At 38.1% G+C, this 459,181-nt stretch overlaps 10 protein-coding genes across 24 annotated transcripts; 6 read left to right on the top strand and 4 right to left on the bottom strand.

The window, feature by feature from the left end:
• The first annotated feature begins 42,085 nt into the window (after positions 1 to 42,085).
• Positions 42,086 to 43,768, top strand: LOC137246337 (zinc finger protein 391). Its single transcript, XM_067777447.1, has 2 exons — positions 42,086 to 42,611; positions 42,687 to 43,768. Exons 1-2 carry the CDS (start codon positions 42,221 to 42,223, stop codon positions 43,607 to 43,609), a joined length of 1,314 nt encoding a protein of 437 aa, XP_067633548.1. The 5' UTR covers positions 42,086 to 42,220; the 3' UTR covers positions 43,610 to 43,768.
• A 2,427-nt stretch (positions 43,769 to 46,195) lies between these two features.
• On the bottom strand, positions 46,196 to 76,828 carry LOC137243609 (serine protease grass-like). 2 transcript variants are annotated; one of them, XM_067771478.1, is made up of 7 exons: positions 76,810 to 76,828; positions 52,348 to 52,444; positions 52,154 to 52,287; positions 51,683 to 52,089; positions 49,644 to 49,825; positions 49,456 to 49,527; positions 46,196 to 46,604 (listed from the first exon to the last, which is right to left on the bottom strand). In XM_067771478.1, exons 2-7 carry the CDS (start codon positions 52,418 to 52,420, stop codon positions 46,270 to 46,272), a joined length of 1,203 nt encoding a protein of 400 aa, XP_067627579.1. In that variant the 5' UTR covers positions 52,421 to 52,444; positions 76,810 to 76,828; the 3' UTR covers positions 46,196 to 46,269. The 2 variants fall into 2 exon arrangements, with proteins under 2 accessions (XP_067627579.1, XP_067627580.1); XM_067771479.1 differs by lacking the exons at positions 49,456 to 49,527; positions 76,810 to 76,828.
• On the top strand, positions 58,361 to 60,025 carry PheRS-m (Phenylalanyl-tRNA synthetase, mitochondrial). Its single transcript, XM_067777446.1, has 2 exons — positions 58,361 to 59,641; positions 59,707 to 60,025. The coding sequence occupies exons 1-2, from the start codon at positions 58,400 to 58,402 to the stop codon at positions 59,872 to 59,874; spliced, it is 1,410 nt and encodes a 469-aa protein (XP_067633547.1). The 5' UTR covers positions 58,361 to 58,399; the 3' UTR covers positions 59,875 to 60,025.
• Positions 67,857 to 77,043, top strand: PIG-V (phosphatidylinositol glycan anchor biosynthesis class V). The gene is made up of 3 exons (XM_067771476.1): positions 67,857 to 68,054; positions 68,219 to 69,867; positions 76,211 to 77,043. Exon 2 carries the CDS (start codon positions 68,369 to 68,371, stop codon positions 69,776 to 69,778), a length of 1,410 nt encoding a protein of 469 aa, XP_067627577.1. The 5' UTR covers positions 67,857 to 68,054; positions 68,219 to 68,368; the 3' UTR covers positions 69,779 to 69,867; positions 76,211 to 77,043.
• Positions 77,044 to 91,614: 14,571 nt separating this feature from the next.
• Positions 91,615 to 174,299, bottom strand: CtsL1 (cathepsin L). Its single transcript, XM_067771475.1, has 5 exons — positions 173,998 to 174,299; positions 149,414 to 149,519; positions 92,922 to 93,136; positions 92,720 to 92,829; positions 91,615 to 92,649 (listed from the first exon to the last, which is right to left on the bottom strand). The coding sequence occupies exons 2-5, from the start codon at positions 149,504 to 149,506 to the stop codon at positions 92,051 to 92,053; spliced, it is 1,017 nt and encodes a 338-aa protein (XP_067627576.1). The 5' UTR covers positions 149,507 to 149,519; positions 173,998 to 174,299; the 3' UTR covers positions 91,615 to 92,050.
• A 21,003-nt stretch (positions 174,300 to 195,302) lies between these two features.
• Positions 195,303 to 302,111, top strand: LOC137243604 (UPAR/Ly6 domain-containing protein crok). Of its 7 annotated transcripts, XM_067771474.1 has the most exons (7): positions 195,303 to 195,463; positions 261,698 to 262,340; positions 285,017 to 285,187; positions 287,998 to 288,720; positions 288,839 to 288,922; positions 288,981 to 289,164; positions 300,798 to 302,111. In XM_067771474.1, exons 2-4 carry the CDS (start codon positions 262,283 to 262,285, stop codon positions 288,276 to 288,278), a joined length of 510 nt encoding a protein of 169 aa, XP_067627575.1. In that variant the 5' UTR covers positions 195,303 to 195,463; positions 261,698 to 262,282; the 3' UTR covers positions 288,279 to 288,720; positions 288,839 to 288,922; positions 288,981 to 289,164; positions 300,798 to 302,111. The 7 variants fall into 7 exon arrangements, with proteins under 7 accessions (XP_067627575.1, XP_067627571.1, XP_067627569.1 ...); XM_067771470.1 differs by lacking the exon at positions 288,981 to 289,164 and having other exon boundaries at positions 261,698 to 261,863; positions 262,018 to 262,340; positions 287,998 to 288,922; XM_067771468.1 differs by lacking the exon at positions 288,981 to 289,164 and having other exon boundaries at positions 261,698 to 261,936; positions 262,018 to 262,340; positions 287,998 to 288,922.
• Positions 302,112 to 316,187: 14,076 nt separating this feature from the next.
• LOC137246335 (cathepsin L) lies at positions 316,188 to 322,554 on the bottom strand. Its single transcript, XM_067777445.1, has 2 exons — positions 322,322 to 322,554; positions 316,188 to 317,219 (listed from the first exon to the last, which is right to left on the bottom strand). The coding sequence occupies exons 1-2, from the start codon at positions 322,433 to 322,435 to the stop codon at positions 316,308 to 316,310; spliced, it is 1,026 nt and encodes a 341-aa protein (XP_067633546.1). The 5' UTR covers positions 322,436 to 322,554; the 3' UTR covers positions 316,188 to 316,307.
• A 21,652-nt stretch (positions 322,555 to 344,206) lies between these two features.
• CtsL2 (Cathepsin L2) lies at positions 344,207 to 374,853 on the top strand. The gene is made up of 3 exons (XM_067777444.1): positions 344,207 to 344,420; positions 366,888 to 367,280; positions 373,928 to 374,853. The coding sequence occupies exons 2-3, from the start codon at positions 366,913 to 366,915 to the stop codon at positions 374,637 to 374,639; spliced, it is 1,080 nt and encodes a 359-aa protein (XP_067633545.1). The 5' UTR covers positions 344,207 to 344,420; positions 366,888 to 366,912; the 3' UTR covers positions 374,640 to 374,853.
• A 4,156-nt stretch (positions 374,854 to 379,009) lies between these two features.
• LOC137246333 (protein CTLA-2-alpha) lies at positions 379,010 to 379,665 on the top strand. Its single transcript, XM_067777443.1, has 2 exons — positions 379,010 to 379,238; positions 379,300 to 379,665. Exons 1-2 carry the CDS (start codon positions 379,113 to 379,115, stop codon positions 379,516 to 379,518), a joined length of 345 nt encoding a protein of 114 aa, XP_067633544.1. The 5' UTR covers positions 379,010 to 379,112; the 3' UTR covers positions 379,519 to 379,665.
• Positions 379,666 to 397,067: 17,402 nt separating this feature from the next.
• Syngr (synaptogyrin) lies at positions 397,068 to 446,930 on the bottom strand. 8 transcript variants are annotated; one of them, XM_067771467.1, is made up of 6 exons: positions 446,855 to 446,930; positions 441,028 to 441,269; positions 410,290 to 410,524; positions 410,004 to 410,143; positions 402,883 to 403,063; positions 397,068 to 402,818 (listed from the first exon to the last, which is right to left on the bottom strand). In XM_067771467.1, exons 2-6 carry the CDS (start codon positions 441,154 to 441,156, stop codon positions 402,766 to 402,768), a joined length of 738 nt encoding a protein of 245 aa, XP_067627568.1. In that variant the 5' UTR covers positions 441,157 to 441,269; positions 446,855 to 446,930; the 3' UTR covers positions 397,068 to 402,765. The 8 variants fall into 8 exon arrangements, with proteins under 8 accessions (XP_067627568.1, XP_067627562.1, XP_067627560.1 ...); XM_067771461.1 differs by having other exon boundaries at positions 441,028 to 441,475; positions 446,812 to 446,928; XM_067771459.1 differs by having other exon boundaries at positions 441,028 to 441,475; positions 446,661 to 446,922.
• Between the last annotated feature and the right edge of the window lie 12,251 nt (positions 446,931 to 459,181).

The following is a 459,181-nucleotide window of genomic DNA, read 5'->3' as shown; positions in this document are numbered from 1 at the left end:
CGTGGCGTGTGGGGTTGATATTAGAGCATACGATTTCTCGAACATGTTCGAGAAGAGATTTCTCGCGAGTCTCGCCTTCTCGTGAGATTCTCGAATCTCGAATTACTCGGAAGGCTCGCGAGATTCTCGAATCTCGAATTACTAGTAAGGATCGCGAGCTTCTCGAGATTCAACTTAATCGCTTCATTGGCTGTTTTATATACATGAGCTTACGATTTCTTCTGGAGCACAAGCCATAATGTCCGCAAAACCACAAGTATAGAATATTGCCAATGCAGCTACTGAATTGAAAGTCGAGAAGATCGCGAGTATTACGAGTAATTCGAGATTCGAGAATCTCGTGCGAAGCCGTGGTCTTGATGTCTCGTTGAAAAATAAAATATTGCGAACAAAATTATATGTATAATAAATATGTTTTGAGTTAAATGTCATTGTAGCAATATAATCAACAAAAAAGTCACAAGTAAAAAAAACCAAGTGTATAAATACTGTCCATACAGCGATTAAGTAAGAATGTCGAGAAGCTCGAGAGATTTACGAGTACTTCGAGACACGAGAAACTCGCGAGAAGTCGAGTTCTCGATTTCTCGGGTCTCGAAAATCTCGCTTGTGTTCGAGAAGAAATCGTAAGCTCTAGTTGATATGCTACATGTGAGCTGAAGTGTAGTCAAAGTTATCGATTTGCGATAGCAAAATTATCGATATGATGGTGAATTACCAACTTTGAATTTGGGTGTGGTCGAACTTTTATCGAAAATTTTTTGTCGGCTGCGTATAATCGATTTGTAATCGAAAAGCTTTCGGTTTGTTTTCAGAGCACTGTCGATTTGTTATCGAAAATTTATCGATTTTCTATTGTATTGTATTTTCTATTGTATATATATGTTATCGAAAGGTTATCGCTTTGTATTATGTGTATTACCAATGTTTTATAGAAAATTTTCGATTTTTTGGCGAAATGTTACAAATTTGTTATCGATTTGTTAACAACGACTCAACGGGTCGTAATGCAACAGAAACCGACACAATTTCAATAAAAGATCGATAAAACTTCTGTAAACATTCGATAACAACGCGATAAACAACCGATAAAAACCCGATGACATGGCCATAAAAAGCTGATAACAAACCGGAAGCTCTATGATAATAATTCGCTGTCGATAACACGCCTTTGATATGAGAAAAACTTGTAGGTATCGATTACTACCCAAACTATTTGTTTCGGGTAAAGCTGCCTTCAAACTTTCAACTTGGGCGAGCTCAGTCAATTCAAAAATATTAGTTTTCTAGCTGAATGTTTACATAGAGAAATTCACGACCATTTGATACTCATGACTTTTTTGGGAAATAAAGCAAACAAATTGTTTCCTTACCTAGATTTTATAAGCTTGGGTTGTATGTATGTATGTAATGGAATATTCGAGTATATTTTTAATAACTTCCAAGAATTTGATTAATTTAAAGCTGTTTGTACACGTATCAAGTACCGATGACAATACAAGAATTTAATAGTGGGATGACATTAGTTCAAGGAACATAAAGTCAATTGACCTTACGACCACTTCAAATGGCCATAAGTTTATCAAGTGCAGATGAAAATGCAATAATTTAATGGTGAGATGACATAAGGTCAACGAACATAAGATTATTATTAAAAACTTTTGTTAAAAAAAATTAAATATCACGAACAACTGGACATACTGCTTATAACTTTTCATACGGGCCTGCGATACGAACACAATCCTGCGATCATCGAGCCAATGACAAATAGACTCGATCAAAGCCGCGCCATATCTACTTTTGGGAAATCTGCTAAAATGTGAAAGGCTTAAAAACAATTTGAAAGGCGCTTATTTTGTTGCAACCGGTTAATTTTTTCAAAACGATTACTAGCTTTTCTGTTTTGGTTATTTGTTTAGAAAGGAATGCATACTTGTCGCTTTCTTAGAGTCGGTTATATTTTAGAACTTATTTTTTAATCCGTTATTATATTTTGAACTTGTTACTTGATATCAGTCACTTTTTTGGAACTGTTTATTTTTTGGGACCTGGTTACAATTTGACACGGATAACTTTTTTTGAACCGGTTACTTTGTTGAAGCTTAATACTTATTTATTTGGAACCGGTTTTTTTTAACCCGTTCCTTTTTTGAAACCGGTTACATTATTTTTTAAAAGAAACTTATTTGAAACACACATTATTCAACTTGCAAACCCTAATTTTCAGGCGATGGAGAGAACAAAACGACCACTGTGCAGCGCAGTCAATGCTCTCATCATGTTTGTGAATGTGCGCTGTCGGCAAACAGCGCTACCAGCTTAAGTCTCCGTTAGCGTCACAGCCAGCGAAACTGGCAAATTTGCCCATTGAGTTAATTTAATTTTGCGAAAAAAAAAATTGCTGCGCTACGTCGACATTTGAGTTGAGCTTTTTCTGGTTGTTTCTTTTGCAGCGAATTGTTTGAGTGCGACTACTTAATTGAATTTGAGTGGTTGGAAGAATTACTTATTTATAATAGGATTTGTTTTTATTTTAGGTATGCTAACTTAAGAGATTCTTCTCATTCTGCGGTCAATTGATAATGTTTTGTTAGTTAATTTAAATTTTACAAAAGCGCGGCATATATTTATGCAAATTTATATTAAATAGCGACTAAATTTAGTGTGAGAAATTTTGATAAGTTAAAAAATATAAAAGATTAAGGTCACAAATATCAACATGATTTTAATGATTGCGAATTAAAAATGCATCAAAAGAAAATTTTCAGATTTTTCTAATATACATAATTTAAATATTAAAATCTAAAAATAAACTGAATATATACAAAAACTTAGACCGATCTTCAACTAAAATTTAGTAAGGGCGGATCCTATTTTCCAGTAGTCTCTCTGTCAAGAATTAAAGAAGGATCACTTTGCCTATCAGTGTGGAAAATCCACGGAGACGGCTATACATAGCGTCACTGAAAAAGTTGGAAAGGCTGCGGAGTTTCAAAATATAGTCTCTGTGCTTTTATGGCATTTTAGGAGCTTTCGGTTACACGACACATCAAGCTTTCGAATAAGCTATGATTGACAAGTTTATAAGCCCACTGATTATTCGCTGGGAGAAGAACAAACAGTTTGGAGCTGGAAGGCACAACTGAGTCAATTGTTGACACTAGGGGATGCCCCTGCAGGGGGTGTACTTTCTCCTCTCTTGTGCACCCTAGTAATATATGACTGAAATCCAAGGGATTTTACACACAAGGGTACGTAGATGATTTTGTAATCTGCATCTCAGCGATGCACGACAAAACAATATACAATCGCATGGAGCAAGTCCTGCGCATCACGGAAAGGTGTTGTGATTACAAAGAACTGCCTATCAATAATAATAAAACGTTCCATGTTAGAACCTTCCCTATTGCTATCTCCAAAATGGTATATTGAAATCAATAGTGGCTATGCTTCCTTAGGTGGGTGGCCGGAAACCACTCAAAACACAGCAGTAGCAAAGTTAAGGAAACTGCATCAACTTGTTTGTAATGACATAACGGCTGCAAAGAGGAACGTTCCCTGCTGATGCAGTTGGTGGTACAATAATGTTTCAGTTTTAAGCTGGAGACATTGGTGCTTTATAGGTAACCGTATCGGTAACCTTATAACAGCTGATTCGACCAACCTTATGAGAATCAATGCAATCGATTATTGGTGCCGCTAAGGTCGTAACCGTATCGTAGCCAACCAATTGGGTGTTGGTTTACCGTCGTAACGATAAACAGCTGATTACGTTAGGGTTACGGATACAACGATACGACATACGGCACCAATGACTCCGGCTTTAGTCTCAAACTTTTAACCGTGTATAAAATAAAACTCCAATCAACTTAAGCTATTTTGGAAATGAGTGCATTCATATTTTGTTTGAGCTCTTGAGTGCTTTAAAACACTCACCTGTTGCTACATAACTATTTGCTTACCTTTCTCTGTGTGCGTGTCTACATACGCTCGCCTTATCACAAGAACGCTCCAATACTCTCTGGCAGCATCTCTTTTGATTGTACGAGTAATTGCTGTAATTTTCTAATGAAATCAGTGGAAAATTGGAAAACCTATTTCACGTTTTTTTAAATTTTTTTTCTTGTTGTATATCTTTGTTAATGCAGGTTTTTCTTTTACTTATAATATACTTGTATATTATGTATGTATAATAAGCGGCTTTCGTATTTTTTATAATTTTCTTTGAATTTTCTTGTTCTTTTATTTTTCGTTGCTTAGCAAATCTTGCGTATTCACCATTTCAGGGTCACAGCAACAACGCATAGCAGAATGGTGCAGGTGGTAGTTGTAGAAGATCAGCTGATTGCTATTATATTGTGACGAATATTATGACGAATTTCGCGAAATTCCGCTTATTCCAAATCTTCTGCTAATGGTTGAATCGCTAAACTGTTGAATAAATAACTCCAATATTCAATAATGCAAAAATGATCTTTATTAAACTACTTTGAAAGTACTTCACAATAACACTTAACTTCACAACCAATAGCGTGCTTAAATCAAACTGATTTCTGACTACTAGGCTTTCGCTGCTTTTATACTCTCTGTTGCCTCGTTCACCCATTTCTCCTAAGGTCTAGTAATTTAGTGAACTTTATCTTTGTTTACCAGCTATATACATGTATATTTGTAGTTTGTATCCATGCGTGTGTATATGTGAGCACTACTTCGACTGATGATGGCATGCGTTTGTGAGTATCTCTCTGCTACCTTGTATGTATGTGTGTACATGATGATTGATTTGCTTACGTACATAATGCTTAGTATCGGCTTAGTGATTGTAGTATTGCTTAGTGATCATAATATTCGTCACAATTTGCTTTGGGTGAGTACCTGCCATCGTAAGGTTCAACCTCACGGTTTCAAATACATAACGAATCTACCCCAGACAGGGCTCCATGTTCCCTGCCAAACACTTCGATGCACGATCGTTGGTATCAAAATCACAAGGTCTTACGTTGGCAAGATACAAGATCTATCTAAATCCTTTCCCATTTTACCACCGTTCAGCATAGCCTAATGCAGTTTCAAACATTTCAAAAAGAAGAGTGCGCATATACTCCGTTCATACAATTATCAATTGTTATCCACAAATGATAGGCATCTGCTTTATCACCCTTTCCCTTTCTTTAACCTCCGGCAGAAGAGTCTATTGAAAAATGTATGCTTAGCTTATAATAGGTAAAGAGGCCATTCAGAACTTGGCAATGGAGCCTCCCAGAACGAACTATTTGAGGTGAAACCATAGCCACAGCGACACGCACACTAGGGGCCCAACACAAGAACAGGAGATGAGACCTATATACAAGTATCAATGATACAATATATACAGCTTACTACTGCTTTTCCTGCCCCCCGCTAGTACAGTTATTAACTACCTTAATACTCGTAGAGTAGCCCAAGTGAAACGCCGCTTCCTTTGGAGTAATACACCACTCATGGTTTGGGTAAGCCATGGTGTTATAAGCGTATCTTACCTATCGCGAGAATATTCTACGATTGTGACATTCAATTCAGATAATTACATAAATAAAATGCATGTAAGTAGGTCGAACTACCGTCTAAATTCGCAAACCAAAACCCAAAAAGTTTAAGAAATCTGAAAATATAATCTTATAGACACTTTTCGTTTTGAAACAAAATCAAACAATTTAAACCGTTACCTTCTACATTAAAAGAAATCATACAAGCGCGACTACAAAGCTGGACGCCTATTAGCGGATACAATTTTGACTGCCTTCACTTATTGGCACAGGAAGTTCGATTTCCATGCGGGTTAAGAACAATGGCGTTGACAAAGATAATACGTTTAAACGGGTAACACTGAAAGGAGAGCCATTGGTCGGGCAATAAAACTCGAGTCACTCTAATACACAGAATTGGAAATACTGAACAGTCTCTTTTGAAGTCACAAGAACCTGTTGACTGATTGATGCGGACGTACCTCCCACAAATACAAGAAAATATAATATAAAAGTTCGGCCTTTTGAACTAATAGAGCATAAACAAGTCCTCAGTCTCATCTGCAAACGGCCGTTCTTTTCCGCAGGAAGCCCAATGTTACTGTGCCACATCCTCGATCTGGATATTGTACTAGGTTAAGCCCTAACTTATCCAAAACCAACCCCGACTTAACCAACAAATGTCTTGCTAGTAAAGTGCCCCCTCATTAGCTATGTTTCCAATTACATTGTGGAAGCAACGTCTCTAACACACATGCCTATTTATCCTAACCCTATTGAAAGTGCAAGTTTTCTTGCACCTCCGGTACAGGATATTGATGGCAATTCGTGAAAAGGCAGAGTAAAGCGTACTACAGACGTACAACTAACATAAGAGAATAGTCAGTGGAGAGTGCAGTCGGATACGAAAGTTAATTATGTGGCTATATATAAAAACACTTGAGTCGCGTCCAACTGGCGCGCTTAACATAACCCTGGGCAAGTTACCGCAAATCGTTCACATTGGTGTACCTGCAGCAGGAACAGAACCTAACAACAGACTGCCTCTCTCTCAGTGCCATTTTTCGTTCTGTTATGATGATGGCGCAAGCCGAAACCGGTTTGTATACAAACCAAATATGACAAGGGATGACGGAAAATCGTTCCAATATACATGAATTATCCACCCTGTTGGAAAATGAACAAAACAAAATGAATCAGATAAGAATAGTCTCACTCTACTCAGACGGTTTGAAAATCATACCCAGCTTACAATTCCTAGCGGAGGAAGTTGGTAGCAACAACCCTGTGGTATCTCGCTAGAAAACTAAGTAAGTCAAGCTGTGGTTATGGGTTTTAATTTCAAAATCACAACCTCAAAGACCAACAGTGTCTGTAAAAGAACGCTATACAACGCTTCTTTGGGCTTCTAATGAGATGAATGCAAACGTGATAGGGGATGACCCAGCAAAGTTAAGGGCATCATTAGATAAAATTGAAATAATCAAAATACTCCACTCAGACCCATAAAATAATAAATATGTACATGAAAAGTGTAAGACGATTGCCATACTGATTTGTTACCCTTAGGGGAGATTATCCAACAAGCATGGTTCGACGACATTTATAAGATGAGAACTAACAACCTACCAAGCAGATATAGGAAATAAATATCTAATGCAGCTGCCACAATAATAGAGCACTGCCTGGAGACGCGTGGAAAGAATGAGATCTACTTCAATGAGAGGTGCAGGACTTGCGCCCTCAAACAGCCACTTTACCTGCGAGTGTCCACGTTATATACGTTACAGGACTTTGTTGCTGCATAAACGAAACAAGTAGCTGTATTGGCGAAACCAAATTGTTTGTAAAAAGCTACAATCAATGAACCACAATGAGGTTTGTTGGTGTAAAAGAAATTGCAACAATGTGGTGCCGGCTGCATTACGTGGACCTGGTGCTTCTGACTGGACGGAACAGTAACTAATCACTTAACTCTGTCGTCTGCGTGGATTTTGTTTATATAATATGGTTTTCACAGTCGCCAAGGGGTTTTGAAAATATCCATATCGATGGCTAATTAGAATATCAAAATCGGTAAAATTAAAGTTGAAGGCTTTATAGATTGCGGATGTTACGTAATTTCCACCACCGATCACTCGAATCGAGGGTATAAGATGGGTGATTTTTTCAGGATATGCTAAGTAGCGATCGTTATTTACAAAATTCTATACGGATTTGCAGCGATTTTAAGGTCACATCAGAGCTTTTCAAAAGAACGAGGTGGCCTGACACCAAGTTGATAGCTTCTGAAGAGACGTGCGCAGTAGAGCTAAGGGCTTATGGTGAAAAGTTTAAATTAGGTGCGTTAAAGTATTTTTACAAAATGTTCAATTCAAAACACTAAAATCCTATTTGTGTACACACACACTATCACACGTAACTCAATTGTTTTATTAGCTTTTATTAAGTATCAACATTATTTTCACTTTTATGTGTGCATCAAACAAGTGATAAACTCATGTAATTTTATTTTATTATGCGTATACATTTTTCACTCGAACTTAGAATCTTTGCGTTAAAAGAACAAAAACATATCAATTTACAAGCAAACAAAAAACAAACGCACAGAAATAAAACCCCACAATGTTTATAGTACATATGACAGAAAAAGGATAGACTAATGCATTTAATACAGTGAGGGGCAAATTAAAACAACTTAATTGTAATCTTAACGCTTATAACTAAGATGTAAACGAGAATCTGACGTTGCGAATATGAGTGCTAATATCGCTTTATTTTATCACTCATACCCCCACATATCATAGTTCTTGATAAAGTAATGCATATTGCCCACCACTGTTAAACTTGTATCGTTTGCGTACTCAGATATCATTCAATGACTGGATGCATGTATTACACTCACAACCTGCAGTCAAATCCACAAAATGTTTATGCTTGAACGACATCGTATGTGGAATTGTTGCTACAATACCAACTGATCAAGCAACCCCCACATACCCAAACAAATTTGCGCGCCATCATTCAACACACAACCATATGCTCGCACACATACACATGTGTACACCTAAATATCGCCTTAATGTTCAATTAGGGTAGAAAACTCTTCTGGTTTCGGGGCAATTGAATAATGACCGTCATCAACAGCATCATCATACATATTGGCCACTTTGCTCAAAAGTGAGCTAACTCAAAAATGTCTATTTTTGAATTTATGCATGCTATTAGGTTCCTCGGTCAGTAGTAATCGTTGTAGTTCCTAGCATAGCTCTACTTCGAAGCGAGAGAAGACTAAAAATGTATTGTGGCGAATGTTGACATCACTATGCTGTTACTGAAAAAACGCAACAATAAAACACAGCAAGCAGCGACACTTATGTAGAAGGCAACGAAGATATATCGCACACACACACATGCAGTCATCAGCCGAATTAGTCAATCACACATACACACGCATATGGCTAGTAGAAAAGCATGAACTACAAATATACATGTATATAGCTGGTAACCAAGCATGAGATACAACTGTTCGCGAAATTACTAGACCTTAGGAGAAATGGGTGTAAGAGAAAACTGAGATTATAAAGGCAGCGCAAGCTGAGGAATCAGTAAAAAGTTTGATTTAAACGCGCTATTAGTTGCGAAGTGAAGTATAATTGTACTACTTCCAAAGTAGTCTAATAAAGCCCATTTTGCAATACAGAATATTGGCAATTTGCAAACGAGCTTCGCGAGCTTGTATAAGTTTTTTGCGTTAAAAAATCTTCTGGCATTTAATTAAGGAGACCTCAATTGTCCATGCATAGGTTGAACTGTCTGGTCCATGAGGACCTCACTTAGACTGAGTGAGTCCGTAGTGTTACCAGAAATTTATTTAACCACCAAACTGAAAAACGCTATCAAAACCAGGACCTATGTTATAAAATAACTCCGGGCTCTTAGCTATTACTAGAAGCTTCCTAGGACGCACGTCACTTGCTGCTTCTAGATCTGACAGCCGTATAACTCCTAATAATTGGAGTCTTAGCCTGGCAAGCGCAAGCACGAGCACCAAACGTGCTCGATGGTTTCCTGCTCCAACTCACACTTTCTACATCTGCTATCACTGACCAAGCCTAATTTAAAGGCATGTGACGCCAGAAGGCAGTGTCCAGTCAGAATACCCGTCATGAGTCTCTAGTCCTCCCTTTTTAATGAAGCAACTTTGTTAGTCTAAGGTTGTACGACCTACACATGATCTTCGACACTTTGCAACACGGCGCTTGAGTCCACGCTTTTCCCGCTTGGTCGATCATGTACACCTCTTGCCTTCTCTTAGTCGGCAACTATCTTAAGGCAAGTGTGCATAGTTTCAGAAATTTAAATTTTTAAGTTAGCTTGCTTTAGATCTAGGCGTACGATTCAAGCACGTAACTATGTAAGAAAAACAACAATCTTAATAATCAGAAAGCGAAAGCTCTAATAAAAAATGACAATTTAAGCAATCCCAAAGTACGAGTATAAGTGCATGTGAAGGGTTTTTTTTAATACTTGAAATTTTCCAATTAAAGATACAACGCCCTTTAGTTGGTATAATCTGGCAACACGCGGGCGTTTCGAAGAGCTGTAGGGTTTATTGACGAGAGGAATGTAGATTTAAAAATTGGGGTTTAAGCTTGAACTAAAATTAATCACCATTTAGCCGTTTGAGAGCCACAAGAAGAAGCACGGAAAGTTAGGTTAGGTTAAAGTGGACTGTCCAAAGAACACGTTAATAACTACTTTGTAATAAAGGAAAATGGAAAAGGAGCGATCTGGCGGAGTACGCTTTTGATGTCCTCATGAATAAGCATTTGTTTGACTGCAACCTCAATCGGTGAAAGAATCACAATGAGCTCAGAGCCTCCGTTGGAGCTATTGGCAATGCTGATAAAATGGAAAATGATTAAAAATGCAAAAAAACAGCTTTTCTACTGACGAATTCATTCTGTTAATGCGCCAGAAACTAAGTAATGCAATGATCTGGTATGAGCTGGTATGTATCAGAGTATCTATTTGACCTTGATAGCACAAAGCTAGAGTACAATTAAAGTAATATTCCTTCACAAGGTAGATAGGCAAACGCACAAAAACACCAAGGAGCACGTCACTCTGGTGATGCTTCAGAAAGAAGCTGATCCAAATACCGTGTGACTGGGATGGCTCGACGAAGCGAGTGTCGCTCTGACTAGGATCCCAAGTAAAGTGATATGCTAGCCGAAAGCACAAAAACGGCAAGCATTATGGATTCATTAGCCTTACATCCTTCAAGCGAAGCCCTGGACATCTACATAAGGTTAAAGTTCATATGCGCTCAAAAATCCAAGCGGCTCTGCTCTATGCTCTGTTCATGCTCAGATCCGGAGCTGTAGCAGAGCATATTTTTCGCTACTGCTGCTACAGTCGAGATAGGGTGGGTGATCTCGCTCTGAATATAATATCCATATATTTTGCTTTTTTGTTATTTTAATTACAAACTATTTCGGATACTTACATAATAGAAACTCTTTTATGGTTACAACCTTAACTGTCCTTGGGTGTATTGCTTTCAGCAGGTCAGCGTTTACTTTTTACGGTATTTTGTTGAGTGAATGTATGTATGTGTATATTTTTTTTACTTGAATTTTCTCTCTCACAAAACTATCACTGATCACTTATCAACAATTTCACAAAACCGTAAAATGTAAAAATTCTGTGCCAATCAACCAATTTCGTGCCATCAGCACGGCAACTCTACGCAACGGAAATTCCAATAAAACTAAGTACTTCGCACACTTCAAATCATGGAAATCATTGCATACAAACGTATATATGTATGTGTGTGTGTTTATTACACTCTCCTTCCGCCGGAACACGTGTAATTCAAAGCGAGACACAAAACCAAAATAAAAATGAGATTTCAAACGTGCTACTAAAACCGGGCGCGCACCACCCCAAAGCATTCAACGTTTCGCAAAGAACTGACGGATCCAATGCCAAAAACCAAACGGAACCGCTACACACCAAAACCTGCAAAAACATACAACATAGGTAATCGCACTCACACGAAATACTAAATAACTGCCTAACAAAACTAAAATAATGAATTGGATTTAAAACAACTAATATATGAGTATAAGCTAGGCGCTTTTGGTCAATCTCAGCATTAGTATGAATGAGTGATGAGACATTGGACGATATCGGACTGACACTCAAATAGCTCAATAAAAGGTTTGACGACAGTGACGCTCACGAAACTACCTACAAGATCATGTCGGTGCTCCAATGCATTTTGTTGTAGAGAGGGTGGCTAGATAGCCAAGTGAGTTTTAAGTAGAGACATTATTATGTTAGTTTCAAGAAAGAAGAACTCGTCCGGATCATTCTTACTGAAACTATTTATAGTCCACGCGGTCTTATTTCTTTATCATTGTGCTTACAGGATATGGAGATCATTACCAAAGCTTTCACTGGAACATCTAGCGAAACTTTTTCTCAATGCTGCATTGTCATGGGACTGTGATTTAAGTTGTTCATTTCAGGAATCTAGGTTTACGGAAAGTTACTCAAATACGGTCGCAAGATTCCACATGTTGTAAATGGAGTTTTAAGTATCTCTAAATATCTCGGCCCCTGCCCAGTATAGAAAACTCTTTTATCCTAAATATTACAACGTAGTAAATCCCAAATCCACAATCGAAGTTTCAGGTCACTGAGTTATCGGGAAGTTCCTTGAAATTCGAAAGCGAAATTTTCAAGCCCGGAAGATTTTTTGAAATTTAACGATCCCTGGACCACCTAGCAAAAAAATATTGCGTTCATGTTGCATTGGCATAGGGCTCTAAAGCAAGTTTTTATTTTCAAAAATCTGGATTTATTGGAAGCTACTCAAATAGCGGTCGAAATATTCTACATTTTGTAAGTGGACTTTCTAAATATCTCTACCCCTGTCCCATCTATAAAACTATTTTATCCCAAGCATTACATTTTCGAATCTAAGCGAGCTCTGAACCACCTAGCAAGGTTATTTTTCTCACGCTAAACTGTCACCGGGTTACGACGTGTGTTCCACGTTTTAGGACTCTAGTTCTCCGCGAAGTGACTCATAAATGGATTACAAGAATCTCGAATTTTGTATGGAAATTGGCGGAATAACATCAAAAGAAACTTATGCAAAGGAAGTAAAATAGCCTTCAGTATCATGGTATCATGAATGGACACTTGAGCGCCTCTTAGCAAAGTACGTCAGCCATTAGTACTTGTTGTTGTTGTTGCTGCGATAAAAGCACTCCTCGAAATTTGGAGTGATAAGAGATGTGGGGTGTTATCGGTGTAGCTAGCCCTTTCCCGGATATAGATCCGGTATGTTCTGGTAAGGCTATCCCGGCCCCCGTCCCCTAGTTCTGCGAGGAACTTAAGGTCGCCAGAGCCCCGGCTGCTATTGAAACAGCATACGCACGTGTTGAAGTGAGAATGACAATTAGGTTGGGGAAGCTGAAAGTTGCGATGGCATGCCCTTGAAAGGGTTTGGCTCGAATTCATGGCGTATATTAGTAGGCTCTTACGACAGGCATACCTGCCGCGGGTATTTTCTAAGCACTCTAAGTCAATTGAGAGCGCCGATTGAGATCGAGTCCTCCGCCACATATGAAATTCATATCTGTCAATAGTCACTTGGGTGCCGAAGCGCGAATGTTCCGTCTACGTCTTGTCTACGTTCCACGCAAGATACACTTTTTTTGCCTCTTTATATATTTCAAAGAAGACAGAACTGGCCTCGTTAAGTTAATGATATCGGTATCAACAGGAAATTGTACGGTCTTATAATCAATTATACCACCGATGTTTTAAGTCACATTATCAGGGTTAGGCAGATCGCCTTCCACAAGTGTCTCAACATTGTTAAGGCACACCTATAGCGAAGTGGTCAGAGATCACCTCCAGGTTTGCCTTGTCTAGACTAGTCCAAAAATATCGAACTAGTCCCATCCTTACGACCGGATTGGTTTGAAAGTAATGAGTTTGAGATTATTGCATTTTGTTATCAATCACGACATCATCAGATTGGTTTCATGTTTTTCGTTCAGTAGACATCAAAGTAGTTTGATTAACCTTTTTATGCTAGAACCTGATGGGAGATGTATTATCGTAGAGGCTGAAAATTTCAACTGTAGGACCAAATACCCCTTAAATGCACACGCTGGTATTAAAGCCGCCAAACATGATTTCGATGTCATGGTGGGACAGTTATCGTATGTCTTTTTTAGTTGCTCATAAATGGCGTCCTTAACCACATCGACCGCATCGCCTTCGGTACCTAGACTCGAAAAAATTTTATTTATTTTGAAAAACTGCGCCTTGATCCGGATCGTGGCGAGATGCTAATTTACAGCCGTTAATTATTATGGCCCTTGTACTAAACGTCGCAAGGTCCTATTGTCATTCTGCTTAGACACATCCATCGTGTCTTTTGTATGATGATGCCAGCAGTTGCCTTCACGAGAACCCCAAAGTAACAGACATCTGTACCTGCTCCTGCAAGAGTGGAGACATTTTAGGTGCATGCCCTCAAATCGTAGTCCGTGAAACCTTTGTCGTGGTCGTCATCAGAAAAGACAAAAATCATCTGAGTGTTAGTATTTTGGTTTATAGTGTATTTTATGTGGCGGATTCCAAAACCAGCGCCATTCGGTTTGGATTACGCTTCATCGTGCGAATATTCTCAATTTCCTCTTCCCCCTGACGCACATTTTACTAAAACTACCAAACAAATTTAAGGAGTCTAGACTCCAGATTCTCCTTTACTTGCGCCTTATTAAAATAATAAAATAAATGTAAGGCGCGATAACCTCCGAAGAGATTTTAGGCCTAGCTTCTCTTCCAATTTGCGTCGTGCTCCTCTTTATTTTCCCTACACATTGGCCGGACGGGACCAACATGTTTTATGCCGACTCCGAACGGCATCTGCAAGGCAGGTGAGTTTTCACTGAGACCTTTTCATGGCAGAAATACACTCGGAGTGCTTGCCAAACACTGTCGAGGGGCGACCCCACTTAGAAAAATGTTCTTCTAATTGAAAACCTTATTTCTAAAATTTTGATGTTGCTTTGCCCGGGGTTTGAACCCAGGGCATACGGTGTGGTAGGCGGAGCACGTTACCATCACACCACGGTGGCCGCTTGCGACTTATTGGTGCATTAAAAACAGTTCACCTGAACATGTTGTCTTAACGAAGCACGTACAAGATGAGTTAGTTTTACTCTAACTTATCAATCTACCCTCGTACGTATAAATGCTACCTTACCTTAATAGCAGTGCCTAATTAGAGCTGTTGCATTTCAATGCCATTCACTGATTTAAAATGAGCATAAGAGAGAACCTGCGTGATATCTCACATTTTAAAAAAATACTCAAAAATCTAGTCAAAAATGCACTGAGCATATCACATTCGATTGCACGCTCAGTTAGGCAGCGTTTTTAATATCAGCAAAAGCGAACAGAAAACATTTGTGAGTAAGCTTTCAAACGATCATTAACATTTTCTGTCAAGTGAGTTTTCAATTTTTGTAAATGTGATATATGATGGTAAGGTATCAAAGCTCCTCGGGTGAATTGGAGAAAGTATCTAACTAATTTTACGTATGTAAGTAAGCGGCCGTAAGTAAGCGGCCGCCGTGGTGTGATGGTATCGTGCTCCGCCATCCACACCGAAGATCCTGGTTTCACGCCCCGGGAAAAGCAACATCAAAATTTTAGAAACAAGTTTTTCAATTAGAAGAAAATTTTTCTAAGCGGGGTCGCCTCTTGGCAGTGTTTGGCAAGGACTCTTAGTGTATTTCTGCAATGAAAAGCTCTCAGTGAAAACTCATCTGTCTTGCAGATGCCGTTCGGAGTCAGCATAAAACAAATAGGTCCTGCCGCCCCCCCCCCCCCACCCCCCCCCCCCCCTTTCCTCCTCATCCTGACAGCTTCTGCACAGAAACTTGTTGTGAAGAGGGAGCTTGTTGGTATGCGTCACCGTCGGTGTATTGGTGCTACAGCGCAAAGACCTGTGATCATACCCGTAAGTAGTCTCCCTACAGATGCTTGAGAAGAAAGCTAGTTTATTTCATCATGGTTTGTCCACAGTAAGTCTGTTGCCATTTTCCTCAATTTTCTTCAGGAGATAACTTAGCGGTGGTCGTACGGATCTGTCCGTCTCGCCTATGTACATTTCGAAACCTCTTCTGCCCATCGCAGCTGCAAAGTTATTCCCTTCAATATCGCTGTTCCACGGAACCCAGCAAAGGGAGGCTCGGCACCTCCACACCATAGCCGACTTTATCGGGTTGGATTCTAATGCCTTTAGGGCAGCTTGACTGTTGACAAAGATCATTACATTGATGACTGGGACCATATTATCCTGGAGCTGTCTGGCTGGCATAGACCTCAGCCTTGAAAGCAGTGCATGAGTTAGGAAGTCGGTACGATTGATTTACCTGCCCCATTTTTTAAACTAGGTCGTATCATTCTTATATTCGCGGCAGATCTTACAAGGGAAAATAACTTGGCTTATATTCCATACCTATGTGGGTATAGTTAGCATTTGTCGCGGAAAGTAGTTCGGATAATCCAGTTTTAACCTTCCATAAGTATGGCTTCTTAAAATATGAATACTTTACCCAAATAAAGCCGCCTGTACAACTTCTCTAGCACTGTTTTCGATTCAATTTGAGATTTCGCCAAAGGTCTCAACTTATTTTATACACTTATATACAACCTCATAAAAGCAGTTTTCATTAGCATAGCAATTGGTGTATGTACATTAGAGTGGTTTTAAAAATTTGTTTTCCGCAAAAAGATTGTACCACCCCCGCAATTTATTCCTTTGTATGTAATTAATAAATATCACAACTCCTGGGTAGATTACACCAGCTTAAGGCGTGACATATGCCCATTGAAAATGCCTAAACCCATTTTTTTAAATTTTCGAGAATAATCCCAAACAAATCTTATAAAAAGTTGTAAATATGCTGGTTTACTTGTAATTTTTGGAAATAGGCGTGGCGCTTCCCATTTTTCAATCAAGCATTAACCCTTTTTTTTGACACCAATTGACGTCAAAATCAGGTACACATATATCTCTCACATTGGTTAAGGACCACCGAAAGGCCGCCCTCTACCTCCTAGCAGGGTTCCGATAAAAATATTTTATGTCATTCGCATAACATGACCTAGCCAGCATAGCCGCTGAGTTTCAATTCGCTGAACTATGTTGATGTCTGCGTAAAGCTCGCGCAGAGGTCCGTAAATCTTTTCAAAACTTTTTTGTCGAAAACTCCCAGAAGCGATTCATCTGATTCACGCTTCTGCACCATATAGCACGACGGGTACGATAAGTGAATTTTAGAGCATGATTTTGCGTTTGCGGACAGAGGAATTTACTTTTCAATTGCCTATCTAGTACAAATTAGCATTTAATGCAAGAGTGATTCTTCGCTGGATTTCAGAGCTGATGTTGTTGCTTGCGTTAATGCTGCTTCCCAAATAAACGAAGTCTTTTACTATTTCGAAATTATGGCTGCCAAAAGTAGCGTAGTTTGCAAGGCGCAAATGCGCTGACTCTTTGCTCGATGACAGCAGGTACTTCGTTTTGTCTTCATTCACCATCAAACCCATCAATTTGTTAATTTATTGTCTTTAGTTTAGGAACGCTGCCTTTAATAAACCTACCTTTTCAAAAATAGATGTTGCTGCTTGGTCTCTAGCCGTATGTTTAAATGAAACACAACGGCGACATCTGCCACAAAAATATCACGACCTCTGTTTCTCCAGTACCCCAATAATCCAGAGAATTCCCGTGAGAACTGATCGGGATACGGAGCTAGAAACTCACTGGATGATGGCTAATTTGTGTGAGGTGAGGAGGTTGGATCAAAGAGAGAAATAAATGCTGTTAAGAATCGACCTGAAGCAAATAAGTGTTTTTTTTTTTAATTAATGGGGAACCATAAAACAGTTTTAATAAACATGGAAGAAGAACAAGAAAGGTTGTCTAAGTTCGGATGTAAACGAACATCATATACGCAGCTAGTGATCTATAGCACAGTTCTTTTAGTTCAGTTTAGTGGCCCTAAGTATTATCGAGAGAGGGGTCTTTATTTAATGATTTTGAGTCTTTTATAAGAAATATTCCGCTTTGTACAGGAAATAAGTGCAAAGGGTTTCTGCCCCCATTTAAAAGTATTTAAGTTACCTCAATCGGTCTACGAGTTATGGCTCCAGAAACCGTCGCCAATGCATGATCAAATAAGAGGCGGTGCCATGCCCGTTTCAAAAAATTGTTGTCATTCATTTAATTGTTATAAATACACTTTAGAAGAGAAATAGCATATTAACAACTTCTTATGAGGTTTCATCGGACATGGCTCTCGAAAATAACAAAAAACCCGATTCTAGACATTTTAAATGGAAATGTGCCACGCCTTAACCTTAAGTTATCTGCCCAATAGTATGGAAATTAATTACCAATATACAAAGGAATAATTTTAGCGGGCGGTACCGCTTTTTTAAAAACTTACAAAATATGTCCAGTCTAATGTACATATATTTTTTCAAGTGCCTTAGCTTTGTCATCGTGGAATGTGCTTTCTTTTCAATTCAAAGTGACAGTCTCAGTGAATGGTAAGACACAAATCATTATCCCACGTAAAAACTGTCAGGTGTCACATTGAAGTACAAGTCATACTTAAAACTCAGCTCGCCAACTTTTTGAATTGTTCCATACTCATCTAGAACGCATTTTCCGTTTCAGTGGACAAAGAACCAATGCGGTAAACAGTTCTAAGCATGGAGTACGAGTACTTGAAGGGACAAAAGCGAAATTTTTTTACCACAAAGAACTTTACTCATAATTATGCCAACTATCCATTCGTAGTATTGGTTTTGCAATTTATTTACATACAATAATATTATTTACTTGTAAATATGTAAACAGCAATTGTCATAAATGCTTTCATCGATAGCCATCGATTTCTTTTACCTTTTGCTGATTGCTCCGATGGTTAATCATCAGCTTCTACGTCGCACAGATTTTAACGGTCGCGTTGGAGGGCTATGATTTTCATGTGGGGGCACGTTTAACTGTTGTTGTAGGGTTTATTTATAAATACTCATCGAGAATGCTAATAACGTATGTACATACATACATATTAATTAATAATAAAACTACTGAGGCACACAAAGAAATTCGAGAAAACGATTTTATTCAAGGAAGTCACATTGATTATTTCTAGCGAGGAGCTTGGGGTTTCATTAATGCATTTTACAGCTTCTGCAACCCAATTGTCAACCTCACTTAAGCGAGAGGAATAATGTTACAAATATGAATGTATCATACACATACATACTTAGCAAGCAAGGCTCTGACGACCCAAAGTTCTTCATGGAATCAGCAGGTGGACTAGTACCTTAATTGTGCTTTTGATGGAACAAACCGGATATATATCCGGAAAAGAAGCATCAACATCGATAATACTCTCCAAAACCTTCGGACAGTGTCCTTATCGCTACAAGAACATTATTTCTAGCGATTCGAAAATTTTATAGAGTCAAAGCTGGTAGATGAGAGATGAGATCAACACGATCTTCTCGTGAGAAAAAAAAATTTAAAATAATCTAGAAAAAAATCCTCACGAAATTTTAAATAGCTAAAACTTGACTATAAGCAGGACCGAAACCGTAACCGCACTGAAAGCAGAGCCGAAAATGGAAAATGGATAGGAACTAGGACCCAAACCAGAATCGACAGGGTATAGAAACCCAAACTTTAGGTGAAAGTAGACTGAACCCAAGACCCAAACCGTGACCGGACTGCAACCAGAACCGAAATTGGGTGGAAACCGGGACTAAAAGTGAAACCGGAAATAATAACGGATAGACACCAGAGCCGAAAGCGGATAGGAAATAGTTTCCAAACAGTAGCCGGACTGAAACCAGAACCGAAAAGGGGTAAAAACCGGGACGCAAACTGAAGCCGCACTGAAATCAGAACCGAAAACGGACAGATCCGTGATCCAAACTAAAAAGGGAAACGAAAAACGACAGAAACCGAGACCTGAGCCGGAATCGTACTGAAACCTCCTGAGGCGAGAATGGACAGGGTCCCAAATCGGAGCCGCAACCGGAGCCAAAACTGTAGCCGAAACCGTAACCGCATATATATCGTGCTAAGCAAAGTTTGAAGCGAGGCTAAAAGATGAGATATTTTTAGCTTATGGCGAATTTACTTGATACTCACATTCGGAATTTTATTTTATTTGCCCGAAATGGAGGTTAATGAAGGAAAATAGCAAAAAAAGAACACACAAAAGAACAAACGAAAAAATCCGAAAATTTTTCTACCGAATTTTCCGGGCGAATTGGGATAGCCATTTCAAAAACAGTCAAAGTTGGTGCGACCAATACTCTTCTACCCTGTCAGCGTATGGTGGACGGCTCTCGATATTGAATCTAATATGAGCAAAGAAACAAAGATTCAGCGGATGGTGGCTATGCTTACTTGCGGTGCCCTCTCCTCCACTACTAAACCTCTTGCGCCCATACTATTTCTTTTCCCTACTGACCTTTATGAGAAATATTCTGCCACCTGTAACGCGGCTAGGCTCGAAGCAATCGAACCTTGGAAGGACTGCAGGTTTGAGCATGCCCAGATCCTGAAGCAAGTCCCCGATACATTCTTGAAGCTAGACCAATACTCTTCTATTGGTGCGACCAATACTCTTCTACCCAGTCAGCGTATGGTGGACGGCTCACGATATTGAATCTAATATGAGCAAAGCAACAAAGGTGCAGCGGATGGCGGCTATGCTTACTTGCGGTGCCCTCTCCTCCACTACCAAACCTCTTGAGCCCATACTTTTCCCTACTGACCTTTATGAGAAATATTCTGCCCCCTGTAACGCGGCTAGTATCAACGCAATCGAACTTTGGAGGGAATGCAGGTTTGAGCATTCCCAGATCTTGAAGCAAGTCCCCGACACATTCTTGAAGCTAGAACACAACATACCGTCCCCTTGCTGGGATAACAAACTTTCCACAATCATCACGGAGAGGAGCAAGTGGGCAAATTGCATTTAGCTGGGAAGCCAAGAAATCCTCGTCTTCACGGACGGCTCTAAACTGAACAACAGAGGTGGCAGCGGCATATTCTCAAGGAAGCACAATTTAAATAAGATCCTAGCTTACCAGACCACTGCAGTGTTTTTCAAGCTGAGTTTATAGCTATCTGGCAAGCTACTCTCTATCTAATTAATCTGCTGGTGACTAACTCTATTTCTATTTTTTCCGACAGCCAAACTACCATAAACTCCCTGCAATGTAGTTATACATCATCGCTAGTAGTGTTAAAGTGCAAGGAAGCGCTAAACAAGCTAGCTGATAAGTGCAACCTGAGCAAAACATGGGTGCACAGTTACATCCCGAAAAGCTGCGCTCTTGATGAGATAGCAAGGGAAGGCACCAGCTTGCAAACAATCATCTCTGCTGGCTGCGTGAATCCACCTCTAAATACTTTGAAGCATTGGCTGCGATCACAATTCACGGAACAAGCTGGATATCCAGACAAATCTGGCCCAAGCTAAACGAAAAGAAGTCATACTTCTCAATCGGCTCTCTATTAGCCCAATATTGAGTATTCTAACAGGCCACTAATTTATGGGCGCCCATAGTGCTCATATGGGCCTGCAACCAAATGACTTTTGCCGCAGCTGCATTATATATGCCATTGTCCCGCCCTGTCAAAAATCAGGTACCGATGTACACACAGACACTTCTTTGGTTGATTTGTGGAGCTAGGATCCAGGGCTCCTTGGTAGTTTCACATCGGGCCACAATGGCTTACGTGTGTCTCCGCAACCTAACGTAACCTTGATTTTGTTAGCCAGTGTAATAATTTAGGCGAGGTTGCCTTTCATATTTCGTCGCAGCTATTTCGGTTTAGTCTACCGCTTCGTGATCGGTTGAGCCTAGCTATTATAAATCATATAAGCTTACCGATCTTTGTACATGTGCTTAGTATTATAAGCTTCAACTTAGTCAGTTAGCTTATAATCAAGATGACATTACTATAAGAAGTCGGAGAATTAGTTTGTCCGTGCCTGTACCAGCTCACAGAGGATGATGAATCCAAAACTTGTACACATTTTGCTTTCACTACTAACCGCGGAGAGTATGTTTCAGTCGGGATTCGATCCGGTCAGATGGAAATGAGTTTGGTACCATCCGCGCTGGAAAAAAAAGTTCACAAATTTCTAATTGAGGATATTAACCGAGCACGTAAATATGCTGTGGACATGCGCTCGTGCATATTCTGTAACATTTTATACCTTTTATGAAAATGAAATGGTATATTAAGTTTGTCACCAATCTCAAAATTGTTCGTCCTTAAGGTACACCGAAATGATCAGGATGACAAGCTGAGTTGATTTAGCCATATCCGTTTGTCTATCTTTACGTCTGTTTATTTGAACGCAAACTATTCCTTCAATTTTTGAGATATCTTGATAAAATTTTGTGAGCTGGCATACTTGAGTGTCCGATTGATCATTTTTCGGACCCGACCGGATCGGACCACTACAGCAGATAACTCCCATACAACCGATTTTTCAAAAAAGAGTGTTTTTGTCATTTACTGCCCTTTTTAGCAGCTAGAAGATCGAAATTTCACAGGATGATTACAAAAAGGCGAACATTGTTGTCTGAAAAAATTGTCAAGATCGGTCATATATCCCATACAACCGGTTGTTCATATAAGAGATTTGACGTAATTTCTTTTTAACCGCTATAAGCTTAAAATTTTTCCAGATGCTTACAAAAAAAAAAAGCAATTAAAGGCGTGACAGCCTCTGAAGAAATTTTCTGTTTCGATTTGCGTTGCCCTCCTTTTTTTTTTAAATTGACCGCCGACTCCGAACGACATCTGCAAGCCTGCAAGATGAGTTTTCACTGAGAAGCTTTTCATGGCAGCAATACACTCAGTGTGCGTGTCAATTACTACCGCCCCCGCTAGAAAAGACATTTTTCTAATTGCTAAATTTGATATTGCTTTGTCCGGGGCGTGAACCCAGGATCTTCGGTGCGGTAAGCGGTAACGCAACTATTACACCACAGTGCCCGCAGTTGCTTACAAATACGACATATATTATTGTCTGAAAAAATCGTTAAGATCGGTCGTATATACATATAATGTACATATATCCCAAACAACTGATTGTTCAGATTTTATGAATTTTCGAAATTTCAACATCATTCATTTCAGCTCCATTCATTAAAGGTATGAAGTCTTCGGCACAGCCGAAGGCAGTACCGCCGTTATTTGTTTACATTATAAAACACATTACTTGAGAAGGCGTACTCGACCAAATAAGAAGAAGATAAACAATCGGCCCAAGCAACAATTGTACCGTAAAAATTCTGTTATTATCAAATTTACTGGCGTCCAAAATGATAAAAATAAACCAAATACGAATTAAATTGAATGAGCCTGAAATTGTCAATCTAGTGAATGAACGCATACGTATGTATGTATGCATATATTTATCATTGTATATGTACACTACCCTGCAGAAAATCGTGCGATTTATCCCGAAGCAGAGCGGTCTGCGACTGAACTCTTTTGCCCACATTGGGCTATAATAGATCCCCTCTAGCCCGTTTTGGGTATATTTGGCGTCAGTCAGTTTGAGATTTATGTAGCCAATTGAAAAAAAAAAAACCAACAGAAACGAAATAAGTAAAATAAAAAGATTAAATTTGAATGAATAGAATTATTTAAGAACAAGTAAGGATGGGACTGTCTTCGGCTGTGCCGAAGACTTCATACCTTTCATGAATGGGGCTGAACAATAATTTTATCCCGTTCTTAATCTCCAAATAATGCGCTGTATAAGATAAGAATTATATAGTGAACAGATGTAGATAACTAACAGATTTTTAAGATAAATATAAAATAAACAAGTAAGGACGGACTGTCCTCGGCTCTGCAGAAGACTTCATACCTTTCATTAATGGGGCTGAACAATAATCTTATCCCATTCGTAATCTCCAAATAATGCGCTGTATAAGATACGAAATATATAGTGAACAGATGTACATACCTAAACTAATTTAAGATAAATATAAACAAGTAAGGAAGGCTAAGTTCGGGTGTAACCGAACATTACATACTCAGTTGAGAGCTATGGAGACAAAATAAGGAAAATCACCATGTAGGAAAATGAACCTAGGGTAACCCTGGAATGTGGTTGTATGAAATGTGTATCAAACGGAAGGTATTAAAGAGTATTTTAAGAGAGAGTAGGCCATAGTTCTATGGATGGACGCCATTTAGGGATATCGCCATAAAGGTGGACCAGGGCTGACTCTAGAATTTGTTTGTACGATATGGGTATCAAATGAAAGGTGTTACTGAGCATTTTAAGGGGGAGTGGGCCTTAGGTCTATCGGTGGACGCCTTTTCGAGATATCGCCATTAAGGTGGACCAGGGGTGACTCTAGAATGTGTTTGTACGATATGGGTATCAAATGAAAGGTGGTAATGAGTATTTTAAAAGGTAATGGGCTTTAGTTCCATAGGTGGACGCCGTTTCGAGATATCGCTATAAAGGTGGACCAGGGGTGTCTCTAGAATGTGTTTGTACGATATGGGAATCAAATGACAGGTGTTACTGAGCATTTTAAGAGGGAGTGGGCATTAGGTCTATAGGTGGACGCCTTTTCGAAATGTCACCATTAGGGTAGGCCAGGGGTGACTCTAGAATGTGTTTGTATGATATGGGTATCAAATGAAAGATGGTAATGAGTATTTTAAAGGGGAGTAATCCTTAGTTCTATAGGTGGACGCCTTTTCGAGATATCGCCATAAAGGTGGACCAAGGGTGACTCTAGAATGTTTGTACGATATGGGTATCAAACGAAAGGTGTTACTGAGCATTTTAAGAGGGAGTGGGCATGAGGTCTATAGGTGGACGCCTTTTCGAGATATCGTCATTAGGGTGGGCCAGGGGTGACTCTAGAATGTGTTTGTACGATATGGGTATCAAACGAAAGGTGTTACTGAGCATTTTAAGAGGGAGTGGGCATTAGGTCTATAGGTGGACGCCTTTTCGAGATATCGCCATTAGGGTGGGCCAGGGGTGACTCAGAATGTGTTTGTACGATATGGGTATCAAACGAAAGGTGTTACTGAGCATTTTAAGAGGGAGTGGGCATTAGGTCTATAGGTGGACGCCTTTTCGAGATATCGCCATTAGGGTGGGCCAGGGGTGACTCTAGAATGTTTGTACGATATGGGTATCAAACGAAAGGTGTTACTGAGCATTTTAAGAGGGAGTGGACATTAGGTCTATGGGTGGACGCCTTTTCGAGATATCGCCATTAGGGTGGGCCAGGGGTGACTCTAGAATGTTTGTACGATATGGGTATCAAACGAAAGGTGTTACTGAGCATTTTAAGAGGGAGTGGGCATGAGGTCTATAGGTGGACGCCTTTTCGAGATATCGTCATTAGGGTGGGCCAGGGGTGACTCTAGAATGTGTTTGTACGATATGGGTATCAAACGAAAGGTGTTACTGAGCATTTTAAGAGGGAGTGGGCATTAGGTCTATAGGTGGACGCCTTTTCGAGATATCGCCATTAGGGTGGGCCAGGGGTGACTCAGAATGTGTTTGTACGATATGGGTATCAAACGAAAGGTGTTACTGAGCATTTTAAGAGGGAGTGGGCATTAGGTCTATAGGTGGACGCCTTTTCGAGATATCGCCATTAGGGTGGGCCTGGGGTGACTCTAGAATGTTTGTACGATATGGGTATCAAACGAAAGGTGTTACTGAGCATTTTAAGAGGGAGTGGGCATTAGGTCTATAGGTGGACGCCTTTTCGAGATATCGCCATTAGGGTGGGCCAGGGGCGACTCTAGAATGTGTTTGTACGATATGGATATCAAATTAAAGGTATTAATGAAGGTTTTAAAAGCGAGTGGCCCTTAGATGTATATGTGAAGGCGTTCTCGCGATATCGGCCAAAATGTGGACCAGGTGATCCAGAAAATCATCTGTCGTGTACTGCTAATTTATTTATATATGCAATACCACTAACAGTATTCCTGCCAAGATTCCAAGGGCTGTTGATTTCGCCTTGTAGAACTTTTTCATTTTCTTCTACTTAATATGGTAGGTGTCACACCCATTTTACAAAGTTTTTTCCAAATTTATATTTTACGTCAATAAACCAATCCAGTTACAATGTTTCATCCCTTTTTTCGTATTTGGTATATAATTATGGCATTTTTTTTCATTTTTCGTAATTTTCGATATCGATAAAGTGGGCGTGGTTATGGTCGGATTTCAGCAATTTTTTATGCCAAGGTAAAGTGAGTTCAGAAAAGTACGTGACCTAAGTTTAGTAAAGATATATCGGTTTTTGCTCAAGTTATTGTGTTAACGGCCGAGCGGAAGGACAGACGGTGGACTGTGTATAAAAACTGGGCGTGCCTTCCACGGATTTCGTCCATTTTCACAGAGAACAGTTACCGTCATAGAATCTATGCCCCTACCAAATTTGAGAAGGATTGGTAAATTTTTGTTCGACTTATGGCATTAAAAGTATTATAGACAAACTAAATGAAAATGGGCGGAGCCACGCCCATTTTGAAATTTTCTTTTATTTTTGTATTATGTTGCATCATATCATTACTGGAGTTGAATTTTGACTTAATTTACTTATATACAGTGAAGATATTAAATTTTTTGTTAAAATTTGAGTTTTAAAAAAAAAAATTTTTAAAAAGTAGGCGTGTTCTTCATCCAATTTTGCTAATTTTTATTTATAACATATATAGTAATAGTAGTAACGTTCCTGCCAAATTTCATCATGATATCTTCAACGACTGCCAAATTACAGCTTGCAAAACTTTTAAATTACCTTCTTGTAAAAGTGGGCGGTGCCACGCCCATTGTCCAAAATCTTACTAATTTTCTATTCTGCGTTATAACGTCAACCCATCTACCAAGTTTCATCGCTTTAACCGCCTTTGGCAATGAATTATCGCATTTTTTCGGTTTTTCGAAATTTTCGATCGGTTGTATGTGATATATATTATATATAGCTCCGATCGACATGATTTTTTCATGAAATCTTCTTTGATATATTAGAATAAATATCACCAAGTTTAACGTTTTTATATCGGAAATTAAGGGAGAAATTGCCAAAAATCTTTCTATCTGAACGATCGGTTGTATGGGATATATACTAGATATAGCTCCGATCAAAGTGATTTTTTCAAAACCAATACGAAAAAAAGTTATAAATATTGTATTAAATTTAAAATCTGTAATATTTCCCGTACGAGTATAAAGAGGACTTGTCCGACAGTGCCCATAGGCGCAAAGAGAATCCGTCCGACAGTACCCGCAGGGGTACAAAGGAGACGCGTCGAACAGTACCCGTAGGGGTATAATGGAGAGTAGAGGATCTGTCCGACAATACCCATAGGGGTACAAAGAGGGCGTGTCGAACAGTACTCAAAGGGGTATAAAGAAGAAGTGTCGAACAGTACAAAAAGGATCTGTCGGACAGTACCCGCAGGGGTATAAAGAGAACCAGTTCGACACTACCCGTTCTGGCATAAACAGGTACATGTGGTCTCTCTATAGGACATGCTCAAACAAAAGGGATCACTCCAACCCAGATCAGAACTGGCTATAGTCGCATATTCCTTTGCGACTCATCCCGGATACATACTAGACTAATCGCATTTTTTGCAGGGTATTTATTTATATGTACGCATATTTGTATATATCCACTAGTTATATTTAAAAATTGAATTATACGATAATTTTGTGATACATACACTTACTTACATAGATTAATCAGGCTATAGTCTGTAGGCAATATATCCAGCTCTGGACAGGTGCGTTTCGACTACTTTCAGAACCCCAACAAGTTGGAAATTTGTGCATATCTTTTTTACTCAAATAACTGTGGAAATTGAGCCGAGAGTGTTAGTTTGGCCGGCATTTATTGAATCCAGTTGGATAGATAGCATCACGGGGTATTAAAACAGTTAATCCATAAGTATGTAAACATTCATAGCACATAGTTAATTATGCATATTGTTATGATGTTTTATTTAACTCATATATGTAGATGCTGAGCACATAGCTGCCGGATTTTACTGTATCTCATTTAATTGTCTAATTCACTGAGAGTCCAATGCACTTTGACACAGAGGAATATATCAACATTTTTTTCTTATCTTCATTATGAAGTGAGTGTAAAGCAATAAAAAAAGCTTTCGTAAAAAAAGTGTAAACACAGTGTAAATGACCGGATAAGCTAGTTAATCAGAAAAAGCTGTTTGCTGTTTAGTTATAACGCAAGAGTTCCATTTTACAAAAACTCAAGATATGACCAAAACATTTATATATTTCATTACTTCCATGGCGCCATCTAACCCAAAGAAGAAGCGTCTGGCGCGCCTTGTTGAACGTGAAGTAAGTAAGGATTGACACGAACCCTTCTTCGTAAAATATAGAAAGAAGGCTATAAAACTCTTATAATTGAAAATATGTATGGAAATGTCGTTTCAAAAAAGTGTATGACCTTTGTATTGTTTAAAAATAAAATAATTAAAAAAAATTTTTTTTAAGTTAAACGGTTTTATTGAAAACAATACTTACATGAAATAATAATAATACTAAAAGCTATAAAATAATTAGGTAGGTCCTAGGTACTAGTCATCACACTCCTCATCAATCTAGGGCGTTGATCAGACAATTAAATAAAAACGTTGGGCGCGTGAAATTTCTAAAAAATGTGAGGCTTAGCATAACCTGATTAAGGTTCAGTTGGTCTTATATATATGACTATCAATAGAAATTTGACGCGTCCAACGCTTTTATCTAATTGTCTGATCAACGCTCTAGATTGATGAGGAGTGTGATGACTAGTACCTAGGACCTACCTAATTATTTTATAGCTTTTAGTATTATTATTACTTCATGTAAGTATTGTTTTCAATAAAACCGTTTAACTTAACAATTTTTTTTAAATTATTTTATTCTCAAGTGTTTAGTCTTTATTTAATTGCCTATTATTTCTTATTCTATTAAGCTCATTTAGCAAGTCATTATTACAAGGCCTCTTTCCTGACAATTTGTTACAATCTAAGTCCTGAATACATAATCCTTCCAAAGATTTTACTCGACTCTGTGCCACGTATGCTTGTCCCTCCTCCAACTCCAAAATATTTTGATGTCACTTCTACCGGACTGTATGTATTATTTGTTCCAAATATGAGCCAAATCGGACCACAAATACGATTTTTGTGAATATCTCGATCCTTGCGCCACCCAGCGGCGATTTTTTTTCTTATTATTGCATTGTCATCGGGTTCTGAACTATATTCCAAGTTTCAAGCTTGTAGCTTATCGGGAAGTTACTTAAATTTCAATTACAAAATTCATGCCAGCCAGCCAACCAGCCATCCGACCAACCAGCCTGTCAAGTCAAGCTAAATAAAACTGTTTAATAAAAATGATTATAATCTAAAAGTTTTTTAAACAACGCTCGCAAGGCGGCTCTCTTCTGCCCAAATAACATTTGGGTGTCCCTTGTTTTATTGAGGAAAAATTGACGAAAGGATTTAACCGCAGAAGAAGAAGAAAAAAAATAGTGCAATCACTTTTTTCAACGTTTTCTGCAGACCTGTATACTAAGCTTTAATATGATAAATTTGATAATAGAGATTTACTAACATACTTAAGTGGCTAAAGTACTTTAAATATGCAATTAAGCAGAATGACATGGTGTTGAACTTCACTAAAATTGTTGTATACACAAAATTTGTATAAGATTTTTTTATACTCAGTTGAGCAGAGCTCACAGAGTATATTAACTTTGATTGTATAACGGTTGGTTGTACAGGTATAAAGCAATCGAGATAGATATAGACTTCCATATATCAAAATCATCAGTATCGAAAAAAAATTTGATTGATCCATGTCCGTCCGTCCGTCCGTCCCTTAACACGATAACTTAAGTAAATTTTGAGGTATCTTGATGAAATTTGGTACGTAGGTTCCTGGGCACTCATCTCAGATCGCTATTTAAAATGTACGATATCGGACTATAACCACGCCAACTTTTTCGATATCGAAAATTTCGAAAAACCGAAAAAGTGCGATAATTCATTACCAAAGACGGATAAAGTAATGAAACTTGGTAGGTGAGTTAAACTTATGACGCAGAATAGAAAATTAGTAAAATTTTGGATAATGGGCGTAGCAGCGCCCACTTTTAAAGGAAGGTAATTTAAAAGTTTTGCAAGCTGTAATTTAGCAGTCGTTGAAGATATCATGATGTAATTTGGCAGGAACGTTACCCTCATTACTATATGTATGCTTAATAAAAATTGCCAAAATCGGGGAACGGCCACGCCCACTTAAAAATAATTTTTTTTTAAGTCAAATTTTAACAAAAAATTTGATATCTTTACAGTATATAAGTAAATTATGTCAACATTCAACTCCAGCAATGATATGGTGCAACAAAATACAAAAATAAAAGAAAATTTCAAAATAGGCGTGGCTCCGCCCTTTTTCATTTAATTTGTCTAGGATACTTTTAATGCCATAAGTCGAACAAAAATTTACCAATCCTTGTGAAATTTGGTAGGGGCTTAGATTCTAGGACGCTAACTCTTTTCTTTGAAAAAGGGCGAAATCGGTTGAAGCCACGCCCAGTTTTTATGCACAGGCGACCGTATGTCCTTCCGCTCGGCCGTTAACACGATAAATTGAGCAAAAATCGATATATCTTTACTAAACTCAGTTCACGTACTTATCTGAACTCACTTTGTATTGGTATAAAAAATGGCCGAAATCCGACTATGACCAGGCCCACTTTTTCGATATCGAAAATTACGAAAAATGAAAAAAAAATGCCATAATTCTATACCAAATACGAAAAAAGGGATGAAACATGGTAATTGGATTGGTTTATTGACGCAAAATATAACTTTAGAAAAAAACTTTGTAAAATGGGTGTGGCACCTTCCATATTAAGTAAAACAAAATGAAAAAGTTCTGCAGGGCGCGATCAAAAGCCCTTGGAATCTTGGCCGGAATACTATTCGTGGTATTACATATATAAATAAATTAGCGGTACCAGACAGATGATGTTCTGGGCCACCCTGGTCCCCATTTTGTTCGATATCTCGAAAACGCCACATATACAACTACCACCACTCCCTTTTAAAACCCTCATTAACACCTTTCATTTGATACCCATATCGTACAAACAAATTCTGGAGTCACCCCTGGCCCACGTTTATGGCGATATCCCTAAATGGCGTCCACCTATAGAACTATGGCCCACTCCCTCTTAAAATACTCTTTAATACCTTCCATTTGATACACATTGCATACAAACACATTCCAGGGATACCCCAGGTTCATTTCCCTACATGGTGATTTTCCCTTATTTGGTCTCTCAGCTGAGTATGTAATGTTCGGTTACACCCGAACTTAGCCTTCCTTACTTCTTTTGCTTTACTTTCAAATATACATATGTACATTAGGGTGGTCCCTATAAATCAATTACATAAACGATTTTTTCCAGTCTTATCCCTTAAGCCGGTAATACCTATGTTCAAAATATCACACATAAATGTTTGCGCTATATGGTTACTCAAAAAATTAATATACATTCGATAATGCCAAATTTGACGATATCACATATAAATTTCGGTCCCGATTGGAAACGATCAAGGCACGTTGTATAAGTATACAAACTCATGTTACACTAGAAAGAGTCAATATATTGAAATCTTAACTCTAACCATTGTTTAACCACTGTTCGACATCAGTGTGGTAGATCTACCACATACACGGTTAGAAATTTTAGCCTAGATTTTCAACCATTCATCGGTTTAGGCTGCTCTTTGAAACCTTTTGGTACTAAATTGGAAACCTCACAATTTTCTAATGTGTTCTTTAGTTTTATTCAGTTTCAATTTAAAACTTATTTGAACAATATGAAAAGTCCTATAATTGTTTTAAAGTAAAACCAAAAAAGTTTCAAAAATCTAAAAATAGAAACTTATATACACATCTGGTCTAAAAACAAATCACAATAATTTAAACTTAGTACTGAAAATTTAAAAATAAAAAGTTTCATTTGTGCAAAGTGCTGTAAGTCCTAGATTATTTTTCGAAATACTTTGTTGTACATATGTATGAGGTGTTATGATATGTTTTCTTACAAAGATGTGCTAGTTCAGTAGGTAGAGAAAGCTACTTGAATCCGTAGTACGCAGCTTCGAAGCTAGGCCACCGCCCATTACATTTTTCCTTTTTCTATAACTGCAAGTGTAGACCTCTTCAGTTTCAAATTTAAACCCAGTTTGTGCATTCCTTTCAGGAAGACCGGTTCAATCTATATCTAAAACCAAATTTGGGTTGGTCGTATATGTAATGCCTACAAACAAATTTTCAAATTTAGGCCCGAACTATTAACCGCGTACTTCAAGAACTTCCCTTTCTACCTCATATAAAAGGTTAAAAAGAAATAAATACTTGACACTATTTTCCTCCTACATGTTTTTTGCCGACTCTGAACTGGAGTTGCACGGCAGAGAAGCTCCTCATGGCAGAAATATATTCGGAGTGTCTATCAAACCCAAGCCTAGAGGCAACCCCGCTTAGAAAATCTGTTTTCTAAGTGATCAACTTTTATTTTATTTATTTTTTATGTTGCTTTTCTCGGAACTTGAACCCAGGACCTTCGGCGCGGTAGGCGGAGCACGCTACCACCACACCACGGCGGTGAAAAGACTCCACATGATAGGGAGAAAATATTATTTAAAAAGTTCTTTAATGCTTTTTTAGAGATCTACCACGGTATTTTGTTAAAATTGACCACCAAATTTGTTTTGAAAGTGGCAACACTGTTCGACACTACTCAACCAGCTCCAAACGGACCAAGTTTTGTATGTGATATTTTTGACGCAGGAATTACTATCTGAAGGCGTGTACCTGAAAAAACAAATTGCTTGTTTCATTTATAATGACCACCCTAACATATACGCGGACCTTACGTTAGGGAGGTACACATACATACATTTAATTTTTTTCTAGTGTTTTGGAAATGTTGTCCAAGACACCGACAGAAATGGGCTTTCAAAGACACAAATTTTGATTTCATTACTAAAGGGTGTCTTATTTTTGATGTTTCATACATAGAGTAATACGATAGAAATGGTCCTCCTTCAAGCTATGTCAAATATATACTAATGACATCTGTCTATATTGACTTTGACAACTTAGCGCATCGCAAGTTGAAAGTTTATACACTGTCGGATGGTGCGCCCAAAGTCCACTAATTTGTTTCATTACCAAACGGAAAAAGCTAATAAATTACCAGGACCTCTCTTATGAAACAGCTCTGCTTTCTTGGCAAATACTAGAAGTTTTCTAGAGCCCAAAGTAATTTTTTAGATTTTTGAATCTTTTTGGCTTCGTTTAAAGTTTCTTTTTTTTTAACATTTTGGATTTTATTTTAAATCAATTCTGAGAGTTAAGCCTTATTGGTCAATACAGTTTTATTATAACTCGAATAAAATTAAAAAAGGAAGTAGAAATTGAGAAAATTCCGACTGGGATCGAAAAAGTTCGAAAAATTGCCTAAACTGATGAATGGTTTAAGATTTTGGATCAAACATTCAATCGTGTATGTTTTGGAAGCTAATTCCGAAAACGGGGAAATTACTTTTTGCTTATGGCTCAATCCATCTATTTGAAATGGCTACAAACCTGCTTGGCAAATAAAAAAATGCAATCATAGAGATATACAGAAGACAGAAAAATATTCATATATCAAATTTCAAAGCGAGTCCGACGTCAAAATTAAATACTTTTTTTCTGCCATCAGATTATTTTCTGACTTTTGACTTCTATCGGTTTCACACAGAAACTTAAAGGAATCACAATTTCGTTTAATGAAATAATTATTTTTCCTTTTCACACAGGGCCTTTTGCTTCATTAACGAGCATCTGTCAGCAGCCCAAAAAATATTGTGACGTATATTAGGGGCACTAAGTGATACTCACATCACTAGTCTGATGCTAAGTAAATGAAGGCACAACAACAATAAAGCAGGCAGTCACTTGTGTCTACATAAACGAATCAATCATTATGTCTACACATATGTACGTACACGCAGCGGAGAGAGACGCACAAACACATGCATATATCTTATCTGAGATACTCCCAAAAGTAGGCAATCGTCTGTGGAAGTATCACTCACATATATACGCGCATGGGCTATGCGAGAAGCTATAAAAATCGCGCATCTGTAGTTATAGCTGAGAAATTTATAGCTGGTAAACAAAAAGCAAATTTTAGAAATAGAAACGCCTAGAAATATGTCAACGAGGAAACCAAAGAGTATAAAAGCAGCAGCTCAGGCAGACGAATCAGTTTGATTTAAGCACGCTATCTGTCGAGCAGTGGAAGTGTTATTGTGAAGTAATTTAATAAAGGCCATTTTGCATTATTGAATAGTGGAGGTATTTATTCAACAGTTTAGTTATTCGAACGTTAGTAGATTGCAAATAAGCGGAATTGCACTAAATTCGTTACAATATTATGCTTTTTGCAATAAATTGTTAAAATGGATTAAATAAAACACATTAATTTTTGTTACAAATGCTGCAGAAATAAAAATTTCATTATTCTGATATTTATTTTTCTTAATTTATTGAAAATAATTTATTTTTGATTGTCAATTGCATTATCCTGTTTTTTAGTTTTCTTAAATTATTGAAAATAATTTATTTTTGATTATAATTTGTTGCATTAAAAATAGAATCCGGAACACCAAGCACTACAGTCTACATCTTTCACTCCATTAGGCATTCAATAAAGCAATAATGAGATAATTAAGTATTTGAATGTTGTATGGAAGATTGAGTACATTAAGAGCTTTAATGTAGAAAACATGACTAATTATTTCATTAAGCCTCTGTCTGGAATTGGCATTATGAATTTTAATTGATAAATTTTGCCTTGTTGAAAAAAATACTATCTGCCTAATGTTGAACAATAAAACAGAGGCATTTTTGGTTTTTTCCATATTCTTTAGAGAACATTTTCTCCTGCTCGTAATTTCGGTGTCCTCGGTAATATTTGTTTTGCACCAGAGTTACTATTTTTTTCAGCCCACCCTATGATGTGAAATTAATCTATGCTCTCTAAGTGCTAATGACATTTGTAAGCCCAAATGCTCTATCTAAATCTTAAATTTATTCATTTACTTGGTGTTATCTAGCTGCCACTACAATTGTCCAATTCAACGCTCATTAAATGAATAGACTTTATTAGATTAACAAGTGAATCTCATAACTTGTATCCCAACCACTTGGTTCAATCCCCAAATTACTAACCGCTTACACCCGGATATTATTTGGAGTATTTAGAATATTAGACTCTAATTAAAAAAGATTGTCTGCCTTTAACCCCTCATCATCCATATTCTACTATTACTTCACATTTCCTAGGGGTATAAGTCCATTTATTTCAATCAGTTGTCAGATTCTATTCCCCTCAAATAGTACCTCTATGAAAATAAATTTTTGACTAGCTTTTGAAAGCCCAGCGATAAAAAGGGTAATTGTTTTAAGAGCGAATATAAGCGAAACTTATGAACATATTCGTAAAAGTACGGTAAAAAATAAAACGGCAGTAAAGGCTGGACTTATAATTTTTATTTAAAATATGGACACATCGACTTATACAATAAAACATGGAGTTATGGTTTTTCCTTAAGAAGCAGACATACCGGATTCGGAACAATTTCAGGATCACTTCGGTATTATTTTAGGAATAATTTCAAGAAAACTTCAAAACCATTTCGTGGCTGTTTCGATACAATTTTGGGGCATTTAAAGCTTCCTTTCGGTACCCTTGTGGATTTTTTAGGTAAACAACTTCAGTATAATTTCAAGACTATTTCGAAAGCGTTTCGAGATAGTTAGAGGATAACTTCAGAAACCTTTGGAGGCTATTTTGGAACCCATAATGGATAATTTTGGGATTATTTTGTGATCTTAATATTGTTCCGAATTGATCTGGAAATTATTTGGAAATGATTCCAAAAGTAGTGTCGAAATGTATCCGAAAGGATTCTTCAACTGTCCCAAAATATTCCCGAAACAGTTTCGAAATGATTTTGAAGTTTTCCTGAAATTATACCTAAAATAACAATGAAATTGTTCCGAATCCGGTATGTCTGTTTCTTATAGAAAAAAAACGATAAGACCAAATTTCACGGACGTTTTATTTTTTACCGTACTCTTACGAATATATTTATAAGTTTCGCTTCTACTCACTCCTAAAAAATGCACTTTTTATCATCGACCTTTCATATTACCTTAACTTGTACATATGTTTGTATGAATGTAACAGAAAAAAACTGTTACGGATACGCACCAGTGCCCGTCTTTAATACCCTTTGATGGTAAGGATATGTTTGCGTGTAATTGGTTGTTTTAACCGTTCGGAAAACTATGTAGTACCTATGCCATTTGCCATTAAGCTGGCGATTTTCTACTGCTTTGTTATTTATAAAAAAAAGCACAACATTTTAGAATATATTTATAACTATTTTGTACAAACGCGTGCCTTATGGAATATTTATAAAAAAACGGTTATCAATGAAAGGAAATATTTTCAAATTAATTATAAAACATCATTAATCTATTACACATCAATTAATTATCTCTTATCGCATAAAATTTATGTATATGTAAGAAATTTGTATAATATTTTAATTTAATTAATTTTTTCAGAATGGTTTGACCGATTTCGCTAATTCTTTCTTAGAGTTGTAACTCTGAACACAAATAGCGAATTGTGTTCGGGAAGGCAACCCGTAGATGGTTTATGTGAAGTTTCTTTCCTAGAAGTAGATCAGGTACCGATCTATTCTAACAAATTTTAGCCACGGTTTGATTTACCTGATATTTGGTATATAGGTAGCCCTTTGCCTAGATTAGTACCTACTTACGAATTTTTTTTCCGGGAAGTGAACTAGGAACCGATCTATTAGAACAAATAATATTCATGCTATGATTTTACTGAAATTTGGTATATAGGTAGCCCTTTTCCTAGACTAGTATTCACGATACTTTTTTTCCGAAAAGTAGACCATGGACCGATCTATTCGAAGAAATTCTACTCATGGTACGACTTCCCCGAAATTTTGTTCAGATTAGTATTAACGATACTTTTTTTTCCGAAATGTGGACCAGGGATCGACTGGGATTGGGACTAAGACTTGGACTAGGACAACGACTGAGACTGGAACTTGGACTTGGGCTGAGACAGGCTGAGACTTTATAGGAACTGTGACTGGAATAAGAAATGGAGAAGAGAAATGCAGGAAGGAAAAAGAGATAGGGTTAGACGAAGGCAGAGAGATATGGATAGATGAAGCTGAAAAGAAGTGAAAGAAAAGTTGAAGAGGGAGAAAGAGACACAGAGAAAGAGAAAAACAGATGGAGGAGTGAATAAAACGATAAGGAAATAGGAGGGGAGAGTATGAGGCAAGAACTTCTTAGCGTTATGCAGATAGACCAAAGTTAGGGCAGACCAACGCATGCCTATACTAATGTAATTTCCCAACCTTTGGTTTTACTTGTTTTGCCTCTTCGCTTTTGTTAAAATATTTTATAGCATTCATGTTATTTTAAGCATATTTTGCATTAAAAAAATGTTATATTTATAGCAGTAGGTTTTAAATACCCTGCAGAGAAAATGGGAGGCAGTCGCGCAAAACGGCAGTTTCGAACTACAACCTTGATGCCTACCTCCAAAAAGGGTTAACCCGATAAACAGCGGGACAGCAGTAGCCACACTCGTACCGATAGCGATTAAGTCCTAGTTATATGTAGAACCACCTACTGAGGACGGAAATTGCCATTTTGTAGGACAACACAATATCAAGTGTGTTAATTGAAAGCATTGCGGGGGGTGGGGGTGGAACTAGAACTCGTGCCTTCTCTCAATGCGAAAGTTCTGCGTTAGCGCGAAACTAGTGCGATTCGCTGCAGTGTAATAAACCTTAAGGCCTGAAATACACAAACTCTATTGCCACGTTGTCGCTATGACGCTCCAACTGCGTCATATATAAGAAGAAGTGCCTATGGAACAGCGCCTGCCCTAATTTGCCTCGCCGCCTTTTCAAGTGAGCAGCTATTATTATTATTTTTTTTTTTTATTGGAAGCAAGCATTGTAAACAAGTGCATAATCAACTTGGAATTCTACTAATTATTTATTATAAAATAAAAATAAATTGAATCATCGTAAGGAGTTGAAATATTTTGTGTGCTGAAAGTAAATATATTTTTATTTATTTTTTATTTAATTTATGAGTTAGAAAAAAAAAACAATTTAAATCTTAAATACTGTTAAACAAATTTTTAGAATTTAGATTTTTGTGTTTATTTAAATTTTATTTTATTACTAGAAGACCCGGCAGACGTTGTCCTGCCCTAAATTTGGCCTATATGCATACATTTTAATAAGTTTTTTCCGTCTGACTCTGCCCTTCCCCCCTTCACTTTTTCCTAATCCCTTTATTCACTCCTCCCTCCGTCTTTTTCGCTTCATCTATCTCCATCTTCGTCTCATTCTATCTCTTTTCCAATCTCCTTCTCTCTTTTCTCTTCTCTCAATTCCTTCTCATTCTTCTGCATCCCTTATTGCCTGTCCCAGAGGGTGGTATGTTTTTTTTTCCAGTCCCAGTCACACTCCGAGTCTCAGTCCCAGTCCTAGTCCTAATCCCAGGCCCAGTCCGTCTCTGGATAATATATTATTCTGTACTAAAGCACTCATCAACAGCTTTCATTTGATATCCATATTGTTTAAACACTGGGCATTCACTGGCCCACGTTTTGGCCTATATCTCGAGACTCTGTACGTCGATCGCAACCAAACCACCGCGTGAGGTTTACGCAACTTGTGTGAAAGTTTGAACAAAATCGACCGACGCATCTATTCAAAAACCGGCGACCAACTTACACATATTTTAGCCTTTCTTTTTATATATATAGATTTTTATTTTTCACACTTCACTATAATATTAAAACGAAATGCAGATTTTCGTTGCTTTTGAAATTCGGCTTAAAAATTGCATATGGAACAACTAAAGAACTCCTGAATTAAAAAAAATGTCTTAGTACCTGAAATCGCGGGCCCCTTCAGAATCCCCGGGCCCCCCTCTCGCCTGCTCTGGCGATGTGCTATACTGGATATCATTCGCTATAATATTTTTTATTGATAAGCAGGTTGTTTAATTAAACACCAAGCAATTACACGGAAGTATATCCGCACCAACTGAAAATATGAGTGCCACTGCGCATACGTAACATTTTATTATTACGTATAAACAAATAAAAAAAATTACAATAAAATAATATTGCGGCTATAAACTGAGATATAACCTATTCTATCTCTCAAGTTAGATCAAACTACACACGCGGTCCAAAACAAATTCAAAATCGGTTCAGTAGTTTAGGAGTCCATCGCGCCCGAAAATGTTGTGACACGTGTTTTTTATATATTAAGATTTGGCTTTTAGGATTTTTTTTGTGATACCGTGTCCACTGATGCCGAAATATATTTTTCCCACAAAAAAAGAAAAAAAACATGAAAAGGAAAGTATATTTGTGCATTTGACCGATTTAAAAAAAGTATAAAAACTAAAAAAGCTGCTAAATTGTTAAGCGAAAAATAAACAGTGGTACATTCATTGTTTCGCTTTCGCTATTATTGTCATGTTGGAACTCTATCGGAGCTCTCCTGGAGTCATGTCGGGATGATTTTGGGGACTCCCTCGGGGTCCTATCGGGGTAGTTTGAGGGTTATTCCGGGGCCTGTCTCGGGATCTACCCGGGGTTATTTGAGGAACCTTTCGAAATGATTTGATGGACTCTCTCATGGGGTCCACCCGGGTTCATCATTTGGGGGTCGTTTCGGGATGATTTTTAGGATGCTCTCGGGGTCCTCCCGGGGTTATTTGAGGATAATTTCCTGAGCTTTCTTTGGGTCCTCGCGGGATCATTCGTTGGTAGTTTCGGGATGATTTTCGGGACTCTCTTGTGGTCTACCCAGGTCTTCTCGGGATGATTTTGTTGACTCTTTTAGGGTCCTCAAGGGGTCATTTGGGCGTAATTTCTGGATGATTTTATCATTATGCCATATTTAGTTCGTATCGAAATCTATTATTTTATACATATTACTTTTACAAAATAATGTCGTTGACTCACATCTGCGAGGCGTGCGGTGACGGCTCACATGTTGTTTCGAGGTAACCATTTTTTTTTTTCTGAAACGGTCTAGTGTATGCTACATTTCATATATCAATTATCACATTTATTCAAAAGTGGTTCTCTTATCAACTGATCTCTGAATTACGTATAAACAAATAAAAAAAATTACAATAAAATAATATTGCGGCTATAAACTGAGATATAACCTATTCTATCTCTCAAGTTAGATCAAACTACACACGCGGTCCAAAACAAATTCAAAATCGGTTCAGTAGTTTAGGAGTCCATCGCGCCCGAAAATGTTGTGACACGTGTTTTTTATATATTAAGATTTGGCTTTTAGGATTTTTTTTGTGATACCGTGTCCACTGATGCCGAAATATATTTTTCCCACAAAAAAAGAAAAAAAACATGAAAAGGAAAGTATATTTGTGCATTTGACCGATTTAAAAAAAGTATAAAAACTAAAAAAGCTGCTAAATTGTTAAGCGAAAAATAAACAGTTAAGAACTTGCGCATAAATTCTACACCACTTATCGGTTAAACCAACTTTTCAAACTTTTTTGGCCTAGATTTAAAACTTCTCAATTCTTCGTTGCGATTTAAAATTTTATTTAGTTTAAAGCTTAAACTTAACTAGACTAGGAGATTTAAATCTCAAAAATTTTTAAAAACTAAACTAAAAAGAATAAAAAATCTAAGTTGAGACTTGCTGCTGAAAGTCCGGGGTACACCATTTGGTACACTTATAGGAGAGTACTTTCCAAAAAATAAAAAAAAAGTAGCTTATAGTATATTTGAGCTTATTCTCGCCCTCGTTAACTACGTTTGTGTTTTGACACATACTAGACAACTATGTAGTAATCTATAGCCAACATCCAGGGAGTTTTCTAGTTCCATATGACGCTTAGTTCTCACGGGAATGAGAAGCAGAGTTCGAGATATTTTCATAAGTTTGGACGGTTGAAGAGGACATGTCTCCAATCGGCTGCTGTGATCGTGCTTTTTTTAGTATTTTTTTTTTTTGGGGTACTCGTATTGCACAACTTTTGTTTTTTGCCTTTTTTCGGTTTGAAAGGATTTTTTTCCAATCCGCGATTGTTTTTGGTCCTGTTTGCGTATTCGTTAGTACTGCAGCGTATCCTTTCTAGGTTCCCTAACCGCCTCATAATGTCTGCGATGACATTGAACGCTTCCTTTCATTTTGTAGCTATAGCACCTTGGGCATTCATAGAAGATATGGTACTCAGCATAAGCGACTACCACGGTGACGAAACAATATCTGGGCTAGCAAAAATGGTACATTCATTGTTTCGCTTTCGCTATTATTGTCATGTTGGAACTCTATCGGAGCTCTCCTGGAGTCATGTCGGGATGATTTTGGGGACTCCCTCGGGGTCCTATCGGGGTAGTTTGAGGGTTATTCCGGGGCCTGTCTCGGGATCTACCCGGGGTTATTTGAGGAACCTTTCGAAATGATTTGATGGACTCTCTCATGGGGTCCACCCGGGTTCATCATTTGGGGGTCGTTTCGGGATGATTTTTAGGATGCTCTCGGGGTCCTCCCGGGGTTATTTGAGGATAATTTCCTGAACTTTCTTTGGGTCCTCGCGGGATCATTCGTGGGTAGTTTCGGGATGATTTTCGGGACTCTCTTGTGGTATACCCAGGTCTTCTCGGGATGATTTTGTTGACTCTTTTAGGGTCCTCAAGGGGTCATTTGGGCGTAATTTCTGGATGATTTTATCATTATGCCATATTTAGTTCGTATCGAAATCTATTATTTTATACATATTACTTTTACAAAATAATGTCGTTGACTCACATCTGCGAGGCGTGCGGTGACGGCTCACATGTTGTTTCGAGGTAACCATTTTTTTTTTTTTTTCTGAAACGGTCTAGTGTATGCTACATTTCATATATCAATTATCACATTTACTCAAAAGTGGTTCTCTTATCAACTGATCTCTGAATTATGTTCACATCAACACCAAAATACCAAGAAGAGTTCAAGGGCTATCGCCTGCAAACATATGTTGAACAGTATAAAAACTATTAAATATGTAACATTATCTTCTTCTTTTGATGAGTTATCAATGCCCTTTGAGACCTATTAACTACTTATGTTGATTATGTGTACGAGTGTGAATCTGTTGATGCTCTCCACGCTCAGTGACTACCGGTCAATGGCTATTCACTTTCAACTGGCATTGCATTCGTGGACGCGATAGCGAAAGTAACACATCTAGAATATTTCAGATAGCTAAGTTAATTTGGAAAAATAATTTAAAAGAGATACGTGAGTTCTAAGCTCGTCTAACTATTGCGCTAATATTACAGCTTATAAGTGAATGAAAACAATGCTGACTTTTCAAGTGTGCCGGTGTTGCTTGCGTGAGGATTCAACCTGCACGTATGGTATCTTTGATGGATCACCTATTGGAGGTGGTAGTGATGAGGATTTACGCACTGCCCTACTTAGTTGCGCGCCTAACTTACAACTTAAACGCAACGATGGTTTGACTGATGTGATTTGTGAAAGTTGTTTGTTATGTGTAAGGGACAGTTTATCCTTTCGGCGCCGTTGTGAAGAAAGTGAACGTGAGCTACAGCGACGTTATGCAGATACAGAACGTGCCATCGAAGAAGCATTACATCTCGTCAATTTGATTGACGCGAGAGGAGAGCAAGCGACGAGGGATACAGAGCACGTAAATGGTTTACAGCAAGTAAGCGAATTAGGTAAGCGAAAGATGAAAGTGCTTAAGTTGAAAATACATCAGCCTGATAAAAAGTAAATTTCCAATACCGTTATAGGTCCCACCGAGCTCGCTTTGTTGGACGATCTACTACAATTGGAAGAAGTCAATCTTGAACACTTGCAACAAAGTGAAGTGGCTGCAACACATGAAGACGGCAGCAAGAATCACACAAATAAAAGACTAACGCGTAAAGCTGTTAAAGATTTGCGCCCATTGCACAGTAAGACGGCATCAAATGACTTGCAGACGCCTGCTCACACTAACATACAGCAGCAACAAAACGACAGCCCGCAATCACCTCGACTAAACTATGATAGTTCAGACTCGAATAGTGAGAGCGTGTCAACGACACGCACGAAGCGCAGAAAAAAAGCACATTCCGGTACACCAAAATCGCTGCATCCCTGCCCAGAATGTGAAAAGAAGTTCACACGTAACTTTCAACTAAAATTACACATGATCTCCGTGCACAAACTGGGCGACGGCTTGTACGAATGTAATGAGTGTCATAAGACTTTCGCATCTCGACACAGTCTCACCTATCATCAGCGTTCGGTGCATTCGGATGAGCGTCCCTTTGCCTGTTCTCATTGTGATCGTCGTTTTGTGTTGCGCACACAACTTTCGTCGCACATGCGCATACATACTGGTGAAGCGAAACCGCGCATTTTCGAGTGTCTGGAATGTGGTAAGCGTTGGCCAACTAAATCGGATTTGCGCACTCATATGCGTTCGCATGTTACAGCGCAGGAACGTCCTTTCAAGTGTGATCAATGTGATAAGGCGTTTTTTACGCGTGGTCATTTGACCTCTCATTTGCTCGTGCATAGTGGCGAGAAACCATTCTCTTGTTCTACCTGCGGCAAGTCATATCAATGTGTGGGTAATTTAAATAATCATATGGCACGGCAACATGAATATGAACGTGGCTCAGGGCGTTTGGGACGTAATACGAGTGCTGAGACGTCTGAGATTTAGTAATAACCTATCGCAAGTTGAGTTCGATTACCCGTGCTGTTCTATTATCTAATCGGTTTTTGTACTTACCATGTGATTAGTATAATGTAATAGTAATTTGCTGTAAAGTATTAAATGAAATGATTTTAAATATAAAGTACATTTTAGAGCTCCGAAAAGATTGAGACCCACACATGCCACAAAAATGAGTTTATACTTGGATGGGCTTCAGTACCCGGCACCCAATCCTGGTGAATTTTTTAACTTTGTTGTGATTGCACCCCGACGAAATGTCACTGTCTTAGAACTGTTTAACACGTCGATGGTTAAGGTCTTCCGACAGTTTTTTTTTTTTGCAGAAATCAGTTATCTGCAAATTAATCTGCTGACCTCAGTAAATTTGAAATGGAAAAAACGTTCCTTTGAGATTTTGAAAGTTTCTCGTTAAGAGTGTTTCCTGCCAGAATGAAGCCACGACTGGCAGAAAACCTCTCGTGTTCTTCTACTTCTTATAGCGATAAGGTTTTATCAATGTTGATGAACCTTTGCCGAATATTCATCCGCATTGTTCCGGAAAATAGCACCATTAAGGCACTAGCGCGATCATCTCGGGAACCATTTGATATGCCCACATGAACCTTTTAAGCCACCTTCCCCGAAGAACTTTAGACTCGCTGGTGCCTTGTATGCTAAAAAACTGGATTCGCCACCGGTAAGTGAAGTTGATAATTGGGTTTGAGAAGCTATAAATTGGGAGGCCTACAATTAGTGTCTGCTAAAAAACTGGATTCGCCACCGGCATGTGAAGTTGATAATTGGGTTGGAGAAGCTATAAATTGACTTCCGTCGACACCTCAGTTTGGAAGCAGAGGAATGAGAGACCTACACTGAGACGGGAGAGGACAGCGGTGGAAGAATTGACCTTCCTCCGTGCTTCTAATTGGCGTCAGCTATCCCGAAACAAGAATGGCTGGTCTGACTTGTTACGAAACGGCACAAATCATCAAGACGGTTAAGCGCCAATTAAAGAATGAATCAATGAATCTATAGCTAGCAACACCCATAAAGAGCTTTGCTATAAAACACTTTGAATCCCTGAAGAACAGTCTTGTCAGGGGTATACGTATCTCTGTTTTCTGATAAAACTAAGTAGTCTTAGGAATAACATTGATTCCTTATTTTTAATGCTTTTGGAAAGTGTTAAGTTCTGTTCTAACTGTTTTGAAAAATAACAGAACCTAATATTTTACAAAAGCCTATAAAATAAGGAAACAATTAGTTTTATCAGAAAAAAGGTAAAATATCAGTCTAGGCGAGAATCGGACTGCTCACTTCGACACTTTTCAATTGCCTATTTGGCGAATTTTTGGCTACAACGATAAAGTTACAAATAAGCCGGTCATCGATCTTAGATATTTCCTCCGGAAAGTCGTATACGTCCTAACCTTGACATTCATGTCTCGCCCTGGTAAAGGTTGCACAGTTGAGCACAAAGTAACTTTATGATTTCATTTTGTCTTTCTGAATTCAGATAATACATCTTAGACTATCGAGGACTGCAAATCCTCCAATTATTATAGATAGATAGACTTTAGGACACCCTATCAGCTCCGTCGAGAGCTTGGAGTTAATATCTCAGAATTCTCAGAATGATTTCGACAGCTGGTAGCCTCGTTAAGTTTGTACCTCCTTAAGTTTCTAGGGATATCCTTATGCCCAGGTACCCAGAATATTTGAATAAAAAATAAGTTCGATACCACTGTGAGTGAAGTCAAATAATCCCTGCAAGTCCTTGGCCAGACGGTCTCAGAGCTTAGCGCTTTTATACCTGCCGCACTGTTTTTGCTGACAGATGCTGCATTCATCGGATTGACTAAATATTCGGCTGGCACCGGGATCTTGGTAGAATGAGCTTAGGGATGAATTCTTATACTGAAGTAGCCGTTCCGCAATATGCAGCCATTTTGCTTACGCTGTCAATCAGTATAGATTCAGCATTGCGTGTAGTGCCAGTGTAGGTGCCAACCTATGCGCCGCTTCCATCCCTTTGACCGTGAGGGAAGTGTCTAATGCTGAATACTGGGTAATAGCTCCATAAAAGAGAATCGGCTTGACCATCACTCATAACAATGGTGAGAGCACCCAACGTTTTCCAATTGCTCCTCGACAGCAGCACAAGGCAACCTAGGACTTCCTAGCCACGTCATCGACATTGAGTTTCCATGACAATTTGCAATCGAGAATAATCGCAAGGTCCTTAACCCCTTCAGTTAGCACCAGCGGTACTGTCTCAGTTAAAATTTCTGGGGGTTTCCAGCTAATCAGCATGACTCAAATCACCTGGTATCGACTTCAAGGTACCCCATGTATAACAACCCCCAGTGTATTTAGATATTTCACCCTTTACAAGGATTGATAGGTCATTATCATAAGCCACCACTTGACTAAGAGCTACCCTCCAGTACTTGGGGAGAAAGAACACCGTCCTGTGGGGTATCCCTTCTCAACTTTCTCTGAGCCTACCTATCTGTGATGCCGAAATCGCTCTGGTAACATTGTATTAGTTACACTGTAAATTTTTCAGATATTTTTGATATGTGCACTATATTATCAGTGAATTCTTTTGTACTTTATTTTTATAAATTAATTTTTTTTTTCAAAATAAAATCGAATCCTCTTCTTTAGTTCAAAATAGCATTGGTTAGCCATATCATTGAATTTGTAACATTTTCGAACATAAATGGTACTTTCGTCAAACCACCACACTTGTACATATAACCAGTGGATACCACACCTATTTGGGCATAACGTTCTCTATAGTAACCTCGAGCTGTGCGGAAACGAGTCTTCCAAAATAATGGGCCACCGGAGTCGCCACGACAAGATACGGTATCATTTGCGCCAGCACGTGTGCAAATTTTCGAATCATCAACTAAGTAACGGGAATATGTGCTTTTACAAACATCCAATTGCTCGAGGGCAAGTAAACCTTTTTGCAGAACATCAGCTGATTGGCCTATATATAAGAGTTCCAAGAAAAGTTTGGTATTAAGTTAAGAAGAACGCATTCATAGTAAAAATTAAGTAAGTAATTAAAGCTAAATGAAACTTTTTGATATCATTTTCAATAGGCTATCTGAAGGCTGAAACTAAATTTATTAATTTAATTACTTCATACTAATAAATAAGAATGAACAAGTAAAGGTGTCTAAGTTCGGTTGTAACCGAACATTATATACTCAGCGTGAGGGTCAATTCTACATTTCATTTCAGATAAATTACTTTTTTACATAAAACGCAGCACCGCCCGTTTAAAAAAAATGTCTTCCCCATTTCCTCTTACAATAAAACTTGATAAGTGAAATATCATTGATTCAAAACTATTTTTTGCTAAGTTATAGCTTATTATTTTCGTCTACGACTCTTTTAAAAACCTTTTATATAAAAGTGGGCGTATTCTTTAACCGATCTCGTCCATTTTTTCTAGAAATATTTCCTGCTATAGGGAAAATTTGTGTACCCAATTTTCGAGTTATGGCTCCCGAAACATAGAAAATTGTTTAGTCCTAAAAGGGGCGGTGCCACGACCATTTTTTAAAATTTGAAGTTTTTCCTATTTATTGTTATAAATCTACTTGGGAATTGAAATACCGTTGATATAAAGCTATTTTTTGCAAAGATATAGCTTATTTTATTCGTCCACGATCCTTTTAAAAATCTTTTATATAAAAGTGGGCGTGGTACTTAACCGATTTCGTTAATTTTTCTTCAAATCATCTATATATATAAAAAGAAGTGTACATTTTGATTGTCACTCCATAACTCGAGAACGTTTTGACAGATTGCCATGAAATTTTTAGGAAAGATACAGGAAGGAGAGATGATGGTTAGTTGATTTTGAAATCCCAAATCGGTTTAGCCATATATATATAAAAATCAAATTATGTGTGTGTGTGTGTTCGCTATGGAAACGTATTTCCCACACATCAATCATCACTAAATTTTGGTTATTGGTTCCTTCGATCAACGGGAAGGTTTTAGGCAAAAAATAATTTCGATATATAAAAGGGGCGTGGCACCTCCCATACAAATGGAATCTTTGGTACTGCATAACTTTGAAGGTATACATGCCAGAACATTGAAATTCAGTAAGGAGTTATTTGAGGTCAATCCTTAACACCATTAAGAAAATATGGAATTGGGAAAAAGGGGGCGTGGCACCTCCCATACAAATGGAATATATTATACTGCATATATCTGTATGTCGTAATGATAGGATAATTAAAATTGGTAAGGAGCTATGTGACGTTAAGTCCTAAAACCTCCAGTAAAATGTGGAATGGGGAAAAACTATGGCTGCCGTACAAACTTAAGTCATTTTAACACCTAAAGTTTGATTGCATTGTTGAGTTTAGCTGTTATGCCTTTGGACGTTTAGTAATCTGCCGCTGTTAAAAAAAATGTTTAGCTTCAGTCTATCTACATCTTCTATAAAAATCAAATTCTGTGTGTGTGTTCCCTATGAAAACGTGTTTGCTATACTTCGATCATCACCAAATTTTAGTTCGAGGTTCCTTCGATCAAGGCGAAAGTTTTTCATATTTCAGAATTAAGAATTTTAAATTTAAATGTTTTTGTTTTTTGGCGAAAGAACTATCTTAGCTCCCAAAAATGATCATGTTAACAAAATCAATGATCGCTTTCAAAATAAATTTCCTGGTGAAGTGACGAAATATAAATCGATCGACACAGTTACAGATGAAGATAAAATTGTGAATTATCCAAATGAATTTCTATACTCCTTAGAACCAAAAGGAATGCCTGCGCATATATCAACTTTGAAAATTGGCTCACCAGTCATGCTTCTTCGGAATGTAATCAAAGCAACAATCATCAGCGGTAAGATACAATAAGATACCCCAGCGGGTTAGGGGATCAGAATATACCCGCGGTAGGTATGCCTGTCGTAAGAGGCGCCTAAAATACCAGATTCAAAGGGCTGTGTAGCGCAACCTTTTAGGTTGCCAGCGCAATATATAGCTTCTCCAAACCCAATTGTCAACCTCACCTACCCGCGGCGAATCCTGTTTCACTAACAGACGAGGCTCCTCATGGAACTTGGGGGTAGGGAGGGAGGGAATGGCCTGAAGGTTTAATGTGGCCACATAAATCGTTCCCGAGATGGTCGGGCTAGCACCTTAATGGTGCTATGGTACCGGAGCTTACCGGATTTGTATCCGGCAAAGGACCATCACATCGATAACACTCCCCAAAGCCTTCGAGGAGCAACCTTACAACAACAACAACAACATACAAGAATAAAATGCGTACAAAATTCAATTCAATTTACAGAACAATAAATTAAATTATCAACAAACAAAACAGAAAAAATCTAGTTCCTTGTAATAAAGGCAACATCTCTGCCAAATTTTGTTACGATAGGTGTAACGATTTTTGATTTATGATTAATTATATATGTAAAATTGACTTTATCACAAGTGGGCGGTGCCACGTCCATTAAAAAATTTTTTTTTTAATTTTTATCAAGAGTCTCAATATCAGTCCACATGTCAGATTTCAACATTCTAGGTGTATTATTTACTAAATAATCAGGTTTTTGTGTTTTCCAAAATGTTATACATATAAAAAGTGGGCGTGGTTATCACTCGATTTCGCTCATTTTCAATACCAATCTATTCTGAGTCCAGATAAGCTCGTGTACCAAATTTGGTGAAGATATCTCAATATTTACTCAAGTTATCGTGTTAACGGACAGACAGACGGACGGGCATGGCTCAATCAAATTTTTTTTCGATACTGATGATTTTGATATATGGAAGTCAATAACTATCTCGATTCCTTTATACCTGTACAACCAACCGCTACCTCATATTCCTCGGGATCGGTTACTAAACAAATGGGTTTGATGTTGATAGAAGCTGTGAATGGAAATGCATAAGTTTGAGATATGGGTATTATATGGTATATAATCTCTAGGGGCAAGAAATATTTTCTCAATCTACGGCACGGCCAATTATTTCATTAATTAACTTACTTTGAAATTCTATAGCCTCATTGAGTTTAATCAAGGCGATATCTTTGTAATAAACTGTAGCATCATATTGTGGATGTTTTATGGATTTTTCGATGCCAAAGTCTTTGTATGTAACGCATACTTCAGCGGTTGCGCAGTCTCTTTCGGTGGAGACGGTGTGCTCGCCTAAGCGGACACGATTTCTAAAAGTTTAAAGCATATTATAAACATTTGTAAAATATAATCCAGTTACTTAATTACAACAATATTTATTACTTATTTTATAGAACGAAAAACCATCAGGTCCAACAATTGCAATACACATAAATTTTGATTATGCGGTTGTTGTTGTTGTTGTAGTCGAAGTTGAGCTAGAGTGATGGGTATATCAGAGTCCAATCAGTCTAAATAAGAGCTCAGTCTTACGTGCCCGTAGTGAAATTTGCTCGGTATATATGAGCAGATTGAGTTCTTCTTTTACAAACTTATTATTTAGCGAATATTTCTGCTCTTAAATTTCAAGAATTTGCTTCCAGCTATGACGACGGTGTTCGGATTTTATGGGTCGGCATTCCGTTTCAGTTTGGAGAATGGTGTTTTGAAGTATTGAATCATTCAAACTTTGTTCACCTAAATTTGAAACCTGATAATTTGCTGTGCGGTATTCTAATTTTATTATGGATATGTAACTTACAAGAAGATTATCGAAGCTCTCGAATGGAGTCCCTTTAATTATAGGAAATCGGCCTCGAAGTTGATAGATGTTTTAGTCTAACCTCCTCCGTTCATGTCTTGAATAAGGTGGCGGAGGATTTGGTTGTTGCAAAATCAAGTTTGACGAAATTAAAGGAAGGAATTGGAGCAAAGTTCATTAACAACATTAAAAAAAAAAATTTAGTTCATGGTGCGATCTCCCTCGGGGAAGATTTAAGCCGAGATTATCTTCCAATTTGCGTGGGAGGGAAGGGATGACAGCGCTTGGTCGGAAAAATCCCGAGTCGCTCCGGTACATAAAACCAGCTGCTTTGGGAAGCGTCCAATTTGCGTCGAACTCCATTTTAATTATTTCAAAAAATTGGCGGGACGGGACTTTGATGTTGCCTACCGACTCCGAAAATCAGCTGCATGGCAGATGAATTTTCACGTAGAAGCTTTTCATTGTAGAAAAACAGTCGGAGTGTTTGACAAACCACTGATAAAAGGTGACCACGCTAAGGAAAACTTTTTTCCATATTTTGATGTTACTTTGCCCAGGATCAATGACATTTGCTTTCACCAAAATCGAGCTCTCGCCTTATACATAAATATTGAGCAAATGCTCAGTCTTCATGTTCCGACTAAAAGATGGATGTTTTGTTGTTTCTGTAGGAAAAGCAACTATGCCATATTTTACTTAAAATATCGAGTAAGTGCAATGTGTTCAATATTTCTGCGGAGAAAAAAAATTAAGATAGCACAGCACACTGCACTTCTCTGGCTCTTCCATGCAGTCACTTAGTCAATTGACCTTTAGGACTGTCTCGCTAAGTAAGGGATACGCCCTAGTGTGACCCTCAGCGGGTTAGAGCGCTTAGAGTATACTCGCGGCAGGTATGCCTGCCGTAAGAGGCGACTGAAATACCAGATTCAAGGGGCTGTGTAGCGCAACCCTTTCAAAGTGATGCCTGCGCAATTTATAGCTTCTCTAACTTAATTGTCAACCTCACCCACTCGTGGTGAATCCTGTTTCCTTAGCAGCCGAGGCTGTGGCGACCCCAATTTTCTTATGGATATGGTGGGGCTTATACCTTAGCGAGGCTTGTAACGGGAACGTACCGAATATATATTCGGCAAAGGACCATCAACAACAACAACGTTCGCCAAAATCTTCAGGGAGTGTTTTTATAGCTACAACAACAACAATGACGTTGTCTAATTCCTCTTAACTTTGTAACTGGCTCCGTAGCTCAATCCTTCACTAAAAAAAAAACTGGACTTTGGCATTCTTTACTGGAATGTAACCTCTTCTGGACTTAACTCTTAGAAGTTATTAAAGCTAGTTTGAACATTTATATACTTACAAATCATTTCGGATACAATGTGCCGCTGTCAACACCCAACGATCAGCAATCACTGAACCATCACAAAGGGATTTTAATGGCGCGCCATAAAGTAACATCGCAACCCATGGCAATTCATCTAACCCTGCATCAACGCCATTCGCCACACGATCAGAAAGGATTCTGCCACATTTATATTTATTCAATATTGCCAAACCATTGGGGTTTAAATTTTGTGACTCCGAAATGATGGAATTTTCTCTTGTATCCATACATGAGGGATGGGCAACAGCCTTGGACGTTGGTTGTGTTGTTGTCGATGTTGTAGTCGTAGTTGCTGGTGTCGTGGTTGTTGTGGACCTTGACAATGGCTTAAGTATTCTTGAGTGCTCATTTGTACTACTCGGACAGCAAACGACTGCACCAATCTGCGCAAAAATTTGTTGAGTACAAAAGTTCTTAGCAGAAATGTATGAATAAAATCCCTCTTACAAGTCCAGAGTTTTCGCAATATCTGTTGTTGAACATTTCCGAAAAGAGCATGGCATTGTGAAGCGCTGGACAATTTTCATAGAGGGCACAATAACCAAATTTTCTCGCCTGAGTTCTGCAAGCAGTTTTATGCGCTAGATAATATTTTATTTTTAAGAACCACTTTCGAATTCTTTTAGTCTCTATCCACATACCTGCGAATACGCTCAAAGCGTATAATGAAATCAAGTAAAGACAAATTGTTAGAATAGTTTTAGGGTGTCCCATTGCACTACCGTTTAGTTTAATTACCTGAAGAAGACTGCTATTAGTTCGCAAATCTAACGGTATCTCGACTTAATTACAGATGTTTTGCAGTAAATACGTTGTAACGGAGATAACGAAATTATTGCGAAATTTGTATGTACATAAGTATGTTTTCATTCATTTTATATGTGTTTACATATTTATTTCATTAAGTAAATGTAAGGCGCGATAACCTCCGAAGAGATCTAAGGCCGAGCTTCTCTTCTAATTTGCGTCGTGCTCATATTTTTTTATTCCTACAAATTGGCGGGATGGGACATACTTGTTTAATGCCGACTCCGAACGGCATCTGCAAGGCAGATGAGTTTTCACTGAGAGCTTTTCATGGCAGAAATACACTCGGAGTGCTTGCCAAACACTGCCGAGAGGCGACCCCGCTTAGAAAAATTTTCTTCTAATTGAAAAAAACTTGTTTCTAAAGTTTTTGATTTTGCTTTTTCCGGGGCGTGAATCCAGGATCTTCGGTGTGGTAGGAGGAGCACGCTACCATTACACCACGGCGGCCGCCAAGTAGAATACGATTTAAGTGAGCATTAAAGTAATGCTTAACTTCCGTACTATTATCTATTCTGGGTTTTCTTTTGGCACTTTGATCCTTTGTGAATTGGAATAAGAGTATCAATATTGGTATAAGTCTAAGTGGCTATAGGAATGGGGTACATTGTTACTTCCAGAATAGGTTGCATTTGTATAGTACACTAGTCGCGAGACGTTTGCAAAGTTTCTAACTGTTTTCCAAAAGCTTTAAACTTATACACTATGTCTGTCTGTCCAATGAACAGGAATCTAAAGAAAATCGCACCGATACAATCGACATGTAACCACCACCCCGGCGGACTAGGGGCTTAGAATATACCCGCGGTAGGTATGCCTGTCGTAAGAGGCGACTAAAATACCAAATTGATGTAAAGGCTTGTATAGCGTAACCCGCGCAAGGGGTTGCCAGCGCAATATATATGTAGCTTCTCCAACCCAATTGTCAACCTCACCTACCCGTGTCGAATCTTGTTTTATTAACAGCCGAGGCTCTGGCGACTCCGAACTCCTGATGGTTCTAGAGGGTAGTAGGCTGTCGCAGATCACTTAACGTGATGGCTGAACAGTTTAGTCTGCATCTGGTCTAGGTTCCGGGGCATAGGGGCATACCAGGTAATGAGATGGCGGATGAGCGTGCAGGAAAGGGTACCTCCCTTCCACTTTCGCCATCCTGGAAGAGGTTGGGCATGCCGCTCTCCACCTGCAAGCTCAAGATAAAGAAGGCTCTATTGATGGAAGCGGGAGATAGGTGGAAGCATCATGATGGATGCAAAACTCACATGACTGGAATGGAATTAGAAGAGATCGCGTGAGCTTCTCGCCCTCCGTAAGAGGGATCTTTCCTTAGTTGTGGATCTTCTCACTGGTCACATCTGTATTGGACCGCATGCGAAAAGGATTGGCGCTCCATTTAATGATTATTGTAGAAGCTGCGGCAACGAATAACAGCCTGAAACTGTTAAGCATCTACTTTGCGAATGTCCAGCGCTCGGTAGAGAAAGGAAACGTTTTGATGGGCAAGTTGTTTCTTGTAGATCTGACTAATATAGCTGAGGTCAATACACGACGCTTAGTTAGCTTCACAAATTCGACGAAGTGGTTTGATTAGGAGAGTAGGAACAAATCCGTGTGGTTTCACAATGGGCCTATAAAGGCCTAAGTGTCCCGCTCCGATGCGGACGGCAGCCACTTGAACCTAACCTAACCTAACGTAGAGGGTGGGACGGCGGTATGGCCTAGAAGATTTCATGTGGTCATAGAAAACCGTTCCCTGATGTTCGGGCTAGTACCTTTATAGTGCTTGTTACCGGAACGTCCCTGATTTGCATCCGGCAAAATACCATCAACATCGAGAACACTCCCCAAGGCCTTCAGGCAGTGCGCTTATCGCTACAACAACAACAACACGTAACCGCCAGGTCTGATCTCCAAATGTGCGATAGCTACAAAGTTTACAGAAAAGGTCTCTGACTCCGACATCGAGCGCCCGGACAATATGGAAGAAAACCAAATCAACGGTTATCCGAGTGGTTATCGTCCCAATATCAGCGCATTACTAGAGATTGAAAATCGTATAGTTCTTGTAGAATTAGGGCACACCATGACCTCGTGCATTCCAATTTGACAATAGGACCTTTCGGTCATTTAACATGGTTCATGGAGACGCTCCCATCAAAGTCGTTGAATGCTGTCGTAGTTTGCCATATATCTTAATGAGAGGGGACTCATAAACAATGTTCTCTGACGACCAATACTAACACTTGCATTTGATTGCCTACCCATACTGCTCACACTCTAGATCGGCCCGCCGATTGTATTACCTTCGAAAATCGAACTATAATTAAATTTAAAAAAACATAATGGGACTGAGAACATACGGGTAACGCGAGTTTCGTTAGATCTTCGAGTTCCGCACAAATTTCTAGCTTAATTGAGGGAACGAGATCTTGTACGACAGCTAAAGCCGCAAGAACCGCAAGGGTGCTTAACTCGCATATCAGATGGTCTGTAGACCAACTTAACAGAGCTCACATTACACCAAAAAATTTTCAATTTTATTGTGGATACAGCGCATCGAACACCAAAGTCCCGATGGTGCAACCAAAGTAGAGAAATGGAAAAAGTGGCTCAGGAACTAGAACTTCTCTGTTGGTGTAGGTCAATCCAATCAAAAGTGAAGTTTTTGTTAAACCTTTTTACGATAAAGTATTTTCGGACCCGAAAAAATGCTATAGCGCTATCTCTCAGCATTTTGTAATGCATTCTGCGGTTGAAAAGGTCAGACGGCGATCCATTAGATGTACGCACAAACAAAAGTACGCTACGCCTATTACCATTAGAGGTCCACGAAGCTATACCAAAGTTCAAGTCATCCAAATTAGTGGGGCCAGACAGCATAGTAAACACGAGGTCAAACCTTTAACAGTAATTCTAATCAAACAGGGAGAAAAATTGGTACTACAACAACAACATGGTCTACTTTATACCTTAACCGAAGACAATGTAACCTTCGTTCCATCACCAAAAAGTTCGTGCACCAACTGTTGGGCAGCATCTAGTGGGATGACTACATGACTATTGAACGGAATTTAGTGTGCCATAAGGAATGTGTTTGCGGATATGATGGTAATTACCACGGTATTTGTCTCCTTAACTTTACATACAATGTTTCGCCTCGCGTTTTGTGTGCAAGACTGAAACCCGCTGTCAAAGAGCTGGTATGGCTTTGTCTTTACAAACCTTGAATAAGTGCTTCGCCGCATTTAATAGGTGCGACCACTCACAAATTGTTGTCAATATCTTCTAACGAGAGTGTCCAGTTTCAACAGTGATGGACCAGAGTTCCCAAATTCATTGCTTTTCCATCATCGTTGCTAACGCTCATATTCATCAAATCGTTCGCACGTCAGTTTGGCTCCCACCTAAACGTGCCAGCACCCAAGCGTGTTGGTTCATGTTCGACAAAGAACTGTCACTCATGCTGCATTCAAAACATTCTGCATCAGCTGCATAGAAGGACCGGATGCCGAGATTGGTTGACGTTATAAAATGTTGTAATCAAGGCGGCTTTAGTACCATGTGGTGGGTAAAAGTCTAGAACAGGGGCCGACTGCTAATACGCGTCCAAAAACATCAAGAGAGGTGCCAAAAGAAGCACATTGACCTCGACTTGAACTTGACAATTTTCATTTGGTTGTGGTAATGTTGTTGTGCACTGAAAAAAAAATTGTGTGTACAAAGATATTTTGCACGCATTTAATTTTGATTCCACCCCATGGGTGTACCGGCCAGGGTAATTTTTTATAAGCGCGGCCGAAGGTCGCCAACGCAGAAAGGTGTTCTGCGCGAAAATACTACGGATCCCACACCCGGTTTCGGAGGAACCCGGATTTTCGTTAATATCTTTGGAACGAGTTAAATTTTTTATTTTCCGCCTTCGGATTATTGTTGTCGAGATTAATACGCGTCGTTTGACATCTCTCTTGATATCTTTGGACGCGTATTAGCAATCGACCCCTGTTCTAGACTATTACCGCCATCATCTTTTCTTGATTGGTCTTGGTTGTAGCCCAAAATCCAAAATTCAACAAGTAAAGCTGTCTAAGTACGGGTGTAACCGAACATTATATACTCATCGTGAGCTTCAATTGTCCATTTCATTTCAGATAAATTATTATTATTATAAATTTTCTACATAAAACGTAGCACCGCCCGTTTAAAAGAAAAATGTCTCCCCATTTCCTCTTACAATAAAACTTGATAAGTGAAATATCATTGACAGCAACTATTTTTTTGCTTAGTTATATCCTATTATTCTAGTCTACGACCCTTTTAAACTTGTTCTATATCTAAGTTGCCGTGGTCCCTAACCGATCCCGTCCATTTTTACTAGAAATATTTTCTGCTATAAGGAAAATATGTGTACACAATTTCATTACGATATGTTAATTTTTCTTCGATTTATGGCTTCCGAAACATAGAAAATTGCTTTGTCTTGAAAGGGGCGGTGCCACGCCCATTTTTTTTAATTTGAAGTTTTTCCTATTATTGTTATAAATCCACTTGGGAAATGAAATACCATTGATATAAAGGCTCTTTTTTGCAAAGATATAGCTTATTTTATTCGTCCACGACCCTTTTAAAAATCTTTTATATAAAAGTGGGCGTGGTCCTTAACCGATTTCGTTAATTTTTCTTCAAATCATTGCTTATAATAAAGGCAAACTCTGCCGAATTTTGTTACGACAGGTTTACGATTTTTGATTTATGATTAATAATAGTTGTAAAATTGATTTTATCACAAGTGGGCGGTGCCACGCCCATTTAAAAAAATTTTTTCAAATTTTTATCAAGAGTCCCAATATCAGTCCACATGTCAAATTTTAACATTCTAGGTGTATTATTTACTAAATTGTCAGGTTTTTTGTGTTTTCCAAAATTTTATATATATAAAAAGTGGGTTTGGTTATCATCCGATTTCGCTCATTTTCAATACCAATCTATGCTGGGTCCAGATAAGCTCGTGTACCAAATTTGGTGAAGATATCTCAATATTTAATCAAGTTATCGTGCTAACGGACGAACGGACGGACATGGCTCAATCAAATTTTTTTTTCGATACTGATGATTTTGATATATGGGGGTCTAGGTAATAGTCTAGTTGAGGGGTCGACTACTAATACGCTACCAAAAATAGCGAGAGAGGTGTCAAAAGACGCGTATTAATCTCGAGAACAATAATCCGATGGCGGAAAAGAAAAATTTTATCTCTGTCCGGAGATATTTGCAGTTGAAGTTGGCGATTTCCATGTGGTTGTTGTTGGTTGTACCCCCAAAAAAAATTGTGCATCACCGTGGCGGTAGCCACGGTTATACCACACACCCGGACTTGGCATGGCGTAGCCCAGGGTTATTTTTTATAAGCGCGGCCGAAGGCCGCCAACGCAAAAAGGTGTTCTGCGCAAAAATACTATGGATCCGACCCCCGGTTTCAGAGGTACCCGCGGGTCTTTTTTCGGTTTTTCGTTAATATCTTTTGAACGCGTTAAAATTTTTATTTTCCGCCTTCGGATTATTAATACTGATGTCAAGACGCGTCGTTTGACACCTCTCTCGATATTTTTGGTAGCGTATTAGCAGTCGACCCCTCAACTAGACAATTACCGGGGTCTATATCTATCTCGATTCCTTTATACCTGTACAACCAACCGTTATCCAATCAAAGTTAATATACTCTGTGTGCAAAGCAAGCTGAGTATAAAAATGAGGAAACTTCTATCTCTCACTAATTCCTCAATTATTCGAGTGGTACATTGACTCTGCATACTATACGGCAGCACACCATGTTAAACAGCTGATGACATAACTTAGAAAACAAAAACATATTATTTTAATAATTGTAAAATGTTGATATTAAGGACATGTCATCAGCTAAATGCTCTTGCGTCGATATCTTCCAATAATCGGTTAGTCGCGCCAGCCAAAAATGCTTACAAATCCATCATAAACACACGACCTATGGCTACTACTGTCGGTGCAAAAGATGTAAAAGGAGCTATAGAAATCAACGGCCTTACATATCCCACAGACGATTGGACCAATGTTACACCAAAAATACTATCCTATCTGGGTGCCAACAAACATTTGCAACGTAATCATCCACTTTCTATTATACGGCAAAGAATCGTTAGTTATTTCTATAGCGCTTATAGGAACTCAAGAGGGAATCCCTTATTCTCGGTTTATGATCAGTTAAGTCCTATTGTAACGGTGGAACAAAATTTTGATAATCTACTATTTCCCGGTGATCATGTTAGTCGTGCCAAAGCAGATTGTTATTACATTAATCGCAACCATTTGTTGCGCGCACACACCACAGCTCACCAATCAGATTTGATTTCATGTGGTTTAGATAACTTTATGGTAGCCGGCGAAGTGTATAGGCGCGATGAAATTGATAGTACACACTATCCAGTATTTCATCAATTAGACGCAGTACGTTTGGTAACAAAAGACACGCTTTTCGGACGTAATCTAGATTTGGAAATCTTCGAAAAAGATTGGCAATTTCATGTGCAAAATCATTCACCGCCGCAAACGTCATCGAAGTGCTTGGATGAGACCAAGCAGGCATGCCATACACTAGAAGCAGTCAAATTGATGGAACATGAAATGAAAAATATATTGGTTGGTCTGGCACGTGATTTATTCGGCACGCAATTGGAGTATCGTTGGGTGGACACATACTTTCCTTTCACACAACCCTCGTGGGAGCTAGAAATACTTTATAAAGGCAAATGGCTTGAAGTACTCGGTTGTGGTATTATGCGTCACGAGATACTACAGCGTTCAGGTGCACATAATCAAATTGGTTATGCTTTTGGTTTGGGATTGGAACGTTTGGCAATGGTGCTGTTCGATATACCTGACATACGATTGTTCTGGTCTAATGATAGTGGTTTTTTAAATCAATTCAGCGAAGAAAATCTGCACAAGCTTCCCAAGTACAAACCTGTTTCCGGTTATCCGCAGTGTACGAATGATCTTTCATTTTGGTTACCAACGGGTGTAGAAGTCGATGCCGGTTTTGCTTGTAATGATTTCTATGATCTTGTACGTTCAGTGGCTGGTGATGTGGTGGAACAGGTGAGAACAATTTTAATCTTGGCTCTCTATCCGCCCGTAGTCATAATGATATTTTATTTATGTAGATTAGTCTAGTGGACCGCTTCAAGCATCCAAAAACCGGTAAATCAAGTGTCTGCTTCCGCATTGTATACAGGCATATGGAACGCACCTTAACTCAAGCTGAGGCTAATCAGGTACACAAGCGTATCGCGGATGCGTGCGCCGAGACCTTTCAGGTCCAAATCCGATAAATAATACATTAAATAGTTATGATTAGATTTAATACATCTTAGTTTTAGTTTTGAGCAGACGTCGAAGAATCATTTCAGAATAATTCAAACTGAACCAGTCGGAAGCATCAACATTAAACAAAAAAAATAAATAAATAAATGCCAAACCTTATTTGCATCCATGTATAAAAAATTAAAGATGCGGATTCCGCTAAATTACCGAAGTTAGATCAAAGTAAGAAGAATCTCTAGTGCATTGTTTCAACAACTATCAAGCGTAAACACTGGAACTACTGGGCACCATATTAGGTGTCAGTATTTTGCACGAATATCCACTCAAAAACTATCACCGCTGCGGCACTCCTCCAAATTTTGTGTAATCTCGTTACAACTACAACACTAGCATTGGTAATCTTATTTCTTTCGGCTCGTTTCTATACAAACAACAATGTCAGCCCAGAAATCCAGGTGAGAATTACTGTAGCCAACAAATGCTATGTTGGACTGAGTAAGCAGGTAAAGTCCTCTCTTGCCAAAACATATAAAGCTCCGTAAATATTTTACTATACCAGTCCTGTTATTTATAGCAAGGACGCTGACAACATCAGATACGACGACAACAACAACAACAACGACAATGGGAGTATTCGAGAGGAAATCTAGCCAAAAGATATACTGATATTCACGCGTTGGCGACAACGATTATCAGTTTAATTTGTTCCTTCCACACAGTTAACAAAATACTGTATTCAGAACTGCCGCAGGTCCTGTTGTCGTTGTAGCAGTGCTTTGCCCCATCCAATAGGTCTCAAATCACAAATTGTCATCAATGTCCTCTAACGGCAGTCCAAGGAACCTTGCATTTTCAACAGGGGTGGACCATAATGAGAGTGGTGTTAGAGGCGTTGGTTCCACATTACAATTAAAGAAATGTTTGGTGTCATGTGGGGACACATTGCAAGCGGGGCATATATTTTGTATATCGGGGTTGATTCTGGATAGGTAAGAGTTTAACCTGTTACAGTATCCAGATCGAAGTTGGGCTAGAGTGACTCGCGTTTCCCTGGGGAGTGTGCGTTCCTCTTCCGCAAGTTTATGTTGCTGTTGTTGTAGCGATAAGGTTGCTCCCCGAAGGCTTTAGGGAGTGTTATCGATGTGATGGTCCTTTGCCGGATACAGATCCGGTACGCTCCGGTAACACAGCACCATTAAGGTGCTAGCCCGACCCTCTCGGGAACGATTTATGTATATGGCCACATTAAACCTTCAGGCCATCCCTCCCTCCCCACCCCCAAGTTCCATGAGGAGCTTGGGGTCGCCAGAGCCTCGTCTGTTAGTGAAACACTTGGAGCTTGGAGAAGCCTCTTACGACAGGCATACCTACAGCGGGTATATTCTGAACCCCTAACCCGCTGGGGGAACCGCAAGTTTATGATAATCTTTGAGTACGAATTCAGTATTTAAAGAAAAATACCCAGAACTAGCAGAAGAGGAACGCACTCTCTTTAGGAAAACGCGCGTCACTGCGGCAGTGGTGGGAGACCATGTTGTGCGAAAGAATAAAGTCCAGCAGGTATATTTATTGGAACTCGCATATAGAAGCCGAGCAAAAGGGAGAATCCCACTTTCTAAGGACCGGTTTTTCAGTGCGAGCTTAAACTATAGTTAAAGTTGACTGCACATCCCAGCTTAAGCGGACGAGTCAACTTTATCCGTACCTTAACTTAACGTAGTGACTGTGTGGATAACGATCGAACATCCTCCGACACCAATTTTCAGTTGTAAACTTGATCTAAGGACCTTTCTTACCATGTACGATTGTCGCTAACTGGCCCCACCGGGTTAGGGGGTCAGAATATACCCGCGGTAGGTATGCCTGTCATAAGAGGCGACTAAAATACCAGATACAAGGGGCTGTGTAGGCAACCCTTTCAGCTTGCCAGCGCAATATATAGCTTCTCCCAACCCAATTGTCAACCTCACCTATCCGTGGCGAATCCTGTTTCACTAACAGACGAGGCTGTGGCGAACCCAAGCTCCTCATGGAACTTGGGGGTGGGGAGGGAGGGATAGCCTGAAGGTTTAATGTGGCCAAATAAATCGTTCCCGAGATGTTCGGGCTAGCACCTTAATGGTGCTTTGTTACCGGAGCGTACCGGATCTGTATCCGGCAAAGGACCATCACATCGATAACACTCCCCAAAGCCTTCGGGGAGTAACCTTATCGCTACAACAACAACAACAACCGCTAACTGGCATTTGCTTCGAAAGATCACCGAACGATTTCTGGCAAACGTAGTGTCAGTTGGTGTTAACCAGAGATTGTAAAAACGGCCTTAGGACAAAAAACGGTATTATCTCCAGTTTCCGTTGTTGTTGTTGTTGTTGTAGTAGCAATGCTCGCCCCACCTAATAGCCGCGTCCGATCACAAATTGTCATCAATATCCTCTAACGGGAGTCCAAGGAAACTTGCCGTTTCAACAGGGGTGGAACATAAGGAAAGGGGTGTTAGAGGCGTTGGTTCCACATTACAATTGAAGAGATGGTTGGTGTCATGTGGGGACACATTGCAAGCGGGGCATACATTTTGTATGTCGGGATTGATTCTGGATAGGTAAGAGTTTAACCTGTTACAGTATCCAGAACGAAGTTGAGCAAGAGTGACACGCGTTTCCCTGGGGAGTATGCGTTCCTCTTCTGCGAGTTTTCGATAATTTTCGTTAAGTACTGGATTCACCGGGCAATTCCCGGCATAAAGGTCCGACGCCTGTTTATGGAGTTCACCAAGGACCTGTTTGTGTTTTTTCGCTTCATACGGCTGGGTTCTCAGGTGCCGTATTTCCTCAAAATGCTTACGGAGATGACTCCTTAAGCCCCTAGGCGGTGCTGGTTCATCAATCAGATGTCTGTTGGGATGCCCAGGTTTCTGGGTATTCAACAGGAACTGTTTTGTCAGCATCTCATTTCTCTCCCTGATGGGGAGTATTCTCGCTTCATTATGCAGATGGTGTTCTGGGGACATAAGGAGACAGCCCGTGGCGATTCTGAGAGCAGTATTTTGGCAGGCCTGTAGTTTCTTCCAGTGGGTGATTTTTAGGCTTGGCGACCATATGGGTGACGCGTAGCACGTAATCGGCTGGCTAATTGCTTTGTATGTAGTCATGAGCGTTTCTTTATCTTTTCCCCAAGTACTGCCAGCGAGGGATTTGAGGATTTTGTTACGGCTCTGAATTCTCGGAACAATTGCGGCTGCGTGCTCACCAAAATGTAGATCCGGATCAAACGTCACACCCAAGATTTTGGGGTGTAGGACAGTCGGTAGCGTAGTGCCATCGACGTGGATGTTCAAAATGGTCGACATTTGGGACGTCCATGTGGTAAATAAGGTCGCGGAAGATTTAGTCGGTGATAATGCCAGGTTTCGCGAGGCGAAAAAACTGGAGAGATCAGGGAGGTAGCCGTTTATTTTATTGCATAGCGCATCGATCTTTGGGCCTGGGCCTGTGGCCATTATTGTGCAGTCATCGGCGTAGGAAACGATTGTGACTCCTTCCGGTGGTGAAGGTAGCTTAGATATGTAGAAATTAAACAAAAGTGGGGATAGGACACCACCCTGTGGCACCCCTTGTTTAATTCTCCTTGGTTTTGATGTTTCGTTTCTAAATTGCACCGATGCCTGCCGACCACCCAGATAATTTGCGGTCCACCTTTTAAGACATGGGGGAAGGGTAGACCCTTCCAGGTCTTGCAGTAACGATCCATGATTGACCGTATCAAAAGCTTTTGATAGGTCTAGCGCTACGAGTACTGTTCTATGGTGGAGGTATTGATTTAAACCGCAATTTATCTGGGTGCTAATGGCATTTAGCGCGGTGGTAGTGCTGTGGAGTTTTCTGAAGCCATGCTGATGAGGGGCCAGCTGCAAATTTGCTTGGAAATAAGGGAGCAAAATGGCTTCAAGCGTCTTTGCCACTGGCGATAGGAGAGATATCGGACGATACGACTCACCTATGTTAGCTGGTTTCCCAGGCTTTAGTAGCGGGACCACCTTGGCCATTTTCCATTTCTCAGGTATGACAAAGGTGGAAAGAGACAGGTTGAAGACATGCGCTAAATATTTGAAACCCTCTTTCCCTAGGCTTTTAAGCATCGGCATGGCTATGCCGTCTGGGCCCACTGCTTTGGATGGTTTAGCACGACCAATGGCGTCCTCAACCTCTTTAGCGGTGATGGTGATTGGTGACGCGCTGAATTTGTGTTTATGTGCGTGTCTATTGGCTCTCCGTCTATCTTTGTCGACCGTAGGATGCATTATATATTGTCGGCAGAAAGCGCTCGCGCATTTTTTCGCGTCCGACAGCACTTTGTCGCCAAAGGCGATGGAAACTTTGTCTTTGTGCTTAGTCGGATTCGATAGGGACTTTACGGTGGACCAAAGTTTACCCACACCGGTAGCGAGGTTACAACCTCTTAGGTGCTCCTCCCATTTCGCCCACTTGTGTTTATCCACAAGCAATCTGATGCGTTGGTTTATATCCCTTATTTGGGGGTCGCCTCGATCAAGCTGTCTTATAAGGTCACGTTCTGTCGCTAAGTTTGCGGTCTCCGCCGGGAAGTGGGCCGGATTTCGCGAATTCTCCCGGCGGGAATGAAATGTGCCGAGACGGATTCAATGACCTTACGGAAGGTACGCTCCCCTTGGCGGGCATCAGTCGGGATAGGGAGGGCAGCAAAGCGGTTGTATGTAAAGGATTTATATTCTTCCCACCTTTCTTTTTTGAAGTTTATGAAAGTGCGTTTTTCAGCGACGATGAATTCGGCGGTACGCTCAAGCGAAATAAGTATGGGCAGGTGGTCGGATGCCAATGTTACCATCGGCTGCCAGTTGACGCAGTTTACGAGTTCTGCGCTCACGATAAAGATATCTGGCGAGCTGTGACAGCTTCCTACCATACGTGTGGGGGCGTCTCCGTTTATTGTGCAGAACGTCGTTTCTTCTATTTGATCCGCCAACATCTCACCCCTACTGTACGCCCGCAAGTTTGAATGCCATAGATCATGATGGGCATTGAAATCGCCTAAGATAATGCGATTGTTGCCAGTGAGTAAGGTCCTGATATTAGGGCGGTATCCACTGGGGCAACAGGTTGCAGGAGGGATGTAGATGTTGATGATTTCTAGGTTTGCATCGCCTGACCGGACCGATAGGCCTTGACGTTCTAAGACATTGTCCCTGCGGTCGATGCCAGGATCAAATATATAATATTGCACAGAGTGGTGTATGATAAACGCGAGACCGCCTCCATTTCCGCTCTCGGGGTCTTTCCTGTGGACATTATACCCAGAGCAGGGCTGCAATGCAGATCTTGCTGTGAGTTTAGTCTCTTGAAACGCAGCAATGCGGATGTTGTGCCGCTTCATGAAATCGACTATCTCCGTAATCTTCCCAGTTATTCCATTACAATTTAACTGCAGAATTCTGAAATTCATAAGGGGATATGCCGTCGCTCTGGGGGTAAGTGACGGGTGACTACGCCTGGGTTGTGGAAGGCCAGGACGGAATTGCTGTTGTGGCCCTGGGACTGGGCGTCCTTGGGCAAGCATTGGGGTACCCGGATGATTTGGGTTTGCGACCTGGCAACATGGCGCGATGAAACCCGTCGGGGGGTTGCCGTCGCGGAGACCAGAACATCTAGGAAAGTGGCACCACCCTAGGCAGGAGCTGCATTGCGCGGATGTCGCGAACCTATATATTCTGTGCTGGCAGACGGTGCAAACGGAGGTAGGGACTAAGAGTATGTTCCCTGACCTGCACGATTGCTGCCCGAAAAGAGGGGGGGGGGGGGGGATCCCAGCGGGTCAGGGGGTTAGAATATACTCGCGGTAGGTATGCCTGTCGTAAGAGGCGACTAAAATACCGGATTGGCCTGAAGGTTTAATGTGGCCATATAAATCGTTCCCGAGATGGTCGGGCCAGCACCTTAACGATGCTGTGTTACCGGAGCGTACCGGATCTGTAAACGGCAAAGGACCATCACATCGATCACTCCCTAAACCTTCGGGGAGCAACCGTATCGCTACAACAACAACAACAACAACAGGGGGGGGGGGGAGAAGACGGGGGCAGGGGCTGATGCTCAGCATTGCTACCAACTCTACTACGAAGGTAGTAGTTATGAGTGGTATCAGTTGTTTGAGTTGTTGGCGCCGTGGGGCGCGAGCAGCAGCGGGTACTTGTTGTGGCTTGCTGAGCAGCGGGACTGCTGGAAGGTAGTGTGGGGGCGCTTAGGCATAGACTACGGACGCCCTTGGGCGTGAACAGCAAGGAGCCACAAAAGATTTATACAGAGTATGACCGTCCTAAAAAGATTCTTTTCCGGCAGATGCAGCAAAACCATTTCTCAGGACCGGGGTCAGGAGACGGACCCGGGTTGGATTCGATGCCTTCCGGAGTAAGAGAATATGGAGCAGTCCTGCTGCAAGGAGCTGCTGGGAGGATGACAATTTGTGGGAGGGACGAAACAAATTAGATGGGGTCACACTGAAATGACAGTCCTTGGTCGGGAAAAATACCGAGTCGCTCCGGTACATAGAACCGACTGCCTTGGGAAGCGCCAGTTTCCGTATTTAACTCCAGTTCGATAATTAAATAGCTGGATTTTCCATATAAACAAATTCTATACACCTAGAGATGGTTTTCAGGTTTCATCCTTAGATGCAGGTGGGTGCGAAATAAAAGACACATCAAAAAACAGCGTAAATAAGATGAACGATCAGGGGGCTAAGTGGCTTAGTATATTCCCACGGTAGGCATGTTTGTACCAAGAGGCGACTTCCATCTCTCCCGTGAGGTAACTTAAAGGTGCCCATTTCCGGAACGTACCGGAGGAATATCACGCAAAAGACCATTATCACTGATAATACTCCCCAAAACCTACGGATTGTCTTTATCGCTGCAAGAAGAGGAACAAGAACATATATTTCACAGGTTTTCGACCACCGTGGTGTGATGGTAGCGTGCTCCGCCTATCACACCGTATGCCCTGGGTTCAACTCCCGGGCAAAGCAACATCAAAATTTTAGAAATAAGATTTTTCAATTAAAAGAAAATTTTTCTAAGCGGGTCGCCCCTCTGCAGTGTCTGGCAAGCGCTCCGATTGTATTTCTGCCATGAAAAGCTCTCAGTGAAAACTCATCTGCCTTGCAGATGCCGTTCGGAGTCGGTATAAAACATGTAGGTCCCGTCCGGCCAATTTGTAGGGAAAAATCAAGAGGAGCACGACGCAAATTGGAAGAGAAGCTCGGACTTAGATCTCTTCGGAGGTTATCGCGCCTTACATTTATTTATTTATAATCTACTTTCTGGGGATGGGTATATGTGAACGTACAGATTTTAGTTTGAAGATTTATTATGGGTAATTCTATAAGACAGCATGACACTGCTAATACGCTTCCAAAAATATCGAGAGAGGTATCAAACGACGCGTCTTGACATCAGTATTAATAATCCGAATGCGAAAAATAAAAATTTTTAACTAATTCAAAAAATATTAACGAAAAACCGAAAAAAGACCCCCGGGTACCTCCGTATCCGGGGGTGGTTGGTATCCATAGTATTTTTGCGCAGAACACCTTTCTGCGTTGGCGGCCTTCGGCCGCGCTTAGAAAAAATTACCCAGGGTGGGTCTAACACCGGTTTGGAGACCAAAACTATGTATATCCGCACAAAACACTTATGTTCACAATTTTTTTTTTTTGAGTACAACAACATTACAACAACCGGGTGAATATCGCCAACTTCAACTGCAAATATCTCCGGACAGAGATAAAATTTTTTCCGCCTTCGGATTATTATTTTCGAGATTAATACGCGGTTTTAGCAGTGTCATGCTGTCGTATAGAATTACCTTATTATGGATTAGTGGATTAGATCATGTGGTCTAAGTAACTTTCCGCTCTAAACACGGCATTATGAAATCACTTGAACCGAGTGCATATAATAATTATTTACTCATTATATTACTTAAGTAACCGGTTTTCTGAAAATCTGGTTTGACATTTTTGGCGTAAACGTCATCTATTAAAAACCGACAGACAAATTTGTTGTGGCATGATTTTGCGAAGGTTTTTAAAAATATATTGCATTAATTTGTAAGAAAGTTATCTATAAAGCACGCCTTTGCTGCACATGTCCAATGAGGTATGTAGAAGTGTAAACTACAGTTAGCATTTGTCGGAAGGCAGGTAGCAGCACATTCACACATGTTCATAATTTAAAATGCAATTGTTCAGCTGACCGGCATTACACTGACCAGTCCTTTAACCCTTCTTTTAAGTGCTTTCATTAAAAATTTACATTTTCAGTTACTGGAACAACAGTTTAAATGAACCGCAACAACCTGCTGACACCAAGTATTAGTCACACGATATCTATGAATATCGTCTTGCCCTAATTAATCGCTTTATCACTGCAATAAATAGTTATTTCAATCTATTACGCAAAGAAAGACAAACATGACTGAGAAAGTAACAAAATTAGCATTTGCTAGCCGTGTGATTATATTAATTCTACAGCTTTTGGCCAACCACCTGCTGCCCGATCATAAGCCAGATGTATTTCGTGCACCGATTGCACTACAAGAAAAACAACATCATTTACAAAATCATCAACAACATACAAATGAATTCATTGACGTCGTCACCAACATTACCGATACATCATCTTGGCTTGATCGCACAGTACAATTCTGTTTAGGTGGCTTACGACACTGGGATGGTGAATATTTTTTACATATTGCTGAATATTCGTATACTTATGAAAATACGCTTGCCTTTTATCCACTTTTTCCTTTGGTGGTACGTGCTGGTGCCAATGCACTCTATGCTCTAAATATGGGTGTATCTTTACGTAGTTGGTGTTTAGTTATAGCAGTGCTAGTCAATGTATTTTGCTTTTGTAAGGCAGCCAATACGCTTTACGAACTTACACAACGTATATTTAAAGATCCCAATAAGAGTTGGAATGCTGTGCTATTGTTTTGTTTTAATCCAGCATCGATATTTTTTACGGCCGCTTATTCAGAAGCGCTATTCTGTTGGCTCTCATTACACTTGATGTTGGAATGTGTATCGGAATTTCGTTTTGTGCGCACAACAATAACGTTGGCACTTTCAATTGTAAGCCGTTCGAATGGTTTACTCAATGCTGGCTATCCTATATATTTTATGCTACGTCACAGCATAGTTAATCATGTCAAGAAGACATATCGTTGTTTTACCACACTGAAACTGGTGACTTGTATCCTAGCGGCTTTAATGCCTTTAACATTCTTCTATTTCTATGCATTCGAACAATTTTGTATGCCCGATCGTACAATGGTACATACATCAGCGGTATTGGATTATGGACGTAAAAGAAATTATATTTTAGCTGGTCAGAGAAACCCTGAAAATTCGCCATGGTGTGATAAGACATTTCCATTCCCATATTCATATATACAGTCGCATTATTGGAATGTTGGTTTCTTACGTTACTATGAAGTAAAACAATTACCAAATTTTATGTTAGCATTACCGGTGCTTGCGTTCCTTCTCTATCACTGCGTCAAATACTTTAGACATTTCCTAAGCACATTATTGCCAAATTATCCTTTTGTGCAACTTTTAAAAGAATATAAATCGCTGCCATTTGTGCTGCATGCGCTACTGCTTACAGTGTTTTGCACATTCTTCGTACATGTGCAGATATCGACGCGTTTATTGTGCTCAGCTACACCATGCCTTTATTGGTTTGCGGCGGATCAGTTGCCTAAGACATTTGATCAAATAAAATTGCGTTCGAAGGCTGGTTCTATATTAGTATGGTTTACGAGTTATTACTTGATTGGTACAGCACTATTTTGCAATAATCTGCCGTGGACGTAAGGTAGAAAATGAAACTTACAACAAAACTATAGACAAAATGCAAAATACAGCGTGTTATTTGAAATATGTGAATTGGCGGTGGAAATGCTGTAAGTATGAAACCATTGCAAAGGTGCAGAGTACTTGAATTAAACTATTTCTTAATATATTTAAAATCGGTTTGTTATGCAAACCAATTTGCTGACTGCATCAGATATGAAATTGAAAGTTACAGTTGTGAATAATCGCTATCAAAACAAAGGGTGCCACAGGGAGGTGTCCTATCCCCACTTTTGTTTAACTTCAAAGCTACCTTCGCCACCAGATGGAGTTACTATCGTTTCTTACGCCGTTGATTGCACAATAATGGTCACAGGCCCAGGCCCACAGATCGATGAACTATGTAACAAAATAAACGGCTACCTTCTTGATCTCCTCAGTTTCTTCACATCGCGAAACCTGACATTATCACCGACTAAATCATCGGCGACCTTATTCACAACATGGACGGCCCAAATGTCGACCATTTTGAACGTCCACGTCAATGGCCCTATGCTTCCCACTGTCCTACACCCCAAAATCTTGGGTGTGCCGTTCGATCAGGATCTACATTTTGGTGAGCATGCAGCCGCAATTGTACCGACAATCCAGAGCCGTAAAAAAATCCTCAAATCTCTCGCTAGCAGTGCTTGGGGATAAGATAAAGAAACGCTCATTACCACTTACAAAGCAATTGGCCATCTGATTGCAAACTACGCGTCCCCGATATGGTCGCCAAGCCTAAAGATTACCCGCTGGAAGCAGCTACAGGCCTAACAAAATACTGCCCTTAAACCCGCCAGGGGTTGTCTTCTTATGCCCCCAGAACACCATCTACATAATGAGGCGAGAATACTCCCGATAAGGGAAAGAAATGAAATGATAACCAAACAGTTTCTGTTGAATATCCAGAAACCTGGGCATCCCAACAGACATCTGATTGATGAGCCAGCACAGCCCAGGGGCTTAAGGAGTCACCTCCGTAAGCAATATGAGGAAATACGGCACCTGAGAACGCAGCCGTATGAAGCCAAAAAACATAAGCTGGTGCTTGGTGAACTCCATAAACATGCGGCGGACCTCTGTCAGGAATTGCCCGGTGAATCCAGTACTCAAAGAGCAATACCCTAAACTTGCGGAAGAGGAACGCACACTCCCTAGGAAAACGCGAGTCACTCTAGCCCAATTTCGATCTGGATACTGTAACAGGTTAAATTCTTACCTATCCAGAATCAACCCCGACATACAAAATGTATGCCCTGCTTGCAACGTGTCCCCACATGACACCAACCATCTCTTCAGTTGTAATGTGGAACCAACGCCTCTAACACCTCTCTCATTATGGTCCACCCCTGTTGAAACAGCAAGTTTCCTCGGACTCCCGTTAGAGGACATTGATGACAATATGTGATCGGTCAGACATATTGTATGGGACGAAGCACTGCTACAACAACAATAACGTCTTGCTCTATTGCATTTGACATGCTTTAGTTACTCATGCATTTCAAGAAATCCATCAAAAACTTAATAAGCTAAATATTCTGATTGATTGACAAAACCAGTTTCCGGTCGAATTTGCGTTTCTAATGGACGCACAAACGTATGGTGTAATCGAGTGTCACTCTATCGTTTTTTTATATTTATAACTGAACTGTATTTTGGGAAACATGCTAGTGGTCTTGTCATGATAGCCTATGAATACTATATAATATTCAGGTCTGCTCGTATACCTGATAGAGACCACTCTATCATCGCTTCCCAAGGCAGTCGGTTCTATGTACCGGAGCGACTAGGGATTTTTCCCGACCAAGGACTGTCATTTCAGTGTGACCCCATTTAATTTGTTTCGTCCCTCCCACAAATTGTCATCCTCCCAGCAGCTCCTTGCAGCAGGACTGCTACATATTCTCTTACTCCGGGAAGGTATCGAACCCAATCCGGGTCCGTCTCCTCACCCCGGTCCTGAGAAATGGTTTTGCTGCATTTGCCAGAAAAGAATCTTTTTAGGACGGTCATACTCTGTTCAGTGTGTCTCGTGCAAGGGATGGTTGCATCGGACAGGTTGTTCTGGGCTTGATCCCAAAACCCGACGTCCACGTAACTTTTATAAATCTTTTGTGGCTCCTTGCTGCTCACGCCCAAGGGCGTCCCGTAGTCTACGCCTAAGCGTATCCCTACTACCTTCCAGCAGCTTCGCTGCTCAGCAAGCCACAACAAGTACCCGCTGCTGCTCGCGCCCCACGGCGCCAACAACTCAAACAGCTGATACCACTCATAACTACTACCTTCGTAGTAGAGCTGGTAGCAATGCTGAGCATCAGCCCCTGCCCCCGTCTTCTTCTCCTCCCCTCTTTTCTGGCAGCAATCGTGCAGGTCAGGGAAACAGACTCTTAGTCCCTGCCTCCGTTTGCACCGTCTGCCAGCACAGAATATATAGGTTTGCGACATCCGCTCAATGCAGCTCCTGCCTTGGGTGGTGCCACTTTCCTAGATGTTCTGGTCTCCGCGACGGCAACCCCTCGACGGGTTTCATCGCGCCATGTTGCCAGGTCGCAAACCCAAATCATCCGGGTACCCCAATGCTTGCCCAAGGGCGCCCAGTCCCAAGGCCACAACAGCAATTGCGTCCTGGCCTTCCACAACCTAGGCGTAGTCACCCCTCACTTACCCCTAGAGTGGTGGCGTCACCCCTCATGCACTTCAGAATTCTGCAGTTCAACTGTAATGGACTAACTGGGAAGATTACGGAGATAGTCGATTTCATGAAGCGGCACAACATCCGCATTGCTGCGATTCAAGAGACTAAACTCACAGCAAGATCTGCATTGCAGACCTGCTCTGGTTATAATGTCCACAGGAAAGACCGCGAGAGCGGAAATGGAGGCGGCCTCGCGTTTATTATACACCACTCTGTGCAATATCATATATTTGATCCTGGCATCGACCGCAGTGACAATGTCTTAGAACGTCAAGGCCTATCTGTCCGGTCAGGCGATGCAAATCTAGAAATCATCAACATCTACATCCCTCCTGCCACCTGTTGCCCCAGTGGATACCGCCCTAATATCAGGACCTTACTCACTGGCAACAATCGCATTATCTTAGGCGATTTCAATGCCCATCATGATCTATGGCATTCAAACTTGCGGGCGGACAGTAGGGGTGAGATGTTGGCGGATCAAATAGAAGAAACGACGTTCTGCACAATAAACGGAGACGCCCCCACACGTATGGTAGGAAGCTGTCATAGCTCGCCAGATATCTCAATCGTGAGCGCAGAACTCGTAAACTGCGTCAACTGGCAGCCGATGGTAACATTGGCATCCGACCACCTGCCCATACTTATTTCGTTCGAGCGTACCGCCGACTTCATCGTCACCGAAAAACGCACTTTCATAAACTTCAAAAAAGGAAAGTGGGAAGAATATAAATCTGCAACAGACAGCAGCTTTGCTGCCCTCCCTATCCCGACTGATGCCCGCCAAGGGGAGCGTGCCTTCCGTAAGGTCATTGAATCCGCCTCGGCACATTTCATTCCCGCCGGGAGAATTCCCGAAATCCGGCCCCACTTCCCGGCGGAGGCCGCGAGCTTAGCGAGGGAACGCGACCTTATAAGACAGCTTGATCCAGGCGACCTCCAAATAAGGGATATAAACCAACGCATCAGATTGCTTGTGGACGAACACAAGCGGACGAAATGGGAAGAGCACCTAAGAGGTTGTAACCTCTCTACCGGTGTAGGTAAACTTTGGTCCACCGTAAAGTCCCTATCGAATCCGACTAAGCACAAAGACAAAGTTTCCATCGCCTTTGGCGATAAGGTGCTGTCGGGTGCGAAAAAATGCACGAGCGCTTTCTGCCGACAATATATAATGCATCCTACGGTCGACAAAGATAGACGGAGAGCCAATAGACGTGCACATAAACACAAACTCAGCGCGTCACCAATTACCATCACCGCTAGAGAGGTTGAGGACGTCATTGGTCGCGCTAAACCATCCAAAGCAGTGGGCCCAGACGGCATAGCCATGCCGATGCTTAAAAACCTAGGGAAAGAGGGTTTCAAATATTTAGCGCATGTCTTCAACCTGTCTCTTTCCACCTTTGTCATACCCGAGAAATGGAAAATGGCCAAGGTGGTCCCGCTACTAAAGCCTGGGAAACCAGCTAACGTAGGTGAGTCATATCGTCCGATATCTCTCCTATCGCCAGTGGCAAAGACGCTTGAAGCCATTTTGCTCCCTCATTTCCAAGCACATTTGCAGCTAGCCCCTCATCAGCATGGCTTCAAAAAGCTCCATAGCACTACCTCCGCGCTAAATGTCATTAGCACCCAGATAAATTGCGGTTTGAATCAATATCCCCACCATAGAACAGTACTCGTAGCGGTAGACCTATCAAAAGCTTTTGATACGGTCAACCATGGCTCGTTACTGGAAGACCTGGAAGGGTCTACCCTTCCCCCATGTCTTAAAAGGTGGACCGCAAATTATCTGGGTGGTCGGCAGGCATCGGTGCAATTCAGAAACGAAACATCAAAACAAAGGAGAATTAAACAAGGGGTGCCACAGGGTGGTGTCCTATCCCCGCTTTTGTTTAATTTCTACATATCTAAGCTACCTTCACCACCGGAAGGAGTCACAATCGTTTCCTACGCCGATGACTGCACAATAATGGCCACAGGCCCAGGCCCAAAGATCGATGAGCTATGCAATAAAATAAACGGCTATCTCCCTGATCTCTCCAGTTTTTTCGCCTCGCGAAACCTGTCATTGTCACCGACTAAATCTTCCGCGACCTTATTTACAACATGGACGCCCCAAATGTCGACCATATTGAACATCCACGTCGATGGCACTACGCTACCGACTGTCCTACACCCCAAAATCTTGGGTGTGACGTTTGATCAGGATCTACATTTTGGTGCGCACGCAACCGCAATTGTTCCAAGAATTCAGAGCCGTAATAAAATCCTCAAATCCCTTGCTGGCAGTACCTGGGGAAAAGATAAAGAAACGCTCTTGACCACATACAAAGCAATTAGCCAGCCGATTACGTGCTACGCGTCACCCATATGGTCGCCAAGCCTAAAAACCACCCACTGGAAGAAACTACAGGCCTGCCAAAATACTGCTCTCAGAATCGCCACGGGCTGTCTTCTTATGTCCCCAGAACACCATCTGCATAATGAAGCGAGAATACTCCCCATCAGGGAGAGAAATGAGATGCTGACCAAACAGTTTCTGTTGAATACCCAGAAACCTGGGCATCCCAACAGACATCTGATTGACGAACCAGCACCGCCTAGGGGCCTAAGGAGTCATCTCCGTAAGCATTTTGAGGAAATACGGCACCTGAGAACCCAGCCGTATGAAGCGGAAAAACACAAGCAGGTCCTTGGTGAACTCCATAGACAGGCGTCGGACCTTTATGTCGGGAATTGCCCGGTGAATCCAGTACTTGAAGAAAAATATCCAGAACTCGCAGAAGAGGAACGCATACTCCCCAGGGAAACGCGTGTCACTCTTGCTCAACTTCGTTCTGGATACTGTAACAGGTTAAACTCTTACCTATCCAGAATCAACCCCGACATACAAAATGTATGCCCTGCTTGCAATGTGTCCCCACATGACACCAACCATCTCTTTAATTGTAATGTGGAACCAACGCCTCTAACACCCCTTTCCTTATGGTCCACCCCTGTTGAAACGGCAAGTTTCCTTGGACTCCCGTTAGAGGATATTGATGACAATTTGTGATCTGTCGCGGCTATTAGGTGGGGCGAGCATTGCTACAACAACAACAACAACAACCACTCTATCATGTTCAAATATGTGTGGAAGGGAATCTACCGGAAGAAAGTATATTTTCCTCAAAAGGCCCTGGATCCCAACTCGGCACAACAAACGCTTTTAAAAGCATGGTATATTTACAAGTTCACAAGACTGTCGCATGCGATGTAAAGTTTCCAATATAAAATGTGCTTAAAACATTACATATGCGACGAGTAGAATAACTTGTGAATTGCCAAGCATATTCTGTATAGTGAATTAAATTAAGAATTGGTTTCAAATTCGAGTCCGGCATATCTGTGGCAATTTGAAAAAAGAACCTATGCCGAGTTAGGATAAAAGTGATATTCTGGCTTCAGAGCAGAAATCCGTTACAGATCTCCCTGCGTTACTTACTCATAGCCCTAGCGCCAAATGGCTGCTACAAAATATAGGAAGTTACAATGGTAAATTGCGGCTAGCTTTTCAGATATAGGACTATGTATCGCCATTATCGTAACTCGACATGGGTTGTTTTTTCAAATTGTCAGAGATATAACTAAACTCATAGCAATCTCGATTACATACTGCTATTCCAGAAATTTATCTTTAAACCGTTATTCATATTCCAAATAACTTTCAGATTTCATACCATCACTGGCTTACTAGAACACAATGACTTAAAAGCTTTTAGCATGCGAAATTTTTCATTTCATTGTCAGCACAAGTCCCATCAAATCATCAAGAAGAAGAAAAGCAGATACCAAAAAAATCAACTAATAAACTAAAATTAATTATTTACCAGGCAAACAGACTAATTAAATTAAATTTGATGTCTTTAAATTTATTAATTTATTATAACGTATATTTGAATGACTTTGTATGCATGCGACCTTACGATAATGTGAATATGTAAGAATGTAAAAACTACAAATTTCTAACGAAATTTATTATGTAAGACTACATGAAAAAACGCCAAAAAGTTCGTTTTGCATTGTAGCTGTTCAACAGCTTTTAATAAATAATTTTAAAACAATTGCAATTGCTGAGGAAAATCACACATCTCCTTTAAAAGCGCTTTTTTTTATTTGCCCGAAAAAAATACCATTCTTTATGGTATTTTTATAAATATATCGTCCCATTCCTATTGTTTTAAATTGTTAGCATCGAAGTAGAGTTATTTATAAGGATAAATTAGTAGCTTAGCTTTTAAAAAAATTTATTTAAATATGTATGCTTAACTTTTTTTAAAGAAAAATAAAAAACTTTGTAAAAAATATGCACTGAATCTTAAGATTTTGTTTTGCATTTGCGTGTTTTAGATCACGTTTACACCTGCACTAATCTACAATAAATCCGCAAAATATAATCTACGCGTTACATATGCCCCATCCCTATGAGACGACAGCCTAGAGGTGGTACTTTGTCCATAGAGAAAAGAATCGGCATCTCTAAAATGTATTTATAATTATCGAGTGAAAAATTTATATGGGAAATGTAGTTATTTAATTAACGATTAGTAGTTTAGTACGAAAATGAGGTTTAATCTCGTTATATGTAAACTAGGTTTTTTTTTTAAAAAGGAAAAATCTTGCAAGCTATACCTAATTTTTCTGCTATTCAATTTAGGACCTAGTTCACATATAACCAGGTCATCTTCATTTTCGTAATTACTCCTTACACCTAGTTTACATACAATGGTATTATCTTATTCACCCCTATTCTGCATTACAAGTCCGTTACAGTTCTCCGCTCCGCTTGAACTGAAATTAGGTATTCTGAGCTCCGCTTGAATCGAAAGAAGAGGAAGAATGAACGAATTTTCGAAATCAGCTGTTTGTGAGAAATTGATGAAATTAGAACACAACAAAATAAAGAAATATTTGTGAAAATTTTAAAAATTAGTGAATATTTCGTTATTTAACATTTATTTGACATAAATAAATTATGAAAACATTAGCCGTTGCAGTTTTAACTGAAGAAGACAATGCGTCCCACAATGTAGACGTTAGAGTGGAAATACGGAGATTGAGGGACATCAGTGATCCATTCAGGATGAGCGATGAATTGTGAGTTGGTGCTGAAAGTGTTAAACCTTCATACAGGAGGAAGAAGAACAAAGCAGTGATAATAATTATACTGCTGTAGCCAATCGCATTCGCAACAACAAACTCACTTCGTTGTAAAAACATGTAATATTCCAATAAATAAGAAGTTGAATTATTTTATATTTGTAAAAGATTGTAAATTTTAACAAAAAATAATTCATTTAATTCAATATAATCAATGGACTTCTTCTTAAGGCCTTTTTGAGAACCCTCTTTTTGTTGACAGCAGTTCCAACAACTCTTCGTATTGCTCTAATGTTGTACTTCTTGCCCTGCAAAACCACAAAAAATAAAAAGTTTATTTTAAAATATTTTTTTTAAACATATATGTATATTTTACTTACATATTTTTTTATAAATTATCAAACTGTGAAAATTTCAATTCAGTTCGAAGTGCAGAATAGGGCTGAATTTTCGTACTTAACTCCTAATCGTTTATTAAATAACTAAATTTCCCATATGAAGTTTTACCTTCGATAATCGGTAATTATGGACCAATTCTAGAGATACCGATTCCTTTTTCGTAGAAAAACTATCACTTCTCGACTATAAGCACGAAATAAGAGAACGATTAGATTATCTATTGAAGATTTATTGTAGATTAGTGCATGTGTAAACGTGGTGTAAGTCTAGAATCTGCGAAAGTATCGGTACACAAATGACCCAGCACCTTAATTGCCCAATATCTCTTGAACCAAAAAAGATTTTCAAAACTCTTGTCTTACATTTTATAGCCACCTACTTGTAGATTAATTTACAATTTTATTTAAGGCTTTCTCATTAATGTTTCAATTTCTACGTGCGATTTATCGGTTGATCCATCAGGGCTGAATACTAACTGATTTTTGTGTATATCTTTTGAACAAAACAAAACTTCAATAATTTTTTTGCTGCATCATAAAGTTACCTAGTGTACATTGATCTACAATTTGATTCAAAGTTCCATCATTAACGGTTAAGGCCCTACGTGGAATAATCGGTTTTTCGATAACTATTGTCATTTTGTGTATATCTCTAGAAACATGCCAAACAGCAAAGCTTTTGTCTTTGCAATATATAGGTACCTACTACTTGTAGATCAATTCATAATTTTATTCAAGATTCTACCATTAACAGTTTTGGCGCTACGTGGCATAAATGGTTTATCGATAACTACTATCAATTTGTGTTATATTTCTTGAACCAAGCCAAGTACAAGTAGGCACCTATATATTGCTAAAACAAAAACTTTGCCATTTGGTTTGGTTCAAGAGATATACACAAAAGGACACAAGTTATCGAAAACCCGATTAACCCACGTAGCGCCTTAACCGTTAATGATAGAGGCTTGAATAAAATTACGGATCAATCTACATTAGCGGCCCGATTCTGAGCGTTACCGGTAAAATAGTAACCAGAACATTATGTAACCGAAAATCGTTACCAGTTCTTTTATTCGCGATTCTGGCCAAAGTGGTAACGCTGTCATCACCGAAAAACTCACCAATGTCTGTGGTGAAATTTAAAAGTTGGTTTTCTTCGCTTTACCCATGGCGGAACGATACAAAGTGGCAGCATGCGACAGCTGAATATAAACTTTTTTTAATTTCATTTGATACATCAACTTCCGGCGCAGTACGATTTTGATATTTGTCCATCGAATTTACAAAAACAAAGTACATGGAATTTTTATATATGTTTGTAGGTATGTCACCATGCTGCCACCTTGTATGGTTCCGCCATGGCTTTACCGAAAATGTGTCACTCGTAGATACGAGGTTAACGAATAAACGAGACGATGTGTATATATGTACATACATGCATAAGTTTTTACATAGTTATATTGTAATTTATTCTGTGAAAGTACTTAATGTAAACAAATATATAATGTATAGTAAGAGGCAACACTTTTTTACTATTATCTTTACTTATTTGCGCTTACAAATCTTTATTTTTCAGTTTTGCCTTTTTCTAAACAACAGCTGTTGTGTGGTTATTTCGATGTAACCACCTACTTTTGTGGGTAAAAAATTATTCGGCTACTTTCGAGGGTAGAATACCAAAAGGGTGTAAAAGTTTCCACATGATTTCGTTACCGTGGCGCAGAATGTTGTTACCACACTATAATTGGGGCATAGGTAGCTATGTAAGTGTAAAAAAAAGTTTGCAGTTTGCTTAAATCAAGAGATATACACACAAAGTAGTTAAAGAGTCAGCGCTCATTGATCAACCGATAAATCGCACGTAGATGCTGAACCGTTAATGATAGAAACTTGAATCAAATTGTAGATTAATCTACAAGTAGGTGGCTATATAATGTAAGACAAGAGTTTTGTAGAGTTTATGTAGCTATCAATGGCCAGTTTTTCGTTGAAGGTTTAATGATGGAATTTTATATCGAATTGTAGATTAGTCTACAAGTTGCTATATAATGCAAAACAAGAATTTCGCAAATCTTGCTCGGTCCAAGATATAGATGGCAATTTAAGTGCTGGGTAATTTGTGTACCGATACATTCCCATTTTCGACTTGAAGTGTTAATGATGGCACTTTATATCAAAAGGGCCGTTCCATTGGTTTATCGAGCTCTGGCTCTGGTTCAAATCTCATTGGAACGATCTTGATCAACTTTATGAGAACTGGCAGCACTAATATAAAACATCTGTTTTGTTGAAAATAAGAAGAAACGTACACAAAATTTTAAGATACTGATAGAATTATTAACATTTAAATAGTTTCGCACGTAAGCAAACTTTATTTTCTTTACATCATCTTCAAGTTGTTTACTCTTTCAGTGTTTTTGCTTTTAAATATGGCGAATTCTTTTATGTATACACAAATGTACACATATTTAGTTCAGTGCTACAATGGCTCAACTATATGGTTGACTCATCTCACCAGCTGATTTTATTTTTTTCATTTCACTGTAGTAGGGATTGTCAGAAGGAGATGGCAAACTTAAAATGAAACCAACGAATTTACAACATTTTCTTACTACATACAAATGCTGCTAAGTTTTATGTTTTTATTCCATTCCATTCGTCTAACAGCAACACTCTGATTTTGGCAATGTGAACAAATGTATGTTGTTGCTGTAGAGATGAACCAACCATATAGTTGAGCCATGAGTGCTACCAACTCAAAAGTGGTTAGCTGTCAAAAAATCTACTACAGAAAACGAAACGAACAGAACTGCTATACGGATCAGAAATTGAACCAGATAAATATCAGGATCACAACGTTGTTGTTTCATTTGCATGTTAAATTTCTATCCGTATCTCGCTCAAGTCTCAATGGAACGTAACTAAAGTGTTGATTAATCTACAAGTTGGTGTCTATATATTGCAAATACAAAAACCTTGGCATTTGGCTTAGTTCAAGAGATATACACAAATTAACAGTAGTTATCGATAAATCGATTAAACCACGTAGCGCCATAACCGTTATGTACGATATGTTCATGGCGTTATAAATTAAAACCATATGTACTGAAAGGTTTGTGGAGTTTTATCGTCGATATGTCGATAGTCCTTTAGCGGATGTTGATCTGGTAAGTTTCGGAAAATAGCACCAGTTACGTAATGCGCCGATCATATCGGGAACGATTTGAAATTACCACATTGAACCTTCTAAGTTATACAAACCCCTCTTTTCGTGGGAGCTTGGGTTAGCCAGAGCCCGCCTGCTAAATAAAGAGGATTCGCTATGGGTAGGTGAGGTTGACATTGGGGTTGGAGAAGCTATGAATTGCGCTGGCCAGCCATTGGGAGGGTTGCGCTACACAATCGCTTTTGTTGTTGTAGCGATAAGGACACTCCCCGATGGTCTTGGGGAGCGTTATCGATGTTGATGGTCCTTCGCCGGATGCAGATCCGGTAAGTTCCGGTACCAAGCCCGACCATCTCTGGAACGCTTTGTTATGACCATATGCGACCTTCTAGGTCATACCGCCCTCCCACCCCCTAGATCCCTGAGGAGTTCGGGTTCGCCAGAGCCTCGTTTGTTAATGTAACACGATTCGCACGGATAGGTGAGGTTGACAATTGGGTTTGGAGAAGCTATATATTGCGCTGGCAACCTGAAAATGTTGCGCTACACAACCCCTTGAATCTATTTGGTACTTTAGTCGCCTCTTACAACAGGCGGGTATATTCTAACCCCCTAGCCCGCTGGGGGTCCACACAATCCCTGGAATTCCGCTATTGGGATTCGTAAAAGTTAGTTACAACAAGTAAAGGTGTCTAAGTTCGGTTGTAACCGAACATTATATACTCAGCATGAGGGTCAATTGTACATTTCATTTCAGATAAATTACTTTTCTATATAAAACGTAGCACCGCCCGTTAAAAAAAAATGTCTCCCCCATTTCCTCTTACAATAAAACTTGATAAGTGAAATATCATTGATTCAAAACAATTTTTTGCTAAATAAAGCTTATTATTCTAGTCTACGACCCTTTTAAACTTGTTTTATATAAAAGTGGGCGTGGTCTTTAACCGATCTCGTCCATTTTTTTCTAGAAATATTTCCTGCTACAGGGAAAATTTGTGTACCCAATTTTATTAGGATCCGTTAATTTTTCTTCGAGTTATGGCTCCCGAAACAGAAAATTTCTTAGTCATAAAGTGAGCGGTGCCACGCCCATTTCCAAAAATTTTAGTGTTTTTCAATTTAATGTTATAATTCAATTTAGAAAGTAAAATTCTATTGATACAAAGCTCTTTTTCGCTAAGATATAGCTTATTATTCTAGTCTACGACCCTTTTAAAAATCTTTTATATAAAAGTGGGCGTGATCTTTAACCGATCTCGTCCATTTTTTCTAGAAATATTTCCTGCTACGGGGAAAATTTTTGTACCCAATTTTATTACGATCCGTTAATTTTTCTTCGAGTTATGGCTCCCGAAACATAGAAAATTGCTTAGTCATAAAAGAGGCGGTCACGCCCATTTTTTAAAATTTGAAGTTTTTTCTATTTATTGTTATAAGTACACTTGGGAAATGAAATACCATCGATACAAAGCTCTTTTTTGCAAAGATATAGCTTATTTTATTCGTCCACGACCCTTTTAAAAACCTTTTATATAAAAGTGGACGTGGTCTTTAACCGATTTCGTTAACCTTTCTCTTCAAAGCATTCCCTATAGTAAACGCAACCTCTCTGCCGAATTTTGTTACGACAGGTTTTACGATTTTTGATTTATGATTAATCACCCCTATTCTGCATTTCGATTACGTTCCCGTTCTACGCTCCGCTTTAATCAAAGTTTGGTATTCTGCATTACGACGGAATCGTAAAGAGAAGAGGAAATGATTTTTCGAAATCAGCTGTTGGTACGGAATGTGTGACCATTGGAACAAAATAAAATAAAGAAAATTTGTAAAAAAACACTGAAAAACCTTTATATTTTATTATCCACGCCATTTTGTACAAAAAAAAGCAAAAGAATATATTGCCGCAGTGTTATATTTTTTTGAGTGAAGTGCTTTCATAATTGTAAGTGTGTTTTTGTCGTTCTTTTGGCCAATTCCCTGCCGTGGCCACCAAGTTTTGTTAAAACGGATTCCTGCACGAATATAGTTGACATTTTCTGAATTTTAAGGATGCTAATTTCATTGCACTGGCCTAAAATACTGTAACGAATTTGCTGCAAATCCTCTTATTTGCAATCCTCTGCTAAGTTCGAATCACTAAACTGTTGAATAAATAACTCCAATTTGTAATAATGCAAAATGGCCTTTATTAAAGTACTTCACAATAACACTCAAACTATGCAACGAATAGCTTGCTTAATAACCAAACTTATTGATAGCTCAAATGAAACTCTACTATTCAAAATAACACTGCTATTGCTCGCTAGATATCGTCTTAATCAAACTGCTTGACAACTCAAATCAAAACTGATTTCCTTCTTACTCGCTTGCCCCGCTTTTATAGTTTACGCTGCATACTTCTAGGCTCTTCGATTTCCAGAACTTACTAGTTGTTTCGGCTACAAAATCGCCAGCCACAACTACGTGCACAAATTATTGCTCTCTCTTGTGACAACTCAGATAAGATATATGCATGTGTTTGTGCATTGCCGCTCCGCTGCTCGTATACGTACATATGTGTAGACGCAATTATTTATTCGTTTATGTAGATACATAAAGATTGAATTATTGATGTGAATGTTTGTAGTTTACAGTCTCTCGCGCGCACATAGGCATATAAGTAAATGCATCTGTGTGTGACATCTCTCTGGGCTGCCTTATATATGTGTATACTTGATTTGATTATTAACGTAAATACTGCTTGGCATGGCCTTAGCATCGCCTTAGTGATGGGATAATTTAGTGATGCTAATATCCGTGACACTGCCCTCCACCTAAATCTGATCGTCCCGATCAGACAAATCTCTCGATCTAAACGTTGCTAGCCTTCCCAAATGGACCACCTTCATTTTGGTTCGTGGTTTACCGATGGTTTGTATGCGGTACACTACATCGTTGATCCGTTTTACAACTTTGTATGGGCCTTCCCAATTACACTGCATTTCGGGGACAAACCTTTTTTACGTTGTGGGTTGTATAACAGCACCAAATCTCCTTCCTGAAAACCTTCTGAATTAATTGCTTTATCATATCTGGCTTTCATCTTGTCACTCATAATCTTTGTTCGTTGCCTTATCAGATCATGTATTTCTCTTAGCTCTTCTTCCAAATCACTAGTGGATTTCCTGACATTTCTCTCCGCATTGGCATCTATCCCAAACTTCAAATCAGCTGGCAGCATAAGGTCATTGCCAAAAATTACTTTCGCAGGGGTTTGGCCCGTTGTCTCATGCACTGCTGATCGGTAAGCCATCAAGAATAATGGTATGCGGGTATCCCATTCTTTATGGTACTTGTCCACTACTTTCCTTAAGTGCTCCTCCAATGTTCTATTGAATCGTTCTACCATACTATCGGATTGAGGATGCAATGCAGTTGTCCGTGTTTTTCGAATGCCCAATGACTTACACATTTCCTGGAACACAGCTGATTCGAAATTCCTGCCTTGGTCAGAATGTAACTCCATTGGTACACCATACCTTGCAACCCAATTGTTTATAAACACTTCTGCTACCGTTTCCGCTTCTTGATTTGGGATTGGGTATACCTCTGGCCATTTGCTGAAATAATCCATAACTACCAGTACATATTTGTTTCCGCCGTTGCTAGTAGGAAATGGACCGGCGACATCCATAGCGATCCTTTCAAATGGCGCACCTGAGTTATATTGCTTCATCTGGCCATGACTTCGTGTTCTGGGCCCTTTCGCTCTGCTGCAAACCTCGCAGTTCGCAATCCACTCAGTGATCGGCTGACGGCAACCAACCCAATAGAATCTCTGTTTAATCTTCTCGAGCGTCTTCGTGATTCCAAGATGACCTCCGCTTGGACCATTATGCAGCTCTCTGAGCACATCAGGAATCCTCTTTCTGGGAACAACTATCAGTTTATTCTTGTATTTACCATCCTCACTCTCCCATACTCGATGAAGGCAACCGGATATCAATTCTAAACTGTTCCACTGTGCCCAATATGACTTCGCAATGGGACTCTCTGCTGACATCTCTTCTCTGTTTGGTCTTTCATTTCGTTCGAGCCCTTGCATAACACGTGATAGATCTGCATCTTCTAGCTGGCACTTTCTTAGCTGTTCCTTGTCCCATTCATCTGTACATGTTATAGTCATTAGCCGGACATCTATAATGTCTTCTTTGGCTTCGGCTTTTGAACAGTGCTTGCATTCCAAACTACATGGTCTTCGTGACATTGCATCGGCATTTCCATGGGTACTACCTTTTCGATGCTCAATGGAAAAGTCATAGCTTTGTAGTCGCTCGATCCACCGTGCCAATTGTCCTTCCGGATTACGGAACTGCAGTAGCCATTTTAAAGCTGCGTGATCTGTCCTGACACGGAATCGCTGGCCGTAGAGGTATTTGTGAAAATGTTTAACCCACTCTACCAATGCCAACAGCTCTCTCCGCGTAACGCAGTAGTTCCTCTCTGGTTTTCCAATCGAACGGCTGTAATATGCAACTACCTTCTCCTGTCCATCGACCAGTTGTGATAAAACGCCTCCTATAGCATATCCACTCGCATTTGTATCTAGAATAAATGTTGCTCCTGGCATCGGATATGCTAACATTGGGGCAGTGCACAAACGCTCCTTCAATGTTTGGAAAGCCACTTCTTGCTCCTTCTTCCATTCAAAAGCTTTATTTTTTCTTGTAAGCTCATGGAGGCTATGGGCTACGCTGGAAAAATTTTGTACAAATCGGCGGTAATATGTGCACAGCCCAAGGAAACTTCTTAATTCATGTAGGTTCTGTGGTCTTGGCCAATCCTTTACAGCCTCTATCTTTTCGTTCGCAGTGCAGATGCCCTCTGTCGTTACCTTGTGACCCAAATAATTTACTTCCTTTTTAAACAGCGCACACTTTTTGGGACTTAACTTCAGACCAGCGCCAGCTATTCTTTGGAAAACTTCCTCCAAGTTCTTAAGATGTTCATCGAAATTCTTGCCCAATACGATGATGTCGTCCAGGTACACCAAGCATGTTTTCCAATGTAGTCCTTTCAATACCTGATCCATGAGTCTCTCGAAAGTAGCTGGTGCATTACATAGTCCAAAGGGCATTACTGTAAATTGCCAAAGACCATCTCCGACGCTGAAGGCTGTTTTCTCTTTGTCTTCCTCCTTTACCTCCACTTGCCAGTAGCCGCTTTTCAAGTCCAGTGTGGAAAACCATTTCGTACCAGAGAGCGAGTCCAGAGTGTCGTCAATTCTTGGCAATGGGTAGCTATCCTTTTTCGTAACGTCATTCAACTTCCGGTAGTCCACGCAAAACCTCATTTTTCCATCCTTCTTCTTTACAAGCACTACCGGTGAGCTCCAGGGACTAGCTGATGGTTCGATGACGCCGCTGTCGCTCATTTCTTGTATAATTTGACTCACAACTTCCCGCTTCGCCAGTGGAACACTACGGGGGGCTTGACGGATCGGCCTCGCATCTCCAGTGTCAATTTGATGTTTCACAACTTTGGTGCGGCCTGGTTTAGAACCATCCTGGTCAAATATGTTCGCGTACTTTAGGAGCAGTTGTTTTGCCTTACTCTGATATGCTTCCTCTAGCCCCTGCGTCCATGCCGTGATGTCATTTGAAAGATTAGTATTACTAGCTGAAACGTGTTCCTGGAGCTGTTCACAGTTAATAACTACTTCAGCCTCTTGGCATCTTCCCAAAATAGCTCCTTTAGTCAGTTTGAATGGTGAATTGAACTCATTGAGTACTCTTACCGGAATACGTCCATCTTGTTTTGTCATAGCCAGGGTTTTTCCTACAAGTATGTTCAGTGCTGATTTGTTTGCTGCTTCGACAACCCACAATTTGTTTGTCCCACAATCTCCATCAACCTTTGCCCAGATGATTGCTTCGGATTTTGGTGGTATTCGCTGACTCTCTTCCACCAGCACTCGTTTACTGCTGTAGCCCCTCTCGTAGCCGAAATTAAGTGGTACATCCATGTTCTTATATCGCATCGTCTTGCTTTGCATGTCGATCTTGATGCCCTGGTCGATTAAGAAGTCCACTCCAATTATGATTTCATCAACAATCTCTGCCACTATAAAATTGTGTACTACCGTGACGTTACCAATTGCGACTTCACATGATACTTCTCCTAGAACCGTGCTGTCTTCTCCAGTGGCTGTACGCAATCTTGCTCCATGCAATGGTGTTATCTTCTTGTTGACTAAATCCGCTCGAATGATGGAATGAGATGCACCCGTATCTACAGTCAGTAAACGTTCCTTTCCATCCACATGTCCTCCGACAGTAAGATTGTTTGACCTTCTTCCAATTTGTGAGATAGAGATTATGGGGCATTCAGTTGAGGGAGCCAGCTGTCGCCCCTTGCGGCTGACTCGCTTTAGTTTAACGATTGAGTGGACTTGGAGATTTGCTCATCTCCTTCAGCTCTGCGTTTACGGCCACCCACATTGTTGGAGCTATTGGGACCGGTGCTGCAATGTCGTGCAATATGACCTGGATTGCCGCACTTGAAACATTTAATAACTCCGGCATTTTTCTGTTGTGATCCCTTCAGTGCTTCCAAAATTGTGTCTACCCATTCTGGCCTTTCTACTTCTACACGATGAGCCTTATATGCTGGTTTACTCAATAGGGAGGCAGTTTCCTGAGTCAATGCATGTGATACCGTTTCAGCAAATGTCAGTTTTGGGTTCGCGTATGTAGCTCGCTTCGTTTCCACGTCTCGTATGCCATTTATAAAACTCTGGATTTTTACCCTCTCGGTGTATTCGACGGGTGCGTCCGCATTTGCGAGATGAGCCAACCTTTCAACATCTGAAGCAAACTCCTGCAATGTCTCATTTGCTTTTTGGTAGCGGTTTTGCAACTCAATTTGGAATATCTGTTTCCTATGCTCGCTTCCATAACGTCGTTCTACAGCAGCCATAAATGTTTCATAACTGTTCCGTTCGTACTCTGGAATCGTCTGTAAGATTTCCGCTGCAGGCCCTTTCAATGCCACGAACAGTGCAGCAACTTTATCTTCCGCATTCCAGTTGTTCACTGCTGCGGTCTTCTCAAACTGTAGCTTGAAGACCTGGAAAGGAACAGAACCGTCAAATGATGGTGTTTTTACCTTTGGATTGCTTGCTGAAACAGCTGGGCGGTTTAGCTGCAGCTCCTGTATACGACCTTTTAAAGCATCTACCTCAGCCTCGATTTTGTTCTCAAACTGCATTATTTTTTCGTCCATACGGGCTTCTAGTTGTACAGAGATCTGCGATGATACCTGTGCTGAAATTTGTCCCGACATTTCGGATATACGTGCCTCCTGTGCTTCAATCCTTGATGCTATTTGTGACGACATTTCGGATATACGTGCCTCCTGTGTTTCAATCCTGGATGTTATTTGTGACGACATTTCGGATATACGTGTCTCCTGTGATTCAATCTTTGCTGTTATACGGTTCTCCTGCGATTCTAGTTGGGATGCCATATTTGTGGATATTTGTGATGACATTTCTGTTATACGTGCCTCTTGCGCTTCCGGCTGGGATGCCAATTGCGACGACATTGATGCTACTGTCGATGTTTGTGCAGATATTGCAGCCAATATCATGTTCAAGTCTGTGCTGGTAACTGTCTGAGATGTTTCGTTTTTCTCTTCAATTTTTGTTGTCTCCTCGCCATCAAGATGAAAGACACTCTTCCACATCAATTCCTTCTGCTTCCATTGCCTCTCGTAGCCGTGCCGGAAGTTCAAGTTTAACGCCTCTTGTATTCAATCCACGGTTCTCCAACTCCTTCAGTTGCTGGATCTTCAATTCACTGAACTTTGCCATGTCCTTGTTGTCCTCTGGAATTTATTCAACAATTCCTCTTCTGACACCAATTGTAACGAATTTGCTGCAAATCCTCTTATTTGCAATCCTCTACTAAGTTCGAATCACTAAACTGTTGAATAAATAACTCCAATTTGTAATAATGCAAAATGGCCTTTATTAAAGTACTTCACAATAACAAACTGTGCAACGAATAGCTTGCTTAATAACCACACTGATTGATAGCTCAATGAAACTCTACTATTCAAAATAACACTGCTATTGCTCGCTATATATCGTCTTAATCAAACTGCTTGACAACTCAAATCAAAACTGAATTCCTTCTTACTCGCTTGCCCCGCTTTTATAGTTTACGCTGCATACTTCTAGGCTCTTCGATTTCCAGAACTTACTAGTTGTTTCGGCTACAAAATCGCCAGCCACAACTACGTGCACAAATTATTGCTCTCTCTTGTGACAACTCAGATAAGATATATGCATGTGTTTGTGCATTGCCGCTCCGCTGCTCGTATACGTACATATGTGTAGACGCAATTATTTATTCGTTTATGTAGATACATAAAGATTGAATTATTGATGTGAATGTTTGTAGTTTACAGTCTCTCGCGCGCACATAGGCATATAAGTAAATGCATCTGTGTGTGACATCTCTCTGGGCTGCCTTATATATGTGTATACTTGATTTGATTATTAACGTAAATACTGCTTGGCATGGCCTTAGCATCGCCTTAGTGATGGGATAATTTAGTGATGCTAATATCCGTGACAATACTTTATAAAGGTTTATTTATTCTTTCCGCAAGGATTGTTTACGTTTTCGCTTCACCTTCCTCTACGCCGGCAGCTTGCTTTGGCATATAACTGGACCCAACGAACAGACACAAATTATAGCTGTCTATTATAATGGAATCAATAGCCGCGGCATTATTTGTGGAGTTGGAAAGCAATGCATACGAAAATGGCCAGGCGAGAATGGAAAGGCAAATATTGCGACATTTGTGTAATCCATTTGAGATGAGTGACGAATTGTAAGAAATTGGAACTTAAGAGTGGTAAAGTTTAATGACTTATTTTCTTATTTAGGTTCAAAAAAACTTTCTACTTAATAAGGATGCTTTCAAGTAGGTGTTAGATAGTTAGATACTTTTGCGGGGCAAATACGTCCAAGGACTTCGACATCGACATGTTGTTTTTGACCTGGAAACATATAAAAAACAATCATCATCAGGCCTTCTACGTTTCTTAACAAGTTTTACTTACATTTTTGTTAAAATTCTGTTATAAATTAATAAAAAACTAAAAAGAAAATATTTTTCCGCCAACTAATTTGCAACTTAGAAAAACGGAACTACGATCGAAATGCAGAATACGCAAAATCGAACGATTCGAAGTTGGATCGAAAGAGATTGGAACACAGAATACCAAAATTGCCAAATCGAAAAAATTCCAATCCAAGTCGAAATGCAGAATAGGGCTGAATAATTGTAAAATTTATTTTATCACAAGTGGGCGGGCCGCGCCGATTTAATTTTTTTTTTTTTCAATTCAAGAGTCTCAGTGTCAGTCCACACGTCAAATTGCAACATTCTGGGTGTATTATTTACTAAATAATAAGGTTTTTTGGGATTTCCAAAATGTTTTATATATAAAAAATGGGCGTGGTTATCATCCGATTTCGCTCATTTTCAATACCAATCTATTCTGGGTCCAGATAAGCTTGTGTACCAAATTTGGTGAAGATATCTCAATATTTACTCAAGTTGTCGGTGTTAACTGACAGACGGACGGACGGATATAGCTCAATCAAATTTTTTTTCGATACTGATGAATTTTGATATATGGAAGTCTATATCTATCTCGGTTCCTTTATACCTGTACAACCAACCGTTATCCAATCAAAGCTAATATACTCTGTGTGCAAAGCACGCTGAGTATAAAAATGGATAAATCGATTGTTTACCTAATCTACTTATATACATATTGTAACGAATTTAGGGAACTCCGCTTATTTTACACCTTCTACTAAAGGTCGTATCGCTACACTGTTGAATAAAACACTCGAATATTCTGTGTGACAAAATGGTCTTTATTAGACTGCCTTGAAAGTACTTCACAATTAAACTGCACTTCGCAACTGATAGCGTGTTCAAACCAAACTGATTGCTGCTTACTCAGCTTTCGCTCCTTTTATACTCTCTGCCGTCTCGTTCGCATACTTCTAGGCGTTTCTTCTTCTAGAATTTACTACTTAGTTACCAGCTATAAACTACAGATGCACGTTTATAGCTTCTCGCATAGCCATATGCGCGTGTATATGTGAGTGATACTTCTAACGATGATTGCATACTTTTGTGAGTATCTCAGATATATACATGTGTTTGTGCATTTCTCTCCGCTGCTTGCACGTACATATGTGTAGACATAATGATTGATTTTTTTAATTTCATACCAGTGGCTGCTTAGTATTGGCTTAGTATTATTAGTGTTGCTAATATTCGTCACAATATGTTAAGTTCCTCGAAAATTTTCAGCAATTCTAATCAATAAAAAATGTTTACTTTTTTTTAACTCTTTATTTATATAATTTTACGGAACTAATTATCATATTTTACAGTTACATATATGTATTTTGATGGCATTGTACGTGGTGAGTGGTCTCTTTATTACACATATAACAATTAAATAACACTCTCACTTTTTTGGCGTAACTAATAGTTACGTTCTTAATGCGCTCGCAAGTCATAAGTAAATAATAATAAATTCATTACGAAATCAAAACTAAATCAAGCAAAAATTAAGTAATATTAAAAATGCATCGGTAGTAAAAAAAATTATAAACAAAAATAAAATAATTTTGCGCTCAAATGTCGACAAATTCACGTTTGTTAATATATGCTACATAGAATATAAAAAAGGGTTGCTTATACTTTCTACTTGTTTTTTTTTCATTCTTCAAACGTCACAACTATCTTAGCTTACAACCTACTACCTAAACTAATGGATAACTGGAGGCAGTAGCAATGCCGCATTGATTTTCCTTATTACGTGCCATCTTGATATAACCCTTATCACCCCAAGTGGTACCCCAAGAATTCTTAACCAACCAATAATCTTGACCATCGGGATCAGTGCCATAACCAACAACCAAAACACCATGATCTAATTGTTCAGCATCACACAATGGCTCTATATAAACACCTTCTGAATAGAATTGGAATGATTCATGTGATGCATCAATGGCTACGGCAATAGGACCAATTGTGGCAACAGCTTGCATCATTTTCTCTTCATCACCAGCGGGTATATCAACGAAACCACGATCGGTGGCGCCGACTGCAGATGGATTATAGTGACAGGAATCATCAATGCCCTCATAGGGATAGGCACGTTCGGTATCAATGCCACCATTATCTTTGATGTAACGGAAAGCATTGTCCATTAAACCACCATTACAACCATTATTGCCATATTTACTAGAACAATCGACCAAATTTTGTTCGGAGAGCGAAATTAGTGCATTGGATTTGCGAAAATGTTGACCTTCGAGCGCGCCGGTGCTGGAGAATGCCCAGCAAGAACCGCAGTGGCCTAGTAAAAGCATATAATTATGAATATTGTAATAAAAGCAGAAAACGCGTATATCTAATTTGCAAATCACCTTGATCTTTGACTTCAGTAACTGCGCCATTAGAACGCCAATCAACAGATTTGGGTACAGTAACATGTGCAGGTGGAATGAAAGTGACGCCACTATATTTTAAGCTGTCGCTGTGGAAAGTAAGAGTTAATTAAAGCAGAAATTATAAGAGGAATTTAATAACGATGACCGTCACATATTTTATGCGTTGCTTCAAACTCACCGCATTTGTTTTCTTAGTGTATTATTGAAGCCATTCATGGTCTCACGGAATTCAGTATGCAACATGTCGGAATATTTGTTCACACCCATTTTGAAAGTCGATTTGCCAGCTGAATATAGTTGATTGTGTTTGGCAATTTTTAGTTTGTTCTCATTGAAAATTTTTAAACGGAAACGTTCTTCAACTTCGTTAGAGTAACGTTTACCATGTTCCATCTGAAATTATTGAACAAAAACAGTTGGATTAAATTTAGAGAAATTTTTAAAATAAACAAGTAAGGAAGGCTAAGTTCGGGTGTAACCGAACATTACACACTCAGCTGAGAGCTTTGGAGACAAAATAAGAGAAAATCGCCATGTAGGAAAATGAACCTAGGGTAACCCTGGAATTTGTTTGTATGACATGGGTATCAAATAGAAGGTATTAAGAGTATTTTAAAAGGGAGTGGGCCATAGATCTACAGGTGGACGCCATTTCGGGATATCGCCATAAAGTGGACCAGGGGTGATTCTAGAATGTGCTTGTACGATATGGGAATCAAATGAAAGGTGTTAATGAGTATTTTGTTCTATAGGTCGACGCCATTTCGGGATATCGCCATACAAGTTGACCAGGGTTCACTCTATATTGTGTTTGTACGATATGGGTATCAAATTAAAGGTATTAATGAGTGTTTTAAAAGGGAGTGACCCTTAGTTGTATATGTGAAGGTGTTTGGGGGATATCGACCAAAATGTGGGCCGGGGTGACCCAGAACATCATCTGTCGGGTACCGCTAATTTATTTATATATTTAATACCACGAACAGTATTCTTGCCAAGATTCCAAGGGCTTTTGATTTCGCCCTGCAAAACTTTTTCATTTTCTTCTAATTAATATGGTAGGTGTCACAACCATTTTACAAAGTTTTTTCTAAAGTTATAATCAAAAAACCAATCCAATCACCATGTTTCATCCCTTTTTTCGTATTTGGTATACAGCCCGATTCTAAACGAAAATTCCGTGCGAGTTTTTTCCCTTCTCCCATTTCTCGTATTCTAAATAAAAATTCCTTGTGAGTTTTTTCACTTCTCCCTTTCCTCCTATTCTGAACAATGTTCGAAAAAGAGGAAACCGGTTATGGGAGAAAAGTAGGTATTATGAATGTGAGGGAGAGGGAGATTTCTTTGCCATTTCATAGGAGTTTTTTCACTAGTTAAATTAAAGGGAATGCATCAAAATAGTTAAAGGAAATTGGTTATTTTAAGAAAGAATACTTATTTGTACAAATTTGTGCTAAAATATGTATGTAAATTCTACCACAATATTCTCACTGTTAATACAACAACAACAACCACAATATTCTTTATTTTAAGTCGAAAAGTATATCTATAAGCAACGGAAAAGCTCTTCGCATATTTGATGCAGCCATCCAGAAATTGCGGAAGGATTTTTTAAGAAGGCATAAATAGATTTTGGCATATGGCGAAAGGCGAACTCAACTCGACTTAGCCGCCAGAAAATTGCTTTGCAGAATGAATGCATGCAACTCCGGCGGATTTGTGTTATCCCGCCGTCTTCTTCTTCTTATGCTCCTCTGTTGATGTTGCTGTGGCACCAATTCATTACTTATTCCAGTGAATACGACATGAAATGCAATAATGTGCATTGTTTATACCTTATTTCTTAATTTCAAACAAATTCGCAACAATAATTAAACTTCAATTTTTTAAACAAAATAAGAAATGCGCAACGAAATTTCAAGTGACAAAACAGCTGACTTCGAAAATTTGAAATTCCTATTCCCCAATTATTCTTCTCCCTAGGAGAAAAGAATTGGAGGAATTTTTCCGCGGGAATAAAAAAATCCGCGAGAACAAAATTCCGCGAGAATATTTAGAATTGGTCTGATAGAGTTATGGCATTTTTTAAAATTTTCGAAAACTTCGATATCGAAAAAGTGGCCGTGGTCATAGTCGGATTTCGCCCATTTTCAATACCAAGATAAATTGAGTTCATATAAGTACGTGAACTAAGTTTAGTAAAGATATATAGGTTTTTGCTCAAGTTATCATGTTAACGGCCGAGCGGAAGGACAGAAGGTTGACTGTGCATAAAAACTGGGCTTCAAACCGATTTCGGCCATTTTCACAGAAAACTGTTATCGTCATAGAAGCTATGCCCTTACCGAATTTCACTAGGATTGGTAAACTTTTGTTCGACTTATGGCATTAAAAGTATTCTAGACAAATTAAATGAAAAAGGGCGCAGCCACGCCCATTCTGAAATTTTCTTTTATTTTTGTAGTTTTTTCACCATATCATTACTGGAGTTAAATGTTGATATAATTTACTTATATACTGTAAAGATATTAAATTTTTTGTTAAAATTTGACTTGAAAACATTCTTTTTAAAGGTGGGCGTGTTCGTTATCCGATTTTGCTAATTTTTATTTAGCGCACATATAGGAATAGGAGTAACGTTTCTGCCAAATTTCATTACGATATCTTCAACGACTGCCAAATTACAGCTTGCAAAATTTTTAAATTACCTTCTTTTAAAAGTGGGCGGTGCCACGCCCATTGTCAAAAATTATACAACTTTTCTATTCTGCATCATAATTTTAATTTTCAATTTTTAATTTTATCAATAGCGATCTGAGATGAGTGCCCAGGAACGTACACACCAAATTTCATCAAGATACCAAAAAATTTACTCAAGTTAACGTGTTAACGGACTGACGGACGGAAGGACATGGCTAAATGAATTTTTTTTCGCCCAGATCATTTTGATATATAGAAGTCTGTATCTATCTCGATTAGTTTATGCCGTTACAGGGTACCGTTATGCGAACAAAATTAATATACTCTGTGAGCTCTGCTCAGCTGAGTATACAAGTTTTGAAAAGACAATTTTTTTAGAATAAAATTTATTCATTAAACTTATTTAGGCAATTCTAAGTTATGATATTCGCCGTATGTGCTATTTTTTAATCGAATTTTATATTGGAAACCATGGAAACAACTCAAATCTTAAAATTTTACATCAAGCAAAATGAAATCATCGGAAATGTATCATGAAGCTAAGATGTTGTTGTTTTAACGATAAAGACACTCCCCGAAGATTTCGAAGGTGTAGTTATAATTCCGAAGGAAAAAAATCATGCTCTTTTGTGAGACACCCTAGTATTAAGTTTGCATAAATAAAGGCACATAATGCAGCTAATTCTAATCTAGGCAATACTGCTTATCAAATAATTCTATGGCATACACAAATTTTTCGGTGAAGTTTATCTCACTTTCTAATTTCTGAAGTACTCATTCAGTATTGATATATTATGGTACGGTTTCATGAAAAAAAGATTTGACGCGTAGAGGCAAGAGGGACCGTAACGGTTAGGTTAGGTTGAAGTGGCTGCGGCAGAGGCCGCCGTCAGGAGGCACATTGTGCTAGCACACAAAAATACACCATTACCACTCCTCTTCGATCCATATCGAGTCCTTGATGTACTCCACGACCTGGCGTTGAGTATCCAATCTTATTTTTCTTTTAGCGATAAGAATACTACCACCAATAGGTTTTGGAAAAATTTATCGATAATGATGGCCCTTTGAGGCACATTTGTCGGGTACATTCCAGAAAATAGGCACCATTAAGATAATAGCACTACCATCTGAAGAGCGTTATGACCACTTTGCTTGTTGTTGTATTAACGATAAAGACACACCCCGAAGGCTATGGGGAGCGTTATCGATGTTGATGGTCCTTTGCCGGATATAGATCCGTTACGTTCCGGCAACAAAGCACCATTATGGTATTAGCTCGACCATCTCGGGAACGATTTATATGACCATAATAAACCTTCTAGGCCATCCCGCCTCCACACCCCCTAGTTCCATGAGGAACTTGCTGTCCCCAGAGCCTCGGCTGTTAATGAAACAGGATTCGCCGCGGGTAGGTGCGGTTGACAATTGGGTTGGAGAAGCTATATATTGCACTACACAATCCCTTGAATCAATTTGGTATTTTATTCGCCTCTTACGACCAACTTTGCTTCTTCTAGCTCATCAAACCCCCTCCTTCCGGCTCGCCAAAGCCTTGCTTGCTAAATAAACAGGAATTGTCACGGGTAGATGAGATTGGCTATTTGGTTGGAGAGGCTTTGAATTGAGCTAGAAACAGATTGAAACCCTGAAAGGAAGTTCCCAGGCGGCGCTGGTCTGGTGCCCACTTAACGCCGGACAGTTGCACATGAGTTGATCTACTTTTCTTTCTCCTCTTCATATTCTTTACAATCCCTATAGAATCGGCGATTTGGCACTCCTAGCATATACCATTTCATTCAGGTATTTTATACCGTGTAGTGTAGGCTCTTGAGTACGAAGGACGATTAGTTTACAATGTTCGGTATGTTGAGAAAAAGTATACCCCAAAGTCTGCAGTGTGCGTGACGACGTCCTTGTTGTAACCCCAGCGGGTTAGGGGGTCAGAATATACCCGCGGTAGGTATGCATGTCGTAAGAGGCGACTAAAACACCAGATTCAAGGGGCTGTGTAGCGCAACCCTTCAGGTTGCCAGCGCAATATATAGCTTCTCCAAACCCAATTGTCAACCTCACCTATCCGCGGCGAATCCTGTTTCACTATCAGACGAGGCTCTGGCGACCCCAAGCTCCTAATGGAACTTGGGGGTGGGGAGGAGGGATGGCCTGAAGGTTTAATGTGGCCACATAAATCGTTCCCGAGATGGTCGGGCTTACCGGAGCATACCGGATCTCCATCCGGCAAAGGACAATCACATCGATAACACTCTCCAAAGCCTTCGGGGAGTAACCTTATCGCCACAACAACAACAACAACAACGTCCTTGTAAGGGCAGTGTGTGACGTTTATCCAAGTCTTTAGTTTGCTGTTTGGTGTGGCGCTACGCCATCTCATGCCATACCTGCAGAACTCACAGCTTGATTACTTTTTGTTGTAACTGTAATCACTATTTCCAGTCCCTGGTGCAAATTGTTTTAGTTATTCTGTATAACATTGCGCGCCTTCGCACAGAGACATGCATTGCAATTAAGACCTGAAGATGATTTTAGCGAAGCAATGGCAAAAACAAAAGAAAAAACCGACAGTAGTGATAATTATGATAATACACTTTTCAATTTGTATGATCAAACAAAAGTGAGATCGCAAGAAAATAAATTGTCATGATCACATCCCCCAGAGTTTTACACCAAAGAGAGACTATCAACTTGTCATGTTTAATTCAATTAAAAACAATTAGATTATTTAAATGCCTGGAGAGTTTTATTTATGACTGAATGGGCTTATACGAGACTGGCAAGTAATTGATGTCCATCCATATTCTAATTCATAGTGACTGACAATTGTTATAGTAAAATTTTAACTGTGCCCGTATTTTTGAATGTTTCAATGACAATTGTTGGCAGTCGCTACCCAGATTTAGGTGTAGAGAGAATATTTCGACTGCTGAGTAGAATACATATATCTTGGCCGCCGTTCCAAAAATGCCCTATCCGAGCTTGAGTTCAATACATTTTGACATTAGCTATGGCACCTGAGATAGGGCGTGTTCTTAAATAGAATCTTGAATCTTTTTGAAAAATATTTTCAGATCGGGTGTTTTCGAACTGGTAGGCAAGATAGGGTGATAGTACCCCAGCGGGTAAGGGGGCTTAGAATATACCCGCGGCAGGTATGCATGTCGTAAGAGGTGTCTAAAATACCAAAATGATTCAAGGGGTTGTGTAGCGCAACCCTTTCAAGTGATTGCCAGCGCAATATATAGCTTCTCCAGCCCAATTGTCAACTGCACCTATTCGTGGCGAATTCTGTTTCTTTAACAGCCCCGGCTCTGAAGACCCCAAGTTCCTCATCTAGGATCTAGGGATTGGGAGGGCGGGATGGCCTAGAAGGTTTCATGTGTAAATACCAAATCGTTATCGAGATGGTCGGGCTAGTACCTTAATCGTGCTTGTTATCGGAACGTACCACATCTGCATCCGACAGAGGACCATCAACATCGATAATACTCCCCAGGGCCTTCGGGGAATGTCCTTATCGCTACAACAACAACAACATAGGCTGATATTCCACTCAGCCGTCGCACGGTGGGGTATTTAATCAATCTAGCTGGCCAAAACTAAAACAGCAGTTATTTCTGTTAAAAAAGTGGTTGTCTCATTTCATTGTTATGAATGGAAATTTTTGACAGTAAATTCACGGTATTCCGCACAGAATTACTTGGAACGAGCCTCCGATTTTGGAGGGACTCGGGGTCATTTTTCGGCATTACATGAGATATGTATGTCAACATGGGTATAAAACGAAAGGTATTTTACTCCGCATTTCTACTGACACTTTTGAGTAGGGTTGCCACTTAGAGTTGCCACCTCACCTCCTTCTTTATATTTCTTTGTATATCCACTACCATCCCGGAAACGGCTCGACCGATTTGAATCAAGTTTGGTACATCGATATAGTATTACATTTTAAGACTTTTCACCTAGGTGTTGCCACTGAGGATTTTTTCACAAGGTTGCCACCAATAGGGGTATCAGTCTCTTGCAAAATTGATCACCACTCAAAAAATCGCGGGTATGCGCATCCGTTTTTGTTATTAAACTTTGAAATAAACACAAGCTTATGTATTGCCAAAAAATTGCTGACATGATATGCCATGAAAGAAAGATATGTATATCTTATTTGTTTGCAAGGTTTTTAAAAAATTTAATATTGAAAAGTAGTAGCATTACAAGTAGAATAACTCAGTTAAAACATGCGGTATAAAAAATCTAAGATATCACATTTATCTGTCCGAAACAAAAATGTAACTAGATTTTATTAAGGCTAAACAAGTGAACAAGTATTTAGGTTAGAACTGTATATTGCATTTTAATCCAAAAATACATCGAACTGCAGACAATTTTTATTCAACTTTAGGTGTGCGCGGTTAGCTCCGTTGACGTTGCAGATGGGTTTTGGGGTATGTTCAGTGGACATCTAGGAACGCCAGGGAGAAAATTAAAAAAATTGGAATATTTTGAAAAATCGACTTTTGGCCAGCTAAATTGATCAAATACCCCACCGTGCGTCGATTTATTGTTTTTTTGTTTGTGGGTGAAATTTGTATATAACTACGGAGAACAAAGTCTGTGTGTTATAGAAATAAATAGGAGGTCAGCATGCTGCAATAAATCGTTTTAAATAATTTCAACGTTACACACAATCGAACGAGGAGACTCAGCGCGTTAACGCTCAATCTTATCGGTAGACCATAACTATCAATAAATAAGTGTAATAATTCTGCATACTCAACAGAGTTAAAGTTCTACACTCAATCGTACTACATATTTATATTTAATTTACATTCACCACGCGATAGTAAATTCCGACAGTGATCTTAATGAACACAGAATTCGTTTATCTTGAATGGGGTGTTTAATAGCGTAAAGCTTAGTTGATTCAGGAAACTTTTGACCTTATGACCCAACTTTTAACTTCCATCCGAATTATGCAATCTGTTGTATGTATGTTAATATATTAAAATGTTCTGAATATTTTGAAATTCACGTGAGCTCGACAATGGATGGATCTATCCAGAAGAGATTTAGACAGTACAACCTTAACAATTGTACCTTATGAATTCCGTTTCTCAAAATCTTGGGCTTATTATAAATATATTAATGAAATTAAAAAAAGACGTTAGTAAAAACTTTATGCGATGTTTATAAAATGGCAAATTTATTTAATTTGACTGCTTTGAAATCGTTTGTCCTGTCGCATTGCCGTTTGGAGTTTTGGGCCAAATTTGTTTCAGTGAGACACTTGTTTCACAAAGCCCTAATATTAAACTTCGGAGGCATACCAGAAGGCACCTGAATAAGTCTCAGAGATTGTGTTGTAGGAGACAGCGTTGTCAGACATGAAACTTGCTTGCTCGTCTTATAAGTTGCTTAAGTCTTTGACACTCTGTACCACTCACTCACACTCTTACCAAATGCTACCAGCGCTTAATTGTAGAAGATGTTATTTTGAACTTTAACACACTTTTTCAGGCGATAAAGATTGCCTTAAGATTGGATTTTAAAATTTGAGTTGCTTTAGAATTAATGGATCGAATTCGATAACACTGACCAGCCGTTTAATGGTTAGAGGAAGACATCAAAGTTTAATGCTACAGTATCTAAATAAAAAAAAAAACCAACTTGAGGTAAAATGAAGATGTCTTCGATCCCGACATGTCTTATGTTTTAAAAGCTTTCGGGCGCTACTAGCGGTACTCCCCTACAGTCCGAGTGTTGACTGCGCTGGTGGTTCTTTAATAGGGCGAGAATTTCAGTATATATTTTTATTATTTTTTTTTAAAGCTTTGTCGGTTCCAGATAACTTGTAACATATTTGTCCTGACCATATAAACAACTTACAAAATTTATTATATGCCCTATTTTCCGGCAAGTTTAAGTTTTAGGCTCTCACAAAAATTTAGGCCATTCACAAGGTTTTCTATTCGCCGTATGTTGTATGCTTTAATCAAATTTTATATTGGAAACCATGGAAACAACTCAAATCTTAAAATTTTACATGAATACGACACTCTTGTTAATTGTGCAATTGTGATAATTTTCCAAAAAAATTTTGAGATTGGTTTGTATCAGTGTTTGTATTTGCCGTGGAGTAGTTAGCAGTAGCAACGACAATTATGCTCCGCTACAGCTCCGGCTCTGAACATGAACAGAGCAAAGAGCAGAACCATAGCATAAAAATGTGATAGCATTTCTTAGGCCTGCTTTGAGCTACGTCGTGTTTTGGAGCGAAGCAAATATATGATCAAAGCTATAAACGAAATGCTATAGTTATAGTGTTTGTGGTTTTAACTATCGTTCTTTAAGTTGTTGTAGCTTTTTGTTTTTGTTGTTATTGCATAGGATCACTCACATGTGTTCGCATGTTGTTGCCACGGCTCTGCTCTATGCTCTGTTCGTGTTCAAGGCCGGAGCAACAGCAAAATAAACCTCAAGAGTAATATAGCATTTTCAATCAATGTTTTGTATAGTTTCAGTTTCAAAATTCATACGAGGGTTTTTATTAAAGTATTTAAAATAAAAATAAAATAAACAAATTTTAAGCACCTTTTTTTATATAAATGGACAAAAATCAGCGACAAATGTCTTCGTATATATACATATTCTTGCTTAACTTTGATTTTTAAATTTTGACATAGAAATTGCAAAAATATTTATGAGAAGTAAAAATATAAAAGTGGAGCGCACATTACTTGGATTGGAAAGTTGGTAGGAAAGGAGATATTATTAGTCAATCAATTGCGCTCCACCTTTACATTTTTACTTCTCATAAATATTTTTGCAATTTCTATGTCAAAATTTAAAAATCGAAGTTAAGCAAGAATATGTATATATACGAAGACATTTGTCGCTGATTTTTGTCCATTTATATAAAGGAAATGCTTAAAATGTTTTTATTTTATTTTTATTTTCTACTTTTCTTACATTTTCTCGGTTTTTTAACCTATCTGTTAAGTTCTACGTTTGCAGCTCAATGAGAACTTACATAAAAATCAATCCCAAAACTCCCTCTTTCCCGTTTGATTTTTCTAAATATCATAGTCCGTGCGCCCCCTAGCGAAACTTTTTGTAATGTGTCATCGGCTGTCATCGACCTCTGAATTAAGCTCTAAACTTTTAGCCTCTAGCTCATCGAGAAGTTACCCCGGTTTCAAATTTCCAAATTATTATCTAATTTTTTCGATCCGTGCGCCACCTAACGGATTTTTTTCCTTTTGTTCCTTTGTCAAGGTTTCTTAACCTGCCTCTGAGGTTTCATGTTTGTAGCTAAAAGAGAAGTTACTTTAAAATCGATCTCAAAACACCAAATTTCCAAATTCTTATCTAAATATTTCGATCCCTGCGCCACCTAACGGAATTTTTTTCTCCTTTTCTTAAATTTTCTCGGCGTCTTATCCTCTCTGTGAAGTTTTAAAGTTGTAGCTCAATAAGAACTTACATAAAAATCAATCCCAAAATTCCCTCCGTTTCGTACGATTTTTTTAAATATCTCATCCCGTGCGCAATCTTTTTGTATCGTGTCATCGACCTCTGAATTAAGTTTGAAATTTCACGTTTGTAGCTCAATGAGAAGTTACTTAAAAATCGATTGCAAGATTTGTATGAAAAGCGGACAAACATTCAACCGACCTAATGTAAAGGAAGCAAAAATAAATAAGAATTTAATTAACGAAATTTGGTAAAACAATTCCCTCTGCTACTTTCGTGTTCGCTGCCGAGCGGATTGTGGTCCATTTACTTTTCAGATTTGTGGGGTATTGCTTCCTAATTTTTTTTTCTACAATGGATCTACAGTTTGTATGCCCGCCGAATCAATTGGCTGCATATATATGTTTATTTTATTATATTTTTTTACTTCCTTCGAACGATTTACAAACAGATAGCCCTCTTTGTTATCGATACAAACAGGTTCATAAGTAAGTTTGATAATAATTTGAAAATAATTCTTTTTTAGCTAAATGAGGTGTATCGGACATGAAAATATTTAATAAAGTACTATTAAGCTAAATGGTAAAAAATATAATACTAAAATGTTTTTATTAATTTTAAAATAGTTTTTTATGATTACCCCAATACGCCATTCCAAAAAAAAAAAAATCCTCCGAATTTTGTCGCACAATGTAAAATGAGCATAACCAACGTTCAATGTAAACAGTTCTAGGCAGCTAGGCTTTGGAGAAGACATTTAGAGGCAACAATTTGTGTCCTAAATTTTGTTAAGTCACAGCGGTCCAAGTCAGATCTGTTAACTCGGCCTTCCAGTCAGATAATTTTGGTGAAACAATGAGCCTAGCCTACTCTATCAATAACGGTTTTGAGAAATTATAAGCCACAATTTTTAACATATTCAACTAAGCCAAGAAAATAATAATTAAGAACATTTTTTTTTTTACCGAGATGCTGTCAGCGTAGCCTCCATTCCCATTTGCTATTTGATATGACAAACAAACGAAGTTATTTATGAAAAAATCTTTATAAATCACACCCTTTGTGCAAAATTCTAATAAATAATTAATAGGAGGTACATTAGGGTGGGTCAAATGTATTGTTCAAAAGGCACATCCTGTTTCTGAATCTATGGGTCATACTGAGTAATATTGTCCATGGGACCATAGGTCTGAAATAAATTTCAAGCCTCTTTAATTTTGTTAGAAAATTTTATATCCCAATCCAAATAGCGGCTCTCACAAATAAAATACATGAAAATAAATGTCAAATTCGGATTCGGATATAAAATTTTCTAACAAATATTTTTGAAGTCTTTAATGAGCTTATGGCCTATTGAAAAAATAAAACACAATGTTTTTTCTATTGTATTTTACATATATTCGTCGATATTTCGACTGTGTCGATCAAACATAGTCATATGTTCCTGATGATGGTTTTAGAATAAAACCGAAATATCGACGAATATATGTAAAATACAATAGAAAAACATTGTTTTATTTTGTCAATAGGCCTTGAGCTCATTAAAGACTTCAAAAATACTTACGTATAAGACTAATAAAATTCATCAAAAATTTTCTAACAAACTTGGGGAGGCTCGAAATTCATTTCAGACCTAAGATCACATGTACAATATTACTCAGTATGACCCATAGATTCAGAAACTGGATGTGCACCTTAAGTTTTTTCCCCATTTTTTCCCATACCATTTGATCCGCCCTAATGTAAATAGTGAAAATTATTTTTAAAAAAATCACGCATGTTTTAATCAAGCACATACCTACATATTTAGTTGAAGTAGTAAATAAAAATACATTGTATGCAATAAAAATAGATATTAACGATCAATTAAGTTCAAAAGTTTATAGCGCGAGAAAAAAAAAATTTATAAATATTCGTAACAGTCCCTCTAATAGCGATTGCATCATAGGTGCCAAGTTTTCGAAATTTGTTTTTGAGGTAAAAAGGGGCCAGTAATAATACACAAAAAAATTTTGGTATCAAGACCTTTGTGGTGTTGTTCTACATAAAAACCAATACTTTGAATCTCATCCCCAAGAAGTGCTGAAAAAAAAAATATTATAAAAATATAATTTAAACTATGATAAAAAAAAAAAAAAAAAATTGAATGTTGCTTCGATCGGGACTTGAACCCAGAACGTTCTGTGAAAGGCCACACCAAAACAAATTTCGACATCTTGGCACATATGATGCAATCGTTATCAGAAGGCCTGTTACGAATATTAATAATTTTTATTTCATTAATTTTTTCTCGCGCTATATACTTTTGAATTTGATCGATTGATCGTTAATTTCTACTTTTATTGCATACAATATATTTTTATTTACTACTTCAATTAAATATGTAGGTATGTGCTTGATTAAAACATGCGTGATTATTTTTTATTGCTCAGAAAAGTATTAACAATAGAGTTCAGGATTTTGTGCAAATAGTCTAGCATCATTGTATTTGCCAACTGGTGAAGTATTTTTTCACAAAACGCCAAAAAAACTATCGGCTATGCATTTGTCATGGCAAATTCGCAACATCAAAAACCGTAGTTTATTCTTTCAATTTTGAATAGCAAATTAACAACTTTCAAAACCAGGGACGGAAAATAATAATTTTTTTTTTTGGAGTCGAAAAAGTTCTGGTCAAAAAATTGTCCTAGGTGAAAATGTTTGAGTTCCAGGTATCCCTATAGCAATATCATGTCGAATCATGCATCCTTTTTATTTTTCGAACTTTTTCTATAAAAGTCTACATATAAAAGTAAAATCTGTATTTTTATTTTTTTTAAGTCCGATAGAACTAGTTAAACTCGGACTTTTAAAAATAAAAGTCCGGATAAGCCGTTTCTTTGTTATCAAGCGGGACTTTTATTTTGGCCTTAAAAAATAAAAGTCCGGATTTAACTTTTTATTTCCGGACTTTTATTTTTAAAAGTCCGAGTTTAACTAGTTCTATCGGACTCAAAAAATAAAAATCCGAAAATAACTTTTATTTTGATCCAAATATATTTAAAATCCAAAATTAATAGTTTTGCAAGGAATTATACTATAAAAATAAAATAAAAAATTTAAAAGGAAAAAAAGTTGTTCACGATTCGTAGCTTTCATTTGCTATAACAACGTTACCAAATACACAAAATTCTGAACTCCCTTAATATTATTAATATTTTATTATTTTTTTTGTTTGTGTGTAGTTACAACGCCCAAAACATTTCATCTCATTAATTGGTTTGTTTATAGGGAGGATTCATTGAGTAAGTGAACCTTTTCGCGGAAATAATTTTTTTATCTATCGATTGCTGAGTGAAATATCCTTACTTCTGCGTCGTTTCGAAAACATACAACCTGATGGCCGAGACACAATGTCAAATTCTTCTTCTTATGCTTTGCTTGCAACAAAAGTTGGAAGTTGGGTACATTCTCATGTCAGATGGCGCCGTTCTCCATAAAAATAGTCTACTCGTAATGCGTAAGATTGAGTTAAACGTATATATATGAAAAACTGCTTATGTGACGGGACTTTCTTAAATTCAATACATTTTGGCCTTAGATAGGACGTTTATGAAAAAAAAAAAGAATGTGAGGTTGGGTGTATGGAACAATATTATATATAGCTCCGATCGAAATGATTTTTACAGGAAATCTTCTATGATATATTAAAATATATATAACCAAGTTTTACGTTTTTATATTGGAATTAAGGGAGAAATGGCTAAAAATCTTTCTATCTGAACGATCGGTTGTATGAGATATATACTATATATAGCTCCGATCAAAGTGATTTTTTTCAGAACATCTTCTATGATATAATAAAATATATATCACCGAGTTTCACGTTTATATGAATGACCAAAACCGTCTTATCTGAACGATCGGTTGTAATGGAGATATATGTTATAGTGGTCCGATCCTACCGTATCCGACAAATGTCTAATATAATACAAAAATACATCCTTGTGCCAAATTTCATTGAGATATCTCAAAATTTGAGGGACTAGTTTGCGTTCAAACAGACAGAAGGACATGGCTATATGAACTCAGTTCGTCGCCGTGATCAATTCGGTATACTTAATGGTGAGTCTATCTTCTATATTTCTCAACTTTACAAACATCGGACCAAAGTTAATATACCATTTCATGTTCATGAAAGGTTAAAAAACCAATTTAATCGACGAAGTTTGATAAAAAAAATCCAACGGCTATTTTTCTGTTCCATGCTGTAAATTTGCTGCGACGTTTTGAGATATGGAACAAAATACACATAAGTAAATGCGTCCTGTTAAAAGTACAGAACCTATACTTTTCACAATTTCTATAGTCCTTGGGCAGCTGTTAAAGCCAGAGAGATGAAGAGGGTGCTGGAGGATATAGAGAGCATTTTTTAGAAGACATAAAATAGAAATATTCTAAAAAAGATTGTTGAAATTTATTAGTTTGCGAGCCTGACCCGTGCGCGTCTTGCGCAAGCAATATAAAAGCCTCTTACCAAATTTAAACAGAAATCAGCTGTTCTATTAAATTACAGCTTGCGCTGTCAGCTTGCGTATAATAGCAACTGCCGGTAATGCAGTGCAAATATTCACAATAGTGCCATAGTACAAATAGATTTCTTTGTGTGCTCACAATCGTTTATTTTTAACAAATTATTTTAATGAAAAACACTACGACCAAAATTGCCCAAAGCTCGCTAATAGCCCGAATCTCCATCTTTATAACCAAAACTTTATTTATAGATTTGGATTCCAAATAAGAGCGAATAAGGGACCCGTACATAAAAACAGCAATTAGAAATAATATATATGATTATTTATAAAATAGTTTAAAATCGCTAGAAACGTCCGCTAACTGTAAAAGACTATTTTACTAACGTTTTGCCACATTTTATTAAAGAAAAATGAAATGTTTTATATAAAAAAATTTAAAAACTTCGAGAAACTATATGAAATTTTTAAAAACATTGCTCAATCCCGCTTTTGGGGTTTTACTAAAGGAAAGTAGCTATGTGATCGAAAGAATTTTTGTGTAGTCCAGAATGAAATATAATGAATAAAACAGCCAAAAATATGAAAGAAATAAAAAAGCACCAACAAAAATTTTCCGGTTCAATATAGACAGCCTTCCAAAAATGGTTTCCTTATTCGAGAGCACATAAACTTAATAATGCTTTTTGATTTATGTCCTAAAGTACAATTTAGCACCAAATTTATGTAGCAGAGATTTAGTTTAGAGAAATATATCTGCAAAATATCCCACTGCACGGCGATAAGTAAACTAAAATAGCTACGAAGCATTTAGAAAATGTCAACAACATAAATATAAATAAAGCAAAGTGCTAAATAAACTAAACTTAATATAATCTAACAAGATAAACTAAGTGCTGACGAAAATTTAAAAGAAAACTGAAGGAGTGAGGAAAAAATATTATAAACTCACTTAGCATGGGAGTAGTTTGTTGATCATTTAGGCATACTTATGTTATGTCTCATATTTTTATACTCAGTTGAGCAGAGCTCACAGAGTATATTAACTTTGATTGGATAACGGTTGGTTGTACAGGTATAAAGGAATCGAGATAGATATAGACTTCCATATATCAAAATCATCTGTATCGAAAAAAAATTTGATTGAGCCATGTCCGTCCGTCCGTCCATCCGTCTGTCCGTTAACACGATAACTTGAGTAAATTTTGAGGTATCTTATTAAATTTAGTATGTAGGTTCCTGGGCACTCATCTCAGATCGCTATTTAAAATGAACGATCGGACTATAACCACGCCCACTTTTTCGATATCGAAAATTTCGAAAAACCGAAAAAGTGCGATAATTCATTACCAAAGACGGATAAAGCGGTGAAACTTGGTAGGAGGGTTGACCTTATGACGCAGAATAGAAAATTGGTAAAATTTTGGACAATGGGCGTGGCACCGCCCACTTTTAAAAGAAGGTAATTAAAAAGTTTTCCAAGCTGTAATGTGGCAGTTGTTGAAGATATCATGATGAAATTTGGCAGGAACTTTACTCCTATTACTATATGTACGCTTAATAAAAATTAGCAAAATCGGAGAAGGACCACGCCCACTTTAAAAAAAAAATGTTTTTTAAAGTAAAATTTTAACAAAAAATTTAATATCTTTACAGTATATAAGTAAATTATGTCAACATTCAACTCCAGTAATGATGTGGTGCAACGAAATACAAAAATAAAAGAAAATTTGAAAATGGGCGTGGCTCCACCCTTTTTCATTTAATTTGTCTAGGATACTTTTAACGCCATAAGTCGAACAAAAATTAACCAATCCTTTTGAAATTTGGTAGGGGTATAGATTTTATGACGTTAACTGTTTTCTGTGAAAATGGGCGGAATCGGTTGATACCACGTCCAGTTTTTATACACAGGCGACCGTATGTCCTTCCGCTCGGCCGTTAACACGATAACTTGAGCAAAAATCGATATATCTTTACTAAACTCAGTTCACGTACTTATCGGAACTCACTTTGTATTGGTATAAAAAATGGCCGAAATCCGACTATGACCACGCCCACTTTTTCGATATCGAAAATTACGAAAAATGAAAAAAATGCCATAATTCTATACCAAATACGAAAAAAGGGATGAAACATGGTAATTGGATTGGTTTATTGACGCAAAATATAACTTTAGAAAAAAACTTTGTAAAATTGGTGTGACACCTACCATATTAAGTAGAAAAAAATGAATAAGTTCTGCAGGGCGAAATCAAAAGCCCTTTGAATCTTTAATTTGATACCCATATCGTACAAACAAATTCTAGAGTCAGCCCTGGTCCACCTTTATGGCGATATCCCTAAATGACGTCTACCTATAGAACTATGGCCCAATCCCTCTTAAAATACTCTCTAATACCTTCCATTCGATACACATGTCATAAAAACACATTCCAGGGTTACCCTAGGTTCATTTTCCTACATGGTGATTTTCCTTTATTTTGTCTCCATAGCTCTCAGCTGAGTATGTAATGTTCGGTTACACCCGAACTTAGCCTTCCTTACTTGTTTCTCATTCATACCAACATCGGACTGAATTTCATACTACGGTTTATGTTAATAACAACTTCTTCGGTACAGTAAAGTAAAAATTCTATCGCTTAGCATGGGGTACATATTTACACAAGTGCTCCTGCAGAAGAGACTGACTCCACGTGTCAGTTGACATTTCTATTTATAAAAAAAAACAACAATGCCCCACTGATGCCCATGATGCTTCTTCTGCTTAGCGGCACACATATTTCAAACTGTGCAAATAAATAGTAAAGGTATTTCTATTTACAAACGCATTAGACTGGTGATGATTTTTTTGTAATTTTTTTTGAAACATGCTAGCAAAAGCGTATTTTTCGAAACAATAAATAACAAGTAAGGGTGTCTAAGTTCGGGTGTAACCGAAAATTATATACTCAGCGTGTACATTTCATTTCAGATGGTCTTTAACCGATCCCGTCCATTTTTACTAGAAATATTATCTGCTATAAGGAAAAAATGTGTACCCAATTTCATTACGATATGTAAATTTTTCTTCGAGTTATGGCTCCCGAAACATAGAAAATTACTTAGACATAAAAGGGGCGGTGCCACACCCATTTCCAAAAATTTTAATGTTTTCCAATTTAATGTTATAATTCAATTTAGAAAGAAAAATTCTATTGATACAAAGCTCTTTTTCGCTAAGATATAGCTTATTATTTTCGTCTACGATCCTTTTAAAAATCTTTTATATAAAAGAGTGCGTGGTCTTTAACCGATTTCGTCCATAAACAGGGTTAGAACTTCACTACTATCGTAGTAGATTTATTTAATTTTTCGAAAAATTCGCAATTTCACTACCAACTACAATTTTTCAGGTAGCAAAGTTAATCCAACTGAGGCGTTCTGCAAGGAAATACCAAAATATTATAGCAAAGCCATGACTTCTCAATTTTTATACTCAGGATGCTTTGCACACAGAATATATTAACTTTGATTGGATAACGGTTGGTTGTACAGGTATACAGGAATCGAGATATATATAGACTTCCATATATCAAAATCATCAGTATCGAAAAAAATTTTGATTGAGCCATGTCCGTCCGTTAACATGATAACTTGAGTAAGTATTGACATATCTTCACCAAATTTGGCACAAGAGTTTATCTGGATCTAGAATAGATTGGTATTGAAAATGAGCGAAATCGGATGATAACCACGCCCACTTTTATATATATAATATTTTTGCAAACACAAAAAACCTGATTATTTAGTAAATAATACACCTAGAATGTTGAAATTTGACGTGTGGACTGATATTGAGACTCTTGATAAAAATTTGAAAATTTTTTTTAAATGGGCGTGAGACCGCCCACTTGTGATAAAATCAAGAGCTTTATATCAATGGTATTTCATTTCCCAGGTGGATTTATAACAATCAGCCCTATTCTGCATTTCGACTTGGATTGGAATTTTTTCGATTTGGAAATTTTGGTATTCTGTGTTCAAATCTCTTTCGATCCAACTTCGAATCGTTCGATTTTGTGTATTCTGCATTTCGATCGTAGTTCCGTTTTTCTAAGTTGCAAATTACTTGGCGGAAAAATATTTTCTTTTTATTTTTTTATTAATTTATAACAGAATTTTAACAAAAATGTAAGTAAAACTTGTTTAGAAACGTAGAAGGCTTGATGATGATTGTTTTTTATATGTTCCCAGGTCAAAAACAACATGTCGATGTCGAAGTCCTTAGACGTATTTGCCCCGCAAAAGTTTCTAACACATACTTGAAAGCATCCTTATTAAGTCGAGTTTTTTTTTTGAACCTAAATAAGAAAATAAGTCATTAAACTTTACCACTTTTAAGTTCCAATTTCTTACAATTCGTCACTCATCTCAAATGGATTACACAAATGTCGCAATATTTGCCTTTCCATTCTCGCCTGGCCATTTTCGTATGCATTGCCTTCCAACTCCACAAATAATTCCGCGGCTATTGATTCCAATATAATAGACAGCTACAATTTGTGTCTGTTCGTTGGGTCCAATTATATGCCAAAGCAAGCTGCCGGAGTAAAGGAAGGTGAAGCGAAAACGTAAACAATCCTTGCGGAAAGAATAAATAAATCTTTATAAAGTATTTTAGGCCAGTGCATGAAATTAGCATCCATAAAATTCAGAAAATGTCAACTATATTCGTGCAGGAATCCGTTTTAACAAAACTTGGTGGCCACGGCAGGGAAATGGCCAAAAGAACTACAAAAACAAACTTACAACTTACAACTTACAACCAGCACTTACAAACAGCACTTCACTCAAAAAAATATAACACTGTGGCAATATATTCTATTGCTTTTTTTGGTACAAAATGGCGTGGATAATAAAATATAAACGTTTTTCAGTGTTTTTTACAAATTTTCTTTAATTTATTTTGTTCCAATTTTCACACATTCCGTAAAAACAACTGATTTCGAAAAATCATTTGTTCTTCCTCTTCTCGTTACGATTCCGTCGTAATGCAGAATACCCAACTTCGATTAAAGCGGAGCGTAGAACGGGAACGTAATCGAAATGCAGAATAGGGGTGAATAAATAACAAAGACTTCAAATTTAAAAAAATGGGCGTGGCACCGCCCTTTTATGACTGAGCAATTTTCTATGTTTCGGGAGTCATTACTTGAAAAATTTACATATCGTAACAAAATTTGGTACACATATTTTCCTTATAGCAGGAAATATTACTAGAAAAAATGGACGATATCGGTTACAGACCACGCCTACTTTTATATAAAAAATTTTTAAAAGGGTCGTGGATGAAAATAATAAGCTATGTCTTAGCGAAAAAGAGCTTTATATCACTAGAATTTTACTTTCTAAATTGAGTTATATCATTAAATTGGAAAACCCTAAAAATTTTGAAAATGGGTGTGACACCGCCCCTTTTATAACTAAGCAATTTTCTGTTTCGGGAGCCATAATTCGAAGAAAAATTAACATATCGTAATAAAATTATGTACACATATTTTCCTTATAGCAGAAAATATTTCTAGTAAAAATGAACGGGATCGGTTAAAGACCACGGCAACTTAGATATAAAACAAGCTTAAAAGGTTGAAAAGGGCCGTAGACTAGAATAATAAGCTATAACTTAGCAAAAAATAGTTTTGAATCAATGATATTTCACTTATCAAGTTTTATTGTAAGAGAAAATGGGGAGACATTTTTTTAAATGGGCTGTGCCACGTTTTATGTAGAAAAGTAATTTATCTGAAATGAAATGTACAATTGAAGCTCACGCTGAGTATATAATGTTCGGTTACACACGAACTTAGACACCTTTACTTGTTGTTGTTGATTTCGCTCTTGAAATATTCAATTTATAATCAACAATTTGTGCGAAGTTGCTATATCAGCTATTTTCGATGGATATAAATTGACAGAATTAACGGTGGAATTGATCCGTAATGCGGTTGATTTTACCAGCTTTTTTTTCTTTTAGACTAATCCATATGTAATATAGCACATATGTGCGCAAAATCGAGCAAATCAGTTGATCGTAATGTCCAACATTCAATCATCTCTAACTAAGCGAATATATCGTAATTTTTTCACTCAAACGCACGTTTTAAATCTGTTTGGAAAGTCAAAGTAAAAAGTTGGAACAGTCTAATATATACATATAAAAATCGTCACCAACCATGTGCTCTACTGACAGCCGGTAGCAACCCTTAAAATGAATTGGTTTTACAACCAAATGATGAATCAAAACATATGTAGAACATGCGTTATTGATTTTCCGCATATTTTCAAGCAAAGTATGTAAAAACTCCTTTTAAGTTCACAACAAAAAAATTACAAAATTGCTATATACATACATATTTTTTATTGAAATATTTCATTTTTAAATGTAGTTTTTTTATTTAACTTAATTTAACTTAACGCTTAAAAGTATAACAAATATTTAGTGTTTGTATAAAATTCGTTAATAAAATTCGGTAAAAAAAAATGTTTTTAATAAAAGGTTAAACCCACGCACACAACATACGTCTTTAGTAAGAAAACAACGGGAGTAAATGCAGTTTTCATGACGCCCATCTGAGTAGCAGCCTTAATTGTTTATTAATTATTGTTTTCGAAATTAATTTTACTACAGTTCTTTTGTAGTATTTTATTCCAGTATTTATTGTACGAGTATGAGCGCATACAGTCTGCTTTGTGTATGATTTTATTTAACTAGTTGATTGACTCATGCATTGGCAGGTGTTTTCCCCGAGTTGCTTAATCTCAACATTTAAAGTAATCCATATCTGAGCGAGCGCCCTTATTTGGCTGCCGAAGCACATGCTCTGTGCAGATTTTTTTTAAATCAAATTTACATTTCTACTTTATTTTGTAATTTTTCAAGTTTTAGCTCATTTTTTTCGCATTGCTCTTCATTTTATTGACTAATTTCCTCCATTTCAAGTGTCACAACAGCCGCAACTTCTTGCGTTCCGTTTGCGCCTGCTGCTGCCGCCCTTGCCGTTGACACTGTCGCCGTTGTTGTATTAGTTTCGAGGCACGCTTGGTACATACTAGGTTCTTCCAAATCGAGATTTTTTCGTTTATTTCTCAGATAAGCATAGATTATAACATTTCCAATAAACATAATAATCAACAATACACAGGGAATAATTATATCACGCAGATAATTATTATCGCTTGCTTCATTGTCTGACATCCTGCGTGCGTGCGTCAACTGTGTTTTATAGTGTAATCCGTTTTATATTTATACAACTTTTTTGATTTGTACTTTGTGCGCTACACAATATTGGTGTGCAGTAATTTGGTTTACTGTGGAATTCTTTTCGTTTTTATTGTTATTGTTATTTATCACTCTTTTTGTTGGTTTATGTAAAATACTAATTGAATCATTTTCTTTTATTTTTGGCTATACAATTTTCGTAATTTTCATTGCTATTGTCGTCCTTTACACTTTCACAATTCGCTTGCAACTATACTCTTTGACGTTCGTCGTCGAACTACCCGCCAGTGTGATTTTAACGAATCACTTGGGTCATAGTCGCTGTTAACAACGACGCACAGTGGGGTATTTGATCAATCTAGCTGGCCAAAACTAAATCAGCAGTTATTTCTGTCAAAAAAGTAGTTGTCTTATTGTTATAATATTTAACAGTAAATTCACGGTGTTCCGCGCAGAAATACTATGGATCGAGCCCCCGTTTTCGGGGAACCGGGGTAATTTTTTGGCGTTACATGAGATATGTATGTATGTCAATATGGGTATCAAACGAAAGGTATTTTACTCTGCATTATTGATACTTTTAAGTAGGGTTGCCAGCTAACCTTTTATATATTTCTTTGTATATCCACTACCATCTCGGAAACGGCTTAACCGATTTTAATCAAATTTGGTACATCGATATCGGGCGGATCCAGCACGATTTGGGAGGGGGGCGATTTAAGTCAACTTTTTAAGTAAGATAAAGTGACCTTAACATTTTTCATACAAACACACATACATATTTACACTCATCTACAAAAGTCATCATCACTCAGATTTTTCCAGTTTTTACTAAGTTTTGCTTCGACCTTCATTATTTTCGATATTTTTATAAAAATATGTATTATTATATAACACCAACAATCCAAAGGAATTTTTGTCCAGAAAAAATATGTGGTGTGGCAACCGTGATCATGAAATTGTGACCAAGGCTTTCTTCAAATACCAGAATGGTACATTTTTTCTGCTGATTTTACCCACAGCGAAACAAATGGAAATTGAAAATGAATATATAGCTAAACTATTCATTTTATAAAATATTTCAACCGAAGTATTATAAATTGCAGATCTTGGAAGGGGGAGGGGGGGGGGGGTTGGCCGTTTGGAATGATCTTATAGATTATACATATGTACATAAAAGCTAAAAATTTTAAATGTAATTAAAACGAACTTTTATAATTTTCATAAACTCCAGATCAGAGCAGGGAGGGGGGGGGGGGGGGGGGTAAGAGATCACCCCCTGGATGCGCCATTGATCGATATAGTATTACATTTTAGGACATTTCGCTCATTTGCTGCAACGTCGTCATAACTCAAAAAAACATGACTTTTGAGTTAATAACATATAAACGTACCCAATACCCAATGATCTATGTTGTATAAAAAAATCTTTGTGATCAGTTAAAAATTTAGCACGTGTTATAAAAATGAAAATATGCCTTTATATGCGCAACATATGGCGGTTAAAATCTTTGAATGGCTCTCCTGGAAAATTGTGTTTTTTGAGTTATGACGACGTTGTAGCAAATGAGCGATTTCACCTAGGTGTTGCCACTGAGGATGTTTTCACAAGGTAACCACCTTTTGCCAATAGGGGTATCAGTCTCTTACAAAATTGATCACCACTCAAAAAATCGCGGGTATGCGCAGCCGTTTTTATACTCAGTTGAGCGGAGCTCACAGAGTATATTAAGTTTGATTGGATAACGGTTGGTTGTACATATATAAAGGAATCGAGATAGATATAGACTTCCATATATCAAAATAATCAGGATCGAAAAAAAATTTGATTGAGCCATGTCCGTCCGTCCGTCCGTCCGTTAACACGATAACTTGAGTAAATTTTGAGGTATCTTGATGAAATTCGGTATGTAGGTTCCTGAGCACTCATCTCAGATCGCTATTTAAAATGAACGATATCGGACTATAACCACGCCCACTTTTTCGATATCGAAAATTTCGAAAAACCGAAAAATTGCGATAATTCATTACAAAAGACAGATAAAGCGACGAAACTTGGTAGATGAGTTGAACTTATGACGCAAAATAGAAAATTAGTAAAATTTTGGACAATGGGCGTGGCACCGCCCACTTTTAAAAGAAGGTAATTTAAAACTTTTGCAAGCTGTAATTTGGCAGTCGTTGAAGATATCATGATGAAATTTGGCAGGAACGTTACTCCTATTACTATATGTACGCTTAATAAAAATTAGCAAAATCGGAGGAGGACCACGCCAACTTTAAAAAAAAAAATTTTTTTAAAGTAAAATTTTAACAAAAAATTTAATATCTTTACAGTATATAAGTAAATTATGTCAACATCCAACTCCAGTAATGATATAGTGCAACAAAATACAAAAATAAAAGAAAATTTCAAAATGGGCGTGGCTCCGCCCTTTTTCATTTAATTTGTTTAGGATACTTTTAACGCCATAAGTCGAACAAAAATTAACCAATCCTTTTGAAATTTGGTAGGGGCATAGATTTTATGACGTTAACTCTTTTCTGTGAAAATGGGCGAAATCGGTTGATGCCACGCCCAGTTTTTATACACAGTCGTCCGTCTGTCCTTCCGCATGGCCGTTAACTCGATAACTTGAGCAAAAATCGACATATCTTTAATGAACTTAGTTCACGTGCTTACTTGAACTCACTTTATCTTGGTATGAAAAATGAACGAAATCCGCCTATGACCACGCCCACTTTTTCGATATCGAAAATTACGAAAAATGAAAAAATTCCATAATTCTATACCAAATACGAAAAAGGGATGAAATATGGTAAGGTAATTGGACTGTTTTATTGAAGCGAAATATAACTTTAGAAAAAACTTTATAAAATCGTTGTGACACCTACCATATTAAGTAGAAGAAAATGAAAAATTTCTGCAGGGCGAAATAAAAAACCCTTAAAATTCTTGGCAGGTATTACATATATAAATAAATTAGCGGTATCCAACAGATGATGTTCTGGGTCACCCTGGTCCACATTTTGGTCGATATCTGGAAAACGCCTTCACATATACAACTACCACCACTCCCTTTTAAAATACTCATTAACTCCTTTCGTTTGATACCCATATTGCACAAACGAATTCTATAGTCACCCCTGGCCCACCTTTTTGGCGATATCACGAAACGGCGTCCACCTATGGAACTAAGGATTACTCCCTTTTAAAATACTTATTAACACCTTTCTTTTGATACCCATATTGTACAAACAAATTCTAGAGTCACCCCTCGTCCACCTTTATGGCGATATTTCGAAAATGCGACCACCTATACAACAACCACCACTCCCTTTTAAAACCCTCATTAATACCTTTAATTTGATACCCATATCGTACAAACACATTCTAGAGTCACCCCTGGCCCACCTTTATGACGATATTTCGAAACGGCGTCCGCCTATAGAACTAAGGCCCGCTCCCTTTTAAAATACTCATTAACACCTTTCATTTGATACCCATATCGTACAAACATATTCTAAAGTCACCCCTGGTCCACCTTTATTGCGATATCTCGAAAACGAAGGCCCACTCCCTTTTAAAAATACTCATTAACACCTTTCGTTTGATGCCCATATCGTACTAACAAAGTCTAGAGTCACCCCTGGCCCACCTTTATGACGGTATCTCGAAACGGCGTCCACCTATGGGACTAAGGATTACTCCCTTTTAAAATACTCATTAACACCTTTCTTTTGATACCCATATTGTACAAACAAATTCTAGAGTCACCCCTGGTCCACCTTTATGACGATATTTCGAAAATGCGACCACCTATACAACAACCACCACTCCCTTTTAAAACCCTCATTAATACCTTTAATTTGATACCCATATCGTACAAACACATTCTAGAGTCACCCCTGGTCCACCTTTATGGCGATATTTCGAAACGGCGTCCACCAATAGAATTAAGGCCCACTCCCTTTTAAAATACTCATTAACACCTTTCGTTTGATGCCCATATTGTACAAACAAATTCTAGGGTCACCCATGGTCCACCTTTATGGCGATATCTCGAAACGGCGTCCACCTATGGGACTAAGGATTACTCCCTTTTAAAATACTCATTAACACCTTTCATTTGATACCCATATCGTACAAACGCATTCTAGAGTCACCCCTGGTCCACCTTTATGGCGATATCTCGAAACGGCGTCCACCTATGGGACTAAGGATTACTCCCATTTAAAATACTCATTAACACTTTTCATTTGATACCCATATCGTACAAACGCATTCTAGAGTCAACCCTGATCCACCTTTATGGCTATATCCCTAAATGGCATCCACCTATAGAACTATGGCCCACTCCCTCATAAAATACTCTTTAATGCCTTTCATTTGATACACATGTCATACAAACACATTCCAGGGTTTCCCTCGGTTCATTTTCCTACATGGTTATTTTCCCTTATGTTGTCACCATAATTCTCAACTGAGTATGTAATGTTCGGTTACACCCGAACTTAACCTTCCTTACTTGTTGTTATTAAACTTTGAATAAAACACAAGCTTATGTATTGCCAAAAAATTGCTGACATGATATGCCATGAAAGAAAGATATGTATATCTTATTTGTTTGCAAGGCTTTTAAAAAATTTAATATTGAAAAGTAGTAGCATTACAAGTAGAATAACTCAGTTAAAACATGCGGTATAAAAAATCTAAGATATGAATTAAAAACACATTTACCTGTCCGAAAAGAAAATGTAACTAGATTTGATTAAGGCTAAAGAAGTGAACAAGTATTTAGTTAGAAGGGTATATTGCTTTTTAATCCAAAAATACATCGAACTGCACACAATTTTTATTCAACTTTAGGTGTGCGCGGTTATCTCCGTTGACGTTGCAGATGGGTTTTGGGTTATGTATACTATTTAGTGGTTATCTAGGAATGCCAGAGAGTATATTTAAAAAAAAATTGGAATATTTTGAAAAAACGACTTTTGGCCAGCTAGATTGATCAAATACCCCACCGTGCGACGTGGCAGTGCTGTGTGCTGTCTGTTGCTGTTATTCTGCAGCTGCTGTGACGTTGTTGTTGACTATTGACACATTCCTCCTTCCACCCCTTGCCACTTTATACATGATAATCAAATATAGTTGAAATTATTTAGTTCGACATGAAGCTGATAAACTCTGCTCGTTGCCAGCATTAATATATGCCAGGGTTCGGATTTTGTAAAGCTCAATTTCGTAGTAGATGACGTGAAAAGTTGGTGCGAAAATCAAGTTTTCGTAGTCGATTGTTAAGGAGTTTTACCATGACGAGTCACGAAATTCGAACGTAATAAATTTTCGAATTTTTTTGAAAGGATTTTCTGAAGAATGAAACACATCATTATCATCATTAATTGGCGCTTACGCCAGTTATATTTCAGGATAACTGACGCCAATTTGGGAGGGCAAGTCCCCGTCCACCTGCCTCTTCCAACTCAGTAGAGGTCTCCGCCTTCCTTTGCTACCAAGCTGTACTATCGATGGAAAAACTTTCTTGGCCGGAGCGTCTTCGCACATTCGCTTAACATGACCTAATGCCCGCTAACGGGCAGGGGAATGCCTATTGGAAGAGGTCTGCTTATATTTTATGCAATCCACGTGTCAACAGCTCTTTCACGAGGCAAACCCTGTGACAAATATGAATATATGCATTATTGTTCTAGTTTTATTTTCCCCAGCCTATTATATTTAGCAGGCGTGACTCTGGTGATCTGAGAGCTGGTGTTATCAAATCTTGTATACGAAAGTCTAGCGTGCTGAGTGCTTGCCTACAAAACTGGGAGTCTTGGGTTCAATTGCAGAAGCAGGTAACATAATATAAAAGCCTATCTTCCCGTCCACAGTGGTAAGAAAACATTCGAAATGTACATCTGCAATGAGATGTATCTCAGCAAAAAGGAATCTTCGTTAGAAAATGCCGGTCGCAGTCGGCATAACGCCTAGGCTAAGGAAATCATACGCATAGTGGTAATGAAAAATCTGAGAAATAGGAACTAACCGGAAAGCCTTATCAAGCACAGTAGATACGTCAAGCCAAACTTAGCAAGTTCACTTAAACCGGCTTTTCTGTTTGCCGTCCTTTAATACAGTGACCCGTTAGTACCGGAATAACGGCAGCTATCTGCTTACATTACCAAACCACTTTTTGGGCGCCGTGCGGTTGAGTAAGTGTCTTCAGTGTCTTCCCGGGATTTGAACCCAGGAGCATCGGTGTGGTAGAACCGATGCTCCTGGGTTCAAATCCCGGAAAAGCAGCACCAGGAAAAATTTTCAGCAAAAATTCATATGGCTTGGGAAAAGGTCCTTAGAGAACACTCCACTACACGCTCTTCCAATTACCCTGGTTCCAGGTTTATACAGATGTTCATGCTCCCAGCTGGACCTTTATCCTATAACATAGGGCGTGTTAGAGCTGCAGTTGTTGCAGCAGTGTGAATTTTTACGACTGAGCATCACGTTCTTCGGCAAAGTTTGAGCAGGTGTGACAACGTAGGGCGTTCGTTGAATTAAATGTTGATCATCACCAGCAAATCAAACCCCCTATAAAAATGTTCACTGCGCTATTGCAGCACACCATCAGTTTGAGTATCAACATTCCATGAAATAAGTAGCTCTTAAGTGATACTGCTGTCATTATTTAGCGGCTCACACACTCATACTTGACCACTCTTTTCCGCTGTAAATCAATGTAGTAAAGTTACATTCGATCAAGATTGTTGGACGACAACTGTTAGTAGAACTCAAAAGGAGGCAAACCTTTAAAGTAAGTGATTGCTGCATCGGACTCGCTAACAGATGGAGCTACAGAGCTGCGACCTGGTAGCCAGACAAATCTAAACAGTTTCAGAAACGTTTAGCGCCTTACTTGGGGTTGTTACAAGAGCTCCAAAGATTCATATCATACTGAATTTTCCAAAATGTTAAGGTTTTACGACATTAATAAGGTTTTGCATTATTTTAAACAAAACGGAGCAAATCTACTCAAATCGAAGTAAAGTTCGAACACTGATATAGTAAGTATGTGATTATATGGTCAATGTATGCTGATATTTACGTTGAATGGCCTCTGCAGTATTTACACACTAGTATGACTACTTCATTTATTCCTCCTCGTTCTGCCAATAGTTCAAATACAAAATAGTACAAATTAAGAGAAAATGAACAGCATTCCGATAAGAGAATATTTGGTACACGACTTTCAACATTTTAGTTAGCTATAGAAATCTGTTCTTTGTTACAGTTTTTGTACCACTGCAGTGGGGGTCCCATGATTTCCAGCTATTTGCAACAAGATTCCTAAATTTTCTATCGAAACAGATTCTTGGAAAATTAATGAATTTGATGTAAATTTACTGAGATACCACGTTATAAAACGTTTTGGCGAGATACAATCTTTTATTTAATAATTTGGGAAAAATTTAAACAACGTGACATCAGGACGGACAAGGCGACAGCTGTTTCGATTATACCTTGTAAATCTCTTCAAAGCCTTTTCTCCCGGGAATCGAAACAGCTGTCGCCTTGTCCGTCCTGATGTCACGTTGTTTAAATTTTTCCCAAATTATTAAATAAATTATAAAATTAAAAAAAAATTGCTTCAAATAAATGTTTTCATACATTTAAAAAAGCAATACGGGCAATCCCCGATTAAATCATACAAAGAGATACAATCTTATTAACATTATTATACTTAAGATAACTCTTAGTTTCATTAGCATAAGTAAATATCAAATTTGGAACATGGTTTATTATAGAGCTCAAGGGCTCTTAGAGTTAAACTGACATGAGGGTTTGCATCCATACAAAGCCAGTTCTGCAAGTGGGCTTAAGAATTTCAAGAACAATAGTTGGCATATACGGTATACCCCATGTTTATAGATATAGGCATAATCCAAAGAGATATACATCTGCGAGCAAAATAGTAGTAGCACAAATGATTTGTAAATTGCAACAGTTATTATACCCAGCGTGTATTTTAACACAAGGGTATTATAACTTTGGTTGGATAACGTTAGTACCTAATGGCTTATAGGAATCGAGATAGATATAGACTTCCTTATATCAAAATTATCAGCTCCGATTATTAAAAGATGCGAATGAAAGATGACGCTCCGTCTAAGAAAGTGTTTCCATCGGAACCCGCATATGGAGGCAGAGGTAGAGGGCGGCCCCCACTCCGCTGGAAGGACCAGGCGGAAAACAAATTAAACTCTCTTGGTGTGGCCAATTGGCGCCGGTTGACAAGAGAAGGAGCGACTGGCGTGCCTAGTTGGACGGCCATAACCGTTTAAAGGGTTAAGCGCCAATTAACTAAGTAAGTAAGTTGATTGAGAGATATCTGACCGCCCGTTAACAGGAGAACTTCAGTAAGAATTGATATATCTTTACAAAAATCGGTATGCTATCTTATCTAGAGGCGACTAAGATACCAAATTGATTCAAGGAGTTAAGTAGCGCAACCCTTTCAAGAGGTAGGCAGTGCAATTTATAGCTTCTCCAACCCAATTGGAACCTCACCTCCTCGTACCGAATCCTGTTTCTTTAACAGCCGAGGCTCTGGCGACCTCAAGTTCCTCATGGATCTAGGGGGTGGGAGGTCGGGATGGCCTAGAAGGCATCATGTGAGAAGAGATATTAGGAGGAGCTTCTCTTCCAATTTACGTCGTGCTCGTTTTAATTTTTCCTACAAATTGGCGGGAAGGAACTCACATGTTTTATGCAGACTCCGAACGGCATGTGCATGGCAGATGAATTTTCACTGAGAAGCTTTTCATGGCAGAAATACACTAGGAGTGTTTGCCAAATCACTGCCGCGGGGTGTCAAAAATCAATGCAAATTTTGAGACTGTCGGACTAAAAAGGTTTTAAAAATGTGTAAGACTACAAAACTGCATAAATAAATATTCGGAAATTTTCTGGATGGTTTTTCAAAACATTTTCGAAATTGCTTTACATAGTTTTCGTTTTAGAATTCATTAAAGATTTTTTTTAAATTAGCGAAAATAAAAATAAAAAGAAAATAATTTACAATTTGCTAATCATTTTGGCTGCTATTATTTTACTCGCATGTGTTTGTCCATTTGTACAAACATGTAGTACATACAAATATTTGCTTTATTTTCAATTACCAGCTCCTTGATTAAATAAATGATATTTATCATTCCTTCTACCTTGACACTTGAATTTAACGTTATCTGACTAAAAACGCATTTATGCATACTATCTTTTGCTGCTTTTGTTCTGTCGATAAATATGTACAAAAGCCACAATATTTTGTTAACGAGTTGTAAAAAGCACTACGTAAAATTTGAAATGCATATAAGACCAACTCAGCTCAACAAACCATGTTAAAAAATTTATCAAAGGACGTTGTGCTGTCGCACCGATGTACAGTGGGAACAAATTGAACATTTTCTTTCATTTATCTTTGCAGCTTGTATGTTTAACTGATTTTAATTTTTTTGTTTCTTTATATACATTTTTTGTGTGCAAAATTTAAAAAGAGATAGGAAATTCGTCAAGGAAATAGTCAAAATCATTGTGGGAATATGCCAAAACTAAAATGTGGTTAAGAAAATTGTGAATTCGAAAAAAAGAAAATTTCAAAAACAAAAAAAAAAAATTTTTCCTAAAAATTTAGAAAAATTGTCTATGGTATTACAGCCCATAAAAGTACAATATATATGAGGCAAGTTTCAAGTGTCTAATGGCGTTTTCTTTTCAGGAAAAAATGTTACCCTCATAGGTCCACTTGTAGAAATGTAAGTTAACTTTTTTAACTCAGAGTAAACCCGACATGAGGGGTTAAACTCTGCAAGTGGACCTTAAATTCTTAAATTGAATTAGGTTACTTGGCGCTGTGCAAAATGGCTCTTTTTGTAGGTATTTAGTGGGAAATATTTTGTGAAAGGAAGATACAAACTCACGGGAGAGTTGAGAGAAACCAACAGGACGGCACTATTTTCAGAAAAGAGAACGCCATAAGATTTCTCGCTGATTTTTAATGAGAGCTCTCCCATACTTGAAACTTTCACTTTATTATAATACTAAAATTGTATTCGGTCTTAAAACTTTTGTAAAAGTTAAATTAAAAAATGTTTTTTTCGGATTTTTTTTTTTTTTTTTGGGGAATTTAAAATGTTCTTACCCACACTCATGATGCAATAAAACAGACGAGTGAATTTAGTCACAAAAAAATTAAACAAGAAAGAAGTTTAAGGTTGAGCTCGGGCGTAAAACCCCCTTGCCTCAGGATCATTTGATTTTTTAGGTCGTTACAATTCAAATATTTGATGTTTTTATGTCTATGTTAATAAATTTCTTTATAATTCTGCTACGTACTTACTTTGTTGGTGATATTATATTTTTAATATGCAACCATATGTATGAACGAAGTGAACACTTATATTTTAATCATATTCTGTTTCATAATAATTCTGCAATTTATTAAATATACAAATGTAGATGTTAACTTTTACTATAATTTCATAAAGCAGTTTCCTTGTAAATTTGCCTAACGACCATCTATATACATATCAGAGAACAGCAAAAATCGAACACAACAACGTTCGATTACATTCGGCAACATGATCCTGTTCAATGATCCAACTTGCTTAAACGAGCATAATTGACATTGATTTAAAATCAACCAACTTATTACATGCGTGAATATAATCAATTCAGGCGTTTGCTCGTTTGCCTCAACCACGATTACATTCATCGGAATGAAAAGGCAAATATGAAAACTCCATGTCTGAATATTTGCATGATTCTTCTGTCCTTACGTCACGGCGACAAGCTACATATAAACATACATATAAACATTGCTTACGGTTCTGTTTGTTTGTCGAACTAAACGATGCTAACTCTCGTGCTTTGGTTTTATTCTCCACATTTAAATAATGTTAAATTTACAGCATTTTTCGAAGTACACATTTCCTATTTTGAAATATAATGCAAATTTGACATTATTTTCCATGTGGAAAAAAACACATTATTATAATGTAATATCTACATTTTTTTTTTCATATCAAAAACACATTTCAAAAATGTAAAATTATTTGAGAAATGAAAAAATAATGTGTTTTTCACATTTTCAAATGTAAAAAATACTTTAGTGTTTTTACCTACACGGACTTTTTTAAATTAAATTTTTTTATTGCAGAAAATTCAAGAACCAACTTTTTAATTTATGAGCGCAAGTATTGTCAAATGCTACTTCATTATGTACTATTAACTTCACCTCTCCGTTTTATCGTATTTAGTTTTGGCATATCCCCACAATGGTTTTGCCTGGTTTTTGTTATGAAGAAGGAGCAAAAGAATCAATTTTCCAAAAATTTTCATATTTTTTGAATTTCGCATACAAAAAAAATTTATAATCAAAGAAAAATTTAAAATTGGGCTCGGCAGTTCTCTTTTAAAGCTCAAAATCTTTCTATAAAAGCAATAAATTCCAACATCGGTTAAAATATTACGACCTACAAAGATTAATGAAAGCAAATGTTCAATTTCTGCCCATCGTGCGATGCTTTGACGATGGCGTATAGTACCAACAAGTTCCCGCTGTAGAAGTTAGCGAAACAAGGTGAATATGAGTCGGTTCATCACTTTTTTTGCCGTAGTGTGAGAATATTGACAAAATTACACCCAACAAACACTGAAAACAAAAATCTCAAATGTTTGAGAAAACATTAATTCTCAGTTTGATATTCAGCATTATTAATCATTTGAAGCTAAATATTCTCTCAAATTTTTTTCAAACGTTGTTCTTCAACTTGAGAATGGTTTGAGATATACTTGCATTTCGTTCAATTCTGGTTGAAAAACATCGATGTCATGGAATATTTTCGTTAATAATAATGTGAATACTTTTTGCGCCAATGTGTCTAACGTTTAAAGTGCATAATAAGTGTTCATGAAACCCAAAAATAAAATAAAACATTGTACAACATGCTTATTTTACATCAATGCTATCGATAGTGCCGTTGATAATTCGTCGATCTCTGATTTGCATACTTTAGCTGGAAATGTAAACAAGCGATTTTATTGAGTGAAGTTGGACATAAAGTGAAGAAATAAGGAAGTATTTATACATTTTAATAATATTAAATGATATTGTACTACATTATGCACAAATCTAAACGAGTTAAAAGTGAAGTGAGGCAAATAATAAATTTGCTTACCGAAAGTGGCACAACAGTGGATTTCATTTCGCTCCGCTTTATTCTCGTTTGAGAAAAAGTTGAGAATCCAAAAATTCTCAATTTGAAAATAAAGAAAAATTCCATATTAAAAATGTTCCTTTTAGCTTGAGAATGCTATCAATGGTTATTTGAAATGCATTAGAAAACTAACGTCTGAAATGAGAAATGGACTGATTCTCAAATGTATATCAAACTGAGAATTGACAAAAATGTTTATTGGGCAGATTTTTGAGCACGCGTTTTTTGGTAGTCTTGCTAAGGTTAGGCGATTGGATCATTGCCCCTACTTATTTTACAACTAATTAGACAATGTCCGGTTGAATAAATATACCCCGGTTCTAACTTCATACATATATTTACAATGGAAGTAACTTGCCCCGAATGGAAATGTGGGAAATTTTAGAGAAATGTCTCAAGAGATCTCAGAGTGTATTTTGTATGGCAGATTGTTCGTTGTAAGGCAATTTTATAGAATGCCATTGTTTTTTTCGCAACTTGATCGCAAAAGAATACGGCTATACCCGTATTCTAAAACTGGCAGACGCTTGTTTATTCTTTTATATCACATTATAATCTTTTTTAATTTGTTTTCCTTTTTTGTTGTGGATTTTTGCTGTGTTTGCATTTCACGTAAAATCGAGCCTTTGCACACAAATTTAAGTGCAGAATTTCTCTTATTTCGCACACGAACTATGCCTTACAGTAGCCGTAAACAAGTCAAACAACTTTGTATGCAACCAACGGTCGTTTAACAATTTTCGGTTGTTTGGCAGGTTGAAAACTTATGCATCTTGCTTTATTGGAAGGAATGCCCACACACACACATTTACATGGAGAATTGTACCTATAATTTTTCATTAACGCCCCGATTCTAGTGTGGTAACAACATTCTTTACCACGGTAACGAAATCATGCGGAAACTTTTACACCCTTTTGGTATTCTATCCGCGAAAGTAGCCAGATAATTTTTTACCCACAAAAGTAGGTGGTTACATCGAAATAACCAAACAACAGCTGTTGTTTAGAAAAAGGCAAAACTGAAAAATAAAGAATTGTAAGCGCAAATAAGTAAAGATAATAGTAAAAAAGTGTTGCCTCTTGCTATATATTATATATTTGTTTACATTATGTTCTTTCACAGAATAAATTACAATATAACTATGTAAAATCTTATGCATGTATGTACATATATACACATCGTCTCGTTTATATGTTAACCTCGTATATACGAGTGACACATTTTCGGTAAAGCCATGGCGGAACCATACAAGGTGGCTGCATGGTGACATACCTACAAACATAAATAAAAATTCCATGTACTTTGTTTTTGTAAATTCGATGGACGAATGTCAAAATCGAACAGCGCCGGAAGTTGATGTATCAAATCAAATAAAAAAGTTTATATTCAGCTGTTGCATGCTGCCACTTTGTATCGTTCCGCCATGGATAAAGCGAAGAAAACCAACTTTTAAATTTCACCACAGACATTTGAGAGGTTTTCGATGATGACAGCGTTACCACTTTGGCCAGAATCGCGCATAAAAGAACTGGTAACGATTTTCGGTTACATAATGTTCTGGGGACTATTTTACCGGTAACGCTCAGAATCGGCCTGTAAGTGGATAACGAATTAAGTAAATTGGAGTCGGGTGCTTCAAAGATCGTGTTAAGTGGAATTCTTTTTAGATTCGATATTTGTATATAGACGGGATATATATTAGACTGGGTTGGTCCCCATACACAAAAAAAAAAAGTTGCTTATGTCCGCCCCTAAATTTAAAGATTACCTTGAGAGGGTTTCGGAAATTTTTAAAAATTTTTTTTGATCCTTCCAAATACAGCCGAAAAGGTTTTTTCATTGTAACTTGGTTATTACGTCCGATTTTTAAAATGGATATGTTATTATTTTGGCCTTGAGAAGCTTCAAATTTCCCGTTTAATGTACTTTTAAGCTATGAAGTCGTTTTCACATGATTAGGTCAGCTAACAAAGTTGTGAAGTTAGCCACCAAAATATAGATATCTGCTTACGAAGTTCGAAAATCTACATTTCGAAAGTTTATTTTTTTTTGTTAACGCGTTCAGCAAATTTAAAAAGTAAAAATGTGGTCGTGGTCCGCTCTTTTCCCTTATTTCAAGGGCTGAATTCTTTTTTTTTTTTGAGAAATTTGGTATAACAGCTGTTATACGAGGTGAAAAGTCAGACTCTGACTTCTCACTTCATGCGAAAACGACTTCATAGCTTAAAAGTAGAGCTGCAAAAGTATCGATATAAATATCGATAGGTCGATACCAGGTTCGTGTGCGATTATCGATGTTTTTTTCTAAATATTGAGTATGAAGACAATATTACATATATATATACATGTATATATTATATTTACATAAATGTCTGATATATACCTGATATTGCTTTTAAATTAAGAAAGCGCTTTTCACTATAACAAAAAATTCGATATATATCGCGGTATATCGATACCCTCCCTCTTAAATATCGAAAATATCGAGTATGCTGAATATCGATACTTTTGCAGCTCTACTTAATAATATCATATCAATTTTAAAAATCGGACATCAAATAACCAAGTTACAATGAAAAAACCTTTTCGGCTGTATTTCTAAGGATCAACAAAATATTTAAAAAAAAAATTCCGAAATCCTCTCAACATAATCTTTAAATTTAGGGGCGGACATTTGCAACTTTTTTTTCGACCCAGTCTAATACAAAAGTACATTAATACAAAGTTATGTGAGACTACAAAACTTTTGTTATGTTATGTGGTGGAACATTTTGGACAGCGGTCACTACAATAAAGGAATGAATATCCATATTCATGAAAAAATTATGGCATAATCCAAAAAGTTTAAAAAAGTTAGGTGCTTTCGAGAATCAATTGGTTTTAGGTCGAGCAACAGTCATGCATAGATCATCATCTACTGACAAATCTGATTCGTACTTTTTATACTCAGTTGAGCAGAGCTCACAGAGTATATTAACTTTGATTGGATAACGGTTGGTTGTACAGGTATAAAGGAATCGAGATAGATATAGACTTCCATATATCAAAATTATCAGTATCAAAAAAAAATTTGATTAAGCCATGTCCGTCCGTCCGTCCGTCCGTCTGTCCGTTAACACGATAACTTGAGTAAATTTTGAGGTATCTTGATGAAATTTGTTATGTAGATTCCTGGGCACTCATCTCAGATCGCTATTTAAAATGAACGATATCGGACTATAACCACGCCCACTTTTTCGATATCGAAAATTTCGAAAAACCGAAAAAATGCGATAATTCATTACCAAAGGCGGTTAAAGCGATGAAACTTGGTAGATGGGTTGACGTTATGACGCAGAATAGAAAATTAGTAAGATTTTGGACAATGGGCGTGGCACCGCCCACTTTTACAAGAAGGTAATTTAAAAGTTTTGCAAGCTGTAATTTGTCAGTCGTTGAAGATATCATGTTGAAATTTGGCAGGAACGTTACTACTATTACTATATATGTGCTAAATAAAAATTAGCGAAATTGGTTAAAGAACACGCCCACTTTTTAAAAAAAAAAATTTTTTAATTCAAATTTTAACAAAAAATTTAATATCTTTTAAGTAAATTAAGTCAAAATTCAACTCCAGTAATGATATGATGCAACAAAATACAAAAATAAAAGAAAATTTCAAAATGGGCATGGCTTCGCCCATTTTCATTTAGTTTGTCTAGAATACTTTTAATGCCATAAGTCGAACAAAAATTTACCAATCCTTCTCAAATTTGGTAGGGGCATAGATTCTATGACGGTAACTGTTCTCTGTGAAAATGGGCGAAATCGGTGGAAGCCACGCCCAGTTTTTATACACAGTCCACCGTCTGTCCTTCCGCTCGGCCGTTAACACAATAACTTGAGCAAAAACCGATATATCTTTACTAAACTTAGCCCACATACTTATCTGAACTCACTTTATCTTGGTATAAAAAATGGCCGAAATCCGACCATAACCACGCCCACTTTATCGATATCGAAAATTACGAAAAATGAAAAAAAAATGCCATAATTCTATACCAAATACAAAAAAAGGGATGAAACATGGTAACTGGATTGGTTTATTGACGCAAAATATATCTTTGGAAAAAACTTTGTAAAATGGGTGTGACACCTACCATATTAAGTAGAAGAAAATGAAAAAGTTCAACAAGGCGAAATCAACAGCCCTTGGAATCTTGGCAGGAATACTGTTAGTGGTATTGCATATATAAATAAATTAGCAGTACCCGACAGATGATTTTCTGGATCACCTGGTCCACATTTTGGTCGATATCGCGAGAACGCCTTCACATATACATCTAAGGGCCACTCCCTTTTAAAACCCTCATTAATACCTTTAATTTGATATCCATATCGTACAAACACATTCTAGAGTCACCCTTGGCCCACCCTAATGGCGATATCTCGAAAAGGCGTCCACCTATAGACCTAATGCTCACTCCCTCTTAAAATGCTCAGTAACACCTTTCGTTTGATACCCATATCGTACAAACATTCTAGAGTCACCCCTGGCCCACCCTAATGGCGATATCTCGAAAAGGCGTCCACCTAGAGACCTAATGTCCACTCCCTCTTAAAATGCTCAGTAACACCTTTCGTTTGATACCCATATCGTACAAACATTCTAGAGTCACCCCTGGCCCACCCTAATGGCGATATCTCGAAAAGTCGTCCACCTATAGACCTAATGCCCACTCCCTCTTAAAATGCTCAGTAACACCTTTCGTTTGATACCCATATCGTACAAACATTCTAGAGTCACCCCTGACCCACCCTAATGGCCATATCTCGAAAAGGCGCCCACCTATAGACCTAATGCCCACTCCCTCTTAAAATGCTCAGTAACACCTTTCGTTTGATACCCATATCGTACAAACATTCTAGAGTCACCCTTGGTCCACCTTTATGGCGATATCTCGAAAAGGCGTCCACCTATAGAACTAAGGATTACTCCTTTTTAAAATACTCATTACCACCTTTCATTTGATACCCATATCGTACAAACACATTCTAGAGTCACCCTGGCCCACCCTAATGGCGATATCTCGAAAAGGCGTCCACCTATAGACCTAATGCCCACTCCCTCTTAAAATGCTCAGTAACACCTTTCGTTTGATACCCATATCGTACAAACATTCTAGAGTCACCCTTGGTCCACCTTTATGGCAATATCTCGAAAAGGCGTCCACCTATAGAACTAAGGATTACTCCCTTTTAAATACTCATTACCACCTTTCATTTGATACCCATATCGTACAAACACATTCTAGAGTCACCCCTGGCCCACCCTAATGGCGATATCTCGAAAAGGCGTCCACCTATAGACCTAATGCCCACTCCCTCTTAAAATGCTCAGTAACACCTTTCGTTTGATACCCATATCGTACAAACATTCTAGAGTCACCCCTGGCCCACCCTAATGGCGATATCTCGAAAAGGCGTCCACCTATAGACCTAATGCCCGCTCCCTCTTAAAATGCTCAGTAACACTTTTCGTTTGATACCCATATCGTACAAACATTCTAGAGTCACCCCTGGCCCACCCTAATGGCGATATCTCGAAAAGGCGTCCACCTATAGACCTAATGCCCACTCCCTCTTAAAATGCTCAGTGACACCTTTCCTTTGATACCCATATCGTACAAACACATTCTAGAGTCACCCCTGGCCCACCCTAATGACGATATCTCGAAAAGGCGTCCACCTATAGAACTAAGGATTACTCCCTTTTAAAATACTCATTACCATCTTTCATTTGATACCCATATCATACAAACACATTCTAGAGTCACCCCTGGCCCACCCTAATGGCGACATTTCGAAAAGGCGTCCACCTATAGACCTAATGCCCACTCCCTCTTAAAATGATCAGTAACACTTTTCGTTTGATACCCATATAGTACAAACATTCTAGAGTCACCCCTGGCCCACCCTAATGGCGATATCTCGAAAAGGCGTCCACCTATAGACCTAATGCCCACTCCCTCTTAAAATGCTCAGTAACACCTTTCATTTGATTCCCATATCGTACAAACACATTCTAGAGACACCCCTGGTCAACCTTTATGGCGATATCTCGAAACGGCGTCCACCTATGGAACTAAGGATCACTCCTTTTCAAAATACTCATTAACAGCTTTCATTTGATACCCACATCGTACAAACATATTCTAGAGTCACCCCTGGTCCACCTTTATGGCGATTGCTGATGGCCGCAACGTTTAGCACAGCCTTCTTTAAGCCTACGAAGTAGGGCGTTTGCTCCTCGGCAGTGGTTTGGCAAGCCCTTCGAGTTTATTTCTGACATGAAAAAACTTAAATAGCAGCATACCACACAATAGTAGCTCGACCCTTATTTCCCCGTGGGTATACCGCGACTTTGTATTATCCAATATCTGGCGTAGAGATGCTATATATGACTGAGTGGGGTGGTAGAGGGGGAGGGAGTGGGAATGGAGTAAAACTGGACCAAAGAATGCAATTAAGGGAGGTATTTCTGAGCTGGGTGGTAGAGAGGGGAATATAATTTGGAGTGAAACTGGATCAAATAGTGCGAGAAATTGGTATTGGGAATAGCATTGGAGAGTCGAAGTAGGAGAGGAATGGGGAACACTAGTGGAGGTGGATACGGGATTAAGAATGGTAGTGAAATAGTATGATAAAGAGGGTATAGGGGAAGGGCAGGAATAGGACGGAGAAGCGCAATATTTAAACGAAGATTAAACAAGTAACGAAGGCTAAGTTCGGGTGTAACTGAACATTACATACTCAGCTGACAGCTTTGGAGACAAAATAAGGGAAAATCGCCATGTAGGAAAATGAACCTAGGGTAACCGTGGAATGTGTTTCTATGACATGGGTATCAAATGGAAGGTATTAAAGAGTATTTTAAAAGGGAGTGGGCCATAGTTCTATAGATGGACGCCTTTTCTAGATATCGCCATAAAGGTGGACCAGGGGTGACTCTATAATGTGTTTGTACGATATGGGTATAAAATTAAAGGTATTAATGAGGGTTTTAAAAAGAAGTGGCCCTTAGTTGTATATGTGAAGGCGTTTTCGAGATATCCACCCAAATGTGGACCAGGGTGACCCAGAACATAATCTGTCGGGTAGCGCTAATTTATTTATATACCTATGTAATACCACGAACAGTACTCCTGCCAAGATTCCAAAGGCTTTTGATTTCTCCCTGCAGAACTTTTTCATTTTCTTCACTTAATATTGGAGGTGTCACACCCATTTTACAAAGTTTTTTCTAAAGTTATATTTTGCGTCAATAAACCAATCCAGTTACCATGTTTCCTCCCTTTTTTCGTATTTGGTATAGAATTATGGCATTTTTTCATTTTTCGTAATTTTCGATATCGAAAAAGTGGACGTGGTCATAGTCGGATTTCGGCCATTTTTTATACCAAGATAAAGTGAGTTCAGATAAGTACGTGAACTAAGTTTAGTAAAGATATATTGATTTTTACTCAAGTTATCGTGTTAACGGCCGAGCGGAAGGACAGACGGTAGACTGTGTATAAAAACTGGACGTAGCTTCAATTGATTTCGCCCATTTTCACAGAAAACAGTTATCGGCATAGAATCTATGACCCTCACAAGGATTGGTAAATTTTCGTTCGACTTATGGCATTAAAAGTATTCTGGATACATTGAATGAAAAAGGGCGGAGCCACGCCCATTTTGAAATTTTCTTTTATTTTTGTATTTTGTTGTACCATATCATTACTGGAGTTAAATGTTGACATAATTTACTTATATACTGTAAATATATTAAATTTTTTGTTAAAATTTGACTTAAAAAAATTTTTTTTAAAAGTGGGCGGATTTTTCATACGATTTAGCTAATTTTTATTTTTATTTAGCACATATGTATATAGTAATAGTAGTAACGTTCCTGCCAAATTTCATCATGATATCTTCAAGACTGCCAAATTACAGCTTGCAAAACTTTTAAATTACCTTCTTTTAAAAGTGGGCCGTGCCACGCCTATTGTCCAAAATTTTACTAATCTTCTATTCTGCGTCATAACGCCAACCCACCTTCCAAGTTTCATCGCTTTATCCGTCTTTGGTAATGAATTATCGCATTTTTTCGGTTTTTCGAAATTTTCGATATCGAAAAAGTTGGCGTGGTTATAGTCCTATATCGTTCATTTTAAATAGCGATCTGAGATGAGTGCTCAGGAACCTACATACCAAATTTCATCAAGATACCTCAAAATTTACTCAAGTTATTGTGTTAATGGACAGACGGACGGACGGACGGACGTACGGACATGGCTGAATCAAATTTTTTTTCGATACTGATGATTTTGATATAAGGAAGTCTATATCTATCTCGATTCCTTTATACCTGTACAACCAACCGTTATCCAATCAGAGTTAATATACTCTGTGTGCAAAGGACGCTGCGTATAAAAATACACAACACAGTAAGCAAATTTGTACTTGAGCCACTAGCCAAGCAAAAAATGTAGGCTAAACGTGCAGGTAGGTCGCGTTTTCAGCAAAACTGTGGAATTCTAGTTTCATAAAAGCAAAGAGGATAGAAATAATAAGAGACGTCAGTTTGTACTCTTTGCAAAATTCATTTGTACCACTTACAAGATAATTTAAAATTGCTTCTACACATTTTTGTTTATTGCAGGGGATTAAGGGGTATTAATTAAACAATTCATCCTCTTTCCAACAATTACAATATGTTTTAATAAAAACTTCTTAAAAATGCGTAGAAGGTAAATTTCTAATACCCGAATACCCGCAAAGTAGGTATATTACAAATAAATATCGCAAAAAGTATTATTTCCATCATCTTTGATATAAGTAAAATTGTTCCAAATGCGCCTAAAAGTATGCTTGAAAGTTGTGCGCTGCAAACAAGTTTATTCTTTTTAGGCATGACTGTAATCAAATGGTGGATCGTGTGGTGAATTCGCTTCGCAGAAAAATTGCACTGCAAATAGTGAATTATTTAGAGAGAAAAATATTAAGAGAAAAAAGCAAGAAAGGAGCTAAATGCAAATTGTTAAATAAAATTGGCTTTAATGCAATGTTTCACATTTAAAATTTTGACAGTTCCTTAGCATATACAGCAGTTATTTTACGCAGATATGGCCCTGGAAAACAGTACCTAATGGCATTAGTATTGTTACGAATATAAGCAACAATAAGGGGTACTGTCATCTCTAAGCCGATGCTAAAGTGACTTGTATGCACATCCATAAATAAATCATTATGTATCTACATACATGAATCAATCATTATGTCTACACATATGTACGTACACGCAGCGGAGAAGCAACGCACAAACACATGCAGATATCTTATCTGAGATGCTCCCAAAAGTATGCAATTGTAATTGTGGAAGTGTCGCTCACAAATACACGCGCATTTGAGAAGCTATACACGTGCATCTGTAGTTATAATTATATGGCAGTAACTAAGAACAGTCTGGAAGCGCCTAGAAGATGCCACGAGGAAATCACAGAGTATAAAAGCACCAACAGTAGAGGCGCGAGAATCAGTTTAGATTAAGCACGCCATCTGTCGAGCAATTGAAGTGTTATTTTGAAAGTAGTCTAATAAAGACCATTTTTGCATTACTGAATAGTGGTGTTATTTATTCAACAGTTTAGTGATTCGAACCTTAGTAGAAGATTTGAAATAAGCGGGATTGCAGTAAATTCGTTACAGTATTCTTATTGTGACCCGCCTATGCAAGCAGCAGTAGATGGCGGCCCCATTGGGAGAATCAAGCGGATAAAGATCTTACACCCCTTGGAGTCTCCACTTGGCAATAGAAGTGATTGGCGCGATTTGTTTGACGGGCGTAAGCGTTTAGAGGGTTGACCTCCAAACAAGTTAGTAATTGACACAGATTGCCTACATCGTTTCAAAAACGCTTATCTTCTGCTAACCTCAATAATATCCATCATAATATACTCGCACCTAGTGAGGCATTTTACAGAATAATAACGTATTCGACAAAAACACTTTACCCCCACCGGTTTAAAGGGCTTAGAATATTCCCGCGGCAGTTGTCCTATCGTAACAGGCGACTAAAATACCATAATTATTAATGGGGTTGTGTAGCGCAGTTCATAGATTCTCCAACCCAACTGTCAAGCTCACCTCTTAGCGAATCCTGTTTCTTTAGCAGGCGAGGCGTTCCCGACCCCAAGTTCCTCATGCAAGTAGAAGGTGAGGGCGTGATGGCCTAGAAGGTTCAATGTGGTTAAATCGTTCCCGAAATGGTCGGACTTGTACCTTAAAAGTGCTTGTTACCGGAACGTATCAGATCCATATCCCGCAAAGAACCATCAACATCGAGCAAACTGTGCAAAACATTCGGGAGTGTATTTATGGCTACAGAAACAACAACAAAAACCCTTTGGAGAAAAAGAGAGGCAACTGCCAGCATTGGAAGTAAATTAAATGGGGTTAAGGAGTCATCTCCGTAAGCATTATGAGGAAATACGGCACCTGACAACTCAGCCGTATGAAGCCAAAAAACACAAGCAGGTCCTCAGGGAACTCCACAAACAGGCGTCGGACCTTTATGCCAGGAATTGCCCGGTGAAAAGTACCCAAAACTAGCGGAAGAGGAACGCATACTCCCCAGAGAAACGCGAGTCACTCTAACTCAACTTCGATCTGGATACTGTAACAGGTTATACTCTTACCCAGGGCCGTAGAGAGAAAACCCGGGCACGGGACTAAACAATTTACGGGCCCCCTATAAAAGAATTCACTAATACATTTGATTAATTTGAATCAGGGATGCACCTTAACGTTAAGCTAATCGACTTATCTTGTTTGGTTGATTTTCCGACAGGTTGGATAAATGATGTATATTGGAACGATTTTTCGTCATCCCTTGCCAAATTTGGTTTTGAGACAAACCGGTTTCGGCGCTGTGCCATCATCAGTGTCGATTTTCGTTCTGATCTGTTGTGCTGTTGTGCAACCAATATAGTATATTCAAACATGGCACATAGATTGGTCCAAATGAACCCTTCGGCTCCTCCACTGGTTGCGCTACCAAAAATCCACAAGCCGGACACGCCAATGAGGCCCATCATTAATTTTAAATCGGCACCATGTTACAAACTGTCCAAATATTTAAAAACGATATTGATAGATACTCTGGAGCTAAGGAACGAATATGCAATAGCTAACACATCAGAACTAATAGAGAGACTCGAGACCGTAGAGCTAACAAGATTAAAAATTGCACATGGAACAACTAAAAACTCCTGAATTAAAAAAAAATGTCTTAGTACCTCTAAATCGCGGGCCCCTTCAGAAACCCCGGGCCCGGGGGAATCCTCCCATTCCCCCTCTCCTCTCGTCGGGCCTGCTCTTACCTATCCAGAATCAACCCCGACATACAAAATGTATGCCCCGCTTGCAATGTGTCCCCAAATGACACCAACCATCTCTTTAATTGTAATGTGAACCAACGCCTCTAACACCCCTCTCATTATGGTCCCCCCCCTGTTGAAACCGCAAGTTTCCTTGGACTCCCGTTAGGGGATATTGATGACAATTTGTGATCGGACGCACCTGCTACAACAACAACAACTAAAATACCAAAATGATTAATGCGGTTGTGTAGCGCAATTTATAGCTTCTGCAACCCAACTGTCAAGCTCACCTCTTAGCGAAGCCTGTTTCTTTGGCAAGCGAGGCGCTCGCGACCCCAAGTTCCTCATGAAACTAGAGCGTGGGCGTGATGGCCTAGAAGGTTCAATGTGGTTAAATCGTTCCCGAAATGGTCGGACTTGTACCTTAAAGGTGTTTGTTACCGAAACGTAACGGATACACATCCGGCAAAGGACCATCGACATCGAGCAAACTGTACACACATTCGGGAGTGTATTTATAGCTACATAAACAACAACAAACCCACTTTGGAGAAAAAGAGAGGCAACTGCCAGCATTGGAAGTAAATTATACAAAAAGAGCTAGGCGTATTATCTAAAACGAGCAAATGGCACTTCTGTAAAACCAAATATATTCTATGTTCCAGTTAGTCCCTTACCGGATACGACGTAGACATATGAAATCGTTTCCGAGATGGTTAGAAACTTGATAGAGTTAGTTTCCGACGGGTGCCGGATCAATATCCGAAAAGGCATTTGAATATGATAACACTGTTCAAAACCTTCGGGAGTGTCTTCATTGCTTATCCACCAAAAGATGGAGTGGGAAAACTTTTTGAATTCGGCAGCCACTCTAAATATATGGCATAAGTGGACAGTTAGGAAAGAGTGGGAAAAACTCTGTGTAACATATTGTGACGAATATTAGCATCACTAATTGATACATCCCTAAGGTTATTTAATGTTACTAAATAAAGGTACAACATTAAATCAAGCTACATAAACACATTAATCATCATTTACACATGTACATACAAGGGAGCAGAGAGATACTCACCATCAGCCGAAGTAGTACTCACATATGCACACGCATATGGCTATGCGAGAGACTATAAACTACAAATATACATGTACATATGTATATGGATGGTACCCAAGCATGAATTTCGCGAAGTTACTAGACCTTAGGAGAAATGGGTGAACGACGCAACAGAGAGTATAAAAGCTGCAAAAGCTGAGTAGTCAGTAATCAGTTTAATTTAAACACGCAATTAGTTGTGAAGTATAAGTGTTATTGTGAAGTACTCTCAAAGTAGTCTAATAACGACCATTTTGCATTGCTGAATATTGGAGTTATTTATTCAACAATTTGCAGAAGGGTTCAAATGAGCGGAATTTCCCTAAATTCGTTACAATATTTATGACATAGTTGGGATCCGCTTTTCCTCTTTCTTATGGACGAGCTAATTGGTTGAACATTTGCGTGGCATAAACATATGTAAGACTTTCCGAATGATTGTGATCTTCATTCTATAAATATGATAACAGATCAACTGAATTCAAAGTAATACTGATCACTTTTAATATGTTTTTTTTTTTTTGGATATAAATAACATACACTACATACTACGTAACACTGTGATAAAATTATCTGAGTGCCTGTTCAACACTGACCAACTTATCTAAAAACAAGTAAGGAAGGCTAAGTTCGGGTGTAACCGAACATTACATACTCAGTTGAGAGCTATGGAGGCAAAATAAGGGAAAATAACCATGTAGGAAAATGAACCTCGGGTAACCCTGGAATGTGTTTGTATGACATGCGTATCAAATGGCAGGTATTAAAGAGTATTTTAAGAGGGAGTGGGCCATAGTTCTATAGGTTCGAGATATCGGCCAAAATGTGGACCAGGGTGACCCAGAACATCATATGTCGGGTACCGCTAATTTATTTATATATGTAATACCACGAACAGTATTCCTGCCATGATTCCAAGGGCTTTTGATTTCGCCCTGCAGAACTCTTTCATTTTCTTTTACTTAATATGGTAGGTGTCACACCTATTTTACAAAGTTTTTTTTCTAAAGTTATATTTTGTGTCAACAAACCAATCCAATTACCATGTTTCAACCCTTTTTTCGTATTTGGTATAGAATTATGGCACTTTTTTCATTTTTCGTAATTTTCGATATCGAAAAAGTGGGCGTGGTCATAGTCAGATTTCGGCCATTTTTTATACCAATAGAAAGTGAGTTCAGATAATTATGTGAACTGAGTTTAGTAAAGATATATCGATTTTTGCTCAAGTTATCGTGTTAATGGCCGAGCGGAAGGACAGACGGTCGACTGTGTATAAAACCTGGGCGTGGCTTCAACCGATTTCGCCCTTTTTCACAGAAAACAGTTATCGTCCTAGAATCTAAGCCGCAAATTTCACAAGGATTGGTCAATTTTTTGTTTTTGTTTTTTTTGACAAATCAAATGAAAAAGGGCGGAGCCACGCCCATTTTGAAATTTTCTTTTATTTTTGTATTTTGTTGTACCATATCATTACTGGAGTTGAATGTTGACATAATTTACTTATATACTTACTGTAAAGATATTAAATTTTTTGTAAAAATTTCACTTAAAAAAAAAATTTTTTTTAAATTGGGCGTGGTCGTTCTCCGACTTTGCTAATTTTTATTAAGCATATATATAGTAGTAGGAGTAACATTCCTGCCAAATTTCACCATGATATCTTCAACGACTGCCAAATTACAGCTTGCAAAACTTCTAAATTACCTTCTTTTAAAAGTGGGCGGTGCCACGCCCATTGTCCAAAATTTTACTTATTTTCTATTCTGCGTCATAAGTTCAACGCACCTACCAAGTTTCATCGCTTTATCCCTCTTTGGTAATGAATTATCGCAATTTTTCGATTTTTCGAAATTTTCGATATCGAAAAGTGGGCGTGGTTATAGTCCGATATCGTTCATTTTAAATAGCGATCTGAGATGAGCGCCCAGGAATCTACATACCAAATTTCGTCAAGATATCTCAAAATTTACTCAAGTTATCGTGTTTACGGACAGACGGACGGACGGACGGACATGGCTTAATCAAATTTTTTTTTCGATACTGATGATTTTGATATATGGAAGTCTATATCTTTCTCGATTCCTTTATACCTGTACAACCAACCGTTATCCAATCAAAGTTAATATACTCTGTGAGCTCTGCTCAACTGAGTATAAACAGAACAAAGCACGCAATCTAATTTGCCAAAAAAGTGTCCCTTCGAACTGTTGTAGACGTATGATAAGCAAATGTTGCTTACACTCTAGAGTTTAATGGCATTAAATAATTTGTAACCCAGTCAACCAAAAGCGGAGCGCTTAAAAGTTGGAAAAATTCGGAATATGAAAGGAAACATTTTTAATCGAATGTTTTGCATGCCCAGCAAACACAGTTTCTAACGTTAGAGAAATATTGTAATTGTACATTAGAATTCTAATGTAGTTCTCTAATGCATTTCGAATCGAATAACACTAGAAATGGGATGTTGTGATTATTGTCACAGTTATCGAATATTTGCACGACATGATCAATCATCCTTAGTGTTATACAATCAAAATAAAAATACTGAAAAGTTGTGTGGAAATATTTTAAGCTGCGAAAGAAGCTTATTTTATTTATAATAATAAATACTACTTAGTAAATGAAAATGGATCAAAAAAATTTAAAAAGGGAAAGCGAGCAGATGACTGAAGTGCTATAGGCATGAAGAAAACGCTTCCTCATCCGTACCTCTAACCAATGGCGAGCTCAATCCTGAGGAAATAAGGGAAGCGAAATTTTTAACACAATAACTTACTGAAAACTGTGAAACATATTTTATTATAATTTATAAGCTTATAACCAAATAAAAGTATTTAATTGCGTATTACTTCAAAATTCTCATTAGAAACCCATTAGCAATTGATGTTAGAATTCGATTAGAATTCTAACCCTTTTCTCGATATCGAGAACGAAGTCCCGTTTTTGTCGAGAAAGCTATAATTCGCGACAGTTTCGGAAATCGTCCTCTTCTACCTTAGAGAAATACATTAAACTCAATTCGTCTTCCAATCGTTTTCTAACCTAAATGTTTGTTGGGTGGTGACAAATTCAGTAGAAGGTGACAGCATATAAAATAATAAACAAATTTTTTTTAGTTAAACGAAACAAGTAAGGAAGGCTAAGTTCGGGTGTAACCGAACATTACATACTCCGCTGAGAGCTTTGGAGACAAAATAAGGGAAAATCACCATTTAGCAAAATGAACCTAGGGTAACCCAGGAATGTGTTTGTATGACATGAGTATCAAATGAAAGGTGTAAATGATTATTTAAAACGTAGTGGGCCTTAGTTCTATAGGTGGACGCCTTTTCGAGATATCGCAATAAGGGTGGACCAGGGGTGACTCTAGAATGTGTTTGTGCGATATGGGTATCAAATTAAAAGTATTAATGAGGGTTTTAAAAGGGAGTATCCCTTAGTTGTATATGTGAAGGCGTTTTCGAGATATCGACCAAAATGTGAACCAGGGTGACCCAGAACCATTTTCTGTCGGGTACCGCTAATTTATTTATATATGTCATACCACGAACAGTATTCCTGCCAAGATTCCAAGGGCTTTTGATTTCGCCCTGCAGAACTTTTTCATTTTCTTCTACTTAATATGGTAGGTGTCACACCCATTTTACAAAGTTTTTTTCTAAAGTTATATTTTGCGTCAATAAACCAATCCAATTACCATGTTTCATCTCTTTTTTCATATTTGGTACAGAATTATGGCATTATTTTAATTTTTCGTAATTTTCGATATTGGAAAAGTGGGCGTGGTCATAGTCGGATTTCGGCATTATTTATACCAAGATAAAGTGACTTCAGATAAGTACGTGAACTAAGTTTAGTTAATATATATCGTTTTTTGCGCAAGTTATCGTGTTAACGGCCGAGCGGATGGACAGACGGTCGACTGTGTATAAAAACTGGGCGTGGCTTCAACCAATTCCGCCCATTTTCACAGAAAACAGTTATCGTCATAAACTCTATGTGCCTAACAAATTTCACAAGGATTGGTAAATTTTTGTTCGAGTTATGGCATTAAAAGTATTCTAGACGAATTAAATGAAAAAGGGCGGTTTTTCGAAATTTTCGATATCGAAAAAGTGGGCGTGGTTGTAGTCCGATTTCGTTCATTTTAAATAGCGACCTGAGATGAGCGCCCAGGAACCTACATACTAAATTTCATCAAGATACCTCAAAATTTACTCAAGTTATCGTGTTTACAAATGGACGGACATGGCTAAATGAATTTCTTTTTTCACCCAGATCATTTTGATATATAGAAGTCTATATCTATCTCGATTAGTTTATCCGGTCACGGATTACCGTTATGCGAACAAAGTTCATATACTCTGTGAGCTCTGCTCAGCTGAGTATAACAATACTTACATGAAGTAATAATAATACTAAAAGCTAGAAAATAATTAGGTAGGTCCTAGGTACTAGTCATCACACTCTTCATCAATCTAGGGCGTTGATCAGACAATTAAATAAAAGCGTGGGGTGCGTGAAATTTCTAAAAATGTGAGGCGTAGCATATCCTGATTAAGGTTCAGTCAATCTTATATATAACTATCAATATTTCACGCGTCCAACGCTTTTATTTAATTGTCCGAACAAAATGCCCTAGATTGATGAAGAATGTGATGACTAGTACCTAGGACCTACCTAATTATTTTCTAGCTTTTAGTATTATTATTACTTCATGTAAGTATTGTTTTCAATAAAACTGTTTAACTTAAAATTTTTTTTTTCAATTATTTTATTTTCAAGTTTTTAGTCTTTATTTAATTGCCTATTATTTCTTATTCTATTTAGTTCATTTAGCGACTCATTATTACAAGGACTCTTTCCTGACAATTTGTTACAATCTAAGTCCTGAATACATAATCCTTCCAAAGACTTTACTCGACTCTGCGCCACGTATGCTTGCCCCTCCTCCAACTCCAAAATATTTTGAAGTCACTTCTACCGGACTGTAAGTAATATTTGTTCCAAATATGAGCCAGATCGGACCACAAATACGATTTTTTGAAATATTTCGATCCCTGCGCCACCTAGCGGCGATTTTTTTCATAGGTCGATTTCTATTCATGTATGTATTATGTGTTCCAAATATGAAAAAAATCGCACCACAAATACGATTTTTTGAAATATTTCGATCCATGCGCCACCTATCGGAGTTTTTGTTTTCTAATTATTGCATTGTCATCGGGTTCTGAACCATATTCCAAGTTTCAAGCTTGTAGCTTATCGGGAAGTTACTTAAATTGCAATTACAAAATTCTGCCAACCAGCCAGCCTGTCAAGTCAAGCTAAAAAAACCGTTTGAAAAATTACTGATTATGGATGCTCGCTAGAAGATTTTTTTGGAAATGGAAATCACTCTCAAGTCCATCTAAAGCATCGGACGGCTTAGCTGGTAAAACATTTTTATATTCTATTTCCAAAACAAACGCATTAAATTGCCTTTATGTGGATGGCCCAAATCAATAATTAAAACTAAAGTGCAATTTCGGAAAGAGTTGACTAGTGTAAGACAATTAAGCGCACGAAATTGATAACATAGCGACGCAATAGATTTTTTAGTAAATCAAGGCTTATTTCAACTAATACGAACGATTGGAAGAAATACTAAATACTTTAAACATTTTGTGATAAGCCCGCAGCTATATATACCATTGTATGGCTGAATGGATTGATGCTTTCGCTGAAGTTGTCTTACATGGTATCAGTCTGAGCTGTATGCGACTATCTCTTACGCGCGTGATGATGCATTAAAATTACGCAGTAATAAGAGAATTGGCGATACTGCTTGGCGCGTGATTAAATACAAGTAAAAAAAAAAAAAGAATTTAATAAAAACAATAATAAGCCAAAGAAAAACCATAACATAGATCAAAGTGTAGTGGTTCCAAACCTCACAATCACTGCTATGTGGCAAAAAAGCTTAATATGCCTCTGTTTATTTGCTAATTAAATATGTTGTTGTTGTTGTAGTAGTGCTTCGACCCATCCAATAGGTGCGACCGATCACAAATTGTCATCAATATCCTCAACAGGAGTCCAAGGAAACTTGCAGTGGACCATAATGAGAGGGGTGTTAGAGGCGTTGGTTCCACATTACAATTAAAGAGATGGTTGGTGTTATTTGGGGACACATTTCAAGCGGGGCTTACATTTTGTATGTCGTGGTTGATTCTGGCTAATTAAATATGCATTGCTAGAATGGTAGACAATTTCTTAAAAAAAAAAAGTGTTTCACTGATTGACTGCATTGAAGAAATAAATGATGCAATAACACTTTGAGTGTATACTCATACAAAATCTATTGCATAACGCGTTATCGTGACAATAAGGCAATAAAATGAAAAAAAGGCTTTAATCAAAAAGAAATCAATTCTTACAAATTTCTTTCTTTCAAATTAATAACAAAACCCCTTTTGAAACTTGTCAATGGGAAACTGTTATGAATGCATAATTCTCGAATTGCTTTACACACTTTTTTGCAATCAATTGAAAGGTAATAAAATTAAATAATAAATTTTATAATTTTTGGCATGTTAACATTCTGAAACGTTTGTAATCAAAAGCACCCGCACACACAGGTGTAATCCATCAACCAGTACCCAGCGGGTTAGGGTGTCAGAATACACCCGCGGTAGGTATGCCTGTCGTAAGAGGCGACTAAAATACCCTTTCATGTTGCCAGCGCAATATATGTGACCCGGTCGATGAAAAGGTGGCTTATGACTAAAAAAAAATGTTTCCTCTTTTTTTCTTGTTTCGATAGTTTTTGCGGCGCTCTTTCATGTGGTGAAAACTAGAAAGTCCTAACTTGCTTAGAAGTGTAGAGAAAGAAGAGCACAAATGAAAGACCATGAAGCCTTTGGTTCCTTCGATGCCACTTTGGTGGCTGGTGAAGCAACCTCAGATTTTTTTGATAGCATTTTTTTCGATGGCAATGGAGCAAAAATATCGGTCTGGTTTGTGTTTTGCCTTTTGGGCATGACTGTTCATAATGCAAAAGAAAAACTACTAAGAAACTGAAGAAATGTATTGTGACTAATATTAGCAACACTAAGGGATACTATCATCTCTAAGCCGATGCTAAGCAGTGACTTGTATGCACATTAATAAATCAATCATTATGTACGTACACGCAGCGGAGAAGAGACGCACAAACACATGCAGATATCTTATCTGAGATGCTCCCAAAAGTAGGCAATTATATGAGAAGCTATACACGTGCATCTGTAGTTATAATTTTATAGCAGTAACTAAGTAAATTCTGGAAGCGCCTAGAAGTATGCGAACGAGAAATCACAGAGTATAAAAGGCAGCGACAGTAGAGGGGCGACAATCAGTTTGATTTAAGACGCTATCTGGCGAGCAATAGTAGTGTTATTGTGAATAACTTTAATAAAGGCCATTTTGCATTATTGAATAGTGGAGTTATTTATTCAACAGTTTAGTGATTCGAACGTCAGCAGAAGGTTGCAAATAAGAGGAATTGCACTAAATTCGTTACAATTGGTGTCAGAAGAGGAATTGTTGAATAAATTCCGAAGACTTCGAATACAACTTGGACATGGCAAAGTTAACAGATATACCAAATGGAGTTACTGAACTGCTTCCAGAAGCCTGGTGAGACATTGCAAGAGTTTGCGTCGGATGTTGAAAGGCTGGCACATTTAATGAATGCCGACGCACCCGTGGAATACACTGAAAGGGTAAAGATTCAGAGCTTTATAAATGACATATGGGACGTCGAAACAAAGCGAGCTACATACGCAAACCCAAAGCCAACATTCGCAGCAACGGTATCACATGCTCTGATTCAGGAAACAGCGTCGCTTCTGTGTAAGCCAGTTTTCAAAGCACGCCGTGTGAAAGTAGAAAGGCCAGTGTGGGTAGACGCAATATTGGAGGAGCTGGAAGGATCGCAAAAGCGGAGTGAAAGAGTTATCAAATGCTTCAAATGCGGGAAGCCCGGTCACATTGTACGCCATTGCGATCTTGATCCTAGTGGTTTCAACAGCATGGGTGGTCTTAATAACAAAGATGGAAGGGACGAGCAAGAGCGAGTAAGTAGAGATCGAGAGCTAGCTCCAGCTATTGAATGCCCTGTGATATCTGTATCGCAAATTGTAAGAAAATCCAGCAGTCTTACCGTCAGAGGGAATGTGGATGACAAAGAACGTGTACTGACTGTAGATACGGGCGCATCTCATTCATTAATTCGATCTGACTTGGTCAACAGGAGAGTAAAACCGTTACCTGGAGCAAGGTTGCGTACGGTCACTGGCGAGTATAACCAAGTCCAGGAAGAAGTGACATGTGAAGTCTTAATTGGAAAGGTCACAGTTCTACACAAATTCGTTGTGGCGAAGATCGTTGATGAAGTCATATTGGGAGTGGACTTCTTGGTTGACCATGACATCAGGATCGACATGCAGAGAAGGATTATGCGTTATAAGAACCAGGATGTGCCACTTAACTTCAGTTTGGAGAAAGGGTTCAGCAGTAATCAAGTACTGGTGGAGAAGAGTGGGCCAAACAAAGCAAAATCAAAGATACCTGCGAGAGAAACACTGACATTGACAAACCCTAATGGACGCACTAAAACGACTGAAAGAATTTTCCAGATAGGATGCAAGGGTGGTTTCGAGCCAGCGCGCACTACTGTTGTGAAACGTCAAGACGATACTGATAATGCAAAGTCAATCCGTCAAGATCAAGCTCTGCGAAGTAGTTCTTCATTGGTCAAACAACATAGTGCCAGGGAACGATCCAGGATAATGATTAGTAAGATGAAACGCAGGTACGATGAGAACAATAATTCAGAAGGTTTCTTGGAGGGAGATTTGGTACTGCTATACAACCCTCACCGGCGGAAAGGTGTTCCATCCAAATTTCGGTGGAGTTGGGAAGGCCCGTACAAAGTTGGCAAGAAGATCAGTGATACCATCTTCCGCATACAAACCATTGGGAAACCACGAAGTAGAAGAGTGGTACATTTGGAGATGCTAGCGGCGTTTAGATCGAGAGATTTGTCTGATCGGGACTTAGGTGGAGGGCAGTGTGACGAATATTAACAACACTAAGGGATACTATCATCTCTAAGCCGATGCTAAGTAGTGACTTGTATGCACATCAATAAATCAATCGTTATGTACGTACACGCGACGGAGAAGAAACGCACAAACACATGCAGATATCTTATCTGAGAAGCTATACACGTGCATCTGTAGTTATAATTTTATAGCAGTAACTAAGTAAATTCTGGAAGAGCCTAGAAGTATGCGAACGAGAAATCACAGAGTATAAAAGGCAGCAACAGTAGAGGCGCGACAATCAATTTGATTTAAGACGCTATCTGGCGAGCAATAGTAGTGTTATTGTCAATAACTTTAATAAAGGCCATTTTGCATTATTGAATAGTGGAGTTATTTATTCAACAGTTTAGTGATTCGAACGTTACCAGAAGGTTGCAAATAAGAGGAATTGCACTAAATTCGCTACAGTATTGTTTATCATTAACAGCTGTTTCTCGCAATTTCTTTTTTGAGTCATAATCCACCTTTTCATAGGCCGGGTCACATATAGCTTCTCTAAACCGGCGGCGAATCCTGTTTCACTAACAGACGAGGCTCTGGCGACCCCAAGCTCCTCATAGAACTTGGTGGCGGGGAGGGAGAGATGGCCTGAAGGTATAATGTGTCCATATAAATCGTTCCCGAGATGGTCGGGCTAGCACCTTAATGGTGCTGTGTTACCGGAGCGTACCGGATCTGTATCCGGCAAAGGACCATCACATCGATAACACTCCCCAAAGCCTTCGGCGAGAAACCTTATCGCTACAACAGCAACAACAACATCTCGATTAGTTATCGTTTCTAATAATACTTGCAAGAACTTACCTTAAAAGCAAACCATTCCTCCTTCACGAGATCGCTGAATGAGACCGCGTTGGCATAGGCGAACAACGCCACAAAAATGAATACTGCACGCATTTTGGCGTTAAATCTGAAAAAAAAAAGAAAATAAATACAGATTATTTTTTTAAAACAAAGTGTTTGCTGCACAGCTCCAAAAGTCAAATACTGGCATATAATACTGACATCAACGGCTGCATCTCAGAATTTGCCTCTGTAATTTATTTGAAATACACCCTATTTTAAAGTCAGTTTCACAAACATATGTTTCAGCTGGAATACTTTTGTAGTGCCAGTAATAAAAAACCACCTAACTTGATAACCAGATAAATGGAAATATAGAGTAAGTGCGGTTAATGTGGTATACCCATTTTATTTTCCTTTGTAAAATCAGTAATTTGCATGCAATTTCAATGAAAATGAGTTAATAAGATACTACAAGGATTACAAACAAAAGAAGCAAGAAGCAATAGTCTTACAATTGAACAGTTAAGAGATATTTAAAAATATATCTTAAGTCATAAATCAGCTCTCCAAAAAATTGGCGGGTAATATGGTATATGGTGGCGGCCACCGTGGTGATGGTAGCGTGCTCCGCCTACCACAGCAAAGCAACATCAAAATTTTAGAAATAAGGTTTTTCAATTAGAAGAAAATTTTTCTAAGCAGGGTCGCCCCTCGGCAGTGTTTGGCAAGCACTCCGAGTGTACTTCTGCCATGAAAAGCTCTCAGTGAAAACTCATCTGCCTCGCAGATGTCGTTCGGAGTCGGCATAAAACAAGTAGGTCCCGTCCGCCAATTTTGTAGGAAAGATTAAAAAGGAGCACGACGCAAATTGGAAGAGAAGCTTGGCCTAAAATCTCTTCGGAGGTTATCGCGCCTTATATTTTTTTTATTTGTGATCGGAAGGGTTATTTTTTTTTTTTTTATCTCGGACGTTGTTGCAGCGCACTGCCCTCAAGTGGCCCGATGAAACCAGGCTAATCCTGTTTTTTTTTTTTTTTTTTAATTCATACATACTATGTTTTTTTTTTTTTTTTGTATCCTAATTCTTATTTATGTGTTACTTATAACTTTTTTGTTACCGAGTCTTTGAGAGGCAGTGGCTTCTTAAGCACCGAGATCCAAAACCGTCAGCTACAGAGAAACTCATCAGCTGAGAAATATAGATTCACAAAATACAATAGACTAAAAGTATAAATATAATTTTTTAATTATTAAGAGAAGATAGAACAGTATTTTTTCAATTATTCTCGAGTGAGAGTTATAATCTTCACACAAACATAGAAAAGGTTCGTGTAGTTGGAAATTGCTTCTGCATTGTTTAAGAATTATAGGTTTATAATGCCTTGAAACTCGGCATGGAACATTCAAGTTTACTTCATTCAAAAGAAATGGGCTTGAAATCGATCCATTTAAAAGTCTAGCCATAAATAGTACACCTAGCATTTCTCTACGACTTGCAAGTGTAGGAAGATTTATCAGTTTTAATCGATTAGTGTACGGAGGAAGATTATACGGAGAGTCCCATTGAAGATTTCTCAAGGCGAAAAGTAAAAACTGTTTTTGAATTGATTCTAGTCTATCCGTATGAACTTGATAACGCGGATTCCAAATTATCGATCCATATTCTAATATCGGCCTCACCAATGATGTAGAAAGGGTTTTTGTAACGTAAGGATCACTAAACTCTTTTGCCCATCTTTTCACAAATGCTAAAACTCCTCTCGCTTTATTGACTGTGGCATTAATATGAGGGTTGAAACTAAGTTTGCAATTCATTGTAACTCCCAAGTCGACAAAAACATCAACGCTTTCCAGAGTTTGGCCATTAATTGTGTAGGAAGCTGGCTGCATGTTCCCACGTGAAAAACACATGGATTTACATTTTTCTATGTTGAGAGGCATAAAATTCGTATTACACCAAGTAACTAAACGATTTAAATCCGCCTGGAGTACAGAACGTTCTTCAACCGACGCGTATGACTTAAAAAGTTTTACATCGTCGTCATACATTAAAATTTTAGGATATTTTATAGTTGTGGAAACATCGTTTATAAAGATCAAAAACAGAATAGGACCGAGATGGCTGCCCTGAGGCACACCGGAGGGAACATCGATGAAATTCGAACAAATGTTTTTGAAAATGACTCTTTGAGTTCTACCGCAAATATAGGAGGAGCTCCAGCGAGTTAGGCCAGGTTGAAAACCAAGCAATTCGAGTTTATAAACAAGAAATGAGTGGCGTACTTTGTCGAATGCTTTGCTGAAATCAGTGTATATAACGTCGGTATGATGATGGTTTTTAAACCCATTAAAGACGTGAGTTGTAAATTCAAGCAAATTTGTTGTGGTTGATTTGGCTCTACAAAAGCCATGCTGAGAACTATCTATCAATGTAGAAATCGAAAATGTAAGGTCATTAGTAACGATTGCTTCGACAAGCTTAGGGATAGCGGAGAGCTTTGCTATTCCACGATAGTTTTCAATAGACGACTTGCTTCCTTTTTTATGGAGTGGGATAAGAAAAGATTCCTTCGAAGCCGTCGGGAAAATGCCATTTTTTAAAGAGAGGTTAAACAGATCAGTAAGGGTCTGGTAAATGTATTCCGCACATTTTTTAAGAAAACATGTTGGGAACAAATCGGGACCGTATTTGAAGGATTCTTTTAGGGTCTTTAGATGTAGTAGAACATCTTCAGGCAGCAAATGTGGGGCATATATTGAGTTAATAGAATGGAGCTCATACGGATAATTTGTAGGTGATGAATCAACCACAGCAGAGTAATTAGAGTGAAAGAATTGAGCGAAGCAGTTTGCAATCTCTTGATCGTCGCTGGAAATGCTATTTCTAAACTTCATGGCAGAAGGAAACCCGTTAGTTCTGCGTTTAGAATTTACGAAATCATAAAAAGACTTCGGGTGGCAAATAATGTTTCTTTTAATTTTACATATGTAAGCTTTATAACACTTTTTATTAAGTTCAAAATACTTATGACGGAAAATATCGTACCGTGCATAATGAGAATGTAAACCGGTTCTCTTATATAATTTGAATAAACGTGATTTCTTATTTTTTAAAGCTTTTAAATCTTTAGTATACCAGGCTTGCACTGGTTCAATGTACGAGCATGTGCGTTTGGGCACATGTTTTTCAAATAAAGTATAAATGGTTTTATTAAAATGTAAAACGTTTTCCTCTACATCCTCTTTATATCGAGGCCACGTTATCTCAGAAAGCTCTTTATTTAAATTGTTGAAATTAGTTTTGGAAAAATCAAAGCATCTGGTAAAGACACGTGTTGGGTTAGTGCAGCCGACTTTGTTGCTTATGATTTCGTAAGTTATCTCAAGAGAAGGATGGTAAACGTCTTCTGGCAAAACGAGAGGTTCACACCGATTTATAGAGAATTTAGATATGTCGTCAACAAATGCTAAGTCTAAGAATTTTCCATACTTATTCGGAAAGAAGTTGATCTGATTAAGGCAAAGATCAGTAATTCCATCCAAAAAGTCATTGTTATGCATCTTGGATGATACGGGGACAATATTGTGATCAACGGTATTCCAAAATATATGTGGCAGGTTAAAGTCGCCTAAAACAATCATTGAGTCCGTGGGCTTTATCATCGAATTGACTGATTGTAACAGTGAAATATGGTAGTGTATATTCAGAAGACGGTGGAATATAGCAAACGGCTAAGTAAATATGACCCCGGCCTAGTAAGATTCGGATGCATTTAAACTCGATGGAATCAACTTCGGCTAAATTAACATCTTCAGATGGAATTGAAGAATGTACAGCTAGCAAGACGCCACCTCCGGTCCTATTTAAGCGATCATTTCTATAAGTCTGATACTCACCGCAAAAAATTTCGGAATTTAAAACATTGGGTTTCAGCCATGTTTCGGTAAAAGCAATAATGTTATAGTTACAGTGAATGGTTTTCAAATATAAGTCAGTTAATTTAGTATTTAAGCCTCTAACATTTTGATAGAAAATGCTTAAGCAAGATGTTAAATTAAGTTTTTTGGATTGGAACTTTGAGGGGGAATTTTTGCTACATTTTGAGTAATCTCAATAGTCTTATGCATAAATTCGCGAACAAAAGCCCCTGGCGGCCAAAATGCGCTGCCAAAAGTTTATCAAAATCTTTTGAGTAGACATCAATTCTAAATGAAGAAATGTTTCTTTCGTAATTAAATTTAAATTTTCTTAAAGTCATGCCGTCAGCCTTAATTTTCGAAGTGACATAAGACTTGATATCCTCAACGGAAGTGTCTTTGTCAAAGCGAGATACAAAAATCGATTTTTTGAGCGGGACTACAACCAGCTTCTTAGCCGGTGCTTCTGAATAAGAAAACACAGATTGAGAAGTTACAGTTTCAGAAGTTACAGTTTGAGACTCTAAGGTTTTTTCCGCGGCCTTAGAAGTGGATGGACCCACAGCTTGCGGATTAGGGGAAGCCAAGTCTATAAGCTCCACTTGCGGAAGATTAATGTTCTGAGCAGGAATAAGATTCAAAGCGTTAGGTGAGTCTTCAGAGTGTTTTTGTTTATTATCGCGGTTGTCTTTATTTCTATTTAAACAATGCGGTAACTCATCCAAACACTTGAAGGATTGGAACAAGCTATCGTATTGATTGAACTTTTCCGTGATTATGGAAAACTCTTTAGCAATTTCAGAAAACGCATTTCGTGTTTGTCTAAACAGTTTAAATAGGTCAACCTCAGTTGATCTGCATTTAATGCATGACCAACGTACTCCCTTCTCCCCATCATTGACAGTGTCAACAACTCTAGCCGTCAGTCCCGCGCACTTTCCATGGGCGAGCCCATCGCAAAGCCAGCAAGAGACAAAACGTTCGGATTCGCTTTTTACCTGACAGTTTTTGAAAATGCAAGTCATTTTTTATAGAAGTTAATGAAAATAGACTAGTACAAGAATATAGAAATGGTAAAGATATGTTTGTAAATTACAAAGAAAAAACAATTGAAATAGCACTGAGAATGAGAAAGGTTATATATAAAGCAACTCTGAAAGTTTGGGAGCTTAGCGGTAGCTAGCAGTTTTAGAGTCACTGTCACTTGACACTTAAAAAGCGACGCAAACAGCTTCGAAGACAGTAAATTGCGAGAAAAACAAAAAGTGTGCGCACAAAAACAATTGCAAGGTGAAAAGGTGCCAATCAAAATTGCAACAAAAACACAAATGCACAGTGACTCGGCAAACACAAAATGAATAATAAGAAATTGATTTAAAACTTTAAATATTCACAAAATCTTTACTTTTCAAAGCAAACCAATTGTATTAAAATGAACTCTAGGTTTTCGCGCTTATTTTTGTCACAAACTACAATTAGATATTATAATTTAAAACTCGCAAAATAAACACAGCAAAATAAAATGCAACTTCACAGCTATAATGACGTTTGCGTTGGTATACTATACCACTTTACCCGCCTTGACCTATACCACAATAGCGGACATCGAGTTGTATCATATCATTTTTATACTCAGCTGAGCAGAGCTCACAGAGTATATTAATTTTGTTCCCATAACAATAATCCGTAACAGCATAAACTAATGGAGATAGATATAAACTTCTATATATCAAAATGATCTGGGCGAAAAAAGAAATTCATTTAGCCATGTCCGTCCGTCCGTCTGTCCGTTAACACGATAACTTGAGTAAATTTTTACGTATCTCGATGAAATTGTTGGAATGTAGGTTCCTGGGCACTCATCTCAGATCGCTATTTAAAATGAACGAAATCGGACTATAACCAAGCCCACTTTTTTGATATCGAAAATTTCGAAAAACCGAAAAAGTGCGACGTCTAAAGCGGTGAAACTTGGTAGGTGGGTTTACCTTATGAAGCAAAATAGAAAATTAGTAAAATTTTGGACAATGGGCGTGGCGCTGCCCACTTTTAAAAGAAGGTAATTTAAAGTTTTTGCAAGCTGTAATTTGGCAGTCGTTGAAGATATCATGATGAAATTTGGCAGGAACGTTACTACTATTACTATATGTGTGCTAAATAAAAATTAGCAAAATCGGATAACGAACACGCCTACTTTAAAAAACTAATTTTTTTAAGTCAAATTTTAACAAAAATTTTTTTTTTTTTTATAGTAATGATATGGTGCAACAAAATAAAAAAATAAAAGAAAGTTTCAAAATGGGCGTGGCTCCGCCTTTTCCATTTAATTTGTCTAGAATACTTTTAATGCCATAAGTCGAACAAAAATTTACCAAACCTTGTGAAATTTGGTAGGGGCATAGATTCTATGACGATAACTGTTTTCTGTGAAAATAGATGAAATCGGTTGAAGCCACGCCCAGTTTTTATACACAGCCGACCGTCTATCCTTCCGCTCGGCCGTTAACTTGAGCAAAAATCGATATATCTTTACTAAGTTCACGTACTTATCTGAACTCATTTTATCTTGGTATAAAAAAATGGCCGAAATCCGGCCATGACCACGCCCACTTTTTCGATATCGAAAATTACGAAAAATGAAAAAAATGCCATAATTCTATACCAAATATGAAAAAGGGATGAAACATGGTAATTGGATTGGTTTATTGACGCAAAATATTACTTTAGAAAAAACTTTGTAAATTGGGTGTGACACCTACCATATTATGTAGAAGAAAATGAAAAAGTTCTGCAGGGCGAAATCAAAAGCCCTTGGAATCTTGGCAGGAATACTGTTCGTGGTATTATATTGTAACGAATGTTAGCAGCACTGAGCGATGCTATCGTCTCTAAGCGATGCTAACCAGTGACGTGAATGCACATCAATAATTCATCATTATGTATCTACATAAACGAATAAATAATTGCGTCTACACATATGTACACATTCCGACGAGCAACATTTACATACAAGGCAGCGAGAGATGAGATGTCACACACCGATGAATTTACTTATACGCTTATGTGTGTGCGGGAGACTGTAAACTACAAACACATGCATATATCTTATCTGAGTTGTCACAAGAGAGAGCAAAAATTTGTGCATGTAGTTGTGGCTGGCGATTTTGTAACCGAAACTAACTAGTAACTTCTGGAAATAGAAGAGCCTAGATGTATGCAGCGTAAACTATAAAAGTGGCGCAGGCGAGTAAGAAGTAATTCAGTTTGATTTGAATTGTCAAGCAGTTACGAGTAAGACGATATCTAGCGAGCAATAGCACTATTATTTTGAAAGTCAGTTTCCTTCAAGATATGAGTTTGGTTATTAAGCTATTTGTTGCACAGTTTGAGTGTTATTGTGAAGTATTTTAATAAAGGCCATTTTTCCGTTATTCAATATTGGAGTTATTTATTCAACAGTTTAGTGATTCGAACTTAGCAGAGGATTGCAAATAAGAGGATTTGCAAGTAAATTCGTTACAATTGGTGTCAGAAGAGGAATTGTTGAATAAATTCTAGAGGACAACAAGGACATGGCAAAGTTAAGTGAATTGAAGATCCCGCAACTGAAGAAGGAGTTGGAGAGCCGTGGATTGAATACAAGCGGCGTTAAACTCGAACTTCAGGCACGGCTACGAGAAGCAATGGAAGCAGAAGGAATTGATGTGGAAGAGCATGTCTTTCATCTTGATGGCGAGGAGACAACAAAAATTGAAGAGAAGAACGAAACATCGCAGACGGTTACCAGTACAGACTTGAACATGATTTTAGCTGCAATATCTGCTCAAACATCGACAGTGTCATCTCAACTGGCAGAACAGAAGACATATATGGCATCACAACTAGAATCGCAGGAGACACGCATAACATCCAAGATTGAAGCACAAGAAACGCGTATGTCAGAAATGTCGACACAGATTACATCCAAGATGGAAACTCAACTGGAAGAGCAAAAGACATATATGACATCTCAGTTCGCTGAGCAGTTGAAAGCACAGGAGGCCCGCATATCCTCGCAGCTGGAGGCACAGGAGATAAGGGTAACATCAAAGCTGGAAGCACAGGATACAAAAATTGTGCAGCTCGAGGACAAAATTGATGCCGAGATAGAAGCTTTGAGAGGTCGTATACAGGAGTTGCAAATGAATCGCCCAGCAGTTTCAGCGAGTAATCCAAAGGTAAAAACACCATCCTTTGACGGTTCTGTTCCTTTCCAGGTCTTCAAGCTACAGTTTGAGAAGACCGCAGCAGTGAACAACTGGAATGCGGAAGATAAAGTTGCTGCACTATTCGTGGCATTGAAGGGGCCAGCAGCGGAAATTCTACAGACGATTCCCGAAGGAGAGCGGAACAATTATGAAGCATTGATGGCTGCTGTAGAACGACGTTATGGAAGCGAGCATAGGAAACAGATATTCCAAATTGAGTTGCAAAACCGCTACCAAAAAGCAAATGAGACATTGCAGGAGTTTGCTTCAGATATTGAAAGATTGGCTCATCTTGCAAATGCGGACGCACCCGTGGAATACACTGAAAGGGTAAAAATCCAGAGTTTCATAAATGGCATACGGGACGTGGAAACGAAGCGAGCTACATACGCAAACCCAAAGCCAACATTCGCAGAAACGGTGTCACAAGCTCTGATTCAGGAAACAGCGTCGCTTCTGTGTAAGCCAGTTTTCAAAGCACGCCGTGTGGAAGTAGAAAGGCCAGAGTGGGTAGACCCAATTTTGGAAGCACTGAAGGGATCTCAACAGAAGAATGCCGGAGTTATTAAATGTTTCAAGTGCGGCAACCCAGGTCACATTGCACGTCATTGCGATCTTGGTCCTAATAGTTCCAACAATGTGGGTGGCCATAAACGCAAAGCTGGAGGAGATGAGCAAGAGCGAGGAAGAGGTAGAGAGCTTTATCCAGCTGTTGAATGTCCTGTGATATCTGTGTCGCAAATCGGAAGGAAATCAAGCAGTCTTACCGTCAGAGGGAATGTGGATGGTAAAGAGCGTGTACTGACTGTAGATACGGGGGCATCTCATTCCTTGATTCGATCTGAATTAGTCAACAGGAGAGTTAAACCGTTACCTGGAGCAAGGTTGCGTACGGTCACAGGCGAGTATAACCAAGTCCAGGGAGAAGTGATATGTGAAGTACTGATTGGGAAGGTCATGGTTTTACACAAATTCGTTGTGGCGAAGATCGTTGATGAAGTCATATTGGGAGTGGACTTCTTGGTTGACCATGACATCAAGATCGATATGCAGAAAAGGGTGATGCTTTATAAGAACCAGGATGTGCCAATTAACTTCAGTTTGGAAAAAGGTTTCAGCAGTAATCGAGTACTGGTGGAGAAAAGTCGACAAAGGCCACGAAAGTCAAAGGTAAAGGTTGATGAAACGAATGGGCCAAACAAAGCGAAATCAAAAGTACCTGCGACAAAAACACCGGCATTGACAAACCCTAATGGACGCACTAAAACGACTGCAAGAATTTTGCAGGAAGCATGCAAGGGTGGTTTCAAGCCATCGCGCACTTCTGTTGGGAAACGGCGGAACGATACTGTCAAGCCAATCCGTCAAGCGCAAGCTCTGCGAAGTAGTTCATTGGTCAAACAACACAGTGTGAGGAAACGACTAAGGATAATGAGTAGTAAGATCAAACGCAGGTACAATGAGAACAATAATTCGGAAGGGTTCTTGGAGGGAGATTTGGTACTGTTAAACAACCCTCTCCGGCGGAAAGGTGTTCCAGCCAAAATTCGGTGCATTTGGGAAGGCCCGTACAAGGTTGTGAAGAAGATCAGTAATTCCATCTACCGCATACAAACCATTGGGAAACCACGAAATAGAAAGGTGGTTCATTTGGAGATGCTAGCGGCGTTTAGATCGAGAGATTTGTCTGATCGGGACGATCAGACTTAGGTGGAGGGCAGTGTAACGAATGTTAGCAGCACTGAGCGATGCTATCGTCTCTAAGCGATGCTAACCAGTGACGTGAATGCACATCAATAATTCATCATTATGTATCTACATAAACGAATAAATAATTGCGTCTACACATATGTACACATTCCGACGAGCAACATTTACATACAAGGCAGCGAGAGATGAGATGTCACACACCGATGAATTTACTTATACGCTTATGTGTGTGCGGGAGACTGTAAACTACAAACACATGCATATATCTTATCTGAGTTGTCACAAGAGAGAGCAAAAATTTGTGCATGTAGTTGTGGCTGGCGATTTTGTAACCGAAACTAACTAGTAACTTCTGGAAATAGAAGAGCCTAGATGTATGCAGCGTAAACTATAAAAGTGGCGCAGGCGAGTAAGAAGTAATTCAGTTTGATTTGAATTGTCAAGCAGTTACGAGTAAGACGATATCTAGCGAGCAATAGCACTATTATTTTGAAAGTCAGTTTCCTTTAAGATATGAGTTTGGTTATTAAGCTATTTGTTGCACAGTTTGAGTGTTATTGTGAAGTATTTTAATAAAGGCCATTTTTCCGTTATTCAATATTGGAGTTATTTATTCAACAGTTTAGTGATTCGAACTTAGCAGAGGATTGCAAATAAGAGGATTTGCAAGTAAATTCGTTACAATATATATATAAATAAATTAGCGGTACCCGGCAGATGATGTTCTGGGTCACCCTGGTCCACATTTTGGTCGATATCTCGAAAACGCCTTCACATATACAACTAAGGTCCACTCCCTTTTAAAACCCTCATTAATACCTTTAATTTTATACCGATATCGTACAAACGCATTCTAGAGTCACGACTGGTCCACCTTTTTGGAGATATCTCGAAAAGGCGTCCACCTATAGAACCAAGGCCCACTCCCTTTTAAAATACTCAGTAATACCTTTCATTTGATACCCATATCGTACAAACACATTCTAGAGTCACTCCTGGTCCATTTTCCTACATGGTGATTTTCCCTTATTTTGTCTCCACAGCTCTCAGCTGAGTATGTAATGTTCGGTTACACCCGCACATAGCCTTCCTTACTTGTTAAATAATTAATTAAACACAAATATATGGAAAATATTGCATTAACAGTTCACTAATTCAATACTCACACATTACTTACCGATTAACGAATGTAATTTAAAATTTTCAAAGTTTTTGTAAAAAATCGTTTTATCTGATCTAAAAAAAAAATCAACCGCCCAACCACGCAAATTCATTGCCACTGACTCACAACAATGCCTACAAAGCACGAGTACAATCATGCGCTGCTTTTATTCTGAGAACGCCGACCTATTTGGATAGGTCCCGTTACGTTCACATTTATAGTTTCCGAGAAAAGCTGGTGTACCAAAATACCCGCAGTTGCTCTAGCATTATACAAATTAGTATCCAAATTTATTTTTGGAACAAAACTTTAAACGGAATTGTACAGAAATTTTATTATTCAAATATACAGCAAATAAAAGGCTGAATGGAGAGTTTGTAATACAAATTTTGTATGCATTTGAAGTTTATAAAACTTATTGCAAATTTTTGTACGATAAGAGAAAATATCGCACTAACTACCAGAACCCACAGAATATGTTATGAAAGCATTGCATGTGGAAAATTTCTTATAATTAATTTCAACAGAAAAAATTATATATTAAAAATAAAAAACTAATATCAGAAGCTCATGTCGGCAGATATAGTGGGATGAAGAAGACTATGTTACAAGTAAAGCTACTAGTACTAAACCCCCAACACAAAAAACATTGAAGCGAGCCACACTGTGTACATAAACACATTAATCAGCATGTATGTATACACATTAACCTGGGTCGATTTGTATGGACGAAAGTTAACCTATTCGCGCCATCGATTTTTCGATAGGATTTGGGCTCAGGAAAAAAAAGTTCCACTACGCATACCCAAAAAAATAATTTTTGAGCCTGCAAAAAAAATCGATTTTTCGACCAATTTCTTCTAAATCACCATAAAAGAATTTTTTTTTTCAAAAAACTGCATTTACCAATTTTGTATTTACCAATTGACACGAAAAAAATACATAAAAAATGATTTGGAGTCTTGAAAATGAAAAAATGCATAAAAAATCGCAAAAATCGTTGATATTTTGCAGGCTCAAAAATTATTTTTTTGGGTATGCGTAGTGGAACTTTCTTCCTGAGCCCAAATCCTATCGAAAAATCGATGGCCCGATATAGGTTAATAAATCGACCCAGTCTAATACACATACATACAAGCAGCAGAGAGATACTCACAAACACATGTCATCATCAGCCGAAGTTGTTGTTGTTGTTGTAGCGATAAGGTTGCTAACCGAAGGCTTTGGGGAGTGTTATCGATGTGATGGTCCGATGCCGGATACAAATCCGGTACGCTCCGGTACCATAGCACCATTAAGGTGCTAGCCCGGGAACGATTTATGTGGCCACATTAAACCTTCAGGCCATTCCCTCCCTCCCTACCCCAAGCTCCTCATGGAACTTGGGGTCGCCAGAGCCTCGTCTGTTAGTGAAACAGGATTCGCCGCGGATAGGTGAGGTTGACAATTGGGTTTGGAGAAGCTATATATTGCGCTGGCAACCTGAAGGGTTGCGCTACACAGCCCCTTGAATCTGGTATTTTACTCGCCTCTTACGACAGGCATACCTACCGCGGGTATATTCTGATCCCCTAACCCGCTGGGGTATCAGCCGAAGTAGTACTCACATATACACACGCATATGGTTACACACTACAAATACACGCGCGTATGGCTGGTGACCAGGTAGAGGATTCTAGAAGAGGAAACGTCTAGACATTTGGGCAGAGAGTCAGTAATCAGTTTGATTTAAGCACGCTAAGGGTTGCGAAGTATAAGTGTTATTATGAAGCACTTTCAAAGTAGTCTAATAAAGACCTTCTTGCATTATTGAATATTGGAGTTATTTATTCAACAATTTAGCGATACGCACTTTAGTAGAAGGTGTAAAATAAGTGGAGTTTCCCTAAATTCGTTACAATACTAATAATGCTACAAAATATTTGAACACCAAAAATAGATTTGCTAGTATTTGGTTCTTACTTGTTAATATAATTTTTCTACAAAAACTTTATTTCAATATGTGGCTGCATAAAATTAACTGTTGTTGTTGTTGTAGCGATAAGGTTGCTCCCCGAAGGCTTTGGGGAGTGTTATCGATGTGATGGTCCTTTGTCGGATACAGATCCGGCACGCTCACGTAACACAGCACTATTAAGGTGCTAGCCCGACCATCTCGGGAACGATTTATGTGGCCACATTACATCTTTTGTATTTGTATTTGTATTTTAGGCCATAAAACTAACTCTTTCATGCCTGTCATAGGCTTATTAAAATGCATACAAGCTCAATGTCAAAGATTGCATTGGTAATTTTCGAACGTTTCTGATATATAGCTCATTATACTCAGAGTGCTTTGCACACAAAGTATATTAACTTTGATTGGGTAACGGTTGGTTGTACAGGAATCAAGATAGATATAGACTTCCATATATCAAAATCATCATCGAAAAAAAATTTGATTGAGCTAGTCCGTCCTTCCGTACGTCTGTCCGTTAATACGATATTGAGATATCTTCACCAAATTTGGTACACGAGCTTATCTGGACCCAGAATAGATTGGTATTGAAAATGAGTGAAGTCGGATGATAACCACGCCCACTTTTTAAATATATAACATTTTGGAAAAGACTAAAAACCTGATTATTTAGTAAATAATACACCTAGAATGTTGAAATTCGACGTGTGGACTGATATTGAGACTTGATAAAAATTTGAAAAAAAAATTAAAAATTAAAAATGGGCGTCGCACCGCCCACTTGTATTAAAATCAATTTTACAAATATTATTAATCAGAAATCAAAAATCGTTAAACCTATCGTAACAAAATTCGGCAGAGAGGTTGCCTTTACTATAAAGAATGCTTTGAAGAAAAATTAACGAAATCGGTTAAGGACCACGCCCACTTTTATATAAAAGATTTTTAAAAGGTCGTGAACGAATAAAATAAGCTATATCTTAGCGAAAGAGCTTTATATCAATGGTATTTCATTTCCCAAGTGCGTTTATAACAAGAAATAGGAAAAACATCACAATTTAAAAAATGGGAGTGGCACCGACCCTTTTATGACTAAGCAATTTTCCATGTTTTGGGAGCCATAACTCGAAGAAAAATTAACATATCGTAATCAAATTGTGTATACATATTTTTCTTATAGCAGAAAACATTTCTAGTAAAAATGGACGGGATCGGTTAAAGACCACGGCAACTTTGATATAAAACAGGTTTAAAAGGGTCGTAGACTAGAATAATAAGCTATAACTTAGCAAAAAATAGTTTTGAATCATGATATTTCACTTATCAAGTTTTATTGTAAGAGGAAATGGGGAGAAATTTTTTTTATTAGACGGGCGGTGCCACGAGTTATGTAGAAAAATAATTTATTTGAAATGAAATGTACAATTGAAGCTCACGCTTGTAGGGTTCTTATTATTTTTATTTAACTTTGTATTTTAGTTACTTTGAAATTTGTAATTTTAAAATGTTTTATCAATATTTTGATTTTCAATATTGATTTTTCAATTTTCATTGTGGTGAAAAATTTAAAAAGATATTAACGCATACATTCAGGAGTACAGTTGGGTCGTTTCGTTCTGAACTTGTTCAAATGACCGGGTCTCTCAACTGAACAAGTGAACTAGATCTTCGATTTCGGTTCTATTTGTTCTTTTAGCTCATTTGTTCTTTTAGTTCATTTGTTCTTTTAGTTCGTTTTATCCAATGTTATTCTTTCTCTCATCTCGTTCGCGAATATACATACGTAAATTCATACATATGTACATACGCAGAAATTCACAGTGAGCACGAATGTCGGTGATGCCACTTACACTAAAGATATGTGTGGTCATCTTTGTGTGTGGCACTGCTACAATATATGTATGGACTATTTAAGAAAAACATGTTTTGTAAGAAACTAATTATTACATTTATTAAACTTGAAAAGTTCATATTTACAATTTGTGTCTGTACTCTTTCAATTTCCTGGATCTTCCGAAATTTGTAACTTGTTTTTTTTTTTTAAGTTAATTATACATATATATATATTATATATTATATATATATATATAATATATATATATTAACTTATTTATTCATAACACTTTTAAATATACCTACACAAAGCATTGCTGCATACACACCACAATCTATACTTGTTGGTTTTTTCCGCGGGACGAGCAGCAGTGAACAAATTTGCTCGAAAAAAAAAAGAACAAATGAACAAAAAGAACAACTTGTTCGTTCATCAGAAAAAGAACGAAAGATTCGAATCTCTGAAATGAACGAAAAAGCACAACTCTATTTAGGCGTATTCTTTATTGAATAAAAGTTTCTTTATATATAAAATTAAAAGTGGTTTCAATCACCACACACAAATAACCCACTCAGCATTTAGGTGAATAAATTTTGAATTTCCCTACATATCAATACAATTTGATTACCCTTTCTGACTAAATAATGAGTTATCATACAGTTGAACAAAATTAATAATCAAATATAAATGCCTTTGATAATCAACAATTTTTAATCATTTTTCATTCAGCTTTCTGAATCTTTCTGAATATCATTGTTGACTGTTAATGAATTTTATACTTGTTAAAATTTTACTTTTCATTGAAGATCTTATTTTTTGACATACACACATTTTTTCAATCATGAAGTTCAGAAAAAATATATTAAAATTGTATTATTTATACAAAGACAAGAAATAATGTAAATACTGCTCGTAACCGAAGATGTCCCCAACCATTTCTCACCTACGGCTTCCCAGAAAATGCAAATCCAACCATTAGACAATACTATTTGAACCCCAGGTAAGTGAAACTCTCTTGACATATCGCTCATTTACTTCAATAGTGTCATAACTCAAAAAACATGACTTTTGAGTTAATAACATATAAACGTACCCAATAACATGATCTACATACATATGTTGTATAAAAAAATTGTTGTGATCAGTTACAAATTTACCACGTGCTATAAAAACGAAAATATACCTTTATATGGGCAACATATGGCAGTTAAAATCATTGAATCGCTCTCCTGGAAAATTATGTTTTTTGAGTTATGACACTATTGAAGTAAATAAGCGATATGTACCTGAATATGGCTTCAACATCCCGTACCATATCGTATTTTAAGATGTTGACGATCATATCTGATGTTGGATGTTGTAGTCGCAGGTGTATATCGGTGAAGTTTGTTTGCGCATTACCTTTGATTCAAATAGCTCACTTCCGCATGCTTTCTTCCCCTGATAAAATGTGATTGTCATGTAGTATCTTATTTTGTATGAGATATGAAGAAGCTTTTCAAACATACCCGAAACGCATTCTCCGAAATCGGTAAGGAACTTTCCACATTAGGGGATAAATTCAAGTATTATGAAAACTTGTTTAAAACTTTCAAATGTATTACCGATTCAGCTGCTAATGCTAACAGCGACAGTCGTGACAGCAAACGAAAACGAACTGATGTCTCGGCTGGCGTATTGACCCTAGACCCCGTTCAAAACATCCAGAACCCAATCGTTCCTACACCTAGCACGATAGAATTAATAAACTTAGCATCTCCAAGTCCTCTTACAGTAGAGCCTTCAACATCAAAGGCACCTCCAACAAAACTAGCAGCTAGAAAAAATATTGAACCTGCAAACCGTTCTCAGGCGACTGAGCCTGGAACTAGGAAGTTGGTTGTAGTCCCTCCTAAAAAATCGATATTCGTGTCAAGATTCGACAGGGATACTACTGAGGAGGATCTGAAATCGTATATCTTCTCAAAAAGGAAAACCCATGACGTAACAATTCGGAAATTTAATTTTAGTTATGAAAGAAACGTATCTTCCTTTAGATTAGATGTACCTATTGACCATTTTGACACTATCTTGAGTAACGATTTTTGGCCCTCTGGGGCACTTGTGCGGGAATTTGAATATAGGCGGAATAAGAGTGTTCCAAACTTGGCAAAGATCCCTGTTAATAACACTGAGTCAAAAAACTGAACGAAAAATCTGCTTTAGATATACTTTACCAAAATGTTAGAGGCTTAAACACCAAGTTAACAGAACTGTTTTTAAAATCATTTAACTCAAGCTACGATATAATTGCTTTAACCGAAACCTGGCTGAAACCTCATGTTTTTAACTCAGAGATCCTCTGTAATGACTACCAGATATATCGAAATGACCGCCTGAACAGGGTTGGAGGTGGGGTTCTGCTTGCTGTACACTCTTCAATACCATCTGAAGAGATTTGCGTAACCGCCACCGATACAACTGAGTTCTTGTGCATACGCACACAACTAGCAAATATCCACATTTATTTGGCCATCTGTTATATCCCGCCATCTTCTGAACTGTCCGTTTATATGAATCACATTTCCTTGCTAAGAACTGTTAATTCGATGCTAAAGCCTTCCGATTCCATTATTGTCTTGGGTGACTTCAATATGCCACACATATCATGGTGCATCTCTGACTTTAATATCGTACCAGTTTCGTCAAAGTCTTCCAACAATGAATTTCTAGACGGAATGTCTGAGCTGTGCCTTCAACAAATCAACATCCAATCGAATAAATTCGGAAGAGTGTTGGATTTAGCCTTTGTGGATGATGAATCTAAATATTCCATTAGTCGATGCGAACCCATTATTGAACCTGAAGATGCTTACCACCCTTCCCTCAAAATAGTTTACGAAGTTGTAAATTATGCTTGTAACAGCGGAAATAAACGATACGACTCCAGTTATCGCTTCGACTTTGCGAAGGCCAATTTTAAAAAATTAAATCGTGATCTATCTCGAATAGTGTGGCCAACATTTAATGCTGATGTGGAGCAAAGCGTTTCTCACTTTTACAATACCATTTACTGTCTTTTTGAAAAATACGTACCTAAGCGGATTTGTGTACATTCCGATACAAGCCAAGTATGGTTCACTAAAGAGCTGAAAATTTTAAAGAATAAAAAGTCTCGATCTTTCAAGTTGTTCAAAAAGACGGGTTTACATAACCATTACTTACAGTACTCGATTCTACGCTGCAAGTATTTTCAATTGAACAAAAAGTGTTACAAAGCTTATCTTTGTAAAATGAAAAGAAATATAACTTGCAACCCGAAGGCATTTTACGGATTCGTAAATTCTAAACGCAGGGTGAAAGGGTTTCCATCATCCATGAAATTCCAAGATAATATTTCCAGCGATGATCAAGAGATCGCCGACTTCTTTGCGGAATTTTTCAAATCAAATTACTCTATTGAGACCAACGTTCCACCTAATGAATACCCATACCATATTGATTCATGTTATTCAATCAGAGCTCCATTTATATCTTCAGAAGATGTATTATCTTATTTAAAAACTTTAAAAGTATCATATTCATACGGCCCCGACAGGATCCCGACACACTTTCTTAAAAAATGTGCCGCAAACATCTATCAGCCGCTAACAGATTTATTTAATTTATCTTTAATTTATGGCATTTTCCCAACAATATGGAAGGAATCTTTTCTTATTCCGCTTCATAAAAATGGAAGCAGGTCTTCAATAGAAAACTACCGGGGCATAGCAAAGTTATCCGCTATCCCAAAGTTATTTGAGGCTATTGTTACCCACCACCTAACATTCCCTATTTCCCCCATAATTGCAAGCTCGCAGCATGGGTTCTGTAAGGGCAAATCACCTATCACCAATTTACTAGAATTTACCACCCACGTTTCTAATGGATTTAGAAAAGGCCTTCACACTGATGTAATTTACACCGATTTCAGTAAAGCTTTCGACAAAGTATCACACCCATTACTTATTCATAAGCTCAGTCAACTCGGTTTTCAACCCCGTCTTATATGTTGGATTTCTTCGTATCTTGGTTATCGTACGCAAAAAGTAATCTTTAAAAATACACTTTCTGGGGTCATCAATGTTTCTTCTGGTGTTCCTCAGGGCAGCCATCTTGGTCCGATTCTGTTCTTGTTGTTCATAAACGATATATCTGGTACAATTAAATACTCAAAAATCTTGATGTACGCAGACGATGTAAAACTTTTCAAATCATGTGCCTCGGTTGAGGAACATTCCTTGCTTCAAATGGATTTAAATCACTTGGTTACCTGGTGCAATGTAAATTATATGCCGCTCAATCTCAAAAAATGTAAATTCATGTGTTTTTCTCGGAGAGTTTCGCCACCAGCTTCATATACAATTAACAACTATAGTCTAGAAACTGTAAATAATTTTATTGACTTGGGAGTCATGATGGATTCCAAACTTAGTTTCAATCTTCATATTAATGCTACAGTGAATAAAGGCAAAGGTGTTTTTGCATTTGTTAAACGGTAACTAAAGCACTTTTTACAACATTAGTTAGGCCAATATTAGAATACGGCTCGATAATTTGGAATCCGCGTTATCAAGTCCATGCAGACAGTCTCGAATCAATACAAAAACAATTTTTACTATTTGCCTTAAGAAATTTCCAATGGGACTCTTTAACTAATCTTCCACCTTATACTAATCGATTAAAGCTTATCAATCTTCCAACTCTTGCTAGTCGAAGGGAAATGCTTGGTGTGATATTTATGACAAAACTTTTAAATGGATCAATTTCGAGCCCATTCCTTCTGAATGAAGTGAACTTTTGCGTTCCCTCTCGGACATCGAGACACTTCAAACCTCTTCTGCTGAAACAATGTAGAACGAATTTCGAACAAAATGAACCTTTTCGGCGTTTATGCCAAGATTATAACTCTCACTCAAACACATTTGATAGCTCGGACTCCCTTTTTTCTATAAAAAAGATTGTTCTCACCTCTCTAAATTAATGTATAATACGTTTGCTTCTGTTCTCTTTAAGTATTACGCTTGGCTGATGAAATTTCTTCTGTAGCTGAGCAGTCTCAGATCGTGACGCTTGACAAACCGCTGCCCATCAAAGACTCGGCAAAATAAAAAAAAAAAAAAAAAAAAGTTATTATATATATATATATAAATCGATCGCGTGAACAGGATTAGCCTGGTTTCATTGGGCCACTTGAGGGCAGCGCGCTGCCACAACGTCCATTAAAAAAAAAAAAAAAAAAAAAAAAAAAAAAAAAAAAAAAAATGCATGATAATCGTATTCGAAAATCATTCAAAAATCTCAACCAAAACGAGATGTTCACGAATATTATCAGAAAATGACTGTGAAAAGCAGTCAAATATTACTCTAAAACAATTAAAGTTCAATTTTACAATGATATCAATTATGAATAAAAAAGAAAAAAGCGTTTCGAAATATGAATCATAAATGATTATTAAAGAATAATCACGTTTAAGGTACATTTTTCTCCCGACGATACACTAATTTTCGAATAGAAAATACTTTTAAATTTGAGCGTTTTTAAATCTTGGGGTATGATATTTAAATATTTTTTGATCAAAATTTTCAAAAAATGCTGGCTGGGAATAAGAACCCTACCACGCTGAGTATATAATCTTCGGTTACACCCGAACTTAGGCACCTTTACTTGTTTTTAATTAAGTTTGTAATATCAAACGGTGGTAAAGTAGTTAAGATGTGAGAGCATTAAGGTAAAGAGAAAAAACTATGTTTAAACGGCATGCTAAGTACATATGCACGCTTTCAAATAGTTTATCTCGGAGGTAATTTTATTGTCTGATCGAGCCCTACAGTTTAGTAAACAAAGCAACTGAGTTTATGCATTATAATGAACATGTGTATTTATTAAAAAATGTATATGCTCTTGTACAAAGAACTCCAGACAGACAACACAATGGATATAGATAAACAGACAATCATGTCATAGAAAGTACTTTTAGGTGATTGGTACATTAGTCATTGTATATGGATCAACAGCAGTTGGTTTTTTTTTTTTAGCTTTGTTACGTTCTTCGATGATTTGTTTTAACAGTAACTATATATTGAATTACGTATGCAGATAGTAACTTGATTGCTGGAAATTAGGTCGCAATGGCTGAATTTTTGAATTTATGACTTATATAATATGAGCTGAAAATTATCAAAAGAACATCTTTAAGTCGTGAGCTCAAATATGCAATAAAATATATACATACATATATTTAGAAATTCTAGCCTACGACTTCAATTTTGAAATGAACAAGAAACATTTCTTTAGTATTTTCAAGATATCATTAGCTTAGGATTAAAACCTGTTAATTGATTCAGAATTTTTTATTAATAACTCAATTTTAAGTTTGCTTGCTATGTATGGTCTTTCAAACCTGCCTTTGGTGATGAAAAGGAACAAGTTTTGCGGCAGTACAATATTATTGGGTAGATTTAATTTGATTGTTGATTTTTTCCATCGTTTTATTGTGCTTTGTGTCCTTATTTTATTTTGAGCCTTGCATCGAGTGCGCGGCATGGTGCAATTAATTACCAAGAAGTTTTCTACTTGTTTGGCAGCCAATTGGTTTGTGTTTAGAGAAGAAAAGGAGCAGCATGGTACAACTATTACCACTGACGTCATAGATATCAACTTTTAGATACATGGGATTCAGATCGAGCCATGGTATCTTGGAGCATGCTGCGTGCTTTACCTGATATAGCATATAAGTACTTTAATTCCAATTGTCAGCCTTATCCTCTAACGGGATTTCAAGGAAACCTGCAGTTTTAACATGGGTGGGCCATAGTGAGAGGGATGTTAGAGGTGTTGGTTATATATTGTAATTGGAGAGGTGGTTGGTGTCATGAGGGGACACATTGCATGCAGGACATACGTAATGTATTTTGGGGTTAAGATAGGATAGGTAAGAGTTTAACCTGTTACAGTACCCTGATCGAAGTTGGGCCAGTAGAGAAGCGCGTCTCCCTGGGGAAAGTGCGTTCCTCTTCTGCGAGAGGTTTGGCGCCTGTTTGTGGATATCACTGAGGATCTGTTTTTTTTTTTTTACTTCATACAGCTGTGTTGTCAGGTGCCGTATTTCCTCACAATGCTTACGCAGATGACCTCTTAAGCCCCTGAGAGTTGTGGCCTCTTCCATCGGATGTCTGTTGTGATTCCCAGGTTTCTGGGTATTCAAAAGTAAATGCTTGCTCAGCATTTCATTTCACTCCCCCATGGGGAGAACACTCGCCTCATTGTGTAGGTGGTGTTCTGGAGACATAAGAGGACAGCTCGTAGCCATTCTGAAACCGGTGTTTTGCCAGGCCTGTATTTTCTTCCAGTAGGTAACCTATAGGCTTTGCGCCCAGATAGGGGACGCGTAGCCTGCAATCTGTCAGCCAATTGCTTTGTAAGTGGAATTGAGCGTTTCCTTCTCTTTACCTCAAGTGCTTACGGCAAGAGATTTGAGGATTTTATTACGGCTCTGGATTTTAGGTACAATTGCGGTTGCATGCTCACCAAAATGTAGATCCTGATCTTGTTGTTGTTGTTGTAGCGATAAGGACACTTCGCGAAGGTCCTCCGGAGTGTTATCGATGTTGATGGTCCTTCGCCGGATGCAGATCCGGTACGTTCCGGTACCAAGCCCAAACGTCGGGAAAGATTTGTTATGACCACATGCGACCTTCCAGGCCATATCGCCCTCCCACCCCCTAGATCCATGAGGAGTTCGAGGTCGCCAGAGGATCGGTTGTTAATGATCACCGCCTCGGTTAGGTGAGGTTGACAAATGGGTTTGGAGAAGCTATGTATTGCAACCTGAAAGGGTTGCGCTACACAACCCCTTGAATCTATTTGGTATTTTAGTCGCCTCTTACGACAGGCATACCTACCGCGAGTATATTCGAACACCCTAACCAACCTGATCTTGTTGTTGTCTATAGTTGACGTTTATATATTGTTCGACTTCATCGGTCTGCCTGGTAATGTTTACTAATGTGCGTGGACCACTTCGTTAAAAAAATAGGTTCTTAAGTCAGCGTTCCTAGTCTTTGGCTCGAAGAAGCATATCTCGTTTTTCTGAGAATAGTGTTTTTGGAGGTTTTCAACTTCGTACCTTCGCTTTTACTTGCATCCGGAATCCCTAAAGGCAATATTAAGTTCAACATCAGCCTAACGAATATCTCTTTTGTTCCTAAAGAAGTATCTTTTCCTTAGGTACTGAAGACTCAGCCTAGTTAAGTTAAAGTAAAACTATCAATAGTAAACTCGGAAGTTTTCCCAACACCTAACTGGAAACAGCGGCTATATGCCACTTCATGCCTTGCTAGCTCCCATAAGTGCAGACCTTAAATGTTTCAAGGCGGGGAAGTCCCTTTATCGAAATCCGGCATCCTCTTTTTTTTACAAATATGTGTGGGAAACCATTTTATATACAGATTTAGCATTGTTTAGCCTTTGTTTATTTGTAAAACAAAGCTCACAAAATGCGGTGTTTGATTTCCAAACCGTCAGCATTCAAAAGATCAGATTCAACGACACAAATGCTTTTCTGGAGCAAAATAAAGCATACAAGGTATATGCCTTCGGGTTTCAGTTGTTCTCATTTAATTATAAACACAAATGTGGAGTCTTTACAACATAAACAATACCACATAATGCAACGCCAGCAATTTCAAACCAACTCCTATATACATTTTACGAGCAGAGAAAATAAACATCATCGGAACCAACAATTTAACAAATACCAACAAACCTTGGTTTTTATACTTCACCAACGCCAGTTTGCATCTACAGATTAATTACACAAACAAGAAGAAACAAATAACGTTAAATGTTGTTATAGCGATAAAGTTGCTCCCCGAAGGCTTTGGGGAGTGTTATCGATGTGATGGTCCTTTTCCGGATACAGATCCGTTACGCTCCGGTAACAAAGCGCCATTAATGTGCTAGCCCGACCATCTCGGGAACGATTTATATGGCCACATTAAACCTTCAGGCTATCCCTCCCTCCCCACCCCCAAGTTCCATGAGGAGCTTGGAGTCGCCAGAGCCTCTCCTTTTGGTGAAACAGAATTCGCCGCGGATAGGTGAGGTTGACAATTAGGTTTGGAGAAGCTGACCTGAAGGGTTTCACTACACAGCCCGTTGAATCTGGTATTTTAGTCGCCTCTTACGACTGGCATACCTAAATAAATAAAAATAAATGTAAGGCGCGATAACCTCCAAAGAGATCTAACGCCGAGCTTCTCCAATTTACGTCGTGCTCCTCTTGATTTTCCCTACAAATTTGCGACACGGCACCTACATGTTTTATGCCGACTCCGAACGGCATCTGCAAGGCAGATGAGTTTTCACTGAGATCTTTTCATGGCAGAAATACACTCGGAGCGCTTTCCAAACACTGCCGAGGGGCGACCCCGCTTAGAAAAATTTTCTTCTAATTGAAAAACCTTATTTCTAAAATTTTGATGTTGCTTTGCCCGTTGTGTGAACCCAGGGCATACGGTGTGGTAGACGGAGCACGCTACCATCACACCACGGTGGCCGCCAGGCATACCTACAGCGGGTATATTCTGACCCCCTAGCCCGCTTGGGGAAATAACGTTAAATCATATGACGAAATTCTAACCACGGCTCCTATAACGCACTTTTTTTCATTTTCATTATTCATTTTCAAAATCTGCTTTTTTTATTTAATGAATTGCGCATAAATATTTGTAATTTAAATAATATATATTTACCAACTATTTGGTTCTTCCTCTAATCTCGCCAACTGCTTCCAAGCTCACGTATTAGCAGAATTTGTGACTCTTATTTGTTGCCCTTGAATTTCCTCGCCAATGCGTCTCTGCTACTGCACACCAGAGCTATTATTTATTAGTCTTTCAGTACTTCACTTTACAGATTTATAATACACTTTTTTTAAATTATAAAGACAAAAAAACGCTAAGTATTTACTTCTTTAACACAACCACTTTGTTTCATGTGCAATTTGCAAATAATTTATTGAGATTCGTACGCTGTTGATTTTATTCGTAGGCTGTTCCATAGTGTACCTATACCAAGTGTGTTCACTAAGCGATAAACGTCAAAACTACAAACAGCCTCGCTCACCTGATGGAAATCTCAGGTCTAGAGTCGCATTTTTGGTCTCAACGACAACATTTTTGACTACCAATCGTATGGACTTTTTCAATTTTTCAATCATTCGGAGCATTCGGTAATGGTATCCATTTTGAATTCGCTGTCATTCCGAATCCAGCGAGTGCCTGTCAGAATGCTTGACAGATAAGTCAACACACTTGTACTTGTACACTATGGGCTGTTCGTTTATTTCTTGTCTACATCCATTTTGTTTACAGTTTCGCTGGGTTCGTTGCTGTTTTTTGTGATTTGCTAATTTCTTTTGTTTGCCGTATCATCTGTTCCTCTATAGTGTTGCCAAATTACTTGTATATTCTTAATCTTCAAATACCGATTAAAGCTGGAGTCATTGGTGCCGTATGTCGTATCGCTGTATCCGTATCCCTAACGTAATCAGCTGTTTATCGTTACGACGGTAAACCAAAACCCAATTGGTTGGCTACGATACGGTTACGACTTTAGCGGCACCAATAATCGATTGCATTGATTCTCATAAGGTTGGTCGAATCAGCTGTTAAAAGGTTACTGATACGGTTACCGATAAAGCACCAATGTCTCCAGCTTAACCCTCTGCGACTGACGTGAATTAACACCCCTAATATGAATTTTCATACGATAGACGATGAACGCTTGCGTATCGCAAAAAATCAGCTTTCGTATTGCGAATTCCACACGCCCGATAGATGTACTATTGTGAATGACAGCAGAGTTTTGTTTACAAATTGAATCTATACGAACCAGATAACAAAAGAAAACGTAAATACTAACAACTGAATTGGTTTGTACGTAAAAGTGGCAAAAGTTTTTAAAAGATGTAATAATAAAACGTTTTCTGCAACCCCCGTTGCTTTTAAATAAACTCAAATGAATAAATTGATGAAACTCGCATACAGGCCATAGAAAGGAGAAAATTGAGAGATGCGTCCAATCTTCTTGAAATGAACTCTACAATGTAAGTACTTGACATACTAAAAGTAAAAAAAAAAGATTAATAAAAAATATATAATAATTGTTTTTATCGGCCTATTGATAAATGATTCAAGGTTCGATTCGAGCTCAAGGCCAGAATAATAATTTTTTTCTAATGATAATTATTGTTATTTTTAAATTTTTCTAAATTTGGAAAATTGTATTTTGTTTTTGGAATAGTAAGTAGAAAATTTTTCAGACAACCTGCTATAGCTGCGCAGATAGATCCATTTCGAAGGGTGCTAAGCCTTCATCATCAGTACGCTTTAGGCATGCTGCGCTAACCATTTAGCTATACAGCGGTGGTTTGTTTGACTGGCAAATTTGCTACTTCTATTCCTTTTTACCAACTATATTTATTCAGTGTTGCGCCATCTGGTGCAAATCACTGATAATGCTGGATTTTTGTTTATTGTCAGTTACTTTGTTTGACATTCCCAAGTGCTCATGGTTCATTAACAATTGTTTTTGTTTTTATCGGCCTATTGATAAATGATTCAAGGTTCGATTCGAGCTCAAGGCCAGAACAATAATTTTTTTCTAATGATAATTATTGTTATTTTTTAATTTTTCTAAATTTGAAAAATTGTATTTTGTTTTTGGAATAGTAAGTAGAAAATTTTTCAGAGATTTCAGAGTATTTCTTAAAAGAAGTAGAAGTATGCGGGCCCGTAAAAATAGGTCATTCATCCCGAATATTTTGAAGGATTGTGTCACTTTAAAGTTTCTTGCCCAGGGTGTTGCAACAGAGTGTTGGGAATGAGGCTTTAGTTGGATTCTTTTGGATTTTGTAATAATTTTATATTTACTTTTATTTAAATAGCTCCCAACGTATCGTGCAAAAATTTATCAACTATAGCTAGCGTAGAAAATTGAACAGCTGATGCGACAGTTAGCGTATGGCAATACCACGATAAACGCTAACGATCGGGTTTCACACGCTAGAATTTATTTCATAATACGGTATAACATATTGCAAGCGTTTATCGTGTATCGTATAAGTCCATAATAGGGGCGTAAGTTTCCCTATTCCACTGACGTGGTAGTCTACCAGACACCATTGCGATAGCTTATATTTTCTCGTCTAATTTTGAAAACGTATTGAAAGCATTCCTGTTTTAAGTTGCAAGGTGACCATTTTTATTTATTGTATTTTTTTTACAATTCAAAAAGTCAATTCATTTTAAACGGTATTTAGTTACATGGCTCAAATTGACCCTGAAAAATTTATCAGCCCAATCACGCAATCCATCGTAGACTGCTATTTCGGGCAAGTTACGAAATTGCTATCATGTGTTTCCGAACGTCTCCGAAAGTAATAAGTAAATTCGAAATTCGTACAGTGGCTGCACTGAATTCACTCGGAACGTAAACCATTGTTTACTATATAGTTTGGCAGCTTAATTCGAGGTTATGTTGCGAATAGAATGGAAGGCACTCGTAGGCCGTGAAAATAGGCACTCGAATGGAGTGGTATGAAGAACAGTAGGAAGACCAGAGTTGCATTGGATCAATCATTGCATCAATATTAAAGATAAATTTAGCAAAAATAATTAAATACTTGAGTACAAGCAAACATTTTCTTTCAATTACTGCAATTAAGGTGTCCTAGATGCTATATATTCCAAAATTATAACATTTTATGTCTGTTTAAAAATTTAACTTCAATTTCCCTAAGATTTCCGTAATATGGCCATTAGTGATGTTTGTATGTGTGTGCAAATTTTGAGCGATCAGCTGTTAGTTGCGCTACTTGGTAAAGGTTACAATGGTTCGGACAAATTATTTCGCAGAGTGTATATTTCGAAAATTAAATAAAAATATTAAAAGTGGTTTCAACTGACAATAAAAATTATTCTAGTGTTTCTGGTGGTATTCGGAATACAAAAATTATATAAAATTAAAGCAATAGGTTTTTCGCAGCTTTGGTACATCTTTGAAGATAACCCGTCTAGAGGCTGTCTTGGGATAACTCGGAACAAATAAAATCTTTCGGCAAGTTTGAAAAACCCTAAAGTTTTAATGAAACAGAAATGGATCATAGACAAAAGTGTAAGTTATCGGCACGTGGAAGATTTCGAAGACCTCTTAGAGGAAGATGATTTTGAAGAAGAGTCAACGTTGGAAATGACGAGGTGATCAACAGAGCAGTAAATTTGTCAGATTCTGTGCTGGAGTCAGAAATGTGTCTCGATTCGAGTGGAAGTCCTGCGTCGTTCGCACAGGTATTATCCCCCTCTGCTTCGGCTCCCTCAAATATTTATCGATCACAGTATCGTAAACGCAAAGCATCTGGCGAGCAGCTTGTCATCCAACCTGAAGAAAACATCGTAAACTATGCAGAAAGCTTTAACGGGTTAGTTTTTGATATTGATCCAAAATCACAGTCTTAGGAAAATTTTATGGCGCAAGAAGAACTTAGTGCTGGATAAAACTTCAAACCGAAATCCGAATTGTAAACTTCCGACCGATAATGATCTCAAGAAATAATCCCGTGGATATTCCACTGAATTCTGCGGATCTGCTTTAGGAGTTGACTTTTCTGTCACGTTTCGTTCGATCAGAAAACAAATTTGTTGATGCCGATTGCCCGAATGTAATCCACGAATACAATACTCACATGGGTGGTGTCGACCTCATGGATTGTGTCGACCTCATGGATGGGCTTATTGGTCGCTATAAGATTCCAGTAAAGAGAAGCAATTATACAAACCGACTTTTTGTACAGTTGCTTGATTTGACCATGATAAACGCCTATATTTTGTTCAGAAGAGTCAACAATATTGACATTCATGCTAGGCAGTACCAACTGCCAAACTTCCGAGCAGAGATCGCATACCAAGGGCTCCTGGGCATCCACGTCAAACTGTTCAAAAGAAGTGTACAGGAAAAAAAAATTACTTACCTCCTGCAGACTTTCGCTACGATGGAGTCGAACGTTTTCCATCGTTTTTATCACGCACGGGTAAAAAAGCTTGTAAATGTCCTAGCTGCAGCTTCGAAACTCAAATTGAATTCCGAAAGTGTAATCTGAATATATCTTTTTACAAGTTTTTTCAATTTCCATCATAAATAATTTGAAGTAACTACCTATTTATGCTCAAAAACATGACTTTATTCAGTAAAGTTTTCTTTATAAGTGTAAATAATAATAATAATAATAATAATAATAATAATAGTAATAATAATAATAATAAGAAATATTGTTTGTTTTGTATTGAATTCTGTTGAAACCTTTTGGTTTTGTTTAATAAACGTACTTTGTACACTGAATTTGAAGAATTTTGATCCAGCATTTTTTTTGGTATTCTTTCCCAAAGCCGCCTAAAGGTAGGGTAAGGTTTTAGGTCTTTATAATCTGAAAACGCAAACAATTTCACTTTCTTGATAAAGAACCTATAATTTTAGGGTAATGCCTACCCATTACTTCACTAAAAATAAAATTTGGGAACTAGAGGGTTAAGAATTTTTTTTTATTATTTATTGAGACCCTCTGCCAATGGGATAAATATCTCAATTTTGACAGATGAAAGGTAAAGTTTGAAAACTTAAGGGCCCATTACTGATACTTAGCATATACTTGACGTAAGCTTGGCAACTTAGCCACGATTATACTCCACTTAGCGCATACAATCTGGCGTCATAATCAGTAAATGTCAATTTGTATAACAAAATGTCAAAATGAAAAGGAAACAAACAAATGGCATCTCAAAATGTAAACGTCAATTAGGACTTACATAGGCAATCAAAATTCAACAGACTTCTAAGTCAAGTTAAGTGTTGCTAAGTTTTGAGTAATCAGTAACATGCAATGTTCATTTAACAGAACTGTAAGTGACAGTTCTCAAGTCAAGTGTAGTCTATGCTAAGTATCAGTAATGGGCCCTTTACGTCGGTTAAGTTAGTTTTTTTGGAAGTTTTTTGCATTATAAAAAAATAATAAGGTACAACCGTTATTCTGGTCGACCATGGGTAAATCCTTGAAGTGTTTGCGGAATTTAATATTTTAAAATCAAATGTAATAAAAAGGAATGAAAAAAACAATAACAAAATAAAATGTGAAACTTCAAATTTTTTTTTTAGCGGGAAAAACGTTAATAGTAGCTGTGTTTTTTCTTTTTACATCTATAGAAATTTACGCTTAAACTTTATATGGACTGCTAAGCGTCAAACTTTATCTACTCTTCTGAAATTGCCGCGCATAAAATTAGTACTACTAAATTTCAATACACATTTTTTTTTCTCGGACGTTGTGGCAGCGCACTGCTCTCAAGTGGCCCGATGAAATCAGGCTAATCCTGTTATTATACCTTTCATGAAAATGAAATGGTATATTAATTTCGTCACGAAACCCAAAATTGTAAGTCCTTAAAGGAAAATAGATAGACCCACCATTCAGTATACCGAAATAATCAGGTTGAAGAGCTGAGTTGATTTAGCCATGTCCGTCTGTCTGTTTGGATGCAAACTAGTCCCTCAATTTTTGAGATATCTTGATAAAATTTGGTGAGCGGGTGTATTTGGGTGTCCGATTAGACATTTTTCAGAACCGGTCGGATCGGACCCCTATAGCATATATCCACCATACAACCGATTTTTCAGAAAAAGGATTTTTGTAATATCTTACTCAATTTAACAGATTGAAGCTTCAAACTTCACCATATACTTTCGTATATTGCACATATTGATGCCTGAAAAAATTGATGAGATCGGTAATTACTGCCCTATTTTAAGAGCTAGAGGCTTCAAATTTCAACGAATGCTTACGTATATAGCATATTTTGTTGTCTGCAAAAATCATAAAGATCGGTGGCATATATAGTATATATATATAGTGTATATATAGTATATATATATATTTTCGCAATTTTAGCCCCATTTTAACAGCTAGAAGCTTCAAATTTCACCGAATGCTTACGTATTAGCATATATTGTTGTCTAAAAAAAAATCATAGAGATCGGTTGTATATATAGTATATATCTCATTCAACCGATTGTTCAGATAAGAAACTTTTCGCAATTTCTACCCCATTTTAACAGCTAGAAGCTTCAAGTTTCACCAAATGCTTACGTATATAGCATATATTGTTGTCTGAAAAAATCATAGCGATCGGTGGTATATATATTATATACCCCATATAAACTGTCACTTTTACCCCTTTTTTACGGCTAGAAGCTTCAAAATTCACCAAATTTCATCAAATAGTTACGTTTACGTCATATATTTTTGAAATACGTGATTCGTAGTCATAGTTTTTACATGCAGACCACAAAAAACGTGACGCTTTGCATCCTAACACAAAGTACCTACCTATTTTTATACCTTTGATGAAAATGAAATGGTATACTAATTTCGTCACGAAACCGAAAATTGTAAGTCCTTAAAGGAAAATAGATAGACCCACCATTAAGTATACCGAAATAATCAGGATTGATTTGATTTAGTCATGTCCGACTGTCCGTCTGTCTGTTTGTATGCAAATTGGTCCCTCAATTTTTGAGATATCTTAACAATATTTGGTGAGCGGGTGTATTTGGGTGTCCGTTTAGACATTTGTCGGAACCGGCCGGATCGGACCACTATAGCATATATCCTCCATACAACCGATTTTTCAGAAAAAGAGGATTTTTGTCATATCTTCCTCAGTTTAACAAATTGAAGCTTCAAACTTCACCATATACTTTCGTATATTGCACATATTGTTGTCTGAAAAAATTGATGAGATCGGTCGTATATATAGAATATATCCTCCACAACCGATTGTTCAGATAAGAAACTTTTCGTAATTACTGCCCTATTTTAAGAGCTAGAGGCTTCAAATTTCAACGAATGCTTACGTATATAGCATAAATTGTTGTCTATAAAAATCATAGAGATCGGTTGTATATATAGTATATATCTCATACAACCGATTATTCAGATAATAAACTTTTCGCAATTTCTACCCCATTTTAACACCTATAAGCTTAAGATTTCACCGATTGCTTACGTATATAGTATATATTGTTGTGTAAAAAATCATAGAGATCGGTGATATATATAATATATATATGATGGTATATATAGTATATATATATAGTATATATATATAGTATATATATATTTTTTTTTTGCAATTTCATCCCATTTTAACAGCTAGAAGCTTCAAATTTCCCCGAATGCTTACGTATATAGCATATATTGTTGTCTGAAAAAATCATAGAGATCGGTGGTATATATATTATATACCCCATATAAACTGTATTTGTTTGCCCCTTTTTTACGGCTAGAAGTTTCAAAATTCATCAAATAGTTACGTTTACGTCATATATTGTTGAAATACGTGATTCGAAGTCATAGTTTTTACAAGCAGACCACAAAAAACCTGAAACTTTGCATCCTCACACAACGTACCTACCTATTTTTTATTTTATATTTATCTTAAAAATCGTTTAGGTATGTAGATCTGTTCATTATATATTTCTTATCTTATACATCCGATTATTCGGAGATTACGAACAGCATAAGATTATTGTTCAGCCCCATTCATGAAAGGTATAAAGTCTTCGGCGCAGCCGAAGACAGTCCCGTCCTTACTTGTTTTTTTTTTTTTTTTTGTTTTTATGTTTTTTAATTCATACATAGTTTTTTTTTGTAACCTAATTCTTATTTATGTTTTATTTATAATTTATAATTTTTATTGTTACCGAGTCTTTGAGAGGCAGTGACTTCTTAAGTGTCGAGATCTAAAACCGCTCAGCTACAGAGAAACTCATCAGCTGAGAAATATAGATTCACAAAATAAAATAGATTAAAAGTATAAATATAATTTTTTAATTATTAAGAGAGGTTAGGTTAGGTTGAACTGTTACCAGAAGTTTGTTTTAACGACCAAACTGAAAAACCCTATCAAAAAGCAGGACCCATGTCTCACTCCTAATAGCTGGAATCTTAGCCCGGCAAGTGCAGGGCACGAGCACAGAACGTGCTTGATCGTTTCCTCCTCCAACCCGCACTTCCTACATCTGCTATCACTGACCAAGCCTAATTTAAAGGCATGTGACGCCAGAAGGCAGTGTCCAGTCAGAATACCCGTCATGAGTCTACAGTCCTCTCTTTTTGATGATAGAAGCAACTTTGTTAGTCTAAGGTTGTAAGACCTACACATAATCTTCGACACTTTACAGCCCCGCGCTTGAACCCACGCATTTCGCGCTTGGTCGATCATGTGCACCTCTCGCCTTCGCTAAGCTCGTGCAGTCTAATTGCGACGTCTACGGAGCAAGCTTCGAGGGATGCGCCCTTTTTAGCTAGTTCGTCCGCTTTTTTATTCCTATCTATTCCCATATGCCTTGGGATCCAATATAGATGTATGCTTCTCCCTGTCCCGATTCTCCAGAGACTGCTTACACCCTAACACGCATTTAGATGCTGTGCTATGCGAGATTATTGCCTTAATTGCTGCTTGACTGTCAATATAAAAGTTAACACGGTTGCAGCTTAAGCTATTCTTTTCTAGGGTTTCTACTACTTTGGTTACGGCTAATATTTCCGCTTGGAATATGCTACAGTAATCCGGAAGCCTGTAGGATCTGCTTATTTCCGGATCAGCACAGTATACCGCAGACCCTACTCCTTCCTCTACTTTGGAACCATCTGTGTACACATGTATCGCCCCGTCCGCCAGTTGCGCACCCTTGCGCCAACCGTCCACCTCTATTGTGGCCTTAAGATCACCCTCGAAGCGCAGGTAGGGAATCAGGTAGTCTGTTAGTCTTGTGATTGGTGACGCTATACTACTATGGCCATATGGTCGGCGCTCAAGCTGCCACGAGGCACCGAGTCTGGTTGCAGTTGTTAATTCTATGTTCTTTGCTGCCAGGTCTACAGGAGGAATGGCCAGAATGGCATACAGTGCAGCCGTTGGGGTTGTTTTCAGAGCTCCCGTAATGCTAAGCATCGATAATCTGCATACCCCCTCTAATTTTTTGAGATATGTTGTTTTTTGTGTGGCTTTCCCCCAAACAAGAACTCCATAGTGTAGAATAGGGCTTACAATCGCTGTAAAAACCCAACGAGAAAGAGAGGGCGATAAGCCCCACGTACACCCCAGCATTCTTTTGCATGCATAGAGTGCCGTTGAGGCCTTCTTCACCCTCTCCTGCACGTTGAGCTTCCATGACAGCTTACTGTCTAGGATGATTCCTAGATATTTTGTGCAAGGTTTCTCCTGTAAGGTCACCCCTCCTAACTTAGGCCTGGTCCAATTTGGGACCTTGTACCTCTTTGTAAACAAGACCATATCCGTATTCTCCGCATTGACTTTCAACCCGACATTAAATGCCCAGGTATGAATATCCCGAAGCGACCGATCCATCAAAGAACTAATCGTTGGAAGGCAATTTCCACTTATGACAATTGCAACGTCATCTGCGTAAGCCGTACGTTTTACGGGTCCCTCATCGAATCGTCTGAGCAGTTGGTTGATGAGCAGCGGCCACAGCAGAGGTGATAGCACCCCTCCCTGCAGCGTACCCCTGTCCACTGATTTCGTGGCCTCGTACAATCCCCATTGTGATGTAATCTTTCTGCAATTTAACATGCAGCCGATCCATCTGATTAAGGCGGGATGTACTTTAATGTAATTAAGACCATCCATAATCGCCCATTTAGAAACATTATTGAAAGCCCCGGCAATGTCCAAGAAGACTCCTAGAGCATACTCCTTATATTCCAGGGATTTCTCTATGCTTATTACCACCCTATGCAATGCGGTGTCTACCGAATTGCCTTTGGTGTACGCATGCTGTGTTGTGGAGAGCAGCTTTTCATCCACGTTGGACTTTATGTACACATCTATCAGCCTCTCAAAGATTTTGAGCAGAAATGATGTTAAGCTAATGGGTCTATAGACTTTGGGATACACGTGACCGATCTTCCCCGCCTTTGGTAGGAAAGCTAAACGAGCAGTTCTCCAAGAGTCGGGTACATGATTCAGCCTTATGCACCCATCGAATATTATTTTAAGCCATTCCACGATCGCCATCCTTGAAACTTTTAGCAGCCGGGAATATACCGTCTGGTCCCGGCGACTTATACTTAGAAAACGTCACTGCCCATTCGATCTTGGTATCGGTCACCAAGCCCAGCACTACACGCTCGAAGTGTGAGTGATGTCTGCTGGCTCTTCTAAATCGTCTCCCGATGGCAAATGTGTGTCGAAACGCACCTCAAGGGGTTCCTCACTATTACGTGACCATTCCCCGTTCTCTTTCTTTATTAGTCCCTGGACTATCTTTCCCCTTGCTAGGACTTTTTTTCAATCGTGCTGTTTTGCTGGAGCACTCTATGTCCGCACAGAAACTTTTCCATGAGATTCTCTTCGCCCTGGAAATTTCACGCTTGTAGATCCTCAGTAGATCCCTGTACTCTTCCCGGCACGCTTCGCTTTCCGCCGTCTTTGCGAGCTTAAACTTTTCTTTTACCTGTCTTCTTAGAAGACTCATCTCATTGCTCCACCATGGCGGATTTGCTTTTCCTCTGAATCTTATTAGAGTGTAAGCTTTGTTATACGCACTCATAAGCGTCCTCGTTAGGAATTCATTCGACTCCTCCAGTTCCTCCACATTGGCAACCTTTTAGGTTGTCCCAGCTTTGTTTCTACCTATTTCTGGAATTTAGTCCAGTTCGTTGACCTAGGGTTTCTAAAGGTTTCTCCCTTCTCTACCCTCTTTAGGGGGATGCTGAAACTGATATACGCATGGTCGGAGAAGGATGGTCTATCAAGAACCATCCAATCATACCTTGATATATCACGCTCGGAGCTCAATGTAATATCCAGAACATTGCTGGATGTTGGACCAATGTATGTAGGGACATTTCCCCTGTTGGCTATCTGCAAATTGGTTTGCAGGATGTAACTAAATAGAGATTCGCCTCTCTCGTTCGTATCTGCTCCTCCCAACGCATTGTGGTGCGCATTTGTATCTGCGCCTATGACCAACCGCCCTTTGCGCCATTCCTCCTATACTAGCCTTTTGCACTCCATCGGTGGAACCTCCGCAGCATGGACCATTTTATTAAGAGAAGATAGAACCGTTTTTAGGGCAAAGAGCAAGTCCGAAACCTCAATTATTCTCGAGTGAGAGTTATAATCTTCACACAAACATAGAAAAGATTCGTTTAGTTGGAAATTGCTTCTACATTGTTTAAGAATTATAGGTTTATAATGCCTTCAAACTCGGCATGGAAAATTCAGGTTTACTTCGTTCAAAAGAAGTGGGCTTGAAATCGATCCATTTAAAAGGATAGCCATAAATAGTACTCCTAGCAATTTTCTACGACTTGCAAGGGTAAGAAGATTTATTAGTTTCAACCGATTAGTGTAAGGAGGAAGATTATACGGAGAGTCCCATTGAAGATTTCTCAAAGCGAAAAGTAAAAACTGTTTTTGAATTGATTCTAGTCTATCCACATGAACTTGATAACGCGGATTCCAAATTATCGATCCATATTCTAATATCGGCCTCACCAATGATGTAAAAAGGGTTTTTGGTTTGGGTCTTTTGCCCATCTTTGCACAAATGCTAAAACTCCTTTTGCTTTATTGACTGTGGCATTAATATGAGGGTTGAAACTATGTTTGCAATACATTGTAACTCCCAAGTCGACAAAAACATCAACGCTTTCCAGAGTTTGGCCATTAATTGTGTAAGAAGCTGGCTGTACGTTCCCACACGAAAAACACATGAATTTACATTTTTCTATGTTGAGCTGCATAAAATTCGCATTACACCAAGCAACTAAACAATTTAAACCCGCCTGGAGTACAGGACGTTCTTCAACCGACGCGTATGACTTCAAAAGTTTTACGTCGTCGGCATACATTAAAATTTTAGAATATTGTATAGTTGGGAAAATATCGTTTATAAAGAGCAAAAACACTCAGATTCAACTGAAATATGTGTCTATGTCTCACCTCTTAAAATGGTGCGTGCCCACAATTCATCGCAACTGATTCAGCTATATGTAATACATTATGGATATCAGATGGTTGTAGCTTCGCTTTTGTTGTTGTTGTGGTAGCAGTGCTTCGCCCCACCTAACAGCTGCGACCGATCACAAATTGTCATCAATATCTTCTAACGGGAGTCCAAGGAAACTTGCTGTTTCAACAGGGGTGGACCATAATGAAAGGGGTGTTAGAGGCGTTGGTTCCACATTACAATTAAAGATATGGTTGGTGTCATGTAGGGACACATTGCAAGCTGGGCATACATTTTGTGTTGCGTTCCTCTTCCACAAGTTTTGGGTACTTTCCTTTGAGTACTGGATTCACCGTCCAATTCCTGACATAAAGGTCCGACGCCTGTTTGTGAAGTTCACCAAGGACCTGCTTGTGTTTTTTTGCTTCATACGGCTGGGTTCTCAGGTGCCGTATTTCCTCAAAATGTTTACGGAGATGACTCCTTAAGCCCCTAGGCGGTGTTGGCTCATCAATCAGATGTCTGTTGGGATGCCCAGGTTTCTGGGTATTCAACAGGAACTGTTTGGTTAGAATCTCATTTCTCTCCCTGATGGGGAGTATTCTCGCCTCATTATGTAGATGGTGTTCTGGCGACATAAGAAGACAGCCCGTGGCGATCCATATGGGTGACGCGTAGCACGTAATCGGCTGGGCAATTGCTTTGTATGTAGTAATGAACGTTTCTTTATCTTTTCCCCAAGTACTGCCAGCAAGGGATTTGAGGATATTATTACGGCTCTGGATTTTGCTCACAAAAATGTAGATCCTGATCAAACGTCACACCCAAGATTTTCTGCTGTAGGACAGTCGGTAGCGTAGTGCCATCGACGTGGATGTTCAAAATGGTCCATATTTGGGACGTCCATGTTGTAAATAAGGTCGCGGAAGATTTAGTCGGTGATAATGCCAAGTTTTGCGAGGCGAAAAAACTGGAGAGATCAGAGAGGTAGCTTTTTTTTCTGTTGCAGAGCTCATCGATCTGTGGGCCTGGGCCTGTGGCCATTATTGTGCAGCCATCGGCGTAGGAAACGATAGTGACTCCTTCTGGTGGTGAAGGTAGCTTAGATATGTAGAAATTGAACAAAAGTGGGGATAGGATACCACCCTGTGGCACCCGTTGTTTAATTCTTCTTGGTTTTGATGTTTCGTTTCTAAATTGCACCGATGCCTGCCGGCCACCCAGATAATTTGCGGTCCACCTTTTAAAACATGGGGGAAGGGTACCCTTCCAGGTCTTGCAGTAACGAGCCATGGTTGACCGTATCAAAAGCTTTTGATAGGCCTAGCGCTACGAGTACTGTTCAATGGTGGGGGGTTTGATTTAAACCGCAATTTATCTGGGTGCTGATGGCATTTAGCGCGGTGGTGGTGCTATGGAGTTTTCTGAAGCCATGCTGATGACAGGCTAGCTGCAAATTTGCTTGGAAGTAGGGGAGCAAAATGGCTTCGGACGATACGACTCTCCTATGTTAGCTGGTTTCCCAGGCTTTAGTAGCGGGATCACCTTGGCCATTTTCCATTTTTCGGGTATGGCAAAGCTGGAACGAGACAGGTTGAAGACATGTGCTAAATATTTGAAACCCTCTTTCCCTAGGCTTTTAAGCATCGGCATGGCTATGCCGTCTGGGCCCACTGCTTTGGATGGTTTAGCGTGACCAATGGCATCCTCAACCTCTATGGCGGTGATGGTAATTGGTGACGCGCTGAACTTATGTTTATGTGCGTGTCTGTTGGCCCTCCGTCTATCTTTGTCGACCGTAGAATGCATTATATATGGTCGGCAGAAAGCGCTCGCGCATTTTTTCGCATCCGACAGCACTTTATCGCCAAAGGTGATGGAAACTTTGTCATTGTGCTTAGACGGATTCGATAGCGACTTTACGGCGGACCAAAGTTTACCCACACCGGCAGAGAGATTATAACCTCTTAGGTGCTCCTCCCATTTCGCCCGCTTGTGTTCATCCACAAGCAATCTGATGCGTTGGTTTATATCCCTTATTTGGGGGTCACCTGGATCGAGCTGTCTTATAAGGTCACGTTCTCTCGCTAAATTTGCGGCCTCCGCCGGGAAGTGGGGCCGAGTTTCGGGAATTCTCCCGGTGGGAATGAAACGTGCCGAGGCGGATTCAATGACCTTGCAGAAGGCACGCTCCCCTTGGCGGGCATCAGTCGGGATAGGGAGGGCAGCAAAGAGGTTGTCTGTAAAAGATTTGTATTCGTCCCACTTTCCTTTTTTAAAGTTTATGAAAGTGCGTTTTTCTGTGACGATGAAGTCGGCGGTACGCTCGAGCGAAATAAGTATAGGCAGGTGGTCGGATGCCAATGTTACCATCGGCTGCCAGCTGACGCAGTTAACGAGTTCTGCGCTCACGATTGAGATATCCGGTGAACTGTGACAGCTTCCCACCATACGTGTGGGGGCGTCTCCGTTTATTGTGCAGAACGTCGTTTCTTCTATTTGATCCGCCAACCTCTCATCCCTACTGTCCGCCCGCAAGTTTGAATGCCATAGATCGTGATGGGCATTGAACTCGCCTAAGATAATGCGATTGTTGCCAGTGAGTAAGGCGCTGATATTAGGGCGGTATCCACTGGGGCAACAGGTGGCAGGAGGGATGTAGATGTTGATGATTTCTAGGTTTGCATCGCCTGGCCGGAGAGATAGGCCTTGACGTTCTAAGACATTGTCCCTGCGGTCGATGCCAAGATCAAATATATTGTCACGGAGATTAGCATCACTAAGTTATCCCATCACTAAGGCGATGCTAAGGCCATGCCAAGCAGTATTTACGTTAATAATCAAATCAAGTATACACATATATAAGGCAGCCCAGAGAGATCTCACACACAGATGCATTTACTTATACGCCTATGTGCGCGCGAGAGACTGTAAACTACAAACATTCACATCAATAATTCAATCTATATGTATCTACATAAACGAATAAATAATTGCGTCTACACATATGTACCATGTACGAATACGAGCAGCGGAGAGTCAATGCGCAAACACATGCATATATCTGAGAAGTTTGAGAGCTACTGGACTAGTAGATTCTGGAAGCGCCTAAAAGATGTATAAAATTGTGCAATTTTAGTTATAGCTGAGAAGTTTGAGAGCTCATGGACAATGCTAGTACATTCTGGAAAAATGCGAACGAGGAAACCAAAGGGTATAAAAGGCAACAGATGAAGAGGCGCTGTAATTCAGTTTGAGTTGAGCAATCAATCATTTTTACATTATTCAATATTGGAGTTATTCATTCAACAGTTTAGTGATTCGAACTTAGCAGAGGATTGCAAATAAGAGGATTTGCAAGTAAAATTCGTTACAATATGATATTGCACAGAGTGGTGTGTGGTAAACGCGAGGCCGCCTCCATTTCCGCTCATGCGATCTTTTCTGTGGACATTATACCCAGAACAGGTTTGCAGTGCAGATCTTGCTGTGAGTTTAGTCTCTTGAATCGCAGTAGTGCGGATGTTGTGCCGCTGCATGAAATCGACTATCTTCGTGATCTTCCCAGTTAGTCCATTACAGTTTAACTGCAGAATTCTGAAGTGCATAGGGGGAGACGTCGCCACTCTGGGAGTAAGTGACGGGTGACTACCCCTGGGTTGAGGAAGGCTTTCTTTTCTTCGCTTTTCGGTACACCCTGTGCTGTAGCTAGTTGTTTAACCACTGCCGCTAGATGGGTCCCCTAAGCATTATCTAAGCGAGGATAAGCATTTTTTTTACGCGTAGACGAAAACGTATACGCGTGTAAAAAAACACGGCTAGTGTCATAAACGGTGGGACCATACAATATTTTTATCATGGTTGTTTGAATCAACTTTCCAGCTTTCCATTGGCTTCCGTAGTACAATTTTTTTATATTCAAAACTTCAAATTGTCAATCGACTTTGTATGTAGCGAACCTGAGAGCCATTGTGTGGGCTTGGTAGCTTGTAGCCAATATAAACAGACGTCGTTGGTATGATATATGGCGCTGTCGGAATTTTCGATGTTCCTTTGTCCGGGACTTGAACCCAGGATCTTTTGCGTCCGCTATAAGATTAAGAAGAACAATTTTATTCATAAGTAAAAATATAAAATGTCATAAAACTGGCAAACAGCCGAATAAACAAAAGAAGTTGAACGAATGTTGCTGAAAAACTGTCTTCTCAGTAATTTGCATAGAACTCGAATGTGCTCGCTAAAAGCGCCCATTGATACATTGGAGGTGAGGTTGATTACACTTCAATCATCGAAAGGTATATTGTATAGCAATACAAAAATGCAGTGTATTGAAATCTTAAATCGCAGTGCTTACGTGGTGATTTCTGTAAAATGAGGAGAGCTTTCGCTGCAGCATTACCCATTAAAGAGCAATGGTGAGTTTTATATTCTTCCGTCCAATTAAATACTTGCTCTTTAGTTGTTCTCACTTTGGCCTCTTTTCGATTTGCTGTGAATCACCGGCAAAAAAGGGCCAATACAAGGGTTGCCGTGTTGGGAAATTAATAGAATTTTCAGAAAGGAATGTATTGGATTGCAATAAAGATATTTCATTTACATCCAGATAGGGCCCTGCCTTTCCCAATACCTTACTTAGAAAATGAGAGAAAAGGAAAAAGAGAGAAGGCTAGGGAAGAGTGACAGGAAAAGGCAGGTGAGAGGATGTGGTGTTGGAAGTGTGTCATAGAGATGACGAGAGAGCTGTACAGAGAAGGGAAGACATTTTCTCTATTGTTGGTAAGTTCACTTTAGGGCGGGATAACGTCTGTTGGGTATGCCATTATCATCATTATTCATTGACACTTAGCCGTGTAAGCGGATTCGGGCGATACGTAACAAGTCACGCCAGCTACCCCTGTTTTGCGATAGCTGACGCCATTTGGGAATGCTGTGGAAAAGAGAGAAGGTGGCACCCATTTATTATAGCCAGGCATCGCTGCGGTTGGCTATGCGGAGTGGAGTTTTTGATCTTACTCGCAAGAGATTTTCGGCAGACGTTACCAGCCATTGAAGACGCAATTAGTGAATGCCGCAATAACATTGTGGTTATAGCTAATAGCAATGGACGCGATCTTTGCCAAGGAACTTGCTCAGACCTACGAAGGTATAACGGTAACAAATTCAGTGGTTCATATTACATTCGACATAAAACGTACTTAACAGTTTCTTCCGTCATTTGGCACTTCCTACATCTGCTGTTGTTGGCGAGGCCTAACTTTTTGGCATGTGACGCCAGAAGGCAGCGTCCAGTTTGTATGCCCATCGTGATTCTTAAGTCTTCTCTATTTAGAGATATGAGCAACTTTGTGAGTCTAGCATGATATTCGACATTTTGCGCTTCTGTCCCCGCCTTTCCTGCTTGTTGGATCATTAACAACTCTTGTCTCCTTTTAATTTCCCCGAAACGGGTTGGGACGTCTACCGTTGGTTCATCGAGTGCTGCACCCTCGTTTGTCAATTTATCGGTATTTTTTTTTTACTATCCATCCCTTTATGACCAGGAATTCTTTCCAATGCTTTTTTGCATTCTGGGACACTTTTTGATGTCGTACTGTGTGTTATTATTTCCTTGATCGCCGCCTGACTATCAATGTATATATTGAAGCGACTGCAGCTTAAGCACGCTTCCTCCGAAATTTCTGCTGTTTTCTTCACGGCAACAGTTTCCGCATGAAATGCACTGCAGTGATCTGATAGCCTGTTTCTGTATCGACAAAGTAAACAGCAGACTCTACCCTTTCCGTTAATTTAGGACCATCGTTACACACGCATACAGTATGTTCTGCCATTTCCGCACTCTTGCTCGAACTTTCCGGCTCTACTCTGGTGCCAAGATCTCCTTCGAAGCTCAGGCATGTGACGATAATGGCGTTATTCTGCTGTGGCCATGCGGCCTGCACGCAAGCTGCCCGAGGCTTTAAAGCTTGATGAAGTTGCTTGCGCTATATTATTCGCCATTAGTTATGCTCATCATTGATAATCTACACGCTCCCTCAAGTTCTTTGGCATACGTAATTTTTTGTGTGACTGCATCCACCAAACTAGAACCCCTTAGTAAAGTATGAGGTTGACAATTGTAGTAAATACCCAGTGAGAGAGTTTGGACGATAAGCCCCACGTGCACCCTAGCATTCACATGCATGCACACAGTGCCACGGAGGCTTTCTTTGCTCTCTATTCAAAATGAAGTTTCTACGACATCTTACTATCTAGTGTAATTCCTAGATAATTTCAAATAGAAAATAGAAAAAGAAAATGGAAAAGACTTTTAGCTTGCTTTACAAGGAAAAAATAATAAAATTTCCTAAGCGTTATCTTCTGATCTGGATAACGCGTTTTGGGTCGAAATTTTTAACCATGTATGTTAAGCTACCCTGCAAAATTTGTTGGATTACGTGTGCCATTTTTTTCATCTTGGTGTGCTCCTTTGCAATGCGTTTGCCATGGCGCAACGATACAAGGTGGCAGCATGGGACAGCTGATTTTAAGCTTTTTTATTTGATTTGATACATCAAATTACGGCGCAGTACGATTTTGACATTTGCCCATCGAATTTACAAAAACAAAGTACATGAAATTTTTATTTATGTTTGTAGGTATGTCACCATGCTGCCACCTTGTATCGTTCCGCTATGGCGTTTGCGGACCACCATCAGCCGATCATTGCTCGTGTTTTAACGACCGTGATCACGACACGATGACGATCGAACAGAGTTGCCAAAAGTAAACTATTGCATACAAATAACTGATAATAAAATTTTAATAATGCAACTCTGATAAAATGTTTATGGATTCATACTATAGAAAGAGAAATATTCAAAGAGGAATTACCGGAGTGAATTTAATTTAAAAGACAAACAATTTTGTTGGTGAAAAATAAAATAAATAAAATAATTATAACCAAATATATAAAGGTAAAATATGGAATACAGCGCATGTCACAAAAGACGTATTCAGAAAATGGAGAGGGAAAAGTTTGCGAGTAGATTGAAAAATGGAGAAAATCCGATGCTCCAAATTGAAACTCCAAATTATACCGTAGGAGCAGAGGTTATGGAATTGGTCAGCTCTCCTAGCATAGCACCAGAAGGCAATTTTTTTTCGCCATCTTCGGAATTTAGTTTGCATGCAAAAAGACGAAAATTAATGATCTTATGTTATTTAGCATTTGCGTAAATAAAGAAACTAATATGATTTTTTTTATAAATTTAATGTTTTATTTTGGCTGGCTTCTTCTCTAGCGATGGTTTTAAAAGTACTCTTCCATAGCTACTCCAAGGAGTAATGTTTTGAGAGCAGTTTCGCAAGTAGTCTCTTGTCGGTACTCCATGGAGTAATATTTCAGGAGCAGTTTAGAGAGTATTATTCCGCAGATAGTCCATAGAGCAGTTTTTCTGGAGTACTTTGGCATATGATCCTCTGTGGGTGCTCCATGGAGTACTACACTGAAAGTACTTTGGAAAGTACTCTCACGTACGTACTACATGGAATACTCACAAACAAAGCGAGGGTGGGATCACCTACTCCTCTCCTAGGACATCGCAATGTTAATTGGAACACATTTTTTGTATCAATATAGATTAGTTTTGGAGCACTCCTATATTCCTAAGGGAGTATTCCTTACACTATTTATGGAGTACTCGCGTTTTTTGAAGGGTATAAATATAGTGCGCACTAGACTGTGTCGAAAGAAAAAGTTGCTAATGTCCGCCCCTAAATTTAAAAATTATGTTGAGAGGGTTTCGGAATTTTTTTTTATATTTTTTTTTGATACTTCGAAATACAGCCGAAAAGGTTTTTTCGTTGTAACTTGGTTATTTGACGTCCGATTTTTAAAATAGATATGTCATTATTTTGGCGTTGAGAAGCTTCACATTTCCGTTTAATGTCCTTTTAAGATATGAAGTCGTTTTCACATGATTAGGTCAGCTAGCAAAGTTGTACCCCCCTAAAGTATCCTTTTTTCCTTAGCAAACGAAAGTACTTAAGAATTCAAGAAAATGTTGCTTTTAAACCATATTACTAAAATAATAAACAAAGAAGTTATAGCACTTTGAATATTTATTGCAACTGTTATTTTACCTGATTCTTATTATACTTAGACCTGAAACTCATGATATTTTTGGAGGAAAAATTATTATTAGGGTTTGCATTGAAAAGTTAATAAAGATATGCCAAATATCATGAATAGGGGAAATCAAAGTAAATAAGTGAGTCAAACCTGTTGTTTCGTATTAATAATAATAACACTGTGCGACAAAATCAACTTTTTTTCTTGGTATTTGACAAAACCCACTTTTTTGTAGAGATTGAGGCTTAAGTAAACAAAGTACTATCTCCGTTTTTCGAAGTTAGCCTCGAAAAAATAGATATCGGCTTTCGAAGTTCGAAATTTAACATTTCGAAAATTTTTTTTTCGTTAACGCGTTCAACAAGTTAGAAAAATAAAAATGTGGTCGTGGTCCGCTCTTTTCCCTTTGTTTGCTGACCTAATCATGTGAGAACGACTTCATAGCTTGAAAGGACATTAAACGGAAATGTGAAGCATCTCAAGGCCAAAATAATGACATATCAATTTTGAAAATCGGACGTCAAATAACCTAGTTACAACGAAAAACCGTTTCGGCTGTATTTCGAAGGGTAAAAAAAAAAAAATAAAAAAAAAAATTTTCTGAAACCCTCTCAACATAATCTTTAAATTTAGGGGCGGACATTAGCAACTTTTTTTTCGACCCAGTCTAGTGTGCACTCAGGCCTAGCAATCGACATAACGTATACGCCACCCACGTCGACCGGAAGAACAAAAATATTCAAAATTAGTTGAATGATGCCATACATGCCACTGTCATTGCAACCCTGTGCACAAATATCGATTGAAATAACCGACCGCGCTGCTGCTTGGCCTATATGAGCTCTGAGTTTGCAGCGAGTTCGGTTGTACGCTTTCTATCTGCAGGACAGTGTTTTCATATCCAATCACGTAACGTCCTTGCTGGATGATTTTAGCCGTGTGTTTCTGCTGTTGTCATAGCCAATAAACGTTTTTACTTCATTGTTCGGGTGCAAGCTAAATAGTTGACTGTCTCTTACGTAAATATCTATTTCTAAAAAAAAAATATTAATTTAATATAATAATTAAACCAAAAGGGAGTGTTGGCAAAAAACGTTAACGAAAAAGCGAATTGAAAAAAGCAATGCACATACAAGTTGTAGGCGAGCAAGAAAATCGATTAAAAATTTTGCACAATTTTTTATTTCGTTTTTTTCTAAATCTAAATCGGCAAATCGACTAAGTGCAGCGAGAGGATTGGCGTTGAAGCGGTGGAGAGTGACAGGCAATTTTCACACAAATGCAATTATGAATATTTGAATATTATTTTGGGCAAAAGTAGGAACACCGAGCTTACATAGTATGTGTGTGTGTTATGTATGAATGTCAATGAGAGCATGGAAAATATTGTGCAATCTGTGCGGAAAAAATAAATGCCTATATGCAAGTTATGAAAAAATATGTGCTTACACTATATGCATGTGTGTGTGCATAAGTGTGTAAAGTAAAATAAAAGGAGAAGTGACTTGGAATTGGAGCAATAGTTAAACCAGCTGAACATTCGAAGACCAAAGTGTTTAAGTAACGCCTTCATGTCTTAACGTCTTTGGTGAATATGATATAAGCGTGGTGAATTTTTTTTATATGCCGATTTAATTGAATAATTTTGGACAATTTAACAATTTTCTTCTTTTCTACTTTCGTCGTCATAATTCACTGTTTCAATCGATATTTCTATGGTTGGAGGACCTCCTCATATTATTCTCATACACCTGGACACACACACACGTACGCATACTTTTCACACACATACATATATACACGCGCACATCGCAAGACCGATACAAAATACTAATTGATTGCTGTTACATAAGAGGCCTGCTTTGGACTCGGGAGCCTCACGGAAGTTGGAAATATTCGGCAGCTTTGGGTAGAAAATTTCAATGCTTAAACTAATTTTCAAAAATAAAAATAAAAAAGTTGTTTGCATGTGAAAATTTTGAAAAATTAGCATTTTTCAACTCCAAAAAAAAATTTGGGGGTTGTTCGTTTGCTCACTCGTTTTATGCACAGCTGAGTATTGTGACAGCTCGGATTGCCTACTTGCACGAGAGTTTTAGGTGGTAGAGCATTTGAGGCTTTCGTTTGTCAGTTTATCGGTTGACGGCACAGCGCAAGCCATTTATTTGGGAGGGGGGCTGAACTAGGTCAGTTATTGAATTTTCAAAAGAAAAAAAAAAACAACTGATTGCAATGCGCAAACAAGAAAACCAACAATAAAAGAGAGTGAAACCAAATAGAGAACATAAAAAAGTGGAACATAAAACATTATAAGGTAGCAATAAAGAAGCAACAAAAGCAATTAAACTGACAATAACGGTTTTGTAAAGTGTTACAAAAAGAAGAAGAAGAAAAAAAAAGAGGAAGAGAGCAGTAAAGATTATGAAAACATGAATGCAGACAAAGGAGAAAAAAATATTATACAACGAAAAGAACAAAATTAAAAAAAAAAGAGAACGAAAGCAGAAGCAAAACTTAAACTTAATATCTTGCAGAAAAGTTACTGAAAATTCCAACAATAGTTATGCACAAAAGTAATAACTAAAACACAATTTAATATATACATTTCGAACTCAAATCGAGCTCATTTGGTATTTGGAATGGATTGCTTAGAGCTTGACTTAACTATTACAACAACAATAGTTATATAGGAGTAACATGGGACTGTTTGGATATATTGCTATCTTCTGAGATGGTGAGATTTAGTGACGCTGCATTACCTCATCCATAGTACCGAACTAGAGAAAATCTACCTACATATCTACCATCGAACTTTTGAAATAGTAATTTTTATTACTAGTTGAGAACTTCCCTACATGGTATGTACATTAGAGCGGTTTCGTTTTCCACAAAAAGACTGTACCGCACCCAATACATAATCAAATAAAAGGTGCTGCCACGCCCGTTTCCAAAAAGTGTTGTCATTCATTTAATTATTATAAATACACTTTAGAAGGGAAATAGCGTATTGACAACTTTTTATAAAGGTTTGTCGTTCATGGCTCTCGAAAATAACAAAAAACCCGATTCTGAGCATTTTCAATGGAAATGTGTCACGCCTTAATCTTAAGTTATCTGCCCAAGAGTTTGGAAATTCATTAGCTACAAAAAAGGAATAATTTGAGGGGCGGTACTGCTTTTTCATAAACTTTTATTTTTTTCATACACAATATGTCCAGTCTAATGTACATATTTGATATAATTTATCAAAGGCTGTGACTATTTCAGAAACATCCACGACTTAAAAAGGTCTTCAAAAGGGGACTATTGCCATTTCATTGGATATCACATAGGTAAAGTGAGAATTGAAAGCACTACAAGGGGACAGAATTAGAGCAAGGGCCGTACTTTACTGCGATAGTTCTGCAATAGTTCGTGGCCATTGCGATTCGCTGCACTACTTCCTCGCTTCTTTCATCACTCTTATTTCCGACTTCTAATTATTGAATTATATTACAGAATTCTTGAATTCAATTCTGCTGGCATTTCCTTTTGTGTCTTCTATTCCCCTTTACATTTGCCAATTCCTCATAAAAGAAAGCGTGAATTAAAACGTGGAGTACAAGAAGAATTAGCAACGTAAATTTTAAGAACTGCTTGGTACGGGTGCTGCTGAACTACTTCCCCCTTTATCACCCTCTTAGTCTATGTCATGATCGACTTGAGTCGACAATGGCTCAACATTCTAGGTCACATCTTTCCTATGGAAAACTATACTAAACTCCTTTTATTTATGCTGACTTTGCAAAGACAAACCTAAATTTGATTTAACCTGATTATCATTGAATGTCCTGCATACTTATTAGCATCGAGGTTAGAGATATCCCTATTCGGTTTCGGGTCTATTAAATTAAACGGCTATAACGGTTAGGGCCACCTAACATTTAAGGTTTGCATTATTTTGGCCGTCACATCTGTCTTAATGCAAACAACTTTTCTTTACAACATTCTTACAAACATGAACAACATGAATACGAGTGTATGAGTGAATAGCCTTGTTCCTTCCTTTACTTTAAGGAGCCCAAATCCGTTTTAAATACTTATTCGTTTATGTTGAGAGATTTAAATAATTTTTTAAGAACGAAATTAAGTCAAGTTTTCTTCAAATAAGTATGCTCATGTTCAATTAATAGATTGTGCACTCAATTTTAAATTGACGGCTGATAAAAAACAGCGAATTTTTACAAAACGTTTGCTAATAAATTTTAAATAGAATTGAATGATAATTATCCGCCACCGGATTATGATTCCTGGGATCAAAACGCGTCTTCAGGTACTCCTTTGACAATTTTTGTGGTATTGTAAGAGGTTTTGTCAAGTAGAAAATTACCATTTTTATACGTGGAGTCAAGTAACCACGGTTGTAAGGAACAAGGTGAACTTTTAAAACTTCTAAAAAATTTCTTCATAGTTCCAAACAATACCTTTTTTCATGCGGATACCCTGTTCATGTATATTTTAGCTGAAAACTGTGTTTAATATGTCTATGGCAGACCAAAATTTTAAAACCCATTTTTAGTTTAGGCAAGATTTTAACTAAAGAGTATTTTAGTCAGCGACTATGACTACGGGCCATTATCTTTGCGAAAAATATCTTAATATCAATCTTATTTTTTTTATTTAAGAAACGAAAATATTTGAAATAGGTGTTTCACCCCTCCTTTTTCGACCATTCATTATTCTGCATTTCGATAGCCATTACTGGAAGAACAATTGAACTATTGTGAAGGAAGTCTATATCCTTAGTTTTTATAAATATGAAAATTTCTAATAAAATCGGCCAAAATACATTAAATAAACACACCCCTTTTAACAACACTTAGGGCCGATTTCACCAACTCGACTTAGGCTAAAACTTAGTTGCAACTTAAGTTAGCCCAGATTTGGTGCTAAGTTTTTTTCGGTTTCACCAACTTAGCTACTAAACCCATTTCACATACAAAAACTCTATTAGATGTTTTATACATATTAGTATTTTTGGATACCTTTTAATAACACGACACCCAGTGAATTTACACAATAGCGAGGTTGCTGTATTTGCATAATGAAATAAGTATCAATACTGCCATTTAGTTCGACTCATAATTTGTACTACAGCAAGGCTGTTGGAAGTCGAGAATAAGCCAGCTGACAGGTAGGCTAATTTGTGACTCAGCTAAGCACTGGTGGTGAAACAGAAAACTAAAAAAATATGACTTAACTAAGTTAAGTCGAGTTGGTGAAATCGGCCCTTAGTGTCAAAAAACTGACCTAAATGAACTTTACGACAGCCCTATACTTAATTGGCGCCTAACCGTTTAAACGGTTATGTCCGTCCAACAAGGTCCGCCAATCGCTTCTTTGCTCCGCCAACTGTCGCCAATTGGTCACACCAAGGGAGTTTACATCGTTTCCCACCTGGTCTTTCCAGTGGAGTGGGGCCCCCTCTTCCTATGCTTTCATAGGCGGGTTTCGATAAAAATTTTACATGGTCTAGCGAGCGTAGTCGCTGCGTTTTAATTCGCTGGACTGTCTTGATGTCTACGTCAAGATCGTACAGCTCGTAATTAAATCTTCTTCGGTACTCGTCATCGCCAACGCATAGAGGTCCACAAATTTTTCGAAGAACTTTTCTCTCGAACACTCCCAGAGCCGCTTCATCTGATGTTGTCTTGGTTCATGCTGCGGCACCATATAGCAGGACGGGTACGATAAGTGACTTGTAGAGTATTATTTTCGTTTGCGGAGAGACGACTTTACTTTTCAATTGCCTACCAAGTCCAAAGTAATATTTATTGGTAAGAGTGATTCTTCGCTTTATTTCAGAGCTGATGTTGTTGCTTGTATGCTGGTTCCCAAATAAACGAAGTCTTTAATTATGACGAAATTAGGGCCCCCAACAGTAGCGTGGTTTCCAAAGCGCAAATGAGCTGCCTCTTTGCTCGATGACAGCAGGTACTTCTATTTGTCCTCATTCACCATCAAACCCATTAGCTTGTTAATTTCTTGTCTTTAATAAACCTACATTTTCCAAAATAGACGTCGCTGCTTTGCCTTTAGCAAATGATACACAACGGTGACATCTGCCTATCACAACTCATTTGTACAAAAATATCTCGACCTATTTGTCTCCAGTCTCCCAATGAGCCAGGGCATTCTCGTGAGAAATTAGCGGGACGCGGAGCTAGGAATCTTAGTGAAGTGAGAAAGTTGGATCAAAAAGAGAAATAAATGCTGTTTTTTTAACTTAATGGATAACCATAATACAGTTTTAACAAACGTGTAAGAAGAACAATAAAAGTTGTATAGGTTCGGATGTAAACGAACATCATATACTCAGCTAGAGATCTATCGTGCATTTATTTTAGTTCAGTTTTTTTGCCCTTAGTATTATCGAAAAAGGGGCATTTATTTAATGCTTTTGAGTCTTTTATAAAAAGTATTCCTCTTTGTACAGAGTTTTTTAACAGTGGGTCAATTCTTCTTCATTGGTCAAAAGAGGTTGCCACACTCATTTAAAAATGTTTATGTCAGTCGGTAATCGGCTCCAGAAACGGCACCCCATACATAATCAAATAAAAGGTGCTGCCACGCCCGTTTCCAAAAAGTGTTGCCATTCATTTAATTATTATAAATACACTTTAGAAGGGAAATAGCGTATTGATAACTTTTTATAAAGGTTTGTCGTTCATGGCTCTCGAAAATAACAAAAAACCCGATTCTGAGCATTTTCAATTGAAATGTGTCACTCCTTAACCTTAAGTTATCTGCCCAAGAGTTTGGAAATTCATTAGCTACAAAAAAGGAATAATTTGAGGGGCGGTACTGCTTTTTCATAAACTTTTATTTTTTTCATACACAATATGTCCAGTCTAATGTACATATTTGATATAATTTATCAAAGGCTGTGACTATTTCAGAAACATCAACGACTTAAAAAGGTCTACAAAAGGGGACTATTGCCATTTCATTGGATATCACATAGGTAAAGTGAGAATTGAAAGCACTACAAGGGGACAGAATTAGAGCAAGGGCCGTACCTTACTGCGATAGTTCTGCAATAGTTCGTGGCCATTGCGATTCGCTGCACTACTTCCTCGCTTCTTTCATGAATATTACGTTCGTTTTATTTCAAAATAAACGTACTACGACTTCCTCTTTCTGTGGTGAGTTTTCTCAACAATTTGATAAGTCCCACTTGGTATATTGAAGCGACCGAGTGAAACAGAGGCTCTATATGCTTTTTCTTCGGCGCTTGCTAAAAGTCGCCTAGAATGACGTGAATCCAAAGACTCGAATGAACAGAGTACTAACGCACTATTTGCTTATTTGTATTAGGAAACTCGCCACACGCCGTGCTTTCCTAAAACGGATTGTCTGTATTTGAAAAAGTAGTTTCCCTCCCAGCTTCATCTCTTGCTCCCCACCTACTTTTCAATATTGGCATTCCTTATTCCCTTTTACTGTTCTTCCTACTTCCGCTGTTTATTATCCACTCCTTATCCGTCTCCTCTTGTTTCCCCCCTCTTCTTTTCAGCAATCGAATCCCTCCAACATTCTGCCTCCTCCCTTTCCCTGCTCTTCCCCTCTTCCTTTCCTGTATTTGTTTACCTGTTTCTACTCGCCTTCCTCTCCCCCTCCCTCTTCCAGTTCAAGTTGTATGCCACTCTTCATTTACTTTCATTTTAAATTAAATTCACTCCGATAATTGTTTCCGACACAATTCCTCCTTAGTACTTTGGCATATGATCCTCTGTGGGTGCTCCATGGAGTACTACAGTGAAAGTACTTTGGAAAGTACTCTCACGTATGTACTCTATGGAATACTCACAAACAAAGCGAGAGTGGGATCACCTACTCCTCTCCTAGGACATCGCAATGTTAATTGGAGCACATTTTTTGTATGAACACAGATTAGTTTTGGAATACTCCTATACTCCCAAAGGAGTATTCCTTACATTATTTATGGAGTACTCGCGTTTTTTGAAGGGAAGACAACAATCAACCGCTTTGACGCGACAAAGCATTCAATGTGTACACGTTAAACAATTTTGGCTTAAATTTTAAACTGACGTTTAAGTAAGTTTTAAAACTTATTTAGTTAATTTGAAAACTCTCAACTAACTACTGTTTTTTGTTTTCAATTAAATTCGGTTTAAACTTTAAACTTATTTGAAAGAAATAAGTTAAAAATCTTAAAATTCATGCAAACAAACCCCAACGAGTTTAAAAAATATAAAGATAGAAATTTGTAGATACTGCTGGTTTAAAAATAAAGCCCAAAAAGCGTTAAAAGCTAAAAAATACTAACACTTTAAAAACTTCTTACGAAAACTAACACTAACACAACGAAAACTAGCAATTTTACATAGTAGCTGACGAAAAATACAAATTTCGTTTTCAGAATGACGAAATCTAGCAATTTATTTTTGTTTTCCTGCTTACTTACAGGGTCTAGACTTTTTTTTCTTTTTTAAGGCCTCATTATCTATCACAAGAATTGAGCGCTTAGCCGCCCATGAGATTTTGACCTTATGTCAAGTTTTCTTTTTCGCGATAACTCACACCAACTAGGAGAGCAAAAGGGATGTAGGTCTCACTCTATCTGTCGCTAAGCTCAGCATTAAACATCCTTATACTATGTACAAATACACACCAAGTTGACAATTTATACCATTTGAGCAATTTATTATGCCATTTATCATATAACAAATTGTAATAAGAAATTGCCAATTTAAAAAAAATAAGCACGGGACTGCCTTCGGCTGTGCCGAAGACTTCATACCCTTCATTAATGGGGCTGAACAATAATCTTATCCCGTTCGTAATCTCCAAATAATCGGATGTATAAGATAAGAAATATATAGTGAACAGATCTACATACCTAAACGATTTTTAAGATAAATATAAAATAAAAAATGGCAAAAAACCCCCTTATCTGAACGATCGGTTGTATGGGATATATATTATATATAGCTCCGATCTAAATGATTTTTACAGGAAATCTTCTATGATATATTAGAATATATATCACCAAGTTTCACGTTTTAATATTGGAAATTAAGGGAGAAATGGCTAAAAATCTTTCTATCTGAACGATCGGTTGTATGGGATATATATTATATATAGCTCCGATCGAAATGATTTTTTCATGAAATCTTCTATGATATATTAGAATAAATATCACCAAGTTTAACGTTTTTATATTGGAAATTAAGGGAGAAATTGCCAAAAATCTTTCTATCTGGACGATCGGTTGTATGGGGTATATACTATATATAGGTCCGATCAAAGTGATTTTTTCAGGATATCTTCTATGATATATTAGAATATATATCACCGAGTTTCACGTTTATACTCTCTAAATTGCGGCAGGAATGACAAAAATCGTCTTATCTGAACGATCGGTTGTAGGGGAGATATATGTTATAGTGGTCCGGTCCTACCGGATGCGACAAATGTTTAATATAATACAAAAATACATGCTTGTGCCAAATTTCATTGAGATATCTCAAAATTTGAGGGACAAGTTTGCGTTCAAACAGACAGACGGACGGACGGACAGACGGACATGGCTATATCAACTCAGTTCGTCGCCCTGATCAATTCGGTATACTTAATGGTGAGTCTATCTTTTATATTTCTCAACGTTTCAAACATCGGACCAAAGTTAATATACCATTTTATGTTCATGAAAGGTATAAACATATTTTTTTGCTGCAGATTTTAATTTAAAGGGCAAATCTTCCATAGCTCGATGAGATTCAATGAGTAATTTTCACCCAAGTGATACCAAATTCGTATCGTATAAGGGTTTTCACTCACTTCAGATTTAGACAGGTTTACTGTCATTGGCCTTTGTTATTTTTTTTGGTGTTATATGGATTAATACATGATACAGTCGACTAAGTCCATCATAAGAAGATGCTGGGAAACTCATGTAATTTGTTTCCGAGCTGTCCGTTTAATATTGCCAAGTAAGTTATCCCTACCCGTCTATGCTATATGATGTAGAAGCATGGACCTCAGATGGACCTCAGATGAGGCGGCTTTGGGAATGTTCGAGAAAAGTTCTCCGAAAGATTTACGGACCTCTACGTGCTGGCGGCGGTGAGTACCGAAGAAGATTTAATGAAAAGCCGTACGCGGCTAGGCCATGTTATGCAACTGAAAGGTGATGGTCCGGCTAAGAAAGTAATTTTATCGGAGCCCGCCTATGGAAGCAAAGAAAGAAAGCTGCCCTTACTCCGTTGAAAAGACCAGGTGGAAAACGATTCAAATTTTCTTGGTGTTACCAATTGGCGCCAGATAGCACTGCAAAAAAGCGCCTGGAGTGCCTTGTTGGACTGCCATAACCGTTTAAACGGTTAAGCGCCAATTAAGTACAAGCAACAGCCTTTTTCATGGAAAGCTCCATAATAAAAGGAACTCAAGTAAAAAAAGAGGTGGGAGAAGGAAAGATTCAGTAGGAAATGGAGATAGAAATGAAGAAAGTACGAGGGGAAGATAGGAAGGAGATGAAGCAAAATAGAGGGAGGTTGACGGAGAGGAAAGAGCGAGTAGGTGAGGGAAAAATCGTGAATGTGAAAGGGGGAAGATAAGGAGAAAAGGTAAGTATCAAACATGGTGAGGAGGATACAATGTGAAAAATATCTCTGCGAGATAAGTAATATCGCAGGGAGGGATATTATCGGGCTGGAGAACGGGTGAATTATCTTTATATATCAAACATGTAAAAGTGAACGCGACGTTAAAACTTGCATTACTTTCATAAAGTTTCGTAGTGGTTTATACAAACAGAGGTATTGACATCGGTCGGTAGGGTCAAATATGTAGTCGATAGTTCATATAGAGATTGCGTATATAAAGGAATGGGGGTGAGAGAGGGAGGAAATAGGAGTAGAAAGGGTATTTGGAGTGCGAAGGGAAATGGAAGTAAGAGAGGAATTGGCAACGGAAGTGGGAATAGGAAAAGGAGTCGGAGTGGGAATGGGAGTGTGAGTAGGAGTGAGAGTGGGAATGAGGTTGGAACTGGGAATAGGTTTGGCAGTCAGAGGGAGACAAAAAATAGGGGATGGAAGATAAAGTACAAGGATATATGGTGAAGAAGGGATCCGAGGCTCAATTTCGAAATATAGGCAAACTAATTTTCTGGCAGAACAAAGACTGCTGGTTACTCTAGTTGCTGCACAATTTGATTTTGGAGCACCGTTTTCCGCATTAGTAAAATTTATGATAGTTATGCGGTTTCCTAACATGATTTTTGTATAGTTTTTTATTTCAATTTTCCCTTAGAATCATACAAACCTACAGTTAGTTCAGATTATCAACATATCTGTATTACTTTTTATATTCAGTTGAACAGAGCTCACAGAGTATATTAACTTTGATTGGATAACGGTTGGTTGTACAGTTATAAAAACGGAGAACGACCACACCCACTTTAAAAAACAATTTTTATACTCAGTTGAGCAGAGCTCACAGAGTATATTAACTTTGATTGGATAACGGTTGGTTGTACAGGTATAAAGGAATCGAGATAGATATAGACTTCCATATATCAAAATCATCAGTATCGAAAAAAAATTTGATTGAGCCATGTCCGTCCGTCCTTCTGTCCGTTAACACGATAACTTGAGTAAATTTTGAGGTATCTTGATGAAATTTGGTATGTAGATTCCTGGGCACTCATCTCAGATCGCTATTTAAAATGAACGATATCGGACTATAACCACGCCCACTTTTTCGATATCGAAAATTTCGAAAAACCGAAAAATGCGATAATTCATTGCCAAAGGCGGTTAAAGCGATGAAACTTGGTAGATGGGTTGGAGTTATGACGCAGAATAGAAAATTAGTAAGATTTTGGACAATGCGCGTGGCACCGCCCACTTTTACAAGAAGGTAATTTAAAAGTTTTGCAAGCTGTAATTTGACAGTCGTTAAAGATATCATGATGAAATTCGGCAGGAACGTTACTACTATTACTATATATGTGCTAAATAAAAATTAGCAAAATTGGATGAAGAACACGCCCACTTTTAAAAAATTTTTTTTTTAAAATTAAAATTTTAACAAAAAATTTAATATCTTTACTGTATATAAGTAAATTAAGTCAAAATTCAACTCCAGTAATGATATGATGCAACAAAATACAAAAATAAAAGAAAATTTCAAAATGGACTTTTAATGCCATAAGTCGAACAAAAATTTACCAATCCTTCTCAAATTTGGTAGGGGCATAGATTCTATGACGGTAACTGTTCTCTGTGAAAATGGGCGAAATCGGTGGAAGCCACGCCCAGTTTTTATACACAGTCCACCGTCTGTCCTTCCGCTCGGCCGTTAACACAATAACTTGAGCAAAAACCGATATATCTTTACTAAACTTAGCCCACGTACTTATCTGAACTCACTTTATCTTGGTACAAAAAATGGCCGAAATCCGACCATAACCACGCCCACTTTATCGATATCGAAAATTACGACAAATGAAAAAATGCCATAATTCTATACCAAATACGAAAAAAGGGATGAAACATGGTAACTGGATTGGTTTATTGACACAAAATATAACCTTGGAAAAAACTTTGTAAAATGGGTGTGACACCTACCATATTAAGTAGAAGAAAATGAAAAAGTTCTACAAGGCGAAATCAACAGCCCTTGGAATCTTGGCAGGAATACTGTTAGTGGTATTGCATATATAAATAAATTAGCAGTACCCGACAGATGATTTTCTGGATCACCTGGTCCACATTTTGGTCGATATCGCGAGAACGCCCTCACATATACATCTAAGGGCCACTCGCTTTTAAAACCCTCATTAATACCTTTAATTTGATATCCATATCGTACAAACACATTCTAGAGTCACCCCTGGCCCACCCTAATGGCGATATCTCGAAAAGGCGTCCACCTATAGACCTAATGCCCACTCCCTCTTAAAATGCTCAGTAACACCTTTCGTTTGATACCCATATCGTACAAACATTTTAGAGTCACCCTTGGTCCACCTTTATGGCGATATCTTGAATAGGCGTCCACCTATAGAACTAAGGATTACTCCCTATTAAAATACTCATTACCACCTTTCATTTGATACCCATATCGTACAAACACATTCCAGAGTCACCCCTGGCCCATCCCTAATGGCGAATCTCGAAAAGGCGTCCACCTATAGACCTAATGCTCACTCCCTCTTAAAATGCTCAGTAACACCTTTCGTTTGATACCCATATCGTACAAACATTTTAAAGTCACCCTTGGTCCACCTTTATGGCGATATCTCGAAAAGGCGTCCACCTATAGAACTAAGGATTACTCCCTATTAAAATACTCATTACCACCTTTCATTTGATACCCATATCGTACAAACACATTCTAGAGTCACCCCTGGCCCACCCTAATGGCGAATCTCGAAAAGGCGTCCACCTATAGACCTAATGCCCACTCCCTCTTAAAATGCTCAGTAACACCTTTCGTTTGATACCCATATCGTACAAACATTCTAGAGTCACCCCTGGCCCACCCTAATGGCGATATCTCGAAAAGGCGTCCACCTATAGACCTAATGCCCACTCCCTCTTAAAATGCTCAGTAACACCTTTCGTTTGATATCCATATCGTACAAACACATTCTAGAGTTACCCCTGGCCCACCCTAATGACGATATCTCGAAAAGGCGTCCACCTATAGACCTCATGCCCACTCCCTCTTAAAATGCTCAGTAACACCTTTCGTTTGATACCCATATCGTACAAACATTCTAGAGTCACCCTTGGTCCACCTTTATGGCGATATCTCGAAAAGGCGTCCACCTATAGAACTAAGGAGTACTCCCTTTTAAAATACTCATTACCATCTTTCATTTGATACCCATATCATACAAACACATTCTAGAGTCACCCCTGGCCCACCCTAATGGCGACATTTCGAAAAGGCGTCCACCTATAGACCTAATGCCCACTCCCTCTTAAAATGCTCAGTAACACTTTTCGTTTGATACCCATATCGTACAAACATTCTAGAGTCACCCCTGGCCCACCCTAATGGCGATATCTCGAAAAGGCGTCCACCTATAGACCTAATGCCCACTCCCTCTTAAAATGCTCAGTAACACCTTTTATTTGCTTCCCATATCGTACAAACACATTCTAGAGACACCCCTGGTCCACCTTTATGGCGATATCTCGAAACGGCGTCCATCTATGGAACTAAGGATCACTCCTTTTCAAAATACTCATTAACAGCTTTCATTTGATACCCATATCGTACAAACATATTCTAGAGTCACCCCTGATCCACCTTTATGGCGATTTCTCGAAAAGGCGTTCACCTATAGAACTAAGGCCCACTCCCTCTTATAATGCTCAGTAACACCTTTCGTTTGATACCCATATCGTACAAACAAATTCTAGAGTCAGCCCTGGTCCACCTTTATGGCGATATCCCTAAATGGCGTCCATCCATAGAACTATGGCCTACTCTCTCTTAAAATACTCTTTAATACCTTCCATTTGATGCACATGTCATACAACCACATTCCAGGGTTACCCTAGGCTCATTTTCCTACATGGTGATTTTCCTTATTTTGTCTCCATAGCTCTCAACTGAGTATGTAATGTTCGGTTACACCCGAACTTAGCCTTCCTTACTTGTTATACTCAGTTGAGCAGAGCTCACAGAGTATATTAACTTTGATTGGATAATGGTTGGTTGTACAGGTATAAAGGAATCGAGATAGATATAGACTTCCATATATCAAAATCATCAGTATCGAAAAAAAATTTGATTGAGCCATGTCCGTCCGTCCGTCTGTCCGTTAACACGATAACTTGAGTAAATTTTGAGGTATCTTGATGAAATTTTGTATGTAGATTCCTGGGCACTCATCTCAGATCGCTATTTAAAATGAACGATATCGGACTATAACCACGCCCACTTTTTCGATATCGAAAATTTCGAAAAACCGAAAAAATGCGATAATTCATTGCCAAAGGCCGTTAAAGCGATGAAACTTGGTAGATGGGTTGACGTTATGACGCAGAATAGAAAATTAGTAAGACTTTGGACAATGGGTGTGGCACCGCCCACTTTTACAAGAAGGTAATTTAAAAGTTTTGCAAGCTGTAGTTTGGCAGTCGTTGAAGATACTATTCCTATATATATGCTGAATAAAAATTAGCAAAATTGGATGAAGAACACGCCCACTTTTTAAAAAAAAATTGTTTAAAATTCAAATTTTAACAAAAAAATTAATATCTTTACTGTATATAAGTAAATTAAGTCAAAATTCAACTCCAGTAATGATATGATGCAACAAAATACAAAAATAAAAGAAAATTTCAAAATGGGCGTGGCTCCGCCCATTTTCATTTAGTTTGTCTAGAATACTTTTAATGCCATAAGTCGAACAAAAATATACCAATCCTTCTCAAATTTGGTAGGGGCATAGATTCTATGACGGTAACTGTTCTCTGTGAAAATGGGCGAAATCGGTGGAATCCACGCCCAGTTTTTATACACAGTCCACCGTGTCCTTCCGCTCGGCCGTTAACACAATAACTTGAGCAAAAACCGATATATCTTTACTAAACTTAGCAAGGGTACTTATCTGAACTCACTTTATCTTGGTATAAAAAATGGCCGAAATCCGACCATAACCACGCCCACTTTATCGATATCGAAAATTACGAAAAATTAAAAAAATGCCATAATTCTATACCAAATACGAAAAAAGGGATGAAATATGGTAACTGGATTGGTTTATTGACACAAAATATAACCTTGGAAAAAACTTTGTAAAATGGGTGTGACACCTACCATATTGAGTAGAAGAAAATGAAAAAGTTCTACAAGGCGATCTCAACAGCCCTTGGAATCTTGGCAGGAATACTGTTAGTGGTATTGCATATATAAATAAATTAGCAGTACCGGACAGATGATTTTCTGGATCACCTGGTCCACATTTTGGTCGATATCGCGAGAACGCCTTCACATATACATCTAAGGGCCACTCGCTTTAAAACCCTCATTAATACCTTTAATTTGATATCCATATCGTACAAACACATTCTAGAATCACCCCTGGCCCACCCTAATGGCGATATCTCGAAAAGGCGTCCACCTATAGACCTAATGCCCACTCCCTCTTAAAATGCTCAGTAACACCTTTCGTTTGATACCCATATCGTACAAACATTCTAGAGTCACCCCTGGCCCACCCTAATGGCGATATCTCGAAAAGGCGTCCACCTATAGACCTAATGTCCACTCCCTCTTAAAATGCTCAGTAACACCTTTCGTTTGATACCCATATCGTACAAACATTCTAGAGTCACCCCTGGCCCACCCTAATGGCGATATCTCGAAAAGGCGTCCACATATAGACCTAATGCCCACTCCCTCTTAAAATGCTCAGTAACACCTTTCGTTTGATACCCATATCGTACAAACATTCTAGAGTCACCCCTGGCCCACCCTAACGGCGATATCTCGAAAAGGCGTCCACCTATAGACCTAATGCCCACTCGATCTTAAAATGCTCAGTAACACCTTTCGTTTGATACCCATATCGTACAAACATTCTATAGTCACCCTTGGTCCACCTTTATGGCGATATCTCGAAAAGGCGTCCACCTATAGAACTAAGGATTACTCCCTTTTAAAATACTCATTACCACCTTTCATTTGATACCCATATCGTACAAACACATTCTAGAGTCACCCTGGCCCACCCTAATGGCGATATCTCGAAAAGGCGTCCACCTATAGACCTAATGCCCACTCCCTCTTAAAATGCTCAGTAACACCTTTCGTTTGATACCCATATTGTACAAACATTCTAGAGTCACCCCTGGCCCACCCTAATGGCGATATCTCGAAAAGGCGTCCACCTATAGACCTCATGCCCACTCCCTCTTAAAATGCTCAGTAACACCTTTCGTTTGATACCCATATCGTACAAACATTCTAGAGTCACCCTTGGTCCACCTTTATGGCGATATCTCGAAAAGGCGTCCACCTATAGACCTAATGCCCACTCCCTCTTAAAATGTTCAGTGACACCTTTTGGTTGATACCCATATCGTACAAACACATTCTAGAGTCACCCCTGGCCCACCCTAATGACGATATCTCGAAAAGGCGTCCACCTATAGACCTCATGCCCACTCCCTCTTAAAATGCTCAGTAACACCTTTCGTTTGATACCCATATCGTACAAACATTCTAGAGTCACCCTTGGTCCACCTTTATGGCGATATCTCGAAAAGGCGTCCACCTATAGAACTAAGGATTACTCCCTTTTAAAATACTCATTACCATCTTTCATTTGATACCCATATCATACAAACACATTCTAGAGTCACCTCTTGCCCACCCTAATGGCGACATTTCGAAAAGGCGTCCACCTATAGACCTAATGCCCACTCCCTCTTAAAATCCTCAGTAACACTTTTCGTTTGATACCCATATCGTACAAACATTCCAGAGTCACCCCTGGCCCACCCTAATGGCGATATCTCGAAAAGGCGTCCACCTATAGACCTAATGTCCACTCCCTCTTAAAATGCTCAGTAACACCTTTCATTTGATTCCCATATCGTACAAACACATTCTAGAGACACCCCTGGTCCACCTTTATGGCGATATCTCGAAACGGCGTCCACCTATGGAACTAAGGATCACTCCTTTTCAAAATACTCATTAACAGCTTTCATTTGATACCCATATCGTACAAACAAATTCTAGAGTCAGCCCTGGTCCACCTTTATGGCGATATCCCTAAATGGCGTCCATCCATAGAACTATGGCCTACTCTCTCTTAAAATGCTCAGTAATACCTTCCATTTGATACACATGTCATACAACCACATTCCAGGGTTACCCTAGGTTCATTTTCCTACATGGTGATTTTCCTTATTTTGTCTCCATAGCTCTCAACTGAGTATGTAATGTTCGGTTACACCCGAACTTAGCCTTCCTTACTTGTTTTATACTCAGTTGAGCAGAGCTCACAGAGTATATTAACTTTGATTGGATAACGGTTGGTTGTACAGGTATAAAGGAATCGAGATAGATATAGACTTCCATATATCAAAATCATCAGTATCGAAAAAAAATTTGATTGAGCCATGTCCGTCCGTCCGTCCGTCCGTCTGTCCGTTAACACGATAACTTGAGTAAATTTTGATGTATCTTGATGAAATTTGGTACGTAGGTTCCTGGGTACTCATCTCGGATCGCTATTTAAAAAGAACGATATCGGACTATAACCACGCCCACTTTTTCGATATCGAAAATTTCGAAAAACCGAAAAAATGCGATAATTCATTGCCAAAGGCGGTTAAAGCGATGAAACTTGGTAGATGGGTTGACGTTGTGACGCAGAATACAAAATTAGTAAGATTTTGGACAATGGGCGTGGCACCGCCCACTTTTACAAGAAGGTAATTTAAAAGTTTTGCAAGCTGTAATTTGGCAGTCGTTGAAGATATCATGATGAAATTTGGCAGGAACGTTACTACTATTACTATATATGTGCTAAATAAAAATTAGCAAAATTGGATGAAGAACACGCCCACTTTTTAAAAAAAAAATTTTTTAAATTCAAATTTTAACAAAAAATTTCATATCTTTACTGTATATAAGTAAATTAAGTAAAAATTCAACTCCAGTAATGATATATGCAACAAAATACAAAAATAAAAGAAAATTTCAAAATGGGCGTGGCTCCGCCCATTTTCATTTAGTTTGTCTAGAATACTTTTAATGCCATAAGTCGAACAAAAATATACCAATCCTTCTCAAATTTGGTAGGGGCATAGATTCTATGATGGTAACTGTTCTCTGTGAAAATGGGCGAAATCGGTGGAAGCCACGCCCAGTTTTTATACACAGTCCACCGTCTGTCCTTCCGCTCGGCCGTTAACACAATAACTTGAGCAAAAACCGATATATCTTTACTAAACTTAGCAAGCCTACTTATCTGAACTCACTTTATCTTGGTATAAAAAATGGCCGAAATCCGACCATAACCACGCCCACTTTATCGGTATCGAAAATTACGAAAAATGAAAAAAATGCCATAATTCTATACCAAATACGAAAAAAGGGATGAAACATGGTAACTGGATTGGTTTATTGACGCAAAATATAACTTTGGAAAAAACTTTGTAAAATAGGTTTGACACCTACCATATTAAGTAGAAGAAAATGAAAAAGTTCTACAAGCCGAAATCAACAGCCCTTGGAATCTTGGCAGGAATACTGTTAGTGATATTGCATATATAAATAAATTAGCAGTACCCAACAGATGATTTTCTGGATCACCTGGTCCACATTTTGGTCGATATCGCGAGAACGCCTTCACATATACATCTAAGGGCCACTCGCTTTTAAAACCCTCATTAATACCTTTAATTTGATATCCATATCGTACAAACACATTCTAGAGTCACCCCTGGCCCACCCTAATGGCGATATCTCGAAAAGGCGTCCACCTATAGACCTAATGCCCACTCCCTCTTAAAATGCTCAGTAACACCTTTCGTTTGATACCCATATCGTACAAACATTCTAGAGTCACCCCTGGCCCACCCTAATGGCGATATCTCGAAAAGGCGTCCACCCATAGACCTAATGTCCACTCCCTCTTAAAATGCTCAGTAACACCTTTCGTTTGATACCCATATCGTACAAACATTCTAGAGTCACCCCTGGCCCACCCTAATGGCGATATCTCGAAAAGGCGTCCACCTATAGACCTAATTCCCACTCCCTCTTAAAATGCTCAGTAACACCTTTCGTTTGATACCCATGTCGTACAAACATTCTAGAGTTACCCCTGGCCCACCCTAATGGGGATATCTCAAACAGGCGTCCACCTATAGACCTAATGCCCACTCCCTCTTAAAATGCTCAGTAACACCTTTTGTTTGATACCCATATCGTACAAACATTCTAGAGTCACCCTTGGTCCACCTTTATGGCGATATCTCGAAAAGGCGTCCACCTATAGAACTAAGGATTATTCCCTTTTAAAATACTCATTACCACCTTTCATTTGATACCCATATCGTACAAACACATTCTAGAGTCACCCCTGGTCCACCTTTATGGCGATATCTCGAAAAGGCGTCCACCTATAGACCTAATGCCTACTCCCTCTTAAAATGCTCAGTAACACCTTTCGTTTGATACCCATATCGTACAAACATTCTAGAGTCACCCTTGGTCCACCTTTATGGCGATATCTCGAAAAGGCGTCCACCTATAGAACTAAGGATTTCTCCATTTTAAAATACTCATTAACATCTTTCATTTGATACCCATATCGGACAAACAAATTCTAGTGTCACCCCTGGTCCACCTTTATGGCGATATCTCGAAAAAGCGTCCACCCATAGAACTAAGGCCCACTCCCTTTTAAAATAATCATTACACCTTTCATTTGATACCCATATTGTACAACCAAATTCTAGGGTAGCCCCTGGTCCACCTTTATGGCGATATCTCGAAAAGGTGTCCACCCATAGAACTAAGGCCCACTCCCTTTTAAAATACTCATTAACATCTTTCATTTGATACCCATATCGTACAAACAAACTCTAGAGTCACCCCTGGTCCACCTTTATGGCGATATCTCGAAAAGGCGTCCACCTATAGAACTAAGGCCCACTCCCTTTTAAAATACTCATTAACATCTTTCATTTGATACCCATATCGGACAAACAAATTCTAGAGTCACCCCTGGTCCACATTTATGGCGATATCCCGAAAAGGCGTCCACCCATAGAACTAAGGCCCACCCCTTTTTAAAATACTCATTAACATCTTTCATTTGATACCCATATCGTACAAACAAATTCTAGAGTCACCCCTGGTCCACATTTATGGCGATATCTCGAAAAGGCGTCCACCTATAGAACTAAGGCCCACTCCCTTTTAAAATACTCATTAACATCTTTCATATGATACCCATATCGTACAAACAAATTCTAGAGTCACCCCTGGTCCACCTTTATGGCGATATCTCGAAAAGGCGTCCACCCATAGAACTAAGGCCCGCTCCCTTTTGAAATACTCATTAACATCTTTCATTTTATACCCATATCGTACAAACAAATTCTAGAGTCACCCCTGGTCCACCTTTATGGCGATATCTCCAAAAACTGTCCACCTATAGAACTAAGGCCCACGCCCTTTTAAAATACTCATTAAGATCTTTCATTTGATACCCATATCGCACAAACAAATTCTAGAGTCACCCCTGGTCTACCTTTATGGCGATATCTCGAAAAGGCGTCCACCTATAGTACTAAGGCCCACTCCCTTTTAAAATACTCATTAACATCTTTCATTTGATACCCATATCGGACAAACAAATTCTAGAGTCACCGCTGGTCCACATTTATGGCGATATCCCGAAAAGGCGTCCACCCATAGAACTAAGGCCCACTCCCTTTTAAAATACTCATTAACATCTTTCATTTGATACCCATATCGTACAAACAAATTCTAGAGTCACCCCTGGTCCACATTTATGGCGATATCTCGAAAAGGCGTCCACCTATAGAACTAAGGCCCACTCCCTTTTAAAATACTCATTAACATCTTTCATTTGATACCCATATCGTACAAACAAATTCTAGAGTCACCTCTGGTCCACCTTTATGGCGATATCTCGAAAAGGCGTCCACCCATAGAACTAGGGCCCGCGCCCTTTTAAAATACTCTTTAACATCTTTCATTTGATACCCATATCGTACAAACAAATTCTAGAGTCACCCCTGGTCCACCTTTATGGCGATATCTCGAAAAGGCGTCCACCCATAGAACTAAGGCCCGCTCCCTTTTGAAATACTCATTAACATCTTTCATTTGATACCCATATCGTACAAACAAATTCTAGAGTCACCCCTGGTCCACCTTTATGGCGATATCTCGAAAAGGCGTCCACCTATAGAACTAAGGCCCGCGCCCTATTAAAATACTCATTAACACCTTTCATTTGACACCCATTTCGTACAAACAAATTCTAGAGTCGCCCCTGGTCCACCTTTATGACGATATCTCGAAAAGGCGTCCACCCATAGAACTAAGGCTCACTCCCTTTTAAAATACTCATTAACATCTTTCATCTGATACCCATATCGTACAAACAAATTCTAGAGTCACGCCTGGTCCACCTTTATGGCGATATCTCGAAAAGGCGTCCACCTATAGAACTAAGGCCCACTCCCTTTTAAAATACTCATTAACACCTTTCATTTGACACCCATATCGTACAAACAAATGCTAGAGTCGCCCCTGGTCCACCTTTATGACGATATCTCGAAAAGGCGTCCACCCATAGAACTAAGGCCCGCTATCTTTTGAAATACTCATTAACATCTTTCATTTGATACCCATATCGTACAAACAAATTCTAGAGTCACCCCTGGTCCACCTTTATGGCGATATCTCGAAAAGGCGTCCACCCATAGAACTAAGGCCCGCTATCTTTTGAAATACTCATTAACATCTTTCATTTGATACCCATATCGTACAAACAAATTCTAGAGTCACCCCTGGTCCACCTTTATGGCGATATCTCGAAAAGGCGTCCACCCATAGAACTAAGGCCCGATCCCTTTTGAAATACTCATTAACATCTTTCATTTGATACCCATATCGTACAAACAAATTCTAGAGTCACCCCTGGTCCACCTTTATGGCGATATCTCGAAAAGGCGTCCACCCATAGAACTAAGGCCCGATTCCTTTTGAAATACTCATTAGCATCTTTCATTTGATACCCATATCGTACAAACATATTCTAGAGCCACCCCTGGTCCACCTTTATGGCGATATCTCGAAAAGGCGTCCACCTATAGAACTAAGGCCCACTCCCTTTTAAAATACTCATTAACATCTTTCATTTGATACCCATATCGTACAAACAAATTCTAGAGTCACCCCTGGTCCACCTTTATGGCGATATCTCGAAAAGGCGTCCACCCATAGAACTAAGGCCCGCTCCCTCTTGAAATACTCATTAACATCTTTCATCTGATACCCATATCGTACAAACAAATTCTAGAGTCACCCCTGGTCCACCTTTATGGCGATATCTCGAAAAGGCGTCCACCTATAGAACTAAGGCAAACTCCCTTTTAAAATACTCATTAACACCTTTCATTTGACACCCATATCGTACAAACAAATTCTAGAGCCACCCCTGGTCCACCTTTATGGCGATATCTCGAAAAGGCGTCCACCTATAGAACTAAGGCCCACTCCCTTTTAAAATACTCATTAACATCTTTCATTTGATACCCATATCGTACAAACAAATTCTAGAGTCACCCCTGGTCCACCTTTATGGCGATATCTCGAAAAGGCGTCCACCCATAGAACTAAGGCCCGCTCCCTCTTGAAATACTCATTAACATCTTTCATCTGATACCCATATCGTACAAACAAATTCTAGAGTCGCCCCTGGTCCACCTTTTTGACGATATCTCGAAAAGGCATCCACCCATAGAACTAAGGGCCGCTCCCTTTTAAAATACCCATTAACATATTTTGTTTGATACCCATATCGTACAAACAAATTGTAGAGTCACGCCTGGTCCACCTTTATGGCGATATCTCGAAAAGGCGTCCACCTATAGAACTAAGACCCGCTCCCTTTTGAAATACTCATTAACATCTTTCATTTGATACCCATATCGTACAAACAAATTCTAGAGTCACCCCTGGTCCACCTTTATGGCGATATCTCGAAAAGGCGTCCACCCATAGAACTAAGGCCCGCTCCCTTTTGGAATACTCATTAACATCTTTCATTTGATACCCATATCGTACAAACAAATGCTAGAGTCGCCCCTGGTCCACCTTTATGACGATATCTCGAAAAGGCGTCCACCCATAGAACTAAGACCCGCTCCCTTTTGAAATACTCATTAACATCTTTCATTTGATACCCATATCGTACAAACAAATTCTAGAGTCACCCCTGGTCCACCTTTATGGCGATATCTCGAAAAGGCGTCCACCCATAGAACTAAGGCCCGCTCCCTTTTGGAATACTCATTAACATCTTTCATTTGATACCCATATCGTACAAACAAATTCTAGAGTCACCCCTGGTCCACCTTTATGGCGATATCTCGAAAAGGCGTCCACCTAAAGAACTAATGCCCAGTCCCTTTTAAAATACTCATTAACATCTTTCATTTGATACCCATATCGAACAAACAAATTCTAGAGTCACCCCTGGTCCACCTTTATGACGATATCTCGAAAGGCGTCCACCCATAGAACTAGGGCCCGCGCCCTTTTAAAATACTCATTAACATCTTTCATTTGATACCCATATCGTACAAACAAATTCTAGAGTCACCCCTGCTCCACCTTTATGGCGATATCTCCAAAAGGCGTCCACCCATAGAACTAAGGCCCGCTCCGTTTTAAAATACTCATTAAGATCTTTCATTTGATACCCATATCGCACAAACAAATTCTAGAGTCACCCCTGGTCTACCTTTATGGCGATATCTCGAAAAGGCGTCCACCTATAGTACTAAGGCCCACTCCCTTTTAAAATACTCATTAACATCTTTCATTTGATACCCATATCGCACAAACAAATTCTAGAGTCACCCCTGGTCTACCTTTATGGCGATATCTCGAAAAGGCGTCCACCTATAGTACTAAGGCCCACTCCCTTTTAAAATACTCATTAACATCTTTCATTTGATACCCATATCGGACAAACAAATTCTAGAGTCACCGCTGGTCCACATTTATGGCGATATCCCGAAAAGGCGTCCACCCATAGAACTAAGGCCCACTCCCTTTTAAAATACTCATTAACATCTTTCATTTGATACCCATATCGTACAAACAAATTCTAGAGTCACCCCTGGTCCACATTTATGGCGATATCTCGAAAAGGCGTCCACCTATAGTACTAAGGCCCACTCCCTTTTAAAATACTCATTAACATCTTTCATTTGATACCCATATCGGACAAACAAATTCTAGAGTCGCCCCTGGTCCACCTTTATGACGATATCTCGAAAAGGCGTCCACCTATAGAACTAAGGCCCACTCCCTTTTAAAATACTCATTTACACCTTTCATTTGGTACCTATATCGTACAAACAAATTCTAGAGTCGCCCGTGGTCCACCTTTATGACGATATCTCGAAAAGGCGTCCACCTATAGGACTAGGGCCCACTCCCCTTTAAAATACTCATTAACACCTTTCATTTGGTACCCATATCGTACAAACAAATTCTAGAGTCGCCCGTGGTCCACCTTTATGGCGATATCTCGAAAAGGCGTCCACCTATTAGAACTAAGGCCCACTCCCTTTTAAAATACTCATTAACATCTTTCATTTGATACCCATATCGTACAAACAAATTCTAGAGTCGCCCCTGGTCCACCTTAATGACGATATCTCGAAAAGGCGTCCACCCATAGAACTAAGGCCCGCTCCCTTTTAAAATACTCATTAACATCTTTCATTTGATACCCATATCGTACAAACAAATTCTAGAGTCACCCCTGGTCCACCTTTATGGCGATATCTCCAAAAGGCGTCCACCTATAGAACTAAGGCCCAATCCCTTTTAAAATATTCATTAACACCTTTCATTTGATACCCATATCGTACAATCAACTTCTAGAGTCGCCCCTGGTCCACCTTTATGACGATATCTCGAAAAGGCGTCCACCCATAGAACTAAGGCCCACTCCCTTTTAAAATACTCATTAACATCTTTCATTTGATACCCATATCGTACAAACAAATTCTAGAGTCGCCCCTGGTCCACCTTTATGGCGATATCTCGAAAAGGCATTCACCTATAGAACTAAGGCCCATTCCCTTTTAAAATACTCATTAACACCTTTCATTTGGTACCCATATCGTACAAACAAATTCTAGAGTCGCCCGTGGTCCACCTTTATGGCGATATCTCGAAAAGGCGTTCACCTATAGAACTAAGGCCCATTCCCTTTTAAAATACTCATTAACACCTTTCATTTGGTACCCATATCGTACAAACAAATTCTAGAGTCGCCCGTGGTCCACCTTTATGACGATATCTCGAAAAGGCGTCCACCCATAGAACTAGGGCCCACTCCCCATTCAAAATACTCATTAACACCTTTCATTTGATACCCATATCGTACAAACAAATTCTAGAGTCGCCCCTGGTCCACCCTTATGACGATATCTCGAAAAGGCGTTCACCTATAGAACTAAGGCCCATTCCCATTTAAAATACTCATTAACACCTTTCATTTGGTACCCATATCGTACAAACAAATTCTAGAGTCGCCCGTGGTCCACCTTTATGACGATATCTCGAAAAGGCGTCCACCCATAGAACTAGGGCCCACTCCCCATTCAAAATACTCATTAACACCTTTCATTTGATACCCATATCGTACAAACAAATTCTAGAGTCGCCCCTGGTCCACCTTTATGACGATATCTCGAAAAGGCGTCCACCTATAGAACTAAGGCCCGCTCCCTTTTAAAATACTCATTAACATCTTTCATTTGGTACCCATATTGTACAAACAAATTCTAGAGTCACCCCTGGTCCACCTTTATGGCGATATCTCGAAAAGGCGTCCACCCATAGAACTAAGGCCCGCTCCGTTTTGAAATACTCATTAACATCTTTCATTTGGTACCCATATCGTACAAACAAATTCTAGAGTGACCCCTGGTCCACCTTTATGGCGATATCTCGAAAAGGCGTCCACCTATAGAACTAAGGCCCACTCCCTTTTAAAATACTCATTAACATCTTTCATTTGATACCCATTTCGTACAAACAAATTCTAGAGTCACCCCTGGTCCACCTTTATGGCGATCAGGCATGCTTAACCAACGAAACGATATCATTTCGTTACGATAATCAACGTTAATAAACGAAACGAAGTCATTTCGTTTCGTTTATTAACGTTAAGATCGTCAAATTAACGAAATGATTTCGTTTCGTTTTCTGCCATATCAAAACGAAATCAAATCGTTTATGTTGATTATTAATTTCAAACTATGCTGGCAAAGCTGATTGATGGCGGAGTCATTAAAGGTGAAAGCATTATCCAAGCTGATTGCAACTTTTCTCATGAATTTTGACAGTACGAACATTTCTCAGAGTATTTTTGACACTACCACCAACGAATTACACAAACAAATTACATAGAGTTTGTGTGTGTATGTGCGCTCGTTGTTGCCACCTTACGGCTTCACCATGGCTATAGCATTGCCAGCACAATTCAAACATAAAGTATCACGTTTTCGTTAACGTTTTTAACGTTAACGAAAGCTTTTCGTTTCGGTTAAAAACGAGATACAATTTATCTTGATAATTTCTTTATCGATAATATTTCGAAGTGTTTCAACGGAAACGGTGGAAATTTTTTGATAAACGATTAGCTTAACGTTAAGGTGCATCCCTGATGGCGATATCTCGAAAAGGCGTCCACCTATAGAACTAAGGCCCACTCCCTTTTAAAATACTCATTAACATCTTTCATTTGATACCCATATCGTACAAACAAATTCTAGAGTCGCTCCTGGTCCACCTTTATGGCGATATCTCGAAAAGGCGTTCACCTATAGAACTAAGGCCCACTCCCTTTTAAAATACTCATTAACACCTTTCATTTGGCACCCATATCGCACAAACAAATTCTAGAGTCGCCCCTGGTCCACCTTTATAACGATATCTAGAAAAGGCGTCCACCCATAGAACTAAGGCCCACTCCCTTTTAAAATACTCATTAACATTTTCATCTGATACCCATATCGTACAAACAAATTCTAGAGTCGCCCCTGGTCCACCTTTATGACGATATCTCGAAAAGGCGTCCACCTATAGAACTAAGGCCCACTCCCTTTTAAAATACTCATTAACATCTTTCATTTGATACCCATTTCGTACAAACAAATTCTAGAGTCACCCCTGGTCCACCTTTATGGCGATATCTCGAAAAGGCGTCCACCTATAGAACAAAGGCCCACTCCCTTTTAAAATACTCATTAACACCTTTCATTTGGCACCCATACCGCACAAACAAATTCTAGAGTCGCCCCTGGTCCACCTTTATGACGATATCTAGAAAAGGCGTCCACCCATAGAACTAAGGCCCACTCCCTTTTAAAATACTCATTAACATCTTTCATCTGATACCCATATCGTACAAACAAATTCTAGAGTCGCCCCTGGTCCACCTTTATGACGATATCTCGAAAAGGCGTCCACCTATAGAACTAACGCCCACTCCCTTTTAAAATACTCATTAACATCTTTCATTTGATACCCATATCGTACAAACAAATTCTAGAGTCACCCCTGGTCCACCTTTATGGCGATATCTCGAAAAGGCGTCCACCTATAGAACTAAGGCCCACTCCCTTTTAAAATACTCATTAACACCTTTCATTTGGCACCCATACCGCACAAACAAATTCTAGAGTCGCCCCTGGTCCACCTTTATGACGATATCTAGAAAAGGCGTCCACCCATAGAACTAAGGTCCACTCCCTTTTAAAATACTCATTAACATCTTTCATCTGATACCCATATCGTACAAACAAATTCTAGAGTCGCCCCTGGTCCACCTTTATGACGATATCTCGAAAAGGCGTCCACCTATAGAACTAAGGCACACTCCCTTTTAAAATACTCATTAACACCTTTCATTTGGCACCCATATCGCACAAACAAATTCTAGAGTCGCCCCTGGTCCACCTTTATGACGATATCTCGAAAAGGCGTCCACCCATAGAACTAACGCCCACTCCCTTTTAAAATACTCATTAACATCTTTCATTTGATACCCATATCGTACAAACAAATTCTAGAGTCACCCCTGGTCCACCTTTATGGCGATATCTCGAAAAGGCGTCCACCTATAGAACTAAGGCACACTCCCTTTTAAAATACTCATTAACACGTTTCATTTGGTACCCATATCGTACAAACAAATTCTAGAGTCGCCCGTGGTCCACCTTTATGACGATATCTCGAAAAGGCGTCCACCTATAGAACTAGGGCCCACCCCCCTTTAAAATACTCATTAACACCTTTCATTTGATACCCATATCGTACAAACAAATTCTAGAGTCGCCCGTGGTCCACCTTTATGACGATATCTCGAAAAGGCGTCCACCTATAGAACTAGGGCCCAATCCCCTTTAAAATACTCATTAACACCTTTCATTTGATACCCATATCGTACAAACAAATTCTAGAGTCGCCCCTGGTCCACCTTTATGACGATATCTCGAAAAGGCGTCCACCTATAGAACTAGGGCCCACTCCCCTTTAAAATGCTCATTAGCACTTTTCATTTGATACCCATATCGTACAAACAAATTCTAGAGTCGCCCCTGGTCCACCTTTATGACGATATCTCGAAAAGGCGTCCACCTATAGAACTAAGGCCCACTCCCTTTTAAAATACTCATTAACACCTTTCATTTGGTACCCATATCGTACAAACAAATTCTAGAGTCGCCCGTGGTCCACCTTTATGACGATATCTCGAAAAGGCGTCCATCTATAGGACTAGGGCCCACTCCCCTTTAAAATACTCATTAACACCTTTCATTTGGTACCCATATCGTACAAACAAATTCTAGAGTCGCCCCTGGTCCACCTTTATGACGATATCTCGAAAAGGCGTCCACCTATAGAACTAAGGCCCACTCCCTTTTAAAATACTCATTAACACCTTTCATTTGGTACCCATATCGTACAAACAAATTCTAGAGTCGCCCGTGGTCCACCTTTATGACGATATCTCGAAAAGGCGTCCACCTATAGGACTAGGGCCCACTCCCCTTTAAAATACTCATTAACACCTTTCATTTGGTACCCATATCGTACAAACAAATTCTAGAGTCGCCCGTGGTCCACCTTTATGGCGATATCTCGAAAAGGCGTCCACCTATTAGAACTAAGGCCCACTCCCTTTTAAAATACTCATTAACATCTTTCATTTGATACCCATATCGTACAAACAAATTCTAGAGTCGCCCCTGGTCCACCTTAATGACGATATCTCGAAAAGGCGTCCACCCATAGAACTAAGGCCCGCTCCCTTTTAAAATACTCATTAACATCTTTCATTTGATACCCATATCGTACAAACAAATTCTAGAGTCACCCCTGGTCCACCTTTATGGCGATATCTCCAAAAGGCGTCCACCTATAGAACTAAGGCCCAATCCCTTTTAAAATATTCATTAACACCTTTCATTTGATACCCATATCGTACAATCAACTTCTAGATTCGCCCCTGGTCCACCTTTATGACGATATCTCGAAAAGGCGTCCACCCATAGAACTAAGGCCCACTCCCTTTTAAAATACTCATTAACATCTTTCATTTGATACCCATATCGTACAAACAAATTCTAGAGTCGCCCCTGGTCCACCTTTATGGCGATATCTCGAAAAGGCATTCACCTATAGAACTAAGGCCCATTCCCTTTTAAAATACTCATTAACACCTTTCATTTGGTACCCATATCGTACAAACAAATTCTAGAGTCGCCCGTGGTCCACCTTTATGGCGATATCTCGAAAAGGCGTTCACCTATAGAACTAAGGCCCATTCCCTTTTAAAATACTCATTAACACCTTTCATTTGGTACCCATATCGTACAAACAAATTCTAGAGTCGCCCGTGGTCCACCTTTATGACGATATCTCGAAAAGGCGTCCACCCATAGAACTAGGGCCCACTCCCCATTCAAAATACTCATTAACACCTTTCATTTGATACCCATATCGTACAAACAAATTCTAGAGTCGCCCCTGGTCCACCTTTATGACGATATCTCGAAAAGGCGTTCACCTATAGAACTAAGGCCCATTCCCATTTAAAATACTCATTAACACCTTTCATTTGGTACCCATATCGTACAAACAAATTCTAGAGTCGCCGGTGGTCCACCTTTATGACGATATCTCGAAAAGGCGTCCACCCATAGAACTAGGGCCCACTCCCCATTCAAAATACTCATTAACACCTTTCATTTGATACCCATATCGTCAAACAAATTCTAGAGTCGCCCCTGGTCCACCTTTATGACGATATCTCGAAAAGGCGTCCACCTATAGAACTAAGGCCCGCTCCCTTTTAAAATACTCATTAACATCTTTCATTTGGTACCCATATTGTACAAACAAATTCTTTATGGCGATATCTCGAAAAGGCGTCCACCCATAGAACTAAGGCCCGCTCCGTTTTGAAATACTCATTAACATCTTTCATTTGGTACCCATATCGTACAAACAAATTCTAGAGTCACCCCTGGTCCACCTTTATGGCGATATCTCGAAAAGGCGTCCACCTATAGAACTAAGGCCCACTCCCTTTTAAAATACTCATTAACATCTTTCATTTGATACCCATATCGTACAAACAAATTCTAGAGTGACCCCTGGTCCACCTTTATGGCGATATCTCGAAAAGGCGTCCACCTATAGAACTAAGGCCCACTCCCTTTTAAAATACTCATTAACATCTTTCATTTGATACCCATTTCGTACAAACAAATTCTAGAGTCACCCCTGGTCCACCTTTATGGCGATATCTCGAAAAGGCGTCCACCTATAGAACTAAGGCCCACTCCCTTTTAAAATACTCATTAACATCTTTCATTTGATACCCATATCGTACAAACAAATTCTAGAGTCGCTCCTGGTCCACCTTTATGGCGATATCTCGAAAAGGCGTTCACCTATAGAACTAAGGCCCACTCCCTTTTAAAATACTCATTAACACCTTTCATTTGGCACCCATATCGCACAAACAAATTCTAGAGTCACCCCTGGTCCACCTTTATAACGATATCTAGAAAAGGCGTCCACCCATAGAACTAAGGCCCACTCCCTTTTAAAATACTCATTAACATTTTCATCTGATACCCATATCGTACAAACAAATTCTAGAGTCGCCCCTGGTCCACCTTTATGACGATATCTCGAAAAGGCGTCCACCTATAGAACTAAGGCCCACTCCCTTTTAAAATACTCATTAACATCTTTCATTTGATACCCATTTCGTACAAACAAATTCTAGAGTCACCCCTGGTCCACCTTTATGGCGATATCTCGAAAAGGCGTCCACCTATAGAACAAAGGCCCACTCCCTTTTAAAATACTCATTAACACCTTTCATTTGGCACCCATACCGCACAAACAAATTCTAGAGTCGCCCCTGGTCCACCTTTATGACGATATCTAGAAAAGGCGTCCACCCATAGAACTAAGGCCCACTCCCTTTTAAAATACTCATTAACATCTTTCATCTGATACCCATATCGTACAAACAAATTCTAGAGTCGCCCCTGGTCCACCTTTATGACGATATCTCGAAAAGGCGTCCACCTATAGAACTAACGCCCACTCCCTTTTAAAATACTCATTAACATCTTTCATTTGATACCCATATCGTACAAACAAATTCTAGAGTCACCCCTGGTCCACCTTTATGGCGATATCTCGAAAAGGCGTCCACCTATAGAACTAAGGCCCACTCCCTTTTAAAATACTCATTAACACCTTTCATTTGGCACCCATACCGCACAAACAAATTCTAGAGTCGCCCCTGGTCCACCTTTATGACGATATCTAGAAAAGGCGTCCACCCATAGAACTAAGGCCCACTCCCTTTTAAAATACTCATTAACATCTTTCATCTGATACCCATATCGTACAAACAAATTCTAGAGTCGCCCCTGGTCCACCTTTATGACGATATCTCGAAAAGGCGTCCACCTATAGAACTAAGGCACACTCCCTTTTAAAATACTCATTAACACCTTTCATTTGGCACCCATATCGCACAAACAAATTCTAGAGTCGCCCCTGGTCCACCTTTATGACGATATCTCGAAAAGGCGTCCACCCATAGAACTAACGCCCACTCCCTTTTAAAATACTCATTAACATCTTTCATTTGATACCCATATCGTACAAACAAATTCTAGAGTCACCCCTGGTCCACCTTTATGGCGATATCTCGAAAAGGCGTCCACCTATAGAACTAAGGCACACTCCCTTTTAAAATACTCATTAACACGTTTCATTTGGTACCCATATAGTACAAACAAATTCTAGAGTCGCCCGTGGTCCACCTTTATGACGATATCTCGAAAAGGCGTCCACCTATAGAACTAGGGCCCACCCCCCTTTAAAATACTCATTAACATCTTTCATTTGATACCCATATCGTACAAACAAATTCTAGAGTCGCCCGTGGTCCACCTTTATGACGATATCTCGAAAAGGCGTCCACCTATAGAACTAGGGCCCAATCCCCTTTAAAATACTCATTAACACCTTTCATTTGATACCCATATCGTACAAACAAATTCTAGAGTCGCCCCTGGTCCACCTTTATGACGATATCTCGAAAAGGCGTCCACCTATAGAACTAGGGCCCACTCCCCTTTAAAATGCTCATTAGCACTTTTCATTTGATACCCATATCGTACAAACAAATTCTAGAGTCGCCCCTGGTCCACCTTTATGACGATATCTCGAAAAGGCGTCCACCTATAGAACTAAGGCCCACTCCCTTTTAAAATACTCATTAACACCTTTCATTTGGTACCCATATCGTACAAACAAATTCTAGAGTCGCCCGTGGTCCACCTTTATGACGATATCTCGAAAAGGCGTCCATCTATAGGACTAGGGCCCACTCCCCTTTAAAATACTCATTAACACCTTTCATTTGGTACCCATATCGTACAAACAAATTCTAGAGTCGCCCCTGGTCCACCTTTATGACGATATCTCGAAAAGGCGTCCACCTATAGAACTAAGGCCCACTCCCTTTTAAAATACTCATTAACACCTTTCATTTGGTACCCATATCGTACAAACAAATTCTAGAGTCGCCCGTGGTCCACCTTTATGACGATATCTCGAAAAGGCGTCCATCTATAGGACTAGGGCCCACTCCCCTTTAAAATACTCATTAACACCTTTCATTTGGTACCCATATCGTACAAACAAATTCTAGAGTCGCCCGTGGTCCACCTTTATGACGATATCTCGAAAAGGCGTCCACCTATAGGACTAGGGCCCACTCCCCTTTAAAATACTCATTAAGACCTTTCATTTGATACCCATATCGTACAAACAAATTCTAGAGTCGCCCCTGGTCCACCTTTATGACGATATCTCGAAAAGGCGTCCACCTATAGAACTAGGGCCCACTCCCCTTTAAAATACTCATTAACACTTTTCATTTGATACCCATATCGTACAAACAAATTCTAGAGTCGCCCCTGGTCCACCTTTATGACGATATCTCGAAAAGGCGTCCACCTATAAAACTAACGCCCACTCCCTTTTAAAATACTCATTAACATCTTTCATTTGATACCCATATCGTACAAACAAATTCTAGAGTCACCCCTGGTCCACCTTTATGGCGATATCTCGAAAAGGCGTCCACCTATAGAACTAAGGCACACTCCCTTTTAAAATACTCATTAACACGTTTCATTTGGTACCCATATCGTACAAACAAATTCTAGAGTCGCCCGTTGTCCACCTTTATGACGATATCTCGAAAAGGCGTCCACCTATAGAACTAGGGCCCACCCCCCTTTAAAATACTCATTAACACCTTTCATTTGATACCCATATCGTACCATCAAATTCTAGAGTCGCCCGTGGTCCACCTTTATGACGATATCTCGAAAAGGCGTCCACCTATAGAACTAGGGCCCAATCCCCTTTAAAATACTCATTAACACCTTTCATTTGATACCCATATCGTACAAACAAATTCTAGAGTCGCCCCTGGTCCACCTTTATGACGATATCTCGAAAAGGCGTCCACCTATAGAACTAGGGCCCACTCCCCTTTAAAATACTCATTAACACTTTTCATTTGATACCCATATCGTACAAACAAATTCTAGAGTCGCCCCTGGTCCACCTTTATGACGATATCTCGAAAAGGCGTCCACCTATAGAACTAAGGCCCACTCCCTTTTAAAATACTCATTAACACCTTTCATTTGGTACCCATATCGTACAAACAAATTCTAGAGTCGCCCCTGGTCCACCTTTATGACGATATCTCGAAAAGGCGTCCACCTATAGAACTAAGGCCCACTCCCTTTTAAAATACTCATTAACACCTTTCATTTGGTACCCATATCGTACAAACAAATTCGAGAGTCGCCCCTGGTCCACCTTTATGACGATATCTCGAAAAGGCGTCCACCTATAGAACTAAGGCCCACTCCCTTTTAAAATACTCATTAACACCTTTCATTTGGTACCCATATCGTACAAACAAATTCTAGAGTCGCCCGTGGTCCACCTTTATGACGATATCTCGAAAAGGCGTCCACCTATAGAACTAAGGCCCACTCCCTTTTAAAATACTCATTAACACCTTTCATTTGATACCCATATCGTACAAACAAATTCTAGAGTCGCCCCTGGTCCACCTTTATGACGATATCTCGAAAAGGCGTCCACCTATAGAACTAAGGCACACTCCCTTTTAAAATACTCATTAACACCTTTCATTTGGCACCCATATCGCACAAACAAATTCTAGAGTCGCCCCTGGTCCACCTTTATGACGATATCTCGAAAAGGCGTCCACCCATAGAACTAACGCCCACTCCCTTTTAAAATACTCATTAACATCTTTCATTTGATACCCATATCGTACAAACAAATTCTAGAGTCGCCCCTGGTCCACCTTTATGACGATATCTCGAAAAGGCGTCCACCTATAGAACTAAGGCCCACTCCCTTTTAAAATACTCATTAACACCTTTCATTTGGTACCCATATCGTACAAACAAATTCGAGAGTCGCCCCTGGTCCACCTTTATGACGATATCTCGAAAAGGCGTCCACCTATAGAACTAAGGCCCACTCCCTTTTAAAATACTCATTAACACCTTTCATTTGGTACCCATATCGTACAAACAAATTCTAGAGTCGCCCCTGGTCCACCTTTATGACGATATCTCGAAAAGGCGTCCACCTATAGAACTAAGGCCCACTCCCTTTTAAAATACTCATTAACACTTTTCATTTGATACCCATATCGTACCATCAAATTCTAGAGTCGCCCGTGGTCCACCTTTATGACGATATCTCGAAAAGGCGTCCACCTATAGAACTAGGGCCCAATCCCCTTTAAAATACTCATTAACACCTTTCATTTGATACCCATATCGTACAGACAAATTCTAGAGTCGCCCCTGGTCCACCTTTATGACGATATCTCGAAAAGGCGTCCACCTATAGAACTAAGGCCCACTCCCTTTTAAAATACTCATTAACACCTTTCATTTGGTACCCATATCGTACAAACAAATTCTAGAGTCGCCCGTGGTCCACCTTTATGACGATATCTCGAAAAGGCGTCCACCTATAGGACTAGGGCCCACTCCCCTTTAAAATACTCATTAACACCTTTCATTTGGTACCCATATCGTACAAACAAATTCTAGAGTCGCCCCTGGTCCACCTTTATGACGATATCTCGAAAAGGCGTCCACCTATAGAACTAAGGCCCACTCCCTTTTAAAATACTCATTAACACCTTTCATTTGGTACCCATATCGTACAAACAAATTCTAGAGTCGCCCGTGGTCCACCTTTATGACGATATCTCGAAAAGGCGTCCACCTATAGGACTAGGGCCCACTCCCCTTTAAAATACTCATTAACACCTTTCATTTGATACCCATATCGTACAAACAAATTCTAGAGTCGCCCCTGGTCCACCTTTATGACGATATCTCGAAAAGGCGTCCACCTATAGAACTAGGGCCCACTCCCCTTTAAAATACTCATTAACACTTTTCATTTGATACCCATATCGTACAAACAAATTCTAGAGTCGCCCCTGGTCCACCTTTATGACGATATCTCGAAAAGGCGTCCACCTATAGAACTAAGGCCCACTCCCTTTTAAAATACTCATTAACACCTTTCATTTGGTACCCATATCGTACAAACAAATTCTAGAGTCGCCCGTGGTCCACCTTTATGACGATATCTCGAAAAGGCGTCCACCTATAGAACTAGGGCCCAATCCCTTTTAAAATACTCATTAACACCTTTCATTTGATACCCATATCGTACAAACAAATTCTAGAGTCGCCCCTGGTCCACCTTTATGACGATATCTCGAAAAGGCGTCCACCTATAGAACTAGGGCCCACTCCCCTTTAAAATACTCATTAACACTTTTCATTTGATACCCATATCGTACAAACAAATTCTAGAGTCGCCCCTGGTCCACCTTTATGACGATATCTCGAAAAGGCGTCCACCTATAAAACTAACGCCCACTCCCTTTTAAAATACTCATTAACATCTTTCATTTGATACCCATATCGTACAAACAAATTCTAGAGTCACCCCTGGTCCACCTTTATGGCGATATCTCGAAAAGGCGTCCACCTATAGAACTAAGGCACACTCCCTTTTAAAATACTCATTAACACGTTTCATTTGGTACCCATATCGTACAAACAAATTCTAGAGTCGCCCGTTGTCCACCTTTATGACGATATCTCGAAAAGGCGTCCACCTATAGAACTAGGGCCCACCCCCCTTTAAAATACTCATTAACACCTTTCATTTGATACCCATATCGTACCATCAAATTCTAGAGTCGCCCGTGGTCCACCTTTATGACGATATCTCGAAAAGGCGTCCACCTATAGAACTAGGGCCCAATCCCCTTTAAAATACTCATTAACACCTTTCATTTGATACCCATATCGTACAAACAAATTCTAGAGTCGCCCCTGGTCCACCTTTATGACGATATCTCGAAAAGGCGTCCACCTATAGAACTAGGGCCCACTCCCCTTTAAAATACTCATTAACACTTTTCATTTGATACCCATATCGTACAAACAAATTCTAGAGTCGCCCCTGGTCCACCTTTATGACGATATCTCGAAAAGGCGTCCACCTATAGAACTAAGGCCCACTCCCTTTTAAAATACTCATTAACACCTTTCATTTGGTACCCATATCGTACAAACAAATTCTAGAGTCGCCCCTGGTCCACCTTTATGACGATATCTCGAAAAGGCGTCCACCTATAGAACTAAGGCCCACTCCCTTTTAAAATACTCATTAACACCTTTCATTTGGTACCCATATCGTACAAACAAATTCGAGAGTCGCCCCTGGTCCACCTTTATGACGATATCTCGAAAAGGCGTCCACCTATAGAACTAAGGCCCACTCCCTTTTAAAATACTCATTAACACCTTTCATTTGGTACCCATATCGTACAAACAAATTCTAGAGTCGCCCGTGGTCCACCTTTATGACGATATCTCGAAAAGGCGTCCACCTATAGGACTAGGGCCCACTCCCCTTTAAAATACTCATTAACACCTTTCATTTGATACCCATATCGTACAAACAAATTCTAGAGTCGCCCCTGGTCCACCTTTATGACGATATCTCGAAAAGGCGTCCACCTATAGAACTAGGGCCCACTCCCCTTTAAAATACTCATTAACACTTTTCATTTGATACCCATATCGTACAAACAAATTCTAGAGTCGCCCCTGGTCCACCTTTATGGCGATATCTCGAAAAGGCGTCCACCTATAGAACTAAGGCCCACTCCCTTTTAAAATACTCATTAACACCTTTCATTTGGTACCCATATCGTACAAACAAATTCTAGAGTCGCCCCTGGTCCACCTTTATGACGATATCTCGAAAAGGCGTCCACCTATAGAACTAAGGCCCACTCCCTTTTAAAATACTCATTAACACCTTTCATTTGGTACCCATATCGTACAAACAAATTCGAGAGTCGCCCCTGGTCCACCTTTATGACGATATCTCGAAAAGGCGTCCACCTATAGAACTAAGGCCCACTCCCTTTTAAAATACTCATTAACACCTTTCATTTGGTACCCATATCGTACAAACAAATTCTAGAGTCGCCCCTGGTCCACCTTTATGACGATATCTCGAAAAGGCGTCCACCTATAGAACTAAGGCCCACTCCCTTTTAAAATACTCATTAACACTTTTCATTTGATACCCATATCGTACCATCAAATTCTAGAGTCGCCCGTGGTCCACCTTTATGACGATATCTCGAAAAGGCGTCCACCTATAGAACTAGGGCCCAATCCCCTTTAAAATACTCATTAACACCTTTCATTTGATACCCATATCGTACAGACAAATTCTAGAGTCGCCCCTGGTCCACCTTTATGACGATATCTCGAAAAGGCGTCCACCTATAGAACTAAGGCCCACTCCCTTTTAAAATACTCATTAATACCTTTCATTTGGTACCCATATCGTACAAACAAATTCTAGAGTCGCCCGTGGTCCACCTTTATGACGATATCTCGAAAAGGCGTCCACCTATAGGACTAGGGCCCACTCCCCTTTAAAATACTCATTAACACCTTTCATTTGGTACCCATATCGTACAAACAAATTCTAGAGTCGCCCCTGGTCCACCTTTATGACGATATCTCGAAAAGGCGTCCACCTATAGAACTAAGGCCCACTCCCTTTTAAAATACTCATTAACACCTTTCATTTGGTACCCATATCGTACAAACAAATTCTAGAGTCGCCCGTGGTCCACCTTTATGACGATATCTCGAAAAGGCGTCCACCTATAGGACTAGGGCCCACTCCCCTTTAAAATACTCATTAACACCTTTCATTTGATACCCATATCGTACAAACAAATTCTAGAGTCGCCCCTGGTCCACCTTTATGACGATATCTCGAAAAGGCGTCCACCTATAGAACTAGGGCCCACTCCCCTTTAAAATACTCATTAACACTTTTCATTTGATACCCATATCGTACAAACAAATTCTAGAGTCGCCCCTGGTCCACCTTTATGACGATATCTCGAAAAGGCGTCCACCTATAGAACTAAGGCCCACTCCCTTTTAAAATACTCATTAACACCTTTCATTTGGTACCCATATCGTACAAACAAATTCTAGAGTCGCCCGTGGTCCACCTTTATGACGATATCTCGAAAAGGCGTCCACCTATAGAACTAGGGCCCAATCCCTTTTAAAATACTCATTAACACTTTTCATTTGATACCCATATCGTACCATCAAATTCTAGAGTCGCCCGTGGTCCACCTTTATGACGATATCTCGAAAAGGCGTCCACCTATAGAACTAGGGCCCAATCCCCTTTAAAATACTCATTAACACCTTTCATTTGATACCCATATCGTACAAACAAATTCTAGAGTCGCCCCTGGTCCACCTTTATGACGATATCTCGAAAAGGCGTCCACCTATAGAACTAAGGCCCACTCCCTTTTAAAATACTCATTAACACCTTTCATTTGGTACCCATATCGTACAAACAAATTCTAGAGTCGCCCCTGGTCCACCTTTATGACGATATCTCGAAAAGGCGTCCACCTATAGAACTAGGGCCCACTCCCCTTTAAAATGCTCATTAGCACTTTTCATTTGATACCCATATCGTACAAACAAATTCTAGAGTCACCCCTGGTCCACCTTTATGGCGATATCTCGAAAAGGCGTCCACCTATAGAACAAAGGCCCACTCCCTTTTAAAATACTCATTAACACCTTTCATTTGGCACCCATACCGCACAAACAAATTCTAGAGTCGCCCCTGGTCCACCTTTATGACGATATCTAGAAAAGGCGTCCACCCATAGAACTAAGGCCCACTCCCTTTTAAAATACTCATTAACATCTTTCATTTGATACCCATATCGTACAAACAAATTCTAGAGTCACCCCTGCTCCACCTTTATGGCGATATCTCCAAAAGGCGTCCACCCATAGAACTAAGGCCCGCTCCGTTTTAAAATACCCATTAACATCTTTTGTTTGATACCCATATCGTACAAATAAATTCTAGAGTCATGCCTGGTCTGCCTTTATGACGATATCTCGAAAAGGCGTCCACCTATAGAACTAGGGCCCAATCCCCTTTAAAATACTCATTAACATCTTTCATTTGATACCCATATCGTACAAACAAATTCTAGAGTCGCCCCTGGTCCACCTTTATGACGATATCTCGAAAAGGCGTCCACCTATAGAACTAAGGCCCACTCCCTTTTAAAATACTCATTTACACCTTTCATTTGGTACCTATATCGTACAAACAAATTCTAGAGTCGCCCGTGGTCCACCTTTATGACGATATCTCGAAAAGGCGTCCACCTATAGGACTAGGGCCCACTCCCCTTTAAAATACTCATTAACACCTTTCATTTGGTACCCATATCGTACAAACAAATTCTAGAGTCGCCCGTGGTCCACCTTTATGACGATATCTCGAAAAGGCGTCCACCTATAGGACTAGGGCCCACTCCCCTTTAAAATACTCATTAACACCTTTCATTTGGTACCCATATCGTACAAACAAATTCTAGAGTCGCCCGTGGTCCACCTTTATGACGATATCTCGAAAAGGCGTCCACCTATAGAACTAGGGCCCGCGCCCTTTTAAAATACTCATTAACATCTTTCATTTGATACCCATATCGTACAAACAAATTCTAGAGTCGCCCCTGGTCCACCTTTATGACGATATCTCGAAAAGGCGTCCACCTATAGAACGAAGGCCCACTCCCTTTTAAAATACTCATTTACACCTTTCATTTGGTACCTATATCGTACAAACAAATTCTAGAGTCGCCCGTGGTCCACCTTTATGACGATATCTCGAAAAGGCGTCCACCTATAGGACTAGGGCCCACTCCCCTTTAAAATACTCATTAACACCTTTCATTTGGTACCCATATCGTACAAACAAATTCTAGAGTCGCCCGTGGTCCACCTTTATGGCGATATCTCGAAAAGGCGTCCACCTATTAGAACTAAGGCCCACTCCCTTTTAAAATACTCATTAACATCTTTCATTTGATACCCATATCGTACAAACAAATTCTAGAGTCGCCCCTGGTCCACCTTAATGACGATATCTCGAAAAGGCGTCCACCCATAGAACTAAGGCCCGCTCCCTTTTAAAATACTCATTAACATCTTTCATTTGATACCCATATCGTACAAACAAATTCTAGAGTCACCCCTGGTCCACCTTTATGGCGATATCTCCAAAAGGCGTCCACCTATAGAACTAAGGCCCAATCCCTTTTAAAATATTCATTAACACCTTTCATTTGATACCCATATCGTACAATCAACTTCTAGAGTCGCCCCTGGTCCACCTTTATGACGATATCTCGAAAAGGCGTCCACCCATAGAACTAAGGCCCACTCCCTTTTAAAATACTCATTAACATCTTTCATTTGATACCCATATCGTACAAACAAATTCTAGAGTCGCCCCTGGTCCACCTTTATGGCGATATCTCGAAAAGGCATTCACCTATAGAACTAAGGCCCATTCCCTTTTAAAATACTCATTAACACCTTTCATTTGGTACCCATATCGTACAAACAAATTCTAGAGTCGCCCGTGGTACACCTTTATGGCGATATCTCGAAAAGGCGTTCACCTATAGAACTAAGGCCCATTCCCTTTTAAAATACTCATTAACACCTTTCATTTGGTACCCATATCGTACAAACAAATTCTAGAGTCGCCCGTGGTCCACCTTTATGACGATATCTCGAAAAGGCGTCCACCCATAGAACTAGGGCCCACTCCCCATTCAAAATACTCATTAACACCTTTCATTTGATACCCATATCGTACAAACAAATTCTAGAGTCGCCCCTGGTCCACCTTTATGGCGATATCTCGAAAAGGCATTCACCTATAGAACTAAGGCCCATTCCCTTTTAAAATACTCATTAACACCTTTCATTTGGTACCCATATCGTACAAACAAATTCTAGAGTCGCCCCTGGTCCACCTTTATGGCGATATCTCGAAAAGGCATTCACCTATAGAACTAAGGCCCATTCCCTTTTAAAATACTCATTAACACCTTTCATTTGGTACCCATATCGTACAAACAAATTCTAGAGTCGCCCCTGGTCCACCTTTATGGCGATATCTCTAAAAGGCATTCACCTATAGAACTAAGGCCCATTCCCTTTTAAAATACTCATTAACACCTTTCATTTGATACCCATATCGTACAAACAAATTCTAGAGTCGCCCCTGGTCCACCTTTATGGCGATATCTCGAAAAGGCATTCACCTATAGAACTAAGGCCCATTCCCTTTTAAAATACTCATTAACACCTTTCATTTGGTACCCATATCGTACAAACAAATTCTAGAGTCGCCCGTGGTCCACCTTTATGACGATATCTCGAAAAGGCGTCCACCCATAGAACTAAGGCCCACTCCCTTTTAAAATACTCATTAACATCTTTCATTTGATACCCATATCGTACAAACAAATTCTAGAGTCGCCCCTGGTCCACCTTTATGGCGATATCTCGAAAAGGCATTCACCTATAGAACTAAGGCCCATTCCCTTTTAAAATACTCATTAACACCTTTCATTTGGTACCCATATCGTACAAACAAATTCTAGAGTCGCCCGTGGTCCACCTTTATGGCGATATCTCGAAAAGGCGTTCACCTATAGAACTAAGGCCCATTCCCTTTTAAAATACTCATTAACACCTTTCATTTGGTACCCATATCGTACAAACAAATTCTAGAGTCGCCCCTGGTCCACCTTTATGACGATATCTCGAAAAGGCGTTCACCTATAGAACTAAGGCCCATTCCCATTTAAAATACTCATTAACACCTTTCATTTGGTACCCATATCGTACAAACAAATTTTAGAGTCGCCCGTGGTCCACCTTTATGACGATATCTCGAAAAGGCGTCCACCCATAGAACTAGGGCCCACTCCCCATTCAAAATACTCATTAACACCTTTCATTTGATACCCATATCGTACAAACAAATTCTAGAGTCGCCCCTGGTCCACCTTTATGACGATATCTCGAAAAGGCGTCCACCTATAGAACTAAGGCCCGCTCCCTTTTAAAATACTCATTAACATCTTTCATTTGGTACCCATATTGTACAAACAAATTCTAGAGTCACCCCTGGTCCACCTTTATGGCGATATCTCGAAAAGGCGTCCACCCATAGAACTAAGGCCCGCTCCCTTTTGAAATACTCATTAACATCTTTCATTTGGTACCCATATCGTACAAACAAATTCTAGAGTCACCCCTGGTCCACCTTTATGGCGATATCTCGAAAAGGCGTCCACCTATAGAACTAAGGCCCACTCCCTTTTAAAATACTCATTAACATCTTTCATTTGATACCCATATCGTACAAACAAATTCTAGAGTGACCCCTGGTCCACCTTTATGGCGATATCTCGAAAAGGCGTCCACCTATAGAACTAAGGCCCACTCCCTTTTAAAATACTCATTAACATCTTTCATTTGATACCCATTTCGTACAAACAAATTCTAGAGTCACCCCTGGTCCACCTTTATGGCGATATCTCGAAAAGGCGTCCACCTATAGAACTAAGGCCCACTCCCTTTTAAAATACTCATTAACATCTTTCATTTGATACCCATATCGTACAAACAAATTCTAGAGTCGCTCCTGGTCCACCTTTATGGCGATATCTCGAAAAGGCGTTCACCTATAGAACTAAGGCCCACTCCCTTTTAAAATACTCATTAACACCTTTCATTTGGCACCCATATCGCACAAACAAATTCTAGAGTCGCCCCTGGTCCACCTTTATAACGATATCTAGAAAAGGCGTCCACCCATAGAACTAAGGCCCACTCCCTTTTAAAATACTCATTAACATTTTCATCTGATACCCATATCGTACAAACAAATTCTAGAGTCGCCCCTGGTCCACCTTTATGACGATATCTCGAAAAGGCGTCCACCTATAGAACTAAGGCCCACTCCCTTTTAAAATACTCATTAACATCTTTCATTTGATACCCATTTCGTACAAACAAATTCTAGAGTCACCCCTGGTCCACCTTTATGGCGATATCTCGAAAAGGCGTCCACCTATAGAACAAAGGCCCACTCCCTTTTAAAATACTCATTAACACCTTTCATTTGGCACCCATACCGCACAAACAAATTCTAGAGTCGCCCCTGGTCCACCTTTATGACGATATCTAGAAAAGGCGTCCACCCATAGAACTAAGGCCCACTCCCTTTTAAAATACTCATTAACATCTTTCATCTGATACCCATATCGTACAAACAAATTCTAGAGTCGCCCCTGGTCCACCTTTATGACGATATCTCGAAAAGGCGTCCACCTATAGAACTAACGCCCACTCCCTTTTAAAATACTCATTAACATCTTTCATTTGATACCCATATCGTACAAACAAATTCTAGAGTCACCCCTGGTCCACCTTTATGGCGATATCTCGAAAAGGCGTCCACCTATAGAACTAATGCCCACTCCCTTTTAAAATACTCATTAACACCTTTCATTTGGCACCCATACCGCACAAACAAATTCTAGAGTCGCCCCTGGTCCACCTTTATGACGATATCTAGAAAAGGCGTCCACCCATAGAACTAAGGCCCACTCCCTTTTAAAATACTCATTAACATCTTTCATCTGATACCCATATCGTACAAACAAATTCTAGAGTCGCCCCTGGTCCACCTTTATGACGATATCTCGAAAAGGCGTCCACCTATAGAACTAAGGCACACTCCATTTTAAAATACTCATTAACACCTTTCATTTGGCACCCATATCGCACAAACAAATTCTAGAGTCGCCCCTGGTCCACCTTTATGACGATATCTCGAAAAGGCGTCCACCCATAGAACTAACGCCCACTCCCTTTTAAAATACTCATTAACATCTTTCATTTGATACCCATATCGTACAAACAAATTCTAGAGTCACCCCTGGTCCACCTTTATGGCGATATCTCGAAAAGGCGTCCACCTATAGAACTAAGGCATACTCCCTTTTAAAATACTCATTAACACGTTTCATTTGGTACCCATATCGTACAAACAAATTCTAGAGTCGCCCGTGGTCCACCTTTATGACGATATCTCGAAAAGGCGTCCACCTATAGAACTAGGGCCCACCCCCCTTTAAAATACTCATTAACACCTTTCATTTGATACCCATATCGTACAAACAAATTCTAGAGTCGCCCGTGGTCCACCTTTATGACGATATCTCGAAAAGGCGTCCACCTATAGAACTAGGCCCCAATCCCCTTTAAAATACTCATTAACACCTTTCATTTGATATCCATATCGTACAAACAAATTGTAGAGTCGCCCCTGGTCCACCTTTATGACGATATCTCGAAAAGGCGTCCACCTATAGAACTAGGGCCCACTCCCCTTTAAAATGCTCATTAGCACTTTTCATTTGATACCCATATCGTACAAACAAATTCTAGAGTCGCCCCTGGTCCACCTTTATGACGATATCTCGAAAAGGCGTCCACCTATAGAACTAAGGCCCACTCCCTTTTAAAATACTCATTAACACCTTTCATTTGGTACCCATATCGTACAAACAAATTCTAGAGTCGCCCGTGGTCCACCTTTATGACGATATCTCGAAAAGGCGTCCATCTATAGGACTAGGGCCCACTCCCCTTTAAAATACTCATTAACACCTTTCATTTGGTACCCATATCGTACAAACAAATTCTAGAGTCGCCCCTGGTCCACCTTTATGACGATATCTCGAAAAGGCGTCCACCTATAGAACTAAGGCCCACTCCCTTTTAAAATACTCATTAACACCTTTCATTTGGTACCCATATCGTACAAACAAATTCTAGAGTCGCCCGTGGTCCACCTTTATGACGATATCTCGAAAAGGCGTCCACCTATAGGACTAGGGCCCACTCCCCTTTAAAATACTCATTAACACCTTTCATTTGATACCCATATCGTACAAACAAATTCTAGAGTCGCCCCTGGTCCACCTTTATGACGATATCTCGAAAAGGCGTACACCTATAGAACTAGGGCCCACTCCCCTTTAAAATACTCATTAACACTTTTCATTTGATACCCATATCGTACAAACAAATTCTAGAGTCGCCCCTGGTCCACCTTTATGACGATATCTCGAAAAGGCGTCCACCTATAGAACTAACGCCCACTCCCTTTTAAAATACTCATTAACATCTTTCATTCTATACCCATATCGTACAAACAAATTCTAGAGTCACCCCTGGTCCACCTTTATGGCGATATCTCGAAAAGGCGTCCACCTATAGAACTAAGGCACACTCCCTTTTAAAATACTCATTAACACGTTTCATTTGGTACCCATATCGTACAAACAAATTCTAGAGTCGCCCGTTGTCCACCTTTATGACGATATCTCGAAAAGGCGTCCACCTATAGAACTAGGGCCCACCCCCCTTTAAAATACTCATTAACACCTTTCATTTGATACCCATATCGTACCATCAAATTCTAGAGTCGCCCGTGGTCCACCTTTATGACGATATCTCGAAAAGGCGTCCACCTATAGAACTAGGGCCCAATCCCCTTTAAAATACTCATTAACACCTTTCATTTGATACCCATATCGTACAAACAAATTCTAGAGTCGCCCCTGGTCCACCTTTATGACGATATCTCGAAAAGGCGTCCACCTATAGAACTAGGGCCCACTCCCCTTTAAAATACTCATTAACACTTTTCATTTGATACCCATATCGTACAAACAAATTCTAGAGTCGCCCCTGGTCCACCTTTATGACGATATCTCGAAAAGGCGTCCACCTATAGAACTAAGGCCCACTCCCTTTTAAAATACTCATTAACACCTTTCATTTGGTACCCATATCGTACAAACAAATTCTAGAGTCGCCCCTGGTCCACCTTTATGACGATATCTCGAAAAGGCGTCCACCTATAGAACTAAGGCCCACTCCCTTTTAAAATACTCATTAACACCTTTCATTTGGTACCCATATCGTACAAACAAATTCTAGAGTCGCCCCTGGTCCACCTTTATGACGATATCTCGAAAAGGCGTCCACCTATAGAACTAAGGCCCACTCCCTTTTAAAATACTCATTAACACCTTTCATTTGGTACCCATATCGTACAAACAAATTCTAGAGTCGCCCGTGGTCCACCTTTATGACGATATCTAGAAAAGGCGTCCACCTATAGGACTAGGGCCCACTCCCCTTTAAAATACTCATTAACACCTTTCATTTGATACCCATATCGTACAAACAAATTCTAGAGTCGCCCCTGGTCCACCTTTATGACGATATCTCGAAAAGGCGTCCACCTATAGAACTAAGGCCCACTCCCTTTTAAAATACTCATTAACACTTTTCATTTGATACCCATATCGTACCATCAAATTCTAGAGTCGCCCGTGGTCCACCTTTATGACGATATCTCGAAAAGGCGTCCACCTATAGAACTAGGGCCCAATCCCCTTTAAAATACTCATTAACACCTTTCATTTGATACCCATATCGTACAAACAAATTCTAGAGTCGCCCCTGGTCCACCTTTATGACGATATCTCGAAAAGGCGTCCACCTATAGAACTAAGGCCCACTCCCTTTTAAAATACTCATTAACACCTTTCATTTGGTACCCATATCGTACAAACAAATTCTAGAGTCGCCCGTGGTCCACCTTTATGACGATATCTCGAAAAGGCGTCCACCTATAGGACTAGGGCCCACTCCCCTTTAAAATACTCATTAACACCTTTCATTTGGTACCCATATCGTACAAACAAATTCTAGAGTCGCCCCTGGTCCACCTTTATGACGATATCTCGAAAAGGCGTCCACCTATAGAACTAAGGCCCACTCCCTTTTAAAATACTCATTAACACCTTTCATTTGGTACCCATATCGTACAAACAAATTCTAGAGTCGCCCGTGGTCCACCTTTATGACGATATCTCGAAAAGGCGTCCACCTATAGGACTAGGGCCCACTCCCCTTTAAAATACTCATTAACACCTTTCATTTGATACCCATATCGTACAAACAAATTCTAGAGTCGCCCCTGGTCCACCTTTATGACGATATCTCGAAAAGGCGTCCACCTATAGAACTAGGGCCCACTCCCCTTTAAAATACTCATTAACACTTTTCATTTGATACCCATATCGTACAAACAAATTCTAGAGTCGCCCCTGGTCCACCTTTATGACGATATCTCGAAAAGGCGTCCACCTATAGAACTAAGGCCCACTCCCTTTTAAAATACTCATTAACACCTTTCATTTGGTACCCATATCGTACAAACAAATTCTAGAGTCGCCCGTGGTCCACCTTTATGACGATATCTCGAAAAGGCGTCCACCTATAGAACTAGGGCCCAATCCCCTTTAAAATACTCATTAACACCTTTCATTTGATACCCATATCGTACAAACAAATTCTAGAGTCGCCCCTGGTCCACCTTTATGACGATATCTCGAAAAGGCGTCCACCTATAGAACTAGGGCCCACTCCCCTTTAAAATACTCATTAACACTTTTCATTTGATACCCATATCGTACAAACAAATTCTAGAGTCGCCCGTGGTCCCCCTTTTTGGCGATATCTCGAAAAGGCCCACTCCCTTTTAAAATACTCATTAACATCTTTCATTTGATACCCATATCGTACAAACAAATTCTAGAGTCACCCCTGGTCCACCTTTATGGCGATATCTCGAAAAGGCGTCCACCTATAGAACTAAGGCCCACTCCCTTTTAAAATACTCATTAACACCTTTCATTTGGCACCCATATCGCACAAACAAATTCTAGAGTCGCCCCTGGTCCACCTTTATGACGATATCTAGAAAAGGCGTCCACCCATAGAACTAAGGCCCGCTCCCTTTTAAAATACTCATTAACATCTTTCATTTGATACCCATATCGTACAAACAAATTCTAGAGTCGCCCCTGGTCCACCTTTATGGCGATATCTCGAAAAGGCGTTCACCTATAGAAGTAAGGCCCATTCCCTTTTAAAATACTCATTAACACCTTTCATTTGGTACCCATATCGTACAAACAAATTCTAGAGTCGCCCGTGGTTCACCTTTATGGCGATATCTCGAAAAGGCGTTCACCTATAGAACTAAGTCCCATTCCCTTTTAAAATACTCATTAAAACCTTTCATTTGGTACCCATATCGTACAAACAAATTCTAGAGTCGCCCGTGGTCCACCTTTATGGCGATATCTCGAAAAGGCGTTCACCTATAGAACTAAGTCCCATTCCCTTTTAAAATACTCATTAAAACCTTTCATTTGGTACCCATATCGTACAAACAAATTCTAGAGTCGCCCGTGGTCCACCTTTATGGCGATATCTCGAAAAGGCGTTCACCTATAGAACTAAGTCCCATTCCCTTTTAAAATACTCATTAACATCTTTCATTTGATACCCATATCGTACAAACAAATTCTAGAGTCGCCCGTGGTCCACCTTTATGGCGATATCTCGAAAAGGCGTTCACCTATAGAACTAAGTCCCATTCCCTTTTAAAATACTCATTAAAACCTTTCATTTGGTACCCATATCGTACAAACAAATTCTAGAGTCGCCCGTGGTCCACCTTTATGGCGATATCTCGAAAAGGCGTTCACCTATAGAACTAAGTCCCATTCCCTTTTAAAATACTCATTAAAACCTTTCATTTGGTACCCATATCGCACAAACAAATTCTAGAGTCGCCCCTGGTCCACCTTTATGGCGCTATCTCGAAAAGGCGTCCACCCATAGAACTAAGGCCCGCTCCCATTTAAAATACTCATTAACATCTTTCATTTGATACCCATATCGTACAAACAAATTCTAGAGTCGCCCGTGGTCCACCTTTATGGCGATATCTCGAAAAGGCGTTCACCTATAGAACTAAGTCCCATCCCCTTTTAAAATACTCATTAAAACCTTTCATTTGGTACCCATATCGTACAAACAAATTCTAGAGTCGCCTGTGGTCCACCTTTATGGCGATATCTCGAAAAGGCGTCCACCTATAGAACTAAGTCCCATTCCCTTTTAAAATACTCATTAAAACCTTTCATTTGGTACCCATATCGCACAAACAAATTCTAGAGTCGCCCCTGGTCCACCTTTATGGCGCTATCTCGAAAAGGCGTCCACCCATAGAACTAAGGCCCGCTCCCATTTAAAATACTCATTAACATCTTTCATTTGATACCCATATCGTACAAACAAATTCTAGAGTCGCCCGTGGTCCACCTTTATGGCGATATCTCGAAAAGGCGTTCACCTATAGAACTAAGTCCCATTCCCTTTTAAAATACTCATTAAAACCTTTCATTTGGTACCCATATCGCACAAACAAATTCTAGAGTCGCCCGAGGTCCACCTTTATGGCGATATCTCGAAAAGGCGTCCACCCATAGAACTAAGGCCCGCTCCCTTTTAAAATACTCATTAACATCTTTCATTTGATACCCATATCGTACAAACAAATTCTAGAGTCACCCCTGGTCCACCTTTATGACGATATCTCGAAAAGGCGTCCACCTATAGAACTAAGGCCCGCTCCCTTTTAAAATACTCATTAACATCTTTCATTTGGCACCCATATCGCACAAACAAATTCTAGAGTCGCCCCTGGTCCACCTTTATGACGATATCTAGAAAAGGCGTCCACCCATAGAACTAAGGCCCGCTCCCTTTTAAAATACTCATTAACATCTTTCATTTGATACCCATATTGTACAAACAAATTCTAGAGTCGCCCGTGGTCCACCTTTATGACGATATCTCGAAAAGGCGTCCACCCATAGAACTAGGGCCCACTCCCCATTCAAAATACTCATTAACACCTTTCATTTGATACCCATATCGTACAAACAAATTCTAGAGTCGCCCCTGGTCCACCTTTATGACGATATCTCGAAAAGGCGTCCACCTATAGAACTAAGGCCCACTCCCTTTTAAAATACTCATTAACACCTTTCATTTGGCACCCATATCGCACAAACAAATTCTAGAGTCGCCCGTGGTCCACCTTTATGGCGATATCTCGAAAAGGCGTCCACCCATAGAACTAAGGCCCGCTCCCTTTTAAAATACTCATTAACATCTTTCATTTGATACCCATATCGTACAAACAAATTCTAGAGTCACCCCTGGTCCACCTTTATGACGATATCTCGAAAAGGCGTCCACCTATAGAACTAAGGCCCACTCCCTTTTAAAATACTCATTAACATCTTTCATTTGGCACCCATATCGCACAAACAAATTCTAGAGTCGCCCCTGGTCCACCTTTATGACGATATCTAGAAAAGGCGTCCACCCATAGAACTAAGGCCCGCTCCCTTTTAAAATACTCATTAACATCTTTCATTTGATACCCATATTGTACAAACAAATTCTAGAGTCGCCCGTGGTCCACCTTTATGACGGTATCTCGAAAAGGGGTCCACCTATAGAACTAAGGCCCACTCCCTTTTAAAATACTCATTAACACCTTTCATTTGGTACCCATATCGTACAAACAAATTCTAGAGTCGCCCGTGGTCCACCTTTATGACGATATCTCGAAAAGGCGTCCACCTATAGAACTAAGGCCCACTCCCTTTTAAAATACTCATTAACACCTTTCATTTGGTACCCATATCGTACAAACAAATTCTAGAGTCGCCCGTGGTCCACCTTTATGACGATATCTCGAAAAGGCGTCCACCCATAGAACTAGGGCCCACTCCCCATTCAAAATACTCATTAACACCTTTCATTTGATACCCATATCGTACAAACAAATTCTAGAGTCGCCCCTGGTCCACCTTTATGACGATATCTCGAAAAGGCGTCCACCTATAGAACTAAGGCCCGCTCCCTTTTAAAATACTCATTAACATCTTTCATTTGATACCCATATCGTACAAACAAATTCTAGAGTCGCCCCTGGTCCACCTTTATGACGATATCTCGAAAAGGCGTCCACCTATAGAACTAAGGCCCACTCCCTTTTAAAATACTCATTAACACCTTTCATTTGGCACCCATACCGCACAAACAAATTCTAGAGTCGCCCCTGGTCCACCTTTATGACGATATCTCGAAAAGGCGTCCACCTATAGGACTAGGGCCCACTCCCCTTTAAAATACTCATTAACACCTTTCATTTGGTACCCATATCGTACAAACAAATTCTAGAGTCACCCCTGGTCCACCTTTATGGCGATATCTCGAAAAGGCGTCCACCTATAGAACTAATGCCCACTCCCTTTTAAAATACTCATTAACACCTTTCATTTGGCACCCATACCGCACAAACAAATTCTAGAGTCGCCCCTGGTCCACCTTTATGACGATATCTAGAAAAGGCGTCCACCCATAGAACTAAGGCCCACTCCCTTTTAAAATACTCATTAACATCTTTCATCTGATACCCATATCGTACAAACAAATTCTAGAGTCGCCCCTGGTCCACCTTTATGACGATATCTCGAAAAGGCGTCCACCTATAGAACTAAGGCACACTCCATTTTAAAATACTCATTAACACCTTTCATTTGGCACCCATATCGCACAAACAAATTCTAGAGTCGCCCCTGGTCCACCTTTATGACGATATCTCGAAAAGGCGTCCACCCATAGAACTAACGCCCACTCCCTTTTAAAATACTCATTAACATCTTTCATTTGATACCCATATCGTACAAACAAATTCTAGAGTCACCCCTGGTCCACCTTTATGGCGATATCTCGAAAAGGCGTCCACCTATAGAACTAAGGCATACTCCCTTTTAAAATACTCATTAACACGTTTCATTTGGTACCCATATCGTACAAACAAATTCTAGAGTCGCCCGTGGTCCACCTTTATGACGATATCTCGAAAAGGCGTCCACCTATAGAACTAGGGCCCACCCCCCTTTAAAATACTCATTAACACCTTTCATTTGATACCCATATCGTACAAACAAATTCTAGAGTCGCCCGTGGTCCACCTTTATGACGATATCTCGAAAAGGCGTCCACCTATAGAACTAGGCCCCAATCCCCTTTAAAATACTCATTAACACCTTTCATTTGATATCCATATCGTACAAACAAATTCTAGAGTCGCCCCTGGTCCACCTTTATGACGATATCTCGAAAAGGCGTCCACCTATAGAACTAGGGCCCACTCCCCTTTAAAATGCTCATTAGCACTTTTCATTTGATACCCATATCGTACAAACAAATTCTAGAGTCGCCCCTGGTCCACCTTTATGACGATATCTCGAAAAGGCGTCCACCTATAGAACTAAGGCCCACTCCCTTTTAAAATACTCATTAACACCTTTCATTTGGTACCCATATCGTACAAACAAATTCTAGAGTCGCCCGTGGTCCACCTTTATGACGATATCTCGAAAAGGCGTCCATCTATAGGACTAGGGCCCACTCCCCTTTAAAATACTCATTAACACCTTTCATTTGGTACCCATATCGTACAAACAAATTCTAGAGTCGCCCCTGGTCCACCTTTATGACGATATCTCGAAAAGGCGTCCACCTATAGAACTAAGGCCCACTCCCTTTTAAAATACTCATTAACACCTTTCATTTGGTACCCATATCGTACAAACAAATTCTAGAGTCGCCCGTGGTCCACCTTTATGACGATATCTCGAAAAGGCGTCCACCTATAGGACTAGGGCCCACTCCCCTTTAAAATACTCATTAACACCTTTCATTTGATACCCATATCGTACAAACAAATTCTAGAGTCGCCCCTGGTCCACCTTTATGACGATATCTCGAAAAGGCGTACACCTATAGAACTAGGGCCCACTCCCCTTTAAAATACTCATTAACACTTTTCATTTGATACCCATATCGTACAAACAAATTCTAGAGTCGCCCCTGGTCCACCTTTATGACGATATCTCGAAAAGGCGTCCACCTATAGAACTAACGCCCACTCCCTTTTAAAATACTCATTAACATCTTTCATTCTATACCCATATCGTACAAACAAATTCTAGAGTCACCCCTGGTCCACCTTTATGGCGATATCTCGAAAAGGCGTCCACCTATAGAACTAAGGCACACTCCCTTTTAAAATACTCATTAACACGTTTCATTTGGTACCCATATCGTACAAACAAATTCTAGAGTCGCCCGTTGTCCACCTTTATGACGATATCTCGAAAAGGCGTCCACCTATAGAACTAGGGCCCACCCCCCTTTAAAATACTCATTAACACCTTTCATTTGATACCCATATCGTACCATCAAATTCTAGAGTCGCCCGTGGTCCACCTTTATGACGATATCTCGAAAAGGCGTCCACCTATAGAACTAGGGCCCAATCCCCTTTAAAATACTCATTAACACCTTTCATTTGATACCCATATCGTACAAACAAATTCTAGAGTCGCCCCTGGTCCACCTTTATGACGATATCTCGAAAAGGCGTCCACCTATAGAACTAGGGCCCACTCCCCTTTAAAATACTCATTAACACTTTTCATTTGATACCCATATCGTACAAACAAATTCTAGAGTCGCCCCTGGTCCACCTTTATGACGATATCTCGAAAAGGCGTCCACCTATAGAACTAAGGCCCACTCCCTTTTAAAATACTCATTAACACCTTTCATTTGGTACCCATATCGTACAAACAAATTCTAGAGTCGCCCCTGGTCCACCTTTATGACGATATCTCGAAAAGGCGTCCACCTATAGAACTAAGGCCCACTCCCTTTTAAAATACTCATTAACACCTTTCATTTGGTACCCATATCGTACAAACAAATTCTAGAGTCGCCCCTGGTCCACCTTTATGACGATATCTCGAAAAGGCGTCCACCTATAGAACTAAGGCCCACTCCCTTTTAAAATACTCATTAACACCTTTCATTTGGTACCCATATCGTACAAACAAATTCTAGAGTCGCCCGTGGTCCACCTTTATGACGATATCTAGAAAAGGCGTCCACCTATAGGACTAGGGCCCACTCCCCTTTAAAATACTCATTAACACCTTTCATTTGATACCCATATCGTACAAACAAATTCTAGAGTCGCCCCTGGTCCACCTTTATGACGATATCTCGAAAAGGCGTCCACCTATAGAACTAAGGCCCACTCCCTTTTAAAATACTCATTAACACTTTTCATTTGATACCCATATCGTACCATCAAATTCTAGAGTCGCCCGTGGTCCACCTTTATGACGATATCTCGAAAAGGCGTCCACCTATAGAACTAGGGCCCAATCCCCTTTAAAATACTCATTAACACCTTTCATTTGATACCCATATCGTACAAACAAATTCTAGAGTCGCCCCTGGTCCACCTTTATGACGATATCTCGAAAAGGCGTCCACCTATAGAACTAAGGCCCACTCCCTTTTAAAATACTCATTAACACCTTTCATTTGGTACCCATATCGTACAAACAAATTCTAGAGTCGCCCGTGGTCCACCTTTATGACGATATCTCGAAAAGGCGTCCACCTATAGGACTAGGGCCCACTCCCCTTTAAAATACTCATTAACACCTTTCATTTGGTACCCATATCGTACAAACAAATTCTAGAGTCGCCCCTGGTCCACCTTTATGACGATATCTCGAAAAGGCGTCCACCTATAGAACTAAGGCCCACTCCCTTTTAAAATACTCATTAACACCTTTCATTTGGTACCCATATCGTACAAACAAATTCTAGAGTCGCCCGTGGTCCACCTTTATGACGATATCTCGAAAAGGCGTCCACCTATAGGACTAGGGCCCACTCCCCTTTAAAATACTCATTAACACCTTTCATTTGATACCCATATCGTACAAACAAATTCTAGAGTCGCCCCTGGTCCACCTTTATGACGATATCTCGAAAAGGCGTCCACCTATAGAACTAGGGCCCACTCCCCTTTAAAATACTCATTAACACTTTTCATTTGATACCCATATCGTACAAACAAATTCTAGAGTCGCCCCTGGTCCACCTTTATGACGATATCTCGAAAAGGCGTCCACCTATAGAACTAAGGCCCACTCCCTTTTAAAATACTCATTAACACCTTTCATTTGGTACCCATATCGTACAAACAAATTCTAGAGTCGCCCGTGGTCCACCTTTATGACGATATCTCGAAAAGGCGTCCACCTATAGAACTAGGGCCCAATCCCCTTTAAAATACTCATTAACACCTTTCATTTGATACCCATATCGTACAAACAAATTCTAGAGTCGCCCCTGGTCCACCTTTATGACGATATCTCGAAAAGGCGTCCACCTATAGAACTAGGGCCCACTCCCCTTTAAAATACTCATTAACACTTTTCATTTGATACCCATATCGTACAAACAAATTCTAGAGTCGCCCGTGGTCCCCCTTTTTGGCGATATCTCGAAAAGGCCCACTCCCTTTTAAAATACTCATTAACATCTTTCATTTGATACCCATATCGTACAAACAAATTCTAGAGTCACCCCTGGTCCACCTTTATGGCGATATCTCGAAAAGGCGTCCACCTATAGAACTAAGGCCCACTCCCTTTTAAAATACTCATTAACACCTTTCATTTGGCACCCATATCGTACAAACAAATTCTAGAGTCGCCCGTGGTTCACCTTTATGGCGATATCTCGAAAAGGCGTTCACCTATAGAACTAAGTCCCATTCCCTTTTAAAATACTCATTAAAACCTTTCATTTGGTACCCATATCGTACAAACAAATTCTAGAGTCGCCCGTGGTCCACCTTTATGGCGATATCTCGAAAAGGCGTTCACCTATAGAACTAAGTCCCATTCCCTTTTAAAATACTCATTAAAACCTTTCATTTGGTACCCATATCGTACAAACAAATTCTAGAGTCGCCCGTGGTCCACCTTTATGGCGATATCTCGAAAAGGCGTTCACCTATAGAACTAAGTCCCATTCCCTTTTAAAATACTCATTAAAACCTTTCATTTGGTACCCATATCGCACAAACAAATTCTAGAGTCGCCCCTGGTCCACCTTTATGGCGCTATCTCGAAAAGGCGTCCACCCATAGAACTAAGGCCCGCTCCCATTTAAAATACTCATTAACATCTTTCATTTGATACCCATATCGTACAAACAAATTCTAGAGTCGCCCGTGGTCCACCTTTATGGCGATATCTCGAAAAGGCGTTCACCTATAGAACTAAGTCCCATCCCCTTTTAAAATACTCATTAAAACCTTTCATTTGGTACCCATATCGTACAAACAAATTCTAGAGTCGCCTGTGGTCCACCTTTATGGCGATATCTCGAAAAGGCGTCCACCTATAGAACTAAGTCCCATTCCCTTTTAAAATACTCATTAAAACCTTTCATTTGGTACCCATATCGCACAAACAAATTCTAGAGTCGCCCCTGGTCCACCTTTATGGCGCTATCTCGAAAAGGCGTCCACCCATAGAACTAAGGCCCGCTCCCATTTAAAATACTCATTAACATCTTTCATTTGATACCCATATCGTACAAACAAATTCTAGAGTCGCCCGTGGTCCACCTTTATGGCGATATCTCGAAAAGGCGTTCACCTATAGAACTAAGTCCCATTCCCTTTTAAAATACTCATTAAAACCTTTCATTTGGTACCCATATCGCACAAACAAATTCTAGAGTCGCCCGAGGTCCACCTTTATGGCGATATCTCGAAAAGGCGTCCACCCATAGAACTAAGGCCCGCTCCCTTTTAAAATACTCATTAACATCTTTCATTTGATACCCATATCGTACAAACAAATTCTAGAGTCACCCCTGGTCCACCTTTATGACGATATCTCGAAAAGGCGTCCACCTATAGAACTAAGGCCCGCTCCCTTTTAAAATACTCATTAACATCTTTCATTTGGCACCCATATCGCACAAACAAATTCTAGAGTCGCCCCTGGTCCACCTTTATGACGATATCTAGAAAAGGCGTCCACCCATAGAACTAAGGCCCGCTCCCTTTTAAAATACTCATTAACATCTTTCATTTGATACCCATATTGTACAAACAAATTCTAGAGTCGCCCGTGGTCCACCTTTATGGCGATATCTCGAAAAGGCGTCCACCCATAGAACTAAGGCCCGCTCCCTTTTAAAATACTCATTAACATCTTTCATTTGATACCCATATCGTACAAACAAATTCTAGAGTCACCCCTGGTCCACCTTTATGACGATATCTCGAAAAGGCGTCCACCTATAGAACTAAGGCCCACTCCCTTTTAAAATACTCATTAACATCTTTCATTTGGCACCCATATCGCACAAACAAATTCTAGAGTCGCCCCTGGTCCACCTTTATGACGATATCTAGAAAAGGCGTCCACCCATAGAACTAAGGCCCGCTCCCTTTTAAAATACTCATTAACATCTTTCATTTGATACCCATATTGTACAAACAAATTCTAGAGTCGCCCGTGGTCCACCTTTATGACGGTATCTCGAAAAGGGGTCCACCTATAGAACTAAGGCCCACTCCCTTTTAAAATACTCATTAACACCTTTCATTTGGTACCCATATCGTACAAACAAATTCTAGAGTCGCCCGTGGTCCACCTTTATGACGATATCTCGAAAAGGCGTCCACCTATAGAACTAAGGCCCACTCCCTTTTAAAATACTCATTAACACCTTTCATTTGGTACCCATATCGTACAAACAAATTCTAGAGTCGCCCGTGGTCCACCTTTATGACGATATCTCGAAAAGGCGTCCACCCATAGAACTAGGGCCCACTCCCCATTCAAAATACTCATTAACACCTTTCATTTGATACCCATATCGTACAAACAAATTCTAGAGTCGCCCCTGGTCCACCTTTATGACGATATCTCGAAAAGGCGTCCACCTATAGAACTAAGGCCCGCTCCCTTTTAAAATACTCATTAACACCTTTCATTTGGCACCCATATCGCACAAACAAATTCTAGAGTCGCCCCTGGTCCACCTTTATGACGATATCTCGAAAAGGCGTCCACCTATAGAACTAAGGCCCACTCCCTTTTAAAATACTCATTAACACCTTTCATTTGGTACCCATATCGTACAAACAAATTCTAGAGTCGCCCGTGGTCCACCTTTATGACGATATCTCGAAAAGGCGTCCACCCATAGAACTAGGGCCCACTCCCCATTCAAAATACTCATTAACACCTTTCATTTGATACCCATATCGTACAAACAAATTCTAGAGTCGCCCCTGGTCCACCTTTATGACGATATCTCGAAAAGGCGTCCACCTATAGAACTAAGGCCCGCTCCCTTTTAAAATACTCATTAACACCTTTCATTTGGCACCCATATCGCACAAACAAATTCTAGAGTCGCCCCTGGTCCACCTTTATGACGATATCTCGAAAAGGCGTCCACCTATAGAACTAAGGCCCACTCCCTTTTAAAATACTCATTAACACCTTTCATTTGGTACCCATATTGTACAAACAAATTCTAGAGTCGCCCGTGGTCCACCTTTATGACGGTATCTCGAAAAGGGGTCCACCTATAGAACTAAGGCCCACTCCCTTTTAAAATACTCATTAACACCTTTCATTTGGTACCCATATCGTACAAACAAATTCTAGAGTCGCCCGTGGTCCACCTTTATGACGATATCTCGAAAAGGCGTCCACCTATAGAACTAAGGCCCACTCCCTTTTAAAATACTCATTAACACCTTTCATTTGGTACCCATATCGTACAAACAAATTCTAGAGTCGCCCGTGGTCCACCTTTATGACGATATCTCGAAAAGGCGTCCACCCATAGAACTAGGGCCCACTCCCCATTCAAAATACTCATTAACACCTTTCATTTGGTACCCATATCGTACAAACAAATTCTAGAGTCGCCCGTGGTCCACCTTTATGACGATATCTCGAAAAGGCGTCCACCTATAGAACTAAGGCCCACTCCCTTTTAAAATACTCATTAACACCTTTCATTTGGTACCCATATCGTACAAACAAATTCTAGAGTCGCCCGTGGTCCACCTTTATGACGATATCTCGAAAAGGCGTCCACCCATAGAACTAGGGCCCACTCCCCATTCAAAATACTCATTAACACCTTTCATTTGATACCCATATCGTACAAACAAATTCTAGAGTCACCCCTGGTCCACCTTTATGGCGATATCTCGAAAAGGCGTCCACCTATAGAACTAAGGCCCACTCCCTTTTAAAATACTCATTAACACCTTTCATTTGGCACCCATATCGCACAAACAAATTCTAGAGTCGCCCCTGGTCCACCTTTATGACGATATCTAGAAAAGGCGTCCACCCATAGAACTAAGGCCCGCTCACTTTTAAAATACTCATTAACATCTTTCATTTGATACCCATATCGTACAAACAAATTCTAGAGTCACCCCTGGTCCACCTTTATGGCGATACTCCAAAAGGCGTCCACCTATAGAACTAAGGCCCACTCCCTTTTAAAATACTCATTAACACCTTTCATTTGGTACCCATATCGTACAAACAAATTCTAGAGTCGCCCGTGGTCCACCTTTATGACGATATCTCGAAAAGGCGTCCAGCCATAGAACTAGGGCCCACTCCCCATTCAAAATACTCATTAACACCTTTCATTTGATACCCATATCGTACAATAAACTTCTAGAGTCGCCCCTGGTCCACCTTTATGACGATATCTCGAAAAGGCGTCTACCCATAGAACTAAGGCCCACTCCCTTTTAAAATACTCATTAACATCTTTCATTTGATACCCATATCGTACAAACAAATTCTAGAGTCGCCCCTGGTCCACCTTTATGGCGATATCTCGAAAAGGCGTTCACCTATAGAACTAAGGCCCATTCCCTTTTAAAATACTCATTAACACCTTTCATTTGGTACCCATATCGTACAAACAAATTCTAGAGTCGCCCGTGGTCCACCTTTATGGCGATATCTCGAAAAGGCGTTCACCTATAGAACTAAGTCCCATTCCCTTTTAAAATACTCATTAAAACCTTTCATTTGGTACCCATATCGTACAAACAAATTCTAGAGTCGCCCGTGGTCCACCTTTATGACGATATCTCGAAAAGGCGTCCAGCCATAGAACTAGGGCCCACTCCCCATTCAAAATACTCATTAACACCTTTCATTTGATACCCATATCGTACAAACAAATTCTTGAGTCGCCCCTGGTCCACCTTTATGACGATATCTCGAAAAGGCGTCCACCTATAGAATTAAGGCCCGCTCCCTTTTAAAATACTCATTAACATCTTTCATTTGGTACCCATATTGTACAAACAAATTCTAGAGTCGCCCGTGGTCCACCTTTATGGCGATCTCTGGAAAAGGCGTCCACCTATAGAACTAAGGCCCACTCCCTTTTAAAATACTCATTAACACCTTTCATTTGGTACCCATATCGTACAAACAAATTCTAGAGTCACCCCCGGTCCACCTTTATGGCGATATCTCGAAAAGGCGTCCACCCATAGAACTAAGGCCCTCTCCCTTTTAAAATACTCATTAACATCTTTCATTTGATACCCATATCGTAGAAACAAATTCTAAAGTCGCCCCTGGTCCACCTTTATGGCGATATCTCGAAAAGGCGTTCACCTATTGAACTAAGGCCCTCTCCCTTTTAAAATACTCATTAACATCTTTCATTTGATACCCATATCGTAGAAACAAATTCTAGAGTCGCCCCTGGTCCACCTTTATGGCGATATCCCTAAATGGCGTCCACCCATAGAACTATGGCCTACTCCCTCTTAAAATACTCTTTAATACCTTCCATTTGATACACATGTCATAGAAACACATTCCAGGGTTACCCTAGCTTCATTTTCCAACATGGTGATTTTCCCTTATTTTGTCTCCACCATAGCTCCCAGCTGAGTATGTAATGTTCAGTTACACCCGAACTTAGCCTTCCTTACTTGTTTTCTTTCTTTTTTGTACTGCTTCGAGCCGTAATAAATGGGTCGTTTATAGCGTCATCATTGCATATGTATGTATAAATTTATACTTATACACTTCTACACATGATATGTGTACTTAAAATGTAACTATGTACATATATGCTAATTTTAGTAAAGTGAGTGCGCCAATGGCCCACCTCAACAAATTCATCATCCTTTCCCAAATACACTTCCTATTCTTTTACCCTTACCGTTGAGCACGCGACCATCCCCTCTTCTAAAAACGAACACATATACATAAATTGCAAAATATATTGCGAGTTTTATACATGAAATTGTTGCCTTTGCATTGTTGTTGTCGTCGATTATGCAAAAAATTCAAACAGATAGCACCAAAACGTTCCTGCAAAATGTGAGCGCCATCAACAGCACATCAGCACATTATCACTTCATTACACCATTATACATATACACGTATAGAATCATTATGATTGCATTCGTTTTCATTTGACTTCGTTTTGATTCTTGTGCACCGGCTCAATCATAAAACAAATGCGCATAAAAAGTTGATGTTCAAGTGATGTAAGTAAAAGTGGTCCTTTCAAGAGAGTACTTGTATATATATATATATATATATATATATACATATATAGAGAGAGAGAGTGAGGATGTAGCGAGAGAAAGAGCAGTAGCCAGACGAGTGATGCCAGGTTTTATGTTTTTTGTATAGAAGTTGGTAGGCTATGAGTTCCATTGGACAGCTCATTGCGTTAGATCCGGCCTGCAACGATTGTTGACAAGCTTGCTCATTTTCTGCCACTTAAAAACTGTGAGTCACTTATCTGGTCAAAGTCGCAGTGTTTTTTTTTAAAAGGAGGGATAATTAAAGTTATGGAGGGGGACAGAAAATCAACAGACATAACTTCAATTGACCTTATGACCACTTCAAATGGCCACAAGATCAACTGAAGTTATGACCATATGAAATGGTCACGTCAGATTTCAAATGGCTGGAATATCAACGAAATTAACATAATGGCCATTCTGCTTTCCGAAATGGTAATCAATTTTCCACTTATTCGGTACAGAAATTTGCGGACGAAATAGCTTGAAATGCTATAAAATCACATCGCACGCTTAGATTTGAAGGGAGCTTAGTTAGATATTTGATATATCTTAGTTATGCATACCACCGAGCTTCTTAATTCAATAACTACCGAGCCATAGACTCCCACTAATCAAGCATATGGGGAGGCAGCCAGCTTTTGCTTTTCTTCGACTATTGTGATTTGCTGATTTCATAGCTGTTTAGATATAGGTGCGCGTACGGTATTCTTTACTAGATATGTAGCGGAAGTGAGTTTTCAGTAACCGGAAATTGGGAAAATGGCGAACGATTTGTTGTTAAACATGTTAAATGGTAAATAATTCTTTTAACTAAAAAATTTTAAAAGAAGCACTCAATTAACAAGGACTAGGTGTTATTAATTTTTTTCCCAATCGGTCCAAAATGTATGTATGGCAAAATCTGTTGGAAAACGCCGAAACTATAATTTTGTACTGATGGAGTTCTGTTATATACATAACTGTATCAAAACAGTGCATAATCGGAATCGAAAGTTTAAACCAATTGGAATATCCGACGTATCGGAAATGTAGTCGAAGCCCTGCCACATCCCTACTATATACTAGACTGGGTCGAAAAAAAAAGTTGCCAATGTCCGCCCCTAAATTTGAAGATTATATTGAGAGGGTTTCGGAAAATTTTTTTTATATTTTGATCTTCGAAATACAGCCGAAAAAGTGTTTCCATTATAACTTGGTTATTTGACGTCCGATTTTTAAAATTGATATGTTATTATTTTGGCCTTGAGAAGCTTCACATTTCCGTTTAATGTCTTTTTAAGCTATGAAGTCGGTTTCACATGATTAGGTCAGTTAACAAAATTTGACCGCCCCTAATGTATGTTTTTTTCCTTACCAAACGAAAGTACTTAAAAATTTAAGAAAATGTTGCTTTGAAACCATATTACTAAAATACTAAACAAACAAGTTATAGCACTTTCAATATTTATTGCAACTGTTATTTTACTTTATTCTTATTATACTTAGACCTGAAACTTATGATATTTTTGGAGGAAAAATTGCAGGGTTTGCATTAAAAGATAATAAAGATATGCCAAATATCATGAATAGGGGAAGTAAAAGTAAATAAATGAGTAAAACCTGTTGTTTCGTATTTATAATAATAACAGTATGCCACAAAATCAACTTTTTTACTGGGTATTGGACAAAACCTAATTTTTCGTAGAGATTGAGGCTTAAGTAAACAAAGTACTATCTCCGTTTTTCGAACTTACCATCAAAAAAATAGATATCGGCTTACGAAGTTCGAAGTTCGAAATTCTACATTTCGAAATTTTATTTTATTTTTTTGTTAACGCGTTCAGCAAATTGAAAAAGTAAAAATGTGGGCGTGGTCCGCTCGTTTCCCTTATTAAAAGGGCTGGATTATTTTTTTTTAAGAAATTTAGTATAACAGCTGTTGTACGAGGAGAAAAGTCAGACTATGAATTCTGAATACAGTCAGACTCTGACTGATCGGATCAAAAAAAATTAAAAAAAATTTTTCCGAAACCCTCTCAACATAATCTTCAAATTTAGGGGCGGACATTAGCAACTTTTTCCTTTTTATGGGGGCCAACCCAGTCTACTATACACCCATAAGGTGACCTTATTCAAATGAGGTTCGAAAGGTCCTTCAAAATAAAAGGTGCTAGATTTTCAAGTTTGTATGGTTAATTCTTTGATTTAGAAAAAAAGGAGTTAAGTCTCGCACTTAAGTGTTCGAGCTGTTATGAAGTGCTTTTTATGTGATGTGTTGTTCATTTGCGTTGCAGCTTTAGTTTCGGTCTGGCAGTGTCATGAAAAATTTACTTGTATCTTACCCGTTATCGCGCCAGTTTGAGCTGTCAAAAAGAGTATGCTGTCAAATTTTGCAATTAATGTTTTGGCTCGTTGATAGTGGAGATGATAGCTGAATCAACATCAATTGATAGTTTCCGTTCAACCTGCTGTGTCTATGTTGTAAAGAGTTGGACCTAAAATTTTCAGAGGGAGACAAAATTTATTTAGGCGATTTTGCGGGCTTTTTGTGGCGAAATTATTTTCTGTGTGGCAACACTGATCGCTGTTTTGAGAGTACTACTAGAGATGTTGGCGGCCACCGTGGTGTCATGGTAGCGTGCTTCGCCTACTACACCGTATGCCCTGGGTTCACACCCCGGGCAAAGCAGCATCAAAATTTTAGAAATAAGGTTTTTCAATTAGAAGAAAATTTTTCTTTTCTTTTTCTTTTTTTTTTGGCAAGCGCTCCGAGTGTATTTCTGCCATGAAAAGCTCGCAGTGAAAACTTGCAGATGCCATTCGGAGTCGGCATAAAACATGTAGGTCCCGTTCGGCCAATTTGTAGGGAAAATCAAGACGAGCACGACGCAAATTGGAAGAGAAGCTCGGCCTAAAACCTCTTCGGAGGTTATCACGCCTTACATTTATATTTTTAATTATTTTTTTACTAGAGATGTCAAGACTGTTATACTTTACACATTCGCGAATACTAATTTAAATTCGAACACAACTATTCGAAGCATCACTACTACATACAACATACATACATACATAAACATAAGTAGAAAAGTGCAGTTAACTACAAATAACAACAGCACAGCTGGTTCGATATAAATCATGTAAAAATTATTAAAAAAAGAGAAAAGCGAAAAAGCAATTGCAAACAAGAAAAATTAGCAAATGAGGAAGAAACATGCATGCTTGCAATTTCTTGGTACTCAATCCAATGGCCACAACCAACCGCAAACGCGGCATACAGCACGCACACTAAAGTGGATTAGGCCAATTACTTTGAGCTACAAAACATTCGGGCGCAGCAGTCGGTAGGCATCAGTGGTAAATTTGCTGTGCAACAATAGCAACAACTCATACACCAATAGCACCACAATCGCCATTGCTGTATATAAAAGCAAACGAGAACGAATGAACTAGTGAGCGCAACGACGAGTACTTAAAAGCTGGATGTCATAATGACCCACACATACAAGCACGCATACTGTGTTATGAGCTGAGCTGCATGTACAACTTGCCTACACCACTACACCAACGCCATAAACGCCATTGCCGTTGCCGTATCCGCTTCCGCCTGCTGTGTTGCACTGCATGGTCACTGAGTGTCTTCTTAACGCCTTTCCATTAACGTTGTTTGTCAATATTATTTTGAAATCTTATTTTTAGTTTTTTTTCTGTCCTCTAACTGACTTAACCGATTATATCTTATTCACAAGCTCGTTTCTACGTTATCTTTGCAGCTCAATGCGAAATGTTGGCATAACAGAAAGTCAAACAAACAATCAATCAGTTCGTTGTTAGCAAAGCAAGACAGTGGTGAATAGAACGCGTGACAAGTGTGCATTGTTGTTGGTGCGTTAAAGTCAGGTTAAGTCAAGCAGCAATAGCAGAACAAGAAGCACACAAGTTAGCAAAATCAGGAGCAAATTTTCAATACATTAGCCTGTGAGGCAAATATTTAGTCCAATTGTGTACCTGTGTGAGTGTGTGTATGTGTGACTTACATACCAATAATTATTGTTAAAAATATTTAATTTCCTTGTAAATGATTATATTAAAGAGCAAATAGGAGAAGTGGCAAGGAGCATTAAAGGAAAAAAAACAAGTGTGAAGAGCAAAGTGAACTTAAAATAGAACGAAAAAAAAAATAGAAAAGTCCTATAGAGAAACATAAGAACAAACGAGAAAAAAAAAACAAACTAATAAAATAATAAATAAACGCAAAATCTTAATATTTCACTTTCATACCACATAAAAAAATTGTGTTGTAACACTTGCAACTTGTTGTTATTGTGATTAAATCGATATTTGTGTCGTATAAAAAGATGTCACCACTGCTGGAGCGAACATTTTTGTTGTTAGCCGTTTTTTGCTGCTTACAAGGTGAGTGCTTTGGTATTTTGTTGTTTATGTATCGTATGAAAATTGTTTCTCAACAAATTTGAACGCGAGTAAAGTAACTGTAAAGGACTGAACAAATATAATGTTCTGCCGTCTTCTGAGAAATTTGAGAGTATACAAATTAAATGTTGGCAGTCAAGTTTGAATGATTCGCAGAACAGCATTTGTTTACTTTTTTGTATCAAAACCGTTACGATGTCAATCTTGCGTCTAAATCATAGGTCTTCAAAAATTTAAAGTGATTGCCGTTTCGCATATGCAAGGAAAGCACAGTTGTGCTATGGAGTGAAGACCCCTGGTCGAAATGTTTTTTCCATATTGCAACATCTCTATTTTCGAATAGTGAACAACTCTATCATACAAATTTCTGAACTAAAATGAAAACCAAATTGGTTGTGATTTCGCTGACTTCTTTCCAAACAAAAATATGAATACAAAGAAACCTCTCCTAATAACAGCTCTATTAGACGGACACCTTCCTCGGGCGGAAAATTTTTTTTTAAAGTACAATTTTTACAATAAATTGCTCTCCGTTAGGCGGACAATGTCTTGGCTTGAAACATTCAATAAAATGGGCGAAAAACTTCTACCGAGTGGAGACGAACCTCTTGTTGGCGTATATTGAGACCTGTTTTCATAACAAATTAATCAAAAACCTTTCTTTAACGGTCGCGAATTCCTCGACAAGGTGTGAGGATATACATAGTAAATCAGTTTACGGATAAAACCTATGTCGTATTAGATAAAGTACCTGGGCGACCGAGCTTTGCTCGGCGATCTTCGAGTATGCCGCATAATATACTTTATTCTACATGTCATCATTAATCAAACTCTACCTTTTTTATATGTACATATATTATATACTTTAACTTACCAATATTTAATTTCCTTAAATATAGATTTCAAAAACATATCAAACACTATCCGCAAAATGAACTGGAATGCAAAATTTTAAATGGGTAATTCCAGCCTATAGTATAAGGGATTGTTATGACAATTAGTGAATTCGAGAACTAAGTTATTTAGGTCGAGTATCTTCATGCGCCGAATTATTAATGTGATATATTAAGATATATTAAAATGAAAGAGGACAAACTTCGTTTTCGTATAAATTGAAACCCGGAAGAGAGCGCTTTTTTTGTTTCTTTATTTGACATTTGTTATAGTATTGCCACATCGGCATATACAAGAAATCAACCTAATGGCATGTTTACATAGTTCAACTTAACGCTACGACTTATGTATTAGCTTATCTCTCACAATACCACCTTATTAATTGGTAACATATACATGATTTTAATACAGACTTTCGCGCTTAGGATACATAAATTTGTTTGACAAGAAATTGTTATTTTCTCGGTCTTAAATTATAATGAGTAGTGGGTTCCCGTGACTTCGTTTTCTCATTACAAATAATATCGTTGGGTACGTTATTACTTGTATGTGTAGTTGTTGTTGTATTTTTGTCTGTACTTGTATCATCGGGACCACAATTATTAGTTAATATGTTTTGATTTTCATTACTTAAATTTCTTAAAGGTTGTAGTGGATCATCTAGTGATGAATGCGATGATTCTTTTTGCGATAAGATAATTTGATTTGCGTGTCTTTTCCAAGATTTATTATGGTAAGTTTTTACAATATACATTTGCTTTCAATTCTTTTGGAAATCACAGCTTTTGTCCATTTTACTTTCCCAGGAACCGAATAATATTTAACTATCACCGCGTCATACACGTTAAAGTTGTTGTTTTGCTTTCCTTTAAAATATCTCTTTTGTTCATTTTTCTTTTTTTCAACAAATGCTGTGATTTCAGTATTGGTTAGATTAACAACATTTCGCTTTCCATTGAGTAAGTCTAATCGACATCTTAATTTCCTTTTATTAAACATAATGTAGGCTGGAGATACGCCCATACTAGCATGTACAGTATTTCGATAATCTAACAAAAAATTACTCAGAACTTTGTTGAAGTCAGACAACGGTGTATTAAGTAAATTCCGTTTTAAGGCGGTCTTAACTGTTTTAACCGCATTTTCCGCCTGACCATTAGTGGGTGGGTGACCTACAGGAGATGTTACATGTGTAATTCCATTCTGTTTCAAAAAATTGGTAAACTCATTCGATGTGAACGACGTACCATTGTCCGAAACCACGCATTTTGGTAACCCAAAACGTGCAAACATTTCTCTCAACACTGCTATAAGAGCTCGGCTAGTTATATTCGTTCCCATGTCTTTGCATTCCACCCATTTACTTGTGCTGTCTACAACGATTAAGCACCAGCGGTTTTTAAAAGGTCCAAAGACATCTAAATGGATTCTCGACTATACTTCCTGGGGTCTCTTCCATGGGAGAAGCTCTTGCTTTGGTGGGTTCGGACGATTAAGTAAACAGGGCTCGCAACTTTTTACTACCTTCTCCAAATCTTTTCCCTGGTTCGGCCACCAACAACACTCACGAGCCATGCATTTCATTTTCACAATTCCCATGTGTGTCGCATGTAAAAATTCGACAACTTTATTTTGCAATGCTTTTGGAACCACAACCCGAAACCCCCAAAATAAGCAACCTGATTCTTCGCCCAATTCCAGTCTTTTATTAAAATATGGTAACAACTCTGGATCCCAACATTTCTCTGGCCATCCCTCATGGTGAAATTTCTTTACTCGTTGTAGCGTACTATCCTGTGCAGTTTCTGTTTTAATGCTTTCTAGGTTAATCATTTCGCTTCGTCCACCAAGCTCTTGAAAATAATTTACATAAACATCATCAGGCAAAACGCATTGATCCTCGGCACTTCTGTCGGGGTTTCGCGAGAAATAATCTGCTATATTGTTTTTAGACTTGACGTATTCAATGTCGAAACGATAACCTGATAGCGTTAGAGCAATACGCTGCAATCTATTTGACGCCATTTCTGGAATTCCTTTTTTCGGACTAAAAATGTGTTGTAACGGCTTGTTGTCAGTAACCAAGGTGAAATGCCTACCGAAAATATACTGATGAAACTTTTTTACACCAAACAGTATAGCCAATGATTCTCGGTCAAGTTGAAAATACCTTTTTTCAGTATCCGACAATGTTCTTGAAGCAAACTCTATTGGTTTCTCTATTTCACCAGTCTCTACTTGCGTTAGAACCGCACCTACTCCCGTGGGACTAGCATCCACCGTTAATTTAATTCTTTTTTCGGGACAAAAATGGGCTAGGCATTTCTCTGATGCCAATAAGTCTTTAAGTTTTGTAAATGTTTCCGAACATTCTTTTGACCATTCGAATTTTGTATTCGCCTGCAACAACTGATGAAGTGGGTGAAGCAAAGTAGATAAATTAGGTAAAAATCTTCTATAGAAATTTATCACCCCTAACAAAGATTGAAGCTCTTTTACGTTTGATGGCTCTTTAGCGCCTCTAATATCTTTTACTTTATCAGGATCCATATACAAGCCCTCTTTGTTTATAATATGCCCTAAATATTTAGTTTCGTCAACAAAAAACTCACACTTCGATTTAGACAACTTTAACCCTGCCTCACTTAACAGGGCTAACACTTTTTCAAGTCTTCGAGTAAGAAGTCTGACGTTGGTTGCTGTTATTAGTATATCGTCGAGAAATACTACCACGCCCTCAATGCCTACTAATAGTGTGTCCATAATTTTTCGAAAAATGGCGGGTGCGGATGCAAACCCGTATATCAGTCTTGTATACTGAAAAAGGCCTTTTGACGTCGAAATTGTTGTGAATTTGCGAGATTGTTCATCCAATTCGATTTGCTGGTACGCTGTACCTAAATCCAGTTTTACAAACTTCACCCCGCCGTGCATCTTGGCAAAAATCTCTTCAATACGTGGTAAGGGATACTTTTCCACATGCAGATGTTGGTTTAATGTCACTTTAAAATCACCGCATATGCGAATTCCCCCATCTTTTTTTTGCACTGGAACAATCGGTGTCCCCCACTCGCAATAATCCACTGGTTCCAAAACTTTCAGTTCTACTAACTTGTCTATCTCCTTTTCAACTTTTTCTTTAATCGCTAAAGGTAATGGTCGAGGCCTAAAAAATTTCGGTTCGGTGCCTTCCTTTACATGTAAATGGGCTTTACTCTTCTTAAATAATCCCAAAGACCCTTCAAATAGTTTGGAAAATTTATGTAAGACATTGACGTCGCATCTGATTTGTTTAGAAAAATGTAAGCTAGATAATTCAATACCAAAACTGTTTAAGAATTTTCGACCTAACAACGGCGGACCGCCGGCCTTAATAACCAAAAATGAAATGCATTTGCGTTGCTCTTTAAAGTGTACATCCACCTCAAACTCACCAAGCGGCACAATACTGCCACCGTTGTATGTCTTCAACAAAATTGATATCTCATTTAGTTTATTTTTTCTAAAATGGCTTTTGTATGTCTCTTCCGACATCACATTGTTTTCTGACCCTGTGTCGAGCTGCATATCAATAGCCTTGCCTTCAACAAAAATGGTTACAACAATCGGTTTATCTTTCGCACTATTAAGTGAGAATAAACTTAACTCGTCTGCATTATTCAAAAAAATTAAACTTTTCTCTTTGCACATTTTTTTTAGGTGCCCCCTTTTTTTACAATTATTACATTTATAATTCTTAAACTTACATTCACTTTTGCTATGGTTAGTGTAGCCGCACACTTCGCATGGTTGCTGTTTCGGCTGGCCTTGATTTGACTTGTTTTTCCAATTTTGCTGTTTCTTTTGCTCTGCTTGCGACTTCTGATTTTTCTTCAAAAAATTTAGCTCTTCCTGTTTTACTTGTATAATATCCTCTTGTTGTTGCTTAATGTACTCTGCTGTATTTGCTATCGCTACCACTTTCTCGAAAGTTGCGCCTACATTTTCCAAAAAAATTTTGTCCCTGGCTGGACCCTTTTCCAGACCCATTACAAATTTGACCCTTAGCGCCATATTTAAACTTTGGCCAAACTCACACTTTACAGCTAACGCTCTCACTCTAGCTGCCCAATCATTTATTGATTCTGACGCTGTTTTTGTAGCATTGTAAAATTTGTAACGCTCCACAAACGCAGATGTTGTTGGCCTATAATGGCTTCGCAGACAATCGAGACACTTTTCCAAAGTTACGCTGTTATCTTCCAACGCCTCCGGACGTACTAAGTTGTCCAAAAGAGTATACGCACTTTCGGATAACGAAGTTAACAATATTGCCTTCTTTTTTACCTCCTCAATGTTAGCAGCAATGAAGAATTGCAACAACTGCTTCTCAAAGACAAACCATGAGTTTTTTTCGTGGTCAAAAAATGGAGTATTAAAATTGTTGGTTGCCATTTTGCCAAAATATTATTAGCCGCTGATCACCAAGCACTTGCTACGCGTTTATAAATCAGTTTGAATTGTTTTCTGCTCGTCGCCACTGTGATATATTAAGATATATTAAAATGAAAGAGGACAAACTTCGTTTTCGTATAAATTGCAACCCGGAAGAGAGCGCTTTTTTTGTTTCTTTATTTGACATTTGTTATAGCATTGCCACATCGGCATATACAAGAAATCAACCTAATGGCATGTTTACATAGTTCAACTTAACGCTACGATTTATGTATTAGCTTATCTCTCACAATTAATTGAAACATTTTTTTAGTTATACACTATGAAAGTCTCAGTTATGAGAACTATCAGTTAGTTTAATTAAATGTCAACTTACTTCCCTAAGCGCCATCTGTTGGTAAGTAGTTAAATGGTTATATGTATGTCGTTTTCAAATTGAACATATGCCTCTAGTGTTCAACGGTAGCAAATTACCATGGTGAGATATCTGTTTGCTATAGTAAGAAATCTTTCTAATAGTAATTGTGAGAAATTGCAAAGTTTCATTTCATATTTGCCAAAAATATGCATTTAAATATATTTTGTAAGAATTTTCCACGGTGCCTTGATAATGCATTTCAATTTTATTAGCGTATGTGAAATGAAGAAAATTAAGTCGAATTATGTCTAAGATTTTTTTACGAGGATTTTTAACTGTAATATTCTCCTTTAAAGCTTTAATAGAATATGAGTAAGTAGAGTACTATTTTGTCTAACTACCCCAACTCTAAATGGCAACCTTACTCAAAAATGTTCCTATTGTACTGCGGAATGAAATACCATTCGTTTGATACCCATATCGGCATATCTCATGCAATTTTTTTTTAATTTTGAATAGGTGGCAACCTTAAATTCCACCCTACTCAAAAATGTCCTTATTGTAATACGGAGTGAAATACCTTTGATACCCATATCGGCATATCTCATGCAATTTTTTGTTTAATTTCGAATAGGTGGCAACCTTGTGAAACATTCTGAGTGGCAACACAGAAAGTCTTAGAAGGTGATACGTTTGGCGTCATCCAGTATGTTTTACAGCTCCGGCTTACGCTCAATTCTCATGGGAATGCTCTGGATCATTGAGAGATTTGAGAAGCAGATGTTGGGGTATTTTCGCACACTTGAAATGTGATAGGCAGATGTCGCCGCTGTTTTTTATTTAACTCATACGGCGAAAGGCTAAGCAGCGACATCTATCTTTGAAAAAGTAGGTTTACTAAAGGCAGCGTTGCCAAACTAAAGACAAGTAATTAACAATTATCTGGCTAACAAATTGAACCAGACTTCTATCTGGATTTATCTGGCTCAAATCGTTGTTGTTGCATTTATATGCAAAATTATTTATCTGGCTCAGGCTCTTTGCCACCGGATGATGGCTAAAGTTTGTTATATACATTTTAAGATATAACAAGTAAGGAAAGCTAAGTTCTGGTGTAACCGAACATAGTACACTCAGCTGCCAAATTACAGCTTGCAAAACTTTTAAATTACCTGCTTTTAAAAGTGGGCGGTGCCACGCCCATTGTTCAACATTTTGCTAATTTTCTCTTCTGCGTCATAAGGTCAACCCACCTACCAACTTTCATCGCTTTATCCGTCTTTGGTAATGAATTATCGCACTTTTTCGGATTTTTCGAAATTTTCGATATCGAAAAAGTGGGCGTGGAACTTAAGTACCAAATTTCATTAAGATACCACAAAATTTACTCAAGTTATCGTGTTTACGGACAGACGGACGGATATGGCTAAATGAATTTCTTTGTTCGACAAGATTATTTTGATATAGATAAGTCTATATCTATCTCGATTAGTTTATGCCGTTACAGGGTACCGTTATGCGAACAAAATAAATATACTCTATGGGCTCTGCTCAACTGAGTATAAAAATGTCAATACTGAGTATCACTGTTATTCAAACGAAAATGGAGGGTTGCCTGAAGTTAGGTTAGGTTAAACTGACCAGTCCATGAGGACCTCCATAAACTGAATGTGTTCATAGTGTTTCAAGAAGTTTATTCGACGACCAAACTGGAAACCCCATTGGGCCTTTGTATGTTTTAAAATAACTGTCTTCTCTGCAAATACTAGACATTTTCTAGGATTTAAGCGCCTAGCATATCACTGTTAACGGATATAAATTCAAGACTGAAGCATTTCATCTAACTGAGAACATTAAAAGCAAATACAATGTCAGGTTGGAAATCAAACGGAGAATAACTTGCCAACAAGTGGTACTTTGGACTGAGTAGGCAATTGAAAAGTAAAGTCCTCTCTCGACGAACAAAAATCATGCTATAGAAATCGCTCATCATACCTGTGCTGATGCATGGCTCGGTAATCGTGGACAGTGTCGAGAGAAGACGAGATGACTCTCGAGAGACAAGTTTTCCGGAAGGAGATTTATGGTGTTGTCCGCGATGCCGGCGGCTAGTATCGAAGGAGGTATAATGATAAGCTGTATGAGCTTTACGAAGATATGACGATTGTGCTGCGAATAAAAACCCAAAGGCTTCGCTGGCTAGGTCATATTTTGCGAATAGACAAAGACGCTCCCACCAAGATAGTATGTATTTCAGTCGACACCGCAGTTTTTGGGCAGAGGATGGGAAGACTTCCACTGAGTTGGGAAACGCAATTGGTGCTCCCAATTGGCGTCAGAAGCAAAGGATATATGGCGTGACTTGTTACGCAACGGCCAAAATCGCTTAGGTGGTTAAGCGCCAATTAATCATGAGCCACCTAGCTGCGTCATCTATGTCCATATGACCGGGACTCTATAATGATTGTAAGCTTCTCCCTATTTCAATTCTTCCTGAATCTTACATAGCCTCATACACATTTCTTGATGCTTTGCTAAGCGAGATTGTGGCCTCAATAACTGACTGTTTCCAGTATCTCAGCTGCTTTAACTTATGGCTGCCACTTGCTTGCTTGTATGATCTGCTAATTACCATATCGGCATAGAATATCAGCGACGCTCTCGGTCCCATCAGTATACACATGTATCATATCTTCCTGAATTTCCACGCCCTTGCCCCCACCCTTCCACCTCTACTGGAACTCTAAGATATCCACGGTAGCAGAAGCAAACAAAACATTTTAGAGCAATGTAATACAACATCTTTCGTATTTTAGAAGAGTATTTTACAATTGCTATTGAAATATAATCAAGAGGATTTATTATGTATGGAAATTCCCTATTACGAATCCTTTGTACTGAAATATTTTAATTGGCACATCTCGCTCAAAGAAAATCATCTACAAAACTTATTTCCTTTGGCGTATATGCATAACAACATGAGTATGCTTTTCATTTGCGGAAATGTTAAAGTATACGACATAAATAAATAGGACATAGCACGTAACCGTCATTGCACTTAAGTGCCGAAGGAAAAGCAAAGGCGTGTAGTCATTTTGAATGAAAATGACAAATGAAAATCGAGCACATCATGTATGGACTTCAATCAAGATTAAATTCAATAGCTTTCAATAATGCAAAGAAGGTCTCATAACCACAAACGTGCACACATATATTCATACATACATAAGTACATGGGTAAAACATATGTATAAAACGACAAGTATTTGTTTGCTATTTTTAGTTTGGAAATCGCGGCTTGATGACAAAGCAGAAAAACTAACTGGTACTTACTGAGAAATAAAAAGAAACAAGTTTTGCTATCAAATTAAATTAGATCTCGATATGACATTAAAGACGGTTGTGTACTTACGTTTACATTTACCTTACAGACAAAAGTTATCAATTGACTTTCGAAAAGTATTTCGAAAAAAAAAACAAGTAAGGAAGGCTAAGTTCGGGTGTAACCGGACATTACATACTCAGCTGATAGCCATGGAGACAAAATAAAGGAAATTCACCATGTAGGAAAATGAGCCTAGGGTAACTCTGGAATGTGTTTGTATGAAACGTGTTTCAAATGGAAGGTATTAAAGAGTATTTTAAGAGGGAGGGCCTTAGTGCTATGGGTGAACGCCTTCTCAAGATATCGCCATACCCCAGGTGGATCAGGGGTGACTCTGGAATGCGTTTGTACAATATGGGGATCAAACGAAAGGTGTTAATGAGTATTTTAAAAGGGAGTGGGCCTTAGTTCTATGGTGGACGCCTTTTGAAGATATCGCCATAAAGGTAGACCAGGGGTGACTCTTGAATGCGTTTGTACAATATGGGGATCAAACGAATTGTGTTAATGAGTTCTATGGTGGACGCCTTTTCGAGATATCGCCATAAAGGTGGACCAGGGGTGACTCTATAATGTGTTTATACGATATGGGTATAAAATTAAAGGTATTAATGAGGGTTTTAAAAGGGAGTGGTGGTAGTTGTATATGTGAAGGCGTTTTCGAGATATCGACCAAAGTCAGATTTCGACCAATTTTTATACCAATACAAAGTGATTTCAGATAAGTATGTGAACTTAGTTTAGTAAAGATATATTGATTTTTGCTCAAGTTATCGTGTTAAAGGCCGAGCGGAAGGACAGACAGTCGACTGTGTATAAAAACTGCGCGTAGCTTCAACCGATTTCGCCCTTTTTCACAGACAACAGTTATCGTCCTAGAATCTAAGCCCCTAACAAATTTCACAAGGATTGGTAAATTTCTGACTTATGGCATTAAAAGTATTCTAGACAAGTTAAATGAATAAGGGCGGAGCCACGCCCATTTTTAAATATTTTTTTGTTTTTGTGTTTTGTTGCACCATATTATTGCAGTTGAATGTTTTTTGTTAAAAATTTGACTTAAAAAATTTTTTTTTTTAAGTGGGCATGGTCGTTCCTCGATTTCGCTAATTTTTATAAAGCTTACATATATTAATAGGAGTAACGTTCCTGCCAAATTTCATCATGATATCTTCAGCGACTGCCAAATTAAAGCTTGCAAAACTTTTAAATTACCTTCTTTTAAAAGTGGGCGGTGCCACGCCCATTGTCCAAAATCTTACTAATTTTCTATTCTTCGTCATAAGTTCAACTCACTTACCAAGTTTTATTGCTTTATCCATCTTTGGTAATGAATTATCGCACTTTTTCTGTTTTTCGAAATTTTCGATTTCGAAAAAGTGGGCGTGGTTATAGTCCGATATCGTTCATTTTAAGCAGCGATCTGAGATGAGTGGCCAGGAACCTACATACCAAACTTCATCAAGATACCTAAAAATTTACTCAAGTTATCGTGTTAACTGACGGACGGACGGACATAGCTCAATCAAATTTTTTTTCGATACTGCTGATTTTGATATATGGAAGTCTATATCTATCTCGATTCCTTTATACCTGTACAACCAACCGTTATCTAATCAAAGTTAATATGCTCTGTGAGCTCTGCTCAACTGAGTATAAAAAAAAACTCACTTTAAACTAACTACACAAAGTCACACAGACATGACATATGAATTATAGGGCGGTTGCATATAACAGACACTCCTCCTTCTTCTTGTGCTCCTTCTCTATCTTTTGATAAAATGAAATAACATTCCGTTAATTCGTTAAGAGTGTTAAGTGAAGGAAAATCGAAGAAACTTACAACAACTTACATTTTGCATACAGAACATGTAGATACGTGGTAAATGAAGGAGCGAGCTTAAAAGCGTTAGTGCATATATTTTGATAAACTCACTATCGCATCATCTTTATCCTTATGTATATGAGGAGCACAATTTTTGATGGGTATGTTCTAATGCTTACAATCCCGAAAATACATGGAAACGTCGGAAAGCGCAATTTTTGACCAGCTGTTTAGTGATGACCTGAAACGCTGATTATTTCCGCTCCAGCCAACTGGTCCGATTACTGATTGAAAGAGATGACGCCGTGAAAGTTTCGCTTCTATAAAGTGATTGATTGACAATGAACGCATCAAAGGAAACAAACCCACAAAGAAGGTCAAACGCCTAGAATTACTGACTTTTGCCTGCCTCAGCCACACAAATCGATCAGTAAAAACCATCCTCGGTTCTGAATGAACACACAGCACATACACATAAATATACACAAGCATCAATTTTGACAATACCTGCTCATGTACCTATGAACTATAAATACAAGACAAACGACAACAACATATCAGAATGAAAATCGACACTGATGATGGCACAACACCGACACCGGCTTGTGTCGAAACCAAATTTGACAACGGATGACGGAAAATTGCTCCAATATACATGACTGAATATTATTATACAGAGTTTGAAAGACTGTCAGCAAAAGCACCCAATATGCTGTAATTGTGTTATGAAATTAAAGGACTTTTGATTCTGAGTCTCTCAAATGCTTCGCAAAAACCACCAGCTTAAGCGCAGTATTGCCACCTTTTTATTATATACAGAATAAACCATGTAAAATAAATATGAGCGATGAATCGCAATTAACAATTCCCGAAACCGATATTCTCCACTTTAACAGTCATTTAATAACCACACTTTAAATCGATAGCTTTTCCACAATTCAATATTTTTTCGATAACAAATCGATAATAAACCGATAATACGTGTGTCCATAGTGCTCTCAGAAGCTTGCACAACGACCAAAATAAAGAACCCTGTCAGAAACCAGGACATATGCTATAAAAAACTACGTCCTATTGGCAAATACAAAAAGCTTGCTAGGTACTGCGCCACTTGCTGCCTCTAGATCTTATAGCTGTATCACTCCTAATAGCTGAAGTCTTAGCCTGTCAAGAGCAGGGCACGAGCACAAAACGTGCTTGATCGTTTCGTCATCCAACCCGTACTCTCTTCATCTGCTATCTAACACTGACTTAGCCTAATTTATAGACATATGATGTCATAAGGCAGTGCCCAGTAATACTCGTCATAGGTCTACAGTCCTCTCTTTTTAATGATAGGAGTAACTTTGCTAGTCTAAGGTTGTAAGACCTACACATGATCTTCGATACTTTACAGCCGCGCGCTTAGGTCTACGCCTTTTCCGCTTGGTCGATCACGTGCACATCTCGCCTTCTCTTAATCTCGCTCAATCTAATTGGCACGTCTACAGAGCAATAGTCATAAAAATAATCCCGAAAAGAACCCTAAAATATTCCCAAATTGATCTCGAAATAGTACCTATAACAATCCTGAAAAAATCGGAAATGGTCTCAAAATAGTACTGGAAGGATCACAAAGCTACTACATGAAAGTATCTAAATCAACCTAAAATAACAGTTTAAAAAAACCTTAATCAACGAATTACGCTAAAAGATCTCACTGATAGTGAGAAAACATTTGAGAATAAAATTTAATCACTGCGAAAGACCAAAAAATTCAAAAATAAACATATCCCGCTTAGAAAACCATTTTTTGCTATAGAATATCCGTTGTTACTCGTGATAAGACGAGTTGCTTCTTCTATTTAACTGCTAAACACAATCTCTGCCTTAGGCGGATCCCCTGAGAAGAATAGAACAATACGGATCAGTCCCAATGATTCTGAAGCCTTAATGGCAGGTTGAGATAGGATGGGCACGGTAATAGGACGCTAATGGAAGTCAACTGAGACTCGCCAGAACCCACGAACCAATTGTAGTTACGGGTGTTAGGAAGTAAGTCAGTCGAACTCAAGATTCAACGGGGCATATCAAACAAAAGTTATTTCAACACATTGATATGATCAATATTGTGGCGAACATTAGCAGTTTCGATACATCGCTATGCTGCTGCTTAGCCATATACACACATATGTTTAGAAGATAACAGTGAGAGCGCATAAGAGCTCAGACGTTATTACACATACATATAAACAGCAGCTTAAAACGCAGAAGTTCTCACTTACACATATACACGCATATATATAGAGGACAGGAACGCGAAATAAATAAGCAGCTATGAGATACGGACACGAGCTACAAAAAAGCAAGTGTTCGAGACAGCTGTGCGCAAAAGGTTTGGACCCTGGGAGAAATAGGTGAACGAGAAGAACTGAGAGTATAGAAGCAGCACAGTCCAAGTGAAAAGAAAGCAGTTGATTGAAAAACGTTGTAAGTGAAGTACTCGAGTAATTTAATTGTGACGTACGACTACCAAAGCAGTGTTGTAAATAAAGAACATTTTGCTAGACTGAATATTTGAATTATTTATTCGAAAGCTCAGAGATTCGTTCGATGATAGAAACGGAAAAATTAAGAATAAATATGCAATCGCAAAGACGGATTAAAGTTCAACTGCCCTGTGTACAGGAATGGGTGGTTATAAAAATTCGTGTATAAAATATTTAAAAGCAAGTGCAGTAGTAATATCGGAATGTCGTATATTCCAGATTTCCGGACTCGGCATCTTAGGATTGAATGTCCTAGTTTAGTCATTCAGTCAATCATGTAGAGGGAGAGTACTTCTTTGTATTTACTTTGAGTGTTACCTCAATGGCTTTCGTTAGGTGCGCCTTTTATTACAAGACTACAACTATGTAGCTCCTATTTAGGCACTCCCAAAAGTATTGATGAATAATAACAAATAAATTACAAGCACGAAATTAAATATGCAATTTTATTGCAACTAGCATTTTAGTGTAATTTGTTCCCTTGTTTTGTATGGGTATAGTGAAAATATTATTCAGAACAACCCCAACAAAGGTGCTATATAAAGATGACATCTCTTTGTATTACTGTTAATAGGATGGATCATCGTGATTTTTGATTTGAATGAATTACTTCAATAGTCCTCTAAGCTCCGTTTTCTCTATCTTCAGTAAGTCACTTATCTGTAAGTTATCGAAATTCTCGTTTCCACGCTAACTAAAGCACCTAGAAGGGCTGATTACATTCAACACGGCGTCTACAGACTACAACCACAATAAAGCAAAGCCTGACGACAATCGTAGCCAAGCACTGGCTTCTTGATTACTTTGAAAGCGACAGCCACCAATATAAATTACTGCAAACAGTAGCGAAAAATTTAGAAAAAATATTAATCCTGTTTAAAAAACGCGCAAAAGAATGATTTTAGCTTTTATTATCTGTTATTTATTTTTATTTTAGTTTTCATTGACAAAATAAAAAGGACGCCACTCACCGTCGCTTCCTAAAAATAGAATTAGGTTTAATCTGGCTACAACGGCTTTCGCGATTGATTGTCGTGCTGCTCTGTCGCGCCGAAAATAACGACACTCATAAGAACATGTGTAAAAATAATATGACAGATGTGGCGGCTACACCGCCGTCGTGAATGTAATCAGCCCTAGATTCTGCTAAGTGCAAGATTGTAAACAAAAAAAAGGACGTGTGGCACTCGGGGACTGCCGCGGTAAAGCTATTGCATATTATCAACTTATGCCATTATAATATTTATGCAACATTTTGTTTTCTTTGATATTAATTCAAGTTAACCTTTTTAAGCGTGGTGACCGATAAGAAAAGACATTTTTTACTTTTATTGAATAAATGAGAAGTTAATATTTAACTTTCACTTTAACTTTAACTTTATTTTTATACTCAGTTGAGCAGAGCTCACAGAGTATATTAAGTTTGATTGGATAACGGTTGGTTGTACATATATAAAGGAATCGAGATAGATATAGACTTCCATATATCAAAATAATCAGGATCGAAAAAAAATTTGATTGAGCCATGTCCGTCCGTCCGTCCGTCCGTCCGTCCGTCCGTTCGTCCGTCCGTCCGTCCGTCCGTCCGTTAACACGATAACTTGAGTAAATTTTGAGGTATCTTGATGAAATTTGGTATGTAGGTTCCTGAGCACTCATCTCAGATCGCTATTTAAAATGAACGATATCGGACTATAACCACGCCCACTTTTTCGATATCGAAAATTTCGAAAAACCGAAAAAGTGCGATAATTCATTACAAAAGACCGATAAAGCGACGAAACTTGGTAGATGAGTTGAATTTATGACGCAGAATAGAAAATTAGTAAAATTTTGGACAATGGGCGTGGCACCGCCCACTTTTAAAAGAAGGTAATTTAAAACTTTTGCAAGGTGTAATTTGGCAGTCGTTGAAGATATCATGATGAAATTTGTCAGGAACGTTACTACTATTACTATATGTACGCTTAATAAAAATTAGCAAAATCGGGGAAGGACCACGCCCACTTTTAAAAAAAATTTTTTTTAAAGTAAAATTTTTACAAAAAATTTAATATCTTTACAGTATATAAGTAAATTCTGTCAACATTCAACTCCAGTAATGATATGGTGCAACAAAATACAAAAATAAAAGAAAATTTCAAAATGGGCGTGGCTCCGCCCTTTTTCATTTAATTTGTCTAGGATACTTTTAACGCCATAAGTCGAACAAAAATTAACCAATCCTTTTGAAATTTGGTAGGGGAGTAGATTTTACGACGTTAACTGTTTTCTGTGAAAATGGGCGAAATCGGTTGATGCCACGCCCAGTTTTTATACACAGTCGTCCGTTCGTCCGTCCGTCTGTCCGTTAACACGATAACTTGAGTAAATTTTGAGGTATCTTCATGAAATTTGGTATATATGTTCCTGGGCACTCATCTCAGATCGCTATTTAAAATGACCGATATCGGACAATAACCACGCCCAATTTTTCGATATCGAAAATTTCGAAAAATCAAAAAAGTGCGATAATTCATTACAAAAGACAGATAAAGCGACGAAACTTGGCAGATGAGTTGAACTTATGACGCAAAATATAAAATTAGTATAATTTTGGACAATGGGCGTGGCACCGCCCACTTTTTAAAGAAGGTAATTTAAAACTTTTGCAAGCTGTAATTTGGCAGTCGTTGAAGATATCATGATGTAATTTGGCAGGAACGTTACCCTTATTACTGTATGTACGCTTAATAAAAATTAGCAAAATCGGAGAAGGACCACGCCCACTTTTAAAAAAAAAATTTTTTTAAAGTAAAATTTTAACAAAAAATTTAATATCTTTACAGTATATAAGTAAATTATGTCAAGATTCAACTCCAGTAATGATATGGTGCAACAAAATACAAAAATAAAAGAAAATTTAAAAATGGGCGTGGCTCTGCCCTTTTTCATTTAATTTGTCTAGGATACTTTTAATGCCATAAATCGAACAAAAATTAACCAATCCTTTTGAAATTTGGTAGGGGCATAGATTTTATGGCTTTAACTGTTTTCTGTGAAAATGGGCGAAATCGGTTGATGCCACGCCCAGTTTTTATACACAGTCGTCCGTCTGTCCTTCCGCATGGCCGTTAACACGATAACTTGAGCAAAAATCGATATATCTTTACTAAACTCAGTTAACGTACTTATCTGAACCCACTTTACCTTGGTATGAAAAACGAACGATATCGGACTATGACCACGCCCACTTTTTCGATATCGAAAATTGCGAAAAATGAAAAAAATGCCATAATTCTATACCAAATACGAAAAAAGGGATGAAACATGGTAAGGTAATTGGATTGTTTTATTGACGCGAAATATAACTTTAGAAAAAACTTTATAAAATGGTTGTGACACCTACCATATTAAGTAGAAGAAAATGAAAAAGTTCTGCAGGGCGAAATAAAACACCCTTAAAATCTTGCCAGGTATTACATATATAAATAAATTAGCGGTATCCAACCGATAATGTTCTGGGTCACCCTAGTCCACATTTTGGTCGATATCTGGAAAACGCCTTCACATATACAACTACCACCACTCCCTTTTAAAACTCTCATTAATACCTTTATTTGATACCCATATCGTACAAACTCATTCTAGAGTCACCCCTGGTCCACCTTTATGGCGATATCTCGAAAAGGCGTCCACCTATAGAACTATGCCCTACACCCTTTTAAAATACTCATTAACACCTTTCTTTTGATACCCATATTGTACAAACAAATTCTAGGGTCACCCCTGCTCCACCTTTATGGCGATATCTCGAAACGGCGTCCACCTATGGAACTAAGGAATACTCCCTTTTAAAATACTCATTATCACCTTTCTTTTGATGCCCATATTGTACAAACAAATTCTAGGGTCACCCCTGGTCCACCTTTATGGCGATATCTCGAAAATGCGACCACCTATACAACAACCACCACTCCCTTTAAAAACCCTCATTAATACCTTTAATTTGATACCCATATCGTACAAACACATTCTAGAGTCACCCCTGGTCCACCTTTGTGGCGATATTCCGAAAAGGTGTTCACCTATAGAACTAAGCCCCACACCCTTTTAAAATACTCATTAACACCTTTCTTTTGATACCCATATTGTACAAACAAATTCTAGGGTCACCCCTGGTCCACCTTTATGGCGATATCTCGAAACGGCGTCCACCTATGGAACTAAGGATTACTCCCTTTTAAAATACTCATTAACACCTTTCTTTTGATACCCATATTGTACAAACAAATTCTAGGGTCACCCCTGGTCCACCTTTATGGCGATATCTCGAAACGGCGTCCACCTATGGAACTAAGGATTACTCCCTTTTAAAATACTCATTAACACCTTTCATTTGATACCCATATCATACAAACGCATTCTAGAGTCACCCCTGGTCCACCTTTATGACGATATCTCGAAACGGCGTCCACCTATAGAACTACGGCCCACTCCCTTTTAAAATACTCATTAACACCTTTCGTTTGATGCCCATATTGTGCAAACGCATTCTAGAGTCACCCCTGGTCCATCTTTACGGCGATATCTCGAAAAGGCGTCCATCTATAGAACTTAGGTCCACGCCATTTTAAAATACTCATTAATACCTTTCATTTGATACCCATATCATACAAACGCATTCTAGAGTCAACCCTGATCCACCTTTATGGCTATATCCCTAAATGGTGTCCACCTATAGAACTATGGCGCACTCCCTCATAAAATACTCTTTAATGACTTTCATTTGATACACATGTCATACAAACACATTCCAGGGTTTCCCTCGGTTCATTTTCCTACATGGTTATTTTCCTTTATGTTGTCACCATAGCTCTCAACTGAGTATGTAATGTTCGGTTACACCCGAACTTAACCTTCCTTACTTGTTAACTTTAACTTTCACTTTAACTTTAACATTCACTTTAACTTTAACTTTATTTTTAACTTTAACTTTAACTTTAATTTTAACATTCACTTTAACTTTAACTGTAACTTTAACTTTAAATTTAACTTTAACTTTACCTTTAACCTTTACTTTAACTTTAACTGTAACTTTAACTTTAACCTTAACTTTGACTTTAATTTTAACTTTCATTTTAACTTTAACTTTATTTTAACTTTCGCTTTAACTTTAACATTTACTTTAACTTTAACTTTAACTTTTACTTTAACTTTAACTTTACCTTTAACTTTAACTTTAACCTTAACTTTATTTTTAACTTTAACTTTGACTTTAACTTTAACCTTAACTTTAACTTTAACTTTAACTTTGACTTTAACTTTAACTTTAACTTAAACTTTAACTTTAACCTTAACTTTAACTTTATCTTTAACTTTAACTTTAACTTTCACTTTAACTTTAACTTTTTTTTAACTTTAACTTTAATTTTCGCTTTAACTTTAACATTCACTTTAACTTTAACTTTCAGTTTAACTTTAACTTTAACAAATTTTTTTGTTGGTTTTTTGGCCTTTAGTTTGTAAAAAGGTTTGTAAATTGTCGAGCTCGAGGCCATACAATATTAAATAACAAACAAAAAAACTGTTTATTTGTATATGTTATATATTGTCGTTTTTTATTTATCGATATTTCGACTTCAATTAGAAGTCATCTTCAGGGCTAGAAATACAAAAATACAAGTATTATAATAAAAAACATAAAAGTACATGTATACATTTGACTTACATCGTTGGATGTACCAGATCGACTAATTTAAAATTTGATATGACAAAAACGAAAATAAACATAAAAAGTAAACAAATAAAGAACCGTAATTATAAACAAAATTCTTAACTAACAACAATATAGCATAAAAAGTTAAACTGTGAGCGACACCCATAGCATAAGTATGTATTAAATTCCCACCAGTAGCGGAATTCACTAACTTATAACGATGCTATTTGTCGAGATTTTAATTTACGATTTTATCGTTTGCCTTATCGATTGTGCTATTCACTAACTTAGTTTTAACGAATCGAAATAAATTACATTTAAATTTCGTTTTAATAGTATAAAGTATTAAAGTATTTCGTTTTAACGAAACCTAAAAAATGCGAAAAGCACAAAAGGAGTGCCAAAAATAAATAAAATCCGCATACTAACTGCTTTTAAAAGTGTTTACATATTTTAACCAAAGGTAAGTAAATGCGGTATTATTTTTTTTTCTCTGTTAACATCGCAGTTATTCTTGTACCCCTTAATTGATCATCAAGTTGAGAAATAATATCATGAACCAAGTCTAGGGTTAGTAGGTACAAGTTTAGAAACTCCGTTGAATTCAAGTGGAATGGGTCATCTACTTCTCTATGAACCACTGGCGATGGACTTAGTAATTCTTCATTTTGTGATAAAACGTACGCCAAGAACTCAAATGCCATTTGATTTATAAATAAAGCAGCTTTTCGTGTTTGATAGTATTTAATTAAAGTTTCGATTTTCTTTTTTAGCTAAAATTGCCAGAAATATTAGTATCGTGATTTTTAACGCAGCCAATTTACTTGCCGTTTATTTAACGACACAGCTGATCGTCGACAAACGAATATCGATACACAATAGTTACTGAATAACGAAATCGTTATAGTTATCGATTCGCAAATAAAGCGATGGCAAATGTCGTTAAAAAAGTTAGTGAATTCCACTACAGGTAAATGTTGTGTATAACACTCTCAACATTAATTTTTGCAATTTTGCTTTACCAATTGTCTGTATGCGTGAGCGCATTGGTCTGTGTCTGACTTAAAATTCATTCTTTTATCGTTGGGTGTGCTGATTATGTGAACCATCTCCAAAATATAGCGTTTCGTATAATGTTTTTCTTGTTGTAGAATTTCTACCTCATCGCTAAAAATAGGGACCACACTAATGATAACAAAACGGCCCTCACTCAGCATTGCGAAACAACTGGACACTCTCCGGATTTCGATGAGGTAGAAATTCTACAACAAGAAAAACATTATACGAAACGCTATATTTTGGAGATGCTTCACATAATCAGCACACCAACGATAAAATAATGAATTTTAAGTCAGACACAGACCAATGCGCTCACGCATACAGACAATTGGTAAAGCAAAATTGCAAAAATTAATGCTGAGAGTGTTATACAACAACATTTACCTGGTGGGAATTTAATACATACTTATGCTATGGGTGTCGCTCACAGTTTAACTTTTTATGCTATATTGTTGTTAGTTAAGAATTTTGTTTATAATTACGGTTCTTTATTTGTTTACTTTTTATGTTTATTTTCGTTTTTGTCATATCAAATTTTAAATTAGTCGATCTGGTACATCCAACGTATACATGTACTTTTATGTTTTTTATTATAATACTTGTATATTTGTATTTCTAGTCCTGAAGATGACTTCTAATTGAAGTCGAAATATCGATAAATAAAAAAACGACAATATATAACATATACAAATAAACAGTTTTCTTTGTTTGTTATTTAATATTGTATGGCCTCGAGCTCGACAATTTACAAACATCTTTAACTTTAACTTTAACCTTAACCTTAACCTTAACTTTAACTTTAACTTTCGCTTTAACTTTAACATTCACTTTAACTTTATTTTTAATTTTAACTTTCGCTTTAACTTTAACATTCACTTTAACTTTATGATCCGGGGTGGGCGTGAGTTTAGCACCTGCTAACAAGCCAACCTAATATAAACGCACGCAAGTCATTTTCTGTCAAAAATGTCTCATGCACATACAACTTGTATGAGAGAAACTCAAATTGAATTTGCTGCGTGAAAACCTAACTCGATTTCCAATTTTTGTTCTGCGTGACATTTAGATTTGACGTTTGCACACATGCCTTACATTCTCGCAACGCATGCTTATTTGGGTTAGGGCAAAAAACGCCGGTTGTTTGTGTGCGCTAAAAAAACGCAGTGCGGTTTTATTAGGTTGGCTTGTAAGCGACCATATATGTATACGATAAGCGATAGCACAATGGCTACTTCGTGAAAATCAACGACAGTTCTTTTAGTTTGATTTCGGAGTGTCGCACGCGCGCTTAAAACAGAGTACCAAAGAGTGCGTGTGATACGTGTTCACCGTTCAAGCATTGAAATCAAACTAAATAAATATTTGATTTTGCTTTCGTGCTCGCTACGCGTTCGTGTTTACTAACGCATTCTCAATTTGGTAACCGTGTAAATGTAGTGGCGCCCACCGCTGTTTATGATAGAGATCCAATTTTATGTATTTGGCCTGTTGCTAACATCGAACCTTTACGAACCTTTTCGAACCTTTTCAAACCTTTTCGGATCTTTTTTGACAAATATCCATTACGGTTTTTTTTTTGATTTAGTCGCCAAGCCCGCGATAAAATCTATGCAATAGCTTAACAGCTGTTTGCTTCTGTTGCGGTTTGTTTTACAAAATATTCACGTTTATCGATTTAGCTCGGATTGGTCACCCTGTGTTGATGAAAACGAAAATGTCAAACAAGGCGAATTCAATACCAGGTGTTGTTATCCCAACAGCTGATTGCTTCTTTTGATAATTTTTCATACAACCCCTCGTACTCCAATATGTCAGTTAATCGAAATCAATGAAAATTTTGTTTTGACTTGACATTCTTCTGCACGGCAAATTGGTTGAATTCGCTTTTCCACCACCTGGTATGGATTCGCCTTGATGTCAAATGAAGTAATTTGAAGGACTGCTATATTCCAATAAAAATGATGAAAACGGGTCTGAGGTTTACAGTTTCTGTAAGAAGTTTTTCTTACTAACCGACTGTATTTAACATATCCCTCTACTGGGAATAGTACACATTCCTGTCAAGGAGAAAAAGTTCCATATTCTGCCACACCTAGTGTTGTTTCGATACTACGTGGTACTCGATACTTGTACTCAGTTAAAATGATCGAGTAGAGTAGTCGATATCTAAAAACTATCGAAGAAAAATACTCGATACCTTCTCGTATCGTACTTATTAAAAAGTTCAGTCAAACAAACTTATGAAAATTAATCGTTTAATTAAATGTTATAAACACATTGGATTATGGACGTATTTAAAGCCACGCTTCTTTACGTAATCTTAAGCCATTTCATAAAATCAGGAACCCTCAATGTTTTCTTGCGTTCGGAAAAGGATATTTATTTAATTTCTCTCTCTACAAGAAGCAAAGAAATAAAAACGCAATTTTGATAATACATTGATGACAAACCATTTTTTATTTTTTTTTTTATTTCAGCAACTACTGCGCTGATGTGTTATGATTGCAATAGCGCCTACGATCCAAGTTGTGGTGATCCATTTGACCCATACTCACTTGGCAAGGTAAATTGTACCCAACAAGAACCGCTAGAACATCTCAAGGATAAATACCCCAAACCAGTGTTGTGCCGCAAGACTACACAAAAAGGTGAGTGTTATGAAGCTGTTATAAAGTTGAGGCAAGAAAAATCATAGCCTGATAACTGTAAAAACACAAACAGCAATGAGGAGATAAAGAAAGGCGTACTTCACGAGTACTTGCTAAAGTTCGTTTTGTAAACATACAGGTGTACGTTTCGAAAAATATTTTTGTCAGTTGACTTAAGCAGAGTCAACTTTACTGAAAACAAATAAATTCGGACTTTTTGAGAAGATGTTCGTCGACTTCTTATAGGTAACCGATACCGATACCGACAAGTTATAATTTTATTAATCGGCTTATTATCGAAGCAAATATTGTCGAGTTAACGGATTGTTATCGGTTTGTTATCGCCGAGTCTTTGACTTTTTATTGATATCCTATCGGCTTGTTAATGACTGGTTACATATGTGTCTATGTTTCATCGATTTGATATTCAATGTTAATTGGTATCTGTTGTTAGGAAATCGATAAAACGCCTATAACAATTGGGAAACACTACGATAAGAAGTCGATTATTCGATAACAGCTCTATAACTTTACGAGAACAAATTTGTAACATGTGGATAATTTTTGGTAAGACATCGATAACTTTTCGATAAAAAATCGTTTTTGATATAAAATCAGTAAGTCATGGATAGCCCTGTTTATCGATAGTTAATTAATAACACTTCGAAAACACATTGATAACACAACGCCTGGATTCCTTTCCGGGTTCGGCTCCGGTTTCGATTCCGAGTCTGGATCCTGGAGCTCTGTTTCCGGATTAGCTCCGTTACGGTTCCGTGTTCGTTACCGGGCTAAAATCTGGATTCGGTCCCGGCGTTAGCCTCGTTTGGGTACGTGTTCGATTCCTTTCTTTTACTTTCTTTGCCTTGTCCTGATTGACTATGTGATTTCGCTCATATAAACTTTACCACGTGCATGGTTCCCACATTGCGCTATATTGCAGTGACTACACTTACGCTTACATTCTGTTTTGCTTCATACAGCATACCAATACCCCCCCGCTACACTACGCTTTCATTTACATTTGACATATGTATTTATTAGGGCTGGGACTATCCGCAAATTCGAATATCCGGATATCCATACGGATATCCGTTGACACGGATAAAATCCAGACGGCATGGATATCCGGTTAATATTCGTTTGTGACACTATCCGGATATCCGGTTAATAACAGTATTTTTGGATATCGAGTGAAAGCAACAAATTGATGTACCGTATATGTTTATTTAACATTAATAACAATAAATTCGTGTGGCATTTAAATCAATTAACAGTGAATACAAAAAGGCTCGTATTGAGAAATATGTAATATGATTAGCTAGAAAACAAGTGCCGATATCATTTCCTGACTCAAAAAATTTCGTGTGGGACGAACTACATTTCCAGCACTTGAAAATACCCTTTCAGAAGCTGTTGAAGTGGCAGGTACTGCAAGATATCTTTTGGCGATTTTCGTCAGTTTGAGATATATTTTTTCATGGTCTTGCCACCAATTGCCGCAACTGAGATTGTGGTTTATTTGTTCTTCGAATAAGTAGCACTGAAACTCGTCTCCTCCCTTGTGTCACTGTCATTATCATTTAGGAGTATATCCATGGCCGTGAGATCACTGTTTTTCGGAGCCTCTTCTTGAGCATTCATATCAGCAGTACCCATTTTATTGCCATTTTTTCCACATGATTTTTTATTTTTTTACGAAAAGCATCGGTCTCAACGTGTTTCAACTGTTTGAACCTCGGATCAATATAACTCGCCATATGTGCAATACTGATATTTTCCAGAAATGGATGTTCAATGTCTTCAAAAGAAAAACGTCTTCTCAAATCTGCAGCTAATTTTTCTTTGAATGTTTTTGCAATCCTCGTATCAGTGTTCTTAAATTTTAGATACTTATTAATAATTTTATGAATGTTGGGACTCTTTCCAACATAAAAAGAACTGAATTCCATCAAGTTGGACAACTTTGGATTAGGTTTTTACCTGTCTTTTAAGTTTGTATTAAATGTTTCTCGAGAGCATATGTACGTTTACTCGAATTATTGAAACTCATCACCAGTTTTAAAACTTTTTGGATGACTCCACAACACTCCGGTAGTTCGTTCCTAAATTAACACTCAATTGAATTGTATGTGCACTGCATGGATGACTGGTTATGTCAGGGCTCAAACACCGAATAGCATTTGCGTCCATACCATTCTCTTGAAGCTGGAAAAACCGATACTGGCTCCATGGACTTGATGTTGAACCTTTGTTTTGTAGCGTTTTTTTAACAATATAAGCAAATGGCACTTGTTTGTAAAATTGTAGCTTTTTAATTTTTGACGTTAACTTAATAATCTACAAAAATATTTTGCGAATAATTTTTCGATGTTTGCTTCGTTAAATTCTGATATGCAGATATTCAATTTTTATATTCTAGTATTCGGACATACGGATATCCGGATACGTAAACGGAAAACGGATACAGCGAATATCCGGATTTTTCATTTATGAACCGGGATATCCGGATTTTTTGCTTAGCTATCCGGTTATTCGAATATTCGGCTTATCCGCATAGTTGAAAAATCCGCATGCAGTTAACAGCCCTAGTATGTATGCAAATTTGTCCCCCATATAGCACTTACAAAGACCACGCCTACGCTTACATTTACACCTTATGCTTATAATCAATACTCCCCCTTACCGTGAGCAAAGATGTCAAAAGAGTCTCAGCAACTTAATGGGACACACCCTCCTTAACTTAATATTTGCATATTGACATTATAAAATTTTTATAATTTTTTCTTCCTTATTCTCTATATTTCCAGTCTACGGCAAAACGCGTGTTGTACGCGGCTGCGGTTATATACCCGATGAGCGTAGCGATGATGGCCTTTGCGTGAAGCGTTCCGGCACGCATGACGTACAAGCCCTGTATTGTGCGTGCACAGCCGATCTTTGCAATCATGCAGCATCAACATTATATGAGAGCAACAATAATCTCATATTACGAGCATTGCCCTACACATTAGCCGCGTTCTTTGTTTGGATAACTACATTTTCGAGTCATTTTAATATCAATAATTTTGGTGCTGTGCAAAATTCATAAATATGATATATGTAGCTATGTATAACATGAAGAAAAAAAATATGAGAACAAAAAACTAAAATTAAAAGAAAAAAATCTACACGCATACATACAGACATATAATCGTAAAAACATAAAATAAAAACATACATACACACATATAAACACATTTGTATAACGGAAATTGAGTCGAGATACGTTAATGAATTTTTTCAATTGAGTTTTTGAATAGGATTTTTTAAATTAAAAAAAAAAACACACATAAAATGGTATACAAACTAATATCTACGCAAATAAGAGAAATAGTAAAACTAAAAAAAATAAATAAGGAATAAATTAGAGCAATTGTAAATTGTTGACAGCTGCGAGCTTCAAAAAAACTGTTACCTAATAGCAGCTCAAGGATCGATAGCCTTGGTGGTGGTGTAAATTCGAGAAGCAAAAATCATGAAATGCCTAAACTGTGAGAATTTCATTGATCTAAAATGATGAATCCTTTTTAAACAAATATAATTTTAATTAATAATACTAAGCGAATCCAAAGTAAATGTATAGCAGCCTCATTTATTTAAATTGTTTAGCAAGAAGCAGTCATTGTTTACCATCCTCTCACTGTCGGCGCCTAAAATTATGTTAATGGATCATGGAAGTTTGTCAGCAAGCAGGTATGTTATTTATTCATCACTCCGATAATAATTTAAATTTATATAAACAATTCATAAGGTCTTCTATTCGCCGTATGTGCTATGCTTCAATCAAATTTTATATTGGAAACTATGGAAGCAAGTCAAATCTTAAAATTTTACATGAATGCGACACTCTTGTGAATTGCCCGAAATATTCAAATTATAATTTCAACAAGTAAAGGTGTCTAGGGTCGGTTGTAACCGAGCATTATATACTCAGCGTAAGCTTCAATTGTACATTTCATTTCAGATAAATTACTTTTCTACATAACACGTGACACCGCCCGTTTAAAAGACAAATGTCTCCACATTTCCTCTTACAATAAAACTTGATAAGTGAAATATTATTGATTCAAAACTATTTTTTACAAAGTTATAGCTTATTATTCTAGTCTACAACCCTTTTAAATTTGTTTTATAACTAAGTTGCCGTGGTCTTTAACCGATCCCGTCCATTTTTACTAGAAATATTTTCTACTATGGGGAAAATTTGTGTACCCAATTTTATTACGATCCCTTCATTTTTCTTCGAGTTATGGCTCCCGAAACAGAAAATTGCTTAGTCATAAAAGAGGCGGTGTCACCCATTTTCAAAAATTTTAGTATTTTCCAATTTAATGTTATAATTCAATTAAGAAAGTAAAATTCTATTGATACAAAGCTCTTTTTTGATAGTTTAGGTTAGGTTGAACTTGGCCGGTCCATGAGGACCTCACATAGACTGATTGAGTCCGTAGTGTTACCAGAAGTTTGTTTTAAAGACCAAACTGAAAAACCCTATAAAAAACCAGGGCCTATGTTATAAAATAACTCCGTCCTCTTGGCAAATACTAGAAGCTTCCTAGGACTTAAGCCACTTGCTGCTTCTAGATCTGACAGCTGTATCACTCCTAATAGCTGGAATCTTAGCCTGGCAAGTGCAGGGCAGGAGCACAGAACGTGCTCAATCGTTTCCTCCTCCAAACCGCACTTCCTACATCTGCTATCACTGACCAAGCCTAATTTAAAGGCATGTGACGCCCGAAGGCAGTGGCCAGTCAGAATACCCGTCATGAGTGTACAGTCCTCTCTTTTTAATGATAGAAGCAACTTTGTTAGTCTAAGGTTGTAAGACCTACACATAATCTTCGACACTTTACAGCCCCGCGCTTGAACCCACGCCTTTCCCGCTTGGTCGATCATGTGCACCTCTCGCCTTCGCTTAATTTTGCCCAGTCTAATTGGGACGTCTACGGAGCAAGCTTCAAGGGAAGCGGCTTTTTAGCTAGTTCGCCCGCTTTTTCATTCCCATCTATTCTCATATGCCCTGGGACCCAATATAGATGTATGCTTCTCCCTGTCCCGATTCTCTCCAGAGACTGCTTACACTCTAACACGCATTTAGATGCTGTGCTATGCTAGATTATTGCCTTAATTGCTGCTTGACTGTCAATATAAAAATTAACACGGTTGCAGCTAAAGCTATTCTCTTCCAGGGTTTCTACTGCTTTTGTTACGGCTAATATTTCCGCTTGGAAAACGCTACAGTAATCCGGCAGCCTGTAGGATCTGCTTATTTCCGGATCAGCAAAGTATACCGCAGACCCTACTTCTTCCACTACTTTGGAACCATCTGTGTACACATGTATCGCCTCGTCCGCCATTTGCGCACCCTTGCGCCAACCGTCCACCTTGTGGTCTTAAGATCTGCCTCGAAGCGCAGATAGGGAATCAGGTAGTCTGTTCGTCTTGTGATTGATGACGCTATACTACTATGGCCATTTGGTCGGTGCTCAAGCTGCCCCGAGGCACCGAGCCTGGTTGCGGTTGTTAATGCTATGTTCTTTGCTACCAGGTCTACAGGTGGAATGTGCAGAATAGCATACAGTGCAGCCGTTGGGGTTGTTTTCAGGGCTCCCGTAATGCTAAGCATCGATATTCTGCATACCCCCTGTAATTTTTTGAGGTATGTTGTTTTTTGTGTGGCTTTCCACCAAACAAGAACTCCATAGTATAGAATAGGGCTTACAATCGCTGTAAAGACCCAATGAGAAAGAGAGGGCGATAAGCCCCACGTACAACCCAGCATTCTTTTACATGCATAGAGTGCCGTTGAGGCCTTCTTGACCCTCTCCTCCACGTTGAGCTTCCATGACAGCTTACTGTCTAGGATTATTCCTAGATATTTTGTGCAAGGTTTCTCCTGTAAGGTAACCCCTCCTAACTTAGGCCTGGTCCAATTTGGGACCTTGTAGCTCTTTGTAAACAAGACCATATCCGTCTTCTCCGCATTGACTTTCAACCCGACATTAGATGCCCAGGTATGAATATCCCGAAGCGCCCGATCCATCAAAGAATCTTTTTTGCTAAGATATAGCTTATTATTTTCGTCTTTTATATAAAAAAATGGCCGTGGTCTTTGACTGATCTCGTCCATTATTTCTAGAAATATTTCCGGCTATAGAGAAAATTTGTGTACCCAATTTTATTACGATCCGTTAATTTTTCTTCGATTTATGGCTCCCGAAACATAGAAAATTGCTTAGTCATAAAAGGGGCGGTGCCACGCCCATTTTTTAAATTGTGCTGTTTTTCCTATTTCTTGTTATGAATCCACTTGAGAAATGAAATACCATTCATATAAAGCTCTTTTTTGCAAAGATATAGCTTTTTTATGCGCCCACGATCCTTTTAAAAATCTTTTATATAAAAGTGGGTGTGGTCCTTAACCGATTGCGTTAATTTTTCTTCAAAGCATTCCTTATAGTAAAGGAACTCTGTGTTGAATTTTGTTGCGATAGGTTTAACAATTTTTGATTTATGATTAATAATATTTGTAAAATTGATTTTATCACAAGTGGGCGGTGCCACGCCCATTTAAAAAAATTTTTTCAAATTTTTATCAAGTCTCAATATCAGTTCACACGTCAAATTTTAACATTCTAGGTGTATTATTTAATAAATAATCGGGGTTTTTGTGTTATATATATATAAAAAGTGGGCGTGGCTATCATCAGATTTCGCTCATTTTCAATACCAATCTATTCTGGGTCCAGATAAGCTCGTATACCAAATTTGGTGAAGATATCTCAATATTTACTCAAGTTATCTTGTTAACGAACAGAAGGGCGGACGGACATGGCTCAATCAAATTTTTTTTCGATCCTGATGATTTTGATATATGGAAGTCTATATCTATCTCGATTCCTTTATACCTGTACAACCAACCGTTATCCAATCAAAGTTATAATACCCTGTGTATAAGTACAGCTGGGTATAATTATATAATCAATTCACAAGGTCTCTTATTCGCCGTATGTGCTATGCTTTAATCAAATTTTATATTTGAAACCATGGAAACAATTCAAATCTTAAAATTTTACATGAATGCGACACTCTTATGAATTGCCCGAAAGATTCAAATTATAATTTCAACAAGTAAGGAAGGTTAAGTTCGGGTGTAACCGAACATTACATACTCAGTTGAGAGCTATGGTGACAACATAAGGGAAATAACCATGTAGGAAAATGAACCGAGGGTAACCCTGGAATGTGTTTGTATGACATGTGTATCAAATGAAAGGTATTAAAGGGTATTTTATGAGGGAGTGGGCCATGGGTGGACGCCATTTAGGGATATAGCCATAAAGGTGGATCAGGGTTGACTCTAGAATTTGTTTGTACGATATGGGTATCAAATGAAAGGTGTTATTGAGCATTTTAAGAGGGAGTGGACCTTAGGTCTATCGGTGGACGCCTTTTCGAAATATCGCCATTAAGGTGGACCAGGGGTGACTCTAGAGTGCGTTTGTACAATATGGGTATCAAATGAAAGGTGTTAATGAGTATTTTAAAAGGGAGTAATCCTTAGTTCCATAGGTGGGCGCCGTTTCGAGATATCGCCATAAAGGTGGATCAGGGGTGACCCTAGAATTTGTTTTTACAATATGGGTATCAAAAGAAAGGTGTTAATGAGTATTTTAAAAGGGAGTGATGCTTAGTTCCACAGGTGGACGCCGTTTCGAGATATCGCCATAAAGTTGGACCAGGGCTGACTCTATAATTTGTTTGTACGATATGGGTATCAAATGAAAGGGGTTAATGAGTATTTTAAAATGACGTGGGCTTAGTTCTATAGCCTTTACCAGATATCGTCATAAAGGTGGACCAAGGGTGACCCTGGAATTTGTTTGTACGATATGGGTATCAAATGAAAGGTGTTAATGAGTATTTTAAAATGGAGTGGGCCTTAGTTCTATAGGTGGACGCCTTTTCGAGATATCGCCATAAAGGTGGACCAGGGGTGACTCTAGAATGCGTTTGTACAATATGGGTATCAAACAAAAGTTGCTAATGAGGGTTTTAAAAGGGAGTGGTGGTAGTTGTATGGGTGGTCGCCTTTTCGAGATATCGCCATAAAGGTGGACCAGGGGTGACTCTAAAATGCGTTTGCACAATATGGGTATCAAATGAAAGGGGTTAATGAGTATTTTAAAAGGGAGTGGGCCTTAGTTCTATAGGTGGACGCCTTTTCGAGATATCGCCATAAAGGTGGACCAGGGGTGACTCTAGAATGTGTTTGTATGATATGGGTATCAAATTAAAGGTATTAATGAGGGTTTTAAAAGGGAGTGGTGGTAGTTGTATATGTGAAGGAGTTTTCCAGATATCGACCAAAATGTGGACCAGGGTGACGCAGAACATCATCTGTCAGATATCGCTGATATATTAAATATGTAATACCACGAACAGTATTCCTGCCAAGATTTCAAGGGGTTTTTATTTCGCCCTGCAGAACTTTTTCATTTTCTTCTACTTAATATGGTAGGTGTCCACCCATTTTACAAAGTTTTTTTCTAAAGTTATATTTTGCGTCAATAAACCAATCCAATTACCATGTTTTATCCCTTTTTTCGTATTTGGTATAGAATTATGGCATTTTTTTCATTTTTCGTAATTTTCGATATCGAAAAAGTGGGCGTGTTCATAGTCGGATTTCGGTCATTTTGTATACCAATACAAAGTGAGTTCAGATAAGTACGTTAACTGAGTATAGTGAAGATATATCGATTTCAACCGATTTCGCCCTTTTTCACAGAAATAAGCTATCGTCCTAGAATCTAAGCCGCTACCAAATTTCACAAGGATTGGTAAATTTTTGTTCGACTTATGGTATTAAAAGTATCCTAGACAAATTAAATGAAAAAGGCGGAGCCAAGCCCATTTTGAAATTTTCTTTTATTTTTGTATTTTGTTGCACCAAATCGTTACTGGAGTTGAATATTGGCATAATTTACTTATATGGCCAGAATCGCGAAAAGTGAAACCGGATTTTTTTTTTTTATTTTACAAATACTGTATGAAATGTTACTTGATACGAAAGATTATTTCGTAAAATATCTAGTAACACTATATTTCAAGAAATTAAAATTGTCTGTATTTGACATTTCTTACTCTTTGTCTTTTAAAATTAATCTCCGAATTGAAAAAATGGAAAAAATTTCAGCATCGAAAAAAAAGGTAAATAAAATTATTTTGACCTATTTTTTCCAGAATTTTCAAGTTTTAAGGGAAGAAAATAGTATATTTGGATACTTATCACACTAGATAAGTATCCATATACCTCCGGTATGCATTTTTGGCTTAAAATATTTAGGTCACAAATTATAGTAACGTCGCTGTTTTTAAAATTCACTGATATGTGTTCTTAGTATAATCCGCCATCTTTCGGTCTCATTAGAAATCATATTAATAAAATTAGGTAGCATCGAATAAAATGTGCCAATCATGTGTAACGTGGCAGTGATTTTTTTTAATAATTTAACTATGTATATTCTAACATACTAATTATAAAACCGCAGGTTCGTGTAAGTAAAGCTCAGCAAAATAAAAATTACATAGCTAAGCTTAAAAGCACCGGAAAATTTGAGGAGTATAAAAAGAAAAGAGCTGCAAGTACGAAACTTTACCGGCGAAAAAAGAAAAATGAAGAAAATGAAATGCCGCAAACAACAATAAGTAGTGTGCTCGAAAAACGACGTGAGAACATTCGGCAAAGGGTACAGAAGTTTCGTGAAAAAATGCGTACTGGGGAAAAACGGAGCAGATCAGTTTTGAGTGACACTCGGTAAGGCGGTGAGGAAAGCAGAACGCGCATTACCCCAATCACCAACTAAGCGGAAAGCTGTCCTAACCAAAATTTTTAGTAACGTGCGTGAAGCCAACAAAATGGACATGGAGACTAGTATTCTACCACCACCGCCCCAAAAAAAGATCCAGCAAAATATCTTAATGCTCAAAAAAGCTATTATAGCTTTCTATGAGCGTGATGATATTTCGCGAGTCTCACCCAGAATTCGAGATGTGAAGGAATATCTGTCCGAAAGTGGCGAGAAAATCTTGTTGCCCACTAGCATATGGTACTAAGCTGCAGAGAAGCATGTGCACTATTTAATGAAGAGCAAGGCAACTCGGGGAAAGGTAAGTACTGTGATTTTTATTTACTGTTTAAGACCACTCCACTTTGTTAAGGAAAAACTAGGTTTAAAATTTCTTTCCCCTTCCATATACATACGTGTGGAATTACTTTTTTCCTAAGGAATCGACCGGATCATGTCAAGCTTATAAAAGAATTGCCACACAACATGTGCTTATGCTCATACCATGCTAATTTCATAGATGCCGTCTCTACTTTACATAAATTTGTTGCCCACGTATCAGATTATGAAAATGGTTTTGTATTGCAGTTCTTGTGTGATATACCTTCAATGGGCTGCTGGTATGGCGAGTGCGTTAAATGTACTGGTATAACAGTACCGAAATTGACTGCCCTGGTGGGTGAAGCTGATCTCGATATGCAAGTATCATGGATGAAATGGACGAAATACGATGGTGTAAATCGGACTGAAAGACGACAGAAAAGTGGAAAGCTAACTGATCTTGTTGCATATATATCTGGCTTGTCGGCGCAATTTTTAATACATAGTTTTAACAAATGCGAGCAGTCCGAAGTATTTAATGTTCATGATCGCCCAAGAGCTCTTAGTGTGAATTATGCCGTAGAAGGTCTCTTGCAAGTGGATTTTGCGGAGAATTTCGTTTGCGAAAATCAAGATGAAGTCCAAAGTGCACACTGGAATCAAAGGCAGCTTTCAATTTTTACCAGTGGCTTATATTATAACGAAACCTTCACTGCCAAGGTACTGGTATCAAACAATTTGTCACATACAAAATACACTATTGTTCCATACTTGTATATATTGTTTAAAAATTTGCCAAGTACAGTTAGAATTTTAAAAATGTGGAGTGACGGACCATCCTCACAATTCAAAAACAAATATATTGCAGCTTTAATTCCTCACTTTGAAGAAATATTTGGAATGAAAATTGTTTGGAATTACTTTGCAACATCACATGGCAAAGGTTGTGTAGACGGGATTGGTGCAACCATTAAAACAATCGTTCGAAAACATGTAAGAGCGCGTGATATAGTCGTCAACAATGCATCTGACTTTGTACAGGCAGTCCACATGACTCCATCAAAAATTATGATTTAAGAAGTAACAAGCAATCAAATTGAAATGATTAACGCTGAATTGCAAGTTGTAGAGCTGTTTTCAAGAGCAAAGCCCATACAAAATATTTCCAGCGCCCATCAGATACAAGTTCGCGATAATAAAATAGCTACTTTTAAGACATCCAGACAAGGATATAACTAATAACCTGTATAAATGTTTATTTAAAATAAGATTTTTTGTGTATAGGTACATAGAATAGCTAACCTATACATTCAGAATAGTTTGAAAATTTTAAAAATAAATCATATAAAAAAGCCGTTATTGTTTCACTTGTATTAGACCCTCCCATGAGCAAGTCCTATATATTCTAAAAGAGGAGCTAAAAAACAGAGTCTCATCCTGTCTTCATTTATCAACTAAATCAATTCTTTTACTCCTATAAAAAAGCAAATGGAAATACATAGAGTCAATATTACTCATACGCCCAGTGCTTATAAATTTGTTAGTTATATTTTTGGAACGTTTTGTGTATGCAGCTTAATAGCATAATTAAGTGCAAGTCGTTAGAAGTTATATACATATATTTTTGAGTATCTATTCACTTTCCCCAATAGCGTTTTCTCAAAAAATCGTACGTGTAACGTCGCAGTGATATGTTGTAACGTGGCAGTGCTCAAAAATATACTTATAACGTATGCTGTAATGAGCTTTTACGGAAACAGAAGGTGTCTATCTATGATTTCCTCTTTTTCCCATGACACATAAAACAGGGAATATTATCAGATTCGTAGATTCGCAGATTTTTCACAAAACTTCCCATAACATCCAAAACCACTTCCGAAATTACGTAACGTGGCAGTGCAACTAAAAACGGCTTAACTTTAAATTTATAACAGATATAAAGAAATGCCAATATAAATGCAATGCTATTCATCGGTCTCTTTACACGTGCCTAGTAGATTATTCATTTAGTATATACTCTGATAGTTTTAAGCTTAAACAAAGTACGACTGTAACGTGGCAGTGGGAAATTTTGACCATATACTGTAAAGATATAAAATTTTTTGTTAAAATTTGACTTTAAAAAAAAATTTTTTTTTAAGTGGGCGTGGTCGTTCTCCGATTTTGCTAATTTTTATTAAGCACATATACAGTAATAGGAGTAACGTTTCTGCCAAATTTCATCATGATATCTTCAACGACTGCCAAATTACAGCTTGCAAAACTTTTAAATTACCTTCTTTTAAAAGTGGGCGGTGCCACGCCCATTGTCCAAAATTTTACTAATTTTCTATTCTGCGTCATAAGTTCAACGCACCTACCAAGTTTCATCGCTTTATCCGTCTTTGGTAATGAATTATCGCACTTTTTCGGTTTTTCGAAATTTTCGATATCGAAAAAGTTGGCGTGGTTATAGTCCGATATCGTTCATTTTAAATAGCGATCTGAGATGAGTGCTCAGGTACCTACGTACCAAATTTCATCAATATACCTCAAAATTTACTCAAGTTATCGTGTTAACGGACGGACGGACGGAGAAAGTTCAATCAATTTTTTTTTTTCGATCCTCGATTCCTTTATACCTGTACAACCAATCGTTATCCAATCAAAGTTAATATACTCTGAGAGCTCTGCTCAACTGAGTATAAAAATGCTTGGTTTTCACTAGTTCATATTAGACCGCAAACCTTGTCTTATTAATGATAACGGCTTGTCGTTATACGTCAATGGCGTTTGCAGTCCATTTTGACTAGAAGTGACGAAATGACTTACATGTGAAAACGGAAATTGCCCATCGGTATAGCAACTTTCTCATTAAAACTTCATTATGGCGGAACTATACAAGATGGCAGCACGGAGAGAGCTGAGTTGTACTTTTTTAATAGGATTTGATACATCAACTTCCGGCGCAGTAAGATTTTGCCATTAGTCCATCGATTTTACAAAAGCAAAGTACATAGAACTTTTATTTAAGGGTCTGGCAAAGTTGACATATTCATAACGAAATAGTCATAATCATATTTTTATTTATCCATATCAATTGGCATAAGTAATTGGTGCCTTAACATAAAAATTGTAAAATTTTCATAAAAATGAAGAAAACGAAAAAAAATTACAAACATGTACCACAAAAAATAAGTCTCTTAGTGAAAACTTATCCAAAACAATAAATACAATCTACAAAAAGTTAATAAATTGTCCAACTCAAACATTTTTAGGTTATGAATATGGTGAAAAACCAAAAACCAATTGGTTCGATATGTTATGGTTATGGCTAGGGCGTTATGGTATAGCACCATTGACTAATTAGGTTGGTTGGATCAGGGGTGGCTTTCCATAATTCGATAGTCGACACTCGTTAGCTCGATACTTTAATTCGATATCGAACGCTCGACGACACAGCTTTGGTTTACGTATTTTAATTTGAGTACATTTTTCTCGTGTATCAAAAAGTGTTTCGAAAGTATATTGGAATCATCAAAATAATTTAAATAGGGAAAAGCGCTTGTTTAATGACTCCTTAGCTGAAAATTATTCCTCTAATAATCGCAAAAGCATTAAAAACTCTAGCTTACGAAAAGCAATTTGACACCTAAGGTGCTATCAAACCGATTATATCGAACGTTCGATACGACGCGACGAGATTTTGTGTTACGGAACGCAAAAACGATTATTTGATACTCGTTTTTGTTCGATATCGAATTACGGAAATCCACCCCAGCTGTTTTATATGGATATGGATACGTCAAGTTCAAACGGCCCTTTATTTTTGTAGGAATGTCACCGTGCTGCCACCTTGTATGGTTCCGCCATGAACCAACATATTAACAATTATTTTTTTCATTTGCCGACTGACGTCTCATTACAATGTCTCAGCATGTAAAACAGTGGTAAATAATAAAACGGGCTGTGAAATTAATTAAAACAAAATTTAAGGTTAAGTTCAGGACACACACTGCTTTATCGGCTTCGAGACTGTTATGTGGCTTAATGGAAAGGTATTTGACATTTACTGTTCATCGAGGTAGTTTTTGATCTGGTCATTTTGACCTAATGGAAACGAAGCATAAGAATACTGCAGAAAAAACTAACACTAAAAGCAGGGTTGCCAACTTACATATATTTATGTAGATCCTTTGACGAGAGCGATATCCATTATATCAGCGGTCAGGGCCCCCTAATTAACTCCGCCTTAGAAGGTACTAGTTAGTCACGAAGACGGACTTAGAGGAATACCTTTAGTTGCATAGAGAAAAATTCAAATCTAAAGAACTTTTCGGCACTGTCAGTATAGAGCGAAATTTCCACCCTAGACTGAGATGGTGCCATGCGAAATAGCAAATTGACAAAAGACACCTCTTAAATTTAAAGCTTATGTTGGGGGGTTTTAAAAGAAAGTTTTCTTCAAAAAACAATTGAGTTTTGAGGTCCGATTTGTAAACTGATTGTAAAACTGATACGACATACTATTTTTTAGTTGTGCCGTAGTTTTTCAGAGTCAAACAAGAAGCATTCCCTAGGGGGCTACAACTCAGTTAGTAGCCCAAACTAACTGAAAATGACTCAAGAACTGACAATCACCTGAGAAGGTTGTACAAGGACCTAACATGGACAAAATCATCCATATTGGTAGCAGAATTAGCTTGATGAGCAAACGAAAACACCCTAAACTAAGCACCAGAATATATTCTGTCGTTTTGAAAAGTACCAGAAGATTTCTATGATCAAGCCTTCTTAAGGCTTGCAGATCTGTTAGGTATCCTAACCATAATATATTGAGGTTTAATCTGGGAGTTAAAAAGCGTATTACCTTGTTATTAGTAAGCCCTTATTATTTTAAGAACTGTTCCGATAAAAAGTGCACATTTTTAATTAATTACTTCTCGAAGTGTATGTTTTGGAGCTTTACATGTAAAGCACTGTTAGAGAGTGTGGTCTATTCAAACTTGAAAAAGTATACGAAAATCAAAAGTTATTTTTATAGAAAAAAGTGTACAAAAGTAAATCAAAGCTGGTGAAATCAAAGCTCTGTGAAACATTTATTTTTTTTGCTTCCTTCCTTGAAACATCAACAAGTTTAAATATGCTTGAAAAACTTAAGGGAAGAGAGCGGGCTCGTCGAATCACAAACAAAATAAAGTGTGCACTTTTTCGAAACAGTCTTATACATATATTTTAGAATTATTTATCGCCAAGGCAAACAAATTTATTTAATTATCTGTTACTAACCAAATATACGTGATTCATTGGGCTCATATGTACTTTATGAGTACTTCAAATCATATTCGTCTTAAAATCCTGAGAAAAATAAAATATTTTCTCGTTATTAATCAACACATATTTCGATTTCTTTTTAGGTTATGTTATGTTTGCGAACCTAAAACCCATTTAAGCGTGCATATTCGAACGATCCTGCCGGTATATTGAAACATAATCATAATCTATGTGTGAATTAACATACTCCATTTGACATTTAAGACGATTAAATTGTATTAATAAAAAAAAAAAAACAAAAACACAAAAAGTTAGCAAGAAAAACAAAAAATGAGTACTGCCATCATATGTCTTAATTAGTACAAGTAAATAAAAAAACTTATCAATACCTACATTATGTTCATATACATATACGTTTGTGTATGTATATTTACTGTAGTTATGAATTCTAAAATTATAAGTAACCAACACTAATGTGGTTAAACTTCACAAAGGCATATAGTATTTGCTAGCGTAAATTTTAAAAAATTTGTTTCAAAATAATACTAAAGCATTGTGGTTGTAAAATTGTTTTGAATAAGAATCTCTTATTGTTAAATTGGCTGAAATACTACAACATTTTTATGACAAAATTAAATATTATTCATCAAGATAGTCTCCTTTGAGAGTTATACAATCACTCCAACGCTTCTCTAACATTTCAATAACTATTTTGTAGTACGACTTGTCACGGTTCTCAAAATACGATGCAGCTTCGACAATTACTTCTTCATTCAAATCTTTTTCCACGGAGCTCGTTTTCGATATTTTTGAATAGATAATAGTCGCTGGAAGGCAGACAGGGAGAATACGGTGGATGAGACAGTCATCAAAATTTAATTTGAATCCATGCAATTTGAAATTGCTTTGAATCCATGTTTTCAACAAATTACGAAAATTGCTTTACTTAAGTCGTGGTTTTAAAGGTTTCTTACATTATACACATAATATGTATTCAATCAAAGCGGCGCCATCTAGGTGTCAGTCTAGCTTTTCTACCGACGTGTTGTATATATATTTTATGTAAGTTACAGCCAGTATTCATGCCTTCGAATGCCTTCATCGCCTTTCTTGAAAATAGCTCCATCACTGGATATTTCTGTCAAATAACCCAATAGGAATGCAACTCTTCGTTTTGCAAAACAACCAAAAAAACTTAAAAATAAAATTTTAAGTTTTGTGCGAAAAATGGCTGAAGAAAATCGTGAAAAGTGTAAAGTGAAAGGCTGTCCTTAAGAAGAAAGTGCATCAATAAAACAGTAAATTAGTTAAAGAAATCAACTACGTAAAATACGATACTAGAATATATCGCAAATACAACGCATTACAAACAAATTATTTAGTTTAAATTTATTTAAAAGATATAGGCGCAATAACACAACAGTAATAGTAATACACAAATTAATTATAAAATGTTTTAGAAATAAAAACTCCAATTTAATTTCATTGATACATACATGCATTAGCACATACATATAAACATATTCTACATAGAATCAAAAAACAAAAACAGAACATGAATCCATTCTACATATGCATGATTCCGCCATTTTGTCCACATACGAGTAGTTAAAAAAAATAAAAAAAAGTTAAACAAGAAACATTAATTAAATAGCCTCATAAGCTCAGTAACAATTTCAATAAAAGAAAAATTATCTTAAAAAAAACAAAGGAAGGAAATATGCGCATACTTATTATTTATAAGTAGCATTAAATATTTATAATAATCATCGACAGTCGACACTTTCATACACTAACAACAAAATATATAAACATAATCACCCCTATTCTGCATTACAAGTCCGTTTCCGTTCTCCTCTCCGCTTGAACTGAAAGTAGGTATCCTGAGTTCCGCTTTAATTGAAAGAAGAAGAGGAAGAATGAACGAATCTTCGAAATCAGCTGTTTGTGAGAAATTGATGAAATTAGAACGCAACAAATAAAGAAATATTTGTGAAAAATTTATAGTTAGAAGAATATTTCGTTATTTAACATTTATTTAACACAACAATGTAGACGTGAGAGTGGAAAGATGGAGATTGAGAGACATCAGTGATCCATTTGTGATGTACGATGAATTGAAAGTTGGTGCTGAAAGTGCTAAACCTTCATACATGTTAAATATTTTTAGACTCAAAAAACTTTAGGTTAAATAAAGATGCATTTAAGTAAGGCTTGGATATATTTGATGCAGAAGTTCCGAGAAATACTTTGACTTCCTTAACAGCAATTAACCGCGTAATGGTTGCTTTGAGGTTTTTTGCTGAAGGCAGCTACCAGCATGGTGTTGGTACAGATTACAATGTGACGATGGGTCAGTCAACCGTTTCCAAGTTACTATCCTATTTGCTAGATGTAATGGAGCGACGGCTTTGTCCAGAGTGGATAAAATTTCAAAACAGTGAGTAGGAAAAACTGCAAGCGAAGCAAGAGTTTTATACTAAGGCTGCCTTTCCAGGTATAGTAATGCGCGTAGATGGAACACATATTAAAATAACGAAACCACATCAAGAAGATTTTCTTTACTATAACAGAAAAGGATTGTGTAGAATCAATGCTATGTTGGTAAGGATAACATTTTAATGATGTTGAAAATGATGCAACCTCTTTCCAAAACGCCTGCACTTCTTCCGTAGGCCTTTTTGAGAAACCTTGTGCAATGTCTCTTTTTGTTGACAGCATTTTCAACAATTTTTCATATTGCTCTAGTGTTATACTTGTTGTACTTGTTGCCCTGCAAAACCACAAAAAATAAAAAGTTTGTTTTAAAACAATTTTTATAAACATCAATGTATATTTTACTTACATATTTTTTAAAAAATTGCCTTTAAAGCCCGCAAAAATAAAAATCAAAACAATCTCCGTCAACTAATTTGCAACTGAGAAAAACGGAACTCCGCTCGAAGTGTAGGATACGTCAAAACGAGACTTTTGAAGTTGCATTGAAGGAAAACGGAACGCAGAATAGCAAATTTACCAAACTGGGAAAATTTAAGTTCAGTTCGTAGTGCATAATAGGGCTGAATAAAAATAAACTTGTGAAATAATATTAAAAAAAATATGAAAATTCTTCCTAAAAAGCAAAAACAACAAAAAAATATCTTAATTACATATTAGGTACATATATACAGTAAAATAAATACGCGTGCAATAAATGTTTCCCTGTTTTCTCACATATCCTTAAGCTTAGATTAGTTTAGTTCTTAAACAAAAAATTTCCGAAAATTGCTTTAGATCCTCATACGCTTAGCAAACAATCCAAAGGATGAGTTATTTACTTTTTACATCCATACATATAATATACTGGTGATATTTTTTTGTAGTGACGTTATTGCATATATTTAAATTTTTGTTAAACAATTGCGATTTACTTTAAAATAAATACATATAAGTTTAAAGTGCATTACCGCTTAAGAAAATGTATTAATTTTGTTGATTATGTGCAATTTATACTCAAATAAAACGCCCTAATAAAGCAAGTAGGATTTATACATAGTCCAAGTTAAGTAGTTACTCAAAATAAGTGGAAGCTTTTTAAGTCAAAAAGATTTAACTAACAATTTGTAGATACTTTAAGTTATTTATAATCCTAGATTAAAAACCAATATTTAAATTTAATTTAAAAATTTGCATACTGTGTTAAATGCAATTTTATGAATTCCACTTATTTGTGTAAATTCAGTGCTAAAATGTTGAATAAAGGCACCCTTTTCTTGACATCTGATGAGTTAACTGTACCTTAAAGACATAAACATCCCATTCAGCAATGCGTCAGAAGAAAATTTGTTAAATTTAACATATTCGAATTGAATACACTAAAGTTTAAGCAAATACACTAAACTAGAGAAAACCCACAGTTGCGCTCAGACAGAATTGCAAATTCTATTGAGAAAACTCATAAATACAGTAATTGTTAACCCTATTATTTAACCGAGTGTATTCTTACAGGTTCTCTGCTCAAGAAATAAGTGTTACGTTCCCATGAAGCGTGATCCAGATACGGATAGAAATTTAACATGCAAATGCAACAACAAATCGATCCATATGGGTCATTGTTGCATTTGCATCTTAAATTCCTATCCGTATCTGGATCACGTTTCACGAGGAATGAGACGCATAAATATTTCTTGGCGAAACAAGGAGTCCACTGTGCTCACTTGCTAAAAATAAATCTTTAAGAAAAGGTAGCGGAAAGCATAAGAGATTTCTTGAGAGTTGGATACTATTTGAGAAACCAAATTTTTCTTGAGCGTTTTTTATATGGACTTTTTGATTTTCTTTTGATAAGCCTAATAAGCTTAAGGCTCCAAGTGATGCTTGTGCAAAGAAAACGGAACACGAGCCTTTATTCAAACATTGTGCTTGAATTTTGTTTTAATATTCACTGATTTGAAAACAAATATGTGATAAATAATAATGATTTTACTAAAATTTTAAGTCTTAAAGATATTTACGATACAGTTTGTTTATTTACACTGCAGAATTTTTCGGTAATTTACAAATACTAGTGCTTCGTTTACATATTTTATTTATTTACACATTTTATCCTAATTTATTACACAAAACCTAAAAACAAAATTTTCAAGTTTTAGAGAAACAGAAAGTTTTGGAAAAAGACGAAACAAAGTATGATGAACAAACTAGCGCTTTTGCAAGTGCTTGCTTAGTTTTCCAACTGCTAAAGTTTTATTTTGGCAGTGATGCAATCAATATTGCACCCAATGCATTTGTTTGCTTATGAAAATTATCCATTTGCCTGGACGTGATAGTTCTATTAAGTTTAGAAAACGTATATGAAGAGATAAAGGGAAACTAAGTTTTCTTATTTACTAAAATTGTTTTCATATCATTACTTTACCCAACGCGAATTGCCCCCCTGATCTGTAGATTTTGTGCCTACAATCTTAGCGGATTAGCATACTGTTTAAAGTCACAGTTGTTTAGAAATCTTTTTACTAAAGTGGACATTTTTTCCAACAGTACAAAGCAAAATACTTTTTGTTTTTAACAATTGACGCAGGTCCAACCTATTATTTTTTATGATATTACCTGTGTTATTGTTTACATCCATAGACGTTTACGCTTAAACTTTATATGGACTGCTAAGCGTCAAACTTTAAATACACCTCTGAAATTGCGCGCATAAAGTTATTACTACTAATTTTTAGTACGCATTATACTCAGATATAACTGAAATATGTGTCTATGTTTCACCTCTACTAATTCTATGTATCACCTCTTAAAATGGAGCGTGTCCACAATTCATCGCAACTGATACAGCTATATGTTATACACTATGGCCATCAGAGGGTTGTTTCTCCGCTTTTCGGTACACCCTGTTCTGTAGCTAATTGTTTAACTATTGCCGCTAGATGGGTCTTCTAAGCATTAAGCGAGGATAAGCGTTTTTTAAGCGCAGATAAACGTATACGCGTGTAAAAAAACACGGCTATTAACAGTTTAACTACTCGTATTTTATTAAAACATTTTGTTTTCTTGATTATGTTCAGGCAGGTAATGACGTGAATCATTTATGTTGCTTTTCATCAGGTCAAAATGGCTGACATCAAAAACTGCCTCAGCTGACCTTATGGTCATTTGGGGTGAAACTCGTTTCCATTATGTTACTTTTCTGACTCGAGACCGAAAGAGCAGTGCGTGGTTAAAACCAACGCTAAAGTTTTGTGCTTATTTATTTCACAACTGATTCCATAATTTCCAGTTGTTTCACAGGCTGCAGAATTTTTTTTGATGTGACGCCTGTGGCAAACAAAACTAAATTGCCAACATTTTAGCAAATAATATTGGAATTTAAAATTTGTCATACCGTTGGGTAATTGCCGTTATCATAATTGGTCAATTATTTGTCACGTTGTTGTAAAAATGGCCGGCAAACGCATTTGACGTTGTATGACGTTACGTCTTCATTGATATTGACAAGTTTTTAGCGAAATTCGACCAAGTGAAAACCAAGCTAGAGCTGGATTCGATTCGATTTTTTTAAGAATCGATTTTTTCGTTTCGATTCTTGAAAAAATCGACTTAATCGATTAAATCGAACCAAACAAAGTTTATTTAAATTTTGCTTATACTTTGTAACAGTGTACTTGCTTACGTACTTAACCATTTACGCGATTTTTCCCGACAAATAAAGCTGGACAGTTTCTCTCTCGTTTCGTTGCCTGCCGACAAAATTGGAAGCAACAAGGGATGCCACATGGGTCTTCACTTGATCCTTTCATCGGAGTGCGATAATTAGTATAGTCTTTACCGAAATGCCATACTTTTTGCGTTTTTTTTGAATCGTTTATTTCAAAATGTATTCAAATCAGCCTTGGGAACCAATACATTTTTTTCTTTAATACTTATTATTACAATATGTATAATGTTCTCGGTTCGTTTATGGCATTAGAATCGATCTATGTTCAGCGTCATATAAAAAGGAAGTATACGTTTTGCAGTTTTTTAATCAATGAGTTATGCGTTACTTTCAATTAACAACATACGGCAATTTGTGTCGTGGTTTGCGTAGTTTCAGGTAAAAACTTTATGGAAGTATTTTCTTAGCTTATTGAAATTAAAAAGGAATAAGAAATTTAATTGGCGTAATTTCATAAAAATTGCCACTTCTCTTTTCGTGTTTGCTGCTATGTCATAAAAAGTATTGGTTTTATATATGTATTTGTTAAGTGTGTTTCTTAATGTTGCTCGTGAAGGCAAAACGTGCCGAGGATACAATATTGTGTAAAAGATCTGAACCCGTTATGTTCGACAATCCTAAAGGGTTGCATATCTGTGGCAATCATTCTAATGAAAGCACAACCCACTTGTTTTCTTCGCTTATCTATAGACTGAGACTTCCTTATGTTGTTGTTCCTAGGTTCAAAAAAGGATTCTATAGGAGCTGTTGATGAAGACATTTCTATACATTAGTTTTCATTTCGTACTGAACATAATATCATACCACAAAATAGATAAACACATGTTCAATATATTGCTTGCCAGAAGTGCAAAGAAATTTCTTCATCTTTCTCCTTTCTCTCGAAGCCACCAACACAATAAATCTAAATTTATAAAAACAAAAATTACAGAATTTGTATTTCCTCAAGCGTCCGTAAAGTAGACAGTCGAGAAAACTTCGATGCCTCAAGAATAGAACGATTTAAAAAAAAATCGATTATACATTTCTAAAAAAAGATCGATTAAATCGATTAAGAATCGAATCGAAATCCAGCTCTAAACCAAGCATTAGCAACTTGACGCCTTCCTCTCGCGTTCGTTGTTGGTACTTCCACAAATACATTATTTGCTTATACTTACATATTATATTTTCTGTTTTTCGCACCAACAAAAATTTAATTTTAAAAGTTGCCTTCAATAGTTTCTTTGCATTTTTTTCTTTTTATATCAATTTATTTTACTTAATTCTTCCACATCCAACTTCCGCAACTATGCATTTGAACGTAGCTAGCTCAGCTGGCATGCGAACGTATAAACAGTTGCGATTTGCATTTCCATAATAAATTTAATTATTCAACTACCTGTTTTTATATTAAACACTTTGTTGCTGTTAACATAACACTTAACTTTCAATTAAACACGTTATCACAAAATTTCTATTTCAAACAATTAATTTCATTTCACAGTTGCATTTCTTTTGACAGCTTAACTTGATCGAGCGTTGCCAACCATCTTTTCAAATGCATGTTGAATCTACTTATAGCGAGGTCACATTGAATGATGTAACTTGCGATTTCAGTGGTGATTTATCTTGTTACATGTGAAAATTTTTGATTTCGATAGTTTAATACTTTTGGCAAATTTTGTTGTTTAATATATTTTAGACTGTAGTTATTTTTCAAAGAAAAAAAAAATGTTTCTATAAATAAATACATACAAGCGTAAAAATAACGGAATTGTAAAAAATACATCAAATTATGAATGAAACAAAATTATTTGCCTGTGTTAAGTAAGACACTAAATTTCTAAAAAAAAATAGGTATGTTGGAGATTTGAGCAAAATACTCGTTATACCTACTGGATATAAAATAGATATTTACAAAAAACATACTCAAATAAGTATACTTTAAAAACGAATGTCTTTTTACAAAAGCATCTAAGCTAATAAACACGCCTTTTACACATCACAATTCACAACACAACACGCGTTTCAATACATATTAAAAATAAACATGAAATTCACATGAACATTTTTAAAATAATTCATGCAATAACACCCGTAAAAGCATCTTAAGTACATATTATAAAAAAAATGTTACTCATACAAAAATAACTGATATGAAACAGCGGAAATACGCCGCCTCAGTCTGTATGAATTTCATTTCATTTAATTAAATTAAAGTTAAAATGTTTAAAAAAACACCGTTACATCCAATTCATAATCTTATAGAGGAAAGCGTTGAATAGAAATATTCTAAGCAAGCATACCAGCTATATACATATATATGTTTATATTTATGTATATATACCCCCTAAACACACACAAAAGAAAAGTATGTTTAATTCTATAATTAGACTCTAAATAACCAAAAAGAGCAATTGAATTTCAACACTTACACAAACCGATGCAAAAACAAGAAGTAGCTAAATTAACAAACACATAAGATTTGCATAAAAAAAAATAACAAAAAAAAAAAACACTAATAATTTATTAATAAATTTGAAATTATTGTAGATATACTATCTAATTTTAATGACTAAAACAAATTTAAACTATTAAACGAAAGGATAATAAAAAAATACTACAACAAATACTTGCCGAAAAAATAAGCAAAAGCAAACTAAAGAGAAAATGAATATAAAAAACGTTTAAATAAGAAATAAAAATACAAGAAAAGAAAATTATTACACATTAAAAATAAAATTATTAAAATATGTAATAGAAAATCTAATTATTAACTATATTAAAGTGTGCTAACTGGCAGCATGGACGCTAAGCAAAAATAAATGAAAATTTGAGCAGCAAGTAAAGAGGCGAAAATATTATTATTTATTTAGCAGGTATATAAGCAGCAAATACATACACACACACACAAATTTACACTTATGGAGAATTATAAATTAAATTTTAATATTTAGATAAATTAAAACAATTTATTTATTAAAAAAAAGTGAATTTAAAAACTATTGCTAAAGTAATTAAATGAGATATGTATAACGAATAATATATAAATGAAGATATTTTTAAATAGAACGCAAATAGTGTAGGGAAAATATTAAATATATAACAAATTTAATGCAACCCGTAATCCTACCTAAACAGTATCTTGAGTTAATAACCATTACTTACCATGCAGTTATACAATACATATTTGAATACATATACTCCTAGAATGATCATTATGCCATAAATATTTTCATGAAACCAAAAAAAGAAGTATTTAACTACAATTTTTAACAATATAAAAATATGTCAGCCATTGTATAACCACCCTAATGCTTCAACGACAGCAGTGCAATGACTGTTACTCGAGAGTACATGAATGAACACACTCGTATTTAAAATCTGACAACTTACTCCTCATATTTACCGTGTTCATACGCGGCAATTCGAGCTCGGCAACTAATTGCCTTTTTACCGATAGCTAGGCGAGAGGGCGGCGAAGCAAGGTAACGTGTACAGAGTTGTCCATAGCCGTCTCCCTTCCTCGTCGCGCTCTCGCCAAACAATGAACAGATGAGTTAGAAACGCCGATAAATATACTTCTTCAACTCGAAAATGATCAGAAAGTAATTGAGAATATGTCACCCAATAAGAGCACCATAAGTTCGGATTCATAGAGTGTATGTATCTATTCTTCAATCCTATTGACTCGAATATCTGTTGTTATCACCTCGAAGTTGGACAGAAACTATCCGATTGGATGCCCAGTTTGTGCATTGCCATTTGGCTTGAGAGGAATGTGATTCTGTAGGAAGTACTTCCTGCTACGTGAGCTCAACTTTAATGCCTGCTTCTTACCAAAAACATTTAAGTAACTATTTTGCAGGTCCAACTTTTTACGCAGCCTTATGGCAAGCACTTAAGCCTTTGAAATTGTCTCTGTGCTATGGACATATTGGTAGTGCAGCCAAAGCTTTCCGCTCCGCTGCCTCCCATAGTTTGCCAGCAATCTGTGTTGTACGTGCGCGCTTAGTCCAATGGAAACCTGTAATGCAGCCATGTGGATATGCTTCACAACTGAATTCCTGTGTATGGGAAGATGGAACATTTTGAGTAGTTCTAGCACTATCCCTATATTGATAAGTGACATATTTTGCCTCTGCCAAAGAACTCCGTAGATATGCCAAGGTACGCGAGGAGCTTGATACACACTCAGTGAACGTGATTGGCATTGATTTTGCCAGAGTCTCCTGTAGAGTTAAAGCCCCATCACATAAGCACTTTTTCATATAGATGCGTTTAATGCAATCTTATAAATTATGAATAGATTGCACGCTTTTTTATGGAGAACGGTAAATTGAACGACACTGGCGCCATCTGACATGAAAAAGTAGCAAACATGCAACTTCTGTTGCAAGCAAAGCCTAATAATAGCCGTGTTTTTTAACACGCGTATATCCGTTTACGCTTAAACTTTTTAATGACTGCTAAGGGACAAACTATAAATACACCTCTGAAATTGCTGCGCATAAATTTTGTCCTACTAAATTTCAATACGCATTATACTCAGATGTAACTGAAATATGTGTCTTTGTGTCACCCTCTACACTAATTCTATGTATTCTATGTGTGTCCACAATTCATCGCAACTGATTCAGCTATATGTTATACCCTATGGCCATCAGAGCGTTGCGTCTCCGCTTTTCGGTACACCGTGTTGCTGTAGCTAGTTGTTTAACCACAGCCGCTAGATGGGTCTCCTAAGCATTATCTAAGCGAAGATAGGCGTTTTTTAACACGCGCAAACGAAACGTATACGCGCGTGTTAAAAAACACGGCTAATATAACATATGAATACGACACAAAATATGTTAGCAAGTATTTTTGTTGTATATGGCAAATGTTTATAGCAGTGCTTCGAGAAATTTTGTATGTGAATGGGCAAGGCGAAATAAACTTCCATTGCCACATCTGAAGTGCCTTTATGTTTATAAACGCAACATCTTGGTTGATTGTGACGATGTTACTGGAATGCATAAGCTTGTGTTACACACATCTAAGTATATGAAACATTTCATTGTGCAGCGGCCTTTCGAACTTTAGCATGATTGACATGCACATCGTCCAAACTAATTTACTCACTTCTATTTCTCTGATTAAATAAAATCTGTTAAATAATTAAAAGTATATTGTATTTATACTCCTTTTTCACACATACTCCACTATAATAATAAAAAAGTTATTTTATATTTCATCATTAGGCTAAGGGCACATCTAGCTGCACGAGAACTTTTTTTGCGTATGTCATCAACTTTGTCGCTCATTGCCACGTGCGTAATACTGCTGCCACTAGATGTGAATAGCTCCATAGGGATACATGCAAAGAATAATTTCTCGTGTAGTCTAGTTCTGTAAAGTGTGTCTTTAGCTTAAAGACTATCCGCGTTTTATATGTAGCATGCAGCATATCATAAGTTTTTGCTTCAGTCAAAAGTAAAGCAAGAAAGCAATCCAGCAAAAAAATTAAACAAATATATTGATTTAAAATATTTTATTTAAAAAAAAACGTAAAATAATATAGTTAAGTTCTACAACCAAAAAAGAAAATAATAATAATAATTTTAGTATTAACATGCAAACTCATGCAGCATATTAAAAGAAAGTTTTGTTGGAAACGAGCATTATGAAAAACCACTTTAATTGTAGGAGCGTGCAGCATAGTTATTCGTGTGTAAAGGGCCAATTAATGGTGACTTATCCATGCCCAGATAAAACAGCTGATCGAACCAACCTTATGGAAATCAATGTAATCGATTAATGGTGCCATACCATAACGCTAAAGCCATAACCATATCATCGTCAAACAATTGGTTTTTCGCGATATCCATAACCTAAAAATATTTGAGTTGGTGAATTTATTAACTTTTTGTATATTTTATTTATTGTTTTGGATACGTTTTGACTAAGAGACTTATTTTTTGTGAAATATGTTTGTAATTTTTTGCGTTTTCCTCATTTTTATGAAAATGTCAGATGTTTAAGTTGATGGCACCATTAATCGATCACAATGGATATGTTATGGATATGGGTATGGTTACGACTATGGGTTAAGGAAGTTTAATTGGCCCTTAACTAATTAAAGGAAGCAACAGAGGTTGCCAAAACCAAACTGTTTAACAAACTAATAAAATATGAAAAAATAAAAAAGATAGTCATAATATGCATCAGTGCTATAAAATGAGAAGTTATACACATGAAAAATAAAAACATACACAAATTTAATAAAATTAATAAAAAAAAACACAAAATCATTTTGTTGTGAACTCAAATTGTTTTCAAATAGGCATCTACGTACACAATTGGTACGTATTTTGATTTAACTACAAGTACTTTTTACGAAATACAACGATTTCCCAGCAGCAAAGTTTTTAGTTGTTTTGTTTATGAAAAATAAATAATTTTACAGTTAATTTGAAATTTTTTTCCGCTCGAAAAATTTCGTTCGAAAAAAGCAAAGCACTGCAATAACTTAAATTCTATTTGTTGGTTCTAACAAAAAAAAAAAATATACTAAATATAATATAAATAATTTTAAAGAAATATTAAAGTCTCCATGTGGAAATTAGCGAAAAATAGAATTGATTGATAGTGAATATAATGATGAAAATCTATTTATTGATAAGTTTATCAATATTTTGTTAAGTGATTCTAAAAACAGATGCTATTTTTTAGTAAATAAGTGTGTAAAGCTCCGCTTGTAGAAGAAATCAATAAAGAAATTAAATACAGAAACAAAATGTTGTGAATTTTCATTCGGTACACGCTATTGTATTATATTTAAAATATTAAACGAAAGGTAGATTAAAAAGTCATTGCTGGAAGAGCAAGCATGCAGAGCAGCCTTAAAGCCCCGTCACATTACCAATTTTTCATATAGATGCGTTTAACTTATTCCTATCCATTATGAGTAGAATGCACGTATTTTTATGGAGAACGACTGATTGAGCGACAATGAAGCCATCTGACATGAAAACGTAGCCAACTTCCAACTTTTATTGCAAGCAAAGCATTAAAAGAATAATTTCACATTTGCTTTGGTCAAAGGTGCTTTAACACTTTGCAAGTGAAAATATTTTTCCCCTCGTTGGTAACTTTTTAACATTTTTCACAGTTAAAAACTGCAATTTAACAAATGAATAGGACACAAATTATGTTAGCAAGTATATTTCTTCTATAGTGACAATGTTTATAACAGTGATTCGCAAAAGTTCGTATGTGAATGGCCAAAGCGGAATAAACTTCAATTGAAAAGTCTGAAGTTCCTTCATATTTACATATGCAACGTCTTGCGTGATTGTGGTAGCAGTTTATGGCCGAGACACGAGGGGTCGCTCTCGGAAGTGATTTGGCAAATACTATGAGTGTATTTCTTCCATGAAAATTCACCTTGAAGATACCGTTCGTAGTTGGTATAAAACATGCAGGTTCCGTCCCGTTAATTTGTAAGGAAAATTAAAAAAGGAGCACAAATAAAATTGGAAGAGAAACTCGGCCTAAATCTCCTAGGAGGTAAGTCACACCAAGTATTTGTTAATTTTTTAACTGTGAGCACACCAGTGAAGGGGCAAAAAAATAATTGACCTTAAGGCCACATAAGGAAATATGAGTTGACATTATGACCGTTTTATGTAATTGACCTTATGGACATTTAAAGTGGCGAAAAGTTCGATTGATGTTATATCCGTTGACCTTATGTCATCTCTCCAAGTTTCTCACTTTCATAATTCTTTCAAATTCTAGCTTACACTCTACTAAACTTCTAGATGTTGTGATTTGCCTATTTTAGCAGCATTGTCGCTCATGGTTGCGTCGCGCAGTACTCCTGCAGCTAGATATTATAACGAATTTAGAGAAATTCCGTTTATTCCAAACGCAAATGATCTTTATAAGACTACTTTGAAAGTACTTCACAATAACTCTTACTTCACAACTAATTGCGTGTTTAAATCAAACTGCTTAGTCATGCCTCAGCTTGCGCTGCTTTTATACTCTCAGTTTCCTCGTTCACCCATTTCTCCTAAGGTCTAGCAATTTCGTGAACTTCATGCTTGGTTACCAACCATATATATGTGTGTAGATGATGATTGATTTGATTACGTACATACGAGTAGCTGCTTAGTATCGGCTTAGTGATGATAGTATACGCTTAGTGATGCTAATATTCGTCACAATATGAATTGCTCCATAAGAATACATGCCAAAACTTTAATGTTCGCTTGGCGGCCAATATTAGAGTTGATTCTGCTGCAGTATATGCTATTCTAATGCAATATTTCTTATGCTTTGGTCACGGCTAGCACTTCCGCCTGATGGACGCAGTATACCCTACCACCATACCCCCTACGCTATATTCTTGGATCATTGCTCACTCTCCTCCGCATTAAGCTTCCACGAAAACTTGATATTTAAGATTACTCAATGTTAAAAAAAAAATCAATGTTAGTCGTCCTAATATTCTGAGAGTTAGCGGTCAATCTATGAGAGAGCTAATTTTAGGCAAGCATATGCTACTTATAATAACTGAAACATCGACTGCGTACCGTGGTGATAGTACTCCCCCCAGCGGTGTGTCCCCTCTCAATGATTCGGTGCTCCTATTTAGCCAAGCGCAGTAGTCTTCCTGCTACTTTATATTATCCATCTTGTCAAGGCTGGATGAAACTTTTTGAAACCCCATAAATGTCTAGAATGACTTCTTGGGCATATTCCTTGTATTCCAAAACTTTATCCATGTTTATAAACACGCCTTTGGGGCACTTGTGTTGTGTTGGCTGCTAATGGCTGCGGTAAGCCATCAGTAATGTTGATTTCTTGAGTACAAGACTGCTTTAAATTGTGGGGTTCGCGGCCTACGGGATATCTATGTCTCATTTGACTATCCCACGTAGTACATAGACACCACCTTATTTAATCTGAAGAAGCACAAATATTAAGTACCTAAGTGTGAATGTGGCCGCCGTGGTATGGTGGTAGCGGGCTACACCGAAGATCCTGGGTTCACGTCCCTGGAAAAGCAACATAAAAATTATTTAAACAAGTTTTTTCAATTATAAGAAAGTTTTTCTAAGCGGGGTCGCCCCTCGGCAGTGATTTGGCAAATACTCCGAGTGTATTTCTGCCATGAAAAGCTTCTGAGCGGAAACTCATCTGCCTTGCAGTTGTCGTTCGGAGTCGGCCTGCCAATTTGTAGGAAAAATTAAGATGAGCACGAAGCACATCGGAAGAGAAGTTCGGCCTAAAGTCTCTTCGGAGGTTAACGCGGCTTACATTTATTTATTTTATTTTTTAAGTGTGAATGAAACACAAAACATATTTTTTATATAAGAAATGATTTATTTCGATTCGCTTGCGTATAACATATTCACAATGATAACCATAACATCTATAAGTATTTTTACCTCACTTAACCTCACAAAACTCAACACATTCTTTATGGTCGCAAAGATGTTGGGAAGAGAGCCGACTTAGCCAAAGGTACATTGCGTCTTATACGTATGTAGCCGTTTTCACCCCAAGTTGTACCAAACGAATTCAAAACCAACCAATAATCCAGACTACTAACCGTATCCGTACCATAACCCAAAACTGTCATATAATGTGAACCACCAGAAGTGCGTGGCTGTTGGAATATACCCGAACTGTAATGCATAAAATCGAATGTGGTTGGATCATATTCGATGACGACAGGATAACCAGCTGCAACATATTGCATCATTGTGGCATCATCGGCATCCGTAATGCGTGAGTATGTGGCCAAATTTATTGGCGTACCAGTAGCCGTTGTCGGAGGTAGGCACATACCTTGAGTCGCCTGTAAATTATTATCAGGATATTGGGCTTTGCTATATAACGGCTGTTGAAATTGTACAAGATAATCGAATGCTGTTTGTGAAACTTGTCGCGTACAACCGGCACCAGAGCCAGCGCAATCTATAAGATTTTGTGCGGAAAGCGGTGTTGTTGTTGTTACACCATTTTGATTAGCAACAAATATTTCAATAGCCTTAGCGCTAGCATAAGCCCAACCACTATTACAAGCTGTACCCTGATTTTCAACTTCTGCAACCAAACCAAGATCGGCGATGGGATCAAAACTTGCTGGTGCAGTTTGTACACTGGGTGGTGTTGTGGCGGATGTTGTTGTTGGGGGTGTTGTTTTCGGGAATAGTGCATTGAATTGTATGAGACGCATATCAGTGAATTGATTTATAGCCAAACGATAAGTTCTTTGTCCACGATCGGCTAACAAATTATAGGAGTTTATCAGCTTTTTGTTGTAGTTGTAATAGTAGAGCGCATACGATTCAGGATTTGCAGTTGTATAGGTTTTGCTATAAGTTGCCTGTGAAAAAATAAAAAGTTGTTATACATTATGATCTTGATAATCAAATTTGTAAAGGCTGAAGGACCAATTAAACTTCCTTAACCCTAACGCCATAGTCGTAACCATAACCATATCCATAACCATCTCCAATGTGATCGATTAATGGTGCGTTAACCTAAAAATCGTGAAAATTTCATAAAAATGAAGAAAACATAAAAAATTGCAAACATATTCCACAAAAAATAAGTCTCTTAGTCATAATGTATGTTACTAAAATCTCAAAAAGTTATTAAATTCACCAACTCAAATATTTTTAGGTTATGGATATGGCGAGAAACCAAAAACCAAGTGGTTGGCTATGGCATTGTTAAGTCGTTAGCGTTATGGTATGGCACCATTAATCGATTACATTGATTTCCACAAGGTAGGTTCGATTAGCTGTTTTATCTGGTTATTGTTATATGGTCATAAGTCACCATTAATTGGCCCTTAATTCATTAAGGGCATCGTCATCTCTAGTTATGTTAAATTTTACCTGGGGGAGAGAAATCTGTCAGTTAGCTTCATTTGACATTTTCGTTTTCACCAATACACCGACCAACTCCCGGTTTAATCGATTATTGTGAATATTCTGTAGAACAATTCGTCAAACAGTTGACTTTTGTTCACACTTTTTTCTTGCACCTCCCTTGCAGAAAACGATCAACTTTTAGATATGATGACTAAAGCTGCAGTCATTGGTGCGTTATCGGTAACCGTATCGGTAACCTTATAACAGCTGATTCGACCAACGTTATGGGTACCAATGTAATCGATTATTGGTGCCATATCGTAACGCTAAGGTCGTAACCGTATCGTAGCCAACCAATTGGTTTTTGGTTTTTCGTCGTATCCATAACCTAAAAATATTTGAGTTGGTGAATTTTATAACTTTTTGTAGAATTTATTCATTGTTTTGGACACGCTATGACTAGGAGACTTATTTTTTGTGGAATATGTTTGTAATTTTTTGTGTTTTCTTCATTTTTATGAAATTTTCACGATTTCTAGGTTAAGACACCATTAATTGATAATAATGTATCGTATAGGGTTATGTTAGGGATACGACTACAGCGATACGACAAACGGCACCAATGACTCCGCTTTAACTGAAGATGGGGTGAGAAATGTTCATTGTGAGTTGGAAAGAGATGCAGGATGAGACCACGTTAGTAACTTTAAAAATCGGGTGATCTAATGTATTTGTTATTTTGACTTCTATGCAGGAGATATCACACTGGTCTTATCCACAATGGAAACGTATACGATTTTTTTTTTAAATTCCGGGGGGGGGGGGGGGGGGGAGGGCGGATAAAGGGGATAATATCTACGACAGTGAAAAATTACACCGCCGCACGCAAACAAGTGGTCTGTTATTTAAGCAGACCCATTATTATTATTGTTATTATGCCTCGATGCACTGCGACCATTATTTAGATCTATTGTGCTTGACCTTTCAGCCTATTACTGTATGTGGAGGCTTTTAATGTATTTAAGTACCTTTTCTGGCTTTTGGCTCCATATGCCGAAGGTATTAACAGTCACGCCACCTAGATGGGATAGTATCCGCCTTGTCAGAGATACGTACTCGTAGAGAATGTGAGCAGGCTTATCATCCCTCAGCTCACAAAACAGACAGATTTGTGAACCGGATAGATTTAACTTAGGTGATTTCGTAGACTACTGTGTCCCGTATAGTACCCAGTGAGAGTTCGTAGGTCATCTGCTTAGATTAATAAGTTTGGCTGATACTAGCGTTGCTGTGGGATGCAACAATTTGGCATGGTTTTGCTCCTGGCATTCAATACAGTTTTGTCTAAACTGCTTTGTTTCTCAGTCCTTCTTCTTCCTGAGTCCACAAAGGAGCTCTGGACCACAGAACGCAGCTAAGGCACCCTGCTTGTCTAGGTAGTCCCCTGTTCATTACCATCTTGTTCCTTATGCCTGGGAACCCATCCTAACAAAACCTTGTTTTTGGCTCGCAGCTGATTTATTACTCCAATGCATTCACCCGCTAGCTTAGAAATAATTGTGTTAGACTGCAAGCACGTAAGGCTGCCTGGTTGTCTGACATAATGAGAATACTTCTCGAGGATAAGCCTCTTCCTAGACATTCTCTGCCGCATACTTTTAATAAAAAATAGTGGGATATCATCCCATTGGTATCGATTTCGTGAAGTTTAGCCCGTAGATGCCAGCTCCCGTTTTCCGTCATCAAATTTTGATGCGGCAGTTCCATGTACCCATCTATGTATTTGTAGAGGTTACAGAGAATTCGAGTTTTAAGGCAGATTCGCCAATACACCCTCTTACTCTTGAAGTAATTGCAAAAAATTTCCGAGACAGCATGCCACAGGCCAAGACCGATAGTTCTGCTGGTCACGCTGGATGTCAAAAACGCTTTTAACTCAGAAAAGTGGGACGACATGCTTGACGTGCTAGACAGCACTTTCAAGGTACCGCAATATTTGCTAGAAGTCTTAAGGGACTACCTAACTTCCAGTATCTAATTTATGAAACCACTCACGCCAATAAAGGTACAAATAACAGGCGGAGCACAGGGTTCGGAACTAGGTCCCGATCTCTGGAGTATTACTAATGACAGTCTACTTCGGACATGCCAGTTGGTACAGCTGAGACTAAACCAGCTCATGCGTAGAGTAAATAAGTACATGGCAGATCACGGTCTCCAGCTAGCAACAGCAAAGGTCGTTGGTGTCATAAAGAGGCGGATTCCCACTATCAGAAATATGACGATTAGGGGCTAGACATTGAGCTCACCTTCTCGAAGCACATCCGAGGAGCCGGCGAGGGGGCTTCGCACACAAAAGCGAGTCTGAGTAGATCAAGGGCAAATACAAGCGGTCCAAAGCCATGTACAAGGATGTTGCCAGCATCAGCTTTATATTCTTATACAGAGCAGAAATCTGTGAGAGCGCAATGAATTTCTGGGAACTGCGAATAGATTCGGCTTACCGAACAGTGAGTTCCTGTACTGAACTCGTGGTCGAAGCGACCGCACGAAGATGTCGACATCTATCTGACCCGATTTGTTACCGGGCAAGGTTACTTCTGCATATATCTCCACAGAAGGGGCATGGTTGAAAACCCGGATTGCCTATTTGTGGGGAATTAGATGATAACATGATCGGCCGAAGCAACAAATGGGATACGGCCAGCATACAGGTGATGCATATACTTTCCAGGAAGCGTGAAGACGGATGCCTGGCCCATTAGCATGAGAGTAGCCTTGGAGATCACGTACCGCGCACCCGCACCCGAAGTAATGCTAACCGCGTGCACAAGTAAGGAAATTTTCGCGTGCCGTGGAGAGTTTAACAGCGAGGCTTAAATATCCGTCAGTGCTTAAATCATTTCACTATAATACCAGAAAATTCAATTTAGGAAGATTGATTTGAAAACTATAGATATAAGCAGTTGTTTTCTAACATTATTTAACCAAGGCCTCTGGATCTCTGTAGTACAATATTGTTTCCAGTGCTTTTCCCCAAATAAGGTAAGTAATTGAATATGGACAGCCTTAACATTATTCGCACATGAAACCACCTGGAAAATATTGTACGGGGCGCCATTTTGATGCACATTTATCCTGGAACCACTTGCTGCTGTTTATGTGTGGCCAGTCGGAACTCCGTTCAAAGCAATTGGTGTAAACAATGAACCTGCTGATATCTTTCACAGAGCATTTAGCTACTTCCTTAAGTGTCGGCAGTATATAAGGAAGTTCATAGTTTGAAACTTAGTGTGTGCTAGAACGGCGTATCCACACGGGTAGTGCGCGACTTTTTCTTTGGCGCTCTCTTCGCAGCTCATACAAATGCTCTTAAAAGGGATCTCCATTTGCTCAGCATGCAGGCCAAGCGGCCAGTATCCCGTGATCCTAAATGTTTCTTTTCTTGACCTATCTAGTAGGTCCTCTGCTCTCCTGCTATCGTAATTCGGCCAGATTTGCTTTGTTGTATTTGCAAGTGTACGATGAGTACCAGGTTAGCAACTGCTAACTCCTTGCATGTGCTATGTATGTTCCTTTTGATTGATGTAAGTGTATGAAACATTTCAACCACCTCCGCAGATCAGTGGCCCCGCCTTTGCAAGTGTTCGTCTGCCTTCTCGTTGCCCTTGATGTTCCTGTGAGCAGGTACCCATAAAAGGATTACGTTTGCGAAGTTAGCTGCGGCTTGAAGCTACCTTTTGCAGCTGTTGACGGCCTTAAACGTAGTGGTGGGGAGCTAAGCCCCATAAGCGCTGCTTGGCTAACTGAGTAAATACACACCTCGGCGCTGCATCGAGTTCTGCGACAGGAGCGTACACGCCCCATCTATACACAGAACATCCACTTGGAATATACTAGCAAAATTAGGTGGCCGAACTGACAGCGGTACCTTACTCATAGAAGACAATAACCGCAGTACATTTTCCAAGCGTTTTCATGGCGTCCTTCCTTTGCTCCCTTCGTGGGAGCGACCATATATATTAAACTGGGTCGATTTATTAACCGATAGCGCGCCATCAATTTTTTGATAGGATTTGGGAGCAGGAAAAAAAAAGTTCCACTACGCATACCCAAAAAAATAATTTTCGAGCCTGCGAAATTTCATTTTTTTTTACTTTTTTTCGACTTTGATTTTTAAGGTTTTTTTCATGACCTACTAAAACAATTTTCATTTCATTGTAAAATTTTCATCTATACCCTGTCCGGCCCAAAAATGTCCGCTAAAAACGTTGGCGATAAATATTTTTTTTTTTTTTCAAAAAACTGTTATCGACATCGTTTTGAGCGGACATTTTTGGGTCGGACAGGGTATACATATGAAAATTGTTTTTAGTAGGTCATGAAAAAAACTTTAAAAATCAAAGTCGAAAAAAAGTCACAAAAAAGAAATTTCGCAGGCTCGAAAATTATTTTTTTTGGGTATGCGTAGTTGAACTTTTTTTCCTGAGCCCAAATCCTATCGAAAAATCGATGGCGCGATATCGGTTAACTTTCGTCCATACAAATCATTTTTAGCTTCTAAATTTTTATTCACTTCGTCTTTCCCTTCTGTCACACACAACACTACCTTATAAGTTGTCCATTCTGCCGAGTTGATCGCTACAAGATTTGCATCACTGAAATTGACAGTCAAAACCGTTGTAAGCAAGAGCACGGCGTAGAGCTCTTTAGCACCGCACATTTCGAAAGGATATTTACATATATTGAAATGAAAATTTGGCAATAAAACTTGAAAGATTTTGGATGATATAGTTTTCAACCAAAATTGACGTCCGCACAAACCCAACTAATACAAAATATTGCAATCTGTGGTTTATATACCGCCAAAAGGTGTTCTAAACAGTTATGTGCCAAAAGGTGAAATTTTCTAACACACCTCTATATTTGATTAAGATACATGCATATCTTAGTAGATAGATAATAGGACTAATCTAAGTGCAAATATATACACGTACTTTGTTTTTGTATTTATTTACACATTGAAGTTCTCGTGAGGTGGTGTCTTCTTCATAGGTAAACATTTCGACCTTGGTACTAATTTTTTTCCTATTTATGTGGCAATATTGTTGTTATTAACTCTTTTATTGCGCTTTTGCGTTAGTGTAGCGAAAATTATGGTGCATATGCTTATTGAGAACACTTTCTCACATGACCCCAACTATGCTGAAGGAGGAGTAGCTTGGGTATTTGAAGTCCATTTCCTTTTCTGCCAGCAACAGGTAAAATTGATATAGGTAAATGAGCTTCATAAGCCAAGCCAAGATAAGCCCCGAAATAACTCTAAAATCAGTACGTGCCAGGTGAAATTTCCAGGCAGATCAACATAGGACTTTTAGAGAGTCGAAACCGATACCTAATGTAGGCCTTTAAGGGTCAATTAATGGTGACTTATACCCATAAAACCATAACCAGAGAAAATAGCTGATCCAACCTACCTTATGTAATCGATTAATGGGGCCATACCATAACGCTAACGCCATAACCATACCATAGCCAACCAATTGATTTTTGGTTTCGCGCCATATCCATAACATAAAAATATTTGAGTTGGTGAATTTAATAACTTTTTGTAGATTTTATTCATTATTTTGGATACGTTATGACTAAGAGACTAATTTTTTGTGGAATAAGTTTGTAATTTTTTGCGTTTTCTTCATTTTTATGAAATTTTCACGATTTTTAGGTTAAGGCACCATTAATCGATCACATTGGAGATGGCTCTGGATATGGATATGGTTACGACTGTGGCGTTAGGGTTAAGGAAGTTTAATTGGCCCTTAATCAGAGCTGCTTTGAAGGAATAAAAGTACTCCGGGTCGGAGGCAGAATGATTCTGTCTGATCAGCGCAGAAGATTCTAAAGTGCTACGGTAGGCAGTATGCCTCTGAAATTTCTGAGAAGCATGCCGCGGAAAAATCAATATCAAAATACACAAAAAAGTTCTTTGTTGTTGTTGTTGTAGCTCCGCCCCATATAATCCGGAAGCGTTGGTTTCACATTGCAAATGAAAGGATGGTTGGTGTCATTTGGGGACACGTAATAAGCGGCACATATATTGGGTATGTTGAGATTGATTCTGGATAAGTAAAAGTTTAACCTTTTACCGTATCCAGACCGAAGTTGAGTTGGAGTGACGCACGGCTCCTAGGGGAGGTTGATTTCTTCAACGACGAGTTTAGGATATTTGTCTTTGAGAACGGTGTTCACTGGACAATTGTTGGCATAGTAATTTGAGGAGTTTTTGTGAATGCCATTGATGGGGGTTTTTGTGCTCCTTTTCTACATACAGCTGGCTTTCAATCAAATATCCGTTGGTATGCCCAGGTTTCTGGGTATTCAAAAGAAACTCTTTGTAAAGCATTTAATTTCTCACCTCTATGGGAGTATTCCGCCTCACTTTCTACATGTTGTTCTGAAGACATTAGAAGACATCTCGTGGCAGTTTTGAACTTTTGATAGGCCAGCAGTTTCCTCCAGTGTGTTTCCGCAGCCGTATTGGAGACGCGTAGCATACAAGTTATTTCTAAGCTCGGAGTGAGCCAGAAGCTTAAACTGGCCATTGCAGCGCCTTCTAGGTGGTGCCCTTGCTATTAAGGATGCTGTGGACGGAATGCTATCTATTACGACATGCGTGACGAAGTCTAACATTTACTTGAGCGATCAGAGCGTCATTAAAGCGCCGGGTGTGGCAAATTTCCGCGTATTTCTCAGTTCATGAGATATGTAGGTTCCACCCCTTCGATCTGAAAAAAATTAAAGAAGTCGCACGAAGCAAACTGAATGTTAAACTTGGCCTAAATATCTTGGAAAGTATATCACCCGAAATATTAATTTATTAAGTCCGGACAATGGAATAGAAAGTAACGATCACACATCGGCATTGAATGTCGCGGGTGAGCAGTTTGGTACGGGGGCTGAAGAAGAGACAGAGGTTCAAGAAGGGAAACTCTTCCGCGAACATGGAATCATGGGAGGCTAAGACGCTGTGAGGTTCAACGAAACTGTTAAAGTTCAAGCAGGGTGGATGGTATTATAATCCGGGAGGAGCAGCGGATGGTTCTTTGCTGACAGTATCTATTGGGAAATAAGAATTCAGTTTAGGGGGAGTTTGCAAGGCAATTGGATTGAAGACGTGTACCAGAGGGATGACATACTTCGAAAGCGAGATCGAGTATGGCTGAACGACCGTCGCAGTCGGTGAAGATTCTAGATATGGTGCAGGCCAGCTCGTCCGACAGAGGCTGACTGATGGTCGGTTGTATGAAGGAGATTATGGAGGGAGAGGGTCGCTGATGGCAACAGTAAAAAGTATTGGTATTATGTTCGAAAGAATGGAGGATGATCTTGTATCTTCAGTTGGCGACTCCTCCAAGCAGATCGTGCTGAAGAAAAATTATATGATGTTCAACCGACAAATCCGGCTCAGCACTCTGCTTCACTTAATTACTTCTCTGCTTTGAACAATGAGGAGTGAAAAAGTAGTAACGGCTCCAAGGTTTCTAGATTAAGGACGAGCATATATAAACTATAGTTGTACTTAGAAACAAGTACCACAAGTACCCTCATCCAAAAGGGGAGCAAAACCTTTTTCGTTGTAATTTCAGTAACATATAGCGACGGCCAGTCTGAAACTAGATCACGGCAATTTGTGGTTGGTTTGTCTATATGTAATAGAGGGGATTACCCACCTTTGGTTACTGTGGCAAAGAAGGAGGTATTTAACATCACTCCGGTTAAGAGGGGAATGGTAGATTGGATATCAGTTTGGCCGATCATTATCCAACGAGCCGATTAATCTTCTTGTATATATCCAGTACTAGCTACAACCTTTATTGTAGAGCTAGAGGAGCTTTTGCCCTTGATATCTGATGGATGTGAAAGTTGGCTGGAAAATGAGTATCGAGGTATCTCTGAAGCTTCAGTTGGACAATCATTTTCATGATGTCCACATTACGCAAGAACCTCAACCTCGGCAATTTTTTGCTCCGCAGAAAAGAAGATTTGTATGAGCTACTAACGCTTTCAAGGCCTAAAAGTCTCTGAATCCGGATGGTATTATTCCTTAGCAGCTTCTAAGTTATTTTGGGACTTTGTACTGCTGGACAGCCGTCAATTTGCACTAATGGGCTGAAACAGTAGGAGCGTTCATGTATTAAAAAGGATGTCAGATCAATCAATCACACATCCTTTCTACTAAACTCGTGGGGGCGATTCAATTATAAAGCAATGAGAGGGATTTAATGAACGCAAATAATTTTCAATGGGTGTCTTTATAAACATCGAAGGGGGTTTCAGGAGTCGAGGGCCTCTGGTTGAGTTCATTATAAAATGAATGGCGTAGCGTGGTGGTGGAGGAACCATAAACGAAAAAAGAGTGTGCAAAGACATGTCGAAGGGGTGGTATATCTTCCTTGATCTGGGGTGTGGTACTAATCAAGCTTCTGGGGGACCTAAAAGCCAGTCACTGTCGGCCGATTGTTTGCGCAAATACATTTCTCAACCCCAAAAAAGTCTCCCCGACATACTAAATTTCAGCATACGCCAATGAAAATTTATATATAAAAATTTAGCTGCCTTTGATTTAGAATTTCGACTACTAACGGTAAATGTTAGAAAGTGCAAGACACAATTCACAACATGTTTATGTGTTAAGATACATATGTAGGTATGAACGGAGTAGTGGTATATAAACACTCCTATGTATATGTTTGTATATTTCCAGAGGTGCCAATTAATGCGATCCCAATGCTGAAAGAACTCCCAACACCTTATCAAGACGCTCGCTGCACTCGTTAGCTATGTAGTTCAAGTTTCGTGCAAAAGATCTTTGTTGACTTTTTTATCAGCATACGGATATGAAAATACCGCTATCAGCCAGCAATTCGCTAATAAAGCTAATCATAAAATAACACAAACAAAATGATAAAATGTAACACTTTTTTAGAAGTGGATCTCTAAATGGCACATTTCCCTTTTTGAACTCTCATACATACATACATTGGGATATTGACCTAATTTACAGCGTAGGTATTGTAAAATAAGTAAGTTATCGTGGGTTAGGTCACAACATTAAGTCCACACAACACCTAAATCAAGCTCGAAATATTTCACCGCCGCCGGACCTGAGCGATGGCCGCAGACATATACTGACGGCTCCAAACTGGATAAAAAGGTGTGTAGCTGGGTATTTGCATCTCAACTAGGGTGGAATATATCCTTTAGCCTACCCGATCATTGCAGCGTCTTTCGGGCGGAGTTGGCTGTTATAAATGAGGCCGTTGATCACCTGAGAAATGCTGTTCATGGCTATAATCAAATTTGTATTTACTCTGACAGCCAGGCTGCACTAAAAGCGCTTAGGTCTGTCACATATAAGTTCAGGACAGTAGAGAAGTGCCGTAAATCTCTTAATGAGAGCTGAGTCTCAGTCAAGTATGGGTGCCTGGATACTCGGATATACCGGGCAATGAGATGGCTAACAAACTTGCAAGAGGGGGGGGGGCATCCATTCCGCTTTCGTCGTCCTGGAAGGGATTGAGCATGTCGCTCGCTACATGTAAGTTCACTTTGAAACGGATTTTCTTTAGGGAAGCGGGTGTGAGATGGAGCAATCTTGAATCCTACTGCCACACTAAGCTCGTGTGGCCTGAATGGGATGCGAGACGCACAATAAGTCTCCTTCTTCTTGGAAGTGTGGACATATTTCTGGTGGTTGGATTTATAATTGGCCACATAGCAAAAGGGAAGCATGCACAACGGCTGGGTGCTCCCTATAATGATTACTACAGGAGCTGCAAAGACGAAAAAGAGATAGAAACAGTCAAGCATTTCTGTGCGATTGTCCTGCGCTTTGGCGCAAGATCAAGAAACCTCTGTGATCTCCCTTCTTTGACGATCTTTGTGATCTGGCTAAGTTGGAACCGAAGAAATTCCTGACGTTTGCTGAATCGACCTGTTGGTTTCAGTAGGGGGGAGATCCACGTGGTATCACAATGGGACCTTTTTGAGCCTAAGTATACTGGTGATCGCATTGGTGGCCACTCTAACCTAACCTAGTTACTTAATTGGCGCTTAACCGTTTAAACGATTATGGCCGTCCAACAAGGCGCATCTCGTTTGTTCGCTGGCTTAACTGGCACCAGTTAGTCACACCAATGGAATGTAATCGTTTTCCACCTGCTCCTTCCAGCGGAGTGGGGGTCGCGCTTTTCTTTTGCTTCTATAGGTGGGTTCCGATAAAAATACTTTCTTAGTCGGAGTATTATCTTTCATTCGCATAACATGGCCTAGCCAGTGTAGCCACTGCATTTCAATTCTCTGGAATATGTTGATGTCTACGTAAAGCTCGTCTAAAGTAGCATTTATAGGTAAAAGCGATTCTTTGCTGGATTTCAGAGCTGATTTTGATGTTTGTATTAATGCTGGTTACCAAATAAACGAAGTCTTTTACTTTTCGAAATTATGACTACCAACAGTGGCGTGATTGCTCATGCGCTGACTCTTTGTTCGATAGCGCAGCAGGTACTTCTTTTTGTCCGCATTCACCATCAAACCCATCGTTTCCACTTCTTTTACCAGTTTGAAGTAAGCAGAATTTACGGCGTATGTATTCAGGCCGCTTGATATCAATGTCGTCAGCATACGTCAGTAATTGCACACTTTTATAGAATATTGTTCTAGAGCGGTTAAGTTCTGCATCTTGTATTATGCTCTTCAGCATCAAACGAAAGAAATTGCACGATAGGGGATCACCCTGTCTGAAATCTTATTTAGTTTCGAACCTCTCAGAGCGGTTCTTACCAATTCTGGCTGAGCTCAACGTAATTTAGCACATCCCTATAAGTTTGGCAAGGAAACCAAATTCAGACCTATAAGAAACGTCTTTGCGCGCTGTCAAACGTGGCTTTAGAATCAATGAAGATTTGTGCCAATACTTTTTTAATGGGTTTTTTCGAAGATTTGGCGCATAGTGAAAATAGTAGTTGATAGTAGATTTACCAGGTCTGAAGCCGCACCGATAAAGTCCAATCAGCGGATTCAAGGTGAATTTGAATCTTTCGCACAATACGTTTGAAAGGGCCTTATAAGCGATTCTAAGAATTCTGACTAAGCGATAGTTGGCGTGGATTGCAGGTTAATGTGTACTGGGCAAAGAACACTTAGACTCCAATCGTCAGGACGACTCGGAACTCGGCCGACCATAGTTTGCAAAGCAGCTGATGTATGTACCTGGTCAACTCCTAGCCGCCGTATTTGAATAGCTCCGCAAGCAATCCATTAGCGCCCGCGGCCTTGATGTTTTTTAATCGGGTTATTGCTATTCCAACTTCGACATATTCGGGTGGGGGACAATAATTCCATCATCATCGATTACGGGCTTGGATTTATCATTCCTGGGCTGTACATCGCCCTCTATATTCCCTCCATAAACTAAATACCCTCTGAACATCGGTTACAAGTTCGACTTTTACGTTCTCACAACAGTTTGCCTCAGACTTAAAACCTTCCGTCTGTCGCCGAATTTTTTGGTAAAATTTGCGGGCGTTATTGCTAATGGCGATCAGTTCAAGTTCCTCGCACTCACGCCTTTTTGCATCTGCTTTCTGCCTGTAAATTTGTTTTTCTCCCCTTTTCAGCTCGCTGCTCATTCAATGTTCGTCATTATTCTGAGAAGTTTGATATATACATATGTACATACAATAACTGTACACCTATCTCCGGAATGAATTCCATTTGATATTTTGTTAACAAAGTTCTTCTGTACATTATTTGTGTCTGCTTTTGGTCTTTTTATCATTCCCTAACGTGGTTAAGCATTTAAAAACTACTTGAAACATGCAAGCTAACCCATTAAAATACTAAACTTATATACCCAATTAAAATTTAGTTTTGAGTCACATGAGACCTCCAGTTGAGACTAAAGTATATTAGTCAAATCTTCAGCGTTGCTTTCAACAGCCCCACATTGAATATTTCAATGTAAAATTTGAACTATTTTGAAAAAACTCGGTCCTTAAAAACTGATTCATCGTAATGCACGTTTATACATAATATTCGTACATAAGAATAAGACAAAAAAAAATTGTTATATCACATATCTCGAGCCGGAAATAATGAGTTATAAACTTTATCATTTTACTTAATGTGTTCGTAGGTAAGTAGAGCATAAAAAATTGTCGAAATTCAGAATTTTTTTTGAGAAAGTCGATTTTTTATCATACTGTAACGAATCTAAGGAAATTCTTGATTGTTCTGTAGCATCTGTTATCGTTCGAATCGCTTAACTATTGATTAAATAACTCGAATATTCAGTATAGCAAAATGTTCTTTATTAACAACACAACTAGGGTAGTAATACTTCACAATAAAACTACTCGCGTACTTCACTTACAACGTTTGAAACCAAACTGATTGACTATCCCTTAGCTTGCGATAATTTTATACTCTCGTTTGCTTCGCACGCCTATTTCTCCCAGGGTCTAGACTTTTAGCGAACAGCCGTCTCGATCACTTGCTTATTAACTTCTCGTTTTCTATGTTTATGTGTGCATATGTGTGAGTAATAACTTTTGCACTTTTAGGTGCTGTTCACATGTATACCATCTGGACTCTTATGCGCTCTCACTGTTGCCTTCTATTCATATGCGTGTATATGGCTGAGTAAATATGCGCTGTTTATTGTTGTGTAATTGTATGTGTGGCTGTCTTCTCTTCCAGCGGCATAGTGACGTATCGAAATTGCCAACATTCGCCGCGAAACTTGATGAAATAGTAATTGTTTCTCAAACAGAAAAAGTTAAAAGTAAAAATTTTTTCTGGCAAAAACAAAAGGTATGGAGATGGAAGTAATTGCATATTGCCCAGCAGATTTTTTCAGCTTTGGACTACCCCGGCTGGAACAATTAGCTATATATGACATATGTATATATTAGGGCAGGTCGGTTAAAAATCGGTCATTGCTCTGTAAAAATCGTATTCTAGGGATCAAAATAAGAAACTTTGCCGAAGGAACCATACCTCTAAAACGAATTCTGATGTCCCCCCGTTTGGGTCGAACTTTTGGGTAGGGGCAATTTCAATTCTACCTGCTGTGTCTTGTGGTGGCTTAAAAAAAACAACACAAGCAATTTTACGATCTGCAATTGTGTCATAGTGATACCTTCATTTTTTAAAACGGTTGAATAAAAAACTCACACAACTATGTTTACGACATGCAAATGCATCACAGTGATGCCTTGGTTTTAAAAGGGGGTTGTAAAAACGCTAATTTCTAATAATTTTTTTTTAATTTCTTTTCTATTACTTAGTTAAATTCATTTTTTCATTTACATATGTTCTGACTAAATAAATTTCTAAAGAGAAATATAAATTCCAAAAAGAAAAAACATAGGCATTTCAAAGTGGGATTTTTCAAAATTTGCCCCTACGACCAAAGGGGGGGGGGGGGGGGGGGATCAGAATTCGTTTTAGAGGTATAGTTCCTTCGGCAAAGTTTCTTATTTTGATCCCTAGAATATGATTTTCACAGAGCAATGGGCGATTTTTTTGCCTCCCCACAAATCGACCCGGCCTAGTATATATATATTATATATGAAATATGAACCAATTATTAAATTCTCAAAGGAATCAGTTACGATTCCGAAAAGGTTTTAAGACACACAATGATGATTTCGACAAAAAGTTGGAACAAATTGTTTGGTGGGATGTTTGTTTATAGCCATTTAAGGAGTTCCAAAACAAAACGCAATAAGTTCCTAGGTTAATGAGAAAAAGTGCACATTCTTAAATGGAGACACATTTTCAAATGATACTTATGACATTATTGCAGTTATGAAAGAGAACATATAACGGCCGAAAATCACTTGATTTGAAGTTAAGACAGATATTTGTTTGTAATTATTGCTTTTTGGTTTGAAATGCTTTGAAATTATTGCGTTTTAGTTTGGAATTTTTAATATTTTGAGTACTTTGTTGTTAAGAATATTAGCTTTTTACAGAGCAAAAGGTCTGGTGCCATTATTTCAGTGAATGGTGTACTTATTGCGTTTTGGTTTGGAACTCCTCATTTGTAGTTAGATAGAAGTTAAGGTCCCGCAGCGCGAAAGCGTCATTGTTGTACATATGAACGAATCAGTGTTGCCATTTTAGATTTTTTCAAGCTAGATTTAGCTTTTTTTCTCCGTTTAGTTTGAAAACTTGTAATTTCGCTTCAAGCTTTTTTCAGTTTTTTTTTCAGAAATTTTTTAGCTCTCTTTATCTTTATTCTTAAAATTTTTGAAAATTTAGATAAATAATTTCTTGTAGATTAAATTTTAAGAAAATTGAATGAATTCGGGCTGGATGTTTAAACTTTGAGGTGCTTAACAACAACGCTAGCATTAAATAAATAAATAAATAAAATAAATGTATGGCGCGATAAACTCTGAAGAGATTTTAGGCCGAGCTTCTCTCCAATTTGCATCGTGCTCCTTTTAATTTTTCCTACAAATTGGCGGGACGGGACCTACTTGTTTTATGCCGACTCCGAACGGCATCTGTGAGGCAGATGAGTTTTCACTGTGAGTGCTTGCCAAACAGTGCCGAGGGGTGACCCCGCTTAGAAAAATTTTCTTCTAATTGAAAAACCTTATTTCTAAAATTCTGATGATGCTTTGCCCGGGGCGTGACCCAGGGCATTCGGTGTGGTAGGCGGAGCACGCTACCATCACATCACGGTGGCCACGCCAGCATTAGCGTTTAGAAATCGAGGAATAGTAACTTTATTATAATCACATCAACCTAATTGCGAATTAGTTCTGTGTGTTTGCCATTCAAGAGGCGGTTTCATCTGCTTCAAAACTACTTCCGAGCGAAATCTAAACTTTTGATTTCAGAATTATTTAACTGATTTTCTAAGCTCGCAAGCAGACAAAAGAGCTAGACAATGCTATTTGCTGCCATTAAGTAAGGGTGGACTAAAACCATAGTCAACTGCATTTACACGCATAACATTTTTCTAAAAGTCCAAGGTTTAGAAAAATTTTCAAAATGAAAAACATAGGTGTGCTGAGTAGCTTTTCAATAGTTTTGGAGTTCCTGAAATTGAGGAAAAGAGTCTGTAAACTTACGCCCATTTACCACATTTTTCAGATCATGTTTATCCTTTTTAGTTGAAAATCCACTCACAACAATTTTCTCCTTTTCAGGAGCTCCAGAACTATTGAAAAGCATTTATTTCACTGGTTTACAGCCAAAATGCACCATAGACGCCTTATGAAATTCCTATGTAAAATCACCCCTTGATTCCGAAAATCAAGGTTATTTTTAATTCTATGGTAAAGTTTTTGAGATATTTACGAATAACCGTTTTTTCAAACAAACAAAAAAAAAAACAAAAAATTGGGTCCACTTAATCATATATATCTCAAGAACGGATTCAGCAATTCCAAAACGGTTTAAAGCTTTTAAAAGGTAATAAAATTTGCTATAAACTGCGCATAAACAAATTGTGCTAGACCCTGCAATTTCAAAGATAACGAACAATCGTTACAGATTTTTCACTTTTTTTGTAAAAATATAAAAAAATGTGTACTTTGCGAGGAAGGATCTCGAAAACTTTTTATTTTTTTGCAGATTTTTTTCCCCTGTAAGCTCTGTTTTATTGCGAAAAAAAATAAGCTTTCGTTCAACAAAATCGATGGACTAATACAAAAGTTATAAGCATTCAAGTAAATATATCCATTTAATACTAAAGTACCCCACTGGTACATATGGGTTAGTATTCGCATATCAGTGAGTTAACGAATATTAGCACATATGTACCAGTGGGGTACTTTAGTATTAAATGGATATATTTACTGGAATGCTTATAACTTTTGTATTAGTTCATCGATTTTGTTGAATGAAAGCTTATTTTTGTTTTTTTTTTTTGTAATAAAACAGAGCTTAGAGAGAAAAAAAAAATCTGCAAAAAAATAAAAAGTTTTCCAGATCATTCCTCGCAAAGTACACATTTTTATACTCAGTTGAGCAGAGCTCACAGAGTATATTAAGTTTGATTGGATAACGGTTGGTTCTACATATATAAAGGAATCGAGATAGATATAGACTTCCATATATCAAAATAATCAGGATCGAAAAAAAATTTGTTTGAGCCATGTCCGTCCGTCCGTTAACACGATAACTTGAGTAAATTTTGAGGTATCTTGATGAAATTTGGTATATAGGTTCCTGAGCACTCATCTCAGATCGCTATTTAAAATGAACGATATCGGACTATAACCACGCCCACTTTTTCGATATCGAAAATTTCGAAAAACCGAAAAAGTGCGATAATTCATTACAAAAGACAGATAAAGCGACGAAAATTGGTAGATGAGTTGAACTTATGACGCAGAATAGAAAATTAGTAAAATTTTGGACAATGGGCGTGGCACCGCCTACTTTTAAAATAAGGTATTTTAAAACTTTTGCAAGCTGTAATTTGCCAGTCGTTGAAGATATCATGATGAAATTTGGCAGGAACGTTACTCCTATTACTATATGTACGCTTAATAAAAATTTGCAAAATCGAATAAGGACCACGCCCACTTTTAAAAAAAAATTTTTAAAGTAAAATTTTAACAAAAAATTTAATATCTTTACAGTAAATAAGTAAATTATGTCAACATTCAACTCCAGTAATGATGTGGTGCAACAAAATACAAAAATAAAAGAAAATTTCAAAATGGGCGTGGCTCCGCCCTTTTTCATTTAATTTGTCTAGGATACTTTTAACGCCATAAGTCGAACAAAAATTAACCAATCCTTTTGAAATTTGGTAGCGGCATAGATTTTATGACGTTAACTGTTTTTTGTGAAAATGGGCGGAATCGGTTGATGCCACGCCCAGTTTTTATACACAGTCGTCCGTCTGTCCTTCCGCATGGCCGTTAACACAATAACTTGAGCAAAAATCGACATATCTTTAATGAACTTAGTTCACATGCTTACTTGAACTCACTTTATCTTGGTATAAAAAATGAACGAAATCCGACTATGACCACGCCCACTTTTTCAATATCGAAAATTACGAAAAATGGAAAAAATGTCATAATTTTATACCAAATACGAAAAAAGGGATGAAACATGGTAAGGCAATTGGATTGTTTTATTGAAGCGAAATATAACTTTAGAAAAAACTTTGTAAAATGGTTGTGACACCTACCATATTAAGTAGAAGAAATGAAAAAGTTCTTAAAATCTTGGCAGGTATTACATATATAAATAAATTAGCGGTATCCAACAGATAATGTTCTGGGTCACCCTGGTCCACATTTTGGTCGATATCTGGAAAACGCCTTCACATATACAACTACCACCACTCCCCTTTAAAACTCTCATTAATACCTTTAATTTGATACCCATATCGTACAAACTCATTCTAGAGTCACCCCTGGTCCACCTTTATGGCGATATATCGAAAAGGCGTCCACCTATAGAACTAAGCCCCACGCCCTTTTAAAATACTCATTAACACCTTTCTTTTGATACCCATATTGTACAAACAAATTCTAGGGTCACCCCAGCTCCACCTTTATGGCGATATCTCGAAACGGCGTCCACCTATGGAACTAAGGATTACTCCCTTTTAAAATGCTCATTAACACCTTTAATTTGATACCCATATCGTACAAACACATTCTAGAGTCACCCCTGGTCCACCTTTGTGGCGATATTTCGAAACGGCGTCCACCTATAGAACTAAGGCCCACGCCCTTTTAAAATACTCATTAACACCTTTCGTTTTATACCCATATTGTACAAACAAATTCTAGGGTCACCCCTGGTCCACCTTTATGGCGATATCTCGAAACGGCGTCCACCTAGGAACTAAGGATTACTCCCTTTTAAAATACTCATTAACACCTTTCTTTTGATACCCATATTGTACAAACAAATTCTAGGGTCACCTCTGGTCCACCTTTATGGCGATATCTCGAAACGGCGTCCACCTATGGAACTAAAGATTACTCCCTTTTAAAATACTCATTAACACCTTTCATTTTATGCCCATATCGTACAAACGCATTCTAGAGTCAACCCTGATCCACCTTTATGGCTATATCCCTAAATGGCGTCCACCTATAGAACTATGGCACACACCCTCATTAAAATACTGTTTAATGCCTTTGATTTGATATACATGTCATACAAACACATTCCAGGGTTTCCCTCGGTTCATTTTCCTACATGGTTATTTTCCCTTATGTTGTCACCATAGCTCTCAACTGAGTATGTAATGTTCGGTTGCACCCGAACTTAACCTTCCTTACTTGTTAATTTTAAAAATTTTTTTAAAATTTCGACTTTCAGAAAATTGTGATTGTTGGCCTAAATTTTGCAGAACTTTTTTCTCCTTTTCAGGAACTCTAGAGCTATTTGAAACCTACTTAGAACAGTTTTTGTTTTTTTGTATTGCGAGATTGTGTATCAACTTCACAGATATTCTGTAGTAGTAAAGTGCGTCACTTTAAACAATTTTTACAAAACACTTATCGCATCTGTACATTATTTTAATTATTTTCTATTAAATTGAAGTACAAGTTAATTTTAGCTTTTTACTAGAGGTATTAAATGTCTATACTGATACGTTCTTAATGAATAAACTGACCAAAACGCTTGAAAAGTTGCCTTAAACTTTTAGCTTTTTTTAGCCTTAAGCATTTTTATTTAGCCTTTTTTGTATTTTTTTGTCCATCTAACCTATTTTCTGAAAAAATTCTGGCAACACTGATACGAATATCGCCAATTATATAATATATGCATGCAAGAATGTTTAATAAAGTTTATGGGTGTTGCTTTGCCATTAACTGCACTAAAAAAGCAATTAATAAAGTCAAATATTTACAGAATTACTTAGAGATGTATTCAGTTTATTTGTGCAGTATTTATACGACATATTGTCAAAGTTAGATTTACGAATGAACAGTGTGAAGTGAAACACAAAACTAGTCGCAAAATTACTAGTTCGGAACAACAAATTATTCTAAAATGTCCAATTTTGTACCAACTAAAGTTCACAGTTTTAGCTAATTCTGACACTCGAAAAGTTCGCCTAGAAGAATGACATTTAAGTTGTTTTCACTTACCATAATTGAACTACTTTTTAAACGGTTTTATTTAGCTTGACTTGAAAGGGTGGACGGACGGCACGAATTTTGTAATTGAAATTTAAGTAACTTCCCGATAAGCTACAAGCTTGAAACTTGAAACATAGTTCAGAAACCGATGACAATGCAATAATAAGAAAAAAAACTCCGATAGGTGGCGCATGGATCGAAATACATATTTCAAAATTTCGTATTTCTGGTCCGATTGGGTTCAAACTTGAAACACATAATACATACATGAACAGAAAACGACCTATGAAAAAAATTGCCGCTAGGTGGCGCAAGGATCGATATATTCAAAAAAATCGTATTTGTAGTCCGATTTGGCTCATATTTGGAACATATAATACATACAAGAATAGAAAGCGACCTATGAAAAAAATCGCCGCTAGGTGGCGCAAAGATCGAGATATTCAAAAAAATTGTATTTGTTGTCCGATTTGGTCCATATTTGGAATACATAATACATACAGTTCTGTACAAGTGACATCATAATATTTTGGAGTTCGAGGAGGGACAAGCATACGTGGCGCAGAGTCGAGTAACGTCTTTGGAAGGATTATGTATTGAGGACTAAGATTGTAACAAATTGTCAGGAAAGAGTCCTTGTAATAATGAGTCACTAAATGAACTAAATAGAATGAGAAATAATAGGCAATTAAATAAAACTAAAAACTTAAAAATAAAATAATAAAAAAAATGTTTTTAAGTTAAACGGTTTTATTGAAAACAATAATTACATGAAGTAATAATAATACTAAAAGCTAGAAAATAATTAGGTAGGTCCTAGGTACTAGTCATCACACTCCTCATCAATCTGATAGTCATAAGTAAGACCAACTGAACCTTAATAAGGTTATGCTACGCCTGAAATTTTTAGAAATTTGACAAGCCCAACGCTTTTATTTAGTTGTCTGATCAACGCCCTAGATTGATGAGGACTGTGATGACTAGTACCTAGGACCTACCTAATTCTTTTCTAGCTTTTAGTATTTTTATAACTTCATGTAAGTATTGTATTCAATAAAAGCGTTTAACTTAAAAACATTTTTTTTAATTATTTAATTTAGGTTATTTCAATACTGGTTATTTTCTGTCCGAAATCTGCCATTTAGCCTATTGTAGCACAACCCCATCTTAAAAAGACTTTTAACCAACTAGTTCATCTGGTATTATTCATACTAGTGTGTTAGTTTAAAACTTGCCTACCATTTGCATGTGTTTTTGCTTTATTATGTTTACATTACGTAACACCTCGAGATTTCGCTCGATGTTGATTAAAAAAACGCTTAATATTATTGTCATATTATTTTTTATGTTTTAACATATTCTCCACTAGTAAATTTATTTTTTATCGTCTATGGATAGGTAATGAATTATAGCTAATATTATAGTTTTGCATATAAATGAAAGTCGTGCTAATTACATATTCAATACCCCACAACAGCTGGACCATGGTACCAACGCCGTAAGCAATAAAATTTCAGCCTAAATCCATTATGATATCTTTTGTTATTATAATTCAATTGCTTATTAGAATATCACCCTATTTCGGCTACCGTTTCAAAAACACCTTATCTCAGAAAGGTTTTGAATAACGCCCCATTTTAAAATTGGTTTGAAAAATGCCTGAGCTTAAACTTAACACATTTTGGCATTAACTGGGCGTTTATGAAAAAAAGAACTCTATGATAAGGCGTTCTTCAATCGAATTCTGCGATTGAGCGTTTTCGAACTGGCATCCGAAATATTGCACTCAGCCGTCGAAATATGTTAGGGACCGATTTCTTTTTCGATTTATGTTTCTTTCTCGATTTCTCGTTACCGGTTTCTTTTCTGGTTCTGGTTTTGTTTCTGGTTCTGCTTCGTTTCCATTTCCGGCTCATTTGTTGGTCCTGATTTTTTTCCGGTAACGATTTATTTTCTGGGTCCTGCTTCTTTTTCGGTACCGTTAAAGTTTTTTTCTGGTTATAGTTTCGTTTCCGGGTTCCGGTTTCATTTCGCTTCCACATAAAGTTTATTTTCTGTTTCGTTTCCGGTTTCTGTATCTTTTCGGGTTCCGATTTGTTTTATGTTCTGGTTTGTTATTTTCCGGTTCAAGATTCTTTCTGGTTCTGATTTCTTTTCCGGTTCCAATTCAAGTTTCATTCCTGATTGCGGTTTTCTTTTCTGTTCTGGTCTATTTTATTGGTCCTGATTTTTTTCCGGTAACGATTTATTTTCTGGGTCCTGTTTCTTTTCCGGTTCCGTTTAAAGTTCTTTTTTGGTTCTAGTTTCGTGTCCGGTTCCTTTTCCGTTTCCGTATAAAGTTTCTTTTCTGGTTCTGCTTCGTTTCCTGTTCGTTCCGCCGTATTTATTGGTCCTGATTAGTTTTCCGGTAACGACTTATTTTCTGGGCCTTGCTTTTTTTCGGTTTCGTTTAAGTTTTTTTCTGGTTATAGTTTCGTTTCCGGTTTCCAGTTCCTTTTCCGTTTGCATATAAAGTTTATTTTCTGGTTCCAGTTTCGTTTCCGGCTTCGGTTCCTTTTCGGGTTCCGATTGGCTTTTTGTTCTGGTTTATTTTCCAGTTCAAGATTCTTTCTGGTTCCCGTTTCTTTTCCAGTTCCAATTCAAGTTTCATTTCATGGTTTCCTTTTATGTTCTGGTTTATTTAGATGTTAAAGTTTCTTTTCTGGTTCCGATTTCGTTTCAGGTTCCGGGTCCTTTTCTGGTTCTAGTTTCTTTTCTGGTTCCAATTCAGGTTTTATTTCTGGTAGCAGTTTCTTTCTCGGTTCCGGTTTCTTTCCTGGCTCTGTGGTGTATTTGCCGGTTCGAGTTTATTTTATAGCTCTTTTGATGTTGCTTTGCCGGGACTTGAACCCAGGACCTTCTTTGTGATAGGCAAGGTACGAAACACTACGAGTGACTTTCAGAATTTGAAAAAATTTCAGTGAAAAGTCATCTGCCTTGCAGATGGCGTTCGGAGTCGGCGTGAGACACGTAGGTCCCATCAATTCGTATGAAAAAATTAATAAGTGACACAACGTAAGTTAAAACAGAAGCTCGGCCTAAATTCGATCGGCAGTATATACTACGCGCCTTGTATAATTTTTTTTAACTAACTTTACGAGAAGCAGAAGTTTCTTCAAATATACATAAACGTATATTGTAAAGTAAACCATTAAAGATTGCAATAATTACACCATCTCCTCCTGCTAGCTTGGCTAGTAAAAGAAATGTGTGGGGCGCTATTTTGCGTTAAGCAAATAGAGTAGTGTGCCAAACCGTAATCACTATGTTGAGATCCGGCGCCTGCCTACGCACCTGTTTGATCCAGATGTAATGCTTTCCCAATCTCGTCCTGGATAGTGTAACAGGTTAAACTCTATATTGTCCAGAATAACCCCGACATACGTTATGTATGTATGTCCTGCATGCGATGAGTCCCCACATGACACCAACGCCTCTAATAGCAACTTCCCTATGGTCCACCCCTGTTGAAACAGCTCCTTTCCTCGTACTACCGTAACAGGACTTTGATGACAATTTGTGTCTGGAAGCACGGTTAACACAACACCAACATTGGTGCATTAAAAAGGGTTAAGGGGAACTTAAACTCTGTATGAATGCTTAATATGGATAAGATAAATTATCAACCGATTTATCACCACATTAAGACGAATTGATAAACTTGCTCTCTAATTCAATTAAAAAAGGAAAATGAATTAAAACTCCCCGACAATTTATTCAAACTCTGACATAACGCAAATACAAATAAGACTGCATGAGTTGACTTACAAAGGGCAAAAAGGTGAATAATATAAACAATATTTATACACATATGTATGTATGTGTGTGCGCCACACTTTGAAATCTTTCCCAGCACTTTCGATGGGTTTTCCATATATGTATATGTACCTTACCTGTAGATCTAAATATGATTCCAAATATTTGACATACGTTAATGATTTATTTATTCAATTTGATGAAGGGGCAAAGAAAAAAATGAATGGAAATAGTAAAGCAAATAATATGGAAATAAGTTCAAAAGAAACAATAAAAATCAGTAGCTTAGCGAATTAAATAAAACAAAAATCAAAAAGTAATTACATATATGTAATTGTATGTAAATACATATGTATGTGTGTAAATACTTAACAGGTGTATTTAAATATTTATGGAAATTTGTTATTGTAGCCACTCACAATTTACTTAGTTTTATATATGACTGCATATTTACTTCGTCATAGGTCATTTAAGTGGATCGTTAGTGAAGCTGGATGGTCAAATGATTTTTTTCACCTGAGCTGTATGTATATGTGTACGTTGTATAGGGTGTGTCAATGGTTTCCAAGATATTTTGAATAATTTATCGACGCCTGAAAGGAATATTGCGTATCCGGGCGGCCAATTCGAAAACGGTTATCTCTGATTTAATTCAATAAAATTTTGTCTCACAGTTTTTCACAAAAACGTCCAATCTCAAAGTTCGGTCTAAGAACGCCCTTTATAAGATCTATTGTCATAAATATCGTATATCCCCAAAAACACAAGATGCGTACACCAAAGGTAAGTCGGTAGGCATGGCGGTGATTGCCTTAGAAGTCCTCTTAGACATTGCTGTAGCTTTTAACAATGTCTCTGAACAGGCGATCATGGAGCGTTTTAAGTACATTGTAGTACATCCAGCTCTATCCAAATGGATCGGCTGCATGCTTAATTGCGGAAATATTACTTCGCAGTAGAGGCTGTACGAGATAACAAAATCGGTGGGCAGAGGGACGACACAGGGCGGGAATTTATAACCTCTGCTGTGAACGCTGGTCATCAACCAACTGTTCCGGTGGTTCGATGATAAACCCTTCAAGCTTACAGCATACGCAGATGGCGTTGTGGAAAGCACCTTCCAAAAACTAGCTTTTTGATGGATCGGGCGTTTTTGGAAGCACATACCTGGGCGTCGAATGTCTGTTTGAGTGCCAACGCGGACAAAACGAATATGGCTTGTTTATTGAGAAGTTTAAGGTCTCATATTGAACTAGTCCTAAGCTAAGAGAGGTGATCCTACAGAAGAAACCTTGTAAAAAATATCTTACTAATAATTTCAGACAAGTTTTCGTGGGAGCTCACCGTGTAGGAGAGAGTGGAGAAGGCGTTAACGGCACTTAATACATGTCAAAGAATGCTGGGATATACGTGAGCTCTTCAAATCACCCTTTCCCTCTCATTGGGTTTTTTACATTCATTGTAAAGCCTACCTATAACATGGAGCCTTTGTTTGGTGGACAGCCACATAAAAAAGAGTCTTATCTTACAAAATTTGAGGGATGCAGACTATCAGTGCTTAGTAAGTTTTCGTGGAAGCTCAACGTGTAGGAGAGAGTGGTGAAGGCGTTAACGGCACTTTATACATGTCAAAGAATGCTGGGATATACGTGAGCCCTATAATTCGCTATCTCTCTCTCATTGGGTTTTTTGCAGCCATTGTAGAGCCTACCTATACCATGGGGCCCTTGTTTGGTGGACAGCCCCACAAAAAATAGTCTACATAACGTAATTAGATGGGAGCAGGCTATCAGTGTTTAGTATAACAGGAGCCCTGAAACCATCCCGGCAACTGGAATGTATGCCATGCTGTATATTCCATTTGTAGACCTGGTGGCGAAAAACATAGCAATACAACTTGCAATGAGACTTAATGCATTGGAGGGAGCTTGAGCGCAGACTAACCGCCCATATTTCGGCGCAAGGCCGCTCATATGGCAGACGAGCCCATACACGTGTAATTGATGATGGTTCCAAAGTAACGAAAAAGGTAGTGTGTGCGGTATACTGCGCTGATCCGGAAATAAACAGATCCTACAACCTGCCAGATCACTGTAGTACTTTTGAGGAGGAGGAAAGTGCCGTGAATTAAGCAATTGAAACACTGTAGTCAAATAACTTAAACTGCAACCACGTCAGTCTTTACATTGACAGGCATGCAGCAATTAATAATCTTGCATAGAACAACATCTTAAGGGATTTTATACTCCGTTTCCACAAAACCCAAAATCCGTGTTTGCCAACTCTTTTGTGTACAGTATTTCTTGACAGATATGAATTTTTGGGTTTCCACTTTCGGATTATTTATACCGTCGAAACTTGTATTGTAGACGTCCCAATCAGATTGGGGGAAACTAAAATAAGGGGAGAGTTGCACATGATTGGCCAAGTAGGAAAGTCGTTTTACAACCTTCGAATAACAAAGTTTCTCTAATCATTGAAAGGAGGATGCTATAGGCTCCTGATGGGAAAAGATTGAGCACTCCAGATATTATGACTGACACAGCTATCAGATCTAGAAGCAGCAATTAGTATAGGTCCTAGCGAGCTTCCACTATATGCCAAAAGGACGGAGTTATTTTATAACGTAGGTCCTGATTTTTGTAGAGTTTCCCAGTTTAATGTATATTGGAACGATCCCTTATCAAATTTGGTTTCGAGACAAACCGGTTTCGGCGTTGTGTCATCATCAGTGTCGATTTTCGTTCTGATCTGTTGTTGTCGTTTCTCTCTATTTATAGTTCGTAGGTAGATGAACAGGTATTGTCAAAATTGATGCTTGTGTATATTTATCTGTATGTGCTGTGTGTTCATTCAGAATCGAAGTTGGTTTTACTGATCGACTTGTGTGGCGAAGTTAGACGCTGGTATAATGTTTGGACCCCGTGTTTTTTTTTTGCTGTAATCGCTAATGTGTTCTCTGAACCTCGATCTTATGTCCCGTCCTATTTGCTGGCATTCGTAGGTAAGCTTGTATACGCCGTGCCTGCTCAGAGGGTCCTGTCGGAAAATAATTAAAAACAAAATAATTCAGTTTTTCAGTTGGTCGTTGACCAAACTTCTGGGAGAACTATGGACTCATTCGGTCTATATGAGATCTTCAAGGACTGGCCAGCTAAACCTTACCTAATATATGCATTACTCAAGATACACATATTGTAACGGATCTCTGAACTCCTATACTTTAGTTTCTTAGGAGTATCTAATGATGATGAAATATGATGAGACATGCGCCATCTAGCGGAATTCGTTCAGCTTATGTGCTTTGTATGGAAAAAATAATACGCTTTTTAAGAAATTACTATTTCAAGTGCTATTTGTTGTAATTTCTTATATGTCTGCGAAACTCAAGCAACAATATTTAACTTTTCTTTTCCATTGTAATACCCTTTATAAAAATAAATTCTCCTACAAATATTAAGCGCGTGTAAAGCATCCATGAATTTAAACAAATTGAAGATTAATTTAAGCATTGGCGGCATTATAAAAACATTTTTAAACTAACAAATCGGTTTATTTCGACTTGATCGTTGGGTGTTAACGCACGGGTTTTGAACAGCGCGAATAAAAAAAGACACATTTTTAAAACGAAAAAATACGTTGAGGTTTGTTTGAAAAACGAAAGTGAATAAATAAGTGCGGTTGAGGGACTTTTTCGTAACGAACATCGTAATCGTAACGGAAGTGACATAAAGCCTGAGGCGGTGAAAAAAATTTATAATACTATTACAGGTGCGATATAAAAAAAAAAAAAAAAAATAAAAAAGTCAAAAAATTGATAAATAATGTAATAATCATAAATTTAATTTTGTTGTGATGCGTGTTGTTAGTAATTTTGAAACACAAAGTTGGTGCAAAAACAATTTTTTTTAACAATGGTGGAGTAAAATTGTGAACACTTTTCGTTCAAACATGATTTTTTGACTTACATTTCAATAAAAAAAAATACGAATGTTACGAAAAGCAAAATAATAAAAGGAATAAAAAATTTGGCGAGAGCTTACTCTTACCCGACCACTGCAGTGTTTTTCAGGCTGAACTTATAGATATCTGGGAAGCACCCCTCTATCTTGCTAACCTGCAGGTGACCAATTCTATTTCAATTTTCTCGGACAGCCAAACTGCCATAAATCACTGCAATGCAGTAACACCTCGTCAATAGTGGCACTGAAGTGTAGGGAAACCTTCAACAAACTGGCTGATAATTGCAACCTAAACATAATATGGGTTCCTGGCCACTGTGACATCTCAGGAAACTGCGCTGCGGATGAGCTAGCTAGGGAAGGCACCAACCTGCAAACAATAACCTCCGCTGGTTGGACAGCCCTCCTCTAAACACCTGCAAACACTGCCTGCGATCTCTATTCACGGATCAAGCAAACGCCAGATGGGCCATGGAACCTACATGTAGTATATCCAAGCAAATCTGGCCTAAGCTGGATGAAAAGAGATCGCAATCGGTGATATTGTTAAACAGTATCTCTATAAGCCCACTAGTGGGCCTTCTTACAGGGCACTGTCTCGTTGGCACTACGGTGCCTATATGGGCCTACAGACAAATGACTTCTGCCGCAGCTGTAGGGACGGGGAGGAGATAGAAAGCGTAGATCACTATCTGTGCCACTGTCCCGCACTGTCAAAAACCAGATACCAATGCCTCCACATACACTCCATTGGGTGCCTTACGGAGCTTGAATCTACAAACACAAACGACATCTTGCGTTTCATCAGGCAAACGCGCTGGTTTAGCCTCACTGGAGTGAAAACTTTCTTCTTCGCAAGTAGAGAAATAGGAAATAGGGGCCCCCACGTGGTAGCACAACGGGCCACAATGGCCTACGTGAGTCTCCGCTTGGACAGCGGAGGCAGCCACTTCAACCTAACCTAACCTAACCTAACCTTGGTTTATAGAAATATTTCGTAGTAATATAATAATTACTTATGCGCTAAAAATATAAATGAATATGTTAAAAAAAATTGCTAAGCAACTAAAAACACTAAAAATTAAATACATTCTTAAATTAAATATAATATATTAAATACATTATTAAATACATTCATAAATTTTTCGGAAAAAAATAAACAAATATATATATTTTTGTTGCATTTTTTACCAGTTTTGGTCCCATTAAAACTATTTTCTTAGCAAAATGTATGTATGCATGTCAACTTGTAATACGAACAATTTAGCGATTCATAAATTCTGCTATTCGTCGTATGTGTTATGTTCTAATCAAATTGGATATTGAAAACCATGGAAACAACTTAAAATAAACGACTTTACAACGAAACGAGACTTGTGAATTGCCCAAATGTAACTGGAAATAGTAAGATTTATTTAGGGGCTTAAGACAAACAAAAACGCGGTACTAAGATTTTTTTTGGCAGGCATATTGCAGGCGTGAGTTAAGGGCCAGTTAATGGTGACTTAACCATAACCTGATAAAATAGCTGATCGAACCAACCTTATGGAAATCAATGTAATCGATTAATGATGCCATACCAGAACGCTAAAGCCATAACCATATCATAACCAACCAATTGGTTTTTGGTTTTTCGCCATATCCATAACCTAAAAATATTTGAATTGGAGAATTTATTAACTTTTTGTATATTTTATTTATTGTTTTGGATACGTTTTGTCTAAGAGGCTTATTTTTTGTGGTATGTATATGTTTGTAATTTTTTGCGTTTTCTTCATTTTTGTGAAATTTTCACGATTTTTAGGTTAAGGCACCAATAACTGATGCCAATTTGATATGGATAAGTAGCGTTTTGGCTATGTCAACTTTAACTCGGGCTTTAGACATACACCGCAAACAGTGGCTTAAAAATTTTGAATATTTTAAAAACTGAAAAAGGAAAGAAAATAAGAAAGCAAATCAACTAAAAGAAGTTAAAAATTTGTTAAGTACATCCTGTTTTTGATATTAGAGAAAACTTATATAGTTAACAAAGGGCGATGGTTACTAGGACATATTTCTGAATTTTACTTATTCATCAGTTAGATTCTCGGGAGCTTAGTATTGAACTCGAAATCTACTACGTACATACTAATTCTATATGGTTTTTAATCCTTATTGTGTGGAATACTTACATATAAGCGCGCTCTCAAGGGTTTAGTAACACTGAATTTTTAGTGCTTTATAAGCAAAGTTTCTTCTTAGAGACTTATAGCAAAGCGAGCACCGGGGCCTTCATATGGCTGAGTAGGTATAGTATGAATGTTGGAGATATAGTATTGTCACAAATATTAGCAACACTAAGTGATACCCACATCACTAGTCTGATGCTAAGTAAATGAAGTCACAACAACAATAAAGCAGACAGTCACTTGTATCTACATAAACGAATCAATCATTATGTATACACATATGTACGTACACGCAGCGGAGAAGAAACGCACAACCACATGAATATATCTGAGATACTCCCGAAAGTATGCAATGAGAGAAGCTATTAAATCGTGCATCTGTAATTACAGCTGAGAAATTTATAGATGATAACTAACTAGTAAGTTCTGGAAATGGAAGCGGCTAGAAATATGTGAACGAGGAAACCGCACAGTATAAAAGCAGCAACAGTAGAGGCGCGATAATCAGTTTGAGTTAAGCAAGCTATCAGTAAGCGAAGTATAAGTGTTATTGCGAAGTACTTTAATAAAGGCCATTTTGCATTATTGAAGAGTGGAGTTATGTATTCAACAGTTTAGTGATTCGAACTTAGCAGAAGGTTGCAAATAAGAGGAATTGCAGTAAATTCGTTACAGTATGAAGTATGAATGTTGGGGAGTTCAATACGCAGCTCCCGAGAAGCTAAAATAATACGCATTAAGCCCTACCTAAGATTATAAACAAATTTCGTTAGCATTTCTTATATATAATTTCATATAACATTTATTCGAAAAACTTCGGAGCGCGGTAAAAAATAATTCGACGGGATTTTATAAAATCAAGACAAAGGTACTAAAATACAAAACTCTGGGATTTGTTCTACTGTTGCACCATGTAATTATAATTTTATTCCCTTTATCATTTTAATGATGAATATATTTAAAAAAAAACCAATATAATAATATTAGAAAAATAAATTAGAATAACCAGTTAAATAAAACAAATAATTCTTTTAACTAATCACCTAATTATTGAAAATAATTTTATTAATTTTGCAAATATGTTATTAGATATAGTAATCTGCTAGTTTCTCATATCAGTAAAATTTAAGGATTTTTCGTTGGTTTGAAGTAATTATTATAAAAAACTGGACTAGATAATTTTGTATGCTGTACGGATCAGTCTATTCTTTTTTTTTGTACTAAAAGTTATTATAAACCATCTTTATACTCACCCATTTTAACAAATTCTTTAAAATAGATGAAAATCACCATAAACAGAGTTTAATTAAAAAATCTTCAGTACATTCTATGGATCACCAAGATATATTACTGTTATTATTACTATTAGGCCTCGATGCACTGCGACCTTTATTTATATCTGTTGTGATTGACCTATCAGCCTATTATTGTGTGTGGAGGCTTTTAATGTATATAAGTAACTCTTCACACTTTTTACTCCATATCACGAAGGGATTAACAGTCACGTCACCTAAAAGGGAAAGTCTCTACCTTGACAGAGCGACGCATTCGCAGGGAATGTGAACCGACGTTTCATCCTCCAGCTCACAAAGGTGCCGGATAAGCATCTTCGTATACATTCTCTACCATAAACTTCTATTGCATGGATCTATACCTGAAAAATAGTGGGGTAGCATCCCATTATTATCGATTTCTTGAAGTTCGGTCCATGGGTGCAAGCTTCCATTTTTCCGTCACCAAATTTCGATTCATTCATGAACTGAACCATTAAGTCAGGTTTAGTATATATATTCACAATGAACACCTCAAAATTCCGCGATATTCCGAGCGTAGGCGCCATTGCACCATGTAGATGCAATACGGAATTTTTTATCGATTTCGTATGCCCTGTCATGTTTCCGCTCTTTAGCTCAGAGATAAATTGAAGTTTTAGTGCAGCAGGTATTGCCTGTTTCCTTATTAGAAGAGGGAAGGGAGGTATTCCCACTAACGCACTAAGTGTATCAGATCTCATCGCGCCCGTTATGCCAATACAAACTAGTCGATGAAGTTTGCTTAATTCTTTATAACTGTTCTTTGCGTGGTTTTCGGCCATCAAACTAAGGAAGCGTAGGGGGCTATTGGCTCACAACAGTAATAAAAGTCCAGTATAATATTTTGGAAGTTAGCCCCCATGTTTTGGCACAGAGTCTAGTGGAGGCAAAGAAAGCTCTTGTTGCTGCTTTGTTTAAGGTAGTAACCAGATGAGCATGCCACGTGTGGTTCTGACCACTGTAGCCCTTAAGTATTTTATGGCGCACACTTGAAGTGAGCAGTAGAGCAAACGATCTTTAGTCTTAAATATATAGGGACTCGCAACTCTTTCACGGGATTGCCAGCGCAATTTATAGCTTCTTCAACCCAACCTCACCTACTCGTGGCAAAACCTGTTTCTTTAGCGGACGAAGCTTTGGTGATTCCAAGTTCGATCAAAAAACTTGGCGTAGGGGGAAGGATGGCCTAGAAGGGTCCAATGTGGTAATATTAAATCTTTCTCAAGATGTTCAAGCTTGTACCTTAATAGTGTTTGTACCCAGAGCGTTCTGGATCTATATCCGGCAAACGACCATTAATATCGATAACACTCCCCAAAACCTTCGGGGGATATCTTTGTCGCTAAAACTATAAGAACATCTACATTAATTCGCAGGTCGGCAACCTAATTTGTGTTCGTAGCTGTAGCGAAATAGTTATAAATATATTTTCTTCATTGTATTGTAAATTTTGCGACGTTGTTGTTTTTTGTCGTATATTAAACTCCTACACGTCTTCCGCTGCGTTATATTTCATTTTTTTTAGTGTGGCTCTAAAAGTTATGTCTTCATTAAGCATGCGCCCTTGAACCTTTCCTCCAAAATGCTTGTTATCGTTCAAACCATTAATCTTCATAAAAATTATCACAATTTTTTAAAATTCAATTATAATGTTGACTTTGTTTCTACTTTGGAAGTAGTTGTTTTTTTTTTTTTAATATGACAAACCATTCCGTTATAGTTTAAAACAAATAATTAAATGTGTGTGCAAAACTCGTTCAGGGTATTCAAGATATCCACTCTTAGTTTTATCTACTCAATTTAAATTATTTAAATGTTTACAAATGAGGGCAGCTTCAGAAGGACAATAGCTTAGTAAATTACGATTATTAGCCTTTTTTTATTTTAGCAGTTCTATTACAGCATTATAATCTTTTCACAAAACGCGATTTAGAAATGCTTACGATTTCTACACAGTTTTTTATTTTTTACAAATATGGCAACTTTTGTCACACTTAACTCTAAAAATCTAAATCAAATCGTTGCTTATGACAACAGCTACATACTAATTAATTTTTGCAAAGACTCTCTTCGCCGTTATACTGAGAGAAAAAAGCTGGTAAATTCAACCGAGTTATGGGTCAATTCAACTAATATTACTGTCAGCTTTTATCCATCACAATTAGCTGTTGAATCAACTTTGCACAAATTTTTGATTCTGAATTGAGTTGTGAAATCAACAAAAAAGAGCTTATCAAATATAAGCCACAACTCTGTTAAAAAAATTCAATAAGGGAGTTCAGAATTTTGGAAACGTTGCTATAGCAAATATAACCAACCGATTGTGAGCAACTTTTGTTATTTTAAATTGTTTCTTTGCACTTTTTGTTTGGTTTTGTCAGTTGATGATTCAATATTGAAAAAATAAACTACGGTTTTGATGTTGCGTTTTTGCAATGACAAAGCAAATGCATATAGCCGTGTATTTTGTTAGTGTACTGTAAAGTATATGCTACGGAAGTTTGCAATGCAATGATGCCAGACCATTTGCACAAAATCCTGAACTCCCTTAATTTATGTACATTAGAATAACAGTGGCTGCTGATATGACAAAGGTTTCTGCGGCACGATAGTCTTAAGAGAAAATCAGTGAAAGTAAGTTTCTCTAAATATCTATGTCAATTATCTTTGCATTATACTCGATTCCAAACTAAGCTGGAAAAGGAACGTTGAGATGAGATTAAAGAAGCATTTTGGACGGAAATGGGGACTAGCACAACAAATATTTCATGGCAAGTACATCCCAGCCATTCGACCTGCTAACATATAAAGCTCTGGTCTGTTGGAAGGCGCTAGATAAAAAGAGTAATGAACAGACGGTCGGGAAGGTACAAACGAAGCGCTAAATATAATGTTTCACTTGACGCCTCTACAAGTCTTCGTGCAGGGATTAGCCGCAAAAGAGCTCTACGACTAAGAGAGTCCAACATGTGGATATCAGCTAAAGCACGGACACGCGACGACATGACATCACGGCGGTTTTGGACTTTCAGGTTCAGAACATACCGGCGGCTCGAAAAATGGAAAAGGGAACTGGAGCTGGGATGTACTCAACACATCTACAGTTAAGTCAATTATTCGGACTTCCTGACGCATGCAGTGTATTCCATGCCGAGGTCTATGCCATAGTCAGAGCAGCAATGCTGATTCAAGATAGTATCGGCTTGGACACCGACATAACGATCTTTGTTGAAAGCCAATCCGCCTTAAGGGCATTAAAGTCCAACATGATAAAATCAAATTTCGTGCGGAGGTGTCGAACCTCGCTGACTTCTATAAGGCATCTCAATATGTCCCCTTTGCAGGGTTCCTGGGCACAGCCGCATTGAAGTGAATGACCTCGCAGATGACATGGCTACAAAAGGTTCCGATTTACACAAAAGCGAGGTGGACAGCTCCGCCCAAATACCAACAGGCTCCCTCTGCAGAAGCTGTCAAGATGAGGAGGAAGAGTAATCGATCTACCACTTTCTCTGCCGATATCCGGGGCTTCAAAGAAGAAGGCTGTGATTTCTGGAAAGTGGACGTCTCCCTTCTACGAGTACTTGTGTTCATCAGGGAAAGCAAGTGGTTCATTGAGACCACTAGGAGGTAATGGGGTTAAACGAATGCTCCGCCACCCTGCACTTACTGAGGACACTCACAATGGACAAAAATTTCTCCGAGTGGAAGTGTGGGTAATACCCACGCACGCCCTCTTAACCTAACCTAAACAAAGTTTTTCTTTAAGATCAAATTATGCATTTGCATAATATTGACAGTTGCTCACTGTTGAAATGACCAATGAAATTAGCTCTTTTAGCAAAAAAAATCTGTTAGATCGATTAAGAATCCGTTCTGTTTATAGAATATTGCTAATTTGCAACAGTTTTTCTTCTTTTGAAATAATTAAACAAATTTGTTTTATTGACAAAAACTCTGTTCATCAACTGAATGTCTGTTAATTCAACAACATCAAACCTGATTTGTCGATTTTGCTAAATTCATTTCCTTCAGTGTAGCGTTAACTTCAACCAACTTTAGTACAAGTTAAAAATCACATTTCAAATATTTAATTTTTTATCTTATTATCATCTTCAATAGTGGCGATATCACTTATGGTGCATAAAACGTGGAGTGAATTTCATAAGGCCCGTGACCTAAACAGCTAACTTTCTGCTGTTCCAAATTCCCTCAAAAGCCTGTTTATTGGCTATGCGTACTAATTTTTTATATGTTTATTATCTTCTTATAGTTTGATCAATCAATGAACAAGCTTTTATTTGTTTATAGTTCTTTTTATGAATAAATGAATATTGTTATATACGATTTGTTAAAGTTACATATGTATACGTTTTTTTATTGCGCTTCTCAATTTTTTTTTTTTCTTCGTGAGCTTGATCTAGTAAGATCGACTTGCGAAAAACTCAACTTTTCGTTCTGCAAGTGGACCTATTTGAACCAGAGCAATCTCAGTAAGGTATAAATGAATAGGTCAGGGACCCAAACTGTTGTTACTTTTATAATGAAAAGCTTTTCAGAAAAAATTATTTTCGGACTTTTAATTTCTTAGTCCGAAATAACTTATTAAATCCGGTCTTTATAATTTTTTAAGACCTCTTGGTCTATTAAGCACTTTTTCTTTTTCACTTCACTACTAGTCCCTGCTCGGGCGCCACTCAAAGGATCAAGGATCCTTACCCTAAAAAAATTAAAGGGCCAACTTGCTCTGGACATAAAATAGGGTGGAGTGATACCCGATGGATTTTGTTGTTTTTTGTTTGTAATGGCCTAGCAATGAAAACTTGTCTTAATAAGAGTTAACCAAAACCACCAAATATTATTTTCGTAGGATGGCGTTTTGAGGTGCCCCCAGCCCCAAGAAGTTGAGAAAAATAATCGCGATTTTACAAATTTATACTTTGAAATGAGCTTGGCCTTGACGAGGGAGTTGGGTTGCAATTAATATGGGAACAATATCCATAGAGCGGCTCATCCAAATGAAAGGAATTTATTTTCCATACAGAATCCTTCTAGCCCTTCTTATTTCAACAGAAAGCGGTGTATCAAACTGTGTGGCGAAAAAATAGGTGCAAGGTTACTTTGGAGAAGTATAAATAAAGTACTATGGAAGTTAGTTTTAGTTTTTTTTTATGACAAATTTCTGGTATTACTTAAAAAAACTTTCAAACGACCACATAGGTTTCAAATTTAGACATTTTTAAGAATCTATTGGTAAAAGGTTCGTTTCATTTGGATAAGCCGTTTCATAGTTATAGGGCTAGACTTTTATAAGTCCTTAAAATATAAAAGTCCGGATTCAACTTTTATTTTTGGACTTTTAAAATAAAAGTCCGGAATCTACTTTTATTTGAGGATTTTTTGAAAAAAGTACGAGAAAGAATAAATATACATGATTCGGAATGAAAATGCTGTGGGTATCATCCATAATCATACATATAGGTCAATTTTTTGACAGGGACTTTTCCACACAAAAAATGAAAATAGTTATTAAAATGGATCCCTGGTAAAAATTAAAAATCGGACTTCCTTATTAAAACTATTATTCACTGCCATTAGGTAGATTCCGGAATGACCCGTTCCCGAAATGACGATTTCGGTATTTTTATGCAAAATTTTGTCTTCGGTATGAAATTAAACTCATTTTGTATACTGGGAATGATGTATGATTTCAATCTTGATGTTCTAAGCCAGCGTTCACGGAATGACGCTCTAATTTTAAACGACATCCAACTATAGCTGTAGTCATTGGTGCCGTTTGTCGTATCGCTGTAGTCGTATCCCTAACGTAATCAACTGTTTATCGTTACGACGGTAAACCAAAAACCAAATGGTTGGCTACGATGCGGTTACGACATAAGCGGCACCAATAACACTGGTCAACAACATTTTTGTACATGGGTCGTGCGTATATTTTTTTATTGCTTTTGCACCCAGAAATAAGAATATGAACATAAAAAAGTTTTTGATTTGGTTTTGTTCGAAAAAAATGAGAAAAGCAAAAAACATGAAAATTCATCAAAATTTAACATAGATTTGATTTATTCTAGTATAGTAAAAATCGGTTTAAGATTTATTCTTATAAATTTAGTTTTAGAATACAGTTCAAATGTTTAAAAATACTTTTTCCTGCTTTTTCTGCCATATTCGGTAACATTTTATCTTATTAACGTCCAAATATAGTCCCCCATCATGCTTTCCGTATACTGGCCTGGGTAGCGTTTCTAAAACTCCATTATATCTTGATGGAATCGCTCCCCGTATTCTTCTGAATAAGCTCCCATATTATCTTTGAATTTATCCAGATGTGAATGTAACATGTGCATCTTTAGCGACATTCTACATCCGATGGCGGAAAAATTCGTAATCATGCCAGTTATCAGCTCATCATAATTTTCATCCCTATGATTTCCAAGAAAGCCATGAACTACTGCCTTAAAACTGTTCCACGCTAGTTTCTCCTCATTGCGAAGTAGGTCGGGGAAAATATCGCAGTTCATAATTTTTTTTTGATTTGAGGGCCAACAAAGGCTCCAGCTTTAATTTTCGCCTCTGAGAGCTTTGGAAAAAAAGTCTGCAAATATTTGAAAGTTTAAAGTCAATATTAAGAGCCTTCACAAATTGTTTAATAAGGCCCAATTTAATATGCAAAGGCGGCATCAATATATTTTTAGGATCGATAATTGCTTCATGTTTAATATTAAATCTTCCTACTCCATACTCAGTACGTTCAGGCCAATGTTTTTGGCGATAGTGGGCGCATCATTTCTGCTATCCCATAGGCAAAGATAACAGGAGTGTTTGGTATATCCACCTTGCATTCCAGTAAAAAAAACAAACCATCTTGAAGTTTCCAATAACTTCCCATTTGTATTCCGTATATTTGATTGCAGTTAATAGCATTTTAATACTGTCATAATTTTCTTTGAGATGTATGGAATGTGTCAGTGGAATAGATGGAAATTTGTTCCCATTGTGTAGTAGAACTGCTTTTAGACTTTTTGTTGATTCATTTATATTACAAGGAATACCAATTGCTTCAAATAAACCTTTCACGTCATAGCAAAAACAGAGTCCATACCCCTTACTGTAGAAACAAGAAAATTCTTCATGACGCTTTCTTTGCCGAGATATTCGAACATCAGAAGTAAATAAATTTCGTTGTTTAATCCGCGATGCTAATAACTCTGCTTTGTCTTCTGATAGATTTAAGTCTCTTATTGTCATTGAGATCTTCAGAGTTGATGAGATGTGGTATTCCTGGTTCAAATTGAGGAACAAATTGGGAATGTACGGATGCAGATGAACTCGGTGTTTGAAAGCTGCCTTGAGGGAATAGTTGCTTTTCCAACACAGGTGGATCAGGTGCAGGATTTTGTTCCGAATGTGGTACTAGAGCGGATGTCGATGGTAGTTCCGGATATATTGTTTTCCTTAAACGTTTCCCTTTCAGTGGTTTCACTACACAAAAATAGCAATCAGTGTCATGATTACTCGGTTCCTTCCAAATCCTCGGCAGTGCGAACTTCATGGCTCTTTTCTCACCCTGGTACCAAACTATAATAAAACGTAAAGCATTTCATAACAATTTCAGTTATTATGCAATTATATATATGTAGATATATGTATATATATATATGAAACAGTTAGTGCAATAAAAAAGAGAAAATAAACTTACGCTCCAGAATGCTTCTGCAAGAGTTACATGAAACATGTGTCGCCCACAACGAGTGACTACAGCTTCTTAAAAAAAAATTTTACTCACAAAAACGCTATCAGGTGGCTGGCATGCTCTATTGCTAGGCCTGCCAATCCGTCAGTAAAAGTTTCGATGAGTTTCTTAATATGCACTTAACGAATTGCCAAATCTACATAAAACCATGTGTAGATATCTGGAACCTTTTATCTCCTTTTTACTGTTTCTCAGCCACATTTTTTTGGTTTTTAAACGGTTTTATTTAGCTTGAGTTGACAGGCCGCATTGCCGCATGCACGGCTGCACGGCCGTTGTGAACGAATCTTGTAATTGAAATTTAAGTAACTTCCCGATAAGCTACAGGCATGAAACTTGGAATATAGTTCAGAACCCGATGACAATGCAATAATAAGAAAAAAAATCGCCGCTAGGTGGCGCATGGATCGAGATATTCGCAAAAATCGTATTTGTGGTCCGATTTTGCCCATATTTGGAACACATAATACATAGATACATATAGAAAGCGACCTATGATGCCCGATTTGGCTCATATTTGGAACACTTAATACATCCAAGAATTGAAAGCGACCTATCAAAAAAAAAAAAATCGCCGCTAGGTGGCGCAAGGATCGAGATATTCACAAAAATCGTATTTGTGGTTCGATTTGATTTGGTTCATATTTGGAACACATAATACATACATGAATAGAAAGCGACCTATCAAAAAAAATCGCCGCTAGGTGGCGCAAGGATCGAGATATTCACAAAAATCGTATTTGTGGTCCGATTTGATTTGGCTCATATTTGGAACAAATATTGCATACAGTCCAGTAGAAGTGACATCAAAATATTTTGGAGTTGGAGGAGGGACAAGCATACGTGGCGCAGAGTCGAGTAAAGTCTTTGGAAGGATTATGTATTGAGGACTTAGGTTGTAACAAATTGTCAGGAAAGAGTACTTGTAATAATGAGTCACTAAATGAACTAAATAGAATGAGAAATAATAGGCAATTAAATAAAGACTAAAAACTTGAAAATAAAATAATTAAAAAAAAATTTTAAGTTAAACGGTTTTATTGAAAACAATGATAGTCATAAGTAAAACTAACTGAACCTTAATCAGTCACATTTTTAGAAATTTCACGCGCCCAACGCTTTTATTTAATTGTCTGATCAACGCCATAGATTGATAAGGAGTGTGATGACTAGTACCAAGGACCTACCTAATTATTTTCTAGCTTTTCGTATTATTATTACTTCATGTAAGTATTGTTTTCAATAAAACCGTTTGACTTAAAAAAAAATAAAATAATAAAAAATTTTTTTTTAAGATGAGTATGTTGTGCTTTAAGTAGATCTTTTTTTGATGCAACGCTGCATCAGGTAGCTACCCGCCGCCCTCTATCGACCGAAATAGCGCGAAAGGACCTACATTAGCCTGATGCAAAAATGCAAAATTTTCAAATCGCTATAAATTCTACAAAACCAAATATTTTTGATTCTTAATTGCATTTTTTTTTATAGAATTGAACATAGAATCCGAATATATAGGGCAAAACCCATGTACGAAAAATTTTTTTTGTTGACCTGTGTAATCGATTGCATTGATTCTCATAAGGTTGGTCGAATCAGCTGTTATAAGGTTACCTATACGGTTACCGATAAAGCACCAATGTCTGCAGCTTATAGCACTTAACCTTTATATTTACCTTTGTCTATTAGTTAGTTCAATTAAAATATAGCAACAGATCAATCCAAATACTTTACGGGAACCCTTGTTATAGGATCCGCGCCTGCAGTATGACGCAAAAAAACCAGACAGGTGAAGTTATTAGTACAACAACAAACATCTTGCGGCTCTCATAATCTGGTAATGAATTTTAAAGCTGTAGGGAGGCAAAATTTTTAGTACTATTTTGCAACTTTTTTAATACCTTAGTAATGTAATGTGCGGAAAATAGTGAGACTCGATATATCTCCACACTGAAAACAGAAACACGAATAAAATAGAGGAAATGGGAAGAAAAAGTAGAGGAAGTTGAAGGCAAGTCGGAAAAGTAAAAAGAACAAGAAAAAGATAGAGAGTGAGAGTAAAAGTAAGAACAAGAGTAATGGTTTGAGACAAATTAGTCAGAAGAGGTTAACAGGAAGATTAAGAATAAAGATAAGATTAAGAGTAATGTTGAGAGATATACTAGGATAGGAGCAAGAACGGGATGGGTAGGATGAAAAGCGGGAAGATTTACCGAAGAATGAAAGGTGTAGAGAAATCGAATGAGCCGATTAAGGTAAACTAGTAATGAGGGTGAGGAGATAAGAGGGTTAGAAAGAGGAGAGGCAGGGAAATTCAGAACAATGTCCGTCGGATCTGATCATACGACAGTGTAATTATACACCAAAATGCTCTAAAAAATCAAGGCAGGTCTGGGGAAAATTTTAATCTTTATCATGGGCCCAAAAAATTTAAAGTAACGCTTTAATTAAATTCTATGTAATTTGGACGCATGGTTGAGGGTGGATAAGTTTCTTCGGTTAAATTAACGGTTTTAGCATCTACAATTCTCTTTCATCCAAATTCATTTAACGTGCAATAAAAACCGGCTCTATCCTCTCCAAATTTCTTTGATTTACTTCACATCAACATAAAATTATTCTGTAGATTTCAAACAAGTTTCATCAAGGCCTTGAGAAATTGTGTTTCTTGTTAAAACAGTGTCAAAATATATTTGTAGGGTTATAAGAGGAATTCAGTAGGGGAACAACTTAAAAATAAAACTAAATTACAAGTTACAACAAACATAAATAGAGTAAGAGCTAAAATTGTAAACTTAATCATTATCTCCATTCTGTATCATAGCCCAAACCCTTCCAAACTTATAGACATCTGTCTAGCGTGTAATAAAAGTTTAGTATTTCATAATAGCCCTCAGCGAATTGAGTTATGATATTGGAGGAGAACCACAATAAAACAACAATGCAAATCACCATCAACTGTCTTTCTTGTTTTTATAGTTTTTTTATACCTTTCATGAAAATGAAATGGTATATTAATTTCGTCACGAAACCCAAAATTGTAAGTCCTTAAAGGAAAATAGATAGACCCACCATTAAGTATACCGAAATAATCAGGTTGAAGAGCTGAGTTGATTTAGCCATGTCCGTCTGTCCGTCTGTCTGTTTCTATGCAAACTAGTCCCTCAATTTTTGAGATATCTTGATAAAATTTGGTGAGCGGGTGTATTTGGGTGTACGATTAGACATTTGTAGGAACCGGCCGGATCGGACCACTATAGCATATATCCTCCATACAACCGATTTTTCAGAAAAAGAGGATTTTTGTAATATCTTACCCAATTTAACAGATTGAAGCTTCAAACGTCACCATATACTTTCGTATATTGCACGTATTGTTGCCTGAAAAAATTGATGAGATCGGTCATATATATAGTATATATCCCCCACAACCGATTGTTCAGATAAGGAACTTTTCGTAATTACTGCCCTATTTTAAGAGCTAGAGGCTTCAAATTTCAACGAATGCTTACGTATATAGCATATATTGTTGTCTGAAAAAATCATAAAGATCGGTGGTATATATAGTATATATATGGTGGTATATATAGTATATATATATAGTATATATATATATATATTTTCGCAAATTTTAGCCCCATTTTAACAGCTAGAAGCTTCAAATTTCACCGAATACTTACGTATATAGCATATATTGTTGTCTGTAAAAATCATAGAGATCGGTTGTATATATAGTATATATTTCATACAACCGATTGTTCAGATAAGAAACTTTTCGCAATTTCTACCCCATTTTAACAGCTATAAGCTTCAAATTTCACCGATTGCTTACGTACATATATAGCATATATTGTTGTCTGCAAAAATCATAGAGATCGGTTGTATATATAGTATATATTTCATACAACCGATTGTTCAGATAAGAAACTGTGCGCAATTTCTGCCCCTTTTTAACAGCTAGACGCTTCAAATTTCACCGATTGCTTACGTATATAGCATATATTGTTGTCTGAAAAAATCATAGAGATCGATGGTATATATATTATATACCCCATATAAACTCTAATTTTTGCCCCCTTTTTACGGCTAGAAGCTTCAAAATTCATCAAATTTCATCAAATAGTTACGCTTACGTCAAAAATTGTTGAAATACGTGATTCGTAGTCATAGTTTTTACACGCAGACCACAAAAAACCTGAAACTTTGGATCCTCACACAAAGTACCTACCTATTTTTTATTTTATATTTATCTTAAAAATCGTTAAGGTATGTAGATCTGTTCACTATATATTTCTTATCTTATACATCCGATTATTCGGAGATTACGAGCGGGATAAGATTATTGTTCAGCCCCATTCATGAAAGGTATGAAGTCTTCGGCACAGCCGAAGACAGTCCCGTTCTTACTTGTTTATTTTATATTTATCATAAAAATCGTTTAGGTAGGTAGATCTGTTCACTAGATATTTCTTATCTTATACATCCGGTTATTCGGAGATTACGAACGGGATAAGATTATTGTTCAGCCCCATTCATAGCCGAAGACAGTCCCGTCCTTACTTGTTTTTTTTACAATTTAGTTTTACACTCGCCGGTTTGATATTTTGAGTGATTTTGTTTGTGTTGTTTGATCTTTAAGATGATTATGAATATTAATTTCACTTTTATTCGATTTTGTAATACATACATATGTAATCGTAGAAAAAATTTGTAGAAATTTAAAACCGCTTAAGATACAGTGACAGGAAATAAAACAATACAATATTTGTAGTGAAGATGTATTTGGTGCGAATTGTAGGTGGAATACAAACAGATGTATATTATGTAGGTATGTAGAAACCGGTATCATAATTATGTAGGTGAAGTGTGTTGTTTACCTTTTTTAAGCAAAAATTTACAAATATCTCTAAATTATTACAAAATTAATTGACAGTCATAACTTTCTTCATACACTTTTTATTGTGACTTATAATTGTAATAATTTATTGTTTATTACAAATTCCCTTTCACTCATCAATAAAGACTTCGCAACAATCTAGTGGCGTGAATCTTTTCTTTGTTTTAATTTTGTAATACTTTTGTGTTAAAAATCACTTAAGGCTATTAAATACATATTTATCAATATGGGTTTTTCAAGTATCTATTATATATTGGCTGTTTTTTTAAATGCTTGTTATTTATTGTCGGTATCAGTAATTTATGTCACACTTATCTCATTTCATACATATTTAAACAAAATTCATACGAAATGCTTTCTCACATTGTTTATAAAGTAGGTAAAGTTGGTCATAAGGGGGAATTCACGCACTTTTTCTTCTCTATCATAAGTGGAGTTTGTCCAATATGAAACTCATATCGACAGAGATCGCTTGTAACATACTTCCACGCCTCCACACGAATTAATTCTGCTTATAATAGGCCGCCTTGCCACCTTTGACCGTAGTAGGCGTAACAAGTCACTTAAGTAGTGGTTAGGTTAGGTTGAACTGGATGGTCAATCAGGACTTCAAATAGATTTAGTGTGTCTATAGTTATTTTTAAAAATACTTTTTCAAATGTCATCGATGTTCCCTCTGGCGTCCCACAAGGCAGCCACCTTGGTCCAATTCTGTTCTTGCTATTTATTAATGATATCTGTACCACTATAAAATATTCCAAAATCTTAATGTATGCTGATGATGTAAAACTTTTTAGGTCTTATGCGTCTATCGAAGAACGTCCCTTGCTTCAAGGGGATTTAAACTGCCTAGTTACTTGGTGCAACGTAAATTCAATGCCGCTGAACCTCAATAAATGCAAATTCATGTGCCTATCTCGAAGATCTTTGCCAGCAGCCTCTTACGTAATTAATAATTTTTGTATTCTATCAGTAAACTATTTTGAGGACTTGGGAGTCACGATAGATGCTAAACTTAGTTTCAACCTTCATATTAATGCTACTGTCAATAAGGCTAGAGGTGTTCTTTCATACGTGAAACGGTGGTCCAAAGAATTTAGTGACCCTTATGTAACTAAAGCCCTTTTCATCACCTTAGTTAGACCGATACTAGAATACGGATCAATAGTCTGGAATCCACAATATCGAGTTCATGCAGATAGACTTGAATCAATACAAAAGCAATTTCTACTTTTCTCTTTAAGGAATTTTCAGTGGGACTCTGCGTATAATCTTCCACCTTATACTAGTCGGTTAAAGCTTATCAATCTTCCAACTCTTGCAAGTCGTAGAGAAATGCTAGGCGTTATATTTATGGCTAAACTCCTGAATGGACTGATTTCTAGTCCAATTCTTTTGAACGAAGTAAATTTCAACGTCCCATCACGGGTGTCAAGACATTACAAACCTCTTCTTTTGAGGCAGTGTAGAACTAATTTCGAATTAAATGAATCTTTTCGGTGTTTGTGTCATGATTTTAACACTCATTCTAATTCATTTGATATAACGGATTCACTTTTTACCATAAAGAAAACTGTCTTATCCTATCTTAACTCTTAACAAAAAAAAAAAAAAAAAATCAAATAAATTAAAAGTGTTCACTTATTTAACAATGTAGTATATATATGTATAATTTCTATGTAATTTCTAACTGTTATGTATAGTACTCAGCTGATGATTTTTATTCTATAGCTGAGCAGTTTTAGATCTCGACGCTTAACAAACCTCCGCCTATCAACAACTCGGCAATAACAAATCCGTGCGTCATGCGGATGCGCCCCTCGCGCCGGTCGGGCGGGCTTTGGAGGGTTTAATCCGTTGGGTATTATTATTATTATTATTATTATTATTATTATTATTATAGTGTTACCATTATTTGTTTGACGACCAAACGGATGAACTCCAATTAGGTTTTAGGACTTATGTTAGAGAATAACTCCGTCCTCTTGGCAAATACTTTTCTAGGACCTATCTTAATTGCTGTCTCGAGATCTGGTAACTCTGCCATCCCTGGAACACGAGCTCAGAACGTGGTCAACAATTTCTTCTTGCAGCTCGCACTTCCTACTTCTGACGAGGACTAACTTATAAGCATATGTATGTCCACCGTGTGCCTTAAGTCTTCGCTCTTTAATGATATGAGCCACTTGGTGAGTTCTTAGAAATTTTGCAGCTGCGCGCTTCTGCCTACGCCTTTCCTGCTTGAGGTGTCGCAGCTTTTCTCTCTTTTTGATTTCTTTCAAAGGTTTTGGAACATCTAATGCCGATTCACCGAATGCTGCACGCACCTTTGCCAACTCATCGACCTTTTCGTTAACTTCTACCTCTTTATGACCAGCCAAAGTGATGTCTCACCAATGCTTATCTCCATTCCATTAATAACGTACTGTGTGCGATTATTATCTTGATCGCCGTCTGACTAAAACCATATACATTGACGCGACTGCATCGTAAGCACGCTTACTTACTTACTTAATTGGCGCTTAACCGTTTAAACGGTTATGGCCGTCCAACAAGGCGCGCCAGTCGCTCCTTCTCTCTGCCATTCGGCGCCAATTGGTCACACCAAGGGAGTTTAAATCGTTTTCCACCTGGTCCTTCCAACGGAGTGGGGGCCGCCCTCTACCTCTGCTTCCATAGGCGGGTTCCGATAGAAACACTTTCTTGGCCGGAGCGTCATCTTTCATTCGCATGACATGGCCTAGCCAGCGCAGCCGCGCTGGAGTATGTTGATGTCTGCGTATAGCTCGTACAGCGCATCGTTAAATCATCTTCGGTACTCGCCAGCGCTAACGCGTAGAGGTCCATAAATCTTTCGAAGAACTTTTCTCTCGAACACTCCCAGAGCCGCTTCATCTGATGTTGTCATGGTCCATACTTCTGCACCATACTTCAGACCTGGTAAATCTACCATCGACCAGATTTTCACAATGGGCCAAATCTTGGAAAAAACCCCCGAAAAGGAATCGACACACATCACCTCTTCGTCGATTTAAAAGCCGCCTTCGACAGCAGCGAAACTTATACGGCTGTGCAATATGACGTTGAGCAACACCATCAGCTCAGTCAGAATTGGGAAGGACCTGTCCGAGTCGTTCGAAACTAACCAAGGTTTCAGACAGGGTGACCCCCAATCGTGCGATTTCTTTAATTTGATGCTGGAGAAAATTATACTAGCTGCAGAACTTAACCGCTCTGGAATTATATCCTATAAAAGCATGCAATTACTGGCGTATGCTGATGACATTGATACCATCGGCCTAAAGACCCGCGCCGTTAGTCCTGCTTACTGGAAAAAGAAGCGGTAAAGATGGGTTTGATGGTGAATGGGGACAAAAAGAAGTACCTGCTGTCATCGAGCAAAGAGTCAGCGCACATGAGCCTTGGCAACCATGCTACTGTTGGCAGCCATAATTTCGAAATAGTAAAAGACTTCGTTTATTTGGGAACCAGCATCAACACTAGCAACAACATCTGCTCTGCAATCCAGCGCAGAATCACTCTTGCCAATAAATGCTACTTTGGACTAGGTAGGCACGCTTTCTTCACTGCTACAAACGCAGCCTAAAAGACAATGCACAGATCTGGCAGCCTTTAGGATCTACTTATTTCTGGATTGGCAAAGTAAACAACATACCCTTTCCGTTAATTTTGAATCACCGGTATATGCGTGTACAGTATGTTCAGCCATTTCCGCATCCTTGCGCCAACCCTCCAATACACGATTTTTTTTAGTCATTTTTGCACCTCTAAAATAAGAAAGGCAATTCAGCATCCTCCAGATTGTAAATGGCATATTCACTGCAATCAATCGAGAGCAATTCTTTGTTTACGTGTCCAAAGAACAGCTGCTTTGTTCTGAATGACGGCCTAGCATTGCTTATATTAGCTGTTTCTGTCATCCCAAAAACGCGAGGGATAGTGGATTAATATAAGCCCATTTTCAGTTTAAGGTGTTTATTGGCTTTTGTTTGCGGGTGTAAACCTCGAAAATAGAGTGCGATTAATCCCTAAAGAGAATGGTGTGCGATCTATTTTTTCTACATTGAGATTCTGGTCCATTTTGGGTACAGTTGGGATTAGTCAGTTTGAAATTTGTGGACCAGCCATACCTTAAAACTCAGTAGCCGAAGAGAAGGCAAAAATAGGTACATTTGGTATCTCCATAGGACATGCTCCAACAAAAGGGATCACTCCAACGCGTATGATGAGATCAAAACATGCTCTAATCGCATACTCCTTTGCGACTCATCCCGGATTCTAAACCTAGTCGCATTTTTTGCTGGGCAAAGACAGGTATGCGGCCTTATAGTATGTTTTGCTTGTTATATGCTGCGGCAGTTACTTTGTCTAGCAACTTTGTTTCACCTAGTTTGCGTTAAGTTTAAAGCTCAGAGATTTGCATAAATACATAAATATTTATTGCCCTACAAACGTTGGACACGGGCGTTTTTTTTTGTTTGCTGGCGCACAATTTAGCTTACATACATATGGGGTATTCCATCCCATTTCGACCAATTTTGAACCCGCCCCCTTTAGAATTGGCTGAAAGTTTTTCTTCTTTTTCTAGCTTACGAAAGACGTTTTTCAAATTTTTTCATCCAACTCAAAAAAAAGTTATGAATTTTTAAAAAAACACCGTTTTTGTTTTCAAAATGCTATAACTTTTTCAAAAATTGACCGTTTGATCTTTTTTTTTTTAATTTGTTTTTAAATGTACTTTTAGGAAAAAGTACAAACAAATTTTTAAAGTTTTTTTTTTGTAATTTTTCAGTTTTTCGAGATTTTTCGAATTTCGCCATTTTTTTTTTGTTCATAAAAAACTTCAATCAATTCTGCAATCATCCCCACTAATCCCGGAGTGGGCCGATTTTTTTTTTATTTAATTGAAAAAAAAAATTTTTAAATTTTTTTGTATTTTTTTCGAAAAGTACATTTAAAAACAAATTTAAAAAAAAAAGATCCCAAGCGGTCAATATTTGAAAAAGTTATAGCATTTTGAAAACAAAAACGGTGTCCAACTCAAAATAAGTTATGAATTTAAAAAAAAAAGGTGTTTTTTTCAAAATGCTATAACTTTTTCAAAAATTGACCGTTTGGGATCTTTTTTTAAATTTGTTTTTAAATGTACTTTTCGGAAAAAATACAAAAAAAATTTTAAAGTTTTTTTTCAATTAAATAAAAAAAAAAAATCGGCCCACTCCGGGATTAGTGGGGATGATTGCAGAATTGATTGAAGTTTTTTATGAGAAAAAAAATGGCGAAATTCCAGAAACCTCGAAAAAATGAAATATTACAAAAAAAAACTTTAAAAATTTGTTTGCATTTTTTCCGAAAAGAACATTTAAAAACAAATTAAAAAAAAAAAAAAGATCCCAAACGGTAAATTTTTGAAAAAGTTATAGCATTTTGAAAACAAAAACGGTGTCCAACTCAAAATAATTTATGAATTAAGAAAAAAAGGTGTTTTTTTTCAAAATGCTATAACTTTTTCAAAAATTTACCGTTTGGGATCTTTTTTTTTTAATTTGTTTTTAAATGTACTTTTCGGAAAAAATACAAAAAAATGTTTAAAGTTTTTTTTTTCAATTAAATAAAAAAAAAAAAAAAAATCGGCCCACTCCGGGATTAGTGGGGATGATTGAAGAATTGATTGAAGTTTTTTATGAGAAAAAAAAAATGGCGAAATTCGAAAAATCTCGAAAAACTGAAAAATTACAAAAAAAAAACTTTAACAATTTTTTTGTATTTTTTCCGAAAAGTACATTTAAAAACAAATTTAAAAAAAAAAGATCCCAAACGGTCAATTTTTGAAAAAGTTATAGCATTTTGAAAATAAAAACGGTGTTTTTTATAAAATTCATAACTTTTTTGAGTTGGATGAAAAAATTTGAAAAAATTCTGAAAAACGTCTTTCGTAAGCTAGAAAAAGAAGAAAAACTTTCAGCCAATTCTAAAGGGGTCGGGTTCAAAAGTGGTCGAAATGGGATGGAATACCCCATATATATTTTAAACTAACAACTTTAATATACTCTCTGTAACTTAATGCAAAAATCTAAAATTTTTTTCTTTTGTTTTTCATTTTTAGTAAAAAAACAAAAGCACACACAAAAATGCCCTCAACACGATCATTACAACTTCTCTTGCCCGCTACTTTTTATTGCTTTCTTATATCGTATAAGCCGATATTGGCCGTGCCAAGATCCCCCGTACCAAATAGGCCATTACAAATTTTCCCCAAACTATGTGAAGTACAAAATTTCGATGATTATATAGCACAAACCGGTAAAAAGTATGCGGATGACAGAGAGCGGCAATTTCGTGAATCAATATTTGCTGGCAAAAAATCATTGGTGGATTTAACGAATAAATATGCAGCAACGGGTTTGAGTTCATTTCGTTTGGGTATTAATCCGCTGGCTGATTTGACACGTGCAGAAGTAGCAAGAATTACAGGATCGAGAATAACATTTATTGGAGAGTGAGTAATAATAATACAAATTTTAATTTTGTGTATATCACCTGTTTTTCTCAGAAAATGACCTCTAATACCCGTTGCAAATGAAATTTCTTGTTGTGTTTGTCTGCTTATTTTAATGACGATCTTATTGAAGCAACCTAATGTTGTTGTTGTTGTAGCGAAAAGGACACTTTCCGAAGGCATTGGGGAGCGTTATTGATGTTGATGGTCCTTTGCCAGATGCAGATCTGGTATGTTCCGATATCAAGCCCGACCATCACAGGAACGTGTTGGTATGACCACAAGCGCCTTTCTAGGCCAGACCGCCCTCCCATCCCCTAGATCCATGAGGAGTTCGTGGTCGCCAGAGCCCCGGCTATTAATGAAACAGGATTCGCCACGGATAGGTGAGGTTGACAATTGGATTGGAGAAGCTATATATTGGGCTGGCAACCCCTTCAATGGGTTTCGCTAAACAGCTCCTTGAATCTATTTGGTATTGCACTCACCTTTTACGACAGGCATACCTACCTCGGGTATATTCTAACCCCCTAACCCGCTGGGATTGAAGCAGCCTACTCTTAGGCTGCGCTGAGTGGTAGCCATAAGGAAAGCCGCCAGGTAAAGCTCAATTGAAAAGCATTAAATTCCGTTGTGATAGTGAATATTACGGTGACTTAAGATACAGCTACTTATATATCAGCAGCGTAGCAAGGATAAAGTATCAAACAAGACAGATCTCCACCATAGATATATATACCTGATGGTCCAAATGGGCTGAAACCGAAATATTTTCGTCTAGTTCTGGCAAAAGGTGGACATCTAAGCTTCAACCATCTTAGTCTTCCATGCCAAGACGTACCGTATAGATTCAACCCAAACACCTTCGATGAGCCTTGGTGAACCAAGTAATCTCAGCAGACCCACTGCTATCCACTTACCAGAGGTACTGTCCGCAGGTGATACACGGAACTCCGAATACCTTCCGAATACAGCTTCACCCGTTTCAGTTTTACTGATGCTGGCTAAGAGATGCGTTTAACAGCTTCCCGACGTACTGCTATGGCCCGTGACTTAAATGATTTTAATCATAAATTAGTTCAACGTAATCCCCAGCGATGCCAAATACTCTCAGACCATCCTCGGCTGCAACACAATTAAACTCAGTTCAATAAGCTAGCCGTAGAAGTACTGAGAAGCATCACATCTACTGCACAGACTCTACTCTGATGGACAGCTCAGGCATAAGACCAATCTGGGGAGCAGTTAACCAGTCGAGTGGCCCAGATGAGAAAATTTCCCAAGACCTCGCTCAAGGGAATGACTGAGGAGAAGCCTACCTTGGCAACTACTGGTCAGCCGCTGGGTGTTAGCTGTACCAGAAGCTTAGTTACTACCAATCAACAAATTAGGGTATTCTATAAGTTGTTGCCCTCACCCGCCAAGACTGATTGGTCTGAAATCCTTAGGTGATACGTGAGAGCTGATGCCGGCCTTTTAAATGAAGATAACTTTGTCCATGCTGCAAGACTTCTGTGTGTAGCTTACTCTTGCTTCAGAGGCATAAATAAATGGCTACCTACTGTACAACGCAATGTGACCCCTTTCAGGAAGAGGGAGCGAGTTACAGATTAGAAATTTTTGCCCGTCGATATTTACGCTGTTCAAAACTCACTTGTACAGATATTGATGGTTTTCGCTATTGTAAGCGCTTCTTACTATTAGACACGCTAATAAATCGATTAAAGAGAACAATACCTACTACAAAATAAATTTAAGGCGCGATAACCTCCGAAGAGATCTAAGGCCGCACTTCTCTTCCAATTTGCGTCGTGCTCCTTGATTTTCCCTACAAATTGGCGGGACATGTTTTTATGCCGACTCCGAAAGGCATCTGCAAGGCAGATGAGTTTTCACTGAGAGCTTTTCATGGCAAAAATACACTCGGAGTGCTTGCCAAACACAGCCGAGAGGCGATCCCGCTTAGAAAAATTTTCTTCTAATTGAAAAACCTTATTTCTAAAATTTTGATATTGCTTTGCCCGGGGTGTAAACCCTGGGCATACGGTGTGGTAGGCGGAGCACGCTACCATCACACCACGGTGGCCGCCGAACAATACCTACTGTTAGTGCGAAATTAGTACCAAGATCCATGCAATCAGCTCGAGCTCAAAGACATTCAACTCTTTAAACCTTGTCCTCTCTACATGTATATTTTGTGTATTGATTTTTATGATTGTTGAAAGTGAAGGTCATTGTTCTTTTACACAGGAATTTTAATCCAATTTAAAAAGCGTAATTAGCATAATTTCCTATTGAAGTCGGTTTGTCTTACTATCCGTTCATTGTTTTCTTGATGCTGATGAATTGTTTTTTAGACAATAGAAATGTATCTCGTGCATACCTTCATACCTATGTACATTTGAATTCCCATACATATAAGTACGTACAAGCTGGGGTTGTTGCGAATGTTGAATTTTAGATATCCGCATATAAGAACAAGGAGGGGACTGTCTTTGGCTGTGCCGAAGACTTCACACCTTTCATGAACGGTACTGAACAATAATCCAATTCGTAATATCCAAAGAATCGAGTTTATAAGATATACAATATATAGTGAACCGATGTACATACCTAAGCGATTTTTAAGATAAATATAAAATTAACAAGTAAGGAAGTCTAAGTTCCGGTGAAACCAAACATTACTTACCCACTAGAAAAGGCGTTTGCTGTTTGTTTTTTATGCTTAATAGTGTTACAAGGCTGCGCAATACTACATACATATGCGTTTATTCTGAGCTAATTTTTCTTCGAGTTATGGCTCCCGAAACATAATATCACATAACAAATCCACTTGGGAAATGAAATACCATTGATATAAAGCTCTTTTTTGCAAAGATAAGGCTTATTTTATTCGCAACGACCCTTTTCAAAAAGTTTAATATAAAATTGGCCACGGTGCCACGCCCATTTAAAAAATTTTTATACTCAGTTGAGCAGAGCTCACAGAGTATATTAAGTTTGATTGGATAACGGTTGGTTGTACATATATAAAGGAATCGAGATAGATATAGACTTCCATATATCAAAATAATCAGGATCGAAAAAAAATTTGATTGAGCCATGTACGTCCGTCCGTCCGTTAACACGATAACTTGAGTAAATTTTGAGGTATCTTGATGAAATTTGGTATGTAAGTTCCTGAGCACTCATCCCAGATCGCTATTTAAAATGAACGATATCGGACTATAACCACGCCCACTTTTTCGATATCGAAAATTTCGAAAAACCGAAAAAGTGCGATAATTCATTACAAAAGACAGATAAAGCTACGAAACTTGGTAGATGAGTTGAGCTTATGACGCAGAATAGAAAATTAGTAAAATTTTGGACAATGGGCGTGGCACCGCCCACTTTTAAAAGAAGGTAATTTAAAAGTTTTGCAAGCTGTAATTTGGCATTCGTTGAAGATATCATGATGAAATTTGGCAGGAACGTTACTCCTATTACTATATGTACGCTTAATAAAAATTAGCAAAATCGGAGAAGGACCACACCCACTTTTAAAAAAAAATTTTTTTTAAAGTAAAATTTTAACAAAAAATTTATTATCTTTACTGTATATAAGTAAATTATGTCAACATTCAACTCCAGTAATGATATGGTGCAACAAAATACAAAAATAAAAGAAAATTTCAAAATGGGCGTGGCTCCACCCTTTTTCATACAATTTGTCTAGAATACTTTTAACGCCATAAGTCGCACAAATATTAACCAATCCTTTTGATATTTGGTAGGGGCATAGATTTTATGACGTTAACTGTTTTCTGTGAAAATGGGCGAAATCGGTTGATGCCACGCCCAGTTTTTATACACAGTCGTCCGTCTGTCCTTCCGCATGGCCGTTATCACGATAACTTGAGCAAAAATCGACATATCTTTAATGAACTTAGTTCCCGTGCTTACTTGAACTCACTTTATCTGGGTATGAAAAATGAACGAAATCCGACTATGACCACGCCCACTTTTTCGATATCGAAAATTACGAAAAATGAAAAATGCCATAATTCTATACCAAATACGAAAAAAGGGATGAAACATGGTAAGGTAATTGGATTGTTTTATTGACGCGAAATATAACTTTAGAAAAAACTTTATAAAATGGTTGTGACACCTACCATATTAAGTAGAAGAAAATGAAAAAGTTCTGCAGGGAAATCTTGGCAGGAATACTGTTCGTGATATGGCATATATAAATAAATTAGCGGTACCCGACAGAAGATGTTCTGGGTCACCCTGGTCCACATTTTAGTCGATATCTCAAAAACGCCTTCACATATACAACTAAGGGCTACTCCCTTTTAAAACCCTCATTAATACTTTTAATTTGATAACCATATCGTACAAACACATTCTAGAGTCACCACTGGTCCACCCTTATTACGATATCTCGAAAAGGCGTCCACCTATGGAACTAAGGATTACTCCCTTACTCCCATACTCATTAACACCTTTCTTTTGATACCCATATCGTACAAACGCATTCTAGAGTCACCCCTGGTCCACCTTTATGGCGATATCTCGAAAAGGCGACCACCTATACAACAACCACCACTCCCTTTTAAAACCCTCATTAATACCTTTAATTTGATACCCATATCGTACAAACACATTCTAGAGTCACCCCTGGTACACCTTTATGGCGATATCTCGAAACGGCGTCCACCTATGGAACTAAGGATTACTCCCTTTTAAAATACTCATTAACACCTTTCATTTGATACCCATATCATACAAACACATTCTATAGTCACCCCTGGTCCACCTTTATGGCGATATCTCGAAAAGGCGACCACCTACACAGCAACCACCACTCCCTTTTAAAACCCTCATTAATACCTTTAATTTGATACCCATATCATACAAACACATTCTAGAGTCACCCCTGGTCCACCTTTATGGCTATATCCCTAAATGGCGTCCACCTATAGAACTATGGCCCACTCCCTCATAAAATACTCTTTAATGCCTTTCATTTGATACACATGTCATACAAACACATTCCAGGGTTTCCCTCGGTTCATTTTCCTACATGGTTATTTTCCCTTATGTTGTCACCATAGCTCTCAACTGAGTATGTAATGTTCGGTTACACCCGAACTTAACCTTCCTTACTTGTTTTTTTTTTAATTTTTATCAAGAGTCTCAATATCAGTCCACACGTCAAATTTCAACATTCTAGGTGTATTATTTACTAAATAATCAGGTTTTTTGCGTTTTCCAAAAAGTTATATATATGAAAAGTGGGCGTGGTTATCATCCGATTTCGCTCATTTTCAATACCAATCTATTCTGGATCCAGATAAGGTCGTGTACCAAATTTGGTGGAGACATCTGAATATTTACTCAAGTTGTCGTGTTAACCGACAGACGGACGGACGGACGGACATGGCTCAATCAAATTTTTTTCGATACTGATGATTTTTTTATATGGAAGTCTATATCCATCTCGATTCCTTTATACCTGTACAACCAACCGTTATTAATTTAAAGTTATAATAACCTGTGTACAAGTACAGCTGGGCATAAAAATAGGTAGGTTCTTTGTGTTGATAGGAAACAAAGTTTCACGCTTTTTGTGGTCTGCTTGAAACAGCTATGACCATGAATCAGTTATCTCAACAATATGTGACGTAAACGTAAGTATTTGATGAAATTTGAAGCTTATAACTATTAAAATGGGGCAGAAATAACGAAAAGTTTCTTATATGAACAATCGGTTGTAGTGGACATATGCTATATATACGAACGATCTCTTCGAATTTTTCAGACAACAGTATTTGCTAAATACGAAAGCATTCGGTGAAATTTCAAGCTCTAGCTGTTAAAATGGGGCAGTAATTACGAAAAGCTTCTTATCTGAACAATCGGTTGGGAGAGATATATGCTATATATACGACTGATCTCATACATTTTTTTCAGACAACAACATGTGCAATATACGAAAGCATATAGTGAAGTTTGAAGCTTCAATCTGATAAATTGAGGAATATGTGACAAAAATCCTCTTTTCTGAAAAATCGGTTGTATGGAGGATATATGCTATAGTGATCGGATCCGGCAGATTCCGACAAATATCTAATCGGACATCTAAACATACCCGCTCACCAAATTTTATCAAGATATCATAAAAAATTGAGGGACTAGTTTGCATAGAAATAGACAGACGGACAGACGGACATGGCTAAATCAACTCAGCTCTTCATCCTGATCCTGGGTCTATCTATTTTCCTTTAAGGACTTACAATTTTGAGATTCGTGACAAAGTTAATATACCATTTAATTTTTATTAAAGGTATAACAAATGCTGCGGGTCAACCAACCGTTGATCGAATATCAAAGTCGAATGAGAATTCAAATATTCGCAACATTCCTAGTGCAAACATATGTTTATTTATTCATATGCAATACAACGTGATTTTACTTTCGGTTATAAATTGAATACGTTTTTGATAAATTTGTTTTTTTTTTTATTACGCCTTAATAATTGAATAATGATGTCAATGAATTAGCTAATATCAAATAACAATAAACTATATCCGCATTTATGATTAATTAACTTTTCAACTTGTTTCTTCTTTTCTTTTTATTCACCTTAACCACAACAGAGAAATCACCTCCAAACATACAAACTTCGTTACCGCCAAAGCGAATCTACAAAACTTACCAGACTCTTTTGATTGGCGGGAAAAGGGTGGTGTAACACCACCTGGCTTTCAGGGTTACGATTGCGGTTCATGCTGGTCATTTGCAACTGCCAGTGCACTCGAGGGTCATCTCTTTCGACGCACTGGCATTTTAGTGCCACTTTCACAACAAAATCTAGTCGATTGTGCCGATGAATATGGTAATATGGGTTGTGATGGTGGTTTTCAAGAATATGGTTTCGAATATGTACGCGAACATGGCATATCGATAGCAAACAATTACCCATACACACAAATTGAGAATGCACAATGCCATCGCAATAATACGGGACGTGGTGTTATGATACGTGATTATGCACGGATTAAACCGGGTGATGAAGAAAAAATGAAGGAGGTTATTGCAACGCTGGGACCATTGGCATGTTCCATAAATGGTTCACCAATTTCCTTCGAACAATATATGGGTGGTATTTATGATGATAATGAATGCAATAAGGAGGAGGTTAATCATTCGGTGGTTGTTGTCGGTTATGGCAGCGAGAATGGACGTGATTTTTGGATTATAAAAAATTCATATTCAGAAAATTGGGGTGAAGGTGGTTTTATGCGTTTGCTAAGGAATGCAAATAGTTTTTGTGGTATCGCCAGTGAGTGCAGTTATCCGATTTTGTAGAATGACACAGATGATGAGAAAACTGCCATTTAATTTTAATGAGTTAGAATTAATTTAACTTTTAAAATAATTATATAAGTTTTTTAAAGCTTATATACATATGTACATATAATATGCTATGTTAAAGAAAAATTGTTATAAGAGAATTTTTATTTATGCTGATTTTAAATTAAATGAAATTTTTTATAAAAAATTTGAAATAAGTTTCAAATGACGAATTTATTATACTCGACTGAGCAGAGCTCACAGGGTATATTAGTTTTGTTCACATAACGGTAATACGTAACGGCATAAACTAATCGAGATAGATATAGACTTCTATATATTAAAATGATCTGGGCGAAAAAAAGAAAATTATTTAGCAATGTCCGTCCGTCCGTCCGTCTGTCCGTAAACACGATAACTTGAGTAAATTTTTAGGTATCTTAATGAAATTTGGTATGTAAGTTCTTGGGCACTCATCTCAGAGCGCTATTTAAAATGAACGAAATCGGATTATAACCACTCCCAATTTTTCGATATCGAAAATTTCGAAAAATTAAAAAAATGCCATAATTCTACACCAAATATGAAAAAAGGATGAAACATGGTGATTGGTTTTTTTGACGCAAAGTATACATAACTTCAGAAAAAACTTTGTAAAATGCGTGTGACACCTACCATATTAAGTAGAAGAAAATGAAAAAGTTCTGCAGGGCGAAATCAAAAGCCCTTGGAATCTTGGCAGGAATATTATTCGTGGTATTACATATATAAATAAATTAGCGGTACCCGACAGATGATGTTCTGGGTCACCCTGGTTCACATTTTGGTCGATATCTCGAAAACGCCTTCATATATACAACTAAGGGCCACTCTCTTTTAAAACCCTCATTGACACCTTTCATTTGATACCCATATCGTACAAACACATTCTAGAGCCACCCCTGGTCCACCTTTATGGCGATATCCCTAAATGGCGTCCACCTATAGAACTATGGCCCACTCCCTCATAAAATACTCTTTAGTGCCTTTCATTTGATAGACATGTCATACAAACACATTCCAGGGTTACCCTAGGTTAATTTTCCTACATGGTTATTTTCCCTTATTTTGTCTACAAAGCTCTCAGCTGAGTATGCAATGTTCGGTTACACCCGAACTTAGACTTCCTTACTTGTTATTTTTGTTGTTATTTTTCATATTTTTATAACGTTTGTTGTTGCTCCTGCTGACTTGTTTTGATTTTTATAATAGCTCCGGCGCTTATGTGCTCCTTGCTGGAATATGCGGGGCCCTACGTAGAACACCTACATTGGCACTAAAGGTAATACTGTATCTGTACCCGGTTGATATCGTGGACACAACTGCCGCAGCACGGACGACAATATGGTTTCGAGACGCTTGATATGACCTTGTGAATTGCCAGCACTTCAGCATTCTGACTGAGTTTGGATCTGTCCCTGGCAGAACAGGGTACTGTGCGCCAACTTCCGCAGCTATTTCCACATTCACCACTCTTATTCCCTCAAAGGCGGAATGAAGTGGGAAATTAATATGGGACGAGAGTCTAGTGTGCCTATTCTTGCATGTACCCAGGCTGGACAGAAGTGTTGGGGGTGGAGTGTTCTTCCATGAACTTCCTTCAGGTGGAGATCGCCGCTATAAAAGATACGGTAGATGAGATCCTATCCGGCACTGGAACTGCATTTAACATCTACTCAGATAGTCCAGCGGCTATCTTAAGTGGCAAGCTGTGCCACCATGAGGTCGAAGGCTGTGAAAGATTGCTTGATCTCACTTGCGGTGGCATCTAACTAGATTGTGATAAAAATTATGTTTCTATCAGGGCATAAAGGAAAAATAATTGTCAGGCCAACTTAACGTGTAGACTTTGGGATTCCACTGGCCACTTTCAATCTGCTTTTAGACGGGTGAGTCTCGTTCCAGTTTTAAAAATGCAGGGCTAACACCACCTCTTGTCGTGTGTCGATTATTTCTTGTCCGCTGTTGACGTTAAGAGCTTAGCGGAGGTATACGGGCTTACAAGCTCATATATTCATTGTTATTGGAGTGCTAGCAGGGCACTTACCAATGCGAGTCTGTGTGGTGCGCCTCTATATACTGGAAAGCCTCAGCTATATTAGCTGTATGGAGTGTGACGAGGTGAACTCAGTGACTATTACAACTGTTCTGCTTTTGCAAGAATGAGGCGTAAATATCTGGTTGGGAATTTTTTGACTTTGCAAAAGGAATTTTAAAGATTGATGTGTACCTTATTCAACGAACCACAACAAAAAGTTTCCTTAACTGGATAGCTGCCACCCCAACTTAATCTTACCTAACCTTCTTAGACATCGAGAGCGGCCGACATAGGCTATGGACTTTCTCACATCAGGTAGTTCCAGCATTCTTAGTGAATGTGATTTTATCCTAGACACGAAATACTATTGTGTGCCGACCACTGTCCCCTGTGCAAGCGCCCCCTCAGTAATTCCGTCGAGAGTGGAGTTTGGAAAGGAACTAACTTGTGGTTGTTAACTGGATAGATCGAGCTTGGACGTGAAATTACTGTAGTGTCCTCCCAGCGAAAGGTTCCGTAATTAAAGTTGTGGTGGAGTGTGTCTCCCTAGTGCTACTGTGGTTGGAAAATTCAACATCAGCTCCGATAATCAAGCTGTAATTAGACGCCAGAGTTCAAGTACAGTGGGATTGAGGGTGATATGGAAGTGCGTGATCTTGTTTGCCCCTGCATTGAATATTTGAGAATTTAGATCATCTGCGTCCCGGACCATGGCGGTATCCTGGGCAACTGCATGCGGATTTCTTGAAGTACATTGCTACAACTGAACTGGATGCTGATAGCTGTAGGAAATTCGGAGCCCCTAGTCCCCCCTAGCCCTGGTCTGTTCCAGTATAGAAGGTCCTAGAGTCAGCTAAACAAACACTGGGTGGAAAAATTCTGGCCAGAAATGGATACCAGATGGTCTGCCAAACTCGTGAATTCGTCAATGCTTATCTAGGGTACGGCTTCTTTGTGGGTCAATATACTATGAGAGTCTATGCAGTACGTCTTAACATACAGGAAAACCCGTCATTGTGCAGCTGCATAGGTGATGATGTCGAGAGGACCATGGCGGTATCCCAGGAAACTGTCGCGCGGATATCTTAGCGCGTATAGCTTCAACTGAATTGGATGTAGATAGCTGTAGAAAATTCGGAGCTTCCTAGCCCCGGTCTGATCCTGTATAGGAGAGCTTACAGGCAGCTTGGCAAACGCTGGCGGACACGAGGGATAGTTAGGGGCAGATTTTAATAACAGATAGCTCTGCAGAAATTATGAGTTCTATCAATCGTGGTCGGTTTTTATGGGTCGCTGAACTATGAAAGTCTGTGCAATATGTCTTAACATACCGAAAACCTATCTTCGTTCAGCTGCAAATATGATGATGTCCAGAGAACCATGGTGGTATCTGAGGAAACTGTCGCGCGGATACCTTAGCGCGCATGGCTACAACTGAACTGGATGTAGATAGTTGTAGGAAATTCGGAGCTTCCTAGTGCGGGTCTGCTCCTGTATAAGAGAGCCCATATACAGCTAGGCAAACACTGGCGGACACTAGGTATACTTCGGGGCAGATTTGAATAGCAGATGGTTCTGCCGAAATCATGGTTTCTATCAATCTTGGTCGGTTTTTATGGGTCGCTGAACTATGAGAGTATATGCAGAACGTCTTAACATACTGAAAACACCGTCATTGTGCAGCTGCAAAGATGATGATGTTCAGAGGAGCATGGCGGTATCCCAGGAAACTGTCACGTGGATATCTTAGCACGCATGGCTACAACTGGACTGGATGTAGATAGCTGTAGAAATTTGAGGCTAGACCCGGTCTTCTCCTGTATAGGAGAGCCTAGAGGGTGGAGATTGGTCTTTTTCGTTGCTATGTTATCTTAAGTAGCATCACGCAACGAAAGTTGAACTAATTTCTCATTTATGTTTATATCCCATGGAAGAGGTTATCTTATTTGAATTTCCTACAGCTAAGCTTTCTATCATTTTCTAAATATTCAACGACGTCATCCTTACTGTTATTTCATTCAAATAACTCATGAGATTTCCTTCACATGCGCTAGCAACAAGAATATGTAAATAAAATAGGTGATAATGAAAAGTAAATTGAACTCACTAATTGGACCACAGCAACCATCAATTCATATTTATTATCACATGGAATATTTATACAAAAAAAAAAATACAAAAAAATGTGTAAAAATACTAAGTATTTAAAAATAATTTATTACTACAAATGCCTATCTGTAAGACGTGCATAGACCTCACACGCACACCAATCTACAACCGAGATCGCTAGATCAAAGCGGGAGCGAGAGTTTAAGCGCACTAAACAAAGCTCAATGTGTAGTATAAATCGCAAAGCGATCGAAAAACGTTGAATTATTTTATGCACAGCACTCGGCTTCAAAAGGAGCAAAATGTGTACTTTTAAGGAATTAACAACTCTCAAACGTTTCCTGCTCACATTACTGACTTTGGTCGTTTTTTGCAGCGCGTGTCTTGCTGCGGACGAGTGCAGTGAAAATAGTTGGCAGTTATATAAGGTAAGCGAATTGGAAGTTATTAAAGTTTTAGTTTTGAAATTTTCCAAATTTTTTTTTGCAGTCTGAATTCAAAAAGCAATACAACTCAGTTGCTGAGGAAGCACGACGTCGTTCAATATTTTGTAATAATATTCACATGATTCATAGTCACAATGAACGTTACAAGCGAGGTGAGGTGACATTTGAAATGGGCGTTAATCAATTTGCCGATTTGTCGAGTGATGAATTTCGTCGTTGGTTGCATGGTGAAAGTGTTGGGTTTGGAAGTGTATTAGTGTGAAGTATGCGTAATATTAAGGACATAAGTTTTTAGTTTTATAACTGTAAATTTAATTGATATATTTGTTTGCCTTAATCGTCTTTATACTTTTAGTAATTGAAAATGTGTTTAAAATAAGATTTTTTTGTGGAAGATTGAAGGATACGACTGATAAGCCAACTTATTTTGTTAAATAAAATATAATGAGCTCTTCCTTCAAGTTATGGTGTTTTTTATTTTATTTTATCGACTTAAACCCTATGGAGCCCTTGTTTGGTGGACAGCCACACAAGAATGAACCTACCTAAAACAAGTAAGGAAGGCTAAGTTTGGATGTAAGCGAACATTACATACTCACCTTCCTTTAAAAGTGGGCGGTGCCACGCCCATTGTCGAAAATTTTACTAATTTTCTATTCTGCGTCCTAAGTTTAACACACCTACCAAATTTCATCGTTTTATCCGTCTTTGCTAATGAATTATCGCATTTTTTCAGTTTTTCGATATCGAAAAAGTGGGCGCGGTTATAGTCCAATTTCGGCCTTTTAAATAGCGATCTGAAATTAGTGCCCAACTTGCATCCCAAATTTCATTAAGATACCTCAAAATTTACTCAAGTTATCGTATTTACGGACGGACGGACGAACATTGCTAAATGAATTTCTATTTTCGCCCAGATCATTTTGATATATAGAAGTTTCTATCTATCTCGTTTAGTTTATGCCGTTACGGGGTACCGTTATGCGAACAAAATTAACATACTCTGTGAGCTCTGCTCAGCTGAGTATACAAATTAGGGGGATGGGGTATGGATGCTACCAACGCTTAGCATAACGGAAGCCCTGAAAATAACCCCGACGGCTGCGTATGCGATTCTGCACATTCCACCTATAGACCTGGTGACAATGAACATGGATTTAACAACTGCAACGGGGCTCAGTGCCTGGGGCAGCTTGAGCGCTGACCATACGGGCATAGTAGGAAAGCGTTATCAATTAAGGGACGAACATACTACCTCATTCCGTATCTGCGCTTCGAACGGGCTCTTAGAGCCATAATAGAGGTGGATGTTTGGCGCAAGCATGCCCATATGGCGAATGAGACGATAAACGAGTACACCGATGGTTCCAAAGTAGTGGAAGGAATAAGATCCGTAGTATACTGTCCTCATCCGGAAATAAACAGATCCTGCAAACTGCCAGATCACTGTAGCCTTTTTTAGGCGGAAGTAGTAGCTGTAACCAAAGCATTAGAAATACGGAAAGAAAATAGTTTAAACTGCAGTCGCGACAACTTTTATATTGACAGATAAATTACTTTTAGGCAATAATCTCGCAAAGCACAGCATCAAAAAGTGTAAGCAATTCATATAAAGAGTCGCTATAGGGAGAAGTATACATCTATATTGAGTCCAATGGCATATGGGTGAATGAACTAAAAACAGCGTATCTCTCTAAGCTTGATCCGTAGACGTCCCAACTAGATTAGATGAGATTGAGAAAAGTTGAGAGTTGCACTTGTTTGACAAGCGGGAAAGGCGTGTATCCAAGACTTACAAAGTAACTCCTATCATTTAGAGAGAGCACTGTAAACTCATAACGGATATTCTGGCTGGAAACTGCGATGAAATCATTTGAAAGCGAATCGTTCGTCTGGGCTATCATTCGCATTACAAAATGAAGCCCTTAATTTTCTAACCGTGTAGTAATGCTACCCAAAATGACATCTACCGCTCTTTTTTTAAAGGAAACCCATTCCTTGAGACTTTGGAAATGAAATTTAAAGAGCAAAATGCCGGTAATTTTTGACCTTAGGAGTAGAGTAATCTATGTGTGGAAACAAAATCTCACAAGCAGACTGTTTTGGGTTATCATAAAATCTCGAAATATGAAAATTTTGATTTACAACTGTTTACAAGAAAACGTGCGATGTGAATAAAGGCAGTCTTATGTATGATTTTTTGAGGCTCTACATCTTTCTTTGTTTATTCGAGTTTAAGCAATACTAGAAATACATTTTTCAATATCTCGATCCTTACCCTTCTCTAGCTTATCAGGCGATTTAGTCCCCACTACTTCGCATGCACATTTCTCTGCGCACCCTTTCAGCATACATCAATTGCGTCATAACTATAAAGACCATCTTGCTCACAGCAGTCCAACAATCTATTTGTATATACATTCGTGGAACTAAATTCCTACTCTGTGTGCAGAGAGTATTTCGCCGTGAAAACGAGGACAGTGAAACATTACGTGTTCTGCGCTTTCCAATTCGGAGGGACTGTGTGGACAGACACAATCCTACTCTATCCCACGCCTATGTAGATATTCCTCGAAGCCGCCGCGCCCTCTCGATATCAGTGTGAAGTGGTAATTTAGTTCGCCGTGTTTTCTCTTGTACCGTTCCGCTATATTCCGAACTAGCATGAAGGTCCAGCGCACTTTTGTCGATTCTTCCCACCATTATTGCCACCTAAATATTGTTCGTGACTACTGCACCATTAGAATCATCTGAATAGGCTTATATTTGATGAGAATTGATTTCGGAGCAAGGCCCAATACTAAGTAGAGCTTATAATTTCTCGAATTCCTTTGAGACGAAATTTCTCGCAAGTATCGCCCAAGTATCGCCTTCACGCTGAGCCAACTCAGAAGCAATTTTGATCCTCTGTACGTTACAATGCCCTGCAAAATAAATTAAAGAAAAGCTATCTCCATTCGCCTAGGTCATGGCACATTCTCCCTAATCATTAACCCGAGTCATTATCGAATCTCTGAGTGAGTTCATCATGTTCACAATTTCCTCTAATAGAAAATCTTTCAATTAATGTTGAAGTATGTAATAGAACAAAGACAGACCATTTCAGTGGTAATATGTAAGAGTTTTAAACATCCAATTAGCGCTGTAGTCTTTCCCCAAATTAAATCAAAATTTTCATATTTCGAGATTTTATGATAACCCAAAACAGTCTGCTTGTGAGATTTTGTTTGCACACATAGATTACTCTACTCTTACGCCCCAATTCTGAGCGTTACCGGTAAAATAGTACGCAGAACATTATGTAACCGAATATCGTTACCAGTTCTTTTATCCGCGATTCTGGCCCAAGTGGTAACGCTGTCATTACCGAAAAATTCACCAGTGTCTGTGGAGAAATTGGAAAGGTAGTTTTCTTCGCTTTCAGGGTTGCCACTTTGATCCATTTGGACCAAATATGGTCAATTCCAACCCCATTTGGTCCGCTGGTCCCTTTTCTTCAATTTTGGTCCTTTTTATGCAGTATACACGATTGGTACTTTTCTTTCTTTTTCACTCAGGTAAAAATTCACAATATTGCCCAAAAATTCGCCTCACTTTCGTTAGCCCCCATATAAAAAATTGCTCAGTCATAAAATGTACCAGAAAAATAACATTTCACCTAGGATATAATTTATGCCAAGCTATAAAAAGAAAAATGTTGGCAAACACATTGTCGTTAATTACTGATGAAAGAACCGACTAATCAAAAAAAATTCTTGTTTTATAATATTAATAACGGCTAGATATTTCGATCGGTTATATAACACTATGTAAAATATATAAAAATAAAAATTGCTTCTCGCCTAGCATAGCTTATAGCGAGCACTCTGCAGTGAGCCTAACACTTTCAAAACTTATACAAGGAAATTCTATGCATTACTTCTCGTTTGGCACGTTGATATGTAAATCTTACTATTGTGGTGTTAAGCCACGCAAAGTAATGGAAAATTAATTATCTTGGCACAAGAAATATTTTAACTCGAAGACAGAAAGAAGCAAATGCAAAAGAGATTTGATTTTGGAACAAATGTTTTGTACAAAATTATTCCTATACGTGCTAGCAGAACCCCTGAGGCCTGTGATCAAAACTCACACTTACTGAATCTAGGCTCTGATATGAAGTTTAAACGTTAAGGGAGAAAGTAAGCATCTATAAAAATAGCACTAACAAAATTGCCTAGTTTCATTTATGATTTACTGAGTTTTCCACATACATAGTTCGGCCACACCAGAACGCAAATTTTGGACCGCTTCTTACTAAAACCTAACTGCACTATATATTTTATTTCATTGCAATCAAAAACATACATCTCGAACCAAGAGCTTTGTGACCAATAGTAGGTTCACAACGCTTGGTTGGTGAAAGACATAGACTTATCCTATGTCAAAATACAGTACCATTTTTGGTTGCATGTACATATATTTGTTTGCTCAGCTTGAATTAAAGGAAAGTCTTCAATATGTTTAGTAAATTTTTATATAGAAACATCATAAAATTTTGTATTTTATACTAATAAAATAAAACAAAAACTTGGTCGTTTTTATACTCAGTTGAGCAGAGCTCACAGAGTATATTAAGTTTGATTGGATAACGGTTGGTTGTACATATATAAAGGAATCGAGATAGATATAGACTTCCATATATCAAAATAATCAGGATCGGAAAAAAATTTGATTGAGCCATGTCCGTCCGTCCGTCCGTCCGTCCGTCCGTCCGTTAACACGATAACTTGAGTAAATTTTGAGGTATCTTGCTGAAATTTGGTATGTAGGTTCCTGAGCACTCATCTCAGATCGCTATTTAAAATGAACGATATCGGACTATAACCACGCCCACTTTTTCGATATCGAAAATTTCGAAAAACCGAAAAAGTGCGATAACTCATTACAAAAGACAGATAAAGCGACGAAACTTGGTAGATGGGTTGATGTTATGACGCAGAATAGAAAATTAGTAAGATTTTGGACAATGGGCATGGCCCCGCCCACTTTTACAAGAAGGTAATTTAAAAGTTTTGCAAGCTGTAATTTGGCAGTCGTTGAAGATATCATAATGAAATTTGGCAGGAACGTTACTACTATTACTCTATATGTGCTAAATAAAAATTAGCAAAATTGGATTAAGAACACGCCCACTTTTTAAAAAAAATTTTTTTTAAATTCAAATTTTAACAAAAAATTTAATATCTTTACTGTATATAAGTAAATTAAGTCAAAATTCAACTCCAGTAATGATATGATGCAACAAAATACAAAAATAAAAGAAAATTTCAAAATGGGCGTGGCTCCGCCCATTTTCATTTAGTTTGTCTAGAATACTTTTATTGCCATAAGTCGAACAAAAATTTACCAATCCTTCTCAAATTTGGTAGGAGCATAGACTCTATGACGGTAACTGTTCTCTGTGAAAATGGGCGAAATCGGTGGAAGCCACGCCCAGTTTTTATACACATTCCACCGTCTGTCCTTCCGCTCGGCCATTAACACAATAACTTGAGCAAAATCCGATATATCTTTTTTAAACTTAGCCCACGTACTTACCTGAGCTCACTTTTTCTTGGTATAAAAAATGGGCGAAATCTGACCATAACCACGCCCACTTTATCGATATCGAAAATTACGAAAAATGAAAAAAATGCCATAATTCTATACCAAATACGAAAAAAGGGATGAAACATGGTAACTGGATTGGTTTGTTGACGCAAAATATAACTTTGGAAAAATCTTTGTAAAATGGGTGTGACACCTACCATATTAAGTAGAAGAAAATGAAAAAGTTCTACAAGGCGAAATCAACAGCCCTTGGAATCTTGGCAGGAATACTGTTAGTGGTATTGCATATATAAATAAATTAGCAGTACCCGACAGATGATTTTCTGGATCACCTGGTCCACATTTTGGTGGATATCACGAGAACGCCTTCACATATACATCTAAGGGCCACTCGCTTTTAAAACCCTCATTAATACCTTTAATTTGATATCCATATCGTACAAAAACATACCAGAGTCACCCCTGTCCCACCCTAATGGCGATATCTCGAAAAGGCGTCCACCTATAGAACTAATGCCCCCTCTCTCTTAAAATGCTCAGTAACACCTTTCGTTTGATACCCATATCGTACAAACATTCTAGAGTAACCCCTGGCCCACCCTAATGGCGATATCTCGAAAAGGCGTCCACCTATAGACCTAGTGTCCACTCCCTCTTAAAATGCTCAGTAACACCTTTCGTTTGATACCCATATCGTACAAACATTCTAGAGTCACCCCTGGCCCACCCTAATGGCAATATCTCGAAAAGGCGTCCACCTATAGACCTAATGCCCACTCCCTCTTAAAATGCTCAGTAACAGCTTTCGTTTGATACCCATATCGTACAAACATTCTAGAGTCACACCTGGCCCACCCTAATGGCGATATTTCGAAAAGGCGTCCACCTATAGAACTAAGGATTACTCCCTTTTAAAATACTCATTACCACCTTTCATTTGATACCCATATCGTACAAACACATTCTAGAGTCACCCTGGCCCACCCTAATGGCGATATCTCGAAAAGGCGTCCACCTATAGACCTAATGTCCACTCCCTCTTAAAATGCTCAGTAACACCTTTCGTTTGATACCCATATCGTACAAACATTCTAGAGTCACCCCTGGCCCACCCTAATGGCGATATCTCGAAAAGGCGTCCACCTATAGACCTAATGTACACTCCCTCCTAAAATGCTCAGTAACACCTTTCGTTTGATACCCATATCATACAAACATTCTAGAGTCACCCCTGTCCCACCCTAATGGCGATATCTCGAAAAGGCGTCCACCTATAGACCTAATGCCCACTCCCTCTTAAAATGCTCAGTAACACCTTTCGTTTGATACCCATATCGTACAAACATTCTAGAGTCACACCTGGCCCACCCTAATGGCGATATCTCGAAAAGGCGTCCACCTATAGAACTAAGGATTACTCCCTTTTAAAATACTCATTACCACCTTTCATTTGATACCCATATCTTACAAACACATTCTAGAGTCACCCTGGCCCACCCTAATGGCGATATCTCGAAAAGGCGTCCACCTATAGACCTAATGCCCACTCCCTCTTAAAATGCTCAGTAACACCTTTCGTTTGATACCCATACCGTACAAACATTCTAGAGTCACCCTTGGTCCAGCTTTATGGCGATATCTCGAAAAGGCGTCCACCTATAGAACTAAGGATTACTCCCTTTTAAAATACTCATTACCACCTTTCATTTGATACCCATATCGTACAAACACATTCTAGAGTCACCCTGGCCCACCCTAATGGCGATATCTCGAAAAGGCGTCCACCTATAGACCTAATGCCCACTCCCTCTTAAAATGCTCAGTAACACCTTTCGTTTGATACCCATATCGTACAAACATTCTAGAGTCACCCTTGGTCCACCTTTATGGCGATATCTCGAAAAGGCGTCCACCTATAGAACTAAGGATTACTCCCTTTTAAAATACTCCTTACCACCTTTCATTTGATACCCATATCGTACAAACACATTCTAGAGTCACCCCTGGCCCACCCTAATGGCGATATCTCGAAAAGGCGTCCACCTATAGACCTAATGCCCACTCCCTCTTAAAATGCTCAGTAACACCTTTCGTTTGATACCCATATCGTACAAACATTCTAGAGTCACCCCTGGCCCACCCTAATGGCGATATCTCGAAAGGGCGTCCACCTATAGACCTAATGCCCACTCCCTCTTAAAATGCTCAGTAACACCTTTCGTTTGATGCACATATCGTACAAACACATTCTAGAGTCACCCCTGGCCCACCCTAATGGCGATATCTCGAAAAGGCGCCCACCTATAGACCTAATGCCCACTCCCTCTTAAAATGCTCAGTAACACCTTTCGTTTGATACCCATACCGTACAAACATTCTAGAGTCACCCCTGGCCCACCCTAATGGCGATATCTCGAAAAGGCGTCCACCTATAGACCTAATGCCCACTCTCTCTTAAAATGCTCAGTAACACCTTTCATTTGATTCCCATATCGTACAAACACATTCTAGAGACACCCCTGGTCCACCTTTATGGCGATATCTCGAAACGGCGTCCACCTATGGAACTAAGGATCACTCCTTTTCAAAATACTCATTAACAGCTTTCATTTGATACCCATATCGTACAAACACATTATAGAATCACCCCTGGTCCACCTTAATGGGGACATCTCGAAAAGGCGTCCACCGATAGACCTAAGGCCCACTGCCTCTTAAAATGCTCAGTAACACCTTTCATTTGATACCCATATCGTACAAACAAATTCTAGAGTCAGCCCTGGTCTACCTTTATGGCGATATCCCTAAATGGCGTTCATCCATAGAACTATGGCCTATTCTCTCTTAAAATACTCTTTAATACCTTTCATTTGATACGCATGTTATACAACCACATTCCAGGGTTACCCCAGATTGATTTTCCTTATTTTGTCTCCATAGCTCTCAACTGAGTATGTTATGTTCGGTTACACCCGAACTTAGCCTTCCTTACTTGTTTTCGATGAATTTTGGTCCCAAATGTAAACATGGTGTGGCAACCGTGTTCGCTTTACCGAAAATGTCTCACTTGTAGATACGAGGTTAACGAATAAATGGGACGATGTGTATGTATATGCATATTATGCATGATAAGTTTCTACATAGGTATATTGTAATTTATTCTGTGAAAGTACATAATGTAAACAAATTTGTATAGCAAGAGGCAGAGCTCACAGAGTATATTAAGTTTGATTGGATAACGGTTGGTTGTACATATATAAAGGAATCGAGATAGATATAGACTTCCATATATCAAAATAATCAGGATCGAAAAAAAAATTTGATTGAGCCATGTCCGTCCGTCCGTCCGTTAACACGATAACTTGAGTAAATTTAGAGGTATATTGATGAAATTTGGTATGTAGGTTCCTGAGCACTCATCTCAGATTGCTATTTAAAATGAACGATATCGGACTATAACCACGCCCACTTTTTCGATATCGAAAGTTTCGAAAAACTGAAAAAGTGCGATAATTCATTACAAAAGACAGATAAAGCGACGAAACTTGGTAGATGAGTTGAACTTATGACGCATAATAGAAAATTAGTAAAATTTTGGACAATGGGCGTGGCACCGCCCACTTTTAAAAGAAGGTAATTTAAAAATTTTGCAAGCTGTAATTTGGCAATCGTTGAAGATATCATGATGAAATTTGGCAGGAATGTTACTCCTATTACTATATATACGCTTAATAAAAATTAGCAAAATCGGAGAAGGACCACGCCCACTTTTAAAAAAATTTTTTTTAAAGTAATATTTTAACAAAAAATTTAATATCTTTACAGTATATATGTAAATTATGTCAACATTCAACTCCAGTAATGATATGGTGCAACAAAATACAAAAATAAAAGAAAATTTCAAAATGGGCGTGGCTCCGCCCTTTTTAATTTAATTTGTCTAGGATACTTTTAACGCCATAATTCGAACAAAAATTAATCAATCCTTTTGAAATTTGGTAGCGGCATAGATTTTATGACGCTAACTCTTTTCTGTGAAAATGGGCGTAATCGGTTGATGCCACGCCCAGTTTTTATACACAGTCGTCCGTCTGTCCTTCCGCATGACCTTTAACCCGGTAACTTGAGCAAAAATCGACATATCGTTAGTTCACGTGCTTACTTGAACTCACTTTATCTTGGTATGAAAAATGAACGAAATCCGACTATGACCACGCCCACTTTTTCGATATCGAAAATTACGAAAAATGAAAAAAATGCCATAATTCTATACCAAATACGAAAAAAGGGATGAAAAATGGTAAGGCAATTGGATTGTTTTATTGACGCGAAATATAACTTTAGAAAAAACTTTATAAAATGGTTGTGACACCTACCATATTAAGTAGAAGAACATGAAAAAGTTCTGCAGGGTGAAATAAAAAACCCTTAAAATCTTGGCAGGTATTACATATATAAATAAATTAGCGGTATCCAACAGATGATGTTCTGGGTCACCCTGGTCCACATTTTGTTCGATATCTGGAAAACGCCTTCACATATACAACTACCACCAATCCCCTTTAAAACTCTCATTAATACCTTTAATTTGATACCCATATCGTACAAACTCATTCTAGAGTCCCCCTGGTCCACCTTTATGGCGATATCTCGAAAAGATGTCCACCTATAGAACTAAAGCCCACTCCCTTTTAAAATACTCATTAACTCCTTTCGTTTGATACCCATATTGCACAAACGAATTCTAGAGTCACCCCTGGCCCACCTTTATGGCGATATCTCGAAACGGCGTCCACCTATGGAACTAAGGATTACTCCCTTTTAAAATACTCATTAACACCTTTCTTTTGATACCCATATTGTACAAACAAATTCTAGGGTCACCCCTGCTCAACCTTTATGGCGATATCTCGAAACGGCGTCCACCTATGGAACTAAGGATTACTCCCTTTTAAAATACTCATTAACACCTTTCTTTTGATACCCATATTGTACAAACAAATTCTAGGGTCACCCCTGGTCCACCTTTATGGCGATATCTCGAAAATGCGACCACCTATACAACAACCACCACTCCCTTTTAAAACCCTCATTAAAACCTTTAATTTGATACCCATAACGTACAAACACATTCTAGAGTCACCCTGGTCCACCTTTATGGCGATATTTCGAAACGGCGTCCACCTATAGAACTAAGGCCCACTCCCTTTTAAAATACTCATTAACACCTTTCGTTTGATGCCCAGATTGTACAAACAAATTCTAGGGTCACCCCTGGTCCACCTTTATGGCTATATCTCGAAACGGCGTCCACCTATGGGACTAAGGATTACTCCCTTTTAAAATACTTATTAACACCTTTCTTTTGATACCCATATTGTACAAACAAATTCTAGGGTCACCCCTGGTCCACCTTTATGGCGATATCTCGAAAATGCGACCACCTATACAACAACCACCACTCCCTTTTAAAACCCTCATTAAAACCTTTAATTTGATACCCATATCGTACAAACACATTCTAGAGTCACCCTGGTCCACCTTTATGGCGATATTTCGAAACGGCGTCCACCTATAGAACTAAGGCCCACTCCCTTTTAAAATACTCATTAACACCTTTCGTTTGATGCCCAGATTGTACAAACAAATTCTAGGGTCACCCCTGGTCCACCTTTATGGCGATATCTCGAAACGGCGTCCACCTATGGGACTAAGGATTACTCCCTTTTAAAATACTTATTAACACCTTTCTTTTGATACCCATATTGTACAAACAAATTCTAGGGTCACCCCTGGTCCACCTTTATGGCGATATCTCGAAAATGCGACCACCTATACAACAACCACCACTCCCTTTTAAAACCCTCATTAAAACCTTTAATTTGATACCCATATCGTACAAACACATTCTAGAGTCACCCTGGTCCACCTTTATGGCGATATTTCGAAACGGCGTCCACCTATAGAACTAAGGCCCACTCCCTTTTAAAGCACTCATTAACACCTTTCGTTTGATGCCCAGATTGTACAAACAAATTCTAGGGTCACCCCTGGTCCACCTTTGTGGTGATATCTCGAAACGGCGTCCACCTATGGAACTAAGGATTACTCCCTTTTAAAATACTCATTAACACCTTTGTTTTGATACCCATATTGGACAAACGCATTCTAGAGTCAACCCTGATCCACCTTTATGGCTATATCCCTAAATGGCGTCCACCTATATAACTATGGCCCACTCCCTCATAAAATACTCTTTAATGCCTTTCATTTGATACACATGTCATACAAACACATTCCAGGGTTTCCCTCGGTTCATTTTCTTACATGGTTATTTTCCCTTATGTTGTCACCATAGCTCTCAACTGAGTATGTAATGTTCGGTTACACCCGAACTTAACCTTCCTTAATTGTTTACTATTATCTTTACTTATTTGCCCTTACAATTCTTTATTTTTCAGTTTTGCCTTTTTCTAAACAACAGCTGTTGTGTGGTTATTTCGATGTAACCACCTACTTTTTGGGTAAGAAATTATCCGGCTATTTTCGCAGGTAGAATACCAAAAGGGTGTAAAAGTTGCCGCATGATTTCGTTACCGTGGTGAAGAATGTTGTTACCACACTAGAATCGGGGCGTTAAGGTCAAATATTACCGGCATTTTGCTCGTTAAATTTCATTTTTGTAATGAAGCTCTATTAAGTTTGCCTTTTCCACACAAATTTAAATTTTTAATTACATCTGCTTACAGTGAAACGTGTAAAATGTACTCGCCCATAAAAATAGTTATCTATTTAGTTTTAAATTTTATTTTTATTTTTTATTTTTTTTTATATATATAATATATTTTATTCTCATATATGCAATGATATTATCAACTGAACAAAATTACAATACTTAACTAATCTTTGTATGTAATGTTTCTTGCAATGAGTATAATTTTGTTTTACAATAAATTTTTTTAAATAAACTCTTCTTTATTTCATTTTTTCTGCCTTTCTTTGTATATATATGTATGTATGTATTTTTGTTTGTTTTTGTGTTCATTTGCTAAATTAGTTTGGTTTATGTTATTGCCTGTTATCTATTTTTATTAATTTTGTATACATTTTTTTTACAATTTATGATAGGTTGCTCTCTATTTGCTCAAATTTTGTTTTTGGTTTTTTTTTCTTTTTAATTTATATTTAATTTTACGAATGGAACGCACATCTACTACAAGTAAATACATGCATCTACTTTAATATTAATACTTATATATATTTTTATATTACGATGTATGTACTTGGGTATATATTTAGGTAATCTTTGTAATAAAAACAAAAATAGTGATGATAAAATATAGTTTGTGTTAAATTTTAACATAGAAAATTTAAGCACTATTTTAATTCATAATTTTTTTGTATAAGAGCGCAGGCTATGAGAATTTTGAAAGGCTTTTCTTGTCCATATTTTGTGAGCTTGAACCTTTCGCGCCTATTTTGGCTTGTATGCTCGTCACATCATCGCTTTTTCCCTGCATTCAAACCAACTAGTTGTATACTAGAAGAATACTAGGTTGCCAAAAATCCCAACTAGTATTAGTTCTGTCTTTTTCTATATTAGCAACTGGTATTTTTAACACGGCGATGTCCTACGAAGTATGAATTGCCAGCCTTTGCGCCAGCATTATACCAATTGACAAACTAGTCATTATATACACCAACATCATACCAGATGACATACTAATCAGCCTTTGCGCCAGCATTATACCAGATGGCATACTAGTTATTATATACACCAATATCATACCAATTGACATAGTCAGTGTATTCAACATCAACATACCAGTTGGCATACTACGCAGTCTATGCATCATTGTAATAACAGTTGACATACTAGTCGATATTTGCATCATTATACTACTATTTAATATACTAGTCTCAGTTGGGTTGAAAAATTACTTGAAAATTGATAAATTAACTCAAATTTATGTTATTTATTATATTTCATATATATAAAAGGTATGTATATATCAGGCATGCTTAACCAACGAACCGATATCATTTCGTTACGATAATTAACGTCAATAAACGAAACAAATTCATTTCGTTTCGTTTATTAACGTTAAGAACGTCTAATTAACGAAATGATTTCGTTTCGTTTTTTGCCATATCAAAACGAAATCAAATCGTTTATGTTGATTATTAATTTCAAACTACGCTGGCAAAGCTGATTGATGGCGGAGTCATTAAAGGTGAAAGCATTAGCCTAGCTGATTGCAACTTTTCTAATGAATTTTGACAGAACGAACATTTCTCAGAGTATTTTTGACATTACCACCAACGAATTACACAAACAAACTACATGGAGTTTGTGTGTGTATGTCCGCTCGTTGTTACCACCTTACGGCTTCACCATTGGCTATAGCATTACCAACACAATTCAAACATAAAGTATCACGTTTTTGTTAACGTTTTTAACGTTAACGAAAGCTTTTCGTTTCGGTTAAAAACGAGATACAATCTATCTTGATAATTTCTTTATTGATAATACTTCGAAGTGTTTCAACAGAAACGGTGGACATTTTTTGATAAACGATTACCTTAACGTTTAGGTGCATCCCTGGTATATATATACATATGTATATAACTTTAAAACTTATTATTTCAATACATTATACTTTGGAATAAATTTTAATAAAAATACGTACATATATATGAAAACTAAAAAGTAACGGAATAACACATGAATGTTACGCAATCTCAAGACGCAGGGTTAAGTTTATGGGTTCACCATGGCCAGAACATTCCCACATTAAATCCCTAAAGCCAAGAGAACTGCTAGGGTTCATCATGGAAGTCGGATGGGATGAGGTGCTGACCAATGGTCGCAGTGCAATCCTCAATTAATTATCTATCTATCTAGCGGAGAAGGAACGAACCAGTAGTGGTTGACTGTGTCAAAACAGGCCAAGATACACTAGCACCGTCCTGTTATGAGTGTTAATGGAGTTCAGAATGGTGGTAGTGATATGCACTTTACGGAAGTCATGCTGTTGGCTGGATAACCGAACAATTTCATTTAATTGAGGGAATCATAACGCTTTAAACGTTTTCGTTACTGACTAAAGGGATAATATAGGTAGATACTGGCTGGGTTTCCGGTCTTTCTCTGTTATTCTGGAAAGGCATAGGCTTTTAACGACAAGTAGAAAAATGCAACAAGCTCACATGGCACTCACTGAGAGCACTCAAAACGGATTAAAAAATCTCCGAGTGGAAATGTTGGAAATTCCCTCTTAACCTAACTGTGGATGTGGCGCACTATTTTCAGATCGCGCTAAATCTTGTGAAAATACATAAAACCAAAACGTTGAAGGTGACTAAACATTATTATTTTTCGAAATTGTTTTTGTATTGTGTTCCATATTGCGGAGGATTACGTTAAACTTTTTTTTGATATGCTGCTAATGTAAGTTCGTAAAATCGATCGATTTGAGAAAAAAAGTATATCCAACTGTTGATGCTTTTCATTGCAAATGTTCTGAATAAAAAAGAAATTAATGGTAGACACTTCGAAAACATAAAACAGAAAGGTTTGATATAGTTCCATAATACAGCCCCTATTATTACAATTATTATTATTAGGTCTAGATACACTGCGACCTTTATTTAGATCTATTGTGCTTGAAATAGGCTTAAAGTATTTACTGTACGTTTAGGCTTTTTATTCCATATCACGTAGAGATAAAGAGTCGCGCCACCTATGTAGATGGGAGAGTTTTTGCATTGCCAGAGCGAGGCAGAGAATGTGAACCGGCGTTTCATCCTCCAGCTCACAAAAGCGACAGATTTGTACATCAGATACATTTAAATTACTTAAGGCATAATGTAGCCTACAGTGTTCCGTATAGAGAGTACACTCAGAGAAAAAATCGTTCTAAAACGAACGAAACAAGTTCAAAATTAAGAACATTCGTTGAAAAAGTCTGTTAAGTACGCTTTTTCTTAACTCGTGACCGATGGGCTCGTTTTAAGAACAGTTTTTGCAAGCACACCGTTCATATTTTATGACAAATTTGGTATTAATGTGTGAACCTTCTGTGCTCATTTCAAGCACTACGTGCGCTTGATTTAAGATTTTTCGTTCTCACTCTTCGAGAACGATTTGTGGTCGATTTAACATTTTTCGGTCTCAATTCAAAAACGGTCTGTGCTTGAAGTTTTGGAGGGAGTGGGAAAGTATTTTTTTTTTCAAATAACACCCGTTTATTTATTTTTTTAATTAATAATAATTTTTTTGTCATTAATAAAAATATTAATAACAAGAAAGCTATTACTAATTCCAAAAATATTAAAAAAATCCATAATATGCATTTTTCTATGTATTTCTCTTATTGAGAAATTCTTCTTTTTATTGATGCAATCTGAATATATACTTAAAACAGTCCATAACAAGTTTGAGAATTGCCTGTGCATACGTGAATGGAACTGAACAAAAAATAAGAGTTAAAAAAATAGAACAAAAAAATTGTTTTAAAAAAAATTAGAGTTTGACGGAATCGAACTCGCGTCACACGATTGCAACCGCAACATCATAGCCTCTTGGCTACTACAACTGCTTGGTAGTTTGTGCCAAATGTTGTATTTAGCATTGTTGTGCAGGCGAATTGTACCGTTTCTTTTTTCATGAACTTAACTTAAGAACATTGTTCTTAATTTAAGAACATCGTTCTCATTAATAGAACATTTGTTCATATTTTAAGACCAGCCGTTCTCTTTTCAAGAAAATGGTTGTCAGTTCAAGAACAAGGTTGTTGTTTTGAGAACAGGTCGCTCGTTTTTCAAGAACAAAAAAGTAAGAACATAAAAAGCTTGAATTGAGTCCGGTGGTGCTGGAATTTAGAACGGCGTTTTTCTCTGAGTGTACGTAGGTTCTCTCTGCTTAGATTATTGAGTTTGTCAGATACTCTCGATGCTGCGAGTATAAAATATTTGGTCTGCCTTTGCTCTGAGCATTCAATCTAGAGTCGTCTGAAGTGCATTGTTTCCCAGTTACTTGTGGTTTTCCTAGTGTGTGCCCTTGTGAATCCACAGAAGTTATCTGTACAATAGAACGCTGCTAAAGCACCCTGCTTGGCTAAGTAGTCCCCGCCTGTTCGTTACCTTCATGTCCTTAGTGTCCGTTAACATATCCTACAGCCTCTAAAAAACTAGGGAAATTGTCACCAATTCGCATATTTCCTCAGAATTTTGACTATATTTCGTTACCATCATATCCTTAATGTCCGATAATCTATCCTACAGCCTCTAAAAAAACTAGCGAAATTGTCACCAATTCCCCTATTACCTCAGAATTTTGATTATATTTCGAAAACAAAAACTACCAAGAACACACAAGAACACTAATTCTACTTTTCCCTGTTATACGACCAAATATAGAAATAACTTACAAAAAATGCTTTATACCTTTATTAAGACTTAATTTTGTTTAAAAGAGATGCCATATAGCATGATACATATATGTAGGTAAAATTCAAAAGCTAACAGCAGCATCGTTTTCAGCATTTCTCGCAAATCTTCGTGGAACCCTAAAGAAAATTTTTAATCAATTGCGCCAAAAATCGGTTATGCTTTTTTTGAAATAGATCGGTCTAATGTACAAACAGACATATATGTATGTGATTGATTTTAAAGTGTCATTTTACTACATTTCTATAACATTTATTAACAAATATTTTCGCTAGTAACTATTTTATCTATAATGTTATTTTTAATACTTTCTTAATTATTTAAGAGAACATTTTTTCAAATTAAGCCAAAGCTCAAGGCGAATCTATATAAGGCAAGGCGAATTCTGTACCAGGTGTTGTTATCCCAACAGCTGACTGCTTCTTCTTGATTATTTTCCATAGAACGCCTTGTACTTTAATATATCAGTTAATCGAAATCAATTAAAATTTTCTTTTGACTTGGCATTCTTCTGTACGGCGAATTGGTTGAACTCGCTTTGCCACCTCCTGGTATGGATTCGCCTTGATATAAGGTGATGGCCAAGACGAATTCAGTACCAGGTGTTGTTATCCCAACAGCTGATTGCTTCTTCTTGATTATGTTCCTTACAACGCCTTGTACTGCAACATGTCAGTTAATCGAAATCAATGAACATTTTCTTTTGACTTGACATTCTTCTGCAAGGCGAATTGGTTGAATTCGCTTTGCCACCACCTGGTATGGATTAGGCTTGGTGATGGCAAAGCGAATTCAACCAATTCGCCATGCAGAAGAATGTCAAGTCAAAAGAAAATGTTCATTGATTTCGATTAACTGACATATTCCTCGTGTTCCAATGAAACATGATCCAGATACCGATATTTAACATACAAATGCAACAACAAATTTATACATATGGTTCACACTGTTGTTGCATTTGCATGTTAAATTTCTATCCGTATCTGTCTAGCGCTTCATTGGAACGCAACAATTGTTGTACGTTGTACAAAGGCGTTGTAGGGAAAATAATCCAGAAAAAGCAATCAGCTCTTCGAATAACAAAATCTGGTACTGAAATCGCCTTGCCAAAGCCGTTACACATTTTGTCGAAAACACTTATTTTTCGATTGGTTTCACATTTTATTACGCACTACATACAAATGACGCACAGCAATTTATTAATTAAATGCGACATAAAATTCACTTAAATATAAAATTATGCATATTCATTCATATATATTTTATATACATTTTTATTTATTTTAGTTTGTTTTATTTTTTTGTATTACTGTTTGCTTGTAATTAAAATTACAAGGTTTTCGAAAGTTTAAAAGTTGCCTACTTTTTGGCGTTGCGCTTTAGGCTTAGCTGTTTTGAAACAGAGCTGGGCAAAATATATTCCAATAACGAATAACAGGTAAAATATGTTTTATTTGCTATTTACAAATGATAAATAATAAATTTGCTAAAATCAAGAAAATTTTATTTGAATAAGGAATTTATTTCGAATTCGAAAAATAGAACATTTGTTTTTCTCTAGGTAACAGGAGCTCAGCCCCCAAATTCCAAATTTCGTTAACACTAAAACTTCATCGCCAAAAATATCTAAAACATACTGTGCGCAGGAATGTATGCAACATTTAGTACCATATGATCATAAGGAATAACCGCCTAAGTCTTATGTAAGAGTATTAGATATAGCGTTTTAGCGTTAGCAAAAGCTCGAATTGGGGGGCAAAAAAAGCAACAGCGTAAGCTCTTGATAATTGAGTATTCGAACAATAGATCAGTCGATTAGCCAAAGTTGTTTAGTAAATTTACCGATTAAGGCTTATCGACTAGTTCCATTCATTCAGCTAGTGACAGATTAGACTATTCGAAGAGTTTTTATGTAAATTTTCAACGAAAAATGCTATACCCCGCCAAGTTGAAGGAAACGTTTTTCGCAGCAAATAATTAAATTTTTGTAAATTTGTTGACAAAAAATTTAGTATGACATTTTTAAATTTTATTTTAATCCCAAAAAATTTAATTTACGAAACTGCCAGTATTCGAATAATTACAGTCATCAATTATCGAATCTCACAATACTTGATGGCTCACGAGCTTCTCGGCATTCACTTGAGTCGCTGCATACTCAGTATTCGTAAATGGAATTTTGAAAAGCTCGCAAGTTTTACAAGTATTTCGATATTCACGTATCACGCGTGAAGCCAACGCTCGCGAGAAATTTTCTTCTCGAACAAATTTCAGAAATCGTAAGCTCTAAATTTTTTACATAATTGTGTTTAATAAAGTATCAGTGGAAAGACAATGTAATGAACAAAACAATCACAGGTAAAAAAGGGTACCTATAATACTGTCATTGCAGTGACTAAATTGAATGTTGCGAAGCTCGCAAGCTTGCGAGTATGTCTCGATTTCTTAAGTCACAAAATTCTCGTTTGTGTTCCACAAATTTGAGTTAAGTTCATGCACAAATTAGTTTCAAATAATTTTATTGTGTTAACATCTGATTCGGATATTTATCTAAATAAATGGGGTTTTTTTTTCTAAAGCTTCAAATTTTTTCTGCTCACTTAAGGCTTTGTTTCCTCGCAAAACGTTGCCGCTATATTACGACCGCTTAAAAGTAAAAAAGCGACCACCGTGGTGTGATGGTAGCGTGCTCCGCCTATCACACCGTATGCTCTGGGTTCGCACCCCGGGCAAAGCAACATCAAAATTTTAGAAATAAGGTTTTTAAATTAGAAGAAAATTTTTCTAAGCGGGGTCGCCCCTCGGCAGTGTTTGGCAAGCGCTCCGGATGTATTTCTGCCATGAAAAGCTCTCAGTGAAAACTCATCTGCCTTGCAGATGCCGTTCGGAGTCGGCATAAAACATGTAGGTCCCGTCCGGCCAATTTGTAGGGAAAATGAAGAGGAGCACGACGCAAATTGGAAGAGAAGCTCGGCCTTAGATCTCTTCGGAGGTTATCGCGCCTTACATTTATTTTTTTTTTTTAAAGTAATCTATATATTCACTGCCACTAGCGGCAGCGCTATATTGTCAACTTACCCCGCTGTTTTTCTACTCATTTGGCACGTTTTTGAAGGCTTTCCATATCTTTTTAATGTTTTAGTTTTTGTTATCATTTTAAAGAAAGTTAAAAAGCCCATAATGCAATAATAAAGGTGAGGCCAGCAACATAACCTCACTTTTCCGGCAGTCCTATTTGCCAGTACTTACTTATACTACAAAAGAACTAAAATTTGATTGTTTCATTTTCCGTAAATATTTCCTAAAAAATAAGCTTTTTGCAAAATTTGGTCTATAATCTTTTGGGGAGTACAAAGTTACGTCTATCTTTATGTTAAAAAGATTCTGGTAGCGGCTTATATAGATTTTATTTCTAAGAGTTTTGTACCAATTCTGTGGGACTCCTGATAGTTATGCACCTTCTGTTAGCTTTCGAATCGGAGAACTGTCGAATAAATAACTTCAATATTCAGTATGGCAAATGGTCTTTATTAGGAGTAGTACTTCACAACACTCGCGTACTTTGCTAAAGCGTGGTAAAATCAAACTGATTGATCTTCAGCTTGCGCTGCTTTTATACTCTCTGTTACCTCGTTCACATATTTCTCTTTAGGTATAGGCGTTTCACGCACATGCCTTCTAGAATACTTGTATGCTAGGCTTGGTTATTTAGCTATATATATCGTCGCTGCGCTAACAAAAAGAGTTATGTATTTTGTGTCAATTTTTTTTATTGCATATTTCATTATCACCATATAGAGCCCACATTTCTGCATATGCCGTTTTTTTATATCCCTTTTGGTTTAGAAGTGACCGAAAACAGCTATGTGCTCACAGTCCTAGAAGTACTCTGAAAAATGTACTTACTTGCTTATAATTTTTTTAATCCTTGGCGAAAGTGCTTTAATTTCAATGTAAAAAATAATTATAAACCATATTGCTTCCCAAGGCAGCCGATTCTATGAGCCGGAGCAACTCGGGATTTTTTCCGACCAAGGGCTGTCATTTCAGTGTAACCCCATTTAATTTGTTGCGTCCCTCCCACAAATTCTCATCCTCCCAGCAGATCCTTGCAGTGGGACTGAGCCATATTCTCCTGCTCCGGGAAGGTATCGAACCCAATCCGGGACCTGTACCTGACCCCGGGCCAGATAAATGGTTTTGCTGCGTTTGTCGGAAAGGAATCTTTTTAGGACGGTCACAGTGTGTCACGAAACCCAAAGTCCTCGCAACTTTTATAAATCTTTTGCGGCTCCTTGCTGTTTACGCCCAAGGGCGTCCCGTTGTCTGCGCCTTATCGCCCCCACTACTTTCTAGCTACTCCGCTGATCAGCAAGCCACAACAACACAGAATTCTGCAGTTAAACTGTAATGGGTTAACTGGGAAGATCACGGAGATAGTTGATTTCATGAAGCGGCATAACATCCGCATTGCAGGGATCCAAGAGACCAAACACACAGCAAGATATGCTCTGCATACCTTCTCTGGACATAACATCCACAGAAAAGAATGCGAGAGCGGAAATGGAGGCGGCCTCGTGTTAATCACCCATCACTCAGTGCAATATAATCTATTTGATCCCGACATCGGCATCACGCTACCGACTGTCTTACATCCTAAAATCTTGTGTGTGACGTTCGATCAGGATCTACATTTTGGAGAGCGTAAAACTGCAATTGTACCAAAAATCCAGAGACGTAATAAAATCCTCAAATCTCTTGCCGGCAGCACTTGGGGTAAAGACAAAGAAACGCTCATTACTACTTACAAAGCAATTGGCCGGCCGATTGCATGCTACGCGTCCCCGATATGTGCGCCAAGCCTAAAGGTTACTCACCTGAATAAAATACAGGCCTGCCAAAACACTACCCTCAGAACCGCTACGGGCTGTCTTCTTATGTCCCCAGAACACCACGTACCCCTATTAGGCGAGAGTACTCCCCATTATGGAGAGAAATGAAATGCTAAACAAACAGTTTCTGTTGAATACCCAGAAATCTGGGCATCTCAACAGGCATCTGATTGATGAAGCTACACCTCCCAGGGGCTTAAGGGATCATCTCAGTAAGCATTATGAGGAAATACGAAACAAATTTCATACATATCCCTACCGCCAAAAGCAAATTTTAATCATGTTTGAAAGCAGCTATGTGCTTTAAAACGGCGCAAATATTTACCACGTCATAATGGATTAAAAAACATTATTTTTTCCTTCACACATCAATAACATACTGTCCATAAAATATATTAAAAATACGACATTTGCAAAATTTTTCAAATGGACACCAGAAATAAGTTTTTTTGATCTCCTGAACAGTTACTGAAAAACACATAACTGTTTTTGTGAGCGCAGCGACGATATGTATATCTGTAGTTTATGCTTTTCTTCTAGCCATATGCGTGTGCATGTGTGAGTAACAACTTCTGCTCTTAACTGCCGGCTACTAATCTCTCTACTGCAAGCTGCTGTTTATGTGTATGGAATATTCTTCGTTGCCTTGTACATAAGTGTGGCTACTTGCTGTTGTGTTTGTTGTTGTGATTATTTACTAACAGCATAGTGATGCTAATATTCGCCACAGTATAGTAAAATCTACTCCGTTCGTAATAAAATTCAAAGGCAGCGTGATAGCAACTTCATGAAAAATCCGAAATTGTTTTTTGTTTTGAAATTATTTAAAATATTTGACATAACGTTTACCGCTTTGAGTATAGCGGTGGGGAAAAACGTTGATGAAAGAGTTTGTACTGTCATGACGGCCGTAATATTTATTGCCCTACCGCTATATAACGCTACGGCGAACTTCACCGTATTCTTAGTTTGGACCTATAAACTTTTACATTGCTACATTTTTGACAAGGTACAACCGCTATGTTATGCCCGCTACGTACGGGCACCGCTTTTGAGGAAACCACCAAGCCTTTAAGTATAAAAAATTTAAATTTTAAATGAAAAGCCAAACAAATCAACATAGTTCTGCTCGCTTATTTTGTTTCTGTTTTCCAATTGAAATTTTTTTCTTACCGAGCAAAAAAAATTTTGAAACTTTAGAAAAAACGCACAAAAATTAATTCAAATATTGTCCAACTCTGTTTTGAATGTATGTAATTTTATTATGGGTGTTTTTACAGTTCTTTTGTTGGCATGCTTGTATGTATGTATGCATTTAGGTAGGGTGTGTATTTATGATTTATATAACAATTTTTTTTTAATTTCATATGTATTGTTCATCGGTGTCTCCGGTTGTTATTTTTATATTTTGTTTAAATTTTTTTTTGTTTAATATCAATAACTGCTGCTTTTCTACCAATCCTCTACAGCTCAAATGAAATATGTACTATGCTCTAATAGCCATGAGCCTTAATAAAGTCCTCTTAACCGACTTAGTTTTAAAAATCCTACTTTAGTTGCTAATGAAATGTATTTTAATAGGTGGGCTGCTGATATTCCATGCCTTGTTGCTGTTGCTGCTGCATGCCTAACAACAAACCACAACAAAATAAATATTCTTTCAAAGTTAAATTTTTATAATTTACACTCACCCTGCTGTTGCTGTTGGCCACTGAAAGGCGACGTACTGTACTGATCGTTGTCATTATCCATGGAATAGCTGGTATAGGCTTGTTGATGCACTACATTCGCTGGATCTGTTTCAAAGGCGGATGTGAATTCATCACCAGCGCCGATAAGGAAACGTTTGTAGGCGAGAAAAGCGGCAAGTGCCTGATTAAAGAGAAAGATATAGGAAATAATTATAACATAGGGAAACCGAAGTAATGATTTAAGAGGGTACTCTAGAACCAAAAGTGCCACAGAAGTGTCACAAATGTTATTCCAGTCTGTCGAAAAACTAAAATTGCTTTGGTCCCAGGGTTCAAAAAATTGAGACTCCACTGTCTGGAATTGCTTTCAAGAACGCGTAAGGGCATGAATGCTACATGGTCAATTCTCTCGAAAGTGCCATATTCTATAAATGTTAAGCGCAAAATGATCAAATTGTTTATCAGTTAAGTGTATACAACAGGATTTGGCTTTGAGCATGTTCGCTACTTTAGAAGATGGCGCAACGCCGAAAACGGCTTATATACAAACAAGACTTGACGGAAATCGTTCCAGTATGCATATGTACATACATCTTAATAGTACTGCTAAACGACTCTCCCTGAAAGTGACGTCACATTATCATAGTACATAGTAAAAATACAACACATACATTTGATTCTCTCGGCCCCTCCCGCTATGGTGATTGTTTGGCTATGTGATTCATTGTAAGCCCGTGCGTCGAATTTTCTTGACATACTTGAAGGTGGATTTTTAGGCAGCTTTTAGTGAATTTCACAGGAGGTTTAGTTACAACATCTTGAAAAGTTTTTAATTTGTATCTCCACGTAGAACAGGATACCGAGCCTATAGTATGACAGGGTGTTAAGCAGACATCGAACCCTAACAGGCTATTTAACTACAATAAATTGATGCGGCATACTTTTGAGCCCGTAGGGTAAGCAATCACAAAAAGTACCCACGTAAAACATTTCTGACGACGTCTCAAATTATTGCACTAATGACATGGGATGATAATGATTAAGGCTTTATACCAATTCTTCAATTCTTTCTTTGAAAACGAACATTAGTGGAGTCTTGTGGTAGTTATGGCAGGCGGTTAGAGTATCGCTGACTCGAAGATCGAGTAAAGCGTTCTATAGTGAGTACCGCGGTTCGTTTTTGAGTTTTCTAAAGCCTAACATTAGCATCTAGCTCGAAAAATTACGACATAATGCTATTAGCGTAAAATATAAAAAACGGCTTCTTATTAATGAGTCCTGGATATGGAAGAAAGGGTTCAGGCAGACCTCATTAAGAGGAAAGCATTACGTGTCTGGGTAGGCGAACTTTAGGCAAAAGCTTCGTATATGTACACAGTAAAAATCTTTACCACTCAGTTGTGAAATTGATAGGGAACGGTAAGAATGAACACAACCTTTTGAGCCATATTCTGGACTTTTTAAACCTACCTACGGTACCGGCAAACGACCAGTGCAAAACCTTACCATGGTAACCGCTTAAACGGCTATGGCCATACAACAAGGCGCGCCAGTCTGTTCATTGTTGGGCTAACTGACGCCAAATATTCACACCAAAGGAATTTAATTAGATTTCCACCTAATCCATCCAGCAGAGCGGGGGCCACCCTCTTCTCTGTTTCAATGCGCGGGTTCCACTGGTTTCGATGAGAATACTTTTTTTGTCCGGAGCATCATCTTTAATAGCCAGTGTAGTAGCTGTGGTTGAACTCGCTGGTGTCTACATGAGGCACTTACTTATACCCTAACCTCATATCAAAAGGTACAGAGTTAGGATCATGTTCGTGGCTCACGAATCGTCTCCGAAAAGACATATAAGTCTCTTGTTATGCATATAATTAGACTAAATCTAATCTTTTCGGTCCAGTCCTGAAGTTGATAAGAAGCTACTGGAAGGAATATAGCTCTATAAACTGTCTTTTAAACCTTTGAACTAACCCACAGATCCGGCAAATGGCCAGTGAAAATCTTAACATGGTGACGTAAGGCCTCAGTCCTCTCTCAGTTAAGTTAGTACAAAAAAAGACGAATCTTTCTCTCAGGTTTGGTTTTGCAAAACCAACAATTAGCTCATGGAATATAGCCAACCAGGAAAAAGTAGACAATTTATATGGGAAGGAGGTACTGCTCTAAGAGATACATCTTATTTTGTTGTTGTTGTAGCAATAAGGACACTCCCCGAAGGCCCCGGGGAAGTGTTATCGATGTTGATGGTCCTTTGCTGGATGTAGTTCCGATACGTTCCGGTAACAAGCACCACTAAGGTACTAGCCCGACCATCTCGGGAACGATTTGGTATGGCCACATGAAACTTCTAGGCCATCTCGCCCTCCCACTCCCTATCTGGTTGGAGGAGCTATATATTACGCTGGTAACCCTTTGAAATGGTTGCGCTACACAACAACTTGAATCAATTTTGTATTTTAGTCGCCTCTTACGACAGACATACCTGCCGCGGGTATATTCTAAGCCCACTAACCCGCTTGGGTAGATACATTTCATCAATTATGTTTCTGGATCTTCGAAACCTGACTTTGGGCTTAGAACAATCTTACATATGCAGAGGTTGTAGTTTCAAATAAATATGGTAAGTCTGGCGTACGTTCTGGAGTTCAGAGCTTCAATAGTATAGCATATGAGCTATAAGTCCTCTCCGTTGGGAAGCGTGGAAGCAAAAGCTCGGGAATATTTATGTCTTCCTAATATGTCGTTATTCGCTTTTGCAAAGGATAGTTATTTCGGTATGCTACAAAGTAGTCGATGATCCAATGCTCTGCGTGCTGAACAACCTTTCACGGCGTTATTGTTTGCAAAAGAGAAATCATTCTTTTTCTCTTCATAGACGAGAAGGTGATTTTGATACGCTTTGGCATACTGCGGATCAAAGTCGGAAACACTGGATGGATGGCTTGGACAAAAACAAAGTATCTAATAGAAAAGGTCTTTTTATGCTCGGTACTGGCCAAGAGCATTCCATGGGAAATTCTAAGATGGCGGCCAATGTATCGAAGTAAGAACTATATGTAGGGACAATGTATGCTTTTTAATACCATGACATTTATATCGGACACTTTCGAGCTCGAAAGCTTGTTCCTAGACAACCAGGAGTTCAACTTTTTAAATCCTGACCCTGAAATCAAACTGGAAACCACCGTCTTATAAAGTCAACTCACTACAACAGCCATATTTTAACACGCTTATATTAGCTTCACTTGTAGGTACGCTTGTTTGTAACTCTCTAGGCTAGGAAAGTTCAACCCATCTAGCGGAAATTATTGAAGACTCGCGACAGTGGTTGAATAACTCGCTACAAAACGAGTTGTACTTAATAGCGGATATACGAACCTCTGCTTTACGATGCTATCAACATCAAATATCTAAGTGGATTGTAGATACTAAAACGGCACCATATTTTCGTTTTTATACTCAGTTGAGCAGAGCTCACAGAGTATATTAACTTTGATTGCATAACGGTTGGTTGTACAGGTATAAAGGAATCGAGATAGATATAGACTTCCATATATCAAAATCATCAGTATCGAAAAAAAATTCGATTGAGCCATGTCCGTCCGTCCGCCTGTCCGTTAACACGATAACTTGAGTAAATTTTGAGGTATCTTGATGAAATTTGGTACGTAGGTTCCTGGGCACTCATCTCAGATCGCTATTTAAAATGAACGACATCGGACAATAACCACGCCCACTTTTTCGATATCGAAAATTTCGAAAAATTGGAAAAGTGCGATAATTCATTACCAAATACGCATTAAGCGATGAAACTTGGTAGGTGAGCTGAGCTTATGACGCAGAAGAGAAAACTAGTAAAATTTTGGACAATGGGCGTGGCACCGCCCACTTTTAAATGAAGGTAATTTTGAAGTTTTGCAAGCTGTAATTTGGCAGTCGTTGAAGATATCATGATGAAATTTGGCAGGAACGTTACTCTTATTACTTTATGTCAGCTTAATAAAAATTAGCAAAATCGAAGAACGACCACGCCCACTTTTTAAAAAAAATTTTTTTTAAATTCAAATTTTAAAAGAGAAGTTAATATCTTTACAGCATATAAGTAAATTATGCCAACATTCAACTCCAGTAATGATATGGTGCAACAAAATACAAAAATAAAAGAAAATTTCAAAATGGGCGTGGTTCCGCCCTTTTTCATTTAATTTGTGTAGGATGCTTTTAATGCCATAAGTCGAACAAAAATTAACCAATCCTTGTGAAATTTGGTAGAGGCTTAGCTCCTGGGACGATAATTGTTTTCTATGAAAAAGGGCGAAATCGGTTGAAGCCACGCCCAGTTTTTATACACAGTCGATCGTCTGTCCTTCCGCTCGGTCGTTAACACGATAACTTGAGCAAAAATCGATATATCTTTACTAAACTCAGTTCACGTACTTATCTGAACTCACTTTGTATTGGTGTAAAAATGGCCGAAATCCGACTATGACCACGCCCACTTTTTCGATATCGAAAATTACGAAAAATTAAAAAAATGCCATAATTATATACCAAATATAAAAAAAGGAATAAAACATGGTAATTTTATTGGTCTATTGACGCAAAATATAACTTTAGAAAAAAACTTGGTAAAATGGGTGTGACATGGTAGGTGTCAGTAGAAGAAAATGAAAAAGTTTTTCAGGCGAAATCAAAAGCCCTTGGAATCTTGAAAGGAATACTGTACGTGGTATTACATATATAAATAAATTAGCGGTACCCGACAGATGATGTTCTGGATCACCCTGGTCCACATTTTGGTAGATATCTCGAAAACGCCTTCACATATACAACTAAGGGCCACTCCCTTTTAAAACCCTCATTAATACCTTTAATTTGATACCCATATCGTACAAACACATTCTAGAGTCACCCCTGGTCCACGTTTATGGCGATATCTCGAAAAGGCGTCCACATATATAACTAAGGCCCACTCCTTTTTAAAATACTCATTAACACCTTTCATTTGATACCCATATCGTACAAACAAATTCTAGAGTCACCCCTGGTCCACCTTCATGTCGATATCTCGAAAAGGCGTCCACCTATAGAACTAAGGCCCACGCCTTTTTGAAATACTCATTAGCAGCTTTCAATTGATACCCATATCGTACAAAAACATTCTAGAGTCACCCCTGGCCCACCTTTATGGCGATATCTCGAAAAGGCATCCGCCTATAGGACTAAGACCCAATCCCTTTTAAAATACTCATTAACACCTTTCATTTGATACCCATATCGAATAAACAAATTCTAGAGTCACCCCTGTTCCACCTTTATGTCGATATCTCGAAAAGGCGTCCACCTATAGAACTAAGGTCCACGCCCTTTTAAAATACTCATTAACACCTTTTATTTGATACCCATCTCGTACAAACAAATTCTAGAGTCACCCCTGGTCCACCTTTATGGCGATATCTCGAAAAGACGTCCACCTATAAAACTTAGGCCCACTCCTTTTTAAAATTATCATTAACACATTTCATTTGATACCCATATCGTACAAACAAATTCTAGAGTCAGGCCTGGTCCACCTTTATGGCGATATCCCTAAATGGCGTCCATCTATAGATCTATGGCCCACTTCCTCTTAAAATACTTTTTAATACCTTCCATTTGATACTTACTTACTTACTTAATTGGCGCATAACCGTCTAAACGGTTATGGCCGTCCAACAAGGCGCGCCAGTCGCTCCTTCGCTCCGCCAACCGGCGCCAATTGGTCACACCAAGGGAGTTTAAATCGTTTTCCACCTGGTCCTTCCAACGGAGTGGGGGCCGCCCTCTACCTCTGCTTCCATAGGCGGGTTCCGATAGAAACACTTTCTTGGCCGGAGCATCATCTTTCATTCGCATAACATGGCCTAGCCTGCGCAGCCGCTGCGTTTTAATTCGCTGGACTATGTTGATGTCTGCGTATAGCTCGTACAGCTCATCATTAAATCTTCTTCGGTACTCGCCATCGCCAACGCGTAGAGGTCCATAAATCTTTCGAAGAACTTTTCTCTCGAACACTCCCAAAGCCGCTTCATCTGCTGTTGTCATGGTCCATGCTTCTGCCCCATATAGCAGGACGGGTACGATAAGTGACTTGTAGAGTATGATTTTCGTTCGCCGAGAGAGGACTTTACTTTTCAATTGCCTACCTAGTCCAAAGTAGCATTTATTGGCAAGATTGATTCTTCGCTGGATTTCAGTGCTGATGTTGTTGCTAATGTTGATGCTGGTTCCCAAATAAACGAAGTCTTTTACTATTTCGAAATTATGGCTGCCAACAGTAGCGTGGTTGCCAAGGCGCATATGCGCTGACTCTTTGCTCGATGACAGCAGGTACTTCGTTTTGTCCTCATTCACCATCAAACCATCAAATACACATGTCATACAAACACATTCCAGGGTTACCCTAGGTTCCTTTTACATTTCCCTTACTTTGTCTCCACAGCTATCAACTGAGTATGTAATGTTCGGTTACACCCGAACTTAGCCTTCCTTACTTGTTTTTTTAGTTTTTTTTTTAACTACATATATTGTGGCGAATTTTAGCGTCACTAAGCTGTTAGTAAATAAAGGCACAACAACAAAAATATTAAAGCAAGCTACACTTGTGTACATGAACACATCAATCATCATTTATACACATACAAAGAAGGCGACGAAGAGATATCTCACACACACACATGTAGTCATCAGCCGAAGTAGTTACTCACACATACACACGTATATGGCTATAAACTACAAATATACATGTATATAGCTGGTAACAAGCATGAGCTACAACTATTCGCGAAATTACTAGACCTTAGGAAAAATGGGTGAACAAAGAAACCGAGAGTATAAAAGCAGCGTAAGCTGAGTAATAACTAAACAGTTTGATTTAAACGCGCTATTAGTTGCGGAGTGCAGTATAATTGTGAAGTATAATTGTACTACTCCCAAATTAGTCTAATGAAGGTCATTTTGCAATAGAGAATATTGGAGTTATTTATTCGAGTGTTCAGCGATTCGCACGATAGCAGAAGGTTTCAAATAAGCGGAATTTCCCAAAATTCGTTACAATACGTTTTACTTTAACTTACCCACAAAAATATCGAGAAGAATGAGAAAACGATAGCCGCTTCCACATCACTAACGCCTTCACCATTTGGTGGCAAGGGCGCTGACGACCATTGTGACCACAAATAAATGAACGCAATAAAGTACATAAATGCCCAGAATGCTAAATAAGAGAAAGCAGACGAAAAAAATGCAAATACATAAATCTAAGTTTTCTTCACGTTTCTAATTTTATTGCAATTATTCTTGTATTCATATGCAAAACAAGTAGAAACGTAGAGTGAGTCAATTCAATTTAATTAAACTTACCAGAAAACCCCATATCCGCCAACACATACCGTTTCCGGCTCTTAACCGATGACATACGCTCAAACAGATATTCGCCAGCTATGAAGGCCATCGACGCGAGAAAACCGAATACACCAATTGTATTGCCATATTTGCACGCCATACCATCGCCATTATATAAACAAACTTCCTTGGTATTCTCATCGGTACGCCAACCCCCCGACGAAATACAACCGAAGACAACGATTGAGAAGAGCTGAAAGAAGAAATGGCAAAAAAATAAAATAAAGGAAAACATAAATTGAAAGTCAGTATATTTGTATGTGTTTAGAATTAATTTTTATGTATTGGTATGTGTTAATTATTATGCAAGCAGTTGAATGAATTTTTTTTATACTGAGCTGAGAAGAGCTCACAAAGTATATTAACTTTGTTCGCATAACGGTAATCCGTAACGGCATAAACTAATCGAGATAGATATAGACTTCTATATATCAAAATGATCTGGGTGAAAAAAGAAACTCATTTAGCCATGTCCGTCCGTCCGTCCGTCTATCCGTCTGTCCGTCCGCCTGTAAACACGATAACTTGAGTAAATTATGAGATATCTTGATGAAATTTGGTATGTAGGTTCCTGGGCGCTCATCTCAGATCGCTATTTAAAATGAACGAAATCGGACTACAACGCCCACTTTTTCGATATCGAAAATTTCGAAAAACAGAAAAAATGCGATAATTCATTACCGAAAACGGATAAAGCGATGAAACTTGGTATGTGCGTTGACCTTGTGACGCAAAATAGAAAATTAGAAAAATTTTGGACAATGGGCGTGGCACCGCCCACTTTCAAAAGAAGGTAATTTAAAAGTTTTGCACGCTGTAATTTAGCAGTCGTTGAAGATATCATGATGAAATTTGGTAGGCACGTTACTCCTATTACTATATGTGTGCCAAATAAAAAAAAATTTTTTTTTAGTCAAATTTTAACAAAAAATTTAATATCTTTACAGTATAATAGTAAATTATTTCAACATTTGACTCCAGTAATGATATGGTGCAACAAAATACAAAGATAAAAGAAAATTTCAAAATGGGCGTGGCTCCACCCTTTTTCATTTAATTCGTCTAGAATACTTTTTTTGCCATAAGTCGAACAAAAATTTACCAATCCTTGTGAAATTTGGTAGGGGCATAGATTCTATGACGATACGTGTTTTCTGTCAAAATCGGTTGAAGCTACGCCCAGTTTTTATACTCAGTCGACCGTCTGTCCTTCCGCTTGGCCGTTAACACGATAACTTGCGCAAAAAACGATATATCTTAACTAAACTTAGTTCACATACTTATCTGAAGTCACTTTATCTTGGTATAAAATATGGCCGAAATCCGACTATGACCACGCCCACTTTCCGATATCGAAAATTACGAAAAATGAAAAAATTCCATAATTCTATACCAAATATGAAAAAAGAGATGAAACATGGTAATTGGATTGTTTTATTGACGCAAAATATAACTTTAGAAAAAACTTTGTAAAATGGGTGTGACACCTACCATATTAAGTAGAAGAAAATGAAAAAGTTCTGCAGGGGAATCTTGGCAGGAATACTGTTCGTGATATGGCATATATAAATAAATTAGCGGTACCCGACAGAAGATATTCTGGGTCACCCTGGTCCACATTTTAGTCGATATCTCAAAAACGCCTTCACATATACAACTAAGGGCTACTCCCTTTTAAAACCCTCATTAATACTTTTAATTTGATATCCATATCGTACAAACACATTCTAGAGTCACCACTGGTCCACCCTTATTACGATATCTCGAAAAGGCGTCCACCTATATAACTAAGGCCCACTACGTTTTAAATAATCATTAACACCTTTCATTTGATACACATGTCATACAAACACATTCCAGGGTTACCCTAGGTTCATTTTGCTAAATGGTGATTTTCCCTTATTTTGTCTCCAAAGCTCTCAGCTGAGTATGTAATGTTCGGTTACACCCGAACTTAGCCTTCCTTACTTGTTAATTATAAAACTCTTTGACATACTTTTATAATTGCGCATGGAATGTCACTTTGTTAACCTGGGGGGAATTTATTTTATCTAAGTATTCTTTTTATCATTAAATGGTTGCTCTTCATACTTTCTCGTACTCATTCAACTTGTTTCTTAGTTTTACAGAAATTCCTGATTCTTTTGGATACGCTAAAGTTTTCTACTGCGATTGAAAACTCTTCAAAATAAATTTCTATGGTTTAAGTCAAATGCTGTGCGTTGTTTGCATCGACTATACTTTGTGTTCGTATGTGTGAATATTAAAGGTAGGTCAAGGTATGTGTGTCAAGGAACAAGTTTTTAATATTTAATAGATGACTGCTCATCTAATATGAACATGTGAACGATATGACATTCGAGTTTCACTAATGAAGGGTAGATGAGAGTAGAGAGAAGTAAAGAAAGGAGACAGATATCAACATACATAAACATATGTCTATGTATGCCCAAGCTACTGCCCTGCAGAGAAAATGGGAGACAGACGCACAAAGCTACACATCCGCACTAGTAATTGAATGAATACCCTCGAACTGGTGCTAATCGGATGCAGGGCTCGAAAGTTGGCCGCCACACTTGGACCAACGGTGCTTAATTAATTAATTAAGTGCTGCGATTATCTCAGAACAACCCCAGCGGGTTAGGTGGCTTAGAATATACCCGCGGCAGGTATGCCTGTCGTAAGAGGCGACTAAAATACCAAATTGATTCAAGAGGTTGTGTAGCGCAACACTTTCAAGGGATTGCCAGCGCAAGATATAGCTGCTCCAATCCAAATTTAGACCTCACCTATCCGTTTCGTATCCTTTCTTTAACAGTCGAGGCTCTGGCGACCCAAATTCCTCATGGATCTAGGCGGTGGGAGGGCGTTATGGCCTAGAAAGTTTCATGTGGTCATACAAAAACGTTCCCGAAATGGTCGCGCTAGTACCTTAATGGTGATTGTTAATGGAACGTACCGGATCTGCATCCGGCAAAGGGCCTTCAACATCGATAACACTCCTTAGAGCCATCGGGGAGTGCCCCTATCGCTACAACAACAACAATATTATCTCAGAACCACCTAGGACTGCACCAGTTCAGAACGCCTTCAAAAGGCCTTCATAGAGGGTAGTTGGCATTTCGTAGAACATCACAATATTACAAATTCCAGTTGAAAACAATGCGAGGTAACAAAATTAGAACTAGTATCGATTCTTGGCGCAATAGTATACATTAGGGAGGTTAGACTTAACAAATTCCTTTGTGTAGGACTCAATTTGCTTTTCATCAACAGCGATTTTGGCCGTTTCGTAACAAGTCATGCAAGCTCTCCCCGTTTCGCGATAACTGACGCCAATTTGGATCGCCAAGTAAGGTAAAGTCTTCCTCCACCTGCCTGTCCCAACTCAGCGGAAGTGATGTCGACTGAAATACTTTCTTTGCTGAAGATTCTTCGCCCATCCGCATAACATGACTTTTGTGTTTTCATTCGCTGCAGTATCGTCATATGTGCGTAAATCTCATACAGCTCATTATTAAACCTTGCCGTCGGCATCACGTATAGGACGATAAATCTTCCGGAGAACTTTTCTCTCGAACACTCCAAGAGCCATTTCATTTTCTCTCGACACCGTCCGTGATTGCGAGCCATACATAAGGACAGGTATGATGAGCGACTTGTAGAGCGTGATTTTTGTTCGTCGAAAAAGGACTTTACTTTTCATTTGCCAACTCAATCCAAAGAAGCATGTGTTTGCAAGATTTATACTCCGTTTGGTTTTTAAGCTGACAACGTTTTCGCTGCTGATGCTGGTTCCTCAATAGACGAATACCTTCACAGTCTCGAATTTATATCCGTTAACAGTGACGCGGTGCCAAAGCGAGAATGAGCCGATTCTTTCCTGGATGACAGCAAGTGCATCGTCTTGTCCTCATTCACTGCAAGACCCACATTTGTCTATCAGTCAGGAAAATCCACGGAGCCGGTCTATGAGGACCTAACATAGACTGATTGAGTCCGTAGTATTACCAGAAGTTTGTTTTAACGACCAAACTGAAAAACCCTATCATAAACCAGAACCTATGTTATAAAATAACTCCGTCCTCTTTGCAAATTAGATGCTTCCTAGGACTTAAGCCACTTGCTGCTTCTAGATCTGACAGCTGTGTCACTCCTAATAGCTGGAGTCTTACCCTGGCAAGTGCAGGGCACGAGCACAGAACGTGCTCGATCGTTTTCTCCTCCAACCCGCACTTCCTACATCTGCTATCACTGACCAAGCCTATTTAAAGGCATGTGACGCCAGAAGGCAGTGTCCAGTCAGAATACCCGTCATGAGTCTACAGTCCTCTTTTTTTAATGATAGAAGCAACTTTGGTAGTCTAAGGTTGTAAGACCTACACATAATCTTCGACACTTTACAGCCCCGCACTTGAACCCACGCATTTCCCGCTTGGTCGATCATGTGCACCTCTTGCCTTCGCTTATTCTCGCCCAGTCTAATTGGGACGTCTAAGGAGCAAGCTTCAAGGGATGCGCCCTTTTTAGCTAGTTCGTCCGCTTTTTCATTCCCATCTATTCCCATATGCCCTGGGACCCAATATAGATGTATGCTTCTCCCTGTCCCAATTCTCTCCAGAGACTGCTTACACTCTAACACGCATTTAGATGCTGTGCTATGCGATGTCTTAATTGCTGCTTGACTGTCAATATAAAAGTTAACACGGTTGCAGCTTAAGCTGTTCTCTTCCAGGGTTTCTACTGCTTTGGTTACGGCTAATATTTCCACTTGGAAAACGCTAAAGTCATCCGGCAGCCTCTAGGATCTGCTTATTTCCGGATCAGCACAGTATACCATAGACCCTACTCCTTCCACTACTTTGGAACCATCTGTGTACACATGTATCGCCTCGTCCGCCATTTGCGCACACTTGCGCCAACCGTCCACCTCTATTGTGGCCTTAAGATCTCCCTCGAACCGCAGATAGGGAATCAGGTAGTTTGTTCGTCTTGTGATTGATGACGTTATACTACTATGGCCATATGGTCGGCGCTCATGATACCCCGAGGCACCGAGCCTGGTTGCGGTTGTTAATGCTTTGTTCTTGCTAACAGGTCTACAGATGGAATGTGCAAAATGGCATACAATGCAGCCGTCGGGGTTGTTTTCAGGGCTCCCGTAATGCTAAGCATCGATAGTCAGGGGGTATCTGTAATTTTTTGAGGTATGTTGTTTTTTGTGTGGCTTTCCACCAAACAAGAACTCCATAGTATAGAATAGGGCTTACAATCGCTGTAAAAACCCAATGAGAAAGAGAGGGCGATAGACCCCACGTACACCCCAGCATTTTTTTACATGCATATAGTGCCGTTTAGGCCTTCTTGACCCTCTCCTCCACGTTTAGCTTCCATGACAGCTTACTGTCTAGGATGATTATTCCTAAATATTTTGTGCAAGGTTTCTCCTGTAAGGTCACTCCTCCTAACTTAGGTCTGGTCCAATTTGGGACCTTGTACTGCTTTGTAAACAATACCATATCCGTCTTCTCCGCATTAACTTTCAACCCGACATTAGATGCCCAGGTATGAATATCCCGAAGCGCCCGATCCATCAAAGAACTAATCGTTGGAAGGCACTTTCCACTTATGACAATTGCAACGTCATCTGCGTAAGCCGTAAGTTTTACGGGTCCCTCATCGAATCGCCGGAGCAGTTGGTTGATGACCAGCGTCCACAGCAGAGGTGATAGCATAGCACCCCTCCCTGCGGCGTGCCCCTGTCCACTGATTTCATGGCCTCGTACAATCCCCATTGTGATGTAATCTTTCTGCAATTTAACATGCAGCCGATCCATCTGATTGAGGCAGGATGTACTTTAATGTAATTAAGACCATCCATAATCGCCCATTTTGCAACATTATTGAAAGCCCCGGCAATGTCCAAGAAGAATCCTAGAGCATACTCCTTATATTGCAGGGATTTCTCTATGCTTATTACCACCCTATGCAATGCGGTGTCTACCGACTTGCCTTTGGTGTACGCATACTGTGTTGTGGAGAGCAGCTTTTCATCCACGTTGGACTTTATGTACACATCTATCAGGCTCTCAAAGGTTTTAAGCAGAAATGATGTTAAGCTAATGGGTCTATAGTCTTTGGGATACATGTGACCGATCTTCCCCGCCTTTGATAGGAAAGCTACACGAGCAGTTCTCCAAGAGTGCGGTACATGATTCAGCCGTAAGCACCCATGGAATATTATTTTAAGCTATTCCACGACCGCCATACTTGAAACTTGTAGCATGGCTGGGAATATACCGTCTGAGCCCGGCGATTTGAACTTAGAAAACGTTTTCACTGCCCATTCTGTCTTGGTATCGGTCACCAAGCCCGGCACTACTAGCTCCGTGATCGAAGTGTGAGTGATGTCTGCTGGCTCTTCTCCCGATGGCAAATGTGTGTCGAAAAGCACCTTAAGGGATTCCTCACTATTACGTGGCCATTCCCCGTTCTCTTTCTTTATTAGTCCACGGACTATGTTTCACCTTGCTAAGACTTTTTTTCAATCGTGCTGTTTTGCTGGAGCACTCTATGTCCGTACAGAAACTTTTCCATGAGTTTCTCTTCGCCCTGGTAATTTAACGCTTGTAGATCCTCAGTAGATCCCTGTACTCGTCCCGACATGCTTCGCTTTCCGCGGTCTTTGCGAGCTTAAACATTTCTTTTACATGTCTTCTTAGAAGACTCAGCTCATTTCTCCAGCATGGCGGCTTTGCTTTTCCTCTGAATCTTCTTAGAGGGCAAGCTTTGTTATACGCAGTTATAAGCGTCCTTGATGGGAATTCATTCGACGCCTCCAGTTCCTCTACATTGGCAACCTCTTTGGGTTGTCCCAGTTTTGTTTCTACATGTTTCTGGAATTTAGTCCCGTTCGTAGACCTAGGGTTTCTAAAGGTTCCTCCCTTCTCTACCCTCTTTAGGGGGATGCTGAAGCTGATATACGCATGGTCGGAGAAGGATGGTCTATCAAGAACCATCCAATCATACCTTGATATATCACGCTCGGAGCTCAATGTAATATCCAGAACATTGCTGGATGTTGGACCAATGTATGTAGGGACATTTCCCCTCTTGGCTTTATGCAAATTGGTTTGCAGGATGTAGCAAAATAGAGATTCGCCCCTCTCGTTCGTATCTGCTTCTCCCCACGCATTGTGGTGCGCATTTGCATCTGCGCTTTTGAGGTCCTTTTCGACTTCGCCCACCTCTAGCGTGTTCGTGTTTTTATCTTCGGAACTTCTTTTCCTCAGTCGCATGTAAATTTTGCCAGTGCCAAAGGACATTTTGCCAAGCTGCGTGTACAAAATATCCTCCTCCTGCTTGTTTATTTGGAAGATGTAGAACTGACCATCCTCGGTAGGCCGAGACCGAGAAGTACCTTCCAATCCTGTGTCGGTATGTTCGGATTCTGATTCTGCAGAAGTCGCAGTGTATCCTCCGACTTCATCACGCATGGTATCCATACCTTACCTTTTGGTACCATGGGGATTTGCGCTTTATCCACCACCTCAAACCGAGCGTTCGTGCCTTGCCTTTGGAGGTTTGGAAACACTTCCTCCAGCCACCGCAAGCTCGCGATGTTGTCGCACGCTATCATCTTCACACCATTATACCATCCCCCCGAATCAAAGGTTGGAAGGGGCTTACTTGGTTGTTCCTGCATCATCTTAAGCATTAAGCTAATAAGCTCGCTTTCCACAGATCTCGCCCTTTCAGTAGTCATTTGTCCGAAAGGACTGCTACGATCAACCAGCGCCACAGTCAGTGACTGCTTTGCCACATCACTCATCTTCTCGGGAAAAGCCGGAGTCTTAGTGTTATCTCCCTTTGGCACCTCCGAGAGAGCCGGAGTCTTAACGTTAACTCCCTTTAGCACCTCCGAGAAAGCTGGAATCTTAGCGTTATCTCCCTGTAACTTATCTTCTACTTCCGTAGTTGGAACTTCCCTCTGACTCGCAGCTTTCGAGGTAGTTGCTACCTCGCTATTGGAGCCCGTTTGTCTTACATCTTTGGGCCTAATTGTCTTGTCTATATGACTGCCCTCCTCGTGGCTCTAGGACTGGGTCCTTTCTGTATCTTGAAAGCAGGCTTGTCGCCTTCCGCCGAACCTTGCCTCTTCATTCTGCCATTCGACGCTTCTTCCTCCTCGTACCGGTTGCAGAACCGAGGGTTTCTCGCAGCAAACTTTTTAACTGCCTTTGACCTACTTCTACCGCTTCATTGGCCCATTCCAAGCGCTCGATCTCCACTTCTGTTGGGTCGACCACTGCTCCCAAGCGTTGTACAGTTCTTAGTACTGCACGGTACTGCGAGATAGCTCTTTTACTTCCTCTGCTCCGTACCCTTCTCCACTCTTCTACTCCATTTTCATTTGTGGGCTTCTCCAACACGGAGTTCATTGAATCGGCTGCTCATAGCTTTACGGAAAAAATTTAAAGGCTTAGGAGTCTTAAAAGGATATTTGCCCAATGATCATTCGCCGGGTGATATTCATGGTAAAGAGAAGAAAATCAGTATTGAGTTAGTAGGCACAACCAATTCAATTATGGTCACTGGTTGGTAGCGTACTACCATCAAGGGGGTGTACTCTTCTCTCCGTTGTGAACCTTACTAATAGCTGATCTCCTTCAGTTACTCAAATCCACTGGATTCGACACACATGGGCAGCTGCATTGCCGGGATGCACGAGGGAACAATATCAAATGGCATGCAACAGGTCCTGCACATCATGGAAAGTTGGTGTGGCCCCAAAGGACTGTCTAACAATTCATACAAAACTGTCCCAGTACCTTTTAGACGAAGATGAAGAAAAAAGACGCTAGAACGATACCTGGGTGGCACCAAAATCTAATTTTAAGTGGAAGCAAAATACCTAAATGTGTAGCGATTAGATGGCGCTTCGGGTATTCGGAAGAAAAATTGTCCGGTAGATGTATGGTTCGCTGCGTGTTATCCACAAATACTAATGAAGGATACTTTGTGAAGATATGTATGAGTTTTACGCAGATATGAACATGGTGCCGCGAAAGAAAGCTCAAGGGCTTCTCTGTAATGATTTAAGAATTGATAATGACTCTGCGGGCCATACAGTATTCCTATGAACACCCGTATTTGGAAGAATAAGAACGCCGAACCTTCACAAAGTTAAAAGAGACAGGGCGGAGGAGACTTGATCTCTTTGGCGGCCCCAAGTGCTGGCAGGTATCACAAGACAGAGATAATAGCGAATTTTCCAATTCAATACCTACAGATATGTTTACCCTATTAGACATTAGTTCCACTACTCACCCAGAAGGGCGACCTTATACAATTTTTTTTTTCATAACCAGCAAAATTTTCAATTACGTTACTCGTATGTAATCAAGTCTGTAGCCACTAGCGGTAATACGGATTCTTTAAATACGCTACTTAGGTTAGGTTGAACTGGCAGGTCTGTGAGGATCTTACATAGACTCCATTTGTTTAATCCTTTGGGGCAATCGGGGTAAAGAGAAGCATATTGAGTCCCAGGCACCTGGAAATAAATGGGACTGAAAAAACTGATGAACTGTGTAGTTAAAAAGCTTGCTCTGTAGATTTCCCAATTAGATTGAGCAAGATTAAGAGAAGGCGAGCGTTCCACGTTATCGATCAAGCGGGAAAAGCGTGGGCCCAAGCGCGGAGCTATAAAGTGTCGAAGATCATGTGTAGGTCTTACAACCTTAGACCAAAGGGCTACTCATATTAAGAAAAAAATGAGGGGGATATGTACTCTGATTGGACATTGCCTTTTGGGGTCACGTGCATTTGAATTAGGCTTGGTCAGTGAGAGCAGATGTAGGAAGTGTGCGTTAGAGGAGGAAACGATAGGGCACATTTTTAGGTCCTGCGCTGCGCTTGCCTAAGCTAAGAGCTATTAGAAGTGATACAACTATCAGATCTAGAAACAGCAAGTGGCATAGTTTCTAGAAAGTTTCTAGTATTTGCCAAAAGGACGGAGTTATTTTATAAAATAGGCCCTGGTTTTTGAAAGGGTTTTTCAGTTTGGTCGTTAAACAAACTTCTGTATTAATACGGACCAGACAGCTCGACACATGCTTACTCACCCAGAGGGGCTGACTAACCAATGGAAATTACATTGACGCATATTGGAAGCCAGGCACTTTCAGAAGCGGCCTTTCACTGCTTCATTTCCAAAACTAGGAAACATTTTTATTGGGTTACTCATACGCCATAGCGCACTATAGAGTATTTTTTAAAAGCTTTTATGTAAATCAAATGAGTAGTCAAAAGCGGTAATACGGAATCTTTAAATAAGCTACTTAGGTTAGTATGAACTGGCAGGTCTGTCTGGACCTCACATATACTAAAACACGCTAACAGCCAAACATTTTAATGAACTCCACTAGTATCAAACTACGTCATTTGTAAGATATTCTATCGCAATCTGACAAATCTGGTAGTATGAGTTGCTGAAAAGGTTTCATTCGTAGAGGCTGTTCTTTATCCTGCTTTGAAATTGAGCAAATATGATGGTACAAGCCGAGTCTTCTTTTACAGTTCTTGCCCAGAATTTGGCTTATCGGGAAACCTACTCGATTGTAAGCATATAACGCCTAAAGACACTCTGATAAGGCCCAATTACTTAACTCATAATACCTTTTCTTGTGACTTGAATACAATACACTTAAGCTCAAGCCCCCCTATTTTGACTCCCTAATGAATATCCGTTAGATAAGTGCTTTTATGTTCATAGATTAACTTAATTCAATAGCTTTGTGCATCCTAATAACACTTCATATTAGCTGTCTATTATCGAGTATCAATTCAACCAAAAATATCAATATCCGTAATAGAGAATTTATAAACAAAAGCATTTGTTCTTACACAACTTAGTGATAGAAGCGAGCATGTAGAAATTTGCAAATATAAACAATAGAAAGCTATTTGCACAATTACACATACATATGCATGTATATATAAGTACTCATATGTAGTACAAATATATGCTATAACTAGCGCTTTGAGACCCACAACAAGATTCTTTCCTTCTCACGCCCACTAATCAATGCGCCAACAACAAGAATGCTCCAAATATACACACGCAGGTTATTAATTTATACTCAGTCCGCGTTTCTAATTGTTCCGCCTTTCTATTTACACTCAAACCCGCCAATAGGCCCACTTATGTAATGTATGTAGTTAGTTTTGTGGTTATTTATCTTTTCCCATTAACATCACTTTCTGCATCATTTTTTTTTATACTTAGCAATTTATTGTTGGTATTGTCGCCGCCGCCACTATTATTATTATTATTTCCATATTTATGGGACGCAAAGTGTTAGAACTATGACTTAGTTATGCAAAATGACGAGGAACCGAATACGGAAAACATGGCAGGTACTCTAATGAATCGATGAATCCAAGTCGAAAGGTGAGTCTAAAAGCAAGTTTATGTCTAAATATCGATGAATCTAAGTCGAAACATGAGTCTAAAAGCACAACAACTCGATTCCAATTCCTTCGAAAGTTCGTCTCCAAATATGGACGAATTTAAGTCGAAACATGAGTCTAAAAGCACAACAACTCGATTCCAACTCCTTCAAAAGTTCATCTCTAAACATCGATGAATCTAAATCGAAACATGAGTATAAAAACACAAGAACTCGATTCCAATTCCCTCGAGAGTTCATCTCTAATTAAAACAGCCTCGATGAATCTAATTATCTTAAATATCGAAGAATATAGGTCGAAACATGAGTCTTAAAGCACTAGAACTTGATTCCAACTTCTCCGAAAGTTCATCTCCGAATATAATTATGCAAAGGTTTTTGTTCAAGGCTTGATAAATTATTAGGTTAGGTTAGGTTAAAATGGCTGCCTCCGCTGTCCGAGCAGAGACTCACGTAGGCCGTTGTGGCCCGTTGTGCTACCACGCAGGGCCCCTATTTGCTGTTTCCCTACTTTCGAAGAAGAAGAAAATTAGATCCCAGTGAGGCTAAACCAGCGCGTTTGCCTGATGAAACGCAAGATGTCGTTTGTGTTTGTAGATTCAAGCTCCGCAAGGCACCCAAGGGATAATAAATTATTATATCTTAACTCTTTACAGACAAGACATGTGATAATTCAGTACAAAAGAAAGTAATGATTCTTGCAGTTGGCTCTAAAGTTTGCTAAAGCAAACATGGAAGTCTTTAAAGGACTCCGGCTGGGTTACAAGTGGCGGATGGTGGTTGTATACGGAATATGTCACGGTGGTTCTTACTGGATACTTCAACTTTTCAATATAGCCTTACTCAAATACTGAGATCGAACTTATATATCGTTCCCGAGATGGTCCGGCTTACCTTAATGGTACTTGTTACCGGAACGTACCGGATCCATATTCTACAAAGGACCATCAAGGAACAAAGCGTTTGGAGTGTCTTTAACGCTGCAACAAAAACAACAACAATGGATGATTATTATCTGTGCTGCTTTTTGGTTTCATCAGGCGTGAGGCCTTTGGGTACAGATTCGTAAAAATTCGAGAAACTCTGAAGTGTTCTGATATTCAGAAGTTTACTTTCATTTGTTCATAAATTAACTGATTTGAAGGGAATTAAAAGGCAGTATGATGAATGGTACTTAAACAGTCTGATTGCTGTTTACTGCATTTAAGTTTCCTAAAATTTTGTATTGCTTATACCCGACGCCCGTTTTCAATAGAACCAAGTCTTCAAATAATCATATGCGCGTATCACATATATTTATATGTGTGAGTGTTGGAAAGAAGCAAATCATCTGTCCTATTTATTTCTACGGCTATTTAGACATTCTTTCAGCAATAAGTAGTAGGAAGTGGAACAATGCAATGTAAAGGAAGCACAGAAAATATAGAACCAGCGGAATGGAAAAAGAAAGGAGCACTGGCGTACTGTATGCTCATATTTGGCGCTCATATGCAACTATTTATATCGAAGTAGTGATGGTATGCCTTTATGGGTTACATGCCGTCAGGTTTTTTTTATGAAGGAAGTAAAGCAGTAGAGGAAAAAACCATAAGCATAATCGGCACATTAGCATAAAAAGTGAATGTGAACAATGAAAATGTTATCAGGAAACGTGTCTAAAATAGAGGACAGCATAAGAGTACGGAAATAAGAGGGCACTCACATTTACGACTTAAAATGAAAAAAAAAAAACAAGTAAATGGGGCTGAACAATAATCTTATCCCGTTCGTAATCCCCGAATAATCGGATGTATAAGATAAGAAATATATAGTGAACTGATCTACATATCTAAACGATTTTTAAGATAAATATAAAATAAAAAACTGGTAGGTACTTTGTGTGAGGATGCAAAGTTTCAGGTTTTTTGTGGTCTGCGTGTAAAAACTATGACTACGAATCACGTATTTCCGCAATATATGACGTAAACGTAACTATTTGATGAAATTTGATGAATTTTGAAGCTTCTAGCCGTAAAATAGGGGCAAAAATTACAGTTTATATGGGGTATATAATATATATACCACCGATCTCTATGATTTTTTCAGACAACAATATATGCTATATACGTAAGCATTTGGTGAAATTTGAAGCTTCTAGCTGTTAAAATAGGGCCGAAATCGCAAAAAAAATATATATATACTATATATATATTAGGGCGGGTCGATTTAAAAATCCCTCATTGCTCTGTGAAAATCGTATTTTAGGGATCAAAATAAGAAACTTTGCCGAAGGAACCATACCTCTAATACGAATTCTGATGTCCCCCCTTTGGGTCGAACTTTTGAGTAAGGGCAATTTCAATTCTACCTGCTTTGTCTTGTGGTGGCTTAAAACAACAAAAGCAATTTTAGGATCTGCAATTGTGTCACATTGATACCATCATTTTTTAAAACGGTTGAATAAAAAACCCGCACAACTATGTTTACGACATGCAAATGCATCACAGTGATGCCTTTGTTTTAAAAGGGGGTTGTAAAAACGCTAATTTCTAATATTTTTTTTTAATTTCTTTTCTATTACTAAGTTAAATTCATTTTTTCATTTACATATGTTCTGACTAAATAAATTTCTAAAGAGAAAAATAAACTCCAAAAAGAAAAAACTTAGGCATTTCAAAGTGGGATTTTTCAAAATTTTCCCCTACGACCCAAAGGGGGGGACATCAGAATTCGTTTTTGAGGTATGGTTCCTTCGGCAAAGATTCTTATTTTGATCCCTAGAATATGATTTTCACAGAGCAATGGGCGATTTTTTTGCCTCCCCACAAATCGACCCGGCCTAATATATATATATACTATATATACCATCATATATATATTATATATACCACCGATCGCTATGATTTTTTCAGACAACAATATATGCTATATACGTAAGCATTTGGTGAAACTTGAAGCTTCTAGCTGTTAAAATGGGGCAGAAATTGCGCAAAGTTTCTTATCTGAACAATCGGTTGTATGAGATATGTACTATATATACAACCGATCTCTATGATTTTCTCAGACAACAATATATGCTATAATATAAGCATTCGGTGAAATTTGAAGCTTCTAGCTGTTAAAATGGGGCTAAAATTTCGAAAATATATATATATACTATATATACCACCATATATATACTATATATACCACCGATCTTTATAATTTTTTCAAACATCAATATATGCTATATACCTAGGCATTCCTTGAAATTTGAAGCCTCTAGCTCTTAAAATAGGGCAGTAATTACAAAAAGTTTCTTATCTGAACAATCGGTTGTGGGGGATATATACTATATATACGACCGATCTCATCAATTTTTTCAGACAACAATATGTGCAATATACGAAAGTATATGGTGAAGTTTGAATTTTCAATCTGTTCAATTGAGGAAGATATGACAAAAATCCTCTTTTTCTGAAAAATCGGTTGTATGGAGGATATATGCTATAGTGATCCGATCCGGCCGGTTCCGACAAATGTCTAATCGGACACTCAAATACACCCGTTCGCCAAATTTTATCAAGATATCTAAAAAATTGAGGGACTAGTTTGCATCCAAACAGACAGACGGACAGACGGACACGGCTAAATCAACTCAGCTCTTCATCCTGATTATTTCGGTATACTTAATGGTGGGTCTATCTATTTTCCTTTAAGGACTTACAATTTTGGGCTTCGTGACGAAATTAATATACCATTTCATTTTCATGAAAGGTATAAAAATAATAATAATAATAATAATGTAGAAAAGAAAAATTATATAGATTATTAAAAATAAACACAACATTATTATTAAAATAAACATCCTACTAAAAATATTGGCATATGAACAAAAAAAATGCATGCAACCTATTCGTAGGGCTTCAGCCAAACAGGGCGTATGAGTAATGCAAAATGCGATTTGACATACACATTAGGGTTGTTACGGAAATAAGTTTACCGAAATCGAAATTAAAACTTATTTTATTAGAATGGGAAGCGAAATCGGAAGTAGAAGTAGTTTACAAGAAACACATGACTAATACTATTACTATCGATGCATTGCGATCTTTATTTAGATCTGCTTTACCTTTCAGCCTATTACTGTATGTGGAGTAGACTGGGTCGATTTATTAACCGATATCGCGCCATCGATGTTTCGATAGAATTTGGGCTCAGGAAAAAAGTTCCACTACGCATACCCAAAAAAATAATTTTCGAGCCTGCGAAATTTCATTTTTTTTTACTTTTTTTCGACTTTGATTTAAAAAAAAAATTTTTTTTTTAAGAAATAATTTTTTTTTTTTAAACTGTTATTGCCAAAGTTTTAGCGGACATTTTTGGGTCGGACAGGGTAAACATATGAAATTTTTTTAAAAAAAAACCTTAAAAGTCAAATCGAAAAAAGGCAAAAAAAATTAAATTTCGCAGGCTCGGAAATTATTTTTTGCGTATGCGTAGTGAGGTTTTTTTCCTGAGCCCAAATCCTATCGAAAAATCGATGGCGTGATATCTGTTAACTTTTGTCCATACGACCCACCATAATGTGGAGGCTCTCAATGTATTTAAGTACCTCTTCAGGCTTTGCGCTCTATATCATCATAAGAGTCACGCCATTTAAATGGGAGAGTCTCTGCCTTTTCCCCTTACAAAAGCGACAGATTTGTGTATCGGATAGATCTAACTTCCTTAGGGAATATCGTAGACTACACTGTCCCGTATAGTACCCAGTGAAACTTCGTATGTGCTCTCTGCTTAGATTAATGAGTTTTGATGATACCCTCGTTGTTGGGAGAATGAACGATTTTCGCCTTTACCCTGGTTGTTGTTGTTGTAGCAATGCTCGCCCCACCTAAATAGCCGCGACCGATCACAAATTGTCATCAATATCCTCTAACGGGAGTCCAAGGAAACTTGCCGTTTCAACAGGGGTGGACCATAAGGAAAGGGGTGTTAGAGGCGTTGGTTCCACATTACAATTAAAGAGATGGTTGGTGTCATGTGGGGACACATTGCAAGCAGGGCATACATTTTGTATGTCGGGGTTGATTCTGGATAGGTAAGAGTTTAACCTGTTACAGTATTCAGAAAGAAGTTGAGCAAGAGTGACACGCGTTTCCCTGGGGAGTATGCGTTCCTCTTCTGCGAGTTCTGGATATTTTTCTTCAAGTACTGGATTCACCGGGCAATTCCCGACATAAAGGTCCGACGCCTGTCTATGGAGTTCACCAAGGACCTGCTTCTGTTTTTCCGCTTCATACGACTGGGTTCTCAGGTGCCGTATTTCCTCAAAATGCTTACGGAGATGACTCCTTAGGCCCCTAGGCGGTGCTGGTTCGTCAATCAGATGTCTGTTGGGATGCCCAGGTTTCTGGGTATTCAACAGAAACTGTTTGGTCAGCATCTCATTTCTCTCCCTGATGGGGAGTATTCTCGCCTCATTATGCAGATGGTGTTCTGGGGACATAAGAAGACAGCCTGTGGCGATTCTGAGAGCAGTATTTTGGCAGGCCTGTAGTTTCTTCCAGTGGGTGGTTTTTAGGCTTGGCGACCATATGGGTGACGCGTAGCACGTAATCGGCTGGCTAATTGCTTTGTATGTGGTCAAGAGCGTTTCTTTATCTTTTCCCCAGGTACTGCCAGCAAGGGATTTGAGGATTTTATTACGGCTCTGAATTCTTGGAACAATTGCGGTTGCGTGCGCACCAAAATGTAGATCCTGATCAAACGTCACACCCAAGATTTTGGGGTGTAGGACAGTCGGTAGCGTAGTGCCATCGGCGTGGATGTTCAATATGGTCGACATTTGGGGCGTCCATGTTGTAAATAAGGTCGCGGAAGATTGAGTCGGTGACAATGCCAGGTTTCGCGAGGCGAAAAAACTGGAGAGATCAGGGAGATAGCCGTTTATTTTATTGCATAGCTCATCGATCTTTGGGCCTGGGCCTGTGGCCATTATTGTGCAGTCATCGGCGTAGAAAACGATTGTGACTCCTTCCGGTGGTGAAGGTAGCTTAGATATGTAGAAATTAAACAAAAGCGGGTATAGGACACCACCCTGTGGCACCCCTTGTTTAATTCTCCTTTGTTTTGATGTTTCGTTTCTGAATTGCACCGATGCCTGCCGACCACCCAGACAATTTGCGGTCCACCTTTTAAGACATGGGGGAAGGGTGGACCCTTCCAGATCTTGCAGTAACGAGCCATGGTTGACCGTATCAAACGCTTTTGATAGGTCTAACGCTACGAGTACTGTTCTATGGTGGGGATATTGATTCAAACCGCAATTTATCTGGGTGCTAATGACATTTAGCGCGGAGGTAGTGCTATGGAGTTTTCTGAAGCCATGCTGATGAGGGGCTAGCTGCAAATGTGCTTGGAAATAAGGGAGCAAAATGGCTTCAAACGTCTTTGCCACTGGCGATAGGAGAGATATCGGACGATATGACTCACCTACGTTAGCTGGTTTCCCAGGCTTTAGTAGCGGGACCACCTTGGCCATTTTCCATTTCTCGGGTATGACAAAGGTGGAAAGAGACAGGTTGAAGACATGCGCTAAATATTTGAAACCCTCTTTCCCTAGGTTTTTAAGCATCGGCATAGCTATGCCGTCTGGGCCCACTGCTTTGGATGGTTTAGCGCGAGCAATGGCGTCCTCAACCTCTCTAGCGGTGATGGTAATTGGTGACGCGCTGAGTTTGTGTTTATGTGCATGTCTATTGGCTCTCCGTCTATCTTTGTCGACCGTAGGATGCATTATATATTGTCGGCAGAAAGCGCTCGCGCATTTTTTCGCATCCGACAGCACCTTATCGCCAAAGGCGATGGAAACTTTGTCTTTGTGCTTAGTCGGATTCGATAGGGACTTTACAGTGGACCAAAGTTTACCCACACCGGTAGAGAGGTTACAACCTCTTAGGTGCTCTTCCCATTTCGCCCGCTTGTGTTCGTCCACAAGCAATCTGATGCGTTGGTTTATATCCCTTATTTGGGGGTCGCCTGGATCAAGCTGTCTTATAAGGTCGCGTTCCCTCGCTAAGATCGCGGCCTCCGCCGGGAAGTGGGGTCGGATTTCGGGAATTCACCCGGCGGGAATGAAATGTGCCGAGGCGGATTCAATGACCTTACGGAAGGCACGCTCCCCTTGGCGGACATCAGTCGGGATAGGGAGGGCAGCAAAGCTGCTGTATGTTGCAGATTTATATTCTTCCCACTTTCCTTTTTTGAAGTTTATGAAAGTGCGTTTTTCGGTGACGATGAAGTCGGCGGTACGCTCGAACGAAATAAGTATGGGCAGGTGGTCGGATGCCAATGTTACCATCGGCTGCCAGTTGACGCAGTTTACGAGTTCTGCGCTCACGATTGAGATATCTGGCGAGCTATGACAGCTTCCTACCATACGTGCGGGGGCGTCTCCGTTTATTGTGCAGAACGTCGTTTCGTCTATTTGATCCGCCAACATCTCACCCCTACTGTCCGCCCGCAAGTTTGAATGCCATAGGTCGTGATGGGCATTGAAATCGCCTAAGCTAATGCGATTGTTGCCAGTGAGTAAGGCCTCGATATTAGGGCGGTATCCACTGGGGCAACAGGTGACAGGAGGGATGTAGATGTTGATGATTTCTAGATTTGCATCGCCTGACCGGACAGATAGGCCTTGACGTTCTAAGACATTGTCACTGCGGTCGATGCCAGGATCAAATATATGATATTGCACAGAGTGGTGTATAATAAACGCGAGGCCGCCTCCATTTCCGCTCTCGCGGTCTTTCCTGTGGACATTATAACCAGAGCAGGTCTGCAATGCAGATCTTGCTGTGAGTTTAGTCTCTTGAATCGCAGCAATGCGGATGTTGTGCCGCTTCATGAAATCGACTATCTCCGTAATCTTCCCAGTTAGTCCATTACAGTTGAACTGCAGAATTCTGAAGTGCATGAGGGGTGACGCCGCCACTCTAGGGGTAAGTGAAGGGTGACTACGCCTAGTGTGACCCCTTTACCCTGGTCATTCAATACAGTGTCGTGTGAACTGCTTTGTTTCCCAGTTACTTATGGTTTCCCTATTGTGATCCTTTGTGAGTTCACAGAAGGGCACTGAAACATAGAATGCTGCTAAAACACCCTGCTTGGCTAGATAGTCTGCCTGTTCATACTCTTAATGCCCCTGATGACCAGGCACACAGCCTAACAAAGCCTTATTTTAGGCACCCAGATCTTTAAGGACTGTAATGCATGCATAAACTAGTTAAAAAGTATATGTTTAAGACTGCAAGGCACGTAAGGTCTGGCTGCCTGACATAATGAGGATACTCGTAGAGGATAAGCCTCTTCGTAGACACTATCTACAGCAAACATCAATTGTATGGCTCTCTGTCTGAAAAATAGTGGGGTAGCATTCCGTTGTTATCGATTTCTTGAAGTTCGACCCATAGAAGCCTGCGAGCATTTGTCCGTTCCATCAAATTTTGAACAAGATCTCTGAGTCAGTGTCAGTATATGGATTCCCTACTCCCCGAAGATTTCTGTGCATGGGATTCTGGGCGAAGGGGCCATTGCACCACCTACATAGTTCACATCCCTAGTTTGGGAAAATCCTATAAATATAAATGAATGTGTGTGTGTGTCCTATGGGCGTACAAAGCACTCCACCAATCTTGAAAAAAAATTCAGTAGGCTTACTTGATCACCCAGTATGTCTATAAAGAATTTTGGAAAAGTTGGAAAGTGCCACGCCCCCTACTGGCATAGATTTAAGTTCAATGTATCTTCTTATCTATTTGAAGCAAGAATCCAATATTTGGTATAGTCATTCCATGGAATTGGAATGCTTCCAGACTGCAATATCGATTGAAATATTTTCTTTGCCAGAGCGTGGCCGTTCATTCGCATAACTTAACCTACATAGCCAGCGAAGCCATTGCACTTTTAATTGCTCCACTATCTTCGTACCTGAGTAAAGCTCTTGCAGCTCATCATTGTACATCCTTCGATATTCGCTGTCGCTCCGATCACGGAGAGGACCATATTTCTCCAGACACCGTACATTATTCCGAGCCATACATAAGGACAAGTATTAAGAGCGTAATTTCCGTTCGTTGAGAAAGGACTTTACTTTGCAACTCCTACTCAGTTCAAAGCCAAGCCTCGTGTGAGAACTATTTTTCTGAAAACGACCACGGCGAACGTTCAAGGGACAAACAGTTCATCACTAAATCTTCTTCGTACACCAATATTTAGTGTTGATGGGTATTTTAAAGAACTTTTCGTTCAGCCCACAGTTGCGTTTGTTGGCATAAGTATTTCTTTGTTGGTTATCGGTCTTATTAAAGTGGAAGAAAATTGTTGTCGTACATCTAACGATTAAAAATTACTTCATTATCTATGCTGAAATTTTTCTTTCCGTATACTAGCTTTTTAACCCAACGCGCCTTATAAGCATACTTTGCCAAGTATCTGTTAAAATATGTTTGACAAACAACCACATTTTACTAAAACTATCCAACTACCCCAATTAATTCCTTTGCACGAAAAGCCATCCAATTTACCTTCAGCACAGTACATAAATGTCCTTAGTGCTTGTTTAAACATCTCTGCAATTAAATCTGCCTTATCAGTGTTTAGTTGAGAAACATAACCTTACACCCACACACAAACGACAATGAAATGTGAAAATTATTGATTAGGCTTACGTAAGCCTTGCCATACCAGCATGATGGTATAATATAGAGAATATATTTATGTACATACATACACATCTAAATACATATGTATGTATGTCTATTAACCATCTTTGACATTTATTCATTTGCTCTATGCATTTTTATGTTTTGTTAAATCTGGAACAAAAGCACATCACTACAACCCGCTTATGTCAATGTAGACCGAAAAGCTAAAGAAAAAAATGTGGCAACACTGGCGCCGCCATCATCACTTTATGTGCAAGTGAATCATCAGCTACAGATTTAATAGTGAAAAATGAAGGTTGTGCATAAAAGTTGAAAGTATGGTAGGTATGGTGACCCAGTTTGGAAAGTAGCGACAAAAGCGATTAGATTTTATTTTTGTTGGTCTCTTTACAGTGTATATTGTAGTCGGTAATCGACTGTCGACAATCGTCAAGGCCAAGTTTACAAGGATATGTGTGAGTAGGCGTCATTTGTAACTGTATTCATATTACTTAAACCAACTAGGACTACGCTCTTGATGACCAAGTAAGAAAACTCCTTACGGTCGAATGGCTCATTTTGAATCAAATTAAAATTCTTATCGGCAACATAAAACTACGTAGACACTTCTACTGATGAAGAGTGTAAATTTATGTAACAAAAAAAGTGTTACAAAGAAAATATAAAAAAGCAACAAGTTGGTATGACGTAGAAAGACTGTTTGCAAAGCAGTTTGTGCTGATAATGTAAAACAATTCATCATCGTATAGAAAATAGTTAGAACGGAAACGAGGAGAGTTGGTTAGGTCATCTAATACAATTGAATGGACACGCTGCTTCAGAATGAGTTTCGATTTATTATTACGAGCCTTACCCGTGCGCATCTTGCACAACCAATATAAAAGTATCTTATCAATTATCAACAGAAATCAGCTGTTCTATCAACTTATAACATCTAGCATGCAATATAGATTGTGCTGCCATCTAGCGTACAATAGCAGCTGTCGGTAATGCAGTGCAATATTCACAATAGTGCCATAGCACAAATGGATTTCTTTGTGTGCTCACAATCGTTTATCTTTAACAAATTATTTTAATAAAATATAGCTAAACAAAAGCACTACGACCAAAATTGCCCAAAGCTCGCTAATAGCCCGAATCTCCATCTTTACAACCAAAACTTTATTTATAGTTTTTGGATTCCAAATAAGAGCGAAAAAGGGACCCGTACATAAAAACAACAATTAGAAATAATATATATGATGATCATCATCATTACTGTCATTTATTATTAGCGCTTAACCGACAAGGCGATTTCGGCCACTGTGTAACATATCACGCCAGTTATTCCTGTGACGCGATAACTCTAGCCAATAGGATGCACCAAGGGAGATCGATTCGTTCTCCACTTGCCTCTATCAACTACTCGGAGATCTTCACCGTCATTAGCTTCCAAATACCCGAACCAATAGGAACGGGAGGATCTACATCTATTCGCATAGCATGACCTAGCCAAAACAGATTAGGTCACGAATTACGATACAATACTTTAAGCTGGAGACATTGGTGCTTTATCGGTAACCGTATCGGTAACCTTTTAACAGCTGATTCGACCAACCCTATGAGAATCAATGCAATCGATTATTGGTGCCGCTAAGGTCGTAACCGTATCGTAGCCAACCAATTGGGTTTTGGTTTACCGTCGTAACGATAAACAGCTGATTACGTTAGGGATACGGATACAGCGATACTACATACGGCACCAATGACTCCGGCTTTACTTACAATGCTCGATACTTTTGACATTCGATACCGATTCTTTATACTCGATACTTTTATAGCGATACTTTTTGGCATCGGGTATTTCGACAATAGCCTTGTATCGAACTTTCGGTAAAAAATGGCAACATACATGCAAGGAAAGAGCTAATCGACAAATGGGCTGCTCTTTATGTTTGCCCCGTCTAACTTATTTCGCGAATCGAAAGAACGCGCAGTTCGCTTTGAGAGATGAGTTGAATGTGTGGTTTATGTGCGGTCTTGCTACATAAAGTTTGTAGAACGAAAAACGAAGCGAAAATAAGAGCCCTTATGCAACATATATTTTGAACATCCAAAGATATATTGAGATCTCATATAAATATTTTGAGTATCGACTATTTTCAATACGATACTATGGGGTACCCGATACTTGTAGAGCAGTATGTACTTAAAATTTCGCTGTCAAGAAGCAAATGCGCATATTCGTTCTTTAATGACAGCAACTGATTTCCTCATTCCTTGCGAGATACACTTTCAGCTCTTTTTTTGTGAGTTTTGTGGAAGGAAGATATGCTTTATGCAACGATTGGGATATTTGAGCCACGAAGGATTTCGCCCGTCCTTTAAAGGGCTTCTCTTGAATTCATTTCTTGCCCCGAACCTATTGAACGTTAGCTCCGATGATTAGTTCAATCTTGAAATGCCACACGATTCACTTTTAGTCGGATACGTGTACAAAATTGCTGCAGTTAGTACAGCCGGAAACACGTAAGAAGCACACAGAAAGTTCAATCAGGTCATGGCATATGTGGTCTCAAGCTGGCAGCTGAAAAATCAGAGTCGATACTCCTAACAAAAACCCCATGCTGATAAACGCTTGTTTTGAAACTTTATCATAGAAGGTGGTAATCTAGTTACTCGTAAGGCAGACTCCCGACCATGTTCTCCGTACATAAATACTTCGAAAAATACCTGTGAGGAAAAAAATGTCAAAGTGCGTTTACGTCGATGCAGACAAGGACGATGCTGCTGAACACAACTTCTTCAAATGCTCATGATTTGACCTGAACCGATAAAAATTGGAGCAAGCCGAAGAGGCAATAAATCAGCAATTCATAGAAATCATACGTGCAAAAAAGCGTGTCCTGGACGCAGGAGCATCAAAAAAGGAGAATGCAACGGCACGCTGAAGGAATGGTAAAGCGATCCCGGAGTGAGCGCCGGCTTTCACGTCGCTCCCAGGTTTCTTTCTTCTAAGTAGATGCTCCAATATGCCCCATTGTTGCGTCCGCGGGGACCGTGCACCTGCAGACACCGCCCTTTTCTTCGGAGACAGCGCGACAGTCCTTACTGTAGCAGTTGTTTTCCAGAAAACCTATAGTTTCACAACATGTGAATATTTTGCTGCCACGTTCATCCGGTCGAAGATTGCTTTTGCATCAGCTGTCTCGTGAGCTGTTCTCGATGGAATCTAGATAGACTATCGTTTAATCTAGATAAAACTTTCCTATTATACACCTTCTATTATTGCCTGTCTTGGCTTATCGTTCCATTTCCATTCAATTCTAGGAATTATTCCTTGAAAAAAAAAAAACAAATATAGTTCAACGAATCACGCTATCCTTAGACAAGCTATACTACAACAACAACAGCAATAGCCCTTTGCCAAATATATAACGAGAAGCGGTGACTACTAACCAACAAAAAACTATCACTTGTGAACTAAGCAAGAAGAAAGTGTAGGCGTATTTAATTTGTTGCTTAGCTGTAATTGAGGAGAACTTTTTTCCACATAAAAATATTCCCCAACTGCATTTTATAATTTAAATATTTGCATGTCAGCAACAAATAACTAACTAGTAATAAACAAAAGTTATGAATGGGAGAGGCCTTGTATGCCCTTGTGCGAGCGAATGAACGAAGAAGCATTGTAAACTGCTCAGCTGTGCAGTTGAAGGGCAAACAGATGACGATTAGATGTGCGTAGTTTTGAGAGATACATTTCCATATACATTCATGAATACATATATATTTACGAAACAAATGAAGCATAAAATACAGTGAAGTGCATTATTGTGCACCCGGCAGTTTAGTTGGTGGTCACCTGATAGACTCGTGCATGATGCAGGGCCCTTCAACACCTAAAAAGATCTTCTTTACCGCGGGCATTCAGCACATCTGAGTTCTTAATGTTACCACAATTACTTACTTAATTGGCGCTTAACCGTCTAAACGGTTATGGCCATCCAGCAAAGCGCGCCAGTCGCTTCTTTTATCTGCCAACTGGCGCCAATTGGTCACACCAAGGGTTTTTAAATCGTTTTCCACCTGGTCCTTACAGCGAATTGGGGCCGCCCTCTTCCTTTGCTTCCATAGGCGGGTTCCGATAGAAACACTTTCTCAGCCGGAGCGTCATCTTTCATTCGCATAACACCACATACCACAATTACGAGTATATTGTAACGAATATAGTGAAATTCCGCTTTTTCCAAACCTCCTGCTAATGTTCGAATCGCTAAACTGTTGAATAAACAACTCCAATATTCAATAATACAAAATGGTCTTTATTAGACTACTTTGAGAGTACTTCATAATAACTCTTACTTCACAACTAATTGCGTGTTTAAATCAAACTGATTAGTCATGCCTCAGCTTGCGCTGCTTTTATACCCTCGGTTTCCTCGTTCATCCATTTCTCCTAAGGTCTAGTAATTTCGTGAACTTCATGCTTGGTTACCACATATATATATGTATATTTGTAGTTTGTAACCATATGCGTGTGTACATGTGAGTACTCCTTCGGCTGGTGATTACATGTGTTTGTGCGTATCTCTCCGTTGTCTTGTATGTATGTGAGTAAATGATGATTGATTTGATGTACACAAGAATGGCAGCTTACTTTATTGCTGTTGGGCCTTTATTTACTTAGTATCAGCTTAGTGATGTGAGCATCACTTAGTGATGCTAATATTCGTCACAATATATACGGAAAAGCCACAATTTTGGTTGTAAGGAGATGTAATTTTTTACTAAATTCCAAAATTTTCGTCACCTAATCTTTTCATTGTTGCACTTTAGCACCAAAGTTTTAACGGTACGTGTTTTTTATCGCATTATCCAAAGACCTCCGTTCTTGGGAGGCGTGGCGCCTTCAATCAGATGTCTGTTGGAATGAAAATGTTAATGGGTATTAAACAGAAACTATTTATTCAGCATTTCATTTCACTCATTTATGGGGAGGATTTTCGCCTCACAGGAGACATAAGAAGACATTCCGTGGCAGTTGTGATCACGGTGTTTTGACAGGCCTGCAGTTGACTCCAGTGCGATTCTTTTGGGCTTTATAAATGTCTATGAGCGTTTCTTTGTCTTTACGCCGAGTAATGTCAGCAAGAGACTAGGGAATTTTGTTACATATCTGCACTTCAGGTACAATTGCAGCTGCATGCTCGCCAATATGTAGGTCCTGATCGAATATATTATTTTTAGGTGTACGACAGTCGGTAGCGTAATATTATCGACGTAGATGTCCAATATTGCTGACATTTTCCACGTCCGAGTTGTAAATAAGAACGCCGAGGAAACTGAAAAACTGGAAAGCTAATAGCGAAGGTTTTTAATCGACGGTACGGCAATCCCGCCCGGGCCTACTGCTTTATATGGTTTAGCAAGTTTGATGACTTCTCTGTGGAGGTGATCGTAATGGGAGACGCGTTGTATTTGTGCTTACGTGCGCGTCTGTTGGTCTGCCATCTGGATTTATCGGCCGAGAAGTCAGGACTGATTAGGGAGAGTGCTTGGTGATAATTTCGAAAGTATTGCGCTACCGCTACTGGATTGTGCTCATGATCATTTCGGATCGACTTTTAAATCGATGTCTGGATAATTTTGGAGCTATTTCACATTAGCCGTATTGGGATCTATTTTGTGATTATTTAAGGATTATTTCGGTATCAGTGTATAATCATTTGGAGTCCTATTTTTGAAAAACTTCAGGATATTTCTCGGGTTATTTCGGAACTTTCTCAAAATCGTTTAGATTTTAAAGTTTCAACATTATTTGCAGGGTCATGTTAGGACAGATTCGTGATAATTTCAGCATTCATTTCAAGAACATTTCGGTAATCATTTTTTCCGAGATCACTTTTTTTTCTCTGACACGCAAAGTCTAACCAGTGTAATTTTCCCGTCACGTCAACCTGGGACCTCTATATTATTGTCTATACTATTATTAGCGTCACTATGATGTTAGTAAATAACCACAACAACAAAAAAAGCAAGCAGCTACACTTATGTGCATGTACACAATGAAGCAAACAGCCACACTTATGTAAAAGACAACAAAGAATATTCCACACACATAACCAGCAGCTCGAAGCGAAGCCATTATTTCACATACACATATGTACACATAAGAGCAGAAGCTGTTACTCACGCATACCTACGCATATATGTAGCTAGAAGAAAAATATAAACTACAGATACACATGAATATAGCTAAATAACCAAGCATGAGCAACAACTGTTCTCGTAGGCATGTTCGTGAGACGTCTAGACCTTAGAAGAAATGGGCGAATGAGGTAACCGAGAGTATAAAAACAGCGCAAGCTGGGGAATCAGTAATCAGTATGAATGAAACACGCTATTATTGGAGTACTACTCCCAAAGTAGTCTAAATAATGAGCATTTTTCAATACAGAATGTTAAAGTTTTTTATTCGACAGTTCAGCGATTCGAACGTTAGCAGGAGGTGCAAAGTAATCGGAATCCCCAAAAATTCCATATAATATAATTATATTTTGTTAGAGTACGAATTATGATATACTTTGTAACAAACACTTTGCTATATATTATCAGTATTACATTGTATTTTGCGTATGTTTCTCAATTATAAATTGAACATATTTTATTCATTACTCATTAAACTATACTTTCTAACAGGTTATGGGCCTGCTGAATTGAGTTTTTCTGAAATTTTTTTTTTTCCTTTTTGATTCTTTAAAATGGCGAGCTCCGGCAATTGGCCTAAGATTGAAAAACTGAGGAGACGCGATAATTATGTGCAATGGGCGTTTGCAATGCGCACCCTTTTAGAGATGGACGAGCTTTGGGAAATCGTTGGAGTCAGTAAGAATTTTGAGGAACTCTCCGAAACTGAATGCAAGGCGAGCGTGCGAGCTCGAGGGAAAATTGTCCTGGCTCTTGGTGGAGACAATTTTGTGCATATTGAGAATACGAAAACGGCGAATGAAACTTGGTGCAAGCTACAATCAATATTTGAAGACAACGGTCTTTCAAGGAGATGCAGTTTACTAGCGCAGCTTACAAGTTTTAAATTAGTGGACTGCAGCAATGTTGCTGAATATGTGAATGGCATTGTTTTAACGGCGAATAAGCTGAACGCTATCAATTTCAAAGTTTCTGAAGAATGGGTGGGCTCATTGCTTCTTGCTGGACTACCTGACGAATATAGACCTATGATTTTGGGTTTGCAAAGCTGTGGAATAGCGATAACCGGAGACTTTGTAAAGACGAAGCTTCTGCAAGATGTTCGTGCAACGGCATTTTTCACCAAAAATCAAAAATCTAAGAAGGTAAGATGCTACAACTGCAATGGAATTGGACATATTGCAAAGAATTGCCGCAAAGAAAAATCAAAAAATATCGGTGAGGAAAAGAAAAATATGAATGACCATTCCGCTTTTGTCTCTGGTTTTGTTGAGGAGAATAGCTGGTACATTGATAGTGGTGCTTCTGCTCATATCACTAGGCGATTTGATTGGTTAAATAATTATACAACCGATATTTTTAAAGAGGAAATAAAGATGACAAATAGCAAAACGACTAAAGCTACTGGCCAAGGAAGTATGCGGCTTAACACGTCAAGCAAGGGTTTCGAAGCGTTTGTTGATATCGGAAAAGTTCTACATGTTCCAGAACTTGCAACTAATCTACTCTCAGTCAGCGAGATGGTTTTTAAGGGAAACAAACTGGTTTTTGATGACAATGGCTGAACAATTTTAAATAAAAAAGGGATATTTGTAGGCGTAGCTGAAAAGGTAAATGGTATGTATAAGCTTCAATGTACAACATGGCGCATGAATAACGCAATGACAGCAAAAGCTACGGCCTCGTACGAATTATGGCACAATCGCCTTGGACATCTAAATTCGACCGCAATCGGTTTATTAAGAAACGGCATGGTGCATCGCGTTGATTTCACATCAGAAAAAATTCCTGGTGTGTGTATTCCGTGTGCGAAGGCGAAGCAGCGAAGAAGTGTTTTTCCGAAAGAAGGTCATCGGACAAACGAAAAGTTAGCATTGGTACATAGCGATTTATGTGGTCCAATGGAAATAGCATCATTCAGTGGGAGCAAATATTTTATGACGCTTGTTGATGATTTTTCGAGGAAGGTTTTCGTTAGGTTCATCAAATCCAAATCAGATGTGACACAAGTTTTCAAGAAGTTCAAGATGTTAACTGAAAACCAAACAGGGTACAGAATTAAAATTCTCAGAACTGATAATTGTAAGAAGTATTTGAACAACGAACTGAGCGCAGAATTAAAGAGAGCTGGTATTCAACATCAAACTACCGTTGCATACAACCCTGAGCAAAATGGGGTTGCAGAGCGCATGAATCGGACGCTGGTGGAGAAGGCTAAATCTACGTTGGCACAAGGAAATTTACCGAAGCAATTTTGGGCTGAGGCTGTCAATACTGCGGCGTATTTGGTTAACAGATCTCCACATTCTATTCTGGCGTGTACCCCGGAAGAACTATGGCAAGGTAAGAAACCTGACTTATCAAATTTGAAAGTTTTTGGCTGTCTTGCTCTTGTTCATATTCCTAAACAGAAACGCCAGAAGTGGGACTATAAGTCAGAAGAGCAAATTTTTATTGGCTATGCAGAAGACTCTAAAGGATATAGAATTATGAATCCAATTACAAAGAAAGTTGATGTCAGCCGAGATGTAATTTTTGATGAAGAAACTTTTCATCACTGTTAAGGGAGTCGAACTCAAGATTGGATTCGAATTCCTATGGAAAATACTGTCGTCGATAAAAAATCAAATCAAGAGGAGTTTTATGAAGGAACAGTTGAAACCGAAATGAATTGTGAACAACCTTTTGTTGAAGAATCTTTTTCATCTGCCTTCGGTGATGATAATGAAGTGGGGGATGAGCAGGTGAGCATCAACGTGGAGTAGAACGATAGTGAAGTGGTGGATGATCAGCTAAGAAATCAGACAGAAATTTTTAGTCCAAATAAGCAAGTTCAACTTCGCCGTTCAGACAGATTGAGACAAAAGCAGAACTCTGTCTGTTTAGTTGGTACTAATGGTGGGGATGATGATCCATTGACAACTGAAGAAACTTTAACATGTCCTGAGAAAGAGTTTTGGCTGGAAGCAATGCAGATATTCTGACAAAAGCTCTATTCAAAGAAAAACATATTTATCATTGCAAAAACATGGATTTAGAAATATTATAATTCGAGTGGTGATATACTTTGTAACAGACACTTTGTTATATATTATCAGTATTACATTGTATTTTGCGTATGTTTCTCAATTATAAATTGAACATATTTTATTCATTACTCAATAAACTATACTTTCTAACATATTTAATAATACATTGAGGCTTAAAATGTCGCTTTTCACTTATTTTTAATAAGCCCATCCTATGTATATGGATGTATGTAAGTAAATATCATTTTTGAAAATTTGTGTTGACTTAAGAATATAAATAACATACACTCATGAAAGTTCTCAGCAACGTCAACTTACCCAACACAGCGCACGTATCACTACTTGAGGTTTCATGGCGAACGTGAGTGGATCAAAGGCGCCACCAGCTTTACCACCGCCATACGCGCCACCAGCATTCATATTTAGAATTTGATTTAAAATATCCATTTTGTTTGTGTTTATATGGATATGTTTGTTGGTGTCTTTGTACAGTTGACGTTAATTAAAAACTTTTGCACGACTTTATGATATTTAACTGTTAAATTTTTTTTTTCAACAAGCTGAAAAAAAAAAATTTCCTAACTTTATTGATTTTGGTTTATTTGCAAGTCGTTGGTTTTTATACAAATTAAGAAAAAAAAATTTTTATTGCAATTTTTGCTTTTTTAATTTCGTTTTTAATATCTTTAGGGTTTTTTATAATACTTTTATTGTAGATTTTGGTTATTTTTTTTTTTTCTTTTTAATTGTTTTTTGTTAAAATTTTCTGTAAGAAATTTTGGAGCTCTTTTTTCGCAGCTTTTGATTACAAAATCAAAGTCTTACACACACACACCCTTGCATGCGTTCTGCGAACAAGTTTAGAGGACGAACGCACACATCTACATGCACGTGATAACAGTGAAAAAGTTTTGAAGAAGCACAACAGAAATCAGAAATTCCAGTACGCATACAAACATATATGTATATACATATGTATGTGTATATGCACATTAACCTGGGTCGATTTGTATGGACGAAAGTTAACCTACATATATCGCACCATCGATTTTCGATAGCATTTGGGTTCAGGAAAAAAAGTTCAACTACGCATACCCAAAAAAAAAATTTTTGAGCCTGCAAAAAAAAATCGATTTTTCGACCAAAAATCTTCTAAATCTCCATAAAAGAAAAATTTTTTTTTTCAAAAAACTGCATTTGCCAATTGACACGAAAAAAATACATAAAAAATGATTTGGAGCCTTGAAAATGAAAAAAAGCATAAAAAATCGAAAAAATCGTTGAAATTTTGCAGGCTCAAAAATTATTTTTTTGGGTATGCGTAGTGGAACTTTTTTTCCTGAGCCCAAATCCTATCGAAAAATCGATGGCGCGATATAGGTTAATAAATCGACCCAGTCTAATGCACATAAATGTGTGCTCACTTGTACAGTGTTGTGCAAAATAAAAGCAACATCAAAAGTAGTGAAAGAAACTCCAATAGGGCAGACAAAAAACTGTTTTCGAAGAAATTTCCTTTAAATTGAGCAAAATGAGCACAAACTGCGCGAAAGAAAAATGGTATCGCATAGGGCACATCGGCAATGGAGTTTCAATCTAATTTTCTAACGATAATACTTAAATATAAATGTGCTACCACCATTGTAAGGCTGACGACATAGTAGAAAGGGGAAGCGTTACTATGATACAAAGATAGAAAGATCTGCAAATTACTTCTTAAGGAAAATTCTAAAAGTTGTCATGGTGCCAGAATCGTGTCAAGCTTGTAAAATATATGAAAATAAATCGCTTCTCACCTAGCATAGCTGATAGCGCTCACGCTGCCATCAGCCTAAATGTATATACATAAGTTATGTATGCTTGTTTCCTTCTCCTAATAAGACATAGACGTGTGCCAGTGAGCAAAGTGTTAACACTGCCAAGGTTGCTGCATTGGGATTTCATTTGCAAGAACTACGCATAAAAGGAGAAAAATTCCAGATATGGGCTGTTGTGATAGTTAATTTCTTTTCTAGTTTAGTATGAAACTGAAATTGAGATGTGTATCGGAATTACTGAAAATTGTACTAAAGTGGTTAAATTAGGTTAGTAAATAAGCAAAGTTATATCAAAAGTGAACTTTGTACGATCATGGTCGACTGGTCTATCTGAATTGTCGGGAGATATATCAAAATACGTAGTTTTATATTTCTCCCATAGAATTTTCAGTGATGTTTTAGCAGTCGGACACGGTCCTTATTAATTACTACCAACTATGAAACAAAGTGTCGAAAAATATAATTATTTTACAGAGATATGCAATTAAGTGTTGCTTTGAATATCAATAAAGCTATTTTTTGCAAGTATACAATACAATTTTATCATCCACATCTGAAGAAAAGTCCATTTATAGAACATTCAAGAAAAAAATCGTTTGTCAAGTAGTATCCACCTCTCAAGGAAACTTATACGCTTTCTAGTACTTCTTTCTTCAGATTTTTTCAGAAAAAGTGCATAGCGGAGGCCTCAACAACAACCGTGTAAGAACACAGTGGATTAAATACCAGGAATAACAGCGACGGTATTTATAAATGGCATTTGCAATTCCATCTGAGCATAAGTCTTCTTTTTCTCCTGGATTAAGACATTGAGAGATTTCGTTGTTCTTAATTAATTTTTGGTACTATTTTGGTACTTTTTTACTACCTTAGTAATATAATGTGCTGTAAAGGGCCAAACTCGATACATATCCACATTGGAAACAGTCACATGAACGAATAGAGGAAATTAGATGGGAAAAAGAAGTAGAAGGGAAATCGGAAAAGTAAAGACAGTAAGAGGAATATGGAGAGTGAGAGTAAAAGTAAGAATAAGGGTAATGGTTTGAGACAAAGTAGTAAAAAGAGGTTAACAGGAAGATTAAGAATAAGGATAAGATTAAGAGTAATACTGAGATTTAAACTTGGATAAGATCAAGAGCGGGAAGAGTAAGAGAAAAGGCGGTAAGATTTACGGAAGGATGAAAGGGACAGTGAAATTGAATTATTCGATCAAGAATAACTAGACAATGCAGAGATATAAGAGAGAAACAGGGACAAATAGAGGAGAGGCAGGTGGATAGATAGGGAAAAGCAATACCATGTCTGTCAGGTTCGATCATACAGCTGGGAGTATTTCATGTTTGTCTAAACGTTTCCAGAGGTTGGCCAGAGCTGTTTAAAATAAAGTTCTGATAAGCTATGTTATTTTTTTTTTATCATCAGGTAAATATATAAGCTCTAATTTGTTGAAGCAACGCCGTAAAATCTCTGCTGCTATATATTTTTACATTAGCCACATCTTTCTGCTGAATGAGCCTACGTGTACCATCAATCCCGAGCTTTAGTATTACAAGCCTCCTAGATACTCATCCGAAGCTTCATGATATTGTTACAGATCGTCAATCATATCAATCATACTTAGTTGTGGACAATGTGATACTCTGAAGATCCAGCCATTCATTCTCACGAAAAGGAAATAAACCCTCCCTCAAAAGAAAATACAGACCGCAGACGTTATTTTTCTGCATGTTACTTCATATTTTATGTAGTATATTTTTATTATACTGAAAAAATTAATGCTGTAGATAAGTGAAGAAGCATCACTTAAATGTATGAGGGTGATTATTGTCAAATGCGACTACATTTTGTAATATTAACTTCACCTGTCTGGTTTTATTGCGTCATGGGGTTCCGCTAAACTGTTTGCTGCGCATACTTGGACGTTCCCAGTTAAAGAAAGTAAATATTGTTACGAATATTAGCAAAACTAAGGGGTGCTGCTATGTCTAAGCCGATGCTAAACAGTGATATCATGCACATCCATAGATCAATCATTATGTATCTACATAAACGAAACAATAATTGCGTCTACACATATGTACCATGTACGTATACGAGCAGCGGAGAATCAATGCACAAACACATGCATATATCTTATCTGAATTGCTCACAAGAGAGGGCAATAATTTGTGCAATGGGCGGCCACCGTGGTGTGATGGTAGCGTGCTCTGCCTATCACACCGTATGCCCTGGGTTCAACTCCCGGGCAAAGCAACATCAAAATTTTAGAAATAAGGTTTTTCAATTAGAAGAAAATTTTTCTAAGCGGGGTCGCCCCTCGGCAGTGTTTGGCAAGCGCTCCGGGTGTATTTCTGCCATGAAAAGCTTTAGTGAAAACTCATCTGCCTTGCGGATGCCGTTCGGAGTCGGCATAAAACGTCTAGGTCCCGTCCGGCCAATTTGTAGGGAAAATCAAGAGGAGCACGACGCAAATTGGAAGATAAGCTCGGCCTTAGATCTCTTCGGAGGTTATCGCGCCTTACATTTATTTTATTTTTTATTACTCAAATGAGAAGTTATAAACGTAATTGTGGCTGGCGATTTTGTAGCTGAAACTAACTAGTAAGTTCTGGAATGGAAAAGCCTGGAAGAGTGGTTGTTAAGCAAGCTAGTTGCAAAGTATAAGTGTTATTGTGAAGTACTTTAATAAAGGCCATTTTTCCATTATTCAATATTGGAGTTATTTATTCAACAGTTTAGTGATTCGAACTTAGCAGAAGGGCAAATAAGAGGATTTGCAAGTAAAATCGTTACAATATTTTAAAATGTACTAGAAGAGTGTCCTCGCACTACACGCTTACTCTTTGCCTCCTCTAGATCATATTCTATACATTTTTATCTATCTTATCTTTTCATTGTCTTCCGTTCTCTAATGCCATGCTGTCTTTTTTTCCTTTGTCTCTTTGTCTGTCACACTGTCTCTCCCCCTGTATCCATCGCTATGGACGCTTTTCTCTCACTTTACCTTTCTAATACACGTTATTTTGAGTATTTAATTCCGTCTCTTTTTCTCTTCTCCTCGAAGGTTTCCTCAAAATTTCGAATGATTCAATGACTAAAACTAAGGGCAAAGAGGATAGATATAATAAGAGCTGTCACTCATTATTTTTTAGGCAGTTACTCGATGTAAAATGTGTGGTAGTCGATACTTTTTTATGAGGTTCATTTTTGAATTCCCTCCCATTTATCCATGCAGTGTTGACACTTTATGCAAACGTGATTTTTGTAAAGAGAATTAAATAATTAATTAAATACAGTCGGAAAAATAAACACAAATACCCCATGAAAATGTATAGAAGCCATTTATAAACATTTCGCCCAAAAAAAAAAGTAGCGACTACCTCACAGTTTACATCGAGTAAATGCTTAAAAAATAACGAGTGGCGGCTCTTATTATAACTATCCTCTTTGCTAAGGGCTTCATTCTGTATTGCGAACGATAGCTCAGACGAACGATTCGCCTCCAAACGCCTTCGTTTAGTAATGGTATTCTCTATCATTTTCGTTCAGCCTTTGCGTTTCTTACTTTATGTCAAAGAGGAAGGCGAAAGCAATTTTCAAATGATATGTTGCCATCGTTTAAGATAGTGCAAATACACTACGATACGTCTCTGAGGCGAAACGAAAGTTCGTTTCGTAATAGAGAATGAGGCCCTAAAATATATGGCCATATATTTGTAAAATAATTACTTATATCGGCCTAGCAGTTCTTCTGGGAATTAACGCAATTTTTATCATATATATGTTTGGCCATTAAATTATTGCTTTTGTTTTGCGCAACACTGTAATATCATGTATATTTGCGCATAACCGTTAACGCGAACTTACGCTTTCACATGGCAATGTTAATGAAATTAACATTTTTGCTCAACATTTGTATATTCAATCGCTCATTCACTCAAAATAGTTTAGGTACTCTGTATGAAAATAAAAAAAAATTATTACAAATTCCAACAAAAAAGCAAAATAGAAATTGCGCTTGAATTTTTTCGGATTTGTTTTGGGGGTGTGGGTGTATGTGTGGATTCACATTTTCAATTATGTCTGTATTGAGCATTTTTGTGTTTTTTTTTTGCTAGTAATTTTCTTTACTTATCATTTATCAGCATAACACCATACAATTTTTTTACTTTCTATTATTTATTGAAATATTCGTGTTTTTTTCACTTTCTGCTCATATTACTTAAGCAAGCGTGTATGTAGTTGTGTGCGATATGTTTTATTGGCTCGAACAACTCCTTACTATGTGTGTGTATACTTAATATTTCACTTTTGCTTGTGGTTACCCGTTAGCTACTCAGTACTAACAGTACACTCAATTTACCGTAATTTACCGAAAGTAGTGAAATCGTTGCGTGAGCTTTTCCAACTGTTTTCTTCGGTCTTTGGTTTTCGCGTATAAGTCATAGAAAACAGTTATCATGTTACTGTAAGGAAGTACATACATATATGTGTAAGTGTGTAAGTGTCAAACTGCAATTTACGCTTGACATTTTCTCGTCGTGGTTGGCATTACTGAGTATGTGTTAAAGCTTTTTGAAAGCTCTTTGGCATAATATTAAGTGCTAAAAAGTTGTTGTGAAGTAAACAGTAAAATTAGGTTAGATTGGACTGGCGGGCTCAAAAGGACCTTTTAAAGCAAGCGTTCGACACATACGGTGAAAATGTGATCAAACTCTGCCCTCTTGGCAAATACTAAAAGCCTTTTAGAACCCTACTTGCTGCTCGTTATTTCTGTCGCTCCTACTAACTTTAACTTTAATGTGGAGAGTGCAGGGGCCCTATTCAGTAACTGTGAGTTTTAATATGTACCTACAGTTTTTCTTCATATAATTTGTATGCAAGAAAAATCTACATTTCACAACTCATAGTTACCGAAGAGGGCCCCAAGGGGTCAATTCCCTAACTGTGTCATTGAAAACTCATTTGCACACACAATTTACACTTTAAATTTTCATGCGATTCTGTAAATCATTGTGCACATTGTTTTGCTGAATGATCGCTTAATGTAAAAGTCTTATGTCAGTGAGAAAATATTCATCAAACGCAATGAAAACAAAAAAGTCATTCTGCAACAGTGCGTATGAGTTTTGAATGTCAAAATAGTGTACACTTGCTGTCAAGAAAACTCACGAAGTTTTTATCAGTGAGTTTTTTGTTCACAGTTTTGCTTTACAGAATCAGAATTTCAAGGTTTTCACAATTTCTTGTGTACACTTTAAAACTCACAGTTAGCGAATAGGGCCCCAGGACACCAAAGCGTAACAGAAAATCATTGTGGATAAAACAAGTGTGATATCTTATCCATCAAATGCCTGACAGGATGTTCAATATGGCGCATAGGTCCGGGTGATAGAAAGAGATACAGAATGAGACAGCGATAGTCAATAAAAAATCAGGTGATCCATTCTATTTGTAATTTTGACGTTTATGCAGAAGTTATCACACTTGTCTTATCCACAATGCAGAAAATGAGCTCAACCGTTACCTGCAACACGCATTTCCCACCACTGCTGTAACTGGCCAAGCATGCTATACCGAAAGACCGTGACTTTTATACAGCACCCATGATCCCATTGCCTACTATTTTTAGTGATAGAATAGCTTTCTAAGTCCTATTATTTGATCATGTGTAAAACTCTTACCTACTTTTTATCTCCTGATCGGAATGCGACGTCGACTGCCTCTGCTTTCAGGCTAGCGAACTTGTTTGTCAGCTCGTCTGCCCTTTTATTACCATATGGCAGGTAAAGGGCTAATTAAACTTCCTTAACCCTAACGCCATAGTCGTTACCATAGCCATATCAATAACCATCTCCAATGTGGTCGATTAATGGGGCCTTAGCCTAAAAATCGTGAAAATTTCATAAAAATGAAGAAAACGCAAAAAATTACAAACATATTCCACGAAAAATAAGTCTCTTAGGCCCGGTTTTTCAGTACAAGTACAACTCAGTTTGTCAGTTAAACTACGCTTAAACTTATTCTGCAGTTTTTCGGTCTACTTTAACTGAAGTTTAAGCTGAGCTTAAGAGGCCGACCTGGCCTCTAGTTAATCTATCAGTTATTGGCGTTCGTTCGAAATGGCGTCGAATATATCCAACAAGCATTTCGGCTTGAGTACCATTAGAGCTCATGTTGATAACTAGGCATACTTCTAAAATCTCAAGAGTTGTTTCGAAACAGTGGCTCAACTGGAGAATCATGGCGTACTCAGCAAAAGAGGGAATTTTTTATTGAGCAAAAAATGCTATTACTGAATTTGAAAAAATTTTATTAACAACTTGTGTTTCACTAACTGAACTCAAATGTAAGATTCCATACTACAGAATTTACACGAAAATAAAATGCAATATATATAATTTAAAAAACAAATAAATGTGAGGCGCGATAACCTCCGAATTTAATTTAATTTTTCCTACAAATTGGCGGGACGGAACTTACTTGTTTTATTCCGACTCCGAACGGCATCTGCAAGGCAGATGAGTTTTCACTGAGAGCATTTCATGGCAGAAATACACTCGGAATGCTTGCCGAACACTGCCGAGGGCGACCCCGCTTAGAAAAATTTTCTTCTAATTGAATAACTTTGTTTCTAAAATTTTGAAGTTGCTTTGCCCGGGGCGTGAAACCATGATCTTCGGTGTGGTAGGCGGAGCAAGCTGCCATCACACCACGACGGCCGCCTATATAATTTATTTTTGATTAATTACGCTTCATGACTGCTATCAACTAGGTGTAAACAGCTGTTTGTTTTGGTGCTACCATCTTGGAGATTTTTTTCAACTCCACCTCAACTCGATATCTAGTGTACGATATCAACTGGAGACATGTGTTGAATATTCATTTGAGAATTGTACATTTCTGAAAACTTCTTGATATTAGGATAATAATTGGAAAATATATTTGACGTTGAAGATCAACTCGAAAACTTCTAATTTTACAAAACATCTCAAAGGTTGGATAGTGATTGGAGAATAAAGTTGGATATCAACTCTTAAATTAATTAAATAATGATGTTGGACATCACTTCCGGAAATAGATATATATTTCGCTGGAGAATTTTTTTCCATGTTTGTTGGGTAAACAAAATGCAACTGTTGCCGTATCAACAAATTATCTAGATAATAAAAAAACAATGTTGCCGCACAAAAAAGCATACCCCAAAGGCGGCCTTAAACTGTGCTATAAAACTGCTCCGTAGTTTAACTGGAGTTTAAATTTGACTAGAGTTTAAGCAAACTTAGTTTAAGCTTAGCCTAACCAATTACTGATAAACCGGGCCTTACTCATAACATATCCAAAACAATGATTAAAATATACAAAAAGTTATTAAATTCACCAACTCAAATATTTTTAGGTTATGGATATGGCGAGAAACCAAAAACCAATTGATTGGCTATGGTATGGTTATGGCGTTAGCGTTATGGTATGGCACCATTAATCGATTACATTGATTTCCATAAGGTAGGTTCGATCAGCTGTTTTATCTGGTTATGGTTATATGGTTATCAGTCAGCATTAATTGGCCCTTAACTTCTCCATATACCTACCAATTCTTCATATTGCTTCTATGCACTAACTTAACGGTACAGTATGCCCCTAAATGTATGCCAGCTATGTCATCTCGATTGATATCAGAAGAGTAATTTTAAAAAGTCGGTACTTTCAAATTCCTACTTTGCGACATCTGACGTTGGTAAGGAATATAAGGCCTTTTGCATTTCACCTTTTCCTTTGACTTACATAGACTGCTACCGATAGAAAACCCTTTGGGACAAAAACATCCAAGTTAATTAGTTCGCAAAGGACGCCAACGATTTCATTGAACAGCTGAGTGTGCCGATAATATCAACCACACGATAGGAAGTCGCCTTGCATGAGGGGTGGGTATTTCCATTTCTGGTGAACGAGTTTCAACCTAGCCGTATACATAGAGTCATTTGGGTTTTTCTTGTATGTTTGTTGAGAATCCTACAATCCTACAGCTTCTCACAAGGGTACCTATGGGTGCGATTGATTTAACCGCATTCATTCATTTAGTTCACTCTGGCTTATGAGAAGAGTATGTAGGGGTTCTAGGAAATTTCTTTTACCCTGGCCTTTTCCAAGAGTGGGTATCAAAGTAATTAAGATCGATGGTGACCTTACCAGGTCTGAAAACGCTCTGATGAAGACCAATCACCTTGTATTTATCAAATCACATTTTATTTTTAAGTCAGTTCTCAGAGTCAGCTTATACGACCAAAGGGGATAGATATAATAAGAGCCGTCACTCGTGATTTTTTAGGCATATATATATCCGTCGGTTGAACAGTTCCTGCCCAACGGTTTCCTCCGCCCATGGAAGATTGCAGCCGTTACATGAAAATTTGTGATCCAATCCGCATGAACCACAATTGTCCAGTGCGCGATGAGTGCCGCCACTATTTTAAAATATATCCCTTTTGTTCATCTTAAAAAGGCCTGAGGATCATTTTGTCTTCCGCGAAACTGTGCCAACTGCAGTCGTCTCCACCATAGTTCCAAAGCCACAAAACATTTAAATATAGCTCAACTATGCTTTCTGCCTATTATCAGTCCCGCTAGAGTTGCACCCCCGGTTAATTCCCAGATGTGAAAGCTCTTTCATCCCTCCTGCGTCACCATAGCCGAATCACGATGTGTTTACTCGTCGCCCTATAGTTTTCGATGGTGACCTTACCAGGTCTGAAAACGCTCTGATGAAGACCAAGCACCTTGTATTTATCAAATCACATTTTATTTTTAAGTCAGTTCTCAGAATCAGCTTATACGACCAAAGGGGATAGATATAATAAGAGCCGTCACTCGTGATTTTTTAGGCATATATATATCCGCCGGTTGAACAGTTTCTGCCCAACGGTTTCCTCCGCCCATGGAAGATTGCAGCCGCTACATGAAAATTTGTGATCCAATCCGCATGAACCACAATTGTCCAGTGCGCGATGAGTGCCACCACTATTTTAAAATATACCCCTTTTGTTCATCTTAAAAAGGCCTGAGGATCATTTTGTCGTCCGCGAAACTCTGCCAACTGCAGTCGTCTCCACCATAGTTCCAAAGCCACAAAACATTTAAATATAGCTCAACTATGCTTTCTGCCTATTATCAGTCCCGCTAGAGTTGCACCCCCTGTTAATTCCCAGATGTGAATGCTCTTACATCCCTCCTGCGTCATCAAGAGCCGAACCACGATGTGTTTACTCGTGGCCCTATAGTTTTCGATGGCCAAACGCATGTATATGGGTGTGGCTGGCAGTGGTGCAAAGACGGCCCCACCCAATACTCAAATAACTTTAAGTCCTTTCGTGAGAAGCGAGATTTCGAGTCTCTGAGTGTGTGAGTTCCCCATATTTTCAATCTTGCCTTGAAGGAAAGCGGATTATTAGTTTGTACCGAAGACTGTAATATGATATGATTTTTGTTGTGATGTTATTTCCCAAATCCCGAAGCCTGATACCATTTTCTTTATAAAAGATCTATCAGCGGCATATTCTTTATCAAGTTTAAAGCTTCTAAAGGGCCTGATCTTTCTCTTTCAGAACAATTATGTAGTTCAACTCGGCCGCCGCACGGTGGGGTATTTGATCAATATAGCTGGCCAAAACTAAAACAGCAGTTATTTCTGTTAAAAAAGTGGTTGTCTCACTACACTGTTATTAAAGGAAATTTTTGACAGTAAATTCACGGTGTTCCGCGCAGAATTACTTGGATCGAGCCCCCGATTTCGGAGGGACCCGGGGTAATTTTTTGGCATTACATGAGATATGTATGTATGTCAATATGAGTATCAAACGAAAGGTATTTTACTCCGCATTTCTATTGACACTTTTGAGTAGGGTTGCCACTAAGGGTTACCACCTCACCTCCTTTTTTATATTTCTTTGTATATTCACTACCATCTCAAAAACGGCTTGACCGATTTGAATCACATTTGGTACATCGATAAAGTATTACATTTTAAGACTCTTCACCTAGGTGTTGCCACTGACGATGTTTTTACAAGATTGCCACCTTTTGCTAATAGGGGTATCAGTCTCTTACAAAATTGATCATCACTCAGCCGTATGCGCAGCCGTTTTTGTTATTAAACTTTGAAACAAATATAAGCTAATGTATTTCCAAAAAATTACTGACATGATATGCCCTGAAAAAAAGATATATTTTTGTTTGCAAGTGTTTTAAAAAATTTAATATTGAACAGTAGTAACATTACAAGTAGAATAACTCAGTTAAAACATTCGGTATAAAAAAAACTAACATATGACTTAAAAACACATTTACCTGTCCTAAAAGAAAATTTAACTAGATTTGAAAAAAAGGCTCAACAAGTGAACAAGTATTTAGGTTAGAACTGTATATTGCTTTTTAATCCAAACAAGTAAGGAAGTTTAAGTTCGGGTGTAACCGAACACTACATACTCAGTTGAGAGCTATTGGGACAACATAAGGGAAAATAACCATGTAGGAAAATGAACCGAGGGAAACCCTGGAATGTGTTTGTATGACATGTGTATCAAATGAAAGGCATTAAAGAGTATTTTATGAGGGAGTGGGCCATAGTTCTATAGGTGGACGCCGTTTAGGGATATAGCCATAAAGGTGGATCAGGGTTGACTCTAGAATGCATTTGTACGATATGGGTATCAAATGAAAGGTATTAATGAGTATTTTAAAAGGGCGTGGACCTAAGTTCTATAGATGGACGCCTTTTCGAGATATCGCCGTAAAGATGGACCAGGGGTGACTCTAGAATGCGTTTGTACGATATGGGTATCAAATGAAAGGTGTTAATGAGCATTTTAGAAGGGAGTAATCCTTAGTTCCATAGGTGGACGCCGTTCGAGATATCGCCATAAAGGTGGACCAGGGGTGACCCTAGAATTTGTTTGCACAATATGGGCATCAAACGAAAGGTGTTAATGAGTATTTTAAAAGGGAGTGGGCCTTAGTTCTATAGGTGGACGCCGTTTCGAAATATCGCCATAAAGGTGGGCCAGGGGTGACTCTAGAATTCGATTGCGCAATATGGGTATCAAACGAAAGGAGTTAATGAGTATTTTAAGAGGGAGTGGGCCTTAGTTCTATAGGTGGACGCATTTTCGAGGTATCGCAATAAAGGTGGACCAGGGGTGACTCTAGACTTTGTTTGTACGATATGGGTATCAAATGAAAGGTGTTAATGAGTATTTTTAAAAGGGAGTGGGCCTTCGTTTTATAGGTGTTCGCCTTTTCGAGATATCGCCATAAAGGTGGACCAGGGGTGACTCTAGAATTTGTTTGTACGATATGGGTATCAAATGAAAGGTGCTAATGAGTATTTTAAAAGGGTGTGGGCCTTAGTTCTATAGGTGGATGCCCTTTCGAGATATCGCCATAAAGGTTCTAGAATTTTTGTGTACGATATGGGTATCAAATGAAAGGTGTTAATGAGTATTTTAAAAGGGAGTGGGCCTTAGTTCTATAGGTGGACGCCGTTTCGAGATATCGCCATAAAGGTGGGCCAGGGGTGACCCTAGAATTTGTCTGCACAATATGGGCATCAAACGAAAGGTGTTAATGAGTATTTTAAAAGGGAGTGGGCCCTAGTTCTATAGGTGGACGCCGTTTCGAGATATCGCCATAAAGGTGGGCCAGGGGTGACTCTAGAATTGGTTTGTGCAATATGGGTATCAAACGAAAGGAGTTAATGAGTATTTTAAGAGGGAGTGGGCCTTAGTTCTATAGGTGGACGCATTTTCGAGGTATCGCAATAAAGGAGGACCAGGGGTGACTCTAGAATTTGTTTGTACGATATGGATATCAAATGAAAGGTGTTAATGATTATTTTAAAAGGGCGTGGGGCTTATTTCTATAGGTGGACCCCTTTTCGAGATATCGCCATAAAGGTGGACCAGGGGTGACTCTAGGATTCTTTTGTGCAATATGGGTATCAAACGAAAGGAGTTAATGAGTATTTTAAGAGGGAGTGGGCCTTAGTTCTATAGGTGGACGCCTTTTCGAGATATCGCCATAAAGATGGACCAGGTGTGACTCTAGAATGCGTTTGTACGATATGGGTATCAAATGAAAGGTGTTAATGAGTATTTTAAAAGGGGGTAAATCTTAGTTCCATAGGTGGACGCCGTTTCGAGATATCGCCATAAAGGTGGGCCAGGGGTGCCTCTAGAATTCGTTTGTGCAATATGGGTATCAAACGAAAGGAGTTAATGAGTATTTTAAGAGGGAGTGGGCCTTTCTGGACCAGGGGTGACTCTAGACTTTGTTTGTACGATATGGGTATCAAATGAAAGGCGTTAATGAGTATTTTTAAAAGGGAGTGGGCCTTCGTTCTATAGGTGTTCGCCTTTTCGAAATATCGCCATAAAGGTGGACCAGGGGTGACTCTAGAATGAGTTTGAACGATATGGGTATCAAATTAAAGGTATTATTGAGAGTTTTAAAAGGGAGTGGTGGTAGTTGTATATGTGAAGGCGTTTTCCAGATATCGACCAAAATGTGGACCAGGGTGACCCAGAACATCATCTGTTGGATACCGCTAATTTATTTATATATGTAATACCTGCCAAGATTTTAAGGGTTTTTTATTTCGCCCTGCAGAACTTTTTCATTTTCTTCTACTGAATATGGTAGGTGTCACAACCATTTTATAAAGTTTTTTTTAAAGTTATATTTCGCGTCAATAAAAAAATCCTTACCTTACCATGTTTCATCCCTTTTTTCGTATATGGTATAGAATTATGGCATTTTTTTCATTTTTCGCAATTTTCGATATCGAAAAAGTGGGCGTGGTTATAGTCGGATTTCGTTCATTTTTCACACCAAGATAAAGTGGGTTCAGATAAGTACGTGAACTGAGTTTAGTAAAGATATATCGATTTTTGCTCAAGTTATCGTGTTAACGGCCATGCGGAAGGACAGACGGACGACTGTGTATAAAAACTGGGCGTGGCATCAACCGATTTCGCCCATTTTCACAGAAAACAGTTAAAGCCATAAAATCTATGCCCCTACCAAATTTCAAAAGGATTGGTTAATTTTTGTTCGACTTATGGCGTTAAAAGTATCCTAGACAAATTAAATGAAAAAGGGCGGAGCCACACCCATTTTTAAATTTTCTTTCATTTTTGTATTTTGTTGCACCATATCATTACTGGAGTTGAATCTTGACATAATTTACTTATATACTGTAAAGATATTAAATTTTTTGTTAAAATTTTACTTAAAAAAAAATTTTTTTTTTAAAGTGGGCGTAGTCCTTCTCCGATTTTGCTAATTTTTATTAAGCGTACATATAGTAATAGGAGTAACGTTCCTGCCAAATTTCATAATGATGTCTTCAACAACTACCAAATTACAGCTTGCAAAAGTTTTAAATTACCTTCTTTTAAAAGTGGGCGGTGCCACACCCATTGTCCAAAATTTTAGTAATTTTCTATTCTGCGTCATAAGTTCAACTCATCTACCAAGTTTCGTCGCTGTATCGGTCTTTTGTAATGAATTATCGAACTTTTTCGGTTTTTCGAAATTTTCGATATCGAAAAAGTGGGCGTGGTTATAGTCCGATATCGTTCATTTTAAATAGCGATCTGAGATGAGTGCTCAGGAACCTGCATACCAAATTTCTTCAAGATACCTCAAAATTTACTCAAGTTATCGTGTTAACGGACGGACGGACGGACGGACATGGCTCAATCAAATTTTTTTTCGATCCTGATTATTTTGATATATGGAAGTCTATATCTATCTCGATTCCTTTATATATGTACAACCAACCGTTATCCAATCAAACTTAATATACTCTGTGAGCTCTGCTCAACTGAGTATAAAAATACATCGAACTGTCCACAATTTTCATACAATTTTAGTTGTGCGCGGTTAGCTCCGTTGACGTTGCAGATGGCTTTTGGGGTGTGTATACTGTTCAGTGGACATCTAGGAACGAAAGGGAGTATATTTAAAAAACAAGTAAGGAAGGTTAAGTTCGGGTGTAACCGAACATTACATACTCAGTTGAGAGCTATGGTGACAACATAAGGGAAAATAACCATGTAGGAAAATGATCCGAGGGAAACCCTGGAATGTGTTTGTATGGCATGTGTATCAAATGAAAGTCATTAAAGAGTATTTTATGAGGGAGTGGGCCATAGTTCTATAGGTGGACGCCATTTAGGGATATAGCCATAAAGGTGGATCAGGGTTGACTCTAGAATGCGTTTGTATGATATGGGTATCAAATTAAAGGTATTAATTAGGGTGTTAAAAGGGAGTAATCCTTAGTTCCATAGGTGGACGCCGTTTCGAAATATCGCCATAAAGGTGGACCAGGGGTGACTCTAGAATGTGTTTGTACGATATGGGTATCAAATTAAAGGTATTAATGAGTATTTTAAAAGGGAGGGGGCCTTAGTTCTATAGGTGAACGCCTTTTCGAGGTATCGCAATAAAGGTGGACCAGGGGTGACTCTAGAATGTGTTTGTACGATATGGGTATCAAATTAAAGGTATTAATGAGGGTTTTAAAAGGGAGTGGTGGTTGTTGTATAGGTGGTCGCCTTTTCGAAATATCGCCATAAAGGTGGATCAGGGGTGACTCTAGAATGCGTTTGTACTATATAGGTATCAAATGAAAGGTGTTAATGAGTATTTTAAAAGCGAGTAATCCTTAGTTCCATATGTGGACGCCGTTTCGAGATATCGGCATAAAGGTGGACCAGGGGTGACCCTAGAATTTGCTTGTACAATATGGGTATCAAAAGAAAGGTGTTAATGAGTATTTTAAAAGGGAGTAATCCTTAGTTCCATAGGTGGACGCCGTTTCGAGACATCGCCATAAAGGTGGACCAGGGGTGACCCTAGAATTTGTTTGTACAATATGGGCATCAAACGAAAGGTGTTAATGAGTGTTTTAAAAGGGAGTGGGCCTTAGTTCTATAGGTGGACGCCGTTTCGAAATATCGCCATAAAGGTGGACCAGGGGTGACTCTAGAATGTGTTTGTGCAATATGGGTATCAAACGAAAGGTGTTAATGAGTATTTTAAAAGGGAGTGGTGGTTGTTGTATAGGTGGTCGCATTTTCGAGATATCGCCATAAAGGTGGACCAGGGGTGACCCTAGAATTCGTTTGTGCAATATGGGTATCAAACGAGAGGTGTTAATGAGTATTTTAAAAGGGAGTGGTGGTTGTTGTATAGGTGGTCGCATTTTCGAGATATCGCCAAAAAGGCGGACCAGGGGTGACTCTAGAATTCGTTTGTGCAATATGGGTATCAAACGAAAGGTGTTAATGAGTATTTTAAAAGGGAGTGGTGGTTGTTGTATAGGTGGTCGCCTTTTCGAGATATCGCCATAAAGGTGGACCAGGGGTGACCCTAGAATTCGTTTGTGCAATATGGGTATCAAACGAAAGGTGTTAATGAGTATTTTAAAAGGGAGTGGTGGTTGTTGTATAGGTGGTCGCATTTTCGAGATATCGCCAAAAAGGCGGACCAGGGGTGACTCTAGAATTCGTTTGTGCAATATGGGTATCAAACGAAAGGTGTTAATGAGTATTTTAAAAGGGAGTGGTGTTGTTGTATAGGTGGTCGCATTTTCGAGATATCGCCAAAAAGGCGGACCAGGGGTGACTCTAGAATTCGTTTGTGCAATATGGGTATCAAACGAAAGGTGTTAATGAGTATTTTAAAAGGGAGTGGTGGTTGTTGTATAGGTGGTCGCATTTTCGAGATATCGCCAAAAAGGCGGACCAGGGGTGACTCTAGAATTCGTTTGTGCAATATGGGTATCAAACGAAAGGTGTTAATGAGTATTTTAAAAGGGAGTGGTGGTTGTTGTATAGGTGGTCGCCTTTTCGAGATATCGCCATAAAGGTGGACCAGGGGTGACCCTAGAATTTGCTTGTACAATATGGGTATCAAAAGAAAGGTGTTAATGAGTATTTTAAAAGGGAGTAATCCTTAGTTCCATAGGTGGACGCCGTTTCGAGATATCGGCATAAAGGTGGACCAGGGGTGAACCTAGAATTTGCTTGTACAATATGGGTATCAAAAGAAAGTTGTTAATGAGTATTTTAAAAGGGAGTAATCCTTAGTTCCATAGGTGGACGCCGTTTCGAGATATCGGCATAAAGGTGGACCAGGGGTGACCCTAGAATTTGCTTGTACAATATGGGTATCAAAAGAAAGGTGTTAATGAGTATTTTCAAAGGGAGTAATCCTTAGTTCCATGGGTGGACGCCGTTTCGAGATACCGCCATAAAGGTGGACCAGGGGTGACTCTAGAATTCGTTTGTGCAATATGGGTATCAAACGAAAGGTGTTAATGAGTATTTTAAAAGGGAGGGGGCCTTAGTTCTATAGGTGAACGCCTTTTCGAGGTATCGCAATAAAGGTGGACCAGGGGTGACTCTAGACTTTGTTTGTACGATATGGGTATCAAATGAAAGGTGTTAATGAGTGTTTAAAAATGGAGTGGGCCTTAGTTCTATGGGTTGACGCCTTTTCGAGATATTGCCATAAAGGTGGACCAGGGGTGACTCTAGAATGTGTTTGTACGATATGGGTATCAAATTAAAGGTATTAATTAGGGTTTT

The sequence above is a fragment of the Eurosta solidaginis genome, chromosome 3, assembly GCF_040869045.1.
Source record: "Eurosta solidaginis isolate ZX-2024a chromosome 3, ASM4086904v1, whole genome shotgun sequence".
Taxonomy (NCBI): domain Eukaryota; kingdom Metazoa; phylum Arthropoda; class Insecta; order Diptera; family Tephritidae; genus Eurosta; species Eurosta solidaginis.
The sequence above is the reverse complement of the archived record's forward strand: the minus strand, read 5'-3'. Positions and strand labels throughout refer to the sequence as shown.

What these genes read in the sequence shown, in the direction of transcription:
- LOC137246333 (XM_067777443.1), top strand. Translation starts at nt 379,113, where the DNA reads ATGTGTACTTTTAAGGAATTAACAACTCTCAAACGTTTCCTGCTCACA. An exon ending in ATAGTTGGCAGTTATATAAG is followed by an intron (nt 379,239 to 379,299) that starts GTAAGCGAATTG and finishes TTTTTTTTGCAG; the next exon opens with TCTGAATTCAAAAAGCAATA.
- CtsL1 (XM_067771475.1), bottom strand. Translation starts at nt 149,506, where the DNA reads ATGCGTGCAGTATTCATTTTTGTGGCGTTGTTCGCCTATGCCAACGCG. An exon ending in AGGAATGGTTTGCTTTTAAG is followed by an intron (nt 93,137 to 149,413) that starts GTAAGTTCTTGC and finishes CAATAATTTCAG; the next exon opens with ATGGAACATGGTAAACGTTA. An exon ending in TACTGAAGTCAAAGATCAAG is followed by an intron (nt 92,650 to 92,719) that starts GTGATTTGCAAA and finishes TGCTTTTACTAG; the next exon opens with GCCACTGCGGTTCTTGCTGG.
- LOC137243604 (XM_067771471.1), top strand. Translation starts at nt 262,283, where the DNA reads ATGTCACCACTGCTGGAGCGAACATTTTTGTTGTTAGCCGTTTTTTGC. An exon ending in CGTTTTTTGCTGCTTACAAG is followed by an intron (nt 262,341 to 285,016) that starts GTGAGTGCTTTG and finishes TTTTTATTTCAG; the next exon opens with CAACTACTGCGCTGATGTGT. An exon ending in CCGCAAGACTACACAAAAAG is followed by an intron (nt 285,188 to 287,997) that starts GTGAGTGTTATG and finishes CTATATTTCCAG; the next exon opens with TCTACGGCAAAACGCGTGTT.
- LOC137243609 (XM_067771478.1), bottom strand. Translation starts at nt 52,420, where the DNA reads ATGGGACACCCTAAAACTATTCTAACAATTTGTCTTTACTTGATTTCA. An exon ending in ATTGCGAAAACTCTGGACTT is followed by an intron (nt 52,090 to 52,153) that starts GTAAGAGGGATT and finishes ATTTTTGCGCAG; the next exon opens with ATTGGTGCAGTCGTTTGCTG. An exon ending in TGAGGCTATAGAATTTCAAA is followed by an intron (nt 49,528 to 49,643) that starts GTAAGTTAATTA and finishes TTCCATTCACAG; the next exon opens with CTTCTATCAACATCAAACCC.
- LOC137246337 (XM_067777447.1), top strand. Translation starts at nt 42,221, where the DNA reads ATGAAAACAATGCTGACTTTTCAAGTGTGCCGGTGTTGCTTGCGTGAG. An exon ending in ACAGCAAGTAAGCGAATTAG is followed by an intron (nt 42,612 to 42,686) that starts GTAAGCGAAAGA and finishes ATACCGTTATAG; the next exon opens with GTCCCACCGAGCTCGCTTTG.
- PIG-V (XM_067771476.1), top strand. Translation starts at nt 68,369, where the DNA reads ATGACTGAGAAAGTAACAAAATTAGCATTTGCTAGCCGTGTGATTATA.
- Syngr (XM_067771467.1), bottom strand. Translation starts at nt 441,156, where the DNA reads ATGGATATTTTAAATCAAATTCTAAATATGAATGCTGGTGGCGCGTAT. An exon ending in GGCGGATATGGGGTTTTCTG is followed by an intron (nt 410,144 to 410,289) that starts GTAAGTTTAATT and finishes TCTCTTATTTAG; the next exon opens with CATTCTGGGCATTTATGTAC. An exon ending in TGGCCAACAGCAACAGCAGG is followed by an intron (nt 402,819 to 402,882) that starts GTGAGTGTAAAT and finishes GTTTGTTGTTAG; the next exon opens with GCATGCAGCAGCAACAGCAA.
- LOC137246335 (XM_067777445.1), bottom strand. Translation starts at nt 322,435, where the DNA reads ATGTGCGGTGCTAAAGAGCTCTACGCCGTGCTCTTGCTTACAACGGTT. An exon ending in CAGAATGGACAACTTATAAG is followed by an intron (nt 317,220 to 322,321) that starts GTAGTGTTGTGT and finishes ATTTTTTCACAG; the next exon opens with GCAACTTATAGCAAAACCTA.
- CtsL2 (XM_067777444.1), top strand. Translation starts at nt 366,913, where the DNA reads ATGCCCTCAACACGATCATTACAACTTCTCTTGCCCGCTACTTTTTAT. An exon ending in AGAATAACATTTATTGGAGA is followed by an intron (nt 367,281 to 373,927) that starts GTGAGTAATAAT and finishes TAACCACAACAG; the next exon opens with AGAAATCACCTCCAAACATA.
- PheRS-m (XM_067777446.1), top strand. Translation starts at nt 58,400, where the DNA reads ATGTTGATATTAAGGACATGTCATCAGCTAAATGCTCTTGCGTCGATA. An exon ending in CTGGTGATGTGGTGGAACAG is followed by an intron (nt 59,642 to 59,706) that starts GTGAGAACAATT and finishes TTATTTATGTAG; the next exon opens with ATTAGTCTAGTGGACCGCTT.